This window comes from Tamandua tetradactyla, chromosome 10 (genome assembly GCF_023851605.1).
Source record: "Tamandua tetradactyla isolate mTamTet1 chromosome 10, mTamTet1.pri, whole genome shotgun sequence".
NCBI lineage: Eukaryota > Metazoa > Chordata > Mammalia > Pilosa > Myrmecophagidae > Tamandua > Tamandua tetradactyla.
In genome coordinates, this window is record NC_135336.1 from 21,842,718 (window position 1) to 22,419,433 (window position 576,716).

Below are 576,716 nucleotides of genomic sequence, written 5' to 3' on the forward strand. Positions count from 1 at the left end.
CAGTTGCCAACATTATAAAGTTAAGAGATATTATGTAAGTACTTAAAAATATATCAGAAGTTGAGACAACAGGAGTACACATTCCCACATCTGTCATCAGCCATGTGGATAGAGAGCTGGGGAAGGGATGAACCCCAGGCTCCAATGAGGCCAGTTTAAAGACTCCAGTTGACCCCCTGCCCTTGCCCAGCCTGGTCCCTGCTGGCATCTGAAGCAGGATCTGGAAGGGAGAAGTCAGACTACCAAGGCTCCGAGTTCCCTCTCCATACCGATGATGCCACATCTCTATCTTGAGCCTGCTTAGTTTTTCAGAGTTCTCTACTGGACATTTCCACTTGAGTATCCCATAAGCTTCCTAAACTCAACCTCTCAAAATGAAATTCTTCATCCTTCCTCCTTCTTCTCTCCCCACAAATCTCTTCTCCTCCTTCTCCTCCTCCTCTTCCTCTTCTTCCTCCTTTTCCTTCTCTTCCAGTCTTTCCCACATGGGTGAATGGCCCTCCTGTCCACCAGTTGCTCAAACCAGGAGCCATATGAGTATCATCTTTCCTCTTTCGCTCCTTCAACAGCCCTCGAATATTTTTTTAAATAATCAACAATTTAAATTTTTTTATTTGGAAGACTTTATATATAAAATAATACAGGTGGAGATGAAGTGTAATGAATGCCAAAGTACACATCACTCATCTTCATCAGTTAACAGAATTTTTGCCATTTTTCTTTTACTATATTTCCCCATTTTTACTTTTATTATTATTTTCTTTGCTGGAATATTTTTAAACAAGTTCCAGAAACCATGTAATTTTACCTGTAGACAGTTATATTTAATCCATTCTGCCAGTCTATGTCTTTTGATTGGGGAGTTCAATCCATTAACATTTAGTGTTATTACAGTACGAATAGTACTTTCTTCTACCATTTTGCCTTTTGGATTTTATATGTCATATCTAATTTTCCTTCTTTTTACCTTTACTCTTAGTCTTCCTTTCTACACTCTTCTCCACACCTCTCTCTTTGGTCTTTTTGTATCTGTCTCTAGTGCTCCCTTTAGTATTTCTTGCAGAGCTGGTCTCTTGGTCACAAATTCTCTCAGTGACTTTTTGTCTGAAAATGTTTTAATTTCTCCCTCATTTTTGAAGGACAATTTTGCTGGATATAGAATTCTTGGTTGGCAGTTTTTCTCTTTTAATAATTTAAATATATCATCCCACTGTCTTCTCGCCTCCATGGTTTCTGCTGAGAAATCTATGCATAGTCTTATTGGGTTTCCCTTGTATGTGGTGGATTGCTTTTTTCTTGCTGCTTTCAAGATCCTGTCTCTCTCTTTGACCTCTGACATTCTAATTAGTAAGTGTCTTGGAGTACATCTATTTGGATCTATTCTGTTTGGGGTATGCTGCACTTCTTGGGTCTGTAATTTTAAGTCTTTCATAAGAACTGGGAAATTTTCAGTGATATTTCCTCCATTAGTTTTTCTCCTCCTTTTCCCTTTTCTTCTCCTTCTGGGACACCCACAACATGTATATTCATGCACTTCATATTGTCATTCAATTCCCTGAGCCCCTGCTCATATTTTTCCATTTTTTCCCTATACTTTCTGTTTCTTGTCAGATTTCAGATGTTCCATCCTCCAGTTCACTAATCCTATCCTCTGCCTCTAGAAATCTACCATTGTAGGTTTCCATTGTTTTTTTTTTCATTTCTTCTACTGTGCCTTTCATTCCCATAAGTTCTGTGATTTGTTTTTTCAGACTTTGCATTTCTTCTTTTTGTTCATTCCTTGCCTTCTTCATATCCTCCCTCAATTCATTGATTTGGTTTTTGGTGAGGTTTTTCCATGTCTGTTCGTATATTCTGAATTAATTGTTTCAGCTCCTGTATGTCATTTGAATTGTTGGTTTGTTCCTTTGACTGGGCCATATCTTCAATTTTCCTGGATTTGTTATTTTTTGCTGGCATCTAGACATTTAATTACCTTAACTAGTTTATTCTGGAGATTGTTTTCACTTCTTTTACCTAGGGTTTTCTTGCTAGATGAATTTGTTGTCTATCTGTTCTTTGACATTCAGTTCAGCTTTTTCTGGATCTCTAGCTTAGGTTTTGTTTAACAGAGGAGAATTTTTCAGTTCTTGTTTTCTTGTTTCTTGCCCTGCTTGTATGGTGCCTTCTCCCCCACCCCCACCCTCTAGGAGGGTCTACGTAGGTATTATAGACCTCAGCCAGATTTTCCTGGCCCAAACTGGCCTCCTATCAGGGGGAAGGAGTCATCTGCATTGGTTTTCCCTGAGGGTGAGACCCAGCAGGTTGAAAGACTTTCCTGTGAAGTCTCTGGACTCTGTTTTTCTTATCCTTCCCAGTATGTGGCGCTTGTCTGCCTGCAGGTCCCACCAGCACAAGATGATGTAGCACCTTTAACTTTGGCAGACTCTCTCTGCTGAGGGCCTGGTGGAGACAGAGGAGAGGCTGTAGGCTGGCTTTAATGGCTTCAAATTACCAAGCCCTGAGGTCTGAATTCCTTGAGGGAGGGATTCCACCTGAGTTGGTCTTCACCCCTCCCCTGGGAAAGTCACAGGCTCCAGACAAGCCCTGAAATGAGCTTGTTTCTGCCTATGCCTGGGGCAGTTTCAGCCTGAGAAGTCCTGCTGCTTAATCCAGAGGTAGTCAAGCCTTTGTAGAAACACAACCACAAAAACCTCTGTTTCTTTTCTTTTTTTTCTTTTTCCATTAGCCCAATGAGCAACCTCTGCTTTGACCAGGTTCACCTGAGCTAGGGGCCTATTTTTAGTAGTCAGAATTTGTTAATTAATGCCACAACTTGTGTTTGGTTGGGCTCAGCCCTGCTGCTGGTAAAGTCTCTTTCCTTTCCCTTCTGGGAAGCAGCCTATTGGGAGGGGTGCCAGCCGGTGCACCTTGGGGAACTCACGGTTCTGGGGAGGCTGGCAGCTGGTCCAGCTGGTCCAGACTGGGGTACGCTGTGTGTCCGGTCACTGACATGGGCCCAGGAGATGTTCTGTACTGTTTCTGGTTATTTAGTAGCTGTTCTGGAGGACGAACTAAAATGCGCACATTGCTAAGCCGCCATCTTGGTCCCTCCCTCTAGACAGTTATATTTAAGATGCTTATTTGTAAATGTTTAAGGCTGAAGGTAGGACATATTTTGAATATCAATCCCACTTCGCTTTCAATCAGTCACAAAATCCTACTGACTCTATCTCCTAAAGATCTCGTGACCCTATCGGCCACCCTCCTTTCCACCTCCTCCCTGTCTGAGCCACTGTCCTAGCTCACCTTTACCATAACTGTAGCCTCATAACTGGCCTCTCAGGTTTCACTCTTGTCCCCAAATCCATCCTCCACATGGCAACAAGAATAACTTTTCTTTTTGTCTGATGTTTTCTTACAATTGTTCTAAGAGAAATTGTAGGTTTACAGGAAACTCATGCAGAAAATACAGAGATCTCATATTCACCCCCCCACACACAAACACACAGTTATCCCTATGATTAGCACTTTTCATTAGTGAGGTACTTTTGTTAAAATCAATGAAACAGTAGTATTATAATTACACTATTACCTAGGGTCCATAGTTGACATTGGGGTTCTCTGTTTATGTAGTACAGTCCTATGGTGTTTTTTTAAAACCACATTCAAAATGTATAATTCAATGGTGTTACTTATGTTCACGGTGTTGAGCTACCATCACCACCATACAATTACCAAAACTTTTCCATCACCCCAAACAGAAATTGTACCAATTGAGCATTAACTCCCCATTCCCTAAACCCTCTCTGATTCTATGAATATGTGTATTCTATTTCATGTCAGTGAGGTCCTACAATATTTATTCTTTTGTATCTGGCTTATTTCCCTCAACACAATGTCTTAAAAGTCCATACACATTGTCACACATATCAGAACTCCATTCTTTTTTTTTACAGCCGAATAATTTCATTGAATGCATATACTACATTTTGTTTAGCTATTCATCTGTGATGAACATTTATGTAACTTCCATCTTTTGGCAATGGTGAATAATGCCACTAAGAGCATTGGTGTACAAATATCTACTCGAGCCCCTGCTTTCAATTCTTTGGGGTATTTACCAGTTTGAAGCTATTATGCAATGTCCTTTAATTCTCTTTCAATATTGCTGGGTTGGATCTTTTTTATTGTTTCCATGGAGATGTGACCTATCCAATTGTGCATGGCAACTTTTGATTACATGGTTTCCATGGAGATGTGTCTCCACCCATTAAAGGTGGGGTTGCTTACTGGAGCCCTTTAAGAGAAAACTATTTTGGAAAATAGTTTCAGAGCCAATAGAGCCGAGAGAGCCCACACAGCCAGAGACCTTTGGAGATGTAGACGTAAAACGCACCTGGGAAGTCTTATCAAATGCGGGGAGAAAGCTAGCAGATATCACATGTGCCTTCCCAGCTGAGAGAGAAACCCAGAACTTCACTGGCCCTTTCTGTGGAGTTGAGGCATCTTTATCTGGATGACTTAATTTGGACATTTTAATGACCTTAGAACTGTAAACTTGCAACTTAATAATTTCCCTTTTTAAAAGCCATCCTGTTTTCGGTATATTGCATTCCAGCAACTTTTACGAAAAAAGAATGGGTATATACTAGAAATGGGATGCCAATCCTATGGTAGTTCTAAATGTACTTTCTAAAGAAGTGCCAAAATGTTTTCCACAGTGGCTTCACCATTTTACATTCCCACCAATAAAGAACTAGTATTCTTGTTTCTTCACATCTTCTTCAACACTAGTTTATTTTCCATTTTTAAAAATAATAGCCATTCTAGTGGGTGTGAAATGATATTATATTAACCCCGATATGTCTCAAACATTAGGGACTCCCAAATTAATAGGCCCAAGATAATAGCTTCTTGTGAAGCTTATGTATGTAGTGGAGAAGCTTAGCCTACCTATAGGTATGCCTAAGAGTTACTTATGGAGGACCTCTTTTGTTGCTCAGATGTGGCCTCTCTCTCTCTCTCTAAGCCCAACTCTGCAAGGGAAACTATTACCTTCCCTCCTACGTGGGACATGACATCTAGGGGTGAAAGTCTCCTTGGCAACATGAGCTATTACTTCCTGGGACGAGCCTAGCCCTAGCAACATAGGATTAACAATGCTTTCTTGATCAAAAGGGGTAAAAGAATAGCAACAAATAAGGCATCAGTGGCTGAAGGAGTTCAAATAGAGTCAAGAGGCTACTCTGGAGGCTGCTCTTACACAAGCTTCAGTTAGATATTGCTACCATCATGGTTTGCCAAACCCCAACCAAAACCATTCCTGCCAACCCTAAAGAACACCTAGGGCTTTATCTGAGATGCTACAAAGTTTCCATGCACTATGATGACTTTCCAGTAACCTACAAACCCCAGATGGGTTCTTAGGCCAGATAAGTCCTGAAACCCAAAGGGGCTTGCCTCTCCAGAACATCAACTAGTTCCATCCCCCTATCCCACATTATCAACACCCCTTTCCAACAAGAAAAAGTTAGAATGGGCATAGCTCAAATATCCCCAAAGACTGTGAGAAAGATCAAAGGAGAAGGTGAAGTCATAACAGAGAAGACAGGCTTTAACAAATGAATATGACTGCTGAATCATTATATTGATATTTCTTTTAGTCTCCAGTGTCTTGGAGCAGCTACAAGGAAAAATGTAAAATTTTGAATTTATAACCTATACAAACTCTGACATCTGTTCTAAAACCAATTGTAGCAGTGTGCTTTGAAATTTAGTGTTTTTTTCATATATGTTATTTTTTCACAATAAAAAAATGGTATCATGTTGCAATATTAATTTACATTTCCCTAGTAACTAGCAATGTTGAGCATCTTTTCATGTGCTTATTAATCATTTGTTTATCTTCTTTGGAGAAATGCCTATTCAAATCTTTTGCCCATTTTTTTTAATTGGGTTGTTTGTCTTTTTGTTGTTGAGTTGTAGGATTTCTTTATATATTCTGGATAGTAAACCCTTATTGAATATGTGGCGTTCTAATTTGCTAGCTGTCAGAATGCAATATACTAGAAACAAAATGGTTTTTAAAAAGGGGAATTTTAAAATGTTGCTAGTTTATAGTTCTAAGGCCAAGAAAATGTCCCAATTACAACAAATCTATAGAAATGTCCAATCAAAGGCATCCACGGAGAGACACCTTGGTTCAAGAAGGCCAATGAAGTTCAGGGTTTCTCTCTCAAGTGAGAAGGCACATGGCGAATGCAGTCAGTGTTCCTCTCTCATCTGGAAGGGCACATGGCAAACACGGCATCATCTGCTAACTTCTTCTCCTGGCTTCCTGTTTCATGAAGCTCCTCAGGAAACATTTTCCTTCTTCATCTCCAAAGGTCGCTGGCTGGTGGACTCTGCTTCTTGTGGCTATGTCGTTCTGTTCTGCTCTCTCTGAATCTCTTTCATTTTCCAAAATGTTTCCTCTTTTATAGAACTCCAGAAACTAATCAAGATCCACCCAAATGGTGGGTCATCTCCCCTAACCTAGCTTAACAACCACTCTTGATTGGGTTACATCTCCAGGGAGATGATCTAATTACATACAGCATTGAATAGGGATTATTCTGCCTTTACAAAATGGGATTTAGATTAAAACATGGCTTTTCTAGGGTACATACATCATTTCAAACTAGCACATGTGGTTTCTAAATATTTCCCTTTAGTTCTGTGGATTGTCTTTTTACTTTCATGATGAAGTCCTTTGAGCCACAAAAGTTTTTAATTTTGATAAATTCTTATACATATATATATATAAGAATTATATGTATGTTTAATCACATGTATGAGTAAAAAACGATTGTCTAACAGAGGTCTGGATGATGCTTCTCTATGTTTTCTTCTAGGCACTTTATAGTTTTGGTCTTTTTAGGTTCTTGATCCATTTTGAGTTAATTTTTCTATATGATGTGAAGTAGGGGTCCACCTTCAACCTTCTGTATACGGATATTCAGTTTTCCCAACACCCCTTGTTAAAGAGACTATTCTTTCCCAATTGAGTGATCTTGCTCCCTTTTCAAAAGTCAGTTGGCCATAGTGTGTACGGGTATTTTAGTGGTTTAAATGCCCGCCTTCCATGCAGGAGACCCAGGTTTGATTCCTGGACCATGCACCAAAATAAATAAATAAATAAATAAATAAATAAATAAATAAATAAATAAATAAAATCAGTTGGCCATAAATGTGAGGGTTGCTTTCTGACCTGTCAATTAGATTCCATTGGCTTATCTGTCTGTCCTTCTGCCAGTACCATGCTCTTTTGTTTACTGGGTGTTTGTAATAAGTTTTAAGATCACAGAGTAGAAGTCCTCCAAACTTTATTCTTCTTTTTCAAGATGGCCCTTACCCTTCCATATAAATTTAACAATTGGATTATCCATCTCTGCAAAGAAAGCTGTTGGGATTTTGATTGGGATTGCATTGAATCTATAAATTGAATAGTATTGACATCTTAAAAATACTCTGTCTTTCAATCCTGAACATGGAATATTTTTCCATTTATTTAGGTCTTCTTTAATTTCTTTTAGCAGTATTTCATAGTTTTCTGTGCACAAGTCCTTTACATCCTTGGTTAGATTTATTCCTACATAATTGATTCTTTATTTGCTATTGTAAATGGATTTTTTTTCTTGATTTCTTCTTCAAATTGTTCATTACTTTGCATGGAAACAAAGTTTTGATCTTGTACCCCGTCACTTTGATGAATTCATTTCTTAGCTTTAGGAGCTTTGTTGTGCATTTTTTTCAGGATTTTCTGTAATTAGGATTATATCATCTGCAGATAGAGAAAGGTTTATTTCTTCCTTTCCAATTTGGATATGTTTCATTTCTTTTTATTGCCTAATTGCTCTGGCAAGAACTTCCAGTACAATGTTGAATAACAGTGATGGCAGTGGACATCATTACCTTGTTCCTGAACTTAGAGGGAAAGATTTTAGCCTTTCACCATTAAGCAGGATGTTAGCTATCAGCTCTTCATATATGCCCCTTATTACATTGAGAAAGTTTCCTTCTATTCCTGGTGTTCTAAGTGTTAAGGGTACTGTATTTTTTAAAATTTATTTATGAAACATAATCACATACAAACACAAACATCCTTACCATATGATCATTCCATTCTTGTTTTATAATCAATAACTCACAATATCATCACATAGTTGTATATTCATCATCATGATCATTTCTTAGAACAATTGCCTCAATTCAGAAAAAGAAATTAAAAGGAAACAGAAAAAAATTCATACATACCATACCCCCTACCCTTCCCTTTCATGGATCACTAGCATTTCAATCTACTAAATTTATTTTAACATGTGTTACTATTATTATTTATTTGTAATCCATATGTTTTACTCATCTGTTGATAAGGTAGATAAAAGGAGCATCAGACACAAGGTTTTCACAACCACAAAGTCACATTGCAAAAGGTATATCATTATACCATCATCTTCAAGAAACCTGGCTACTGGAGCACAGCTCTACATTTTCAGGCAGTTAAGGGTACTGTATTTTGTAAAATGCCTTTTCTGAACTGAGTGAGAGAATCATGTTCCTTCTGTTAATATGGTGTATAACTTAATTTGCTTTCATATGTTGAACCAACCTTGTATACCAGGGATAAATCCTACTTGATTGTGGTATATAATTCTTTTAATACACTGTTGGATTCAGTTTACTAGTATTTTGTTGAGGAGTTTTGCATCTTTATTCATAAGAGATATTAGTTTTTTTGTAGTATCTTTATACAGCTTTGGTATGAGAGTGATGTTGACCTCACAGAATGAGTTAGGGAGTATTCCCACCTCTTCAACGTTTTTGGAAGAGTTTGAGCAGATTTGGGGTTAATTCTTCTCAAAATGTTTTGTAGAAGTCCCTTGCAAAACCATCTGTTTCTGTGCTTTTTTTTTTTTTTTTTTTTTTGCTGGGAAGCTTTTGATTACTGATTCAATCTCTTTCCTATTAATTGCCTTGTTCAGATCTATTTCTTCTTGAGTCAGGATAGATAGATTGTGCATTTCTAAGAATGTGTTCTTTCATCTAGGCTATCTAACTTCTTGGTATTCATTTGTTCATAGTATCCACTTACAGTCCCCTTTTTCATTTCTGATTTTCATTAGTTGTATCCTCTCTCTTTTTTCTTTTTTCAATCTAGCTAATGGTTTGTCAATTTTGTTAATATTTCCAAAGAACCACTTTTGGTTTGGTTGATTCTCTCTATCATTTTCTTGTTTTCTATTTCATTTATTGATGTTCTAATCTTTGTATTTCTTTCTGTCTGCTTGCTTTAGGTTTATTTGCTCTTCTTTTTCTAGTTCTCCCAGTTTTGCAGTTAGGTCTCTGATTTGAAGTTTTTCTTCTATTTTAATGTAAGCATTTAGAGCTATAAATCCTCCTTTCAGTACTGCCTTTGCTGCATTCCATAAGTTTTGGAATGTTGTATTTTCACTTTCATTCACTTCAAGATACTTCTGATTTGCTCGTCAACCCATTGGTTGCTTAAAAGTACGTTGTTCAATTTCCACATATTTGTGAATATTCCCTTTCTCCTTCTGTTATTGATTTGTAGCTTCATTCTGTTGTGGTTGGAGAACATACATTGTATGATTTAAATATTTTTTTAATTTATTGAGACTTGTTTGATACTCCGCATGGTTTATCCTGGAGAATGATCCATGTGCACTCAAGAAGAATTTGTATTCTGTTTTCATTAGTGGAGTGTTTTATATATGTCTGTTAGGTCTAGTTGGTTTAATGTGTCATTGAAGTCTTACTTCAATGCTACCTTATTGATCTTCTGACTGGATGTTCTATCCATCATTGAAATTAGTGTGTTAAAGTCTCTTATTATTAACGTAGAACCATAACTTTCTCTCTTCAGGTCTGTCAGTATTTGCTTTGTATATACTGGGGCTCTGCTGTTAGGTGAGGTGCATATATATTTATAATTGCTACATCTTCCTGTTGAATTGTCCCCTTTTTCAGAATGTAATGACCATCTTTTCCCTCATAACTGCTTTTTACTTAAAGACTATTTTATCTCATATACTATAGCCACCCCAACTCTCTTCTGGTTACTCTTTGCATGGTATACTTTTTTCCATCCTTTCACCATCATCCTACTTCATCTTTGACTTTGAGTCTCTTGCAGACAGTATACTGTTTTTTTTTTTTAATCCATTCTGCCAATCTCTGCCTTTTGACTGGAGAGTTAAATCCGTTTAAATTTAAAGTCACCATTTGTGGTAGTTAGATTCAGTTGTCAACTTGGCCAGGTGAGCGTACCTAGTTTTGTTGCTGCGGACATAAGCCAATGGTACATGGACCTCATCTGTTGCTGATTTACATCTGCAGTCGGCTAGGAGGCGAGCCTGCTGTAATGAAGGACGTTTGACTTAATTGGCTGATGCTTAAATGAGAGACCGCAATGTAGCACAGCCTAAGCAGCTCGGCATTCCTCATCTCAGCACTAGCAGCTCAGGCCAGGCCTTTGGAGATGCAGAAAGAAGTCACCCTGGGAAAGTTGTTGGAACCCAGGGGCCTGGAGAGAAGACCAGCAGAGACCACCCTGTGCCTTCCACGTAAGAAAGAACCTCAGTGGAAAGTTAGCTGCCTTTCCTCTGAAGAACTAACAAAATAAATCCCTTTTTATTAAAAGCCAGTCCGTTTCTGGTGTGTTGCCTTCCGGCAGCTAGCAAACTAGAACACCATTGAAAATACTGGACTTGCTTCTGCCGTTTGGCCATTTAGCCTTTGGAAGTCTTATGCTTTTTTTTGGTTCCTCACTTCTGTGAAAGCCTATTTTATATTTATTTGATTTCTTGTGTTGAACCATATTTAGTGCCTTCTCATTTATATCTGGATATATTTTGTTTTCCTTATAGTTACTGCAGGGTTAAAATTTAACATCCCAAATATACAACAATTATATTTGGTTTGATACCAACTTAACTTCAATACATGCACATAAACTTTTCCTATATCCCTCTATCTCCCCACCATTTTTTGGTGCTTATTATCACTTATATCTTTGTACATTGTATGTCCAAAAACTTAGATTTATCATTACTTTGTATGCATTTGCCTTTTAACACCTGTAAGACGTAAGAAGTTGAGTTACATATAAAACAACATAATACGGTAATACTGGCATTTATAATCACCCAAATGGTGACCTTTCCCGCAGGTCTTTATATCTTTATGCTGCTTTGAACCACCACCTAGTGTCCTCTCATTTCAGGGTGAAGAATTCTCTTTAGCATTGCTTGTAGACCAGGTCTGATGGTAATTTACTTCCTCAGCTGTTGTTCATTAGGGAATGTCTTAATCTCGCCCTATATCGCCAGGTGTAAAATTCTTGACTGGCAGTAGTTCTCTTTCAGAATTTTAAGTGTTTCAACCCACTACCTTCTTGCCTCCATGATTTCTGATGAGAAATTGGAATTCAATCTTCTTGTGACTCACCTGCATGTAACACATTGCTTTTCTCTTGCAACTTTCAGAATTCTGTCTTTGTCCTTTGCGTTGGATAGCGTAATCAATATATGAGGGGGTGTATTTTTCTTCATGTTATCTGAGCTTCTTGGATGTGCATATTCAAGTCTTCTGCTAGGTTTGGGAAGTTCTTTGCCATTATTTATTTGACTATTCCATCTCCCCCTTTCTCTCTTTCTGGGACGCCCATGATGTGCATATGGTGTACTTGATGGTGTTCCATAGCTCTCTTAGGCTATTTTCACTTTTAATATTTCTTTTTTCTTTTTGCTCCCCACCCTGACTCATTTCAAGTATCTTGTCTTTGAGTTCACTGGTTCTTTGTTCTGCCAGCTCCCTTCTGCTCCTGAAACCCTCCTGGGTAACTTTCATTTCGGTTACTGTGGTCTTCACCTCCAGTAGTTCTGTTTGGTTCCTTTTTTTAAATTTCCACCTCTTTACTCTCATATTATTCATTCATTGTTTTCCTGACATCCTGTAGTTCCTTCTCTGTAAATATTTCACATCATTCCCTTTTGAAAGTCCTCAGTAACTCTCTGTTATTTTGGGGTTACAGTCTGGACCCCCGAGCAGACCCCCTGATGATCTTTTGCAACCTGTCATCTCCCTATTATGTCTCCAGCCCCTTGGTTCCCCTCATTCTGAGAGCCTGTCAGTTCCTCCAAGGCACTGGCTCCCAGTGTCAGGCCTTGGGCACCACATTCCCTCTGTCTGGGAGACTCTTGTTCCCTCTCCACCTGGCTAATTCTCTTCTTTCCCCAGGCAGGGTGAGTGTGGTCAGTGAAGACCTCTCTAAAGAGGGATCCACAGGACTTGAATGAGATCCACAAACCTCAAAGCCCACGGTCATTTCCGCCCAGCATGCTGCCTCCCTGGTCTCTGGAGCACAGGGACACTGGTGGCAGATAGGGGGCAGGTGGACATTTGAACGAACGCCATGTGGTTCTCTCAAAGGCTGTAGGTGTCATGTTTAGTCCTCCCTGAGCCCTTGAGGACCCTTGACAGGTCTTCCTGAGAAGCACAATGGATGCAGTGGGATGTTGAGGTTTCCCAGGACACGCCTGCTCCAACTCCACCTCCATCGCGGACCTCAGGGCAGCTCTGCCTGGATTCCAGGATGCAGCACCTCTGCCCAGCTGCCTGAGTCTAGGGGGGAGCACAGGGCATCTGAGCTAAATGACAGCTTTCCCCGGGCCTTAGTGACTTCCTCCTGCGCTCGTCATTAGTAAAGCTGCGGACAGCCGGAAACCTGGCGACAAGAAATCCTCGCAGACCTGTGGTTTGAGGGTCTGCAGCAGCAAAGGGCCACAGGGGGAGCACCGAGGGGTCGGGCCGCATGCTATGAGTCTCTCTGACCACATTCTGAAGGCTCCTTTCCTTCAGATCATTTCTGCCTCTTCTCCGGTGAGATCCAGCCTCAACTCTCCCTGAAAACTCTTCTGTACCTCACAGCAGGCACTGACCACATCAGCCAGGAACTTGGATGGTTTCATTTCATATCCCAAATAAGAAGAAGATAAGCAGTCCTACCTGCTCAATGCAAGACTGCCACTGCCCCCACCCCACACCGAGGCCTTCTAAAACCTCCAGTCACACCGCACACAAGGGAACCATGAGGCGCCTCAGACTATCACCATCACCTCCAGCTCCCAGCTGTCCAGAGGTAAGAAACTGATGCCAAAAAGGGAAAGGGATGCAGCTGGTCAGTGACAGAGCCGGGACCATTCCTCATGCCCCATCCCACAGCCTGCAAGGTGGCCTTGCAGGGCACTTCTGGTTGTGTCATGCTTGTCCAGAAACTTGCGCTTCCTCAAGGCAGAGCCTCAGCCAGGACTTGAGGACTGGACTTCCAAGAAGACCGTAGAATTGGGGGAGACCCTCCCAGGAACCGCGGAGGAGGTCACGGATGCTGTCCCTACCAGGAAGCTGAGAGGACACAAGCAGGTGTTTGTGCCAAGCAGTCCTGGGAGCGCTGAGGGCATCAGGGAGAGAGAACTTTGCCGTGGGATTCGAGTGCCCTCTGGCTGCCAGAGTCCTGTGGTCACACACCTTAACCAAGGCCTGTGCAAGTTTCCCTGGAGCCCCATAGGGATTCACCCAGGAATGGAAGTCTGTGGGCTCTGCGCCAAAGCCCTTGCAAGAGCCCCGTCTCCTCTGAGATGTCCGAGAAGCACAATGTGGGACACTGCTCCCAAATGTGGAATCCAAGGGCTTGCCCAGCCTCCTGTCAGGAACCTCAATTCAGAGTCAGGCAGCTGTGTGGTGTGCCTGGTATATTTAGAAAAGTCAGACTCCAGTTGCTCCCTGTTCCCTTGCAAAGTGTGAACTGCACCCATCACATGGAAATGTGATTCACTTCTCAGCAGCTAGGCTGAGCTGCTTCCCACCCACCTCCAAGCAACCCTCCCTCTCTGCCCCAAGCAGCCCTCTCTGTACCCATATCCTGTGCAGGGTGATGCTGTGACAGCAGAGAGCTGTCCACTGTCCCTTTTGCATTTGTTTGGTTGCAATGCACTGGTCTTATGCAGTTTCCTTTCTGGAAATCTGGATGTTTTCTTCTTCATTTCTCAGTTTCTTCCTCAATTCTCAACCCCACCCCACCCACAAACACCTGCACGTTCACGGACTCGCGTGTGCACACACACACGCACACACATTGCTCCCGTGGTCTGCAGGAAGCCTGAAGAAGCTCAGAAACCCTGCAGAGGTTGTGTCTGGCGCAGCCTGCAGGCTGAACATGGGCTTGTTTGTTTTTTCTGAAATTATATTTTAAAATGTTTTGTTTACCAACATTTAGAAATGAAGACCATTCACGTTAACTCACTTGAAAAAAAAGTCTTGAGCTCTGGTAACCCTGGGCCCCATTTCCTCCAGGCACCTGGGCAGGGGCTGAGCAGAGGCTGCCCCCTTTAGACGGGGCAGGTTCTGGTGGTTACCTCCCAGGCCTGCACTTCATTAGCTCCCTGCCTGGGCCCTGGAGGTGTCTGGATTTCCAATCCCACATATCTAGGTCTACTATGACAGCAGATATGTAATAGAAGTTTGTACCAGGTACTGTGAGGACACAAAGGAGGGTAAGCTTTCTCCTTTCCCCTCTTCTAATTTCTCATTCTATGTGCTTCTTGGGTCTTCTGAGTTTCTCTTCTTTTTCCTCTCACACTAGTGCCCTTTATTATTGCTTGTGCAGTTCTATTTTTGCCCCAAACCGACCTCCCCAACCCCTGCCTGGTTCCTTGGAGACAGAGCATCACTGCACTTTGGAGTCAGGGCTGAGCTTGATTTCTGCTCCACCTTCTGCCTTCACCCTTCCTGAGCCTCTTTATGTATGAAATAGGGACGACAGTGCTGCGTTTGCAGGCTCGCTTTGAGGACTGCCCAGAAAGTGCGCTATTCACGACATTGAGTTTGTTTCGGTGGAGAGCAACGCAGAAGCTGTGGCCTCTTCTCCTGATGCTGCAGGGACCCTGGGACTTCCCCCGGAAGCAGGAAGGCCAGCAGAGGCAAGAGGGAGCCCCCAAAGGCTGTGTCCTGTGGGCACAGGAAATGTGGCATGAACATGTGCTGCTCCCCAGGGGGCCCTGAGGGGGGCTGGGCCTCTGACCCTCTGAGAGCAGGAATGCCCTTAAATGATGGGTGTCACTTGGGTTGATGGACACTGGGAAAAGTGGGAGCCTGGGGCCATGTTTCACTCCTTCCTCCAAATTACCAAAGCCTGGTGCCTGCTCCGGCCCAGGGCCGTAGCCCACTTTCCCTGGATCTTCAGGCTAAAGTTCACCACGATGTCAGAAGGAAACGGGTAGTTGCCACGCAACCCCAGGACCGTGGGGACCTCTCCTCTCCTTCTACCGGAGTGGAGGGCATGGCAAAGGAGCCCTGGACCGGAAGTTCGGAGCCCCCACCCGCGTGTCACTCTCCCCATCCCTGCCCCTTGATGGGTCCTGGTTTGCTCCTCGGAACAATGAGGGGGGTGGACTCCGGACTCCTAGGCCACCCTGGCCCTGACACCAGGCGATTTGGTTGAGAGGAGGAATCATCTGTGGGGGAGGAGCAGGTGTGGCTTTGAGAGTGTTCATGTGCGGGTTGGCTAATACTGCTGGAATACAATATAGCAGAAATGGGACGGCTTTTAAAAAGGCAAGTTACTCTCCCCCTGCTTCTGCCGCCGTCGCTGCGGGCTCTGGGTTGCTGTCTCTTCTCCAGCTCCTGCCGCCGCCGCCGCCGTCGCCCCCACAAGGCCATTGGAGAGCTCGGAAGAGAAGGGTCTGCCCAGAGGCCCCGAACTGCCCGAGCTCCGCGGGGACGCGGCCGCGCGCGACCAGCCCGTGGCGGCCAAACCTGAGATGATAGGACTCCTTGTTACGAAGCCTTGTGCAAATCCCTTGACTGGCAGGTGGACACGGACCTGTTCAATAAAATGAAAAAGGCCAATGAAGAAGTGTTGACCGGTTTGAGGGATGAGGAGCTGGAAGCTGCAGAGAAGAACCTGGGAGAGGGTGAAATTCGCGATGCAAAAAGTGATGACAAAGGCAGAGCACCTCTGCCGGATGGGTGACAAGGAAGGGGCGCTGACAGACCTTTGCAAAACGTGTGATACCACTGTGGCTCTGGGTCACCGACCGGATGTTGTGTTCTGTCTCCTTAGGACTGGTTTATTTTACATGGATGATGATCTCATCACGCGAAATACAGAAAAAGTTAAAAGCTTAATAGAGGAAGGAGGAGTCTGGGACAGGAGAAACCACTTCAAAGCGTATCAAGGCCTTTACTGTGTGGCTATTCGCGATTTCAAACAGGCAGCTGAATTCATTCTTTTTCTTTTCTTTTTTTTTTTCACTTATTAAACACACCAACATACAAACAAAAACATTCTTACCGTATGATCATTCCGTCCTACATATATAATCAAAGTAACTCACAATATCATCACATAGTTGTATAGTCATTATCATGTTCATTTCTTAGAACATTTGTATCAATTCAGAAAAAAATCGTACATATCATACCCCTTACCCCTCCCTTTCATTGATCACTAGCATTTCAATCCACTAAACTTATTTTAACATTTTAACTCTTTCTTGACACCGTTACATCGTTTACATCCTGTGAACTCATGGACTATAAAACCTTTGTCACTTATACTGTCTGTGTCAGCATGATTGCCTTAGGAAGACCAGACCTCAGGGAAAAGGTCGTTAAAGGAGCAGAGATTCCTGAAGTGTTGCACAGTCTTCCAGCATTTTGGCAGTATCTGTTTTCACTCTGTGAATGTCGTTACTCAGTTTTCTTTCAGTCTTTAGCCCTTGTGGAACAAGAAATGAAAAAGGACTGACTTTTTGTTCCTCATTATCGCTACTACATATGAGAAATGAGAGTTCATGACTATAGCCAGCTGCTGGAATCGTATATGTCAGTAACTATTTGTTATACGGCAGAAGCCTTTGGGGTTGGCGTGGAATTTACTGATCACTAAGTTTAAATAAAACTATGTTAGTTTAAGTTTAAAGAAAAAAAGGCAATTTACTAAGTGACAAGGTTATAATTCTAAGGCCATAAAAATTTCCAAGCTAAGGCATCCAGAGAAAGATACCTTAACTCAAGAACGGCTGATGTCTGTCACACGGGAAGGCACGTGGCTGGCCTCGGCTGCTGGTCCTTGTTCATAGTTCCGTTGCTTCCATATTCTGATGTGAGCGTTACACGATGTAACAGTGTCAAGAAAGAGTTAAAATGTTAAAATAAATTTAGTAGATTGAAATGCTAGTGATCAATGAAAGGGAGGGGTAAGGGGTATGACTATACAACTATGTGATGATATTGTGAGTTACTGATTATATATGTAGAACGGAATGATCATATGGTAAGAATGTTTTTGTTTGTATGTTGGTGTGCTTAATAAATAAAAAAAAAAAAAGAAAAAGAATGAGTTCAGCTGCCTGTTTGAAATCGTGATAAGTGTGTGTGGGCCTTCACTTAGTCCACAACACAACTCTGGGTTCTGGTTTGGTTAGCACCTCACGGGAAGGCACGCATGATGTCTGCTGGACTCTGCATCTGCAAACGTCCACGTCCAGCCGTCTGCTTACTCTGTCGGCACTCCACGCGTCTCCAAATGTCTGAGTCTCTGTTGGCTCTGAAGCAACTGTTCTCCCAGCATCTGCATCTGAAGTTTCTTCAAAATGTTTCCACTTTTGCGCAACTCCAGTAAACTAATCAAGACCCACCTTGAATGGGCAGAGTCACATTACCATCTAGTCAAAAGGTCGCACTCACAAGTGGGTGTGTCGCATCTCCATGGAAACAATCCAATCAAAGTTCCCACCCCACAATATTGAATCAAGATGAAAAGAAACATGGCTTCCCCCACAAGATTGGATCAAGAAAAAGGATATGGCTTTTCTAGGGTGCATAACAGTTTGAAACCAGCACAGATATCAAACTTACAGGAGCAGGAGTAAAAACCAACAATATAGAATAGAACTGACAGTATAGGATGAGAGAAAAAAAGACCAGAGCATTAGCAATCTGATTCATGCTCAGGCCTGAGGGTTCCCCTTGGGGACTGATTCCTCCCCTCCCCCGGGCATAGTGTCATCTGCCCTCTGGCAACATTACCCCAGATGAGCCTTGAATAGAAATAGGATGGACCTAGGAATATGGGAACCTTCCTAGACCAAAGGCACCCTTCCTCTGGGTGCCTGAGGACTGATACAACAGAGGTCCATGGCCAGTGGGAAACGGCCTTGGACCTTCCATATCGCAACTCTGGAAGCTGGGCTGGGTCTAGCCACGGCTGAGATCCAAGGGGCTTCTTCCCACCCCACCCGCAAGCCTAAACTTGCATTTTACTGTGGGCATGACTTGGCAGGTGAAATCACTGCCCAACTCCCCTACGTGGGACATGACTCCTAGGGGTGTAAATCTCCCTGGCAACATGGGACCTGACCCCCAGGGATGAGTAAGCCCCAGCATTATGGGAATGAGAAAGCCTTCTTGACCAAAGAGAGAGAGAAATGGGACAAAATAAAGTTTCAGTGGCTGAGAGATTTCGAACAGAGTCGAGAAGTTACCATGGAGATTATTCATATGCATTATACAGATATCCTTTTTTAGTTTATGGTATATTGGAGTGGCTGGACAGAAGTACCTGAAACTGTTGAGCTGTGTTCCAGTAGCCTTGATTCTTGAAGATGATTGTATAAACATATAACTTACAATGTGACTGTGTGATTTTGAAAACCTTTTGTCTGTTGCTTCTTTTATTTAGGGTATGGATAGATGAGTAAAAAAATATGGATAAAATATAAATAAGAGGGAGAATAAGGAGTAAAATAAATTGGGTAGATGGAAATGAGAGGGGGGTAAGGAATATGGGATATATGAGTTTTTTTTTTCTTTTGTCTTTTTATTTCTTTTTCTGGAGTGATGCAAATGTTCTAAAAAATGATGATGGTGATGAATACACAACTGTGATGGTATTGTGAGCCATTGATTGTACACCATGTATGGACTGTATATGTGTGAATATGTGTCAATAAAAATATGTTTTTTTAAAAAACAGAGGGCCTGGAGCAAAAAAAAGCCAGATGACTAGGAGGATCCCTGCAGAATGAAAGAGGAATCTTTCTTTGGACCAGAGAAAGATGGTGGGCTTCTGGGTCCCAGGGCAAAGCCTTGGCCAGCTTGCTGAGCTCCCTGCACGGGTGGAAGGGAAGAGGAGAGGAGCCTCACCATGTGCAAGACCCTCAGGCAAATGTGACCCCAAGAAAAGCTCATACTGTTTAGCACTCACTGTGTGCCAAGCACCGCCCATACATTCTTGACGTAGAGTAACTCAGGCAATTCTCCCAACAATTCTACAAAGTCAAAACCATTTAACTCTCATCTTACAGATAAGGAAACTGAAGCACAGAGAGGTGGAGTAACTAGTCTAAGGTCACCCAGCAGATGAGGAGGAGAGCTTGGATATAAACTCAGACGACTGAGTTCCAGAACCTGCACTCTTGATGATCACACTCATTTAATTGTTTTTTCTTCAACTGCCAGGGCCAGGAGGGCCCCGGGCTGAGCACTCAGCCCCTTTCCTGCCAGGTTGAATCATCTCCAGCTGCACCGGTCCAGGCGGGCTGGCAGAGCTGGTTATACAACAAGCACCACGTGATGGGCCCAGCTGACGCTGCCAGCAGTAGGCAAAGTCCTGGAGTGGGAACATCACAAAGAAGCCCCTACCGTTTCCCAGTCCATCTCTTGACCACACAGAGAAGTTAAGGTCCCCACAATGAAATCCTCTTTCCTTTGTTGTAACAGAGATCCATAAAATGGTCCCATTCAAGTGTCCACACAATGACAAAGTGTCCCCATCTCTCTCACCCATTGTCATCCTGCTCAGTCTGGTCCAAAAGGATTTCACTGGAGTGCCTGATGTGGTTGCTTCCACAGCTGCAGCCTGGTCACCTACTTTGGGGAGCTGTAGGCTTCTTCAGCAACCCCCACCCAGGGGGTCACTAACTCCAGCTCCCACTCACAAAAGAATATTCTCAGAATCCCACATCATGGAGCCTCCTTGCTTCCCTGCTTGCACGCCAGCAGAAACTTTGCAGCTACCCTGGGAGGTGGAGGAGGCCCACCACCTCCAGTCGATGGAGAACAGACCCAAGGAAAAGAGGAAATCTACCTGGTTTCTGCCTTGCCAGGTGTCTGTCCATCCTCAGCTCTTCAAGCTGCAAGCTGGACAGGTCACACTCCAGCGGAAGTAATTTCCGTGGAGAGAGTGGTGGGGCCGCTCAGGGCACCTGTGTTTCTTGAGCACAGTCTGTCCTTGCTAACTCTCGAGCCTTTGGGGACCTCCTCCAAACATCACCATTTGGTCCCCCCAGATGAGAAAGATGCTGCCTTCTCCTCCAACGAAAGCACCAAAGTTCCTCTCCCGCCATGCCCATGAGGCAAACCAGTCCCCCAGCCCTCGCTGAGATTGGAACAAGGGAGAAAAGACATAGTGGGGGCCACAGAACCTCGCCCCTGCCCAAAGCCCCCCCCCCCACACACACAGCATGGCCTGCCCAGCTCATCTGGATGGCAGGAGCAGGCTGACCTTGGAGGTCTGGACACGTGCGCCTGGTGCCTCCAGGGAGTGTCCTTTCTTCCCAAAGGGAAGGAAGGTGGGGCTTAGTGCTAACCGGGAAAGCATCCAGCCGCCTCCCAGAAGCAGCAGCCGGTCTGTCCACTGACGGGGCTCCCTCGGCCTGTGGGAGTTCCCTGACTGTGACCAGAGGCCCGGCTCCCTCCGGCAGACAGGCCGTTCCTTGGTGGGCTGGGCCTATGCCCATGGGGACAGCACCAGCACTCAGGCTGAAGGAGGGCAAGCCTGGGACCAGTTCTCCTGGGCCAGCTGATTGCTAGCCTGGTGCAGGTGTGGGTGGGAATGGCCTTACCCTTTCTTGGTGCGGGTCTGAAGGACATCTGGGGTTGGGGTTGGGGCAGAAGAGGGGAAGGTCACTCACAGGGACCCCCAGGCTCCATCTCTGGGTTCTCAGAAGGGGTCCATTTCAAACAAGCCCCCTCCACACACCCTGCTGAAACAGATGGACTTTTTTGAGGGGTGCATGGTCTGGGAATCAAACCCGGGTCTCCGGCATGGAAGGGGAACATTCTACCACTGAACCACCCGAGATGGACTTTTATTTAGAGAAACTCTTCAAAGCTATAGACACATGTCCCCAGCAGGGCTGAAAGCAGATACGCCCTTGTTATGGACAATTTTCTATTACTCGGATCCCAGTTCAAGAGAAGCAGAGTGGATCCTGCAGGTGGTACAAGTCCATGTTCTCCATCTGCCCCCATCTTTGCCTTCCTTCTGAGGCACTTCTGCTTTTCAGTCTCTATCCTCCATTCAAAAGAAGCAAATACCCTATAGCAGTCACTTGTATTTTAGTGTAAATTGATTTCTTTAGTGTTACCCCCTCAATGTGTGTAATTTGTCTCCCTTGCAATCCAAATTTTTCATATTGTTGTCAGAACTACCTTTAAAATGTGACAATATTTCTATTAGTTTTAAAAACTATTCTGACCCTTTGGCTTTAAAGTAAAATCAATTCCTTAGCATGGCTCAAATAAGGCCATTGCAACCTGGCCCCAGGAACCTTCCTGGCCTTGTCTACCACTATTCCTTCCAGGAACCCTGTGGCAGACTTTTTTCATTGCCTGTCCCAACAACCACTCCTCCTCATTCCTCGGTAAGGATTCCCCAGTTCATTAAGGGTGGTAATGTACTCAGGTGAAAGAGCAGCCATGCCAGCCTTCCTTGCAGGTAGGTATAGACAGGAACCAAAGTACTGACTGTTGAGATATAAGTGGAAGTGTGATGTCATATTTCCAGGAGGTTTCAGTAAAAGAGAGGGGTGGGCCATTCTTTTTTCCTTTCTTCATCCTGCTGTCTGGAACAGAGACGTGATGGTTGGAGCTGTACGAGAGATCTAGGGCCAAGAGGATGAGGTCATTCCTTAGGGATGCCAGGGTGGAGCGCTGCAGAGGCTGGGATAGCTTTGCTAGGCATCCATTCCTTCCAAAACTTCTTTTGCATGAGAGAGTAGAACTCTGTATGTTTAAGCCATTGTTTTTCCATGTGGCCTAACCTAAGCTCATCCATACACACCCTTTTGTCCCTACTCTTCTCTCTGTGTGGTGTGTCTTCTTTTCTGCATCAGAGAGACAGTGCAATGTAGAAATTAGGGCGAGGCCTCTGAAGATACAGCAACAGGATTTGAATGTCAACATTGCCATTTGCCAGCCATGTGACTTTGGAAAAGTAGTAACCTTTCCATTGTCTCAATCTCCTCTATAAAATGAGGATAGCGAGGCTGTGAGACTGACATGGGTTGACACTCAGGGCAGTGCCTGGCACATAGTAGGTGCTCAATAAATGTTAACCATTATCCCTTTCCACCTGCCAAATTCCTCATCCTTCAAGACACAACTCAGTGAAACTTCCTCTGAGCTGTCCCCCCAACCCCTGTGCCCTTACCCAGACAAAAGCAGTCGCCGGCTAGCCTGCTTCCACCACCTTTGCAGGGCCTTACCTCCAGCATTGTCTCAGGGTGTCATAATGAGCTGCTTAGAGATTGGTTTCCTTTGACAGCCCATTGGCTCCTATAGAACATGGAATGGATCTTATTCATCTCTCTTTTTAAAAATAACTCTATTTGATAGGCTAAGCCAACTTAAAATTAGAACCTCTTCTGTTGCTCAGATGTGGCCTCTCTCAGCCAACATGGCAAGCAAACTCACTCCCTTCCCCCTCTCTACATGGGACATGACTCCCAGGGGTGTAACCCTCCCTGGCAACGTGGGACAGAAATCCTAGAATGAACTGGGACTCAGCATCAAAGGATTGAAAAAACCTTCTCGACTGAAAGGGGGAAGAGAGAAATGAGACAAAATAGTCAGTTGCTGAGAGATTACAAATAGAATCAAGAGGTTATCCTGGAGGTTATTCTTATGCATCATATAGATATCCCTTTTTTAGTTTAAGGCGTATTGGAGCGGCTACAGGGAAGTACCCGCAACTATAGAGCTGTGTTCCAGTAGCCCTGCTTCTTTAAGATGATTGTACAATGATATAGCTTTCACAATGTGACTGTGTGATTGTGAAAACCTTGTTCTGATGCTCCTTTTATCTGTGGTATGGACAGATGAGTAAAAAATATGGATTAAAAATAAATAAATAATAGGGGGAACAAATGTTAAAATAAATTGGGTAGAGGGAAATGCTAGTGGTCAATGAGAGGGAGGGGGAAGGGGTACGGTACGTAGGAGTTTGTTCTTATTTCTTTTTCTGGAGTGACGTAAATGTACTGAGAAACGTTCGTGGTGATGAATATACAAGTATGTGATGATAGTGTGAGCCATCGATTGCACACCAAGGATGGACTGTTCATGTGTTAAGAATGTTTGTGTTGTATGTTGATTGATTTTATCAATAAAAAATTTTAAAAAAGAAAAGTTCAGGAAGGCAGGTTCTGCCCCCTCCTGAGACTGCGGGAATGTCAGTCTAATTCAGGGGTGACATTTTAGGAAAGTCATTGTGGCCATTGGCTAAAACCTTATTCATTGATTCAGGTTTTACCAGGAAAAGAGCTCCCCTTCCAGTGAAATCCAAAGTCCATGACAAGGCTTTATAAGATCTCTCCTCCTACCACCAAGCTCCCTTCTTTCCAACCACACTGGACTCTGCTCCCACCCACAGCTCTGGCTGGAGAGTTCTCCTTTCCCCCTGGCTGCCTCTCTGACCATCACTCAGATCCTCAGCAAGCCTCCCTCCCCAGCAAACACATTCAATCCCCCTTCTCTGTTTCATTTTTCTCCAGAGCACTTATTTTCTAACTTCTGTTTTATTTCATTACCTCGTTTCTTTCTCCTCTGTAAAATGTAAGCTTCATTAGGGTAGGAACTTAACACCTCTTTTGTTCTTTGCTCTGTTTCCAGCATCTAGAACAGCACTTGATCTATGTGAGATGCTCAATAAATATTTCTTGAATGAATAAATTCTCTAATCCCCATTTTTCCAACTTCTGTATCTACCCCTTAATTGGTTTGGAATTTGAAGAGGGAAGAATGTTTATTTCCTTTTCAAAACTGCAGTCATCTTTTCCTTTTGAAAAGTTTATTCTAAGCAAGTAATATGACAATACAATAACAATGCAAATTAAAAAAAGAATAACCCTTTCTGACTCATACAAAAAGTCTCGAGCATGAGCAACGATACAGGCATGGAGCCATCATAGAGCAAAAATACTTCATCATCATAAGCTTAAATGTTTCACAGTTTTCTTCTGACAATTTAAATGGTCTCATCCAACTTTGTCTCTCCAGCATCCAGTACAGAGTCTGCCAGAAGGGGATAAGGCACAAATATTAGTTGATAAATCAAAGGAGGAAAAGGACCTGAAGGTTGGAGCAGATATAAAGGAGCCTTTGAATGGACTGTCCAAGTACCCTGTGCTTGGTGGGACTATGGGCAGGTCCTGAGAGGGTGATGGGAAGATGGGAGGAGGCCCTGGGGCATAGGGGCAACTGAGGCACAGTTGCCACAGCAATCAAGTGTTGAACAGAACCTGGCACCAGGGTAGATTCTCAGCCTGCACCCATGACATCCCAGAGAGCTAAGAGGACAAAAAGAGCAGGGTTGCAGTCACTGGCTTGGCTGTGTAAAGGCACATCAGTTATCTTCGTTTCTGTAGACTATTTACTTTTTATGACTAATTACCATGTAGCAAAACAGCAGTTATGTACATAATTATGTGGTAGATTAATTTTTGTTATTAGCTTTATTTAATTATACTGCTGAACCATTTGTGTGTACTAAATCACCAATACGCAAAACAAAAACAGGCAAAACAAAACATCACAAGGCTCATGGCACGTCTCTGCTCTCTGCGCTGGAGAAGGTGGGACCTGGCCCGTTCTCCTCCGCGGCAGCCCGTCCCCTTGCCAGAGTCTCTCTGGTGGCTGTCGGCATGGAGAACTGTTTTGTCTGTATCACTTGCTCCATGTCAGGTTCTGGGCTAAGTGTCTCATAAACTGCGCAGAGCATTGCAACCCTGTGATTAGCCATTTGATATTCACTCTCGGCCTGGGCACCTCTAAAAGCAGCCTCCCGTGGGGTAAACCTTTACTCATCTGGGCTGGGGGATGGGAGGGGTCATCCAGTTCAGGAGCTGGGGGATGGCTGGAATGACCTCTGTGTTCACTGCCCCTACCCCCACTACCCCTGCCCCCGGACAGCCTCTTGACCACTAGCTCACCCCACCTGCCATACCGTCTCTGGTTTTCCCTCCATCTCTGATTTCTACAGTGACAAGCACCATGGAAATGCTGATGGACTCCTGGGGTTCCAGCCAGACAGCGGGGTTGCAAGGAGGAAAAGGGGCCACAGAGGGAAAAGCCAGGCAAGATCTGTAGCAAAGTTGTAAATGTGACCCACAGAGAGGAACCTCAGTGGACCCTTCACCAACTGTCCGTGGAGTCCAGCCCAGCCTTCTTTCAGTGACGTCTCATTGTAGAAGTTCTTTCTGTCATCTAGTGTCCATCTGTCTTCTTGTACAGCGCTTTCCTTGGACTGGCTCCTCAGTGAGGGAAACCACAATGGTCAGCCTCCTTTGAGAACCCCCCTTGGGAGACCTGGAGACGTCCACCCATTGCCCACTCCAATCCCCACCCCCACCCCGGGCCTACTTCAGGTTGCAGGCTCTCAGTCCTTTCCATAGCACGTACCATTGAGCCTGTGCCATGGCCACTCTCATGCTAAGCATGCTTCATGCCAGTCTCTTTTGTCCTTCCAGCAGCCCTGTGAGGTAGGTGCTGTCGCTGTCGTCTCTGTTTGCAGAGGCACTGACGGGTTGAGGATCTTTCCCAAAACACACAGGTAGTAATCCTTCGCAGAGCCAGGATTCAAATACTGCTTTGTCTGGCTCTAGAGCCCATGCTTTTAACTTCTACCTTGTAGGACCGACTCCATCATTCATGCATTCATGCATTCATTCATTCAGCAAATATTGGTTGAGCATCTCTTTAATGGCAGATCCTGTGCTGGGTGCTGAGGATGGGCTGATGTATGAGTGCTGGTGACCGAGCCCTTGCGGAATTCACCCTCCGGGCCCACCCGTCACCCTCCGGGCCCACCCGACACCCTCGTGTAAGCTTTGTTCTGCTGCTTGGGGTGAGGGGGTGGGGTGGGGATCAGTTGAGCTGACTCCGTTCCCAGCCAAAGAGGCCTGTGGTTTGGGGTAAGCCGCATCTCCACGCCCCAGAGTGAGCCCTGGGCAAGCTGCTGAGTTGGGGCTGAGAAGGCGCCCAGGGGTCTCCCCAACCCTAAGCTTGACCGTCAGTCCGCCCCCCACCCCACCCCCACCCCGTTAGCTTCCCCCTTCACGCAGGCCAACCTTCCCCCACACCCTCCTCTTCCACTCCTTGGACCAGACATGATTCCATCTAGAAGATGGGCTTAGGAAGCTGACGACGCCCCCACCTGCTGTGGTCCCACCTCGAGAGCCACCTCTGTGGGCTAGTGAAAAGGAGACAGAAATACGGGGACTGGGAGCCAAACACCAGCCAGGCAGTCCCGTTTCCTTCCCTGTCCCCAAAGCCTGAGGCTGGAGAAGGAGGGAAGGAAGGCTGCCCGCTCCTCTGAGAGCTGCCGGCAGGTGGGAGACCGGAGAAGCTGTCTGCCCTGAGCCCTCAGCGCTGCAGACCCAGCTGGGAGAGGAACAGGGATCGGACAGGAGGCCTAGGGCCAGCCCAGGCCAGGAGTCAATAAGGAAAGGTCTATGCTTCCTTGAGCCTCTGTTGTGTATCGGGTCTTTTATATAGGTTAGGAGAAGACATTGTTTTTATTCCACTAAGGAAACGGAATTTCAGAGAGGTTAAGTATCTTTTTGAGATCACACAGGAAGCAAATGATAGCGCGGTCTAATAGGTTTAATTCCAAAGTCGTCAAGGCCCCTCCTGCCACACCACATAGCCTTCTTTAGGAGCCAGGACCACACGCTTTCCACATCTCTAAGAAAAGAAAAAAAAATGTATGAAGGACCTACTAAGTGCCATGTTACCGTCCGGCACACCCCTCGATCCTTGCTGCCCCCTCCTCCCTGGCCCCCACCTTCCTCGCCACTGGCCTTGGAGACAAACAAGACCCAGAAGGTAGTAGGTGCAGGCTCATGATTCTCTCTCACACACACACACACACACGCACACACACAGCAGTGTTGGGGACTGCCCTGCTCTTCAAAGGCAGTTCTCCCCAAACCACGGTCCCAGGACGGCAGGTACCTCCAGCCGGACCCCCCTGGCCAGCGCAGGAGCTGCCCTGTCTCCCCGGCAGGTGAGCGAGCAGCACAGCGGACAGGGAGCTCACCACCTGGAGCAGAGCTTCTCAGAGGGCGGTTTGGGGGTGGCAGCATCAGTGCCACAAACACTGACTCAGGGTTTCTGGGGCTGGGGACTGGGAATCTGCATTTTAACAAGCGCCCCGGGTGACTCTAGTGCTGATCCACACAGTGAGACCACCAGGGGAGCAGATTCATCAGCACTGGACTTGGAAATGAGCTAAACCCACATGGTGCAATCAGCAAGTGTGAGTATCAAAGGGAAAGGCCACCCTGTGGCTCCCTGACATCTGTTTACATTGCAGAGCTTTCCTTGCTTGCTACAGGACTGCTTTTCTCTCCACCACGTACTTCTCACTCTCTTGCAGATTTTCTCTCAAACATCACTTCTCAGGGAAGCCCACCCCAATATCTCCAGCGTATGACTCTGCTGCAATTGCTCTGTATTTCCCCTTCAGAGAGCTAGAAGAAGTGTCATAAGATGACTATGGGTTCTTATTTTTAACTTCTTATTTTCAAATAAATTCAAACCTACGAGACAGCTACAAAAACAACACAAAACCCATACAAGAACGCCAACATACCCCCACCCGGATACCCAGATCCACCAACTTATAAACGTTGCCACATTTGCCATAACATTCTAGCTATTGATGATCTCAGTTGAGAGTCTGCAGCTCCCTCTAGAATGTAAGCTCCTAGAGGACAGGATTCTCGCCTTGTTCATAGCCATAGTCCCAGCATTGGCTCGGTGTTTGGCACACAGCAGACACTCACTGAGTTTTTGTTGAATACATAACTCATGTTGGAAAGCTAGGAGGAGTAAGCTCAGGTGGAAGGAAGAAATGTTAAAAAATAGAGTTGACCTTGAAGTTCTCAGGGCCCTTCCCCACTCAGGAATTGCACAACCCATATAGGAATTTCACAGGGCCGTGGGATCCTCCAGTAATGGTCATCTCTTCTAGCCCCTGTCCTTCAGCCCTGGGCTGGTCACTTTCTCCCCTGCATCCAAACTCTTCTCTGCAGAGAACAGTTCTGTTCTTCTCAAGGATCTCTGCAAAGGCCCATTTCTCAGCTTTCTTTCCATGTTGTTCATGGCAGTGATTAATGCTCTGCTGTTAGAATTCTTCTGACTTCTGTATTCCCTACATCATTTTTAATCCCCATTCCTCCCCTTTTTGAATACAGACTCTAACAATATCAGAATTAGACAGGAATTTAGAGATGATTAAGAAAGTGGTTTTCAAGTCTTTCTTTTTCTAACATGAGAATGCCTTTTCCAAAAAAATTCAGAATCTGAATCCTAATATGTGAGGCAGACGAAAGAGTTGCTCTGATGAACATAGGGCACCCCCAGGAGCTCCAAGGAACCCAATTTGAAAACCACTGATCAAGCCCAAATCTTGTGATTTGCCCCAGCCAGGCCTACAACCTGCCTTTCCTAGCCTATGTTGTCAGACCTCAGTAAAAATGGCGAAGTTTGGGGTCATCTGCTTTTTTACAAGTACGTTCCCGTATTGTTTGAGAGCTACGTGTTTTTTTGTTTTCTACTTTATGATGTTTGTTACTTCAGTATGCCAAAAAAGCTCAACAAGATGTTGGCAAAGGAAGTTACATAAACATGTTTCACAAATATCCAAATCTTTGAGCAAAGATGGTCATCATGTTTTCCCAAACATTTCCAGATAGGGCTGGTGAGTAAGGCCCATCTTTTTTGTGTTATTTACTTATTTATTTATTTTGGAGTGCATTTTGAGTGCAAATCATGCAATTACGAGAAAGATCCAACTGGACAAGAAACGGTTGGGTATCCTTTGGGCTGGAACTCATTAAGCCGGCCAGCCTCAGGGATCTAGGGATTTTCACAGAACCAATTTCCTTCTTGGGATTGTTAACACAATCCCCTAATTGGAGCGTTGAGGGTCCTATTAGCTGCCAGCGCCCCAGGCCTGGTTTGGCGCTCAGCGGGAGTGCATTCCCCAAACCAGGAGGAAGGTCCAGCCTCTTCCTGGATTTCCCATGAAACTCATGCTCTCCACACCCTCATCCTGACCTCCACCTTCAGCTGATTCCCAGGCCCCAGAACACGGGAATGTGGGGTGTCTCCGGAGAGTGGGATCAGTAGGGGCTGAACTGGCACAGTGCCTACGGGTGACCCATCTTCCACACGCCACCTTGGGAACGTTCGTCAATACATGCAGATGCCACTGACGAAGTTTCTACTGTGCGCCCAGCCCTGTGCTAGTCCACCTCAGACCGACAACAAGAAATGACAATATTGTTATCTCCATTTGGCAAATGAGAATGCACTTTCAGAGGAGCCTCGCTGGGGCCAAATCTTATTTCACTTAATATTTACAGACATCATTTTATGCATTGTTAACAATGGCCAACCTTTATTAGGTGCACACCATGTTCTGAGAGATTTCCATGGACAAACTTGTTTCATCATCACAACGACCTTATGAAACTGGATAATGTGATCATCCCCATTTTAGGGAGGAGAAAACTGAGGCACAGAGTGGTTAAGAAACTTGCCCAAGGTTGCTCAGCTCTCAGCTTCACCATCCGTTCAGGGTCGTCTCAACTCAGTTCAAGCACTATTTGTGTTTCTTCTATGATGCAGGGGAAGCAGGACAGTGGAATGGTTAAGAGCATGGGCTTTAGAGCCAGCATGACCCGCGTTCAAATTCTAGCACTATCCCAGTCAAGCTGTGTGCATATGGCAAGTGTAAGAGCTGTCCAGTGCTACGGAACATGCTACCCCAGAATTTGGTGGCTTAGAACAACAAACATTTCTTATTCACAGTTTCCATAGGTCACGGATCTGAGAGTGGCGTGGCTAGATGGTTCTGTCTCAGGGTTTCTCATGAAGTTGTAGTCCAAATATTAGCTGAGGCTGCAGTCACCTCCAGGCTCAAATGGGAGCGTGGGCTTCCAGGCACGTTTCTGTGCCCTCTCCACAGGCCTGCCTCGTGACAGAGAGAGGAAGAGCAGAGCTTTCAAAATAGAGCCACAGTCTTCTTATAACCCAATCTCACAAGAGGCATCCCACCACTTCTGCCATATTCTATTCGCTAGAGGCAAGACAGTAAGTCCATCCACATTCAAATGATAAGGGATGATACAAGAGCACGAGGACGAGGAGGTGGGGATGGTTGCGCCATCTCAGAGGCACAAGTTACTTAAACTTCTGGGCCCCATTTCCCTCACCGGCAACATGGGAGCCATAATGGTTCCTCGCCTCGAAGGGGGGTGTGAAGTCCTCGATGATGCCCATGGAGAGACGAGAAGAGTGCTCAGCAAACAGTGAGTGCTCAATAAATGCCAACTGCTATCGTCACTAGGCCTGGGAGCTTCTTGAGGGACAGTGCCATCCTTGACCACCTCTGTCCCTTCCGTGTCTGCCCAACTCAGTACCTGGCACTTCCTTTCAGTCTGCTAATGCCAGCCTCTGATAACGTCAGGGCAGGAGTGGGGAAAACTGAAGCATCTATTATGAAAAAAAGGGAAAACTGTAAGTGTCAGCGAGGATATAGAGAAATTGGAATTCTTTTACATTGTTGGTGGGAATGTAAAATGAAGCAGCCTCTTTGAAAATAGTCAGGAATTTTCTTTAAAAAAATTAAACATAGAGTTACCGTGAGACCTGGCAATGCCACTCCTAGGTACACACACCAAAGAATTGAAATCAGGGATTCAAACAGATAGTTGCACATCAATGTTCATAATAGCACAATTTACAACAGCCAAAAAGTGGAAACAATCCTTTTCATTCACTGATGAAAGGAAAAGCAAATGTGATACATAGATGCAAGGGAATATTACTTAGCCATAAAAAAGATTGAAGTTCTGATACATGCAACATCATGGATGAACTATGAAGACAGCATGTTGAGTGAAATAAGTCAGACCATACTGATAGTGTATGATTCCACTTGTAAGAAATAGCCAGAATGGGCAAATTCATAGAGACAGAAAGAAGGGTCCTGGTTACCAGGGGAAAGGGGGAGGGGTTGGGGAGTTACTGTACAATGTGTGTACGTTTTCCATGTGGGGTGATGGGAAGTTCTGGAAGCGGCTGAAAGTGAGGTTACCACAGCATTGTGACTGCGATTAACCCCTCTGAAGTGTATTTTGGGAGTGGCTGAGATGGGAAATTTTATGTTGAATACGTTTCCACAATTTTAAAAAAAGAGAGAGATAAAGACTAAAGAAACAAAGACAATTAAATGTAATACATGATCCCAACTGATCTAACAATTGGGGAGAAAATGTCCAAAAGGGCATTACTGGGACATATGAAAAATTTGGAATACAGCTTCTATGCTTTACACCAATGTTAAACTTCTTGAACCTGAGAAGTACAGTTCCGGTGGTTATATGAGTGAATATCCTTGTTCTTAGGGAATATACATGGAAATATTAAGTGTTCAGAGAGCATGATGTAGGCAACCTATGCTCAAAAATTTAGAAAATAGATAAATAGATGGATAGATGGAATGATATGGCAAATGGGGCAAAATGTTAAAAATAAATAAGTTGGGTGTACGCTGGAGTTCCTTGTACTATTGTTGCAACTGTCCTGTAAGTTTAAAATTATTTCAAAATAAAATGCTTAACCAAAAAAAATTTAAAAAGGAATGATACCTGCTACAACATGGATGAACCTTAAAAATCATTATATTGGGTAAAATATCCTAGGCACAAAAGTGATTTCCCTTACATGAAAAATCTAGAATAAGCAAATTATACAGAAATTATATTAGAGGTTACCAGAGACTGGGGGTTGAAATTATATTAAAGGTTACCAGAGATTGCTTAATGGGTACAGAGTTTCTATTTTGGGTGGTGATAAAAGCACGCTATTGTAAATGTAATTAATGCCACCATAAAAATGGTTAAAGTAACTAATTTTATGTTTTGTATATGTGTGCATGTGTGTTACCACAAATTTTAAAAAATTAAATTAAATTTTCAAAATAGAAGAAGAATGAGAGCAGACATTCATTGCATTCAAGGCTATTCCCCAGACCCGAACCAGCCAGAACACGGGGTTGAGAGGATCCGGGGGCCCTGGCTTCTGCTGCCGCTTCACCTACTGTGCCCAGAGCAGAAAGGGCAAGTTGCTGCAGGGGGTTACCCCTGGGTGCGAGCCCTCCAGCCCTGCCCCTGCAGACCCTGGCTTGACAGATCTGTCGAGCACTGCCCAGACCGTGCCCAGGAGAGGTTGGCACCGGGCAAGAGCGAGAAGTTCCAGAATGCTAGACCACCTGCGTGTAGCCAACGAACTGTCAGTGGCTCCCTGAGGCTTGTCATCAAGGAACAACGTGTTGCTCTCTAGGGTGCTCGGTGAAGGTAGCAGCTGCTCAGGAGAGGAGGTGGACAGGGAGGGAGCCAAATCCTTGGCAAAGAATGACATACCCAGCCAGACTGGAAATCAGCAAAAGAGAACAAGCATAGCTGAAAGCAACGAGCTGTGCTGGAAGGGTCCAGGCTGTAGCATATCCCAGACCTGGGTTGGGTCAATGTCTCAGTCACTTGCCAGCTGGGTGACTTTGAACAGACTGTTTAACCTCTCCATCTCTGGTGCCTCATCCATAAAATGGGCTCAGCATCCTGGCTCCTGGCACAGAGGTTGTAAGAACAAGCAGTGTGAACGTGAAGGGCCTGTCACTCAGCAGAGGCTCCATAGACAGAAGCACCGTCATTGTCAGCCTGGAGCAGGTGGGTGGGAGGGAACTTAGAGAAGGGGAAAGTGGTCTGCTTTGTTTTGCATGCGTCTCGGAGGCATGCATACGTATAGAAAAGCATGTGTACCACTAGCCTACAGCAAGATGGAACTTCAGAAAAGTGAACACACGCGCGTACCCAGCACCAGCTCAATACACAGAGCAAGACCGACACCCCAGGAGACCCCCTGTGTTCCAGAACTGGCCTGTGGAGCTGGGATGGGGGAGCTCTGGCTGCTCCGTGGCTGTGGAGGTTTCCGTGTGGAAACTTGGCTGGGGAAGGAAGCCTCCAGGCTAAAGGCTGGTCACCGGCCCCGGCCGCAGCGACAGCCACGAGGACTGAGGGATGGGCTCGTTCTTGAGATGTGTCAGGAGAGAGCTGCCTGCGGCGCGGCGGGAGGAGAGGGGCCCGTGCTGCAGTCCGGGAGGAGCTCGGCCGTCTTCTACCCCAGGCAGGCTCGTTTTCTCTCTTGCTCGCCTTTTCTCCCTTCATGACAGTTTATAATGGACATTTTCAAACATACACAAAAGGAGAGAATAGTACACTGAACCCCCATGGACCTGTCATCTGGTTACAACAATCAACTCATTAGCCCAGGGATTTTTTTAATGTCTGGTTTTATAGAAGGCAGTTGGATTTCTTTCTTTTTTTCCCCCTCAATTCCCTTCAGTTTTTTTTTTAATGCAATTTTATTGGGATGTATTCTCACACCATACAATCCACCCAAGGCATACCATCCTAGGGTCCCGGTATCCTCACACAGTTGTGCAGTCATCACCACAGTCGATTTAGAATATTTCCTTACTCCAAATACCAAGATAAAATAAAAGTATTAAAGAAAACCCAAAACATCCCATACTCCTTATCTCCCACTATTGCTGATCCCTAGTATTGGTGTGGTATGTTTGTTAGTGTTGATGAAAGAATATTTAGCAATATTTAGAAAAAAATTTAGAAAATAAAGGAATTTATATTTTCTACACCAACAAAAATTGTCATTTGAGCGTTATACCTCTCAAGCATAAAACAGACACAAGCAAGATTATTTTCGTTTGGGATCAGTCTCAATCCTGGCACTCCCCTACCCCCTGCAACATCACAAAGCAATCTTAAGGAATTCGAGGGTACCAAGAAAATCAGTTTGAAAAACACTTGCGGTGCACCCCGAGCCCCCAACTCATTTACCATACAAGGACACTGAAGCTCAGAAGAGGAAAAGACTTGCTCTTGGCAGGCACATGGCAGGTTAAGAGCAGAGCCAGTATCTCAGTACCCACACTTTCCTTGTGGCTTCCTCAAAGATTTCCCAGGAAGGCTCACGCCGTTTCTTTGATCCTTTCTGGAGAGACGCCTCACTTACTGCACAGCAGAGAAGCCGACTCCCCGAGCCTATGTGGCGTGGGCCTGGAATCCCTTGGAACTTTGGAAGAACCAGGACCAGCTGAAGGCAAAGCCAGAGTGAGTCTCTACTGCATCATGAGGGTGGGTTCCTGAAGGACAAGCAAAGCCTGTAACAAATGCGCCCTAAGACACTAGGAAGAGGCAACAAGGAGCCTGCTCTGTAGGTGCTCCCAGGTCCCTTAAACAGACGAATATGCAAACAAACCTGAGAGTTGAGGGTGGTGAATGGTACTGGGCCTGTGCTCAAGGAACACACATCCCCATGGGGGGTGAGTAGCTCTCTCTGAGAGGACCATAGAGTTGAGCTTTTATTTAATTTTTAAAATATTTTGCCACACTTGCTTTTATTTCTCTGTCACTAACCCATTATAATTAGGATCTTTTGATGAGGTTGCTTCAGGAAAGTGTGGCCCACCTCAACCAGGATGGAACTTAATCCTATTGCTGGCGTCCTTTATAAGAGGATGAATTCAGACTAAGGGAGAGAGATAGTCACGAGAAGCAAGAAGTGAGAGAGTCAGAGGCAGCCACCAAAAGCTGGATGGCCATCAGGAGACACCAGGAGATGCTGCCATGTGCCATGTGATGAGCTCAGGACTGAGGATGGCCGGCAGCCAGCCCGAGGATCCCACCGACTTGGGGAAGAAAGCATCAATTGATGATACCTTAAGTTGGATTTTTTTCCTAACCTCAAAACCATGAGAAAGTAAATTCCCATTGTTGATGCCAAATCATTTCATGGTATTTGCTTGAGCAGCCCAGGAAGCTAAAATAATATTGCAGACACTTTTTTGGTTGAACCATTTGAAAGCAAATCGCAGAGATTCTGACCCTTCAACTCTAAACATAGTTCTCCTGAAAACAACCTTCTCCTCTATAATTACAATGTCATGGTCAATATAAGAAATGCAACATTATTATGACAATATTATCTGATATACAGTCCAGTACAGATTTCTGCAGTTGTCCTCAAAAATGTCTTTATATTCCCCCCGCCCTGCCCCCACCCCATCCCGGGGATCCAACCAAGAATCATGATGTACACGTGATGGTCACATCTCTTCAGTACCCTTTAATCTAGAATGGCGCACTATCTTTTTAGGGCTTTCATGACAAGAAAAAGAAAAAAAAGCAATGATTTTCAAAGTACGCTTCAATAAATAGACACAGAACAGATTTCAGAGTTTGTTATGGGTTACCAACCCAATAGTTCAGATTTTTCCTTCTAGCTGCTCTGAAACACTAGAGGCTAGAAGAAATAAATTTTTTTCTTTTTTTATGAAAAATTACATATTACACAAAAGCAATAAATTTCAAAGCACATTGCAACAATTAGCTGTAGAACAGATTTCAGGGTTTGGTGTGGGTTACAGTTCCTCCATTTCAGGTGTTTTACTTCTAGCTGCTCTAAGATATTGGAGACTAAAAGAAATATCAATACAATGATTCAGCAGTCGTATTTGCTTGTTTAACCCTACCTTCTCTGTATAACTCCACCATCACCTTTGATCTTTCTCTCACTCTTTAGGGGTATTTGGGCTATGTCCATTCTAACTTTTTCATGTTGGAAGGGGCTGTTGATAATATGGGATGGGGGATGGAACTAGCTGATGTTCTGGAGAGGCTGGGCCTTCTGCATTATAGGACTTATCTGGTGCAGGGACCCATCTGGAGGTGGTAGTTTCTGGAAAGTTACCCTAGTGCATGGAACCTTTACAAAATCTTATATAATGCCCTAGGTGTTCTTTAGGGTTGGCTGGAATGATTGTGGTTGAGGGTTGGCAAATTATGGTAGGTAGCAACGTCTAACTGAAGCTTGCATAAGAATGACTTCCAGAGTAGCCTCTCAACTTTATTTGAACTCTCCCAGCCACTGATACCTTATTTGGTACACTTCTTTTCCCCCTTTTTGTCTGGATGGCATTGTTGATCCCCTGGTGCCAGGGCCAGGCTCATCCCTGGGAGTCATCTCCTCACCACCATGGAGATTTTCACCCCTAGATTTCATGTCCCAGTGGGGAATTCATTTTTAATTGATTAGATTAAGGTTAAACTTTTTGGCAAGGATTACTATACAGGTGATTTCGTGTATTTCCCATTGCAACACAGCAAGAAGCACACATCTTGATTGATACTATTATTGTTGAGACTAAATCTGATCACCTGTTAAGATGGTGCTCTAGTTTGCTAGCTGCCGGAATGCAACACACCAGAGACAGATTGGCTTTTAATAAAAGGGGATTTATTTTGTTAGTTTTTCAGAGGAAAGGCAGCTAACTTTCCACTGAGGTTCTTTCTTACATGGGAAGGCACAGGATGGTCTCTGCTGGCCTTCTCTCCAGGCCTCTGGGTTCCAACAACTTTCCCCGGAGTGATTTCTTTCTGCATCTCCAAGGGCTTGGGTTGAGCTGCGAATGCTGAGATGAGGCGTGCTGAGTTGCTTTTGGCTGTGCTACGTTGTGCTCTCTCATTTAAGCACCAGCCAATTAAGTCAAATATCATTCATTGCAGCAGGCACGCCTCCTAGCTGACTGCAGATGTAATTAGCAACAGATGAGGTTCACGTACCATTGGCTCATGTCCATAGCAACAAAACTGGGTGCCTTCACCTGGCCAAGTTGAAAATTGAATCTAACTACCACAGATGGAATACACTATCTTCATTGTAATAGTTCTTTCCTTCTTCAAGTAACAAAGAATACATACAATGCTTCTTTGAGACAAGTATGAATATCCTTTTTTCCAATAATCTTTCACTCAGTGTTTCTATTATGAGTTTATGATCCTTGCTTGAATCAATTATTCCATTGGTGGTTACACAAAGCTATGGTTTTCTAATTCTGTCATCCCCTCTATATTTATTATCTTTCTGCTTTCTGGTCTCCAGCTTGTGTTGACTGACATTATGGACTCATCAATTCTTTTTTTTATTCAAAATTTTATCATCCTTCCACTAATTTTCTTTTTGATGCTCGAGTTGTTCCAAATTTGGCTAGTGGGAGCCCCTGTAAGCTGGTTTAGGTGTTCTTTTTGTTTTGTTTTCATTAAGCTCTAATTTACATATGGTCAAACTCATTCTGCATTTTGTTTATATTTTGAATTTGATTTACTTAATTATAATTATCAAATGTATAATAGATACATTTTTAAAAGTCAAGTTTACTGAAGTATAATTTTCAGACAGTGAAATTTACCCTTTTTCGGCCTGCAATTATATAAGTTTTAAAAAGGGATGCATTCATATAACCTCCACCACAATCAAGATATAGGGATAGTTCTATCATACCAAAAAGTTCCTTTGGGCCCCTTTGTAATCAATATTCTCCCTCCATCCCAGCCTGTCAGTCCCTTATCTGATTTCTATGCCTATACTTTTGTATTTTCCAGAATGTGTTATAAATGAAATCAAATAGTTTGTGGTCTTTTCCACTTGATTTCTTTCACCTAGCATAATGCATTTGAGTTTCATTCAGGTCCTTGCATGTATCAGCACTTTGTTCCTTTTTCTTGTTGAGTAGTCTTCCATCGTGTCGGTGAACCACAATTGGTTTATTCATTCTCCAGTTGATGGACATTTGGATTGTGTCCAGTCTTTGGCAATTATGGACAAAGCTGCTATAAACATTCGTGAACAGATCTTTGCATGGATGTATGCTTTCATTTCTCTTGAGGAAATACTTAGGAGTGTGTTTTAGTTTGTTAAAGCTGCCAAAATATAACATACCATAAATGGGCTGGCTTTTAACAATATGAATTTATTTACAAGCTTACAGTTCTGAGGCCATGGAAATGTCCAAATCAAGGCATCCTCAAGATGATTCTTTCTTCCTAAAGACAGGCTGCTGGTGATCCTGGACTTGTCTGTCAGTTAGCAAGGCACATGGCAGTGTCTCCTGGTCTCTCCCTTCTCTTCCGGGTTTCACTGCTTCCAGCTTCTGACTTCCATGGCTTCTTCTCTGTTTCTGTGGCTTTTTCAGCTTTTGTGCCTTTTTCTCCATGTTTCATTCTCTTATAAATGACTCCAGGAAGAGGAATAAGACCTGCCTTGAATGAGGTGGGTCACATCTTAACTTAAGATCCTTAACAAAAGATCCTATTTACCTTGGGTACACACCCACAGAAATGGGTTAAATGTAAGAACATACTTTTCTGGGGTCTATAAAGCCTCCAAACCATCACAGGGTGGGATTGCTAAATTGTATGGTAAGTGTATGTTTAGCTATGTAAGGAAATGCCAAAATTTTTTCCAAAGAAGTGCTGGTTTGAATCTGTGGTGTACCCCAGAAAAGCACATCCTTTAACCTTCATTCAATATTGCTGGGTAGGAACTTGATTAGATTATCTCCACAGAGATGTGATGTGCCCAATTGTGGGTATTAAAACTCTGAGTAGAGGGAGATGTGACTCCACCCATTCCAGGTGAGTCTTGATTAGTTTACTGGAATTCTTTAAAAGAGGGAGCATTTTGGAGACAGCCACCAGAAGTAGCAGAGCCCAAGCAGCTAGAGGCCTTTGGAGAGGAAGAAGGAAAATGCCCCAGGGGAAGCTTCTTGAAAGAAGAAGCCAGAAGAGAAAGCTAACAGACATCGCTGTGTCCACCATGTGCCTTTCCAGTTGAGAGAGAAACCCTGAACTTCATCAGCCTTCTTGAACCAAGGTATCTTTCCCCGGATGCCTTAGAGTGGACATTTCTATAGACTTGCTTTAATTTGGTCATTTCACAGCTTTAGAACTGTACACTTGCAACTTATTAAATTCCCCTTTTTAAAAGCCATTCTGTTTCCAGTATAGCACATTCCAGCAGCTAGTAAACTAGAGCCGAGGTTCACTATTTTACATCCCCACCAGCAATGTTTAAGTCCTAGTTACTCCTCATCCTCACTAGCATTTGGCATTGTCAGGGCTTTTTGTCTGTCTGTCTGTTTTCTTTTAGCTGCTCTAATAGATGTGCAGTGCCTTAACATACTTTTGGTAGGTCTCCACTAATCCCTGAGGGCATCCTTGCTTTCTAGTCCAAATGAGGTGTTACAGGCTCTCCTTGTCCTTGCCATATCCCAGACCTGGAATAAACCATTTTTCAAAGGAGCTCTGGTTCTAAGCTGAGCTTTGTTACCAGTTTGGCAAGAAAAGGACTTGGAAAATTATTATGTATTAAATAAGAAAACACTGTTTAAAGGTACTTCTGTAAACTGAATTTGTTTATTCTACAGTCAGATCATTTTCTACGTACTGAAGTAATCCCCTGTAGCCGAAATGACCTCCTTGACCTTGTCTCCAGCATGTTTTAATAAATTCTTTTATGCCTCAGATAGCTAGAATTGATTATGTTCTCCATTTTGCACCCTCATGAATAGAGTTATTGATATCAGGAATGGTGGAAAGCAACAGACACTCAAGGAAACAAGAATCTGAGATGGGATATCTAATCTAGTTGGATTGGAAGGTGTAATCCTACTAACGTTACAAGATAGCAATCTAGGAACCTATACTGCGCAGTGGCAGTGTAGTTATCACCTGTGGTTACCTACAATGAAGGCAAGGCTTTGATGGACACAGCAGCTGCTGAGATAGATCACTGGGGTGAGATAAAGAATATAAAGAATAGGGAGTAGGTTGGCTGCTTTAAACTACTTAAGAGTGTGTAAAGAAAGACCTGATGAGCTGAGAGATTTGTTTTTTCCTGTTTGAAAAATAGCATTATTTAATTATTGAGGTATAAATGACATATAATAAGTTGCATATATTTAATAAATCACATATGATATATTACAATATGTTAAGTTTTGACACATATACACAGCTGTGAAATCAACACCACAATCAAGATAATGAATATCCATCACCCCTAAAGTGTTCTTGTGTCCCTTGTAATCATTCTCTCCTGACCCTCCTTGCCCCTGCCATTCCCAGGCAACCAGTGATCTGCTTATAAGATTGGTTTGCATTTTCTAGAATAAATGAGTTGCATGGTATGTACCTTTTTTGTCTGACTTCTTTCACACAGGATAATTATAATCATTTTAAAATTCATTCATACTGTTGCATGTATCAATAGTTTATTTCTTTTTAGCTGAGTAATATTCCATTGTATGGCTATACCACAATTTTTATCTATTCACTTGTTGATGGACATTTGGATTTTTTCCAGTTTTTGGCTATTACATATTGTGTTAGCTTGTTAAATGCTGCCAGAATGCAATATATCAGAAATAGAATGGCTTTCAAAAAGGGAATTAATTAAATTGCAGGTTTATAGTTTTCAGGCCAGAAAATGTCCAAACTAAGGAATCCAGGAAAAGATACCTTGACTCAAGAAAGGCCAATGTTTGTCACATGGGAAGAGACACTGCTGGCATCTGCTGAACTCTGTTCCTGGTTCCACTGCTTCCAGCTTCGGATGCCAGTGGTTTCCTCTCTAAGTGACTGTGGGGCTTGTCTTAGCTCCTCCAAGACACAACTCTGGGTTCTGGTTTGCTTAACTTCTCATGGGAAGGCACATGGTGACATCTGCTGGGTTCTACATCTCCAAGCGTCCACGTCTAGGCATCTGTTCTCTCTGTCAGCACTCAAAGCATCTCCAAACATCGTGTCTCTGTCAGCTGTGAAGCAACTGTTTTCCAAGAAACTGCATCTGATGTTTCTCCAAAATATTTTCCCTTTTAAAGGATTCCAATAAACTAATCAAGACCCACCTTGAATGGATGGAGCCACATCTCCATCTAACCAAAAGACCATGCTCCACAATTGGGTGTGTCACATCTCCATAGAAGTTATCCAATCAAAGTTTCCCACCCTAAACAATAGGTCTGGCCCTATAAGATTGGATCAGGACTAAAACTTGGTTTTTCTGGGGTACATAATGGCTTCAAACCAGCACAACATTCAAGTATGCTATACTATAACAACATATGCTATGAGCAATGTCTTTGTATGACATATGCATTCATTTTTCATGTAGTTTGGGGTGATATAGATGGATTATATGATATGTGTTTCTTTAAATATTAAGAACTGAAAAACTGTTTTCCAAAGTGGCATTATAATTTTACATTCCCACCAGCAGTGTATAAGAGTCCCAGTTACTACACATCCTTACCAACACATGCTGTGGTTCTCTTTTTAATTTTAGCCACTATATGTATGTAGTGGTATCTCATTGCGATTTTAATTTGTTTTTCCCTAATGACTAATGATGTTGAGCATTTTTTCATGTCTTTATCTGCCTTGTGTGTATCTTCACCCATTTTTGGTGAAGTATCTATTCAAATCTTTTACCCATTTTTGTTGGTTTGCCTTCCCATTATTGAGTTTAGAGAGTTCTTTATGATGCTAAATACAAATCTTTTATTAAATAGGTGATCTGCAAATACTTTCTCCCAGTCTGTGCCTTGTCTTTTTATACTTTTAACAACTTCATTTGAAGAGAAGTTCTTAATTTTGATGAAGTCCAATTTACTAATATTTTACTTTTGTATGAATTGTGTTTTTGATGTTGCATCTAAGGAATCTTTGCCTAATCCAAGGTCACAAAGATTTTCTTCGAGAAGTTTTATAGTTTTAGGTTTTACAGTTATGTCTATTTTTGTGTGCATGTGTTTATGGTATGAGATAAGAGCTGCAAACTTTTGCTTAGAGGCCAGAGAGTGACTATTTTAGGCTTCACCGGCCATATATGGTCTCTTTTGCAACCACTCAGTGCTGCCATCGATGTTCAAAAGCAGCCAAAGACGATAAATAAATGATTGAGTATGGCAGTGTTCCACTAAAACTTTATTTACAAAAATAAGCAGCAGGCTTGGGGTGAGACAGAGTGTCGGTGGCTGGGGGATTCCAGGCAGAGTCAAGAGGTTGTCCTGGAGGTTGTTCTTGCACATTGAGTGGATGTCACCTTGTTGTTCAGGATGTGGTGGAGAGGCTGGAGGGAGTTGCCTGAGGATGTGGTGCGGTGTTCCAGTGGCCATGTTTCTTGATGATGATTGAACGGTGGTGTGGCTTTCACGGTGAGACTCTGTGGATGTGAGGGCCTTGTGTCTGATGCCCCTTTTGGCTGCTGTATCGGCAGAGGAGTGGAACATATGGAATAAGGGTGGATAGTGAGGGGAACGGGTGTTGGAGTGAATTCAGTTTGAGGTGGTGGTGGGTGAGGTCGAGGGGTGGGGGGTTTGGTGCGTGTAGTTTTTTTGTTTTTTTTTTTCTCTATTGTCATTTTATTTCTTTTTCTGTTGTCTTTTTGTTTCTTTTTCTGGATTGATGCAAATGTGCTGAGGGGTGGTGGATGTGCAACTGTGTGATGATGTTGAGGGTTGCTGATTGTGTGTGTAGAGTGGAGTGATTTCTGAATGTTTTGTTTGTTAATATTTTTAATTAATAATAAAAAAAAAATAAGCAGCAGGCTGCATTCATCTCACTGGCCATGGTGTGCTGACCCCTACTTTAAAACCCCAAACCCTGCAGAGACTCCCTACACAGCAGAAGCAGCCCCACTCATCCCTATCTATTCAGTCTGGTCTTGCCTTGATTACAGCTCCTTAGTAACCTTACTTCAGGTAGGTACCTTGTAAAAAGGATGCCAGTTTTTTTCATGACCTTCCCCTACTCCTCCTTACTGTTTTCAGACCTAAAAGTAGAGTCATATGCCTGTGTGCCCCAGGGACCAAGTACAGTCTGGCTCAGATGCCAGAATCTCAGGTAGACAAAGTAAGCTGTGTTCAACTTCTTCATCCTTCTCTGCCTGCTTCAGTGTGGCAAAAAAAAAAAAAAGTAAATATTTGATTCCCAGCTCATGTACCGCTCCCTCCCCTCCCCAAAAAAGTCAAGAAAGTTGGGTCACATTTTGTCCCTGATGCTGTGTGACTTTAACCAAGTCACTCCACTTCCCTCTTCCTCTGTATCTCCATATGTGAAAAGAATTTCTCTGCTCTTATTGTCATAACTGAGTGGATAAGAATAATACAACAGGTTTCCTACCCACCTGGTTCGCTCTGTACCAAACAATCCCAATGCTGCCTCCTGCTTGAATAGTTTATAAAGACTGCTTTCTTTTCTCTTTTTTCAAGCACTATACAAATGCAAAGTGTTGTTACTATTTTCTCTTTTTAAGTAATTCTAGAAAGCAGCCTGAGGATTTCACAATCTGTCACTGTCCTTTGGTGCCCCAGCCCGTTGCCAGGGAGAGAGATTATCCCTGCTTGGGGAAGGTCAACCAGCCCCAGCACCGTCTCTAACGCAGTTGGCTCGCCACCCCCAATCATGGATTCAGAGTCAGTGACACAGAGACGGGGCAGGACCACTCCAAGGCCGAACAGCGTGGCCACTGAGAGGAGAAACGAAGCTCCTCACCACTCAAGTTCCCCGCCAGCCACGCTACCCACCGCCCACGCCAGCAGGAGGGGGCAGCTCCCAGTCTGCACGGCAGACACGCTGCCGTCTGCCAGGATCCTGAAAGAGGCACTGTCTCTGAGAACAGAGAGCCCATCTGCATGGCCCTGGAGGCTCTGCTTTGAACAGGCAGAGATGAAAGAGCAGCTCTCCCAGAGTACTAGAGGAGCTAGTACACAGCAGCACTGACATAAAAATATTTATCACAGTCCTCTATAAATAAATGTAAAAGCTTAAGACCCGGAGATGTACTCCATCCTATGCCAAACTCGTAAATGGACATCTGGATTTATTGAGTGAATTTATTAATTCTCTATTTTTAAGAATGCCTCCTATTTTACATGAGGGTGAATCATTTGTAAAGGGCTGTCACATCATCCTGCTGATCATCAGAACAAGTAATGAACGGGAGGTAGGAAAAGCTCTATAATCCTGGCTGGAGGCTGCAGTTCAGGGAGGTGAAGTGACTTATCTAAGGTCACCCCACTAGAAAGCGGTAAAGCCAGTATAGATCCTCTAGGTGTTCTGATTGCAAGCTGAGTGTTCTTCCCCACTCAGCCCTGGTCTATGTTGAATGGAAAGGCTGTTTTCTCACCAGATGGTACACCTTAGTAAGGAGGCATAAGGACAAAGGGAGTGAGATTAAGCCAACTGATGGGCCATGGCAGTTGCATCAGTCGTTCCCCCCACAGAGTGACAGCGGTCAGGGCAGAGTCTACCCAGTACTTCTCTTCTTGCCTCCTAACATTGCAGCAGGCTTATGAATCAAACATGTTAGGGAATAAGCATTGTATGTTTTTTCCAAGAGGATTCACCATAGAGAGGCTTTGAATAATAACCTCCTCAAGGGCATTTAAAAGGGGGTTCACACTACTAAAATTGTATTCTGACAGAGTCTTGGAGATTTATCTCTGTATTGTAAGGTGAGACTCATATACATAGTCAATTTACACATACGGACAGGCACTGGGATAATTTGAGATGGAGTACGGGAGGAAATGACCTCTGAAGAACACAGGGGAAGTAATCTAGGGCTTTTTCTCTCCCACACTCAACAAAGAGGTTGTGGACTCTGTGTGAGTGTGCGTGTGCACGTGTGCACGTGTGCATGCATATTTATGGAAGGGGGCATGTACATGGTGGGGGAAAGCCAGGCTTACCAAAGCTGAAGTTCAATGATGCTGCCTTCCAAGAAGGTTGCCTTTGACTTTCCTAATGAAAAATTAATAAGCACTTGCTTGCTACTGCCTTTAATTACACCTGCTAGAGAGGAGTGTGGGCCAACCAGCATGGCTCTCCGTATGCCTTCTGTGCTGGGACTAATCTCAGCACGGCCCACTTGGTTTGGGAGAAAAAGGGCACCATTTTGGCCAGGAAGCTGAAGAAGCAGGAACATAAAGGGGCGAGGGCCTATCAGATTTTCTGCAAATGATTCCCACCCATTAGCATTTGCACGAACCAAACAGCTGAAAAAACCCCACTTTAGGAGAGCATGGACCAAGATTCTAATCTGTTTGCCAAGGACCTAGGGGACCAAGGAGACCAGGAAAGAGGACCACCAATCTATATACGCACAGAAAAACCTGTGCCCCCTACAAAGGAAGAACCATTGTGCTAACATGCAAATGCTATTAGGCTTAATCAATTATTAATGCATTTAAATTAATTACTAAATTTATATTAGCTTTTTACCATTAATTAAAATTCTATACAGGGTGGGCAGTGGTGGAGCAGTGGCAGAGTTCTCGCCTGCCATGCCAGAGACCCAGGTTTAATTTCCGGTAACTGCCCATGCAAAAAAAAGAGTATATACAGACCATGCTGGGATTCGTGAAAATTGTTTGCCTTAAAAACAGGTCTTCCATTGTCTGTATTTTAGAACCTCATCTACTCTTTGAGACCAAAGGAAGAAAGGTGCGTTCTGCAGAGAACCTTAATTTTCTGTAGCACATAATCTCACTCAACCTGTCTAGATAGCTCATTTAAACAATCCAAACACAGGGACCCCAGAATAGGAATGAGGGCCTATAATCCTGTATAGCTTAATGCAATGCCAGGATAAATCCCAGAGTATATTAAGCAGATAATCATAAAGTTTTGGCAAAGTCCCTTGAGGGATGGGAGAAAAAATGTGAAACTATTAAACTTTACCATCAGGGAAACCCCCTGATACTGTGTCAAACATTAGGGACACCCAAATCAATAGGACAAGCCCTTGCTCTTGAGACTTGCTCTTGTGACGCTTATGTATATAACGGAGAAGTTAAGCCTAACTATAGGTATGCCTAAGAGTTTCTTCCAGACCCCTTTTGTTGCTGAGAGGTAGCCTCTCTTTCTTTAAGTCCAACTCTGCAAATGAAACAATTGCCCACCTCGCTACATGGGACATGACACCCAGGAGTAAAAGTCACCCTGGCAGCATGGGAGATGACTCCCAGGGATGAGTCTGGCCCTTGCACTGTGGGATCAACAATGCCAACCTGACCAAAAGGGGGGAAAGAAGTGTTACAAATAAGGTATCAGTAGTTGAGAGAGTTCAAATAGAGTCAAGAAGCTACTCTGGAGGTCACGCTTACACAAGCTTCAGTTCAACATTGCTACCTACCATAACTTGCCAAAACCCAACCAAAACCATTCTAGCCAATCCTAAAGAACTCCTAGGTGATATATAAGATTCTACAAAAGTTTCATGCACTAGGGTAATTTTCCGGAAATTTACAACCTCCAGATGGGTCCCTGAACCAGATAAATCCTGAAATGCAGAGGGGCCAGCCTCTCCAGAACATCAGCTAGTTCCATCCCCCATCCCATATTATTGTATATATGTTATTTTTCACAAAAAAAGAAAAAAAAGTCGATTGTGATGATAAATGCATCACTATATAATGAACAAAATAATATAATGATGCACCGTATTAAAGAATAAAGAATTTAAAATCTTAAAAAAAGAAGCAAAAATAGAAAGGGTCTTCATACAGGAAAATACAAGGAACTTAAAACTAGAACGTTGCTTCTATAACTGTGAAGCAGGGTGCTCTAGTTTGCTAGCTGCCGGATTGCAATATACCAGAAATGGAATGGATTTTAAAAAGGGGAATTTAATAAGTTGCTAGTTTACAGTTCTAAGGCCGAGAAAATGTCCCAATCACGAGTCTATAGAAATATCCAATCAAAGGCATCCATCCAGGGAAAGATACCTTGGATCAAGAAGGCTCATGAAGTTCAGGGTTTCTCCCTCCAGTGAGAAGGCACATGGCGAACACAGTCAGGGTTTCTCTCTCAGCTGGAAGAGCACATAGTGAACATGGCGTCATCTGCTAGCTTTCTCTCCTGGCTTCTGGCTTCATGAAGCTCCCCAGGAGGCGTTTTCCTTCTTCATCTCCAAAGGTTGCTGGCTCATGGACTCTCTGCTTTGTGGTGCTGCAGCATTCTCTGCTCTCTCCTAATCTCTCATTCTCCAAAATGTTTCTTGTTTTATAGGACTCCAGAAACTTCTCAAGACCCATCCAAACAGGTGGAGACACACCTCCAGCTAATTCATCTTAACAACCACTCTTGATTAAATCACATCTCCAGGGAGATGATCTAATTACAGTTTCAAACATACAGTATTGAATTGGGATTATTCTACCTTTATGAAATGGGATCTTGATTAAAACATGGTTTAGGGTGCATGCATCCTTTCAAACCAGCACATAGGGTTATCAGAGTTTTTTCTGAACTTGTAAATTTTTTAAACAACTTTATTGTGATATCGTTTATATATCATACAGTTTATCTATGTAAAGTATATAATTCAATGTTCTCTTTTTTGGTAGATTTACAGAGTTGTGAAACCATCACCATAATCTTAGAACATTTTTTCACCGCCCCGAATAGAAACCTTGTCCTATTAGCAGTCACTGTCTACTCCCATCACATCTTCTTCCCCACCCCTACCCCTAAGCAGCCACTAATCTACTTTCTGTGTTTATAAAGCTACCTTCACAGGACATGTCATATAAATAGGATCATACAATATGAGGTCTTTTGTTATTGAAGGAATGTTTTGAGTCCTCAAAACTCCATCCAGTTGCTGAATATCCGACTCCTATGACTTCTTTAAGGCCCCTTCTAAGCCCTCCCAAAAGCTTTCTTGCTCACTATAATCTATAGGGACATTGTTTTTCCTATTAATTCACAACCTTTAGTTGGTGCATTTAAGATGCATTGGCATAAGAAGTATGGCCTCTCTTTGCTGATGCTGTGCTGTTCTCAAGTGCTTTCTGTGAATCCCTTACTTCTGACTCCTTAGGGTAGCATCTTGCTGCATATTTCTTGGGTTCTCCCTGCCCACTGGGCCCAGCATGGTTTTCTGCTTCAAGTGGGTAATCAGTGAATATGTGTTGAAGAAATGAACGATTGATTGGCATGTTCCCAAGCTTTCACTGAAAACATAAAAGATTCAGAAGAAAGCACAAGAAAGAAAGCAAAATCAAGAATAAAAACAAAGATAAAGCTTGAAATATGAGCATTAGAGACCAAAGGGGTGATCTGTCAGATGCTGTCCTTGTGATGTGACTAGAGAGACAATAAAAGGATCTATTTGGAGAGAAGAAGGAGTTATGACAGAGAAGATAGGATTTAACAAATGAGTATGACTGCTGAATCATTATTTCAGTATTTCTTTTAGTCTCCAGCATCTTGGAGTAGCTAGAAGAAAAAACCTAAAATTATGGAACTGTAACCCATACCAAACTCTGAAATCTGTTCTATAACTACTTGTTAAAATGTACATTGAAATTTATTGCTTTTTTATGTATGTCATATTTCACAATTTTTTAAAAAAGGGCCTATTTGGAATAATAGAAATGTTTTGGTAAAGAATGATGATGATGGTACCACAACATTGTGAATGCAATTAACAGCACTGAAATATATATGTGAATGTGATTCATAGGGATAATGTTTAATTGTGTATATGGTAACAGAATAAATTTTTAAAAAATCGATGGACCTACACTACACAAACAGTGAACTTTAAGCTAAACCATGAACTTTAATTAATAATACAATTATAAAAATGTGCTATCATCAATTGTAACAAATATGCACACCAAAGCAAGGTATTGATGCTGGGATGGTATGTGGGAATCCTGTCTTTAATGCACGATTGTTCTGCAAACCCAAAACTCCAATAAATGAAAAAAATTCTTTAAATGTGCAGATAATAACAAACACACATGCAAATACACACACATAAACACACACACATAAACACACACACATAAACACGAAAGGACCTGTGAAAGGCTCCATCCCCCTACAGAAGTTTTGAACAACCAGTAGGAAGTGGCAGAAACATCTTTCTTAAAGCTCCTGAAAATAGTTAAGGGTTGCAGTAACAGAGTGAGTGCTTAATCAATGAGGTCACTCAAAATTGGCAAGATTGCATGCTTCCTGGCTGGCCTCTCCCCCATCTCCTCATTGAGCAGGGTAGAGGTAGTCTCTGCTTCCATTTTGGATCCCTGATCTTGGTTCTGGATCTTGGTGTCCAATAACCCTTATGCATATACTAGGAGCATGTATGTTGGTTCAATCTGTCTGGTGGTGGCCAGAGGGGCTTGCTGTCCCAGAACTTGCCAGATGTGTAGAAGGCAGAATGCTATGGGACAGCAGTCAAGTTGTGCTACCTGGGGCAAGGGAATGCTGGCTGTAGGACATACAGTTAGTGTCTGGGGGACATTTGGAATTGAGTAACGGCACATGGTATGCCTAGGACCATATGCTCATCATGCCCAAGACAGGAGGCATGCCCAAGACAAAAGGCATTCATAGAAAGGATCAGGGAGGCCCCTGCACTTTGGCCTGGAGCTATTCTTCAAACTCATTGTATGGATAAGCCCTGAAACACTAACACAGGTCTATCTGCAAAGACTGGGAAAGATCTTCCTCTTTTCCTTCTCCTTCTTTTGGTTAGCATTAGAGAAGCTGTCATAACATTAGCTATAAACTTGGGAAACAGACAGCTCAGAATGTGAATTCCATGGATAACAAACTAAAATATCAAAATGTCCAAATTCCCCCAAAAGATTATAAAACACACAAAGAATTGGGAAGCAATGGCCTAGGCAAATGATAAGATTAAAGCATTAGAAACCATCAATAAAGAGGATCAGATCTGGGACATTCAAGACAAAGACTTTAAAAAAATGGTCCTGAATATGCTCATAGAGCTAAAGGAAAACACAGACAAAGAACTAAAGGAAATCAGGAAAACAACAGATAAACACAAAGAGGACATTAACAGAAAGATGAAAATTATGAAAGGAACCAAACAAAGTTGAAGACTACAGTAACAGAAAATTCTGTTACCATCTGCTAGCTCTATGTAGCACTTGTAGGTAATTAGCTCTAGGTTGGGAATTTTGTTCTCTTCTTGCTTCTGTCATTCTAGATGGTTTGGTCACCATTTTGGTGAGATGGCTGAGTACAATTATTTAAAACTTTTGAGAGGATTTCAGGGATATTATTATGATTACCATGAGTAGTAAATGCCCAATGTTTGTAGCATGCTTCTGAGACAAGGATCCCAGGACCTAAACCAACTGAAATTAAAGAGATCAAAAAACAATCTGGAGGAAGTATTTGTTTGAACCATGTGGCTTGTTTGACTATTTCATATAACTGTGTTTTGACTTCCCCAGAAGTGTTTATCCAGGTGTAGCAGGTGGTATTGATGGCAGCATAATCTCCTCCTTGCTCAGTGAGCAAGTACCCAAGCACAATTAAATTATCTAAAATAACGTTAGCTAAAGAATCTAAAAATTTCTTTTTTTTGCACAGAAATAGACTTTGCAGGAGAATTAGCAATTTTTCCTACTGATACAAAGAACTTTCTAATCATATTTATACTGGTTTTAATTAGTAACTAAGGCAATAAGAGTCTCACGAAAGAGGCCTATTTGACATCAGTGACAGTCCAAGGGATTTCGTGTTTGGTTTAGGAATGTAGATTAAGTGGAACAGTTCAGTGTGAAGTTTCAGCTTTGTTATGAATTTCTAAGGCAGCAAGAAGGCAACTGAGGGCATATTGTCCTGTCATGTCTAATGACCTATGCAAGGAGTGGCCCAATTGGAAGTGAATTTGTTTCTTTCATAAAGAAAAATAAACCTGGAGGGGTGCAGTCCATCCCAAGACATGTCAAGGTCATCTCAGGGACACCTCTGGATATATTAGTGAACCATTTGCCATTTTCATTATATTGGGAGTTGTTGCATTTTGCCAGGTTGCCCATGTGTGGGGAAGAAGGCTGCACAACTAAGGGCTGTGCCGTTATCTGTTATAGGGTAAAATGAAGGCTTGCCAGATATTAGTACAAGTGAGGGGCAGGGGGAATCAGCTCCTGTGGTGTGATTCTGACTTGATGGAGAGGAGAGAGATATTGAGGACAAGTGGTAGTTTTAAAGGTGGCATCTGGGACCTGAGAGTGATTAGTCATGGGTAAAAACAATTGGGTCACTGGCATCATGTATAGATCATGGTTTGGGTTGACAGATTGAATAATCCGTTATAATCCTCCTTTTGCAATGGGGCTGGGGAAAAGGAATGATAGTATTTTCTTTCCAGGCCATGGTTAGAAGGAAGAAAGAGACAAAAAGGAGAGTTTAAACATTTTCTGGTAGTAGAATTTTCTAACCAAGATGGAAGAAGGGTGCAAAAGTGGGGTGGAGACAATGGAAATGTAACAATAATTGCAAAGAATAATAGAATAAGGAATATGACAGGAATGTGGGAGATCATGGGGTCTTATTCTGTGATCTTGGGTAGAAGCAGTCTACTTCATAAAGCCATCTACTTCTTGTCCTAGTAAATTGCAGTTGTAGTCCACTGGTTTGGTAACTGTTCCAATTGTTGGAAGGTGGAGCCCTTTTAAGTTGTGAGATGTGGACCCAAGGTTCAGACTCTTCCTGTTTGACTGCAGCGTCAGCAGTTTAGAGTACCTGGTAACGTCCCTGCCAGCGTAGTTCAAGGGCTCTTTTGTGTTGATGTGCTTCCAGTACACCCAATTGCCAGAAATTAGGGTGTGGGGAGTCTGAGAGATATTTGGATCTGGCAACATCTTCCTCACCTGTTGGAGATAACCTTTTGCATAAGTCATGACCGCTTTACAATACTGAGTTATTTCCCGCTGGGGAAGTAGGGGAGAAATGTTAAGATGGAGGTCAATCGTAGCATTAAGATTATTAAGATATCTTCCAGAGATAATTTAAATGGAGGAAATTTGTGTTTCCCAAAAGATGTCCTTTGAATGGTCATAAGGTCCACAGAAGAACTTTAAGCCAAGTTAACCTGTTTCATAACCTTAGATATAGTAATAACTGCTCGCTCCAGGTCATGTGTTCCTAGGGAAGGCGTGATGGTGCATATGAAAGAGTGGGACCCTGCATTAGGGAGGTCGAAGAATTGGGGGTATAAACCCTCTGTTGTCAATTTGAAGCCCGGAATAGAAAAGATAGTTAGTTTTCTGACTGGCAGTTAGAGTAGATAATATGTGTAAGATCACAGGGTCCAGCCTAACACACAGGTAGGAATAAAGCCATATAGTTATGTGCAGTTTATAAAGGGGATGCAACATAGTTCAGGCAATGGGAGCAGAATCTGATAACCCACAGGAGTGTGCTATGTTTCTCCATTGAAATAAAAAAAAATTTCTTTACCGTCACCCTTGTTTTGATCAAAGATAACCTCAAAAAGATTATTCTTAATTATAAAATAAGGCTGATTTCATTAGATTTGGCCTGATTATTTACATGTACAGCAAGAATAGTAATTTACCATATAGGCTCTCTTAAGTTTGCTTTGCTGATAGTTTTTATTAGGAACTTCCGATTGTACCTTTAAAAGCCCCTTGAGGCTAGGAAGTCAACCCAAGAAGTAGATACCTGAAGTTCAAAAAGTAACTTTCTTTACTGACCTGTAAGGCTGGGAACCCCGGAGCCAGGCATCAGGACTAATTTTTCCAAGAGGGTTTTGTAAGCAATGGCTTCAGAAAATTGACCTTAGTTTCTTAAGTGTTTGGTTACATTTGGTTAAATGAGCATTATTCTTAAACATGATATTCTGGTCAAAACATAACCAGTATGTCCAACTATGCCCTTTCAACTAGGATGAGAGATTCTGATTGAGCCTATGTAAATAATTATTTTTCCATAATTGAATATTCAATAAGAGTTTCCAAATTCTGGAGGGGCCAGGCAAGAAGAAAATAAAACAAATGTTTTATGAGTTGGCTTAAAGGAAACGAGAAAGGGACTTCTTGCATCTAGAAAACAGGACATTAATCCAACCAAAACTATAATCATTCTTTATCAGTTCCTTTAGTGCTATTATTAGCGCTCACTCTGTTCAATCTTACAGTAGCAATCTCATGACCCATCAGCTTTTTTTGCTGAAATTCTGGAATCTTGATTTTAGGTTGGTCTCAGTTATTTAAGCAATATTATTTGAAGCCTGGACCCTGGAGTGCCTGGGATAGTTCTTTCTATGGGACTGTGAGACAGTTCTCTTTGTTGAAGGTGAAGTACTCTGGCCTATAGCTGACTGCACGTGTTTTCAGGGAAATATTAGAATAAAAATCATCTGTAGATGACAAAGGACTTAAAATGGCTATGGTTAACTTATTATACTTTTATAAAAGTGGAATGTAATTGTGAAGGAATTTGATTGTTTCTGTGATGGGTAACATTTAAACAAAATAACTGAAATTATGACCAATAAAACTGTACACCCTTGGAAGTCACGACCCATGTAGTGGGGAAGGTAATGAGTTTATTTGTGGAGTTTGGCTTAAAAAGTCCACATCTGAGCAACAAAAAGGGTTTTCAGGGGGTGACTCTTAGGCATTAATTATGATTAGGTTTAGCTTCTCCATTGCAGAAATAAGCTTCATAAGTGCAAGCCTTAAGATTGAGGGTTTGGCTTATTAAATTGGGAGTCTCTAATTCTTGAGAGACTAGCAGGAATTCTCTAGCTGGGGAAATTTAATAATTCCAAGCTTTCTTTTTTTTCTAGTCCCTTCAAGGGACCTTGTAAATAATTTGTTCATTTTCTGCCCATAATACCCTGAAATGCATCAGGGCATTATATCAACTCATAGAGAATATCAAGATTTTATTCCTTATTCTAGGTTCCATGTCAAATAAAGCTGAATTATATTGCTTAAATAAACTGACCAGACAAGTTAAATCTGATAGTGTGCTAAAGAAAATGTAAATATTGGACAAAATAAATCTCTCTTCTTTTGGCTTCACATAGACAGTAAAGTTTTAAAATGCAGGCAATATTATCCTTTACCTTGTATTCTGATTTACCGTAGTCCTAATCAGAAAAGCCTCATTCATATCCTTAATTGAAGTCATCGAAGTTCCACTTTTTAAACAGTGGTTGGGTGGAGTTATGGTGCTCCTTTAGTACTTCTTAGAGCTGTAGAGTCTGGTCTCAGGTGTCACACAGATCCCAAAGTTCCCAGGAGCTACCAGGTTATACACAAAGAACAAAGCATCTCAGAGTTTAGAAATAACACTTAAAGGTCAGGAATAAATGTAATCACTGTTAAGAGCTTACAGTGTAGGCTTTAATTTTCTTGTAAGCATTTTCTAAATGAAGCTATTTTCAGAAACAAAAAAAACATTTGACAATTGACTCATACTGGGGTCATCAACCACAAACCATAGCAAAAGTTGTGTCCTGTTTCACCTTTACACATTTACCAGGGTTATGTTAATTAACAGATAGAAGGTAATTTATATACTTGCCTTGCTTCTCTTTTAAAGTCCCTTTTTGGTTGAAGATTAAGTTCTGACTTGTAGCTGATTGTAGTAATTTTAGAGAAGCACTAGAGCAAAGTAGTGTAATTGACAAGGAAATCTGATTGTTTCCATGATCTATAACATTCTCCTAAAAATAACTAAACTATGACTAACAATATCATACTGTTGTTACATATCACATCTGTTTAACATCATGCAGCTCCGTATCTGGATATAACATAGACAGAGAGAACATAGTCAAGTCTTTGGAATTTTATACAATCTCCAAATACATGAGTAACATTTCATCTATACAAATTTAACCAACAGCAGGGTGGAACATCCTTTTTAGTTCTGATAAAACTTCACACTCAATTCTCATTCAATATACTAAACAATTTCTAGCACTTCACTTTTACAAGGTGAAAGAACAAATCTTTTGCAACAATTTGAAATGAAAAGGTATCTTTTAGGGTTCAGTTTTGCAAGGGTCAAAATGTGAAAAGTTGTTAGGGTTAAACACTATGCTAAACAGGAAAATGAATTATTATAGAACCATATTTGGTTTGTTTTCTAACCAAGTATATAAAATAAAGAATGATGTTCTAGTTTGCTAGGTGCCAGAATGCAATATACCAAAAACAGAATGGCTTTTAAAATGGTGAATTTAATAAGTTGCTAATATACAGTTCCAAGGTCGAGAAAATGTCCGAATTAAAACAAGTCCATAGAAATGTCCAGTCAAAGGCATCCATCCAGGGAAAGATACCTTGGTTCAAGAAGGCTGATGAAGTTCAGGGTTTCTCTTTCAAGTGAGAAAGCGCATGGCAAACACAGTCAGGGCTTCTCTCTCAGCTGGAAGAGCACATGGTGAACATGGCGTCATCTGCTAGCTTTCTCTCCTGGCTTCTGGTTTCATGAAGCTCCCCAGGAGGCATTTTCCTTCTTCATCTCCAAAGGTCGCTGACTCGTGGACTCTCTGCTTCATGGTGCTGTGGCATTCTCTGCTCCCTCTGAATCGCTCTCATTCTCCAAAATATTTCCTCTTTTATAGGACTTCAGAAGCTAATCAAGACCCACCCAAATGGGTGGAGACAGGTCATCACTTAATCCAGCCTAACAACCACTCTTGATTAAATCACATCTCCGGGGAGATGATCTAATTATAGTTTCGAGCATACAGTATTGAATAGGGAATAGAAGAAATGGCTGCCTTCATGAAATGGAATTAGGATTAAAACGTGGCTTTTCTAGAATACATACATCATTTCAAACCAGCATAGATGATAAGGTCACCATAAACACAAACACAGATATTATTCTGATATGACATAGAATCTTTGTCTTTTAGACAGAATACTCAGATCATTAAGGAAAACTTTTTATAACCATTAAGAACAGACCAACAACCTGCATTATTTTAACAGATGGAAAACTAAATTTCAGTTCTGTATGAATACACAGTTTGACATAAAAGCTGTGTTCTAGTTTGTTAGCTGCTGGAATGCAATATACCAGAAACAGAATGACTTTTTAAAAGGGGAATTTAATAAGTTGCAAGTGTACAGTTCTAAGGCTGAGAAAATGTTCCAATTAAAGCAAGTCTATAGAAGTGTCCAATCAAAGGCATCCAGGGAAAGATACCTTGGTTCAAGAAGGCCAATAAAGTTCAGGGTTTCTTTCTTAAGTGAAACGCACATGGCGAACACAATCAGTTTCTCTCTCATCTGGAAAGGCACATGGCGAACACAGTCAGGGTTCCTCTCTCATCTGGAAGGACACATGGTGAACACAGCATCATCTGCTAGCTTTCTCTCCTGGCTTCCTGTTTCATGAAGCTCCCTGGGAGGTATTTTCCTTCTTCATCTCCAAAGGTTACTGGCTGGTGGACTCTGCTTCTTGTGGTTTGGATGAACTCCATAAAAGAGGCTCACGGGTTGAAAAAATAGTGAAAAAGTCTCTCTTTTCCCCTAAAAGTTTTCAACTGATTGGAATATCTCATTGTGGGGGAGATGCCTTGCTTGATCGCAGATTAATCAGGCACAGATGCAGTCAACTAATTGATGATTTAATACACCACCCTTTCGGTTTATCAACTAGCCATGAAATATCCTTGCAGCAATGATCAGGCCAGTGCTTGCCTGACCAGACAACTGGACGTCATCACTTGGCCAAGTTGACACTAGAACCTAGCCATCACAGTTCACCCTTTGTCAACTTGGCAGCTATACACATCACCTTGAAACAGGTTTAATTTCCAAATAGAACACAATAGTAGATACATGTTTTGCCCAACAATATTGGGCAAAATCCTGCATACAACTGGAAATGCACTACATCTCTCCAGAATAGGGTGCAAATCCTTAGGTAACATTCACTCTTAAACTTCCTATCCTATGACTCAAATATTATAACATGAACAATGCAACTTACATCACATGATAAGAGGAAAATAGGGGATTTGCTTGTGTACAAATGCAAACACACTCATGACAAAATAGGGAGGAAATAGTCAAACACTCACAGTCCTTGTTTCTGTAATTGGTTACATGGCCATAGCTCACATTCGTCACCACCTCCTTCTACTGTCCATTCCATGCTCCCTTTACCTCAGCAAGCATTTCAGCTGGCCATGGTTCCTTGCCAGATGGGGTGACCCAAACCTAAATTCCTGAAGTTTCTGGGCCATTGGGAGTCCTGCCTGGATTGGGTTGTTGCATTTTTCCATTTTCAGTGGCATGAGAAGCCCAAAGGAGCCAGGTGGCAGTCTTAACTTCCAGTTCAATGGAATCATTGTTGTGTCTCCTGGAAGGAGCACTCTTCCTTTTGGAACTAAGCCCTGTAGACCAGCAGAGCTCAAGGTTGCAGGGACAGGAAGCAAAAATTTTCCTAGTGGATCACTAGGGGTAATAGAGAGTGGTGACATGCCCATTTACACCCCTTGGTTCCTGGACCCATGAATTCTGGCTATGGGAGAAACAGCATCATGCAGTGGATGCTGATTCAGAGCATACACAGCCTCCTGGAGAACATTGCCTCAGTTCTGCAAGGTGTTGCCACCTAGTTAGCACCATAATTGGGTCTTCAAAAGGCCATTCCACAATTCTATCAATTTAGCTGCCTCTGGAAGATGGGGAACATAGTAAGAGCAGAGAATTCCATGAATATGTGCTCATTCCTGCACTTTATTTGCTTGAAGTGGGTTCCTTGATAAGAAGTAATGCTGTGTAGAATACCATGATCATGGATAAGGCATTCAGTAAGTTCATGGATGGTAGTTTTTGTGGAAACATTGTATGCAGGAAAGGCAAACCCATATCTGGAGTATGTGTCTATTCCAGTCAGAACAAATCACTGTCCCTTCCATGATGGAAGTGGTCTAATGTAACCAACCTGACACCATGTAGCAGGCTGATCACCTCAGAGTGCCATATTGGGGGCTGAGTGTGGGTCTTTGCTGCTGGCAGAATGGGCACTCAGCAGAGGCTGTAGTCAGGTCAGCCTCAGTGAGAAGTCCATGTTGCTGAGCCCATGCATAACCTCCATCCCTGCCACCATGGCCACTTTGTTCATGAGCCCATTGGGCAGTGGCAGGAGTGACTGAGGAAAAAAGGATGACTTGTATCAACAGGATGGGTCATCCTACCCACTTGATTATTAAACCTTCCTGTGCTAAAGTAACCCTCTGGTGAGCGTTCACATGGGACACAAATATTTTCATGTTCTTTACCCACTCAGAAAGGTCTATCCACATACCTCTTCCCCCAACCTCTTTATCACCAATTTTTCCAAACATGCTCCTTCCAAGTCCCTGACCATCCAGCCAAACCACTGACAACAGCCCACAAATCAGTATACAAACACACTTCTGGCCAATTCCGCTTCTAAGCAAAATGAATAACCAGGTGCACTGCTCAAAGTTCCACTCACTGGGAGGATTTCTACTCACTACTATCCTTTAAGGATATCCCAGAAAGGGGATGTAGTGCTGTAGCTGTCCACTTCCAGGTGGTCCCTGCATATCATGCAGAACTATCTGTAAATCAGGCCCTAGTTTTCTCTTCCTCAGTCAACTGACTGTAGGGAATTCCCCAAGTGGCCATAGCTCTGGGTTGGGAAAGAGAAGGTAATGTGGCAGGAGTAGAGGCTGTGGGCATTTGGGCCACTTCCTCATGTAACTTACTTGTGCCTTCAGGACTTACTCAAGACCTTTCTCTAATATACTATTTCCATTTTATGATGGAGTACTGCAGTGCATGCCCAACTTTATGGCTTGGTGGATCAGACAACACCAGTTCCTGATAAGCAACTCAAGTCTCATGGTAACTTGGTGGTTCATGGTTAAGCATTGTCTCTATTAAGACCCAGTAGCAGACTAAAAGCTGTTTTTCAAAAGGAAAGTAGTTAACTGCAGCAGATGGTAAAGCTTTGCTCCAAAATCCTAAGGGTCTGCATTGTGATGCTCCTATAGGGGCCTGCCAGAGGCTCCAGACAGCATCTCTATTTGCCACTGACACTTCCAGCACCATTGGATCTGCTGGATCATGTGGCCCAAGTGGCAGAGCAGCTTACACAGCAGTCGGGATATGTCACAGAGCCTCCTCTTGTTCTGGTCCCCACTCAAAACTAGCTGCTTTTCTGGTCACTGGGTAAATGGGCCAGAGTAGCACACCAGATGAGGAATATGTTGTCTCCAAAACCCAAAGAGGCCAACTAGGCATTGTGCCTCCTTTTTGGTCATAAAAGGGGCCAGATGCAACAGCTTATCCTTTACCTTAGAAGGATATCTCAACATGCCCCACACCACTGGACACCTAGAAATTTCACTGAGGTGGAAAGCCGTTGTTATTTTTGTTGGATTTATCTCCCATTCCCTGACATGTAAATTCCTTACCAATAAGTCTAGGGTAGTTGCTGCTTCTTGCTCACTAGGCTCACAACATTATATCATCAATATAATGGACCAGTGTGATGTCTTGTGAAAGGGAGAAATGATGAAGATCCCTACGGACAAAATTGTAACATAGGGCTGGAGAGTTGATATACCCCCGTGCTGGTTTGAAATGATGTATGTACCTAGAAAAACCATGCTTTAATCTTAATCCCATTTTGTAAAGGCAACCGTTTCTTCTAATCCCTATTCAGTTTGAAACTGTAAATAGATAGTCTCCCTGGACATGTGATTTAATCAAGAGTAGTTATTAAAGTGGATTAGGTAGAGATGTGTCTCCACCCATTTGGGTGGGTCTTGATTAGTTTCTGAAGTCCTATAAAAGAGGAAACATTTTGGAGAATGAGAGATTTCTGAGAGAGCAGAGAATGACATAGCCTTGAGAAGCAGAATCCACTAGCCAGAGACATTTGGAGATGAAGAAAGAAAAAGCCTCCCGGGGAGCTTCATGAAACAGGAAGCCAGGAGAAGAAGCTAGCAGATGATGTTGTGTTCGCCATATGCCCTTCCAGATGAGAGAGAAATCTTGAACTTCATCAGCCTTCTTGAACCAAGGTGTCTTTCCCTGGATGCCTTAGATTGGACATTTCTATAGACTTGTTTTAACTGGGACATTTTCTCAGCCTTAGAACTGTAAATTAGCAACTTATTAAATTCCTCTTTTTAAAAGCCATTCTGTTTCTGGTATATTGCATTCCGGCAGCTAGCAAACTAGAACAACCACTGAGGCAGGGCAGTGAAGGTATACTGCTGGCCTTGCTGGCTGAATGCAAATTGTTTCTGGTGGTCCTTATTGACAGCTATTGAGAAAAAAAAAATTTGCCAGATCAATAGCTGCATACCAGGTACCAGAAGATATGTTGATTTGCTCAAGCAATGATACCCCATCTGGAATAGCAGCTGCAAATGGAGTCATCACCTGGTTAGGTTTACGATAATCCACTGCCATTCTCCAAGACCCATATAGTTTCTGCACAGGCTAAATAGGAAGAGTTGAATAGGGATGTGGTGGGAATCACTGCCCCTGCAACCTTCAGGTCCTTAAGAGTGCCTACACTGATTGATGGACCAGAGTGACATTTTGGATATCCTGGAATTAGTGTCACTTCTCTTTTTTTATTTTTTTAAACTTTTTTCTTGTATACTATAACATATATACAAAGCAAAGAAATAAAAAAGCAATAGTTTTCAAAGCATTCTTCAATAAGTAGTTACAGGACAGGTCCCAGAGTTTGTCATGGGCTACGATACAATCCTCTCATATTTTTCCATCTAGCTGCTCCAGAATATAGGAGGCTAGAGGGCTTAAATACTTTATCATCACAATCGACTTTTTATCCTTCTTTTTTTGTGAAAAATAACATATATACAAAAAAGCTATAAATTTCAAAGCACAGCACCACAATTAGCTGTAGAACATATTTCAGAGTTTGATATGGGTTACAATTTTACAATTTTAGATTTTTACTTCTAGCTGCTCTAAACGACTGGAGACTAAAAGAGATGTTAATGTAATGATTCAGCATTCATATTCATTTATTGAATCCTATCTAACTCCACCATCACCTTTGATCTTTCCCTCCCTCTCTTTAGGGTGTTTGGGCTACGGTCATTCTAAATTTTTCATATTGGAAGGGTCTGTCACTAATATGGGGTAGGGAGATGGAACTATCTGATGTTCTGGAGAGGCTGGGCTAGGTTTTAGGACTTATCTGGGCCAGGGAGCCATCTGGAGGTTGTAGGTTTCTGGAAAGTCACTCTAGTCCATGGAACCATTGTGAAATTTTATATAGCGCCCTAAGTGTTATGGTCCTGGTTGAGGATTGGCAGATTATGATAGGTAGCATGGTTTAACTGAAGCTTGCATAAGAGAAACCTCCAGAGTAGCCTCTTGACTCTATATGAACTCTCTCTGCCACTGGTGCTTTATTAATTAAGCCTCTTTCCCCCCGTTTGGTCAGGATGAAATTGTTGATCCCACAGTGCCAGGTCAGGATTCATCCCTGGGAATTATCTCCCCGTTGCCAGGGAAAATTTCACTTCTGGATGTCATGTCCCATGTAGGGGGAGGGCAATATTTCACTTGCAGAGTTGGGCTTAGAGAGATTGAGGCCATATCTGAGCAACAACAGAGGTCCTCCAGAAGTAACTCTTAGGCATGCCTGTAGGCAGTAAGCTTCTCTGCTACTTACCTAAGCTTTGCAAGAGTAAGCCTTATGATTGAGGGCATGGCCTATTGATTTGGGTGTCCCTAAAGTTTGACACAGTATTCGGGGATTCCCTGATGGAAAGATTTAATAGTTCCATATTTTTCTCCCATCCTTCAGGGGACTTTGTCAATACTTTTTTATTATCTGCATAATATATTCTAGGATGTATCCAGGCATTACAATAATCTATACAGGATTAAAGGACCTCTTTCTTATTCTGTGCTCCCTGTGTTTCTGTGTACAAATCCCTAGTTAAGTTCACTCCTAAGTATTTGATTCTCTTAGTTATTTTTTCTTTTATTAAAAAAAAAGATGGAATGCTTCTCAAATTTGCATGTCATCCTTGCACAGGGGCCATGCTAATCTTCTCTTGCATCATTCAAATTTTAGTATATGGACTGCCAAAGTGAGCACTAGTTGCTATTTTGAATTGAATTTTTTCCTTAACTGACTTCTCAGCTAGGTCATTGCTTGTGTATAGAAATGTTACTGATTTTTGCACATTAATCTTATATCCCATCACCTTGCTGAATTTATTAGCTCAAGTAACTTTGCTGTAAATTTCTCAGGAATTTTATAGGATATTTACAGGATAGATGACTATCATGTCATCTGCAAATAATGACAGTTTTACTTCTCCCTTTCCAATTTGGATGGCTTTTATCTCTTTGTCCTGACTGACTGCTCTAGCTAGAACATCTAGCACAATGTTGAATAATAGTGGTGACAGTGGGCATCCTTCTCTTGTACCTGATCTTACAGGGGAAGCTTTCAGTCTCTCTCCATTGAGTATGATGCTGGCTATCGGTTTTTCATATTTTCCCTTTATTATATTGAGGTAGTTACCTTTGATTCCTATATTTTGGAGTGTTTTTATCAAAAAAAGGATGTTGAATTTTTAAAGTGTTTTTTCAGCATTAATTGAGTGATCATGTGATTTTTCCCTTTTGATTTGTTAATGTGCTGTATTACATTAACTGATTTTCTTGTGTTGAACTATCCTTGCATTCCTGGTATAAACCCCACTTGGTCATGGTGTATAATTCTTTTAATGTGCTGTTGGATTCAATTTGCTAATATTTTATTGAGAATATTTGCATTTATGTTAATTAGGGAGATTGACCTGTAGTTTTCCTTTCTTATAGCATTTTTACCTGATTTCGGTATTAAAATGATATTAGCTTCATAAAATGAGTTAGGTAGAGTTCCTTTTTCCTCAGTTTTTTGGAGAAGTTTGAGCAGGATTGGCATTAGTTTTTTATGGAATGTTTGATAAAATTCCCCTGTGAAGTCATATGGTCCTGGGCTTTTTTTTGGTAGAAAGATTTTTGAAGACTGATTGAATCTCTTTACTTGTGATTGGTTTGTTGAGATCTTCTATTTCTTCCTAAGTCAGTGCACCTTGTTTGTGTGTCTCCAGGAATTTGTTCATTTCATCTAAGTTGTCTAGTTTGTTGGCATATAGTTGTTCACAGGATCTCTTATGATTCCTTTTATTTTTTCAGGGTCTGTGGTAACACACCCCTTCTTATTTCTGATTTTGTTTATTTGCATCCTCTCTTTTTTTTCTTTGTCAGTCTTGCTAGTGGCCCATCAATTTTACTGATTTTCTCAAAGAACCAACTTTTGGTTTTATTGATTCTATTGTTTTTTTGTTCTCCCATTCATTTATTTCTGCTTTAATCTTTGTTATTTCTTGTCTTCCATTTGCTTTGGGGTAAGTTTGCTCTTCTTTCTCAAGTTCCTTCAGATTTGCTGTTAAGTCATAGATTTTTGCTCTCTCTTGTTTTTTAATATAGGCATTTAGGGCAATAAGTTTCCCTTTCAGCACGGCTGTTGTCACATCCTATGAGTTCTGATAAGCTGTAGTCTCATTTTCATTCATCTGCAGATAGCTAGTGATTTTTTCTAGCAATTTCTACTTTGACCCACTGGTTGTTTAGGAGTGTGTTATTTAATCTCTGTATATTTGTGAATGTTCTCATTCTTTGGTGGTTGCTGAGATCCCACTTCATTGCATTGTGATCAGACAAAGTGTTGTGAATAATTTCAATATTTTTACATTTATTAAGACCTATTTTATGCCCCAGCATATGATCTACCTTGGAGAATGTTGTATGAGCACTAGAGAAGAATGTATAACCTTGTGCTTTGGGGTGCAGTGACCTATATATGCTATTAGGTTTAATTCATTTATCAGGTTATTTAACTTCTCTATTTCCTTGTTGACCTTCTGTCTTGCTGTTCTATCTATAGAGGAGAGTGGTGTATTGAAGTCTCTTACTAGTATTGTTGAAACATCTATCACTCCCTTCAGTTTTGCCAATGTCTGTTTCATGTACTTTGGAGCTCTTTGATTGGGAGCATAAGCATTTATGATTGTTATATTTTCTTGGTGAATTGACCCTTTAATTAGTATATAGTGTTCTTCTTTGTCTCTTATGATGTCTTTACATTTAAAGTCTATTTTTTCTAAAATTGGTATAGCTACCTCTGCTTTTTTTTTTTGGTTTCAACTTGCATGGAAAATCTTTTTCCATCCTTTCACTTTCAATCTATTTGTATCCTTGTGTTTAAGATGAGTCTCTTGTAAGCAGCATATAGCTGGATAATGTTTCTTAATCCATTCTTTCAATCTGTATCTTTTAATCGGTAAGTTTAGCCTGTTAACATTTAAAGTTATTACTGAAAAGGCATTTCTTGATTCCACCACCTTATCTTTTTAATTTTATTTGTCAGATCTATATATTCTTTTCCCTCTTTCTCTTTGTATTCTTTAAATTACCTTTAATGGTACTCTTCAATTCTGTGTCCTCCTTCAGACCTCCATCTCCTGTCTTTTTTTTCAGCCAGCAGAACTCCTTTTAGTATTTCTTGTAGGGCCAGTCTCTTGTTGACAAATTCTTTCAGGACTTCTTTGTCTGTGAAAACTTTAATCTCTCCCTCAATTTTGAAGGATAATTCATCTGGGTACAGAGTTCTTGGCTGGAAGTCTTTCTCTTTCAGAATCTTGACTATATCATACCACTGCTTTCTCACTTCCAGGGTGCTAGTTGAGTAGTCTGAACTCAGTCTTATTTGATTTCCCTTGTATGTAGTTCATTGTTTTTCTCTTGCCACTTTCAGGATTTTTTGCTTCTCTTCAACATTTGACAGACGATTAGTACGTGCCTTGGGGAAGGCCTATTTGGATTCATTCTGTTTGGAGTTCTTTGGGTTTCTTTGACTTGTATATTTATGTCCTTTATGAGGGTTGGGAAGTTTTCCCCCATTATATCCTCAACTACTCTTCCTAGCCCTATACTCCTCTCTTCTTCTTCTGGCACACCACTGACTTTTATATTTGCACGCTTTGTTTTGCCTATCATTTCCCTGAGTTCCCATTCAATTTTTTCCATCTTTTTTTTTGCCATTTGCTGTTTTGAGTCTTTGAAGTCAATTATGCTGTCCTCTATATCACTTATTTCTTCTTCTGTCTCTTCAAATCTGGTGTTATGTGCCTCTAGTATGTTTTTTATTTGGTCAACAGAGACCTTAATCTCTGTGGTATCTGCTATTTTTCTATTTATTATTTCAAACTCCTCTTTATGCTCTTTTACTGTCTTCTTGATCTCCTTTATGTCATTTTCCTTCCCACTTATTTTATTAAATAGAGTTGTGTGGACATCTTTGATTAGTTGTTCCAATGTCTGTGTCTCCTCTGGTGTTTTAATTTGGTCATTAGGCAGGGCTATATCTGTCTGCATTGTGATATGCTTAGTGATCTTCTGCTGTCTTTGGGGCATGTAAATATCTTGATTGATTTACTTTGGGAGTTGATTTCTTTTGGTAGTCTAAGACCTTGTGTTTGCGGGATGGTTATACAGCAGGGAGCAAGGTACAGGGTGGGTCACTCAGTGCGGTGATTTGTTTTAGGGCAGGTATAGGTGCAGGTTGGGGATGTTACACTGGTGCTTGTGAGCATGGGCACCCAGCGGCCAGCGAAGATGTAGCTATGTGGGTGTACCAGTATGGAGGTGTAACCCTGGTGTGTGCTGGTCTAAGGCACGGGGCCCTTTGTGCACATGCATAGAGATGTCGCAGCAGGTTGGCATTAGGCCTTCATGGATTGGGAGCACATGTGACCTGGCGATGTAGGTCAGCACTTTCTCAGAGCTAGGAAGTGTGGCTGAGGGCCATGCACATGCATGGTTCTAGGACTGCTGTAAAGTGTGATTCCCAGAGCTGAATGACATGATTGGGACCCTGCACATGTGTGGAGCTGAGAGTGCCGTAAACAGATGTGCAGAGCTCAGGTGGGGCAGAGTTGAGGCTGTGTGACACTATGGGCAGATGGCAAGGATAGCCTAAGTATGGAGGTCAGGGCCCACAGCCTTTATATTCTGGCAACAGCCTGCAGGGAACAGGGAAGGGGAGGAAGCGGAGGAAGTGCTCAGGAGGGGTGCAGGAGAGATGAGTTGAGCTGCAGTTGGTGGGGGGTGTGGGACAGGTATGTGCACTGGGAGCTATAGCATGGGAAATGGGAGCAGGTGACAGGGTGTGTGGGGGTATAGGGTGGTCACTGGTGCATGGGGTATAGGGTGGTCACAACAGGGCTGTGTTGGTGAGGGTAGTGAGCCCAAGGAATGTGGCTTGGCTTACTTCCTAGTCCCAGGCTCCCGTGTGTGCACTTCTGCAGGATCTGTGCCTACACACCAGGCTCCAGCTTTCTGCCTCTCAGTCCCTTGGCCTCTGCAACCGGGGCTGCCCTATGTGGTGCAGAAGGCTCTCCCAGGTCAGTCGCACTCCCGAATCGCAGCCTCAGTCACCCTCTTGCTCCTTCTCTAACTTTTCTGTGGAGCAAGGCTAATCTCGAGATACTCTATTTGGCCATCTTCCCAGAAGTGTCCCTAGTGTCACTTCTGAGCCAGTGTCTAATAATCCCCCAAATATCTGCTCATTTCCTTTTCCCCAGTGCACAGTCACCCTAGTAAAAGACCATAGGTCTCCTTGGGGTAGGCGGGGAGGAAGGATAACAATGTAAATTTTGTGCAGTATTAAAGGGTCCTTCCCCAAGGGTAACTGGCCCTCCCCTCCTTTAAGGGGCTCTGGGTCTGTAAAGTGTTTCAAGTCTGGGAATTAATTAAGAGGACATGACTGTCTGTGTTTGTAATTCAAGTTAGACTTCTGTTCACTTGATCTAGAACTCCTCTGCTTATACAGCTCAAACAAGAATTTAGTAGACTGCCTGTCTATTTACCTCTAGGTACCCCGTGATCTACTAGCCAATGCCACAAGTCTCTGCAAGTCAGATTTTATTAACTGGTGCTTTGCATCTGCTGTCATTATGATGGCCACACCCACCTTGTCTATGTTGATAAACTGTCACCACATGTCTTCTGCCAACTCCGATCCAATCATCCCCATTGTGTTTAGTATTCCAGCTCAGTGACAACAGTTCCCACAGTAATATCTGACCTACAGAGAAGGGCAACTACAGAGCTCTTCATGGATGATGGAGCTAGTCTCACAAATTCATTTCTCAAGGTTCTGGTAAAGATGTGTCCTCTGGGCATCCCTGGGGTGTGTGAGCAAGTCTTCTATGACAAATCCACAATAACCTTCCAATCTCTCTGTTTCTGGATCCTTTCATCTACATTATTCTGGCATTTCGACCTCAGGTAATGTCAGCCACCTTTTGATCCATGTTTCAGCCAACCATCCAAACACTCTGTTAATGCCCTTTCTAACCCCTCAAGCTACAACACTGAATGCCGAATTTCTGTTTAGTGGGCCCATATCAATAAATTTAGCTTGATCCAACTTTATATTCCCTCCACATTATCTCATATCCTTACTATCCATTTCCATACATATTCCCCTGAGTTCTTCTTATATAGATTGGAATATTCATGCAGTTCTTTTGGAGTATACTGTACCTCTTCAAGGGTTACACTTTATACCTCACTTTTCAGACCTGTTGGGACTTTCGTCTAGTTATAGATCTTGAAGAAAAGAAGGGTGGTGGGGATGGGCCATGAAAAGAAATAGAAGTGTCTTTCAAGCCAGTTACTTCAAGGCATTCCATTGCAGTTTCATATGGTGAAACAGGATTAGTTGCTCCAGACAGAGACGTGAGGGCTGATTCCACGGGGAGGTAGTAACAGAGTTAGTAGGCACTGAAGGGTTAATGTCATCAAGTGGAGGGTGGATGGCAGACTCCTCTGTGTGACTGAAGGCCAGGAAGCTGTTTCTTCAAAGTAGGCTGGAAGTTGGGAAGCTCTTTCACCAGAGGAGTCCATTACAGGTCTATTTAGCAAAGGCTCAGCAGATTCCAGAGATTTGGTCTCCCCACTGCCATCATCATCAAGACGTATATCAACATTTCACATTTCAGGATCCCACTCTTTCCCAATAAAGTCCTTACTTTAACAGAAGACATGCTGCAAGCTTGAGATTTTAGTTTACGTTGTGAATCTGCTACTCATACAATGAGGCTCTGTATCTGGTTTTCAGAGATCCAAAGTCTGCAACCATAGGAAATAAGATTTTCTTTCAGGGCAAACATGGAAACTTTTACATCATTCATACTTGCTTAAGTTGCAAATTTGAAGCCTTCACTCATCTCTTTCCTTCATCACTGTATCTAGAATATCTAACAAAAACCAGCCAATAGCATTATACCTCTTAATTACACAAAACTCCATGAAGGTGTAAAAAACAGTCCCCTTAAAAATCTTGCCTTGCCTTATATAAGTATACAATTAGCAGAATCTAATTGTGATATTTTGCATGTCTCTCTTGCCATCTCACCCCATGCACTGTCAGTGCCATCTTGATTATTGGAAATAGAGTCATTAGTGCCTTTGAGTTTAAGCAGAGTAGAAAAACAATGGTGAAAACCCATTTTTAAGATTCTGTTTTTCAAGAACTACCCCACTCGGGCGGGCCACGGTGGCTCAGCAGGCAAGAATGCTCACCTGCCATGCCAGAGGACCCGGGTTCGATTCCCAGTGCCTGCCCATGTGAAAAATAAAAAAATAAAGAAACGTTTAAAAAAAAGAAAAAAAAGAACTACCCTACTCTCAGTTCTAAGTTGCAATAGTGAGGATTCTCTAGAGAAACTGATCTAACAGGAGATATCTATAAATATAACATGTATAAAAGTGTCTTACACATCTGGATGAACTCCACAGGAAAGGCTTTCTGGCTGAAGAAATAGTGAAAAAGTCTCTCTTTTCCCTTAAAAGTCTTCAATTAACTGGTTTATCTCATCGTGGGGTATATGCCTTAGATGATCACAGACGTAATCAGGCACAGATGCAATCAACAGCTGATGATTTAATACACTAACCTTTTGGTTTATCAACCAGCCACGAAATATCCTTGCAGCAATGTCAGGCCAGTGCTTGCCTGATCAGATAACTGGATGTCATCAGTTGGCCAAGCTGACAGCAGAACCTAGTCATCACAGAAAACATAGTTGTTTTTATTTAACTCACAATGTTAAACTAATTTCATTTACCAAAGTTGCATGGAGCTATGTGAACCTGAATTTTTTGTTTTAAGCATTTGGTTTTAGTTCTACAAATACTTTTTTTTCCATTGGGAATATTAGGAGTTTGTTTTCTTTAATTTTCGGGATTTTAGGAGTATTAATTTACATATAAGCACTTATTTATCTTTAAGTCAATTTGAGTAGAGCTCTTTTAAGGAGAATTAGGAGTTATTTGGTGAAATTATGCAGAGGTAGGAAAATATCACACAACAAATATGCAGACAGACACAAATAGAGAACTTATAGTCTTAACTAAAAAATTTTCAGCCGTGTGTCAGATTTAAAAACACAGAAACATAGAAAACACGGAAATACAAAACTCAGCAATTTATAAGTTATTTTCAAGTCCTTGCAATTTCCTAGTAGATTTTGAGTGCCAATTAAAATAGGCATCGTACTTGGCCTAATCCAGGGCCCCCCCTTTAAAGGGCACCTGTAAGATGAGTAAAATTTCCCTTAGGGTCATTTAATTCTAATTTATTCTTAGTGATGTTCTGCCATTTAGTTAAGTAGGCATAACCCTGTGCCCCGTAAATCTTACATATAAAAGATGATGGGATGCCAGCTGGAGGAGTGTCTCAATTTGGGGATCTCATAGCAAACAGCAGCAAAACCACTATGAGCCCCACAGTTGAAATGCTGTGAACAAAACCAAAGGGTAAAGACTCAGGTCCTTTAAGTAACTTTCCTGCCAAGACTAATTTGGCCTGTTAACTCCTGGACAGGAACTCAGTGAGATTGGAGAGCCTGGACCCAAAAAGAGGAGAGCTTGGACTTGAGAGGAACTCACTGACGATTGAAGAGACAGTGAGAAGGACAGTGAACACAATGGGTTCCAGCGGGTACCACACCTATTGCTCAGGTTATTTACAGAGTCAGCAGCGGTTTCCTTTGGGTACCTTTGTGGTTGGCAAAAATAACTGTCAAAATAAAAACATGAACAAAATTTGGCTAAATCTCAGAGTGTTAGTGAATCAATTCATGATTGGGGAGATTCCAATTGCTACAAGGTAGGAAAGAATTCTGCTGAATAAAGAGAGCAACGGGCTTTTACAGATAGAATAAGGAGTACATTGGGCAGAAATTTTCATTGGTTTATGCAGGCTGTATTTCCTAATATGGTTAGTGCAGGTGGCTGCTTAGCAACAAGGAAGTTCTCTGGCATTACGAATAGGGAAGTGGCGATAACTGATTGGCTGATTTAAATTTTGTTATCTAGGTACACTGTGCATTTACTTGGAATAGAAACTTAGATTTTGGTTTTGCTGGCATGAGGCTTAGTACAGTTGCCTCTATATTGGGCTTCTACATTGTATTCATCCACTGAAGTAGACTCACACCATACCATGCTATAATCATGACAAAGATAAAGAGAGAATTCTGAAAGCCACAAGAGAAAAGCAATGTATCATGTACAAGAGGCTCAATAAGATTAAGTGCCTATTTCCCATCGGAAACCTTAAAGGCAAGAAGGCAATGGAAAGACTCACTTAAAATGCTGGAAGCAAAACATTGCCAACTAAAAGTTCTGTATCTGGCAAAACCATCTTTCAAAAATGATAGGGAAATTATGACATCCCAGATAAATCAAAGTTGAAAGAGTTCATCATCACTAGAATGGTCCTATAAGAAATGCTAATGGGGTTTCAGAAGGTTGAAAGGAAAGGACACTAGACAATTGACTGAAACCAAATGAAGATCATGGTAAAGATAATGACATGGGTAAATATGAATACCAATACTATTACATTTTTTATTTGTAACTCTACTTTTAATTTTTTTATTATTTTATCTTATAAAAGGCAAATGCATAAACTGTAATGACAACTCAAAGGTTTTGGACTCATAATGTATAAATATGTAATCTGTGGCAAGAAAGGAACGGGGAAAGAAAGGTGAGGAACGGAAGGGTATAGGTATATAGTTTAAGTACGCGTTTTTTTTTTTTAACACAGTTTTATTTATGCACCATACAATCTATCCAAAGTATACAATCAATGGCTCTCAATATAATCACAGAGCTGTGCTTACCTTGCCAGAATCAATTTTAGAACATTTTTATAGCTCTAAAAACCAAAACCTCATGCCCTTTATACCATCCTATTATTGACACTTAGCTTTGGTATGGTACCTTTGCTATAACTGATGGACGAACATTAAGATATTACTGTGAACTATAGTCCATAGTTTGCATTAGGCGCATTTTTTTCCCATATGCCACCCTATTATTAACACCTTGTAGATGTGACATACATTTGTCTAATTCATGAAAGAACATTTCTGTATTTGTACTAAAAACCACCTTCGTCACCCACAACAGTTGCCTATGTTATACAGTACCTTGTGTCATGCTCTAGCTTTCCTTTTGAGATACGCATGACCCTAAACTTCCCATCCCAACCACCATCACATGCATAATTCAGCACTATTATTTACACAATAACGTGCCACTATCACCTCTATCCACTTCCAAATATTTATAATCAGCCTTATTTAAAAATTCTGCACAAATTAAGCATTAGCTCCCCATTCCCTATCCTAATTCTTTTAGTAACCTATATCCTAGATAATAACACCATGATGGTATTGAGCCATTCTTGCATATCTGGAGAAAAACCCATTTGATATAGTACATGTTGTGGTTTGCTAAAGCTGCCAGGATGTGATATCACAGAAATAGATTGGCTAAGTATGATTTTGAAGTTGTTTAGTTGGTCTCAAAGCAAAGGAGATTGTTATAGATTTAGGATTAAAGTTAAGTCCCACAGTAACCACAAAGAAAATGTCAGAGAATATGCAAACTCACAGAGACAGAAAGTAGAGTACAAGCTACTAGGGGCGCAAGGCAGAAGCAGTGGGGAGTTAATTCAAAATAAGCGTAGGGTTTCTGTTTTAGGGAAAGGGAAAGTGATAGTAATCGATAGTGGTGAGGGTACTACAACATTAGGACTGTGATCGATCCCACTGAATGGTTTGCTCGGGAGAGACTGGGGTGGGAAGATTTATGTTGCATGTATGTCTCCACAATTAAAAAAGAAAGAAATTCAAGAGATAATGGCAATTCAAGGCAATGCATGGTACTGGATGGGATCTAAGATTGATCCCATCAATCTTAGAACAAAGGATGTTCAAAAGGATGCTATTAGGATGTAAGAAAAAATTGGAATATAGAAATTAAGCTTTATATCAACGTTAAGTTTCTTGAACCTGATCATCACACTTAAGTGAGTATCCTTGTTCGTAGAAAATACACATGGAAGTACCATGTGTTCAAGGAGTATGATTTGTGCAACCTGTTCTGAAAAGTTCAAAAAATAGATCAATAGATGATACAATGATAGGCAAAGGTGGCAGAATGTTAAAATGGTAGATCTGGGTTTCTGGGGGATGAGGGCCTATTGGATTTCTTTGTATGAATTTGGGTTATTTTTGCAATTGTCCTATGTTTCAAATATTTCAAAATGAAAGTTTAAAAACTGCTTGCTTGGTGCCACATATACTAAAATTGGAAAGATACAGAGAAGTTTAGCATAGCCCCTGCTCAAGGATGACACACAAATTCATGAAACATTCCATATTTTTTAATACAGAAAAAAAGTTGAAAGAAAAAAAAGGCCCTAGGCTGCAAAGGGTCTCCCACCTACCTCCAGTAGCAATTGAAAGAACATATTAGTCACTCCTTTAGCTGAAGGCATTAACCACCTCCATTAAAATGCAAATGTCAACACCTGGGAGAGTGGCAGATCCAGTTATTATCAGCCATTTCTACCTCTGCTCCAATCCGTGCTCTTTGAGTATTTCCTGTTCCCTGAGGCCCAGAGCTCAGAGCTTTGGGGTTGAGGATCAGGTCAGAAAAATCTAGGACTGGGTTCCCCAGATGGCCAATTGCAAGTATATCATCTTTGCTTTTCAAACCAAAGAAGCCAGAGGCAAAAATTTAAAAAAATTAAACAAATAAAAAAAAAAAGAGGAAAAAGCAAACTGGAGGCTGAGGCCTTTGGTTCCTCCTTCATGGTGGAAGGTGGAGTGGAAGGACAGGACTTCGGCCGCCTGTGCCCCAGAGGCTAAGACACCAGGCACCAAGCCCCATGGATGACCTGTCCTCGAGATGTCCATTGCTCCATCTGGAGCTACTCTCTGACTTTGGGACAGTCACGAGTTCTTCGTGTGAAAGGTAGGTCATCTAGTGTGACAGCAAGTCCCATACTTGCATTGTCAAATTGCAAATCTCCAGGGGAGGTTGATACACTTTGTAGAGTCACTTCTACCTAATGGTAGGAATGGGGTGATCTTTAAGGTTCTAACCACCCTGGAGAGAGCCTATGGTTCTAAGAGTTCCTTAACTCTCGAAGAATTCCTCGCAGGGAAGGACTCTCCTGGGCAAGATTTTTCAAATGGATCTAGTTCATTTGGTCCCTAATTCCCAACCAGCCTTCATTTTGCTCTCCTGCTTCCCTCATGCTCCAGGCGCCATGCCCTTTTCTACCCAGAGTCTCCCATCCTATAGTTTCATTCACGTTAGGAGATTCTCAGTGGTTCCAAGGGTTCTCTACTTACTCCTAACTCATCCCCACTCTTGACAGGAAAGCATCCATTCTCTTAATGCCCCAGCCTTGGGGGGGAGGGGGTATTAGTGGGGTATCATTCACGTTGACTTGCTAATGACTGACAGTTCAGGCATAAGACATTCATATCTGTGCCTAATTTTGTAAACTGCTTTATTGAGATTAATTTACATACCACAAGGTTCACCCATTTACAGTGTGCAATTCAATGCTTTTTTTCGTATATTTAGAGTTATGCAATCATCACCATAATTTAATTTTAGAACATTCTCATCACCCCCAAAAGAACTCTTGAACGCATTAGCAGTTACTCCCCATTTCTTTTCCTCTTCAGGCCTAGGTAACTACTAATCTTTTTGTCTCTAAAGATTTTCTGCATTTATTATTTTTAAAGAAAATGATTGTCAGCCCAAAGTACTACTATTTAATGGTGGAATTTTAAGCAGTGTGGGAGAAGGTATTTCTGGGTAGGGAAGTAGTACCAGTATCCACTTCTACAAACATTTAATCTAAAAGAAGGCTGGAGGAGTGATGAATAAAGTCTTGGAAGGTAACTGAGGCACGAGGGGGAAGGAGGCTGGTGCTAGAGAAGGGGTGTAACTAAAGGAAGTCTCCTAAAGGGCAACCTGTGCTCTGGGGTTTGCAGTCACCACCTCAAACCAAGTACTCATTTCAGAGAGAGGCAGATTTCAGGTTTGAGGCCTGAGATGGTTTTCAGGTCAGCACCCTACCTGATGAGGACATCCTTTCTATTCTAGGTATACTTCAGGAGTTTGTCCTGGAATGTGAACCTTTGGCTTTTGGGACTACACCTTTTCTTGGTTTTCCTCTCATTTGAGGAGCCCTCCTCTGGCATATGAATGGGGTGACCCCTGGGTTTCCTCCTCAGTCTTCCTCTTTTCTCTCTCTAAAAGCCATCTTCAGCAAATGGCGTCATTCGCATTATCGTGTCACTTTGGTGGCAAATCTACACTTGCTCTGCAATAGCTTTCCAACTGGTCTCCTCAAGCTCCTGGATCTTCCTTGTACAATCTAGTTATATCATTGCCAGAGTATGCCTCCCCAGTCATAAGGGACCAGGACACTCCCTTCCCCCAATTCAGGGGCTCCTTATTGTCTTCAAACTCAAGCCCAGCCCACCTTTCCAGTTTCACCCATCATTGCACGCTCCCTCCCCACACACCTTAGACTTCATTCTGCTCACTATTCCCCAGATATACCATGTTTATCCAACCAACAACTCTTAGGCATGCACCAGGCTCCAGGCTAAGCACTGGGACACAGGAATGAATTAGACACCAACTCTGCCCTGAAGGAGTTCAGCAGACTAGGGAGACAGTTCTGTGAATAAATCACAATAATACAATGTGACAGGTGTAATTACGGAGAGATAGTCAAGGTGTGCTGGGAGCCTGAGATGAATTTGGATGGTGGGGGGAAAGAGGAATCTAGGCAAAGGCATCAACAGCGTTCATGGTGGCCAGAGGGCAGGATGGCCGTGGGGAAGTGGTGGACTGTGAAATCTGGCACATGGGAAGAGGCTGTTTCCTGGACAGTGTCCACTGGGGATTTGACATGATCAGATGGCAGCAGAGTGGAGGACACATCTGAAGCCAAGGAGAGAGAAGGAGGGAGAGCTGGCAATTTTCCAAGAAGGAGGAGGAGGATCTACACAAAGCAGTAAGATAATATGGAGAAGAAGAGATATTGTGAAAAGACAAGGGCAGAGGTGGCAGGACTTCGGGAACTGAGGTTGAAGGGGAGGAGAGACCACCACTCTTAGATCAGGGAGCTCAAGTGATGGCAGTTCCACCGGTGGAGGGAAAACAGAGGGAAGAGCAAGCTTCTCGGGAGATGAGCTTAACTTCAGACAAATCAAATACGTGGTGCTTGATGGGTACCAAAGAACATGCATGGGGAGCTCTCCAGTGGGCAGGGTAAATGTGGATTTGGAGCTGGGAATGGAGGCCAAAAAAAAAAAAGTGGTTTTCCTTTGTCCCAGAAATTCTACTTGCAGGAATTTCTCCTAAGGATATAATTAAGTACGTGTGTTAAGATTTAACTACAAAAATGTTCATTGTTTATAACAGTAAAAGAGTGGAAACTTTTTATAAACTGCAATGACAGTGAAAAACGTCTAACAGTAGGGGATTGGTTAAATAAATTATGCTATATACATGCAATGGAATTTTATTCAGACAATAAAAAGAATATTGTAGAAGAATGCTTATTGACATGGAAAAACAGCCACAGTATGTTGCTAAGTAGAAAAAAGCAGGCTATAAAACTTTTTCTAGAGTAACTGCAATTTTTTGTTTAAGGAAAAAAAATGTTAATACTGGTTCTTTCTAGGGGTATGATTATGAATGTGCTTTCCTTTTCTTTTTTTGTTTCTGTGTAATAGACATACATGATCTTTGCTATAAGACGATGCTTATTTTTTTAAAAAAGAAAAAGATTAAAAGGAATAAGCTAGGACAGCCTTAGGGAATGAGAAGAGAATCAAGGATGGGTCCCAATGATCTCAATACCTCTGGCCGCCTGGAGTCTATCTCGGCAGTCTCCTATGTCTGATTTTCCCTCCTCATATTTGCTATACCGCTAAATGGTAGAATGCAAGAAGCAGACTGCAGTTGGGTTCCATCCTGTCGCACACTATGGGCTTTAGGCAGATTTCCTAATTCTTTGTCAGTTTTCTTATCTTTGCATGGAGAATAAAACCTCCCTCAAAATGGTTATATAACAATAAAACAACATCTAGACATAACAATAATTAGAAAGATTACTCCATCCTCTCTCTTCTTACTCATCCTTCCCCATTAGACCCAGATTTGACCTCCATAAGTCATTTTGGCCCTCATAGTAGAAATTAATGGCTCCTTTCACCCAAAGTGCTTCACGGGACCTCTTGAAAACTGACTGTGTTTTGCTTTGAGCCAGAGTTAGTGGCTCGCTCCTTTTCTTCCCCTGGCTGTACGCTCCTGGGGGCAAGGACCAGAATTTGGTGCAATTTGGTCAGCTATCTTCATAGGTGCTTAGCCACAATGCTTTGCACATACGGGGCGTTCAGTGAATGTCTGTTGAAGAAATCCATGTTTCTTTTTATGATTTTGCTAATCACGGATTTCTCAAAGGCTAGAATTCTTAAGGGTTAGCTTGCTCAGATCTCTTGGAATTTTTCTCCTCCCAAATTGCCACTAGGACAAGAGATGACCAAAGTGGGGTGGGGTGGGGAGTGTGGGTCCGTGCTGGCAAGGGAAGCTCACTCAGATTTCTAGACTCCTCGTCAGCAGCTCTGGAGAGAGGGCTGGATGATGAAAGAAGGGTAAAGTGATGGCTGTTTCTCCCTCCCTCTTTGGTCTCACCACTCCTCCCAGTATTTAGACGGCAGAAGCTCCAGCAGAGCAGCTTAGAGACAAGGGGAGATGAGCAGAATCATTCCACAGGCCTACGTCCTGTTTGCACCGCAGTAAAGTCCTTTCTATTCCCGCCTCTTTGTCGTTGGTTCTGTGCAGGAATATCTGTTTGGTCGTTCACCTTCCTCCTGTCCCCCCTCATTATCCCCAGTCGGGATTTCACCTGGTGTCCATCCTTCCCGCTCATACCTTGCTAGGTAGAGAACGTAAGCCTGGTGCTGGCTAAAGAACTTTGGGTTGCAATTCAGTGAGACCTATGGCAAGTTGACTAAGCTCTCAGTGCCTCAGTTTCCGCATCTCTAAGCTGGGAATCACTACACTGGCCTTGCCCCCGTCACAGCACAGCGCCACTGAAGAGGTCATACGAGATAAAAAGTATGAACCGGCGAAGAGTTCTCGGTAAACGTCTCTGCTGTCTGAGGGGCTAGCTCTCGCCGTTCTGCGAATAAATCCCCCTCGCGATGTAAATACCCACCAAACGTTCCCGTCCGCCCCGCCCTGGCTGCATCGGCCTCACCCGCCGCATCTCCATCTTTTCCGTCACTGTCGTTCTGCACCTCAGAGTCCTCAGTCTCTCCATCTCCCCCGTTCATTTCCGGGTCTGGCACCAGGACCGTTCTGTCCCCTCCAGGGACTCCGGGCTCCGGTTGCCTGCAGCAGTAGCCGCCCGGGCGCCCCCCGCCTGGCGCGCCCTCCGCTGGCACGGCCGCGCGGCCAGAGAATGGCCCAATAAGAGCGCCGGACCCAAGTCTGACAGCTCAGGAAGCGGCCAATAGAGCCGGGCTGGAGGAGGGGGCCGCAGCGCCGGGGCTGAAGTTGGGTGAATAGGGGGAGGGGGGTCAAAGGGGGCTACAAAGGAGGGGAGCTAGGACTGGGGGCACAGGAATCCAAGCGGACGGGGATTGGCACGCGCGACGCCCAGGTCTAGCGAAGGGGCCGCGGGGTTGGACGCCACTCCAGGCGCCAGGGAGGGAGGGGGTGCGGCGAGAAATTTAGGTGAGGAAGGGGAGTGGCCCCCCCGCGGTCCCCGGGCGCCTCCTCGGGCCGGGCCTGAGGATGCCGGCGGGGCACCGCGGCCGGGACCGCGGCCCGGCGGGGGGCGGAGGCGGCGGATCTCCGCTGTGAGCCGAGGCCGGAGCGGGGCGGGGGGCGGGGAGGCGGCGGGAGGAGGGGATGCGGAGGGCGCTCCGGCAGCCGCGGCGGCGAGCCGGCGAGAAGGGAGGAGCGGCGCGAGCGGCCAGAGCGGCGCAGAGCCCCGGGCGTGCATGGCGCGCCCTAAGCCCGGCTCTCCCGGGCCCACCCGGAGCGTTCCCGGGGCGCAGCGGGTCTGTGGCGGGTCCCTGTCGGCCCGCTGCTTCTAAGCCCCGGCGCCGTGCTGTCCAGGAGAAGCCCGCCGGCGTTCGGGCAGAACGGCTGCGGCTGTGCGCCGGTTTTTACTCTCTGCCTAGTCCTTCCGCGCCCTGCCCGGGTGGGCCCGTAGCCGGCGCGACCGCCCTCCGAGCCCGCGGGTCCGCGCCAACCCCGCTGGGTTTTGGGGTAGTCGGGAGCGAGAGGAGAAGGGCAGGGCCGCAGGAGTTGGTCCTCGCTCCCGCCCCCTGCGCGGACGCGCTAGAGCCTCGGCTCGGCTTTCGCGGGGGCCACGCTCCCACTTTTGCCGCGGAGGGTGGGGGATGCGGGCGACGGCTCCCCCGGGCTCGAGGACCCTCCCCCCAGGGCCCCGGAGCTGTTGCTCCGCCCGCCGCCCCCTCCCCCGTTCTCTCCACTCCCCATCCCACCTCCCCACCCCTCGCCAGAAAATAATGCTGGCTGGCGCCCGCACCTCCCAATCGCTTCCAGTCCGCCGCGAGGAAAGGGGACCCGCTCTGTCTCCGCGCCGCGACCCCCGCCGAGCCGCCGCTTTGCCCGGTGAGCTGCTGGGCTTCGCTTCGGCAGAATCGGTGAGCGCCGCGCCCGGCCACTGCCAGACCCGGTGAGGCGCCGCCCGCAAGGACACCTCTCGGTCCCGCCTCGTCCGCAACTCTGGCCCTTGTCTAGCTCGACGCGAGCCAGGAGTCCGGACGTCCCTCTGCGTGCTGTGCAGCAGCGAGAGCAGTCACCGCTGTCCCAGCTTGGAGCCAACTCCATCTCTGACCCGGGGCTCCTGACGCCGACACACAGCCACTTCTCACCTCCAGGCAGTGCCTGCCTCCCGGCTCGCCCTCCCGCTGTCCTCCTCCTCGGCTCAGGACGGGGGTGCCACGATGCCCCGCTGCTGCACAGGGTCCCGGGCCGCCCCCGACGTGTGACCCCAGCCTGGTCCCCCTACTCGGTCGTCCGCCCTCCCCTTGGAGACCCCCGGCCCGGCCCCTGGGGGAGGAGGAAGAAGACGACGAGGCCGAGGGGGGGATGTCCCGCTCCAAAGGCGTGAGCCCGCCGGGCTACGCGGCGCAGACAGCGGCGGCGCCGGCTCCCCGGGGAGGCCCTGAACACCGCTCGGCGTGGGGAGAAGCCGATTCCCGGGCCAATGGCTATCCCCATCCTCCCGGGGGCTCGGCCCACGGCTCTACCAAGAAACCCGGAGGGGCCGTGACCCCGCAGCAGCAGCGCCTGGCCAGCCGCTGGGGCGACGACGACGATCCTCCGCTGAGTGGCGATGACCCCCTGGCCGGGGGCTTGGGCTTGGGCTTGAGCTTCAGCTTCCGCTCCAAGTCGGCTTGGCAGGAGCGCGGCGGCGACGATTGCGGTCGCGGCAGCCGCCGGCAGCGGCGGGGCGCGGCAGGCGGGGGCAGCTCCCGGGCGCCCCCTGCGGGCGGCGGCGGCGGCGGTGGTTCCGCAGCGGCAGCGGCCTCAGCCGGTGGGACCGAGGTGCGCCCCCGCTCGGTGGAGCTGGGCCTGGAGGAACGGCGGGGCAAGGGTCGTGCGGCGGACGAGCTGGAGGCCAGCGCCGTCGAGGGTGGCGAGGGGTCCGGGGATGGCGGCAGCTCGGCGGGCTCGGGCGCTGGGCCTGGCACGGCGCTGTCGCTGGGCGCCTGCTGTCTGGCGCTGCTGCAGATATTCCGCTCCAAGAAGTTCCCGTCGGACAAGCTGGAGCGGCTGTACCAGCGCTACTTCTTCCGCCTGAACCAGAGCAGCCTCACCATGCTCATGGCCGTGCTGGTGCTAGTGTGTCTGGTCATGCTGGCCTTCCACGCGGCGCGGCCCCCTCTCCAGCTGCCCTACCTGGCAGTGCTGGCGGCCGCCGTGGGCGTGATCCTCGTCATGGCTGTCCTGTGCAACCGCGCCGCCTTCCACCAGGACCACATGGGCCTGGCCTGCTACGCGCTCATCGCGGTGGTGCTGGCCGTCCAGGTGGTGGGACTGCTGCTGCCCCAGCCGCGCAGCGCCTCAGAGGGCATCTGGTGGACCGTGTTCTTCATCTACACCATCTACACGCTGCTGCCGGTGCGCATGCGGGCCGCTGTGCTCAGCGGGGTTCTCCTGTCTGCCCTCCACCTGGCCATCTCCCTGCACACCAACTCTCGGGACCAGTTCCTGCTCAAGCAGGTAGGGACCTACGTGGCCACAGGGATTTAGATAGCGGGGCGGGCAGGCCTCAGGCTGACTCCGAGGGAGGGGTCCCATCAAGTGGCGCAAAGAGCCAGAGAGACATGGCTCAGCCATGAAGCCTCTCTCCGCCCCCCTCCCCCCAGCCCTGTCTTCATTTACAAAAATGGTGTCTTTGTATCATATGTAGTGTTCCTGGCCCCCTAAAAGATACATAATAAACCATGGCCTGTTACTGTGAGGTTAGAGGCAGGAGTGAAGGTTAGGGGAAAAAATTATATGGAGCGGTCCTCATCCTTCCCCACTTTTGTCTTTGTATGTAGAGGAAAGTGGTTGAACCTTCCAGCAGCCACCCCTCCTGAGAGCTAACAGCTTGTTTGTTTCAGAGTCCTGGGTAGAGGGTTGGAGATGGGAGATCCTGGGCACCCCTTGCCCAGTCTTAAGGAGGAGAAACGAGAAGGCTGCCACCTGTGGAAGGTTGCCCGGCTTTGGGAGCTGGAGATAGCCCAGAGCTTCAAGGAAAACTGTTAAGTTTGTTTACAAAAATGCTCCAAGCCAAAAAGCTGCAAAGGTGGGATGGAACCTCTGTATGTGGCTCAGATTTCCTGGCCTAAGCAGGACCCTAGTGTTGAACTTCAGGACCCCTTCATGTGGGGACTTCTGGTCATTGCTTATGGTGAGAGGTTTTTAACCCTTGCGGAGACATACAGTCCAGCCTGAAACCATGGGCTCCTCCTGTCTGTGTAACTAGTGGCTCCTCTGAAGGCTGCTGGGAGAAGAGGTGCTGCCATCCTCACCTCTGGGGGACACAAGCCCCTCTGACATTCAGCCTTCTCCCTTTAATGGTCCTATTGCCTGGGGTTCCATCATCCTAACCCATTGACCCCTGCTGAGCCTGCTTGTTTTCATGCTGCTTGACTGCTAGAGAGTCAAGTGGGCCCTTGGTGCCGCTGTGAGTCTCTTGACCTTGGACCCCGCTAGACACCTCCCATCCCTCCAACAGAACTTCTTCATAGTATTGCATGGTCATTGCCTTCCCTCCGTTCCCCGACTTCCATTGCCGTTCCTTGGACTTTGATCTGGTTGAGCAAAACATCTTTTTCAAGGTGCTCTCCTGTGTCCCTGCCTTCCTGGGTGCCACACTCTCCCAGGGGAAAGAGCATGGGCTTTAGGACACTGGGCTCCAGCTGAGCCCCCTCTAAGGTGCTCTGACTGCAGGGGTTGGGGGGGCATGCAACTACTCTGGATCCCAGTTCCTTTTCTAGAGTATGAGAGGATTGTCTAGACCCCTTCTTGTTCCTGCAGTTTGGGTCCCAAGCCTTAGTTCCTTGCCTCTCCACCTATTCCAACCTCACTGGCCTCTCCCTGTTTGGTATGTTAACAATAGAGTCAGAGCCTCAGAGTGGAGGACTTATTTATTTATTGTCTATTGGTTTTGCTCCCTATCCAGTGTGAGCTCCTTGGATGCAGGAATCTTGTGGTGTATGTTTTTTTCCTCCTTCTCCTCCATGCTTTCTCCCTTGCCTAGTAGAGGGCACGGTACTTGGAAGGGACTTAAATGCCTGACAGCTTGGTTGGGATCCAGTGAGGGGAGTAGATGGGGCTCTGGATGCCGAGTTTTAAGTTTTATCTGGTCTGGGTTCTGAGGGAAAAAAAACTACTTAGAGATCTGCTTTCAACTTGAGAGAGAAACCTGTTGGGAGATGTTGATTTTCAAAAGTTATTAGTTTTGTAAGTGCTTATATTGGCTCCAGCTCTTTGGTCCTGTGGACTTGTGCTTTCAGATGTGTGTTGTATCTTTGGCTTGGGCGGGAGGCAGGCTGCCTGGGTGGGTACAGCTTTTCAAAAGAAGGAAGAGATTGTCATCCACATAGAGCAGCAGAGATTTCCAGGATCTTCTGGGGTATTTTCAGAACCAGACTTGGGAAACAGCATCTGATTACAGCCCTAGGCCATCCTGAAAGTCTGATTTCAGGAGACTGGAGTCAGATGCCAGGAAAGGAGAGCTGAAGCTGAGGTGCTCCAACCCCATTTTAGCATGAAAATGTTGCTGCAGCCAGAGTGTCTGTCTACTGATTCTCCCTTCTAGTTCCTTGGACAAGTCCCTTCCCTTTCGGTCTCTACCTCCACCAGTCCCTACTCCCATGTTTCTTTTGCCTCTAGTCGTCCTTACACCTTTGCTTGGCTGTAGGATTTTGGATGGATTTACATTTTTGTTGATCTGCTCTATTGGATACAGCAGAGTTTGTTATGAATGGCCCAAGACAAGGGAATGCCCCATATCCTTTTTATTTAGTTTCAGAGAAAACTGTATTTTTGCTTGTTTGTATTAGGTTTACCTTTCTGATTATATCCAGTATATAAAATTTGTATTTCCTGAGCAAATGTTGCTGGTTAGGGGGTTAATGGGGGTGGAGGATATTAGTGGGCCAATCCAGCCTTAGCCTCTGCCTCAGGTAACCCCAGAGTGGTGGGTGTTTAAGGATGACTTGGGTTAGATGCCTTGTCGTTGTCTTTGATGAAGACACATGACCAGGGAAATGGGGTGGCAGGAAATGGTTGCAAATATCGGGGCTCTGGGAGTTTCCTTTCACCGTGCCTTGGGCATGCAGTAGGTCCTCAACAAATATGCATTGGACATTTTTCACATCTACAAGATTGGTCCCCCATCTCCCATTGTGCAGGCATTCAACATTATTATCTGTACCTGTGCATTTCATTCTTCCCCAGCCTCTCTCAGGTTTGAAGGGCTTTGCGCCAATTGGGGGAGAAACATTTAGTTTCTTATCCAGTGCCTCCTTACGGTTTTTACTCAAGAGAGCTCCAAAAGGCAAGGTGGGGCAATGCTTCTTTGTGAACTGATATTTCCTCCCTTTCTCTATCTCTTGCTCTTTTTCCCCCCTCTCTGCCATCTCCTGCTCGCTTTCTCTCTCTGCCTGCTCCTGTCCTTTCTTCCTTCCTTCCTGCTCCCAGTCCTCTGGTCCCCTCTTGCTCTCTGCCCACCTCTCCTCTCTGCCTCCATGCTTGTTCGGCTTTACCATCTCTCACTCCCCACTCGCGGCCTCTGAGCCTTTTCCTTCTGTGTTCATATCTCACAGCCGCTCCTTGCTGGGTACAGTAGGAGCGTCACAGGGTTGTGGTTTTTTTTTTTCCTCTTTCTTTGCCTGTTAGAAGTCCCTCTGCTACACCCATACCATAAATAACGCTCGAGCATCTGCCAAACACATTCCTCACTGGTGTTAATAGGCTGCGATGATGCCGGAGCCTGTTGCCATGGCAACTTCATTTTTGTTTGACTGTATCCCACTCTGCTACATAAAGCCTCTGCACGCATTCAAACACAAACACGCACACACACGCAACTATTATATGCGCTGGGCTATTCAGGATTCTTTTGGAGGCGACATTTTTGGGCCCCGTGGGGGTGGAAGGGTCATTTGGCCAAGGAGAAGAGCATCTCCCCTGGCAGTGGTGTCACTCCACACGGTGATAATACACAGACGAGCTCCTTGAAAAAGTAGAGAGTCCTGCTCACATTGGTGTGGGATTGTTACACGGCCACATTAAACCTGCGTGGCGTGGTTTCTGAGAAGATTCTGACCCTCCGGTCCCGTGAGCTGAGGAGGGCTGGTAGAGGATGCCCCCACGGTGCCAAGCGATCCGTCCCTCACCTCCACCCTCTCTTCGGCTCCTTCCTCCCTTCCGGTTGGCCCTTTTGAAGGAACTCAGTGATTTCCTCCATTTCTCCCTTTGTGCCTGTTTGAACCACAACTGTCACCAGTTGTTCCAGAAATCTGAAAGGCACGGGCTCTGTGTGGGTGATGTTCTGGGGCTGTGAGCACGTGCGAGCGTCTGTAGCGAGGCGGCTGGGGTGGGGGTAGGGGTGGGGGTGGGGGTGCGGACCGAGAATTGACTGCTGTGGCTGCCGGGGGTGCCTGTAACTGTGTCCGTGTCTGTGTGTCTGCCCCGCAGGCTGGCAGGGGTGATGGAGGTGCGCCCCCTGGAAGCCTTTGTATTGACTTTGAAAGGAGAGCAGTGCAGCTCTGTCCTGTTTATTCTTGGCTGGTGGTTGGCCTCCTGTGGCCGTTTGCCTTTCTGATTCTGGACCCTGATGGCTCTTCTGACCTTGACCTCTGGTTCTCGCAGGGGTGTGCCCTGGATGCACACGCCCCCTTTTCTGCAGGGACTCTGGGGTGAGACTTGAGTGGTCGACAACCCTGACCCTGTGGAGTCCCACCCTCCCTTTCAGGAAGGCTTCCTGCCCCCCAGCACTCAGCATTCCTGGAGGCCCGGTGGGCCCGGCGCAGAGCGGCCTCCTCTCTCTGGCACTGGGCCACGAGGCTTCTCTGGGGGGTCACCGTGGCTGCTCATGTGCGCTGCTGGTAGCTGCTACCTTGCTGCTCGCTGGGGGGTGTGGAGGAGTGCACATTTCCACTGCATCGGCCGGGCATCATTTACCACCAATTACTTCCTCCGCCTCGTACGTTTCAGGATGGGAGAAATCTGGCCGCAGTGAACTCTGGCCGCAGCAGCGAACTGGGGTAGCGGGTGGCTCTGAGTTTGGAGCTGAGGAAGGTCTGCCTGCCTTGCCTGGAGGTTAATTGTATTTGCCACTTATATCTGCTAATTGTTTTCGATTATGGAGATGTTGTCTCCTTCTCTGGGCAGCTGGGAGGGGAGTGTTTGGAGGAGAGAGGTGGCTGGGGTGGGGTCAGTGGAGCAGGGCTTCTGGATAGGGTGTCCACTTCTAGACCAGGGTTGGGGGAAGGAAGAGGTTGCCTTCATCCCCAAGGAAGAATTTCAGGAATGGCGGCGAGTTGGCGGAGGAGCAGGGCGCGCTGCTGCTGTGTTTGCGGGAATGTTCACTGTTAATAATTCAATCTAAGTTTTGATCTGGAGCAAGAGCGTGAGATCTGTGTGCTGTGGAACACAGAACAGTGTGTTCATGTTTGTCTATAAAGAGGGAGCAGACGATGTGTTAAATCTCATCCACAGAAACCTGCCCAACCTCACAGAGGAGTTTTAAAAATTAGCGTAAAAAGCCTGGAGAGAAGCCTTACACTGCAGGCACGCCCTGGCCCCGAGTCACTCCCTGGAGTGAGAGGGTGCCGCAGCTGCCCGGGGATGCTGGCGGCAGAAGCAGGACTGTGGTCCACGCGCAGGCTGGGCCACTTCGTCTCCTGAGAGGTGTGAGCGGAGCTACCAGCTCGATCTCAGCAGAGATGGTGGTGGGTCATCCTGGATCTCTGCGATTGTGCCGGTCTGGGTGACTTCTGGTTTGCGGCCGCCTGCTTGGCACCTCAGTTAGCTTCATCTTGTGATGGGTCCGGCTCCGGGTCATTTACTTCCTAGCAGCGTAGCCTATGATGGGAATGGAAACTCTTTGCTCTGTGGGCGCTGACATGGCTATGCCCAAAGCCTTTGGGTACCTGTCGCATCAGTTCTGTTTTGGCATCTTCCTCTCTCATCCATGCGCATCAGTTGGGGGTAGAAAGCTAATGGAGGGCAGAATCAGGATTCACTTTCTCTCCCAAACACAAAACTTAAAGGAGATCATCGGAAAGTCTTACTTTAAAAATTGTTTTATTTTTGGAGCAATGTCCAAATGCAGGACAGGGGAGAACTCTTTTACAGCTTGGATAACAAAATCTGGGGATTTCTAGTTAATGGGCTGTGAGTTTAATGTAAGCGTGCATTTTGGGGTGGCTATTAGAAACAGACTAACTGAATCTTGTTCGATTTATAGGCATTTCTAGTTCATAGGAAGGTTGGGTCCCATCTGAAATCCTATGTTTGATTCTAGAATTCAGGGGACAGCGACCTGGTTGGTAATGGGATTGGAAACCTTGACATTTGAAAGAATGGGGGCTCTTTAAATGGGAGAAGAGTAAACTGGAGCAAGATTAAAAAAAAAACCTAACCAGATGAGCATGGTATTACTACTGGGATCCCAGTGTTGCAGTATTAAAACAGAGGCTAAACTTGTTTTTGTTCACTAAATTTTAACTCTAGGTAGGAGATACCTTTCTAACAATTGGGATTGCAGCAATCCAACTGGATGCCTCTTGGAGTAGTGAGCTCTCTGTCAGTGGAGGTATTTGAGCAAGACTGGATGGCCATTTGCCAAGCTTATTACTGAGTAAATTGTCTGCTTGGTGGAAATTTGAATCGTTCACTAGAACAATAATTCTCAACTTAGGCTTCTCATAATCACCAGGGGGTTTTTCGAAAAATGTTAGACTCCCAGGTCCCGCTGGAAAGGTTTTGCTTCCAAAGTTCTGTGGTGGCGCCCACAAGTGGATCCTATTTTTTAAACAGCTTGGATCTAGTTTTAAAAGCTCCAGTTTTTATGACACAAAATTTCTCATTTTAATCACTTTTATATGTACCGTTCAGTGATATTAATTGCATTCACATCATCGTGCCACCATAACCACTGTCCGTTACCAAAACTTTTCATCACCCCGAACAGAAACTCTGTACCCGTTAATTTTGACGACTACCTTTTAAGTTTGGGACCATTGCCAATTGCTCAGGTCACTCTCAACACTGGTAATCTGTGGTTTTCTTGCATCGTGTGGCTGTCTGCTGAAGTTCACTTGGGTATCCTCTCATCATGTCCATCTCAGCTTCTATTCAAAAGAAGCAGAATTGCTTTATTCATGCAGAGGGGTCCAGGTGGAGCTGGTGGGTGCACATCCTGCAAGGGTACAGATCTGGAGAACAATCGAGTGATGATGGTGGTGGTGGTGGTTGTGAGACAGGATGGACGGTATGCTCCAGCCCTGGGCTTGCATTCTCTTCTCGCCCCTCCCCTCCCTTCTCTTCTTGCCCCTCCGCCCCAAAGCATTTTCATCCCCACCCCTACCAGTTTGAGGCAAAGCACCATTGGGGGCAGTTGGGTCGAAAGATGGACCCACGTTTGAGTCCTGGTTTATTAATTTAGTTGTTCGGTATATGGGTGTGAAGAACATTAAGGATACCCCAGGTCCAGGGTGGGTGGTATAGAATGTAGAGAATGCGGTGGTCAGGGTTTGAAGGAATGAAGCAGGAGGTGGAGAGGGTGGGTAGGGAACTAGGGGATGGTTTAAAGAAGAGGGAATGGGGCTCAAGGGAAAGGAAGAGGAGATTGGAGATGTGAGTATGGGGAATAAAGAACTTGGAGGTGGGGGCAGGGATGCTGTCTAGGAACAATGGCATGTAGTCATAAGAAAAGGATTGTGGACAAACAAACACAAGGAGACAGCAGTGGCTTTATTTTTGAGACCAGCCTCATGTGTCAGTGTGAAATTGTAATAGCTCCGTCCCCTATCCCCCCTCACTGCCGCTTACTTTGGGAGGGCTTTGAACTGCTGCTTCTTGACCTCAGACTTTGCAAGGTCCTCCTGCCCGCGTGGGGGCTTCCTGGGCTTAATATACAACGCAGCTCACGGGAGCCCTGCTTGACCTTTGGAAGCCATCCTGAGGGACCTGGCACATAGTAGGTGCTCAGCAAGGGCTTGAACGTATGAGTGGGTGGGTGGGTGGCTGTTTGCAGACTCTGGGCTGTGCCGAAGTGCTAGACCAACACCTCCACAAAAGGAAGCTACGCAGCGCAGCTTGGAAACCTATTTTGGTGGGTTGTAATCCTAAACTCTGAGCAGGGCTTCCAAAATCCTCCCTGCTGCAGTTTGAGCGTGTGCCTTCTTAGAAACAGAGTTGTTGCCTGGCACTGCCAATACTATATCACTTTATAGATTTGAAAACCATTATTAAGACGTTTTTTCAGCCTTCTCCCCATTCATCCAGACAGCAGTCGCTTATTAGGTGCCTATTATGTACCAGATTCTGTGCTAGAATATGGGGGTGCAAAGATGACTCAGATTGGGTCCTGGCTCCCTCAGCTGCCGTTCGCCCAGACTCTCTTACAAAGTGTGCCCCTTGGAGGGATGTTAACAGATGTTTCACATACACACAGACGGTTGTGTCAATAGTGAATTCTTTACTGTAGGGGCTTTAGAGCTTTTAATATGTTAATGTGCATTAACATTTGCCAAGAAGATGATATTGTATGAAGCATTTATCAAATGTATTTGGCCCCAGGACCATTTTCTCAAGGAATGTAATGATGTTTACTTTATCTAGCATTCGTTTCTTTTAGGGGTTTTCTGCTGTCATTAGACATTGGAGCAGGCTGGGCTTCTGCATAACGACCCTTAGTGGACTTGGGGCCCATTGAAAGTCTTTGCAGAACACTTGCTTCATTCCAGATCATCCTTCTTCCTGAAATGTTTGCTTCGTTCCTTCCCATCATCACTCTACAAAAGAAGGAATCTCATAAAGAATATTGTCAGTGTGCATATATTGAGTCCTTACTGTATGCCAGGCATCAGGCTAATCCCTTATGTTCATGACCTCATTTAATCTTAGTAGTAACCCTATGAGGAAGACATTTTTATCTCTATTACATTGCTGCAGAAAATGGGATAAGAAAAGTTAAGTTCCCCAAGGTCTCTCTGGCCATTGGCTCCTCCCTGCCTACTCAAGAGGCAAGTCAGAAGTGCTAAGAAATTACTACCCCTCAGAGCACCTCTCAACTGAAGATTATCAGGAGCTGATGGATAAATACTCCACTTTTCTTGCCCCTTGAGGGGTATGATGTCTCCATTGTCTCCCAGATTTCCCTGGCAGGATTAAGTCTACTTGCCCAGGCTGGATGATACACCTCCTTTTTATTTTTCCTTTGGCTTTTTTCCTTCCTAATCTCACTTTTCCACTACCCTGTTAGTATTTCCTGGGATCATCTCCCAAATAAACTTGTGCTCAAATCTCAGTGTGTGTTTCTAGGGGAAATCCAAGCTGAGAGTTGAAAGCTGGGTTTCTAACCCAAGTTTGACTTGAACCCCCGGGAAGGAGGAGTTGCCACTTGCTGGGGGCGACACTACATCAAGTACAAAGCTCCATAACAGACGTAGAGCCCTAACCCTACTCTGGACTCCTTAGTCCTATTTGATAGTATATGTTCATCACTAGTACTTGCCGAACTAGAGGAAGAATGTGAATTTTCACTTCCTAAAAATGTGGGGTTTTCTGTCCCCTGTCTTGTTTGTACTCTGTCCTGACATCTGACCTCTAAGCTACTGGTACAGAGTGATAACAGAACTCGTAACCTTAGAAAATGGAAGTTCTCTTAGGATAAGAAACAAGAACCCTTGATCTGGCGAATTTTTGCTGTAATGCATGTCTAAAAGAAATTTGTCCTGACTAAAGGACCTGTCAGCTTCTTGGTGAGGCAGTGATATTGCTAGGGCAGTGGAGGACTCAGTAATTAGTCAAATCTGCTTCTACTGGTATCCCTAGGGACCTCGTCTAAGGCGGTGCCTTCTCAGCGTTTCTCTAGTTTTGACACTCAACTTACTTTCTCTGATGGAACTTTCCCAGACTACTCTGCTCGAGCAAAAACAGAAGAGTTTAGTTCAACTCAATACTCGCTCACTGAGCTCCCGTGGGTAGGTTCTGTGCAGTGTGGCTGGGGACAAGTACCCAAATGAATGAGACCTGGTCCTTGCCAGAGAGGTGTGTCCCACACATTAATAGGAGATCTAGGCCCAGCTTCTTTTGAGCATCCTCACGTCGTTGTCTTTCATCTCTGAGTGATCACACGGCTGGTGGAGCTAGATTAGAGGTTTTCCTCTCTGGATGCCCATTTGAATCCCCCCTAGGAGCTTTGGAAAACGACGTGCTGGGATCCAACCCAGACCATTTATAGTAAATTCTCTAGGTGTGGGGCTTGGGCAGCTCCAGGATTCCGGTGTGTGGCCAGGAGTGAGACCTGGACTAGAAAGTGACTCAGCTACCAGCCAGGAATACAGCTTTTACATTCGATTAGCATTTTACAGATGACAACAGACTTCTCCGTGTGTGATCTTGTTTGCTTCTTACAAAACAGGACTGAAGAGTTTATGGGGCGGTCACTGGCTCTGGAGCCCAGAGGCCCAGGAGAGAACCGTGGCTATACGACCCAGTGGCCTTAGCCTCTGTCGGTCAGTTTCCTCACCTATCAACTAAGGGTCATAGATTTTCGTCTGAAGTTCTCTGCTGGGCATCCCAAGCAGTTAATGTATGAAAAGGTTACAGACTTATGTGGCTGGTGTTGTTCTGAAGAGGAGGAAATAGGGCTTCAGAGAAGTGAAGGGCCTCGTTCAGTCACAGAGCCACTTACTTGGCTTAGGTGCTGCTCTCTGAATCCAGATCTTCAGTTCCAAATCCAGTCATGCCCCGCACTGGGTCTGCCCCGTGGTGCCTTCAGAAGCTGTAGAAGGCACAGCTGCTCTCAAGCAGTTGTTTCGGTTTGTTTTGGGAATGCATGTTTTTTATTTGTGACAGCCTTGCTTCTCTCATGGTGTCTGGCTCACAAGGGCATTACGATGAGTTCTCATTTCCTGAGCCTGCAGTGATGCTGCAAGGGGAGGTGGCGCTGATATGATCTGGGGTGCCTGGGAGCAGATGTTACCTAGGAGAGCCCTTTAGTGGTTTTAGGGACGTGTGAGTGGGGGGTTGAGAGCAGACCCCAAGAGGAGTCGGAAGTGATGCTGAGATTGCTTCGCTTGGGGGTGAGGCTGCCTGATTATCCAGTCTTCTGGTGGCAGAAGTGGAACGGAGAGAAGGGGGCAGTTGCTGGGGACACATCAGGATCACCTCGTGGTACAGTTCTGGAGGTCAGACTTGGGTCTCTCTGCAAAGTAGCATTCAGTAGTTCTGCAGTTTCATGCCCATTCGGGTCCAGGAATGCCTTTAAAGCCCAGCTCCTCAGGATCACCAGCACACTAAAAAGCACCCCAAACATTCTTTAGCAGCTCAAATCCACTTCTGTCACTATTGCTTTCCTTAAGAAAACTAAAGGAAAATGAAACTCAGGCCCAAGGGCCATTCTTTCGTTGGGTGGATTTTTGAGATTTTATTTTCACACTTTCTTTTGGGTATGGGAAGGCTATTTATTTGTTCACTTAATGTGCCCTAGTCCCCAGTCATCCTCTGGCCAAGTCCCTGTACTGGAAGCATTTCCCTGCACCGTTCCCCTGACTGGCCCCCAGGTGAAATTGTCCTGGCCTTGGCGGGTTAGCCCAGGAGGCTGTGGAAGGAGTGTGGCCAGAGCAGAGGCCGTGGGTGAGCAGTAGCTGGTGTCCCTCTCAGGGCCCTGCCTGTGCAGCACCTGAGCCTGTGAGTCTAAATTAAAAGCATCCTCTTTATTTTCTTGGTAACATTTCTACTGGTTTGTCATTTCATCATTGTGGTTTATTTAATGACCTGTCCTTCCACTTAACTGTCAGCTCTCTGAGGGCAGGGGCCTTTTATAAATTCTGATCCTTTGCAGTGGCACAGCAAAGCTCCCCACGTACTTGCTGAGTGATACTGACTTCCAGGCCACGTCTTGCCCAGCCCTCTGGGAAGAAGGCAGGAGTCTCATTCCATTCTCAGGTTCTGCGAGGGGTTCTGTCATCTACAGGGAAGGCTCCCTCAGGGACCTGCCTTTCCCCACCTGGGCCAGGAGTGCCTGGAGAGCCAGACCCCGGCCCTGTCCCTGGGGTCCTGGCGTTAGCAAACACCTGATTTCGTCTTTATTCTCTTTCCTCCCTTACATCTCCCACTGGTCCGTTGGGTGATGCCAGGAACAGGCCCTGTCTCACCCATTGGCTTCTCCCTGCCCTCTCCTACCCCTTTGCCTCTTCCCATCTTTCTTCTGGTGTCTTCTTGCCCCCTGTTATCCCCCACAATTCCCTCTTCCCGGCCATCAGATGATGGAAGGAACTCAAAGACTTTGCCAGAGGTGCCTTCAGATGGCTCCCACTTTAATAAATGGAATGATGGAATGAAAGGGCAATAAATATGAATATGGCTAACTGTACAAATTCCGAGATTCCAAAACGGATTCTTCATTCTTTTCAAGGTGATTCTGTGAAATGGCAGTTCCTGCAGTTCATTAGAACTTACGGTTAATTGCCATGTATTACAGTGTGCCAGCCTCAGTTGTCACCTCAGATGCCTAGGGCTGAGACTTGGGTCTTCCGGCCGGGTTAACCCCAAGCAAACCCATCAGCCTAAGGCATGGGAGGTGAAGGCACGTCCCAGGAGTTTTTGGAGAGTGGATGTCTGGGCCCACACCGGGCTGGGCCCGGGCATCAGCATTTTGCAAAGCTCCTGGTGATTCCATTGTGACCCAGGGTTGAAAACTACTGCTTTCCTCCTCCCCTCTCCAGCAGAAGGGATCATGTGGATGACGCTGCTGAGTCTGATTTAGGGCTGTATTGAAGGGCAAGTTGTTTTTATCTACAGGGTTTATTGTGGTGGTGATTCAATATAGAGTGATGGCCACTAAAAAATTATCGCAGGCGTATAATAGGGGAAGAAAACGTGGTTGGTGGTTAGTGTGTAAAATCTTGTCAGACAAAACTGTAACTTGGTGTATTTATGTTGCTCTTATCACCGACAATTAGCCCCAAACGTGGCTCAGTAAATAGCTTAGTGTGGTGCAATAACTGTAAGAATATCTTAGAAAAGCCTGCTGTACCATGTGCTAGACTGAGCCAACTTAGCAGAGTGACCAGTCTTACCCGATATTCCCGATGGCCTGTTAGCTACATACAAATGCCTATCGATCGGTATTAACTCTTCCCTCCTCTCTTTTTCATGTGATATTGCAGTTTTGAATGGGGAGAAACTGTACAGACGTGTGTCCTTACCACCTTCAGCAACATTCTTTAGTCTTTGTGATTCTTAGTAGATGCTCAATAAATATTTGTTGGCAGATGAGTGAATTTGCTCAAAGTTATATTGCTGATAAATAGCAATGTTAGGCTCAGTGGCAGAGTTCTCGCCTGCCATGCTGGAGACCCAGGTTCGATTCCCAGTGCCTGCACATGCCAAAAAAAAAAAAGTAGCAATGTTAGTCTGGCAATATTACGTTTTCTTTAGCTCTACCGCTCCTAGAAAACAGGGAATTGTAATGTGTGGCTCCCCATTTGCATTTATTTTTATCAGCGTGTACAGCAGGGAGTAAGGAAGGTAAAGAAAGGTGATGTGCAGGGTGGTGAAGTCATTGGGCTTGCACTCTTCCTTCCTTGCCACTTTAGGTTTAGTCCTTTTCTAGCTTTTGTCACCTTTGGATTTGGGGATGAAAGACGAAGTTCCTGCTACAGACACCCTTATGCTCTGGGATGAACTGAGAGGAGCAGTCTTGAGGACTGAAAAGGGGGAAAAGCCCCAGATTTACAGGGCTGGGGACCAGCCAGGACACAGAGAGGCTGTTGGGTTAAATCCTCCACAAATGGACACATGTGGATTATGATGTGGTTTTTCTCTGGAAAGGGGTTATGTGGGGAGAGTTAATTTTGGGTTTTGCTTTACATTTATTTTTAAAGTGGAATATTTCTCCGGCATTGGTGACAATGGCCTAGAAAAGCCAGTTAGTCACCAGCTGACATCTTCCCCAGGGTAGGGTGTTGCTGCCCCTGCTTCTTTCCCAGCTGATGTCTTTGGGGCTGATTGAAATCCCCTCCTTCAAGGCCTTTGGCGTGGTTGGGTGTGGTTTCACTGGCAAACAGTCTTTAGGGGACCCTTACTGGGTTTGAAGTGGTGTCGTCCTCTGCTTGGAGCCGGGCAACTGTCTTTGCTTTCTGCTCTGAGGAGAGGAGGGCTTGGAAATCTTCTCTTTGGTAGGGCTGGGGAGGGTCTGGGTGTAGGTGCTCTCTGGGGAAGGTGACCCCTCCTTGTGGTCCCTAGGGTCCCTCTCTGCTTTTGGAGGTGCCATACAGCCTGCCAGGTGTGGGCAGGGCCATGGCATCCAGGGGTCTTTGGGAGAGCATCTCCATTTCTTTTCCATACAGCAGCTCTTGTCACTGCCCTGATGAAGCCCTGGGCTCTGGGTGTGGAGAGGAAAGGCGAGGCTTCATGCCTGCTCTCAGGGAACGTCTTCTACCTTTTGGAGATGCTCAGCCTGCAGATAGGATGCTATTGCTAGCTGGGCACAATGCTGAGCACTTAGTAGCTTCTTTGACCCGCATAATCTACTAGGTAGGTATTGTCTTTTTTTTTTTTTTTTTTTTCAGATGAGAGTATTTCTCAGATAAGAAAATGGAGACCCAGGGAATCTAAGTGACTTGCTTAAGATCACACAGAAAGTGTACTGTGGGGTTCCAGTGCTTCTACTCTTAATGAGTGAGTACTCACAGAGCTCTCAGACTTGTATGTGCAAGAATTCCCAGCAAGTCAATTGAGATGTCCAGGAAGTCTGGGGCAGGGCCCTGGAATCTGCACTTTTAACAAATACCCTGTGCAGTTTGAGGCAGGTGCCCCCAGGATGCAGCTTCACCCTACATTGCTCTTCCTGAACGGGGAGAGGATTGAGGACTCTGATAGAGCAGTTTGTGTTGTCAGGGCTCCCGAAGTGCTAGGTGAGTGCTAGGCCCCGCCACAGGGAGGGCAGTTTCTGTGTGAACTTTACCAGAAGGTAGGCCAGGGGAAGGCACAGCTTAGACTGAAGACGGAGGGAACGTCTGCTGAGCTGATGCTGGTGATTCTCGAGCAGAGCTGTACAGGGCCAGAGGAGGTTTTCGGAGGAAGCAAGGGAGAGAGGAGTTGGAGAGGCAGGCACTTGGAAATGGCCTGGTAGCAGAACATATGTCAACGAGCCAGAGAGAGGAGTTAGATGGCAGGATTTCAGGTGACTGAGTAGGGGCTGTAACAAAGGACCCACAGACACAGCTGCCTGGACCTTGGCCTCTTCCCAGAAGTCACCTGCCTCCCTGGGCCTCAGTTTCCTCATCTGTATGACGAAGAGCAGAAGATTTCTAAAGATCCTCCCACTAAACATTAAAGGGTGCACTGGGCCAGATGAGAAAGGACTTCACTTTGGAGGCTTAGGTGGAGAATGCTGTGGAGGTAAAAATAGTACAAACCTGGGGAACAGAGAGCTGTAAAGCCAGGAAGTGCCTACTTCTCAAGTATTTCTTTCTAGCCTTAGCCTTAGTTGTGGATCCTTATCCTCCTGGTCAGTATCTCCCCTTCTCTTTGAACTGTATGCATCCCAAAATAAAATTCCTCATCATCCCTAACCTGACCTTTATTTTTGTTAGTGTCAATTTTCTTGGCCTGGGTGTTAAATGTTTTAGTTTGCTAGGTTGCCGAAAGCAATATACCAGAAATGGGTTGACTTTTAACAATGGGAGTTTATTAGCTTACAGCTTGAGATCATGAAAATGTCCAAATCAAGGCGACATCAACACGATGCTCTCTTTCTAAAGACTGGCTGCTGGCAATCCTGGACTCTTCCATCATATGACAAGGGACATGGTGGCATCTGCTGGTCTCTTCCTTCTCTTCCTGGTTCCATTGCTTTCAGCTTCTTGCTTCCATGACTTTCTCTTCTATCTCTCTCTCTGTATTCATCCCGTTTATAAAGGACTCCTGCTAAGAGAATTAAGACCCATCCTGGGCCAGGCCTTCACCAAAGTAACCTAATCAAAAAGTCCTACTTACAATAGCTCTATATCCACAGGAATGGGTTAACTTTAAGAACATGGTTTTCTGGGGTACATACAGTTCTCGACCACCACCATGTTCATTAGACTGAATTATTTAACAAATATCTATCATCTGTCAGGCATGGGAAACCAAGATGAATTAGCCTTAAATAGTGACTCCTATGTGCCAGGCTCTGTTCTAAGTGTTTTGTTTATATTAACTCATTGATTCTTCCCAGCAGCCCTATGAAGTAAGTACAGTTATTGTAATCCCCATTTTCAGATGAGGACCCTGAGTCATGGCAGGTTAAGTAACCTGCCCACGCCTATCAACCTCTTCTCAAGTTCCCAGGATTCTGTCTTCACCCAGGTGTTACCTACCCAAAGATTCAACCTTCTAGATCATCCTCCCTCTGAACCCCTGGAGCCCCTGCTCCAGCTGGCCACTGGTCGTTACCCAGAAAACTTCAGTCTTGGGTCCTCATCCCTCTCTGGGGACCCTGGCATCCTGGCTACCCCAGCCCAGCAGAGCTCCCAGCACTCGTGGAGGACCCAGTGCCAACCCCCACACACTGTCCTTTCTCACGACACGTGTCATGTCCACTGCTATATTCCCCATGCCAACAGGGTTCAAATCCCAGCTCCAGCACAACCCAGCTGGGTCTCCTGGGCAAGCTCTTTGCCCTTTCTGAGCCTTAGCATTCCCTCTATAAAATGGGGGTTACTGCTAATTGCTACTTTGGAGGATTGTGTTGAACATTGAATGTGATGATGTATGCAAAACTCTTAGCACAGTGACTGCCAAATACAAAACCCTCAATAAATGACCTTGTGGTCTGTCCCAGCTGCATATAGTTTGCATTTATAGGAGAGTTTAGTGTTTTTCTTGATCCACCTCTGTGTTTGGATGGCAGTAAATAGGGTGAAAGAAAATGTCTTCACCTCCAGAAAAAGAGGGTAAGTGGGAGAAGGGCTGAGTTCTGGGTCATGCGTTTTACTCGCCCCTGTCCTTGCTAGGGTGTCCTGTCTGGTGACCCAGAGACCAGCACAGACCCTCTAGGAGTGAGGCTGCCTCCAGAGCCTGTCTGCACCCTGCTTGCAAGCTGGGCTGGGTGGGTGTAAGTTGGGGAGTGGGCTGAGCCAGGTCCCTCTGAATTCAAGGGTGGGTGCAGCTGAGGGAGGCTGTGCTTGGTCAGGCTGTGACCAGCATCTCCTCCAGAGGACCAGTTTAGAGAGGCTGGGAAATAAACTAAGGATGCTTTGGAAAGTGTTGAAGCCATTTGGGGAGGAGAAAGCACACATATCTGCTCTTCCCAGATGTGCTTCATTCTGAAACTTCATTAAAACATACACACACACAGAAAAGGACCAAAAACCCACCCACGGACCACGACAGCCTCAGTACAAAGAAAGCTCTGGGTCTATGAACAGGCTTTTTGGCAGGCCCGGAGAGAAGTCAGATGAGAAACACTAAGGCAAATTACAACCAGGACAAAGAGTCAAATCCTGTGCTCCCAGGTTGGTGTCTAGGTGGGACATAGGAGGCGTGAGAGTGATGGAGATGTCCAGAGCATCCCCCCACCGCTGGTTGGATCTTTTTTTGGGGGGTGCATGGTCCGGGAATCGAACCCGGATCTCCCGCACGGAAGGCAGTGATTGGATCTTTGGCACTGGATGTAGAGTTAGCCAGTTGGGTGGCTAGTTGGAGGTGGCCTGTTAGCTTTCTGTCCATTCATAATGTGGGGTGCCCCAGGCAAGGCCCCTTCTCTCGGGTGCTCAGTTGCCCTAACCCTGAGAGGAGGCTTCCTATGCCTGGGCTGCACTCAGGTTGCCTGGGGAGGGGTTGTGCCAGTGGCAGAAACCACAACAGACTCTGACCCTGGCTGGTGAAGGCAGTCTCGAATTGGACCATTTTTTTTCTTTTTGGCTAAATTAACATTTGGCATTTCAGGGTGCTGGCCCCATGCCCAGCCGCTCTGGCCTTCTGCCTTTCAGCTCCTTTGAGGCTATTTTTGCCATTCACTTATTTATTAACTATTATTGCTCCCCAGGACAGATGAGCTCACACACACACACACACATCCCCATATCCTCTAAAGCCAGAGTCCTTTGGAAAAGCCACCGTGTGCCTACCAGGCTGAACGTGAGGCAGAGAAGGGGAGGTGATCAAAAGCATGAGACCCCACTCTGAGTCAGGGAAGAGGTAGACTGCCCATGCTTGTCACTCCCCAGAAATGCCTCCTACCCCCAGAACACCTCTGTACCCGTCCTCACCTTCAGGGGCGTTCAGCCCTGGGAAGGCTTGCTTGGGAGAGGATTGTGGATCTGACCTGGAACATCTGCCCAGAGAAATCAGCAGGGTCCTGGAAGAAATAAAGACCCCCAGGGAAACCCGCTTCTCTGCCTACCTCTCCCAATCTTCCAGGGAAGGAGAACTTGGCTTTGGCCCTGAGAACTCCCACTTTAGTGGGACATTCTGCTGCTGAGATGAGTATTCGACCCAGCATCTGAGAGACAAGGGCACTGGAAGGAGCAGGCCTGCACGATGGGGGCAGCTGCAGCCAGACCCTACACACTACCAGATCCCTGTGGTGTCAGCCCCCTCCCTGGTCAGCACAGATCTGGGAGACCCCACCGTGCACACAGCACTGTATGTGGTGCACAGGAGATGGTGCAAGCACTTTGCGCACTAATCCCCATGTGTGTGCCCAGTCTCCTTGTCGAGGGCCCGCCCATCTGCTCTGAGGTGTGTCCTCGGCCCCCTTCCCTACTATAACCTTGACACTCGGGCTCTCAAAGCCAGCATGGAACTAAACTGAGAACAGAGAGCTCAGGCCACTCCCCGGGCCTTGCATGCCCACGTGAGAAGGGAGAATGGTGCTCCCTGCCCACCTTCAAGGCACTGAGAGAGGGAGGAGAGCAGGAGCGGGGGCAGAGGCTGCCCACCAGTGGTGGTGACCAGGCCCAAGTCCTGGGACCTCTTCTTATTCTCTCCCACTCACCTGGCCAGCCTCTCCTTTCCCCTTTTTTTAAGGGATGTGCCAGCTACTTTCTTGTTCTTCAAAGGCTTAGGGATTTGCTGCACTCTTGGGACTGGGTACCTACGGCAGGGGGACTGCAGCTGCCTGGGCCTATTCTGTGGGGTCTTTCAGCCTTGGGGACAGTGGAACCCCATACCTGCCCTTCTCAAATGAGCCATAGGGAGCTGCCTGAGGGTGGGGTGTCCTTTCCATCAGACCGGGAGCCCTCGGAGGGCAGGACTATGTCTCTCGCATCAGACTCAGATCTCCTAAGGGCAAGTGCATGTCCCCCCTCAGACTAGCAATTCCCCGAGAGCAGGGTCTAAGTGTGTCCTCACCGTAGTGGGAACTCTCTGAGGGCAGAAACTGTCAACTCCCCCATCAGGCTGGGGCTTTCTGAGGGTAGGATACGTGCTCCCTCTTCCCTTCCCTGAAACCCTGGTTTCTAGCTTTGTGGCACGGAAGATCCTCAGTCCTGGGCACCTGAAAAGTTGGAAAATAGGCTGTGGGGTGAGGAAGGCTTCAAGGCTGTACCTGGGGACAGGGGAGGGGGAGAAGCTTGCTGTCTTTATGCGGGGAAGACAGGACCAAATATTACATCCCCTTAGCAAGCAGCTTCCCTCCACTTCCCCTTTGCCCAGTGGAAGATGGTGGGGTGGGGATGGGATTTCATAGCTGGACTCAGGGTTTCACAAGCACAAGAGCCAGTTGAGCACACAGTGTCGGTGTTGAAGCTTAGGCGTGAGTTAGAGGGAGGCCGGGTCTGGGGGTGCAATGGGCGGGCAGCTGGAGGGTGAGGCTAGGCTGGGGCCTCTGGGTGGGCTCAGAACTACAGCCAGTCTATCTGTGCCCTCTTTAAGTGCCCCCTCATCTGCCTCCTGGTAACTGGTCTGTCCCCTCACTGCAAGATGCAGGGAGGTGTCATCTGCTTTTGGATGCCTCCTTGTCTGTGAAGTCATCCCTGCTGCTCCTCCCTGCGAGGGACGGAAGGGAAGTCCTCTAGTCCTCTTGGTTCTCCGTGGCAGGATTATGGCTGTACAAAATTTTCTGGGCTCTTATCAGACTGTAATATATATGTGTATTTATCCCCTACATGAGAAAGGTCTGTGTCTTTGCAATTTTAATGCTTGTCCCCTCCCCCCTGGAATGGCCACAGCCCTTGGACTGTTCTGAACCGCCGTGGCTTCTGAGGGCTCCAAGCAGCATGGGGAGGGACGTGATGGGAAGGGACCAAGCTTACTGCCTGCAGGCCAGGCCTGGGCGCCATTGGCATATGGTCTAGGAAGAGGCAAGTCCTTCCAGCTGAGTGTTCTGCTGGGGAGGGCACTTGCATCCCACAGTCATGAGCAGAGGTCGCTGGGCCTCACCTGGAGCTCCTGACTCAGTGGCGGTGTAGTTTAATGGCAGGCGCTTGGACTTTGCAGTCAAGGAGACCTGGATTGGGAACCAGCTCTTCTGCCTACAGGTGTGTGACCTTGATATGTGAACAAATTGACCCTCAGTTTCCCCTTCTGAGGACCCGGAGCTGTTGATACCCACTCCACAGGGCTTTCACGAGAATCCCATGTGCTAATCTGTGTTAAACACCCTAATATTCTCCATTGCTCATGGAAATCCCCTGGACAGGCTGAGAGGGCCCAGGAAGTAAGTGGTAACTCAGTCTGCTAAATATCTAGCTCCTCTGGCCCCTGATGTCCCCGCCTTTATTTTTCCATGGTGTGGGGTATTTCAGTTTGAGTCTGCTTTCATCACCCAACCGAATCTGGACTCGACTCTGCTGCCACTTTCTTCAGAAGAGAGAGAAAGCATTAGAAGCTGGGCAGAACCCTTTGGGAGGGCCCCTTTCTGCCTAGGAGGGAGCTGGCAGCCCCAGTGCCTGCACAGTTTTCTGCCTTCAAGTAAAGACTGCATTATTATGAGCTAATGTCTGTGCTGTCCCCGGAGTGGCTAGGGAAGAAACATCGAGTAATATGATTACTACAACAGTAATAATAAAAACAACAGTACCAATAAGCACACACAATTATGGAGAAGGCCATGACTTGAGGGCTGGCTCCGGGCCAGGAATGTGGTTAGCTCAGCAGAGATGGCAGTGGGGTTTAAACGCAGCAGGTTTCAAGCTTTTCATGCTCAATTCTCTGTCTTACAATCTCCTCCCATTAAATAAAAAGTCGTCAGGACAAATCGATAAATCCCTTTGACTACAGCATAGCAGCTGGGTTTGATACAGTGTGGTCTCGTACCCATCTGGGGACCAGGAAGGGAGGCGCTACACCTACCTTTTGCCCCACCTCCCCCCTGCTGTCCGCTCACCTGCCCAGGCAGCAACCACCCCAGGCCTGCCCGTTTTCTCCTTGTCCCTCCTCCAGTGGTGATTTGAGCCCAGGGTGCAGGGAACCTTTGCCCTGTGATAATTCTTTCTATGGCTCAGTCTGATAGCCAGGGTGGACCACCTGTGGGGCTTGGGTTTAGGACAAGGTATCATAGTGAGGTGACATCTGTGCTGCCCAGGACTGGCACAGATGCTAACATCATGAGATATGATTATTGTAGTGTAGTGGCTTTAAGAACCACCTGGTGGGAGATGACTCCCAGGCCCTGGCACTGTGGGATCAACAATGCCATCCTGACCAAAAGGGGGAAAAGAAGTGTAACAAATAAGGTATCAGGAGAGTTTAAATAAAGTCGAGAGGCTGCTCTGGAGGTCACTGTTACGCAAGCTTCAGTTAGACATTGCTACCTATCATAACTTGCCAAACCCCAACCAAAACCATTCCAGCCAATCCTAAAGAATATCTAGGGCATTATACATGATTCTACAAAGGTTCCATGCACCAGGGTAACTCTCCAAAACCTACAACCTCCAGATGGGTTCCTGGACCAGATAAGCCCTGAAATGCAGAGGGCCCAACCTCTCCAAAACATCAGCTAGTTCCATCCCCCTATCCTATATTATCGATAGCCCCTTTTAATGTGAAAAAGCTAGAATGGGCATAGCCCAAATACCCCTATAAAGTGGGAGAAAAATCAAAGGTGATGATGGAGTTATACAGAGAAGGTAGGGTTTAACAAACGAATATGATTGCTGAAACATTATATTGATATATCTTTTAGTCTCCAGTATCTTAGAACAGCTAGAAATAAAAACCTCAAGTTGTGGAATCGTAACCCATACCAAACTCTGAAATCTGTTCTACAAGTAATTGTTGTGCTGTGCTTTGAAATTTATTGCTTTTCTGTATGTAAGTTATTTTTCACACACATAAAAAGTTGATCGTGAGGATAAAATGCACAGCTATATGATGATACTGTGAACCACTGATTGTACAATTTGGATGATTATATGGTATGTGAATATATATTATATATATCAATATAAAATAAATAATTACAAAGAAAGAAAGAACCACCCTTGTTTGAATCCTGGCTTTGCCATCTGCAAACTGTGCAACCTTTGGTCGGTTGCCTAAACTCTCTCTGCCTCATATGGAAGTGGAGATAATAAAAGTAACCTATCTCAGGGTTGTACTTATAATAGTATGTGGCGCCTGGGAGGCCCTGTGAGGATTAGCTCTTTCATAATTATTATTGCACAGGAACAGTAACAGTACTTACAGTGACTCCCATCCTAGAGGTCTGATGGGCCCACACTCTCCCACTGCCACCCTGAGCTCCTTGCAGGCCATCCCCAGGGGAGAAGAGAAGTGGTAGGACTGAGCATGTCAGAGGTCTGGGGCCTGCCATAAGGCTTCAGCTGGCCTTGAGCCCCTGGCATCTGTCCACGATGGTCCAGGCTCTTTACCATGCAGGTCAGCATGTCTGGGGCCGTGAGTAGAGCCTGGCCACATATAACCTGCCCCCTCATCTGGGCCCCCTCACCTCCCACCTGCCCGCCCGCCCTTCCCTCTGCATCTTGGAGGACTCCCCACCTCACCCCTGTTCCAGGCAGGTAGAAGTGGAGAAAGGAGAGTGGGGCTTGGCCTGATCATCTCTGTCCTGTTGGAGCCTTAACTGTGATCTCTAAGTGGGAAGTGATATGCCTGGCTGGGGTGTGTCTGTGCATGTCTCTGTGTGTGTGTGATGGTGTGTAGTGATGTCCCTCATTAGACTGCTGGGGGCCTTGTGACTGTGACCCAAATTTACAATCATGCTGTGCCAGACAGGAGATCTGTCTCTGGGTGGGTGACGCTGGCCCAACAAAGCCCTCTGCAGCACCCTTTGGCAGCCCACCCCACCTTTTCCCTCCACAGAACAGGTTGTTATGGTTCATTTTGGGGAACAAATATTGTATCTTGAGTAACGTGTATACATGGCTTGGGGGTACAGCCCCATGGCCTGCTCCTTCCTTGATAAAAAGGAGAATAAAATAAGGATCATGGAGAAGAGCAAGTTGAGAGGGAATCTAAGGAGGAGATGCTCACTGGCACCGGGGATGTCTAGGGTCAGTAGAGAAATCAGGGAAGACTTCATGCAGAAGGTGGCATTTGATGGGCTGTCATGTATGGGCATTGTGGGCAGGGGGAGAGACAGAAGCAAAGGCTGGGAGGTTGGAGCATGCCGGATACGTCTGGGCACACTGAGTCGTCACTAGGCCTGGCATGAGATGAGGCTGAAAATGTTACACTTCGTGGCTGGCCTCAAATGCTGGAGTGAGGAGTGTCTCTATAATTGAGACTGCAGAGGGGATCCATTTGTGGGCACAAATGCATGATTCAGGCTGTACTTTAGAAGGGTCGGTCAGACAGGGAGAGTTTGTGGGATGGGGTGCATGCAGCAGGGAGCCCTGGGAGGAAGCTGATGCAGTTCTGGCTGAGTCGGGTGAGGCCTGAGACAGGGTGGAGGCACGCAGTGAGAGTGGGAAGGAGAGAATGAAGGGAGAGACATTTCTCATGTAAAACTGACAGGATTTAAAGAAAGAAAAAAAAAAAAAGAAAAAGAAAAAAAAAACTGACAGGATTTAGCAAGCAAGGAGGAGGAGGCATGGAAGATGGGCAGGATGATGCCATTCAATGAAGAGTCGCTGGAGGTGCCTCCCTGGCCTGTGGGGGCCTGCGGTGGGGATGGTGGTGGCAGAGACTTGTGTCCCGTCTGACTGTGTGCTTGGCATCCGGACAGGAGCCTCTGATAGGGTGTTCTCTACTGGGGTTTCTGGCCTGGGATCATGGGTAAGGCAAGGGGGATGCCGGGGTTCTCTGGAGTTACCAGGGATGGGGGAGCGTAGTGACCGGGTACAACTCTTGGGTGAACCTGTGCCACTGGCCTTTACAGGAATGAGTGACCAGTCTGGGTCCTGGCACCCAGGGCTTTGGACAGTCTCTAGCTCAGGCCCGGACAGCTCTCTGCCACCTCTGGGACTCCACACAGAGCAGCCAACAGGCGCAGCTCCCCAGGGCAGTGAGTCCATTCTGACTCCCTGAGCCGCTGTCTCCTTGCCTACAAAGAGCAGGTGGTCGTGGCTGGTCTGGGGTCCGTCATGTGTCGGAGGACCACCCAGTCTGTATTTCCCCCCTGCACATTTCAGGTATCTCAGGCTGTCTTATCCTGCAAGTCTTCATTCGTATTGTTCTCTGAATTTCACATCACAGGATTCTAGAATGTCAGAACTGGAAAGAACTTTAGCTTGTCATCTGCCATCCTCTCGTTTTCAGTGGGACCTATGGGGGCCCAGCCAGGTGAGGTGCCCCCCCTTGCCAAGGCCACACAACTAACCCATGTGAAATTTGGAGCCATCTCCTGACTTCCCATGCCATTGTCTTTATTTGTGTAGATGTCTGTCCCCTTAAAGTCAGGAGCTACGTGTGCAGCTCCAGTGCTTAGCTGATTGGACGTTTAATAAAGGTGTGTCCTCTCCCATCAAAGAAGGATGATACCTAGCACATCTGAATATTTCTTCTGAGAGTTGGAGATGGGGGGGCCGAGGCCTATGGACTGACCTCTCTGAGGGCCTGTGGGGCAGGAGGGGTGAGACGAGCTGAGCTGCTCAGGGGGCGCTCTTCCCTCGCTGCCCTGTTGGGGAGCCTGGGAAGGGAAACGAGGGGACGAGGGTAGGAGTCCCTCATGCCTCCAGGGTAGGAGTCCCTCATGCCTCCCTTATCCCTTGTCTTCCCTGGGGGAGCAGACCTCTGTGGCCTCTTCACTGCCTCCTGCCAGGATCCGGAGGGGTGGGGAGAGGCAGCCCCTTGAGGCCAGCCACGAGAGCGGGGGTGCATGAGCCAGAGCAGCCGGCTTCCTGGGCCAGCTGGAACTGCAGCTCGCCCCTGCGTTTCGGTGCTCTGGGAGGACCGGTGTGCAGATGAGAGCTGTGCGCTTCCGTCTTCCTCAGAGTCAGGGTGCCCTGTCTGTGGGTGGAGAAGGTTTGCAGCGGGAGTTGGCTCAGCATCTCAAGGTTTCCTTTAGTAAAAATCCCAAGCTCTGTGCCTCTGCACGTTTCTGTGAGCGGATGGTCACGTTCTAGCATTTACCTCAGTGAGGGGGTGGAGTCTGGCTGTGCCTGGTGCCTCAGAGCCCCCCTCCCTTCCCTTCCAGTCAGGGGCCCCTGGGAGGGTCTCTGGGAGGTCAGCCAAGCTGTTCCCTGCCCGGCGGCCTGGGGCCTTTCCCAGCCCAACGGGGACCTATTTTCTGATGGTGAAAGTTCCCTGAGGAGGAGATTCTTCACCACTTTGGGAGAAGAATCTGGAATCGGCCCTGAGGAACGAAGTCTCAGGAGGGCTGTTGGGGCAGAAGTGACCTGTCTAGGGAGGCAGCAGGTCCTGGGAGGAGGACGTGCCCCTCTGAGGACGGACCGTGCTGGAGGCCGGCCCCTGCCCCCCTGCCGTCCTCCTCCTGCCCCTCCCCTGGCCTCTGCCCTCTGAGCCCCTGCCCCTCTCCAATAGGACCCCGAGGCAGAGCTGGAGGCCCCTGGGCTGACTGTCCTCTCTGATGTTTTTTAATATAAATGAAGATATGAGGATTCAGGACTGTTAGGTCCGTGCCTTAGATTTTATAGTTTGTCAAATGGCAGAACTGGGACATTATTATTATTATTATTTTGTATGCTGTATGGCAGGGGTCCCATTTCATTGTTTCTCCATGGGACTGTCCCGTTACTGCAGCGCTGTTCATTGAATTTTTTGTTTGTTGGTTTTTGTTGGTTTCTTTGTTTGGTTTTCGGAAGTGCATGGGGTCAGGAATCAAACCCGGGTCTCTCGCATGGCAGGCGAGCGTTCTACCATTGAACTACCTTCGTGCCCCACCCCCACTCTGATTTTTTAACGTGAAAAATGTAAGTTGAGAGACTAGTAAACCCCCATATACTCTCCCTCAGATCCAACCGTTATCACGATTTATTTCATTCATTCTTTTTTTTTTTCCAGAGTATTTTAAAGCAAATTTCAATCTTCGTGTCAAATTACCCTTGAACTTCTCAGAGCTTCCCTTTCTCTCTGTATTTCTGGAAAAAAAAAATCTGCATCTGAGTTTAATCTCTGCCTCCCTGTGTGGTCCCAGGCCAGCCTGCAATGCCCTCCTTGCTTGGTTTCCTCTCTAGGACTGGACACCCCTTTCCTCTCCGATGATGTGGTGTTTGGGAAAAATAAAGGAAAACTTAAAAAAGAAAAACTTTGTAGTAAGAAGGTGCACCAGACTGAGCGCAGGGCCTGGGTTTTGTGGTTGAGCCGCGCTCTCCCTGGTTGGAACTCCTCCCCAAGGCAACCCTAGGGATGCGCCACCCCCTCTCCCTGGTCTCAGGAAAAGTAATCATTTTCTAAACGGTCCCGCAGATGCTGCAGAGAGGCTCATTAGTTCCCCCAGGGGCCGCCGTCACCCCTGGGAAGACAAGTGGCCCAGCTCAGAAAGAATCTGGGTCATTTTATTTTGTGCCATGAAGACGTCCCCCGGGCTCTTCTGGTGAGTTGCACACAGGCCAGCTGAGGCCGCAGACCCACGGACACCTGGAGGGCGCAAGCCCACGGACACCTGGAGGGCGCAGGCCCACGGGCACCTGGAGGGCGCAAGCCCACGGGCACCTGGAGGGTGCAGGCCCACGGGCACCTGGAGGGCGCAGGCCCACGGGCACCTGGAGGGCGCAGGCCCACGGGCACCTGGAGGGCGCAGGCCCACGGGCACCTGGAGGGCGCAAGCCCACGGACACCTGGAGGGCGCAGGCCCACGGGCACCTGGAGGGCGCAGGCCCACGGGCACCTGGAGGGCGCAGGCCCACGGGCACCTGGAGGGCGCAGGCCCACGGACACCTGGAGGGCGCAGGCCCACGGACACCTGGAGGGCGCAGGCCCACGGGCACCTGGAGGGCACAGGCCCACGGGCACCTGGAGGGCGCAGGCCCACGGACACCTGGAGGGCGCAGGCCCACGGACACCTGGAGGGCACAGACCCACGGACACCTGGAGGGCACCAGCCCATGGGCACCTGGAGGGCGCAGGCCCCCGGCTGTGGTGTGGGGGGGTGCTCCTCCGCGCTGGGCTCGGGGAGAGGTTGGTGTAGAACTCTGTTCACTGCTGGTTCCACCCTGTCCCCTGGTCCCCAGTTGAGCAAAAGATAGTTTTATGATTCCATCTCATTCCTCTCTAACAAATGAGTTTCTCTTCCTCTCTTGGCAAGCTAAGTCCATGTTTACAGAAAATATCAAAGTCGAGAATAAACAGTTCCTGTCAGGCCCGAGGGCCAGCAGGCCTGTGGGAGAACCTGTGGGTCTCCTCCCTGGTGGCCAGGGGTGGCTGCAGGCCCTGGGCTGGCCCACCTCGCTGCTCTTCTTTCGGGAGCCCCCTGGGGCCCTCCGTAGGACCTGGACACGGTGGGATATGAGTTGAGGAAGAGGCCAGGGGGCTGGATGTGGGCAGGAGTGGTGGAAGCGTGGGAGTCTGGCAGCTCCAAGCTCAAGTCCTGCTTCCAGCCTTGACACCCCACCCGTAAGGGGAATTGTCACATCAAGCCTCCAGCTCCGAACTGGTACTCAGAAGTGCTGTTTGTTCTCTCCCCTGACCTGGAACTCCCCTGTCCCTCTGGTGTTCAGTCCTGGATATGGGGAGTCATTGGCAAGATGAGCTTTGGTACAGTTTCCAGGAACTTTGCCCATACATTATCTCGTTGGAGTGTTGGCAAAGTAGGAATTTTTATTATCCTATTTTACAGATTAAAGGAATGAGGCTCAGAGTAGATAAGAGGATCATGTCAAGTTGCAGAGTCAGTGTAGAGGTGGGGCTCAGGCTTGGGATGAGCTGGCGGGTGAAGTCAGTGTGACGTGGCCTGAGAGGGGCTGCGAGTGTCCACCTGGGAGCAGAGAAGACTAGGAAGTGGGTGGCAGGTCTCTGAAGATTGCGTGTCCTCCGAGATATTCTTCACTCACCTAGCAATTTATGTACCTTCAGCTCACGACATACCATCTGGACCACCTTCTAAATTCTTCTTTCTTTCCTTCCCTTCCCTGAGTTTTGTTTTCTTTGAGTCAGTCTTGGAAGGAGCCTTCGAGGTCCTCTCCTCTCTCTCTGCATTATCCCTGAGAGCGAGGTCAAGTGCGCAGAGGTTAAATGATGTGCCCAGGGCCACGACTCAGTGGTGGGGCAGGGACAGGACTCCCGGGCATCGCTGTTTACAACCTCTGCCCCTTTCCTTTGTCTCTGCCTGGTCTCCGCTGCTGTGGGCTCCTTCAGGGACAGAGACCGAGTGGAGTTTGTCTTTCACTCCCAGCACAGTCTGACTTGATAAATACTCACTGAACAAACAAGAGAAGAGGAGGTGGACTGCTTTCTCTGTCCTCACAAAGGAGAGAACAAGAAATGCCTCAAGTTGCAGTCAGGGGGATTTAGGTTAGGCTCACAGTGTCTGCCTGTGTGTTATGTGGAGGGCTCTGGGCCCCGTCTCCCCCTTATCCCTCATTTTCGACCTCTTGTGTCCGGCTTTACATCAGCTCCCCGTGGTAGGCCCGGCTGCCTTGAGTCTCTGGAGGTTGTAATCTCTTCTGGGAGATGATTTGCAGGGATCCTGGGCAGCTCTGGATGCAGGGTGGACCACTAACCTGGCCTCCCAACCTCAGGTCTCGGGTTTCTACGGGGAGGCCCTCCTCAAGCCCGTTTTCCTTTGGATCCATTCCGGAAATTCTGTCTGGGAAGGGGCCTCACCCTCCTTCCCCAGGCCTGCCAGAACTGGCTCCCAGCTCGCCCGCGGGCCTGAGCTCAGAGCTCGGGGATCTCATTAGGAACGGGAAATGCCTCTGCCTGACTGAGATTAGGGTTTGGGGAGATGTTCCATGTTTTAGGGCCACCCAGCGCCTGCCTTCTGAAAGGTCACGACTTAAAAAAAAACAGCCTGGTCCTGGGCTTGGCCTTTCTGCTGGGCGGCAGGAGCTGCAGGGCTTCCTTCCAGACTCTTCTCCAGAGTGGCTAAGGGCAAGGCTCGCCTTCTGGGGAACTTTCATGATCAGGAAAATATGTCCCAGTTGGGCTGAGAAAGGCCCCAGGCTGCCTGGCATAGGATGGCTTGGATGACCTCCCAGAGGCCCCCGCTCCCCGCTGCCGGGTCCCCAACTGGTGTGGGGGTGGGATGGGAGCCTCTGAGGCCCCAGGGACAGCCAGACTCCACCCCCCTCACCTGAGGCAAATGTTAGACTCGCAGAGTCGGATTTTATATTCCTGGGAAAACAAACACAGCTGGGGAGGGAGGTTAGCATCCTGGGGGAGCCTGTGTGGGGAAGCTCATGTCTGCTTTGGAAGTGAGGACATCTCCAGAGGCCTCAGGACCTCTGACAAATCCAGGTTTAACCTGGAAACGAGGTGACCGTCGTGGTGCCGGAGGCTGGGCCGAGACGCCCCGTGTGCAGCTCCTCCAGGAGTCTGTCCCAGGAGTCTGTCCCCAGCAAGCGGCGCAGGCGGACACCCCCCCCCCCCAACCCCTGCCTCTGGCAGCCGCGTCCACACGGACGGGGCTATTTGGGGCAGTCACTGAACACGCACATAAGCACGACTGCCGTTTTTTGTTTGTTTTGTTTTTAGCCTGAGGAGGGAGCCAGCTGTTTCTAGTGCTCCAGATGTGTTTTCATCATGAAGCGGAACACGAGAGGTCGGAAATGAGGGATAAGGGGGGGACGGGTGCCAGAGCTTTCCGCATAACACACAGCCTGTTGATAATTTGCTTCGGTGATGACTCACATTCCTTCTGCTTGGGACCCCCACATTAAGCCCCTCCAACTCTCAAGCACATCCCCCTCCCTTAGGGTTTTGTTTTTCACTTCTCTCAGAGCTTTCTGCCCACTGTAACAGCTGTCTTCTTACCCCTTGCTGTCACCCTAAGAACCATCCCTGGGGGGCTGCCCCCTTGGGGAACCGCAGATATAAGTGGTGGCTGGACTTTAGGGGGATACTGTAATTACAGTCTTTGGCATCCATTCAGTTGGTGGGAGAAACACAGGGGGACAGTCCTATCGGGTTCTTTCTCTGTCATTCTCTTCTCTCTTACCCACCCCTTTTCCTGGTGGGGATCGTGACCTCTCTAAGTGTAGCCTGCTAACAGGACTCTGAACTGAAAACCGGCACCCAGGCCATGCCCAGTAAAAGCCCACAGGGTAAGATGCTTTCTCTCCAGCCTGTGGTACCCGCTTTCAGCCAGGAAGTCCTCTCTGAGGTCTAGCCTCATTCCCTCATGCTGTCTTCTCTTATCCTCTCCTGTGTGGAGGAAGGTTTTGTGAGTAGGGGCCTCGCTGGTACCTTCTCAGGAGGAGAGAGCAGGCATCTTGAACCCCCAGATGCTGGGTCGGTGGCCTGGGGTTGTGAGGGTCTGCTGGCCTGTTTTGAGGAGAGAGCATGCTCTAACAGGTAGCTCCTCCTGGAAGGGAGCATTGGCGTGGGAAGCTGTCAGTGGGGGGTTTGGTAACCCGTCTTACAGGCTGTGGACACAGAAACTGGGCTGTGTGCAGGGAAGGGTAAGGAGGGCTGCAGTCCGTCCACCTGGGACTCTGTTGTGCAGTCAACACGGGCGGAAAGCCCGGCATGGGCCTGCTCACCTGTATTGACATGTCAGCCCAGCTGTCCCCATTCTGTTCTTGGGTGTGTGAGCCAGGCCCGGAGGCTTTGGTCCCAGGGCTGTCCTGGCCACCAGGGTGTGAAGTCAGGAGCAGCGGGTCTAACCTCTGTTCTGCTTTTCTTCTAGAATATGGGTCGAGTCCTGGGAAGGCAGAGCAGGTACTGGGGGCCTAGGACTGTGTGGGAGCCGCAGCTTGAAGCACGTCTGGGTGGTGGGTCTGTCGGGTGGCAGGCAGGGTGAGGAGAGGAGGCAGGCACTGAGACCCTGGGTCACGCATAGGGTCTTTGTCCCCTCGGGGCTGGGCTGGGTCTTTGTCTGTTGCCTCAGGAGGTCTTTGTCTTTGGATGCAGGCGTGTGGCCTGTCCTGAGTGCCCAGGACAGGGCCCTGAGGTGGTCACCCAGCTGTGTGGGCCGTGATGGGTGAGAGTGGCAGGTGTCCCTTTGTTCCCTGCTCATTTGAGATTCTCGTTTCACTTCTGAACCGTGAAGAATTCCATTCTATTTCCAAACCTGTTTTTCTCTTATACCTGCCCAGGTATATGGGGGACCCCATGATGGATGACAGGCTGTCCTCAAAGCAGGCACCTCGCAGTGTGACTCTGGACTCCCGTGGGGGGTGGGGAAGGGGGCGTCACCCGGCAGGGAAGAAGGGCTTTCTCCTAAACAAACGGGAGATGTTAGGGAGGGTTTGGTAGTGGAGGACGTATTTGGTGCAGCTGGTGGCTTGGATTGGAAGGGCCACCTGATTGACTAGTGCTAAGGAATTTGGGCTTCGTCCAGCAAGTGATGATTAACCATTAAGGGTGTTTGAATAAAAGATGGCCTTGATAGAGGTGATGATTATAGCAGCTTCTGTTATCGAGTGAACTTGACGTATTATATTGTGTTATTTAACCTTTGTCACAGCCCTCTAAGGATGGTGACATTAGCTGAAAACTGAGTCTCAAGGTCAGCCTGCTAGTAGGGGGTGGAGGTGTGATCTGACAGCCCCCCTGCGCTTCCAAAGCCGATTGCGTGCAGGGTGTGGCCACGGGCCTTGGCGTTGTGGGTCGAGCACCTCCCCGAGCCCGCCCCAGCAGGCTCTTCACCCTGGGAGACCGGCCCCCCGCTGTTTGCCTGGGAGGTGGGGGGAGGGAAGGGAAAGAGTCCAGGGGCGGAGCAGCCCTGGAGGGAGTCTTTGTGAGATGTTTCCTGTGGAGTTCAAGAAAGGAAACTCCCCATCACTCTGCCATCCTTAAGACGGATGAGCTCTGTTCCAGCCCCTGATCCCTCCCTCCTCCCTCCTCCTCCTCCTCCTCCTCCTCCTCCTCCCTGCTCTCCAGAGGAGGCCCTGGGGGCGGACTGGGGGCCTCCGGCCGGGCTGAGAGGATCCCAGCACTTGGCTGTGGGGAAGCAGAGGGAGGTCCTGTTGCCTGTCTCTCCCGGGCGGCAGGCTTTGGGGTTGCTGCCTCCAGGGAGCACGGTCTCAGGCTGGGGACCTGGGGAGGGGCGGGGCGGGTCTGTGGGAAAAGCCGGGCAGCAGCCCAGACCGCAGACAGATTTATGACGGCTTTTCCCGCTCCAGGTGTTTGCCTTTCCCAGGCCAGTAGGCTGGTGAAGAGAGAGGGGGTAGATTAGCCCCTCTGCCTACAGGGAACTTGCTCAGCTCATCCAGCTGGGGCCCGGGGGATGAGGGTGGGGTGGAGAGGGCCTGGGCCTGCCTAGCAGAGCCTTCCAGGGGCAGCTTTCATTCTCTTCTTCTCGGGCCTCTGTTAAGGAAGCAGGTGCTAGAGGAGCTGTAGGCAACTTGAGCAGGCACCGTAACCATCTGGAGGGCTTGCAACACCCACCCCACCCTCTCCAGTTACTGATGCAGAGAGTGGGGGGTGGGGCCCAAGAATGTCCACTTCTAGCCAGTTCTCAGGTGATGCTGACGCTGCTCTGGGTGTGTTACTTTGAGGACCACTGTGCCATGGGAGAAAATGGGCATTGATAGCGGCTGCTTCCTTGTCCTGCTTTGCCATTTAAACAGCCCTCTCCACCCATGAAAGCCACACCCTGCCTTCCCACCCTGGCTCAAAGGGCACCTTTGCCGGAGCCACACTGAGAACCTGCCTCTGCTGGCACATCTGCCAGCTTTTCCACATGCTGCCTGCGTCTCTAGTGCTCGGTTACACACTCCTTGAGGCCTGGGATCCGTGGTTCACCAATCCCCAGGGTTCCCATGGTGCCCAGGACAGCCCAGCCGCTCCCATCCTGGCACACACAGACCCCCAGGGCTGAGTGCATCCAGTGAAAGCCCGTTGTCCGGATGCGAGGGGGGTCCTTGCAGGTCCTCCCAGGCTGGGTAGAGACAGATCCAGATCTAAAACCCGGCTTCTCCGACTGCTAATACCTGTGCTGTCTGTGCACCGTTTTAAAGAAAAAATTCCATGAGCTTCAACACCAGCTAGTCTCTAGTCTTTCCTGTACTTTATCTACAGTGGTACACTTTATGTGTGCGTATCTGTCTGCATAGTTAGTGTTTTGTGTCTGATGGTTTTTTTTTAACTTAGTATTTTGTATACTAATTTTCTTGCTGAGTACACAAATGAGTGCCTTTTTTATGTTGGCTGTATATTATCTTGTTTACTACTTGCAGCAACACTGAAGGTAAGTATCCTGACCATTTCCATGCTGTAGAGCATCCGATGGAGGCGATGTTCCAGTTTGCTTAGCGTTTCCCAAGCATTGAAAACTGAATTGGTGTTTGGACTTTTCACTGTGGGTCTAAGACTCTTAGTACTATCCCTGGCCACCCCTGTATTTCTTTTGATGTGCCCACTGTATACTCTATGTAATTGATAGATTGCCCATTCCCCCCTCTTTTTCTTTTAATTGGGGGTGAAATTCTACTAATATAAGCTAGCAATTTTAAAGTGTACAGTTCAGTGGCATTTAGTGCATTCACAATGTTGTACAGCCATCATCCTCAATCTAGTTCCAAAATATTTTCATTACTCCCAAAGAAAACCTCACACCCCATTAAGTGGTCACTCCCCATTTCTCCCTCTACTCCAGTCCTAGGCAACCACTCATCTGCTTTCTGGATATTTCATATACATGGAATCCTACAGTATCTGGACCTTCATGTCTGGCTTATTCCACTTAGCCTAATGTTTTTGAGGTTTGTCCACATTTTAGCATGTATCAACACTTATGTCCTTTTTATGGGTGAATAATATTCCATTGTATGGATATGCCATGCTTAGTTTGTCCAATACCATTTTTTTTGTGTGTGACCAGAGAAATTCAAGTGCTAATGTTGGATGCTAAAATTGAGATTAATCTTTGAGAAGAGAAAGGGCTGGTGAGGTGGTTTATAGACCAGGTGGGGAGGCCTCTGTGGAAGGTGGGAGTGGAGTGGTGGGCCTAGAAGATTTGAGAAGATAGAGTTGATGGTCAGAGTTGGGGCGGGGGATCCAGGTGGGCAGAAAGGGGGCAGCTGAGGGGATGCTATGTTCCCCAAACAGTAGAGCAGTCAGCTCAGGGAACTTGTGGTGGCCGAATTCCAAGGATGTCCCTAAGTCTGGATGTGGATGGCTTCACACTGAGGAATTTGATCCAAAACCAAGAGGGGCCCTGATGCCCAGATGGAAAAGGCTGGATTTCCAGAGAAACAGGAGCAATGGAGCTTGGGCCCAGCGTGCAAGGTGGTGTGCTGGTGGCAGGCCAGCTGAGGAGGCCAGCGTGCCCCATAGAGGAGCTGGTGTGGGGCAGACAGGGAGAGGGCCTGGACCAGGTCTGGACACTTTGAGAGCTTTTCAAGGAGCCCAGCGGGGTAGAGTCGTGGGAGAGTGAACTTGTTCAACCCAAGTCACACGAGCAAGCGAGCGTCCCTGTGCTTCCCTCACTGCCACAGGGCCAGTGCTCTTTAAACCAATTGTCTGTGCCATTTTGTGTGACCATGGGAGAAATGGAAGAGAATAACCCTGAATCCCAAGAGCATAATTTCAGGATGGGAGGGTGGGGGGAAAAAAACCCTTTCCTCTCCTCTTTGCCTCCTCCAACCCAAATGAAAACATTACTTTGTGGGTCAGTGACAGCAGAAAATTATCTTTGTAACTGACCAGGATGCCCTGCCTGTGGGGAGCGCCAAGGGCCTTGGTTTTTTGTTTTGTTTTAATAATAAACTTTATTTTTAGAGCAGTTTTAAATTTACAGACAAATTGCATGGAAAGTACAGAGAGTTCCTGTATTATTCCCCTCTGCCTCCCTCCCCACACAGTTGCCCCTTATTAACATCTTGCACTAGTGTGGTACATTTATTACAAGTAATAGGCCAGTATATCTATGTATTTCCATGGTGTTTAATTAGGATTAGGGTTTCTTCTTTGTGGATGCAGTTCTATGGGTTTTGACAAATGCATAACGTCATGTATCCACATTACAGTACCATGCAGAATAGTTTCACTGCCCTAAAAATACCTGTGCACCACCTATTCCTCCCTTCCTGCCACCCCTTCCCCAACCTGGGCCCTTGTTTTTTGGCATGGCCCTACTGGGGCCTGCTCCCTGCTTCCTGCTCCCTTCCCTGCCCTTCACAGCTCTCTCAGATCCTGAAGGAGAAAGCAAAGTGAAAGTCTATTTTCTCTGCCTGGGTGGATGTACCGTGGGTTGGGAAATAGTGGCATTTCAAGAAGGGGAAGGACCCTGAAGATGGAGACACTGTCACCCCGTGGCTTGCCTCTTCACCTCCATCAGCTCCAGCCTGACGCTCTGAGCTTCTCCAAGCTGCTGAAGGAGGCATGTCCCGGGGCTGGCTGCCTGCAGGGGGCCAGCTGAGGGCCCGAGTCTCTTGGCTGGAAAATCAAAGCCCCAGCAGTAGGGAGGGCAGGCGTGGGGGGCTGTGCTTGTTGGCCCACGGGCCTTCTGGGGCTGCTCTGGCAGAAAAGCAGTGACAGGTAGTATTCCCTAACAGTATTTCTAGCGTGCTCATTTCCACTGGCATCTCTGTGTCATCCTAGCTCCCTAAAGACAGGGGTATAGGTTTAGATCTCTCTCGTATGTATGTAGGAAAACTTGAGGCCCAGAGGAGGCCAGAGTTAGGTGCTAAAACCCTAAAATAAATCCATTTACCAGAACACACTGCCAGGGTTTCTCTTTCAGAGGCAGATTGAAGATGTGGTCTAAGGAGAGGGAATAAAAACAGAAGTCTGTCTGTCAGCTGTCTTACCCTGCAGCTGAGCGGTCTGTGCTCGTCTGCCTGTCCACTCACACCTGGACATGTCCAGATCAGCACGACTTCTCCGGGGGGACCTGTTTTTCTCGCTGGCCTGAGTAGTGAGCCCTGGTTCGGTGACACCCGCATGGCCCCAGCTGCCAGGAGCCCTTGTCTGATGGGGGTGGAGGCTTCCATTTCTGTCCCAAGCTGTCCCTCTACCCAGGAGGCCTGTGTGAGTGTTTGTTCAGGCATAGGGCACATTCTTCTCTCTGGAACACAGCTGGAGAAATGGGGCAAAGCAGCAGCCAGCCCCTAGACACAGGCAGGGGACATGGGCCGACTGCCCATTTCTGGCCCCTCCTGCTGAGTGGGAGGTCTGGGGGAGAAGGTGGTGAGACAAGGACTGAAGGTACCAGGAAGGCCTACATTTGATGTTCTGAAGTGGCCAGTGGCTTGATGGGTAGCCATCTCCTTTGTCTAGCAGGGGGAGTGTCTGTCCAAGGTCAGAAAAATATGGAAAGAGGGAAGTGGGTTTTCTTTTGGGGCGCGTGTTCTCAGCTCTCGGGTGATGCTTGTTAACCAGCCATTCTGCATGTAAAACTCCCCTTCCAAAACCTCCAGGTAGCATCTCCCTGAGCTGGACCCAGGGAGGGTTGTGACTCAGACATGGAGCCGATTTTGTCGCTTCTGCTGATGCTTTGAAATCAGCCATTCTGCTTCATTAAATGGTTCCTGGGTGAGCATTTCTCTGTTCTTCCTCGCCAGCTTCCAGGTTCCTTAAGGGGAAGACTGGCTCTTGCTCCTCTCTTGTAGCCTAACCGTGCTCAAAATGCTTGTTACAGTCAGGAAGATGGACATCTGTGTAAAGCAGACAGTAATCAAAGCCGCCTGTAAGGAAGTCCGAGGTAGCCAGAAAGATTTGGGCTGTGCCCAGAGATGTCAGGGAAGGCCTCACAGAAAAGGTAATATTTAATTGAGACCTGAAGGATAGAGAGGGATTCCAGAGATGGACGGGATTGAAAGCAGCTGGGATAGAGGGCAGAGCCTGAGAAAGGACAGGCCAAAGAAGGGACCCAAGGCCCACGCAGGGGAGCTGTGTGAGGAGAGGCCCAGCTCAAGAGTTCACTCTTAGTTCCAGGGGCAATGGGGACCCTTTGGGAGCTTTTGAGCGATGTGATTGATTAACTCAAGTGGCAGTGGTGAAGGGTGTGGGTCAGGAAGGAGAAGGCAGCGTCCTTCAGAGAATATGACCAAGAACTGATTTTTCGCGCCCCCTGCTCACTCAGGAGCTCTGCCTGAGATTTTGCTGGGAGCAATCCTGTTAGGTGGGTGCTGGTCCCATCCCCATTTCATCAGCGAAGCTGGGCCCCAGGTCACATAGGCCGTAGGAGGTGGAGCCAGAAGCCAAACCTAGGTGTTTCTGGCTTTAAATCCTGTTTTTCCAGTGCTACTCAAGACTTTGCAAGATGGGGAGGCACAGACTAGATAAAGAGATCTTTTGATTTAGAGATCAAATTTCATCTATTTTAATTGTCCACTCCATCAGTATTGAGGGATGCTAGTGGTTTCCCTTTCTTCTTGTTTTATTCCCAATCTTAATAGCATAATATTATATAAATATATCTTTCTGCCCACTCCCCAGCAAATTGTAGATAAGACTAGAGACCCCTTTGGACCTTTCCTGACCTCAGTCCAGTAAGCTCTTTTCCCTTTGGACGGAGAGGTTAGGGAGAAACCCTTGCATGACAAGGCACCCCTTTCCCATCCAACATCCTGCCAGCGTTATCAGCCACACAGCCACTGGCTCTAGTGCTGTCAGGCAGCCAGATTTGAACCCGAAAATAGTAACTGTGAATTAGAGCCACGCTGGTGGGCCCCAGCATTCCACCTCTGGACCTGGCCCAAGGGGTGTGCTTGGACAGTGGAGGGTTGTCCTCCTTGCCATCTACCGTAAAAGGTTCTGCTTCTGGTCCAGGCATCCCTCACGTCCCTTGATAACCAATCGTGGTTCTCTGCTTTTTCTTAATTTATCTGAGCCAGTTCTATTCTCAGCTGATCTCAGCACTTAGGGAGAAGAGGGCCATGAGTTCCCATCCAGCTTGGCAGAGTACAGTTCCCTTTTTTGTCCAAATGTGCCTCCCTTAGGCTTGCAGGGCACCCTGGCCTGGTCTTTGAGGAGCCTGCAGAATCTAGCCTGCTTCCTTCGCAGCACTTGTCACACAGCTCTCCCCTCAGGACCTGCTCTCACCTGGCCAGGCCTGGAAGCAGCATGAGATAGCCCTGAGACTGGCCAGGTTTTCTAGACTGGTTGAGTACAGGTGCATATCACAGTAGGGGCCTCAGAGGACAAATGGAAAGAGATTGGAAAGTTTGGGGAAGAATATTTCCTGCCACGAAGAATGCCGAGCAGGATGGGAGGTCAAGACTCAGGATAATTCCAGCTTCTCTTCCCCACCCTGCAAGAAAAGTTGTTTTGATTTTTCTACCATTTGTTCTAGCAAAATTGTACAAAGCTGCCTCTGGGCAAAGCAAAGTTTAACAGTCACTTAGGTAGGTGCCTCCCTTTTCTGTGACCTGCCCCCACCTCGATGCCAGTCACTAAGTAGGTGCCAAGGTGCACAGGTTGAAAATCAACTGTTTTAAGATAGTTTGCCAGGGCTGCTATGACAAATATCACACAACAGGTTGGCTCAAAGAGTATAAATCTATTGTCTAGTGGTTTGGGAGGCTTGAAGGCCACGCTTTCACCTGGAGTCTGAGGCATTCTGGTGCTGCTGTGCTGCAGTCCTTAGGGATCCTTGGCTTCCATCTCTGTCTCTGGCACATGGTGATCTGTCTCCTTGGTCTCCCCTTGTGGCTTTCTCTGACTGCACCCAAATTTCCTCTCTGTCTTATAAGAACTCTGGTCATATAGGTTAAAACCCACCCTGCTTCATTTTTGTGTTCCCCTATATAGGGTCTTTGAAGATCCTCTTCACAAATGAGTCCATATCTTAACTAATAATATCTTCAAGGTTCCTATTTGCAAGGGGATTCACACCCACAGGAGTGCAGATTAAGACTTGAACATGTCTTTTGTGGGGACATGATTCAGTCCCCAGCAGGTGGTCAGACATATGCTTGTTTTTCATCCTGAGTGCCAATAGCCACAAAACTCGTCGTTTATCCCCCTTTTTTTTCTTCTTCTTGGTTGATGTCTTCTTTTTTTTAAGAGAAGGAATGGGGGCAGGAGGGAGGGTCATTCTCCACCTGGATGTGAGTTGTGCTTGTCGCAGGTCTCCCAAGGTTTCCTTTTATCTGAGACAGAGTCCCCATGTGCTGTGGTTTCCTGACAACTCAACTGTGAGCCCAAACTGAGCATTGAAGGCTCACTCCCCACCTGATGGGCTCCTCCAGACCTGTTAGAGCCATGAATTCTCTTGGAAAATGTTGAGACCAGTACCCTCATTTTGTATATTTTTAAATTTATGCACATTTTGCAACTAAGAAAAGAAGAAAAGCAAGCACCGGTAGCCCCATCACTCTAAATAGCCACTCTACCTAAAGAAAAATTGTCCTGTGAATGTACATTTGTGTGCACCCCCATAGGCTACCCAGAGGGGTGCAGAATTTCCTTTGAAAAAAATTTAATTACAATTATTCTCCTCCAGCCTCTTAACATCCTGTTTTTTGCATGTGGCCAAAAGCGCATTCTATGTGGATGCTGTGTTTTTAAAAATAACTGTAATAGTTCTCTAAGTAGATTTACTGTATCATAGTTTAACCGTTCTTCTATTATTAGACTTTTGCTCATTTCCAGTTTTTTAGTATTTTAAATAGTGCTGACATGAAGGTCTTTGAATATAAACCCTTATTTAGGATTATTTCTTTAGGATTCTCAGAAGTGGAATTACTGGGTCAAAGAGTTTGAACATTTCTAAGGCTCTTGACACATATTGCCAAATTGCTGTACAAAAGGATTGTGCTGGTTTGCAGTCCCATGAGCAGGGTAAGCGGAGGCCTGTGTAGCTGCATCTCCAAGCATTTGGCTGTCTATATTACAGACGAGAAACTGAAGTCCATAGATAGGAAGGGAGTGAACCCAGGGCAGACAGTTACTTGGGAGCAGAGGTGATTCTGGAATTCAGGTCCAAAGACTCCCACTTAGAGTTTTTAACTCTCCTCACTGTCCCTATTTTAAATCATGTTTTGAGGTCTCTACCAGCCCCTCCTCTTATAGAGCTCTCGGATCCTTCCTGCTTGTGTGGAATGGAAAGTGTCAGGGTTTGGATTCTAGTCCTACATCCTTTATACATGTCAGTTAAACTGCCTGGCCTTCTGTTTCCTTACCTGTGAACCAGAGATATTGATGTCTGACCTGCCTGTTTCACAATCGTGAGAGCTACTCATGCAAAAAGCACAACTCATTAGTAAGGAGAAATACGAATGAAATCTGCTCTAATGATTATTGTTATTCCCAAAGTACTCTGGGCCGGGAGTTTCAAACTTAGGGCACTGAAGGTCCATTTGATGAATTGATGTAGCACCAGTTTGTTCCAGAGAGAATCTGAGACATATATCAGAGAAGCACAATCAAGATAAAATAAAACTAAAATAAGAAGAGTGAGACGTCGGGACAAGGGGGAAATTCAGGTGGGACGATCATTACGCCGTTCAGAGAGCAAAGATTTTAACATAAAGCATCCATGCCAATTAACATACATAAAGTACGCTTCCTCTATTACATACTCTTACCTAGCACTGTCCAGTAGAAAGATAATACAAGCCACCTGTGTAATTTAAAATTTTTCTAGTAGCCACATTAAAGAAGAAAGTAAAAAGAAGTAGGTAAAATCAACTTAGCAATTTGTTTTATTTAACTGAACATGTCTAAAATAGTACCATTTTAGCATATAGTCAATATAAAAATTATTGAGTTTTTTTCCCCCAGGTCTTTGAATTCCAGTGTGTGTTTTACACTTACAGTACATCTTATTTCAGACGGGTCCCATTTCAAGTGCCTAATAGTCACATGCAGCTAGCCACCGCTGTATTGGACTGTGTAGACATAGCGCGTGCCCGGCACTGCAGAAAGTTCTCCTGGGCAGTGCGACTCCTAGAGTTTCTCCCTTCGGCTTGCCTTGGAGCTGTGGCTGTGATATGGACAAGCCAGTGTGGGGTTGAGGCCTGGGGGTGGGGGTGGGGGGGATGGGGACGGGGGGTGGAGAGAGAGCGCCCAGGGCCTTGTTGGTGGGGAATCCTGATGGGGAAGCTGTCAAGCTGTTCCCTAAGGAGTGGCTGGTCTGACGGTGGAAGCTGTACAGTGGATCCTCTTGGAGCTCCCAGTCTGATGGGGGAATTGTGCAGTCTAATGAAGGAGAAATTTTTCTCCTTGAGGAGTTTTTAGCAGAGTCAGAAATTCAGAGCCCACAAGCAGATGGCCATTGATGGCTTTCCTGATCAGCATTGTAGTAGATACAAGGAGTTACAGCGACAGACTGCGGTGTGGTTTGTGGAAGGAGGTGAATGGCTTTGTGCAGGCAGAACCGAAAGGCAAGGGCGTTGCAGGAGGAGGCTGGTGTCCAGAGCAAAGAAAACGTGGCAGGAGCAAGAACACTGGGACAGAGAAGTGACGCGTGGCGGGAATGGCGAGGACCTGGCGTAGAGGTTGGTGTGCGCAGGGATGTAAATACCATAAACGGTTAGGTTTGATCTGATAAGCCAGAGTGAGCTATTTTAGGCACTTGAGCTGAGGAGTGATTGGATAAAAATGGTATTTGAAAAATATCCTGGTGGTAGTGACTTCATGCTAGCTGGTTTGGAGCGGGGGTGCTTCCCCTGGAATCTGGGCCTGGGGCGATGGGGTCCCAGAGCTGGGGGTGTGCGCCTTTACAGTGCGTGGTAAGGGGAGGGGTTATTCCTACTGGGTCCTTGCAACCTCCCTGAGCACCTTCCTGTGTCCCTGGAGGCAGGCCCCCGGGACCGTGATTGCTGTGTGTACAACTTGCCAGAGACGGGACTCACGCTGGCCTCTCCGTCATTCTGCAGTGGGGTGTGTGGGTGCACGGGTGGGTGGGGCCCTTGGTTTGGGGGGAAAAGGAGCTTTGTTAAAAATCACTTGGGGTTCTCTTTGCTGGTGAAGCCCGCTTTTGAGGTGCTGGGAGAGCTAGTTGCCATGGTGATGGGCGCATGTAGCCTGTGCTTCTAGGAGGAGGGCAGCAGATGGCTGCACCGGTGCCGCAGGGCCAAGGGGGTGGGGGCACTCCAGCCAAGGGGGTGCCTGAACCCCAAGACACTGCTTTATCACTCGGCAGCCCCCTGGACTTTTGAAACAGGAGTAACTCTTAGATTTCCCACCTACTCTTCTTCTTGTCCCTTCTTCTTCACTCTCTCCAGCTGCTTTTCTGCACTTTGTCTTACCTACCCAGTCCACTTCAGGCTCTTTTTTATCCTTATATCCTTATATTCTGGAACTTAAGGCTTATCACTTAGCTACGACCAACTTTTCCCCATCTCCTTTCCTCAGCCGCCTCCCTTCTGATCTGAAAAAGCCCACCTGACTTTAGATCAGAGGGGAAGAAATAGCTGAACGTGGGGTTGAAGTTCTCCACACTTTAAGCTAGACAGCAGGAAGACTTAAGCTAGACAGCAGGAAGGACTTCCCGACCATGAAGATGGTGCTGCATGGATGAAGTAAATCATTCCTTTCCCGAACAGTCTTTGAGCAGAAGAAAGACTCCTGCCTGGAGAAGCTGGACAAAAAGGGTAGTAATCCCAGATACTTCTATGCCTTGCCCCCTACTGTGCCATAACCACTAGTAAGGAAAAAGTGGATGAGAAAGGCGCTGGAGGAAATTGTGGCAGGTCCCTCTTCCCTTCCACCTAGTTCCACCGATTCTCAGGAATGGCAGCACAGAGGCAGATTTGGCCCCTCTACTTACTGAGGGTTTGTGGAGAAACAAAATCAGCATCAAATATTTATTGGGCAAGGGGGAGTTCCTTCCCGGTTCAACTTCTTTTCTTCCTTTCCCAATTCTGGGAATCACACTGTTCCTAAGTTTCCCCTAAGTCACTGGACGGGGGAGGTGGTGGGGGGGGGTGACCCTGCGTGTGAGGTGCCCGGAAACACACAGCCCCTGATCCACTGTGGCGTGCACCTGGGTTTACAAATCCAGCAAAAGTTCATTTTATGCTGGTCAGGTGTCCAGGTTTGTCTCTACATACCTCACAGTCCAGCAAAACCTGGGAGATGGGGGTGCAAGCAACGCTACACAGCACGGAGTGAAATAGGAGCTCAAAGAGAAGCCACAAGCTGGGCAGAGAAGGGTTTGGATGGGACGCGTGGCCGCGGGCTGAGGGGACACCAGGGGCCACGGAAAGCCGGGCTATGTGGGGTGTAGGGGAGCGGTTGGAGTATAGAGTGGGAGATAAGCCGTGGTGGGAGCTCCGGTGGAAACCACTTCGGGGAGCTTTGAACTCCTGAGGTTTGGATTTTATTCTTTTGGGATTGCCCGTTTGTCAGAGGGTTGGAGCGGGGAGCGCTGTGGGTCTGAGATGCCCCTGTGGGTGCTGGCGCTGTGTGAAGGGCTTGGCCTCTGAGAGGGGAAAATCTATTTGCTTGAGCCCGGGGGGGCCCTTCTGTGCACGTAGGAAGTGGCAGGGAGCGTCCGAAGGGCAATTCTCACTTAAAAACGAAGTTTGTACTGTAACACTTCTTTCCTGAATCCTTGGGGAATAGACCAGAGATTCTGTGTGGCGTGCTTTTATGGATAACTAAGAATTCATGTATGTTGGCATTTTATGATTATAACCGCTTGTGATGGAAGTCTTCCTAAAATATATATCCTTTGTCCACTTACTTGAATAGTCGCTGACATACCCTTTTCTTGGTGTCTCTGGCCATTGTTGTGAAAGTTAATCATTGCCCTCTGCTCGGAGGGACGTTTGCTCCAGTAACCCCAACCACTGGGTTTTTGGATAACTTATGCATACTTTAAAAGATCATTTTCTGTCTTCTTGTTGATAGACTGTCCCTTGTCACTTCTCGGTGTTGTCACTGTGCCTGCCCCAGCAGCTCTTCACCCTCCCCCACTCCCCGCTTCTCTTGCTATTTCTGAACCGCACAGGCTTGCAAACTGGATTATTAGAATCGTGTGGAAACTGACAGTGATAGGCTCTGAGTGAGTACCTGAGAGCCATTGTCATTTATGGGTAAAGTTCACAAATATCAGGTCATAGTCTAAGTGACATCCCTTTTGTCCCCCCAGGATGTGTTTTTTTGGCGATTTCCTCTTTCTTAGCTGTGTTGTAGCTGCATAAGGTGCTACGTAAATACACTTATTTTTATTCATTCAAAAACAATGAGATCCTTGGAGGGGAATGTGAGAAACATGAAAACAGTTGATTTGTTAAGGTGGCAGAATTGGAGGCAATATTGTCCTTTATTAGTTCTGATTTTGGGTGAGGAAAGACATTTTGAAAATCAGATTGAGTTTAAATTAAGTAAGAGAGAATAAAGAAGATATGTAACTTAGAAAAGCAAATTGAAAATGTCCCCATCTTACAGTGACCGAATCCATTAAGTCTTTTATCTGGTTCGCAGTCCCTGGAGGGTCCTCAGCAGTCAGGGCTGGAGAGAAAGGAGGGGAAGCGGGGGACAGTCAAGGCTAGCCCCCCACCCCCACCTCCCCTTCCCCCTCTCCCCCTCCCCTCCTGCCCCCCCTCCCCCCCGGCCTTGGAATGGAAAATGAGACTCTCAGCACCGATGCTATCAGCACCTGGAGGGGATTCGATGCTATCAGCACCTGGAGGGGATTCGCCCCAGGGAAAAGGGGAGGGTTGACAAAATTAAGAGCTACTTTGGCTTTTACCCTTTTGACACTTGGAAGTGTTTGTCCCTCCCTCTCATTATCCGGGGAGTCCCCCGGTCCCCCAGCCTTTGTCTGGCCTGCTGGTCTCTTCATCACCACAGCTGTCCTTTAGTGAGCGCCTGACTTTGCTCTGGGCTCGCGTGGGCCCTTGGCTGTCAGGTGGTACCACAACCTCAGGGGTTGTTGTCCTCATCTAGCAGACAAGGAGGTGGGAGAAGTGAATTAATGTGCCCGAGGCTGCAGAGCTCTAAGCAGAAGGGCTGGGGTTTGAAACCAGGGCTCTCTTCCCTCTGCAGCTTGTTTTATGTTACCCAGGGGAAGTCCTGTCGGTGGTGGGGGGGGTTGGGGGCTGGGGGTGGGGTGGGGATGAAAAGTGGGGGTGGGCTGGGGGGGTGAGTGCAGGTGGGGGTACATGGGTTTCTGTGCTCTTTGCTCACTGCTCTGCCTTGCTTATGGTCTGTTCACAGGAGCTGGAGGTTCCAAATCTTCTAGTGGGTGCCAGCGTCTAAGCCCATTGCATTTAGAGCATATGTCCCTTGAGCTTCTTGGAGTGGGGGTGACCCGTGCTTCCTGGGGTGCTTGTATCCCCGTTCACAAGAAAAGGTGCTGAAGCTATGTTTGGGGGGAAGGGAGGTGGGGAAGGGGAGTGTTAAGGGTCTTTAGTGAGACCTGGATGTTATAGTGTGGGTGTTTGTGCCTGTGTGCATGTGTGTGAGAGAGAGAGACAGAGAGGGAGTAAGCGAGAGAGGTGCAGAGGAGGACATTGTCTTCTGCCGGGGGGGTCTGGGAACCTGGGTTCAGGCTCTGCCACTACCCAGAGTAGTGAGTCTTGCACTCTCTGGGCTCCGGGCCCCCACTGATGAACGGGGAGAGCTGGAGGTGGTCTCTACACCTGCGGCTTCTGTAAACCTCCAGGACCACTTCCTAGCCCGTGATGCTTGCAGGCCCCAGCCCATCTCACCCGTCCCTCAGCTCCCCTTTCCAAAACGTGAGCAGGTTTGTAGCCCACCAGGCTCTCACACAGGGCACCATCCAAGGTTTCTTTGAGACAAAAAAAAAAAAAAAAAAAAGCTTTGTTGAATTCCTAGACCCTTTTCCCGGATCATAAAAGCCATAGATATCACTTGAGGACAATCTGGAAAATTAAAAAAAAAAAGTATAAAGGAGAAAATAAAACTCACCTTTAATTCCACCATATTTTGATGCTTCCTTCTAATCATTTAATGACAAAATTACTATGATACAGGTTATACTATTTCATTAAACTTGCTTCCTCTACTCCTGCCTCTCCAGTAGTGGATTTTTCTTGATTACATCAAGTGAATTAAGACAGATGTTTAGATGTGAGGAGGAAGCACTTGGTTTGGAGCAGGCCACTGTGTCAGTGGAAGCCTCTGGAAACTGGGCCCTGACCTTCCCCCTGGAGTCCTCGTCTGATAGGGAAGCCTTGCCAGGCACCAGGCGGCCTTGGCAGTAACTACCAGGCCCCTGGGCTCGGAGGTGACACTGCTGGGCAGGGTGGGGCCAGAAGTCCCCTGGAGGAGTGGGGCCCTCTGTCTGGGAGCTGGAAACAGATGGGCTGGGAGAGCTGACTGCAGAGCGATTGGCCACCTCAGGCCTTGACCCGCTCGGCTGCCGAGCTATGGCACACAGCCCTGCAGCCTGCAGAAGGAGCCATTCATATATGCTGTAATGTGAATGGTGCCCCCTGGAGTTGTGCCATGCCACAGTTGGGCCAAAGCCTGGTGGACTGCCTGTGCCATCACTCTGACTTAATAGGCATCCCAGCCCCTATAACGGGCTGAGCACATTTCACAGAGTGAGGTTATTTTGGTCATGTTTCCATCCCATGGCAATTGGGCCCTGGGAAGGGACGATGGCGGGGGCTGGGCTGGAGTGAGGGGACCAGAGACTGCCCGGGATGTGTGGCTGCTTCTCAGCCTCCTTGGCTGGGCAGGGGCTGCCTCCTGGGCAGGACACCCCCAGGCCCATCCTCAGTCCTCAGTCCCCAGCCCCAGGGTGTCACCCTCCATCTGGGTGGGAAATCGTAATTATAATTTATAGCCTCTTTCCCAAGAGATGCTCTTTTGCTTTATTTTGTCCGAGCTGCGCTTGCCGTCCCGACGTGGCCCTCAAGGACATCTGGAAGTGTTTAGATGGTCTTGGTCATCCATGGGCTGGCTGGGAAAGGTGGGTTGGCCTAGTTTCGTGGCCCCAGCCGCCTCAGGCGTGGCACACGCTTAGAGATTCTCAGAATGTAGCGCACTCATTTTTCTCATCCCAAACCCACACACTTCTGCTTCCTTTCCCATCCGCCAGCACACCCCGCACATCCTTCAGGCTTCCGGGAACCCCAGGCCGGTGTGTTTGGGCAGCTGAGCCTCCTGTGCAGGTGCCCTGGGCGGCCCCCGAAGACCCGGAGGCCAGATGGAAAGCGTTGCTGGCGCCCGCCCAAGGCTGGATCAGCGCAGTTTGCTTGTAGTGTTTCCTTCTGGCTTTCCGAAGTCAGTTTCAGGCACCTCATTCCAGCAAAGAGGAAAACCTTGAAATGCCCACCTCATGTCCCCTGCGTTTCTATTTATAGCACATGGTTAAAGTTTCACACATGTCCTTCTCAGATGGAGATTTGGGGGGACAGGCCACCGAGATAAAACCTCATGGGTGCAGGCCTCTGCCTACTGTCCTGAGTGGGTGGAGGGGAGAGGAGGAGAAGGACGAATCAATTCCAAGGATTTGACCAGGTGGCCCAGCCCCAGGCCATGCTGGGCGGCAGCCTCCGTGACCTGGGATCGCCACGGGATTGCGAGTCACTCTCTCTGCCTGAGTTCAAGCCCAGCACTCTTTCCTTACTCTACGGTGCCTCTCACACTCTTCAGACAACTTTCTATCCTCCGTTGGGCTTCAGCCCCTCTGAGAAATCTAAGGAGAGCTATTTACCCTTTCTGCAGGGAAGCACGCTTCTGTGTACATGTAGGAGAGAAAACTGCTGGGTACCTGGGCTGCTGAAGACCACCTGTGCCCACCTGCGTTAAGAGCCCTCCTAATCACAAGGCAGCTGGCCCTCTGTGGTTCATTTCACCACCGTCTGCATGGGAGGGAAATCAGCTGGACAATTTGGTGGGAGGGATTTAGGGCAGGCAAAAGACACCCAAGGAGGTGATGGAGGGGCTTCTGGAGGCCTCTCTAGACTTCTGCCACCATCCCAGCATTCTGCCACCGCCGTCTCCTATTTCTTTCCCTCTTCTCCCACAAACAGCAGAACAATTTAGGTTTGCCTGTGAGCTGCATTTGCTGGGAGGAGGGGAAGGGGATGGGCCCTTGTCCTCTGATCTCCTGGCTCTAAATATCCGTCCACCCTCCCTGCCCGAGATCAAAGCTGGAATCTCGATGGCCCAGGGAGCACTAGCCACCATCATCCCCATCACCTAGGGACTCCTGCTCCACTCTGGCTCACGCAGCCCCTTGCAGGACTGTGCCCCAGCCCCTTCCTAAAGCTCTGCCCCACTCCATTGCCACTCTTGGGAAAAGATGGGGTGTGCTGGCTGTTTGCAGCTCCCGGCAGTGCTGGGCTCTGCAGCAAGCTTTGTACCCTGTGCTTTTTGTAGGTGGACCTCATACTTTCCATTAGATTAGTTCCTGATCATACTTGCTCCACTCTGGATTCATCCTGCCTGAGCTATGTGCAGGGAAGCACTTAATTCTGGGAGAGCTGATTGACTACGCTGCCAGCGTGGGGGAGAGTTTTAGATTTTTCTAACCTCCGGGTTAGGGTGCCTCTCATCTGCTGGTCACATGCCTCTCTGCATGTGGAGCTCTGCTGGGGGTGTCAGAAACAGATGTGGCCTGTGCTGGAGGAGGGGTTCCCAGCCATGTTGTGCTGTGAGTGTGTGTATGTGTGTAAGGGTTGGGGGGGGCTAGCTCTCGTGATATGTGTGCAAAGGGGCACTATTGATATTGGCAAAACATGACTCAGAGATTCAGGGTGGGGTTACAGAACCCAAGGAAAAACTCTTAAAAAGTTGTGTTCCTAATTCTTCTGAACCAGTCCCCCTCCCAACCCAGAATTCCACAAAAGGATCTCCTAATGAAGTTCCCTGCTTCATTTATATCTTCCCTTCCAAAGTGGCCAGCCTGAGCCCTCATCATTGTCCTCTCTAGCCCCTAGTCCTGTGTCGCCACCAAACCCTCAGTTTTTGCCAACAGCCTCCCTTCCTCCCGAAGACCCCTCAACCAGTGGTCCCTCCCCATCCCAGCTGACCTGCTGGGTGCCTCCTGGTCTCTCAGGGTCAGCCAAGCCCCTTCTCCTGCCCAGGATGTTGCCTCCACCGGCCTGACATCTGTTCCGACCCTTCAGGCTGCCTCCCCACCCCACCCCACCCCACCCTGCCTCAATTTCAGCCTCTCTTCCCTCCCTGCCTCCCTCTCTCAATTGATGAATGTGGACACAGATTCTCCAACAGAAAAACACACCCATGTTCTCTCTCGGGTCTACCTCTCTCTCTCTGCCATCTTCTCTCTCCTCCTCTGTATCACCAGCCCTCTTCACTGGGCAGCTCCAGCTTGCGTGTCTCTCTAACTTCATGGGATTCCATCCCCCTCCTGATGAAAGCAGCCCTCGCTGCACAAACTGGGGGTCTGGCTGCTGCACGGGTTGACTCTCTCAGCCATTGGCTCTATGCATCTCCTGGGCCTGGGCACTGCTGGCCACCCCCCTCTTCCCTGACATTGTCTCCTGGTTCGCCCCTCTCTCCCACTGCTCGTGCTCTGTCCTCTCCTTCTTCTTAAGCACTTATGTTTTTTTCCAGGACTCCATATTGGGCTCTTTTCTTTTGGCTGCTCTTGTCTGCCTCTGAGACTAGGTCTACCGTCTCCCCTATCTGCCCCTCTGGCTCCGAACTTTCTGGAGATCTGCTCCCAGATTCCCAGATATTTATTAGCTATTGCTCTGGGGCTGTGTGTTTCTTGGGCATCTCCAACCCAGCATGTGTTCCTCATAATTCATCTGCCCCACAGTCCTCTCCCAGAGCAGCTTCTCTGCCACCTCTTTCTTCATCTTGCTTTCCACCATCACCATCCACCCTGTTTCCCAGTTAGAAACATGAAGTCCTCCTTCACAGCTCCCTCTCCTCACCTCCCACCTCCCATTTTCAACTGGTCATCAATGTTGATGGTTTTGGCTTTGAAGCGTTCTCTCCATTCCTCCACCCCATGCATCCCTTCTCAACCTGTCCTGGTTAAACCGTCATCATCTCTTCTGTGTACTGTTGTAACCGCCATGTACTATTCTCCCTAACGCTTATCTTTCCTTCTTTGGTCCACCTGCCTCACAGCTGAAATGTTACATTTTCAAACCAAGGAAGCACATTGCTCTCTTGTCATTCCCCCATATGCCCTCCACCCCTGCATAGGTGTCCCACGGAGCCCTTGACCCCTGGTGATGAGGCTTCTCTGGAATGTTGTCTGTCCTTTCTGCTGCTCCTCACTCTGCCACTGCTCTCTTGCTTTCCAGAGCCCAACTCAAACATCACCTCTGCTGGGACGCCTTCCTGGACCACCCCCTCCCAACACACAGGGATGGGCTCTTTCCTTCCCTGGTGCCCCATTGCACAGAACATTCCTTGGTTACCATACTCACCCAGCTCTTGTACTTTCCAAGTTGTTTTTGTCTTTCTCTGCCTAGATTAGGTGCATCTCAAGATGTAAGACAGGTCTTATTTATTGCTGATTTCTCCAGCCTTAGCAGAGTGTATGGCCCATCGTTGGCCTCAGTTACATGTTTGTCTTAGTAATGTTAAATGAAGATAAATTCTCTTTAGCATCTGCTACTAGGCCTTCTCAAAGGAAGTTGCTATTTCACTTAGTTTGAACATGTCCTTCCCCCTTTCTTACTCAGCACATGTTTGTCTGTGACTGGACTGGACACAGGTGAATGTCCTCGTCTGCAAGAGGAGGCTGGATTTGCATATTTTTATGCCTCTCACTTAGTGTTTGCACTCTGCGGTTTACCCCCAGCCTCCTGCAGTACTGGTCACGTCCTGAGCCATTAATGCATACTCCAAGATTGATGGATTTATCTGAGTTGATTTTTCCTCTGACTAGCTCCCTCAACCTCCGGCATTTTCTGAGGATCATTTAAATAGCAATCTAATATCACAGGGCTCAAACATCACTGAGGAGGTAAATGCATTGGTAAAAATCACCGCATGCATTCCACAGCCTGATAGAAGTGATTTCAGGTTTTTCTGGTGTAGCTTACAACCCACAAGCAACAAATAACTGAGTCTGTGTATGTATGTGTGTATGTGTGTATGTTTCTCTATCTTGTCAGTTTTGTATGTATCCATCCCATTTTGGTGGGTTCTTGTGCTTCTAACATTGATTATAGGCTGTAGCCTTGAACCTAGGTGATGTTTAATCAACTTTAGTTGAGTAAAAGAATGAACACATGAATCAGTGGACAGACTATAGCGTGAGGAATTACCTATTTCTCTTCTTGAAGACGCAGCAGTTTCTCATGGGTTCTTGGGTATCTATGAGCTGTGCTCGGGGACGGTCTGGCTATGTCCATTCCCTGTTCTGCAGTGGCCTGTTTCTGCTGAAAGTTGCCCTCCAAACTGACAGGCTCAGGACCTTGGGTCACTTGTGTGGAGCAGACCCAGCTGTGCTACTTCGAGGAGAGAAGTCACAGGCATGGGGTCGGGGGCTGGCAGGCAGCATGGGAAGGCTTCTATAGTCTGGAAATAAAGGAGGCTGGTCAGGGGTGTTTCGTGAGGTCCTTAGAACTGCCTGAGACAGGTGGGGTGTGCCCCCTTGGGTGACATATTTGGGCCTTGGGCTCAGGAGCTGGAGACTTGAGTTGGGGGTGTGTGTGGATAATTTCAGAGGATAGTGACTATATAATTTAGCATCAAAACCAGACACTTTAGAGTATGAAAGGGGAGAGAAAACTATTAATAATTGTTCCAGGATAACAGGCATAAAACTGGGCTCTGGGAGAGTCTGAATTATGGTCTCCTAAGTGGAGGATGGGACTGTTCTGGGGTGGGAACCTCTTTTCTCCAGAGGGCACCCCATGGATAGAGAGTTGGCATGTGATGGACAGTGTTTGGGGAAGTCGAGACACTGCCATGCCACTCACATGCTGTGGGGTCGTGGGCAGGCCCCTCTGTCTGGGCCTCAGAGTTCTGGTGGTCACAGCTGCTGACTTTAAAGGTTGGTGGCCCCTGCTGAGGATGAGGGGCCATTTGTCCCTGAGCCCCTCTGGGTTCATTCACACCTTCATGTCTCCCCTCGCCTTGCCTCGCCCTGAGGGGCTGGGTCTTCTGAAAGCTGTTCACAGGTCAGGTTGGGCTCTGGTTTTCCTCCTGTCTCTGTGACAGCTCTCCCCTGCCTCCATCACTTAGGCTGTGACCTTAGGCCAGTCTCAAAGCCTCTCTGAGCCTCTGTGTCCTCATCTATAGGATGGGGATAAGAATACTTACCTAGATGGCTGTCTTGGGATTATGAGAGTGATAATGGTGATGATGATTCTCTGTTATCCACAAAAAAAGTCATTTTGTAGAGAGGGAGGTAAGAGAAACGGAAAATGGTATAATAATAAGGATTAGCCAATATATCTAATTTAATCTCCACATTAAACATAGGTATTGTTATCATTTCCCATTTTACAGATGGGAAACTAAGGCACGGAGAAGCTAAGTAATTTGCACAAAGTCACACAGCAAGCAATAGCTGGGTGGGACTTGGACTTCAGCTTTTCTGGCCAACTTGAGGATGGTGGAACTCCTTGTGGGAGTCTTGGGAGCTGGAGGGGGCAGGGGAATGCATTTGAAACATTGGTAGGTCTCCCCTCTCACCTCTGTCCTTCTAGCTAGGTCTCCAGAAAGCAGAAGAGTCATAGTTTCTGGCACTGAGATTGCATGCCTGGCTGGGGCTCAGTGAGGGTTATTTATAAAAGGTTTTGATAAAATAAGCATTTAGGCTCTATTGACATTCCCTCCCTCTCCTTTCACCATGCCCCATCCCTGCCCTGCCCCCCCACCCCCCACATACACACTCGCACAGATTATAGCATTGGTTGTGTATGTGTGTCTGCAGGACATTTTTTGCCCCTAGAAGGATGTGTACCAGTTTTCAAGTGGAGAGTAATTCTGGTCCAGGCTGACCTCTGCAGGAAGGGCAGCTTGCTCAGATCAGGCCATCCAGAGCTGCCCTCCTGCTTGGTGATGGGATTCCTTGCTTGTTTATTTATTTACTGGGAGTGGGGTGGAGTGCCGAGTGTAAGGAGAGGGGGGCTGTGTTCAGATTATTCAGAGACATCTGCTGTTTGCGGTAACTTGCCAGCCAGGCAGAGCTGCTGGGTGGCTTGCTTTGCAGCGTTCCCTGTAAATATTATGACTTTGAGGACCAGGGTGGGGGCCTGGCAACTTCAAGGAGACTGAAGGTCTGGTCTTTTTTATGGTGCCTCTGCTTCCCCGAAGTCCTGTTGTCCCTGTCTTCCCCCATGACAGAGGGACCCATGTGGGGGGGCCCCGGGAGCAGGAAGGAGCCAGGGGAGTACTCGTAGCCTCTCATGCACCTCACATGAGAAACTCTGGGTTTCAGACATTGTCCCTAAAGATGAATTTCGGATGGGGGGTTGGAAGAAAAGAGATGCCCTGGGTCTTCAGGTCAGTTCCTGTTGATTTAATGGAACAGGAGTAAAGAAGGAATAATTTCTCAGGCCAGTGAATTTGAGATGGCTTAGTAATCCTCTGGAACTTGGTTTTGGGGTCAGAGAAGGGCTGGAAAGGGCAGTCTGTTACAGACAAGCTTTAGTGGACATACCTGGCTTTAACCTCAACTCTGACAGCTATCTGCTGTGTGACCTGGGGCAAGTCCCTCAACATCTCTGAGCCCAAGGTGATGTATACAAAGGGTGCAGTGAGTGGTGCTGTGTAATATGTGCAGTTAGCAAGCTGCATAATATGCAGCAGGTGTTTTTAAGGGCTCCTAAGGCCATTTAAGTCAATCACCAGGTTGGATGTGGTCCGCACCTGACCCAGCACAAGCAGAAGCAGCCCCCTTGGTGATTCCGTCACTGCAGTTTCCCTTGGTTGAAAGGTTTGTCCTCAAGTCTAACCAAATCCTTCATAATATGTACTGTTGAGCTGTCCTGTTCTGTTCTCAGAGGAGACAGCTGGTCCCATCTGCAGTTGTAAGCTAAAGGCTGTTTATTATTAAATCTCCCTCAGTGTTCTTTTCTCGGGGCCTAGCGACCTCAGGCCCTCTTGCTGGGATTTTTAGGGTCACGTGCTAAAACGTTTGGTGGGGTTCAGAGTTGCAGGGAGTTGAGAGCAGCCCTGTCCCAGCACTCACACACGCACGCACACACACACTTTACAAGGCAGGAAAGATATTTTACAAGGCCAGCCTGGAGGGAGGGCATGCGTATGCGTGTGTGTATGTGCATTCACGCTTGTGCGCATAGGTGTGCATGTGTGTATCTTCTTTGCCTTCTGAATCGCCTCTGAGCTGTGCATGGGGCATTGCACAGGAAGCAGCTGTTGCTGCTGTGGAGCCTAAAATTAGCCCCGTGGGCGGGCGCTTTTCCATCTGGCATTCCTCTCCCTGCAGAGCGTGTCCATCCCTGGGAAGGTGGGAAGAGGAGCTCAGCCAGGGCAGCCCCGCCCTACCCCACCCCGCCAGCCCTCTCGAGCTCTGGGGAGCATCTTCTGACTTCCCAGGACACCAGAAGAATCCCTCTCTCTCTCCCCTCTCAGCTGTGACAATCGAGCCTTGATTGGACAGTTGAAAGTGGGCCCGCGAGCTTGTCCTAAGTGAAGGGCCGTACCAACCCACTTCTCATCCCCCGAGATGGTGCGGTGGGCACTGGGCGGGCCGGGCTGTGCAGGGACGCCGGGACTCCCTTTCCTTCTCGCCACCCACAGTGGCCACCGCCTGCCCAGGCTTGACTTCACTAGAATCGGAGTCCTGGGGGCAGGATTCAGAGTTCTCAAAATGCCTCACCCCAAGACAACTTTTCTCTTTGGACTTGCCACCTATTCCAAAAGCCCCGTGTCCTCCTGTCATGGCCTGGACTACAGGCTCACACGTGTATGTGTACATGTGTGTGTGTGCGCACATGTGTGTGCTTGTGCATATGGGTGTGAGTGTGGGTGTGTGATATCTGGGAGTGTCCTTTATGGCTAGTGTTATTTACGGTTTGTAATGAACCTGGAGCACCCTCCCCCCAGCCAGGGCAGGGCCGTGACGCAGTCGCACACTGTGCACGGTGGCCCGTGAGTCACCTGTCGGGAGTGCTCTGGACCCTGGGGTGGGTGTGGAGGTGGGCGTGGAGGAGGCCAAGTGTGGCTGGCAATGAAGAAATGGGCCTGGAGAGAGGGGAGCTGGAGTGGAGTCCATGTTAAGTTGAGTCTTCCACCCTCATGCTTTTCTTTTTTTTTTTTTTTTTGAGAGTATGACCATTGATTTATTCTTGCATTTCTGTAGATTTTTAAAAAAATATGTTTTTGATAAAATAACATATACACATTCTTAACATACAAACATTCCATACATGGTATGCAGTCAGTGGCTCACAATATCATCGCATAGTTGTGTATTCATCACCATGATCACTTTTTGGAACATTTGCATCACTCCAGAAAAAGGAATAAAAAGTAAAAAGCAGCAGCTCATACAAACCATACCCCTTACCTCTCCCTCTCATTGACCACTAGTATTTCCATCTATCCAAAATATTTTAACCCTTGTCCCTCCTATTATTTGTTTATTTTTTATCCATATTTTTTACTCATCTGTCCACACCCTAGATAAAGGGAGCAACAGACACAAGGTTTTCACAATCACACAGTCACATCTCATGCTTTTTTTATGTCTGGATTAAGTGCATTCCAGTTTCGAGACAGAGGAATAGTTGAAATGATTTTGGAGGAATTTTCTGGCATTAGAAGGATGTCTGGTCCTTTGTTTGGGCAAGAGTTTCTGGGGTGAGGGTGTCCCAAGCAGAGGAAATAGTCAGGGCAAAGGCCCTGGGGTGGGACTGCGCCTGGAGGCCTGTTTGCAGAACCAGGAGGTCAGTGTGGCTGGAGCGGACGGAGTGAGGGGGATGACTCTGGGCATTAAGGTCAGCGAGGTAAGGGAGGGGGCAGGTCACAAAGGGCCTCATGTGCCACTGTCAGAACCTGGGCCTTTCGCACTGAGTGAAATGGGGCCACTGCCCGGTTTTGAACAGAGTCACACTTTAAAAGAAAATCCTCTGGTTGCTGTGTTGAAAAGAGACTGTAAGGAGCCAGAGAAAAAGCTCGAGACTGGCAGGAAGGCGAGTTCAGCCACCGGGTGAGAGCTGGCCTGAGCACGGGTCCTGGAGCCCGAGCCTGGTGACGGTGGTGGTGCTCGGGAGCAGTTCAGGTGACAGGAGCAGCTACCACGAGACCTGTGGGTGAACCTACGCAATTTAGGGGGCCCGGTGCAGAATGAATATGTCAGCCCCCATGTGCAGAAATGGTAAAGAATTTCCAGATGGCACCAGCAGAGCATTAGATCAAGCCTGGGGCCCTGGGTGCTCAGGTCACCCGGCCTTGAAGCCGCTCTGTCCTCCAGCCTCTCCCGGGCCAGCTAGCAGCGTCAGGACCGGGGTGGGGGGAGGGAGGCACCTACGGCGCAGATTTAAGGTGACGCTGGTTCTCGGGGTCAGGCAACTGCAGGATTGGCACCTGCCAAGTAATCCCCTGTTCCCAGACACATTCTTGGGGAAAAGGTTTGGGGGATTGGCTTCCGTGAGAAAGAGGGAGGTTGACTTCCCTCTCCGCAGAACGTGGCTCAGGCTACAGGTTGACTCTCCCAGAAGAATGGAGAGGAGACAGTGGGCACGAGAGGGCGGTCTTGTGGCGAGGCGGTGCTGACCCCCACCCTGATAATCTGGCGTAGAGCAGCCAAGACCTCCCGGCTCCGAGGAAGGGGGACGGAGCAAACCTTTGGCATTTATTAGAAGAGTGGAGGAGCAGGGCCGCTGCTGCCCTCCAATAGCAGAAGGGCATAATAATAATGATAATAATTTAATAATGGATTAAACTTTTTTTTCTAATGTGTTGGCACTTCACACAGCTCACAGTTACTTTAGGAGAAAGTACTATTAGCCCCATGTTACAGATGAGGGAACCGGGCCTTAGATTAAGAAACATGCCCAAAGTCACAGTATAAAGTGGAAAGACTGGGAATTGAGCCCAGGTTTGCTGTCTTCTTAGCAGGAGCTCCTAAGCATCCCCTAATACAGATAAGTGTGAGCTCCTCTTCCCCTCCTACTCCTGGAGAAGGGAGGAGAGACGGAAGGACTACGGCCAGATCATACCCTGCTCCTTGCCTGCTCTCCACCCCCCACCCCCAGAGGTCCATCTCTGTCCATCTTGTCCTCAAATTTTGGTAACAATATTTATCAAGCACTGGTAAATAAATATTTACCATATCCTAAAGGGAAAATCTCATTTCACAGAGGATCAGACCAAAGTGTAGACAGGTCCTTGTCCTGGGTCATGTGATTTGCCATGGCTACAGCAGAAGCACCACGGGTGGGGAGACCGGGCTGTTTGTCCTTCTTGCGGGAGGTGGGAGGGATGAGATCTGAGGAGGGTCCTGGTGGTGACCATAGGCCCCGGCATCATGGGGGTGTGCCTGCCCCAATTTTAGGGAAGGCGAACCTGCCAGGCATCCTGACTGCAAGAGAGGAAGCTGGCAACGCCTGTGTTTAGAGGGTCAGACATGGGTAGTTTTGTAGGACACAGTTTAGGTGAGTAAATGTGGCTGTCATCAGGCCTTCTCTCTTTACCCTCCCCTCAGGAGGCTGAGGAACCCCCAAACTCCAGCCACTCAGAGCTCGGCTTTGCTTGACAGGACACAGTGGGCGTTACAGCCAATTCATCCCTCGCGTCAGCCGGTGCTGTAGCTGCCTCCCTGTAAATGCTTGTAGTTGGTAGTGGTGGAACTTTTGGGCTTATTTTTTCCCTAGGAGATCAGGATGTGTTCAAACCTGGACTCATTGTTTCTGAGAGGACAGGAGAGGGATAGGGAAGAGCCCTGTCTGTTGTTGGGAGGGGTAAGTACACACTTGTTTGGATATTGCAGGACTTGGATTTGAATTTCTGACTCTGTGTTTGTTATTTTGTTTGTGTATCCTTGGGCTGAGTTGGCTTCTCCTTTGAGTCTCGGTTTCTTCTTCTGCAAAACTGAGGATAAATTACTTGTTTCCCGACGGTAGAGTTGATAGAGAAACCCATGGTGTAACATTCAAAAAGAAAGAAATGCAATACCAGAAAACTTTAGAGGCAGAAGTCGCTGTTCAGAGGAAGTCTGATCAGAAGTTGTGAGAGAATCGGGGGTTCCAGTTGGGTTTCTCAACTTTATAGTTGTTGAGCCCCCACTTTTGAAATCCACCTCCTGCTCTTTCCCCTTGTCTCTGAGCCCCCGTGCGGCATCCCCATCCTCACCCACAGGCCGGGCCCACGCTCTCTGCTGTCTCGGGAGCCTCTCCTGACAGCTCCCATTGTTTCCCTCACCTACTCGTTCTTCCACACCTTCTCTCTCCCCTCCCTCTCCACCCCTTCCCCATGGCTCTTCTAGGTTCTCTCACTGTTCTCGCAGCCCCCCTCTCCCTGCTGTCCTATCAGTTCCTTTCTCACCTCAAGAGGCCCCCAATCCCCAGAGCAAAGAGACTCAAGGCAGGGAGTTGCCTCTGAAGTCCTCCATAATGGGAGCTGATGGGACGTCATGGCGCTGGGGAGGGCCAAAGCATGCCCAAGGCACGGCCTCCTAGTGGCTCATGAATCCCCTTCTTCCCCCGCCTCCCCACCCCCCCATCCCAACCACCCCCTCTACCAGCCTTACCTCCCAACTCTCAAACCTCTGCCATCAAAAGACCAGGTGAGACTGGTGCCCACCAAGGTCCCATGTCCCTTGGAGACTGTCCAGGCAGAACCCTGGATGTGAGTGTGTGGGTGAGGTGCCAGCCCCATGACTGGCACTAGCAGAATAAACATCCGTATCCAATTCTCTGTCCAGGAACAGCAGTATAAGAACCAGTACCCAGGATTTCACTTAGCTTGGAGAATTTCAGGCTGAGTTCCGGAAGCTGGGGTAGGACACTGAAAATGAGACCGTGGGACCAGGCATTGAGAAAGTGAGCCTCTTCTGCAGTGTCAGAGCAAAGCCAAAGGGAAGGACCTGCCTTTGAGCTATAGGTGACTCTCTCTATTTATAATAATTGATGTCACTTGATTCTGAATGTCATTTCTCACCTCTCTTCTTTAATCCTCACACTAACTCTGGTGATAGGGAAAAGTCACTGCTAAGCATCTCCATTTTATCTTTGGGGAAATAAAGGCATAAAGGCTTTTGCCTAATCAGAGCCGGGGCCAGGACCAGGGCCCTGGGTTAATTTCCAGTGCCAGGGCTCCCTCTGCATCAGTTTGTTGCATCTCTGGCAGAAGACCAGGATAAGAGTCTTGAGTTTGGACACTGAAATAGGACTTCCTTGGCTTAGTGTCAGGCTTCCCTCCTTCAGGAAGGGACCAGCTGGACACTGGAAGGAGTGCAATGAGGCTGGTCCGAGCACCAGTTCATGGTCTTGGTCATTGTCTCCCTCCCTCCCTTCTGCTCCCCAAATCCCACAGCTGTCAAGAAGACCACTTGCTGATCTCTGGGAGGAACTGAGATTTGCCTCGGGGGTGGATTTTCACAGGGTTCTCAGCTCTGGGAAACTTGGGCTCCCAGTCAGTGTGTTATCTCAGGGTCAGAGGCTTTGTCCTCCCAGCGGAGAGATGTGGCCTGCCGGGCCAGTGCAGGCTTCAGGTCAGCCCAGGACTCTGGATGGAGTCGTCCTAATTAGGAACAGCATGACAGTGGGGGAGAGAATGTGTTCTCTCTGCAGGCGCTTGGGAAGACTGTGTTCCCAAGCCTTCCTCCCGGTTACTCTGGAGCGTTAGCCAGTAGAATGTGGGGGAAAGCACTGCATGCTGTGATGGGCGCCATTTCCAGGCCCGGCCCCTTGGGTAGTCCTTTTCTACTCCTCTTCTGCAGTGACCTCGGCAACCATGTAATCCAGAATTAAACTTGTATTAAATTAAGCCACTGGGGTTTCAGGGTTTATTTGTTACTGCGGCTTAGCCTAGCCTGTTCTGCCTAAAACAGTGGCACGTTAAAATCAAGATGTAGATGCTGCCGTTTTTCTACCTGATGGTGTGATCTTAGCCATCTGCCCTGCTTCCTTGTCTGAAAAAGTAGGGCGTTAAGCACTCTCAGGGTCTGAAATTTGTTGACACTCTCATGAAATTGAGAGTTGAGTGAACAGGTGATTCTGGTTCTATGTACACTGGAGAAGGAACAGTTCCTGGGCTCAGGGTGAAGAGAGAGGGCAGGTCCTTGCTACACCTAAGCTGTTTCTTAGCTTTGTTCTGAAGCGGAATTTGTGGATCTAGCTTTGGAGAATGCTCATGACTGGTTTGATGCTCTTCATTCATTCATTCATTCATTCATGCAATTTCTCTTGAGCGCTTATTAAATGCCTGACACTTTGCTAAGTGCTGATGATTCAGTGGTAAATAGAACAGTCTAGTAGGAAAGATGGACATGGATGAGAAATCCATTAGTAACTATAAAATTCCAGCTTTTTTTTTTTTTTTAAGGAAGATGATGGGGGCTTTTGTGGCTGTTATGGGGCCAATCACTTTGGGAGGTCAAGAAAGACTTTTTAGAGAAATTGAATTTTTGACTGCAGTCTAAAAAGTAGGGAAGTAGCTAGACAAAGAGGGAAATAACTACACAAAGTAGCGGGGATGGGGGCACAGGTAGGGAGTGTTCTTAAGAGAGAGACTAGCACATTCAAAGGCCCTGTACCAGGAGGGAAGAGGAATTGAACTCAAGGGTAGTGATAGCAAGACCTGCGGGGCTTGGTGTGAGATGAGATTGGAGAAGCAGTAGGAGCCAGATGACACAAGCCCACGTAGTTGAGTTAAGGAGTTTGGATTTTATTCCAGGAGATTTGGAAGTTATCAAAGTTTGAAGTGGGAGGGGAAGTATAGTTTACATGATCAGATTTGTGTTTTGAAAAGATCATTTTGGCTGCTGTGTAGAACTCCAGTTCTCGTCAGCTCTGCTCTTGTCAACTGGAGGTGGACAGGTGTGTGTGTTTGTGTGTGAACATGCACACAATTATTTTAGAAGAGAAAGAAAAACAATTGCATTATTGTATAAGCATCAAACCAGAATGTAATGCATCACAAGCAATCCACGATGAGATTGCAAAGACAGGAAGAAAGCTAAGCACTTTTTATGTAGCTGAGCAGATACAACCCATTAAATATGTGTTCTCAAGCTATTTCCAATATATTTTATTTTTTATTGTGGTGACACATGCAACACGAAACTTCCCATGTTCACCACCTTCGAGTGTACAATTCAGTGATATTAATTACATTCACGATATTGTCCCACCATCACCACCATCCATTACCAAAACTTTCCCATCACATGAAACAGAAACTCTGTTTACCCATGAACATCCCATAATCTTGGAAAGACCCTAGTGTGAGGGTTTCCTCTGCCTTCTGTGGCACATTTCTCTGTTGGTCTGCTTCAGCACGGATGAAAAGCTCTCCATGCTTGAAGGACCGAAGGAGGAAACTTCCCAGGGGATGATGGGAACTCACCAGTTGCAAATCCTGGTTTGGGGAAGAATGCTAGTGGAGAAAGGAACTATTGGCTAAAATTAGGTTTTGGGAATATTTCAATGACATGGATTTTCCCTGCCCCCTTCCCTGATGAGGACTTTGTCCTGTTTCTTCCCTCCTGCCTGCCGAGATCTTTGTTTTCCTGTTCAACTCTCCTTCTGGTTCCGCTGGTCCTCTTAGCTCACCCTCCATCCCGCTCCAGAGGCCATCTGGGACCCCTTTTCCAGGGCGAGGGTTGAGAGGTTTATTGTTACTTACTTGAGGCCTCACTGAGTATGCACATCGTAGGTGAGGCAAGGCCAAGGGATTTCCACTTAGCAGATTTTGTCCTGAGACCCGGGCAGAGGAGGAGCCTTCTGCCTATGAGGCTTTTCTCAAGAATATACATTCCTTCTCACAGCCTGGGCTGAGAGACCCTGGGCCTTGGGAGAAAGAACTTACCATCTGTAGGAGAAATTCTCTTTTCTCTTGCTGAAGTCCCAAGGCCCAGAGCCTTCAATCCTGTGGGGGTACCCAAACTGAGAATCACCTTAGACACAGCCCTGCTAAAACACAGCCAAGCAGACCTTGAGTCTCCTGTGTTCCCTTCTGCAGAACCTTGCCCTGGAGAGCAGGCAGATTTAGGACTTCTAGGGTTAGTGCACACACTCTGCCGAGTATCCATGAAATAATTCAACTTTTGGGTTTAAAAAAAAATGCATATATCGCTGTTTCCTCAGTTGCTCCCACCACACCTTTAAAGGCCCTCATGGAGAATGGGATGTGGGACTCAGTCCTCGTGGTATGTGCCTGGGAACAGCTGGATGGACACACAGATGTAGACAGAAGGTATTCTACTTCTTGGTGCCTCATGAATTCTTGGGGCACTTCTTAGCTGTAGACATTCTTTCTCAAGAAAGTAAGATGGCGCCTACTGATCTTGGATTGTAAATATTCCTCATTCTCCAAATTGCTCCACAAAGGGGGTTTAGAGGGTCTCGGTCCAGATGGGTGGCTATGCCCAGAGACAGGGTGGGTTGGGCTGTTGGGGTAATGTCTTGGCAACCTTTGGGGCCCAGAGTGTCTTCAGGAAGGACACCTTACTCAGAGCCCTCTTGGCTGGGATTACTTGGCAGCAGGTCCTGGGAAAACTCAGCGCCTGGTTTATCTCTGTTTGTCGTCCACTGAGGAAAAATGAAAGTGGCTTCCTTCTCAGAGGCAGAGCTGTTTACTCTGCAGGATCTTGACACACGCGTGCATGCTTTTACACACAGAGACTTGAAAATAAATAAGTCCCCTATTTTGGACTCTTTGGCAGTGAACAGACACTAACCAGATCCTGTCCATTTCCCCTCGGAATTAATGTACTGCCCTTGAAAAGGGATTGGTTGTGGGTTTTGTCAGAAACCGGGCTGGTAAAAGAATTGAAAGAGGGTGGAAACTTTCTCCTCTGGAGGATTATGCATATAGATTAGGGAACAGCTGGTTATGTCAGATGGGCTGCAGGTGAAGTTTAGGTTAGACAGGAGAAGACCCTCTTAATAAGAAATGAAGGGTGTTCATCGTGTGGAGAATTCTCAACTTTTTAATATGAACTCATCATTTGTCCCCTAACTGGTACTTCTCCCAACTTTTCCATCTTTTGTCAAGGGTCCCATAAACATGCTGGTGTCCCTGGGTTTGGGCTGGGTCAACTCTATTTCTTGGATTTATCTTTCTTTCCCAGCCCCTTTCCCAGCTCTGTAATGTGACCATTTCCACGGCCTTCAGACTCAGCTGCCTAAGAGCAGCTGCTTCTCCTCTCTTTTGCCCTCTTCATCTCTCTTTGCAACTATAGACAGATTGTTCTTCCTTTGAGGAGTAATGTAGCCTAGAGGTTGAACATGGGTTTTAGAGCTAATGCAGGGTTTAGTTCCCAGCTCTTACCATTTTCTAACTGTGTGGCTTTGGAACCAGTTGCTTGACCATTCTATGCCTCACTTTCCTCATCTGTAGAATGAGAGTTCTAATTACACTCACTTCTTAGGGCTGTCATAAAAATTAAATGAGGTCATTTGCTGTAAGCACTCAATACTCAGTAGCTGCTGTTACATATTCACTTCCATTGCAGAACTCCTCCCCTCATCAACCTGCAGTGGTTCCTTAGTGTTTGTGAGACCAAGCCCTCATCCTCAAGGTGGCAGGCAGTGGTCCACCCCTGAGCCCTTGAATGATTCAGTTTTATCACTTGCCACGCCCTGTCGCTCTCTGATCCTGCTGTGATGGCCTCCTAACCGCCCTGGCCATGCCATAATGTGCATGGGCTATTGCTTTCAACTGAACATTTCCCCTCCCCATCTAAACCCTATTCAGTTCCCAGCCCACAGCTCATCCCCCTCCCTGAAGCCGGCCTTGACCTTGGCAACCCACAGAGGCATTTACCATCTGAACGCAGCATCTCAACCTTAATTACTTACTCTATTTTTTCCTCTGTGTCCTCTACCTTAACTGTGAGTGCCTTGAAAACAGGAGCTGCATCTTGAACATCTGTAGTCGGTGCCACCATCCTGGCTACAGATTTGACTTGACAAGAATCTCTTAACATGGAGAATTGGAAAATGGCAGTTCTTGGTCAGTGGAGGCTTCTCCATCAAAGAATGGGAAGCCTTGCTGATGGTACAGTAGGAGAAGGGTCAAGAGAGGTATCCCAAGGTTCCTAAGTAGGGGAGAAGTGGGGTTGAAACACCAGCCCCGGGCCTGTGTTCCCTCAGGCCTGATCCTCTCTACCTGAGGGGTGCCTGGCCTCTTGGCCAAATGCCAGAGCTTAGCAAGTATCAGTGATGAAAGCTAGAGCAGGTTTGTTTTGACTAGGGCAATTTAGTTTAAGTGACTTGCACTAGCGTTTGAAGTCCTCCCAGCAGGGACCTGGCTCACTCCTCTGTTAAGGACCTCTTCCCCAACTCCCATTTCTGTGAAATGGCATGACACAGTGGGGTGGGGGTAGGGTGAGAATTTGTCCTCTCCTCGATGCTCATCCTTCCGGTCCCACTGTGGCTCTTGGGGCAGCCCAGGTGAGATTCGTTGGCTCCAAGAGAGTTCCCATCTGTCTTGGTGCCAAGGTAGGCATCTCTCAGTACCTGCATTGAGCAGGGAAGCCTGTGGCATGGATAATACCGACCCCCAGAGGATTTCTAAATGCATTGGGTGGCTTGGAATGCACCATATTACTTGTGGCAAACTTTCTCCCTTAATTACTTTTTCACTCATGCTGAGGTCAGACCAGTCTGGATTCCTTCTGTACATACCAACTGTCTGGTGGTGGCTGTGGTTAGGACGGACCAGTCATTCCTTGATGTGTTTGCCCATTTTCCTGCTTGCCAGACATTTCTTCAGTCCCTACCACATTCTCGGCTCTGTGTAAGGTCCTGGAGGCACCATAAGATGTGGTCCTCTGCTCGGAGAGCTACCCAAATTAGACCCTGGGGGAGCAATTTGCTGTGGATCATGCCCAGAGTGGATGAGGACATTGAATGAACAGGCAAGAGCTGATGGGTGAGTGTTGCATTGCTTAAGTTTCAGAGCATCGCTGCCCTTTCTTCTGCTTATTGGGGTTGTTCAAGTTCAAGTATGACTTTGCCAGGTTCTGCTTTCTGTTGTAGCCATGGTTCTCTTTAAGAAAACCCAACTGACAAACATTCATACTCATCAAAGATAATATATTAGGGAAGTGTCTGATTTGGGGAGGGAATTACCGCCTTACTTAGGATTCCTTCCACGGCAGCTCCCTGGGTGCAGACTTTAATTCACAGCCGGCTTCTCAGGAATGGCTGCTTTGTTGGTCACGTGCCCAGTTGGGTTTCCCTATATTTGCTAGCTGCCATGAGGCATGGTCAGCCGGCTTTGGTGGTCAGGAGATGGACATGCTGCTGCTTTTCTCTTGTGATTCTCATGCTCTGTCATTCCAGGCAAATGCAAGTGGCCGGGGAATGGAGAGCATCTGGTGTGGCTGGCTTGGAATCCCCCCTATTCTCTCTTTCTGGAGACTCAGGGCTCTTTTTCTCCATCTCTGAGTTTGGAGTGGGCAGGGAACTCCATTTCCTCCAGGTGGAGAGGAGAAAGGATATGCCTTCTCCATTTTCCTGGGTGCTCTCTCAGGTTGGGGTGCCATGCAGCGGGCGTTATTTTGTTCTACGGGGCATCATGGCATTTCTCCAAAGCCTGTGACATTCTTGGAAGATACCCTCCGCTGCCTGTGCCCTGGGGGTCAGAGCAGGGTGTGCAGCTCCTGAGGCCCTGGGAGGGGTGGGGAGGAGTGGCAGGGTGGGGGCCAGAGGGCAGGTGTCTTTCCCTTGACGGCCAGATCGTGAGCATCTGGGAGCAACAGGGGTCAGTGTTGAGGGTCCTCCAGCAGGGAATGTGGGTAAACTAAGGCAAGAGAAGATACACTGGGCCAGTGTGGGTGCTCACCATCCAGGAGAAGACGAAACTCCCAGACACACCCAGCAGCCCGTGCAGAGGAGCACTGACGGGTGATACTGAGGGGTGGAGAAACAAAGCGGCCGAGAAGTGGCCGCCCCTTGGTGGATGCTGCTGTGAGGAGAAGCCCAGCCTCTGGGGGCCAGAGCAGGGTTGGGTTTTGAGTTCACTTTCTACCACCTTCTCAAATGATTAGTTTTTGAAGAAAAAAAGAACTTGGATTGTAGAAGAGGAGGACAATCAAACCAAGGAAGAGAGAGGAGACTTGCAGGGCAGGGAGGCCCCAAACCCTCTGTCTAGTCTCATGACAGACCCCAGGGACTTTACCTGCCCCACTTGCCTAAAGACTCCCCTCTCTCCCCCAGTGTGGCTGAGAAGCACCCTAAGCCCCAGGACTCCCTTTCCCTGACGCAAGGTACTCAGGGGCCTTTTGTTTGCTTGCCTTTCACTGTTGGGAAGCACTGGGAACTAAGGTTTAAAGTCCCCGTGTTGCTGCAGGCCAAGTTGGAGCTCACTGAGGGCCCCCTGAGAAGGAGGGTGGTCTTTGCTTTCCCTCCCAGGACAGAGACTCACACCTCCCAATTCCCTGTCTTTAGGGAGAAGCCCTGTGGATGCTGCAGTGAAGGCTGCCGTCCCTGTGCAGAGGCCACTGGTCAAGGAGAGGGAGCCCCTGCTGCAAGCAGGGTAGGTGGTCCCAGTTCTGGAGGCCTCGCTTCTCCCAGGGAGAGCCCCTGGGGTGGCGCCCACAAGGACCCAGGGACCTTGGCCTTGCCCCCAGCTTTTGCCCACTTCCTGCACTCCTTGGGGCACAGTTGTGTGTCACTCCCCTTGGAGATGCCCCCGGTGAAGCCCCAGCACTGTGCCGGGGAAGACAGGTACCAGGCAAATGCTGGGGTTCTTGGTTTCTCCCACTTCTCCTGGGGGGCTTGGGGAGAGATTGACTGGGGCTCAAGGTGTCCCGCTTTCACTATTTCCAAATCCAGGTGGGGAGTGGGGTAATAAGTATTATCCCAACATTTTATATATGCCCTATTTAGTTCAACTTAATCTTCACACAGTCCTTGAGTAGGTGGTATCACGCTTATGTTACGGAAGAAGAAATGGAGACTTATTAAGGTTGGTTAGTCCATACCGCTCACCTGCTAAGTAACTAAGCTGGAGCCTCAACTCAGATCTTCTGATATCGGATCCCATGTTCTTTCCCCCACACCCAGCTCATCTCCTGGAGATAATGTAGAGCCCATTCCTTCTTTCCTCTGGGACTCTGTTTCCCAACTTGCAGAGCGGGGCCACTAAACTTCTGTCTGCCCTTGAGAATCCAGCTACTCTGCTCTGTCTCTGGTCTTTTTTCTGGGCTCGGTCCCAGTTCTTATCCGGACCACTGCCTTGGAACCCTTCAACTGTTACTGAAGTGGACCTCCCGTTTTCGTGCCTCCACCCTCATCCTGCCCTCCTCATCTCTGAGCGCTCTGCAGGCTGTGACCTCTCCCTTCTGCACTGGAGCATGCGACGCGGGAAGAGGCGGAGGGATGGGAGGAGAGCTGCTGTTTGGATGCTCGGAGCTAGGAACTGCTGCTATTTGCAAGGGTTTCAGTTAGGGTAAAAATTAAGCTGCTATAACAAAAGGCACCAAAATACAGATGGCATGAAAGAGATGAGGGTTCATTTTTCTCTCAGAGAATAGTCCAGGTGTGGATGGGTTCAGATGGGTACGGTGGCTCAGTTCTGTGAGGTTGCTCCACTACCCCTTAGACTTTATTCTCTTCTGTGGGGTCAGCACTGGACCTTGGGTCTATCCATGTCGCAGTCCAGAAGAAAGTGAGAAAGGGTGGTGGTCTAAGAATAGGGCAAGGGGTGTGTCTTGGAGTGGAATGGAAAATGACACGGAAGTTGCACGTCTCTTTGCCACTCACACCCTTTGACCTAAACATAGTGACATGACCACACTTAGCTGGGGGCTGTGTACTCACCTACTATTCATTACTTTGGAAAAGGGGAGAATGAACTTAGGTGGACAACTAACAGTTTCTGCCATGTCTTTTAAAAATAGGTACTTTTTAAAAATAAAATGTTAATCTCAGGGTGCATGGGTGGTTCAGTGGTAGAATGCTCACCTTTCATGCGGGAGACCTGGGTTCGATTCCTGGACCATGCACCCAAACAAACAAAAAGTTAATTTCAATGATCTGCTCTAACGCGGGCTGGAGAGGTGGTGGTGTGGTAATTCACAGAGCAGAGACCTTAAGCTCAGGGTATTGGGGGTGGTGGGGCACGCAGTGGGGGTCAGTCTACAAGTGAACATTTGCCATAAATACTTTTCCCACTGGGTACTTCTTATAGACTTCCATCAGTGATGGTTGCGTCTAAGGGCACCCCAAGGGGATGGACTGCACCCAAATAAAGTCTCCATTGGCCCTGGGGAAGACATCACACTTTCACTGCTTGCACCCCCATACACTCACACACCCACAATGGAGGCAGCTGATGCTTAGACAAGATGCACGGCACCATCTCTGGTCCCTCTTCCTGCCCCTTGTTAGCAGCACTGCGGGGAGTCAGTGGAGGCCTGGGGCCAACTCTTGGTTTTCTGTCTGGGAGGCTGAGTCACATCACCGAGAGACTCACAGAGTCCCAGATATCTGCCCTCGGGGACTGTCCCATTCTCCCATTTTACATAATAAGAAACCTCAGGGGTTACCCAGTGAGGCTGAGGGACTTGCTTAGGTGTCGCAGCGTATGAGGAGAGGGACTGCCACTGGGCGCGCCAGGTCCTTCGCCGTTCTCCATGCGCGTCCTGCCCCCATCATTGCGCTTCTCCTCCCAGGCTCAGCCTCCGGGGACTTCCCAGCAACGTGCTCCAGGTCAGCCAGCTAGTACACCACCAACCACTGCTGCAACCCCGGCCTCCCGGCTCCCCTCTCGGCTCCCAGACCAGCAGCGCGTCCGCTCTTCCCACAGGGGCCTGCAGACCTCTCCCACGGTTCACCTCCCTGGTTGAAATCATCCCCAAACCCCGAGTGCCCGGGACAGTTAGGAACGCATTCACATGCCCACCTCTTTCCTCTCGTTCTGTCCTGAGCTTGGGCGTTACTGGGGGTGGGAATCCTGCCCCCGCCCTGCCTCCGACCCCCATCTGGCTTTTGATGCTCAGAAGCGCTGGGACTTTCTTGTATTGTGAGCTGGAATATATGAGGCCTTGAAAGTGCCCTGCAGCCGTCAACTTCTTTTTTATTTCATTGATTCATTTAACAAGCATTATTGGTACCTGCTCTGTGTCATTTGCAGTCCTGGATGATGGGAAACAGTATTGAGCAGAAGGAGGCATGGCCCAGCCCTATGGAATTTTCTATCAAATTCCCAGCCCTACAAACTGCTAATGGCACAGCTAGCCGCAACCTATGTTGCTTTACCCCTGTAATGGGTTTGCATCTGTGTCTTAGCAGCAGGTACCATTAGCTCCATTTTAGGACAGTGAGATTCAGGGAGGTTAAGACTGGACCTGGGATCTCCTGACTCCCAGCTTAGCACTTCTTCCATTGTAGCACCTTGACTCCCTCTCCCAGGTAACCTCTGGGACCCCCAGACCTCTGCTCAGGTGCTTGGTAGAGCTGGGGCTTTCCTGCCTGGTCTTGAGCAGCCCAAGAGCCCCCCTCCCTCCTGGTGATGCTCCTCCACAGGCCTCCTGTGCAGTGCTGGACAGCGCCCATGCGTGCCAGACCGACAGATACAGTTCCGTGCAAATCTTTTGCTCAATTTGAGGTTAGGTGAGAGCCTTGCTGGCGGGTTCACCTTCTCTTTAATGGGTTCCCCCCTGCCCCGACCCCTTCCAAATTTATTCTACCTGAAATGGGCCTTGGAAGTGAGGAGTGGAGGGAGGGAGGAGCTGTGGGTGGGTGGGTGAAGGTTAGGGTGTGGGGAAGACGTGGAAGGAGCTGTACTTCCCTGTACACGGTGGGAACTGGCACTCAGGTTTAGGTGGGGTGCTGTTTTCCCTCCTCCCTCACTCTGATTCCCACTTTTTGTCAGCCCATTCCTTCCACCTACACAGCCCAACATCATCCTCAGCTGTCACCAGCACTCACACTGAACAATGGAAGCTTATCTAACTTTCCTGGAAGGGGGAGGAGGAAGCTGAGGGTGGGAGAATTTGGGGGAGTGGGGGTGGTGGTGGATGATTGTTCTCCAAGATGAGATTTTGGGAGGAGAGAAACTTGATTGCACTTGGATTATAAATAAACTTCTAGCCCCCAGAACTTTTTGCCAGGCCACAAAGTGAACTCTTTTTTACCCCAGAGGTCAGAGAACTGCATGAGAAGCAGTTTGTGGGTGGGCGAAGCCACTATCCAGCTTCCCCAGGAAGGCTTTCCAAGGTGCTCCCACCCAGCCTGCCTCTCCTTCACCCCCAACCCCCGCCCCAACTTGAGTCCTTGGCTTGGGTGGGAATTTTTCCACTTTTCTATCCTGCTGTGCATGTGTGGTTCCCACACCTTGGGGGGTGGGGTAGCAGGGGCTGGGTGGTGTGGGGGCAGTGGTAGTAGGGAGCCGTGCCTGGCAGAAGTTCTTGCTTCCTGTCGGCTTCCCCACAGATTTGGAATAGGTCTGATGTGGGAGTTTTGTGTGACTTCCAGGTGTGACGGGCAGTCTTAAAGTTGCATTTTATAATCTGAAAATTGCACCCCAGAGCATTTCAAGAAAATGGGGGCAGAATATTTGAAATCAGGGGTACTACTCAGAAAATCCAGCAAGTGGCATCTTGGTTTGTAATGGAATGCTCAGAACACTTGTCCTGCCCAAGCACCAGCGGTCCAGGTGGCAAGAATCCTGAGACAGAGTCACCTTCTCTCCTGCCCCTCTCCCTGCCCCCATGATGTGACTACCTGCAGTCTGGACTTCCCTGCTGATGCTCAATTGGAGGTCAGCGGTGGGGCCCCCTGACGACTTGTGATTCATTCGTATCTTCTCAGCCTCTTCCACTGTGCCCTCCCGCTCTTCCTTGAATTTTTCCCTTCCATTTAGCTGTCATGATAACTTTCTTACTCATACTGTGCTCACCCAGACACTGGCTCCTCCCTGGACTTCTGTGTGTGGATTATGAATTCTAAGCCCTGTACTCCTCACTCCCCATCACCCATGGTCAGATATTCTGTCTGTTTTGGCTTCCCTGCTCCTCACTCAGCCCTACAGATGCTCGCCTTTCCTCTCTAAAACCCGTGGTCCTTCTCAGTTGTGCCATTTCTTCAACTTTCTTATCGGACTCTCTGCCTCTAGCATCTTCCTCTTTGCTCTTTCCTATGCACAGCTACCACATTAATCTTCCTGAATTTCAGCTCTCATCACATTTCCCTGTTAAAAGCCTGCAGCTTTGGAAGTTGTAATAATAAGGTAACATGCTTATGTTATAATGTTAAGTGAAAAAAGCAAGATATCAAATTATGTAAACAGTAAAATCCACAGCTTCATGAAATGGAAAAAAAACATGCGTGGATTAAGAAAGAAAAAGAAAAAAGAAACAGAAATGTTGACTTTTAAAATTTTCTATGACTGTGAAATTTTTTATAATGAAGCGTATTTCTTTTATAATTTGAAAAATGAATATGCTTTTTATTTTTGTAAGTTCAGCCATCAAATGTTTGCAGATTTCTCTGGCGTTATGGGCCAACTCTTTACCCTGATACTGAAACACTTCGCGATCTAGCTGTGAACGCCGCTGTATTTCTAACCAGCCCTCTACTTGCTTGTTCTGCTCTGGTGGGTATTGACTACCTGGTGTTTCCTGTGCAGCCTTGTACTGCTCTGCCTCTGTCTTCTTATTCATGCTGTTTCCTCCACTGTGATGCTGGCTGCTGAGATCTTGCCCTTGCAGCAAGGCCCTTCTCCATGGCACTACATTAAGCCTTCTTAGTCCCCACTGACCAAACATGTTTTCTTTTGCTGGTATGAGTAATTTCCCCACTTGATTTATTCTGCGTGGCATTGTAGTCATTTGAATATTCATCTTATCTCTCCTATAATAAGAGGAGTTTCTTTAGCCTGTTATTCCTTAAAAAGCTCAGAATGAAAATACACATTTTCTCCATTTTTCATGTTTGTCATTTTTCTCTTTTTAGAATAAAACATATGATTAAAAAGTTGGAAAATATTAAATGGCTTGGAGAAAAAAGTAAAAAAAAAATCTTATAATCCCACCACCTGAAACATCCTACCTCTGTTAACATAGATATATTTTTAAATTGGGGTCATGCCATAAATGCAATTGTGTACCCTTGCACAATTAAAATAAAAGCCGTTATATTTTGAAAAATTTCCTATGACGTTAAATTTTCTGCAGATAAAGCATTTAAAAGACCTTGAGATATTCCTGGGGATGAAAGCACCATAATTTAACTATTCCCCAATTGTTCAACATTGTACTATTGCTAATTTTTAAATTTCATAAACATTCTTGGGTATAAAGCTTATCCAAGCTCCTAAGGTTTCTTTTGCATAGATTCCTGGTGGGGGGTGAGGGTGGGGGAAGCTGTTACTGAGTCAATCATTTTTATGGCTCTTCATCCAACCAGTAAGCCTGAGCCAATGCATGGCCCTACTGATAGCGTAGGAGGGTGCCTGCTCGTTGCATTCTTGCCAACATTATTACCATGAAAAAAAAAAAGCTTTGCTAATTTAAAAGGCAAAATATTGTTTCTATTTGTATTTCTTTGCCTACTAGTGAAATTTCCTATTTTTTTTCATATCATGTGGTTTGTTAGTCATTCGAATTTTTACGTTTTTGAATAGCATGTTCATCTCCATTAACAGGTTTTCCATTGAGCTCTACTTGTCCTTGTTAATTTATAAGAACTCTTTGAAAATTAATGCTGTTCTCTCCTCTGCAATTTTTTTTTTTTTTTTTTTTTTACAATCTGAGCCTTTGTAGATTTAAATGGATATTAGAGGTTAGAAATTGGGAAACCTGCAGAGCGTGTGTCCTCTAAGGTGCTCTGCGCATATGCCTGGAAGGGGTCAGGTGGCAACATTGCAGTGCTTGACAGTAGGCGCCCAATCAATGTTTGTTGAATGAATAAATAACAGAGGGCATGTCCTGTTCAAGTAAGTACTATTGTGTGAGAGCTATTGCCTCTCTGGATTCATACACAAGTTCTGGGGTCTTCCTAGGAGTAAGTGACCAAAAGATAACCAAAATAAAGTGCACACAGTGGCCAATTCTCTCGAGTTATAGAACAGACTGTCTCACTTGTGATTATCACAATTTGCTTTATAAATTTAAGGGAATCACAACCCCGATGAGATACCATTTCACACCCACTGGGATGGCTATGATAATAATAAAAAAGGACACTAATAAGTGTTGGCCAGGATGGGGAGAAGCGGAAACCCTCATACACTGCTGGGGGGCGGGGGATGTCAAATGGTGCAACTGCTGTGTTAAACTGTCTGGCAGTTCCTTGAAATATTAAGCATAGAGTCACCATATGACCCAGCAACTCTACTCTAGGTAAATACCCAGGAGAAGTGAAAAATACATGCTCACACAGTAACTTGTATGTGAATGTTCACAGCATTATTCATAATAGTCAAAAAGTACAAACAAACCAAATGTCCGTCAGCTGATGAATGGAGAAACAAGATATCTTGTATCTGTACTGCGGCATGTTATTCAGCCATAAAAAAGAATGTCATGCTGATACATGCTGCATCATGGACCAACCCCAAGACCACGCTAAGTAAAAGAAGCCAATCACAAAAGGCCACACATCGTATGATTCCATTTTCATGAAATGTTCAGGACAGGCAAATCCGTAGAAAGCAGATTCGTGGTCGCCAGGGGCTGGGGTAGGGAGGAAATGGGGAGTGATTGCCACTGGGTACGGGGGTTTTGTTTTGGGGCGATGAAAGCATTTTGGTATGAGATAATGGTGATTGTGGCACAACCTTGTGAATGCCTTAAAAACTACTGAGTTGTGCACTTCAGAGAGGTTAAGTTTTATGGTATGGGAATCAGATCAATGACAATTTAAGGAAAGCTATACTGGATTAGGCCTTGGCCTTGTGCCACAGGTGGGAGGCCTTTCGCATCCACGCAGCAAGCTTCCTGTAGGGATGTGTTGGGGAGAGAGTGCCCCTAAGGAACACTCACTGCGTCCAGCAGTGGCTGGGAGGAAATCTCTAATGGGCAGCACTTTATATGACCCGCATCTATGAAGATGGCCTAGGGCACCCAAGACAAGGATGAGAAAAAGATGAGCGTTTCTTTATTAAATAGAATAAAGCAAAACTGGTCTTAAATTAAGTTGGGATAAATAACAGCTTAGAGTAGAGTAGGAAGATCTCTGGGCTCAGAGCGAGAAGCTTCTGACCACTGATAACCAAGGGCAAAGGCTCTCTGCAAAAGGGGACGATACTGCCTGGTTTGCTTACCTTACAGGGATGCGATGAGGGTGACATGAAATACTACACAGGAAAGGGCTTTGAAGACTGTAAACTTCTGTACCAGATCTTCATAGATTCTTGTCTTCCTTCACATTTTAGTCTATTTTGTCAGTTCTAGAAATGTTAAGCAGATGGTAATAATTGATATGTTCATATTTTATGCTCTGATTTTAATAGCATTAAATTTATTACATAAAAATTACACTTTTAGAATCATATTGTGGTAGGTGACTTCCAGAGATAGCAAATAGCTGGTATGATTGGAGCAGACGTGTTATCCAGGGAGAGGTAGGCGATGAAACTGGGAGTCTGGTCTGTGATGATTTGTAGGGCTTTAGATGCCAGCACAGCACACTAGGCTTTGTCTGACAGGAAATGGGAAATCGTGCTGAGTTTCTGACCGGGAGAGTGTCACGACTGAATGACAGATCTTCAATCTATTGGAAGAAGATGCCATCTAGGACTTTCATAACTGCAGAGGAGAAGCCATTGCCTGGCTTCCAAGTTTCAGAGGACAAGCTGGATCTTCTTAGGGGATAATGCAGCTGGTGACTTGAAGATGGAGCCAATGCTCATTTATAATTCTGAAAATCTTAGGTCCCTTAAGGAGTATGCTTAATCTACTCTGCTTTTGCTCTTTAAATGGAACAACAAAGCAGGATGACGGCACATCTATTTGCAATACGCTTTACTGAATATTTTAAGCCCATTGTTGAGACCTACTGCTCAGAAAAAAAGATTCCTTTCGAAACATGACTGCTCACTGATAATGCATCTCTTCACCCAAGAGGTCTGATGGAGATGTACAACAAGATGAGTGTTGCTTTCCTGACTGCTAACACAAATTCCGTTTTGCAGCCCATGGACCAAGGAGTTATGTCAACTTTGAAGCTAATTATCTAAGAAATATGTTTTGTAAGGGTATAGCTGCCATAGATAGTGATTCCTCTGATGGATCTAGGCGAAGTCAATCAAAAACCTTCTGGAAAGGTTTAAAATGCTATTAAGAACATTTGTGGTCTATGGGTGGAGGTCAAAATATCCATATGAACAGGAGTTTGGAAGAAGTTGGCTCCAACCAACTTTCATGGATGACTTTGAGGGAAGACTTCAGTGGAGGAAGTAACTAAATAGCAAGAGATGAGGTGGAACTAGCAGGAGAGCCGGAATTCAACACAGAGCCTGAAGATATGGCAGAATTGCTGCAATCTCATGAGAAAACTTGAATGGATGAGAAGTTGGTTTTTATGGATGAGCAGAGATACCGATTTCTTGAGATGGAAACTACTCCTGTTGAAAATGCTGTGAACATTGCTGAAATGACAACAAAGGATTTAGAATATTACATGAACTTAGCTGATAAAGCAGTGACAGGGTTTGAGAGGATTGACCCCAATTTTGAAAGAAGTTCTGTGGGTAAAATGCTATCAAATAGCATTGCACGCTACAGAGAAATCATTCATGAAAGGAGTCGTCGATCAATGCAGCAAACTTCATTGCTGTCTTATTTTAAGAAATTGCCGCAGCCACCCCAACCTTCAGCAGCCACTGCCCTGATGAGTCAGCAGTCATCAACATTGAGGCAAGACCCCTCCACCAGCAAAAAGACAGACAGACAAGTAGATAATAGATAGAAGGGTTGATAGATAGATGGAGACATAGATAGAGATGTGTTAAATGTGGCAAAATGTTAAAATCAGTGGATCTGGGTATCTGGGGCATAAGGGTATGTTGGAGTTCTCTGTATGGGTTTGTTTATTTTTGTGGCTGTGCTACATGTTTTAAAGTATTTCAAAATAAAAAGTTTCAAAAAAGAATCTAAAGAGACTTTAAAATATAAAGAAAATGAGTAAGTTTGTTAGCAGAGATAATACAACTTTGATCACCAGTCGCACACACACACACACACACACACACACAAATACACAGCAATCTTTATTCCTTGTAAAGGAAAAATTTAGAGAGGTGTCACTATGACAAAATAAGAAGTTTAAAATATGTAATATTTTCAAAAAGCCATTAAGCACCTAATTGAGCATTGTGCAGTATTCAAGGGACCGTGCAGATATGCCTTCTAAGTTATAATTTAAGATTATTTTTCCTTGATTGATTTTATTTTATATCTTAATGGGATTCTACTGAGATCTCCTGAGCTTCCCACTGCTACCATGCAGGAGAAATAGAAGCTGTCAGACTCTTGTCAACTCCTTTTATTTCAAACTATTTAGTTATCAGTTTTGTGTGTTTGTAAACAGGAAAAAAGGACTAGAACAGGAATGGGGACAGGTCTGCTGGCAAGACAGATAGTCCCCTCCCCTCTTACCTGATATCCAGAGCAGTGGGGAGCTGCTCACCAGCCCTGGGTCCCCTCTGACAGGTGGGTGGGTTTGGAAAATCAGATCACAGCTCTTTGGCTCCTACTTTAGAGGTGATTTCAGACTTGGATGCAAAGAGAACAGCAGTGGTTGCTGTTCCGTCCTTGGCGTGGGTGAGTGGAGGCTCCAGAAGAGGTAGTAGGGTGGATTGGCAGCTGACTGATGCATCCCTTGGTGTAGGGGTCCCAACCAGGGGGGAGAGGGATTGTCAGAATTGGGGGAGGACATGAGTAGTTTGAAAAGTCTTTCTGGTAGGGTTGTCACATAAAATACTGGCCGCCTAGTTAAATTTAAATTTCAGATAAACAGAAAATAATTTGTTTGTATAAGTCTACCCTAAGTATTGCATGAGACATACTTATACTAAATAATTATGCATGGTTCATCTGAAATTCAAATTTACATGCATGCCCTGTTTTGTTTTGTTTTTTTAACCCCTAAATCTGGCTTTCTAGGGCATCCTGAAGTCCTCCCCTCCCCACCATCACACACACACTCCATGAACCACACTGCCTTTTAGGATAAAGGGGCAAGCTGAGTATAACAGAAGCCATGCAAAATAGTAGATTTCGCAGGGGTCTTTTGTCTTCCCCAGCCCTAGCCCCCATTTCATTTCTTTCTATTTCAAACCCATGCATTCTTTATTCTTCTTTGCCTCCAGCCTTTCCTAAGATTGGCAAGCAGCAAACATATTGCAGTGGGCCCAGGGAGCCCCCTTGGAAACTCGGAGAGGAGAGACAGAAACGATTGCAGTGTGTAAGCCAACTGCTTGGATTTCTTTCAGTCTTTGGCACACTGGGCAGTGTAACTGCACACCCGCGCCTCACATCAAAGCTGCAGCCTGCAGGCAGCCGGAGATTGGGTTTCAGAAGTGCTGGGTTTTAGAAATGCAGGTGGGGCATTGTGATTATTCATAGGCCTCTCCCCCAGGTCTTGACTTGGAGAATAGCATCCCAAACATTGCCCCGGTGGCCGCTGTCTCCCCATATGGCCCTAGGATCACCTGTTCCTAACCATTTGGACCAGAACCACTTGCAGGACTTATTTTAATAGCAGACCCCGAGGCTCGTCCCTGGGTTGAGGATTGCTGTACTGTCGGGACCCCCCTTAACTCCGCTTGGTGTAATGTGGGTACATCTTCCTCCTCCCCTTCTCTCTCTGTCTCAGGGAAAACCAACAAACCCTTAATTTGGTCCTATTTACCTGCTGTTGCAAAATCTCAGCATTGAATGATACCTGTTATTATTTACCAATTAAAGACAAGTTCTTTCCTTTTACTGCATCTGCCTTGATGGAGGCAAACAAAGGGGCTCGGTAGTTAATCATTGTTTCTGTTGGAGGAGAGAGCTGGTCAGCATTTAGATGCACCGTCCTTGTACTGGAGATGTGAGAGCTGTCAGCAGAATTCCATCAGATTTCACTGATGCCTCAGCCTCTGCACAGGGGCTTTAGCATCTGTTAATATTTGTGACACAAGATTTCTGCTTTTTGGCCAGTGGTCTGTGAGTATGAGTGTATATGAGAGTGAGAGAGATTGGCTTATTAATATTTTATTTTCTCACTCTCCAGCCCAATTTGCTGAAATCCCCCCTCCCAAGAGCCTTGCGAGACTCTTCTCTCAAGCCAACACCCTCTTGCGGCCCACCTGGCTTTGTGTTTAGTGAATGAGAGAGCTGAGCACCGAGGCTTCTTAAGCCTAGGGAAACCCTCGGACTCCTGTAGGGTTACGGCACAAGGTCTTACCTGGATCTGCGCGGTCTGTTACTATTGGCCTCGGGCTGCAGGAGAGGTCCGATTGCAGCAGGAGAGACCCAGGCAGTTAGTAGAGACCAGCAGCCAGCAGCAAGGAGATGGCAGTTACCTTCCAGATCTTGTCTCAAAATAGACTCTTTCCCAGAAGGAGGAAAGGCCACGCTTTACCTGTCTGGCTAGCCCCTCAGGTGCTCTCTCCTACTCCTTCCTGGGTCTTCCTCTTGTTCTTTTTATTAAGGTATAAAATTTACATGCAGTAAAATTTGCTCCTTTCAGTATACAGTTCTGCAGATTTTGACAAACGCGTATGTGTATATAATTTCCAGTACAATCAAGTTATGAGAGAACAACCCAAAAGATGCCGCCTCCCACTGATCCTTTGCGGTCCGCTCTCCCTGCCCCTGCCCCCTGGCAACCACGGATCTGCTTCCTGACCCTATAGGTTTGACTTTTCCAAAATGCCATGTACGTGGAACCGTATGTACAGCCTTTTGTGTCTGGCTTCTTTCACCTAGCACAGTGCGCCCGAGATTCTTGCACATCATTATCTATATAACCTGCTGGTTCCTTTTGTTTAGCTGAGTGGTAGTTGGTCGTTTGGACGCACCACCAGTTGAATGCCATTTGGGTTGTTTCCAGTTTTGGATGATTATGAATAAAACTGCCATAAACATTCACATACAGGTTTTTGTGTGAAAATAAACCTTCATCGCATTTCGTTTTAATATCTAGGAAGTGAGGTTACTGAGTCATATAGCAAGTATCTGTTTTACTTTATAAGAAGTTGCCAGACTGTTTTCCAAAGTCACTATACCAGTTTTTATTCTTACCAGCAAGATCTGAGAGTTCAAGTTGCTCCACATTCTCACTTGTACTAGATATTTTCAGTGCCTTTTCTTTTTAAATTTGAATTTAATTTAAATCATTTTAATAGGTATATGGTAATATCGCTCTTCTTTTGCTTTGCATTTCCTTGATGGCTCATGGTATTGAACATCTTTCTGTGTGCTTATTTGTCATCCTGACATCTTTTGTTTTTTTAATAAAATTTCTGTTCAAATCTTTTGCCCTTTTTAAAATGCTGGTGCTTGTATTTCTTATTTTTGAGTTTTGAGAGTTCTTTGTGTATCCTGGGTATAAGTCTTTTATCAGACAGGTAAGTGATTTGCAAATAATTTTTCTCATTCTGTGGCTTGGCTTTTCATTATCTTAATGGTGTCTCTTGAAGAGCAGAGGTTCTTAATTTTAATGAAGTCCAGTTTATCAATTTTTTTATTTTATGAATCATGCTTTTGGTGTGGTAGCTAAGAAATCTTTGCCGAACTCAAAGTCCTATGTTTTCTGAAAGTTTTGTGGCTTTAGGCTTTGCATTTAGACCTATTTAACCATTTTGAGTAGATTTTTGTACATTTGTGAAGTTCATTTTTATCGTATGGACAGCCAATTGTTCTAACACCATTTGTTGAAAAAAGAGTATCCTTTCACCACTTTATTCTCTTTTTACATTTGTCAAAAATCAAGCTGTGATAAATCATTTGCACATATTTTCTCCCATTCTGTGGGTTGTCTCTTCACTTTCTCCATGATGTCCTTTGAAGCACAAAAATTTTCAGTTTTGATGAGCTTCAATTTATCTATTTTTTTCTTTTGTCATTTCTGCTTTTGAAATGTAAGAAATCATATTTAAAAAACCACTGCCTAATCCAAAGTCATGAAAATTTATGCCTATGTTTTCTTCTAAGGATTTTATGGTTGTGTAATTTTTTTAAAAAATGGCTTTTACATTTAGGTCTCTGATCCATTTTGAGTTAATTTCTGTGAGCTAGGGGAGGGTGCAACGTCATTCCAGCACCATTTGTAGAACAGACTATTTTTCCCCCATTGGATTGCCTTGGTATTCTTGTCAAAAATCAATTGACCGTAACTGTAAGAGTTTATTTCTGCATTCTCAGTTCTTTTCCATTGATCTGTATTTCTATCTTTATGCAAATACTATACTGTCTTAATTCTCAAAATTGAGTGGTGTGAAGGTTCCAACTTGTTTCTTCTTTTTCAAAAATTTTTTGGCTATTCTAATTGCTTTGCCTTTCCATTTTCAACTTGTCAGTTTCTACAAAAAAGAAAATGCTGGTTGGATTTTATTGCAACTGTATTGCATTTATAAATCAGTTTGGGCGAGAATTGACATCAGTATTGAGTTTTCCAGTGCATAAAATGGTATACCTCTCATTTATTTTTTGGTTTCTTTCATCAGTGTTTTGAAGTTTTCAGGGAAAAGATTTTGCATATATTTTGCTAGATTTGTTCTTATGTAGTTAATGGGCTTTAGTGTAGTTGTAAATCGTACTTTAAAAAATTTCATTTCTAATCATTGCTAATATATAGAAATATAATTGTTTTTCATATTTTAATTTTGCATCCTATAACTTTGCTGAACTCATGCATTAATTCTGGTAGCTGTTTTGTAGATTCTCTGGGATTTTTTTTACATAGGCAGTCAATATCATCTGTAAATAAAGACGGTTTCATTTCTTTCTTTCCAATCTGTATGAATGCCTTTTATTTCTTTCTCTTGTCTTAACGCATTGTCTTAAGACCTTCAGTACAATGTTGAATAGGAGTGATGAGATAAACAGACAACCATTCTGTCATTTACCATTAAGTATGATGTTAACTATAGGTTTTTTGTATAGATCATTGATCAGGTTGAGGAACTTTGGTTCCATTCCTAGTTTGCTGAGAGTTTTGTTTTTATAGTCGTGAATTTTTGTTATCCTTTTCTAGTATCTATTGAAATGATTATTTTTTTCTTTTTTGGTCTATTACATTGATTACATTGATTTTCTAAGTTGAACCAGCTTTCTATTCCTGAGATAAACCCCACTTGGTCCTACTGTAACATCAGGATGCAACATCCTGCTGAGGCTAGTTTCTTCACAGTTTCTCCTGCCTCACTCAAAATTTTATCTTCTGGCACCTTCCTCTCTCCTTTCAAACAGGTCTCTTCCAACTTGAACATCCATCAAAATTCCCTGTAGTCTATACCTTCAGCCTCATTTCCTCATCTCTTTCTCTCTCCATACCCCCCTCTCAGTGGTCCCCAGTGTCTTCCCAGAGGCCTGTTCCCAGGATCTCTCCATATTCACTGCACGGGTTAGTGCAGCAGCCCACAGTTTATTTCTCCCTAGAGTTTCTCCTCCTCTGGTCTCTAGGCTCTGTCATGCCCAGCTTCCAACCTCCTGAAAGTCTTTGTCCTCTCATACTTTGGCCTTCTGTGATGGCTTGTGACCCATCTCCCACTCCCTGTAATTTGCCTTCCTATGAGTATTCCCCAAGCCATGTGCTCACCCTGCTACCCTTCGGTTCAGCAGTCCTTAGTGGTTCCTGTTGTCCAAGAATCATGCCTGGTCTTCTCAGCCTTTGATCTTGCTCCATCCTGCCTTTCCGGTTACCTGGTCTTGCTGTGCACTTGAGAATCAGAAAGCTTGGGGTATTTATTTAAGGGCCCAGAGTGCCCTGGGGACACAGGCCTCCCCATGACTCAACTCCTTAGCTGTTCTCTCCAGGGATGCCCTTTCCCCCGTCTACCTGCCTCACCAGGCAACTCCTAACTCAGAGGCCCAGCACACCCCGGCTAGACTGAAAGGTCTCTCGTCATGCCAGCACTACTCCCTGCCCAACCCCGGCCCCCACCCCAAGGGCTGTACTTCATACTGCTGCTTCTCCTTCTTTACGTCTTAACGTCTTATCTTCTCACCTGGGTTATAAATTTCTGCAGAGTGCAGCCTTCTTTTCTTGTTATAAATAGTCTGGGTTTTTCTATACCAGATGTTTATAGTTCCTAAATATTATTAAATGGTAAGGCTAGGATCCTGGGGTGGATGGGGTTGGGGTAGAAGGCCATAGGAGTAGGAGTCTCCAGGAGTTGCTGGCCAAGTTGGTGGGCCTGGTGATCTGTTTGCCCTTTTCCTGAAGACACATCCAGAAGGCATCTTGAGGTATCTCTGACATGCCAGGGTACTCAGGTCACCCTTCAGCCAGGGAACTGGAACTCACTGTGCAGCCAAGGAGAGGATGAGATTTTGAAATGAGAAGAGGGAGCAAGTCTCTTTGTATTCATCGAAGGGGGCAGAAGCGGTGGAGGCGATAACTAGGAAAAGACGGTGTCCGCATCCAGCATGGACCCCCGCGGCCTCTGGGCCCAGATGCTGGCTGAGGACCCGAGGCGAAGGTGAAGGCCTCCGGAGAGCCGGCGGGGAAAGGGCTTCAGGTAGAATGAATGAGTCAAGGACAGAACTTAGAGGCTTCAGAGACAAAAGGGCCCTCGAAGAAGGCTGTATGAGCCACCTTGTGAGTCGCTGCTGGGTGGGGAAATGGACAAGTGCCTTCCTCGTGCAGGGGACTCGGGACCAGCCCAGAGCAGCCGTGACTGAAGGCTCAGGGGCTGAGCTGGGCTCCCATTTTGGAGCTGGGAGAAGGACTTCAGATTTCGGAGGGAGTGTTTGCAGTGCAGGTCAGAGCCCCGGAGCATCTTTGCTTGGCTTCTGCTCCTGGATCAGAGCTCCCCAGGAGCTGTACCTGGCATTGACTAAACATCAGGTCTCTAGAATCTGAAATGTGCTATATAAATGAGCTTTTGTGGCTTGTCTTGTGTTGTATTGTGTTTCCCCTCACTTTTTTTCAGTAGCTACTCCTTTCTAAAGAATTCCAGCCTTGTCTCTGCTCGCTGGCGTAGCAGTGATATTTTTCCAAACACACAGAGGATGAGGGTGGAGTCCCGGGGAGATGGAGGATGCGCTCCAGCTGGTGTGGTGGGGCTGTCAGCGGGTCTCGGTGCTGCCACAGAGAGAGAGAATAGAAACCTAGGGAGAAAGGAAATGAGACCAGCTATGGGCCCGGGTCCTACTGGCCGGGCACCTTCTGCTTTCATTCCCAGTAGCGTTTAGCACAGAGCTGGCTGGCTGATTGGTGGCCAGCAAGTACCTGGTTTGCTGGTGCGGTTCTCTGGGGAAAATAAGCTAAGGCTTCTCTGTGGAAGGACAGCCGTTTGTCCTATGCTGGACTCTGTTATACTTTCAAAAAGTGAAATCCCTCCACTCCCATGGACTCTTCTTTGCTATTCCCCTGCAGCCCGCAACACACAAGCAGTTTTGACACGGCATCATCAATACTCATAGCCTTTCACTCTTTGGTACTCATGGACATACTCAGGATGATTATTCGGTGACTCAGTGTCCTTAGGGGTTGTACTCCACTCCAGCTTTGTGCTTTGAGGACATCAGAGAGCCCAACCCATTATGCTTGGCTACCTCTAGCAGACGGCTGTGTGTGCAGTGCAGCATTTGTTTGCTGACTACTCAGGGTGGGTTTGCGAAGCGGGGAGGCTGGGATTCTAGGAGGGTCCAGTGACAGGTAGCCGCTCCATTGATGAGCTCGGTTTGCTTGTCTCCGCCTCTGCAGCTTGTCTCCAACGTCCTTATTTTCTCCTGCACCAACATCGTGGGCGTCTGCACCCACTACCCAGCCGAGGTCTCCCAGAGACAGGCCTTCCAGGAGACCCGGGAGTGCATCCAGGCGCGGCTCCACTCGCAGCGGGAGAACCAGCAGCAGGTGAGTGAGGCTGCTCCCCACTTGCAGGCCGTCCTGCCCCAGCCCACTGCCCCAGCTGGGGGCTCTGCCTGTTGTGCTACCTCCAGCTGCACAGCCCCACCTCCCTGGAGAATGTTTCCCCTGGAGGGAGCCCAGCATTCCTGGCTCTGTGGGAATCCTCTTTGAGAGACTCTGGAGAGAGAGAGAGCTCTTCCCCTTCCCTTGTGCACAGCCTCTTCGCAGGGTGCCTGTGGTTTGCAAACAAGCCCGGCAGCCACGCCCCCTGGGAGCCTGGAAGGTGAAGCCTGAGCTGGTTTCTCCCTCCCTCCTGGGACCCACCCTGAGGGGAGGGTGAGTTGGAGGTGGGAGACCAGTCAACATTCCCAACTGGGGATTAAGGCGTTCCTTCAGAGTAGGGGTGAGCCAGGAAAGGAGACAGCATCCGAGAGTCCCTGCTGTACCCCACACCCCAGCTCACCCTCTGCAGAGTTCTGGGGTTTGGCTGATTGAGAGAAAAGGAGGCAGTCCCATCTCCCCCTGACCTCCTGCTCTGAGTGCTGGTGCTAGGAAGGTGGGCTGCTCACATAGGCCAGCAGAGTCCCACTGGGGCTCCTTTAGGGTTCTATTCTGTTCCCTGCCTGTCAGACTGACATCCTTGGGGGGATGGGGGCTGTTTGGGGGTTCAGTCCTGGGTCAGGCCTATCTCTTCCCCAGTGCATGGACACCAGTCGGGGGTCCTCGTAAGTCTGAGACAGGATGGAGCTGCCTGTGGAGACCTGGGAAAGAGAGGGGAAGGGTCAGGAGGGTCATAGGGTTCCCCCCAGACATGTGGTAACTGTGACTCCTATAAGAGAAACATCCTCCAAACCATACGGCCCTCCCTCCCCTCTTATGTCAGTGTGTCAAGGAGCTACAGACTCTGCGAAATCCTGCACAAACCCTGGTGGAGCCCTCCTATGTACCGAACGCTACATCAGCCCCCATGGCAGATAGGACTATAGGAGGCCTGCCCTTGAGAGCGGGAGCAGGGCGGCTGGTTCCCTGCGCCCTCCCTGCTGATGTGCAGTGCAAGCCACGGCCGCCCTGAACGCAGGGCACTTGTCCCACAGCACGTAGACGCCTCTGGCCCAGTCCGTGGGCATCCTAGGTGAGCTGCAGGGACACAGGCTGGTGGCATCCAGACAGAGGAGCAAGGGCGCACAGCTCTGAAACGTCTCTCCAGGCCCTCTGGCTTCCCTTCCGGCCCTGCTGCTGGGCTGCCGTGGGTCTTGCCAGGTTCTCCAGTTGGAGACCTGACCTGGCTTTCCCCTTTCACTCCTGGGCCCCATCTGGGCTCCTGGTTCAGCCTCTTGAATGAAAGCCTGTTCAGCCGGTATACCAAGGGCCCTTCCATGGGCTTTTCTTGCATAAGTTTACCCCACTTCTGGTATGCCACACGTGCCTCACCCCTTTGCCTCCAAATTTCTCAAAAGCCCTTAGCACCACAGTTCTGGGCCCAGCATCTCTCGGCTGGGAACAGGGCAGCATCCTTCACCCTCTATTTTAGGGAATGTCCCTTGTTACTTCTGGAGTTGATATCTCTGAGCCCCTTCCCTCCTTCACAAACATTAGCATTTCACAGCTAGCTCATCGCCATTTACTTCCTCTCCTCCTGGACAGGCTGTTCATTGCATCAACACTGTAGGGATTTGGAGAGAATATATTTTTGCCATACCATGTTCAGGGCCACAAGTACTAAGGAGGGAAGACCACCCTCTTCAGCTGTTCTCCTCACCCCCCTCAGAGCCCAACAATCCTGGGGTCCCCTTCCTGGCCTCTGCAGAAAGAGCAGCTCATGGGATCCCTGGATGAAGCTTCTTGCGTGGTGAGGGGACTGAGTCCTGCTCTCCCAGCTGCCCCCTGCCCGCTCCTCCCGACGCTCAGCTCCAGAAACAGTTATGGATTCAGGAAGGCCCCCCATGCCTCACGCAATGGGTAGCAGACTCTCTCCCAGTCGTCCTACATTTTCACAGAATTCTTTAGTTCATGCTTCTATCAGCATAGCTGTTTACCGAGAGTTCAGTAAATATGTGATGGCTATCAACGGCCATGTTTACTGACGTCTGGGAAGACCAGACAGACCCACAGAGAACAGCATCCTTCACTAGTTTACCAGTGTTTCCTGAGCATAAGCCTCTGGGCTGTGGAATTGAACAAGACCCAGCCATCCTCCAAGGAAGCCTCCCATTGGACACAGTAACAGAAGATGCAGTTAACAGGCCTTTGGGGTACAGGTGGTCAGGGCCCTGCCGGAGGCCTGGGGTGCCAGGGGACACTGGCAGCCAGAGCTGCGACCTCCCCCTGGACCAGATCCCCCAAGGAGAGGGAGGTACACATGAAGGAGGATTAGGAGTGATGTGTCAAGATGTCAAAGATGCCTGGCAAGGAACACGTATGTGCAAAGGCAAGAGAAAACACTGGAAGTTTGGGAGACTTCCCTTGGTTCACGATATTTGGAGTAAAGTATAGATTGCAATTCAGGAGGTGCTGGGAGAGGAGTGTGGCAGGGTCGGGAGGGTCACGCTGGGGTGGGTGCTGATATTGGAAGCTTCCAGAGGCATGGAAGGATTTTAAGCAGGGCAGTGATGTGGCCAGGCCTGTGTTTTAGAAAGGTCACTCCGCTGGCCTTCAGCAAGTGGAGAATGAATCAGAGGCAGCCAGCGCGGAGACAGGAAACCGATTCCTCATCCCCCAGGCAGAACCTGAAGGTGACCAGGACCTGCTAGAGGCTGTGGGAGTCAGAGCAATGGATGGATTTGAGAGCATCACAGACCAGCCTCATGGGGGGCTGCAGGAGCCCCAGGGAGAGGGTCGGTAGGGCATGCTTCCCGGAGAAGGTGCTTTGCAGATGACTGAGGCTGGGGCAGTGGGAGGGGGCTTCAGCAATGAGAAAACGACAACCAGGCCCAGGTGGGTGGGAGTGTGCCGGGAAGGGGGCAGGTGGAGCCAGGGCATCGGGTTGCGTGGGAAATAAGGTCATGTGGTCAGTGAGACCCAGGGAACCTCGAGCAGAGGCATGACATGACCAAAGCATTTTCCAAAGCATTTTCCTGGAGAGATCCGGCCCCTACAGGTAGCAAGGAGGGCCAAGGGGAGGCAGTCTGGCCGGGGCATGTGGCCGGAATCAGAGTCAAAAAGCAGTGGAGGTGCATGAGGAACAGAAAGGACACATCTGGAAGCTGATTTGAAAGCAGCAGGACCTCATCAGTGTGGGGCAGGGCTGGGGCTGAGGGAGAAGAACGAGTCTCAGAAGGAAAGTTCTGACAAGTAGTAGCAGTTCAAGGGCAAGGTCTTGCCCTCGGTGATCAGGAGGGTGGGGGTGTCGAGGGTGTCGAGGGCAGAGGACTTAGGGAATGAGATTAGGGCAAGGTGAGCGTGGTTTGAGGAGTGATGTCGAGGTGGTGGGCGAGGGGAGAGTCAAGAGACCCGCCCAGGAGGTGGCGGTGGAGAGCTTGGGAGTGGATTTGCTCCCAGAGAGCAAGAGTGGCCCAAAGGGGGACAGGGTGGGGGTGGGGGTGGGGACGGTGCTCTCTTTTGGAACCACATGGGGGAAGTGGAACCAGAAGAGGAGGCGAGGAGGCAGAAGCAGAATATTGGTGCCCTGTGAGGGGCGGCCCAGCACCCCCAGTGCAGAGCAAAGGACAAGGGGGATGAGGAGGGTGGAGGCAGCCAGAATGGAAGGCTGGAGGCAACAGAGGCCAGCAAAACGTGGTGTGGAGAGTGGGCTGCAAAGGGTAGGGGTGGAGGCTGCCTCACTAGGAGGGGGCTGGGCACCTTGAAGCAGAGCAGGCCGTGGGGAGAGAACCCAGAAAGGAGGCCATGTCCAGACCCCAGAAGTCCCCTCCCCTCACCCCACTTCTCTCCCACCTCCCCTTTGGCCCATTTTAACATGTTCTCTCGGGTCCTGAGTCGGCTTGCTTTCCCTCTCTCCTGGGGTGCTGCCCCTGCGTGGAGCTGGAGCATCCTCCTCCCTGCAGCACCCTCCTCCCTGCAGCACCCTCCTCCTGCAGCACCCTCCTCCCTGCCTCCTCCTTCTGGCCTCCATGGAGACTTCTTTGGCCCCTCTGGCTCTCCCCCATGAGCCTGGGTGCTATGTGACAGCCGCATATCTGTCTCGTTCATGCTTATAACCCTGGCGCCAGCATGATATGCAGACCATAGTAGGTGCTCAGTAAACATCTGATGACGGACTGAACGAATGTCATTCAGGATTCTCACCTGAGGGGCTCGCCACCTGCAGCTTCTCTGGGAGCGCTTTCCCCACGCTGTGTGGCTGCGGGCTAGGCCCGGCGACCTCGGGGTGTCCGGGGGACGGCCCACCAGGATGTCTTGCCACCACTGCCTCGACATGACACCCTGAGCCAGGCTCACCCTGCCCTGTTTTCCTTTCCGAGCGTCTCCGCCTTTGCCCCTGACACTCCCATTCTCCTGATCACCAAGGTCAAGACCTTGCCCAGGTCTCAGGAGAGCCTAAGAGGTTTCCCAGGCCCTGTGGCTGGGGACAGAGGTGCCAGGGAGGCGAAGGGACTGCTGGGCAGGTGCAGGGAGCCCTGACGAAAGCATCTGCTTTCCTCCCCAGGAGCGGCTCTTGCTGTCTGTCCTTCCTCGTCATGTTGCCATGGAGATGAAAGCAGATATCAACGCCAAGCAGGAGGATATGATGTTCCATAAGATTTACATCCAGAAGCATGACAACGTGAGGTAGGGGTGAGGCTGGGGTGGGGGGACGGGGTGGGAGGGAAATGAAAAGAGATCCACGCGGGGTCCCTACTCCCTCCCGTTAAGTGGGTGGGCTGGCGGCGTTGGCGCACGTGTTGCCTGCAGCACTCTGCCCTGGCCCCTCACGGTCAGGTGAGTGAATTATCATTGTGTCCTGTTTAACTTTTTTGGGGTGGGAGGAGACTGAAGGGAGAGGATATGGAAGGAAGGAGGAGAAAGGAGGAGGCCACAACACTGGCTATTTGGGGAACCTCCTTGTCTGACAAGGGCGACAGAAAGCGGACACTTGGGTCCCAAATGTCACCGTCATCATCACCATCCCAGTCTTCATCACCGTGTAGCAGCTTCCATGCCTTCCACACCAGTGTGTGCCGGGGACTGTACTAGGCATTGCTCCTGTTATCACTAGAGTCCCCCGACAACCTTATGAGGTGGCATCTTCATTAGCACCCCCAGTTTATAGGTCAAGCTTGGAACAGATAAATCCACTGCCCAAGGTCACCCAGCCAGGAACAGCAAAGCTTCTGTGCACCCACTTCTGTCTGCTCCAAAGCCCATGTTCCTTTTACTGCATGTTGCTGCCTCCCTAGACTAAAGCCGCTGACAGCAGGGATGTGCAAACAGATGTAGATTAATAGAGTGCAAAATCTGCTTATGAGCTCCGCGGGGCCTTGGAGCGAGACTGTGGCCTGCACCCCGCCCGGCTTCCCGGAGAGCCGGCTAATCCTCCCAGATGCACAGAGAAGGAGCCACTGTGTTCGCCTTCCAGAGAGTGACTTTCTCTCTGGGCCACTTTTCCTGAGACCCGTGAGCCCTCTAAGAATGGTATGAAGGGAACCTTTTGGAGGCTTGGGCTGAATTTTCGATGAAGGGATTAAAGGAAATAATGTAAATGAGGATGTTCTGTAAAGCTAAACATCACACACACACACACATATTCGAGGGGAGGCAGATGGTGCCTGGATGGCAAAGTTGTGTGTTCTGGGATCCGACGTTTGTTGGTTCTGCTTGTATGACCTCCATCCGTTCCCCAAACAGAGATGCTAAACCTTCTGGGTGACAGGTCCCCTTTGGGTCTCATCAGAAAAACATACCTCTACAGCACACGTGTCCTGAATTTGAGGGGCCTCCCAACTCCCCTGAACCCCACCCCCACCCCCGTGCTCCGACTGTCAGGCAGGGTGACCGGGGCTAAGCTGTGTGCTGTGAAGGCAGCAGCAGCCTCAGTTTCCCAGGAAGAAAGTGGCTCTGCGCCCGGGAAGTGTGTGGAAGAGGGTCTGCGGGCAGCAAGCTCAGGCACAAAAGTGAAGTCTGTGACTTACCTTCTGGGCTTGAACCCTTTCAGATAGTGTCAGTGCGTGTTTCTCCTCATGCACACCTCTGTCCTCGCGTGGTGGAGTAATCCTGAGTAATAATAGTTAAGGCTTATATCCAGCTCATTTTAACCCAGGCCCTGTTCTAAGTGCTTTCACATAGGTATTTGTCAGATTCCCTCAACAAAACTAAGAGGTTGGTGCCATTATTATCCCCATTTTACAGATGAGGAAACTGAGGCACAGAGATTACATAACTTGTTAAAGATCCCACAGCTGGGTAAGTGGGAGAACTGCCCCCAGGTGTCTTCTTGGTCAGAGTTTTTTGGTTATTTATACATGCAGGAGAAAGGAGTGTTTATTTTTATGTAATTTTTACTTTTTAGGGCTCTGTGGGGAGGGCCAAGAGAAGACTCAAAGGAGAGGGAGGAGAGGGGTTTGGCTTCTAGCATGTGTGACTGTGTGTGTTTGGGCAGCCACCAGAGGCCTCTCCTGACTGATGGCAAGCCCGGAAATCTGGCGTCTCCACATTAGGACATCTAAAGAAACAGCCTTCCCTATTAGAACAAATCCCAGAAATTCAAATTTCAGGTGAGAAAGGGTGATCTGCTGAGTGGTTCCAACACATATGACCCTTGAGTTCCTCTTCCAGATTTTTCTTTCTTGGTCCTTTCATCACCATCTTGCTGATACTGACATTGTCCTAAGCAGAATGTGGACAAAATGTTCTTTCCTTGATTGCTCTTAGCACAGCAGAGCTTTCAGCATATTTCACTAAAGTATAAAGAAAATCTCAAAAGTTCACCGCTCAGGGACAGCCCAGCATTGAAGGCATAGGTTCTCCACCTGCCTGACTGCCGCTCTTCCCAGGCAGCTGAGAGCCCTGCCCCTGGAGCATCTGGCCACCACTGCATCTCGGCTCCATGCCACACTCTCCCATCCTCTCTCCTTTCCCATTTGGTGGGCGCTGTCTTCTTTCCTGTTCCACGGTTGGTTGCTGGCTCTTGGGGACCCCAGGCCTCCAGCAAGGGGGGTTTGGTGAGAGGGGCTGGCCCAGGCCTCTTCCACGGTGGTCACCATAGGAATGAGCCACCCTCAGGGGAAGCAGTGACTTTGGGTTGATAAAAGCACAGTGCTGTCTTCACAGAGTGGCCTGAGCACCCACGTGGCAAGAATCAGACTCCAACCAGAGGGGGTATTTCTGTTCTAGGATGTGCTCAGGATCAATGACAGCAAATCACAAAAGAGATGAAAGGAGAGAAAAGCCAAGATGGAATGATTTTCCTGGGGACCGAGGTAACTCCCACTCTGAAAACACTAGGATCATGGTGGCTGGTGCACATCAGAGGCTTGCCTCAAGTAGTCCCATGCCCATATCCTGCTGGGGGCTCTTTCCCTGCTCCATTAATGGTACTGGGTACAGCTGCTGATGGCAACAGATTGCCTGCTCTGGTCTCTATTTTGTGGTTGAACCTTTGACTGGGGTAGGGGTTGAGTAGCTGGGTGACAGCCAGTGTAGAAACACGTTTTGGGACTGGCTCATAGAAAGCCAGTGGGGCGCCATAGTTAGTCCTGGGCTCTGGGATTAGTCATCCTTGCATGTTGTCCCAGCTCTGTCATTTTTGGCTGTGTGACCCAGGCAAAATAGAGGCATTGAACCACTCTGAACCTCAGTTTCTTCATCTGTATAATAGGATAGGAGTATTACTGAGTAAAATTGTAAAGAGTAGATAGAATAATGTGGGAAAAGTCCTTAGCGCAATGTCTGGCACATAACAAGTGTTCAGTAACTGGGAGCTGCTATTATTGTTGTTATCTGGTTTGTTTTATGATTATTATCACACCCATATTGACACGAAAGGCCTGGGGATTCTGTAGCTGGAGAATGGAAGGGTGATGAGTCACATTCATCAGCTCTGTATAGAGTTGTAATATTTAGAGAAGGTGATAACATGCTGTTCTCTAGCCCCGCTGAGAGCAAGGCCACAAGAAAAATATATCAGCTTCTCTGTGTGTCAGATTGGGCCTGGATCAAGGAAGAAGAAACTGATGGGATGGGGGTGGGGGTTGGCCTGGGCAGAGAGGATGACAGGCGGGTGCTCACCACTCCTTGGGACCTCAATCTCCTCTGTTCCCGAGGAGAATTGTCATACAAGAAATGATTCCTGGGGCACCAGCCAGTGACTGGCGGAGGAGCCTTCAGATCTATTGATGCTGAGCAACCTGCTGGCTATGGGTTGAGGCAGGCCAAAAGCCAGGAACCCCTGGAGGACCCCAGAAGCATCTCCTGTGTAAAATATGGTGACAGATGGAAATGCTTCCGGCCCCTCTGGCAGGACAGGCAGACTGCTCCAAGCTGGGGTCTGTCGCCAGGATGTCAGACCTGTAGCTCCCTACCCTAGCAGATGCATGCTGCACCCCAGATGTGTGCCCCTCCCCCGATGCATGCCCCTCCTCCGGCCAGCAGTGCCCCTGCAGATGGGAGTTGTGAAGTCCTCACTCGTAGAATGTGGACCTCCAGGACATGCCAGCAGAGGCTGCTCCGCGGTGGGGCTCCTGCTGCTCTACTTTGGGAGCATCACGCTCAGTCAGCCTCAGAGGGGTTGGAGGAGAGGGGCAGTCAGAGAAGACACTACAGGGGAAGGCACGTCCTCATGAGTCACAGTAAAGGTCCAGACACGACAGAACTCAGGCAGCACTGGGTTATGATTGCCAAGAGGTTGATTGTCATGACGGGGAGCGAGATGCGTGTCCCTGCTGAGCTGACTGGTTCACATCCCAGCTCTGCAAGGATCTGTGGGCACGGTGACATTCTGAGCCTCAGTTTCATCTTCTGCAAAATGGGGATAGTGATGTCCATTTGTTCATCCACTTGACTAATGTTTTACCTCTTCCTATGTCTCTGGTGACCTCCAGCCCATGCTCCCTGAGCAGCAGAGACTTAGCTAGAGGCAGGGAATAGAACGTGGATTAAGATTGGCACTGTCTGATGTCAAAAAGTCCACCTTCTCTTAGGAAAGTCACACTGAACAACTAATTAATCCGTAAATACTGAATTTATCCTGTGCTTGTCTCCCACCAGACACTCTGCATGAGGAGGGGTGGAGTAGTGATCCAGGCAGACCTGGACTTTGCATTTGAGCGGGGTACAGAAGTTAAACAACTTTCACTTGTTATTTTATTCAAATTGCGATAAAAGCCACAAAGGAAGAGAGTCTGTAAATAGGGGGCCCAGCCTGGCTCCAGGCGCTCCTTGCAGGGCTCCTGGGGTTAGATGAGGCAGTGAGTGCAAAGACCCCAGCCCAGTGCCTGGTTTGCAGGGGATGGCTGCAGAGTGGCTGCATTGTAAGGGTGGGCAGGCTACTGGGCAGGGGGTCAAGGTCAGGTAATCCAAGCCCCAGTGGTTTCAGGGGGCAGGGAGATGCCCCAGCCAGGCAGGAGAAGGCTCAGCAGGATTTTCTGCTTGCTCAGGGGCCTCCAGCTGAATGAGGGTGGCCCCACTCCCCCTTGGCCTGTTCCCTGGCTAGAGCTCCTTATATTTTACAAGCCGTAGGATTGGAGGTGGCGAGAGATCATTCTAGACACTGCTTTCTGTATGAAGGGAGGAAGGCCGCGTCCTCCAGAGGGCGCTTGGACCCTGCCAAAGAAAGAAAGGGCGTTGGTGGTCAGGCTGTACATCCGGACCCCCAGAGCTGAGGGTGCAGTGGATGGGTGGTTCTTGGTTCAGAGCCCTATTCTCAGGGACCCAGGGACCCTGCAGGGCTGGAGCCAGGGTCCTGGCTGAGGAGCTGCTGACCCTAGTATGGGTATGAGGTGACCCATCAGGGCAGGGGTGTTGGGTTGGGGGAGGGAGGAGGGGAGAAGGGAGGAATACCCGGTTCTCATCCCTTCCTCCCCTCATCCCTTCTCTGTCCCCAGTCTCTCCCTAACTTCTCCCCTCTTTTCCCCTTTTAAGGTTATTATCTCTTCTCCTCCTTCAAGGACTTGGCTGCCTTCCCCAGGTCGCTGTGGCTAGCCGTGGCGTCTGGCTCAGCCGCAGTGTGGCTCTGAATTACAATGACCTCCCCACTCCTGCAGCGCTCAGAGAGCTCTGGGTGGGCTGTGCACCCTGGGGGCACCTGTTGGTCTCCAGGTACTTCCTGGCCTGCGGACCTGCGGTCCCGTAACTCCCCGCAGGCCTGTCTCAGACCCGGTATGGGTAAGAAGAGTGTTCTGGATTCTACCCCTACACCAGTGATAGATAAAGTGGTTTTATATTATTTTATTCATACCACCAATAATTTCTGGGCCCCTACTCTTTGCTAGTCATAGCAAGGAGCAAATATAAAAGGCCCCTTCCTTTCTCCTTCCGGGGCCCCCGGCACCCCCAGCGAGGTGAGGGCTGAGCAGGGTGTTCTGGGGACAGCGGCTTGAGGTGGGGGAGCCCCCGGGGCTGCGTCTTGACAAAATGCCTGAGCTCGTCCTGGGTGGTGGAGTGGGTGTGCGTGGGGAACGGAGCCGGCGGCCAGCCAGGACTCGTTCTTTTAACTTTCTGGACTCAAAACGGTGGGCACCGGGGGTAGACCGGAAGGGTGAGAAAGGCGAAGGGCAGGGAAGGAACTGGCAGGTTGAACATGTCAAGTTATGTCTTTGAAAATACCCCAGTCAGTAATGGGCCCAGTAAAATCACCTGGAGATTTGTGATTCTGATTCTGATAAAAGTTCAGACATGAGAAACACTGGGGTAAGTCGAGGTAAACATGAAGATGGAAGGGCTAGACCCAGGGCCTACATTATGGGTATTTGGTTTTGACCCTTTAAAAACAAACACAGAGTGTGTTTTCTTTGTAGACAAATTGGAGAATCAGAGCAGTATACAGAAGGAAATAAAAGGCACCCGAAGTCTCAGCACCCAGAGGTCAGGAACCGCTGGCTGACGTGGTCCCTCCTCCTTCCCTAGTCTTTCGTGATTCTGTAAGCACAGGTAGCTATGGGATTCCCACACTGTGGACGGCAGAGGTAGGATTTGGATGGGCAGAGAGAAGACAGCAGGAATTCGGGTGGACAGCTGAGTCTACATGAGATCATGAAACCTGGCAAAGCGCGTTCAAGAATATTCCTTGAGCCCCACTCCCCCCTGTGCCCAGTCCTTTCAGCCAAGCCCCTCTCTTAGACTCCCTTTTTGAAAGGAAGGTGTCTCTTCTTTTCCCATCTCTGTGAGAATGGAAAGGGCACAGCTGACCTGGGGCAGATTCTCTCTGTTGGTGGAATCTGTGCAGATATCCGGTGTGTCTGGCACGCTCTCTTTGCCCTCTCCCCCTTTTCCTTCCCAAGCTTACACCTCAGAGAGTTCTCTGGCAGCTCCGGCCTTTCTCTCATCTTTTTCTCCCACCCTTTGGAAAACACCCAGTCTGTTCTCAGCCAGGTGTTAATAAGACCACAGCCTCATTGTGCTAATTCACCTGATGGATGTGAACGACTCATTGTTCCTCCTTTACCTTACCAGGGGCTCCAATCCCAAGATCTCTACAGCTTGTGACTTGGAGCAAATGGAGGGCAGCCTGAAGGGGCACCTGTCTTGGTCTAGATGTAGAGGCATTCCCACCTTTGGCTTCTCAGGCTATAGGCTAGGGCCTCCAGGGGGCTTCCTGCCTGCTCCCCCAGGCCCCTTAGCTCCTGCTAACCTTCCTTGTAGCTGGGCTGAGACCCTGCTTTATTTGCTTCCCTTCCCCCCACTCTGTGACCTCGACTTCCCCAGGCCCTTGCCCCTTCTCGGCCCCACTCTATCAGATGGTTTGCATCTTGGTGGCATTTCTTTCTTCTTGATTAAAAAACTGTTTTTTATTAGGGAAGTTATAGGTTTATAGAAGAATCATGCATAAAATACCGAGTTCCCATATTTGGTAGCATTTCTTGAGCTCCCTCCCTCCCAGCCTAGCACAGTTGTGAACGCAGAGCAGGAGCTCCAGCAATGGGGACCCGATGGGGAAATGCCGGGCGTCAGAGGAGGACGTCGTCAGCTCTGCCCTCTTGCCCAAATCACGAAGAGAATGCAGGTCCTGGGTGTTGAGGGATGCTGCTAGGTGTGACTCCTTCACTCGGACCTCCACAGAGCAGCATGGTCAGACTCAGACAGCCTCATAAAGTTGCAAGACCTGTTGGCAGCAAGAGGGGAGAACAGGGAGGTGATGCACCTAACAAAAGAGGCATGCTGGTAAAGCTGAGCTGAAGCTGCCTGGGGAGGTCGTAATTGGGATGAAATGTCTCCCTCTTGCCTCTGGAAGAGAAAGCAAGAGAAGGTGATTGATAGATGGCAGGCAATTAAGGAGGAGAGCTCAGCCAGAGCAGGCCCTACCCCAGCTTCTGTGTGCCTGCCGTGAGGGCCTGATGATGTTGCCAAGAGCTCTCAAGTGTGAGCTGATGGGTGAATTAGCGCCTTACTGCAGGTCTGGGCCCAGCCCCGCGTCGTAAGGTGGCCTTCAGAATCACCCAGGAGCAGATCAGAGAATCCTGGCCAAGGGAACAGATAGTCTTGGATGTACCTTGTAAATTGGAGCAGCCTCCTGCAGTGACACTCACTCAGCAGAATCCTCCTCCAGAGCCGCAGAGAAATAGGACTGTGCCTCTGACAGGAGGGTGAGGGAATGTGGAGGCAGGAGTTTCCATAAATGTATGGAAGGTGCTGTGTCAGGGTTCGGTGAGGACCTTGGAGACCCAGTCCCAGCTGACACTGGCTCGGAAGCCCTGCTTTGCTTCTCCCTGGCTGGCTGGCTGGTTCGGCCACACCACACCAAGGAAGGGAGCCACCTGTCTGATGCCGAAAGGCCTGGAGTGAGGGTCAGGTTTCCCGAGCCACCGGGAGGCTCATGAAACACGCACGTTGTTCCCCACGCCCCCTGGTCCAGAAGCAGGAGGCATCTGCGCCCACTCGGGGGGTGCTTGGGGCCCTGCCCGAGATCATAGGAAGCACTCACAATTTGGTGTCCATGGTCCTGCCCCCTACTTGCTCCGAAACCATGAACACGCCTCTTCCACTCAACAAATAACATATTAGGCACCTACTGTATGCTGGACATTTTGCTGGGGGCATGGTTGGGAGTGGACTGGGCAGTTGGGGGCAAGGCGGACCTGGCCTGCCCTCGCTCGTTCACTCATTCATTTGGCAAATTTATTGAGTGCCAGATTCTGTGCTAGGGGCTGGGACATAGCAGTGAATCAAAAAGACAAAAATCCCTCCCTCAAGGACTTTCCCCTCTAGTGGGGGAGACAGAGGGCCATGATAAATAATAACAATTATAGTATAGTAAGTGGTGAAAAGTGCAACGAAGAAAAATAGAGCAGGGAAGGGAGCTAGGCGAGTGAGAGGGGTTGCAAATTTAAATAGTGTAGTCAGGGAAGCCCCATTGAGAGGGCGACAGTTCATCGGCTGCATATTAGAATCACTTGGGAAGCTTAGAATAAAACAGAAGGGAACAAAAACGATCCATAGCAGGGCCCCACCCCAGACCAACTGAATCAGAACCTCTGGGAGTGGGGCTCCGGAGCTTCTTTAAGTAAAAGCTCCCCAGGTCATTCTGACGGCACCAGCTAAGCCCAGCTGCTCTGGTGGGATACAGGATACTGGGGAAAAGCAGAAAAGTGCCCTCCAAGTCCCAGTGTGGCCATCCGTGGGGTAGGAAACATGATCACGGACCTGTCCAACTCGTAGGGCGCAGAGGGTGCCTCAACCGGCAGAGGGCCGTTCCGGGGGGAACCCAGGAGTCAGCCTGCGGGGCCCTGCACCCACACCTCTGGGTCGCATGCATCTGCCTCGTGTTCCGGGGCTGGGCCTCCTCCCCGCGCCTCCTCTGCTCAGTGCTGTGGGTCGTCTTGCCCCATGGCAGTGCTGGCCCCTGCCAGGTTAGGGGACCTTTCCCTTCTGTCAGCGGGTCCCTTTTGCCGCCTGTCCGCAGACCTGAGGTGGAACAGCTGCAGGCCTGGGGTCTGCCAGCCGAGGGGACACATGCTGAGCCTGTGTCTAGACCCACTTGCAGCTGGCCCGATCCTGAAGTCCCTTGGTTTTGATTTCCTGAGAGTTCAAACAGAATTTCTCCAGCTTTGTAGCCGGTGCCTTCACACAGTCTGCGAGACCTGCCCCTCCTTCCCGAGCGGAGCGGTCGGCCTCCCGCGAGGCTGGGAGGTGGAAGCTGGGCCAGGATGGGGTCTGCCTTCAAACTGCCAGGGAGCTGGGATCAGCATCCGGGGCACCCAGCTCCCCCTCCCCAGCTCTTCTCACCCCCTGGGATGCCGAGCACCCACGCAGCACCCCCTCTGTGCGTGGGCAGAAGCCTGTCTGCCATGTCAGACGTCAGCATCAAAGCTCCACGGAAAATTCCACACTCCCTTTCATCCTCCCAGCCCACCCCTCCCAGGGCTGCCCACTCGGGACCCACTTGTCTGCTGCTCAGCCCTGAGTCCTGTGACCAACCAGGTTGTGTTTTGCTCTCTCCCCTCTGTTCTTCCTCTTTCTAGTCTTTTCTTCTCTTCCCCCAAATTGTTTTGTCTCTCATCCCTGCCCCCCCCCCCCCATTTCTCCCACTCTTTAGCATCGTCCTGCGCTTGCTTCTGCTGACCGGGCTGGGGTCAGCGTGGCCGGAGGAGCCTGGATACAAGGAAAAAGCGCAGGGCTCTGGGTGTGGGGCTCGCTCGCCTACTTTTCTTTGGGCACGGAACAGCCTGGCTAAAGCCGAGGGACATTCTTCCTGGTGGCCCCGCCTGTTTCCGCCTCTTCCCCATGGTCTGCCTTGTGTGAGCTGCTGGGAGTGCCTGCTCCGTGTGAAGTCCTGTCCATGCCCCTGCTAACGGGGCTGCAGCAGCCTAGTGTGAACCCACGCGTGGCAGACCACAGATGCCCCTTTACCTCTCTCTGAGGCCCAGTATAGAATGCCTGACATTGATTTATGCTTTGATTCGTTGAAGATGACCGAATGGCCTGCAGAGAGAGCATAATATCTTAGGTTCAAATCCTGGGCTGTGGAGCCAGGTGGCCTGTGTGACCTTGGGCAGGTGGTTCAATCGTTCTGTTCCTCAGTTTCCCCACCTGTAAAGTGAGAATTCTAACCTCATGGGGTGGTTGTGAGGCTTACATGACTTTAACAGCTTAGAATAGTGCCCAGCACACACATTTAAAATAAAGTAACAAAAAATGTTTAATTTTACGTTCTTAATTTAAAAAATGAGATTGTCATTCTCAAGTCTAAGCAGTCCCCGGGGTATGGTGGACAGAGCACACGGCCCTGGAGGAAAACCCCAGTCGTGCCGTTTCCTCACTCTGCAGGCTCTGGTACTCGGCCTCTCAACTTTAAAGCAGAGCAACCAGCTCCCTCTTGCAGGGTTGTCTGGAGGACTCGGTGAAATGACAGATGGGAAGCTTCCGGCTCAGTGCTTGGCCACTGGAAAGTCTCTGTCCGTGAAGGTTATTGTAGTTTTGCGTCCATTTTAAGAAAAAAAAAATCTAGAGACCTGGACACATTCTGACCTTGCGGCCTTACCTCTGGCAGTCTGTTATGAAAGAAAAGGAAGGTGTCTTCAATGTGGGGAACGTGAGCCACAGAAACGGGTCAAGTTCCCTGACTCACAATGCAGGGACCGGCTGGTGCCCATGACGGTGCCCCCGGGGTGGGGCTGGTGGGCCAGGGATGGTTTCTGGAGGTGCCTAACTGGCTGGTGTCTTCATTTCTCTCCTCCGTGGGTCACTTTTAGTCTGTCCCTTCTAGAGAACTCTTGGATGGAGGGCTTGGGGTTTGATTGGGGTCAGATTCTTTTGCAGCTGGGGCTGGGAAGTGAGCCCTTCAGTGCCGCTATCCTAGCGTGAGGTGCTTTCCGGAGCAGACGAATGAAAGGCCCAGGCTCAGCCACGTGGAGAGGGTGGCTCAGAGGTCCAACAGAGGCAGGCCCGAGAGGCAGCACCGAGAACTTGGGGGGCAGAGCAGGGAGGAGGGCTGTATTCTGGTCCTAGTCAGTCCCTTGTTCATGCCAAACTCAGGCAGACATGCTCGCGCTTCTCACAGCCCTTCCACCCTCTTTTCCTCTGGGGTAGAAGCGAGGTGCTGTCAGAGTCCAGGAAGGTGCTGGTGAGTGGAGGGCTGGAATGGCCTTTCCCAGCCAGTGGGGAGAGGCTGGCATCTTGGCTCTCCAGGGTGAGGGCCTCTTTGTCCCTTACCCAGCAGCCTTTTGAAGCCCGAGGAGCCCCGGGCTGGGCTTCCTACCTCATGGGGTCTTTCTCCTCCACCTGTGTCCCCAGCATCCTGTTTGCTGACATCGAGGGCTTCACCAGCCTGGCCTCCCAGTGCACCGCCCAGGAGCTGGTCATGACCCTCAACGAGCTCTTTGCCCGCTTTGACAAGCTGGCTGCGGTGAGTCCCCTTGTCCCCAGGTCCCCATCTGCCCAAACCTGGCCTGGAAGGTGGCCTGACCTGGGCTGCTTGAGGGTGGGCACCATGGCCAAGAACCCCCTGAGCCCCTGGGACGGGCTCCCTGCTGCTGGGGACTCATGATGGGCTGTGACTGTGTGTTCATGTGCCCCGTGCCAGCCTTTCAGATTGTCCTTTGTCATCCTCAGGGAGAGTATGGGTAACCCTCCGTGCCCATGTATGTAGAGCCCAACCCCCCAGAGGAATTTCCTTTCAGCTGGAGGTAGGGTGGGAGGGTGAGGAGTAGGTGCCATAGAGACATTTTCCTGATGAGGTTGGCCCAGAGTGGTAAGAGAGTAAGTCTGAATCCCCCACTGACCTGTGGGCAGCCCTGTGCCTCCCACCAGAAGCTTCCAGAAAGAAAACTCATCAATTTTTGGACAAGTTGGGAATAACACCCCACAGCTCAGAATGGTGAACAACATGTTCATCAGTGAAGTCACTTCGCCGTCCTTTTCCAGCTTTGTGGCTTTGGGTGAAGCTCTAGGCCTTCTGTTGAGTCATTATACAGAAGGGGCCATTTACTGCAATTTCCACCAATTTGTGGGCCTGGTCCGCTTGGTTGCCAAGAGGCTGGTACTCCTGAGGGCATCAGGTTGGTGGGCCTCACGCCCAGCCCTCAATGATTGCTTTTAGCACTGACCCCCGTGGAGGTGGAGGGGAGCCCGCTTGGCACTTGGGCATGGGACGGCCTCAGAGTCCAGGCCACAGGGACACTGGGGGTCCAGGGTCCTGGCTTTGTGGAATACTTTCAGGGAGCAGGATTTGGACAGCTCATAACTGACGATTAATTACAGCCCCTCCCAATCCCCATTCTGGGTTGTCCTGCTGAGTCCAGTACTGGGCAGGAGCAGTGGGCAGGTACGTCCGGTCCGCTGGGCCTTAGCACACCTGTGCTCTCCGGTTTAGTAAAACTCCTCGTGATGCAAATGTCAGGCAGACCTAAAGCTGAGGGTCAGGTGAGCATGGGGTCAGAGGCCCTTTCTGCCTCAGGCTTTTGGTGAGAACAGAAGAGCCAGAAAATTGTTGTAGAATCTTAGGCCGAGATTCGCAGTCCCTCCTCCAGGTGGCTTGGATTGGGATCGGGGCGCCTTCCTCCAGCTGGCAAGTCTGTTGGACTTGTTGAGCCGCCGTGGACCGATTAGATGGGTGCAGTGGCTCATTAAAAGTGAGTCCCGAGCTGGGGAGGCTGGAATGCGTGCCCGGCCTGCCCCCCACCCTCCCACCCCCACAGTCCCCGGCTGGGATCTCGCATAGTTCTGGCACTGGTTCTGTGCTCGCTGCCCTAAAAGGCAAGCTATTCCACGCATGGGGTGAATCTCTTTGCTTTCCGTTGGCATCCCTCCCACTCCTCTTCCCTACTATTTTTAATTTTTTAAATTAATTTGTTTTCCAGGAGAATCATTGTTTACGCATTAAGATCCTGGGGGACTGTTATTACTGCGTCTCTGGGCTGCCTGAAGCGAGGGCCGACCATGCCCACTGCTGCGTGGAGATGGGCATGGACATGATCGAGGCCATCTCGTAAGTGCCCGTCTCCAGGTGGACTGTCCGGCAGCGCCAGGGCCCGGCTGACCGGCTGGCTGCCTGGGTGGGACCTATGGAGGCAGGACCACCCGGCCAGGTGTGAGGGTTGATGTGCATCTCCAGGCTCCGTGCTTTCTCCTGAGCATCCGTGACCCAGACCAGCCGGGGAGGATTTCTCCCAGGGAAGGATGGGCTCTGCAGGCTCAAGGTCTGCAGGAGGGTGACAGGTTCCCTCTCCAGGAGAGGAGGAGAGACTGGCATTTGTGCCATGTGTTGTACGCCGCACTCCATTAGAAGCCACGAGCTCCATTTCTTCCCAAAAGGGAAAAGTTGAACTTCTTGAGAAGGGTTCACCGGCTCCCTGTGTAAACCTGTCAGGTGGTGGGGATTCAAACACAGGGGCTCCCATTTTAAGAGAAGAGATCCTTTGTGTGAGCAGTAGCATAAAGAATCTTTTGGCCAGTTCTTAATTACCACTGCTGGCCGTGAAAGGAGACCTGGTCATTTGAAAAACCCGGATCACCAAAATTTTCATGGAAGCAGGTCAGAGATTGCAGCCAGATTCAACGACCTTGGACTTGAGAACTAGCCTAGGTAGGGACAAAGGAAAAGCCACAGAGGGCAAGTCAGATGTCAGAGGGGCTGGTAAAGGGTTTGGCTGGGTCCATTTGGTTTGTCCCCAGTTCCATTGGATGACATCTACAGAGTCCCACTGCATGCTTGGGGTGGACAGTCAGCCCTTTTTCCCAGAAGTCCTGTGTCTGTTGAGGGAGAGAGGCCAGTACACTCATTGCTCTAATACAAGGAATGTCGTGTGAACCCCACAAAGTAAGAGAAGCAGAATATTGTGGGAGGACCGAGGAGGAGGCGATTGATTCCAGTTGTGGGCATCAGGCTAGGCTTCATGGAGGAGGTGGCCTTGGAGTTAAGTCAAAAAGGTAGAATGAGATTTCATCAACCAAGCAAGTCAAAGGCATTGTGGATGGAAGGGACAGCTTGAGTGAAGGTTGACCCCCAAGACGAGAGAGATGGTGGATGACATAAATCTTCCCTGAGCTGTTGGTCTCTCACTGGTAGGGTGTGGAGGGTGGGGAGTCTGTATGGTGGGCCTGCCTGTTGAGCCAAGTCAGGGTGCTGGAGTGGGGGTGGGCATGTCAAGGACCCTAAAATATGCAAATGTTTATACCCCCTCAGCACCTGCACCCTCTTCCCAGACCTGACAGACCTGGGCAGGTTCCCAAAGAGCCCCAGACATATATACCTGGAAATGTATAGCTTCCTTCCCGCTTCTCTCCCACCACCTCCCGGGGTGAATGGTTAGGAGTGAGCATCCACTGGGGAGCCCTAGGAATGCAGTGCCTGTGGTGTGGACTGGGACCCTGAGGGCATGGAGCCCTGCACTCGCCGGGGTGCCTGAGCAGGACATATATTCTCTCTTGAAACCTAACCACCCTTCTCCATATATCCATATGCTGAGGAAGCAGCGATGTGGATAAATCCGTCATACAGATAACCCAAAAGCTGTTTCTGTCTTACGCCTAGGAGCATTCTGTGAATGGGGTTTGGAGTGGTTGTAACTTCCCGTTTGGTTCACTAACAGTTTGGTTGTAACTTTCCCGTTTGGTCTCCACTAAAGGGTGTTTGCATTTTCTGAGCACAGTTCACCGGACAAAGGGAGTGATAGCCAGAGGTGCCCTAGTGGAGGCAGGCAGTGGGGACCCCGGTTTCAGTGTGCGGGCACCTCGCCATCTTGTGGCCAAACTAGGAAACTGCGCGTCACGACTCCTAACCCAGGAGGACCAGGACCCAGGACCGAGCACCTGCGGCCTCCGCCCTCTCCCCAGCCCTGGCAGCCACCGTCGCGTAGAACGGGGCCCCGACTCTATGTATTTGGGCTGGAAGGGAAAGAAATGCCTCTTTGACCCCTGCCCCTTCCAATGCCAGGGGTGGCTCCCCGCCACGCCGCGGCGCCTGCCCCACGCCCTGTGCCTGGCCCCGCCCCTCTCCCAGCCTCACCCCTGCTCCATCCCCAGGTTGGTCCGGGAGGTGACGGGGGTGAACGTGAACATGCGCGTGGGAATTCACAGCGGGCGAGTCCACTGCGGTGTCCTTGGTCTCAGGAAGTGGCAGTTCGATGTCTGGTCTAACGACGTCACCCTGGCCAACCACATGGAGGCTGGAGGCAAGGCGGGGTGAGTGCGCCCGCCCCGGGGCCGCGCCGCGCCAGCCCTCGGCGTCCCCCCCCACCCCAGCCCCACCGGGCGTGGCCCCCTTGAAGAGGTGCGGCTGGGCGGGGAGGGAGGCCAGCAGCACCTTGGGGTGTGGGGTTGGCAGAGATTAAGGAGGAAGTCCTCTGTTTGACCAGTTACTTGCAGCAAACCACGGGCAAGGTGTGGTCTGGGAGGCCAGATTGTAGGGGGCAAGTTGTCAACTTGCAGGGTGCTTTCACCTGTTTGCACAAAAAATGGTGGCTTATGAGATGCAGGAGGTATGGTAGAGCTCTGGGAGAGGGAGGAACCACTGAGGATTTCTGGGATGGCCAGAACACAAAGGAGATGGAAAGTGGAACCAGCCAGGATGGCAGGGTAGGTTAGGACAGAGAAGGATGGTGAGGGCGGGCCAGGGGCAGGGGAGTTGCTGGGCTAATGGGATGGAGTGAGGAAAGGGGACAGATCTGGGGAAACACAGCGTTCCCAAGGAATCACTGCAGAGCAGATGGCCTTAGGGGACCAGGAGGAGAAGCAGTGCCTGTGTTAAGATAGGTCTGAATGCCAGGCTGGGGACTTTGGACTCAGTCCTCTAGGCAGTGGGGAGGGAGACATTGCTGCAAATTTACAAGACAGGAGGCAGCGTTCTCCTGGGCAGGGTGAGGGGCGTGAGGGCGTGGCTGCAGTGAGGGGAGCAGGCAGGGGCCATCTTCTTAATCATTCGAAGGATATCCTTTGGGGTAGGGATGGGGCTTGTGTTAGTACTTGAGCCAGCGCTTGGGGCCCTGGGATTTGAGTCGGAATTGAGTCCGGAATTGGAGCGTGGGTCTGCAGAGGGGCTGGAGTCCTGACTCCCTGTTGTCTGCCCTTCCCGCCCCGCCTGTAGACGCATCCATATCACCAAGGCCACACTCAACTACCTGAACGGCGACTACGAGGTGGAGCCAGGCTTGGGGGGCGAGCGCAACGCCTACCTCAAGGAGCACAGTATCGAGACCTTCCTCATCCTGCGCTGTACCCAGAAGCGGGTGCGTGCGGCCGCAGCCCGGGGGCTCCAGGCTTTGGGGGAAAGAAGCATTTCCTTGGCCTGCTGCCCCCTTCTCCTCCTCTTCCACTTTCCTTGAGTAAAGTCATAAATTCCGTGTGCACTTGTGGTTCCTGCATCTTGGGCCTGTCCTGAGCACTAGAGTGGCCCCGCAAAGGCTAACGGCAAAGAGCAAAATATTTTCACTTTGCTCCTGTTGCAAAACTGCAACAGGCCTCGCTGCAAAGAAAGGTAGCAACAGTACATCAGGAGGCCACGAGATGGCAACGAAGCATCGAGGAAATCTGTCCATACCATTTAATTTCTCTCCATTTCTTTCCTTTTCTTTGCCTTTTACTAGGTGGATATTTGTCCTTATTTACCTCTCTCTGTTTTGGATGTCAGTGTGTATCTTTGCATGTTCCTCTCTGTTTTTGTTTTTGGAACCTCTGTCTTTTCCTCTGTTTTACTTCCTAGTCTCTTTCTGGTTCCTCCTTTTGTCTGAGCCCAGGCTTGCCACAATATACAGTGGACTTATTAGCAGACTTCAGTGGTCTATTTTTAATAGTGTCATGTTCTATGATTTTAATTTTTAAAGCAAATGAAGAGAACATTTTCTATTTCTCCCTAGATTAAAATGCCGTTCTCTTATGCACATTTCAGCTGAATTTTTCTGATGGTCAATGTCCTTTGGTAGGGAAAAGCTTCCCTGTTCCTTACCTAAGAAGTCAGACTAAAGACAAAATTAAGCTGTGAGAAAACTTCAGAGAATCTCTTGGATGACAGCAAAAACAGATTTTTGGATAAGGGAGGCAGGGCCCCCACCCCAGGGGGCATCACTGGGACCCCCTGTCCGGGCCCAGCGCAGCCCAGGGTCCTGGCAGAAGGGGCCCTTGGAGGTGGCAGAGGGGCAGGAAGACGCAGGGCGCTTTGGGAAGAGCCCTTAATGGCTTAATTAACCCATTTTTAGACATCATGCACTTGTTATTTGGCTAGGGCGTAAAAGAACAGAAATCCCCCGTTCTGTTTCCAATTCCCACCTTCCCTCCCCTACCCGAGTTAAGGACTCACCCTCAACCCTGGGATCACTGGGTTGTTGTTTCCCCAGCTTGAGAGGTAGGCCAGAAAGGAAGAAATGGAGACAGAAAGTGAGCCGCCAGCGGTGTCAACAGAATCGGGCTGACTGTCCCCCCTCCGCATCCCCTTCTCCGATGGCCTCTGTCCTCCTGCTCAGTGAGCGGGGAAAGGGAGGTCTACCGAAGTCTCTCAGTACCTCCCGCCTTCACCTCTTGCTGTCGTGTGGATGGATGGACAGACAGACAATGGATGCTGGGGAGTGTGTCGGCACACATTTAACTGGCTGAGTCTCTGTGAATTTGTACAATGTGTTTCAGCCCTTGAATTTCATGATTTAAATGACCCGGTCCTCTCCCCTCCCTCCCTGCTAGAACTTGCCTGTTTAGCCACAGCTGGATGGAGACGGTATTCCCAGGTCTTCTGTCCTTCCATTGTACACCTGAGCCCCGTCAGATCCAGGCTCAGCCCCCCCCCCCCCCAGGCTGAAGGTGGAGACTGCCCTGCCTCAGTTTACCAACAGCAAGCTCTGGGCTCCCCTTCCCACTGAGCCCACCCCCCCCCACCCCCCGGAGGAGGAAGCACAGTGCTGTGTCCCCAGGGGCAGCCTTTGTGACTGAGGGGAGGTGGGGGCAGGTCATCAGCACTGGTTTTGAGCAGATCTAGGGACAGAGTCTTGTGATCAGTTGTAGGGAGAGTTCTATGCCAGTGACGGATGTTCCCAAGCTCCATGGCTTTCTCACACAACCAGCCCTTGTTGTCCTGTTCAGCCGCTCCAACCCGGGCCAGCCAGGGCTGCATTTGGGCAGTTTGAGGGGATGTAGGAGACTGCGGGGCAGAGGGAGGGGTTGTTCTAGGATCTTGGCAGATCTCTGTGCTCCAGGGCTGTGGAGAGAAGAGAGGGGCAGCTGCCTTGGTCCCTTGCCTTGTTGCTGAGGGGAAAGAGAAACTCCCCGCTTGGGCTCCTCTGATGGACCCCTGTGCGCAGGCTGATGCTTCTCCGTTGCTCTCCCAGAAAGAAGAGAAGGCCATGATTGCCAAGATGAATCGCCAGCGAACCAACTCCATCGGGCACAACCCACCCTGGGGGGCCGAGCGCCCCTTCTACAATCACCTGGGCGGCAACCAGGTCTCCAAGGAGATGAAGAGGATGGTGAGTGGCTGGGGCCGAGGGGAGAACAGTCCACACCGAGGGCTGGGCAGGCGCCTCCTGTTGGCTGAGGACATAGGAAGATCCGTAGAAGGAAAAACTTGGAGTGGGGGGGCTCACCCCAACTTTGCACTTCTGGCCCTAGGCTCCTTCCTTGAGCCCCATTATCTCTTGGCATGCCTAATTTGGCTTAGGAATGGAGCAGTGAGTCCCTTTACGCCCTCCCTCCTGGCTGCGCCTGCTGGCATAGCTAGAAGCTGACCCATCCAAATGAATTCTGGGTCCAGCTGACTCCTGGCAGTGTCTGGTGAGGTCCCTGGGAATTGGGTGGGTAGCAGGCCCCCTTCCAGCACCTACTGCGTTTCCCATGCAATTGAAACCACATCCTTCGGCTCGGTTGCCCAGAGACCATCCCGTGGTTTGGATGGTCCCCTTTGCCCTGTGCTGAGGGACATCCCCTGCTAATCCCGCCTTCTGGTGGGAAACTACAGGCTCAATGCATGGAGGCCGTGGAAGGGGATAGCGTCTCCTCTCCAGGACCTGCCTGCCTCAGGGACAGGTGCCTTCAGCCATGGCAGCCACACCAGGGCTTGGCTAACTCAGGGTGCCCTCACCACCTGGGTTATCAGATGTGATAGAAAGATGAGTTCAGGGGCTGGGAAGAAGAGGAAGAGGGATGAAAAGAAGTCAAGTGACAGCTGCAGTATTTTCTTTTGATCCGAAAGCTTCTCTTCTGCACATCAGATACGTTCCTCAGTTCAAAAGCAACTGTGATTCCTCCAGGTGGGAGGGGGTGGCGCGGAGGGAAGAAGTGCAGGGAAAAGCAGGAGGCCACTTTGTTCCCCCAGAGTCAGGGTGGAGGGATAAAGGCAAGGATGCAGACACTAGGATCCTGACGTTTGGGGTCTGTGGATCCGAGTACATTTAAGTTGCAGCAGGAGGGATTAAAGATAGACTCCAAGGGACAAGAACCAGCCAGGGGCCTGAAATAGGGGATGGTCTGGGGACCCAAGCTCTTTGCTAACTTAAAGTAGCAGATGACAAAGGTTTAAAGAAGACGTACAGGAGGAAAAAAAATAATCTAAATCAAGACATTCGAGTTTTAAATTTTGATGGTAGAGAAGCAGCTGGTGGGAGGTCAGCGTTACCGGGGCGTGGAGTCGGGGAAGCCCCGCCTTCCACCGAGGCTTTGAACTTGGACGCCCGCAGACCTGGCCAGTGTCTGCAGTGGGTTCCGGCCACTAGTCTCCCTGCCCCAAGGGCCGTCCGCAAAGCAAGGAGCAGCTGGCAGACCCTCGCTGTTCTCACCCCTTCCATGATCCCCTGCACAGTGTCCCACTTCACCGGGACGGTGAGGCTGAGGAGAAGGGGCGGAGGGAGGCACTTCAGCAGGTGGAAGGAACTAGAGGAAAGGGGAACAGACCGGAGGAAGGTAGTAAACAGAAGGGTGTGGGGGAGAGGGAAGTGCTGCTGGACAGCCCCGGGAGTTCTCGGAGAAACTGAGGCTTCAACCAAGGGCTGGATTCTTGACTCAGTCACAGGAAAGAATTCAAGGGCTAGTCAGGGAATTTAGTAAGCGCAGTGCAGGAGAGCCCCAGGAGTCCTCTGCTGGGTGCTGTAGAGTCCCAGGACTCAGAGAAGTTGAGACCGTGAAGGTTGTTGAGGCAGCCTCAGGAAAGAACTCGAGGACTAGAGAGTGTGTACAGCCAAAGAATCCCAGGACTAGCCAGTGTGTACAGCTTAAAACTTGAATGCGTAGCAAAAGTACATGCTCGAAGGGGGAATGCGCAGAGGCATTCTCCTAAGGAGAAGAAGTGGTCTGAGGTCGGGCTCCTCTTGCATTGTAAGGACTGGGAGAGGCCCTTCCCCCTCTGACTCTGCTAATAAGGGATTGATGAGCTGCACTTTTTACTGTTTTTCTTCCTCCCCCCGGGCTCTGACCTGAGTGAAGGCTAGGTGTGTGTGCACCGAAAGGAACTTCTTGTTATGAGTCTTAGGGTCACTCTCCCCTCCCTCCTTCCCTGTCTAACCTGCCTCAGAAGGGACAGATAGAGACACAGAAGAATAAGGCAGAGAAAGAGGAAGAAAAGGGAGGCAGAGAACTGGAGAGGAAGAAGAGAGAGTAGTCAGCAAGCAGGAAAGACGCCTGACAGTAAATCACTTTGTTTAAAATCCTTGGAAAGTGCCCCCCTCACCCCCCGTGGCATTTGGTATAAGCTGAAACTTCAGCTACTTCAGAGTCTCCACCGAGGCAGTCTGGACTATAAAACATTGGTTCGGCAGAAGTATTAATCATTGTTGGACAAGGAACCTTGGGAGACTTAGCAGAAGGGCTGTAGGTGGGGAAAGGACAGGCTTGGGGGAGGCTGGGGCTGCCGGAACGCCCCTTGGTGGATGTGAGCTGGATGTGCTAATTGCTTTGCCCACTGGAGGCTTTCAGGCTTTCAGAAGAGCAGGGTCAGGGATGACCTGTGTCTGTGGGAGAAGGGCCCCCCTCCTGGCTGTGCACAGTGTCACCTGAGGAGTCACAGTGCCCCAGCAGACCCTCTGGACTGCGGGATGGGGACAGGTTCCCTGGGCTGCCAGGCTGCGTTCCAGTGGGCGGGGCCCAGGTTCTCAAGGAAGACCAGTAGCGTCACCAGCACAAAGGGCCCAAACCTGAGCTCAGGGATAGTCAGCGTCACACCTGGCTTCCCCGGGGTGGGTGAGCTGAAGGGCCATGGCCTCTGCTTTTGCTCTCAGTCTAAGAGGGAGAAACTGGGAACCGAAGAGCACCCCTGAGCCAGCTCCCCAGGAACTGAACTGATAGTCCTCCCAGCCTGGCTGGGAGAAGTTCAGTTACTTGGTGAGGACCCTAGAACTAGTGAGGCAGGTGGTGGGACTGAGACTTGAGCTCAGTCTGCTGGACCGTGTTCTTAGTGAGCTTTTGCTTACAGACCAAAGTGTAGTCGGGACCAGTTGTTGATGCACTGTCCAACCCGATGCCGAGCTCTCGTGCCAACCCAGCACCCAGCATGGCTGGAATGGACAGATGGGAGGGAAAAATGGGCCCCCAAGACCAGCAGATGACCAGGGAGCACTGGAAAGAGTCAGAAACAGGTTTATTAAAAACACATCATATGCTTGAACTGTAGAGACGAGCGTCTGGATGATAGGACTTGGTGGTTCTCAGTCCCATGGGAAATCGTTGCTGGTTCATGCAGCGGAATCAAGTGGACCTGCCCCTGAGAGTATCCTGCAGAGGCTCCACTGCCCAGTTGTGTTGTGCTCCTGGGGACCTGGGAACAGCAGGGAACAGCTCCTGTCCCCTGGAGGGAGCATCCACTTGATGCTGAGTCCAGGCCCTGTAGTGAGGGCAGGCAGGGAACCTGGAGCACCAGAGGAAGGAGACACAACTTCTCCAGCCTAGGACTGGGACACTGAAGTGAGACGGGTCTTGCAGCCTGGAGGGAGGGCCTGGCCATTCTTAGAGGAGAAGGAGGAGAGGCAGGCTCGCCAGGTCAGACACCTGCCAGGATGGGCCAGGCAGGGGACAGGAGGGGGCAGCCTGGGAGCACTGAAAGCCCCAGCTGGGCCCGCAGATGTGCCACTAGAAGCTGTGGAGGTCCTTGGAGTCCTCAGCCGGGGAGTAGAGCCACCTTGAAGCCTCGTGGACCCCGTGTCTGTTTCAGTGCCTGGCAGCTCTGGCTCATGGAGAACAGCTGAAGTCCCACTTCTGTATTTTTAAATCACGTCTTTAGAGGGAATAAAGAGAGGTATGTTTATTTGGGTTTTGGTTTTGGTTTAGCATTTGCTAAACTCCCCGTTTAACCAGCAATATATCGCTTGCTCCAGGCTGGGCCACGGAGGTGAGGGGTTCCAACCTGAGCCTTACCTGAAACTGTACTTCCTGGGCTGCTTGTCACCTCCTTCACTGCTCACCAGATTCCACTCCATTCCCATTTCAGGGAACCCTCTATTCTGCCACAGCTTAAACTGGTCATGATGCACATTTATCCTTTCCTGGACTTTGTAAATGAATTCTAAATAAATAAGGCATTGAGTTTGACAATCAACAAGAGTTCTTTCCACTGTTCTCTGCCTGTTTAAATGAACGACAGAACAGTAATCAACCTATGACATTTGGGTTCCTCATTTCCTGAGTCCCCAGCAACTCTGTGCTTGGACTGCACTGCTTCTCAGATTCCAGAAAAGCTGTTGCATGCAGCTGGAGTTTTATTTTTTAAGTGCAGAAACTGTGAACTCCCAATAGGTTTTATGTGTACTAAGTGTGTGTGTGTGTGTGTGTGTGTGTGTGTGTGTGTGTGTGTGTGGTGGGATTGGGCAGCTTAGTGATTTCTCTTATTCCCATCTGAGTAAGTGGCAGAGTTGGGAGGGGCCCCTCCAAACGCAGGTTCCAGGAAGATGGAGAGGAGAGGTTTCAGGGAATGTGGAAGCAGATGGGTGTGGGGACAGGGACAGCTTAGACACATGGATTTTGCTAGTGGATGAAATGAAATCACAGTGTCTCTCCAGCAGCCAGCAGAGAGCCTGCCCCATAGGAAGAACCCAGCTTGATTTGCCGAATGAATGAAGGAAGGAAAGAACTAAGGAATGACGATGCCCTCTATGTCCAGGCTCCTTGAGGAACTGTACAGAGGAAATCAGCTGCCGCCTTCCCGCAGCTCCTGCCTCCCAGAGTCTCCATGCTTTCAGTTCTCTCTGTTCTCCTAACACTGCTCTCTCTCTGTCCGTCTCTTTTAGGGCTTCGAAGACCCCAAGGACAAGTGAGTAATAAGACCTTCTTTATTTCTGCTCTTTCATCTGGGGGATATCTCCAAATCTACCTTATCAGTTGGTTTCCCCACACTCCACGGAAAATGATTCTACATCCGGTCGTAGCTGGGAGCGAGTGGAGCTCAGTCAGTGTCCACCGGGCAGGCCAGGGCAGCCCCAGCAGTGGGTCTTGACCTCAGCACTGTCCGTTTTATCTCCATCACACACACGCACGCACACGTCACACCTATGTGGGCCTATGGGCACCCACACACCTGTGCATACGCACACACGTGCCTCCCGCAGGAAAGTGCAGGCCTGCCGCCTTGGTCCCGGAGTCTAACCACATCCCGGTGCCCCCGAGGGAATGCTCTCCTCTTCCCAGCTCTCAAGGACTTAAAGAAATTTCCCCTCAGGATCTGGACTTCTTCCTGAGAAATAGGGATTGTAAATTTAGCACCCAAGCATGAAGTCTGCTTCCTGAGGTTTGTAACTAACCTGAGCCAGACTAAAGAATCCAGCCTGGTCATATTCGCTGCGACAGAAGTCCTGCCTTCTGTCCTCGGCTTTCCTTTCGGAATGGTGGTTCAGCCGGAGAATAAAGAGCAGAGACTTTATTACCCGCAGGGGAAAAACAGACCCTCAAAAATCACTGAGAATAATGTATGAAGACCAAGCCAGTATGAAGTAACCGAAAGAATCAGAAAAGCCTTCTTGTCTCTGAGCCCCTCCAGCCGGTGGGTGTGGGACCTGGTGCTTTCTCCATGGCCCCATGTGTGGTTACAAGCCAGGGCTTCAGCTCCAGGCCGCCTGGGCCAGACCTCAGCTTCCCTGCCCCTGCTAGCTGCGTGATCTCGGGCGGATGCCCTGGTCAGGCAGAGCCGGCCTGTAGCGGCCCCCCCCGGTGGTCAGCCCACCCTGTATCTGTGCCCCAGGAATGCCCAGGAAAGCGCGAACCCGGAAGACGAGGTGGATGAGTTTCTGGGCCGGGCCATTGATGCCAGGAGCATCGACAGGCTGCGGTCTGAGCATGTCCGCAAGTTCCTCTTGACCTTCAGGGAGCCTGACTTAGAGAAGAAGGTACAGGGCCCTGGGCTGGGAGGAGGCCTGGGTGGAGGAGGGCAGAGCCATAGGAGCAGGGGAGGGGGCGGGGCCACAGGAGCAGGGGAGGGGGCGGGGCCACAGGAGCAGGGGAGGGGGCGGGGCCACAGGAGCAGGGGAGGGGGCGGGGCCACAGGAGCAAGGGAGGGGGCGGGGCCACAGGAGCAGGGGAGGGGGCGGGGCCACAGGAGCAGGGGAGGGGGCGGGGCCACAGGAGCAGGGGGGGCGGGGTGACAGGAGCAGAGGAGGGGGCAGGGCCACAGGAACAGGGGGAGGGGACAGGGCAACAGGACCCGGCCCTCCTGTGTCCACTTCGGCCCAAGGACCCTTCTTGTCACCTCAGTTTCTCCAGCTCTGATGCTCTGCTACTCAGGAGACTTCTTTGGTTGGAAGTGATAATGTTGTGATTATTTAACCTTGCTGTGCCTCAGTTTCCTTATCTGAGAAACAGGGATATTTAACATTCCTACCTTATAGAGTTATGGTGAAGACTAAATGAGTTAATATGTGTAAAATACACAAAACAGAATTTGGCACATAGTAGATGTTCAATAAATGTTAGTTGCTATTTCTGATATTATTATTATTATAAAAATTGTCTACCCAGCTTGCTCTTGGAACTTCAGATGGTTAAAGTCAGAAGGGGCTGTTGAGATCTTTTGTCCCAACCCCTTGAATTGTGAATGAGAAAACTGAAGCTCAGAGGGGCAGGGTGACTTGCCTCAGGCCACCTGGCGAAGGAGTGACTGAGCTGGATCAGAGCCCTGGTCCCAGCAGTTCTCTTTCTACCACACCACAGGCCTCTCTGGTGTTGAGTTAAAATGGACTCACATGACCTTAGGTCAGCATTAAACGAAGCAAACCACTTAATAAGATAAAACCATTGAAGAGATGAAAAGACAGTAGTCAAGTTCACCGGCAGTGCCCAGAGCTGATTTGTGGCTTGCCCCTGGGGGGCTGTGTGCAGTGCTGATCTCTGTTGGTGTAGCCAGTTGGTGCCTAGGAGAGGAGCTGGGCTGGGAGTCAGGTCCCTGGAGCTTGTCCTGGTTTTCCCACTTAGGACCTCTGTGACTTCGCATAAGTCAAGTGACCTCTCTGAGCTCCCACCTTGCTCATCGACAAGGTAGAAATGACCACAGCCCTGGTTTCCTTCGTGGGGCTCTTTTGAGCACAAGCAGTAACGTTTGTAGGCTCTCAGCACCTTTCCCCAAAGGTTAGTGATGCTCAGTGAGTTGTAGCTGTGACCAGCCTGTGTTACTCTACCGGTGACCTGGCCTGCAGGCAGTTTCTGATTTGACACCATCCCCAGTACCCCTTCAGCCGCCCTCCCTACAGCACCACCTGTGGTCATCTGGACTGCCTGCTCTCCTGTGATCTAAGTCTAGTGCTGCTTCTCGGGTCTTCCCTGTCCCGGGGGCGGGCTGCACAGATGACCAGCTCCCAGAGGCTGCACTGGGTGTCTGGGACAGACCGCGGCCCCCTCACCCTGCCCTCCTCTTCTCAGTACTCCAAGCAGGTGGATGACCGATTTGGTGCCTACGTGGCATGTGCCTCGCTCGTCTTCCTCTTCATCTGCTTTGTCCAGGTCACCATCATGCCCCAGTAAGTACCCCCTGCCCTCCTGGGCTCTCTCCTCTGGCTGCAGGGGTTCCCGGGTGGGAGAGTGTGGCTGTTTAGGAAGGCATAGGAGGGTGCCCGGGAGACCCAGGGGAAGAGGTTTCCTCATGTGTCCCTGGTGGGATTGGGAAGCCAGGTGTCTGATTTCTCTGTCAGGTGTGCTCATGCCAGGGTGAAAAACTTGTCACTGGGCACTTCTGTTCAGCTGCAAAGAGACTCCTTTTCATCCTTTATCATCTCATCCCATTTTAACCCAAACCACTGCTACCTGATTGAATCGTCCAACTCTAACTCACCAGACTTAGAGCTTTGGAGTGGACTTTGGTTCTTGCAAAAAAGTCAGTGCATCTTCAAAAGATAGAAATTTCCCCTACTGTGGATATTTCAAAGAATATATTTCAGATTCTGATGGCTTTTCTCAAAGAGGTGCTCCTGAATTTCTGAAGATTAGTTGTATCACCGAGAGAGGCCTGAAGTGGGCAGTGGGCTTTTGGAAACGAAGTGTTTATGTAGTCATTCATCTCCAAGCCATGCCTTGGAGAGAAAGATAACTGCCATATAGATATATAAAAATTTCATTATGGATTATTTCAAAGCATACCGAAAAATAATGTGGTTAGTATAATCAACACCAATATACCCATTTATAGATATAATAGTTGTTAATAGCTTCAGAATCTGCTTGTATTTTTTTTTTTAATTTTTAAAGTAAATTTTAGACACTAGGATATTTTACCCTTAAAAACCTCCAATATACACCTCTATTTTAAGGACATTTTCTTCTTAACCGCAATACCTTCCTACCCAACAAAATTAACACCAATTTCTTACTACCATCTATTACCCAATCCGCATCCACAGTTCCCCAATTGTCCCCCAAGTGTCTTTTACTCACAGTTCATTCATAGATAGGGTCTACTCAGGACCCACTGGTTGCATTTGGAAATGTCCTAGAAATCTTCCTTCATCAAGAAGAATCCCCACGCCCAACCCCAAGACCTTTTATTTTTATTTTGAAATAAATTTAGACTTCCAGAAAAGTTGCAAAAGTAGTACAGAGTTCCCGTGCATTCATCTATCTTCCACTCTTGTTAACAACTTATGTGACCATAGTACACATGGCAAAACGAGGAAGTCATACTGCAGCAGTACAGCTCACTAATCTAAAGACTTGATTCAGTTTTTCCATTAAGGTCCTCCCTCTGTTCTAGAGTCAGTCCAGGACCCCACAGTGCATTTCATCGTTGTAGCTCCTTAGCCCGTTCCAGTCAGCGGCAGTTCCTCAGGCAGGCTTTACTTGTCTTTCACGACCTGGGCACTTTGGAAAAGTACTAGTCACCTGTTTTGTAGAATGTCTCAGTTTGGGTTTGTCTGGTGCTGTCTTGTGGTTGGATTGAGGTTCTGCACCTTTGACAGGAATCCCACAGAAGTGGTGGTGTGTCCTCAGTGCACCTATCAGGAGACACCTGATGTTTGTGTGACTTGTTACCCAACACCTCTTACTTTTAATGACACTGATTCTTGAAGTGGTTCTGCCCCTTCCATTTGTCTCTGCTGGGTCTCTGTCATGACACCAGAGGTAAAAACCAGGTGCTGGCAGCCAGCTCCACCTAATAAGACAGCGAATGCCTATTGCTCTTTGCCTTGAGGCTATGCAGAGTTGCTGGGAATGGGGACCCTTATGGCATAGAACCCCACTTTTCTGAATTGAAATGGAGCCACAGGTATAAATAAGCAACCTTATACCACATTGCAACCACTGTTCCCTTAGCTTAGATGTATAATCCTGCCACTTGGCCACTTTTTTTCCTTACTACAGCACAGAGTGGGGCTTGGGTTATGCCAATTACCTTCTCTAATCCAGCAGCTTCACTCTCTCCTCTGGCCACAGCTCTGAGTTGCCAAGGCATCGCCAAAGGTCGTTCTGTAGCACTCTCCACTCTAGAGGAGCCTTACAAACTGCTTCGAAGGTGTTTCTTTCCCTCTCAGAAGAGTTCTTTCCCCTTTCTGTTTAAGGCAGCTAAGTGTTGGCTTCTGGGGAAGCCTAGAACAAAGCAGCTGTGTGAAGGCTCCCTAGAGGGGTTTACCTGCCTTTTCAGGTGTGTGGGGCTTCTCCACCCATCTTCCCCCCTGGAAAGAGAGAAGGGCTCCCTGTGGCCTCCTGCTGGGATGATGGGGTTTGCTGCACCTCAGCCAGCCCCTGCCCCCATCAGGGCCAGCTGGAAGTTCCAGACAGGAAGTCACTTGCAGCTCTTTTGTCTGAGATTCTGTCTTAGGTGGCCCTGCAGATCACCACGGCCTGCCTCTTGAGAGGAGGCAGGGTAGTGGGGTGGGGGGATCCTTCTATTTTCCCGGTTGAATCGGCTAGCAATAGGGGAGCAGAGTCTGGACTGGACTTTTTGTGGGGACCTGACAGTGGGAAGGAGACAGGATGTAGGGAATCTGCCCCTCTCAAAGAATACATCCCTCCTGCTTCTCTTAGAGTGACAGGCTGGGCTGCTGACAAATGTTTTTTCTCAGTGATGGCCATTTATCAAGTTGCTTTTCAGCCTTCACAGCTGTTTATCAAGCCATGAGTGACTACCTGGAAAAACAACCAGGTGCTTTTAAAAAATAGGTCTTTCCAAGTTGTATGAAGCAAGGCTGAGAATAGCTAAGACATAGGCGAAATATCAACCAGGTGCCACCTGGCTCTCTGTTCAGCTCCTCCCTACCTCCCATCAGCTCCCTCTGGGAAGGTGACAGGAAAGTGGCAAGGGCAGGAGCTAGACTGCAGTGGAGGGAGGTTCTTGAATTGGGCTGCACAGCCCTATGTGTCCATCTCGGCAATTCAGGAGCCAGGAAAGATGGGAAGTGGGCTCGGGGGAAACTGAGCCACTTGGGCTTCCTTCTCTGGGGCTTTCAGAGACCTAGCCTGCTGGGGTGTGATGATGGGCCCTCGAGCCTGCGGTGTGCTTGCTGGGCCAGGGTCCCACCCTGGGGAAGCTGCAGCCCCCCAGCCTGGGTCTGGCTTCCCCACCACTGCATCTTTCACCCGGGCCCCTCCGGGGTTCCTCAGCCACCTCTCTACTTCCAGCTCCGTGTTCATGTTGAGTTTCTACCTAACCTGTTTCCTGCTGTTGACCACGGTGGTATTTGTGTCTGTCATCTACTCCTGCGTGAAGGTGAGTCCACTGACGCCCCGATGGAGGTAATTAATTGTTTAGAAAAAAGCTTGTAACTATACTGTGTTGAGGCAGCTCCCACCTCCTGTGGTTTGGTCTCTTGGAGCCCTGCTGCTCTCAAGCCCCACTCCTAGCCTGCTTCTCTCCCCACTTTCCTCATCCCACAGCTATTAAAGCACACTGTAGCTGCAATGGCCTTTTTTTTTAATGCAATTTTATTGAGATATATCCACACACCATGCAAATAATACAAAGTATACAGTCAGTGGCCCCAGGACCATCGCATAGCTGTGCATCCGCCGCAGTCAATTTGAGAACATTGTCACAAAGGCCTCTTAAGGTTCTTTGGCTGAACCCCGAAAAGAATCTTTTCTTAGCTAAATTATGAATTGAAGCAAAGCCATTATTTAGTTGTCACTGTTTCTAATTCGCCTGTTCAAATCACAAGCAAAGTATATGTAGCCTACGGTTTTTAAACTGGAATCTAGTCTTTTCTGTTAACTGCTTTGGGAAACCTGAGCAACACTGAAAAATTTGGCTTGCATTCCCTGATTTGCATGTGTGGCTGGTGTGGCAGGAGGCGGGGAGGGAAACCTGGCTCCACATCCCCACCCACATGGGCCGGCCCTGGCTGCTGTGAGTTAGTTTACTTTGGTCTGGTGAAATCTTTTTCCCACTGCTCAAGGTTATTTATCATAAATCATTCCTGCCCCCTTGTATATTATTTATATACATGTGTGTTATAGTTTATATTTAAATATCTACCAATTTTGTTATCAATGCCAAATTCAATAAGCCGGTTCTTAATTCTTTTATCTTGGCCAGCGATTTTTCATGCTTTTTTTGAGCAGACTTGTGCTTCCTCAGGGGAGGCTGGTGGTCGGAAGGTCCCCTCCCTGCCCCAGCACTGCCCGTAAACGCTGCCCCCCACCCCTTCTCACTGACGTAGGGCCTCAGAAAGAATTATTTATTAAAAAAAAGTCTGAGAACAGGATCTGGGTCAGGAGTCGACATGTCTAATAGACTCTAACAGCATCCCCAGTCCTTACTGTGTCCTTCGTTCCTAACCTCTTGTCAATATCTGTAATAACTTTTTGCATGATATTTTGAGAACACACACAGTTTTGGTGTTTAATCAAATGGTATTTAAGAAACTGTTTAACATTTAAAATTCAAGTAACTCTGAGATCTATATTTATAGATTTTTTTTTCCTTCCTTGTTTTAATTTTAGATTGGTTTATGAAACATATTGTACAAACAGGCTTCACAATGATTACTTAGATACACCTTTTTAATATGCCTATGGATAAGCCAACCAAGATATCCATTTTAGGTGATTAAGATTTCCATATGTTAATTGTAAAAATATTTGCATCTTCACATTTTCCTGAAATCAGGAAAATATTTAGTAACATAGGTCATTACTATGGCAATGCAGATATTTGTAAGAACTTTCTAGTTGATGTTTTGAGAACATTCACAGTTTTGACAGCTGAAAAAATATATATATGTCCATACTCGGGAAGGAGAGACTTTATTTAAAGGATTATTGCAGGTGGGATAAAGGACTTGCCATAGGGAGAATGCTCTGACCATAAGGTCCGCAAGCATCGCAAAGTTAGACAAAAGGGCGTTTTCTTTTATAGAGAAGAGTGAGCTGGGTGTGGGGAAGTGGGATGAAAGGTTGGCACAATCTGAGAATGTTTTATGCAGAAGAACCCTATTTTCTGGGAGATGCCCTTAAAGTTCGGTGGACCGGGGAAAGGAGAGAGCCTTAACAAATGTTGGGTTAAGAAGCATTTTGTTCCACTTGATCAGTGGGGACAAGCAGTTCAGCTAATCATTCAAGAGGCAAAGAAGGGGGTGCAGAGCCTGTGTCCCACCTTGTGGTAGGTAATCTGGAGGGGCATCCCCGGGTCTTATCTAGGTCACGTGGCGGGTAGGGGGCAGCCGGCCCTTTTCTGGAATACGAAGATTGGGGGGACTTTCTAACTTCTGCTGTTTTCCAGAGTCACAGAGCTCAGACAAAAATGTGACATTCTCATTCTGATAAACCATCATCTGTGCATTTGCCCCTTTCTGAAAAGTTGTAGTATGAGCTCACCTTCAAGTTAGTTCTTCTTCTTTCCTTTCTCACATTGTGGATTAGACTGTTGGCACATCAAGACGTGAACTAGGCAGAGCTGTCCTTCAGCATCTTTGCAGCAGGGAATATTGGCTCGTTCTTTTGCCTAAGGCTAGACGTTGGCCTGTCACTGGGCGGGTGCCTTGAGCACCACTGTATACCTAACAAAGGTGGATTGACCAGAAGTTTATTTTATTGTCTTTTTTTGGTATTGACAGGAAGCTGACTAATATTCAGTGTCATTCTGCTTTCCCCTTAAGAAGACTTGCCCTTTACCAGAACTCAGAAGTTTTTCATCTTATTTCCACCATTTCATAGAAATCACAGCTAGTGTCCTTCCAGTGAGATAGGACCGTTCCACAGTTACCCCACGGTATGGGCTCTGCTGATCCAAATCCAGGATATTCTGCGAGGTGAAATTTCTTTATTTAATTTACTTTTCCTTTTTCCGCAACAACTTGGATTTCCTTCCTTAAATTATTCACACTCTAACCTTTTTGAAGAGAGACGCTCTGAAAAAGACAACCGGAAGGGTAGATTGAATTTCTGGTCTCCCTGTCTGTTAGGGGGCAGGGTTTCCCTGGCCCTTTCTGTCCACACTGTGAGAAGGTTTTCCCCTTTGTGCTCACCAAGTGTTAAGATTTCCTTTGTATCTTGGGCTGTTTGATCTTTTCCTGGCACAGGTTGCTCCAGTTTGCACATGCCCCTAGGTTTCTCAGAGGGGCTGAGTCTTCATCTTGTCCTGACATTCTCGCCTCCCTCCTGGAGCCTTCAGCTGCCTTCTGGAGCCCCAGCTGTCTCTTGGATGCTCTGAGTGATTGTTCTGAGGATTTCCTTCTGGTGCCCTGACCCTGGCGATGCTGTCTTAGAGGACAGTCTGTACATCTGCACACGTCAACCCTTCCTTCCCTTGGCATCTTGGATGATTTGGGCCTCCAGAACCGCTTCTCTAAGAGAAAAAAACATTAAATCCTTTTCTTTGTTACACTTTGTCCATAGACTCAGAGACCTTCAGATTAGAAGGGGCCCAGGCAGTGAGGCCACCCAAGCCAACACCACCCCACCCCCAAAGCTTGAAACCCTTTGTGATCACCCTGCCCTGGGGTGGGCCAGCCTGGGCCCGATCGCCTCCAGGGATGGTGAGCTAAAGTTTCCTGAGTGCAGCTCCTCCCTCTTGGGCCAGCTCTGACTGTTCCATCAGGCTCTCTGTAGTTTCTACCCTGTCATGTTGTGAAATGGCCTGGCCTATACCCATTCATGCCAGGCACTTTTCTGCCAGTGGGTTACTCCCTTTTATACGAGCCTTGGACCTGCCTCCTTTCCCGCACTCCGATCTGGGCCCCTTACCTTCATTGGCCCATCCTTACTCAGAAGGCCAAACTCTCCTTTCCAGCAGTTTGGGACTTGGATGCAGAGAGGCCCAGTGGGAGGACTCAGCTCCATAGCGGGTGTGTGTGTGTGTGTGTGTGTGTGTGTGTGTGTGTGTGTGTGTGTGTGTGTGTGTGTGTGTGTGTGTGTGTGTATGTTTAAATCTTCATTCTCCAACCTGTATCCCACTGACCTCATTCCCATTGTCAGAGCTCCTGGCTTCTGTGATCAGAGCCTCCACTAGGCTCTATCTGCCCTGTGCAGCGTCTAAAAGAGGCTCCTCTCCTCTCCTCGCAGCCTGGAGGTAGCTAACTCCTACTAAGCTGGATGTCTCATCTACCACTCCATCCTGACTCCTGGTCCACAGTTTCCAAAACAGGGTCTTATTGAGCCACCAGCACCCCTTATTTCTTCCTGTGAGGACTTTAGGTTTCCCACACTCACATTTCCTCCAGCATGCTCAGGATTGCCTATTAGGCCTATTAGGAAAGCAATATATTGTCTTCATGCACGCGTTCACTTTGGGGATAGAAAATTCTTCATTCCAGGAGGCATATCTTAGGTTTCTTTTAAATCAAGCAGATGAAGCTCCGGATCCCAGCTGCACCACTTTCAGCTGTGGCTCTTGAATCTTCTGAGCCTCTAAGGTGGCTTTTATTACATCCACTCTGCAGATGAGGAGCCTGGGGCTCAGAGAGTTTAGGCAACTCTCCTTAGGTCCCAGAGCTCGGAGGTGATAGAGCTGGGTGTTCTGATTCCACAGCCCAGTTGTTCTGATTCCTGGATGCTCTAAGAAGCCGAGGACACCACCTTTGTTAATGTCAGCTGACTTCTGAAAGGCCAGGTGGTAAGCCTGGTATAGCTGTGGGCTTCTGCTTGCTTGGTTGGCCTCCGAGATTTTCTTTCTTTCTTTTATTTTTTAATGAAGTAGGAACTATTGCTGCTCTTTTAGCTCCTTGTCGAAGAGGCTGTTTTCTTAAACTTTTCACCACTGGTTTTCATCACCTTTCATCCCTGCAATGCCCTGTACCCACATCACCAACAGGGAACCAGGGTCCCTGAAAGGTCATTGATTTGCCCAGAGATGATCAGAGAAGCCAGTATCAAAACTGACCCTGGTCCCAGTCCCAGTTCATTATGTTTCCACTCCCATTGTTCTCCTTGAGTGGATTTGAATTAATCAGACTGGGAATGTACTGGTTCTAAACTTTTTTTTTAATCACTTATTTGTCTGCATTCCAGTTGTTAGCAGGTACTGAGTGGTTCTTCAGAGACACAATTATCCTGCCATCAAAACACTCTTCAAATGCTGATTGCAGCTGGGGTGTGTCCCACAAAGAGGCTCAACCCTAGTTAAGATTCTTAAAATCCACGCTAGGGTTAGTGAAGTTGGGATTCAGGGGACATAGAGATTCACTTTCTGATTACAAGTGACGAGATAGTCTATAAACCAGGGAAGGATATTGAATCTTCTGGAGACTTCAAGATAGCAGCAATTCCTACTGAGATTTTTTTTTCTTTGGGTGCATGGTCCGGGAAACAAACCTGAGTCTCCTGCATCAAAGGTGAGTATTCTACCACTGAACCATCCGTATACCTTCCTGCTGAGATTTTGAAGTCAAGAACAGGTTTTTTTTGAAAGTTACCAAGTCAAGTTCTTGTGACACTTACTTATGCAGCAGAGAAGCTTAGCCTACTTATAGGTATGCCTAAGAGTTACTTCTGGAGGACCTCTTTTGTTGCTCAGATGTGGCCTCATTCTCTCTAAGCCGAACTCTGCAAGTGAAATCATTACTCTCCCCCCTACCTAGGACATGACATCGAGGGGTGAAAGTCTCCCTTGCGGGGTGGGAGATGACTCCTGGGGATGAGCGTGACCCTGGTACTGTGGTATCGACAATGACTTCCTGACCAAAAGGGGGAAAAGAAGTGTAGCAAATAAGGTATCAGTGACTGAGAGTTCAAATAGAGTTGAGAGGCTACTCTGGAGGTTACTTTTATGCAAGCTTCAGCTAGATATTGCTATTTATCATGGTTTGCGAAACTCCAATCAAAACTATTCCTGCCAATCCTAGAGAACACCTAGGGCTTTATCTGAGATTCCGCAAAGATTCCATGCACTGTAATTACTTTCCAGACACCTACAACCTCCAGATGGGTTCCTAGGCCAGATAATTCCTGAAAACCAGACTCTCCAGAATATCAACTTGTTCCATTCTCCTATCTCATATTATCGACAGCCCTTTCCAACATGAAAAAAGTTAGAATGGGCATAGCCCAAATACTCCTAAAATTTGGGAGAAAGATCAAAGGAGAAGGTGGAGTTATAACAGAGAAGATAGGATTTAACAACTGAGTATGATTGCTGAGTTATTATACTGATATTTCTTTTAGTGTCCAGTGTCTTGGAGCAGCTAGAAGTAAAAAAGGAACCTAAAATTGTGGAAATTTTACTTTTTTTACTAGGTTTTTTTCAGAGCTGAAACTCTGAAATCTGTTCTACAACTCATTGTGGTTTGCTTTGAAATTTATTGCTTTTTGGTATACATGTTATTTTTCACAATTAAAAAAAAAGAGTCTAATCATTCATTAAATGTTAGAGCTACATTCCAGGTTGAATTTTTTTCCCAATGGCTTGCAGTTCTCCTGCTCACTAAGTGATTCCCACGTGGATCAGGAACTCCATGTGAATGACCTGTCTCCCAGTCACCTTTTATAAAAGTAGGCTTTAGCATCCTCTGGTAACCTTCCCGTAAACCAATCATTACCCTGGTGGTTGCAAAATGCTGACAGAAGCCCTTCGCTTGGCTCAGGATGACCAGCATTGAAACACTTTAAGAACATGGGGGGTGGAAATGGAATGGCAAAACTTTAAACAGCCGTAGATTAGACACCATCTGTCACACCACCTCAGAGTAAGAGGCTCGTGCCAGAATACATTCACCAAGCTGTGAAACCCAAGATTCCTTTCATGAGAAACAAGGCTTTTCATTCCTTTTGGCAATATACCTCTTCAAAGTGCAAATATTAGCTAACTTTTCTAAGCATGTAAAAGCTTACAAAACATTTTCAAATGCATCATTTCATTGAGCCTTCATAGCTACCCTGTGAGATAGTTGTTACTCTACTTGCGGATAAGGAAACCATGGCTCAGAGCAGTCAATGACTTCTCGAGGATCACATAGCTAGTAAGGGGCTGACCAGGATTTTAAAATAAGAGCTCTTTTGAGATAAAATTTACGTACCATAAAAATTCACCTTTATAAAGCCTATAATTCTGTGGTTTTTAGTATATTCATAAAGTTGTACAACCATCACCACTATCAAATTATAGAACGTTTTCATCATCCCCCAAAGAATTCCTATATCCTTTAGCAGTCATTCCCCATTTCTTCCCCTCCCCCCAGCCCCTGGCAATCACTCATCTATTTTGTCTCTATGGATTTGCTTGTTCTGGAAACTTCATATAAAAAGAATCATACAATATGTGGCCTTCTGTGTCTGGCTTCTTTCACTTGGCGTAATGTTTTCAAGGTTCATCGTGTTGTAGCACGTATCAGCACTACGTTCCATTTTATGACTAATAGTCCATTGCGTGAATATAACACATTTGTTTATCCATCATCAGTTAATGAACATGTGGGTAGTTTCCACTTTTAGGCTATTATGAATAATGTAGTTTTTTTGTGTGAGACTTTATGTTCTCAATTCTTTTTATATCCAGGAGTGAATTTGGTAGGTCTTATGGTAACTCTAACATTTTAAGGAACTGCCGAACTGTTTTCCAAAGTAGTGGCACCATTTTGCATTCTGGCTAGTAATGTATGAGGGTCCCAATTTCTCCACATCCTTGACAACATTTGTTATTATGTTTCATTTTGATTATAGCCATCCTGGTGGATGTGAAGTGGTATCTCATGGTAGTTCTGATTTACATATCTCTGGTGGCTAATGATGTTAACATCTTTACATGTGCTTATTGGCTATTTGTATATCTTCTTAGGAGAAATGTCTATTCAAGTCCCTTAAATTGGGTTGTTTGTCTTTTTGTTAAGGTGTAAAAATTCTTTACGTATTCTGTTAAACCCTTATCAGATATGTGATTTGCAAATGTTTCCTCCCTCTCCATGGTATGCCTTTCGACTTTCTTGATGGTTCCCTTTGAAGCACTAAAGTTTTTAACTCTGATGAAGTCCCACTTATCTATTTTTTCTTTGTTGCTTTTTGCTTTTGGTGTCATATCTAGAAACCATTGCCTAATCCCAAGTCACAAAAATTTACTCTGTTTTCTTCTAAGAGTTTTATAGTTTTAGCTCTTACATTTAGGTCTCTGATCCATTTTGAGATAATATTTGTATATGGTTTGAGAAAGGGATCCAACTTCATTCTTTTGCATGTGGCTATCCAGTTGTTCCAATACCATTTGTTGAAAGACTGTTCTCTCCTTTTTGAATTGGTACCCTTGTCAAAAAGCAATTGATCATAAACTAAAGGTTTATTTATTGATACTCACTTCTATTCGTTGATCTCTGTGTACTGAGCAGGATTTTAATTCAAGCTTATTCTTTCCAAATCATATGTCTCTTTCCTCTACCATTTGAGAGGTTGTTGGTCAGAGTGTCTCTTTTATTAGTCTACAGGGAATGGCCTTGCTGGAAGGTTGGAGTAAGGTTTGGTGTATACTGCTCCTTTACACATACCCAGCCCAAAGCCCAAGACTGAGGGGTAAGGGAGACCCTATTTAGTATCAAGAACTGTGAAGAGTCTATGATTGTTCCTTTTTTAGAGTCTAAGATTTTATTTAACCATACTTACAAGCTATGTTATGCTGTTTCCTGGATGCTAGCAAAAGACATGAGATTCCTGGATCAGAGACAAAAAGACTTTATTTGTGGCAGAGCAGGCAGCACGAGCTGCAGCATACTCATGTTGATCCTCTTTGCTCCTAAAGCAGACCCATGGGGTCAACATGATGGACCCAGATAGATGCTACTATACATGCAGTAGGTTTGTATGGAAGCTGAGGAATACCGGCCTAACATCCCAGCACTTCCTAGGCTAGAAGCAAACGTTGTAGCACACAAGCCAGCAGTTAACATGGCGCTCATGTGTTGTGTCCCCAGGATTGACTTAGTTGCCAATGTAACCAGCTACAGAAACTCTCAGTATCAGGAGATACTGAGATAAAACTTGCAGTCTGGCGCACTCAACGAGAAGGTGCAGGGATGGTCAGAGTCTGGGATGCTTCTGACACTTGATTCTCAGGAGATGATACCATTGGAGAGGGAGCCTTTGCCTGCTTCACTCACCACAAAATTCAAGGCTACCTCAAGGGGCTCTATAAATGGGATGGCCTTCTGAGAGGGTATGTGACTCGCTCAGAGTCACACAGCAAAAGCCAAGCCTTGAACGCAGGTCTCCTGATTCTAATGCTCTTTCTATCTCCCTTCTCTGCCCTTGGAAGCTCCCATAGAATTGGACATGTCTTCAGCAGAGAGGTCTCACCGAGAGGTGTTAAGACAGGCAGGGATGGGAACCCTTATCCATGAATTGCTTTTCCATCAATTTATTTTTTAGCCTGGATTGCTTGGGAGATAAGTAGGACATGGTGGACGAGGCCAGCTGTTTCAGATTTTGTGGCAGGAATGGATGGGATTTCAAGACGTGATCATTTAATTAACAAAACTATATTGGTCTTTGAGTGGATATATATTTTTTGTCTAGTTGAAGAAAATACAAGAAGGATTGGATGAGGGAAGTGGCAGAAATCCATGGAGCTTCCTGCGGGGGAAAAAAAAATCTCACTTAAGGCACTCGCCTGGGGCCTCCCAGCCTCCTGCTTGCATGCTGCTCAGCTTCTCTCTCACAAGCCCATTCCCTTCCTCCCAACCCTGGATCTCCTTTGAATCCTTATACCCACACCTCCCCCCCTTCTACCAAGAAGCCTTCCTGAACACCCTGGAGAAGTCCTGGGTCTCTCCATGACTCTTCAACTGCCACCTGCTACCCCCTCCTTGATTGTAACTCAGAGCCCTTTTCTCTAAGGCACAGAATTCACATAGCAGGTAAATGTGCTTTTTCATCAGCTTTCCTGTTTCATCTTTCCTCTCCTGCTGCCTCTGTCACCTGTGAGCTCCGCACCTCCTGGCCAGCTGCAGAGTCTGAGCTGTTGTGAGCCAGGGGCGGTGGTGCTAGGCTGGAACTTTCCACTGGGATGGCATCCCAGAGGGGCAGAGGCAGGGAGAGGGGGCCCCCCGAGCCTTTGTATGTGATCTTGCATGCCGGGCCCTCACTCTGACTTCTGTTGCATCTCTCTGTCCCTCCCTCTTTCCCCGAGGTAGGTCTTCCCTGCCCCGCTGCAGACCCTCTCCAGGAAGATTGTCCGGTCCAAGATGAACAGCACCCTGGTTGGGGTGTTCACCATCACCCTGGTGTTCCTGTCGGCGTTTGTGAACATGGTGGGTGCCTCCACCTCCACCCCGTGCCTCCCCGGCCCCAGCGGAGTCCTATCCCCAACAGGCATGGGCAGGGAATAGACCCTGGAGTTCTTCCTCCCTCTGAATCTGGGATGAGATTTACCTCTTAAAATTTCTCATTCTCCAGGCAAGGATGAGCCAGAGAGAGCTCAGGGGAAAGTCCCCGAGGGAGATTTAAGGAAGGGCCCAGCGTTGGGAGGGCACCCCAGGCACACTCTCCTTTCCCCCAGGGTGCTAGGCAGACCTCCGCATGTCTTAGCCTCTTCCGTCCCAAATCAGCATGAGACAGAGAGTGGACATGGCCCTGCTGCCCTGTGGGGATGGGCTGCCCTGGCTTGGCTCCTGAGGGCTGACCTCTTCTCGCGTTCCTCCCCCCTCTGCCCCCAGTTCATGTGCAACTCCAGGGACCTGTTTGGCTGCCTGGCGGACGAGCACAACGTCAGCGTGGGACAGGTCAACGCGTGCCACGTGGTGGAGTCGGCCTTCAACTACAGCCTGGGCCAGGAGCACGGCTTCTGCAGTAGCCCCTGGCCCAACTGCCACTTCCCTGAGGTACTGGAGGAGGACTGGAAAGGGGCAGGTAGAGCCCCTCCTGCCTTTGTCTAAGGCTTACTCCGTCCCCTGCTCTGTCCTCTCCTACCCTGGACAGACCCAGGGGCAAGTCAGGGGCCCACAAGCTCACTGCCATTCCAGAGACTGTCTTTCTTTAATCTCTCCCACGTATATGTGCAAGTCACTGTGGGAAACTGGTGAACAAAAAGCCCAGCCTCCTCCGCATAGCTTTCAGTCCTTGGAGCTGTGGATTTCAAAATTGCACTTGAGGGGCTGGAGGCCTGTGCTGCCCACAGGGTGCCAGGTATGCCAAGCAATCACCACAGTGAGTCCAGGAGGTGGGGGCTGTTGTCCCCATTTTGCTTATGGGGAAACTGAGGCTTAGAGATGTTGAGCAAGTGGCCCAAGTCACAAAACTACAGTCTATGATGGCGGGCCTGAGCCTGGAGCCTGGCTGTAACCAGCTCTGACCGAACTTGGACTAGAACTTCATCTGGGTCCTAAGCAGGGCTCTTCACATTGCATGCCACCTGCTGGCAGGTTTGCATCCCAGCCCCGTCCCCAGCCCCAGGTGAGGTCAGCTCAGGCTGGAGGGACGCTGGGCTGGGGCCTGGAGCACTGATGCGGGCTGCCCTCTCTCCACAGTACTTTACCTACAGTGTGCTGCTCAGCCTGCTGGCCTGCTCCGTGTTCCTGCAGATCAGCTGCATCGGGAAGCTGGTGCTCATGCTGGCCATCGAGCTCATCTACGTGCTGGTCGTCGAGGTGCCCGGCGTCTCGCTCTTCGACAATGCCGACTTGCTGGTCACCGCCAACGCCATGTACGCCGCCCCTCCTGCGGGCTCGGGACGTTGCGGGGAGGTGGGGAGAGCTGGAGGTTCCCGGTCCTGAGGCCGCAGGGCACTTACAAGGGGAGTATCCTGTTCTCCCCCAGCTTGAAGCAGTTCCCTGCCCTGACCCCCCGGGGAAGGCTGGGCAGCTTCTTTTCCTTTCCCTCCCTCCCTCCCCCAGGGGTGGGGGTGGCTGCGGGGCAGGAAGGGCTTGGAAGACCACACCCCGATTTCCTACTCACAGGACCTCAGGCAGGCCTCAGTGGAACATTCTTCCTTTTCCCTAGGCATCCTCTCTTGGGCTGTTTGCTCCTAATTCCAGCTGCCCCTAGCAACTCAGGCCCAGAGGAGGTCAAAGTTCAATTGAGCCAGATAGCAAGGTCTGCGGGAGCAGAGAGACAGCCTTTCCTGTTTTATGAGTTCAGTCTGCCCTGGCTTCAGCTAAGCACTTCAACATACATTATTCCTTTTCATCCTTATCGCAACCCAGCAAAGTAGGCACGCTACCATAAGGTCAGGTAGTTTGCACGCTGCACAAAGGCTCCTGCCCCCGATGGTGAGGGAGGCTGGCAAGAGGTGCAGGCAAGGGGTGTCTCTGCCTGGCGGAGGGGCTCCTTTTCCTCACACAGAAGCAGGACAGCCTCCTCTCCTCACTAGCCTGAGCCTGTGGAGCAGCGTCTCTCCCTTTCCCTACTTTACACAGAGCCACTGGATAGGCCAGCAGCACCCCTGAAAGTAGGGATTGTCTGTCTCGACCTAACCCCCCAGAACCCTGAGGCTCAGCAGGAGGGCACATGGCCTGGCAGGGAGGAGGTGGGTGTGGGGGCTGCACTGGGGCTCAGGAGCCCGGCCTGCCAGCTGGTGACGGACATCAGGTTTCCGGAGGGGCCGTGCAGTGAGGGGAAAGGGCTCTGGCTTTGAGCCAAATTGAATTTGAACATCAGCCTTGAACACACATTTGGCTTTTCTTCCTAAATGCCATTATTTTCTCCTAGTAAAGTGGGAATAGAAATATCCATAGTAATAAAACATATGTAATGTATGCAAAGGACCCCCCCCCACCCGCCACACACACACACCAGGAAGTTGAAGAAATGCAAGTGGAAGGTCTATGTCCCCCAATAACAGATGAGTAAATGAAAATGTAATAAAGGATCTAAGTCAGACTCACGGAAGAACTTCCTGGCTTGTGGGGGGGGGCTGTGGACAGGTAATTGGGGGAGACTGTTCCATTGTGAACAGTGCAGGCTGCAGTCCTGTGAGAGCCAGGAAAAGGAGGCCGTCTAGGACCTTTTCCCCTTGCATTGGGTCTGGAGCAGTTAATTTTGCTCCTTTTTCTTACCTGTTCCCCCTGTGACCCGCAGCCACGGTTGATGTTGGCGGCAGTGGATGGGAGCTCCTTTTCCTTGGATGGGAGACACTGGTTTGGGTCTAGAGCAGCAATGGCCAGTAGATATATAGTGCAAGCTGCACAGACAATTAAAAATTTTCTAGTAGTTATATTAAAAAAATAAAAAGAAATGGGTATAATTGGTTTTAATAATAATTTTATTTAGCTGACATATCCAAGATATCATTTTAACATGGCAATCTATACAATTGAGATATCTTACATTCTTTTTTTCCCAGTAATTCTTCAACACCTAGTGTGCAGTTTACATTTATAGCACATCTCAGTGAGGACTAAGCACATTTCACATGCTCAGTAGCCACATAGGGTGAGTGGCTGTCGTCCTGGATAGCACAGTTCTAGAGTTTCTCACTCCCTTTGGACAGCAGTGAAGAGGAGGGCTGGGTGGGAGATGTGGGCAGACCGCCGCCCAGGTGGGTGGGCCCATGTTGTGGGGTGGGGTCAGGAGGCCCCAGTGTCCAGGTCAGAGCTGGGTGAGGCGTGGTCACGGTGATCAGTTGCTAGCCCGGCCGCAGCTTTCTGTAGCGCTCGTCCTTCACTGGAAGCAGTGGAAAGTGTCCCTAGATACAGGGTTGCCAGGGACCAGGGAGGATGGAGCAACAGTAGTGAAAAGACAGGAAAGTGGGGCGTGGGAGCAGGAGAGCAGGGCATGGAGGACAGGACAGGAGAGGGGCATGGGGGGGTGGGTAGAAGGGTGGCGGGGGGACAGGAGGGGGTGGGAGGAGCAGGATAGCAGAGCATGGAGCAGTGATGGGCTTGGAAACTGCCTTATGCACGTGTGGCCCTGATCAGCCTTCTCCAACTTCTGTCCACAGAGAGTTCAGCAGCAATGGGACCTCCCAGTGGTGAGTTGGTGCTCTTTCTCTGCTTTCTCTGATCTGGCCCCTTCCTGCCTTCGGTACAGAGCTGCCAGGAGCTAGCAGCCCAGGGCTGTGCCCAGATGGGAAGGAGGATTTCATGGCAAGGTGGACGGTGAAGGGGGAGGCTGGAGGGAGTAAGGAGGCCCTCCCTTCCTGGGGTATCAAGTGATCCTGATGGGCCAAATACTCTTGCTTTTCTTTTATCAACTCCACACCCCAAGATTTTCTACAGACACAGTGGCTGGGGCTATCAGGAGCCATAGGCCTCATTTTAAAGCATTTAGCGCTGGCTTTTGCCCAGGAGCATGTACCAGGACCCCAAGCACAGGAGAACAGGAACTGGTGCCCTCTTTCCCTCTGGAGGAGAGGCCACAGAGTGAGGACATGGGGAAGGGGACCAAACGAGAGGCCTGCAGGGTTTGTAGGATTTAGTCCTCAAGTGACTAGTAATGCCCTGGGCAGGCTCTTTGCTGGTACAGGGAGGAGGGTTTGGAATGATGGCTTTTATGAAGGTTATTTATTATTAATATTAAAAGAAATATAATTAGACACAATAGCTATCATTTTTTGGAATACCTACTATTTGTCAGGTACTGTGCTAGGTATTTTGTATGTAGTATCTTTAATCCTCCCCACAATCTTGAAATCTGGGTACTGTTATCCTGTTTTGTAGAGGAAGAAACTTAAGGTTCAGAGAGGTTAAGGGACTTGCCCAAGGTTGCCCAGCAACAGGGTTGTTAGAGCCTGCCTGGCTTTCTTGCCTCTGTCTTGTCTACTGAGAAAGACCTGGGGGCTAAATACTGCCTTTAAGGACCTTCCTCATCCCCTGATGTGACCACTGGGGAGTTTTCCTGTGTGATGGGACCTTACTAGAGGAGAGGAGTCATGGCCTCCTGCGCTGCGGGGCGGGCATGGGCTTACATGGGGCTGCTGGCCACGAGGGCTTCCCGGAGGAGGCACGCCTCACACAGAGTGAGCAGAAGGGGCCGGAGGGGACGGAGAAGAAAGACACTGGGGATTCCTGGAGCCTGACACGAGCTTTCCGCCTGCAGCCCTGAGCACGCAACCAAGGTGGCGCTGAAGGTGGTGACACCCATCATCATCTCAGTCTTCGTGCTGGCCCTGTACCTGCACGCCCAGCAGGTGGAGTCCACTGCCCGCCTCGACTTCCTCTGGAAACTGCAGGTGGGTGGCTCGGGGGCAGGAGCCAAGCCCAGGGAGGCACCTGCCTCTCTGCTCGCTGGGCCCGGCCTTAGTCCCTACAGCGACATGCCCTACTCTGATTTCGTCCCAACTGACAAGGGCCCCGTGTCCCAGTGTTTTCTAGGGCCAAGAGGCAAAACCCCAGAGCTTATTCCAGACAAACCCACGCTTGATGTGCTGGGACTTTGCTATTTTTTTTATTAGTGAAGTTGCAGGTTTACAGGAAAATCCTGCAGAAAATGCGGTTCCATACTCCACACCTAACCCACTGCCTCTCTCACACACACACACACACACACACACACACACACACACACAGGTTTTCACTATTATTAACACTTTGCATTAGTGAGGTACCTTTGGTACAGTTGATGAGCCATTATTATAAGTATACTATTAATTATAGTCCATAGTTTATATTAGGGTTCTTGCACAGTCCTATGGTTGGTTCTTTAAAAATTGTTATTCTATTAATATATAAACAATAATATTCTATTAATATATAAACAACCTAATATTTCCTCTTTTAATCACATTCAAATATATAATTCAGTGCTATTATATATTTGCTGATTGCACAATCCTGTGGTTGTTTCTTTAAAAATTGTTATTCTATTAATATATAAACATTAATATTCTATTAATATATAAGCAACCTAATATTTCCTCTTTTAATCACATTCAAATATATAATTCAGTGCTATTAATTACATCACAGTGTTGCGTTACCAACACTACCATTCATTACCAAAATTTTGTCATTGTCCCAAACAGAAGTTCTGGACCCATTAAGTATTCATTTCCCATTCCCAACCCCCACCCCAGCCTATATGCTAGTTTCTGACTCTCTGAATTTGCTTCTTCTGATTATTTCATATCAGTGAGACCATACAATAGCTGTCCTTTATGTCTGACTTATTTCACTCAACATGATGTCGTCAAGGTTCATCCATGTTGCCCCATGAATCAGAACTTCATTCCTTTTCATGGCTGAATAGTATTCCACTGTATGATTATCCATTCATCACAGTAACTGATTAATTACACTGTGATGTAATTAATAGCACTGAATTATATATTTGAATGTGATTAAAAGAGGAAATATTAGGTTGCTTATATATTAATAGAATATTAATGTTTATATATTAATAGAATAACAATTTTTAAAGAAACAATTTTGGTAATGAATGGTAGTATTGGTAACACAACACTGTGATGTAATTAATAGCACTGAATTATATATTTGAATGTGATTAAAAGAGGAAATATTAGGTTGTTTATATATTAATAGAATATTATTGTTTATATATTAATAGAATAACAATTTTTAAAGAACCAACCATAGGACTGTGCAAGAACCCTAATATAAACTATGGACTATAATTAATAGTATACTTATAATAATGGCTCATCAACTGTACCAAAGGTACCTCACTAATGCAAAGTGTTAATAATAGTGAAAACCTGTGTGTGTGAGAGAGGCAGTGGGTTAGGTGTGGAGTATGGAACCTGGGTTGTTTTGCACCTTTTGGCTTTTGTGAATAATGCCACCATGAACATCAGTGTGCAAATATCTTTCTTGTCCCTGCTTTCAATTGTTTTGGATAAATACCCAGAAGTGAGATTGCTGAGTTATATAGTATTTCTATACTTAGCTTTCTGAGGAACTGTCAAACTGTCTTCCACAGACTGCACCATTTTACATTCCCACCTGCTATGAATGAGTGTTCTTATTTCTCCACATCCTCTCCAACGCTTGTTTTTTCATGTTTTTTTTTAATAGTAGCCATTTCTAGTAGATGTGAAATGGTCTTTCATTGTGGTTTTGATTTGCAGTCCCCTAATGGCTAAGGATGTTGAGCATCTTTTCATGTATATCTTCTTTGTAGAAATATCTATTCAAGTCTTTAGCCCAATTTTAAAATGGGTTGTTTGTTCTTATCAGATATGTGTTTTGCAATTATTTTCTTCCATTCTGTGGGTTATGTTTTCACTTTCTTGATAGTGTCCTTTGAAGTACTAAAGTTTTAAATTTTGATGAAGTCCAGTCTATCTATGTTTTTTCTTTTGTTGTTTGTACTTTTGGTGTAAAGCCTAAAGAAACCATTGCCTGACACACGGTCCTGAGGGGACCACATTTCTTCCAAGAATGGAATAGGTTAGGTTGTTATATTTAGGTCCTTGATCCATTCCAAGTTAATTTTTTAAAATATTGTGAGATAGGTGACCATCTTCATTATTTTGTGTAAGTATATACCATTTTTCCCATCACCATTTGTTGAAGAGATTGTTCTTTCCCCAGTGAGTGGACTTAGTTTTAGTTTCCTAGGCTGTTCAAGCAAACACCATGAAGTGGGTCAGGTTAAAAAATGGGAGTTTATTCATTCATGGTGTGAGAAAAGGAAAAAATCCAAATCAAGCCATCATTAAGGCAATGCTTTCTTCATGAAGACTGTGGCATTTGGGACTGGCTGCTGGTGATCTTTGGTCCTTAGCTTTCACATGGCAAAATATGCGGCAGGCTCTCCCGGCCTCTCCCTTCTCTTCTGCGTTCTTTTGAATTTCAGCTTCTTGCTTCTGTGGCTTTCTCTCTCTCTGCCTGAACTGCATTCTGCTTCTGCAGGACTCCAATACTAGGGTTAAGACCCATCCTGATCGGGCTGGGCCACACCTCTACTCAAGTAGCCTTATAAAGAGATTCTACCTATAATGGGCTCACACCCACAGGAATGGATTAGATTTAAGAACATGTTTTTCTGGAGTTCACCCAGCTCCAAACCACCACAACATCCTTGTCAAAAATCAGTTGGTCATGGATGTGAGGGTTTATTTCTAAACTCTGAATTTGGTTCCATTGGTCTATATGTCTATCCTTTTGCCAGTACCATGCTGTTTTGATTACAGCTTTGTAATAAGTTTTAAAATTGAAAGGTGTGAACTCCTCCAATTTCATTCCTTCTTTTCAAGATTTTTTTAGCCATTTGGGTAGCCCTATCCTTCCATACAAATTTGATGTATTGGATGATTATCTAGAAAGAACTTTTAAGTCAACAAATACATACTGCATATTTATTGTGGGTATGCTGACAGTCAGAGATAAGGGAAAGGAGGAGACAGGCTGGGTTTGTGGTGTGGAGTCCAGAAGCTGAAGAATTGGGCATGGGTGAGGGAGGGGGAGAGTGGCAGGAGGTAAGGGGAATGGGGGCCAACACTCACGGTGTTGTGAAGGCCTTGGTGGTGAGCCTAGTGTAGGTGGGAGTGAGCTGGCACCACAGTGTTGGAGGAGCAGGGCATGGTCCATTGAAGAGACTAGATCAAAGGACCATCGAAGACTAACAACAGGAAGCACCTCTCCCTTGGTCTGGTGAGAGTTGGCCAGGGCAGGGCAGTGGCAAGAGAGTTGGCCAGCGGTGGGCAGCTCTGATTTGTGCTGGGTGGCACAGATGGAGGCTGAAATCCAGCCAGCTCTGCTCACCAGGCTGTGTACCCACCTTGATTGTTTCTTCCTGGAGGAAGGGTCCCTGCAACTGTAGAGAGGTGGTCTCGATTGGACCACCTCAGAAGATCCAGGAGAGGGCGCCCAAGAACATTTGTGAGAAAGGTGGACTGCATTACTTCTAACCCCTTGCAAGGAGGAGCTTCTCTGCCTCTCTTGGTCAGTCTCTCTGTCCAGGTTGCTTCTCTAGCTCATTGGCAACTTGCTCAGACCTCCATCTGGAACTTATTATTAACTTTGAGGTTAAAATCTTTGGGCTGAGGCAGGAGGCCCACAGGAGCTCTGTGGGGTGCTGAGTGAAGATGGAACTTCTGGTTGTCCTTATTGGGGTCTGGGCTGGCTTGAGCTCAGAGGTCTGCAGTGTCAGATGCAGTGGGAAAATTAGGGAGGTTGTCACATGATTTTCACACAGAATGCCCCTTATAAAGCTCTGGGCTGGGAGGGACCTGGAGAACATCCAGTGACTCCACACTTTCTCTTCTCACTTAAGCAGCCTCAGCTTCTCAAAAAGTTGTTCCCCAGCTCCTCTCTTTGCTCTCACGTTCCTTCTTCATCTCTCCATTCTGCACATTCCCAGGAGGTTCCAACTCTGTATTCGAGTGTAGCCAAGCTTTGTGGGACCTAGAGCCAATGCCCCTTGACTTCTCTGCTCACACTCCCTCACCACAACTCCCACATGGCACACCCATGAAGCCTCACCTAAGATGGTTGCTTGTGGTGCAACTTGGTTGTGCTGCAGAGGCCTTGAGAAAAGGGTCCACATAGGGGAAGAGTAAGCCTGTCACTTGGCCTCTCCTGGTGATCCTCCCCCTTCACCCATACCCACGTCTTTATCCCAGCTCCTGAGTGCACAGGGTACACAGGGGCTGCCTGCCCAGGCTGAGCAGATCAGCCCTTCAAGCTTCTCCACCGAGCCGACACCCAGTTCCCCCATCCTGCCCAGGCAGGCAGGCAGGCAACAGCTTTCTATACACCCAAGCCAGGGTCCTCCCTCCCTCCTTTGAAAGTGACGACCTTAATGGGCTGTATGTGGGCTCTGAGAGCCCAAGCCTCCCAGCCTGGCAGCCCTGAAGCAGCAGCAGCCATAGGCCCCCTCCCCTGCTGCAGGAAGAGGTGTGCCAGGGACAGGGACGAGCCTTCCTACCTTCTTCTTGATCTGTGGCCTTGAACTCATAGGCAGCTCATCAGATGTGGCAGGAGTGCCTGGCTCAGACCCGGGAATTGGCCTCTGCTCCCAGCATCCTGCCTCTCCCCTCCTCCATCTGTCTGACCCTTTGGGCAGATACTCTTGGGAAGGACACATGTCCCATTTCTGCCATGTGTTGGGCTGAAGCAGAGGAGCTGGAGTGCTCCAGGGCTCTATGGGACCCCTGACATGTGGCCTCAGTAGAAGGTAGGGGCAGCGGTCTGATGCATTTTCAGAGGCAGGTGGTCCAGCTGCTGGGGCTCCTCCATGGGGCAAGTCATTGAGAAGAACAGGGATTCCCACTCCACCCTCCTTCCCTGGGCACACCTGCTGCAGAGCTAAGACTAGGTAGCCCTTTCTTATTGGATGGTGGGATGTCCCACCTCACAGGAGCAAAGGCTACCTGGGCTGAAAGGCTGCAGCAGGAAGATAGCTGTGCAAATTGAGCCTACTTGGCATGTGAGGGTGGGGGGTGGAGAGTGGGGCTCCTTTAGGTTCCAGGAGCTTCTTTGGGCAAGGCCCCAATCCTCCACATTTCCAGCAGCACAGGATTGACAGCTGTTATGGTGCCACCTAGGGAGCCTCTCATCTCATGGCCAAGACTTGGCTTCTGAGCCTTGAGTCCCTGAGCTTTCTGTCCTGGGGGCTGTCCCTCTCCTGCTGGATCCAAGCCCTGTACCCTTGGAATGTGAATGCCAGCTCCTTTCCCATGGCAGACACCACCTGCAGGAAGAGCTGGGAACACAGTCCTCCTGGGCAGGCCCTGAGCCACACATAATCCTGGCCCTTTTGGAGATTATTGTTGAGCCAAATATGAAGGTCTCTGTGTTTCATTAGAAAGGGCCTAAGCAGGCTGGCTGGCTCGTTTAAATAGCCCTGCTAATATTTTTTTTCTTTTAAATCTGCTCTACCAACATGGCTCCTGGGGGCCATTTTCTTTACCATCCAGGGTAGGGGTCAGGCAGCCAGTAGAGTCCCCCTGTGGTGTCCTGTGTGCTGTGAACACTTTCCAGATGATTCCATGCCCTTCCTAGGTGGCGTGTCTTTCTCTCTACCTCAGTTCTTATTGCTGTTTACTGGCTTCTTGACCCGAGGGCTCTCCTTGTCCCTTTACCTTGAAGAGTAAGTTACCACCAACTCCACCTCACCAGCACCTGCACCTCCTGACCCTGTCTGGCCGCATCTGGCTCTGGAGCAAGTCTGTTCTCGTGGGAGGCAGGGAGACTTCCCAGGGCTGCTCTCCCTGTGGGATCAGTTAGTAAACTGCTTTTCTGATTGCCTTTCCTGATACTAAGAGAAAAATGAAAAGTTGAGGGGTCCTTGGGCAGCGGGACTGCTATTTGGGGTGTGGTGTTTGGACCATTCCTTTAACCTGCTGCCTAGTTCTTTCGGCCTCTTCTGCAGGGCCTGTCTCTACTCAGGGATTCCCTCCCTGAGGGTCAGCACCCTTAGGCATCTCTTCCCCAGAGGCGGGCAGGAGAGAGTTAGATCCTTGATAACTGTCAAAGCCATAGATGCTGGACCTTGCAGAAGCACCGCGGGAGGAGCGAACAGCAGGCTGAGAACAGAAAGCTGGGCCATGGCTGAAGGCTTGGGCGCCCGTGGCCATTTGGTGCATCTATCTATCTTTTCCCCGTTCTTTGCCTCCCCCCGCTGACCTGCCCCCCGCTCCCAGGCCACGGAGGAGAAGGAGGAGATGGAGGAGCTGCAGGCCTACAACCGGCGGCTGCTGCACAACATCCTGCCCAAGGACGTGGCGGCCCACTTCCTGGCCCGCGAGCGGCGCAACGACGAACTCTATTACCAGTCCTGCGAGTGTGTGGCCGTCATGTTCGCCTCCATCGCCAACTTCTCTGAGTTCTATGTGGAGCTGGAGGCCAACAACGAGGGCGTCGAGTGCCTGCGGCTGCTCAACGAGATCATTGCAGACTTCGATGAGGTGTGAGCCCCGGGCGGGCTGTGCTCCGAGGAGGAGGGGCACGCTTAGGTCCCTGGGGTGAGAGGGTGTGAAGAGCCTGATGCCCCCCACCCCGTCCACCTGACTACCTAGGAAACTGACCCTGCCCCAGGCCTTGTGATGGGCCGCACATTTCCTCACCTCTCATCATGTGACAGATGAGGAAACCGAGGCCCACAGAGTTGAAACCTCTTGCCTAAGGTCACAGCCAGTAAGTGCCAGGCTGGGACTTTAGTCCAGGCTATTTGGATTTGAAATCTGTGCTCCTCAAATGCCCCATTGGTGCCCTGTCCAGCTGGTTCAGCAATTCCTCCCATGTTTTTCTGGGGCTGCACAGGGCCTCAGGGCCTGGGGAAACATTTCCAGGTTTTGAGTGAACATAAGAGGCATTCCTAGACTAAGTGAGGAGGCAGGACAAAGGTGCAAGGCCCTGGGCAGCAGAGGCAGAAACAAAGACATTTCTCCATTTATTCCTTGTTGAGTACCTGATGTGGGCCAAGTCTTGGGGAAACTGAGGTGAGTTGGGCAGCTCAACCCTGGGATCTCACTGAGTGATCAGAGAAACAGACCCAGCAGTGGGCATGAGAAGGGCAGCCGCAGAGGGAATGCAGGGCCTGGGGCACGGAGCACAGGCAGGAGAGGAGTGATGGCACTGGAAATGGGCAGTGTCGGAAAGAGTCTGCAAGACTCCAGGATAGTTGGGTAACTGGAATTGGCCAAAACTGTCTGGACAGGCTTCTAGCAGGTCTGGAAATAGAAGGGTGTCCTGCTGGGGGTTCCCTAGGTGGGATGGGGTGTGAGCAGTGAGGGGACAGCTTCTGTCACCCCTTTGGGGGCCAAGGGTCCCAGAGGTGTTGAGGGGCCTTGCCCAAGGGGTTCTCAGTGTGGGGTGGACAGGTGCCACAGGGCCATTATGCCATTAAGCCTGACCTAGCTTGGTCAGGGCTAGAGACAGGCCTTGCCACACAGAGAGGGGCCCCAGGGCTGTCCCTCCCTGGCTAGCCTCTGTCCATCCCTGGGGACCTCAGGAGCCCCGACTTGGGGTGACCCACGTTGTGATGTCCTTCTGCCCAGATCATCAGTGAGGATCGGTTCAGGCAGCTGGAGAAGATCAAGACCATCGGCAGCACCTACATGGCTGCCTCAGGCCTCAACGACTCCACCTATGACAAGGTGGGCAAGACCCACATCAAGGCGCTGGCTGACTTTGCCATGAAGCTGATGGACCAAATGAAGTACATCAATGAGCACTCCTTCAACAACTTCCAGATGAAGATCGGTGAGCCGGGCCCTGGGGAGTGCTGGGCCAGGCTGCGGCAGGCACCCAAGCTTATAGGGACCCCCCACCCCCATCCTGCATCTGCCATCCAGTCCAGTGGCAGAAGGCGGGAACGCATGCTCCCAGTGGTGGCAGAGGCTGGCCTTGTAGCACATCCCCCTGCTCAGATTTGGGGTAGGAGGGATACTGATTACTCCCACTGGGGACCTCCTGGAGACAGTGCCTCTGCTTATGTGCAGGCCAGTGGCAGGAGTGGGAGCCCTTGTTCTGAGTTCTGACCTCGCCCACTCGTTGGGGAGGCTGGTTGGAACCTTGGCTGTGCCTGCCCCAGAGGCTTATGGAAGATGCTGTGTGCCATGGACACAAGGCCTGCTGCTGGCTGTCCCACAGGGCAGAATGGCAGTACCATTTACTTCAAGTAATATGCTTAAAGGTGTTCCAATGTGTTCGGTAAAAATAAAAAGCAATACAATTAAATACTTGACACACTTTAAATATAAAATTTAAAAGCATGTTTCAAACCATTAAATTTATGAACTTATCAAAATACTGAACATATATTCTACAGACTTGTTAGCAAAATAAAAACAAAATGAAGAGGAAATAATCATGTAAAAGAGACAGTGAAATATTTACACTTTTTAAAAGACAGAAAACAAAATGAGTTAGTAGGGTTATGGTTGTGTTCCCAGTGGTATCTTTGCAGATGAGAGTAAAACTACTAGCTTCTAGCTGGCAAAATCTTTCTAATCGATACAACGTGGGGAAAGAATGGTGAGGCTGTGGTTATAAGTCATCTCCAAGTACCTTCTCTGGACTCTCCCTTTGCTAGATGCCTCTGGCCTCATTTGATGGCTTTGAGGGAGCTTTGCAGACACTTTTCTGGTGTCCAGAAGGCCCTGGCAGGGCTACTGCAGAGCTAAGGCTCTGCCACCCTCAGCTCCTACATGGAGAGGAGGGATTCTGAGCAGAGGCCCTGGGTCAGTTTCAGGGCAGAAACTGATCATCAGGTTATAAATCTGATCAGATCAGGATCATATTCTGCTTGTTCAGAAAATCACTGAACCAAGAATTTTAACAAATTAACTTTGCAGTTTTATTATCCCAACTTGAATTTTGACAACTTTCAAGTCTATAGAAGAGTTGAAAGAATAATAGAATGAAAACCCACACATATCTACATACTCACTCATTTGCTCCACCATGCTGTGCACACAAAATGATTTCAGAATCACAATTCTCAATCTGTTCTATAAAGTCCAAGGTATTTTCGGAGTTCTTTTTGTCCTAAGGCTATCTCTTACCAAGGATGCAAAGTCTTACAGGGTATGAATTATTTTTGCAATAGAAACTTTGCTTTGCCGAGTGTTATTTTCTTCTTTCTCTCGAGGATTATGGAGGTAAAGAATAATGTTTTCTGCAGGAGCAGGCCTTTGTTCCATTCAAACTTATAATGTATGTAATGAGTATTTCTCACGCCCTAAGTGATTCAGATTTCAAAATTTTAAAAAGTAAAAGTAATTCACCAAAAAAAATACTGGTATTTCAGTTCTCAAAATTAGCACATTGAAATGTTGAATTACTAAAACTCAGTGTTTTATAATCATTGTTCTCAGGAGGCATTTCTTTCTGGCCTGAGTGTCAGGAATGCGCTTTCCCTGAAGGAGCTTGTTCTGTCCTGTGGGCGCGATGGGTTTGCTGCCAGAAAGCCCAGACTAGAGCCCGCTGGTGTCTGCGTTCGCTAATGTGTAGCCTAATTTCTGTACTCTATGCTTAGCTTCGTGTAATGTTGCCATTCTTATTTTCCTTTCAATGCATCTTTTTCATCTACTTTTGATTTGTTTTTTTTCTCCTGGTGTGTATTCTTGTAAGCTTTTTTGACTGGGGATTGAGTGATAGGGTCTAGCAATAGTAGATAACAGCTGGGTAGCAGGCAGCATTCGCCTTGTCTGGAAGATCTCTTTATACAATCTCAGGAATGTCTTCATTGGACTTGGCTTCTAAAAATGGCCTAAAGCTATTAAGAGCTTGGTCTCGTCAGTGTGGTGACAGTCCATCCTAGTAATGACATTTAGGGTAAAAAGCTGTATATGGTATGACAGGTCCAAAGAGGAGGAGGACAAAGGGAAGATTCTAGAGGCCAGGCAACACTGCTGATTGACCCAAGGGGCTATTTTGGGGGTTCTGCTGTGTTTATATTCCTCTCGCTCACATGCAAGAAAAGAAACAGGGAAGCTTCATGAAGGCCAGTGTGAGCTACAGTTTATGTAATAGGAGGGATCACCCTGGAGCTTGGGGACAGGACAGAAAATGTCCAGAGTATGTTAGCTTGAGCCAGAAGTATGAGGGCAGGATTTAGTGAGGAGGGAAGGAAGGAAGACACTTGAGGTAGGAGAAGCAAATCAGCAAAGGCCCAGTGGCAGGATTGCCCAGTATTTCTTCAGGCAGCCAGGCAAAAGCAGAAGTGCAAGGAGAGAGATGGTAAGCCTGTGTGGACAGCAGCAGCATGGTTTCCTGGAGCTTGGTTACTGCAGCACCCTCACCCTAGCACAGAAGCCCAGAGAAGAGGATTACTTGGAGAGGGAAGAGATGGAGCACGGCGGTGGGCTAGGAGCTAGGTTCCAAGAACGAGAAAGGTGGAACTGCTGAAAGAAACAGGAGTGAGGAAATGGAAAATTATGATTCTGGTATATTGAGCCTGAAGTGATGGTGAAAATTTAAATGCCACTGGGAGAGATAGAATGGCACCAACAAGACAACTGGATTATACCAGCGGTCACTGGAAACCTTGGAGAGGACCATTTTGGCTAAGCCGTGGGAGATGCGGAAAGGGGGCCAGACTTGTAACAGCTGAGCATTGACTGGGTGGCAGGGGACACAGGAGCAGTGGGCATTTGAACAAGTTCCTGTTGTGTTGAATCAGTAAACATTTGATAGGCGAGGGCTGGAGGACCCTGAGTGTGTCCAGGGAATTGTGACAGTGATAACAAAGCAGGCATGCTTTGGAACCTGATGACCATGGCTGACTTCTGTCCCCTGCAGGGCTCAACATTGGCCCCGTGGTGGCCGGGGTGATTGGGGCTCGCAAGCCCCAGTACGACATCTGGGGTAATACCGTGAATGTGGCCAGCCGCATGGACAGCACCGGCGTGCCCGACCGCATCCAGGTGAGTGCAGCAGCCTCCGCCACCCACCTTGTCCACGAGGAGAGACCTCTCGGAGCCTAGGAGGTCTTCAGGGCAGGCCACGGCAGGGCCCAGGCGGGTCTGAAGCCAAATTCAAGAGCGACAGGGCAGATGGTGCCGAACTCTTATAGCTCAAAGAACACGATTGTATGCCAGGCCCACAGTCCCTTGGACAGATCCTCAGACTCATGCAAAGCCCTCCACTGGGCACAAGAAGGAATGTGGAGGTGGGAGGCAGGTTTGGCTACTGATGTCAAGGCAGGAGTGCAAATGGGGAGCCTGTCTCTCAAACCAGGCACACGACACCACAGGACATGACACCTGTGGGAGGGGCAGGAGTGTAACCAAATGGAGCCCATGGCACTTAAAGGCCTGGTACAGGAGAGGCTGTTTTTCAGGAGAACGAGGCAAGGCTGCTGGTCCCTGGGATGGTGCCTCCATCACACCTCTTTACCTTTTGTGGCTAGTTCTTTTGGTGCCAGTCCTGCCACTTTTCAGCTGCTTTTGCTTTGCTCAGGCCTTCCTTGATTCTTTTTGCTCTGTCCTAACAATGGAGAGACCCTGGCCTGGGCCATAACCCTGCACTGCCCCCCACACCCCTTACTTCCCTGTGAGGCCATGGGAGGGTCATTTTGCTTCCCTGGCCTCAGATTTTCACATGTGCTAACCTGTGCTATTTTTAGGACTCTTTGCCCACACTGACACTGTCCCCAACTTCTCTCCCCTGAGGGACTTCTGAATGAAGGGTCTGGCTCTGGCCAGACCAACCCAGGTTGGCTGGTTCGTAGGTACTGCCTGAGGTACTCGGCCAAAGTGACCTTTTGGCCCTGTGCCAAGAGGGGACAGGACTGCAAGACAGTAACTGGGGGTCCTGAGGCAAGATGGGGGAGAGAGAGGTGTGCAGGTAGAGCTTCTCACCACCCAAGAAGACAACGTTGGACAGGAATGAGGGAGTCTGCCAGCACACACCACGGAAACCAGCACCTCACCTTCACCCGGGGCTTTACCATTCACAAAATCCAGTGATAACAAAGCCCAGTCACCACTCAGCAGTCCACCTGGCAGCTCCCGGTTCCCTTCCTCCCCGACCCCCCTTAGGGCCAGGCTGCTCCAGGCCATGCACCAGGTGTGCCTAGCGTGGTTGGGGTAGGGGAGCTCTGACTATACTCAGAAATGGTTCTTATCTTGTGAGGCCTTTGTTTGAATGGCTTCTCCCTCCACTATGCAATAGATACAATGAACAAAGCCACCTGTGAGTTTTCCTTTGTTCCAAAAGCCAAGGCAGAGACAGGCAACATAACCTGGAACTGACTCCAGGCTCTGCCATTTATTAGCTGTGTAACCTCAGGCAAGTGTGTTAGGTGTATGAGCTGGAGGATAATAATAGTACACTTTCTCCATAGAAAGATTACAGGAGATAAGCAGTGGTTCTTGAACCTATCTGTGGTGTGAAAAACCAGTTTTTAAAAATATTTCTGACCTGTCACGGACTGACACTTTTGTGAAATACAGTGATTACATGCTTGGATATTACAGCGATGTCAGATCGCTGCAAAAGTTTCTGAGCACACACTCTCAGTTTCCATAATTACTTTATTAGGGACTGATAAAGTCCGTGGACCGCTATCTGCAGAGCACTGAAATAGCACACAAGAGGCACCTGTCACAGTGCCTGTCACAGAGGAGGTGTTAAGAACAGCAGCCGTCAGCGTTCTCATTGCTAACAGGCTCTGAGCCACTGTCAGTCCCCACAGCCCCTGTGGTGAAAGAGCTGCCCACCCCCTCCTGTGGTTGAGGCAGGGGTGGGGGCAGGGACAGGCTTTGGGCATCCACAGAGTGGCTCTGCCCTGAAAGCAGGCTCCTGGCTTAGGTCATCTCGGTCTCCCCTCTCTCCTTTGCCTCCTCAGGTCACCACAGACATGTACCAGGTGCTGGCCGCCAACACGTACCAGCTGGAGTGCCGGGGTGTGGTCAAGGTCAAGGGCAAAGGCGAGATGATGACCTACTTCCTCAATGGGGGGCCCCCGCTCAGTTAGCAGCTGCTAGCCGATGATGCCAGGCAGCCTGGCCTCCGAGCAATGGAAACGGCTTCTTTGTGTGCCGAGTGGGCAGGTGGGAAGCTTGCACTCCAGCCCACGTGACAGCGCCAGTGAGAGTTTCCACTTTGACTCCAGAAGCAGATTCTGCCTTGGCCGATGGGCAGTGGCCTCCATCACAGGCCCCGGGGTGCCGGCGTCCTGCAAGCACCAAGCTGACCAAAGATGTCTCCCTCTGTAGAAGACTGACAGGCTCGATTTAAAGCTCGAGTTTTCTAATGGGTGCTGCTGCTCGGGTGGAGAGGAGCTGCGGGGGCATTTACCAATGTGTTGCAGCCCAGCACACGATGGCAGGGCCTTAGAAGGGCGGGCGCAACTCTGATCTGGGGGAATCGAGGGGCCCCAAGCGTTCTGCTTTTCTGGCTGAGCCTTTAAAATTCAGACAGAGGCTGTGGCCCATGAGCTCCATGGAGGGGGCTTCCTGGCAGCAGTGCTGTCTCTGGAAGGACTGTAGCCTTTGTCGCCATTCCCCTCCCAGACCTTCACACACACAGTGTCCCTTTGAGAGAAGGAGAACTAATTGCAAGGGGGAGGCAAGAGGACTCCAAGCAAAGAGTGGTGGTTCTGAGAAAAAGAAAATATTTATTAAATAAAACAAAAAAAGTTTTCTGTGCCCTTCTTTAGATTATGCTAGTTGTATGCGTGTAAGAGACACACAACAAATGAGGAACACGTCAGCAGGATTCCATGGGGAGGGGAGGGGAGGGACCCCCACTTGTCTTTTTTGTATTTTTTATTTTGTATTATTGAAAACCTTGGAGATCTAACAGATATACCAAATTCTATATTTTGTAAATTCTCTATATTAGAAAACAGCTGTGCACAGCGGGTTGTGCTCCTTTGTCCTGTTCGTGTGTATGTTGGTACAGGTGTGGGTGTGCGTGTGTGTGTTTATGATGTGGAGTTGCTCTCAGGCAGGACGCTTGTTTCCTTCACTTCAGATTTGGCAGTTTTCAGTTCTCCCAGGTAATGCCAGAGCAGTGGGTGTGTCTTTTTGGGGTACCACAGGAAGGGCATAGACATGTTACCCCATCTCTCTCCCCTTTGGCCCACCTCCCCCCATAACTTTCCCTATGTAAAATCCAATTGGAACGGTGAGAAAAAACAAAACGCTCTTCCCCATCCCAGACCAAGTTGGGGCCCCCGTGCCCCCTTCTGCTCTCTATGTTGCCAGATGTTTGCCGCCTGGGGAGAGGCAGCACCTGCTCTCCGGGGCCCTCTGCTGGGAGTGTGGGCTCTGAGGAAGCCTAGCTCTGCCTGGCTTTCTTGGTTGGCCGAGATGCAGGTGGCTTTCTCCAGAAATGATCCCTCAGAACCAGATGCAATGTGCAGCCCTCAGGTTCAAGGAGGGGGCAGTGGCCTTGCCCTCCACCTGCAAGCTGGGACAGGGAAACAAGTGGAGCCCAGCTTAGGAGTCCATATGACCAAGCTAGTAGAGAGGAGATTTTGTCTGGTTTTTGTTTTGGAGTGAAGTGCAGTTAAGTATACTGTGCAAAAGAATTCTATTTTTTTATAGCCTAAGAGGGAAGCATTTTGGAAGTGATATACTAACACAGAAGTATATTCAGACGAAATCCTTAGGGCCTGCACCCAGATCTTTTCATTTCTTCTCAGGGCAGAATTACTCTCATCTCCAACAAGAGCTTAAAGGAGGTGAGATGGCAGCTATCTGCCAAATGCTGAACACTCTGATGCCCAGTCGTGCCACCTCTTACTGGACACTAGCTCCTGTCCCCTCTCCCACACATCGGCTCCCACCCTGATTTGAACACAGCTCTGAGAAGAAAGCATAGGAACCTAAAACTGCCAAGCCTGAGTGTGTCTTGTGCTTTCGCTGCACTCTGAGTTCTGTGTTGCTCCTCTTGCAGCCTTCCCCCTAGTGTTGTTCTCAAGTCCCCTGCCCCTCCATTTTGCTGCTGGTGGTGTTACATTTTTGTTTTGCTTCCAACCTGAGTAAAGTGCGTACTGAGTTCACCCCATGTTTCCCCATTGGCCATGCCCCAACTCCCCCACCCCCGCCTCGTGGGGCCGGCCCTCCCCATCCCAGCAATGTCTGTTGACCACGTGCAGTGCTAGCTCTTCGTTCCCTCTAAGGGGTGTGCACTCTTTTTATTCCTGCTCTTGCAAACACGGATACGATTATGATTTCCCATGGAAATTGAAGTCTATTTAAGTAATTTAACTATTAAACACTTTCACTGGTAATGTGTCCTGGTTTGATTTGTGGCTGGGGCCAGGGAGTCCTAAGAACAGTGTACTCAGGCTTTGGAGGGGTGCTGGGGGAGGGAGCCTCGGAGTGGAGAAGCCCCTGAATGGGAGAACTGCACATTGCCCAAGTGCCAAGCAGGTACATCTCTACCACACGAGAGCGCTGTCTCATCTGTGTTTTCTGCAGTGACAGGCTTTTTACTCTTTCAAATAAAAGAGTGTTTGAGGCTCTGGGACCCAGGTTTCCCATTTAGGCATGCCATCATAGACACTTTTCCATGTGTCTGTAGCCATCATAGACACTTTGCCAAAGATTTAGGCCAAGTTCATTACCAGCACAATGATGAGACAGAATTTTGTCTGTCTTCTCAGATGACAGTCTTGCAGCCTTAGTCCATTCAGAGAGACAGTATCTTGCTAACCAAGGTCCCCCTGCTACACTACTGTTCCATGCTATACCTCTCAATTTGATATGAATTTTCCAAGTACTTAGTATGTGCAAGGTATCATGCTGCAAGGGAGCAAGCGCAAATTAGTCCTTGTTGTAGAAGCACTCAAAAATGGGCAAAGTTGGGTGGACTTGGGGAGGTTGCTAGTTTGAGAAAGACACCTAAAGATTCTGATGTGATCCCACAACTGAAGAATCTGGTCTAGTGGAAGAGACAACCAACCAGACATGATAAGATTCTTTAGGCTGTAAACAGCAGAAGCTGTCACAAGCAAACAAGATGGCCTTATTGTTATTGGATGGTTAAAGAATCCAAGAATCACAGAATCACAGAATCCAAGCAGTTGGCCATCCAGATGTGGGGGAGTGGACATTTCTAGGAACCATGTTATAAAGGGTTTACCTTCTGAAATTGCAGTTCCCAGACCTGAGTAATCAGAGTTACTAAAGAACTTAAAAATAAATAGAGGTTCTTAGGTCCCACTTCCAGAAACTCTGGTTCAGTAGGACTGGGAATTGAAAAGCTTCCAAGATGATACTGATGACGAGCCACTTTTAGGAACTATGGCAGTAGAGCCTCTAGCATTTATAAATCTCATCCTTCACTCCCCCATCCCCACCCCAGTCTCTCCTACAAACTCTCAAAAGAAACTCTGATAGGTCCATCTACCTCTGGCTCAACACTTAATGGCTAGACCAAGTCACATGAAGGAAGTCTGGCTGCTAAGTGTCTAACCCTGTGTGTGAACAGTAGGGGAGGCTCAGTTCTCAGAAGAGAAGTTAATCTAAGTTTCTAAAGAGTTCCAGAATTTTGGCAGGAGGAGAAGGAAAGGGCAGACCAAGTGGACAAGAGAGTAGGGAAGGTGCATGGGGTCTAAAGTTATCTGGCAGGGGCTGGGAGGAGGATGGTGTGGGTAGGAAGGCAAGTGGGAATCAAACCATGAAGGGCTCAGTAAAGTTTTGCTTCAGAGTTTAGAACATATCTGCAGGCAGTAGGTAGCCATGGAAAGATCTTATGGGGGGCAGATATGATAAAAAGTACAAAATTGAAATCAAGAGAGATGTGCAACTTTCCCAATAATCTGGGCAAGAGACTCTTAAGGGTGTGAACTCTGCTAGTAACAGAAGAGCTGGGGAACAGGGGAGAGAGACAAGCAATGCTTCATCAGTGACATGCACAGACAAAGAAAAGGCACAATTTAGGAAAACTCAATGTCTAGCCTGAAACCAAGGACATGAATATGTCTTTTGCCCACAGAAAGAAGCAAGAGTTGGTACCTTGGGTTTAATTTCAGACACCAACTCAGATGTCATGGGATGTCCAGGAGGAATTATAAAGTAGATAGCTGGAAAAAAAGTGGGTCTATGACTTGGACAAAAGTATTAGTGAGGATTTATTCAGCTGCACATAACAAAAACAAAAATGGCTTAAACAAGATAAGGATTTCACTCTCCCTTTCTCTCATACACATACATGTACAAGTGCTCACACAAACTCAGAAGCAGGTAGCCTTCTGCTGGTGGGTGGCTTACCAATCACTAGGGACCCAGACTCTCTTCATCTTGCTGCTCTATCACCTTAGGTGGCTGCCTCATGGCCCAAGCTGGTTGCCCAAGCTCCAGCCTGTAATCCATATTACAGTCAGCAGTACAAGGAAGGCGCTATGAAGAGTTCACTTTCTCCTGTTAAGAATACTTCCTGGAAGCTGCATATGTTACTTTCACTATATCTCATTAGCCAATATTTGATATGGCTACATCTAAATGCAAGGTGGTGGGGCAAAGTGTTTGGCTAAAACAGAATTATTATAACTAAGGAAGAGGAGAATGGTTATTAGGAGTCTCTGCCATACCTGCTGAAAGAAATTCAGACAACTTCTGCAGTAGGATGGTAGATAAAATAGGACAGTAAAAATGTGATTACTCAGAATTTGTAGAGTAAGGAGAGAAGAGGGCTGAGATCGGTGGCCTGGCCAAACCAGAAGAGAAATTGGTAAAGGACATTCAGAAGGAGTAATCAGAGAGGTGAGAGGGCAGAGTTGGAGAATTCATGGGAGTTTAAAGGAGGTACTTAAAATGCTTACAGATAACGTTGGATGAAGACTGAAATCACTGTGGTGGGCAATTGGGAGCTACCAGTGACCCCAGCAAGAGTCAGTTCACTGGACTGAGGAGCAGGTGCCTGAGGGCCAGAGGCTGAGAAATGAAGAGACCAGGAATAAAGGGGAGGAGAAACTGAGGTTAGGATTAGAAAAGGTCCAAGGTCAAGGGAAGGCTGCTTTAAAAACAGGTGAGCTAAACATATTTATAAGCCAAGGGAAGGGAAGTTGAAAACACATGGGAGAACATAAATAATTGCAAGGATCCGAGGAGCTGGGATGGAATCCAAACCAGAGGTGACCTGATGTGACCTGGATAGCAGTGATAACAACTATCTTTTATTGAGCACTCTCTGTGCTCCAGAGCCTGGGACAAGCATCATACAAACATATCCTCGTTAATCCTCCCAGCCACCTTTCACAGATGAAAAAACTGAGGAATAAAGAGGTCGAACTATTTGCCTTAGGCCACCCAGCTAGTAATTGACAGAGATGAGAATCAAAGCAAGCCTGTGTTCTTTCACAACCCATGCAGGTAACTACGTCCATGCCCAAGACTCTTCTTCCCCCAAGAGGAAGGGGAAGATGGGAGGGGCAGCAGGAGGCCCTTTTCTGCAGCCCCTGCCTGCTGTCCCCATTAATACCATTATATTTGGGTTCTGGAAATAAAACCAGAGGGGTTTGGGCAAATTAAGTTTAACACAGGTGTAAATGAAGGAACCAGTGAAAAAGACTACCCTGGGCTTCCCTGAAAGAATGGCCACATGGAGACACATATATGGCAGCCTTGAGTATAGGCAGGTCGCCTGCTTTAAAGAAAATGGGCGCCATCATGGTTTCAAAGGTGCATAATGCAAGATGTGCTTTTATATAGTTACGGGTTTGAGAAATTTTAGGGTGGCGGAACTTCAATTAGAAAAGGAAACCAAGTGGTCACGAAGGGCAAATTGGAGAAGCTAACTGGTCTAAGTAGGAATTTCAACTCCTGAAGAACTCCCACCCTACTGTGGCTAAGGAAACTAGGCCCTCAAGCAGGCCTGACAAAACTACACACACACATACACAGTGTACATCAGGGCACCAAAGGGAGGTGGGGCAAAACCTTCATAAATCTCCTTTCCCCTTCTTCATTGAGCTAATCCCAGAGAACATATTTGCTTCTCCCTTACAGGGTTATACTTTTTTTCCAAAAGCATACCCATACCTAGAATGCTCATCAGCAAAACTTTCATTAGAAAAGACATCACTGACATGTGAGGTGAGTTTAAATACCACTTCAATGCCTACTGACAGCAAGCACCACTAAAATCAAGACCCAGTAGACTTCAGCCAACTTGGTGATAATCTTGAGTGCACTGTGGCGTTAGCAATAAATTAGTGAGCAGACACAATGATCTTGTTGCATCTGGGAAGCTGAAGCTAAATATTCACCAGGCACCAATGTTATTTTAGACTTTTATACAATTTTTCAAAAGTAGGAATCACCTTAGTGGTATATAGTTAAATGATGCCAGAGTTGTCACTTTTACAGGATCTAGCACAGGTGTTTTCCATAATGCTGCAGTCTGGCCATGAATTGCTAATCCAAGAAAATGAACTTCTCAGAACCTGAAAAAGATGCTGAGCCCATGCCACCGCACAGCAGGGAGTGTTCTTGGGCACTGGCATACATTGTTTGAAAGTAGTGGGGAAAAGATTCTCATTGTATCCTCAACAAAAGAGCCACAATGGCTGGAAAAACACTCCTTGAAAACCTGCAGCTTTTGAATTTTTCTAAACGAAAAGAACTCCATGCTAAAGAGAACAAGTAGTAATTTTCAGAAGGGAAGAGAACTGACAGGCCAGGCCACCCTGTCCACACTGAGCTTCACCAGAGAGCCAACCATTCCTTAGCGCAGACAGCAGGACATGTGGAAGGGCTGGGGTTACTGACAAGTGTAGGGAGGATGGGAGGGCCTAACAGAGAACACTACCCTCCTCCATTTGGATGACTTCTTGGAGTGTAAAGTGCTTCCACATACATTTTTTTGCTCATGCCTCTCCCCACAAAACAGTAGGAAAAAGGACAGAGGCATCATCGGAGGGTCCTCTGATACTTAGGACAAGAGGATAAATACAGTACCTGCCCATAGGCTCCTCTGTCCAGACTGCCATCAGACTGGGTATCGACGATCTTGGCAGGAAGAGAGGACTTGCCACTCCTCAAGGTTGGCAATAGATGCAATGAGATTCAATTAATGTAGTATGCTTTTCTTATCCTTCTGGATTTAAAAAAAAAAAAAAACCCTTTGGTAGTGTGCTGGTTCGAAACTGTTATGTACCCCAGAAAAGCTCAGATTAATTAGCTTACTAATTAAGAGGGGAGAAAGCTCAGAAACAGTTGTCTGGAGAAGCAGAAGGAGCTGAGAGAACTGTTTGAACCCCAAAGCCGGCGTCACCATGTGCCTTCTCATGTGACAGAGAAACCCTGGAATCAGCCTTTCTTGAGAGAATGTATCTTTTTTGGGGTGCCTTAATTTGAACATTTTCACAGTCTTAGAATTGTAATTTGCACCTTAATAAATCCCTTTTATAAAAGCCAATCAATTTCTGGTATATTGCATTCCAGCAGCTTTAGCAAATTCTGGTACCAAGAGTGGGGTGCTGCAGTTTGCAAAAACATGTTGGAATAGCTTTTTACATGGATAAGGGGAAGACTCTGGAAGAATTGTGAGGAGGTGAATAGGAAAGGCTTGGATTGTTTTGAAGAGACTGTTGGTAGAAATATGGACACTGAGGTTTCTTCCAGTATACGGCCTTAGACAGAAACGATGAATGTGTTGTTGCAAACTGGAAGAAAGGTGATCCTTATTTTAAAGTGGCAGAGAATTTGGCAAAATTGAGTCCCGATGTTGGATGGAAGGTAGAAGTTGAAGGCAACTAGCTTGAATATCTAGCTGAGGAAATTTCCAAACTAAATGTAGAAAATGCAGCCTGGTTTCTTGCAGCTTACAGTAAAATATGTCAGCAAAGAGATAAGCTGAGAACTGAACCCTTGGGTACAAAGAAACCAGAAATGGATGGTCTGGGAAATTCTGGGCTTCCAGAAACTAAGACCCCAGAGAATAGTGCCCCAAGTGAGGATTTAACCAAACATGGAACCAGTCAGTCCTTTCAGAAAAAGGCCAGTATTGGAGATAGAGTTACCCAGAAAGGATCTGTGGAAAGTCCTATTGTCTGGTGGTTGTGATCTCTGTATACTCATGGGAAACCAACAAGAGTGTTGTGGGGTCTGTATAAGTGGAACCACTGACAGTCTGGACTAAAAGGGACTGAAAAAGGACAGATTGAAGGAAAAATTATTTCAAAGGCAGAACCATGGAAGCTAAGGTCTGGAGCCAGGAAACCTTGGGGCCAGGAGAGTAGATCTACCCAAGCATGAGGAGAGGGTGAGTTTGGTCTGGAAGCAGAGGGCAGGCCTTCCAGTTGGTTGTTCAGGAAGAGTTTTGCCACTTCAGGCCTCAGAGAGGGTGGAGCACACTCCCCAGGGATTGGTGGAGGGGGAAACCTGAAGACCATCCCACTGTTCTGAAGGGGCTGAGCTTGTGCTCTGGAGATGGCAGAGAGTTCAGTGCTGTCCTGATGCTTGGAGAGGGTGGAACCAAAACCAAGGCGGTCTCTCCAATGCTTGGTATGTTAAAACCCCTACCCTAGTGATTGGACAAAGAATGGCTGCTCTATAAACCCTTGGAGAGGGTAGACTGCTGCCTTCTCAAGCCCTGAGGATAAACTGTCATTCTATAAATGATTCTCAGACCTTAAAATCTAATGGAGTTTGCCCTGCTGGTTTTCGGAACTGTTTGGGTCTGGTGACCCCTGTCTTACTTTCAATTTCTCCCTGTGGCAGTGTTTATGTTTTCTCCACGTTTATCCTATGACTGTTCCTCCTTTGCATATTGGTAGCAGATAATTTGTTCTTAGTATTACAGGTCCACAGCCAGAGGAGAATTTTGTCTTAGGTTAGAACATTCCTGTAAATGACTTTGTTGATATTTTGTCCTGTTTTTGACTTTGTATTCTATATGTATTATTATTGAAATGGTTTAAGGCTTTTGTAATATTGTAATGGAATGTACGTATTTTGTATATGGAAAGAGCATGTCTCTTTGGAGTCCAGAGGGTGGAATGTGCTGGTTTGAAACTGTTATGTACTCCAGAAAGCCATGCTCTTTTAATCCAATCTTGAGAGTGCAGACTTATTGTGGGTGGAATCTTTTGATTAAATGGAGATGTGACCCTGCCCATTCAAGGTGGGTCTTTTTTTATTTTGCATGGGCAGGCACCAGGTTCGAACCCAGGTCTCTGGCATGGCAGGAGAGAATTCTGCCACCGAGCCACAGTTGCACCACCTTCAAGATGGGTCTTAATTTGCTTGCTGGAGTCCTTTAAGGAGGGAACATTTGGAAGAAAGCTCAGAACAGACACCTGGAGATGCAAAAGGAGCTGAAAGAGCCATTTGAACCCAGCAGCCGAGAAAGGACAGCAGATGTCGCCATGTACCTTCTCATGTGACAGAAATCCTGGAATCAGCCTTTCTTGAAAGAAGGTATCCTATTATTGGTGCCTTAATTTGGACATTTTCATGGCCTTAGAATTATAATTTGTAGCTTAATAAATCCGCTTTATAAAAGCCAATCCATTCCATTCTGGCAGCTTTAGCAAACTGAAACTGGCAGTTTTTCTTTTCTGCCTCAAGAGGAGAGATATGATATTTATGGATCTCTTGCCTTTTGGTACTTTCCACTACTTTACAAGAAAGACACAAGAACAAAACTGACAGAGGACACTGGGATAGCTGGTCTCTGAGATCTCGTCCTCCTCGCCAGACCACATGTATGATGCAAGTATAAATACAATCTAATTATGACTTTCGATTTTAGAGCCAAAGAAACAGAGACAAATGAAAGAATTGTGCCAAAGGAACAATATGTGGGAAGACTGCCTCCAAACTAATAAGAAACAACCTTTGCATTGTTCTCCTCCAGACACCAAGCCAGCAGTCATGCATGACAGTAAGACCAGGGGTTCTTTTCCATCAAGGCCCCTGATCCATTGAGGGAGATCACAAAGAAAGCAGAGGTCCAGAAAGACTAAGGAAAGAGGAGAAAGACCATGAAGAGAAGGATTTGTCTAGGGTTGCGGGTAAAGTAGGCAGGCATCCTGTCCCCACTGGACTTCTGGCCCCCAAACCTTACCTCCCCATTGGTTTCCAGTGAGCAGAGCTGAGCCACCTGCTGACTTGTTGGGAGCAAATTCAACCCCAAGGTCCCTTTCATATTGCTGGTCTATTAGGTCCATGAATTTAAGGAATGTTCACTGGAATCCATCAGGGATGATGATGATGATCATTTTTGGCTTGGCCAATTACTAACTTGCACCTACCTGAAATCTCTGTAATTATCCTTAGATTAGTTTTCCAATTTTGCAAAATTTGCTTCTCTGCTTTGACTTTACCTTAGTGGCACTCCCCTCCTGGCTCACTTAGATTGTTCTGTTGTGTTTGGTGGCTATTTTGCTTCACATTAATCTTTCTAAGGCCATGTTGCTCTCATATCCCCAGGATCTATGATATCGCAGGTTAACTGGCTGCCAGCTGGCTCCCCTCCCTCCTGCCTTCCCATTGATAACAGAGAACACAGGCACACATGCACTCATGGGGCCTCTGGCAGACACTAATGCTGGGCCCTTTCAGAGAGGTGGGCACTAGGGCAGTTGCCATCCATCAGATCAAATTAGAATGTTGAAAGTGAAGTGCGATGGCACCAAATGCTAATGCCACACTGGACAAGGAGAGGCTCCCAGAGGCACCTTCCTCATTCAATAGTGCTGCTGTCCCTGGAGAGCACAGTCTACCACTTCCAAGTTGTGTGCTACTGGACAACTTAATCCCATTTATTTTCCTCGGGGATTTCGTTATGCCTATATTCAGTATGTAAAGCACCCGATATACAATTCGTACTTGGCAAGTGTGAGACCGCCCCCCCCCCCGTTCCCTACTCAGATATCTGCACATAAGAGACTGCCAGTGCAGAGCACCTGCCTGGCAGGTATTTCAAACAGTGTCATCACTTAATTGGTGATTTCTGAAAAGCTGCGTGTAATAATTTATAACATTTGAGAACAGTTGCAATTTAAAATATTCTTTATTATCTTTAAAATAATAGTAACACCAAAAAGAAAGACAACATGGTAGCAAGACTTTCACAGTACTTGCTATGTGCTAAGCTCTGGCTTTGTTCTATGTGCTTCATATATATACATTGACTTGATGCCCTGAAAGGTAGGTACTATTATTATCTCCATTTTACATATGGGGAAACTGAAGCAGAGAGCTTAGGTGATTTGACTGAGGTCACAATGCTATAAGGGAGAGCCGGGGAATCTGACCCCAGAACCCTAACTCTTAGTGGCTACTTTATGCTTCAGACAGTTACCTCCTATTTTTTGTTTAATGTTTTCAGATAGAAGGACCACTTAGAGCAGAATTCTCATGAAACTTCAAGTCAAAGAACAGATCCATTATGGCCTTTGGCTAAGAAAAGTATGTGACACATGAATCACCAATGAAGTTTCAACATTCTATATCCATAATCATTAATTCATAGTTACTTTTACTATAATAAAATGTATACCTCCTTGCCCTAATTAAGGTTCACAGTGCCTCTTACAGCCACCTATCCTATGCCATGCTTATAAATGTAGAAACTTTAGGAAACTATTTTATTTAGTCTAGGACTCCTTCACTTCAGGAGTTAGCTTTGACCTGATCTCTCTTATAAAGGATAATATACATTACTTTAGTATATATCCAATATATATTTCAACATATTTCCAAGGAGTGCTGGTTTGAAAGGATTTATGTACCCTAGAAAAGTCATGTTTTAATCCTAATCACATGATTAATGTGAGTCACCCAACTGTCACTATTAACTTTTGAATAGAGGGAGATGTGACTCCACCCATTCTACATGGGTCTTGATTGGTTTACTGGAATCCTATAAAAGAGGAGACATTTTGGAGAGAGTTCCTTTTGAGGACAAGGAGAGAGCTGCAGAACCACAACAGAATGACAAGTGAGCCACAGAGTCCACCAGCCAGCGACCTCCAGAGATGAAGAAGGAGAACACTTCCAAGGAGCTTCATGAAGCAAGAGGCCTGGAGAGGAAGCTAGTAGATGTCACCATGTTTGCCACAAGCCTTTCCAGTTGAGAGAGAAACCCTGAACTTCATCGGCCTTTCTTGAATGATGGTTATCTCTTGTTGGTGCCTTAATTTGGACATTTTTATAGACTTGCTTTAATTGGGACATTTTCTTGGTCTTAGAACTGTAAACTAGCAACTTATTAAATTCCCCTTTCTAAAAGCCATTCTGTTTCTGGTATATTGCATTCCAGCAGCTAGCAAACTAGAACACAAGGTATCTAGCTTAATATTAATTGAGGTTAAGATCATGGGTTCTGAATAAGATAGATCTGGATTTGAATCTTGGTGCTACCATTTGGGTTCGATTGTGACTGTGGTCAAGTTGCTTAACTTCTTTAGGACTGAGGTGCTTCAGCTATAATATAGAAAGCCCTCATATACTGCCTTCTGGGAGGATGACAGCCTGTTGTAGAGTATACTTGGCCATTTCCCCTCTCCATGTCTGCTTCATCTTTCCTCACTGCTGCTATTAACAGCAAGAGCCCACCTGTTTCCCGTAAATAATAAATACACATGCACATACTTACTAAGAATTTGCTTTCTGAGGGACACTGTGGCACCAATGTCACAAAGTTGGTGAATGAGTACCAACTTTTGAATCATTTAAACCTAAATCTGAGGTTTGAACCCCCATCTAACACTTATTAGTACGACACCATAAAAAGGACAAGTTCCTCGACTTCTATGAGTCTTTTTATTCAACTGAAAATGAGAGAGTGCCCCCCCTTACAAGCTATCACAGGATTAACTATGTAGAAGGACCAAACACTGGCCCACAGAAGTGCTCAATGGCATTATTATATCAGTCTTAGGCAGTGGAGGAATTCAAAGTGCAAGTGCAAAATACCATTTGTTCACCTTTAGACAAGGCTCTTGACAACGCAGCCATACAGAAAAGCACTGGCACAAAGTAGGCAAGTAACCAAGGGAGAGCTAGGAAGGGGATGGCAGGACCAAATAAGAAATGGAATGTGTGAATCCTGTTTTCTATTGCCAGATGGAGCCTGCATATGCTTTCTGTTGGGCGACGCTTACATTACGGTGGTATGGGATGCAGGGAGAAAAGGGCAAATGTGAACCGTGGGTGAAGCTGGGCTGAAAATACCATTTGTTGCCAAGGAAACCTGGGGTATTATTCCTAAGGCTAGGGTATTGATTTCAGGAACTCTCTGAGAACTAAGTCTGTTCTTTCTCTGAATTTCCGAAAGCTCCCAATTGTGCTGAGACTATTTATCACACTCTAGCCCTGCCAATGCAGAAGAAAACTGTGTGCACACATGTCAACACCACGCACTGTTAACAAGCAAGGAGGATGCAAACCACATGGCTTCCAACCACACAGCACTTCAATGTTAATTGTGATTTCATCTACTAAATAAAGTAACCTAGAAAGCTTGGCCACTCAAGAAAGAGATGTTACAAGAATGGTAGTTACAGATATACTGCTTCTTTTTGAAAAGCTCAATGCTCAAACAGGAGGCTGAAATCTGCCAACATTCAACAGCAGCTGCAGAAACTTTTGATGAAAATGAGCAGATATCTCTAATCCTAATAAATGTTGCTAGAAGAGTTAGATTCTCAGCAGACAGAACTTACACACAAACTCATTATCTTTGGACTTGGTTTTTCTTATTAGCTTTTAGCCAGGATCTTACCAATTTTAACAAAAAATCAAATTTGATTTTACTATGGCATTTTTTTTTTTTTTTGGTAAAAGACTGTATTCCTTTAGTGATAACAAAGCATAAAAATACAAAGAAGCCTTGACCACAAAGTGAGACCTGAAGAATGAACTGTAATTTGTGGTAAGGATAAATGTTCAATTTGGCCTGACTAGTGACTGCTTTCAAAGTAGGTTGTTTAACAATATACTGCACTATAGCGCTTCTATTTTTTAAAATTAGGACTGTAAGAGATCTATTGGGAGTAAAATGAATGAAACATAAAACTGGGGAGGGGCAGGAAAATCTTCAGACCTTAATGTAGATCTCACACCTTTTCTAAGATTATAATAGCCACAGCCTGCGGACCACAGATAAGGTCCTCTTCAAATGACGAAACGGTTGTCCAAATGGTGGAAGTGAAGACACTGGCTGAAACCTAAGAGGCCCCCAAGGTGTAGGAGGTGGTCCACAACTCATCTTCGGCATTAGAGGGCCTCTCATGGGGTAATGCATGTAGGATGATCCAGGGAAAGGAGTGGGCCCTTTTGCAGCCATATTAATCTTCCTGTGGAGGGTTCTGCCTGCCAGGTCTTCCTGCCATCGCTGTCCCAATGCCATACCCTTCTTGTGACGTATTTTGGGTTATTTCTAATCAAGTCCCTATTATTTACATCCAGACATCTCTCATTGTACAAGGTAGCTCATGAACTCTGAAGGATATCACCCAGCATTTCATTTCTCCCTTCAAAGGTTTTGACGTTAACCTTGAATTATCTGTCAGACAATATTATGTACCTCTTCATTTCTTGTACACATTCCTTTGATTCATTGATCTATATATATATCTTTGATTCACCCCACATAAGAGGGTCACTTAGGAGGGGGAGGGGCAGAGCCTGGCAGGTTCTGGGATATGGATAGGGACCAGGGTGTGTGGCCAGAAGCAGGGTTGAGGTGTGTGTGAAAGAAAAGGGGGACGGATGCTCTTGGGTTCTCAGTAGAGGAGGGGGTAGGTCGGTGCGGTGAGATGTTAAGGAAAGAGGCATTGAGGACAAGGAAGGGTGGAGGGGGGCCGGCTAGAGTGAGATCTATAGCTCTTTTAAAGTGAACAAAAAGTCTCTTAAAATAATAAGAAAGACAAACACACACATGCAAGCACACACACAAACACTTTGTCTTGGAAATCCATTAGCTCAAAGTAGGTCCTTGATTAACTTAGTAATCCTTTTAGAATAAAGACCAAATAACTGGCTTTTGGGGGGATACCTAGCCTCAGGAAGAGGCATTTCTGTGACATGGAAATTAAAGGTCATATGGCAAATCTCTGGTCCCTGTGGAGACTATATAGGAGTTTAATGGGATTCCAGACAGGATGTAACCAAAACAGACTATTTCTCTAGACCAGATTCCACTATGAAAAGTACCATATTTAAAGCAAAATAAATGTGCTAAATCAGGTATAGTACATCCACTTTATATGTTATAAAACTCCAAAATTGGGTAAAAAATTTCCATGTCTCAAATGGATATGAAAGCTTTAACCAAATACTTGTTTTTAGCTTAGAATAAGAATTCTTCCTTGTGGGTACAAAATCCTTTTAAACTACAAAAATCAAAACCAAAACCACTCTGAAGTGGAAACCTTTGAAAGCTGGTACAAGTTACAGATCCAAAGCGTAATCATAATATGTAAATGTATTGGGGATACTGTTCAGTCAAAAAACATTCAAGGGAATTCATCAAGAAAAAATTTCATCAAGAAAAAGTTTCCCCCTAAGAAAACTTTTGACTTAGAGAAATTCATAACTTATTTTCCCTCTCGCTTTGGCTGCCAGGATGTTCCAAAGCCAAATTTTACATCCAATATCAGCAACTTGTTAACCCTTTCATCTGTTTTCATTAATCTTTTTACTCCCCTTTCTTTTCATATTTTATTAACATCATTGTGTTTATCTTCTCTTGGTATGCTGCTTCAAATTCTTTTGTATAAATACAGACCAAAAATGCAAGAATATTTTAATGAAAAGGCAGTTTTTCAGAATTAAGAAAAAATACGCCTCGACTTGGCAGCAGCAGGCCTGGAACTGACTAATTCTAGAAGCCCTCAATCCTTGATTTTACCCAAAAGCAGACATTTCCTGAATATACTCTTAGTTACCTTCATTGTTTTCCACTCTAGGAGATATGAACTTGCATGTGCTCAGCTGTGTGACATTGGGTAAGTCATTAACATCTGTATACCTTTGTTTCTTCCCCATCAGGGCAAATACTGCTTTCCCTACACTGCAAAGTCATTTTGATAAGGTTAGTGAAGACTTACCTTCACTACTCTACTCTTAGAGAAGTACATATTACTTCACTGCTCTTAGAGAAGTACATATCATGCAAGATAATAGTATCTCACATATTAGAGGCCCAAGTGATTTCTTTTCAAAAATCTAAAGACTTCTTTACATTCATGGCAAAAATTTCTCTTTTCAAATTCATAGTTTCTTTAGCAACAAGATGACAGAGATAGGGAAGCTATATAAACACTTAGAGATGCAGGTACCAAATAATGAAATAAAGCAATTTTATACATAAAACATTATTTATACCTGTTTTCATTTTTTAGATTAAGAAGTAAATATCCCCTTATCCAAAACAGCAGGTGAAAAAAGAAAAAGAAAAAAAAAAAACCAAAACAAACCTAAGCCTTTAAAAATAACTGATGAGGCGTTTCCAAGTATTCTTGCTGAATGGATCCAAACATTAAAAATTATTTATTGATTCAAAGATAAGGAAGTGGTCCCGGAACCAAACTGGTGAGAGAGCTAAAATATATCAGTACATAGTTAAATCACAATTAACCAGAATGTTCCAATTTCCCAGTTAATTGGGAAAATTAAGTTAATTATTTACAAGAAAATTCTTCTTTGGTTTATCCATTAGTTTAGAAAACCTTTCCAAATTGAACTGCTATACTTTCTTGGCTCAGTAAGAACATAATGCCAATCATAATTCAATATTGTTTTGATGACTGAGGATCATGTGATGCCTTAGGGTATCTCTCAGGATATATACAATTTCTGTATAGTCTTGGTAGAGGCAGAAATGGAAACGAATTGGAATTTCTTGTTTTAAATACATCCCGGATACCATGAGCTTATTGTTTTCCTTTTGCCTCATTCTTCTCAAAGGAAACTGCAGCAAAAATGGTTCTAATTAAAGAAGATTTGACAGTTCTGGCATACCCACATATACTGGTTCAGGCAAACAAGGCAGTTCATTGATAACCAACCTCTTTCTGGACTATTTCTTCTAGTTAATAAATATGTCCAGTAACATCTTCTAGTTAATAAATATGCCCATTTAATGGGTCCACTGTTTTTCTAGATAAAACCAAATTTCAGAACCTTATGAATTCCTTGTTTGGAACCTTTTCCTTAAAAAAAAAAAAAAGAAAAGAAAATCACTCATTAAGATGACTTCCAAAGATAAGCTCGAGTATTACAGATTTTGCTAACAGGATCAAACCCTGCTTCCTCTACTACTAATTCATAACTGCTTGAATAATCTTTATGATATTATGAGAAAGCAAGTAAAATTTCTCAGATGGTAGGTGTTAAACTCCCCAAAAGCCATAAAATAACAAGAGTTGCTGGGAGAAAAGTCACCTTCTGATTCTTTTAATACAGTCCAGTATTTCCAAGTACAGACCCACACCACTGGTGAGTCACCAGATGATTTTAAGTGGTATACAGCATGGAATTAAATAATGCTGAATCACAGTGAAATGTCATTCCCTTTACAATTTTCTTTCTGTCCTGACTATCCACACAGAGAAAGCCTCATTTTGGTGCTGGGTAACATCTCTTTCACTATAATAAAGAAAGAGCAGGTCCCATAGTTCAGATCCTTGGCAGGCAGTAGTATTTAGTTATAATTTAATATCAGTGTATTATTTTAATTTTCTTTACTTTGTAATTAACCTTTTATTTATGGTAAACTGATGCTGGGTTTCCACTAGGAGTAGAGATTAGTTTCTTTTTAAAATACTTCAAAATTTAAAAGACAAATATTAAGTAAAAAATAATATAAGTAGTACTCAAGTGATTGAAGTGTGGGAAACAATGGCTATAGTTTAATGAGTCATTTTTTTTTAAAGTGACTTCAAAAGAAACTATAAAAGTGGTCTAGAAAGAAAGATACATCATTGTTTTTTCAATACTTGTGATGTTCCAGAGATTAGCTCACCACATGAGCTTCTCTTACATCAGGTGATTTCCAGAGTTAAGATTCACGCAAAAATACACAAAGAAAAAAACAATTCCACACCATCCTGGACCGCATAAACCCATGGTAAATAAATGTGCAAATATTATGACATTTAGCAAGTCATTTGTCTTAAATATAAACTTTCCAATGTACTGCAGCATCTTTTTATTTGGTCTATACTAATGCCTCATAAAGGCAAACCCATGTTGTAGAATTCCTGCTCGGTCTTCAGAGTAAGTGCCACATATAATTTCTTATTGAACTTTTCAGTAAGGATTCAGGACTGCTGGCCAAATTTTCCAGTGGTGTCTGACTTCTTTCACCATTATGGCCCTGCAGAAAGAAGCTTTCTCCTCCTCTGAAAAATATCAAGGCCAACATTCTTCTTAGAGGAGTTTGCCTGGCAGGTCTTGCATGTTCACAAGTATGCCATGCTGATTTAAAACAAAAAGGAAAGTTGGAGAGAAAAAAGCAGAGCTTCTCATTTGTGGTGAACAATTTCTTCATCACAGTGGCAGTTAATATATGCTCCTTTCCTTTTTTCCCTGAAAGCAAGGTATTAAACGTCTGAAGGTTGGCGTCAGACATCATAATCAGGAGCCTTGCCCTGGGTTTGCCTTAGCCAGATCTGGAGTGTAACAAATGCACCCACAGTCACATGAAAGAAAAGCTGCCAGAGGTTGCGCAGTTCATAGAGATACATGTTGCATAGACAGATTAAACCAAAAGTCAAAAAAGATTTGGCATTCCTCCAGCTGGTATAGTAGACAAGTAAATAACACTGTTCAAATATAAAAATGAAATATGATTAGGTATAGGAAAATAAATAGATACTTCTAATATAAAACTGTAACAGTCCAGAGAGTAAAGTATGAAAGCAGAATAAGGGGACTTTTCATCTAGGAATAAGATAACGTAACACCTCTAAGACTTTCAATTATAAAAGCTCCACAGTTTGAAAGGGAAATAGATTTTTCCTTTTACATTGTTAATTTTGCAAAAGAAACAGTGTTTTGTATTCCAGTTAAGAACCCAGCACACAACTGGCTTACTCCCTTGTATACAGGCTGGGCAGATTCCCCAAGGTGATAGCTAAGAAGCATTCCGAGGATCTGAGGAGGTTCCATCTCTCATTCTCAACCAAGTATAAAAAACTCTTGTAAGTCATTCAGCAAAATGGGTTCTTATATAAGCTGAGTCTAAGAATTAATGAAATCAACAAATATTATTCAAGGAACTATGCTAGCAACAGGATTTCAGTGAACATCTGAGTGAGAATTCATTCAGCAATATTTACTGAGGGTCTGCTACAAGTACGGAATTGTTCTACACTTGTGATTAAAACAGATAAAGCCACTGTTTGCATGTAATTCTAGTAGGTGAAGAAAAAGGATTATAAACATATTTTAATACATAACACCAAACAGATATGTCTTGAAAAAGAGAAAAGATAGAGCAAAAAACGGGCACAAAGAATGACGGTGAGCACTATTTTAGAAGAGATAAAGAAAATGTCTCTCCCCCATCCCAACATTCACTCTTTTCTGCTTTATTTTTTCTGTAACATATTATAAACATGATTTTAAAATATGTTTATCTTGTTGTCATCTATATCCTTCCAATCAAATCTAAGCTTCATGACCAGAGAGATTATCACTCATTATCTTAACCGGCTTCTAAAAAAAGTCAATGTTTTGAAAGAGAAAAACAAAACAGAACAGAACAACAAAAAGTCCAGATGGAAAGATATTAAACAACCAAATGCAATGTATGATGCTGGACCAAATCCGGAATTAGTGGGGGAAAAAACAACCATAAAGAATATTCTGGAGGTAAGAATGCTTGCCTGCCATGCCAGAGGACCCGGGTTCAATTCCCGGTGCCTGCCCATGTAAAAAAAAAAAAGAATATTCTGGAGACAACTGAAGTAATAGGAATATGGATTTTGATTTGATAATACTGTGTCAATGTTAAATTTCCTGGGTGTTTGATAACAGTATTGTAGCTATACGGAAGGATGTCTTTGTTCTTAGGAGACACATGGCTGAAATATGTAAAGGTAGAATAACATGACCGCAATTTACTTAAAAAACAACAGTGCAGGGAATTCTGATATTGGAAAGATGGAGCAGATGAACTTTTCCTTATTCCTTCTGCTAAACACAACTAAAAACCCTGGAGACTCTGAAAGGTGGAAAGAAGGCAGTAGACAGACGAAGGATCTTTGGACCGGAAGAATGACATAGTGGTGACTTCCTTGTTTAATTTTGTTCTTTTCCTCATATATCCCCAGACTTGGAGGTGAAGAAGCTGGCAAACAGAAAATGCTGACAGGTTTAGGAAAAAAATTTTTAAAAAAACATGCTCTAGCCAAAGGATGAGGAAAGGGACAATTTATCAACACAGAAAATGTTTGGACAATAACTTCTCTACTCTAACCAAACAACGCAGAAAAAACAAGCTCCACCCCCAACACTACCAGCAAAGGGTGAACTGGGAACCTAAAATTCCACCCGTGATGGACTATAATGAGATGTCCCAACTCTCTTGCCAGGTTGGTTTTAGAGAAAGTCAAGTAGGGAGCCAAGACTTTCATTCCCACTGGATTGCAACAACCCTCACACGTCGCCCACCCTGGTATGACAGAGACCAAACAGGAAGCCTGGACGCCTGTTGTCACCCAACAATGAGGCAGTGGATTTTTCAGCAGAAATACAAAGTTCAGAAAAAGGTGAAATGACATTTTTCATGTGCTGATAGAAATGAGGTGTCAACACAGAATCCTATATCTAGTAAAAATATCCTTTAGGAATGAAGGTGAAATCAAGGCACTCTCAGATGAAGGAAGATCAAAAGATTTTCACTAGCAGATGTAACCTAAAAGAACAGCTAAAGTTATCAGGCAGAGAGAAAACAAGGAACTATGGATCATCAAAAAGGAAAAAAAAAAACAAATATGGGTAAATACAATAAGGGTTCCTTTTCCTCTTTGTGTTTTCTAAATTATGTTTTATGGTTAAAGCAAAAATTATAACTCTGTCTGATGTGGTTCTAATGTTTTTAGAGCAAATATTTAAGACAATTAGAAATGGGGGAAGGTCAAGGGATGGAAGGGCAGGCAATATTTCGACTTTACCTGAATGGGTAAAATGATGACACCAGAAGACTATGATAAGTATATATAATGTATATACTTTAAGCAACCACTAAAAGGACTCTACAAAGATACTCAAAGTCACCATAGATGGAGGAGTTTTACAGTGAAGACAGGATTTAACAAATGAATATGAATGCTGAAAAACAAAATCATAATGGACCCACAGGTAAGGCAAGAAAAAAAGAAAAGAGAAAACAAAAATTAAAATGACAGACTCCAGCACTAACATATCAGTAATTATATTAAATGTTTATGGTTTAAATATATCAATTAAAAAACAGAGACTGGCTCTTTCTCCGCCGGACCGCCGCGCGGCGCACACGCCCCGCAGCAGCCGAGCCGCCCGACCTCCCTACCCCCTCTCTTTCTCCGCCGGACCGTCGCGCGGCGCACGCGCCCCGCAGCAGCCGAGCCGCCCGACCTCCCTACCCCCTCTCTTTCTCCACCGGACCGCCGCGCGGCGCACGCGCCCCGCAGCAGCCGAGCCGCCCGACCTCCCTACCCCCTCTCTTTCTCCGCCGGACCGCCGCGCGGCGCACGCGCCCCGCAGTAGCCGAGCCGCCCGACCTCCCTACCCCCTCTCTTTCTCCGCCGGACCGCCGCGCGGCGCACGCGCCCCGCAGCAGCCGAGCCGCCCGACCTCCCTACCCCCCTCCTCCCCCTCCTGCTCCGGCTGCTCTCCAACCAACACGGTGCCCTCTTCCCCCGCCTTCACCGTGCTCCTCCGCCACCAGCCTCGACAGCCTTGCCGCCCTCACCTTTCCTCCTCCAGAACAACTACTGGGGGAGTGGAGATAATACAGAGCAGCTCCCGGAGCCACGAGGGAGATCAAAGGGACAGCGTACCCCATCCTGGAACGGCTGACTATCTGGGAGAACCAGCTCCGGTGAGATCACCAAGGGGCACGGGCTTTCCTGGGTGGGACAGCAAGCGACTGGAGTCCCTCCCTTCCACCTTCCCAAGCCAGCTGGTAGAATTGGACAGGCGGTCCCCTTAGGCCGCGGCGGCTGGTGCCCCCACCACACGAGGCCCCCCGGAACAACTGAGATAGTTGGGTCGGAAATCCCCAGACTGCGGAGAACAGTGACCGGGGGATCCCTTCCAAACACGTGACTCCCCCGTCGGCTGGGAGCAGTGCACTCTCCCGGGCTGCGACAGCTGGCGCCCTCCCGCCACGCTTGGTGCCCCGGGCCGACTAGCTAATTTGGCCGGACGCTCTCCTGTGCTGCGACAGCCGGCGACCCGCCCCGCGTTTGGAACCCCGGGCCGGCTGGCATTCTTCCAAGACGCTTCGGTTGCCGAACCTCCCCTACGGTGAGAGTTTTCCAGAGTTGAGGGACCCACAGCAACTTTCGCTGGTGGAACCCACAGACAGGCGTGTGCCACGTGCGCCACCTACTGGGCAGGATAGGAAGAACAGAACCCAGAGACTGCGCAGAAAAATCTTTCAACCTGTGGGGTCGAACACCCGGGGAAATCTGACTAAATGCCCAGACGCCAGCAGAAGATAACGGATCACGCTCAGAAAATTGAACATATGGCCCAGTCAAACGAAGAAACCAATAGTTCAAATGAGATACAGGAGCTGAAACAACTAATGCTGAATATACGAACAGAAATGGAAAACCTCTTCAAAAACGAAATCGATAAATTGAGGGAGGACATGAAGAAGACATGGGCTGAACATAAAGAAGAAATAGAAAAACTGAAAAAACAAATCACAGAACTTATGGAAGTGAAAGATAAAGTAGAAAAGATGGAAAAAACAATGGATACCTACAATGACAGATTTAAAGAAACAGAAGATAGAATTAGTGATTTGGAGGATGAAACATCTGAACTCCAAAAAGAAACAGAAACTATCTGGAAAAGAATGGAAAAATTTGAACAAGGTATCAGGGAACTCAAGGACAATGTGAACCGTACAAATATACGTGTTGTGGGTGTCCCAGAAGGAGAAGAGAAGGGAAAAGGAGGAGAAAAACTAATGGAAGAAATTTTCACTGAAAATTTCCCAACTCTTATGAAAGACCTAAAATTACAGATCCAAGAAGTGCAGCGCACCCCAAAGAGATTAGACACAAATAGGCGTTCCCCAAGACACTTACTAGTTAGAATGTCAGAGGTCAAAGAGAAAGAGAGGATCTTGAAGGCAGCGAGAGAAAAACAATCCGTCACATACAAGGGAAACCCAATAAGACTATGTGTAGATTTCTCAGCAGAAACCATGGAAGCTAGAAGACAGTGGGATGATATATTTAAGTTACTAAAAGAGAAAAACTGCCAGCCAAGACTCCTATATCCAGCAAAATTGTCCTTCAAAAATGAGGGAGAATTTAAAACATTCTCAGACAAAAAGTCACTAAGAGAATTTGTGACCAAGAGACCAGCTTTGCAAGAAATACTAAAGGAAGCACTAGAGTCAGATACAAAAAGACAGAAGAGAGAGACATGGAGAAAAGTGTAGAAAGAAGGAAAGACAGATATGATATATATAATACAAAAGGCAAAATGGTAGAGGAAAATATTATCCAAACAGTAATAACTCTAAATGTCAATGGACTGAATTCCCCAATTAAAAGACATAGACTGGCAGAATGGATTAAAAAACAGGATCCTTCTATATGCTGTCTACAGGAAACACATCTTAGACCCAAAGATAAATATAGGTTGAAAGTGAAAGGTTGGGAAAAGATATTTCATGCAAACAGCAACCAGAAAAGAGCAGGAGTGGCTATACTAATATCCAACAAATTAGACTTCAAATGTAAAACAGTTAAAAGAGACAAAGAAGGACACTATATACTAATAAAAGGAACAATTAAACAAGAAGACATAACAATCATAAATATTTACGCACCGAACCAGAATGCCCCAAAATACGTGAGGAATACACTGCAAACACTGAAAAGGGAAATAGACACATATACCATAATAGTTGGAGACTTCAATTCACCACTCTCATCAATGGACAGAACATCTACACAGAGGATCAATAAAGAAATAGAGAACCTGAATATTACTATAAATGAACTTGACTTAACAGACATTTATAGGACATTACATCCCACAACAGCAGGATACACCTTTTTTTCAAGTGCTCATGGATCATTCTCAAAGATAGACCATATGCTGGGTCACAAAGCAAGTCTTAACAAATTTAAAAAGATTGAAATCATACACAACACTTTCTCGGATCATAAAGGAATGAAGTTGGAAATCAATAATAGGCGGAGTGCCAGAAAATTCATAAATACATGGAGGCTCAACAACACACTCTTAAACAACAAGTGGGTCAAAGAAGAAATTGCAAGAGAAATTAGTAAATACCTAGAGGCAAATGAAAATGAAGACACAACATATCAAAACTTATGGGACGCAGCAAAGGCAGTGCTAAGAGGGAAATTTATTGCCCTAAATGCCTTTATCAGAAAAGAAGAAAAGGCAAAAATGCAGGAATTAACTGTCCACTTGGAAGAACTGGAGAAAGAACAGCAAACTAATCCCAAAGCAAGCAAAAGGAAAGAAATAACAAAGATTAGAGCAGAAATAAATGAAATTGAAAACATGAAAACAATAGAGAAAATCAATAAGACCAGAAGTTGGTTCTATGAGAAAATCAACAAGATTGATGGGCCCTTAGCAAGATTGACAAAAAGAAGAAGAGAGAGGATGCAAATAAATAAGATTAGAAATGAAAGAGGAGACATAACTACTGACCTCACAGAAATAAAGGAGGTAATAACAGGATACTATGAACAACTTTACGCTAATAAATACAACAATTTAGAAGAAATGGACAGGTTCCTGGAAAGACAGGAACAACCAACTTTGACTCAAGAAGAAATAGACGACCTCAACAAACCAATCACAAGTAAAGAGATTGAATTAGTTATTCAAAACCTCCCTAAAAAGAAAAGTCCAGGACCAGACGGCTTCACATGTGAATTCTATCAAACATTCCAGAAAGAATTAGTACCTACACTCCTCAAACTCTTCAACATAATCGAAGTGGAGGGAAAACTACCTAATTCATTCTATGAAGCCAACATCACCCTCATACCAAAACCAGGCAAAGATATTACAAAAAAAGAAAACTACAGACCAATCTCTCTAATGAATACAGATGCAAAAATCCTCAATAAAATTCTAGCAAATCGTATCCAACAACACATTAAAAGAATTATACATCATGACCAAGTAGGATTCATCCCAGGTATGCAAGGATGGTTCAACATAAGAAAATCAATTAATGTAATACACCATATCAACAAATCAAAGCAGAAAAATCACATGATCATCTCAATTGATGCAGAGAAGGCATTTGACAAGATTCAACATCCTTTCCTGCTGAAAACACTTCAAAAGATAGGAATACAAGGGAACTTCCTTAAAATGATAGAGGGAATATATGAAAAACCCACAGCTAATATCATCCTCAATGGGGAAAAATTGAAAACTTTCCCCCTAAGATCAGGAACAAGACAAGGATGTCCACTATCACCACTATTATTCAACATTGTGTTGGAAGTTCTAGCCAGAGCAATTAGGCAAGAAAAAGAAATACAAGGCATCAAAATTGGAAAGGAAGAAGTAAAACTATCACTGTTTGCAGACGATATGATACTATATGTAGAAAACCCAGAAAAATCCACAACAAAATTACTAGAGCTAATAAATGAGTACAGCAAAGTAGCAGGCTACAAGATCAACATTCAAAAATCTGTAGCTTTTCTATACACTAGTAATGAACAAGCTGAGGTAGAAATCAAGAAACGAATCCCATTTACAATCGCAACTAAAAGAATAAAATACCTAGGAATAAATTTAACCAAAGAGACAAAAAACCTATATAAAGAAAACTACAAAAAACTGTTAAAAGAAATCACAGAAGACCTAAATAGATGGAAGGGCGTACCGTGTTCATGGATTGGAAGACTAAATATAGTTAAGATGTCAATCCTACCTAAATTGATTTACAGATTCAATGCAATACCAATCAAAATCCCAACAACTTATTTTTCAGAAATAGAAAAACCAATAAGCAAATTTATCTGGAAGGGCAGGGTACCCCGAATTGCTAAAAACATCTTGAGGAAAAAAAACGAAGCTGGAGGTCTCGCGCTGCCTGACTTTAAGGCATATTATGAAGCCACAGTGGTCAAAACAGCATGGTATTGGCATAAAGATAGATATATCGACCAATGGAATCGAATAGAGTGCTCAGATATAGACCCTCTCATCTATGGACATTTGATCTTTGATAAGGCAGTCAAGCCAACTCACCTGGGACAGAACAGTCTCTTCAATAAATGGTGCCTAGAGAACTGGATATCCATATGCAAAAGAATGAAAGAAGACCCATCTCTCACACCCTATACAAAAGTTAACTCAAAATGGATCAAAGATCTAAACATTAGGTCTAAGACCATAAAACAGTTAGAGGAAAATGTTGGGAGATATCTTATGGATCTTACAACTGGAGGTGGTTTTATGGACCTTAAACCTAAAGCAAGAACACTGAAGAAGGAAATAAATAAATGGGAGCTTCTCAAAATTAAACACTTTTGTGCATCAGAGAACTTCATCAAGAAAGTAGAAAGACAGCCTACACAATGGGAGACAATATTTGGAAATGACATATCAGATAAGGGTCTAGTATCCAGAATTTATAAAGAGATTATTCAACTCAACAACAAAAAGACAGCCAACCCAATTACAAAATGGGAAAAAGACTTAAACAGACACCTACCAGAAGAAGAAATACGGATGGCCAAGAGGCACATGAAGAGATGCTCAATGTCCCTGGCCATTAGAGAAATGCAAATCAAAACCACAATGAGATATCATCTCACACCCACCAGAATGGCCATTATCAACAAAACAGAAAATGACAAGTGCTGGAGAGGATGCGGAGAAAGAGGCACACTTATTCACTGTTGGTGGGAATGTCAAAGGGTGCAACCACTGTGGAAGGCAGTTTGGCGGTTCCTCAAAAAGCTGAATATAGAATTGCCATACGACCCAGCAATACCATTGCTAGGTATCTACTCAAAGGACTTAAGGGCAAAGACACAAACGGACATTTGCACACCAATGTTTATAGCAGCGTTATTTACAATTGCAAAGAGATGGAAACAGCCAAAATCTCCATCAACAGAAGAGTGGCTAAACAAACTGTGGTATATACATACGATGGAATATTATGCAGCTTTAAGACAAGATAAACTTGTGAACCATGTAATAACATGGATGGACCTAGAGAATATTATGCTGAGTGAATCCAGCCAAAAACTAAAGGACAAATACTGTATGGTCCCACTGTTGTGAACGGACATTCGAGAATAAACTTGAAATATGTCATTGGTAACAGAGTTCAGCAGGAGTTAGAAACAGGGTAAGACAATGGGTAATTGAAGCTGAAGGGATACAGATTGTGCAACAGGACTAGATACAAAAACTCAAAAATGGACAGCACAATAATACCTAATTGTAAAGTAATCATGTTAAAATACTGAATGAAGCTGCATCTGAGCTATAGGGTTTTTTTTTGTTTTTGTTTGCTTGTTGGTTTGTTTGTTGTTGTTGTTTTTTACTATTACTACTACTTTTATTTCTTTTCTTTATATTAACATTTTATATCTTTTTCTGTTGTGTTGCTAGTTCCTCTAAACTGATGCAAATGTACTAAGAAACAATGATCATGCATCTATGTGATGATGTTAAGAATTACTGAGTGCATATGTAGAATGGTATGATTTCTAAATGTTGTGTTAATTTCTTTTTTTTCTTTCCGTTAATAAAAAAAAAAAAAAAAAAAAGAAAACATACCTTACCCCAAAAAAAAAAAAAAAAAAAAAAAAAAACAGAGACTGGCAGAGTGGATACATAAAATATGAATCAACTATATACCATCTACCAGAAACTCTCTTCAAACCATAAAGGCAAACTGGAAGAAAAAGGATATATCATGCAAACATTAATTGAAAAAAAAAAAAACAGGAGTGATTATATTACTATTAAATAGACTTTAGCACAAAGAAAATTACCAGTGACAGAGGGAGACATTACATAATGACAAATGCATCAATTCTCAAAAAAGATACAGCAACCTAAATATCTATGAACCAAATGATGAGATGCAAAATATGTGAAACAAAACTGATAGAACTGAAAGTAGAAATAGAAAAATCCAGATTTGGAAACATCAACACCTTTCTTTCAGAAATTGATAGAAGAACTCAACAATACCATCAACCAACAGGATCTAATCAATACTACTAGGTAGTAGTATTGATTACCTAGTAATCAATTACCCCAAACAGAATACATATTCTTTTCAAATGCCGATGAAACATACCAAGATAGAGCATACTTTGGGCCACAAAACAAACTCAATAAATTGAAAAAACCCTGAAATCTATACACTCTGTCTTCTAACCACAATGAAATCAAATTAGAACTCAATCTCAGAATGAGAAAAATCTCCACATACTTGGAAACTAAACAATACACTTATAAATAATCCATAGGTCAAAGAAGTTGTCTCAATGGCAATAAAAAATACATCACAATAAATGAAAATGAATTATAATATATGAAAATTTGTGGGGAAAAAAGCTAAGGAAGTAGTGAGAACAAAATTTATAAAACTGTGTGTCATGGTTAGGGACAGGTGTCAACTTGGCCAAGTTGTGGTACCTGTTTATCTGACTGGGCAAGCACTGGCCTGTCTGTTGCAATGAGGACATTTCATAGGATTAGGTCATGATCATGTCAGCTGCATCCACAGCTGATTCCATTTGTAATCAGCCAAAGGGGAGTGTCTTCTGCAATTAGTGATGCTAAATCTAATCATGGGAAGCCTTTTAAGGAGGACTCAGAGGAGACAGGTTTCATTCCTGCTTTGGCTGGTAAGCCTCTCCTGTGGAGTTCATCCAGACCATCCATCGGAGTCATCAGCTTCACATCCTGCCCTGTGGATTTTGGACTCTGCGTTCCTACGGTCACGTGAGACACTTTTATAAATTTTATATTTGCAAGTGTTCCCTGTTGATTCTGTTTCTCTAGAGAACCCTAACTAATACACTGTGTATGTGTTACAAAAGAGAAGATTTTCAAATCAATAACCTAAGCTCCCAGCTCAAGTTTCCCGATAAAGAACAAAATAAACCCAAAGCAAACAAGAGGAGGGGAAGAAAAAAGGTAAGAGCAGAAATCAATGACACTGAAAATGGGATAACAATAAGGAAAATCACTGAAGCAAAGAACTGCTTCTTTGAAAAGATCAATGAAACTAATAAGTAAGAATGACAAAGAAAAAGAGAGAGAAGATACATATTTATCAATATCAGGAATGAAACAGTAATACCACTACAGACCTTGCAGATAACATAAGGATAAGAGGGGAATACTATGAACAGCACAGATAAATGTAAACTTAAAAGAAACGGCTTACTTTCTCAGAAAACACAAACTACCACAACTCACACAATATGAAAAAGAAAATCTGAATAACCCTTGTGATGGTTAAGTTCATGTGTCAACTTGGCCAAGTTATGGTGTCTAGTTGTTTGGTCAAACAAGCACTGGTTTGTTTGTTACTGTGAGGATATTTCATAGATTTAAATAATCGGTAAGTTGATTGCATGTAAACATAGGTATATAGATATACAGCTATATATATCTCCCTGTCAGATGTTTCCCAGAGAACCCTAAAACTATTAAGAAAATTGAATTTGCAATTTAAAAACTTCCAAAAAAGAAATTTTCAGGCCCAGATGGTTCCAAAGGAGAATTCTACCAAACTTTTATAAAGAAAATTTACACTGATTCTACACTATCTATTTTAGAAAACCAAAGAGGAAGGAACACCTCTCAATTCATTCTACAAAGTCAGAATTGCTCTGATATCAAAAGTAGAGTACAAAATAAGATATATCCCTTGTTAATGCAGACACAAAAATCCTTACCAAATATTAGCAAATTGAATTCAGTAATGACTAAAAAAAAATAAACACCATGATCAAGCAGAGTTTACTCCAGGAATGCAAGGCTGTTTCATTATTGGAAAATCAGTGTAATCCACCTACTAACAGCTAAAGAAGAAAATCTACATGATCACATTAACTGATGAAGAAAGTGTAAATTCTACACCAATTTTTAATAAAATCTCTCAGGAAAACAGGAGTAGAAGGGAAATTCCTCAACTTGATAAAAAGCATCTACAAAAATTCTAAGCTGAAATCATATTTAAGGGTGAAGGACTGAACTCCTTCCCCTAGGATCAGTAATGAAGCAAACAAATGTTTTTTCACAACTCTTATGCAATATACTGCAAGAAAATGAAATACAACGTTATACAGATCAGAAAGGAAGAAATAAGACTGCCTCTATCTGCAGGAAAAAAAAAAACACCAAAACCTCCCAGAACTAATAATTGAGTTCACCAAGATCCAGGATAAACATACAAAAATCAATTGTATTTCTAAATGAATATGTGGATACAAATTAAAAACACAATACCACCCCCTACAATTGATAAAAAAAAAAGAAGTGTAAATCTAAGAATGGGTACAGGACTTGCATGCTGAAAACTACAAAAGGATGATGAAAGAAATCAAAGATCTAAATATATGGAGAGACATACTGTGCTAATGTACTGGAACGCTCAACATAGTAAAGATGTCAGTTCTCCATAAATTAATACCCAGGTTTAATGCAATTCTTATCAAAATCTTAGTAAGATTTCCAATATATGCAGACAAGATTATTCTAAAATTTATATAGAAATACAAAGGAACTAGAATAGCTAAACTAATTAAAAAATAATAATAAAAGTGGAAAGAATCAGTCTCTGATTCCAAGACTTATTATGTAGCTACAAAAATCAAGACTGTGGCTTTGACAGGGAACAGACACATATGCCAATGGAATAAAACAGAGAACTAGAAATAAACCCACACAGATATGCAGAAGTAATTTTTTTGCTAGAAAAGTTGTAGTTTTACAAAAAAAAAATGCAGAAAATAGAGTTCTCATATACCTGCCTGCACTCACTCAGTCTTTTCTATTATTCACACTATTATTATTGTATTTCATCAGTTACAACTGTTGAAACTATTTTAATTATACTGTTGACTATAGTTTGTATTAGGGTTCTCTGGGTGGTACAGCGCTGTCTTGTTTTTTGGTTTTTTATAAATTTTATTCTAGTAACATATATAGAACCTAAAATTTCCTATTAACCACATTCAAAACCATAATTCAGTGGTGTTAATTACATTAACAGTATTGTGCTACCACCATCCATTACAAAAACTTTTGATCACTTCAAACAGAAACTATACCAATTAAGACCTAACTGAGGAGAGCTTAGGTCCATTTCCTACCACCCAATTCCCTAGTAACCTGTATTCTAGTTTCTGACTCTATGAATTTGCTTCTAGTTCTATCATATCAATGAGATCATAAAATATTTGTCCTTTTGTCAGGCTCATTTCTCTCAACATGATGTCTTCTAAGGTTCATCCATGTCACATGTATCAGAACTTCCTTTCTTTGTACAGCTGAATGATATTTCATTGAATGTTATATGCCACATTTGAACCATTCATCTGTTGATGAACACTTGGGTGGCTTCCATCTTCTGACACTTCTAAATAGTGTTGCTATGAACACGAGTGTGAAATTATCTGAGTTCCTGTTTTCTTTTGGGTAGTTTTTTGGGTATATACTTAGAAGTGAGATTGCCAGATGATGGTAATTCTATACTTAACTTTTTGAGGAACCACCAAATTGTTTTCCACAGTGGTTGTGCCATTTTATATTCCCACCAACAACGAACAAGTACTCTTATTACTCCATGTCCTCGCCAACATTAGTTATTTTCCTTTTTTTTACTATTAGCTCTGCTAGTGTGTGTGAAATAGTATCTCATTGTGGTTTTGACTTACATTTTCTTAATAGCTAATGATGTTGAACATCTTTTCAAGTGTTTTTTTGGACATTTATATATCTTCTCTGGAGAAATATCTACTCAAATCTTTTGCCCATTTTTAATACGGTTGTGTTTTTGTTGTTGAGTTGTAGGATTTCTTTATATATTCCAGATATTAAACCCTTACTGAGTAAGTGGTTGCTAAATATTTTCTTCTTAAATAAATAAGGGTTTATTTCTGAACTCTCAATTTGATTCAATTGATCCAAGTTTGCCCTTGTCCCAGTACCATGCTGTTGTGATTACTGCAGCTTTGTAATAAATTTTTTAATCTGGGAGGGTAAGTCTTCCACCTTTGTTCTTTTTCAAGATGTTTTTGGCTATTTAGAGCCCCCTACCCTTCCACACAAATTTGATTAGCTTTCTACTTCTGCAAAGGCTGTTAGAACTTTGATTGGAAATACTCTAAATCTGTAAATTGCTTTGCATAGAAACAAATCTTAACAATATTTGGTCTCCAAATCCATGAACACAGAATGTCCTTCCATTTACTTAGGCCTTGATTTCTTTTAGCAATGTTTTGTAGTTTTCAATGTATAAGTCCTTTACACCCTTGGTTAAATTTATTCTTAGATATTTTATTCTTTACTTATTATTGGTCTTCTGAGATCTTCTATTCTTGAGTAGATTCTTAGTAGGAATTATGTTAATATTTAATATTTAATATTAACATTGCAAATATGTTAATATTTGCTTCATACATTTTGGGGCTCTGCCATTAAGTGTATATATATTTATAATTATGTCTTCTGGTTGATTTGACTTCTTTATCAGCATATAGTGACCTTTGTTGCCCCTCACAACTGTTTTGACTTAAAGTGTATTTTACCGATATTAGTATAGTTATGCCATCTGTCATTTGGTTCCTATTTGCATGGTATATACTTTCCTACCCTTTCACTTTCAACCTATTTCTGTCTCTGAATTGAAGGTGAGTTACTTGTAAACAATAAATAGTTGGATCATGTTTCTTTTATCCAATCCACCAAGCTCTGCTTTTTAACTGGAGAATCTAATCCATTAACATTTAAAGTCACTACTGATAATGCAGGATGCTCTTCTGACATTTTGCTTTTAAATTTTAAAATTGTATACCTTTTTTTCCCTCAATTTTTCATTAATGCCTATTTTAAATTTATTTGATTTTTTGTATTGTACCATTTGAGTCCCTTGTCATGTCTTTGTCATTTTTCATATATTTTCTTTGGCTTAACAAGGGACATAAATTTAACAATTAGCAATCACAATCTATTTGATACCTACTTAAGTTTAAAGTCATACAGATACACTGTTTCTAAATACCTCTTTTCCCCCAATCTTTTTTGTTGTTTTTGTTACAAATTATATCCTTATATACTGTATGTCCAGAACAATAGATTTATCATTACTTTTGAAGCATGTGCATTCGAGAACTTGTAAAAAGTAAAAAATGGAGTTACATACCAAAAAATACAATACGGTACTGGCATTTATAATTACCCATATGGTTACCTTTATCAGAGGTCTTTCTTTATGCAATTTCAATCCAGTGTCTAGTGTTATTTTCTTTCAGTCTGAAGAACTCCCTTTAGTATTGCTTGTAAGGTAGGTGTAGTGGTGATCAATTCACTCAGCTTTTGTTTACCTAGAAATGTCTTAATCTATCCCTCATTTTTGAAAGACAGACTTGCCAGATAGAAAACTCTTGGTTGGCAATTGTCTTCTTGCAGCATTTTAAATTTTTTGTTCCAATGCTTTCTTGCCTGCAGGTTTCTGATGAGAAACTGGCACTTAATCTTATTGAGACTTCCTTGCATATAACACATTACTTTTCTCTTACAGTTTTCAGAACTTTATCTTTGTCCCTGGCATTTAACAGTTTAGCTATAAAGTTTCAAGACACGATTCTCTTTGGATTTATCCTGTTTGGTGTTCACTGGGATTCTTGTGTATATTCATGTCTTTCCTTAGATTTGAGAAGTTTTCTGTTATTATTTCTTTGAATATTTCTTTGTCTCTTTCTTTATTCTCCTTCTGGGACTCCAGAAGCATTCATATATTGGTATGTTTGATGGAATCCCATAGGTCTGTTAGGTTTTCTTCCCTTTGATTATTTTAAAAAAATGCCCACTGCAGCCTGAATCATTTCAATTGTCTTGTCTTCTTTCTTATGCCAGCTACAATCTGCTACTGAAACCTTTTGGGTAATTTTTATTTCAATTATTGTGGTCTTTGACTCAGTATTTGTTTTTGTTTTTTTTTTTTTTTTGACTTTTAAATAATGACCAAGATTTTTTTTTATTCATTAAGTTTCAGTATCATTACAGAAAATGTTATGGTACAGAGTTGTTTAACATTATTTTTTCTTTGCTCTTAATTTCCACATGAATGCTGGTAACACTAATATCTGTACAAGATCAGTCTTTGATTTTATTTTTTGTTCTATACAATTTTAAATGTATTGGTTAAAAAGGCTGTCAGCACTTAAGTAAACATTTTTTCCCCCAGTTTGTTTGTTCAAATAAAAGGTATCCAGTTACTGCCCAAGACTACTATGCCATGAGGCTACTGGGATGAGAAACCTCCTTGGGTGCTCCGCAGGGGTGGCTCTCCTTGAGGCAAGGCAGGGCCTCCACCCAGTCACTCTGCTTTTGGCACTGTGCACATAAACATGAGATGCATGATAAAGAACAAGCAAAAGCTCTGTACAGCAGTTATGAAGCATACTAAGAAGGGAAATCCAGGTGTTGCCTACACTAGTATAAATAAGCAGACAGCCTCAATTTAAGAGCATAAGTAGATGCATTTTAAAGATGAGAAAAACACAAGTTCTGCAGGCACATATCACTGTCTATTAAAAGCTATTGCTATAAGACCTAGCATTGAACACACAAAGCCATTTGCAAGAAAGGAAAAATTTGCTTTGATATAATCAGAGTAGAGCTGTCTGTTAAGATTTATTTTTAGGTGATTTTTCTTTAAAAGGTATTTAAATTCATTTGAAACATTGCTCAAGATGTAGACTATAGACTTCCGGAGAAGATGGCGGCTTAGTAAGACGCGCGGATCTTAGTTTCTTCTCCAGGACAGCTACTAGGGGCGTAGAAATGATACAGAACAGCGCCCAAAGCCACAACAGAGATAAAAAACACAGCGTACCCCATCCTGGAACAGGTGGCTAGCTGAGAGAAGCCGCTCCGTTGAGATCGCCGAGGTGCGTGGGCTTCACCGGGTGGGGCGGCAAGCGGCCGGAGTCACTCCCTTCCCCCTTCCTGGGCCGGCTGGGAGAATTGGAGAGGCGGTCCCCTTAAACCGCGGCGGCTGGCGCCCACACCATGCGCGGCCCCCAGGACCAACTGAGAGAACTGGATCGGAAATCCCCAGGCCGCGGAGAACGGTGACGGGCGGGGGAGGCCCCTTCCAAACCCGTGACGCCCCGGGAACGTGCACTCTCCCGGGCGGGCCGCTGCCGCTGGCGCCCTCCCGCCACGCTTGTCGCCTGGGCCGACTAGGAAATTCGGACGGGCGCTTTCCCGGGCTGCGGCGGCCAGCAACCCTCCCCGCGTTCGGACCCCGGGCCGGCTCGAACTTTTCCAAGCCGCTTCGGCTAGCGAACCTCCGGGACGGCGAGAGTTTTCCAAAGTTAAAGGTCCCACAGCACCTTTTACTGGTGGGACCCGCAGACAAACGTGTGCCACGAGCGCCACCTACTGGGCAGGATAAGAAAAACAGAACCCAGAGATTGCACAGAAAAATCTTCCAAACTTTTGGATCCAATACCCAGGGAAATCTGTCTAAATGCGCAGACGCCAACAGAAGATAACGGATCACGCTCAAATAATTGAAAATATGGCCCAGTCAAAGGAACAAACCAATAGTTCAAATGAGATACAGGAGCTGAGACAACTAATGCTGAATATACGAACAGAAATGGAAAACCTCTTCAAAAACGAAATCGATAAATTGAGGGAGGACATGAAGAAGACATGGGCTGAACATAAAGAAGAAATAGAAAAACTGAAAAAACAAATCACAGAACTTATGGAAGTGAAGGACAAAGTAGAAAAGATAGAAAAAACAATGGATACCTACAAGATAGATTCAAAGAGACAGAAGATAGAATTAGTGATTTGGAGGATGGAACATCTGAATTCCAAAAACAAACAGAAACTATCAGGAAAAGAATGGAAAAATTTGAACAGGGTATCAGGGAACTCAAGGACAATATGAAGCGCACAAATATACGTGTTGTGGGTGTCCCAGAAGGAGAAGAGAAGGGAAAAGGAGGAGAAAAACTAATGGAAGAAATTTTCACTGAAAATTTCCCAACTCTTATGAAAGACCTAAAATTACAGATCCAAGAAGTGCAGCGCACCCCAAAGAGATTAGACCCAAATAGGCGTTCTCCAAGACACTTACTAGTTAGAATGTCAGAGGTCAAAGAGAAAGAGAGGATCTTGAAAGCAGCAAGAGAAAAACAATCCATCGCATACAAGGGAAACCGAATAAGACTATGTGTAGATTTCTCCACAGAAACCATGGAGGCTAGAAGACAGTGGGATGATATATTAAAATTACTAAAAGAGAAAAACTGCCAACCAAGACTCCTATATCCTGCAAAATTGTCCTTCAAAAATGAGGGAGAAATTAAAACATTCTCAGACAAAAAGTCACTGAGAGAATTTGTGACCAAGAGACCAGCTCTGCAAGAAATACTAAAGGGAGCACTAGAGTCAGAACCGAAAAGACAGAAGAGAGAGGTATGGAGAAGAGTGTAGAAAGAAGGAAAGTCAGATATGATATATATAATACAAAAGGCAAAATGTTAGAGGAAAATATTATTCAAACAGTAATAACACTAAATGTTAATGGACTGAATTCCCCAATCAAAAGACATAGAATGGCAGAATGGATTAAAAAACAGGATCCTTCTATATGCTGTCTACAGGAAACACATCTTAGACCCAAAGATAAACATAGGTTGAAAGTGAAAGGTTGGGAAAAGATATTTCATGCAAATAACAACCAGAAAATAGCAGGAGTGGCTATACTAATATCCAACAAGTTAGACTTCAAATGTAAAACAGTTAAAAGAGACAAAGAAGGACACTATATACTAATAAAAGGAACAATTAAACAAGAAGACATAACAATCATAAATATTTACGCACCGAACCAGAATGCCCCAAAATACGTGAGGAATACACTGCAAACACTGAAAAAGGAAATAGACACAAATACCATAATAGTTGGAGACTTCAATTCCCCACTCTCATCAATGGACAGAACATCTAGACAGAGGATCAATAAAGAAATAGAGAATCTGAATATTACTATAAAGGAGCTAGACTTAACAGACATTTATAGGACATTACATCCCACAACAGCAGGATACACCTTTTTCTCAAGTGCTCATGGATCATTCTCAAAGATAGACCATATGCTGGGTCACAAAGCAAGTCTTAACAAATTTAAAAAGATTGAAATCATACACAACACTTTCTCAGATCATAAAGGAATGAAGTTGGAAATCAATAATAGGCGGAATGCCAGAAAATTCACAAATACGTGGAGGCTCAACAACAAACTCTTAAACAACGAGTGGGTCAAAGAAGAAATTGCAAGAGAAATTAGTAAATACCTCGAGGTGAATGAAAATGAAAACACAACATATCAAAACTTATGGGCTGCAGCAAAGGCAGTGCTAAGAGGGAAATTTATTGCCCTAAATGCCTATATCAGAAAAGAAGAAAAGGCAAAAATGCAGGAATTAACTGTTCACTTGGAAGAGCTGGAGAAAGAACACCAAACTAATCCCAAAGCAAGCAAAAGGAAAGAAATAACAAAGATCAGAGCAGAAATAAATGAAATTGAAAACAATAGAGAAAATCAATAAGACCAGAAGTTGGTTCTATGAGAAAATCAATAAGATTGATGGGCCCTTATCAAGATTGACAAAAAGAAGAAGAGAGAGGATGCAAATAAATAAGATCAGAAATGGAAGAGGAGACATAACTACTGACCTCACAGAAATAAAGGAGGTAATAACAGGATACTATGAACAACTTTACACTAATAAATAGAACAATTTAGATGAAATGGACGGGTTCCTGGAAAGACAGGAACAACCAACTTTGACTCAAGAAGACATAGATGACCTCAACAAACCAATCACAAGTAAAGAAATTGAATTAGTCATTCAAAAGCTTCCTAAAAAGAAAAGTCCAGGACCAGATGGCTTCACATGTGAATTCTACCAAACGTTCCAGAAAGAATTAGTACCAATTCTCCTCAAACTCTTCAAAAAAATCGAAGCGGAGGGAAAACTACCTAATTCATTCTATGAAGCCAACATCACCCTCATACCAAAACCAGGCAAAGATATTACAAAAAAAGAAAACTACAGACCAATCTCTCTAATGAATATAGATGCAAAAATCCTCAATAAAATTCTAGCAAATCGTATCCAACAACACATTAAAAGAATTATTCATCATGACCAAGTAGGATTCATCCCAGGTATGCAAGGATGGTTCAACATAAGAAAATCAATTAATGTAATACACCATATCAACAAATCAAAGCAGAAAAATCACATGATCATCTCAACTGATGCAGAGAAGGCATTTGACAAGATTCAACATCCTTTCCTGTTGAAAACACTTCAAAAGACAGGAATACAAGGGAACTTCCTTAAAATGATAGAGGGAATATATGAAAAACCCACAGCTAATATCATCCTCCATGGGGAAAAATTGAAAACTTTCCCCCTAAGATCAGGAACAAGACAAGGATGTCCACTATCACCACTATTATTCAACACTGTGTTGGAGGTTCTAGCCAGAGCAATTAGACAAGAAAAAGAAATACAAGACATCAAAATTGGAAAGGAAGAAGTAAAACTATCACTGTTTGCAGATGATATGATACTATACGTCGAAAACCCGGAAAAATCCACAACAAAACTACTAGAGCGAATAAATGAGTACAGCAAAGTAGCAGGTTACAAGATCAACATTCAAAAATCTGTAGCATTTCTATACACTAGTAATGAAAAAGCTGAGGGGGAAATCAAGAAACGAATCCCATTTACAGTTGCAACTAAAAGAATAAAATACCTAGGAATAAATTTAACTAAAGAGACAAAAAACCTATATAAAGAAAACTACAAAAAACTGTTAAAAGAAATCACAGAAGACCTAAATAGATGGAAGGGCATACCGTGTTCATGGATTGGAAGACTAAATATAGTTAAGATGTCAATCCTACCTAAATTGATTTACAGATTCAATGCAATACCAATCAAAATCCCTACAACTTATTTTTCAGAAATAGAAAAACCAATAAGCAAATTTATCTGGAAGGGCAGGGTACCCCGAATTGCTAAAAACATCTTGAGGAAAAAAAACGAAGCTGGAGGTCTCGCGATGTCGGACTTTAAGGCATATTATGAAGCCACAGTGGTCAAAACAGCATGGTATTGGCATAAAGATAGATATATCGACCAATTGAATCGAATAGATTGCTCAGATATAGACCCTCTCATCTATGGACATTTGATCTTTGATAAGGCAGTCAAGCCAACTCACCTGGGACAGAACAGTCTCTTCAATAAATGGTGCCTAGAGAACTGGATATCCATATGCAAAAGAATGAAAGAAGACCCATCTCTCACACCCTATACAAAAGTTAACTCAAAATGGATCAAAGATCTAAACATTAGGTCTAAGACCATAAAACAGTTAGAGGAAAATGTTGGGAGATATCTTATGGATCTTATAACTGGAGGCGGTTTTATGGACCTTAAACCTAAAGCAAGAACACTGAAGAAGGAAATAAATAAATGGGAGCTCCTCAAAATTAAACACTTTTGTGCATCAAAGAACTTCATCAAGAAAGTAGAAAGACAGCCTACACAATGGGAGACAATATTTGGAAATGATATATCAGATAAAGGTCTAGTATCCAGAATTTATAAAGAGATTATTCAACTCAACAACAAAAAGACAGCCAACCCAATTACAAAATGGGAAAAAGACTTGAACAGACACCTCTCAGAAGAGGAAATACAAATGGCCAAAAGGCACATGAAGAGATGCTCAATGTCCCTGGCCATTAGAGAAATGCAAATCAAAACCACAATGAGATATCATCTCACACCCACCAGAATGGCCATTATCAACAAAACAGAAAATGACAAGTGCTGGAGAGGATGTGGAGAAAGAGGCACACTTATCCACTGTTGGTGGGAATGTCAAAGGGTGCAACCACTGTGGAAGGCAGTTTGGCGGTTCCTCAAAAAGCTGAATATAGAATTGCCATACGACCCAGCAATACCATTGCTGGGAATATACTCAAAGGACTTAAGGGCAAAGACACAAACGGACGTTTGCACACCAATGTTTATAGCAGCATTATTTACAATTGCAAAGAGATGGAAACAGCCGAAATCTCCATCAACAGAAGAGTGGCTAAACAAACTGTGGTATATACATACGATGGAATACTATGCAGCTTTAAGACAGGATAAACTTATGAAGCATGTAATAACATGGATGGACCTAGAGAACATTATGCTGAGTGAGTCTAGCCAAAAACTAAAGGACAAATACTGTATGGTCCCACTGATGTGAACGGACATTCAAGAATAAATTTGGAATATGTCATTGGTAACAGAGTCCAGCAGGAGGTAGAAACAGGGTAAGATAATGGGCAATTGGAGTTGAAGGGATACAGACTGTGCAACAGGACTAGATACAAAAACTCAAAAATGGACAGCACAATAATACCTAATTGTAAAGTAATCTTGTTAAAACACTGAATGAAGCTGCATCTGAGCTATTGGTTTTTGTTTTGTTTTGTTTTGTTTTGACTTTACTATTATTACTTTTATTTTTGTCTCTATATTAACATTCTATATCTTTTTCGGTTATGTTGCTAGTTCTTCTAAACCGATACAAATGTACTAAGAAATGATGATCATGCATCTATGTAACGATGTTAAGAATTACTGATTGCATATGTAGAATGGTATGATTTCTAAATGTTGGGTTAATTTCTTTTTTTCCGTTAATTAAAAAAAAAAAAAGAGAAGGGGTAATTGGAGCTGAAGGGATACAGACTGTACAACGGGACTGGATATAAAAACTCAGAAATGGACAGCACAATACTACCCAATTGTAATGCAATTATGTTAAAACACTGAATGAAGCTGCATGTGAGGTATAGGTTTTTTGTTTTTTTTTTTCTTTCTATTAATGTTTTAATTCTTATTCTGTTGTCTTTTTATTTCTTTTTCTAAATCGATGCAAATGTACTAAGAAATGATGAATATGCAACTATGTGATGTTATTAAGAATTACTGATTGTACATGTAGAATGGAATGATTTCTAATTGTTTTGTTAATTCTTTTTTTAATTAATAAAAAAACTATAAAAAAAATTCTAACTATAATAAAAATATAATTTGAATATACAAAAAAAAAAAAGATGTAGACTATACAGATCAACTTTTATCTCCAAATTAGAAAAACTAGCTGTGCCATTGCATATTACAGGATACAGTCAATGATATGTGGACATGCATCAAAACTTTCTCCCACTGGTAACCATCATAGCTGTCCGATAACCATGACATCCACCACCTTGCCCTTGTGGAACTCCACGTACTGCACTGTCTTTGGAGATAGCATCAACAATCCATTGGCACTGCGCATGCTCATAAAATGGCTGCTCATCTGATTACCTGTACTCTGAGCCCAAGGCAGTGGTTCTTGGTGATGCAAAGTCAGAATACACCAGTGGTATTCTGGTCGAGGATCCAGTTTTACATCACATGATAACCTGGCTTTGGTGATGGCTGGCCGGGGATCCAAGATGCCTTGCATCTTTCTCAGTGCAGGCACAACCGAGAGATTGCAGGTGGCCACGGCTAACATGGGATTCCCTGGTAGTGCAAAGATAATTTTTCTTACACCATCAATATCCAAAGTTGCAAATGTTGTTGGCAGGCTGCTGCTCCCCGGGCCCTGAAGATTTCACCAGGTCTGTTTTGGTTCCTTTTTAAAATTTCTATCTCTAACTATTTCATATTGTTCCCACATTTGATTCCTGATATCCTTCAGTTCTTTCTCTGAGGGTCATTTTGTTAAAGTCTTTGTCAAGTATGTCCAAAGTCTGGTCTTCTTCATTTAATGGTTTCTGGATTTTTATCTTGTTCCTTTGGATGAGTCATCATTTCTTATTTCTTTGTTTGCCCTGTAACTTCTGTTTCACATTGAACATTTTAATATTTTAAGTTAAATAAAAAACAGTTAAAACTCTGGGATTTAGTCCCTGAGTTGCCTGTTTCTTAAATCTGTATCCACTAGTAATATGACAGAGCTTTTGTTAAGTACCACTAGCTAACAAAAACAACCAACGCATAAAACATCTTTCAAAGTCTGCAAATTGGCTTTGAATTGCTGGTGTTCTTCAGAGTGCAGCCCCCCTATCAAGACCTGTAAAGTGCAGGGTCTCTCCGACTTTCCTGAGCCTACATCTCGTCCTGGGCTTGTACTTGTGCATAGCCATAGGAATTCTCCCTTTTACAGTAATTCAATGCCCCTTCGACTTTCTCCCACTCCCAGGTTCTCTACTATATGATGTATAGAGTAAGCCTTTGCTCCAGGCTACTTTGATTTATCTCTTATACCATTGTAGCTGTCAGCAAGCTGTTTCTGCTTGCAGAAAAAGTTCCTGGAGTGGGAGCCAGAGCAGGTTTCCTGGCTTAGTCTTTCAGGCTGCTACCCAATAGACTCATACCCACATACAGGTACTCCAGTATGTACTTAGGGGTTACTCTGCTCCCTCTGGAACTGAGCCAAGGTCCCACAATGGAAGCACAGGTTGGTTCCACACCATGCCAAGGAGGGTGTTGGGGAGAGACCAGGAAGGGTCCCAACAAACTTCTCCCTAAAGTTTTTAAAAGCTATAGTTTCCCAATTTGGCCCTCATCCAGTTATTGCAACATTTTAACTCTTTTTCAGAGGTCTGAGGAAGGTGGCTCTGCCAGTTTTTGCTAGATGTTCAGAGATTCTGTTGAGGAATGGCAACCTGGAGGGTCTAATGCTAACTTGGTTGTTTGAAAATCTCCCAATTTATTTTTGACAAAGGTACAAAAGCAATTCAGTACAGGAAAAATAACCTTTTTCAACAAATGGTGCTGAAACAATTGACCATTCATTGGCACACAAAAAAATGAACCTTGATCTAAGTCTCACAACATATACAAATATTAATTCAAAATGAATTACAGATTTAAATGTAAAACATAAAATTATAGAACTTTCAGGAAAAAACATAATATGAAATCTTCAGGACTTTGGTTTAGGCAAGGATTTCTTGCACTTGACACCCAAAACATGATTCATAAAATAAAAACTAAAAAACTGAACTTCATGAAAACAAAAATTTTTGCTCTGTGAAATACCCTGTTAAGAGAATGAAGAGGAAAACTACAGAATGAGAGAAAATTTTTGCAAACTACATTTACAATAAAGAAATAGTATCCAGAATATATGGAGAACTCTCAAAATTCAACAAAAACACTCGAGTTGGAAAATGGGCAAAAAACATGAACAGACATTTCACCAAAGAAGACATATAGATGATAAATAAATACATGAAAAGAGGCCCAATATCATTACCCATTAGTGAAGTATAAATTAAAACCATGATGAGATACCACTCTATACCTATAATAATGGTTAAAATAAAAAATAGTGGCTCCACCAAATGTTGGCAGGGATATGGAGTAACACTGCTGGTTGGAATGGAAAATAGTACCACCACTCTAGAAAACAGTGGGACAGTTTCTTAAAACAAAAACAAAAACAAAAAAACTAAGCATGCACTACCATATTACCCACTCCTGAACATTTATCCCAGAGCACTAAAGATATATTCTCATGAAATATACATGAATATAGCAACTTTACTTGTAATAGCCCCAAACTGGAAAACAACTCAGATGTTCTTCATCAGTTGAATGTAAATAATCTATGATGCATTCACACCAGAGAAAGGAATGAACATGCATCACCTGGATGACTCTCCAGAGAATTATGCCGAGTTAAAAAAACAAAAACAAAAACAATCCCAAAAGGTTATATACTTAAAAAAAAAAAGGCTATATCCTTTATGATTCCATTTATATAACATCCTTGAGGTGACAAAATGATAGAAATGAAGAACACATAGTGTTTGCAAGGGGGTAAGGAGGAAGTGGGGTAGAAGGGAAGTGTCTGTGGCTGTAAAAGGGCAACATGAGAGATTCTGATGGATATGGAAATGTTTTGTATCTTAACTGTATCAATGTCAATATTGTAGTTGTGATATTATATTTTGAAGATGTTATCACTGAGGAAAACTGGGAAAACAGTACACAGGATCCCTCTGTATTATTTCTTACAACTGCATATGAAACTACAAATATTTCAAAATAAAAATTTAATAAAGAAAACGTTAAAAACATATTTGGAGGCGTGGGATTTAGTTCGTCCTCCAGAGGAACTAGTAAATAGCCAGGAACAGCACAGAACAACTGCTGGGGCCATGCCAGTGACTGGACACACAGCATACCCCAGTCTGGACAAGCTGGACTGGCTGCAAGCCCACCCAGAACCATGAGTTCCCCAAGCTGCAGAGGCCAGTGCCCCTCCCCCACAGGCTGCTCCCAGAGGGGATAGGAAAGAGACTTAACTAGCAGCAGGGACTGAGCACAACCAAGCTCCAATTGTGGAATTAAAGAACAAATTGTGACTACTAAAAAATAGGGTCCCAGTTCAGGTGAACTTCCAGTAAAAGCTGAGGTTGCTGGTTTTTGCCCTGGTGGAGAGGGGGCAGGGCTGACGGAAAAAGAAAAAAAAAACAACGGAGGTTTTCTTGGATCGGATAGCATATAATACTTGAAAGAGTCTGGGCCCTGAAGGAAAGGAAAGGGCATATAGGACCTGGAGATACACAAAGCAACATACCAACTTAAGCTCTTGATTGGCAAACCCGAGGAATGGGGGTCCTGCTCTGAAAAGGATTTTTCTTTTTCTTTTTTGTGGCTATGTTTCTAAGGCTTGACTACTCTTTGGATACAGCTGCAGGGCTTCTCAGGCTCCAACTGCACCAGGCATGGGCAGAATTAAGCTTGTTTCAGTGTTTGTCTGGAGTCTGTGCCTTCCCCAATAAAAGGGTGAGGCCCAGCTCAGATGGAATCCTTCCCTCAAGGAATTCATACCCCAGGGTCTGGAAAACTGAAGCATTAAAGCCAGCCTACAAGCTCTCCTCTTTGTCTCCACCACAGCCCCAGCAGGGAGAGTCTGCTGAAGCTAAAGGTACCACATCACCTTATGCTGGTGGGACCCGCAGGCAGAAAAGCGCCACATATCAGGCAGGATACAAAAAATACAGAGTCCAGAGACTTCAAAGGAAAGCATTTCAACCTGCTGGGTCTCATGCTCAGGGAAAACTGACACACATGACTCTTTCCTCCCAAGAGGAGGTCAGTTTGGTCTAGGAAAATCTGGCTGGGGTCTATAATACCTACGTAGACCTTCCTAAGGGGGGTTAAAAAAAAAAAAAAAGGCACCATACAGGCAGGGCAAGAAAGAAGAAAGCAAGAACTGAAAAATTCTGATCTGTTAAACAAAACCTAAGCTAGAGGCCAAGAATAAGCTGAACTGAATGTTAAAGAATGGATAGACAACAAAGTCATCCAGCAAGAGAATCCTAGGCTAAAAAACAAACAATCTCCAGAATAAACTAATTAAGGAAATTAAATGCCTAAATGCCAGCAAAAAATAGAGAATCATACTAGGAAAATTGAAGATATAGGCCAAAGGAACAAACCAACAATTCAAATGAGATACAGGAGTTGAAACAATTTAGAATGTTCAAATAGACATGAAAAACTTCATCAAAAATCAAATCAATGAATTGAGGGAGCATATAAAGAAGATAAGGAATGGACAAAAAGAAGAAATTGAAAGTTTGAAAAAACAAACACAGAACTTTGGGGAATGAAAGGCTCAGTAAAAGAGATGAAAAAAACAATGGAAACTTACAATGTTAGATTTCAAGAGGCAGAGAATAGGATTAGTGAACTGGAGGACAGAACATCTGAAATACAACAAGAAAAAGAAAATATAGGGAAAAGAATGGAAAAATATGAGCAGGGACACAAGAAATGGAAAGACAACATGAATCGCATAAATGTACATGTTGTGGGTGTCCCAGAGGAAAACAGAAGGGAAAAGGAGGAGAAAAACTAATGAGGGAAATTATCACTGAAAATTTCCCAACCCTTATGAAAGACTGAAAACTACAGATCCAGGAAGTGCAGCATACCCCAAACAGAATAGATCCAAATAGACATACTCCAAGATACTTACTTATTCATCAGAATGTCAGGTGTCAAAGAAAAAGAGATTCTTGAAAGCAGCAAGAGAAAAGCAATCCATCACATACACGGGAAGCCCAATAAGACTAAGTGTAGATTTCTCAGCAGAAACCATGGAGGTGAGAAGACAGTGGGATGATATATTTAAGTTACTAAAAGAGAAAAACTGCCAACCAAGAATTCTATATCTACCAAAAATGTTCTTCAAAAATGAGGGGGAAATTAAAACATTTTCAGACAAAAAAAATCACTGAGAGAATTTGTGATCCAAGAGACTGGCTCTGCAAGAAATACCAAAGGGAGCACTAGAGACAGATAAGAAAAGACAGGAGAGAGAGATGTGGAGAAGAGTGCAGAAATGAAGACTATCAGTAAAGGTGAAAAGAAGAAAAATTAGATATGACATATAAAATCCAAAAGGCAAAATAGGAGAACAAAGCACTGCTCTTACAGTAATAACACTAAATGTCAATGGACTAAACTCCCCAATCAAAAGACACAGACTGGCAGAATGGCTTAAAAAACAGGACCTATCTATCTATATGCTTTCTACTAGGAAACGCATCTTAGACCCAAGGATAAACACAGGTTGAAAGTGGAAGGTTGGGAAAAGATATTTCATGCAAACAACAATCAGAAAAGAGCAGGAGTAGCTATACTAATATCCAACAAATTAGACTTCAAATGTAAAACAATTAAAAGAAACAAAGAAGGACACTATGTATTAATAAAAGGAACAATTCAACAAGAAGACATAACAACCATAAATATTTATGTGCCAAGCCAGAATGCTCCAAAATACATGAGGCAAACACAGAAAAGAGAAATAGACACATCTACCATAATAGCTGGAGACTTCAATTCCCCACTCTCATCAATGGACAGACGTCTAGACAGAGGATCAATAAAGAAACAGAGAATTTGAATAATACAATAAATGAGCTAGACTTAACGGACATTTATAGAACATTATACCCCACAACAGCAGAATACACCTTTTTCTCAAGTGCTCATGGATCATTCTCAAGGATACAGGTTACAAGATATGCTGGGTCACAAAGCAAGTCTCAATAAAGTTAAAAAGATTGCAATCATACAAAACACTTTCTCATATCATAAAGGAATGAAGTTGGAAAACAATAATAGGCAGAGTGCCAGAAAATTCACAAATAAATGGAGGCTCAAGAAGAAACACACTCTTAAACAACCAGTGGGTCAAGGAAGAAATTACAAAAGAAATCAGTAAATATTTGAGGCAAATTAAAATGAAAACACAACATATCAAAATTTATGGGATGCAGCAAAAGCAGTACTAAGAGGGCAATTTGTTGCCCTAAATGCCTATAGCAAAAAAAGAAGAAAGAGCTAAAATCGAGGAATTAATTGTCCACTTGGAAGAACTAGAGAAAGAATAGCAAACTAACCCCAAAGCAAGCAAAAGGAAAGAAATAATGAAGATTAGAGCAGAAATAAATGCAACTGAGAACATGAAAACAATCGAGAAAATCAACAAAACCAGAAGTTGGTTCTATGAGAATATCAATAAGACTGATGGACCCTTAGTGAGGTTTACAAAAAGAAGAAGAGAGAGGATGTAAACAAACAAAATCAGAAATGGAGGAGGAGACATAATCACCGACCCCGCAGAAATAAAGGAGGTACTGAGAGGATACTATGAACAACTTTATGCTAATAAACTAGACAATGTAGATGAAATGGACAATTTCCTAGAAAAGCATGAACAACCAACACTAACTCGTGAAGAAATGGATGACCTCAACAAACCAATCACAAGTAAAGAAACTGAATAAGTCATTAAGAAGCTCACAAAAAAGAAAAGTGCAGGACTAGATGGTTTCACATGTGAATTCTACCAAACATTCAAGAAAGAATTAGTAACAATCTGGCTCAAATTCATCAAAAAAAACTGAAGAGGAGGGAAGGCTACCTAACTCATTTTATGAAGCCAACATCACCTTCATACCAAAGCCAGACAAAGATATTACAACAAAAAAAATTACAGATCAATCTCTCTAATGAATATAGATGCAAAAATCCTCAACAAAACTCTTGCAAATCAAATCCAGCAGTACATTAAAAGAATTATACACCAGGATCAAGTTGGACTCATCCAAAGTATGCAAGGATGGTTCAACATAAGAAGATCAATTAATGTAATACACCATATCAACAAATCAAAGCAGAAAAACCACATGATCATCTTGATTGATGCAGAAAAGGCATCTGACAAAATTCAACATCTTCTTGCTGAAAACCCTTCAAAGGACAGGAGTAGAAGGGAACTTCCTTAACATGATAAAGGGAATATATGAAAAACCCACAGCTAACATTATCCTCGATAGGGAAAAACTGAAAACTTCTGCCCTAAGATCAGGAATATGACAAGGATGTCCACTATCACAACTGTTATTCAACATTGTGTTGGAAGTTCTAGCTGGAGCAATTAGACAAGAAAAAGAAATACAAGGCATCAAGATTAGAAAGGAAGAACTAAAACTCTGACTATTTGTAGATGATATGATACTATATGTCAAAAATCCCAAAAAATCCACAGCAAAACTACTAGAGCTAATAAATGAGTATAGCAAAGTGGCAGGTTACAGGATCAACACTCAAAAATCTGCAGTGTTTCTATACACTAGTAATGAACAATCTGAGGGGGAAATCATGAAAAAAATTTCATTTACAATTGCAACCAAAAGAATAAAATATTTAGGAATAAATTTAACTAAGGATACAAACGACCTATACAAAGAAAACTATAAGAAATTGCTAAAAGAAATCACAGAAGACCTAAATAAATAAAAGGGCAAACCATGTTCATGGACTGGAAGACTAAATATAGTTAAGATGTCAGTTCTACCTAAATTGATTAGCAGATTCAATGCAATACCAATTAAAATCCCAAAAACTTACTTTTCAGAAACAGAAAAGCCAATAAGCAAATTTATCTGTAAGGGCAGGGTGCCCTGAATAGCTAAAAATATCCTGAGAAAGAAAAATGAAGTCAGAGGTCTCTCACTACCTGACTCTGAGGTGTATTACGAAGCAACAGCAGTCAAAATAGCATGGTACTGGCTTAAAGGTAGATACACCGACCAATGGAATAGAATAGAATGTTCAGATATAGACCCTCTCATCTATGGACAACTGATCTTTGATAAGGCAGTCAAGCCAACTCACCTGGGACAGAACAGTCTCTTCAATAAATGGTGCCTAGAAAACTGGATATCCACATGCAAAAGAATGAAAGAGGATCCATATCTCACATCCTCTACAAAAATTAACTCAAAATAGATAAAAAACCTAAACAATAGATCTAAGACCATAAAACTTTTAGAAGAAAATGTAGAGAAACAGCTTATAAATCTTATAATAGGAGGTGGTTTCCTAGACCTTACACCCAAAGCACAAGCATTGAAGAAATAAATAAATAGGAAGTCCTCTAAATTAAACACTTTCGCATATCAAAGAATTTCATCAAGAAAGTAAAAAGACAGCCTACACAATAGGAGACAATATTTGGAAATGATATGTCAGATGAAGGTCTAGTATCCAGAATATATGAAGAGATTGTCAACTAAACAACAAAAAGACAGACAACCCAATTACAAAATGGGCAAAAGACATGAACAGACACTTCTCAGAAGAGGAAATACAAATGGACAAAAGGCACATGAAAAAATGCTCAACTTTCGTGGCTATTAGGGAAATGCAAGTCAAAACCACAGTGAGATATCATCTCACACCCACCAGAATGGCCATTATCAATAAAACAGAAAGCAACAAGTGCTGGAGAGGATGTGAAGAAAGAGGCATACTTATCCACTGTTGGTAGGAATGTCAAATGGACATTCCTGTGGAAGGCAGTTTGGCGGTTCCTCAGGAAGCTAAGCATAGACTTGCCATATGACCCAGCAATACCATTGCTATGTATCTACTCAGAGGACATGAGAGCAAAGAGACAAATGGACATTTGCAAACCAATGTTTATAGCAGCATTATTTATAATTGCCAAGAGATGGAAACAGCTCAAATGTCCATCAAAAGATGAGTGGATAAACAAGCTGTGATATATATATACAATGGAATATTATGCAGCTGTAAAACAGAATAAAGTTATGAAGTATGTAACAACATAGATGAACCTTGAGGACATTATGCTGAGTGAGATTAGCCAAAAACAAAAGGACAAATACTGTATGGTCTCACTGATATGAACTAACATCAGTGAATGAACTTGGAGAATTTCAGTTAAGAACAGAGATCTTCAGGAGATAGAAATAGGGTAGATATTGGGTAATTAGAGATGAAGGGATGCAGATTGTCCAACAGGATCTATTGTAAAAATTCAGAAATGGATTGCACAATACTACCTAAGTGTAATACAGTAATTTTAGTACACTGAATGAGGCTGAATGTGAGAATGATAAAGGGAGGAGAGCTGGGGGCACAAATGAAATCAGAAGAAAAGATAGACGATAAAAATGCATTTGTCTGCAACTTTATAAATAACTATTTACATGCATAGTACACATATGAGAGAGATAAAACAAGCAAGGCAAAATGTTAATTGATGACTTTAAGTATACTGGTCTTTCAACTTTTCTGCAGGTTTGAAAATTTCAAAATGAATAATTGAGGGAAAAATAATAATATATTTTCTTCACTGATCTTTTGCCTTCCTATTTGAAATGTTCCATAAGAGATTACTCCTATCTGGATAACTTCTATGCTTCGTAAGTACCCAAAGCCTGAAGAAAAAGCAATATGGTTTATATAGTAGCGGCTTTTGAGATCTTATAAACAATATCCTAACATGAATGAACCCTAGTGGGATATTTGGTGAGCCAAAATAAGTCAGAAACAAAAGAGCAAAAATATTGTATGATCTCATTTAGAAAATACTTATAAGAAAACTAGGGCCTAGATTATAAGCTTTTAGAGCAGTCACATTTAGTCCAGAGTGGTAAATGTTATTTTTGGATTTTGAGGAGTTGTTTTATATATGTATGACCTTGTATTTCAAGATAAGAGTAAAGCTGATCAGGTTGGGATTAAGGTAATCCAGAATGCAGGGATAAGGAAGACATTGCCTGTATTTTAGAACTTCACCTACTCTTTGAGACCAAAGGAAGAAAAGTTTTATTATGTCTAGAACCTAGGTTTTCTGTAGCACATAATCTAACTCAACTTGTCTGGACAGATAATTTAAAACAACTCAAACATAGGGAGCCCAGGATAAGAATGAGGGCCTTTAATCCTGTATAGTTCAATGTAATACCTGGATATATCAGAGTATATTAAGCAGATAACCAAAAAGTATTGGCAAAGTCCCTTGAGGGATGGGAGAAAAATTATAGAACTATTTAACTTTACCACTGGGAAAACCCTGGATACTGTGCCAAACATTAGGGACACCCAAATCAATAGGCCAAGCCCTTAATCTTAAGGCTTACTCTTGTGAACCTTGGCCTACCTATAGGTAAGCCTAAGAGTCACCTCCAGAGGACCTCTTTTGTTGGTCAGATGTGGCCTTTCTCTCGGTAAGCCAAACTCTGCATGTGAAACCATTGCCCTCCCCACTATGTGGGACATAACATTCAGGGAAGAGCCTGGCCCTGGCACTGTGGGATTGACAATTCCATCCTGACCAAAAGGTGGAAAAGAAGCATAACAAATAAAGTATCAGTGGCTGAGAGAGTTCAAATAGAGTCGAGAGGCTACACTGGAGGTCACTCTTACGCATGCTTCGTTAGACATTGCTACCTACCATAACTTGCCAAACCCCAACCAAAACCATTCTTACCAATCCTAAAGAATACCTAGGGCATTATGTAAGATTCTACAAAGTTTCCATGCACTAGGGTAACTCTCCAAAACCTACAACTGCCAGATGGGTCCTGGACCAGATAACTCCTAAAATGCAGAGGGGCCAGCCTTTCCAGAGCATCAACTATTTCCATCTCCTTATCCCATATTATCAACAACCTTTTCCAACATGGAAAAGTTAGAAACTACCCTAAAGAGTGGGAGAAAGATCAAAGGTGATAGTTTAAGAAAGTCAGATTTAACAAATGAGTAGGAGTGCTAAATCATAATACTGATATTTCTTTTAGCCTCCAGTATCTTAGAGCAGCTAGAAATAAAAACCTAAAACTGTGGAATTGTAACCCATACCAAATTTTGAAATCTGTTCTACAACTAAGCGTTTTGATGTACTTTTAAATTTATTGCTTTTATTATATATGATGTTTAAAGAGGAGGAGTATAACAGAGAAGAAGTATGACTGCTGAATTATTACACTGATATTTCTGTTTGTCTCAAGAAATGAAAAATCATGGAATTGCAACCCATACTTGTTCTATAAGTACTTGTTAAATTGTATTTGGAAATTTATTGCTTTTTTGTATATATGTTATATTTCAGAATTTTTTTAAAAAGTTAAAAAAAGAAAAAGAAAAACATTGATATATTAAAAAAATACTGACAGCTGGAGGTAGATCATATTATATGAAAAAATGTTATCACTTAAGTTTTACTCTGGAATAAAACAGTATGATTATCACTCGGCTCAGCATACTCGGAATGCATATGGTTTCATGTTTGTCAAGATGAAGGAAATTTCTTTTGGTTTTCTTTAAAAAAAAAAAGAATTTGTTTACTTTCTTCAAATGAAAGAACACCAGAGCAACACTTTTTCACCATTAAGCAACTCTTAGAACTATTTCACAGTATTCTGTAAAAGGTACCAGGCATGCTTATGTATAGCTCAGTGGTCAAGAGCACGAGCTTTGGAGTGGCAAACTTGGGTTCAAATCACTGGCTAGCTGTAAGAACTGTCTAGGCCTTAGTGAAAAATGCTGATGATAATGGGATTAGTGTGGGGCTTTCTGTAAGGATTTAATGGGTACAATGAGTATAACAGGCTTAGCACAAAGAGCTCAATATATTTTATGATTAAGCATTTAAAATGACTTCATTAAGGTCAAGCAGCAGAAGTTACATTTTTACAAGAATAACTGAAGAAATTACTTTAAAGTTAATATTTACCTCACATTGTTTTATAGATGAGATTATGCCTGAATGTTACAAAAGTATAGCCTTATTAACATTATAAAATTATACAAATATGGGCATTTTGTTTAGAGGTAGCATGATATAGTGGAAAGAGCACACTATATTTAACATCAGAAAATTCATTTAAGTCCTGACTTCACCACTTATCTCAGGATAGTACTCAAACTGTTTCAGCTTTCTTATTTTTAAAAAATGGAATAATATGCCCTGTGCAAAGGGAATACAGGGATTAAAATAGAAAATTTATACAAGAACACACTATAAAAGAAAAACACCATGTGACATTAACAAATACAAGTTCTCACATTTCCTGCATGAAATGTAATTAAAAATCTGTCAAATATGACAGAAAAACAATTTCCAAAGATAATATAAATGATTAAGAAAAACAAAGGGACTTTCTATAAAAATGAGGCCACTGAAACGAAAATTTCCAGTATGCCTGTACATAAAAGTTGGATGAGTATATTCAGAATATTTCCCCAAAGGCTTTTACTGAATTTTAAATTGCCTTATATATATTTCAATATTTTTATTAACACATATTCACACACATACATTCCATACATGGTGTAAAATCAATGGTTCACAATACCATCACACAGTTGTGTATTCATCACCATGATCATTTTTTAGAAAATTTGCATCACTCCAGAAAAAGAAATAAAAAGAAAAAATTCATACATACCATACCCCTTACCCCTTCTTCTCACTGATCACTAGTATTTCCATTTACCCAATTTATTTTACCCCTCATTCTCCCTATTATTTATTTATTTATTTTTATCCATATTTTTTTTTACTCATGCGCCCATACTCTGGACAAAAGAAGCATCAGACACAAGGTTGTCACAACCACACAGTCACACTGTAAAAGTTCTATCTTTATACGATTGTCTTCAAGAATCAACGCTACTGGAACACAACTCAACAGTTTCAGGTGCTTCCCTCCAGCCACTCCAATATACCATTAACTAAAAAGGGATATCTATATAATGCATAAGAATAACCTCCAGGATAACCTCTTGACTCTGTTTGAAATCTCTCAGCCACTGAAACCTTATGTTGTCTCATTTTGCTCCTCCCCCTTTTGATGAAAAAGGCTTTCTCTAATCCCTTGATGCTGGATCCCGGCTCATCCTGGGGTTTCAGTCCCACGTTGCCAGGAAGACTCACACCCGTAGGAGTTATATTCCAGATAGGGCAGACAGCAGTGAGTTCACTTGCTGAACTGGCTTAGAGAGACAGGCCATATTTAAACAACAAAAGAGGTTCTCTGGGGGTGACTCTAAGGCCTCATTTTAAGTAGGTTTAGCCTATCCTTTGCAAGAATAAGTTTCAGAGAGGCAAACCCCAAGATCAAGGGCTCAGCCTATTGATTTGGTTATCCCCACTGCTTGAGAGAATATCAGAAATTCTCCAAATGGGAAAGATAAATATTTCCTCCTTTCTCCCCAGTCCCCCAAGGGGATTTTGCAAATACTTCTTTATTCACTACCCAAATTGCTCTGGTATATATTAGGGCATCACACTAACCTGGACAAACTAATAAAATTCCACACCCTATTCAAGATTCCATGTATTCATGATATTCAACAAAACTGACCATATAAGTTAAAATAGGAAATGCACTACCCAAAATATAAATTTCGAACAAATAAATGACTCTCCATTTGGTCTCACACAGAAGTTGAAGTTTTAAAATATGGACAATATCATCCTTTACCCTGTATTTCAATTTACCTTAGTCCTATCCAGATCAGCTTCATTCATATCTCTACTCAAAGTCTGATCACTTTTTCAACTTTGTAAATAGTTGCTTTATGGTATGATGCTGACTTTCACAGCTTCAGAGCTTTAATTCTGAGTCTCAGGTATCACATAAATACCCGAAGTTTCTGGGAATAACCAGGTTATACACAAATAGCTCAGTATCTCAGAATTTAGAAATAACATTTCCAACTCCTGAATATATGTGACTGCTATAGATGGCCTTATATATGCAGTTCTGAATTTTTCAATATTTTTTCTATGCAAGTTAGAGGAATGTGTCACTTATGAAAGTTAGGTCAAAGGGCCTTTCACTAACATGTTTAAATAAAGAAATTCTTGTGTTTGGTATAGGTACCCACGTTTCCCTACAAATGTGTATCACCTCCAGCCTTGGAAATGTAAGTAGTAGTGTCCACACAACCCAGACACAAGACCTCTTCTCTTCAGTCTCATGTCTACACTGTTTTCAAATCCTAGTGAGTCTTCCTTCTCAATGTCCATTTTTTTCTGTTCCTCTTGCCATTACCATAGTTTAAGCTCTCATTACCTTCTGCCTTAAGTAATGAAATCCCAACTAATATCCTTGCCTCAGTCTCTCCACTCATAATCCATCCTATTTATTACTGATAAATAAAATTTATTAAAATCCTGCTTTTTTCGGTGTCATACCGTATTCAAAGATATTTTCCAAAGTACAAAATCCTCAGCCTGAAATACAAGCAGAGCTTGAAAGCTGAATAATTAAGCACCAGAAAATCTAGAAGAAGCCTCTGCTGTCCTAGACAGGTAATGTGCTAATGCTGAAACCCCAGTGCAAAAAGAAGTTCACTGGGGTCTATATATACTTAAAATGGATATATTGGCCATAAAGTTAAGACAGGCTCAAATTATAAGAGGCAAACAACTCAGACATTATTTTTACTTATTTAAAATGCACAAGATTTTAAGAAATTGTTGGAACTGATATCCGAAACATAGTAATAGGAAAGTGTTCCTAAAAAAATAGGAGAGAACCTACCTGGTAAAGGCAGGCTGCTGTTCCAAGGAAAAATGCAATGATGTAATTAAAATCCTCACCATCACTCTGTGAAAACAAAATAAAAGATTACTTTTTTTTTCTGGTAGAAGCCTATTTCCACAGATAACCCATTGACAGGATGCTGACAATGTTCATACACAGAGCCAAAATTTTCAGTGATATGTAAAAATTCTCAAGAGTTCTGAAAAAGAAGCATAAAATATATCATAAGAACCAAGGAGTAGGGCGGGCCTTAGTGGCTCAGCAGGTAGAGTCCTCGCCTGCCATGCCGGAAATCCGAGTTTGATTCCCAGTGTCTGTCCATGCAAAAGTAAACAGAAGTTTTTAATGATATTCTCACAAGCAGTGGGGACAACCAAAGCAATAGGCTGAGCCCTCAATCTTGGGGTTTATTCATATGAAACTTATTCCCACAAAGAATAGGCTAACCCTACTTAAAATTAGTACAAAGGGTCACCCCCAGAAAACCTTTTTTGTTGCTCAGATGTGGCCTCTCTCTCTCAGCCAACACGACAAGCAAACTTACTGCCCTCACCCCTCTACGTGGGACATGACTCCTAGGGGTATAAACCTTCCTGGCAACGTGGACAGAAATCTTGGAATGAGCTGGGACTCAGCATCAAGGGATTGAGAAAATCTTCTAGACCAAAAGGGGGAAGAGTGAAATGAGACAAAATAAAGTGTCAATGGCTAAAAGATTTCAAAGAGTCGAGAGGTTATCCTGGAGGGTATTCTATACATTATATAGATATAACCTTTTAGTTAAGGTATGTTGGAGAGGCTGGAGGGAAGTGCCTGAAAATGCAAAACTGTGTTCCAGTAGCCATGTTTCTTGAAGATGATTGTATAATGATAAAGCTTTCACCATGTGACTATGTGATTGTGAAATCTTATGTCTGATGCTCCTTTTATCTACAGTATGGACAGATGAGTAAAATATAGGGATTAAAAATAAATAAATAATAGGGGGAACAAATGTTAAAATAAATTTAGTAGATTGAAATACTAGTGATCAACAGGGGAAACAAAGGCTAAAATACATTGGGTAGATGGAAATACTAGTAATCAATGAGAGGGAGGGGTAAGGGGTATGGTATGTATGAAATTTCTTTCTTTTTTCTCTTTATTTCTTTCTCTAAATTGATGCAAATGTTCTAAGAAATGATAATGGTGATGAATATACAACTATGTGATGATATTGTGAGTTATTGATTATATACCAAGAATGGAATGATCATATGGTGAGGATGTTCGTTTTTGTAAGTTGTTATGTTTTAAAAAAAAAAATAACCAAGGAGTAGTAGAGGCAGAGGAAGGCTACAAGTGTTCCTCTGTGCTTTGACCTCTCACATCAATTCCATTTCACTTACGAGAAGATGAAAAACAAAGGGAAAAAGTTCCTATATACTGTTAAAAAAAAAAAAAAAACCTCTGTTCTTTCTACTAAAGACACTATATAAAAATGCACAATACTCCAGGGGCCTATAAAATCACTCCCGCTCACTAGGGTCACTGCTTAACTTACATAAAAATGGACAAACTTGAGTATCTAGTAAGCACATCATTGAATTGTCCATTAAAGTAATCTGGCATGATTAAAAAAACAAAACAAAACTGTGAAAACTGAAAAGCTACTGTCCACTAGAGTGTGCTAAATCCCACTGAGAAAAGTCTGGACTACTCAATCATGCATGTCATGCTAGAAAAAAAGCCACCCAGAGAAAAAAGAGAGATGGAGCATGCACAGAATATTTCTTTTAAAAGAAAACTAATAGAGAAATGTAATAATGTTTTTCTATCCCTTTCTGGTTCCTCTTAAATATCTACATTTATCAACCTTCTTCAATGTTTTTATGAGGTAGAACATTACAACCCGGCTTTCTTCCAGGCAGGAGCATTAAATTTAGGTCTTTTCTTACTTTAGAACAAATGCTTTTTTTATAATGAAAATTTCCACAAGACACAGAAGTTACTATCATGAACATATTTTCATGAAATAATGTAATAATAAATTTCCATTTAGAATTGTTAAGCAACAGGACTGACTGGAAGGCAGAGGGAAAGCTGCTTATCCTAGTGTGAAAGTTGTAAAATAGGAACCATTAATCTGTCTGGGATGCTTAGGCCAGTTCTACCTCAGACGCAAGGAAAGTCAACACTTTCCACTTCAGTTATTCTAACACTTTAAATAAGTTCTGCTTGGTAGCTTTTTATTTAGCCTTTAAAAAAACCAAAACTTTTTTATTTTGAACTAATTTTAAACATAAGGGATAGTTGCAAAATTAAATCCATAAGGAAGAACTCCAAAATACCCCCACCGTCCCCGCAAATAACTAGATCTATCAATTTTAACATTTGCCACCTTTGTGGTATCATTCCTCCTTTCTTTATACGTATCTACCAAATATTTGAGAACGCTGCACATAGCATACTGCTTGAACCATAATACTTCCATATGCATTTACTATGAACAATATTCACTTCTGCTTAAGTGCAGTTATCAAGTTTAAGAAATTTAACATTATCATAAAGTTTATATTTTACATTCCAATTTTTTCTTATGTTCCAAAAATGTCCTTTTGAGCCTTTTCTCTTCCATTCTTAGACCTCATCCAGTATCATGTATTGTATTTAACTGCCATTATCTCTTTAGTTTCTCTTATTTTTGAATTGTGGACACATATATACAACATAAATCTTCCAATCTCAGTAGCTCTCAAGCATACCCTTCGGTGGGATTAATCATATTCACAATATTGTAGTACTCTCATCACCTTCCATTACTTTCCTTCACCCCAAACAGAAATCAAACACTTATTTTGCATTAACTCCCCATTGCTTCTGTCCCCCTACCCCTGGTAACCTATATTCTATTTTCTGTGTCTATAAGTTTTCATATTCTTTGACATTTTTTTTGTGATTACTGTGAGGCTTAAATTTAATTCTAAATCCACAACAAATCTCATTTGCTTTGATACAGACTTAACAATTACCGTAGCATACATAAACCATGTTCCTATAATACCCCCTCCTTTTATGTAGTTATTATCATAAACTATCTGTTTATACATTATGAGTCCAAAACCATTGGTTTATCACTATATTTTATGGATTTGCCTTTTAGATTATGTAGGAAATAAAAAGTGACATTACAAACCAAAAACACAAAAGTACTGGTATTTATATTTATTAACATCATTGTCTTACAGATCTTTATTTCTTTATGTGGTTTCAGTCAGTTGTCTAATGTTCTTTTCTTTCAACCTGAAGAACTCCCCTTAGCATTTCTTTTAGGACTGGTTTAGTAGTGATGAAGTCCCTCAGCTTTTGTTTGTCTGGGAATGTCTTAATTCCTCATTTTTAAAAAAATATATTAAATTTTCCTAAGGCAGATTTTGTTGGAATAAGATGTCTTGATTGGATAACTAATATACCACTGAAGGAGAATATTGCTTTCAAGGACCTATTTTTGTTAAGGGGACAGAGTTGAAACTGGCTGATGAGCTCAATGAGATTAAGCACAAAGACAGATCTCGTACATAGAACATGAGGAAAAGTGGTGATAACATCAATTTACACAAGAGATATCCTCACAACTGTTCCACTGAAGTACTATGGTTTTTAGATACCATTGAGAAAAACACAGATGTACCTTAACATACGTTGAGAAAATACAACTAAATATGCTAATCAATGGCAAAAACAGAGAGTTCAGTAGCCATTTTAACAGCCATGCAGTTTAGGAAAACAACCTAATGTATGATAGTATCTACTAGTCAAGAACACACCCTCTGATTCACCCGTAATTTAGTTAAGTGATATTAATCCCTCATTCCAAATGGCTCCACAGACACTATCCCCTGGATCACAGAGAAGCCAGAGGAAGGACAGTACTTGCCAACATCAGAGAAACTCTGACTACAGAGGAGAGAACTTAAAACAATGCCACCTCAGCATCTGGAAACCACCACAATGGCAGGGACTAAGCAGAAGTCACATTTCCCAGTGGAAGGAGATTAACCTTCATTGCCACTAAAGAGAGGATCTTGAGGCCCGGTCACTTTTATTATGAAAACATCAATGACCGCACTTTGAATTAAAATGACTCGAAAGAATTCAACATTGCTGAATATAAGTAGAATTAAGATTTACGGTAAGGCTTGGGATCTGTGGAAGTGGAACCACCTCTAAGATGGACTTTCACATGTTATAGAGAAAAAGATCCAGGACTATAGTCCACTGGAATCCAGTTTTGCTACATTCTGGAATTATATTTCAATCGAAGACCAGATGTTTGACCCATTATTCCAGCTACTCTTTTGTTAGGAGGATTTACCCTGCTACAAAAAAACAAAACTCCATGTAGCACTGCTTATAAAGTCCTGTATGTGAGGAACTCCTCATTTTCTTGGGTATCAGCAGTGCTAGGACTTCGTAAGTTGTTAAGAAAGTTCAAAGGGCTTTCTGGCATAAGTGCTTCAATGATAATAGGACCCTAACAGCAGTCCAGAACTGGATGTGGCCATCTCTTATCCTTGTGGAAATAAGCCCATAATGTGGAAAAAATGTGTAAAGATTATTTGTCATAGAAGCAAATGCAATTGGAGTTTTCAGTTCCAAAGCCCAGATCCTAAGGAGTCTGTCATCTGCCACCACGGCAAGGTACAAGTTTTCAAGAAAGCAGCACACTGATCTCAATGAACTAATGTGGACATCACTGTTGTCCATGGGGGGTGAGGGGGGGGGTGGTGCTGAGCTGGGTGTGGTGAAGTAACCTCAGCCTTTTGCAAGTATAAGAGTCCCATATAATCACGTTGGTGTGGCAAGATTTGAGGTGGTGGCTCAATTAACACCTGAATATGTTTACCATGTTTATTCGGGTCCCAGATGCAAAGAGTCTTGTCCCATGAAGCAGAGACCAAAATCAAACTGTCACTGGGTAATGCTCAGATCTCTTCCAATGTTTTAAAAGCAAGAAAGATTCAAAAGCAGGAACCCTGTCTGCACCGCCCAAATTTTGATCTGCCCATCGTTGAGTCCCATAGCAAGGATCAAGCAAGAGACATCTGGTCCTTGGGGATGGTGGCATATCCATAGTTTCCTGCTTGGTGGAGAAGGCCATGGGCTGAAGGTCAACCCCCAGACAATCTGACCACAGTCCAAGGTCTTCTCATTTGGGCTGCCTCACCCTTTTAGATAATTTTTGCTGCCTTGGTTTTTGACTTCAAAGTCTTTGGAGATGAGCTGCTTGCTCCTCCAGCAGCCAGGGGATCAGTTTGACAATACAGTGTTCTTGACACCAAGCAAACCAGGAGCCATCTGGGGAGAAGGCGACACTCCAGGTTTCACAACTCGACTTCCAATCGAACTGGTGGGGTGCCGGGCTTGAGTTCTGTCAGCAGCAGCGGCTCTTCTCCAGGATCCATGGAGGACACGTTTGGCCCCATCTGAGCCCTCACGCCATCCCCGCTTCACCCACTCCCGCCCCCACCCAGGCTCAACTGCCTCTGTGTTTGCTGCTCCCCAGAGAGCTCTTCTTCATTTTTGAAAGAGTTTTGCAAGATATAGAATTCTTAGTTGGCAATTTCTGCTATCAGCACTTTAAATTTAGTCCTTCTACTGCCTTTTTGCCTACATGGTTTCCATGAGAAAATGTTATTTAATCTTATTGAGGCTCCCTTGTATATGATACATTGCTTCTCATTTATGGTTTACAGAATTATTGCTTTATCTTTGGTATTCAATATTTAATTATAACACGGCATGGTGTAAGTCTATTTGGGTTTATCCTGTTTGAAGGTCGTTGAGCATCTTGAATGTGTATATTCACATCTTTTGTTACATTTAGGAAGTTTTCAGCCATTGTTTCTTTGAATACTCTCTTCCCTTTTCTTCTCCTTCTAGGACTTCAACAATGTATATTGTTATATATACCAATGTATATATTGGTATGCTCAATGGTATTCCACAGATTCCTTAGTTGATGTTCACTATTCTTCATTCTTCCCTTTCTCCTACTCAAACTGAATGATATCAATTGTCTTCTCTTTAAACTCATTGATTTTTCTGCCAGCTCCAATCTTATGTTGAATCCCTCTAAGGAATTTTAAATCTGTTACTTCAGCTATGCTTGGTTCCTTCTCATAATTTCCATCTCTCTACTGATATTCTCTTTGTATTTACATTTCCCTTTCTTGATTTCCTTTAGTTCTTTGTCCATGTTTTCCTGTAGCTCTCTGAGCTTAATTAGGGCCATTTTTTTTTAACAAGTCTTCGTCAGAAATATCCTAGGTCAGATCCTCCTCATTGAAAACTTTAATCTTCTTTGTCTGGGCTATCATTTCCTGTCTCTTTGCATGTTTTATAATCTTTTGTTGAAACCTGGATGTTTTTGATATTTTGCTGTGTCATCATTGGAATATGGACTCTAAGACATCTGTTCCTTAAGCAAGTGTTATAATAGATCCTTTAAGGTCAGGAGTTAATCAACAAAGAATAAGGGAAAAAAGAAAAACCATTCTCAATCTTTGTAGATTGACCTGTGCTAGTGTTTTCCTTCAGAGCTTATCCATATGAATTTGGGGAATAGCTCAAGGCCAAAGCACAGAGTGATACATGATCCTTTTTGTATATACATCTTGTCTTTGGCACGTGTGTGTGGCCCTAGGAATTTCTCTATTTAGGTGGACAGAAAAGTCCCCACTTACCTTGGAAGCATTTTTTTTCACAGTCTCAGGACATTGCACTTATGTCTTACAGCCAGCAATCCCTTGCTCCAGGAAGCATGACTTAACTGCTCTTACATCAGTTTTCTGCAGGAGAGCTCTGTGAGGTGCTTTCTACATGCAGGGTAAGTTCTGAGGCATCAAGTCTCTCTGGCCACCACCAGACAGATTGGGCCAGACATATATATACTCTATGTACATGAGAGTTACTCTTTTCCCTTTGCAACCAGGACCAGATATCCACACTGGGAGTGCAAACCAGCTCCAAAATGAGAGAGTGAGGATATGGGAGCACCCAGCCAGGAAATCCACTTTCAAGTTGCCTTTTTCTTGATTTGGTGCTCATCCTATTACTACAGTCCTTTCACTGTTTTCTAAAGCTTTAGATAGATGTTTCTACCAGTTCTTGCTAGTTGTTCCTAAACATTTATTTTAAAAATGATCTTTCTTCTGATTATAAAATCTATATCTGTGTGTGTATATGTATGTATGTGTGTGCATGTGTGTGTATATATATATATGAATCATGTTTACTGCTCATTAGTAATTCATATTATATCATAAAAACTTCCTCCATATAGTAAATTAAATACTCCTCAATCATGCAATTTTTTATAATTATATATCATTTTGTTGTGGGGATATATTGTAATTTAATCATTGTCATGCAATTGGATATTCATTTTTTCCTAAATTTACACTATCACTTTATAACTCTCTTATCTGGCTTCAAACAACTTAAGAGCATACTTCTGGAGCCAGAAATAGTCATTTTTTAATCCTAAGTGAAAAAAAGGACAGAAATTAAACATTTATAGACTATAAAGAGAAAATCTAGGGATGATTTTTATTTTGTACTTTACACATCCCCCAATTCTTTGACAATGAGCACCAGTCACAAAAAAATACTTTTATTTCTTTTTAAAGGAAGCAAATACTGCATCTTTGTATTGGTATTATCCCAGTAAAGAAAAACTTCCACTTAGCTTTAATGGGTATGTAATATTAAAAGATATTAACAAATCTATGTGAAATAAAGAACACAAGGAATAACAGTAATTTGATTACTTCTGTTTTATAGCAGCCATTACAAACAATTTTAAATCAGAATCTTAGAATGTTAGTGCTGAAGTGGTCCTTGAGCTCATGATATCTAAACCCTTTACCCCACAGACTAAGAAAATGGGAACCAAGAACAAAGACTAATTCATACAATGTCACAAAGTTAGTCAATGTCAGATGGCATCTTGCACTAGACTTCCAGGCTAGTGCTTCTACTGCTATATCACAATACTCTTTTTTCTACTGTACCACATGTAAACTACTTCTAGGTTGGCCTAGAATTAATTAATTAATCAGCCTAATTAATATCACTGTTTCAGGATTGAGTCTTAAAGGAACACAGGCAATATAAACCCAACGTGATAAAAGTATATGCATTCATGAGGTGTCAATTCACAATAAACATATTAATATCTCTAAACTCAGGACAAAGTTGGGAAATGAGTGAAAACAATCAAATTTACACATTAATGTGGACATCAAATCAAAATTTATCAACTTAAAAAAAAATACAACCAGAGTTCTGGGAAGATGGCGGAATAGAATAAGTTGAGCTCACCCCTACCCCAAGGAACAGCTAGACAAGGGACGGGAGGGTGACCAAGACAGCAATTTCTAGGGTGTAAGTAACCTGGGAGAGTCTTCTGCACCACACAGGGAGGCCCTGGTTGCAAAAGCTGAGGAACTGAGAAGCAGAGAACCAGAGACTGTCTAGCATTGACACCTCATGAATGCAAAGAGCCTAATGTGGAGCCCTCAAGAGTGCAAGGATGGGGAGATGAGGACTAGGAAGTAAGCCAGGCCGTGTTCCTGAAAAGCGCTACCCCTCAGCAACACAGTCCCACAACTCCTGTTTCTGCTCTTCTAGTGTCTTCTTATTCTCCTTTATTGTCATTAGCCATCTGTGCCAGTTTGAATCTGCAGTGGACCCCAGAAAAGCCATGTCCTTTGCAACTCACTCCACACACCTCAACGCCGTCACCTGCACCCCCATCTCACGTTCCAGTGCCCTCACCCTGCCAACCCCCTACCTGCCCCACACCCTCAGCACAACCCACCTCTGCTTTGCAAGGCCAGTCTTGTTCCGCCCCTCTCAAGCCCTACCCTTGACTCTCTGCCTCCTGAAGGCAGTCTCCAGAGCATAAAAACTCGGGTGCTTACTTCTATACCTAGGCTATACCCCCTCCCAACCCATACAGTCATACAGTTCCACCCTGCCACCCCCAAGCTTGGCACATGTATATCAGTTTATGGCCCTCCCAGATCTACACATGTGCACAGCCCCCAGTAATGACACCCTGCATCCTGCTCTGCATCCATCCCACAAATACAAGGCTTTAGACTACTGAAGGAAATCAACTTCTAAAGTAAACCAATAAGATATTTACATTCTGTGAAGACAATAGAGGATCACTAAGCATATGATGCAGGCAGATATAGCCCAGCCTAATGACTAAACTAAAACACCAGAGGAGACAGATTTTGGAGCAACTAGTCAAAGATGTTCATACAACTCTACTAAATAAAATAAATGGATGGTGTTCTAATTTGCTAGTTGCCTGAATGCAATATACCAGAAACAGAATGACTTTTAAAAGGGGAAATTTAGTAAGTTGTTAGTTTACAGTTCTAAGGCTGAGAAAATGTCCCAATTAAAACAAGTCTATAGAAGTTCCAATTTAAGGCATCCAGGGAAAGATACCTTGGTTCAAGAAGGCTGATGAAGTTCAATGTTTCTCTCTCAGCTGGAAGGGCACATGGCAAACATGGCGGCGTCTGCTGCCTTTCTTGTGGCTCTACAAAAGGGTCTCTCTCCAAAATGTTTTCTCTTTTAAAGGATTCCAGTAAGCAATTCCACCTTCAATGGGTAGAGACATGCCTCCATGGAAATCATCTAATCAAAAGTTACCTCCCACAACTGGGTGGGTCACATCTCTATGGGAACATCAAAATGCTCCCACCCAGCAATATTGAATGAGGATTAAAGGACATGGCTTTTCTGGGGTCCACCACAGATTCAAACTGGAACAGATGACTAATGACATAAAGGAGAACGAGAAGACACTGGAAGAGCAGAAAGAGGAATCTGAAAGAATAAATAGAAAAATAGAAGATATCACAGAGATTAAAGATGCTATAGACCAAATAAAAAACATACTAGAGACACAAAGCAGATTCGAAGAGTAGAAGAAAGAATAAATGAACTAGAGGACAGGACAACTGATTTCAAACGCTCAAAAAAGCAAATGACAAGAAAAAAGATGGAAAAATTTGAATTGGATCCCAGGGAAATGATGGACAAAACAAAGTGCACAAATACAAGAATCACTGGTGTCCCAAAAGGAGGAAAAGAATAGTAAAGGGCTAGGAAGATTAGTTGAGGATATACTGAGGGAAAACTTCCCAAGCCTTATAAGGACATAAATAAACAAGTCAAAGAAGCTCAACAAACTCCAAATAGAATAAATCCAAATAGGCCTTCCCCAAGACACATACTAATCAGTCTGTCAAATGTTGAAGAGAAGCAGAAAATCCTCAAAGTGGCAAGAGAAAAACAATCTACTACATACAAGGGAAACCACGTAAGACTGAGTTCAGACTACTCAACTGGTACCATGGAGGCAAGAAGGCAGTGGTATGATATATTTAAGATCCTGAAAGAGAAAGACTTGCAGCCAAGAATTCTGTACCCAGGCAAACTGTCCTTCCAAACTGAGGAAGAGACTGAAATTTTCACAGACAAACAAATTCTAAAAGAATCTGTCAACAAGAGACCAGTCCTACAAGAAATACTAAAAAGAGTTCTGCTAGTTGAAAAAAGACAGGAGAGGGAGGTCTGGAGGAGGGCACAGAATTGAAGAGTATATAGATTTAACAAACAAAATCCAAAAGATAAGATGGTGGATTCAAGAAACGCCTTTTCAGTAATAACTTTGAATGTTAACAGACTAAATTTACCAATTAAAAGATACAGATTGGCAGAATGGATTAAGAAATATAATCCAGCCATATGCTGCTCATAAGAGACTCATATTAGACACAAGGATACAAATAGACTGAAAGTGAAAGGATGGAAAAAGATGTTCCAACAAGTTGTAACCAAAAGAAAGCAAGAGTAGCTATACTAATATTGGACAAAATAGACTTTAAATGTAAAGATATTGTAAGAGACAAAGAAGGACACCATATATTAATTAAAGAGACAATTCACCAATAAGAAATAACAATCATAAATATTTATGCTCCCAGTCAAGGAGCTCCAAAGTACATGAGACAGACATTGGCAAAACTGGAGGGAACAATAGACATTTCAACAATAAAAGTAGGAGACTTCAATACACCACTCTCTTCTATAGACAGAAGAATCAGACAGAAGATCAACAAGGAAACAGAAAAGTTAAACAACCTGATAAACAAATTAGACCTAACAGACATATATAGATTATTACACCTCAAAACAACAGGATATACATTTTTCTCTAGTGTCCATGGAACATTCTCCAGGAAATATCATATGCTCGGACACAAGACAGGTCTTTAGAAATTTAAAAACATTGAAATTATTTGACACACTTTCTCTAAACACAATGGAATGAACCTGGATATCAATAACCAGCAAAGAATGAGAACATTCACAAATACATGGAGATTAAATAACACGCTCTTAAACAACTAGTGGGTCAAAGAAGAAATTGCTAGAGAAATCAGTAGCTATTTGAAGACGAATGAAAATGAGAATACAACATATCAGAAATTATGGGATTCAGCAAAGGCTGTGCTGAGAGGGAAATTTCTTGCCCTAAATGCCTATATTAAAAAAACAAGAAAGAGCAAAATTCAAGTAACTGCTCACCTGGAAGAACTTGAGAAAAAACAGCAAACTAACCCCAAAGCAAATAGAAGAAGAGAAGTAACAAAGATTAAAGCAGAGTTAAATGAATGGGAGAACAAAAGAACACTAGGAAGAACCAATAAAACCAAAAGTTGATTGTTTGAGAAAATCAATAAAATTGATGGGCCACTAGCATACCTAACAGAGAAAAATAGAAAGAGGATGCACATAAACAAAATCAGAAATGAGAAGGGATGCATTACTATAGACCCTGAAGAAATAAAAGAAGTCATAAGAGGTAACTATAACAACTATATGCCAACAAACTAGACAATTTTGATGAAATGGACAAATTCCTAGAAACACATAAACAAGATTCTACCAAGGTTCCATGCACTAGGGCAACTTTCTAGAAACCTACAACCTCCAGATGGGTCCCTGGACCAGGTAAGTCCTAAAGTGCAGAGAAGCCAGCCTCTCCAGAATATCAACTAGTTCATCCCCCTATCCCATATTATCAATACCCCTTTCTAACATGAAAAAATTAGAATGGCCATAGGCCAAATACACCTAAAGAGTGGGTGAAAGATCAAAGGTGATGATGCAGTTATGCAGAGAAGGTAGGTTTTAACAAATGAGTATGATTACTGAATCTTTCTATTGATATTTCTTTTAGTCTCCAGTATCTTAGAGCAACTAGAAGTAAAAACATAAAATTGTGGAATTGTAACTCATACTCAGAGTTGTAGAACTCTGAAATCTGTTCTACAACTAATGGCTGTGATGTGCTTTGAAATTTATTGCTTTTTTGCATATGTTATTTTTCACAAAAAGAAAAAAAAAGTTGATTGTGATGATAAATGCAAAGCTATATATGATATTGTGAACCACTGACTGTACACTTTGGATGATTACACGGTATATGAATGTATATAACAATAAAAGATAAAAAATTAAAAGAAAATATTATGTGTATAAAGAGTATTTGATGAAAAATGAGTCTGTTAGCACAGGCCCAGTCCTGCTTCATCTAGAAACAACTGTCTAGAAATCTTCCAAGCACTCGCCACACATCCACAGAATACTGTATGATTTCCATCTGTCTAGTCATTCTCTCTTCCTTCCATAAGGGCACTTAGACCCTTCAGTACTTTCCTTATTTTCTTTTACATATCTTAATGAGGCAATATTGGAGAAAGCAGTGAGAAATAAAATCTGAGGCCAATCTGCTTCAGGGAAAAAAAAAAAGAGATTAACAATCCATATTATTTTAACAGGAAGAAAACTAAGCTTTAGTTTTGTACGAATACCCAGCTTGACACAAAAGCTTTTCTTTTTGAAATATATGATAAACAAACATTAAATCTTGGTCAGTACTATCACAGAATTCACTTTCACAAACTCCTTTTTACAATTCTCTATATTCCTTGAGGGCTTATAACAAATAATGATTATAACAAAATTCAACTCCTCCAATTCTTTACTACTTTCTGTATCTATTCAGGCCTTGTAGTCAACAATGACTATACCAAAAAAATTAATTTCCTTAAACTCTTTCCCATCTTCCATATCCATTCCACCTATAGTTTCTCCTTATTCAGTCTACACATAATCAAAAATAAATTCACAAAGCTTTTGAAACTGCATACTTCCTTTCAATAACAGTACTCACGAAGGGTTGGGGGAGAAGACCCAGAGATACTACAAAATAATGGAAGAAGGAAGAATTTATGCTTAAGTTTGGAACACAGCCAGGAATCTATATACTTTAAACTCAGAACACACAAATGATTACTTTATAGCATGGCTAAACTGTCTCAGTTCAATTCAGCAGTAATTTCAAAGGTCAGAGAAACCCCAGGTTTGAAATATAATCAGCCTTTCAATATTTAAGGGCTTTATATCCAGAAAATTCAATTTTTTTACAACATTATTCCCAAGTGCTAAATAACACCAGGAACATGTTAATTTACAAAATTAAGTTATGGCTTCTTAAAAAACTAGTTCAGAGCTCTATTTATTTAAGTGCTACTCTCTTGTTTGAAGGTCTTACAAGTTTCATCTCTTCTATGCGGTCTTTTTAGGTAATTCTTTATCTATCTGCTTCTTAAATTCTTCAGCATTTTTAATAGTTTGTTACCACTGTCTTATACTATGTCCTAGTACACATATATCTAACTAGAATATAAATTCTTTGAAACTAAGAATTATGTCCTCTCTATTCATAACAGCATTTACTAACAACAATATACTGATCGACATTAACAAAGCCACTACAAATTCTTCTATCCAGGTAATTAAGTTTATAAAAAACATTTATATTTTTTACTAAACTTAACTGAGGTCTTAAATAGAACATGTTTGAAGCATTAGCCCATTTATAATTTTATAATACTTTATATGTGTTACTATTACTAGATACATTGCTCAGTTTATGTAACTGAACCTATCTAGTTAGGATATTTTAAGAAGAACTTTGAGAATGTATTTATAACATTGGTTTATTTTATCAGTAAGCTTGTATAAATTTAGGGGGAACATACCCAAGCAAAATAAAATTGCATTTGTTCAGCTCAAATTTATCATAAAATTCCTTTTATCAGAGGTTGAAAAAAAATCTCTCTTTATAATATCTTAAAATTACAATTTTAAAAGTATATTGACTATTAAGTTTTGGAAAGTACACTGCCATTGTTTAATTTGTCCCAAGCCTAAACCCAGAAAAACTTTTCCATATCTCTTAAAAATCTTTCAGTTTACTTACTGGAATTTGGTAATTAGATTTTATTATTTATATTTTAACAATGATATGATTACTATAGTTACTATTGCAAAGGTATTACAGGAAAAAAATAGTATCAACACATCTTATTTTGTAACATTGTTTTGCTTACTATTACTAATCTCCAGGGCCAGTAAAATAATTCTTCATCATACCTTGCCGTATCTTTCTGTGCCTAGCCCTCCCCCCTTAACTCCTTTAGGTGGTTAGGCCTTGGGGCAAGATGAAGCCTGGTTTTTTGAAAGTTTTAGATGAGGGCTGTGAAATTTTGAGAGTTTTTATGGTCTTCTATAACTATTCCCAATTATTAGATTAATTTTACTAAAAGCTGTAACCAGGACCATTGGAAAAGGTCTTTGTTTTATCGAGACGCAGCCCTTTTCAGTTTTCCAGGGGCAGTTTCTTTCTAATGCCCAGGTTTATTTACAGTAATTACAAAACTAAGGTTTTGAATCTTGCCATTCAGTGAGTTTTTTCTTTTTACTCTTTTACTTCAGAAGTACCGATTAATATAAACTTCAAATCAATCAATCAATCCTCTTCACATCCCTACATTACTTTTCTTTCCATAATCACAAGCTAAAAAAAATTTTTTTAATGCAAAAGATGGCTTGCTTGAGCACTATAGTTACATGGAATCTTGAATGGGTTGTAAGATCTTGTACGTTTGTGCAGGTTGGCGTGATGCCCCAGTGTACCCCAGGGTGGTTTGGGCCGAGAATAGGGAGTGTTTGCAGGATTCCCTTGTGGGGCTGGGGAGAAGGGAGGAAATGTTGAACTCCCCCATCTGGGGAATTCCTGGTGTTATTGCAGGCAGTGGGGGCACAAATTCAATATGTTGAGCCCTCGATCTCGGGGTTTGACACTATGAAACTTAATTCTGCAGAGGAGGAGCTAAGTCTACTTGTAATTGTGCCTTGGAGTCACCGCCAGAGAACCTCTTTTGTTCCTCAGATGTGGCCTCTCTCTAAGCCACCTTGGTAGGAGGGTTCACTGCCCTCCCCCCACCGTACATGGGACATGACTCTCAGGAGTATAAATCTCCCTGGCAATGTGGGACAAGACTCCTGGGATGGACCAGGACCTGGCATCATAGGACTGAGAAAGCCTTCTTGACCAAAATGGGGAAGAGAGAAATGAGAAAAAATGAAGTTTCAGTGGCTGAGAGATTTCAAACAGAGTTAACAGGTTATGCTGGAGGTTTTTCTTATGTATTAATATCTATCCCTTTTCAGTTTATGGAGCATTGGAGTGGCTGGAGGTAAATGCCTGGAACTGTTGAGCTGTGTTCCGGTGACCTTGATTCTTGGGGAAGATTATGTAGCTGTATGGCTTTTGCAGCATGACCATGTGACTGTGAAGGCCTAGTGTCTGATGTGCCTTTTGTCTGGGGTATGGAGAGATGAGTAAAGAAGTAAGGAAAAATAAATGAGTGGAAAATGGGGGCGGGTGGATAGCGGGTAGAAAGAACTGGGTGGGTTGAGATGCTGATGTTCAATGAGAGGGAGTGGTGCAGGATGTGGGATGTATGAATTTATTCTTTTTTCTCTTTGTTTCTTTTTCTGGAATGATGCAGATGGTCTAGGGATGATCATGGTGATGAATGCATGGCTATGTGGTGATGTTGTAGGCCAATGATTGTATACTATATCTGGATTGTATGTGTGTGAGGATTTCTCAATAAAAATGTTACAAAAATAAAAAAAATTGAAACAGTACCTTATTCATTAGCTTTATAGGTAGCAGTATCCAAATTGCCTTTGTTTCTTTTTGAGAAGTTGTCTAAGTGGCTCAAAATTTAACTCTTTCTGCCTACAACTGATAGAATGCTACTCTGAATGCTCCCCAAACTAACAGCAAATTTAAAACAAGATATAAGGTATATTGAGTAGGTTTTGGCAAATGGTAAAGTGCACAGTATTCTGAGTTTAATGTTGATTGGAAAAAAAAAAAGCCTGAAGCACAACGTGGTAGTGTTAAGAACCTTCACAAAAAGTGAATATGAGTAAGGGAAAGGGAATCCGGATAGTCTGAAATGAACCAGACTTTAAGAAAGGAAGTTTCCAAAGAAATCATAAGAGAAAAAGTATGTTCTGAAGGCTACAGTCTTTTAAAGAAAATATGGTTTAAGAAGAATAGTGGAAAAGGCAAAGGAAAAAAAAGTTGGTAATATGTGAAGAAATCAGTGGTAGCACAGGTCGCTCCAGTTTAAAAGGGCACCAACTAAAGAGGGAAAAGAACAGATAACTAAGTAGGAAAACAGAGAAGTAGGACAAAAACACTGCTCATGGATCTCCTCTTCATTATTCCATTCTGTATACTTATAGTCTTTCAAGTTCAGCTAACTACCTTCTCCACAAAACCTTCTCCTATCTTGACTCATACTGACTCTCCTCTTCTGAAATGCATTCTTGGCAATTACTCATGGCCTTCTTTTCTTCCTGAGTTCAACTGTAAGCTCTGAGACTTCAGGGTCCATGTCATACATGCCTTGATGTCCCCAAAGTGCCAACCGGCAGTGGCTTCCTGCCAAGTAGATGTTAAATAAACGTGCTGATAAAGTCAAAGATGCCAACCAATATCAATGTTTTTAGAGAAAGGGGAGACTAAACTGATACAAATAACACATAATTTGGGCGTTATTTGTTGATGCATTGTAAATTGTACTAATATCCAATCCAATTCAAGTCAGTTTTATAACAGAATCAATAGACAGAGTCACCGGAAATTGCAAAAATGGCACAATACCTGCAGGAGACTTTCTATGGCATGAAAGCCTCGAATTAAATTCAGAGCTCCACATAAAAGACTAAGGATAAATGCCACAATTCCTGATAGGGTTGTTGGTTCCAGTCGCTGGTGAGCTGTAAAATAAGAAATGGTGGAAACAAACACTAATATCTCATGTACTTAAACTTATGTAACATGAAGATTCACTGCTCAATTTAAATGGGTCAAATATAGATTAACCTTAATTAAATTACTTAACAATATAACTAAGCAATTAAATACTTAACAAATAAATATGAAACATTTCACAACATAAAAGTTTCATTTCCCTAAGCTCATATTAAATTAATTCCTTTTTCTATACATTTTTAACAAAGACATCTAATTTGTATTTGGGATATATAGTGCTAAGGAGTACTCACATTTGGCAAGTAAATCATGTAGGCAAAAACCTTACTGTCCAAATAAATCTACTATTTGCAACTAGGTGCAATATTTGCGAAGGTGACTTTGCTTGGAAATTTACTGTGCAATTCTTACTTTTTCTGAAAATGCTCAGAAAACATTTTAAGTATATACCTAGTTTGCTTTTAAGTAAAGCTCTCCCTTATCTGGGTTCTATGACCAGTGAAACATGAAAGTTGATACATAAAAACATGAAAGTTCATATATATAATCACCAATCTGAACTCCACAAAAAAAATAGAGTTTCATAGCTATGAAATTACTGGTCCTCTGAAGCTGACTTCAAAGTAAAAATGATAAAATATTAGTTGAAGTAATGACCATTCCATGTGTATACACTCTCATCTTTCAAGACTTCAGCAGCATATGACACTCAGTTATACAGTATCTTCCTTTAATCATCAACCAACTTTTAATATATTGAATTAACAATAACTCTAAACAAAAACATGAAACTAAATTCATAATCATCTCAGCTTGGAAAGGAAGAACGAGAAAAAGAACAGCACCACCACATTTAGGTCATTTTATTTAAATCACTGAGGTGTAAAAGTATTCACAATGAAGTTAAGGAGGTAGAACATTACATACAAGGGCTTAAATCTTACCTACCTATAATCAACCATATGGGTGAAAGCTTTCCTAAACAGTTCATAAAGACAAAAGAACCCATGGATCACAAAAAAATATTTATTCCTCAGGTTCAACAGAAAATGCTAATATAAAACAGCAGAAAAAGCTATTATTTCTTTAAGTTCTTCTGTGTTCAAACTGATTGTCTAGTCCTCTAATCAATTTCCTTGAGCTTTGAATAAGAAAACAGAAAGTTAAATGTCACCATAAAGTAATGATACTAAGTCTTATACTAGTGGAGAACAAACCTCATAAATATATACCCCAACTGCTCTACCAATTTGTGGCATTTTGCACTCTCCTTCCCTCTCTTTGTTGTTAAGGGAGAAACGGCCCTAACAAAAAGAAAAAAAGAAATGCTTAACATGTCCCTTCAACATAAAACCACCTGACAACTGAATAGATTATATAAATCATGCCTCCTCGACAATATTTGGAAACGACATATCAGATAAAGGTCTAGTATCCAGAATTTATAAAGAGATTGTTCAACTCAACAACAAAAAGACAGCCAATCCAGTTACAAAATGGGAAAAAGACTTGAACAGACACCTCTCAGAAGAGGAAATACAAATGGCCAAAAGGCACATGAAGAGATGCTCAATGTCCCTGGCCATTAGAGAAACGCAAATCAAAACCACAATGAGTTATCATCTCATACCCACCAGAATGGCCATTATCAACAAAACAGAAAATGACAAGTGCTGGAGAGGATGTGGAGAAAGAGGCACACTTATCCACTGTTGGTGGGAATGTCAAATGGTGCAACCACTGTGGAAGGCAGTTTGGCGGTTCCTCAAAAAGCTGAATATAGAATTGCCATATGACCCAGCAATACCATTGCTACATATCTACTCAGAGGACTTAAGGGCAAAGACACAAACGGACATTTGCACACCAATGTTTATAGCAGCATTATTTACAATTGCAAAGAGATAGAAACAGCCAAAATGCCCATCAACAGACGAGTGGCTAAACAAACTGTGGTATATACATATGATGGAATATTATGCAGCTCTAAGATAGAATAAACTTATGAAGCATGTAATAACATGGATGGACCTAGAGAACATTATGCTGAGTGAGACTAGCCAAAAACTAAAGGATAAATACTGTATGGTCTCACTGATATGAACCGACATTTGAGAATAAACTTGGAATATGTCATTGGTAACAGAGACCATCAGGAGATAGAAATAGGGTAAGATAATGGGTAATTGGAGCTGAAGGGATACAGACTGTGCAACAGGACTGGATACAAGAACTCAGAAATGGACAGCACAATACTACCTAATTGTAATGTAATTATGTTAAAACATTGAATGAAGCTGCATGTGAAGTATAGTTTTTTTTTTCTATTATCGTTTTATTTCTTTTACTGTTGTCTTTTTATTTCTTTTTCTAAATCGATGCAAATGTACTAAGAAATGATGAATATGCAACTATGTGATGATATTAAGAATTACTGATTGTATATGTAGAATGGAATCATCTCTAAATGTTTTGTTAGTTAATTTTTTTAATTAATAAAAAAATCATGCCTCCTCTAAAGTGTATAAAAAGTATACCTTATAAAAAACAAAATAATATTCTGCATAACTAAAAACCTTAGCGTTTTTAGTTATATAAGGTATTTACGTAGTTTAGTAAGGTATTTTCCCTCTTTGTTGGAAAAATATTACCATTTTAATGTGTTTATGAATATCTATTTAAGAGATGAATAATAATTCCTTAAAAAAGTAGCAACTGGCTTTCCACAAGCACACAGCAAGAAACTCTCTTCCTTATTCCTTTCCCTTTTTTGTTCTTATTTCATGAGGCAAGTGCGTGTGAGGGGGTGGCTGTTAGTATTTTTTCCTTCTCCTTTTGCTCCCCTCTCTATCTTTTCTTTCTTCTTGTTCTTAATGCAACAGACTAAAGAGTGAGAGGACTAGATTTCCAGTATAATATTCAGAATATGTCCAGTTCTCAACAAAAATTTACAAAACATACAAAGAGACAGGAGAGTATGGCTCAGTCACAGGACAAAAAGAATTTGAGGAAAAATATTCCAGTGGACGTGCTATCTTTGGTATTACAAATAAAGGTCTCAAAAAAAAATTCTCATAAATAGGATCAATGAACTAAAGGAAAGTATGGAAAAAGAAGTGAAGAAATTCAGGAAAACAAAATAGGAACAAAATGAGATTTTCAATAATGAGATAGAAAATATAAAGAACCTAATAGAAATTCTGGTACTCAAAAGTAAAATCAATGAAATGAAAAATTCAATAACGGGTTTAAGAGCAGTCTGGTGGAGGCAGAAAAAAGACCAGTGAACACAAAGACAAAACAACTGAAATTGTCCAGATTAAAGAGCAGAGAGAAAACAGAATGAAAAAAATGAAAAGACCCTGAGCATCTGACACCATCAAGCATACCAATATATTCATCCTAGAAGACCCAGAAGAAGAGAGAGATAAAAGGCCAGAAAAAAAATATTTGAAAAGACAATGGCTGAAAACTTCCCAACTCTGATGAAAGCTTTGAAAATTTAAATACAAGATGCCCAACACCAAGCAGGATGAACCTAAATAGACGAACACTGAAACATGTTATGATCAAATTCACCAATGCCAAGGACAAAGACAGAATCTTAAAAAATAGCTAAAGAGAAGGTACACATAACATACAAGGGATCCTTCATAAAAGTAACATCTGATTTCTCAAGAGAAGCCTCTGAGGCCAGAAGGCAGTGGGAGGACACATTTAAAGTGCTGAAAGAAAAAACCAAACAAACCTGGTATCTGAGAATAATATACCCAGCACAGTTGTCCTTCAAAAATAAGGGAGAACTGATACTTTCAGACGAAACAAAAAATAGGGATTGCATTATAATTAGACCTGTCTAACAAGAAATACTAAAGAGAGTTTCCCATACTGAAAGAAAAGTATATTAGAGAGTGTCTTGGTATTGAATGCAAGATAACAAGATCTCCAGCATAAGCAAAAATATAGGTAAATATATATGCCAGCAACATTTCAGTTTTAATTTGTAATGGTGTGTTTATTCTTTATAAGCCTGAAAATTCAAATGCATAAAAAGCAAGCCTAAGTCTTTAGTTACTGAATATAAAATGCAACCTGTGACATGAACATAACATCAAAAGGCAGAGAGTGGCAGAATGGATAAAGCATGATCCAACTCCATGTTGTTTACAAGAGACCCAACTAAAAATCAATTTAAGTGAAAGCAGATTCAAGAAAATCTATAAAAATGATAAACCTTCTAGATAATGATTAGAAGAAAATAGTAAAAGATAAAACTTATCAATATCACAAACGAAAAAAGTGACTTCACTATAATTCTATTTGGTCAACAGAGTCTTTAATCTCTGTCATTTCTGCTATTTTTCTATTCTTTCAGATTCCTCTTTGTGCTCTTCTACTGTCTTCTTGATCTCTTTTATGTCATTTGCTATCCCACTTATTTTATTAAGCAGAGTTGTATGAATATCTTTTTTTTTAATTTTTTTATTAACGGAAAGAAAAAAAAAAGAAATTAACACAACATTTAGAAATCATACCATTCTACATATGCACTCAGTAATTCTTAACATCATCACATAGATGCATGATCATCATTTCTTAGTACATTTGCATTGGTTTAGAAGAACTAGCAACATAACCGAAAAAGATATAGAATGTTAATATAGAGAAAAAAATAAAAGTAATAATAGTAAAATCAAAACAAAACAAAACAAAACAAAACAAAAACCTATAGCTCAGATGCAGCTTCATTCAGTGTTTTAACATGATTACTTTACAATTAGGTATTATTGTGCTGTCCATTTTTGAGTTTTTGTATCTAGTCCTGTTGCACAGTCTGTATCCCTTCAGCTTCAATTACCCATTGTCTTACCCTGTTTCTAACTCCTGCTGAACTCTGTTACCAATGACATATTTCAAGTTTATTCTCGAATGTCCGTTCACATCAGTGGGACCATACAGTATTTGTCCTTTAGTTTTTGGCTGGATTCACTCAGCATAATATTCTCTAGGCCCATCCATGTTATTACATGGTTCATAAGTTTATCTTGTCTTAAAGCTGCATAATATTCCATCGTATGTATATACCACAGTTTGTTTAGCCACTCTTCTGTTGATGGAGATTTTGGCTGTTTCCATCTCTTTGCAATTGTAAATAACGCTGCTATAAACATTGGTGTGCAAATGTCCGTTTGTGTCTTTGCCCTTAAGTCCTTTGAGTAGATACCTAGCAATGGTATTGCTGGGTCGTATGGCAATTCTATATTCAGCTTTTTGAGGAACCGCCAAACTGCCTTCCACAGTGGTTGCACCCTTTGACATTCCCACCAACAGTGAATAAGTGTGCCTCTTTCTCCGCATCCTCTCCAGCACTTGTCATTTTCTGTTTTGTTGATATGGCCATTCTGGTGGGTGTGAGATGATATCTCATTGTGGTTTTGATTTGCATTTCTCTAATGGCCAGGAACATTGAGCATCTCTTCATGTGCCTCTTGGCCATCCGTATTTCTTCTTCTGGTAGGTGTCTGTTTAAGTCTTTTTCCCATTTTGTAATTGGGTTGGCTGTCTTTTTGTTGTTGAGTTGAATAATCTCTTTATAAATTCTGGATACTAGACCTTTATCTGATATGTCGTTTCCAAATATTGTCTCCCATTGTGTAGGCTGTCTTTCTACTTTCTTGATGAAGTTCTCTGATGCACAAAAGTGTTTAATTTTGAGGAGCTCCCATTTATTTATTTCCTTCTTCAGTGTTCTTGCTTTAGGTTTAAGGTCCATAAAACCACCTCCAGTTGTAAGATCCATAAGATATCTCCCAACATTTTCCTCTAACTGTTTTATGGTCTTAGACCTAATGTTTAGATCTTTGATCCATTTTGAGTTAACTTTTGCATAGGGTGTGAGAGATGGGTCTGCTTTCATTCTTTTGCATATGGATATCCAGTTCTCTAGGCACCATTTATTGAAGAGACTGTTCTGTCCCAGGTGAGTTGGCTTGACTGCCTTATCAAAGATCAGATGTCCATAGATGAGAGGGTCTATATCTGAGCACTCTATTCGATTCCATTGGTCGATATATCTATCTTTATGCCAATACCATGCTGTTTTGACCACTGTGGCTTCATAATATGCCTTAAAGTCAGGCAGCGCGAGACCTCCAGCTTCGTTTTTTTTCCTCAAGATGTTTTTAGCAATTCGGGGTACCCTGCCCTTCCAGATAAATTTGCTTATTGGTTTTTTTTTTTTTTTCCTTTTTTTTTTTTATTAATTAAAAAAAGAATTAACAAAACAATTAGAAATCATTCCAATCTACATGTACAATCAGTAATTCTTAATAACATCACATAGTTGCATATTCATCATTTCTTAGTACATTTGCATCAATTTAGAAAAAGAAATAAAAAGACAACAGAATAAGAATTAAAACAATAATAGAAAGAAAAAAAAACAAAAAAAACAAAAACAAAAAACCTATACCTCACATGCAGCTTCATTCAGTGTTTTAACATAATTGCATTACAATTGGGTAGTATTGTGCTGTCCATTTCTGAGTTTTTATATCCAGTCCCGTTGTACAGTCTGTATCCCTTCATCTCCAATTATCCCTTCTCTCTTTTTTTTTTTTTTTAATTAACGGAAAAAAAGAAATTAACCCAACATTTAGAGATCATACCATTCTACACATGCAATCATTAATTCTTAACATCATCACATAGATGCATGATCATCATTTCTTAGTACATTTGCATTGGTTTAGAAGAACTAGCAACATAACCGAAAAAGATATAGAATGTTAATATAGAGAAAAAAATAAAAGTAATAATAGTAAAATCAAAACAAAACAAAACAAAACAAAACAAAAACCTATAGCTCAGATGCAGCTTCATTCAGTGTTTTAACATGATTACTTTACAATTAGGTATTATTGTGCTGTCCATTTTTGAGTTTTTGTATCTAGTCCTGTTGCACAGTCTGTATCCCTTCAGCTTCAATTACCCATTGTCTTACCCTGTTTCTAACTCCTGCTGAACTCTGTTACCAATGACATATTTCAAGTTTATTCTCGAATGTCCGTTCACATCAGTGGGACCATACAGTATTTGTCCTTTAGTTTTTGGCTGGATTCACTCAGCATAATATTCTCTAGGCCCATCCATGTTATTACATGGTTCATAAGTTTATCTTGTCTTAAAGCTGCATAATATTCCATCGTATGTATATACCACAGTTTGTTTAGCCACTCTTCTGTTGATGGAGATTTTGGCTGTTTCCATCTCTTTGCAATTGTAAATAACGCTGCTATAAACATTGGTGTGCAAATGTCCGTTTGTGTCTTTGCCCTTAAGTCCTTTGAGTAGATACCTAGCAATGGTATTGCTGGGTCGTATGGCAATTCTATATTCAGCTTTTTGAGGAACCGCCAAACTGCCTTCCACAGTGGTTGCACCCTTTGACATTCCCACCAACAGTGAATAAGTGTGCCTCTTTCTCCGCATCCTCTCCAGCACTTGTCATTTTCTGTTTTGTTGATATGGCCATTCTGGTGGGTGTGAGATGATATCTCATTGTGGTTTTGATTTGCATTTCTCTAATGGCCAGGAACATTGAGCATCTCTTCATGTGCCTCTTGGCCATCCGTATTTCTTCTTCTGGTAGGTGTCTGTTTAAGTCTTTTTCCCATTTTGTAATTGGGTTGGCTGTCTTTTTGTTGTTGAGTTGAATAATCTCTTTATAAATTCTGGATACTAGACCTTTATCTGATATGTCGTTTCCAAATATTGTCTCCCATTGTGTAGACTGTCTTTCTACTTTCTTGATGAAGTTCTCTGATGCACAAAAGTGTTTAATTTTGAGGAGCTCCCATTTATTTATTTCCTTCTTCAGTGTTCTTGCTTTAGGTTTAAGGTCCATAAAACCACCTCCAGTTGTAAGATCCATAAGATATCTCCCAACATTTTCCTCTAACTGTTTTATGGTCTTAGACCTAATGTTTAGATCTTTGATCCATTTTGAGTTAACTTTTGCATAGGGTGTGAGAGATGGGTCTGCTTTCATTCTTTTGCATATGGATATCCAGTTCTCTAGGCACCATTTATTGAAGAGACTGTTCTGTCCCAGGTGAGTTGGCTTGACTGCCTTATCAAAGATCAGATGTCCATAGATGAGAGGGTCTATATCTGAGCACTCTATTCGATTCCATTGGTCGATATATCTATCTTTATGCCAATACCATGCTGTTTTGACCACTGTGGCTTCATAATATGCCTTAAAGTCAGGCAGCGCGAGACCTCCAGCTTCGTTTTTTTTCCTCAAGATGTTTTTAGCAATTCGGGGTACCCTGCCCTTCCAGATAAATTTGCTTATTGGTTTTTTTTTTTTTTTTCCTTTTTTTTTTTTATTAATTAAAAAAAGAATTAACAAAACAATTAGAAATCATTCCAATCTACATGTACAATCAGTAATTCTTAATAACATCACATAGTTGCATATTCATCATTTCTTAGTACATTTGCATCAATTTAGAAAAAGAAATAAAAAGACAACAGAATAAGAATTAAAACAATAATAGAAAGAAAAAAAAACAAAAAAAACAAAAACAAAAAACCTATACCTCACATGCAGCTTCATTCAGTGTTTTAACATAATTGCATTACAATTGGGTAGTATTGTGCTGTCCATTTCTGAGTTTTTATATCCAGTCCCGTTGTACAGTCTGTATCCCTTCATCTCCAATTATCCCTTCTCTCTTTTTTTTTTTTTTTAATTAACGGAAAAAAAGAAATTAACCCAACATTTAGAGATCATACCATTCTACACATGCAATCATTAATTCTTAACATCATCACATAGATGCATGATCATCATTTCTTAGTACATTTGCATTGGTTTAGAAGAACTAGCAACATAACCGAAAAAGATATAGAATGTTAATATAGAGAAAAAAATAAAAGTAATAATAGTAAAATCAAAACAAAACAAAACAAAACAAAACAAAAACCTATAGCTCAGATGCAGCTTCATTCAGTGTTTTAACATGATTACTTTACAATTAGGTATTATTGTGCTGTCCATTTTTGAGTTTTTGTATCTAGTCCTGTTGCACAGTCTGTATCCCTTCAGCTTCAATTACCCATTGTCTTACCCTGTTTCTAACTCCTGCTGAACTCTGTTACCAATGACATATTTCAAGTTTATTCTCGAATGTCCGTTCACATCAGTGGGACCATACAGTATTTGTCCTTTAGTTTTTGGCTGGATTCACTCAGCATAATATTCTCTAGGCCCATCCATGTTATTACATGGTTCATAAGTTTATCTTGTCTTAAAGCTGCATAATATTCCATCGTATGTATATACCACAGTTTGTTTAGCCACTCTTCTGTTGATGGAGATTTTGGCTGTTTCCATCTCTTTGCAATTGTAAATAATGCTGCTATAAACATTGGTGTGCAAATGTCCGTTTGTGTCTCTGCCCTTAAGTCCTTTGAGTAGATACCTAGCAATGGTATTGCTGGGTCGTATGGCAATTCTATATTCAGCTTTTTGAGGAACCGCCAAACTGCCTTCCACAGTGGTTGCACCCTTTGACATTCCCACCAACAGTGGATAAGTGTGCCTCTTTCTCCGCATCCTCTCCAGCACTTGTCATTTTCTGTTTTGTTGATAATGGCCATTCTGGTGAGTGTGAGATGATATCTCATTGTGGTTTTGATTTGCATTTCTCTAATGGCCAGGGACATTGAGCATCTCTTCATGTGCCTCTTGGCCATCCGTATTTCTTCTTCTGGTAGGTGTCTGTTTAAGTCTTTTTCCCATTTTGTAATTGGGTTGGCTGTCTTTTTGTTGTTGAGTTGAATAATCTCTTTATAAATTCTGGATACTAGACCTTTATCTGATATGTCGTTTCCAAATATTGTCTCCCATTGTGTAGGCTGTCTTTCTACTTTCTTGATGAAGTTCTCTGATGCACAAAAGTGTTTAATTTTGAGGAGCTCCCATTTATTTATTTCCTTCTTCAGTGTTCTTGCTTTAGGTTTAAGGTCCATAAAACCACCTCCAGTTGTAAGATCCATAAGATATCTCCCAACATTTTCCTCTAACTGTTTTATGGTCTTAGAGCTAATGTTTAGATCTTTGATCCATTTTGAGTTAACTTTTGCATAGGGTGTGAGAGATGGGTCTGCTTTCATTCTTTTGCATATGGATATCCAGTTCTCTAGGCACCATTTATTGAAGAGACTGTTCTGTCCCAGGTGAGTTGGCTTGACTGCCTTATCAAAGATCAGATGTCCATAGATGAGAGGGTCTATATCTGAGCACTCTATTCGATTCCATTGGTCGATATATCTATCTTTATGCCAATACCATGCTGTTTTGACCACTGTGGCTTCATAATATGCCTTAAAGTCAGGCAGCGCGAGACCTCCAGCTTCGTTTTTTTTCCTCAAGATGTTTTTAGCAATTCGGGGTACCCTGCCCTTCCAGATAAATTTGCTTATTGGTTTTTCTATTTCTGAAAAATAAGTTGTTGGGATTTTGATTGGTATTGCATTGAATCTGTAAATCAATTTAGGTAGGATTGACATCTTAACTATATTTAGTCTTCCAATCCATGAACACGGTATGCCCTTCCATCTATTTAGGTCTTCTGTGATTTCTTTTAACAGTTTTTTGTAGTTTTCTTTATATAGGTTTTTTGTCTCTTTGGTTAAATTTATTCCTAGGTATTTTATTCTTTTAGTTGCGATTGTAAATGGGATTCGTTTCTTGATTTCCGCCTCAGCTTGTTCATTACTAGTGTATAGAAAAGCTACAGATTTTTGAATGCTGATCTTGTAGCCTGCTACTTTGCTGTACTCATTTATTAGCTCTAGTAATTTTGTTGTGGATGTATGAATATCTTTGATTAGTTGTTCCAATGTCTGGTCTCCCTCTGGTGTTTTAATTTGGTCATTAGGCAGGGCTATATGTCTGCATTGTGATATGCTTAGTGATCTGCTGCTGTTTTCATTGCATGTAAATATCTTGATTGATTTACTTTGGGAGTTGATTTCTTTTAGTAGTCTAAGGCCTTATATTTGTGGGATGGTTGTACAGTAGGGACCAGGACACGAGGTGGAGTGCTCAGTACGGTGATTTGTTTCAGGGCAGGTATGGACACTAGTTGGGGATGTTACAACGATGCTTGTGAATGTGGGCACCCAGAGGCCAGGGAGGATGTAACTGTGCAGGTACACTGGTCTGGGGGGCGTAACCCTGGTGTGCGCTGGTCTAAAGCTCAGGGCCCTTTGTGTGCACGCATAGAGTGGTGGCAGCAGGTTGGCGTTACGCCTTTGTGGATCGGGGGCAGATGTGACCTGGCTGCATAGGTCAGTACTTTCTCAAAGCTGGGAAGTGAGGCTGAGCGCTGTGCACATGCAAGGTTCTAGAACTGCTGTAAAGTGTAGTTCCTGGAGCTGAATGACGTGATTGGGTGCCCGTGCACATGCATGGGACTGGGAATGCTGTAAACGGATGTGCTGAGCTCAGGGAGGGTGGTGTGAGGCTGTGCGACACTATGGGCAGGGGGCGGGGGTAGCCTAGAAATGGAGGTTAGTGCCCACAACCTTTATGTGCTGGCAACAGCCTGCAGAGAACAGGGAAGGGGAGGTAGTGCTTGGGAGGTGAGCAGGTTGGGCTGTACTTGGGGTTGGGGTGGGGGATAGGTATGTGCACTGGGGACTGGTAGGGTGGGGGCACCTGAAGTGCAGGGAATGGGAGTGGTGATGGGGTTCATGTGTGTGGGGTGAGTTGCTGGTAACAGGGCTGCGCTGGTGAGGGTAGCACACCTAAGGAACGTGGCCTGGCTTACTTCCTAGTGCTGTGCTCCAGTCCGTGCAGCCCCTCAGGCTCTGCAAATCCATGTCTCCATGCGAAGCTCCAGCTTTCTGCCTCACAGTTCCTTGGCCTCTGCAACCAAGGCTGCTGCATGTGGTGCAGAAGGCTCTCCCAGGTCAGCCGCACTCCCAAACTGCTGTCTCAGTCACCTTCCTGTCCCTTCTCTAACTTTCCCATGGAGCAGGACTAATCTCAAACTACTCTAGTTAGTCATCTTCCCGGAAGTCCTTTTCCACTATAATTCTAAAGATATTAAACTGATATGGGAATAGTATGAACTTTATGCCAAAATGGTCAATAACTTAGATGAAATGGACAAATTCTTAAAAGAAATTACTAAAGTTCACTTCAGAAGAAACTGTTAACTTAATAACCCTCATCTACAAAATAAATTTAACTTGTAATTAAAACCTTCAAACACAGAAAACTCCAGGCTCAGAAGCCTTCAGTGGTGAAGTCTATTAAAAATTTAAGGAAGAAATAATGAAAATTCTATAACATTTATAAAAAATTAAAGAGGAAGAAATACTTCCCAAGTAATTCTAGAAGCCAGCTTTACCCTGACAGCAACACCAGACAAGATGGAAGAAGGAAGAAGACAATTACAGAACAATTCCCTCATGAACACAGATGTAAAATATCTCAATAAAATTTTTAAAAATTGAATCCAACAATAAATGAGAAGTACAAGACATCCTGACCAAGATGGATTTATCCCAGGAATATAAGGCTGGTTTAATATCTGAAAGCAATCAATGTAATTCACCATAAAACAGACTAAAACACACACACTAACCATATGATTTATTTTAACAGGGTAGAAAAAGCATTTGACAAAATACAGGGTCCAGTCCTGATAACAAAACTCAACATGATCTCTTCAAGGTTCATCCACATTGTAGCATGCTATCAGAACTTCATTCCTTTTTATAGCTGATTAATATTCTACTGTATAGCATATACCACATTTTGTTTATCCATTCATCTGTTGACAATTTTTTTGTGTTTTTCTACCTTTGTCTATTATGGAAATAAGTGGAAATTCTGGGTCACTTTTCCACAGTGGCTGTGCCATTTTACAATCCTATCAATCATGCATGAAGGTTCTATATCCTTGACAACTCCTGTGATTATTTGATTTTAAATAATAGCCATTCTAGTGGGTGTGAGGTCATATATCATTGTAGTTTTGATCTACATTTCCCTAACAGCTAATGATGTTGATCATCTTTTCATGTGCTTCTTGGCCATTTCTACAATTTCCTTGGAGAAATGTTTATTCAAATCCTTTCTTCATTTATATTGGGGCATTTCTCTTTTTATTGTTGAGTTTAGGAGTTCTTTATATATTCTGGATATAAATCCTTTACCAGACATGTGAATTCTAAATATTTTCACCCATTTTGTGGGTTATCTTTTCACTTTCTTGATAGTGTCCCTGAAACACAAAAGTTTTAAATTTTTATAAAATGCAATTATTTATTTTTTCTTTGGTTGCTTGTACTTTCTGATTTCAAATCTAAGAAACTGTCAAATCTAAAGTTGTGGAGATTTACCTCTATGTTTTCTTCTAAGAGTTTTATATATATTTAAGTCATTGATCCATATTGAATTAATTTGCATATGGTATGAGGTGGGGGTCCAAGTTCATTCTTCTGCATGTGAATATCCTATTGTCCTATTACCATTTATTGAAAAGACTGTACTCTTTTCATGCACACGTCCAGTGCCAGCATTCCTGTTTGGGGCTAGTCTTGCTAAGGGCCTTGTTTGAGGCCAGTCCCAGGGGCTTTGGATCCTAGGAAGCTGCTCTGAGGGAAGCAAGGCACTGAATCTATGGGGCTGGAACTGAAGCCTGAACATCTGCTCCACAACAGAAATGGAGTGCATGACCTGGTGATGGGCCAAGGGCTTCTACAACCATGCTCATTGGCATATGAGAACTTGGCAATAGTCTTGAAGAGAGCATTCACATTCCAAGAGTGGTTTTCTGGTGTAAGGAGCAGAGCAGACTTTCTTCTGAAAGAATTGTGGTTGGTTGTTTTGACCTGTATTGTGGCACCTTGAAGGAGCCATTCAAAGAGGCTGCTGTTATTTCAGCTGATTTCAAACTCGCCCAAGAGAGAGGTGACTGCTTGAGAGGCATTTTTCAAAAACATGTAAAAGCAAATGTATCAGCCACTGCCACCTGGGGCAAGGAATAACAGTTGAGGTAAACAATAGACAAGAAAAAAGTCTGGGGAGAAAGCTTAGGAATTTTGAAGAATAAGGGCTTTTAAAACTACAGTGAATCTAAAAGGCAATATGCATGCCCAGAGTGGAGCATGTTGCCAACAAAAGAAATTGCAAGAGAAATTAGCAAATTTATATAAAGACAAATGAATATAAAAATACAACATATAAAAATTTATGGAGCGCAGTGCTGACAGGGAAATTTATAGGCCTAGTCACCTACATTAAAAAGGAAAAAAGGCCTAAAATTAAAGAATTAATTGCACACATTAAGGAAACAGAAAAAGAACAGCAAACCAATCCCAAAGAAAGCAGAATGAGAGAAATAACAAAAATTAGAACAGAAATAAATGAAATCAGGAATAAAAAAAAACAGAATCAACAAAACCAAAAAGATCTATATAATTGACAAACACTTAGCTAGATTGACAAAGATACAAATAAATAAACTCAGAATGAAGGCAGAGGGCATCACTACTAACCCTGCAAAAATAAAAAAGATAAGAGGTTATTTTGTACATCTGTACATCAACAAATTAGATAACTTAAATGAAATGGGAAGCTTCCTAGAAACACACAAACAACCTACACTGCCTACAGAAGAAAAAGAAGACCTTAATAAGCCAATCACAAGTATTAGTCATCAAAAACCTCTCAGGAAAGAAAAGCACAGGACCAGATGGCTTCAAAGATGAATTCTACCAATCATTAAAAAGAATTAATACCAATCACGCTCAAATTCTTCCAAAACATTAAAGAGAGGGACTGCTACCTAACTCATTCTATGAAACTAACATCATCCTAACCCCAAAGCCTGATAAACATAACACAAGAAAATAACAGACTCTCTAACGAATAAAGATGCAAAAATCCTCAACAAAATACCTGCAAATCGAATCCAACAGTATATTAAAAGCAGCAGATATCATGATAAACTGGGTTTTATTTCCAGATACATGAGGTGGCTCAACACAAGAAAATCAATTAATATAATATACCACACTTTGACAAATCAAAGGGAAATAATCACAAGATAATACCAATTGATGCAGAAAAACCATGTAACAAAATCCATCATCCTTTCCTAAAAAAAAAAAAACTTCAAAAGATAGGAATAGAAGGAATCTTCATCAACAAGATAAATGACTATATGAAAAACACACAGCTAACATCTTCCTCAATGGTGAAGGACTGAAAGCTTTCCCTTTAAAATCGGGAGCAAGACAAGGATGCTCACTATCACTCTTATTCAACATCACGCTAGAAATCCTAACTAGGGCAATAAGGCAAGAAAAAGGAATAAGAGGAATCCAAAAAAGAAGGAAGAAGTAAAACTTTCACTATTTGCAGACAGCATGATCCTATATTTAGAATGTCTCCAAAAATCTACAACAGAGCTACTAGAGCCAATAAATGAGTTCATCAAAGTGGTGGGATACAAGACCAACATGCTGTAAAAATCAGAACTGTTTCTATACACTAGCAATGAGCATTCTTAGAATGAAATCAAGAAAAAAACTTCCATTTACAATAGCAACTAAAAGGATCATATATCTAGGAATAAATTTGACCAGGGAGATAAAGGACCTGTATTCAGAAAGCTACAAAACATAGCTAAAAAAATCTAAAAAGACCTAAATAAAGGGAAGGACATTCCATGTTCATGGATTGGAAGATTAAGTATAGTAAAGAAGTCAATTCTGCCCAAATTGATTTACAGATTTAACACAATCCCAATCAAAATCCCAACTGCCTGCTCTGAAGAAATGGAAAAGGCAATTATCAAACTTACTTTGAAGGGAAAGGGGCCCCCAAAAGTCAAAAACATCCTGAGAAAGAAGGAAGTTGGAGTACTCACATTGCCTGACAGTAAAGCATATTACAAAGCTACAGTGGTTTAAAAAAAAAAAAAAAAAAAAAAAAAAAAGCACGGCCCTGGCATAAAGACAGACATATTGCTCAATGGAATTAAACTGAGAGCTTAGAAATAGATTCACACATATATAGTCAATTGATTTTTGACAAGGCAGCCAAGTCCACTCAACTGGGACAAAACATCTCTTCAACAAATGTTGCTGGAAGAACTAAAATATCTAAAAGAATGCAGTGAAAGAAAAAATAGGTAAGTGGGACCTCCTAAAAATTGAACAATTTGATGCATCAAAGGTCTCTGTCCAAAAGATGAAAAGGTAGCCTGCTGAATGAGAGAGAATATTTGGAACCCACATATCCAATAAGGGTTTACTATCCAGAACACATAAAGAAATCCTCTAATTCAAAAATAGAAAGTCGAACAACCCAATTAAAAGTTGGGCAAAAGACCCGAATAGGCATTTTCCCAAAGAGAAAATACAAATGGCTAAAAATTACATGAAAAGATGCTCAACATCACTAGCTTTCATGCAAATGCAAAATCAAACTACAATGAAATATCATTTCCCGCCTATTAGAAAGGCCACTATTAAACAGAAAATTTCAAGTGTTGGACAGGATGTGGAGAAGTAGGAGCACTCATTCAATGTTAGTAGTACTGTAAAATGGTATAGTTGTTATGGAAGACAGTTTGGTGATTCCTCAGAAAGCAAAATATAGAACTGTAATATGATCTGGCAATTCTGTGACTAGGTATATATCCAGAAGAAACGAATGCAAGGATATGAACAGACATTTGTACACCAACAGTCATAGAAGCATTATTCACAGTTGCCAAAAGATGGAAACAATCCAAGTGCCCTTCAAGCAATGAACAGAAAAACAAAATGTGGTAATAAGCACAATGGATTATTATTCAGCAGTAAGAAGGGATGAAGTCCTGAAGCATGAGACATCATAGATGAAGCATTAAGACACTATGTTGAGTGAAATGTCAGACACAAAAGAATAAATATCGTATGATCTCATTAACAAGCTAATTATAAGTACACTTAAAGAGTTAAAATGTAGAATATGGGTTAACAGGAGATAAAATAAGGGTACAGAATGTGAAGAGGATGCTTAATGCATGCAGAATTTTTAGCTAGGTTGAATTTAAGTGTTTGGAAATAGATGATAACACATTATGGTGAGTGTAATTAATGAAAGGGAAGTTTACAGTTATGTATGTCACTAGAAGGAAAGCTAGAGGATGAAACCCTGTGGTGGACAGATGACTGTGATTAATAGTACAAATATAAAAATGTGCTTTCATGAGCTAGAATAAAATGCACCTAATATAAGGATTTTATAATAGAGTGTTATATGGGAAAAATGCACTTATTGCAAACTATGGACTATAGTTAACAGTAATACTGTAATATCCTTTCATCAAAAGTAACAAATATATCACACCAATGCTAAGAGTCAATAATAGAAGGAGAAAATGGGCATGGGATGTTTGAGGGTTTTTTGTTTGTTTGTTTTAGTGATGAAATTGTTCTACAATTGATTGTGGCGATGAATGCACAACTATGTGATGAAAATGTGCACCAATGATTATACTCTTTGGATGGATTGTATGGTACGTGAATACATCTCAATAAAACTTTAAAAAAAAAATCAACTGACCATAATATGAGAGTTTATTCTGGATTCTCAATTCTATTCCATTGCTCTGTCATGATAAAAAGAAAAATACCGTCTTGGTTAACAAGCTTAGAATATTCTGAAATTGGAAAGTGTGAGTCCTCCAACTTTTTCCTTCTTTTCAAAGATTGCTTTAGCTATCCTTGATCCCTTGCAACTCCATATGAATTTTAGGATCAGCTTAAACAAAAAATGGCTAGGATGTTGACAGAGAATACATTGTATGTGTATATCAATTTGGAGACTATTACCATGTTAATAATAACTGCCTTTCAATCCATGAATATGAGATTTATTTTCATTTTTTAGGTTTTCCTTAATTTCTTTCAACAATGTTTTCTAGTTTTCAGTGTATGGAATTGTTTCCTTAATTTCATTTTCAGATTGTTCATTCCTAGTGTATAGGAATACAACTGACTTCTGTATATCATTACATACTGATCTTTACCCTGCAAGCTTGCTAACAGACCTTTATGGTAATCTTAAGATTTTCTATATTCAAAATCATATCATAGGCCTATAAGGAATCATTCCACTTTTTCCTTTCTAATCTTTTACCTTTTATTTTGTCTTCTTGCCTAATTTCCCTAGCCAAGTAGATACTGTCTCTTGTTTCTGGTTTTAGAGAGGGAGCTTTCAGTCTTTCACCATGAAGTATGATGTTAGCTGTAGGTTTTTTGTAGATGTCCTTTATTAAACTAAGTTCCATTCTACTCCTAGTTTGCTGGTTGTTTTTATCCTGAAGGCTATTGGATTTTTTTGCTATAGGTTTTTTTGCATGGGCAGGCACCAGGAATTGAACCCGGGTCTCCAGCATGACAGGCGGGAATTCTGCCATTGAGCCCAAAAGCAACTGGATTTTGTTAAATGTTTCTTCTGTTTCCATTGAAATGTAGTTTTCTTCTTTTTTTGATATCTTCATCCGGTTTTTGTCTCAGAGTAATACTGCCCTCACAGAATAAACTGGAAAGTGTTCCCTTTGCTGTACTTCTTGGGAAAAAAATTGGAAAGGACTGGTATTACATATCCTTTAAATGGTTTACAGAACCCACTGGTGAAGCTACCTGGTTCTGAGTTTTTCTTTGTGGGGAGTTCATAGATTACTAATTCAATCTCTATTCTATTCAGATCTATTCAGATTTTCTATTTCTTCTTGAGTCATTTTTGATAGTTTGTACATTTCTAGCAATTTGTCCATTTCATCTAGTTTCCCTAGATTATTCGTATACAATTATTCACAGTATTCCCTTATAATCCTTTATGTTTTCTGGAAGGGTGACAGTAAAGTCTCTTTCATTGCGTTCAATCATTTGCTGCTTTTTTTCTTGCTCAAACCAGTTAAAGGTTTGTTAATTTTATCAATTACAAATCCAAAATCTTGCTTTGGATTTAATTTGCCTTTCTTCTACTTCCTTAAGGTGTAAGGTTAGGTTATTCATTTGAGGCATTTTTTTCCTTTTTAATACAGTCATTTATAATTATAAATTTCCCTTTAAGTACTGATTTATACGATTCCCATGAATTTGGGTATATTGGGGTTTTTTTTTGCCTTCACTCTTCTTACAGCATTTTATAATTTCCCACGTGATTTCTTATTTCAAGTATTTGTTAGTCAGGACTCAGTTGTTTTATTTCTACATATATGGTAATTTCCAAAATTTCCTTCAGTTATTAATTTCTATCTTAATTCCATTGTAGTCAGAGAATATACTTGTATGGTTTTTCAGTTATTGCAAAAAATAACATATATACACAAAAGCAATAAATTTCAAAGCACACTGCAACAATTAGTTGAAGAACAGATTTCAGTGTTTTGTATGGGTTACAATTCCACAGTTTTAGGTTTTTACTTGGAGCTGTTCCAAAACACCGGAGACTAAAAGAAATATCAATTAATGATTCAACAATCATAGCCATTTGTTAAACCCTACGTAACTCCACCAACTCCTTTGATCTTTCTTCCAATCTTTAGGGTTATTTGGACTACGCCTATACCAACTTTTTCATGTTGGAAGGGGCTGTCGATAATATGAGACAGGGAGATAGAACAGGTTGTTTTCTGGAGAGGATGAACCCTCTGAGTTTCAGGACTTATCTGGCCTAGGAACCTATCTGAATACTGTAAGTTTCTGGAAAGTTATCATAGCGTAGGGATGCTTTGTAGAATCTCAGATAAAGTCCTAGGTGTTCTTTAGGATTGGCAGGAATGGTTATGGTTGGGGTTTGGCAAAGTATGATAGGTAGCAATGTCTACCTACAGCTTGCATAAGAGTAGCGTTTGGAGTAGTCTCTAGACTCTATTTGAACTCTCTTAGCCACGAATACCTTATTTGTTACACTTCTTTTCCCCCTTTTGATCAGGATAGAATCATCAATTCCATGGTACCAGAGCCAGGCTCATCCGTGATAGTCATATCCCACATTGCCAGGGAGACTTTCACCCCTGCCTGGATGACATGTCCCAAGTAGGGTGGAGGGTAATGATTTCACTTGCAGAGTTGGCTTAGAGAGAGGCCACATCTGAGCAACAAAAGAGGTCCTCAGGAATTAACTCTTAGGAAGCTTCTCTACTACATAAATAAGCTTCACAAGAGCAAGCCTTAAGATCAAGGTTTGGTCGACTGACTTGGGAGTCCCTAATGTTTGACATGGTATTCAGGGTTTCCTCTGCAGTAAAGTTTAATTGTTCCATATTTTTTCTCCCATCCCTCAAGGGACTTTGACAATACTTCTTGATGATCTATTTAACATACTCTGGGATGTATCCGGGCATTATATTAAGGTATAACAGATTACAAACCCTCATTCCCATTCTGGACTCTCTGTGTTTGGGTTGTTTAAATGATCTATCCAGACAGGTTGAGTTAGATTATGTGCTACAGAAAATGTAGGTTCTGGACAAAATAATTCTTTCTTCCTTTGTTTTCATAGCATAGGTGAAGTTCTAAAATACAGACAATGTCTCCCTAACTCTAGGAAGAAAGGAATCCTGACCTAATCAGCTTCATTCTTACCTCTAAGTGAAGCCTGTTGTATTAGTTAGGGTTCTCTAGAGAAACAGAATCAACAGGGAACACTTGCAAATATAAAATTTATGAAAGTGTCTCACGTGACCGTAGGAACGCAGAGTCCAAAATCCACAGGGCAGGCTGCGAAGCCGATGACTCCAATGGATGGCCTGGACGAACTCCACAGGAGAGGCTTACCAGCCAAAGCAGGAATGAAACCTGTCTCCTCTGAGTCCTCCTTAAAAGGCTTCCCATGATTGGATTTAGCATCACTAATTGCAGAAGACACTCCCCTTTGGCTGATTACAAATGGAATCAGCTGTGGATGTAGCTGACGTGATCATGACCTAATCCTATGAAATGTCCTCATTGCAACAGACAGGCCAGCGCTTGCCCAATCAGATGAACAGGTACCACAACTTGGCCAAGTTGACACCTGTCCCTAACCATGACAGTCCACCCCTTGTCAACTTGGCACATATATATATATATATATTATATATATATACATCACCTTAGACCATACTTAATTTCCAAATGAAAACAAATAAGCACACATCTTTTCTTTTACCTGACAATACTCAACTGTCCTGCATATAACTGGAAACACATTAAATCTCTCCAGAATAGCGTGCAAATCCTTGGGCAACATTCATTCTTAAACTTGATATCTTACAACTTAAATAGTATAACACAAACAAAACAGCATTACAGTCCTCGTTTCTGTAACTGATCACGTGGTCGAAGTTCATATTTATCACTACCTTCTTCCACTACCCATTCCATGTTCCCTTTCCCCTCAGCAAGCACTTCAGCTGGCCGTGGTTCTTTGCCTGGTGGGGTGACCCAAACCTTCATTCCTGAAGTCTCCCAGCCATTAGTGGTCCTGCCTGGATTGTGTTGTTGCAGTTTTCCATTGACTTTAATCACAGGGCATGGTAGTACTAATAGACGCCCCAGGGGATCTCCTATATTCCAAGAAAACTCTTCTTTACCTCCATTATGTAGCTGCAGTCCTACTTCCTTCTGATAGTCAGGGTCAATTACCCCAGACAATAATGTAATCCCCTTCTTGGTGTGTTGATCCAGAGGCATAAGTAGCCCAAAGTGGCCAGGTGGCAATCTTAACTTCCACTTCAGTGGTATCACTGCTGTTTCTCCTGGAGAAAGCACACCCCGTTTTGGAACTAAAACCTGTAGACCAGCAGAACTCAGGGTAGCAGGGACAGGAAGCAAAAATTTTCCTAGTGGATCACTAGGAGTAATAGTGAGTGGCACCACACCCATTTCCACCCCTTGGTTCCTGGACCCATGGATCCTGGCTATGGGAGAAACAGCACCATACAGTGGACGCTGATTCAGAGCATACACAGCTTCCTGGAGAACATTACCCCAGCCTTTCAAGTTTTTGCCACCTAGTTGGCACCGTAATTGAGTTTTCAAAAGGCCATTCCACCATTCTATCAATCCAGCAGCTTCTGGATGATGGGGAACATGGTAAGACCAGAGAATTCCATGAGCATGTGCCCATTCCCACACTTCATTTGCTGTGAAGTGTGTTCCTTGACCGAAGCAATGCTATGTGGAATACCATGACGATGGATAAGGCATTCTGTAAGCCCATGGATGGTAGTTTTGGCAGAAGCATTGCGTGCAGGGAAAGCAAACCCATATCCAGAGTATGTGTCTATTCCAGTTAGAACAAATCGCTGCCCCTTCCATGAAGGGAGTGGTCCAATGTAATCAACCTGCCACCATGTAGCTGGCTGGTCACCTCGGGGAATGGTGCCATATCAGGGGCTGAGTGTGGGTCTCTGCTGCTGGAAGATTGGGCACTCAGCAGTGGCTGTAGCCAGGTCAGCCTTGGTGAGTGGAAGTCCATGTTGCTGAGCCCATGCATAACCTCCATCCCTACCACCATGACCATTTTGTTCATGAGCCCATTGGGCAATAACAGGAGTTGCTGGGGAAAGAGGCTGACTGGTATCCATAGAACGGGTCATCTTATCCACTTGATTATTAAAATCTTCCTCTGCTGAAGTCACCCTCTGGTGTGCATTCACATGGGACACAAATATCTTCATGTTTTTAGCCCACTCAGAAAGGTCTATCCACATACTTCTTCCCCAGACCTCTTTGTCACCAATTTTCCAATTATGGTCTTTCCAAGTCCCTGACCATCCAGCCAAACCATTAGCAACAGCCCATGAGTCAGTATACAAACGCACCTCTGGCCAGTTTTCCTTCCAAGCAAAATGAACAACCAGGTGCACTGCTCGAAGTTCTGCCCACTGGGAGGATTTCCCCTCACCACTGTCCTTCAAGGACACCCCAGAAAGGGGTTGTAATGCTGCAGCTGTCCACTTTCGGGTCGTACCTGCATATCGTGCTGAGCCATCTGTAAACCAGGCCCGAGTTTTCTCTTCCTCAGTCAATTCACTGTAAGGAACTCCCCAAGAGGCCATAGCTCTGGTCTGGGAAAGAGAAGGTAATGTGGCAGCAGGAGTGGAAACCATGGGCATTTGTGCCACTTCTTCATGTAACTTACTTGTGCCTTCAGGACCTGCTCTGGCTCTATCTCGTATATACCATTTCCACTTTACAACAGAGTGCTGCTGTGCACGCCCAACTTTATGGCTTGGTGGGTCAGACAACACCCAACTCATGATAGGCAACTCAGGTCTCATGGTAACTTGGTGGCCCATGGTTAAGCGTTCAGTCTCTACTAAGGCCCAGTAGCAGGCCAAAAGCTGTTTCTCAAAAGGAGAGTAGTTATCTGCAGCAGATGGTAAGGCTTTGCTCCAAAATCCTAAGGGCCTGCGTTGTGATTCTCCTATAGGGGCCTGCCAAAGGCTCCAGACAGCATCTCTATTTGCCACTGACACTTCCAGCACCATTGGATCTGCTGGATCATATGGCCCAAGTGGCAGAGCAGCTTGCACAGCAGCCTGGACCTGTCGCAGAGCCTCCTCTTGTTCAGGTCCCCACTCAAAATTAGCAGCTTTTCTGGTCACTCGATAAATGGGCCGGAGTAGCACACCCAAATGAGGAATATGTTGTCGCCAAAATCCAAAAAGACCCACTAGGCGTTGTGCCTCTTTTTTGGTTGTGGGAGGGGCCAGATGCAGCAATTTATCCTTCACCTTAGAAGGGATATCTCGACATGCCCCACACCACTGGACACCTAGAAATTTTACTGAGGTGGAAGGCCCCTGTATTTTTGTTGGATTTATCTCCCATCCTCTGACACGCAAATGCCTTACCAGTAAATCTAGAGTAGTTGCTACTTCTTGCTCACTAGGTCCAATCAACATGATATCATCAATATAATGGACCAGTGTGATGTCTTGTGGGAGGGAGAAACGATCAAGGTCTCTGCGAACAAGATTATGACATAGGGCTGGAGAGTTGATATACCCCTGAGGTAGGACAGTGAAAGTATATTGATGACCTTGCCAGCTGAAAGCAAACTGTTTCTGGTGGTCCTTACTAATAGCTATTGAGAAAAAAGCATTTGCCAGATCAATAGCTGCATACCAGCTACCAGGGGATGTATTGATTTGCTCAAGCAATGATACTACATCTGGAACAGCAGCTGCAATTGGAGTTACCACCTGGTTGAGTTTACGATAATCCACTGTCATTCTCCAAGACCCATCTGTTTTCTGCACAGGCCAAATAGGAGAGTTGAATGGGGATGTGGTGGGAATCACCACCCCTGCATCTTTCAAGTCCTTAAGAGTGGCAGTAATCTCTGCAATCCCTCCAGGAATATGGTATTGCTTTTGATTTACTATTTTGCTTGGTAGGGGCAGTTCTAGTGGCTTCCACTTGGCCTTTCCCACCATAATAGCCCTCACTGCACGAGTTAGAGAACCAACGTGGGGATTCTGCCAGTTGCTCAGTATGTCTATGCCAATTATACATTCTGGAACTGGGGAAATAACTACAGGATGGGTCCGGGGGCCCACTGGACCCACTGTGAGACGGACCTGGGCTAAAACTCCATTGATCACCTGGCCTCCATAAGCCCCCACTCTGACTGGTGGTCCAGAGTGACGTTTTGGGTCCCCTGGAATTAATGTCACTTCTGAACCAGTGTCTAATAATCCCCGAAATATCTGATCATTTCCTTTTCCCCAATGCACAGTTACCCTGGTAAAAGGCTGTCGGTCTCCTTGGGGAAGACTTAGAGGAAGGTTAACAGTATAAATTTGTGGCAGTGTAACAGGTTTCTTCCCCATAGGGACCTGGCCTCCCCTTCATTCAAGGGGCTCAGGGTCTGTAAACTGTTTCAAGTCTGGAAATTGGTTAAGGGGCCGTGACTCTGTGTTTTTGTAATTCAGGTTAGACTTCTGTTCCCTTGACCTAGAACTCTTTTGTTTATACAGCTCCAACAAGAATTTAGTAGGCTGCCCTTCTCTTGTATTTCTAGGCACCCCATGATTTACTAGCCAATGCCACAAATCTCTGCGTGTCATATAATTTTGATGCCTCCTTTGAGTTTGTTGTCTATTATAATACCCACGTCTACCCTGTCTTTGGTGATTAAGTGCTGCCACCTGGCTTCTGCCAACTCGGGATCCTGTCATCCCCATTGTGTTTAAGGATTCCAGCTCAGTGACAGCAGTTCCTACAGTAATATCTGACCTACAGAGAAGTGCAACCACAGAGCTCTTGAGGGATGATGGTGCTAGTCTCACAAATTTATTTCTCACTGTTCTGGTAAAAGGTGCATCCTCTGGACATTCCTGGGGTGTAACAGCAGGCTTTGCATGATAAATCCACTCTAACATCCCAATCTCTGTAAGCCTCTGGATCCCCTCATCTACATTATACCAGGGCAGTTCTGGCATTTCAACCTCAGGTAATGTTGGCCACCTTTTGATCCATGTTTCAACCAACCACCCAAACAAGCTGTTAACACCTTTTCTAACTGCTCTAGCTATAACATTGAATGCAGAATCTCTGCTTAGTGGGCCCATATCAATAAATTCAGCCTGATCCAGCCTTATATTCCTCCCACCATTATCCCATACTCTTAAAATCCATTGCCACACATATTCCCCTGATTTCTGTCTATATAAATTGGAAAACTCACACAGTTCTTTTGGAGTATAACGTATCTCCTCATGTGTGATACTTTGTACCTCACCTTTAGGGGCCTGTTGGGACTTTAGTCTAGTTATAGGTCTAGAAGAAATGAGGAGTGGTGGGGGTGGGTCATGAAAAGAATTAGAAATATCTTCCAAGCCATTTGCTTCAGGGCTTTCATTTGCAGTTTCATCTGGTGAAACAGGATTAATAACTTTAGGGCTAATCCCTTCAGGAGGAGGTTGGGTGGCCAATTCCTCAAGGCAGGCTGGAGGTGGGGCGGCTATGTCCTCAGGGCAGACTATTACAGGGTTATCTAAAGAAGGCTCAGCATGGTCTAGGGTTTCAACCTCACCCCCAACATCATTATCAATCCATATGTCACCATCCCATTATTCAGGGTCCCACTCCTTTCCAATCAATGCCCTCACTTTAACGGCAGATACCATGCAAGACTGAGATTTCAGTTTACGTTGTAAAGTTGCTACTCTAACAATAAGATTCTGAGTCTGATTTTCAGAGATCTCAAGTCTACGGCTACAGGAAATAAAATTTTCCTTCAGGATACTCAAAGAAACCTCTACATCTTTCAGACGGCACTTAAGCTTCTTGTTTGAAGCCTTAAGCCCATCCCTTTCACCCTTTAATGTAGACAGTGTATCTAACAACAACCAACCAACATCTCTATAACTCTTATTCCTACAAAACTCTGTAAAGGTGTCAAAAACATTATCCCCCAGAGTCTGGCTTCGTACAAGCAAAGCATTAGGAGAATCGAATGATGATATTTTGACTATCTCCTTTGCCAACTCAGTCCATGGATTGGGAGTGTCATTCTGATTACGGGAATCAGAGTCCTTAGTGTCTCTGAGCCCAGTCAGAGTAGAAAACCATTCATAAAAACCCATTTTTAAGATTCTGTTCCTTAAGAACCACTCCTGGTACCAAGATGTATTAGTTAGGGTTCTCTAGAGAAACAGAATCAATAGGGAACACTTGCAAATATAAAATTTATGAAAGTGTCTCACATGACCGTAGGAACGCAGAGTCCAAAATCCACAGGGCAGGCTGCGAAGCCGATGACTCCAATGGATGGCCTGGACGAACTCCACAGGAGAGGCTCACCAGCCAAAGCAGGAATGCAACCTGTCTCCTCTGAGTCCTCCTTAAAAGGCTTCCCATGATTGGATTTAGCATCACTGATTGCAGAAGACACTCCCCTTTGGCTGATTACAAATGGAATCAGCTGTGGATGTAGCTGACGTGATCATGACCTAATCCTATGAAATGTCCTCATTGCAACAGACAGGCCAGCGCTTGCCCAATCAGATGAACAGGTACCACAACTTGGCCAAGTTGACACCTGTCCCTAACCATGACACCTGTTTTCTTTTTCAGTTTCTTTAACAGTTGTTCCATGTAGCAATGCTGACCTTCCGAACTGTAGAATTCCAATTCTGAGCCTTAGGTGTCACCACGTACCAAAAGTTCCAGGGAAATACCACAGATTATACATATATAGCACAGCCTCTCAAAATCTAGAAATAACAATTATCACTCCAGACTAAATGTGACTGCTCTAACAGCCTATAAACTAGGTCCCAATTTTCTTATAAGTATTCTCTAAACGAGACCATACAATATTTTCTCTTTATTTCTGGCTTGCTTTGCATAGCAAAACATCCCACCGGTTCATTCACAGTGCTACATGCCTCACAACTTCATTTCTTTCTGTAGAAGCTCAATATTTGATCATATATATATACACCACCATTTGCCATTCTATTTCTCAGTCAGTGCATCCTTCAGCCACCTCCATTCACTGGGCATCATGTATAAGTCCAAAGTCAATAGTCCATCAACACTCTCAATTTTAGACAATTTCATTGCTCGCAAGAGAAAAATAATTGATAAACGCGCCCTCACCAAACAGAAAATCCAAACCTTCCCTTAACTCTTGTCCTTCCCCACCATTACTTCCTCCTGGTATTGCTGTGGCACTGTCGATGTTTTCCTGTTAAACATAGCCCATAGCATGCAGTAGTAGTTTTCCCCCTATACCCTTTCATTATTGAGTCTTTGTACAAGATTCATACCTTTGGAGTAGTTCATGCAAGAACTTATTTATATTTGTAGGGTTAATAGGTTGAACATATAAGTCTATACAATCCCTTTCAATCATGTTCTCCTCCAATATGGCAATATGACTTAGACTCACAAATGAACTGCTGTCACATCTATACATTCCCTTACATTTAAGTCCAACCTCATTACCTGTTCACCCATCTCTAGCTTCCAAGTATTTCTAGGTTCCCTATATTCTATATTATAAGCCTCTTACTGTACCTTTACCATGGTCATAAAAGCAAAATCCAAAGTATCTATCCTTTTGTGTCTGACTTATTTCACTTAGCATTATGTCTTCAAGGTTCATTTATCTCATCAAGTGCTTCAGCACATCATTTCGTCTTACTGTTGCACAACATTCCATCATATGTGTATAACGCATTTTATTAATCTTCTCATCTGTTGTTAGGCACTTGGATTGTTTCCATTTTTGGGTGATTGTGAATAATACTGCTATGAACAAAAGTGCGCAAATGCCTGTTTGTGTTACTACTCTCAGCTCTTCTGGGTATATACCGAGTAGCGGTATTGCCAGGTCATAGGGCAACTCAATATTTAGTTTTCTGAGGAACCGCCAGACTGTCTTCCATAGCAGTTGTACCGATATGCAGTCACACCAGCAGTGCATAAGTGCTCCAATTTCTCCACAGCTTCTCCAATATTTGTGGTTTCCTGTTTGTTTAATAGCAGTCATTCTTGAATGCGTGATATGGTATCTCACTGCAGTCTTGAGCTGCACTTCCCTTATACCTAATGAAAATTAGCATCTCTTCATGTGCTTTTTGTCATCCATATTTACTCTTCAGAAAAATGCGTGTTCATATCTTTAGCCCAATTTATAAGTGAGTTGTTTGTTCTTTTGTTGTTGAGTTGTATGATTTCTTTATTTATACAGGATATCAAATCTTTATCCAATGTGTAATTTCCAAATATTTTCTCCCATTGAGTTGGCTGCCTCTCACCTTTTTGAAAAGTCTCTGGAGGCACAAAAGCATTGTATTTTGAAGACTTCCCATTTATTTATTTTTTCTTTTTTTTTATTACTTAAAAAAATTAACTAACAAAACATTTAGAAATCATTCCATTCTACATATACAATCAGTAATTCTTAATATCATCACATACTTGCATATTCATCATTTCTTAGTACATTTGCATCGATTTAGAAAAAGAAATAAAAAGACAACAGAAAAATAAAACGGTAATAGAGAGAGAAAAAAAAAACTATACGTACGATACCCCTTACCCCTCGCCTTCACCTACCACTATTTCAAACTGAATTTATTTTAACATCTGTTCCCCCTATTATTTATTTTTATTCCATATGTTCTACTCTTCTGTTGATATAGTAGCTAAAAGGAGCATCAGACATAAGGTTTTCACATTCACAGAGTCTCATTGTGAAAGCTATATCATTGTTCACTCATCATTAGGAAACATGGCTACTGGAACACAGCACTACATTTTCAGGCAATTCCCTCCAGCCTCTCCACTACATCTTGAACAACAAGGTGATATCTACTTAATGCATAAGAATAACCTCCAGGATAACCTCTCAACTCTGTTTGGAATCTCTCAGCCATTGACACTTTGCCTCATTTTACTCTTCCCCCTTTTGGTCGAGAAGGTTCTCTCGGTCTCTTGATGTTAATTCTCAGCTCATTCTAGGGTTTTTCTCAGTCCTTTGATGCTGAGTCTCAGCTCATTCCAGGATCTTTGTCCCACATTGCCAGGAAGGTCCACACCCCTGGGAGTCACGTCGCACGCAGAGAGGGAGAGGGTGGTAAGAATGCTCATCATATTGGCTGGAGAGAGAGGCCACATCTGAGCAACAAAAGAGGCTCTCTTGGGGGTGACTCTTAGGCCTAAATTTTAAGTAGACTTGACCTATCTTTTGTGGGTTTAAGTTTCATGTGAACAAACCCCAAGACTGGGGGCTCAGCCTATAGCTTTGGTTATCCACACTGCTTGTGAGAATATCAAGAATTCAACTTGGAGAGGTTTAATTTCTCCCCACTCTCACCATTCCCCGAAGGGGGCTTGCAAATACTTTTTCAGTCACTGATCAAATCATTCTGGGATTCATCAGGAGATCACTCTGGACAAACCAACAAAAACTCATGTGCTAACTCAGATTCCAAGTACTTATGGCATTCAATCAAACTATCTACATTAGTTATATTAGGAAATGCTCTAGTCAAAATCTAAATTTTGTAACAAATAAACATTTTTGGCTTTATTCTCACACATAATGTGACATTTTAAAGTATTAGATATCATCTATTTTCAGCACCCTGCAATAATGACAATCCTTTGTTCTTCTTCATGCAAAAACATTTTTAAAATTTGTGCATTGTACATTTCACTATTATTACACACTCTAGGCATTCCTAGATTATACCATCGCGATCTTTAACATCTATCTTTCTTTCTGATTACATTTATGTCCCCAGCCCTCCTCCCTCTATCATTCTCACATGCAGCTTCATTCAATGTTTTAACATAATTACATTACAATTCGGTAGTATTGTGCTGTCCATTTCTGAGTTTTTGTATCCAGTCCTGTTGCACAGTCCATATTCCTTCAGCTCCAATTACCCACTATCTTACCCTATTTCTATCTCCTGATGGTCTCTGTTACCAATGACATATTCCAAGTTTATTCACTAATGTCGGTTCATATCAGTGAGACCATACAGTATTTGTCCTTTAGTTTTTGGCTAGTCTCACTCAGCATAATGTTCTCTAGGTCCATCCATGTTATTACATGCTTCACAAGTTTATCTGTCTTAGAGCTGCATAATATTCCATCATATGTACATACCACAGTTTGTTTAGCCAATCGTCTGTTGATGGGCATTTTGGCTGTTTCCATCTCTTTGCAATTGTAAATAATGCTGCTATAAACATTGGTGTGCAAATGTCCATTTGTGTCTTTGCCCTAAGTTCTCTGAGTAGATACCTAGCAATGGTATTACTGGGTCATATGGCAATTCTATATTCAGCTTTTTTTTTTTTTTTTTTTTTTTTTTTTTAAACATTTTCTTGTTTTATTGTATTTTGTTTTTCCGTTTTTTGTTACATGGGCTGGGGCCGGGAATCGAACCGAGGTCCTCCGGCATAGCAGGCAAGCACTTTGCCCGCTGAGCCACCGCGGCCCGCCCTATATTCAGCTTTTTGAGGAACCGCCAAACTGCCTTCCACAGTGGTTGCACCATTTGACATTCCCATCAACAGTGGATAAGTGTGCCTCTTTCTCCACATCCTCTCCAGCACTTGTCATTTTCTGTTTTGTTGATAATGGCCATTCTGGTGGGTGTGAGATGATATCTCATTGTGGTTTTGATTTGCATTTCTCTAATGGCCAGGGACATTGAGCATCTCTTCATGCCTTTTGGCCATTTGTATTTCCTCTTCTGAGAAGTGTCTGTTCAAGTCTTTTTCCCATTTTGTAATTGCGTTGGCTGCCTTTTTGTTGTTGAGATGAACAATCTCTTTATAAATTCTGGATACTAGACCTTTATCTGATATATCATTTCCAAATATTGTCTCCCATTGTGTAGGCTGTCTTTCTATTTTCTTGATGAAGTTCTTTGATGCACAAAAGTGTTTAATTTTGAGGAGCTCCCATTTCTTTGTTTCTTTCTTCAGTGCTCTTGCTTTAGGTTTAAGGTCCATAAAACCGCCTCCAGTTGTAAGATCCATAAGATATCTCCCTACATTTTCCTCTAACTGTTTTATGGTCTTAGACCTAATGTTTAGATCTTTGATCCATTTTGAGTTAACTTTTGTATAGGGTGTGAGAGATGGGTCTTCTTTCCTTCTTTTGCATATGGATATCCAGTTCTCTAGGCACCATTTATTGAAGAGACTGTTCTGTCCCAGGTGAGTTGGCTTGACTGCCTTATCAAAGATCAAATGTCCATAGATGAGAGGGTCTATATCTGAGCAATCTATTCGATTCCGTTGGTCGATATATCTATCTTTATGCCAATACCATGCTGTTTTGACCACTGTGGCTTCATAATATGCCTTAAAGTCCAGCATTGCTAGACCTCCAGCTTCGTTTTTTTCCCTCAAGATGTTTTTAGCAATTCGGGGTACCCTGCCCTTCCAGATAAATTTGCTTATTGGTTTTTCTATTTCTGAAAAATAAGTTGTAGGGATTTTGATTGGTATTGCATTGAATCTGTAAATCAATTTAGGTAGGATTGACATCTTAACTATATTTAGTCTTCCAATCCATGAACACGGTATGCCCTTCCATCTATTTAGGTCTTCTGTGATTTCTTTTAACAGTTTTTTGTAGTTTTCTTTATATAGGTTTTTTGTCTCTTTAGTTAAATTTATTCCTAGGTATTTTATTCTTTTAGTTGCAATTGTAAATGGGATTCGTTTCTTGATTTCCCCCTCAGCTTATTCATTACTTGTGTATAGAAATGCTACAGATTTTTGAATGTTGATCTTGTAACCTGCTACTTTGCTGTAATCATTTATTAGCTCTAGTAGTTTTGTTGTGGATTTTTCCGGGTTTTCGACGTATAGTATCATATCGTCTGCAAACAGTGATAGTTTTACTTCTTCCTTTCCAATTTTGATGCCTTGTATTTCTTTTTCTTGTCTAATTGCTCTGGCTAGAACCTCCAACACAATGCTGAATAATAGTGGTGATAGTGGACATCCTTGTCTTGTTCCTGATCTTAGGGGGAAAGTTTTCAATTTTTCCCCATTGAGGATGATATTAGCTGTGGGTTTTTCATATATTCCCTCTATCATTTTAAGGAAGTTCCCTTGTATTCCTATCTTTTGAAGTGTTTTCAACAGGAAAGGATGTTGAATCTTGTCAAATGCCTTCTCTGCATCAATTGAGATGATCATGTGATTTTTCTGCTTTGATTTGTTGATATGGTGTATTACATTAATTGATTTTCTTATGTTGAACCATCCTTGCATACCTGGGATGAATCCTACTTGGTCATGATGTATAATTCTTTTAATGTGTTGTTGGATACGATTTGCTAGAATTTTATTGAGGATTTTTGCATCTATATTCATTAGAGAGATTGGTCTGTAGTTTTCTTTTTTTGTAATATCTTTGCCTGGTTTTGGTATGAGGGTGATGTTGGCTTCATAGAATGAATTAGGTAGTTTTCCCTCCACTTTGGTGTTTTTGAAGAGTTTGAGGAGAATTGGTACTAATTCTTTCTGGAACGTTTGGTAGAATTCACTTGTGAAGCCATCTGGTCCTTGACTTTTCTTTTTAGGAAGCTTTTGAATGACTAATTCAATTTCTTTACTTGTGATTGGTTTGTTGAGGTCATCTATGTCTTCTTGAGTCAAAGTTGGTTGTTCATGTCTTTCCAGGAACCCGTCCATTTCATCTAAATTGTTGTATTTATTAGCGTAAAGTTGTTCATAGTATCCTGTTATTACCTCCTTTATTTCTGTGAGGTCAGTAGTTATGTCTCCTCTTCCATTTCTGATCTTATTTATTTGCATCCTCTCTCTTCTTCTTTTTGTCAATCTTGCTAAGGGCCCATCAATCTTATTGATTTTCTCATAGAACCAACTTCTGTTCTTATTGATTTTCTCTATTGTTTTCATGTTTTCAATTTCATTTATTTCTGCTCTGATCTTTGTTATTTCTTTCCTTTTGCTTGCTTTGGGATTAGTTTGCTGTTCTTTCTCCAGTTCTTCCAAGTGGACAGTTAATTCCTGAATTTTTGTCTTTTCTTCTTTTCTGATATAGGCATTTAGGGCAATAAATTTCCCTCTTAGCACTGCCTTTGCTGCAGCCCATAAGTTTTGATATGTTGTGTTTTCATTTTCATTCACCTCGAGGTATTTACTAATTTCTCTTGCAATTTCTTCTTTGACCCACTTGTTGTTTAAGAGTGTGTTGTTGAGCCTCCACGTATTTGTGAATTTTCTGGCATTCCGCCTATTATTGATTTCCAACTTCATTCCTTTATGATCCGAGAAAGTGTTGTGTATGATTTCAATCTTTTTAAATTTGTTAAGACTTGCTTTGTGACCCAGCATATGGTCTATCTTTGAGAATGATCCATGAGCACTTGAGAAAAAGGTGTATCCTGCTGTTGTGGGATTTAATGTCCTATAAATGTCTGTTAAGTCTAGCTCCTTTATAGTAATATTCAGATTCTCTATTTCTTTATTGATCCTCTGTCTAGATGTTCTGTCCATTGATGAGAGTGGGGAATTGAAGTCTCCAACTATTATGGTATTTGTGTCTATTTCCTTTTTCAGTGTTTGCAGTGTATTCCTCACGTATTTTGGGGCATTCTGGTTCGGTGCGTAAATATTTATGATTGTTATGTCTTCTTGTTTAATTGTTCCTTTTATTAGTATATAGTGTCCTTCTTTGTCTCTTTTAACTGTTTTACATTTGAAGTCTAACTTGTTGGATATTAGTATAGCCACTCCTGCTATTTTCTGGTTGTTATTTGCATGAAATATCTTTTCCCAACCTTTCACTTTCAACCTATGTTTATCTTTGGGTCTAAGATGTGTTTCCTGTAGACAGTATATAGAAGGATCCTGTTTTTTAATCCATCCTGCCATTCTATGTCTTTTGATTGGGGAATTCAGTCCATTAACATTTAGTGTTATTATTGTTTGGATAATATTTTCCTCTACCATTTGGCTTTTGTATTATATATATCATATCTGACTTCCCTTCTTTCTACACTCTTCTCCATACCTCTCTCTTCTGTCTTTTCGGTTCTGACTCTAGTGCTCCGTTTAGTATTTCTTGCAGAGCTGGTCTCTTGGTCACAAATTCTCTCAGTGACTTTTTGTCTGAGAATGTTTTAATTTCTCCCTCATTTTTGAAGGACAATTTTGCAGGATATAGGAGTCTTGGTTGGCAGTTTTTCTCTTTTAGTAATTTAAATATATCATCCCACTGTCTTCTAGCCTCCATGGTTTCTGCTGAGAAATCTACACATAGTCTTATTGGGTTTCCCTTGTATGTGATGGATTGTTTTTCTCTTGCTGCTTTCAAGATCCTCTCTTTCTCTTTGACCTCTGACATTCTAACTAGTAAGTGTCTTGGAGAACGCCTATTTGGGTCTAATCTCTTTGGGGTGCGCTGCACTTCTTGGATCTGTAATTTTAGGTCTTTCATAAGAGTTGGGAAATTTTCAGTGAAAATTTCTTCCATTAGTTTTTCTCCTCCTTTTCCCTTCTCTTCTCCTTCTGGGACACCCACAACACGTATATTTGTGCGCTTCATATTGTCCTTGAGTTCCCTGATACCCTGTTCAAATTTTTCCATTCTTTTCCCGATAGTTTCTGTTTGTTTTTGGAATTCAGATGTTCCATCCTCCAAATCACTAATTCTATCTTCTGTTTCTTTGAATCTATCATTGTAGGTATCCATTGTTTTTTCTATCTTTTCTACTTTGTCCTTCACTTCCATAAGTTCTGTGATTTGTTTTTTTCAGTTTTTCTATTTCTTCTTTATGTTCAGCCCATGTCTTCTTCATGTCCTCCCTCAATTTATTGATTTCGTTTTTGAAGAGGTTTTCCATTTCTGTTCGTATATTCAGCATTAGTTGTCTCAGCTCCTGTATCTCATTTGAACTATTGGTTTGTTCCTTTGACTGGGCCATATTTTCAATTATTTGAGCGTGATCCATTATCTTCTGTTGGCGTCTGCACATTTAGACAAGATTTCCCTGGGTACTGGATCCAAAAGTTTGGAAGATTTTTCTGTGCAATCTCTGGGTTCTGTTTTTCTTATCCTGCCCAGTAGGTGGCGCTCGTGGCACACGTTTGTCTGCGGGTCCCACCTGTAGAAGGTGCTGTGGGACCTTTAACTTTGGAAAACTCTCGCCGTCCAGGAGGTTCGCTAGCCGAAGCGGCTTGGAAGGGTTCGAGCTGGCCCAGGGTCCGAATGCGGGGAGGGTTGCTGGCTGCCGCAGCCCGGGAAAGCGCCCGTCTGAATTTCCTAGTCGCCCAGGTGACAAGCGTGGCGGGAGGGCGCCAGCGGCAGCGGCCCGCCCAGGAGAGTGCACGTTCCCGGGGAGTCATGGGTTTTGGAAGGGGCCTCCCCCACCCGTCACCGTTGTCCGCGGCCTGGGGATTTCCGATCCAATTCTCTCAGTTGGTCCGGGGGGCCGCGCGTGGTGTGGGCGCCAGCCGCCGCGGTTTCAGGGGACCGCCTCTCCAATTCTCCCAGCCGGCCCGGGAAGGGGGAAGGGAGTGACTCCGGCCGCTTGCCGCCCCAACCGGTGAAGCCCGTGCACCTCGGCGATCTCACCCGAGCGGCTTCTCTCAGCCAGCCAGCCGTTCCAGGATGGGGTACGCTGTCTTTTTTATCTCTGTTGTGGCTCTGGGCGCTGTTCTGTATCGTTTCTACTCCCCTAGTAGCTGTCCTGGAGAAGAAACTAAGATCCGCGCGTCTTACTAAGCCGCCATCTTCTCCCTTGAGTTAACTTTTGTATAGGGTGTGAGATACGGGTCCTCTTTCATTCTTTCGCATATGGATATCCAGTTCTCCAGGCACCATTTATTGAAGAGACTGTTCTGTCCCAGGTGAGTTGGCTTGACTGCCTTATCAAAGATCAAATGTCCACAGATGAGAGGGTCTATATCTGAGCACTCTATTCGATTCCATTGGTCAATATATCTATCTTTATGCCAGTACCATGCTGTTTTGACCACTGTGGCTTCATAATATGCCTTAAAGTCAGGCAGTGTGAGACCTCCAGCTTCGTTTTTTTTCCTCAAGATACTTTTAGCAATTTGGGGCACCCTGCCCTTCCAGATAAATTTGCTTATTGGTTTTTCTATTTCTGAAAAATAAGTTGTAGGGATTTTGATTGGTATTGCATTGAATCTGTAAATCAATTTAGGTAGGATTGACATCTTAACTATATTTAGTCTTCCAATCCATGAACACGGTATGCCCTTCCATCTATTTAGGTCTTCTGTGATTTCTTTTAACAGTTTCTTATAGTTTTCTTTGTATAGGTCTTTTGTCTCTTTAGTTAAATTTATTCCTAAGTATTTTATTCTTTTAGTTGCAATTGTAAATGGAATTCGTTTCTTGATTTCCCCCTCAGCTTGTTCATTGCTAGTGTATAGGAACACTACAGATTTTTGAATGTTGATCTTGTAACCTGCCACTTTGCTGTACTCATTTATTAGCTCTAGTAGTTTTGCTTTGGATTTTTCAGGGTTTTCGACCTATAGTATCATATCATCTGCAAACAGTGACAGTTTTACTTCTTCCTTTCCAATTTTGATGCCTTGTATTTCTTTTTCTTGTCTAATTGCTCTGGCTAGAACCTCCAACACGATGTTGAATAATAGTGGTGATAATGGACATCCTTGTCTTGTTCCTGATCTTAGGGGGAACGTTTTCAATTTTTCCCCGTTGAGGATGATATTAGCTGTGGGTTTTCATATATTCCCTTTATCATTTTAAGGAAGTTCCCTTGTATTCCTATCCTTTGAAGTGTTTTCAATAGGAAAGGATGTTGAATCTTGTCGAATGCCTTCTCTGCATCAATTGAGATGATCATGTGATTTTTCTGCTTTGATTTGTTGATATGGTGTATTACATTAATTGATTTTCTTATGTTGAACCATCCTTGCATAGCTGGGATGAATCCTACTTGGTCATGATGTATAATTCTTTTAATGTGTTGCTGGATTCGATTTGCTAGAATTTTGTTGAGGATTTTTGCATCTATATTCATTAGAGAGATTGGTCTGTAGTTTTCTTTTTTTGTAATATCTTTGCCTGGTTTTGGTATGAGGGTGATGTTGGCTTCATAGAATGAAATCACAGAAGACCTAAATAGATGGAAGGGCATACCGTGTTCATGGATTGGAAGACTAAATATAGTTAAGATGTCAATCCTACCTAAATTGATTTACAGATTCAATGCAATACCAATCAAAATTCACTCATAGAAATTCGATTTTTTTGAAGAGTTTCAGGAGAGTTGGTACTAATTCTTTCTGGAATGTTTGGTAGAATTCACATGTGAAGCCGTCTGGTCCTGGACTTTTCTTTTTAGGAAGCTTTTGAATGACTAATTCAATTTCTTTACTTGTGATTGGTTTGTTGAGGTCATCTATTTCTTCTTAAGTCAAAGTTAGTTGTTCATGTCTTTCCAGGAACCCATCCGTTTCATCTAAATTGTTGTATTTATTAGCTTAAAGTTGTTCATAGTATCCTGTTATTACCTCCTTTATTTCTGTTAGGTCAGTAGTTATGTCTCCTCTTCCATTTCTGATCTTATTTATTTGCATCCTCTCTCTTCTTCTTTTTGTCAATCTTGCTAAGGGCCCATCAATCTTATTGATTTTCTCATAGAACCAACTTCTGGTCTTATTGATTTTCTCTATTGTTTTCATGTTCTCAATTTCATTTATTTCTGCTCTAATCTTTGTTATTTCTTTCCTTTTGCTTGCTTGGGGTTAGTTTGCTCTTCTTTCTCCAGTTCTTCCAAGTGGACAGTTAATTCCCGAATTTTTGCCCTTTCTTCTTATTTATTTATTTTTTCTTTTGTTGCTTATGCTTTGGGTGTAAAGTTTAGGAAGCAACTTCCTGTTAGTAGGTCTTGAAGATGTTTCCCTACATTTTCTTTTAGGTTCTTATATTTAGGTGTTTAATTCACTTTGAGTTAATTTTTGTATAGGGTGTAAAGTAAGGGTCCTCTTTCATTCTTTTGGCTATTGACATCCAGTTCTCTCATGCCCATTTATTGAGAAGACTGTTTTGTCCCAGTTCAGCGGATTTGGGGACCTTGTCGAAGAACAGTTGAGCACACATCTGGTGGTCTATTTCTGGACTCTCAATTCAATTCCATTGCCAATACTTCTATCTTCATGCTAGCACCATGCTGTTTTGACCACTGTGGATTTATAATAAACTCTGAAATAGGAAGTATTAATCTTCCAACTTCATTCTTCCTTTTAAGGATATTTTTAGCTATTTGGGGTCTCTTTCCCTTCCAAGTGAACTTAGTAACTAGCTTTTCCAAGTCTTCAAAGTAGGCTGTTGGAAGTTTAACTGGTACTGCATTGAATCGGTAGATCAAGTTGGGTAGAACTGACATCTTAACTACATTTAATCTTTGTATTGGTAGATCAAGTTGGGTAGAACTGACATCTTAACTACATTTAATCTTCGTATTCAGGGAACATACTTCCACCTATTTAGATCGTCTTTGATTTCTTTTAGCAAAGTTTTGTAGTTTTCTGTCATAGGTCCTTAACTTACCTGATTAAACTTATTCCTAGACACTTGATCCTTTTAGTTGCTATTTTCAATGTAATTTTTTCCTTAATCTATTCCTTAGTTAGGGCATTGCTTGTGTACAGAAACATTACTAATTTTTGTCCATTCATCTTATATCTTGCCACACTGCTGAATTTGTTTATTGGCTCCAGTAACTTTGTCATAGATTTATCAGGATTTTCCAAGAATAGTATCATGTCATCTGCAAACAATGAAAGGTTTACGTCTTCCTTTCCATTTGGATGTCTTTTATTTATTTTTCCTGCCTGACTGTGCTAGCTAGAACTTCTAGTATAATGTGGAATAATAGTTGTGACAGAGGCCATCTCATTCCTGATTCTAGGGGGAAGGCTTTTAGTTTCTCACCATTGAGTATGATGCTGCTTATGGGTTTTTCACATATGCCTTTTATCATATTGAAGAAGTTACCTTTGATTTCTACATTTTTGGAGTGTTTTTATCAGAAAAAGGATTTTGCATTTTTGTCGAATGTATTTTCAGCATCAATCGAGATGATCATGTGATTTTTTTTCCCTTTCAATTTGTTAATGAGCTGCATTATATTAATTGATTTTCTTATGTTGACCCACCCTTGCATACCTGGTACAAACTCCACATGGTTGTGCTGTATAATTCTTTTAATGTGTCTTTGGATTCAATTTGCTAGTATTTTGTTGAAAAGTTTTGCATCTATACTCATTAGGGATATCGGCCTGTAGTTTTCCTTTCTTATAGTGTCTTTATCCAGTTCAGCTTCATAAGTTAGGTGGCGATCCTTTTCCTTCAATTTTTTGGAAAAGTTTCAGCAGAATTAGTATCAGTCATTTTGAAATGTTTGATAAAATTCTCATGTGAAGCCATCCGGCCCTGGATTTTACTTTGCAGGAAGATTTTTGATGACTGATGGAATCTCTTTACTTGTGATTGGTTTGTTGAGATTTTCTATCTCTTCTTGAGACAGTGTAGTCTGTTTGTGTGTTTCTAGGAATTTGTCCTTTTCATCTAAGTTGCCTAGTTTATTGGCATATACTTGTTCATAGTATCTCATGATTTTTTTATTTCTTTGGGGCCATGGTAACAACTTCCTCTCATTTCTGATTTTGTTTATTTGTATCCTCTCTTTTTATCTTTGTCAGCCTTGCTAGAGGCCCACTGATTTTACTGATTTTCTCAAAGAACCAACTTTTGGTTTTATTGATTCTTTCTATTGTTCTTTTGTTCTCATGTAATGTCCTTTACCTCTCATGATGTCTTTACATTTAAAATCTGATTTATCTAATATTGGTATAGCTACTCCTGCTTTTTTTGATTACAGCTTGCATGAAACATATTTTTCCACCCTTTCACTTTTAATCTATATTTATCCTTGGATCTAAGATGAGTCTCTTGCAAGCAGCATATACCCAGATCATATTTCTCAATCCATTTTGCCAATCTGTATCTTTTAATTGGCGAGTTTAGTTCACTAATATTCAAAGTTATTACTGTAAAGGTATTTCTTGAATCTACCATTATCCTTTGGATTTTATTTGTCAGATCTATATATTCTTTTCCCTCTTTCTCATTTTATCCTTTAAGTTATCCTGACTGGTACTCTTCAATTTGGTGCCCTCCTCCTGGCCCCCCTCCTCTCCTGTCTTTTTATTTCAGCCAACAGAACTCCCTTCAGTATTTCTTCTAGAGTCAGTCTCTCGTTGACAAATTCTCTCAGCATTTGTTTGCCTGAAAATTTTAATCTCTCCCTCACTCTTGAAGAACAATTTGGCTGGATACAGAATTCTTGGCTGGAAATTTCCCTTTCAGGATCTTAAATATATCATACCACTGCCTTCTCGCTTCCATAGTGCCTGTTGAGTAGTCCAAACTCAGTTTTATGTGGTTCCCCTTGTGTGTAGTAGATTGTTCTTCTTTTGCCGCTTTCAGGATTTTCTGTTTCTCTTCAACAGTTGACAATCTGATTAATATGTGTCTTAGAGTAGGCCTATTAGGATTTATTCTATTTAGGGTTTGTTGGGCTTCTTCGATTTACATATTTATGTCTTTTATAAGGGTTGGGAAGTTTTCCCCATTATCTCCTCACCTAATCTTCCTAACACTTTACTCTTCTCTTCTCCTTCTGGGATATCAATGCTTCTTAAATTTGTGCACTTTGTTTTGTCCATCATTTCCTTGAGATCCAATTCAAAATTTTTCATCTTTTTTGCAATCTGCTCTTTTACGTGTCTTGAAATCAATGGTTCTATCCTCTAGTTTGCTTATTCTTTCTTCTGCCTTTTTAAATCTGCTGTTGTGTGTCTCTATTAGTACATTTTTAATTTGGTCTACAGCATCTTTAATCTCTCTGCTATTTTTCTATTTATTCTTTAAAATTCTTTAGGCTCTTTTAGTGTCTTTTTTATCTTCTTTATGTCATTAGCCAACCCACTGATTATTTAGTAGATTTATATGAACATCTTTGATTAGTTATTCCAAAGTCAGCGTCTCCTGCAGTGTTTTAATTTGGCCAATAGGCTGGGCAATATCTGTCTGCATCTTCATATGCTTTGTGATTTTCTGTTGCCTTTTAGGCATATAATTATCTTGATAGGGTTACTTTGGAAGTTGATTTCCTTCAGTAGTGTAAAGTTCTGTATTTGCACGATGGGTGTAGGGCAGGACATGGGGGCTGGGGCACAGTGGTGTGGTGATGGGTTGCAAGGCAGGGATAGGAGTGGGTTGAGGGTGCTACACTGGTGTCCAGGAGCGTGGGGTGTAGCACATAGGCTTTGGGGGGCATGGTGCTGGGGCTGTTAGGGTGAGGTGCAGCTCAGACAAGCCTTGGAGCACAGAAGCAGGGTGCAGTGTGGGGCCACAGGGGTAGGGCAGCAGGAGGTAGATCGGGAGGTTGTGTGTGGTGCAGTGGTGGGTGCAAGGGCATGCTGCAGGTGGGTATACGGAGCACAGGGGTCGTGGGTGTCAGGGTGCAGGGTTCAGGACACAGACATTGGGGTGCAAGGGGGCAGGGCAGACGCACACGTTTACACAGGGGGAGGGGGATTCAGGGAACTGGGATGTGGATGTGTGTGTGTGCACAGGGATGGGTCACAGGTCATGGGGGTGGGGTCCTGGATGCAGAAGCACACGTGCACAAGGGTGGGGCACAGGTCATAGGGATTGCGGGGCGTGGGCCACGGGGGTGGTATGCAGGTGTCGAGGGGTGGGACGTGGATGCAAAGGTGCCAGGGTAGGCAGGACACAGTGCGTGTATGCGGAGATCTGGGGTGGGCAAAGTGTTGGTGTGCATGTGTGCAGAGCTCATGGGTGTGGGGCAGAGTGTGCGTTTATGTGTGCTGTGTGTGTGAGAGTCTGTGCGGAGCTGGGGCGAAGAGGCAGGGCTGGAATGTATGCCTGAGTGTGCTGGAGGCAGGTGTGGCACAGTTGTGTGGGTGAGTACTACCAGGGGGTGGGAGTAAGGAGATGGGCAAGAGTGTGCATGTGTGTGGGTACTGTCAGGGTGGGAATGTGCACATGGAGGTAGAGGTGGGGCGGGGATGTGCTGGTCCAGTGAGTGTCAGGACTGAGGTGCCTGGAGCTCTGGGGGCGGGGCTTGGGTGCATGGTGCCAAGGGGGAAGAAAGTAATAGGCTGTGGGTGGCAGGTCTATTCAGGTGTCTGGAGCATGTGGGGTTGTGGGTTGTGGCAGGGAGATTCAGCGTGCATGGGTGTGGTGCATTCAATATGGTTTGGCTTACTTCCTGGTCCCTGTCTCCCTGTCCATGCAATCCTGAGGGTTCCAGGTCTCCGTGCAGAAAAAGGCTTTTTGCACTAGCTGGATGGTCTTCAGTTCTCTGCATCTCGATTTCTCAGCTTTTGCAACCAGACACTCCCTATATGGTGACTTACACCCTGGAATCACTGTCCCACCACTTTTCTGTCACTTTTCTAGCTGTTCCTTAGAACAGGGATGAACTTGACCCATCCTTTTCTGCCATCTTCCTGGAAGTCCCCATTTGTATGGTTTTAAATTTATTGAAACTTGTTTTATGGCATAATATATGGTCATTTTAGAGAATGTTCCATGTGCATTTGAGAAGACTGCATATTCTACTGCTGTTGGGTGGAGTGTTCTCTATATATCTGTTAGCTCTAGGTATTTTAAAGCGTTTAAATCTTCTATTTTCTTGGTCAGTCTTCAATTTGTTCTTTCCATTATTAAAAGTAGGGTATTTATACCTACAATCATTACTGCATTGTCTATTTTTTCCTTCAATTCCTTTCTCCAAATATGTTGGGGCTCTGTTATTCAGTATATACAAGTTATGTCTTCATGGTAGATTAATTCTTTATCATTATAAATATCCTTCCTTTTCTCTAGTAACAACGCTTTTCTAAAAACCTATTTTGTTTGATATTAGTATCACAATTTCAACTCTCTTTTAGTTACTAGGTGCATGGTATTTTAGATTCCCATCTGCTAAAACAAATACCATACAATGGTTTGGCTTAAAAAATGGGAAATTTTTGGATCACAATTTTGACATGTGAAAACAGGCAATGCTTTTCCCCTGAAGACCACGGCATACTAGGGCTGGGTGCCAGCACTCCTTGGTCCCTGCTTTTCTGTCACCTGACAATGTACATGACAGCATCTTCTTCTTTCTCTTATAGATTCCTTTGATTTCCAGCTTCTAGCTGCTGTTTGTGTCATCCCTCTGTCTGACTTGGAGTTTGCTGCTCTTGTGAGGTATAGAGACTAGTGTTTTTCATCAAATTTGCAAAGTTTTTGGCTACTATTTTTTCAAATATTCTTTCTGCCTCTTTCTCTACTACTTCTGAGATTCCCTTATGTGTATATGTTGATATGCTTGATGGTATCCCCACAGGTGTTGGAAGTTGTTTATTTTTCTTAATTTTCCTTTCTGCTCCTCAGACTAGATGATCTCAACTGATCTATCTTTAAGTTTGTTGATCCTTTCTTCTGTCAGTTCAAATTTGGTGTTGAAGCCCTCCATTGACTTTTTCAATTTCAAATGGGACCATATGAGAACCTTTCACATAAACTTAAAATTTTCAAAGATGAACACAGAAACACATAAGCAACAATTAAATACAAAAAAAGGGTCCTGAAAAACAGGGAATTAGGTATTTGTACACTAATGGTCATAGCAGCATTATTCACAATAGCCAAAAGGTGGGAGCAGCCCAAGTGTCCATCAACAGATAGGTGAACGGATAAACAAAACATGATGCACATACACACACACACACATATATGCACACAATGGAATATTATTTGGCCATGAAAAGGAATGGAGTTCTGATATATGCTACAACATGGATAAAACTAGAAAACATTAAACGACATTAAAAAGTCAGACACAAAAGAACAAATATTGTACAATTCCAGCTTTATGAAATATCTAGAAAAAGCAAATTCAAAAACTAAAGGTAATTTCGGGAGAGGATTGTGGAAGACGGCAGAGTAGGAAGTTCTAGAATTTAGTCCTTCCATCAAAACAACTATTAAGCAGGAAGGAACTGTGTGAAACAACCATTTGAAACTCTGAGGTCAGTAGAACACTGCATAGCCATCTCTGGAAGGGCAGGAAGAGGCTGGTAAATTATAGTAAAAACCAGTAAATTGCTCTCTCTGCACAGTGGTTACTGGTGTCCATGCCCCAATCACATGGCAGGCCACCATGTAGTCCAGCTGCTAGCTGGCTTACTGGTGACAGAAAGGGATATAAAAATCCTCTTCCCCAAGACCAGGGGATGGTACAGCCAATCGCTGAATATGGATCTTGATTAGGACTTAGAGGCTCAGTTCAGAGGGTGGCCATTATCCCAGCCCACCCTGAAAAATGGAGGTCGTGGCAACGGAGACTTGAAGATGTTATACTTTCTCAGGGCTGTGGGGAACAATCAGTTGAAGAGCTGTATTTGTTGGATTGATCAAGAAAGCTCAGCTTTGTGGAGGCATGGAATTCCTGGAGCCCTTCCTGATCCCTCCCTAGGACACTTCAGACCTGATCTGTGCCCTCTTTGTGGGTCTCTGGCCCTATTTTGGCTGGGAAAGCTGCCTTGGAAAACTTCTTTCTGGAGTGCCCTTCCTCCCAGAATTTGTCCTCCAAGTGAAAGCAGCTTGAAACAACTAAAGAAGTATAAGAAGCTACAGAGGCAGATAGTCTGGGGCAAAGACTTGACTGCTATAAACACCCCCGAGAAGAAGTTCCGTCTCTTGAGAAATAGAGAGGGCATTCAAACTCCTACAAATGAGGGAACTCCAGAACAACTAACAAGTATAAGCCCAGGACAAGACACAGACTCAGAAAAGACAGGGAGGACCCTGCACACTACATTCACTGTGGACAGACCTTCCTGATAGGAGGGATGAAACTCATGAAAATCTGTCTTATCACCAGCTGGTTACAAAATCAAGAAACAGACATCTCAGGAAATAAATACCAAAGTCAACATTTTAAAATATTAAAATGTATAGTGTAAAAGAGTATAACAGAAAGAAACAAGAAATGATGGCCTATCCAAAGGAAGAAGATAAAAATCTAGAAAAAAAACAATGAAGAGATATGGACATACCAAACAAGGACTTTAAAACTTGAGGACATGTTGAATGAAATAAGCCAGACAAAAAAGGGTAAATATTGTATGACCTCACTGATATAAAATAATTAGAGTAAGCAAACTCACAGAATCAGATTCTAGAATGAAGGTTACCAGCAGATGGTATAGGCATAGACAATGGGAATTTCAGGCTTAAAATGTACCAGGTTCCTATTTGGAATGATGGAAATGCTTTGGATGGTGGTGATGGTAGTGCAACATTGTGTATGTGTAATTAACAATGCTGAAATACATAACTGAATTTGGTTAAAGGGGAGATGTTAGGTTCTACATATGATAACCAAATAAAGACTTTTTTTAAAAATACATGGAACCACACTACACAGTGAACCCTAAGTTAAACCATGGACTACAGTTAATAGTACAATTATAAAAATGTGCTTTTATCAGTTATAACAAATGTTCCATACCAATGCACATTGTTAATAATAGGGTGATATATGGGAATCCTCTATTTTAAGCATGATTTATTTTTTAAACTGACAATTTCTCTAACAAAGAAGAAAAGTTGATTACAAGTTATTAGGAGTTTGGGGAGAGTTTAGTTTGTGGACATCTAGAAAAGAAAGAAGTCACCAGGAGTTTTGCTTGAGATTTACAAGCATTATGTCATGGCAAACTACCCTCTTCTCTGTTTTGACAGGGCAAAAAAAATTATGCCATAAACAACCACAGCTTAGCTTCAGCAAAATATTTCACATGACTTTTAGGATTTTATGAATAGATCTTAAAGCATTGTGGATTAGTTCAGTGTTTTCCAAAATTTCAGAGTATTAGTTGAAACCACGTATTCTTTACTTAAATGTTTTATGTTAACTTACTTTTAACTCACAGAGGCTTATGGGATAGGCCAGGAACAAGCAGACTTGACTTTCAAAGGTCAAGAATATAGTACTCTCTCCAAAAGAATCTCTTCTGTTGCTCAGATGTGGCCTCTCTCCCTAAGCCAACTCAGCAAATGAACTCACTGCCCTTCCTCCTAAGTGGGACATGACTCCCAGGGGTTTGAATCTCCCTGGCAAAATGGAACAGGACTCCCAGGATGAGCCGGGATCCAACATCAAGGGATTGAGAAAGTCTTTTTGATCAAAAAGGGGGAAGAGCGAAATGAGACAATATAAGGTTTCAGTGGCTGAGAGATTTCAAACAGAGTCGAGAGGTTATCCTGGAGGTTATTCTTATGCATTACATAGATATCTCTTTTTAGTTTATGGTGTATTGGAATAGCTGGAGGGAAGTACCTGAAACTGTTACCTGTTCCAGCAACTTTGATGCTTGACGACAACTGTATAACTATACAGTTTTTACTATGTGACCATATGCATGTGAAAGCCTTGTATCTAATGCTCCTTTTATCCAGGGTATGGACAGATGAGTCAAAAAACAAGGATAAAAAAATAATAAATAATAGGGGAGAATCAAGGGTAAAAAATTAGATAGATTGAAACACTAGTGGTCAATGAAAGGGAGAGGTAAAGGGCATGGAATGTATGAGTTTTTTCTTTTTATTTCTTTTTCTGGAGTGATGAAAGGGTTCTAAAAATGATCATGGTGATAAATGCACAACTATGTGATGATACTGTAAGCCACTGATTGCATACCATGTATGGACTTCACATTTGTGTAAAGATTTCTAAATAAAAGTGTTTTAAAAGTGAAAAAAAAAAAGAATATAGTACCCAGAGATAGAGTGAACCTGGCAAATGAAAGATTTTAGCAACATTTAAGAACCTGTCTGGCAGTTGTATTTCCTATGGTATGGACATTTTTTGCAAAGTTAAAATGGGGCTGCCAAGACCATAAAGCAGTTCCAGGAATGCTTAGTTGAGGGTAATCCTGGGCATGCATACATAATCAGAATGTGAGCTTAATACTGTTGTGCTAATTTCAATTTTCCCCTTTAAACAAGGGAAGACTGAGGCAATTTGATAATACTTCAAAAGTTTTACACAATACCCTTGGAAATATGATGAAAAAAGTGTAAGTATACTAATAAACTTAGAAGGATTCACAGCTAGCTTAATAAGCATACCCAAGAAAGTTAGGTGTATTTTTTTTCATCTCTATCTTAGTGAATGGGATTTGCCAGATGATAGGTACTGGAAAAATGATTTGTTGAAAGGAAATATCATATCGGAAGAACTTCTGTAGTTCAATGTCTTATGAGTCTTTTCTTAATCTAGTCCTAATCAATTTTTCAATCAGTGCCTAAAGAAACAAAGAAAAATAGCATGCTTATATAATCTGCAGATGGCCCAAAGTCGAGAGAACAAAAAACAAGCACAACATGAAAATTCAAAATTATTTCAACAGATTGAAAGATAGGCCAAAATGAACAGGATGAATTTTAACAGAGATTAAAATCCACACTTAAGTTCAAAAAGATCAACTGAAATGTAAGTAGTAAGCTTTGATTTAAGATTATTCACATTTTGCATTATTAATCAATCCAAATATGAAGTATTATAGGTGTTCAATGCTGAGTGCCACATTTGAAAAACAGTAACAAACTAGAGTATGTCCAGAAGAAGCTTCCAGGCCAGTGAGGGTATTTTGAAGTCATAGACAGAAAGGCTAAGGGAAGATATTTTATATATAGTAAATCAGACTAAACGGGATGGAAGGACATAGAGTTACTGACTTCAAAATTCTGAAGTACTGTTAGGGAGAGAGGGATAGGTCACAGAACTAAGACAACAAGTGGGTATTATAGAGAAGAAGACTTTTTAGCTTAATATATAAGAAAGAAGTTTTTAAACAAGCATATCCAACAACATCATATGCTACCTTTTAAAAAATGAGGTTTCCATTTTTAAGCACACATTTTCAACCTATCACAACTATTGAGGATGGGATTCCTTATCTGGGAAGGGAGGCTTGAGTAGATGATCACTGAGGCCCTTACATTTTCTGTGACACCCATGAACCTGGACCTTGAGTGCAAACGTTTTGACACAACTGAAAGCACTTTAATGCCTGTAAACATACATTACAGAGAAATTATTATTCACTTCCAGAATTTTTTTTACAATAAATGTTTTCCAAGCAAAGAGATCCTCTCAGATTTCTATTTGGAAGTATTTTTCTGCTAGTAACATATTTGGTAGCTTACTTCATAAACTACGGGGAGAAAGATCACTTTGAACTTCTACAGTCTCTCATTATTTGCTTTAAAATATTAGAATAAAGTAATTCATTTTCAAGAGTTCTTCAATTTTTAGAAAATAATTATTTAAAAAGTTGAAATAATTGAGATCCAGAACTCACCAGAAGAAATCTTACTAGCACCTTTATGGTCAACAGAAAATGGAGATGTGACTCCGTTGGCTGACCCCAATTCATACATGGAAATTTGATATGGGGGCCTCAGCTTGATTTCCATCTGCATGTCAGACAGATTTATCTTTGTTGAAAGAGACCTCGGATTATTATAGCGTTGCTTGGTCCTCTGAATGAAGTTATCTATGTAAAATAAAAAAATTAATTTCCTTGCTACCATTTGTTAATTAAGTCTGAGAGTGTGATGTTTATAGACAGTAAATTTTGCAAGTAAAAAGTTTAATTTGCTATTCAAAACTGTTCAATTTGTCATGGAATAGTCTAACACTATTTACGCTTAATGGCTAATACATATCATGGAGTCATCAGTTTTACACTTGAGAATTATGCTTTAGAAATAATTGTAAATAAATATACCAGTACCTGAGTATATTTCTCCTATTATATCCACTTCAAGGAACCACAGAAACAAACAATAGGCTTCTTAAACTTTAAACCAATCCTAATATTTTATAGAGCTCCTTATCCCAGTTGTAATTACATAAGAACATACACTGTGTTCTTTTTTTATAAATCTGCTTTATTTATTGCTTACCAACCGAATGTACATGTCAAAGAATATAATTAAACCAATATAAGACACTTCCTAAATATCTAAGTGGAATTTTATTTTTACTATTTGTAACATATTTGTTTTTTGTTTTAAATTCTACATTATGAGTCAAGTAAACTACTGCCAACAGGCAAAATTCAATTTGCTTCCTGTTTTTGTAAAAAAGTTTTATTGGAATAAAATCATGCTCATTTATTTATGTATTGCCTTTGGCTACCTGAGTTACAATGGCAGGGATGAGTTGCTGCAACAGAGACCATATGGCCCTTAAAGCCTAAAATATATACTATCTGGTCCTTTACAGAAAACGCTTGCCAACCCGTTCTACATTAAGCTAACCATATAAGATTACCACATAAACACAAATCTCTGCACATCTGGCTCATAAATTTCTTATTGAGAAATTGCTTTTCTGGATTAACTCTTTGGGTAAATAATCACAATCCCCTTCATGGCTCAAACACAATTTTTTCTTTACTAGGTAAAAAGTTGATATAATTTATAGATCATTTGCCAAATTATTTTATCAAAAGTAAGATAGCAGCAGAATTTTCTGAGTACTCCCCTGCTCCTCACCCCCTCTCCAATTACTTAATGAAAAATTGCTTATGACTGAATGGAGGCAGAATAATGATAAGGAAAAAAAAAATCAGGTCCTTACCAAATTCAATGAAACAGTAAGGTCTGACAGCAGTATTTGTCTTCATCATGTTATAAGTAGTAATGAACTCTTTCTGAAGCTCATCCAGGAAAGAGAATGCCAAAACATTGGGGTAACTTTCAGTGCACAACATCATGTAGCTCACTCCCAGAGAGCTAATAAAACTATGGTATAAAAAAACATCAGTTTTAAAATTTCAAATGAAATTAAGTTAATCTGTTGTTTCAACAAGACTGGTTCTATATATCATAAATTCCTATAATGGTAATGAAAATCTTAATATGTATTCCAGGAAAAATTTTAACGATATAATACTAAGTTATATATATTTCAAGTTGTGGTTGAAAAAAAAGAAAAAAATTGACTGTACCTACAGAAGAATACATAATGGTTCCAACACTTAAGTTATTTATCACTTGATATAGGGAGTAGGATAAAGAACATACAAATACAGAAGGGTTACAGATAGGATTCAAGTTTAACCCTTTAATCCCAGTGGAACTTAATCCTGTTTTAGTTAAGAACGTTTTAGAGAATCTAATGAAAGCTATGGACACTCTCCTCAGAAAGTTGTCCAAAAACACAAAACTTTCTAAAGAACTTCAGGGTAATTATTGACCTGTTGAAGTCATCCACTGACCCTAAAGTTAAATCCTCTAGTTCACACAGTAATGATAACTCATTGAAAAAGAGGAATTTTAGTCCATAACATAACAAATAAATTAGCATGATATAAAAGCATGAAGGAGGGATTCTTGCTTACGGCAGAATGCTGAGTGCAGACTGGGAAATGTGGAGCACTAACTGGGAAATGTGGAAAAATCGGCAGTTTGCAACCATTAATACTGAAGACTGAATCCAGCAAGGACAACCAATGGATGCTAACTCTAGGGGGAAATTTCGATGAGGAGCAGGATATCTGTATGGTTTTAAATGTCTTCCTAAAGTCTGCTTATTGGTTGTAAGAGAAACATATTACCAATATAATACAAATCATATTGGCACTATGTACTAATATGACTATGTACTCCAACATAACTAATGGGGGCAGGTGGACACTGTGTGCCTCCAAATGTGATATCCTGAGAAAGATATATTACTTATGTAGTATTCTGACCAAGAATGTATAACTTTAAACATGAAGAAACATCAGAATGAGAAACATTCTATTTTTTTTTTTTTTAAAAAGGGGGTGAGATGGAGTATATTATTTTAAAATCACAGTGTGGTAAAAGAGAAAGACCAAAAAATTTCAGATCAAAGGAGGCTAAGAGGCATGACAACTAAATTCAATACCTAACTCTAGACTAGATCCTGCACCAAAGGGGGAAAAAAGGTGCTATTAAGGACATTTCTGGGTCAACTGATAAAAATGGAAAACAGATGGTAAAGTATGGTATTAATATTAAATTTACTAATGCTGATAACTACATTGGAGTTAAATACGAGAATAATGCTAATCTTAGAAAACACACCCTGACGTAGTCAGGAATAAAGGGGCACGGTATGTCTAATTTACTCTCAAATGGTTCCTTAAAAAAAAACAGATAAAATGATAAAGCAAATGGGGTGAAGTGAGAAACAAAAAGTGAATCTGAAAACAGGTATTGCTATTACTTTTCTTATTCATGTAGCTATTCGGCAAGTTTGAAATAATTTCTAAATAACAAGTAAAAAATTAAAACCAAATTTACTTCTACTTTAAGGCACTAAAACATTTAAACTAACCATATTCTAATTTAAAAAAACTTTTTAGAATACAATATATAACCCCTATAATAAGCAGAGCAAGGGACATAAAATAACCTTTTTTAAAGTGTCACAGAAACATCCTTTTATGTTAACATAACTGGCTGGGATCAGGGTGGCAAACATAGAATATAAAGACTAAACCTCCCCACTCCTGTGTCAGATGCTGTTACTCTACCACAGCAATATTTCCTGCCAATCACTGATCCATATTGGGGTCCTTTTTTTTTTTTTCTAATAATGTAGAAGCAGAATTTATTATTTTTAATTTAAATGTTAGAATAAATGATACATTTACATAATTGACATTCAAAAGAATGAAAAGGTGTACTATAAAGTGTCTTATCCCCACCGTGTCCACAGATACCCAATTCTCTTTCTCTCAGACCCTGTTATTATTAATTTATTATGAACTCTTCCAGAGAAAGTTTATGTATATACAAGTAAATATGTATATAATGGAATCCTTCTTAAGAGACCATTACAGGCAGTCATATTATTTGGAGTTAGTACCAATTAACCATCTATTACTAATGGTGTGGGATATGCTACTGGTGAAATTGTGCTGATCCTATGCTTCTGGAGCAGCATGGAATTCCTTCCCAAAGTTCCATTTAATATACAGTCATTTGGCCCAATGTTTTTCAAACTACAAGTCATGGCCCCTTAGTAGGTCACAAAATTAGTTTAGTGGTCTATAAACAACATTTTCTAAAGAACTGAAATAGAATATAACAGAAAGTATTGGAGTCTATACTGTTTTATCAAACTTTTGTTTTAGTTTCCTGTATGTATATATGCAGTTGTTCACAGATAAAATATATCTTATTGTGAATTACAGTAAAAAAAACATTTAACCATAAAAGAATGCATTTTTGTGCAAAATTAATAGCTAAATCAAAGGCCAACATATGTTCTTCCCACATAATTTTCTCTTTCCAAAAAAACTTTCACTATCATTCTTGGACATGTCATCAGCATCTAAATATACCCCACAAAATTGGTGACTGGTACCCACACTCTTGGAACGCCTAACTGGCTAAGAATCATTTCCTTATCCTCCAATAATATGACTAAAGATTTTGGACCACATTTTTTTGTATTATGGCAGGATTTTATTACATTTCTACATTAATAGAGTAATTCACAGACATTTACATGACAGTTTATCCCAAATGGTTTATCTTTATTGCACTAAATTTAACTAGAGAATTGTATGTGAAGTAAAGGAAACCCTATGTTTTTAAGGTTGTATGTGAGCATTTTCATGGAGTCTTTATTCAAAGTCTTTATTTTACTATAATTACATGATAATTTTTGAAAAAGCTATAAAGTGTTCTACACACCATGGCTTTTCATAAAGTGAATTTAGCCTTTGAATGCTGTCTTTCTTTGAAATGCAGAGCCATTTTTCAAAAAGTGCATAGAGATCAGTCAATTTACCTTTGTTATCAAAAGAGTTTTGCTTTTTCAACTATCACTAGAAAAGATTTAGTCTCCCATCATTTCACTGAAGACTTCTCATATGAAATAGTATTTAATAACATCAAAAGGTGATAAAAATATGCTGGTTTACACACAATTTATCAGTGTCCATCAGGTTCATTTAGCTCACATTTTATAGACAATGTGGCAATTCTGCCCTGAGAAAGAAGAGGAGGAAGCAGTAGTAAAAGCAACAACAACATGTATAATTTAATGACCACGAGACAGGCCCTCAAGTGCTTTAAATATCTTATTTAATTTCATTATCACAATAAAGGGGCATTACTATCTCCATTTTACAGATGAAGGAACAGAGTCAGAGAAGCTTAGTAACATATCTTATTAAGCGCACACAACATTAAGAAATAGACCGGGATGAACTAAATTCTGATTCTAAGGCCCGCATTTTCTTCCACAATGCAACACCAACTTCTGCATGATATAGGTAAACCAATTATGTTCTAACTTGCTAACACTTTTTCGGTCTGTCATAAATTAGTCTCTGTATTTTTTCCTAATTAAGAGTAATAAAACTTGAGGATTTTAGAATCTGTATCACAGGTATGTCCTGGAAGCCTACCAACTTCACTTCATCTCCTGCAACTTCCTTCTTCCATCTGCATTTCAGCCACACTAGCCTTGTTTCAGATCCTCAAGGGTACCAATTCACCCCAGCTCTCCCACCCCCAACTTGACAAACTTGTCTTCCCTACTTGCAATGTTCCCACCCTAACCTCCAACATGGTTAACTTCTATTTAACCTTCAATTCTTAGATTTAAAATCACCCACAGAGCACTCAATCTAAACTGAACTCCAACCCCATGTTTATGGGAGGGGGGAGGTTGGGGTCATAGCAGCTCTATTTCTCTGCCTGTAAACTAACCCATTTTGTAACCATACATTTATGTGTTTATTTGTTGTGATTTCTCTTTCACTAGTATATACGGTCCATGAGGGCAGGGATGATTTCTGTGTCTAGCACCTAGAACGTTCTGTGTCTAGCACAATAGGTACTCAATAAATTAGAGAATAAGTGAGTATAAAGATGATATCATTGATTCACTCATTTATACACTAATTTGTTGGATTTATCACACAAAGATAATTGTGCAGGTTAGCAGTAGCACCACAAAGTAGAAGCTCAATAAAAACTGACCTAAATGACAGTTGTATTTTGACTAAATGACAGACTAGGATAGGACTTCACGTACTCTTCCAATCAGTTCCCCAGAAGACTTCAGGGTTGAGGTCAGTGAGCCTTTGACAGGCCCCTCCTTTAAAGGGAGGAATGTTCTCAGGAGCTATGTAGAATTACTAACCTCTTCAGTAAGAAATCACAAATACCAAGCAGGCCCTAACAGCCATGACTACTCTTCCTCTATCACAGTCACTACTATCCTCACCACGCCCTCTCCCACCCACACCCACCCCCCAAAAGCCTGCTTTTTTCCCACCTTGCGCACAATTTTTAAACTGCTATTCTTTCCTTCCTATTTGACTCTAATTTCCTTTTTCTTTTTTATTTTCCTTCTATTTCTAAGCTTTGGTCTTAGCATCCGTTTTTTCTGGATAAGGAATGTAACAATCTCATTACATTTTTGGTTCCCATTCCAGGCACATACACTAAGAACATTCTTAGATTCAAGTGTATCCTGGACAGGTAAGGCTGGCAGAAGCCCAAACTCCAGCTAAAGGGGGTTCAATCCCTTTCAATCTCTTTGTTAAAAAGCTAATTTTACATATGTTCAAACAGGATACCACAAATTATCCCTGAAGTCCAACATAATGAATAAGTGGATTTAGACAGTAAACTTCTTATGATATCGAATTTTATTTATGAACTATCAAATAAATTATACATGCCACCAATTAAACCCTGACATCATTCTGGCCTACTGCATCAAACTAGAGAAAATAATGCTCTACCCTCAGCAGATAAGACGGCACCTAGTACATGTCTAGCATTCTACTCTATAGGTAATGATGAAAAGACAAGCAAGGTCCCTGCCTGCCAGGAGCCTGAAATCCAGTACTGGGGATGTACTTGAAACAACGATATACAAAACTGCATTTTGTAGCATGGTAAATGACAAGGTACTTAGGAAACTATAAATTGATGATATAATAATAATTAACATTTATTTTGTATATAATATAATTTTCCCTCTGCAATTGTTACATCACACACAGAAAATGTGCTTTTCCTCTGCAGGCTCATATGCCCAATGAATAGCTTACCATAGTACAGAAAAGTTCTGCAGTAGGACATGCCATCTCTAGTCTACTGTTAAATTACTAAGTATAACTTTATTATTTTTGAAAGAGAATCTTCCACACTGAATTCCAATCTCTAAAATACAGTGTTTAAACTTTGAAATATAATTTAAGAGATTTGAAACTATGAAAATGAGTGTACCTTGTGGATTTTATCATCACCAATTATTATCTAATAGAAAAACAAGCTGAAAGTCATCAGAAAGACAGTAATGAGGCAAAGACCAGAAAGAGAACTAACTCAAGTAATACTGAGTGTCCACCACATGCTAGCATTCTATTAGGAACCTCTTATTTTCTCATTTATTCCTCTTTTAATTACCAACTTTCAATTACCCTCCAGTGTTGAAGAGCTCCAGTGTTGACTCATAATAAATTACTGCATGAATAAAAGACCAATTTTAGCAACTACTTAATCTCATTTAATTAGACTATACTTATTAACATATTATTACTTATTAATATGTAATATTAATAATACATACTGATTAATATGCAACGTACCAGGTGGTAGCAGTAAGCTAAAGGAGAAGCTGAAATGATTTTAAGTAGCCAAAGATGATAACATCAGAGTCTTAGTTAAAGCATGGAACAGTTTGCCTTTGATATCATGTCCTTTTCTGCAGAGATTATCTCCTGACTTACCCTTTCTCACGATCCCTAACACCTTTATAACTGTGCACTCCAGGGAATGAAGATCTCTTTTTTTTTTTTTAATTTTTTAGATAATCCATCACAGGCAATCCCTAATTTATCTATTGGGTGTAGTCCAGAAGTTCATTGGACTTAGATCTCATTCTCACAGAAATGGTATTGTAATAGTAATTAGGTTCAAAGACAGCTCACAAGAGCCTATTTGACAAACATGATGCTGAAAAGCTGTATACTTTGCCAACATAAACAGTAGAAAATAACTTTCATTATTTATTTCATTACCAGTGTGATTCCGGCAATGAAATAAAACAGGGAAGCAGGATACAAGTGGTTTCACAGCTATTGGTGGTTGTATTCCCCTGCCATGGCCCCTCCTCATGAAACACCTTGTCACCAATAAGACAATGCTTTCCATTAATTTTAGGCTTCGCTGGTACTGTGCTCTTCATTATTTTTCAATGAAAAAAAAAAAGGAAGAGGAAGAGTTTATTTCACATAATTATCTTTTCTGGTTAATTTCTCCTTCCAAATATGAAAAGAATTAGGAAAAGATTCTGTCAAGAAAGGGGTTAAGAACAAAGGGAGGCAGCTCTCTCTTTTACCAGAGAATAATGTGAATAATGAAGCCAAAACACTGTGGTTTAGTCTTACTGACTTTGTAACTTTGAACAAGTTACTTTATATCCTTAAGTCTCATATTCCTCCTCTTCAAAGGAGCGATCGTACCATAATGAATTATCTCCACTCTCACTAACTATTCTACATGGTTTGTGAAACTGCCCAATTAAAGGGGGTAGCCAGGTAACCCAGACTCGGACAAAAAAAAGTCTCTCATCTCCCTGGTCACTAGTCTAGAAATGGACCATGGCATAAGCATGGCTAATTTAAAGTCTTTTTCCTGAAACGTAGAGGGAGAGGAGCAGCTGAGCCGGAATGAATGAAGTAAGCCTGGAGCTGGTTGTACAGTGTTTTCCAGTCAAAAGAGAATATTATGTGCAAAAGGAGAGAATGAGGCCAAGATACTGCAGAAATGAAAGAGAACAATTTCTGATAACAGCTGAATCCCTGTCTCCAGCCACTCTGTAGTCAGCCCCATTCCTATCCTTCAAAACATCCCTTTTTCCTTAAACTAGTTTGAGTTATGTTTCTGCCCCTGGCAATGAGAAAGCACTCAAATTATTACCAATCTCTACCTTCAAAACTGTTGCAAAGTTTGATGATAATTTAAATAAAATGTGTGGTAATTTACAGGTACTTAATATCTGGATTACTGTTGACATTATTATTCCTGCAGCCAGAAAACAAACTAAAGAGTGTAAGGAAAACACTGCTAGAGACTAAAACTGAAAGGCAGGGAGAACCAGAATTCCTGGATCAAGTTAGCAGTTTGGGGACAAATACAAGAGTGAACTTGCAGGTAAGGCGAGAACCCTATGAGGCCAGCCATCATCAGTCTTCAAAATGAATACACAGTGAAAGAACTGAACTAAAGAATTTTATTTCCTGCACTAAGAGAAACTGACAATAGGGTATGACTGAACTCCCAAAGAATGTCTTTTCATAAGCTCAGAATCTCAATGTTTAAATAAATCTCAAATATACAACTAAAACCAACTGCAAATTTTTAAGGTTTCAGATAACGCAACTTAATTTTTGTATGGTTCATAATTATGGCTTTATTAACTCATAAGTAACGGTATATGTTTATTCATAAGTATGTATTACAGTTTAAGGAAATTATCCTTTAACTTATAAAACAGATGCCCTTCAAATTTTATAGAATCTGTAATATCACTATGGAATATAAAAAAATATATAAAACTGGATATATATCCCCATTAGTACCCTCCCCAATTTAATGAATTTTGAAAACTTCTGAAGAAATAAAGGTTTACCTCCATGGCATACTGCCATACTCCCAAACCACCATCTCTCTTCTAGCAGCTACTTTAATATACACAATGCTAGTATATACAAAGCACAAGCCATGCTCCCACGGAACGTACTCCTTAGCCAAACTGAAGTATTCAGTTACTGTAATCTGATAAAATTAGTAATTTTCCCAACATACAGGGGGAAACAAAATTAAAGGAATTTTCTCCATTTTACTATTTTTCCCTTAATTTTTTCTCAAAACTCTGCTTATTTTGTCTCTCCTCCCTATGCCTGGAATGCTGTTCTTCTTGCCTTAGCCGAATTTTACTAATTCTTCAGAACAATGACTCAGGTCTTGTCTCAAAGAAGCCCTCTGCTTATTATATCCCATATAGATCTTGGTCTTATCTTCTGCCTGCACAATCAATATAAAATGGCTCAGAAGCTAACTGTTCTCTAATTGTTTCATGTGCATGCTCTCCAAGGTGGTGTCTTTCATTCCCATGGCTTCAATTACAAAATTATTAACTGATTTCCAAATCTAAGTCTCTATATTGTCCTCTCCACTAAACTTCAGTCATACATCCAACTGCTTATCTGAGAGTAACACTTGGGTATCTAATATGCATCTCAGACTAAATGAGTCTAAATAGAACTCTTGCTATATATATATTTATATATATAAATTTGGTGGGAATGGTGCACGGTCTGGGAATTCAACCCTGGTCTGTTGCATGGAAGGTGAGCATTCTACCACGGAACCACCGTGTGCCCAGAACTCTTGGTTTTTACCACTGAAAAAATGGTCCTCCAGTCCTGATCATTTCAGCTCCACTATCTATCCAGTTCCTCAGGCCAAAAATCTACAGGTGATTCTTGATTGTTCTCTTTCTGTCATCTACTTCAAACCATTAGAAAGATTTGCTGGTGCTACCACCAAAATATAATCTAAATCCAACCACTTACCATTATCACCCAGTTCAAGTTACAAGAATCACCACTACTTGAAGTTCTCTAAGAATCTCCTAACTGATCTGCTTCCAATCCTCCTCTCTTACAACCTATTTTTCACAGAGCAGCCAGGACAATCTACTCAAAGCAAAATCAGATCACATATCTCTTTAGCTTAAAATTCTTCAGTGGCTTCTTATACATTAGACTCAATCCAAACTCCTCATTATGGCTTATAAGGCCCTACATAATTTGCCCCATCCCTACCTTTCCAACCTTACTCTCTTCCACTCTATTAATTGTCCATAATGCTTCATCATCATTGGATTTCTTTCCATCCCTTTATCTTTACTAAAGTCAGGCTTCTACACTGACTGATACCTCTGCCTTCCTCTTTATTCATAGCATCCTTCATATAATTGCCTCCTTTCTCTGCTCAAATGTTCACTTTCTCAGAGATGTCCTTGACTGTCATAGTTAAAGTCACTCACTACCCCATAGTTCAGTTTTATTTTCTTCATAGATAATAAGTAGTGATGAGCATTATCTTTTCCCCCTAGAATGCAAGCTTCTTTAAGTTCTTTGGAGGTAGGTATCACATAAAATTTTTTTAAATTTCCCATTACAGATTGCCTGCTTCAACCCTGGGCAGGTAAGAAAACCAATAAATACCTAGTGATGACTTATAAGAAGGAATAGTTATAATTTGTGAAACTATAAAGTTTTCAAAAGCTAGGTACAAATACAGAGAAACTGCAAAAAAAAAAAAAAGGCAGTGACATGATGACACTACTTGGTATAAGTTCAGAATCACATGAAAAAGTTTTCCTAATCTAATCAAATACAAATTTATATTGCAACCATTTAAAATTCATTAAAATCACAACTACCACGCAAGTAATTCTAATGGAGTAAACTGAAGTCTTACTTAATGTTATAATGTCCAGTTTTCAATGTACATCTATCAGGAAGCTGAGCAAGTTTCCTCGAGAGCAATTTAAAATACTTTCTGCACTCCTGTATGCTTGTGCTTTGTTCATAATCAGTAGAAGCAGAAAGAGGCAGTCCATCTCTGACACGAATGACTGAGGCAGATAAAATCACAGACATTTCGACTGCTGGAGAAGACCTAAAACAAAATGAACAATTGGTGTTACATAAAAATGAAAGCCAAAGTTGATAAGCATATGTAAAAATGTTCAACTCACCAGTAATCCAAGAAAATAAAACAATGTCATACCGTGCTTCACTTAACAAGCAGCTTTTAAAAAAATATTTGTTTCTCTTAGACTACCTATAGGCATGCCTAAGAATTACTTCTGGAGGACCTCTGTTGTTGTTCAGATGTGGCCTCAGTCTCTCTAAGCCCAACTCCGCAAGTGAAATCATTGCCCTTCCTCACTATGTGGGACATGACATCCAGGGGTGAAAGTTTCCCTGGCAACGTGGGAGAGGACTCCCAGGGATGAATCCAGACCTGGAACCGTGGGATCAACAATTACATCCTGACCAAATAGGAGGAAAGAAGTGTAATTAATAAAGTATCAGTGGCAGAGAAAGTTCAAATTGAGTCAAGAGGCCACTCTGGAGGTTGCTCTTACACAAGCTTCATGTAGACCTTGCTACCTGTCACAACCTGCCAACCCCCAACCAGGACCATTCCAACCAATCCTAAAGAACACCTAGGGCAATATATAAGATTCCAAAAGGGTTTCAGGCACTAGAGTAACTTTCCAGAAACGTACATCCTCTAGATGGAACCCCGGTCCAGATAAGTTGAAACCTAGCCCAGCCTCTCCAGAACATCAGATAGTTCCATCTTCCTACCCCATATTAGTGACAGACCCTTTCAATATAAAAAATTTAGACTTGCCACAAGAGAGGTATGGAAAGATCAAAGGTGATGGTGGAATTATACATAGATGATAGGACTTAACAAATGAATACAAATGCTGAATCATTAAATTGATATCTCTTTTAGGCTCTCGTATTTTAGAGCAGCTAGAAGTAAAAACTTGATAGTGAAATTGTAACCCATGCCAAGATCTGAAATACGTTCTTCAACTAATTGTGCCCCGTGCTTTGAACTTTATAGCTTTTTTGTATATATATTATTTTTCACAAAAAAAGAAGGAAAAAAGTCAATTGTGATGATAAAGTATTGAAGCCCTCTAGCCTCCTATATTCTGGAGCAGCTAGAAGGGAAAATATGAGAGACCCGTACGGTAGTCCATGACAAACTCTGGGATCTATCCTATAACCACTTGTTGAAGAGTGCTTTGAAAACTATTGCTTTTTTCTTTGCTTTGTATACATGTTATACTATACAATTAAAAAAGTTAAAAAAAATTTGCTTCTGTCTGGCTTTCTCATTAAGTAACCAGTGGAAGTAAAAACTGGCACTGAAATATCTGGCCACATCTGAGAAGAGTTTAAAAAACTGTATATCCTTTGATCCTATAAATTTAAAGAATATGACCCTATCCTGATAAAAATAATCAGAGACAAGGACATTCTCCCATAGAAACTTCTGAAAACAAGTGAAATATCTAATCTTAAGGGGAAAGTTATAAAAATTATGGTACACTCATATGATGCAGGGGGAAAAGTTATGTTTGTGAAAAATAGTTTTCGCCACATTATGGCAAAATGTATATATGTTAGGTAGAAAAAGGCAGAAAAGAATTGCAAATCTTATGTTCCATAAAGATAATGAGAAGAAGAGAGGGATAGCGGGAAAATAGATATTAGAAGGAAAGATATCAAAATTAGAGATATGTCTATCTCCAGGAAAAATGTTAAGGATGACTTTCTTTTCATAAGTCCCTAAATTTTCACAATACTGAACATATTCAAAAAAAAAATCCTAAAGCCAAAGGAATACAGGTTTTAATGGAAAGCAAATCATGATGGCAGTTTTTATTGGATTCTGGCCCACCTTTACAAAAACAAAAGGATTTCACAGGCCTGGTTCTGAAAGAAATCAGATAAACAGACTAACTGATAAAACAAACAGTAGTTCTCAAACTTAAGAATGTATAAGAATTGATGGAAGTATGGTTAGAAACGCAGATTTCTGAGCTAACGTCCCCTCCCCCAAATTCTGATTCATTGACATGTGGGGTAATGCTTGAGAAGATTCAATTTTAGCAAATTCCCCATATGATTTGGATGCTTTTGTCTGAGGAACATACTGTGAAAAATACTGAAATAAAACATGTCCAGTCTGAAATTAAGCGGTAACTATTCTCTCCCAAGCTGTCAAGAGAGAGCTCAATGTTTCTAAATGCTTCTTCTTTGCTAGGAGAAGGGTGAAAATTCAAGTTTCACAAAAATTCCGCAGGTTTCTTTCAAAGATATTGTATGTCAGAGACCAAACTAATCCTATCTACCTGCTTCCCCATTTGGACTAGGTCAATATTATCTCATTCCAAAAATGAAAAACTGAGTTAACAATATGTCAAAAATGCCACAGAAAGCAAACTGATGCTGAATTTGGGACTCAGGACACTATCATTTTGTGATGGTATTGGATTTGATAATAAAAAATGTCAAATAATAAAGGTAATACATTAAATTTACTCTTCTTTACTCTTCTTTTCATGAGGAAATGGGAGGAACAGCTAGGTATTAATCTCATTACCCTTTAATGTTTTTCTAATCTACTTTTTAAAAAGAAAACAAAAACAGCAGCAAATTAAATTACCCAGAGTGAAACCTTCAAACTAAAGTTCCACTGTGATATAACCAAATCAGCATTATTTTCCCATTTATCTAGCTTCTTTTCTCTCCTAAAAGCAGTAGCAAAAGAAAGCTGGGATCCATCAAGGAATTATATCTATATTATAACCCCTTTAAAATAATTTACCATGTTTTATTTTATTGTTAAAACATAATTATAATATTTAGCCTAAATGTAAGAAAGCAAGACAATGTCTTACTTCATACCCTTAAGCATTTATTATTTAAATATAAATTCTATGTCTTTCCAGAAGAACACTACAATACAAAAAACACCCTTTGGAATTAATGTGAGGACAGGGTTGTAACTTACAGGTTCCAAACATCCATATTCTTATTATTTAAAAGTAAACTGCATTCTTTTATGCCCATCCTTTCTAGGATCCTATTTAAAATATTAGAAGTTGTATTAATAGGGCACTGTGCTCATTTGAAATTATGTAAAAAAAAAAAAAAAAAACCATGTTCTTTTAATCCTAATTTACTCTTGTGGATGCAGAACTATTGTTTAGGGTGGGACCTCATGAGAAGATTGATTCCATGGAGATGTGACCCCACCCATTCAAGGTTGGTCTTAATCCATTTACTGGAGTCCTTTAAGAGAGTTCACTGGTGGGTGAGAGAAGTCAGACAGAAATATCCTTGGTGCTAAGCAAGATCTCACACAAACAGCCAGAACTTGGAGAGAGCCAAGGGAAGCTAAGAGATGAAATCCAGAGTTTTCCCTGGAGAAAGGATTTATTAAATTACAAGTTTACAGTTCTAAGGCTATAAAAATGTTCAAACTAAGGTATCCAGATAAAGATACCTTAGACTCAAGAAAGGCCAGTGGCGTCCAGAACACCTCTGTCAGCTGGGAAGGCACATGGCTGGTGTCTGCTGGTGCTTTGGCTTCTAGTTTCAAACAGATTCCCTAGGGGCATTTTCTTAATGCATCTCTAAATTTCTCTGTCAGCTATGAGCTTTTTCCAAAATGGTTCCCTGTTAAAGTCCAGAAGCAAATTAAGACCCACCTTGAATGGGCAGAGACACATCTCCATAGAAACCACCTAATCAAAAGGTCCCAACCGAATCCCTTGGTTCTGTGTCAAACATTAGGGGCACCCAGATCAATAGGCCAAGTCCTTGATCTTGAGGCTTACTCTTGTGACGCTTACGTAGGTAGCGGAAAAGCTTAGCCTACCTATATGTATGCCTAAGAGTTACTTCTGGAGGACCTCTTTTGTTGCTCAGATGTGGCCTCACTCTCTTTAAGCCCAACTCTGCAAGTGAAATCATTGCCCTCCCCCCTAATTAGGACACGACATCCAGGGGTGAATGTCTCCCTGGTGACATAGGAGATGACTCCCCTGGCATTGTGGGATCAACAATTCCATCTAACCAAAAAGGGGAAAAGAAGTGTAACCAATATAGTATCAGTGGCTGAGAGTTCAAATAGAGTCTAAAGGCTACTCTGGAGGTCACTCTTACGCAAGCTTCACTTAGACATTGCTACCTATCAAAACTTGCCAAACCCCAACCAAAATCATTCCAGCCAATCCTAAAGAACATCTAGGGCATTACATAAGATTCTACAAAGCTTCCATGCACTAGGGTAACTTTCCAGAAATCTACAACCTCCAGATGGGTCCCAGGACCAGATAAGTCCTAAAACCTACAGGGCCCAGCCTCTCCAGAATATCAGATAGTTCCATCTCCCTACCCCATATTATTAACAGCTCCTTCTCACATGAAAAAGTTAGAATGGCCATAGCCCAAATACCCCTAAAGAGAAGTATAGAAAGATCAAATGTGATCGTGGAATTATACAGAGAAGGTAAGGTTTAAGAAACTAATATGATTGCTGAATCATTAAACTGATATTCCTTTTAGTTTCCAGTATCTTAGAGCAGCTAGAAGTAAAAATCTAAAATTATGGAATTGTAATCCATACCAAACTGTGAAATATGTTCTACAACTAATTGTTGTGCTGTGCTTTGAAATTTATCGCTTTTTGTATATGTTATTTTTCACAAAAAAGAAAACAAAAAAGTTGATTGTGATGAAAAGAAAAATTTATTCCTTCTAGGCTCCTATATTCTGGAGCAGCTAGAAGGAAAAATCTGAGAAGATCCCATGACAAACTCTGGGATCTGTCCTATAACTACTTGTTGAAGACTACTTTGAAAACTATTGCTTTTTTCTTTCTTTGCTTTGTATATATGTTATATTATACAATAAAAAGTTTAAAAAAATAAAAAGATCCCACCCACAATTGGGTGGGTCACATCTCTATGGAAACAACTAAATAAAAAAGATCCCACCCAAAAAATAGGTTTGCCCCCACAAGGGTGGATTAGGATTAAAAGAACATGGTTTATTTGGGGTACACAACAGTCTCAAAGCAGCACAACTACCTTAGTACATATTACCTTATTAAAAGTGTTAGCTGAGATCTGTGGAAATGGAAAAGGGTTATTTAAAGAGCAAGTTACACTGTCATGCACAAGGTGGGGGAAGCTTCAGTTGAAAAGAGGAAAGGACTTACAGCCAGCCAGAGAGAAGCAGGAAGGGAGATAGAGCATGAAGAGAAGAGGAATGGGTATCAAGGACAACCAAAATTTGTTCTGCAAATTTGCCTATACCTCCTACTTCACCAGAAGCCTTTGAGATTCTTACTACAGATGTTTACATGGCACAGTATGTGTAAGACCCTAGCAGATTATCCCCACATCTAGGAACAGGGCCCCCAACACGTGTTCAAATGTGTCAATCCCAACATTTATGGAGTACCTGATAGTTCACAGTGAGGTAGACATAACATTCATTTTATAGATAATGAAGCTTAAGTGTACTTTCTCAACATCACACTGCTAATATAAGGCAGAACTGGTACTCAAACCTAAGTTTCTCATTTCTTACATCAATATGCTACCCTGGTTTCCCAAAACCAACAAGGGACAAGAATCTATTAACTATACAGTTACTCATTTTGAAATAAAAATCAAATAATGACTTACATTTTCTTTAAGAGGCAGTACAGTATGGTGGTTAAGACTCTGGAGCCAGATTGCATGGGTTCAAATCCTGGCTCCACCATGTACTAGCTGTGTAGTTTTGAGCAAGTTAATGTGTCTTTTTATACCTCAATGTCCTCACTTGTAAATTGTGGTTATTAATAGTAACTATCTCAACAAGTTATTTTAAAGACTAAAGGTAAAGCACCTGAAAGATTGCCTTTCAGACTATAAATGCTATATTAAGTATTTGCTATTCTTATTTTTTATCAATTGCCCTCTATGGGACAGGCACTTAACACACATTACCTCACTTAAGCCTTCCAATAACCTGTGAAGTAGATATTATTAGCTCCATTACACCTTTGGGGAAATTCAAGCCCAGAGAGGTTAAGTGATTTGTTCAATCATTAAACGAGGACGTGACAGAGTAAGAATTTAAACTTAAATCTAACAGTCACCTTATGAGACACTGTCTCGCAACATATCGAAGCTTTCTTACTCAAACACATGGAAAAGGTCAGCCAAACCTTTTGACAGGAGTGCGCTTCTTTCACACACCAACATAAAACATACTTCAGATTTTTTTTTTAATCAGCTATACACCAAAAAAAGCATTAAACTGATATGATGGTTCTCAACATGGGAAAGGTTCAGATGGCCCATTGAATCGGGACTGATCACAGGTGTCAGATTCAAATATTGAGCTATAATCTGCATATACTAGAAACAGAAGGTGCTGTTCAAATAACTTCCTAATTCCTTATAACGTCAGCAAGTAAATAAACATGAGTAACATGGAATGGAATTCACAGATTTTTAGAAAGTGGCTGTTTCATCTGTCAGTAGGGATCGAATAACCTCTCGGTTCTGGTGGTTGGCACTTTAGACCTGGACTGGCTTTAATCTTGATTATAGAGGTATAGGAGGGGCCAGAGCTCACTCTCTCCAACTACTCCAGATGGACGATTCAGGAAACTAAGGAGTAGGTAGAAAGTCCACAGATGTTTTCACTAGCAGAGTTTCAAGCCGAGTTAGCCGCCTCTTTGGGAGCCCTCCTCCACCTGTTGGGACAATAACTCAGGTCTCCCTTACGTCACATCTTTCCCAAAATGCCAATAACTGGGTCTCCCTGGCTCAGTAACTCCTGAGGTTTCCGTGAGCCAACGCTGTTAAATATCTGGGTTCGACGTCCATTCAACCCCCCACAAAAAACTTAAAGTCAATCACTGGTTCAAATCTCACTCTGCCTGGAAAAAATAAGAAATGCACCTCAAGCCCTCTCGGGCCACCTAAAATCCCAGATGGATCTTCATGTTTCTGACAACTGGACGTCGGAGGCACTCCCTCTACACGCTGGCAGCTTAGAGCGACTATCCCAACCCCCTGGACACTCAGTCCGGGCAGCCTCATACCCAGGTAGGTCAGCCGAGGGGCAACCGCCGACCGCGTGGCCCCCAAGACCCTTCAAGCCGGAGGGGACAGTGTCCCCGCTTGCCCGCCCCTCCGAAGCTTCGCGGCTCCAACGACACTCGGCTTCCGCCCCCACGCCTCGGGCTCAGTTCCTGTTCCGGGTAGGTCTGTAATACCCAGGGTGGAAGGCCAGGGTCGGAGCCGCCCTGCGAAACAAGAATAGGGGTGCAGAAGACAAGATGTACCTGTCGAGCCGGGACCCACCGCGCGGAGTGACGCGCCCCGCAGTGCATTGTGGGGCGAGGGCGTGGCCTTCCGCGGGGCGGCACCGCGTCCAACGTGGCTTGCGCCCGGCGGAATCAAGCCCCGCCCCGTAGCCTTGGCGCCTAGGCCAGTCAGATTCTGTGGGAAGGAGACGCTAACCCACCTACTAGTGGCCGGAGTTAATTTGGCTCATTCCAGGAGAGTTCGGTCGTTTCTCTTGCACCTGAACCAGGAGATGGCACAATAGTCTTGTGACAGAACTATGCTGACCTTCAGAAATGTGGATAATCTCCCTCGACTGCCGCCCTGTATTTGCAGGCAGTTTGTCCCTCACACGGGACCCTACAGCAAACACTGGTCCTGTCCACTCTGGATGAGTAAGTAAAGAGCTCCTACCCATCTACCACTACACAAAAGAAGGAACCTTACTGAGGCAGAGAAGTGCAACATTCTACCCTACAGCCCCTTTCAGCCTCGGCATCGGACCTTCAAGTATTTATTTATCCAAATATCGACCATGTGCCAAGCACTATGTTAGGTATTGGATTACAGGAGTAAACACAGCACACAATGAAATTTGGGTACAGTGATGTATTTTGGATTACCAGGGAAGAGCTCACCGAAGAAGTGCCTTTTTTAGCTCCACGCATATGAAACAGCCTTAAGGAATGTCCCAGCCAAAGGGGATATTATGCCTCAGGTAACTTGGGCATGAAAGAACTTGATGTATTATAGGAACACAAAGGAAGCAAATGTGGCCCAGTGTAACAAGCAAGGAGAGGCTAAGAAAATTAAGGCACGGTCCAGATCATGAAGGGTCTGGCCACATTTTAGATTTCAGACTGTATTTTGCGATATGTCCTAAGGTCACAGTGAGTGTTAAGTATGAACTGATTTACATATCTAAAAGCTTACTTGGGCTGTTTGTGGGGAATAGATTCGAAGAGGGCAAGAGGAGATGATGGGAGGCCAGTTTGGAGGCAGATGCATAAGTCAAGGCCAGAGATGATAGTGGCCTGAATTTGGGAAAAGGTGGTAGAGTCAGAGAGAGGTGGTGTTTTGTTTTGCTAATGCTGCGGAAATGCAATATGCCAGAAATGGATTGACTTTTACAAAGCGGATTTATTAAGTTATAAATTTACAGTTCTACAGTTTGGCCATGGAAATGTCCAAATTAAGTTATCAAGAGGATACCTTCACCCAAGAAAGGCCCATCACAATCACACCTGGAGTTTCTCTGTCACGTGGGAAGGCACATGGCAAGGTCTGCTATGCTTCTCTCCCTGCTTCTGATTTCAAATATCTTTCTCACTTTCTGTGAGTCTCTCTGACTTTTACTGGGTGCTTTCTTTCTACCTCTCCGAACGACTGTGTTTTGGTTTCATCTCTCTGCAATCTGTGTCTGCTCCAAGCTTTCTCTCTGTGAGCTCTTTAGGACTCCGGTAAGCTAATTAAGATCCACCTTGAGTGAGTGGGGTCACATCGCCATGGAAATAATCTAATCAAATAGTCCCACCCTCAATTGGGTGGGTCACATCTCCATGGAAACAACCTAATCAGAAGATCCCACCCACAATAAGTCTGCACCCACAGATTGGATTAAAAGAGCATGGCTTTAACTTGGCAGGTGAACTCACTGCCCTTACCCCTATATGGGACATGACTCCCAGGGGTATACATCTCCCTGGCAATGTGGGACCTGACATCATCGGAATGAAAAAAATCTTCTTGACCAAAAGTGGGAAGATAGAAGTGAGACAAAATAAAGTCTCAGTGGTTGAGAGATTTCAAACAGAAGTCAGGAGGTTATTCTTATGCATTGTATAGGTATCCCTTTAAAAAGAGTGTATTGGAGTGGATAACAGTAAGTCCCTGAAACTATAGAGCTGTGTTCCAGTAGCCTTGATTCTTGATTTTTGAGGAAGGCTGTATAACTATATAGCTTTTTGTGTGATTGTAAAATCCTGTGTCTGATGATCCGTTTATCCAGAGTATGAACAGATGAGTAAAATAGTGATGATAAGTAGAAAAAAAAAATAATAGAGGGAGATAAAGGGGGGAATTGGGTAGATTGAAAGACTGTGGGTCAGTGAGCGGGAGGGGTAAGAGGTATGGGATGTATGAGTTGTTTTTGTTTCTTTTTATTTCTTTTTTCTGGAGTGATGCAAATATTCAAGAAGTGATCATGGTGAAGAATACACAGCTATGTAATAATAAAAATTAATTAATCAATTTTTTTTGAAAAAAAAGAGCATGGCTTTTCTGGGGTACGTAACAGTTTCAAACCAGCACAGATGGATAACTTCAAGATATGTATAAACAGGAGGTGGAATCTAAGGGACCTAATAAAGGATTGGTTTGCAGGGAAGGGTGAAGAAAAGCGTATTAAGGATAACTCTTGAATTTCTACTTAAGTAACTCAATGAATCTAGAAGCCGTTTAACTGATTCAGGGAAATAGGATGAGGAGCAAATGGTTTCAGATGTGTTAAATTTTAGATACTAATGAATGGGAATGGCAAACAGATTTGGATATGTAGGTCCTGAGTTCAGAGGAAAGGTCTGGATTAATTATATAAATGAGGTGGTTGCTGGAGTATAGACAATATTTAAAGCCATAGATGGGCATCTAAGGAGAGAGTGTAGAGGACCTAGGAAATAGCTCTAGTAGAGAGAGCGAAGGAAGATGGCAAACTTAACTTAACACATGGTTCAGTGTCCTCCTCCATAACCAAAGGACTAAAGACAAATAATACTGGCAGAGGTGGAACCTACCTTGCTGGTGCTCTCAGTCCATAGTTGGTGAACACGGGGAGTTAGGTGGGGGGTGGGGGGAGCCCAGGAGCAACTACCAGGATGATTTAATGAGATACCCCATTAGAAGGACTCAGTTGGATCAGTCTCTCTCCCTCCACCATTTGTGCACAAGCAGGGACACCGAGAAGTGTCTGTCCCCAGGGAAGAAAAGTGAATGAACTGACTGGGGCCGAAAAGCAGGGAAGCATTCCAGGTTAGTCTAAGTAAAGGTTGATTTTTTTTTTTTAGCAAAAGTAGTAATAAACTGGAACTAAACTCTCAAGAAGATCTTCAAATGGAAGATGGCAGGGAAGAAAGTAAAGTGAAAACATGCTAAGTTCTCATCTTGTATTGGGAAGAATAAAGATAGATTAAATCTAGAATGTGTTTGAGGCATTTAATTTTAATTTAGGCATATTGAAATTTTAAGAGCATTGTGTTAACACCTTGGAAAACTGCTGGGCAATATCTACTTAAACTGAACATATGCTTACCCTTTGGCCCAGCATTCCACTCCTAGGTATAAACTCAGGAGAAATGTATTCATATGTTCACCAAAAGACATATATATAAGAATGTTCACAGGAGCACTGTTTATAATAGCCCCAAACTAAAAACAATCCAAATGTCCGTTGACCATAAACTGAATAAATTTTGCAATATTCATATATTGGAATACTATATATATATATCAAAGAGAGTGAAATTATGGAACTGTAACCCAGGCCAAACTTTAAAATCTGTTCTATAACTACTTATTAAAGTATACTTGGAAATTTTTTGCTTTTTTGTATATATGTTATATTTCACAATAAAAAAACTATTTTAAAAAAAGAATGAACAATCTACAACTGTATGCAAAACATGAATGAATCTCGTAATCATAATGTTGAGCCAAAGAAGCCAGCACAAAAGGTTGCATACTATATGATTCCACTTAAATAATTTTCAAAAACAGGCAGAACTAATATATGGTGATAGAAATTGGGATATGGCTACTATGGTGGTTTAAATCTGTATAAACCCCAGAAAAATATGTGCTTAAATTTAATCTATTCCTATGGGTGTGAACCCATTGTAATTAGTACCTTTTGATGAGGCTTCTTCAGTTAAGATGTGTTTCAGTTTGCTGATGCTGCCGGAAAGCAATATGCTTGAAATGGATTTTACAAAAGGGATTTATTAGGTTACAGATTTACAGTTCTAAAACCATGGAAATGTCCAAATTAAGGCATCAACAAGAGGATACCTGCACTCAAGAAAAGCTGATCATGTCTGGGGTTTCTCTGTCACATGGGAAGACACATGGTGATGTCTGCTGGCCCTTCTCTCCTGGATTGGTTTCCAAAATGGCTCTCTTAGCTCCGTGGTCCTTCTGTATCTCCAAATGTCTGTATCTGTGTTTTCTCCAAAATGTTTCCCTCTATTAGAGGACTCCAATAAGCAGATTAAGATCTACCTTGAATAGGTGGGGTCGCATCTCCATCTAATCAAAAGATCCTACCCCCAATGGGTGGGTCACATCCCCATGGAAACAACTTAATCAAAAGGCTCATCCAACAATAGGTCTCCACCCCCCCCCCCACCCTAGACTAGACTAGAAGAACATAGCTTTTCTGGGGTACATAACAGTTTCAAACCAGCACAATTTAATTTAAATTCAGAGAGACTAAAGCAACTGAAAATTTCAGGACAGAGCACCAGAAAGGAGGGAGATTCACAGAGAAAAATATCCAGAAATATGCATAATGGTCCCCTTGAATCTTTTGCTTAGGTACAGGGCTAGACCTGTACCTAGTCTGGTTAAAGAACAATTTCTGAAGAAAAAAACTAAAACTGGGGGGCTATAAGCTGAGCAACTACTGGAGCTTAAGAGGATTTGTAAACATTCAAGTTCTGACCAGTTGGAGTGGAAAAACCTTATGAAACACTGAGTATTTGTTATAGAGACCCTAGAAAGGCCATACTTTAGAAATAAGGCTACACTAGCCTGAGAATAAAGGCTATTCTAGGCCACCAAAACAAAGCTGAAAAAGTTGATCTGCAAAGAAACTAAGTGCTTGCTCGAATAAAACTTAACAGTCCTTAGAGAAGACAACAAAATCCAAGCATTTAACTGTGTAACATCCGCAATGTCTTGCATCCAATAAAAAATTACTATACATATGAAGAGGTAGGAAGGTGTGAACTGTAAATGGGAGAGAAATCAGTCAATAGAAATAGAGCCAGAAATGATGGAGTAGTGAAATTAGCAGATAAGGGCTTTAAAATAACTGTAAATTATGGTCAAGAATTTAAGGGAAAACATGAATATAATGAAGAGAGAAATAACAGCTATAAAATACAACATCTGAAGTAAAAAAAATCCCTGGATGGTCTTAGCAGCAGATTAGACACTGCAGGAGAAAAGATCAGTGAATCAGGAAACAGTGCAAAAGAACAATTCTATACTGAAGCAGAGAGAAAAATATGTTGGAAAAAAAAAAAAACGACAGAGTCTTGGAGGCCTGTAGATAAATATCAAGCTATCTAACACATGTAATCAGAGTTCAGGTGGAGAAGAGAACAGTTAAAAAAATATTTGAAGGAAAATGACCACAATTTTTCTAGATTTGATGAAAAAGACAAGCCCAAAGTTCGAAAAAATTAAACCAACCCTAAATAAGATAAATACAAAGAAAAACCACAAGACACATTATACTTGAACTTCTGAAAAATAATATTAAAAAGAAAATATTTTTAAACAACCAGAGAAAAAGCCACATTACATACAGAGAACAAAGATAAGACATTACTGATTGTACATTAGGAAGAATGCAAGCCAGAAGACAATGAAATGGCATCTTCAAACTGCTGAAAGAAAAAAAATGTTAACCTAGAAGACCCAGCAAAAGTATTCTTCAAGAAAAAAAGGTGAAATAAAGATATTTTCAGACAAATAGAAGATGAGAGAAGTTATTGCTAGCATACCTGAAATATAAGAAACACTAAAGAAAATCCTTCAGATGAAAGGAAAATGATTCTAAATGGAAATCTGGATTCACGCAAAAGGAAAAAAGAATACCAGAAATGATAAAGTAGGTGAGTAAATATAAAGGTGTTTTTCTGTTTTTAGATTTTCTTAAAAATATAACTGGCATTTTGAACAAACTTAGTAACAATGTTTTGTGAGGTTTATGACAAATGAATATATAAGACGTCATAATCACAGCATAAAGGAAGAGGTAATTGATATACACTGTTAAAGGACCTTATATTTTGCATAAGTGGTAAATATTATTTTAAGGTAGATTGTGATAAATTAAAGATAAATACTTTTTTGGAGGAATTACTTAAGGGATATCCAAAAACTAACATACCAATAGAGGAATTGAAATAGAATACTATAAATGACTCATTCCAAAAGAAGGCAAGAAAAAAGGGATAATGAAACAAAGAAAAGATAGGGCAAATAGAACAAATTGCCAATATAGTACATTTAAACCCAACCATATTGATAATTAAATTTAATATAGAAGGTCTATACACTCCAGTAGGCAAAGGTCATCATACTGAATTTTTAAAAAGACATGACAGAACAATATGCTATCTACAAGAAACCCATTTTAAATATGAAGGCATAGATATGTTAAAAATAAAAGTATGGAAAAACGAATGCCATGTGATCACTAATCAAAAGAAAGACAAATGAGTTGTATTAATATCAGTGAACTTCAGGATAAGGACTACTATCAAGGTTAAAGAGGAGTGCTTCATAATAATAATAAAGGAGTGTTTTTATCAAGAAGATAAACAGTCCTCAATAGTTTTGCACCTAATAACAGAGTTTCAAAGTATAAAGAGCTAAAAATAATAGCACTGAAAGGAGAAATACACAAATACACAATTATAGTTGGTAATTTCAACACTTCTCTTTCAGTCGGTGATAAAGCAAGTAGACAAAAAATCAATAAGGATATAGAAGACATGAACAATCCTATCAATCAAACTGATGTAACTGACATTATAGAACACCAAACAATAGCAGAATACACACTCTCGTCACTTGGAATATTCACTAAGACAGTTCATATTCTGAACTACTCAAATAATTAAAAAAAAAAAATTCAGTGGAGCAAAAAAAGGCAGACACTAAAAAGTGCATTCTGTATGAGTCCATTTATATGAAGTGTTAGAAAAGGCAAAATGAATCTATGATTAAAAACATCAGAATAGTGGTTGCTTCTAAAGGGTGGAGATAATTGACTGGGAAGGAATATGAAGAAATTTTCTGGAATGCTTGTAATGTCCAAATCCAATGTGGCTTGGGTTACACAGGTGTGTGCTTTTGCATTCAGTGGTACAGTGAGATTTGTGCCTTTCATTGTATGTAAATTTTACCTAAAAATGCATACAAATATTGGACTTTAGTAATTTCAAAACTGCTTTCTGTGTTTTCTAAGCTTGAAAAAAATGAGTCAGTACATTGAGGATAATGAAAATCAAATTTCTCATGCCAGAGAAGAGAGTTTAAAAATAAGGAAATTACAGATAGGGAGTTACTTAGAGTGTACTCTGGGATGTTGAATTGAAATTGAAGTCATCTGTTTTTAATAGATAAATCTATAGACAGATGAGAGAAAAATATAGATGTGTGTGTGTGCATGTGCACACAAGTAATGATGTGTACACCTGGTATCAAGATCTTGGCTTATAAATGTCATTTCCATGAAAAGGAGCCAAGGATCTTTGGAGAAAAGGTTCATCTCAGGACTGGGGCACAAAAAGAACAATATGAGTCTGGGCCATTTTCTTATGTCAGAAATCGGGACGTGACACAGATAGACAGGGATGTATAAAAAGTATATAGGAACCAGCTTGAAGGAACTCCCACTGATTAAACCTGGGACAATATGAGTATCAAACTAAACAATGATTGCAAAGTTTTCTAACCCATTGAAAGTAATGAGAATAATGAATCAAACAAATAATGCATGAGTCCATACTGACTTAAATTTAAATAATAGATCTATGATAGGTGTTAGAGAGATAGATAGATAGACAGATGATGGAAAGCTTTTTCTTACAGTAAAATGCCCAGTGATAAATAAAGAAGGAATTGTGGAATTAGAAAATCACCCAAGAATGCCAATATTAGTAGATAAAAGTTTAATGAGGAACAGGATATTTATATTCTTTATTAATTACAAAGGGAAAAATGGTAACTTTGCAGCAGGGAAACCTGGCAGACACCGCTTTAACCAAGTGACCAAACTTAATGTTACCAATTCCAGAACAAACAGAACTTTCATGCTTCCTAATACAAGGCACTGAGGACACTGTCAAAAAATTTGGGTTCTCTAGAAGCAGACACTAAGACACTTAGGGAGGAAAGAATTGTTTTAGGGATTAACACCTGTGTAGGGCTCAACCTATTGAAGGAGGTGTCCTCACTGCTTGTAAGAATATCAGGAATTCCCCGGATGGGGAATTTTAATATTTCCTCCTTTCTCCCCAGTCCCTCAAGGAACTTTTTCATTTTCTGCTTAAATTACTCTGGAATATATTGGGACATCACACTAACCTGTACAAACCAACAAGATCTCACACCCTATTCAAGATTCCATGTGATTATGGTGTTCGAATAAATTGACCATACAAGTTAAAATAGAGAAAATGCTACCAAAAATATAAATTTTGCATCAGACAAGCATTTCTTCCTATTATCTCACACAGTAGTTGAAATTTTTAAATATGGACCATGTTCTAGTTTGCTAGCTGCTGGAATGCAATATACCAGAAACAGAATGACTTTCAAAAAGGGGAATTTAATAAGTTGCTAGTTTACAGTTCTAAGGCCGAGAAAATGTCCCAATTAAAACAAGTCTATAGAAATATCCAATCAAAGGCATCCGGGGAAAGATACCTTGGTTCAAAAAGGCCAATGAAGTTCAGGGTTTCTCTCTCATCTGGAAAGGCACATGGCGAACACAGTCACAGTTTCTCTCTTGGCTGGAAGGGCAGACGGCAAGCAAGGCATCACCTGCTAGCTTTGTCTCCTGGCTTCCTGTTTCATGAAGCTCCCCGGGAGGTGTTTTCCTTCTTCATCTCCAAAGGTCTCTCTCTCAAGTGAGAAGGCACATGGCGAACACAGGGCTTCTCTCTAGGCTGGAAGGGCACATGGTGAACATGGCATCATCTGCTAGCTTTCTCTCCTGGCTTCCGGTTTCATGAAGCTCCCCCGGAGGTGTCTTCCTTCTTCATCTCCAAAGGTCACTGGCTGGTGGACTCTCTGCTTCGTGGTGCTGCAGCATTCTCTGCTCTCTCTGAATCTCTCATTCTCCAAAATATTTCCTCTTTTATAGGACTCCAATAAACCAATCAAGACCCACCCAAATGGGTGGAGACATGTCGTCCCCTAATCCAGTTTAACAACCATTCTTGACTAAATCACATCATCCAGGGAGATGATCTGATTACAGTTTCAAACACAGAGTATTGAATAGAGCCCATTCTACCTTTACGAAATGATATTTTGATTAAAACATGGCTTTTCTAGGGGGCATACTTCCTTTCAAACCAGCACAGACCATATCATCCTTTACCCTGTATTCTGATTTACCTTAGTCCTATTCTGATCAGCTTCATTCATATCTCTAGTCAAAGTCTGATCTCTTTTTCAACTTTTTAAACAGTTCCTGTATGGGGTACTGCTGACTTTCATAGCTGCAGAGCTCTAATTCTGAGTCTCAGGTGTCGCACAATTACATGAGGCTCCAGGGGGACAACCAAGTTAAACACAAATAGCCGAGCACTGTCCTTATCTGGGAGCGTCCTGGAAGGTGAGGCTGGAAGTACAGGAGAGAGTGCCATATGTGCAAGCTAAAGAATCTGGGCATTTTCCTTGCTTATGTTCCAGCTGCCCCTTCCATGTTCACTGTAGACATTGTGGGCTGATCATGCTCTTCCCACAGAACCAATTCTCAATCATAGAATCCATCTCTAACCCAACCCAATGCTGATAGAAGCTGTCAGGTAATATGGAAACCTATTTGCCACTCCAACAAGGCAGTGGCATCAAATTGCTAGAACCTGATAAATCAGTGTTCGGGGAGATCTCTCTGGCAGTGCAAGGTGAATTCTTTCATCTTCAGTGGTTTGCCTCATTGACAAGAACACTTTGAAAAGAGACAGCAGTTTTCCACAAATGGCAATGGCTGGCTTTTCTTTGTCTTCCCTCCACCACCTCCACTCCAGTCCCACTGTCCACCCCACCCTTGGGCCCTGCTGGCAGCTGACCTCACAGCACCATTCATATTACATTCTAGGGAGAGGATGGTCAGGGGAGCATCACCTTTCTGTCTCTGCCACCTTCCACTCAAGCCTGGGGTCCCCTGAGGTTCGCCCAGATGTCCCCCCTTGTGCACTGCTAGGCTGAGTGGGTCTGTCGGGGCAGTGGATAGAAGGCGGCTTTGGAGGAACACTTGCTTCTTCCTCTCCGGGCCAGGCTGAACTCTTCGGTGACGGACCCACTGCCTGAAGGAGTGGGCTCTGAGCCCCCTTTTCTTGAGGTCTCTTCATGCAGGGTTAGCCTCCTCATGCCCTTTCGTTTCTGGCTAATTTCACTTAGCATAAAGTTCTCAAGATTCATCCACGTTGTTACATACTTCATGACTTTATCTTGCCTTACAACTGCATGGTATTCCATCATATGTACATACCACAGCTTGTTCAGCCACTCACCCATTGATGGACATTTGGGCTTTTTCCATCTCTTGGCTATCATAAATAATGCTGCTGTAAACATTGGTGTGAAAATGTCCGTTCGTGTCCTTACCTTCAGTTCCTCTGAATAGTAATGGGATTTTTGGATCATATGGTACTTCTATACTTAGCTTCCTGAGGAACACCAAACTACCTTCCAGAGTGGTTGTACCGTTTTACATTCCCACCAACAGTGGATAAGTGTGTTCTTTCTCCATATCCTCTCCAGCACTTGTCATTTTCTGTTTGTTTGTTTTTTTTATAATGGCTATTCTAGCAGGTGTGAGATGTTATCTCATTGTGGTTTATTTGCATTTCCCATTTGCACATCTTTTCATATACTTTTTGGCTATTTTAGTTCCTCTTCTGAAAAGTGTTCATGTCTTTTGGCATTTTTAATTGAGTTGTTTGTCTTTTTGTTGTTGACTTGAAGAACCTCTTTGTATATTCTGGATGCTAAACCCTTAACTGATATGTGGTTTCCAAATATTGTCTCCCATTGGGTAGGCTGCCTTTGAACTTTCCTGACAAAGTTCTTTGATGCACAAAGTGTTTAATTTTGAGGCGATCCCATTTATTTATTTATTTTTTCAATGTTTGTGCTTTGGGTGTAAAGTCTAGGATACCACCTCCTATTACAAGATTTATATGATGTTTCCCTACATTTTCTTCAAACAGTTTTATGCTCTTAACTCTAATGTTTAGGTCTTTGATCCATTTTCAGTTAATTTTTATATAAGGTGTGAGATATGGATCCTCTTTCATTCTTTGCATATCGATATCCAGTTCTCCAAACACCAATTATTGAAGAGACTGCTTTGTCCCAGGTGGATTGGCTTGACTGCCTTATCAGAGATCAATTGCTCATAGATGAGAGGGTCTATTTCTGAATATGTAACTTAATTCCATTGGTACATGTATCTGTCTTTATGCCAGTACCATGCTGTGCTAGCCACTGTACCTTCATAACATGCTTTAAAGTCAGGGAGTATGAGATCTCCCACTTCATTTTTCTTTCTCAAGATATTTTTAGCTATTCATGATCTTTCCATCTTTCCCCATTGAGGATGATGTTAGCTGTGGGTTTTTTCATACAATCCTTTTATTACATTGAGGAAGTTCCCTTCTATTCCTATCCTTTAAAGTGTTTTCATCAAGAAAGAATTTTGATCCAGGTGTGACAGTTTCCTTGGCAGCATGGGAGATGAAGCCCAGGGATGTGCCTGGCCCTGGCATGATGGGATCAACGATGCCATCCTGACCAAAAGGGAAAAAACAAGTGTAACAAATAAGGTAGCAGTGGCTAAGAGAGTTCAAATTGAGTTGAGACTACTCTGGAGGTCACCCTAACATAAGCTTCAGTTAGACATTGCTATCAATCATAGCTTGCCAACCCAATCAAAACCATTCCTGCAAATCCTAAAGAACACATTGGGTATTGTATAAGGTTCTACAAAGGTTCCATGCACTAGGGTAATTTTCCAGAAACCTGCAACCTCCAGATGTGTCCCTAGACCAGCTATGTCCTGAAATACAGGTTGGCCAGCCTCTCCAGAACATCAGCTAGTTCTTTCCTCCTATACTTTCTTATCAACAGCCCCTTCCAACATGAAAAAGTTAGAATGGGCATAGCCCAGATACCCCTAAAGAGTGGGATAATGATGGTGATGGTGAAAGTAGGGCTTAACAAATGATTGCTGAATCATTTTATTGATATTTATTTTAATCCCCAGTATCTGGATGCAGCTAGTAGTAAAAACCTAATAGTGTGGAATTGTAACCCATAACAAATTCTGAAATCTGTTCTATAACTAATTGTTGCAATGTGCGTGGAGATTTATTGCTTTTTTGAATATATGTTATTTTTCACAAAAAGAAAAAGTTGAATGTGATGATAAAAAAAATAATTTAAAAATTTAAAGTGGACATTAAGGCTAAAAAAAATAAAGGCTGTTGAATTTTATCAAATGCCTTTTCTGCATCAGTTGGGATGATTATATGGTTTTGCCACTTTGACTTATTGATATGGTGTATTACAGTAATTGATTTTCTTGTGTTGAACCTGTCTTGCATACCTGGAATAAATCCCACTTGGTCAAGATTTATAATTCTTTTAATGTGCTGTTAGATTTGATTTGCAAGTATTTTGCTAAGGATTTTTGCATCTATGTTCATTAAAGAGATTGGTCTGTAATTTTCTTGTAGAATCTTTATCTGGCTTTTTTGTATTAGGATGATGTTGGCTTCGTAGAATGAGTTTTAGGTAGGTTTCCCTCCTTGTCAATTTTTTGAAGAGTTTGAGCAGAATTGGTACTAATTCTTTCTTGAATGTTAGGTAGAATTCACGTGTGAAACCATCTGGTCCTGAATTTTTCTTTTCTTTTTTTTGAGGGGTGCATGGTCTGGGAATCAAACCCAGGTCTCCTGCATGGAAGGTGAGCATTCTACCACTAAACCACCTGTGCACCCATGAATTTTTCTTTTTTGTTAGCTTGTTTTTAAAACATATATTTTATTGAGAAATCTTCACACATATATATTCCATACCTGGTGTACAATCAGTGGCTCACAGTATCACCACATAGTTGTGTATTCATCACCATGATCATTTTTTGAACATTTGCATCACTCAAGACAAATAAGTAAAAAGAAAAAAGTAAAAACCATACCCCTTACCCCTCCCTCTCATCGACCACTAATATTTCCATCTGCCCATTTATTTTACTCTTTGTCCCCCCATTATTTATTTATTTTTTATCCATGTTTTTTACTCATCCATCCATACCCTGGATAAAAGGAGCAACAGCAACAAGGTTTTCACAATCACACGGTCACATTGTAAATGCTATATACTTATACAGTCATCTTCAAGAATCAAGGTTACTGAAACACAGCTCAGTGGTTTCAGGTACTTCCCTCCAGCCACTCCAATACACCATAAACTAAAAAGCAATATCTATATAATGCATATAATAACCTCCAGGATAATCTCTTGGCTCTGTTTGATATCTCTCAGCCACTGAAACTTTATTTGGTCTCATTTCTCCCTGCCCTCTTTCAGTCAAGAAGTCTTTCACAATCCCTTGATGCTGGGTTGCAACTCATCCCAGGATTTCTGTCCCACATTTCCAGGGAGATTTACACCCCTGGGAGTCATGTCCTACATAAGAAGGAGGACAGTGAGTTCACGTGCCAAGTTGGCTTACTTATGTTGCTCATAGTATTCTCTAATTACTCCTTTATTTCTGCGGGGTTAGTGATTATGTCTTTCTCTTCCATTTCTGATTTTATTTATTTGTACCCTCTATTTTTTTTGTCAGCCTAGCTAAGGGCCCATTGATTGTATTAATTTTCTCAAAAGAACCAATTTTTGGTTTTGTTGATTTTCTCAGTTGTTTTCTTATGCACGATATCACTTATTTCTGCTCTACTCTTTGTAATTTCTTCCTTTTGTTTGCTTTGGGGTTAGTTTGCTGTTCTTTCTCTTCCAAGTGAATAAATAATTCCTCAATTTTTGCTCTTTCTTCTTTTTAATACAGGCATTTAAAGCAATAAATTTTCCTCTCAGTACTGCTTTTGCTACATGCCCTAAATTTTGATATGTTGTATTTTCATTTTCATTTGCCTCAAGATATTTACTGATTTCCCTTGTAATTTCTTCCTTGACTAATTGGTTGTTTAAGAGTGTGTTGTTTAGCCTCTATATATTTGTGGATTTTCTGGCCCTCTGCCTGTTACCGATTTCCAGCTTCATTCCATTATGATCCAAGAAAGTGTTTTATATAATTTCAATCTTTTTAAAGTTATTGAGACTTGCTTTGTGACCCAGAATATGATCTATCCTTGAGAATGATCCATGAGCACTTAAGAAAAATATGTATCCTGTTGTTGTGGGGTGTAATGTTCTGTAAATATTTGTTAAGTCTAGTTCATTTATCATATTATTCAAACTCTTGGTTTCCTTTTTGTTCTCTGTCTAGATGCTCCATCCATTGATGACAGTGGAAAATTGAAGCCTCTAATTATTATGGTAGAGGTGCCTACTTCTCCCTTCAATATTGTCAGTGTTTGCCTGGTATATTTTGGGGCACTCTGGCTCAGTGCATAAATATTTATGATAGTTGTGTCTTCTTGTTGAATTGTTCCTTTTATTAGTACATAGTATCTTTCTTTGTCTCTTTTAATTATTTTACATTTGAAACCTAATTAGCCAGATATTAGTATAGCTACTCCTGCTCTTTTCTGATTGTTGTTTGCATGAAATATCTCTTCCCAACCTTTCACTTTCAACCTGTTTTTGTCCTTGGGTCTAAAATGAGTCTCCATCTGGTCCTGTTTTTCAATCCATGCTGCCAGTCTATGTCTTTTGATTGGGGAGTTAATTCATTAACATTTAATGTTATTACTGTAAAGGTAGTATTTTTTTCTACATTTTGTCTTTTGGATTTTATATGTCATCTAATTTTTTTCTCTTTTTACCTTTACCGATAGTCTTCATTTTTACGGTTGTCTCCAAACCTCTCCCTCCTGGTTTTTCCTGTCTTCCTGGAGTGTTCTCTTTAGTATTTCTTGTAGAGCCACGGTCTCTTAGTCACAAATTCTCTCTGATTGTTAGTCTGAACCTATTTTAATCTCCCCCTCATTTTTTTTTTTTTTTTTTTTTTTAAAGGAAAGACAGAGAGAAGGAAGGAAGGATAGAAGGAAGGAAGGAAGGAAGAAAGGGAAACATCTCCAAACATTTTCTTGCTTTATTGTATTTTGTTTTTCCGTTTTTGTTACATGGGCTGGGGCCGGGAATCGAACCGAGGTCCTCCGGCATAGCAGGCAAGCACTTTGCCCGCTGAGCCACCGCGGCCCGCCACCCCCCTCATTTTTGAAGGACAGTTTTTCTGGGTATAGAATTCTAGATTGGCAGTTTTTCTCTTTCAGAATCTTAAATATGTCATTCCATTGCCTTCTTACCTCCATGGTTTCTGTTGAGAAGTCCACACATAGTCTTATTGAGCTTCCCTTGTATGTGATGGATGACATTTCTCTTGCTGCTTTCAAAAATCTCTCTTTCTCTTTGGCATTTGGCAATCTTATTAGGGTCTTAGAGTATATCTATTTCAAACTATTCTGTTTGGGGTGTGCTACACTTCTTGGATCTAAAATTTTATGTGTTTCATAAAAGAATGGGAAATTTTTAGTGATTATTTCCTTCATTAGTCTTTCTCCTCCTTTTCCCTTCTGTCTTCCTTCTGGGACACCCATAAACACATATATTCATGTGCTTCATGTTGTCATTCAGCTCCCTGACACCTTGCTCATTGTGCTGGTTTGAAAGGATGTATGTCCCCTAGAAAAGCCATGTTTTAATCTAAATCCCATTTTTTAAAGGCAAAATAATCCCTGTTCAATACTGTATGTAATTAGATCATCTCCCTGAAGTGAACCAATCAAGAGTGGTTGTTAAGATGGATTAGGGGAGATGTGTCTCCACCCATTTGGGTGGGTCTTGATTAGTTTCTGAAGTCCTATAAAAAAGGAAACACTTTGGAGAATGAAAGAGATTCAGAGAGAGCAGAGAATACTGCAGTACCACAAAGCAGAGAGTCCATCAGCCAGCACTTTGGAGATGAAGAAGAACACCTCCCCGGGAGCTTCATGAAACAGGAAGCCAGGATAGAAAGCTAGCAGATGATGCCATGTTCACCATGTGCCTTTCCAGATGAGAGAGAAACCCTAACCGTGTTTGCCATGTGTCTTTCCACTTGACAGAGAAACTCTAAACTTCATCAGCCTTCTTGAATCAAGGTATCTTTCCCTGGATACCTTAAATTGGACATTTCTGTAGATTTGTTTTAATTGGGACATCTTCTCAGCCTTAGAACTGTAAACTTGCAACTTATTAAATTACCCTTTTTAAAAGCCTTTCTGTTTCTGGTATATTGCATTCCGGCAGCTAGCAGACTAGAACACTCATATCTTTCCATTCTTCTCCATGTATTTTCTTTTGTGTGTCAGATTTCAGATGTCTAGTCCTCTAGTTCACTAATCCTTTCTTCTGCCTCTTCAAATCTATTGTTGTCAGTTTCTATTGTTTTTCATCTCTTCTATTGTGCCTCTCATTCCCATATGTTCTATGATTTGTTTTTCAAACTTGTGAGTTCTTCTTTACGTTACCCAGTGTCTTTTTTATATCCTCCTTCAACTACCTGATTTGATTTTTGATGAGATTTTTCATGTCCATTCAAACATCCTGAATTAGTTTTTTCAACTCCTAAATTGCATTTGAAGTGTTGGCTTTTTCCTTTGACTGGGTCATATTTTCGGTTTTCCTAGTATGACTCATTATTTTTTCCTGGCATCTAGGCATTTGATTTCCTTAATTGACTTATTCTGGAAGTTGTTTTCACTCTTTAACCTAGGGTTTTCTCACTGGATGCCTTTGTTCTCTTCTTTGACATTCACTCAACTTATTTTAGACTTCTAGCATGGGTTCAGTTTAACTGATCAGAATTTTTCAGTTCTTGTTTTTCTGTTTCTTGCCCTGCCTATATGGAGACTTTTTTTTTAAGGAGGGTCTCCTCAGATCCCATAGACCACAGTCAGATTTTCCCACACCAGACAAGCCCATGTCTCAGAAGGAGAGAGTAGCCAGCTCAGTTTTCCCTGAGAGTGAGACCCAGCTGGTTGTCAGACTTTCTTATGAGGCCTGTAGACTCTGTGCTTTTCCTGTCCTGCCCAACATGTGGCACTTCCCTGCCTACAGCTTCCCCCAGCTTAAAGTGATGTGGTGCCTTTAATATCAGCAGATTCTCCCATCCAGGGGCATGGATGAGACAGAGATGAGGCAGTAGGGATGCTTTGATTGCTTCTGTTTTCCAGCCACTGGGCCTGAATTCCTTGAAGGAGGCATTCCATTTGAGCTGAGCCCTGCCCCCATTTTCTTGAGGAAGATATTCCCCTTTAGGGAATTAACCCCTTCACCTGGCTAGTTACTTTGTCTCTGAGACATGCCTTAGTTCCACCCTTGCCTGGGGCACTGCTGGAGCCTGAGAGTACTTGCAGTTCTATCCAATGTGCTGTTAAGAAGTTAAAAAAAAAAAAAAAAGTGAAAATGTCTTTTCAGAGTTGGATCCCTACTGCTCGGGTTTGCCAAGCAAGAGCTTGAGCTGGTATGTGACTCTGTGTATCTCCAGGCAATATGTTCCCCCTTTTCTTGGGGTCCAGCCCTTTTCCAGTATTTTGTGCTGTCAACTCAAAACATCTAGGCAAAAACTTCCAGTTCCTCTAGTGCTTATTCCAGATTTATCTGTGCTGGGGACCTGTTTTTAGTCAGAATTTGTTACTTAATTCCTCAGTTGGAGATAGGTTGAGTTAAGCCCTTGCTACTAGTAAATTCTGTTTCCTTTCTCCTTGGGGAACCAGCCTGCCCTGCCCATGGCGGAGGGGCACTGGCCTCTGCAGCTTGGGAGACTTAGAGTTCTGTGTGAGATCATCTCAGCCATTACATCTAGGACAGACTGGTGTACACTGTGGTTCTGGTCACTGATGTTCCCCCAGCAGTTGTTCTGTTCCATTCCTGGATATTTACTAGCTGCTCTGGAGGATGATCTAAGTTCCACACCTCACAATGCTGTCATCTTGCCCTTTCCCACTTGTCATCCCTTCCTTATCTGCCTGCCATGGCAATTCTGGCATTTTGGGTTCACTTACTGTGGGCCATCACTTTTTCATCCTTGAAGGAGCCATTCTAGTAGTAAGTTCACATTGCCTCCTGAGGTCCTGGGTCCTAGCTAGGTGTTAAATCTTATTTCTTGGGAAGGTGGTCCTAAGTCAGTAAAATCTGCTCTATCCAATTTCATGTTCTGGGCCCTAGAGTAAGCATTCTGAGAATCCAGTCACGCACATATTCCTTTGGCTTCTTCTGGTACCTGCTGGCTTGATTTGGCAGCTTCTTTGCTAGGTAGTACCTTTCCATCTTTATAAAGATGTCTTCAGCTGAGTTATGCTGTGACTTAATCCTCAAATATCTGATGGCAAAGAAGAGAAGCGAGGGCAGAGGCACATCTTACTTTGTGAGGAAGGGGTAGAAAGTACTAGTGTCTAGTAGTGAGGGTGGACCAGCCACATCTGAAGGTTCAGAGGAGACTGGGTGGAGCACGTAAAAATATTCAGGGTTGTCTACTCATATCACCCTTTGACATGTGTCCAGTTTCCCAACCAGTATTTCCCAGTCAGGACCCTTACATAGCAGAACAGAGTGCTTGGATTGGCTTCAAAACTATTAAGCCTGATTGTCCTGATCTTTCTCTGACTTTTCAGTAGAGGCTGCTGATTCTGCTTCTTCTTCTGTTTCTTCTCCTTCTTTTAATGTAACCAAAGTGGCCCCCTGGCCTTCTTCACACCTGGTTTTCAATTGCCTGTTACTCACCCTTCACTGTTTATTATATTTCTACATTAAGCCTCAATATCAGTCAGTAGTAGCCATCTCTGGTGGTTCGAAACTATTTGTATCCCCAGAAAAACATGTTCTTAAATTTAAGAATTTAAGTTTTTCTGTTGAGGTTGCTTCAGTTAAGGTGTGGCCCACCTCAATTAGGATGGATTTTAATCCTATTACTGGAGTCCTTTATAAGCAGAATGAAATTCATACAGAGAGAGAGAGTCACAGACAGACCAGACAGAAACTGAGCATCAATGGAACCTGGAAGAGCAAGGTGAGACCAGGAGGTGCCACCATGTCATGTAAAAAACTAAGGACCAGGGATCACCAGCAGCCAGCCCCAGAACACCACAGTTTTCATGGAGAAAGCATTGCCTTGCACACCTAACTTGACTTTCTTTTAGCCTAAAAACTGTAAGCTATTAAATTCCCACTGTTTAAGTCTACCCATTTCATGGTATTTGCTTGTACAGCCAAAGGAATAAAAATACCATCCAATCCATTATCCTCAAAGCTACTCTTTTCTCTATATTTAAAAGCCTGATACATTGTACCTCTAGTATATTCCCTTTCAGCAGTATACCCTCCTGATTTACCACTGTTGAAAGTTTTAACAATTAGATCATTACACTGGGCCAGGGACTGTTTGTGCTATACTTACCACAAACCAAGTAGTGAATGATTCAAAAACAAACATCGGGGTGGTGCAACAGTGGCTCAACAGGCAGAATTCTCACCTGCCATGCCGGAGACCTGGGTTCGATTCCTGGTGCCTGCCCGTGCAAAATAAATAAAGAAATAAAGTAAAGTAAAGTAAAAACAAATACCCAGGGCAGTGTGATGGTGGCTCAGTGGTAGAATTCTTACCTGCCATACTGGTGACCCGGGTTCAATTCCTGGTGCCTGCCCATTCCAAAAAAACCTGAAAAAACAAATACTCATATTTTCTCACCTCTCCCCATTTCTGATACCATCAAAGCTGGGGTCTCTGGAAATACATGCTAAGACAGAGTTTGGGGTATAAAATGTTTATTAGAGACTGTGCTGGTTTGAAACTTTTGTGTATCCCAGAAAAGTCATGTTCTTTAATCCTCATTCAATATTGCTGTGTGGGATCTTTTTTATTATGTTATTTCCTTGGAGATGTGATCTACCCAATTAGGGTGGGACCTTTTGATTAGATGGTTTCCGTTGAGATCAAGGTGGGGTTGCCTACTGGAGTCTTTTAAGAGCGAACCATTTTGGAAAAAGCTTGAGAGCCCACCCAGCCAGAGACCTTTGGAGATGTGGAAGGAAAGTGCCCCCAGTGAAGTCTTTTGCAGGAGAAGCTAGTAGAGAAAGCTAGTAGACATCACAATATGCCTTCCCAGCTGAAAGAGAAACCCTAAATGTCATTAGCCCTTTCTTTGGAGTTAAGATATCTTTCTCTGGATGCCTTAGTTTGTACATTTTGTGACCTTAGAACTGTAAATTGCAACTTAATAAATTCCCTTTTTAAAAGCCTCTTTTCTGGTATATTGCATTCCAGCAGCTTTAGCAAACTAAAACAGGAACCAACACCTGTAAAGTGAAGGGGGAGAAAACATGAATAGGCAGAGGAAGAAGTTAAACTTGATGCAGGCCTAACAAAGCATTGGCCAATCCCAACTTTGGGGCATTGCCCATTAGCATGTCCTATGTCAGGCTAAAATGGCCAGACTTTTATAACTTTCCCTCACTCAGTCACTACATGTGGATTTCCCCTAGATGAGCCTGACATTGAAGGAGGTGGTTCTCTGCAGCTGAGGCAGATTCTTACAGAGCTGTCAGTTACATTACCTGCTAGCCACGGTCCCTGCAGCTGGGCAGCAAGTCCTTCCTTGATGGAGGATCTGGACAGGAAATCTCTGTGTCTACTGCAGACACACATCATTTCTGTGAGACTCTTGCAAAAATATTCAAAACATGAAAATAATCATGTGGAAACATCAGACAAACCCAATTGAAAGGTCATTCTTCAAAATAATAACCTGTACTTGTCAAAAATGTCAATGTCAAGAGAGACAAAGAAAGGCTGAGAATATTTTCCAGACTAAAGGAGAGTAAGTAGATGTGACAAATAAAATATGTGATCCTGAATTAGATCTTGGACTAGGGGGTTGGCGGTGGGCTGGGGGAGAAGCAGTCATAAAGGACATTGTTTGGACAATGAATGAAATTTGAATATAGACCATGGATTAAATAGATAGATAGTAGTATTAAGTTATTACCAAATGTCCTGATTTTGATCATTTTAATTTCAGTTAATTTTAATTTTAAAAAGCAATGTAGACTTTTAGAATATTAATTGCATGTTAAATGTTAATACTTTGCAAATATTGGGTGAAATATACTATTATTATTAATTCTACCTGTTTCATTTTACTTTTTAAAAGTGGCTATAGAGGGCGGTACAACGGTGGCTCAGTGGCAGAGTTCTCACCTGCCGTTCCAGAGACCCGGGTTCAATTCCTGGAGCCTGCCCATGCCAAAAAATAAATAAATAAAATAAAATGGCTACTAGAAAAGCTTAAATTAAATGCGTAGTTTGCATTCTATTTCTACTGGATAGCACTATTTAAACTGTTACTTTTTCATCAGAGAGGAGTCAAGATAATTTTAGCACCCTCGCCATCCCATATTTTTTACATGCCCAACTTGGATATTACATTGTTAGTATGTTCTGCAGCTCCTCAGAAAGCCTGTGTTTTTTAATTGTAACAAAGAATAGATAAATGGGGTTAACCCTCTGTGAAGTTATCTGTGTGTAGCCAGCCATCTGCAGGAGCCTCTTACACCTCCAGACTCCAGCTGGACCTAGTAGGAGAGGGAGGTGCAGATTTCCATTTGAATTGAGATGTATCTGAGTCTTGGACCTTAGCACTGTAGAACCAGGAGTAAAGAGCTGGGGGCAGCTGCAAAGGCTGGGAATAACATGGGGTCAGGGATTTCCCAGCACTCCAAATTGCATCAGTAGCTTGCCAGTATCACTACACATCAGTAGCCATGCTCAACACCTAGGTGTCATATTTATAGGATGTTATTTTTCTTTTAGATTAGTACTTGCCTTTGACAGCCATATTTCTAAAATATAAAGATGAAGAAAGTTTCTCATCTGTACCTAGCAAATGCTGAAACAACATTGTCTCCACTCTGCAAATTCTTGTCTTGGTTTACTATCTAAAAATGTATTATGCTTAGCACCAAAGATGCAATAGTTAATATGATATGGTCCCCTCCTGGCACTTAAAATTGGGATGGGAAGAGAAACATATATAAAGACAATGACAACTCAATGAGATAAGTGTCAATAAAATTATGACCAAAAGGTTGGAGAGAAACATGGAAGACTTTTTACAAAAAGAGGTGATGTAATGAGGATAGCTCTAAGAACAATAAAGGTTTATTAGTAGGCTGTGGCAGGGGATGGAGAAAGGGATCTGTATTTGATCTCCAAATGAAGCCAGAACAAAGGGCAAATTGCAAAGAGTTGATCTGCCAAGCTATGAAGATTGACTTTTATCCTTCAGATAAAGGGAAGGCACTGAAGGAGTGAAAGCAGGAGAACAACAAGATTAGGTTGATAGTTTTAAAATCAGTGTCTTCTATGAATGTAAAAAGGTCAACTAAAGGGCAGGCCACAGTGGCTCAGTAAGCAGAGTTCTTGCCTGCCATGCTGGAGACCTGAGTTCGATTCCTGGTGCCTGCCCATGAAAAAAAAAAATCAACTATAATATCCTTGACAGCACTGAATTATATATTTGAATGTGGTTGAAAGGGAAAGTTTTAGGTTGTATATATGTTCCTAGAATTAAAGTTTTAAAAAAAATTATAGGACTATAGTTAATAGTACAATTATTAAAAATGTTATTTCATGAGTTATTAAAAAAAGATGGATCTGACTTGGCGGTCAGCATAAAGCAATGAAGGAACCACAAAGGAAAAAGATTAATGGACCAGATTAAATAAAAGTTTGAAATATAAACATCTGTACATGGAAAACAAATCATGAATGAAATTAAAAGTCAGACAACAAACTGAAGGAAATATCTGCCACATATGACAAAGGAGGCCAAGATATCAATGAGAGAAAGAAATGTTCCCTTTGAAAAATAGGCAAGGGACCTGAACTGACAATTCATCAAAGAACTTTAAGTGGGAAAAACCCATTTAAATGATAATTAAAGGGAAAAAATTGAATATCGTGCCTTTCTGAATAAAGTAGGAACTGTATTTCAGAGCCAACACATTGTCCCAGTTCATGAGGGGAAAGCTCTACTTTGTAGAATATAGAAATATGTAGAATAAATAGAAGGAATGATAGAACTATAAAATCATCATTTTGCAAACATTAATTTAGGCAGAAATTAACTATTGGCAGAAAATTCATTAGGTGAGGCTGGTAGATTGAGAAAGGGCATTTCCATGGTGCCAAAGTACACCACATAGATTACTTTCCAGTCCCAAATAGGAAAATCCAGTATACACTGGTAGGAGCAGGCTGCCTTCACCCAAATCAAGGGATTGATCTTAGCGTCACTAATCAACAAGATGTTACGGGTCAGCCTTCTGATGTGATGCACTAAGAAGTATATAACATTATGTAGGATGTACTCTTTCCAGAAATGCTGAACCTGAATTTGTTATGCCTTTAGAGCTCCCCTTTTACAAAATATACAGGGAATAGATGATCAAGGTAGATACCACCATGAGGAAGGACCAGACATAATATACATAATCTCATATCCTGAAAAATGAAACATTTTGCAGACTACTAGCCCATTCTCTTCGATAAGTCAATTCATGAAGAAAAAGAAAAAAGTGTAGATTAAAAGAATCTCAAGAGGCATAACAACCAGGTGCAATGCAAGGTCTTGGATTGAGTTTTCTTTTGAACAAAATAAAAATTTTGAGACAACTGGTATAATTTGACTATGAAATAAATATGACAATATTAAGAAATTATGATTAATTTTTTGTTAATGGTATTTTGGCTGTGGAGGGAAACGTTTGTTTTTTTCTTTTTTGGGGGATGGGGGGTGATGGTCCAGGAATTGAGCCTGGGTCTCCCCCATGAAAGGTGGGCATTCTAACCACTAAACTACTCGTGCACCCCCAAACGTTTTGTTTTAAGATGCAAAGTGAAATAAAATAGATTTAAAATTTTTACAGTTACACTAGCAAGTAAATACAAATTTAAAAGGAGATAAAATTTTTTTAACCTTAAAATAGGTAAAAATTTCTTTTTATTATTTTTTAAAATTAAAAATGAAACCACTGGTCAGGGTAGGATGCTTCATTCAGGAGCCTTTAGCCTATTAGCCTTTCAGGAGCCAATATGGTACTATGTTGTGAAAATCTTTAAAATATTCATGCCAGTATTGGACTCCTCCTTTCTCTTCTAGGAATTTATACTGAGGAAATAATCAGAGAAATAATGGGACATATGTATATAAATATTTAATTTACAGTAGCAAAAAATTAGAAATTTTCTAAGTTTTCAGTATTAAATAACTGATGGGTCATCCATAATATGATGTATTCTGTAACTATTAAAATTATGTCAAATCACAATAAAATCAGTATACAATATTATATCTGTTATATAATTTTAATTTTTTGGAATATATAGGAAAAAGACCCGAAGGCAATACAGCAAAATACTAAAAGTTTACCTATAGAGAGTGAATTTGGTGTTTTTATATTGTTTGATAGATTTTTTCCTATCTTTTGCAAATTTTCTCCAATAAATGTATACAATTTTTATAATTAGAGGGGAACATTGTTGATATAAAGAAAATGCCCCCCAAAACAAAAGAAGCAGAAACCCAAAAAGAAAGATTGTTCTGGCGCAATGTGGAGTATGGCCTGGGAAAGGAATAGCTCTAAAAGCCTGCTATTTAAACTAGCATACGAGTTTAAACTATCTTAATAACAAACGTAATTCATGCTTTTAATAAAAAATATAATTAGAAGTAAATATAATAAAAAAAGAAAGAAAGGTTATCTCTTGGTTTCTTTTACAATCTTCCTCGTACTAGTTTAGGGTGTAGACACAACACTTTTTAAAAAATGAGATAACATTCTACATATTATTCTCCAACTTGTTTTAATGACTTAAAAATATTATATGGGCAGTCTGCCCTTCCTAAAATCTTATACTAGCTTGTACTCTGACCAATCAGATGCACACTTCCCACCCTCACCAAAACTGGACTTGTATCAGACTCCTTACTTTGTTACCAATTTCAAAAGTGGAAAGATGGTACCTCATTGTTTGCATACAATTTTTACATTATTATTGAAGTTGGCAATTTTTAAAATGTTTATTGACCAAATGCAAGTAATCTTTTGCAAATTACCTATTCCTCTGTCTCTTTGCCTAAACAACATATGATTTCTATTAATTTGGTGGAAGCCTAGATTTAAAATGACTTCTTCAAATATTACAAATTTTGTTAATCAAGGTAAAAACATTTCAGGCTTAACAAGGATTCTCCTTCCTAGACTCTTAATTTGAAGTGTTTGCCTGTTTGGATCTGAAAGACCAAAAATCTTTTTGATGTTCCCCCTCTTTTTGAAACAGAATCTCTTGTTTTACCTTACAGATAGTTATATTATCATAATCTCCCATGTAGGGAATCAGAGCACGAACTGCTATGCTTAGTTAGGGTCACAGAATGATTCAGCAACAGACAAGCATCTAAAATCCGTTGCTCCATCTCATTTTTCAATTATGTGCTCCACATTTTCCTCCTTGAATTCACTCCACACCACGGTCTCATTTACTAGAATAAAGAGCCAGTTAGTATTCATAGGTTTTATTCAAACACATAAATATAAAAGTTCATGAAAGAGTGAAATGATTGCACATCAGCTATAAATTATTTCTTGTTCCTGTTTACAAAGAATGCTTTAATTACTGCATACTTCTTGGCCACAGGAAAAATTACTTAGAAATAATTTTCCCTTCAACAAAAATTCAGTAAGAAATATGTTTTAGTACAATAGTGCTTGCACAGAGAGAGAAATCTCAATGTGACATTGCTGTTGTATAGTTTAAGGGAAAAAAGTATGCTATGCTGAAAGGAGAGGACTTTAAACTTTTATTACAGGAGAGGGTTTTAGGCAAGAGAAGTTCTCCAAATCCAAAATACCGTTTCTCTCACTGCTATAAATAAATCCATCATTTCTTAACCACCCCCATACCGCAGTGACCTTGTAGGATAGATAGAATGGAGAGAAAAGCCTATTTCTCAGAAATGAGATGTTAACTATGTGGTACAGCAATATTTCCTTGTCTCAGTTTTCTGGGGACTGGGAATTGTTATTAACTCTGATAAAAATAATAAAAACAATAACTCTTGGGGGTGCAAGAGTAGTTCAGTGGTAGAACTCTCACCTGCCATGCAGGAGACCCAGGTTCGATTCCCGGCCCACACACTTCCCAAAGAAACCAACCAACCAACAAATTCAACAAATGATGCCGCAATAACGGGATGCTCACATGAAAAAAAAAATGAAATGTGACCCCGCCATACAGCATACAAAAGAAAAAAAAACAATAACTCTTGCCATTTTTTTATGTGCTAATTACTTCATTCAATTTTGTGTTTCTTGTGACCTTGTGCCGTAAATATCATTATTACTATTTTACAGGACTAAATCCCAGAAAACTTGGCCAGGGTCACACAGTTAGTTAATATAAGAGACAGGGTTTGAAGCCAGGTCTACCGACTCACACACAGATTCTTTTTACTGCCATACTTTGCTGCCACTTAATATTTGGGGGTTCTTTACTGCTGAAGATAGATTGGCTTGTCCTCTCAGGGTACCTCATGTGTCTTAGAGATCCAGCCATGTTCAGGTCTGCCACTCAGTTTCAAATTTCAGTAAGCCAATGTTATGAGTTGGTTCATACAGGAACAAAGTAAAGCAGTGGGCCACAAGCATCCTTGAAGAGAGAAAATCTAGCTAGATACAAAGGGAAATCTGAGCATAGACAATATCTACAGGTCTGTGGAGGGATGTGGAGTCAAAGACCAGGGAAGCCACAGAGATTGGGAGATGCGGAACACATGCCAAGATGTCCAGCCCATGGCAGAGGTCATAGTGGTCTAATAGAAATAACATAATGGAGTGGTCAAGGTTCTCAGGTGGTCAGACATATGGTAACTAGGACTCCCTAGAACTGATGGGACAGAAATGCCCATTAGAGCTTTGGGTTTTATCATTTGGGAATAAAGTATCCTGTGCAAATCTGGAAGCTTGCTGTAAGATAAGGGCAGACTACAGGCTGGGGATGCAGGAGTAGAGGAGAGAGACAGCTCTCTGAGACCAACTGACTGACTAGCTAAATAACCGTATTAGAAGCTAAGTTGTAAGTTAGTTTGCCTGACACATCCAACTTAACATTTCACTTAAATTTTGGACTCACATCTCTGGAAGGATCAGTCCTACTAATTACATGACCCGTTCCCACTTAGCTGTAGCCAAGTCAATCAAGAATGGACATCTGACCAAAGAAGCCTATAACTGGCTGCCAGCAACCGGTAAGTTTCTTTCAAAATCTGATCTAAGAAACACCAGGAATAAGTTGGTCAGATGTCATGTGCATGGAGCTACAAGATCTCTTGTAGGCCAGAGTGTCCATAAAGTACCATATGCAGCCTAAGGTGCAGGGGAGCAGAAGCTTAGAGCCTAGCAAAGGAAGTCCACAGAAAACAGACAAGACTGTGTGCCCAGAGAGAGACAGATACCAAGACCGATGACTCATTCTATGATTTCCAAGTCAGGATAGGCTATATCCTACGATTAGGTCTCTGGAAGAATCCCCTTAGTCCTAATAAGACACTTTCTTTTGCATTTGTTAGAATGAATTTTTTTTCACCAATAAGTTCGGACCCAGACACTGATTTCTGAGTGAGAATACATTTGTATTCATGAACAATGGGACAGTCCTTTTCGAGGAGAATTCTTGTGTCTATTTCCTATTCTCAATATACATGATATATGAAATTAGTAATCAAAATGTCCCTTTGTGAGCAGAGTATCAGAGCCCAGGGTATTGGATCATCTCATAGGAAGTTTGGTTCAGGCTAAGGCAGCAGGATGGAGAATACTACCTCCTGGGGAAGCAGAGGTAAATGAAAAATTATTAAGTATCTATTGAAGGACTCTTGGGTGTTATATATGAGGGATCTCATTTAATTTTCACAACCTTTTTTTTTTTTAATTATAAAAAGAATCTGAGGCTCCCAAAAGTTAACTCACCTGCCCAAGGTCACAAAACTAGGAAGCAGCCCAGCTGGTGTTCAATGTCAGGCCACTTTTCTTCTCAAGCACTCTGTCTCCCAGTGACAAACACTTGCAGCCACTCACTGCAGCCTCTCTCTCCCTTGGGCAGTGATAGACGACTAGTACTAAATTCTTTTTAAAATCTGTATGAATTAGAGCTGTTACTTTTAACATTTCAGGCTCATAGAAAAGAGCACTTGAAGTCACAAAATTGGATATGTTACACAAATTCCCTTCCCTTGTATATTAAATCTCGTTTGATTCCATTTAGAGAGTGGCTTTCCTGACCTTGTCTTCAGATTCCAGCTTAGCTCAGTGTTTCAAATAGTGGGAATATATAAATTAACCAGGATATTACTTGTCATACTTTAACACCAGCAATAATAAGTACTGATTCTGGACCTATGTACTTTGGTGCAATCACAAATCTCCATAACCTTTACCTACACCCAAATGTCATTGAAACCTGCTAGTGCCAGAGAGGAGATGATAATTTGAAAACTTTTATTGGCTGTAATTTGTTCGAAGATGGTATACTGAATCACAAATCAAGCTAAAGGTGTGCTTTAATACTCTTTGTTAGTATACAAAATTGTTAGAAGGACGTGTAGGGGGTGAGTCAAGGCTGAAGCTTAATATTATTCAGTCAATTATGCATATTCTACTTTAAAACATTTTCCACATTTCAGGCTACCTATAACTTTTGGGGGCGTGAAGATCAGATGTAACAGTCCTTCTTAAAGCTGTATTGTAAAAGCTTGTACCAAATGACAAGGATACTATTTTACACAAGAATGCCCATGTCTAAAAAAATAAAATTAATGAATAATAAAATGATAGCAAATCTCATATATTTACAAATGAAAAAGCACACTTGTAAAGAATCCATGGGTTAAAGGAAAAATTACAATAGAAATTATGTCCCTTAAAAGTGCACAGCAATGAAAACACTACATACTAAAGCTTAAATGATGCAATCAAGCAGAGCTAGAAGAAATAACTATATCCTTATGACTGCCTACATTAGAAAACAAGAAAGTAGTAAATGAATGAACAAAGCATTCAATTCAAGAAGTTAGGGGAAAAAGTAATAAAATGAACCCTAAAATATAAAAGAAAAAAAGAAGATGAAGCCGAAATCAATGAAAATAGAAAACAATAGAATGATTGGCAAAACCAACATAGTTTATTTGAAAAGGCTGTTAAGTGGACAGCCCTCTAGCCATCCCTGATGAAATGGGAAATAAGAGCAAGAAAAAACACAGATGAATAATGTTAGTAATGAAAAGGGTGCTATAATAGACCTGGTAAAGATTCTAAAACTTATTGGAGAATAACATAAACTACTATCATGTTAATAATTCTGAAAACTTAGTCAAAATGGAAAGCTTTTCAGGAAAATATAAATTTCCAAAATTTCTTAGAGAAGGCACAGCAAAATTCAACACACCAATAACTAATAAAGCAATGGCATCAATAACATAAAAATCCCTCCCCGAAAAGCATCAGGCCTAGGATTTTTTAAAAAAATTTATTTTGAAATAATTTTAGACATACAGAAAAGTTACAAAATAATACAGAGAGTTCTTGTATTACCTACACCCAGCTTCCCTAATTTAACAATTTACATAACTAGTATGCTTATCAAAATCAGGAAATTAATATTGGTACAATAAATTAAAAGCTACAAATGTTATAGAATTTTACTAGTTTTTCCACTGATGTCCTTTTTCTTTCTGGGGATCCAATCCAGGGTCCTGCGTTGCATTAGTCTCCAATCTATGACAGTTCCTCGTTTTTTTCTCATTTTTTTTTGTGACCTCATTACTTTTGAAAGGAACTTATAAATTATTTTGTATAGTGACCCTCAATTTGGGTTTGTCTGGTGTTTTCTTATGAGTAAGTGATGATTGTGCATTTTTGGCAAGACTATTCCAGTGAAAGTTTGAGAAGAAACAGTATATGTGCATAGTCTGAAAGTATCTACTCCGAGATATTCATTAATTATGAAGGGAAAATTAGTAAGTTTACATTGTAGAAACCCAATATATACCACTTTTACCAGGTGATCACCAATAATAAGAAATATTTACAACATGTAGCCCACTCTTGCACTTGCCTTTTTTTTTATGGGATGAAAGTACTGTAACAAATACCTTGTTCTTTTCCCATTTTGTTTTCTGTAGGAATCTGTTCATTTTGTGCCAGAAACTGGGAGGTCTTGCTCAACAGACTCTCCGTTCTGCTAAACATCGGGGTTGGCTCTTTCCTCTGCCTTGGGAGGTCCCCAATTCTGCATGCCCTCCTTGCTGCTCCTTGCTCTCCTGTTTTGGATCTCCTAGAGTCATCTTTCTCTTCCACTGGGGCTAAATACTTGCTTTGGCTTGACATTGGGGCCAGAGGCTCAGAGGCCAGTGTTCCTGTTGTCCCAAGCTGCTCCCTCTGACCTCTCTACAGGCTCCCACACCTGAGAAGCTGCCATGTCCCAAGTGTGCCATGAGCACACTTGGGATGGGCCTGTGAGACCTGAGAAGCCATAGTGTGTGAGGCAAGGGAAAATTCAATGAGGCAGTCCTGACAATAGTTCTGTGGCTTTATTTTCATTTTGAGTTTCAGATTACCAGCAAGCTGCTCTGGAAGTCATGGCAACCAACATTCCTTGAGGTAGGAGGTATTCCTGGGCCACTGGAGCTTTGAACAAGCACAGATGCCCATTCTACTTCTGGGAATTTCCCAGCTCACTGTATCTAAGGATATCTCCTGATTGTAGCTGAAGAGCTCAGCCTTGACTATATGCCCGGATTGTTTGATCTTTGAAGAATTCATAAATTCATCTCCCACATCCTTTTCCTAAAGTGCAAACTAAAGCTTAGAGGAGCAGCCCCCATCTTTGGTGAGGCTGAAATAGGCAAATTTGACAGGTCAATGCCTGAGTTTGTTGGGTCAGAAGAGGCCAATCAATAGGGTTTAGGTGAACATGAGCTCTGTGGACCAATATTCAGTAGGACTGGAATTGAATCAGATGGAGTTAGGGTTAAACTGGGGGATAGTGGAGTGGAGAGAAGGTTCGTGGTGACTGATGACAGATAAATGAGCCATTATGATTGGGGTAGGGTGAGTTTGGAGAGGGGCACCTGTCCTCAGAGAGGATAGGGTCAGGTAACAGGGTAGGGCCCAGGAACAGAAAACAAAATCTAGTTAGGGAAAAGGATTTAGGATCTGAGTGTGCTCCAAGGGGAGAAAAGAAAAGTAAATGAAGGAGTTGAAAGACCATCCATTAGGAATGTGGGATCCAGAGTCAAAAAGTGATGTGGTAGTAAAGAGGTGCCCAGTGGTGAGGGTAAAAGAAAGGAAAGTAAGAAGGTGGTCAGGTCCAGAGGCAAAAAAGGTTCTGGTGACAGGGAAATGGCCAGTGGTTAGTGGAAGAAAAGGAGGAAGTTGGGGAAGAGATGGTGTCTAGTGACAGAAAGGACCCTGATAGCAAAGATGCAAAATCTGGTGGTGGGTATAGAAAAAAAGGGTACAATGGGAAATAACAAGTGTTGGAGAGGATGTGGAGAAATAGGAGCACTCATTCATTGCTGTAGCAATGTAAAATGGTGCAACCACAGGGGAAGACAGATTGGTGGTTCCTCAGAAAGCTAAGGATAGCACTGTCATATGACCTGGCATCCTACTACTCGGTATATACCCCAAAGAATTGAAAGCAGGGACTCAAACAAATATTTGTACACTGATATTCATAAGGTATTATTCACAATTTCCAAAAGATGGAAGCAGCCAAAGTGTCCATCAACTGATGAATGGTGAATAAAATATGGTATATATATATATATATATATATATATATATACAATGCAATGTTATTCAGCCGTAAAAAGGAACGAAGTCTTGATACATGCGACAACATGGATGAATATTGAAGACATCATGCTGAGTGAAATAAGCCAGTCAGAAAAGGACAAATATTGTATGATCTCACTGTTTTTAAACAAGTAGAATAAACAAACTCATAGAGTCAGAATATGGGTTACCAGGGGACGGGGGATAGGGATAGGGAATGGGAAGTTTATACTTAAAATGTACAGGGTTCTGCACATCTAACTCAACCTGTCTGGATGGATCATTCAAACAATCCAAACACAGGGAGCCCAGAATAAGAATGAGGACCTTTAATCCTGTATAGCTAATGTAATGCCTGAATAATCCCAGAGTATATTAAATAGATAATGAAAAAGTATTGGCAAAGTCCCTTGAGGGATGGGAGAAAAATCATGGAACTGTTAAACTTTACCACCAGGGAAACCCCTGATAATGTGTCAAACATTAGGACACCCAAATCAATAGGCCAAACCCTTGATCTTGAGGCTTGCTCTTATGAAGCTTATGTATGTAGTGGAGAAGTTTAACCTATTTATAGGTACACCTAAGAGTTACTTCCAGAGGACCTCTTTTGTTGCTCAGATGTGGTCTTTCTCTCTCTAAGCCCAATTCTGCAGGTGACACCATCACCCTCCCCTCTATGTGGGACATGACATCCAGGGGTGAAAGTCTCCCTGGCACTGTGGGAGATGACTCCCAGGGATGAGCCTGGCCCCAGCCCTGGCACCATGGGATTGACAATGCCAACCTGACTGTTCTAGTTTGCTAGCTGCCGGAATGCAATATACCAGAAACAGAATGGTTTTTGAAAAAGAGAATTTAATAAGTTGCTAGTTTACAATTCTAAGGCTGATAAAATGTCCCAGTTTAAACTGGTCTATAGAAATGTCCAATCAAAGGCATTCAGGGAAAGATACCTTGGTTCAAGAAGGCCGATGGAGTTCAGGTTTCTCTCTCAAGTGAGAAGGCACATGGTGAACACAGTCAGGGCTTCTCTTCTCAGTTGGAAGGGCACATGGCAAACACAGCATCATCTGCTAGCTTTCTCTCCTGGCTTCTGGTTTCTTGAAGCTCCCCGGGAGGTGTTTTCCTTCTTCATCTCCAAAGGATGCTGGCTCGTGGACTCTCTGCTTCTCTGTTCTCTGCTTCTCTGCAGCATTCTCTGCTCTCTCCGAATCGCTCATTCTCCAAAGTGTTTCCTCTTTTATAGGACTCCAGTAAACCAGTCAAGACCCACCCAAATGGGTGGAGACACATCTTCCCTAATCCAGTTTAACAACCACACTTGATTGGGTTACATCTCCAGGTAGATGATCTAATTACATACAGTACTGAATAGGGATTATTCTGCTTCTATGAAATGGGATTTTGTTTAAAACATGGCTTTTCTAGGGTACACACATCCTTTCAAACCAGCACACTGAACAAAGGCGATAAAGAAGTGTGACAAATAAGATATCAGTGGCTGGGATTTGAGAGGCTACTCTGGTGGGCATTTAGACATTGCTACCTACCATAACTTGCCAAATCCCAACCAAAACCATTCCTGCCAATCCTGAAGAATATCTAGGGCATGATATAAGATTCTACAAAGGTTCCATGCACTAGGGTAACTTTCCAGAAACCAACAACCTCCAAATGGTTCTCCAGACTGGAAAACTCCTGAAATGCAGAGTCCAGCTTCTCCAGATCAACTAGTTCCATCCCCCTATCCCATATTGTTCTAGTTTGCTAGCTGCCGGAATGCAACACACCAGAGACGGATTGGCTTTTAATAAAAGGGGATTTATTTTGTTGGTTCTTCAGAGGAAAGGCAGCTAACTTTCCACTGAGGTTCTTTCTTACGTGGAAGGCACAGGATGGTCTCTGCTGGTCTTCTCTCCAGGCCCCTGGGTTCCAACAACTTTCCCCGGGGTGATTTCTTTCTCCATCTCCAAGGGCCGGGGCTGAGCTGCAAGTGCTGAGATGAGGAATGCCAAGCTGCTAGACTGTGCTACATTGTGTTCTCTCATTTAAGCACAAGCCAATTAAGTTAAACGTCACTCATTGCAGCAGACACGCCTCCTAGCCGACTGCGGATGTAATTAGCAACAGATGAGATTCACCTACCATTGGCTCATGTCCACAGCAACAGAACTAGGTGCTTTCACCTGGCCAAGTTGACAACTGAATCTAACTACCACACATATTATTGACAGCCCCTTCCAACATGAAAAGGTTAGAATGGGCATAGCCCAAATACCCCTAAAAAGTGGGAGAAAGATCTAAGGTGATGGTGGAATTATACAAGAGAAGGTAGTCTTTAACAAGTGAATATGATTGCTGAATCATTATATTGATATTTCTTTTAGACTCCAGTGTCTTAGAGCAGCTAGAAGTAAAAACCTAAAATTGTGGAATTGTAATCCATACTAAACTCTGAAATCTGTTTTACAACTAATTGTTGTGATGTGCTTTGAAATTTATTCCTTTTTTGTATTACTTTTTTTTCCACGAAAAAAAGAACATGTTTTGTGCAGTGATAAATGCACAGTTACGTGATGATATTTTGAACCATTGATTTAACATTTTGGATGATTGCATGGTATGTGAATATATAATATATATCAATAAAAAAGATAAATAATTTTAAAAATATTTTTATTGATAAAACTTATACAAATATTCTTAACATGCAAACATTTCAGACATGGTGTACAGTCAATGGTTCACAACATCATCACATAGTTGTGTGTTCATCACCATGATCATTTCTTTTGAACATGTGCATCACTCCCGAAAAAGAAGGAAGAAAGAAAAAACTCATACATACCATATCCCTTACCCCTCCCTCTCATTGACAATTAGTATTTCCATCTACCCAATTTACTTTAACCTTTGTCCCACCTATTATTTTTTATTTTTATCCATATTTTTTCATCATCTGTCCATACCCTAGATAAAAGGAGCATCAGACACAATGTTTTCACAATCATATTCACATTGTAAAAGCTGTATCATTATACAATCATCTTCAAGAAACAAGGCAACTGGAACACAGCTCTACAGTTTCAGGTACTTCCCTCTAGCTACTCCAATACACCCTAAACTAAAAAGGGATATCTATATAATGCAGAAGAATAACCTCCACGATAACCGCTCAACTCTGAAACCGCTCAGCCACTGACACTTTATTTTTTCTCATTTCTCTTTCCCCTTTTGTTCAATAAAGTTTTCTCAATCCCTTGATGCTGGGTCCCAGCTCATCCTGGGATTTCTGTGCCATATGGCCAGGGAGATGTACACCCCTGAGGAAGTCATATCCCACGTAGTGGGAGAGGGTAGCAAGTTCACTTGCATTGTCAACCTAGAGAGAGAAGCCACATCTGAGCAACAAAAAACATTCTCTGGGGGTGACTCTTAGGCCTCATTTTAAGTAAGCTTAACCTATCCTTTGTAGAAATAAGTTTCATAGGGGCAAACCCCAAGATCGAAGCCTTGGCCTATTCATTTGGTTGTCCCACTGCTTGTGAGAACATCAGAAATTCTTCATATGGAGAATTTGAATATTTCCTTCTTTCTCCCCAGTCCCCCAGGGGGACCTTGCAAATACTTCCTTATCCACTGCCCAAATTACTCTGGGATATATCAGGTCATCACACTAACCTGGACAAACCAACAAGATCCCATGCCCTATTCAAGATTCCCTGTACTTATTGTGTTCAACTAAACTGACCATACAAGTATGGAAATGCACTACTCAGAATATAAATTTTGCACTAAGTAAACATCTCTCTCTTTGGTCTCACACAGAAGTTGAAGCTTAAAAATATGGACAAAGACGCGCGGATCTTAGTTTCTTCTCCAGGACACCTACTAGGGGAGTAGAAATGATACAGAAAGCGCCCAAAGCCACAACAGAGATAAAAAATACAGCGTACCCCATCCTGGAACGGCTGGCTGGCTGAGAGAAGCAGCTCGGGTGAGATCGCCGAGGCGCGCGGGCCTTACCGGGCGGGGTGGCAAGCGGCCGGAGTTACTCCCTTCCCCCTTCCCGGGCCGGCTGGGAGAATTGGAGAGGTGGTCCCCTGAAACCAAGGCGACTGGTGCCCACACCATGCGCAGCCCCCCGGACCAACTGAGAGAATTGGATCGGAAACCCCCAGGCCGCAGAGAACGGTGACCCCGTGACTCCCGGGGAACGTGCACTCTCTCGGGCGGGCCGCTGCCGCTGGTGCCCTCCCGCCACGCTTGTTGCCCAGGGCCGACTAGGAAATTCGGACGGGCTCTTTCCCTGGCTGCGGCGACCAGGAACCCTCCCTGCGTTCGGACCCCGGGCCGGCTCAAGCCGCTTCGGCTAGCGAACCCCCAGGACGGCGAGAGTTTTCCAAAGTTTAAGGTCCCACAGCACCTTTTACTGGTGGGACCCGCAGAAAAACGTGTGCCACGAGCGCCACCTACTGGGCAGGATAAGAAAAACAGAACCCAGAGATTTCACAGAAAAATATTACAACCTTGCTGGGTCCAACACCAAGAGAAATCTGAATAAATGCCCAGACGCCAGCAGCAGAAGATAACTGTCCACGCTCAAAAGATTGAGAATATGGCTCAGTCAAAGGAACAAACCAATAGCTCAAATGAGACACAAGAGCTGAGACAACTAATGCTGAATATACGAACAGAAATGGAAAACCTCTTCAAAAATGAAATCGATAAATTGAGGGAGGACATGAAGAGGACATGGGCTGAACATAAAGAAGAAATAGAAAAACTGAAAAAACAAATCGCAGAACTTATGGAAGTGAAGGATAAAGTAGCAAACATAGAAAAAATAATGGATAGCTACAATGATAGATTTAAAGAGACAGAAGATAGAATTAGTGATTTGGAGGATGGAACATCTGAATTCCAAAAAGAAACAGAAACTATAGGGAAAAGAATGGAAAAATTTGAACAGGGTATCAGGGAACTCAAGGACAATATGAACCGCACAAATATACGTGTTGTGGGTGTCCCAGAAGGAGAAGAGAAGGGAAAAGGAGGAGAAAAACTAATGGAAGAAATTATCACTGAAAATTTCCCAACTCTTATGAAAGACCTAAAATTACAGATCCAAGAAGTGCAGCGCACCCCAAAGAGATTAGACCCAAATAGGCGTTCTCCAAGACACTTACTAGTTAGAATGTCAGAGGTCAAAGAGAAAGAGAAGATCTTGAAAGCAGCAAGAGAAAAACAATCCATTACATACAAGGGAAACCCAATAAGACTTTGTGTAGATTTCTCAGCAGAAACCATGGAAGCTAGAAGACAGTGGGATGATATATTTAAAATACTAAAAGAGAAAAACTGCCAACCAAGACTCCTATATCCAGCAAAATTATCCTTCAAAAATGAGGGAGAAATTAAAACATTCTCAGACAAAAAGTCACTGAAAGAGTTTGTGACCAAGAGACCAGCTCTGCAAGAAATACTAAAGGGAGCACTAGAGTCAGATACAAAAAGACAGAAGAGAGAGATATGGAAAAGAGTGTAGAAAGAAGGAAAATCAGATATGATATATATAATACAAAAGGCAAAATGTTAGAGTTAAATATTATCCAAACAGTAATAACACTAAATGTCAATGGACTGAATTCCCCAATCAAAAGACATAGATTGGCAGAATGGATTAAAAAACAGGATCCTTCTATATGTTGTCTACAGGAAACACATCTTAGACCCAAAGATAAACATAGGTTGAAAGTGAAAGGTTGGGAAAAGATATTTCATGCAAATAACAACCAGAAAAGAGCAGGAGTGGCTATACTAATATCCAACAAATTAGACTTCAAATGTAAAACAGTTAAAAGAGACAAAGAAGGACACTATATACTAATAAAAGGAACAATTAAACAAGAAGACATAACAATCATAAATATTTACGCACCGAATCAGAATTCCCCAAAATACGTGAGGAATATACTGCAAACACTGAAAAGGGAAATAGACTCATATACCATAATAGTTGGAGACTTCAACTCACCACTCTCATCAAGGGACAGAACATCTAGACAGAGGATCAACAAAGAAATAGAGAATCTGAATATTACTATAAATGAACTAGACTTAATAGACATTTATAGGACATTACATCCCACAACAGCAGGATACACCTTTTTCTCAAGTGCTCATGGATCATTCTCAAAGATAGACCATATGCTGGGTCACAAAGCAAGTCTTAACAAATTTAAAAAGATTGAAATCTTACACAACACTTTCTCGGACCATAAAGGAATGATGTTGGAAATCAATAATAGGCAGAGTGCCAGAAAATTCACAATACGTGGAGGCTCAACAACACACTCCTAAACAACGACTGGGTCAAAGAAGAAATTGCAAGAGAAATTAGCAAATACCTCGAGGCGAATGAAAATGAAAACACAACATATCAAAACTTATGGGACGCAGCAAAGGCAGTGCTAAGAGGGAAATTTATTGCTCTAAATGCCTATATCAGAAAAGAAGAAAAGGCAAAAATTCAGGAATTAACTATTCACTTGGAAGAACTGGAGAAAGAACAGCAAGCTAACCCCAAAGCAAGCAAAAGGAAAGAAATAACAAAGATTAGAGCACAAATAAATGAAATTGAAAACATGAAAACAATAGAGAAAATCAATAAGGCCAGAAGTTGGTTCTATGAGAAAATCAATAAGATTGATGGGCCCTTAGCAAGATTGACAAAAAGAAGAAGAGAGAGGATGCAAATAAATAAGATCAGAAATGGAAGAGGAGACATAACTACTGACCTCACAGAAATAAAGGAGGTAATAACAGGATACTATGAACAACTTTACGCTAATAAATACAACAATTTAGAGGAAATGGACGGGTTCCTGGAAAGACATGAACAACCAACTTTGACTCAAGAAGACATAGATGACCTCAACAAACCAATCACAAGTAAAGAAATTGAATTAGTCATTCAAAAGCTTCCTAAAAAGAAAAGTCCAGGACCAGATGGCTTCACATGTGAATTCTACCAAACGTTCCAGAAAGAATTAGTACCAATTCTCTTCAAACTCTTCAAAAAAATCGAAGTGGAGGGAAAACTACCTAATTCATTCTATGAAGCCAACATCACCCTCATACCAAAACCAGGCAAAGATATTACAAAAAAAGAAAACTACAGACCAATCTCTCTAATGAATATAGATGCAAAAATCCTCAATAAAATTCTAGCAAATCGTACCCAACAACACATTAAAAGAATTATACATCATGACCAAGTAGGATTCATCCCAGGTATGCAAGGATGGTTCAACATAAGAAAATCAATTAATGTAATACACCATATCAACAAATCAAAGCAGAAAAATCACATGATCATCTCAATGATGCAGAGAAGGCATTCGACAAGATTCAACATCCTTTCCTGTTGAAAACACTTCAAAAGATAGGAATACAAGGGAACTTCCTTAAAATGATAGAGGGAATATATGAAAAACCCACAGCTAATATCATCCTCAATGGGGAAAAATTGAAAACTTTCCCCCTAAGATCAGGAACAAGACAAGGATGTCCACTATCACCACTATTATTCAACATTGTGTTGGAGGTTCTAGCCAGAGCAATTAGACAAGAAAAAGAAATACAAGGCATCAAAATTGGAAAGGAAGAAGTAAAACTATCACTGTTTGCAGACGATATGATACTATACGTCGAAAACCCGGAAAAATCCACAACAAAACTACTACAGCTAATAAATGAGTACAGCAAAGTAGCAGGTTACAAGATCAACATTCAAAAATCTGTAGCATTTCTATACACTAGTAATGAACAAGCTGAGGGGGAAATCAAGAAACGAATTCCATTTACAATTGCAACTAAAAGAATAAAATACCTAGGAATAAATTTAACTAAAGAGACAAAAAGCCTATATAAAGAAAACTACAAAAAACTGCTAAAAGAAATCACAGAAGACCTAAATAGATGGAAGGGCATACCGTGTTCATGGATTGGAAGACTAAATATAGTTAAGATGTCAATCCTACCTAAATTGATTTACAGATTCAATGCAATACCAATCAAAATCCCAACAACTTATTTTTCAGAAATAGAAAAACCAATAAGCAAATTTATCTGGAAGGGCAGGGTGCCCCGAATTGCTAAAAACATCTTGAGGAAAAAAAACGAAGCTGGAGGTCTCGCGCTGCCTGACTTTAAGGCATATTATGAAGCCACAGTGGTCAAAACAGCATGGTATTGGCATAAAGATAGATATATCGACCAATGGAATCGAATAGAGTGCTCAGATATAGACCCTCTCATCTATGGACATTTGATCTTTGATAAGGCAGTCAAGCCAACTCACCTGGGACAGAACAGTCTCTTCAATAAATGGTGCCTAGAGAACTGGATATCCATATGCAAAAGAATGAAAGAAGACCCATCTCTCACACCCTATACAAAAGTTAACTCAAAATGGATCAAAGATCTAAACATGAGGTCTAAGACCATAAAACAGTTAGAGGAAAATGTTGGGAGATATCTTATGGATCTTACAACTGGAGGCGGTTTTATGGACCTTAAACCTAAAGCAAGAGCACTGAAGAAGGAAATAAATAAATGGGAACTCCTCAAAATTAAACACTTTTGTGCATCAAAGAACTTCATCAAGAAAGTAGAAAGACAGCCTTCACAATGGGAGACAATATTTGGAAATGATATATCAGATAAAGGTCTAGTATCCAGAATTTATAAAGAGATTGTTCATCTCAACAACAAAAAGACAGCCAACCCAATTACAAAATGGGAAAAAGACTTGAACAGACACCTCTCAGAAGAGGAAATACGGATGGCCAAGAGGCACATGAAGAGATGCTCAATGTCCCTGGCCATTAGAGAAATGCAAATCAAAACCACAATGAGATATCATCTCACACCCACCAGAATGGCCATTATCAACAAAACAGAAAATGACAAGTGCTGGAGAGGATGCGGAGAAAGAGGCACACTTATCCACTGTTGGTGGGAATGTCAAAGGGTGCAACCACTGTGGAAGGCAGTTTGGCGGTTCCTCAAAAAGCTGAATATAGAACTGCCATACGACCCAGCAATACCATTGCTAGGTATCTACTCAAAGGACTTAAGGGCAAAGACACAAACGGACATTTGCACACCAATGTTTATAGCAGCATTATTTACAATTGCAAAGAGATGGAAACAGCCAAAATCTCCATCAACAGAAGAGTGGCTAAACAAACTGTGGTATATACATACGATGGAATATTATGCAGCTTTAAGACAAGATAAACTTATGAACCATGTAATAACATGGATGGACCTAGAGAATATTATGCTGAGTGAATCCAGCCAAAAACTAAAGGACAAATACTGTATGGTCCCACTGATGTGAACGGACATTCAAGAATAAACTTGAAATATGTCATTGGTAACAGAGTTCAGCAGGAGTTAGAAACAGGGTAAGACAATGGGTAATTGGAGCTGAAGGGATACAGACTGTGCAACAGGACTAGATACAAAAACTCAAAAATGGACAGCACAATAATACCTAATTGTAAAGTAATCATGTTAAAACACTGAATGAAGCTGCATCTGAGCTATAGGTTTTGGTTTTGTTTTGTTTTGTTTTGTTTTGATTTTACTATTATTACTTTTATTTTTTTCTCTATATTAACATTCTATATCTTTTTCGGTTATGTTGCTAGTTCTTCTAAACCAATGCAAATGTACTAAGAAATGATGATCATGCATCTATGTGATGATGTTAAGAATTAATGATTGCATGTGTAGAATGGTATGATCTCTAAATGTTGGGTTAATTTCTTTTTTTCTGTTAATTAAAAAAAAAAGAGAAGGGATAATTGGAGATGAAGGGATACAGACTGTACAACGGGACTGGATATAAAAACTCAGAAATGGACAGCACAATACTACCCAATTGTAATGCAATTATGTTAAAACACTGAATGAAGCTGCATGTGAGGTATAGGTTTTTTGTTTTTGTTTTTTTTGTTTTTTTTTCTTTTTCTATTATTGTTTTAATTCTTATTCTGTTGTCTTTTTATTTCTTTTTCTAAATTGATGCAAATGTACTAAGCAATGATGAATATGCAACTATGTGATGTTATTAAGAATTACTGATTGTACATGTAAAAAAAAATAAATAAATATGGACAATATCATCCTTTACCCAGTCTTCTGATATACCTTAGTCCTAGCCAGATCAGCTTCATTCATATCTCTACTAAATGTCTGCTCACATTTTCACCTTTTTAAATGGTTCCTGTATGTGGTGCTGCTGGCTTTGATAGCTTCAGAGCTCTAACCCTGAGTCTCAGGTGTTGCTTAAACACCTAAAGTTTCTGGGAAAGACCATGTTGTATAGAAACAACTCAGTATCTCAGAATTTAGAATTAATAGTTACACTTCCTGAATATATGTGACTGCTGTAAGAGCTTACAATCCAGGACCCTTTACAACCTGATAACCCGTGCTCTAAACTTTAGTTCACTTAATTTTTATATTATAGTTAATACATATGATTGAGGCATGATAATAGTTGTCTTTTTGTTCCTGACGTTTCATTCAACATACAGCTCTGAAGTTTCATTCTTCTAGTTGCATGCCTCACTCAGTAATCTATTGTATGTATATCCCATAGTTCCCCCTTCCATTCCTCAGTTATTGTACCCTTAGGCCCCCTCCATTCATTGTGTATCACAAACACTGCCACCAGAAACATGAGTGTGCAAATGTCCATTCCATTATTTCTGTCCAACATTGCCAAGGAGATTTACACCCCTGGGAGTTATGTCCAAAGTAGGAGGGAGGGTAGTGAGTTCACCTGCCAAGTTGGCTTAGAGAGAGAGGCCACATTTGAGCAACAGAAAAGGTTCTCTGGGGGTGACTTATAGGCCTAATTTTAAGTAGGCTTAACCTATCCTTTGCAAGAATAAGTTTCACAGGGGTGAACCCCAAGCTCGAAGGCTCAGCCTATTGATTTAGCTGTCCACTCTGCTTGCTAGAATATCAGAAATTCTCCAAATGTGGAACCTGAATATTTCCTCCTTTATCCTCAGTCCCCCAAAGGGACCTTGCAAATACTTCCTTATTCACTGTCCATATTATTCTGGTGTATATCAGGGCGTCACACTAACCTGGACAAACCAACAAGATCTCATGCCTTATTCAAGATTCTATGTACTTATGGTGTTCAACTAAACTTACCATACATCTTCCTCAATTTTGAAGGATGACTTAGCTGGATAAAGAATTCTTGGCTGGAAGGCTTTCTCTTTCAGGATCTTAAATATATCATACCACTGCTTTCTCACCTCCATAGTGCCTGTTGAGTTGTCTGAACTTAGTCTTTTGTAGTTTCCCTTGTATGTAATCACTTTTCTCTTGCTGCTTTCAGGACTTTCTGCTTCTCCTCAACATTTGACAGCCTTATTAATATGTGTCTTGGAGTAGACCTATTTGAATTTATTCTATTTGGTGTTCATTGTACTTTTTTGATTTGCACATTTATGTCTTTTATAATGTTGGCAAATTTTCCTCCATTATCTCTTCAGCTAACCTTCTAGCCCTTTACTCTTCTCTTCTCATTATGGGACACAATGATTCTTATATTTGTACTTTTCATCTTGTCAATTATTATCTGAAACCCAATTTTTTGTGTTCTATCTTTCTTACCATTGGTTCTTTTGTGCACTTCAGTTCAATTGTCCTGTCTTCTAGCTCACTTATTCTTTCTTCTGTCTATTTGAATCTGCTGTTGTGTGTCTCTAGTATATGTTCCATTTGGTCTACTGTATCTTTCATCTCTGTGAGATGCTATTTTTCTTTTTATTCTTTCAAATTCTTCTTTATGTCTTCCAGTGTCTTTTTTTATATCTTTTATGTCCTTATGAGCATCCTTGATGAGTTGTTCCAAATTCCATGTCCCCTTTGGTGTTTTAATTTGGTCATTTGACTGGGCCGTATCTGCCTGAATCTTCATCTGTGTTTTAGTTTGCTAATGCTACCTGAAGGTAATATACCAGAAATGGGTTGGCTTTTCTAAAAGGGATTTATTAAGTTACATTCTTCAGTTCTAAGACCATAAAAATGTCCAAATTAAGGCATCCAAAGAATGATACCTTGACTCAAGAAAGACCAATGGCATCTGAAACACCTCTGTTAGCTGGGAAGTCATGTGGCTGGCATGTTGGTCCTTTCGCTTCTGGTTTCAAACAGCTTTGTGGGGGTGTTTTTTCCTTCATCTCCAAATGTCTCTGACTGTGTGGACTCTGAGCTTTATCCAAGATGGTTCCCTTTTAAAGAACTCCAGTAAGTGAATGGGCAGAGACACATCTCCATGAAAACCACCTAAGCAAACATTTCCACCCACAACTGGATGGGTCATAACACTGTGGAAATAACTAATCAAAATGACCTCATCCACGATTGTGTTGGTTGAATCTCCATGGAAACAACTTAATCAAAATGTCCCACCCTAAACAATAGGTCTGCCTTCACAAGATTGGATTAAGAAAAAGAACCTGGCTTTTCTGGAGTACATAACAGTTTCAAACCAGCAGAACATGCTTTGTGATTTTCTGTTGCATTCGGGACATTTGATTATCTTGATAAGGTTATTTTGCAAGTTGGTTTCCTTCACTCATATAAGGTTTTTGTTTTGGCTTAGGTCTGTGTTGAAAGTCCCATTTTACATTTGATTTGTCAGTTATTCCCTGCCAAACCAAGGGGCAAATCATGGAGAGTTTGCAGTTCTACTTGAGGTTACCCAACAAATGGCACTCTTCAGCTACCTCTTCCCCTCAGGCCTGTCTTTCCCTGACTGTAGTGGCCATCTGAGCAAGATGGAGACCTGATGTGATTCCAGTCAGGGCCATTGATCTCAGTGTGCAAATGAGAGCCGCCAGCCCCAGGGCTTGGGGATGGGCAGTTAGCTCATCAGAGACCTCAGCAGAGACTGAACTGATGGGTCTGGTGGCCCCAGGCTCCTACTTGGGATGACCTTGGGCTGTGGGGCTGAGTATTTCAGCTGCCACTGCCCACAGCCAGTCCAGAAATGCCTGGTGACTGCTCCAAGCTTGCATCAGGTAGCTGGTCCTGGTACACCACAGGGTGGCTGGTCCCAGAACAGGGCAAGGCAGACTTTCATGGCACCTGGTAAAGTAGCTGTTACCAGTGGCTGGCAGGACAGCTGGTCATGGTGGGTGACTAGGCATGCTTCTGAGTTTCCCATGGGAACTTCTGGCTGTGGAGCTGCATAGGAAGATCTCCCAAGCTAGCTGCAGGGGTAGGCTGGAGTGGAGGGATGTCCACTCCTTTGGACCATACTTCCCTGCACACTGTCATTTGTCTCTGGTTGAATCATGCCCAAGCTCACTCACCCTGTTCTCTCCATCTCAACTTCTCCAATTTTAAGTTCAAGACTTCCCTATATAATGTAGAAGATCTTCTCTGGGCACTCGCACCCTGGAGCTGCTGTCCCAGTCATTTTTCTGTCCCTCTTCTCATTGTTCCATGGAACAGGGGTGAACTCAATCTATCCTATTCCACCGTCTTCCTGGAAGTTCAATTTATGTAAGTTTTTAAATTTGCAAAACAATGCTGTTACTTTGGATGCATACATAAGTAGTAAAACCATGAAGACTTACACGGGAATGATAATCATGAAATTCAGGATAATGGTGATCTTGGAGGTAGACAAAGGGAGGGGAATAGCGTAAGGGAAGGGCTTTCAATTGTATTTGTAAGGTCTTATTTCTTTACTTGAGGGGTGGATAAAGTGATTTCTTTATATTATTTAATGTCTATTCATATATCTGAAATAAAATAATTTTAAAAGAAAAAAATTGGGAAAAATGTAGTTTGTTTTATTATTCTCTCTACTTCTCTGGACTTAAAAGTTTTATTTCAAATTAATAAAAACACCACATTTGAAATAAACTGTACATTCATAATTTCCCATATTTTGTCACCTGTATTTTACTACACAAATGAATTGAAGAGAAAAGGAATGAAGGAGTGATATTATTTCAAAAGTAGACCTCCTCTGCTGAGAACTAGAGCTTGAAATAAATTATTCTGGTAAACCCTGGAATCCTAATTGGATTTAATTATTTATGAGCTAACTGTCATAAGGGTCCATGCTCCTTAAAAGAACTTATCACATTTCAAAGGGCATTGAAAACCATATAAATGCAATAAAGCTGCATAGTCTATTTATCGGCATGTTACCTTAAAGTTCTGTGGAGGAAGTAGCCAATTTAACATCCTAGAAACTAGTCCAGACTTTTGTATCAAAAGTCTGACTTTGTACAATATCATTTAAAATCCATGGAGAAAAAACAAAGATCACACACACACACACACGCAACCAAACCACAGACATATTTCATAAGGATACATGAATATTTAAGGATATATATCAGATGCTTTGATGGATGACTACCTGTGGAAATGGATATGAATGGGTGAAAATAAAATGAAACAAAACAAGAGAGGGGCCTATATGAAATGATAATGATAAATTTGTTATGAACAGAAGTGTATGATTAACTGAACTCTCAGCACTTGAAGTTAAAAAAAAAACTTTTAAGACATAACAATCACAAATATTTATGCACTGAACCGGAATGCCCCTAAATACAAGAGGAATACACTGCAAACACTGAAAAGGGAAATAGACACATATACCATAATAGTTGGAGACTTCAATTCACCACTCTCATCAATGGACAGAACATCTAGACAGAGGATCAATAAAGAAATAGAGAATCTGAATATTACTATAAAGGAGCTAGACTTAACAGACATTTATAGGACATTACATCCCACAACAGCAGGATACACCTTTTTCTCAAGTGCTCATGGATCATTCTCAAAGATAGACCATATGCTGGGTCACAAAGCACGTCTTAACAAATTTAAAAAGATTGAAACCATACACAACACTTTCTCGGATCATAAAGGAATGAAGTTGGAAATCAATAATAGGCAGAGTGCCAGAAAATTCACAAATACGTGGAGGCTCAACAACACACTCTTAAACAACGAGTGGGTCAAAGAAGAAATTGCAAGAGAAATTAGTAAATACCTCGAGGTGAATGAAAACGAAAACACAACATATCAAAACCTATGGGACGCAGCAAAGGCAGTGCTAAGAGGGAAATTTATTGCCCTAAATGCCTATATCAGAAAAGAAGAAAAGGCAAAAATTCAGGAATTAACTGTCCACTTGGAAGAACTGGAGAAAGAACAGCAAACTAATCCCAAAGCAAGCAAAAGGAAAGAAATAACAAAGATTAGAGCAGAAATAAATGAAATTGAAAACAGGAAAACAATAGAGAAAATCAATAAGACCAGAAGTTGGTTCTATGAGAAAATCAATAAGATTGATGGGCCCTTAGCAAGATTGACAAAAAGAAGAAGAGAGAGGATGCAAATAAATAAGATCAGAAATGGAAGAGGAGACATAACTACTGACCTCACAGAAATAAAGGAGGTAATAACAGGATACTATGAACAACTTTATGCTAATAAATACAACAATTTAGATGAAATGGATGGGTTCCTGGAAAGACATGAACAACCAACTTTGACTCAAGAAGAAATAGATAACCTCAACAAACCAATCACAAGTAAAGAAATTGAATCAGTCATTCAAAAGCTTCCTAAAAAGAAAAGTCCAGGATCAGACGGCTTCACATGTGAATTCTACCAAACATTCCAGAAAGAATTAGTACCAACTCTCCTCAAACTCTTCAAAAAAATCGAAGTGGAGGGAAAACTACCTAATTCATTCTATGAAGCCAACATCACCCTCATACCAAAACCAGGCAAAGATATTACAAAAAAAGAAAACTACAGACCAATCTCTCTAATGAATATAGATGCAAAAATCCTCAACAAAATTCTAGCAAATCGAATCCAACAACACATTAAAAGAATTATACATCATGACCAAGTAGGATTCATCCCAGCTATGCAAGGATGGTTCAACATAAGAAAATCAATTAATGTAATACACCATATCAACAAATCAAAGTAGAAAAATCACATGATCATCTCAGTTGATGCAGAGAAGGCATTTGACAAGATTCAACATCCTTTCCTGTTGAAAACACTTCAAAAGATAGGAATACAAGGGAACTTCCTTAAAATGATAGAGGGAATATATGAAAAACCCACAGCTAATATCATCCTCAATGGGGAAAAATTGAAAACGTTCCCCCTAAGATCAGGAACAAGACAAGGATGTCCATTATCACCACTATTATTCAACATTGTGTTGGAGGTTCTAGCCAGAGCAATTAGACAAGAAAAAGAAATACAAGGCATCAAAATTGGAAAGGAAGAAGTAAAACTATCACTGTTTGCAGACGATATGATACTATACGTCGAAAACCTGGAAAAATCCACAACAAAACTACTAGAGCTAATAAATGAGTACAGCAAAGTAGCAGGTTACAAGATCAACATTCAAAAATCTGTAGCATTTCTATACACTAGTAATGAACAAGCTGAGGGGGAAATCAAGAAACGAATCCCATTTACAATTGCAACTAAAAGAATAAAATACCTAGGAATAAATTTAACTAAAGAGACAAAAAAACCTATACAAAGAAAATTACAAAAAACTGTTAAAAGAAATCACAGAAGACCTAAATAGATGGAAGGGCATACCGTGTTCATGGATTGGAAGACTAAATATAGTTAAGATGTCAATCCTACCTAAATTGATTTACAGATTCAATACAATACCAATCAAAATCCCAACAACTTATTTTTCAGAAATAGAAAAACCAGTAAGCAAATTTATCTGGAAGGGCAGGGTGCCCCGAATTGCTAAAAACATCTTGAGGAAAAAAAACGAAGCTGGAGGTCTCGCGCTGCCTGACTTTAAGGCATATTATGAAGCCACAGTGGTCAAAACAGCATGGTATTGGCATAAAGATAGATATATCGACCAATGGAATCGAATAGAGTGCTCAGATATAGACCCTCTCATCTATGGACATTTGATCTTTGATAAGGCAGTCAAGCCAACTCACCTGGGACAGAACAGTCTCTTCAATAAATGGTGCCTAGAGAACTGGATATCCATATGCAAAAGAATGAAAGAAGACCCATCTCTCACACCCTATACAAAAGTTAACTCAAAATGGATCAAAGATCTAAACATTAGGTCTAAGACCATAAAACAGTTAGAGGAAAATGTAGGGAGATATCTTATGAAACTTACAATGGAGGTGGTTTTATGGACCTTAAACCTAAAGCAAGAGCACTGAAGAAGGAAATAAATAAATGGGAGCTCCTCAAAATTAAACACTTTTGTGCATCAAAGAACTTCATCAACAAAGTAGAAAGACAGCCTACACAATGGGAGACAATATTTGGAAATGACACATCAGATAAAGGTCTAGTATCCAGAACTTATAAAGAGATTGTCCAACTCAACAACAAAAAGACAGCCAACCCAATTACAAAATGGGAAAAAGACTTGAACAGACACCTCTCAGAAGAGGAAATACAAATGGCCAAAAGGCACATGAAGAGATGCTCAATGTCCCTGGCCATTAGAAAAATGCAAATCAAAACCACAATGAGATATCATCTCACACCCACCAGAATGGCCATTATCAACAAAACAGAAAATGACAAGTGCTGGAGAGGATGCGGAGAAAGAGGCACACTTATCCACTGTTGGTGGGAATGTCAAATGGTGCGACCAGTGTGGAAGGCAGTTTGGCGGTTCCTCAAAAAGCTGAATATAGAATTGCCATACGACCCAGCAATACCATTGCTAGGTATCTACTCAAAGGACTTAGGGCAAAGACACAAACAGACGTTTGCACACCAATGTTTATAGCAGCGTTATTTGCAATTGCAAAGAGATGGAAACAGCCAAAATGTTCAACAGACGAGTGGCTAAACAAACTGTGGTGTATACATATGATGGAATATTATGCAGCTTTAAGACAGAATAAACTTATGAAGCATGTAATAACATGGATGGACCTAGAGAACATTATGCTGAGTGAGTCTAGCCAAAAACTAAAGGACAAATTCTGTATGGTCCCACTGATATGAACCGACATTCGAGAATAAACTTGGAATATGTCATTGGTAACAGAGTCCAGCAGGAGTTAGAAACAGGGTAAGATAATGGGTAATTGGAGCTGAAGGGATACAGACTGTGCAACAGGACTAGATACAAAAACTCAAAAATGGACAGCACAATAATACCTAATTGTAAAGTAATCATGTTAAAACACTGAATGAAGCTGCATCTGAGCTATAGGTTTTTGGGTTTTTTTGTTTATTTTTTTGTTTTTTGTTTGTTTGTTTTTGTCTGTCTGGTTGTTTGTGTTTTTTTTTTACTATTATTATTACTTTTATTTTTTTCTCTATATTAACATTCTATATCTTTTTCTGTTGTGTTGCTAGTTCTTCTAAACCGATGCAAATGTACTAAGAAACGATGATCATGCATCTATGTGATGATGTTAAGAATTACTGATTGCATATGTAGAGTGGAATGATTTCTAAATGTTGGGTTAATTTCTTTTTATCCGTTAATTAATAAAAAAAAATTTAGGCCTAAGAGTCACCCCCAGGAGAGCCTCTTTTGTTGCTCAGATGTGGCCTCTCTCTCCAGCCAACATGACGAGCAGTCTCACCACTCTACCCCTCTCTGCATGGAACATGACTCCCAGGGGTGTGGACCTTCCTGGCAACATGGGACAGAGATCCTGGAATGAGCTGAGACTCAGCATCAAGGGACTGAGAAAAACCCTAGAATGAGCTGAGAATTAACATCAAGGGATTGAGAGAAACTTCTCGACCAAAGGGGGAAGAGTGAAATGAGACTGTCAATGGCTGAGAGATTCCAAACAGAGTAAAGAGGTTATCCTGGAGGTTATTCTTATGCATTAAGTAGATATCACCTTGTTGTTCAAGATGTAGCAGAGAGACTGGAGGAAACTACCTGAGAATGTAGAGCTGTGTTCCAGTAGCCATGTTTCTTGATGATGATTGAACAATGATATAGCTTTCACAATGAGACTCTGTGAATGTGAAAACCTTGTGTCTGATGCTCCTTTTAGCTACTATATCAACAGAAGAGTAGAACATATGGAATAAAAATAAATAATAGGGGGAACAAATGTTAAAATAAATTTAGTTTGAAATGCTAGTGGTAAATGAAAGCGAGGGGTAAAGGGTATGGTATGTATAATCTTTTTTTCTCTATTATTGTTTTATTTCTTTTTCTGTTGTCTTTTTATTTCTTTTTCTAAATCGATGCAAATGTTCTAAGAAATGATGAATATGCAACTATGTGATGATATTAAGAATTACTGATTGTATATGTAGAATGGAATAATATCTTAATGTTTTGTTTGTTAATTTTCTTAATTAATAAAAAAATTATTAAAAATTTAAGATGTTTAAGATAATACAAAGTGTTCCCATAAACTCTGCACCCAGCTTTCCTATTAGCATTCTTACATTAGTATGGTTCATTTGTTACAATTAATGAACCAATATTGATCAACATTCTATTATTTTCATTATTCATTCTGAAGTCATTCAGGGGTTTTAAAAAAAAGTAGAATTGACTACAGATTTTTAGGAGTAGAAGTCTAGAAACTACTGAGTTGCCCCATCACCAAGAAAGACATTTTTCTTTAATCAGCTTAAAACTTACATACAGTAAATTGGCTTAGTTTATATATATAGTTCAGTGAATTTTTGTAAAGGTATATAGTCATGTAACCACCACCATAACCAAGATAAAGAACATTTTCATCATCCCAACAAATTCCCTAGTGTTCCTTTCTGTTTAGACCCTTCCCTGATCTGTTTTCTGTCACTGTAGTGTTTCCTTTTCTAAAATCATTCTAGTAGAATGTCATGTAAGTGGAATCATAGAGCATGTAGTTTGTCTGGTTTCTTTCACATAATGCTGTTGAGATACGTTGCTGCATGTTATAGGTATTGTTCTTTCCTTTTTATTGCAGAGTAGTATTCCATGGAGTATATGTACTACATTTTGCATTCATTTATTTTCATTTCTCTTGGATAAATAATTAGGAATTGTGTGTCTGATTGTATGATAAGTATATATTTAACCTTATAAGAAACTAGCAAACTCTTTACTGAAGTAGCTGTACCACTTTGTATTCCCACCAACATGTATTAAGATCCCTGTTGTTCCACATCCTCACCAACAATTGGTATTATCAATCTTTTTTATTTTAACCATTCTAATAAGTGTGTGATAGTATTTCATTGTGGTGCTAATTTGCATTTCCCTAATGAGAATCTTTTTGCATGCTTATTTGCTATTCTTATTTCTTTTGGTGAAGTCTCTTCAAATTTTTCACTCACGTTTTATTATGTTGTTTGTAGTCTTATCGTGTTATGATTCATTTATATAAAAGTTCATTTTTAAAATCTCTTGACCAAAACAGCATGTTTTGGAGTTTATTTTCAATGTAAAAGTGAACAGAATGAAAGGTTCTTAAGTACTAGCTTAGTACTTTAATAGAAAATAAATGCTTTTATTTGCATCTGTAAGTAACTAAAGAATAGCTCTAGTAGAAATATAAAGTTTTTTTGTCACTCTTTTTGCCTAAGATTAATGAACCCACTTCAAGCTTGTTCTAATGAATGCTGAGCTTTTTATTGTTTGTTTATTTTCCTCCTTAAAAAAAAAAATCTTTGAAGCAATAGCTGGTTAGGATCCAGCTACTGTGAGAACAATGTTTCAGGTGTTTATTTTAGTTACATTTGTTCTAAACAATGTGTCTCATTTTCCTAATACACTCTGTGGAGAATGACCAACTGCCAAATAAACTTTTAGAGACATTGAAGACCTATTAAAAAGTCAAGGGAAATAAATATTGGCTCAGGGACACATGAGATTCAAATAGCACTTTAATTGTAAAGGGAGGACATGTGGCTTATTGTACATCATGACTGGTTAAGACTTGATAGTTTTTTCGTGTATGGTTATATTTTGCCAAATAAAACATTTAATTAAAATTAAAAAAAAAACTTTTGAACTTAAGTCGCTTACAAATGAGTAAAAAAGTGACAGGTTGTCAAATGCTATGAACTTCTGGATTTTTAGCAGAAGAAACAGTAGAAAAATCTCTTACTTCATGAGTTTGTTTACTCTAATACACTTGTAATTTGGTTATAAAACAAATACTTTCCAAAAGGGAGAAAGGACTATCATAACATGTGCAGTGGAAGATATTTCATAGAGCATACTGTTTTTTCATGCATTCATGTCCTTTGAACCAATGTAGCATTTGGCTACAAGTGAAGAATGAAGGCAATAGATTGCACAGAAAAGCCATAGGGAGAAAAAAGGGCAATGGTAAAGGGTATTACATCCCTGGCATGGGTAGACAGGAGTCCTCTTGCGTGTCAGAGTGAAAAACAGAGCAAATATCCACGTGATGTCAGATCTAACAGGATACGGGTAAAAGAAGTATCTAACTTTAGGTAAGTTTATCTTAAGAGCAGAGTATATACATGAAAATTATTTACAGTTATCGTGATGTGACACCAACGCTCTTATGGCAGAATTCTGGGATTTCTATTTTAAAATGCAGTTTGTTTCAGACAAGATAGGGTAGGCTTAACACAATAAAGTTTTATTTATCACTCATATCATGATCTAGTGTCTCAGTCTGCTCCCGGGAGCAGCTCTCCTCTAAGGAGAAACTCAGGGATCTTGGCTCCTTCATGTAGAACACATGGCTTCCAATGGAAGAGACAGCTGGAAGACCATAGGGACATTTAAGACTTAACTGAAAGCGACTTACATTGCTTCCACCAATATTTCACTAAATAGAAACCTGTCAAAGACCCCTGAACCTAATTGCAAGGCAGGCTGGAACCGTAGTCTTCCCAAGTGCCCATATTTAATGGCTTAGCAGTTCTGCCTCACTGGCTTTTTGATAATGCATACTGGTAATTATTGATACACTTTATTAGACAATGCCCATAGTTTTAGTTTCATAGACTGCTCAAGAAAATACCATGAAATTGTTGGGCTTAACAATGGGAATTTAGTTGTTTAAGGTTTTGAGTTCAAAAGAAAGTCTAAGTCAAGGCATCATCAAGGTGCTGCTTTTCCCCCAAAGACTGGCATTCTGAGGCTGGCTGCTGGCAATCCTTTGTCCTTAGTTTGTCGTGTGGCAAGGCACATGGCAGCTTCTCTTGGTCTTTCCCTTCTCTTTCAGTTTCCTTCAATGTTTACCTTCTGGATTCTCCGTCTGGCTATCTCTCTATCTGTCTGAATTTCATTCTCTTATAAAGGACTCCAGTAATAGGACTAAGCCCCATCTTGATTGAGGTGGGTCACAACTTAACTCATATAACCTCATCAAAAGGTCCTACTTACAATGGGTTAATTTTAATATGTTTTTCTGGGGTACACACAGTTCCAAACCTCATGTCCATTATGAACACTTGATAACACCAAACAGGTAGGGGGAATAAATCACCTACCTTTCTAGTATCCATTATTTATTGTTGTAGTTCCTTCAAGCCTTATTTTCACCTCTTTGGTTCAAAATAGAGGTCTCATTCAGTTTTTTTAAAAAACTGCTTTGTGAAATGTAACTCATATATCATATAATTCAACCATTTAATACGTAAAATTCAGTGGTTTTTAGTATAATCACAGGGTTGTGCAACTAAGTAACTTTTTAAACATTTTTAATTGTAAAATATATATATGCAATAAATTTCAAAGTACATTGTAACAAGAGTTATAGAGCAGATTTCATAATTTGGTATGAGTCACAGTTCCATAATTTTAGGTTTTTCCTTCTAGCCACTCCAAGACACTGGAGACTCAAATATCAGTATAATGATTAAGTAATCATACTCATTTGTTAAATCGTATCTTCTCTGTTGTAACTCCTCCTTCTCCTTTGGTCATTCTCCCATTCTTTAGTGGTATTTGGGCTATGCTCATTCTAAATTTTTCATTCTGGAAAGGGGTGCAAATAATATGAGCTAAGGTAATGGAAATAGTTTATGTTCTTGGACAGGCTGGCTCCTCTGGCTTTCGGGACTTCTCTGGCCTAAGAACCCATCTGGAGTTTGTAGGTTTCTGGAAAGTAATCTTAGCATATGAAACTTTTATAGAATCTAAGTTAGAGCCCTAGGTGTTCTTTACGGTTAAAAAAAAATGGTTTTGGTTGGGGTTTGGCAAACTGGGGTAATTAGCTATATCTAGCTAAAGCTTGCATAGCCTCCAGAATAGCCTCTTAACTCTATTGAACTCTTTTAGCCACTGATACCTTATTTTGTTACATTTCTTTTCCCCCTTTTGTTCAGGAAGACATTATTGATCCCACGGTTGCTGGGCCAGGCACTTTCCTGGGATTTATATCCCATGTTGCCAGGGAGAATTTCATCCCTGGATGTCATGTCCCACATAGGGGGAGAGTAATGATTTTTCTTGCAGAGGTGAGCTTAGAGAGAGAGAGAGTGGCCACATTTGAGCAACAAAAGAGATTTTCTGGAAGTAACTCTTAGGCGTAATCATAGATAGGCTTAGTTTCTCCACTACAAAAATAAGCTTCGTAAGAGCAAGCCTCAAGGCCAAGACCTTGGTCTGTTGATTTGAGAGTCCCTAATGTTTGAGACAGTATCAGGGATTTCCCTGGTGGTAAAGCTTAATAGTTGTATATATTTTTTCTCCAGTCCCTCAAGGGGCTTTTTAAAAAATAATACTTCTAATTATCTGCCCAACATACTCTGGGATATATCTAGGGATTACATTAAACTATACATAATTACAAGCCCTCATTCCATATATTGGGGTTGTTTAAATGAGCTGTCTAGCCAGGTTGAGTTAGATTATGTGCTACAGAAAATTTAGGTTTTGGACAAAATAAACCTCCCTTCCTTTGGTCTCATACAGTAGGTGAAGTTCTAAAATACAATGTCATCCTTACCCCTATATTCTGATTTACCTTAGTACTGACCAGGCTGGCTTCATTCTTATTTCTAATTGAAGCCTGACCTCTTTTTTGGTTTCTTTACCAGTTGTTGTATGTAGTAATGCTGACTTTTTTTTCTTTTTCTTTTTTTTTTTACAATTCTATAAAGTTTATTTTTTATTGGTACCAGTGTCTCAAAGATTTTGACACATTTGTCTGATTGCCATAATCTGGCCAGGTCTTCTGCTTTTGATAACAAGATAGTATGAAATCACATATGTCACATGCCATGCTGAATCCAATATATGCTTTTTTAAAAATTAATTTATTTTTTATTTATGATACATAACCACATATAAACACAAACATTCTTATCAAATGATCATTCTTTTCTTGTTATATAATCAATGACTCACACTATCATCACATAGTTTTATATTCCTCATCATGATCATTTCTTAGAATATCTGCATCAATACAGAAAAAGCAATAAAAACAGAAAAAAATGCATATATGCCATACCCCTTCCCTTCACTGATCACCAGCATTTCAATCTACTAAATTTATTTTAACATTTGTCCCCCCTATTATTTATTTATTTTTAATCTATATGTTTTACTTGTCCGTTGATAAGGTAGACAAAAGGCACATCAGACACAAAGCTCTCACAACCACACAGTCACACTGCGACAGCCATATCATCATACAATTATCTTCAAGACACATGGCCACCAGAGCACAGCTCCACATTTTCAGGCAGTTCCCTCCAGCCTCTCCATAGCACCTTAACTAAACTAAAGCGGTATCTATTTAATGCGTAAGAATAACCTCCAAGAAAACCTCTCGACTCTATTTGGAATCTCTCAGCCATTGATACTTTATTTTGTCTCATTTCGCTCTTCCCCCTTTTGGTCGAGAAGATTTTCTCAATCCTTTGATGCTGAGTCCCAGCTCATTCTAGGATTTCTGTCCCACATTGCCAGGAAGGTCCACACCCCTGGGAGTCATGTCCCATGTAGAGAGGGGGAGGGCAGTGACTTTGTTTGTTGTGTCAGCCAAGAGAGAAAGGCCACATCTGAGCAACAGAAGAGGTTCTATTGGAGGTGACTATTAGGCCTAATTTTAAGTAGGCTTAGCCTATCCTTTGTGGGATTAAGTTTCACATGAACAAACCCCAAGATTGGGGGCTCAGTCTATTGTTTTGGTTGTCCCCACTGCCTGTGAGAATATCAAGAATTTTCCACTTGGGAAAGTTGAATTTTCCCCCTTTCTCACCATTTCCCCTAGGGGACTCTGCAAATACTTCCCTATTCACTATTCAAATCTGGGCATCACTCTGGACAAACCTACAAAATCTTGTGCCCTACGCAAGGTGCCAAGTACTATGATGTTCGATTAAGCTGTCCACATGTTATATTAGGAAATACACTAGTCAAGATATAAATTTTGTACCAAATAAATATTTTTTGCTTGTCTCACATATATGTTAAAGTTTTAAAATATGAATTACCATCTATTTTCAACACCCTGCATTATCGACATTCCTTTGTTCTTCCTCGTGCAGAAACATTTTTTAATTTGCACATTTAGTCACTATCATTATACACTCTAAGCATTCCTAGATTATACCATCTCAGTCTTTATTGTCTATCGTTCCTTCTGATTTCATTTGTGCCCCCAGGCCTCCTCCTTCTCTCATTCTCACATTCAGTGTGCTGGTTTGAAAGGATGTATGTCCCCTTTCAACATACAGCCTTTCAAACCATCACACTGAATGTGAGAACAAAAGTCACGTTTTAATCTAAATCCCATTTCACAAAGGCAGAATAATCCTTATTCAATACTGTATGTTTGAAACTGTAATCAGACCATCTCCCTGGAGATGTGATTTAATCATGAGTGGTTGTTAAGCTGGATTAGGTGATGACATGTCTCCACCCATTTGGGTGGGTCTTGATAAGTTTCTGGAGTCCTGGACAAGAGGAAATATTTTGGAGAATCAAAGAGATGTGGAGAGAGCAGAGAATGCTGTAGCACCATGAAGCAGAGTCCACCAGCCAGCAACCTTTGGAGATGAAGAAGGAAAACACCTCCCAGGTAACTTTATGAAACAGGAAGCTGGGAGAGAAAGCTAGCAGATGATGTCCTGTTCACCATGTGCCTTTCCAGATGAGAGAGAAACCCTGACTGTGTTCACCATGAGCCTTCTCACTTGAGAGAGAGAAAGACCCTGAACTTCATTAGCCTTCTTGAATCAAGGTATTTTTCCCTGGATGCCTTAGATTGGACATTTCTGTAGACTTGCTTTAACTGGGACATTTTCTTGGTCTTAGAACTATACACTAGCAACTTATTAAATTCCCCTTTTTAAAAGTCATTCCATTTCTGGTATATTGCATTCTGGCAGCTAGCAAACTAGAACATTCAGCTTCATTCGGTGTTCTAACATTATTGTATTACAGTTAGGTAGTATTGTGCTATCCATTTCTGATTTTTTACAATCAGTCCTGTTAATGCTGACTTTTATTGCTGCAGAACGTCAACTCTGAGTCTTAGGTGTTGTTTTAGTATGCTAAAGCTGCCTTGAATGTAATATACCGGAAATGGAGTAGCTTTTAAAAAGGGAATTTATTAAGTTGCCAGTTTACAGTTCTAAGGCCATAGAAATGTCCAAACTAAAGCATCCGAGAAAGATACCTTAACTCCAAAGAAAGGGCTGATGATGTTTGGGGTTTCACTCTCAGCTGGGAAGACACATAGCAATGTATGCTAGCTTTCTCTCCTCATTTCATAAGGCTTCCCCAGGGGCGTTTTCCTTCTGAATATCCAAAGATCTCTGGTTTGTGGGCTTTGCCAGCAATTTTCAAAATGGTTCCCTCTTAAAGGACTCCAGTAAGCAACCCTACCTTGAATGGATGGAGACATGTCTCCATGAGTTCCCACCCACAATTGGGTGGTCACATCTCCAAGGAAATAATAACAAAGATCCCACCTAGCAATATTGAATGAGGATTAAAGAAAATGGTTTTTCCGGGCAACACAATAGTTTCAAACTGGCACAGGTGTCATAAAGGTAGCCAAAGTTCCAGGGAGATACCAGGTTATACATATATAGCATAGCATCTCAAAATCTAGAAATAACATTTGTGGCTTCAGACTAAATGTGACTGCTAAAAGAGCTTATGATCTAGGCCCCAATTTTCTTATAAGTATTTTCTAAAAGAGACCATACAATATATGTTCTTTTGTTTCTGGTTTATTTTGTACCACATAATGTTCCCCAAGTTTCATTCACCTCATTGCATGCCTCACAACATCGTTACTTTCTACAAGTGCACAATTCCATCATATAGATACACCGTATTCCATCATACGGATACATCACAGTTTGCCATTCTACTTCTCAGTCAATGTATCCTTCAGCAACCTCCATCCACTGAGCATCATGGATTATGTCCAAAGGAAACAATCCAAATCTCACGTTATCCTCACTTAGTTGTACAATCATCAATACTCTCAATTTTAGACAATTTTCTTTGCTCCAAAGAGAAAAATAACTGATAAACAAACTCCCACCAAATAGAAAATCCGAACCTCCTTTTGATGATTAGGTTCTGGTGTCATCTTGGCCAGGTGATGGTGCCCAGTTTCTGGTCAGGCAAGCACTGGCCTAACCATTACTGCAAGGATATTTTGTGGCTGGTTGATAAATCAGAAGGCTGGCTTATTAAATCATCAGTCAGTTGATTGCAGCTGTGGCTGATTATCTATTATCAACTAAGGGTGTGCCTCCTGTGAACAAGGTAATCCAATCAGTGGGATTTGAGCCAATCATTTAAAACTTTTAAGGGTGAAGAGAATTTTCATTTCTTTTTTCAGCCAGTGAGCCTCGCCTGTTGAGTTCGTAGAGACCCTTCATCAGAGTTATTAGCTTCACAGCCTTCGGATTTTGGTCTCTTGCATTCCCGTAGTTGCGTGAGACACTTTAGTTTTTTAAAACCTTTTTTTTTGGTATGGGCAGGCACCGGGAATCAAACCCGGTCTCCAGCATGGCAGGCAAGAATTCTGCCACTGAGCCACCATAAAACCGCCCTAAAACACTTTTTACTATGAAAAAACAATATGTATACAAAAATGCAATAAATTTCAAAGTACATTATAAGAAGTGGTTATAGAACAAATTTCTGTTTCATATGGGTTACAGTTCTACAATTTCAGGTTTTTCCTTCTTGCTGCTTCAAGACACTAAAGATTAAAAGAAATATTGATATAATGATTCAGCAGTCATACTCATTTGTTAAATCTTATCTTCTCCATTATAACTCCTCCTTCTGTGTGAGACACTTTTATAAATCTCCTATTTACAGATCTCTCCTGTTTGTTCTGTTTCTTTACATTCCCCTTAACTCTTATCCTCCCGCCCCCACCAATTATTTACCCTGCATATTGCTGCAGTACTATTGATGTCTTCCTATTAAATATTGGCCATAGCATGCAATAGTAGTTTTCCCCCATGCCCCTCTATTATTTAGTCTTTGCACAAGATTCATACTATGAAGTAGTTCATGCAAGAACTTATTTATATTTGTGGTGTTCATTGATGGGATACATGGTGTTCTAGTTTGCTAGCTGCTGGAATGCAATATACCAGAAACGGAATGGCTTTAACAAGGGGAATTTAATGAGTTGCTAGTTTACAGTTCTAAGGCCGAGAAAATGTCCCAATTAAAGCAAGTCTATAGAAATGTCCAATTGAAGACATCCAGGGAGAGATACCTTGGTTCAAGAAGGCTGATGAAGTTCAGGGTTTCTCTCTCAAGTGAGAAGGCACATGGCGAACACAGTAGGGCTTCTCTCTCAGCTGGAAGGGCACATGGCAAATACGGTGTCACCTGCTAGCTTTGTCTCCTGGCTTCCTGTTTCATGAAGCTCCCCGAGAGGCGTTTTCCTTCTTTATCTCCAAAGGTCACTGGCTGGTGGACTCTCTGCTTCATGGTGCTGCAGCATTCTCTGCTCTCTCTGAAACTTTCATTCTCCAAAATGTTTCCTCTTTTATAGGACTCCGGTAAACCAATCAAGACCCACTCAAATGGGTGGAGACATGTCATCCCCTAATCCAGTTTAACAACCATTCTTGACTAAATCACATCAACCAGGGAGATGATCTCATTACAGTTTCAAATATACAGTATTGAATAGGGATTATTCTACCTTTAAGAAATGGGATTTATATCAAAACATGGCTTTTCTTAGGGGGCATACTTCCTTTCAAACCAGCACATATGGCTCTACACAATCCTTTTCAATCATATTCATCTTCAATATGACAATATGACTTATAAACCCACTAATGAACAACATTTACTTCTATCCATTCCCTTACATTTAACTTCAACCTCATTAGCTCTCTGTTTGCCCACCTCTAGCTACTTTGCATCTCTATGTCCCCTATATCCTATATTATAAGGTTTTGCGTTAACCTTTACCAAAGTCATAATAGCAAAATCATACAGTATCTATCTTTTCATGTCTGGATAACTTCACTCAGCTTTATGTCCTCAAGTTTCATCCATGTTGTCATATGCTTCAGGACCTCATTTCCTCTCACTACTGCATAAGAGCCCATCATATATATTTACCATATTTTGTTTATCCACTCGTCTGTTGATGAGCACACAGATTGTTTCCATCTTTTGGCAATTGTGATTGATGTCCCTATGAACATTGGTGTGCAGATGTCTTTGTGTCACTGCTTTCAGCTCTTCCAGGTATATATTGAATAGTGGTATTGCAGAGTTCTAGGGCAACTCAATATTTAGTTTTCTAAGGCACTGCCAAACTGTCTTCCACAATGGCTATACCATTATATATTCCCAACAGCAGTGAATAATTATTATAATTTCTCCACATCCTCTCCAACATTTGTAGTAAATAGCAGCCATTCTTACAGGTATGAGGTGGTGTCTCATTGTAGTCTTGATCTGCATTTCCCTTATAACTAATGAAAATGAGCATCTCTTCATGGGCTTTTTAGTCGTCCGTATTTGCTCTTTGGAAAAATGCCTATTCATATTTTTAGCCCATTTTATAATTGGGTTGTTTGTTCTTTCATTGTTGAGTTGTATGATTTATTTCTTTTTCTGATTTTTTATTGATATACATTAAATATTCACATACCATGTAATCATCCAAAGTGCATAATCAGTGGTTCACAATATCCTCATATAGCTGTGCATTTATCATCACAATAGACTTCTTTCCTATTTTTATGAAAAATAACATATATACAAAAAAGCAATAAATTTCAAAGCACACCCTAACTATTAGTTGTAAAACAGATTTCAAACTTTGATATGGGTTACAAGTCCACAATTTTAGGTTTTTACTACTAGCTGCTGCTCCAAGACACTGGAGACTGAAAGAAATAATATGATTCAGCAATCATACTATTTTGTTAAGTACTACCTTCTCTATATAATTCTCCCATAACCTTTAATCTTTCTCCTACTCTTTAGTGGTATTTGAGCTATGCCCATTCAAACTTTTTTATGTTGAAAGGGTCTGTTGATAATATAGGGTAGGGGGATGGAAATAGTTGATGTTCTGGAGAGGCTGGGCCCTCTGCATTTCAGGAATTATCTGGTCTAAGGACTCATCTGGAGACTGTAGGTTTCTGGAAAGTTATCCTAGTGCATTGAACCTTTGTATCTCATATAATGCCGGAGGTGTTCTTTAGGTGTGGCAGGAATGGTTTTGGTTGGGGTTTGGCAAACTATTATAGGTAGCAATGACTAACAGAAGCTTGCATAAGAGTGACCTCCAGAGTAATCTCTTGACTCTATTTGAACTCTCTTAGTCACTAATGCCTTATTTATTATATTTCTTTCCTCCCTTTTGGTCAGGTTGGCATTGTTGATCCCATGGTGCCAAGGCCAGGCTCATCCCTGGGAGTCATCTCCCACACCACCAGGGAGACATTCACCTCTGGATTTCATGTCCCATGAAGGGGGGAGGGTAATTATTTCACTTGCAGACTTGAGCTTATATATAAGCCACATCTGAGCAACAAAAGAGGTCCTCCAGAAGTTACTCTTAGGTAAACATATAGGTAGGCTAAGCTTCTCTGCTACATAAATAAGCATCACAAGAGCAAGCCTCAAGACGAAGGGCTTGGCCTATTGATTTGTGTGCCCCTAATGTTTGACACAGTATCAGGGGGTTCCCTGGTGGTAAAGTTTAATAGTTTCATATTTTTTCTCCCATCCCACAAGGAATTTTGCCAATCCTTTTTGGTTATATGTTTCATATACTCTAGGATGTATCTAGGCATTATATTAGCTCTACAGGATTAAAGGCCCTCATTCTTATTCTGGGCTCCCTGTGTTTGGGTTGTTTAAATGATCTATCCAGACAGGTTGACTTAGACTGTGTGCTACAGAAGATTTAGGTTCTGGACAAAATAAACCTTACTTCCTATAGTCTCGTAGAGTAGGTGTGGTTCTAAAATACAGACAATATCTTCCTTACCCCTGTATTCTGAATTACCTTAATCCTGACCTGATTGGCTTCATTCTTATCTCTAAATACCAGGTTATACAAATATAACACAGTTTCTCATAATCCAGAAATAGCAATTACCTCTCTGGACTAAATGTGACTTCTTTAAGAGCTTAAGCTCTAGGCCCCAATTTTCTTATAAGTATTTTCTAAATGAGACCACTAAATGTTTTCTTTTTTGTTTCTGACTTATTTTGCCTCACCAAATGTCCCACAGGCTCATTCACAATGTTGCATGCCTTGCAACTTCGCTCCTTTTTGTAGCAGCCCAATATTCGATCACATTTATACACCTTTGCTCGCATTCTACTTCTCATTCATTGTATCCTTCAGCCACGTCTATGCATTGGGCATCATGTATAATGTCCAAAGTCAAAAGTCCCTCAGCACTTTCACCTTTAGATAATTTCATTGTTCCCAAGAGAAAAATAACCAATAAACATATACTCACCAAAGAGAAAATCCAAACCTCCCCTTGACTCTTGTCCCTCCCCTCATTGTTTTCCCCTAGTATTGTTGTGGTACTGTTGATGTTTTCCCGTTAAACATAGCCCATAGCATGCAATAGCAGTTTCCCCCCTAAACCTCCAAATTATACACTCTTTGTAAAAGATTCATACCTTTGAAGTAGTTCATGCAAGAAATTATTTGTATTTGTAGGGTTAATCGGTTGAACATATAAGTCTGTACAACCCCTTTCAATCATGTTTTCCTCCAATATGGCAATATAACTTATAGACCCACTAATGAAATGTCTTCACTTCTAGCTATTCCCTTACATTTAAATTCAACCTCATTAGCTAATGTGCAAATGTCTGTTTATGTCACTGCATTCATCTCTTCCGGGTATATACCAAGTAGTGGTATTGCCAGGTCATATGGCAACTTGATATTTAGTTTTCTGAGAAACTGCTAGACTGTCTTCCATAGCAGTTGTACCATTATACATTCTCACCAGCAGTGCATAAGTGTCCCAATTTCCCCACATCCTTTCCAACATTTGTAGTTTCCTGTTTGTTTAATGGCAGCCATTCTTATAGGTGTGAGGTAGTAACTCATTATAGTCTTGATCTGCCTTTCCTTATAGCTAATGAAAATGAGCCTCTCTTCATGTGCTTTTTAGCCATCTGTATTTGCTCTTTGGAAAAATGCTTATTTATATCTTTAGCTCATTTTATAATTGGGTTGTTTGTTCTTTTGCTGTTGAGTTGCATGATTTCTTTATGTATACAGATATCAAACCTTTGTCTGATGTGTGATTCCCTAATATTTTCTTCCATTGAGTTGGCTGTCTTTTCATCTTTTTTAAAACATCTTTTGAGGCACAAAAGCATATGATTTTGAGGAGTTCCCATTTATCTAATTTTTCTTTCATTGTTTGTGCTCTGGGTGTAAAGTTTAAGAAGCTACCTCTTATTACTAGGTTTCCTTATATTTTGTTTTAGGTTTTTATGGTACTCACTCTGATATTTAGGTCTTTGATCCACTTTGAGTTAATTTTTATACATGGTATAAGGTAAGGGTCCTCTTTCATTCTTTTGGCTATTGATATCCATTCAACCATACCCATTTATTGAAAGGACTATTCTGTCTCAGTTCAGTGGATTTGGGGACCTTGTAGAAGATCAATTGACCATAGATTTGGCTATCTATCTCTGCATTCTCAATTTGATTCCATTAGTCAATATTTCTATCTTTGTACCTGTACCATGCTGTTTTGACCGCTATGGCTTTATAATAAGCTTTAAAATAAGGAAGTGTTAGTCCTCCCACTTTGTTCTTCTTTTTTAGAAATATTTTTTAGTAATTCAAGGTCTCTTTCCCTTCTAAATGAATTTGATAACTAGCTTTTCCAAGTCTTCAAAGCAGGTTGTTGGAATTTTTATTGCATTGTATCTGTACATCAATTTGGGTTCAATTGACATCTTAACTATATTTAGCCTTCCTGTCCATGAGTAGGGAATGTCTTTCCACGTATTTAGATCTGCTTTGATTTCTTTTAGCAATGTTTTGTACTTTTCTGTGTACAGATCTTTACATCCCAGGTTTAGCTTATTCCTAGATACTTGCTTCTTTTAGTTGCTATTTTGAACTATTTTTTTCCTTAATTGTCTCCTCATTTAGGTCATTGCTTGTGTATAAAAACATTACTGATTTTTGCACAGTAATCTTATATCCTTCCACTTTGCTGAATTTGTTTATTAGGTCAGGAAGCTTTGCTATAGATTTATTAGAGTTTTCCAAGTATAGTATCATCTCATCTGCAAATAATGAAAGTTTTAACTTTTCCATTCCAGTTTGGAAGACTTTATTTCATTTTCCTGCCTGACTGCTCTAGTTAGAAGTTCTAGTGCAGTTTTGAATAACAGTGGTAACAGAGGGCATCCTTGTCTCATTCCCAATTATATGGGGAAAACTTTCAGTCTTGCCCCATTGAGTATGATGTTGGCTATCAGTTTTCATATATGCCTTTTATCATATTGAGGAAGTTTCCTTTGATTCCTACGTTTTGAATTGTTTTATCAGAAAAAGAAGCTGAGTTTTGCCAAATACTTTTTAAGCATCAATCAAGAGATCACGTGATTTTTCCCTTTCTATTGTTAATATGCTGTATTGCATTGATTGATTTTCTTGTGTTGACCCACCTTTGCATTTCTGGCATAAACCCCACTTGGTGGTGGTGTATAATTATTTTAATGTGTCATGGGATTCAATTCATTACTGCTTTGTTGAGAATTTTTGCATCTAAGCTCATTAAGAAAATTGGCCTATAGTTTTCATTTCTTGTAGCATCTCTGCCTGGTTTTGGTATTAGAGTGATGTTGGCTAATAAAATTAGCTAGGTAGTGTTCCTTTTTCCTCAATTTTTTGAAAGAGGTTGAGAAGGATTGGTATTAATGTTTGATAAAATTCCTCTGTGGAGCCATCTGGCCATGAGCTTTCTTTTGTAGGAAGATATTTGATGACTGATTGAATCTTTTTACATATGATGGTTTGTTGAGATCTTCTATTTCTTCTTGAGTCATTGTAGGTTATTCTTGTGCTTCTAGGAATTTGTCCATTTCATCTAAGTTGTCTAGCTTACTGGAGTATAGTTGTTCATAGTATCTTTCTTTATTTCTTCATGGTCTGTGGTAATGAACGCCCTCTCATTTCTGATCTTGTTTATCTGCATCCTCGCTTTTTTTCTTTGTCAGTCCAGTTAGGAGTCTGTCAATTTTACTGATTTTCTCAAAGAACCAACTTTGGGTTTTATTGATTCGTTCTATAGTGTTTTTTTTTGTTGTTGTTGTTGTTCTTCAATTCATTTATTTCAGCTTTAATCTTTATTATTTCTCTACTTTTATTTGCTTTGGAGCTAATTTGCTATTCTTTCTCTAATTCCACCAGGTGAGCAGTTAAGTCCTCAATTTTTTATCTTTCTTCTTTTTTTAATATAGGCTTTTAGTCCCATAAATTTCCTTCTCAACACTGCCTTTGCCATGTCCTATAAGTACTCATATGTTGTATTTTCATTTTCATTCATCTCCACATATTTTCCAGTTTCCCTAGAAATTTCTTCTTTGAACCACTGGTTCTTTAAGAGTATGTTATTTAATCTCCATATATTTGTGAAAGTTCTGGTTCTTTGATGGTTATTAATTTCCAGTTGCATCCTATTGTGATCAAAGAAAATGCTTTGAATAATTATAATTAAAAAATTTTTAAAGATCTGTTTTTGTGCCCCAGCATATGATTAATCCTGGAGAACATTCCATGAGCACTAGAGAAGAATGTATATCCTGGTGTTTCAGGATGTAGTGATCTATATATGTCTGTTAAGTCTAATTCATTTATCAAATTGTTAAGTTCTCTTTCCTTGTTGATCCTCTATCTGGCTGTTCTATCTTTAGAGGAGAGTGGTGTATTGAAACCTCCCACTATTACTGTTGAAACATCTATTGCTTCCTTCAGTTTTGCCAATGTTTGTCTCATGTACTTCAGAGGTTCTTGATTAGGGGCATAAACATTTATGATTGTTATTTCTTCTTGGTTAATTGTCACTTTTATTTATATGTAGTGTCCTTCCTTGTCTCTTATGACATCATTACATTTAAAGTCTATTTTGTCTGATACTAGTATAGCTACTCCTGCTTGCTTTTGGTTACAGCTTGCATGAAACATCTTTTTCTATCCCTTCACTTTCAATCTATTTGTATCCTTGGGTCTAAGTTGAGTCTCTTGAAAGCAGCATACAGATGGATCTTACTTCATAATCCATTCTCTCAATCTGTATCTTTTAATTGGCTAGTTTAGTCCATTAACATTTATTAACGTAAAGGCATTTCTTGAATATAGCTACTTGTCCTTTGGTTTTTATTTGTCAGATCTGTATATTCTTTTCCCTCTTTTTCTGTTTATCCTTTAAGTTACCCTTATTGGTTGTTCTAGTTTGCTAGCTGCCAGAATGTAATGTTATGAGAAAATGGAATGGCTTTTAAAAAGAGGAATTTAATACACTGCAAGTTAAGAGTTTTTAGGCCATGAAAATGTCCCAACTAAAGAATTCTCTATAAATGTCCAATCTAAGGCATCCAGGGAAAGATACCTTGATTCAAGAAAGCTGATGAAGTTCAGGGTCTCTCTCTCAAGAAAGAGGCACATAGTGAACACAGTCAGGGTGTCTCTCTTGGCTGGAAGGGCACATGGTGAACACGGTGTCATTTGCTAGCTTTCTCTCCTGGCTTCCTGTTTCATGAAGCTCCCCAGCTTCATGATGGATGAAGAAGAAGGGGATGATGAAGAAGGGAGGCGTTTTCCTTCTTCATTTCCAAAGGTCACTAGCTGGTGGACTCTCTGCTTCTCATGGCTATGTCATTCTTCTATGCTCTCTCTGAATCTCCTGCATTTTCCAAAATGTTTCCTCTTTCATAGGATTTCAGTAAGCTAATCAAGACCCATCCGAATGGGTGGAGACACATCTTCACCTAATCCATCTTAACAACCACTCTTGATTGAGTCATATCTCCAGGGAGATGATCTAATACAGTTTCAAACATACAGTACTGAATAGGGATTAGAAGAAACAGCTGTCTTTAAAAATGGGATTAGGATTAAAACATGGCTTTTCTAGGGTACTGTTCTAGTTTGCTAGCTGCCAGAATGCAATATACAAGAAATGGAATGGCTTTTTAAGGGGAATTTAATAAGTTGCTAGTTTACAGTTCTAAGGCTGAGGAAATGTTCCAATTACAAGTCTATAGAAATGTCCAATCAGAGGCATCCAGGGAAAGATACCTTGGTTCAAGAAGGCAAATGATACATCCCACAACAGCAGGATACACCTTTTTCTCAAGTGCTCATGGATCATTCTCAAAGATAGACCATATGCTGGGTCACAAAGTACGTCTTAACAAATTTAAAAAGATTGAAATCATACACAACACTTTCTCGGATCATAAAGGAATGAAGTTGGAAATCAATAATAGGCAGAGTGCCAGAAAATTCACAAATACGTGGAGGCTCAACAACACACTCTTAAACAACGAGTGGGTCAAGGAAGAAATTGCAAGAGAAATTAGTAAATATACCGAGGCGAATGAAAACGAAAACACAACATATCAAAACTTATGGGACGCAGCAAAGGCAGTGCTAAGAGGGAAATTTATTGCCCTAAATGCCTATATCAGAAAAGAAGAAAAGGCAAAAATTCAGGAATTAACTGTCCACTTGGAAGAACTGGAGAAAGAACAGCAAACTAACCCCAAAGCAAGCAAAAGGAAAGAAATAACAAAGATTAGAGCAGAAATAAATGAAATTGAAAACATGAAAACAATAGAGAAAAATCAATAAGACCAGAAGTTGGTTCTATAAGAAAATCAATAAGATTGATGGGCCCTTAGCAAGATTGACAAAAAGAAGAAGAGAGAGGATGCAAATAAATAAGATCAGAAATGGAAGAGGAGACATAACCACTGACCTTACAGAAATAAAGGAGGTAATAACAGGATACTATGAACAACTTTACGCTAATAAATACAACAATTTAGATGAAATGGACGGGTTCCTGGAAAGACATGAACAACTAACTTTGACTCAAGAAGAAATAGATGACCTCAACAAACCAATCACAAGTAAAGAAATTGAATCAGTCATTCAAAAGCTTCCTGAAAAGAAAAGTCCAGGACCAGACAGCTTCACATGTGAATTCTACCAAACATTCCAGAAGGAATTAGTACCAACTCTCCTCAAACTCTTCAAAAAAATCAAAGTGGAGGGAAAGCTACCTAATTCATTCTATGAAGCCAGCATCACCCTCATACCAAAACCAGGCAAAGATATTACAAAAAAAGAAAACTACAGACCAATCTCTCTAATGAATATAGATGCAAAAATCCTCAACAAAATTCTAGCAAATCGTATCCAACAACACATTAAAAGAATTATACATCATGACCAAGTAGGATTCATCCCAGGTATGCAAAGATGGCTCAACATAAGAAAATCATGTAATACACCATATCAACAAATCAAAGCAGAAAAATCACATGATCATCTCAACTGATGCAGAGAAGGCATTTGACAAGATTCAACATCCTTTCCTGTTGAAAACACTTCAAAAGATAGGAATACAAGGGAACTTCCTTAAAATGATAGAGGGAATATATGAAAAACCCACAGCTAATATCATCCTCAATGGGGAAAAATTGAAAACTTTCCCCCTAAGATCAGGAACAAGACAAGGATGTCCACTATCACCACTATTATTCAACATTGTGTTGGAGTTTCTAGCCAGAGCAATTAGACAAGAAAAAGAAATACAAGGCATCAAAATTGGAAAGGAAGAAGTAAAACTATCACTGTTTGCAGATGATATGATACTATACATCAAAAACCCGGAAAAATCCACAACAAAACTACTAGAGCTAATAAATGATTACAGCAAAGTAGCAGGCTACAAGATCAACATTCAAAAATCTGTAGCATTTCTATACACTAGTAATGAACAAGCTGAGGGGGAAATCAAGAAACGAATCCCATTTACAATTGCAACTAAAAGAATAAAATACCTAGGAATAAATTTAACTAAAGAGACAAAAAACCTATATAAAGAAAACTACAAAAAACTGTTAAAAGAAATCACAGAAGACCTAAATAGATGGAAGGGCATACCATGTTCATGGATTGGAAGACTAAATATAGTTAAGATGTCAATCTTACCTAAATTGATTTACAGATTCAATACAATGCCAATCAAAATCCCAACAACTTATTTTTCAGAAATAGAAAAACCAATAAGCAAATTTATCTGGAAGGGCAGGGTGCCCCGAATTGCTAAAAACATCTTGAGGAAAAAAAACGAAGCTGGAGGTCCCGCGCTGCCTGACGTTAAGGCATATTATGAAGCCACAGTGGTCAAAACAGCATGGTATTGGCATAAAGATAGATATATCGACCAATGGAATCGAATAGAGTGCTCAGATATAGACCCTCTCATCTATGGACATTTGATCTTTGATAAGGCAGTCAAGCCAACTCACCTGGGACAGAACAGTCTCTTCAATAAATGGTGCCTAGAGAACTGGATATCCATATGCAAAAGAATGAAAGAGGACCCGTATCTCACACCCTACACAAAAGTTAATTCAAAATGGATCAAAGATCTAAACATTAGGTCTAAGACCATAAAACAGTTAGAAGAAAATGTAGGGAGATATCTTATGAAACTTACAATTGGAGGCGGTTTTATGGACCTTAAACCTAAAGCAAGAGCACTGAAGAAAGAAATAAATAAATGGGAGCTCCTCAAAATTAAACACTTTTGTGCATCAAAGAACTTCATCAACAAAGTAGAAAGACAGCCTACACAATGGGAGACAATATTTGGAAACGACATATCAGATAAAGGTCTAGTATCCAGAATTTATAAAGAGATTGTCCAACTCAACAACAAAAAGACAGCCAACCCAATTACAAAATGGGAAAAAGACTTGAACAGACACCTCTCAGAAGAGGAAATATGAATGTCCAAAAGGCACATGAAGAGATGCTTAATGTCCCTGGCCATTAGAGAAATGCAAATCAAAACCACAATGAGATATCATCTCACACCCACCAGAATGGCCATTATCAACAAGACAGAAAATGACGAGTGCTGGAGAGGATGCCGAGAAAGAGGCACACTTATCCACTGTTGGTGGGAATGTCAAATGGTGCAACCACTGTGGAAGGCAGTTTGGCGGTTCCTCAAAAAACTGAATATAGAATTGCCATACGACCCAGCAATACCATTGCTAGGTATCTACTCAAAGGACTTAAGGGCAAAGACACAAACAGACATTTGCACACCAATGTTTATAGCAGCATTATTTACAATTGCAAAGAGATGGAAACAGCCAAAATGTCCATCAACAGACGAGTGGCTAAACAAACTGTGGTATATACATACGATGGAATATTATGCAGCTTTAAGACAGAATAAACTTATGAAGCATGTAATAACATGGATGGACCTAGAGAACATTATGCTGAGTGAGTCTAGCCAAAAACTAAAGGACAAATACTGTATGGTCCCACTGATGTGAACCGACATTCGAGAATAAACTTGGAATATGTCATTGGTAACAGAGACCAGCAGGATTGAGAAACAGGGTAAGATAATGGGTAATTGGAGCTGAAGGGATACAGATTGTGCAACAGGACTAGATACAAAAACTCAAAAATGGACAGCACAATAATACCTAATTGTAATGTAATTATGTTAAAACACTGAATGAAGCTGCATCTGAGCTATAGTTTTTTTTGTTTCTTTGTTTGTTTGTTTGTCTTTTGTTTTTTTTCCTTTTATATATATATATTTTTATTTTTTATTATTATTTTTATTTTTATTTTTTTCTCTATATTAACATTCTATATCTTTTTCTGTTGTTTTGCTAGTTCTTTTCCTAATCGATGCAAATGTACTAAGAAATGATGATCATACATCTATGTGATGATATTAAGAATTACTGATTGCATATGTAGAATGGAATGATTTCTAAATGTTGTGTTAATTTCTTTTTTTTAATTCATAAAAAAATTAAAAAATAAAAAAAATTTTTTTAAATTAAAAAAAAAGAAGGCAAATGAAGTTCAGGGTTTCTCTCTCAAGTGAGAAGGCACATGGCAAACACAGTCAGAGTTTCTCTCTCATCTGGAAAGGCACATGGTGAACACGGTCAGGGTTCTTCTCTCAGCTGGAAGGCCACATGGTGAACATGGCATCATCTGCTAGCTTCTTCTCCTGGCTTCTTGTTTCATGAAGCTCCCCAAAAGACATTTTTCTTCTTCTTCTTCAAAGGTCGCTGGCTGGTGGATTCTGCTTCTTGTGGTTATGTTGTTCTGCTCTGCTCTCTCTGAATCACCCATTCTCCAAAATGTTTCCTCTTTTATAGGACTCCAGTAAACCAATCAAGATCCATCCAAATGGGTGGAGACATGTTGTCACGTAATCCAGTTTAATAACCACTCTTGATTAAATCATATCATCCAGGGAGATGATCTGACTACAGTTACAAGCATACAGTGATGAATAGGGATTATTCTACTTTATGAAATGGGATTTTGATTAAAACATGGCTTTTCTAGGGACATACATCCTTTCAAACCAGCACAATGGTACTCTTCAATTTTGTGCTTTCTTTTGTAGCTCCCTCTCAGGTCTTTTTTTTTCCCAGCCAACAGGGTTTCCTGTATTTTTTGTAGGCCCAGTTTCTTGTTGACAAGTTTTCCAGCCTTTATCTGTCTGTGAAAATTTAATCTCTCCATCACTTTTGAAGGACAACTTGGCTGGATAAAGAATTCTTGGTAGGAAGTTTTTCTTTTTGAGAATCTTAAATATATCATACCACTGCCTTCTCATTTCCATGGTGCCTATTGAGTAGTCTGAACTCAGTTTTATGTGGTGTTCCTTGTATGTAGCAAATCACTTTTCTCTTGCAGCTTTCAGGACTTTATGCTTCTTTTCAACATTTGAAAAACTGATAAGTATGTGTCTTAGTGTAGGCCTATTTGTATTTTTTCTATTTGGGGTTCTTTGTGTGGAGGGCCAGGAGCAATCAATCAGGCCCAAGCAGGGAAAGTCCCCACAACATTGGGACGGAATGTCCTCAAGAGTTAAACAATAACCAATGTTAAGAAACTGAGAGAACGGGATGTGTTTTGGCAACAGCTAATGGCATTTTTCTGCTTCTATGACACACTTGCTTGATAGCAACTGCAAAACCACAACATAATTTTAGCCTTTATAAGCATACCTTGAAAACCTCTAGGGGCTGCTCTCTGAATCTTCCTTCTTGGAGGTTTCTGAGGCAGTCTCTGGTCGGCTAATAAAGACTCCAAATTGGCTTGCAGTTTTGAATTGTATGGTCTCTCTTTCAGTGTGCCCCACAACACTTTGGACTTCTTTGATTTGCATATTTATGTCTTTTATAATGGTTGGGAAAATTTCCCCATTATCTCCTCAACTAATCTTCCTAGCCCTTTACTTTTCTCTTCTCCTTCTGGGACTCCAATGATTCTTATATTTGTGTGGTTTTTGTTCCATCATTTCTCTGAGATCCAATTCAAAATTTTCCATCTTTCTTCCCATCTTTTCTTTTGCGTGTTCAAATTCAATTGTCCTGTCCTGTAGTTTGCTTATTCTTTCTTCTGCCTTTTCAAGTCTGCTGTTATGCATCACTAATATACTTTTAATTTTGTATCCAGTATCTTTCATCTCTGTGATATCTACTATTTTGCTTTCAAATTCTTCTTTATGTCCTTCTAGTGTCTTCTTTATGTCTTTTATGTCAGTAGCCAACCCATTGAACTTATTTAGGAGAGTTGAATGAACTTCTTTAACTAGTTTTTCCAATGTCTGTCTCCTCTGGTGTTTTAATTTGGACATTCGTCTGGGCAATATTACCTGCATCTTCATATCCTTTGTGATTTTCTGTTGGCTTTGAAGCATTTGTTTCTCTTGATAGGGTTATTTTGAAAGTTGATTTCCCTCAGTCATCTTAAGTTTTGTATTTATTTGGGTGTGTGTTGAAGATTGTGGGGGGGGGGCACAGGGGCACAAGGCAGGGCATAGCCTGGAGGGGTGGGGTGCATCAAGGGAATGTGGAGCATGGGGGTATGGGGGTACGGCGTGGGGCTTGAAGAGTGGGGACCTGGGGCATAGCATGGCTTGCATCCTTGTCCCTGCCTCCCTGTCCGTGCCATCCTGAGGGCTCCAGGCCTCCATATAGAAAGTGGAGCGGTAGGCTCAGTGCACAAGCTGGTGATCTCTATGAGCAGGGAAAGCTTGTTTACTGGCTTTGGGTTCCCCAAGGGAGCTCCAGGCTGTGGAGCTGAGGGGACTGATATTCTAAGCTAGCTGTGGGGGCAGACACTTTCCTGGCATGGCCTTTTGTCCTCAGTGGAGTCCTGACTGAGCCCAATCACCCCATTCCTTGCATCCCAATTTCTCAGCTTTTTTATCTAGGATCTCTCTATATTGTGTATAAGACCCTCTCAGTTCACTCAGCCTGGAACTGCTGTCCCAGTCATTTTTCTGTCACTTCTCTAGTTGTTCTATGGAGCAGGGGTGAACTCAGCCTATAGTATTCCACCATCTGCAACTATCTAATTTTAAAACATAGTTGTGCAACTATCAACAATCTAATTTTAGAACATTTTCATCACCTCCGAAAGACATTCTGTGCCCATTAGCAGTCACTTCCCATTCCCCGCTCTTCCTAACCCCCCGTTCTGGGCAGTAACTGAATCTACTTTCTATCTCTAGAGAAATTTCTCTAAGAAATAGAAATTTCTGTCTCTACCAAACATTTGCCTACTCTGGACATTTTATATAAATAAAATCATACAAAAACTAAATATTTTATATTTATATAATTATATATTATATATATTTATATATTTTATATATTATAAAATATATATTTATATATAATTTATATATTATATTTATATTTTATATAAATAAAATCATACAATAATATTTTTGATCATTTTCTTCACTTTGCCTAACATTCTTAAGTTCATTCATGTTGTAGCATGTATCAGAACTTCATTACTTGTTATGGCCAAGTAACATTTCATTGTGTGGATATACCACACTGTGTTTATCCATTGATCAGAAGATGGGATGTTTGGGATTGTTTACATTGTTTTGGCTAATATGAATATTGCTGCTAGAAACACTTGTGGGGTCAAGTTTTTGTGTGTATGTATGCTTTCATTTCTCCTGGGCCTGGAATTGCTGGGTAATATGGTAAATATATTTAAACATTTGAGGAACTACTAAATTCTTTTCCAAAGTAGTTGTAACATTTTACACCAGCAATATGGCAGATGGGGAGGTGGTGTTCCAACTTCTCTATATCCTTGCTCACACTAGTTATTATTTGTCTCTTTTATTTTAGCCTTCCTATTAGGTGTGAGTATGTATCTCATTATGGTTTTAATTTGTATTTCCCAAATTATGAATGGTACTGAGTATCTTTTCATGTATTTATTGGCCATTTGTACATCTTCTTTGGAGAAATGTCTACCTACATCCTTTTTTTTAAATTTTAAATTGAATTTATCTTTTATTGTTGAATTGTAAGTGTTCTTTATATATTCTGGATACAAGTCCCTTATTAGATACAGGATTTACAAATATTTTCTCCCACTCTGGGCTTGGAGAATGGGTTGTCTTTTTACTTTCTTGATGATGAAATTTGAAGTATGAATGTTTTAAATTTTGGTGAAGTCCAATTTATCTAATTTTTTCTGTTGTTGGTAGTGCTTTTGGTGTCATATTTAAGACGTTCAAGCCTAATTTATCTATTTTTTTATACACTGTATGATGGGAGTCATATTTCATTCTTTTTCCATGTGAGTACCTCTTGTTGCAGCACCATTTGTTGAATTTTTTGCTTTTGTTTGGTTTTTCACTTGTTTGTTTGCTTGTTTGTTTTTGGGAAGTGCATAGATCGAGAATCGAACCTGGGTCTCCTGCATGGCAGGTGGAAATCCTACTGCTGAACTACCTTTGCACCACCCCCCAAGTCTTATTTTTAATACAAACATTTTTTAAACAAATCAGAATCATATTGGATAAAACAGTTCATACTCAGCTTTCTTTCACGTCACATTTTATCATGAGCATTTTCACCGATAATTTACCCAATTTTTTTCCTTAAAATATTACTTTAAGGTTATGATATCTAATTTTATCAAGTCTGCAGAGGTTTAGTAGAATTCGAGAAAATCTGGGGAAAAATTGTGAAAAAAACAAATCCCCAGCAAATCCCCAATCCAAAAATTCAATTACATTTCCATTTTAAAAGTAATATAACAATACCACAAAAATGTCGAAAGTAGGGAAAAGCAACAAAAATATTCATACTTTCCTCACCCTAACAGCCCTGTTATTATCATCTTAATATATTCTCTACTGGTACATTTTCTTTTTTAGCATATCTTTGAAGAATTGCAATCATACTGTATATAAAAATTTGCATTCTGTTAAAATTGAACACACCATAAAAGTTCTTTCATATTTCTACCTAGTTTTCATAACGATCATTTTTCCCAGCTGCAGAATATATCAAATAAATATACATATACATAAGTATTATTTTATTAGATATGTCACTGGACAAAGGCAGTGAATTCTTTTACCCATGCACTCAAATGATCAATTGGAAAATACCAGGGTTTCAAAGAGAGAAAAAGTTCATTGCTAGGCATGAGGCAGCAGATCAGATGGCCTATCAGCCCCCAAATCTGTCTTCCCAAACTGCTGTAATTCCAATAGCATCATAGTATCAAAAGATGGGCAGGTTTTAGGGTAATGAACGCAATGGCTCCAGATGATGTAATTAGAGGTGATTTGATTATCGAGCAGGCGCAGATTGATTACATGTTTAATCACAGAATGGATGTAAGAAAATGGCAGCCTCGATATGATGATGGGCATGATTTTTAATATTATAATGAAATATAGGTGATTTACAGGTTAAATTCTAAGCTACTGCACACGTCTGGTGGGCCAATTTTGGTTAGATCCAGTTTTGGTTATCAAGATGACTTTGAACTTTGGGTGGGTTAGTTCTGAGCTGACTCAAAGCTCTTCATTAATAAATACTGGTGTGTGAGAAGTGCAAGTTCAGTGGTAGATTTCTCGCCTGCCATGCAGGAAACCTGGGTTCAATTCCTGAACCATGCACTCCCTCCGGCAAAAAGAAAAATTGAACAAATGGTGCTGCAATAACAGGATAATTACATGGAAAAATAATTAAATGTGACCCCCACTGTATAGAATACAAGAATAAAATAAATAAACATTAGGGGCTGCCTTTAGTGATGAAAAAACTCTAAAGTCGAACAACTGGACACCAATGATGGTCAGTCAAAAGGTTTTACAATCCCAAGGGCACAAGACAAAGGGTATATAATCATCATCAGAGATCGAGGCAGCTGGATTATAGTTCAGAGATTTCAGGTATTTCCCTTGTCTACTTTAATATACCAGAAAGTAGAAAGGAATATTTATATAGTGATTCAGTAATCATTATCATCCCTTAAATCCTAACTTCTTGGGTTCAGACATTTGTTGTTCCCCCCCCCCCCCAGAGATTCTCTCCCTTTTTTTTCTATTATAAATAAAACATAGATGAATATATTCTTGCTTACAGCTGTTTCCATTTGGGGGATTATTTCTGTAGGGTACTTTCTAAGAAACTGAATTGCTAAGTCAAAAGGTATAAATTTTTTCATACCCTATATACATATTGCCAGATTGTGGTCCAAAAGGCTCATTTTTTTTTAATTTTTTTATTTTATTTTTTAAAATACCAAGAAAAAAAAACCAAATAAACGCAAACATTCCTATTTTGATCATTCCATTCTACATATATAATCAGTAATTCACAATATCATCACATAATTGCATGTTCATCATCATGATCATTTCTTGGAACATTTGCTTCTATTCAGAAAAAGAAATAAAATGAAAACAGAAAAAAAAATTATATATACCACACCTCTACCTCTCCCTTTCATTGATCACTGGCATTTGAATCTAAATTTATTTTAACATTTGTTCCCCCCATCATCTTATTCCATATGTTCTACTCATCTGTTGACAAGGTAGATAAAAGGAGCATCAGACACAAGGTTTTCACAATCACACAGTCACATTGTGAATGCTATATCATTATACAATCATCTTCAAGAAACATGGCTACTGGAACACAGCTCTACATTTTCAGGCAGTTCCCTCCAGCCTCTCCATTACATCTTGAATAACAAGGTGATATCTACTTAATGCGTAAGAATAACCTCCAGGATAACCTCTCAACTCTGTTTGAAATCTCTCAGCCATTTGAAGAGCCATTTCACTCTTCCCCCTTTTGACTGAGAAGGTTTTCTCAATCCCTTGATGCTGAGTCTCAGCTCATTCTAGGGTTTTTCTCAATCCCTTGATGCTGAGTCTCAGCTCATTCTAGGATTTCTGTCCTACGTTGCCAGGAAGGTCCACACCCCTGGGAGTCATGTCCCACATAGACAGGGGGAGGGTGGTGAGTTTGCTTATTGTGTTGGCTGGAGAGAGAGGCCACATCTGAGCAACAAAACAGGTTCTCTTGGGGGTGACTCTTAGGCCTACTTTTAAGTAGGCTTGACCTATCCTTTATGGGGTTAAATATCATATGAACAAACTCCATATGACTGGGGGCTCAGCCTATAGCTTTGGTTGTCCACACTGCTTGTGAGAATATCAAGAATTCAACTTGGGGAAGTTGAATATTCCCCCGTTCTCAGCATTCCCCGAAGGGGACTTTGCAAATACTGTTTTATATCCTGATCAAGTCACTCTGGGACTCATCGGGGCATCACTCTTGTCCAAAAGGTTTAAATCATTTTAAACACTTTTGGTGATAATGGATGATTATGCTTTAGGTATCCTCATTTAAAAAATATTTTGCTGATTTAAGTGAAATAAAAATGGTTCCTTGTTGTCTTAATTTGCATTGTATTCTATTACCACTTAGATTAAACATCCTTTCATAAGTGGGATTTTCTCATTTTATTTCCTTTTAAGTTAACCATCAATGTGTGGGATATAGTCAGACCTATCATACATTAAATGTATATATATATCTTTATCATCTATACTTCAGAGGTGTTCTAGTTTGCTAGCTGCTGGAATGCAATATACCAGAAATGGAATGGCTTTTAAAAAGGGGAATTGAATAATTTGCTAGTTAACAGTTCTAAGGCCAAGAAAATGTCCCAATTAAAACAAATCTGTAGAGATGTCCAATCAAAGGCATCTAATAAGTTGCTAGTTTATAGTTCTAAGGCCGAGAAAATGTCCCAATTAAAACAAGTCTGTAGAAAAGTCCAATCAAAGGCATCCAGGGAAGGATACCTTGGTTCAAGAAGGCAGATTAAGTTCAGGGTTTCTCTCAAGTGAGAAAGCACATGGCAAACACAGTCAGAGTTTCTCTCTCAAGTGAGAAAGCACATGGCAAACACAGTCAGAGTTCCTCTCTCATCTGGAAGGGCACATGGCAAACACGGCATCATCTGCTAGCTTCTTCTCCTGGCTTCCTGTTTCATGAAGCTCCCCGGGAGGCATGTTACTTCTTCATCTCCACAGGTCGCTGGCTGGTGGACTCTGCTTCTTGTGACTATGTCGTTCTGCTCTGCTCTCTCTGAATCTCTCGTCTCCAAAATGTTTCCTCTTTTACAGGACTTCAGAAACTAAACAAGACCCACCTGAATGGGTGGAGACATGTCATCATCTAATCCAGTTTAACAACCACTCTCAATTACATCACATCTCCAGGGAGATGATCTAATTACAGTTTCAAACATACAATGCTGAATAGTGATTAGAAGAAATGGCTGCCTTTACAAAATGGGGTTAGGATTAAAACATGGCTTTTCTAGGGGACACACATCCTTTCCAACCAGTACAAGAGGATTTACTACTCTTAAGTTTTATTTCAATGGAAAATTTATGTTTACAGCTTTGTTACAGAGATACAAAGTCCAGTAAATTTCTTCTGTACCTGCTGAATCAGGGCCTGCCATTAGTGAGAAGAAGGTGTATGGAGTGAAAGGAGATTAGTAAGAAACATATTCATTTAGATAAGGTATTGTCTTGCCCTGAGATTGCTGATGTTAAAATTTTATAGCCAAGTTCTCATCATTTGGCAGGCATCCTTTAGTATGTAATTATTTAAATATAGCCCATTATTTTAATTATCTCTAATTAAAAGCACTTTCACATATCAATAGATATTTTAGTGAAAAGGAACTTTGAATTCTTTCCATTTTTTAATACAATCTCGATTTCCCTCTTTAAAGTAATTTAATATGTCAGTAATAAGTCCCAAAGAGTTCCTTTAGATAAGCTATGAATTTTTAAACTAACCTACATTTTTATTTTATTGTGTTACAGAAATAAATGTTCAAAGACTTTTTACTGTGCGTTTTTTGGTGATTTTTCTTTTTTTTTTTTTGCTTTCATTAAGTACTTTTCTTTTATCTGATTATTCACACAACGTTTTCGATGAAAACTAACAACTTCTATTTGGCATTCCATTTCATAATGAGAAGGTGGAATCTACCACGTCTTAATTATCATTATTATTCCATTACTAGGTAGTCATCAGAACCACAAGAATGTGTCCCCGTTATCTGTAGTCACAGTCAGTCATCACCACATGGAATTAATACACAATTAAATTGAGTCACGAATATCCCAATTCAGATACCTCTCTTGAAAAACTGGAGTTAAAAAGGCATTTGGGGAAATTTCAGAATATATTTTTTCTTTGCTGCATTTAAAAAGAGTCCATCAGAAGTTTAAAAACTGATCTATACTTCCTTACCTCTCAACTTTGGAAAATTTTCTCTACTAACATTATCATCAGTTTATTATTCTATCAGAATATATACAGAAGCTCTGAGGGCGGTCATTTATTTGGGTCATAATGAATGAAAGCCCAGCTCACTCACTTTGAAGGCCTTCCTCTACCCCACTTCTCCTCCATTACTGCCTCCATTCTTCCTGCTGTCTGCTTCCTTCTTTCTCTTCTTATTACATTTTCTCTTAATCTAACCGACTCCCCTTAGTTCCGCCTTATTCTCTCCTTGTTGTCTTTCTTTTTGTCTTCCTTTCCCTACTCTTTCTTTGAGTATCACAGTTATCTAGCCACATCTCTAATTTAAGGGACCTTATCCTTTTTATCCCCCATTTTTTGTGAATTATCAGAGTAATTCATGCCCATTACAAAAACTGTGGAAAGCACAAAACAAAAACAGGAGGAAAATGAAAATCATGTGTTATTCCAACATTTAGAAGTAACTACTATTAATTTATTGTTATATTTCATTCATCTTTTTTTAATTTAAAAAGTCTTAAATCAGGATCATATTAATTAGGACATTTTCATTCTAGTGTTTTGGTTTTTTTTAGAAATATTGGGTATAGAATAAAAAATTTAATATATTTAAATAAAAGAGAACATAAAAAGCATGAATAAGGAGCAAGAGATTATCAGAGACTAAGCAGACAAAAAATAAGGCAAATAGAATATTTGGAAATGAAAAATAGACAATCGAAATAAAAAAAACAATGGAAATAATTTAAATTCGTATCTTAATCATATACAAAAATTAACTCAAAATGGATGACAGACCTAAATGTAAAACCCAAAACTATAAACTTAAGAGAAAATCTTTGTGACCTTGGGTTAAGCAAAGATTTTTTTAGATGCGACACCAAAAGCACACACACAAAAAATTGATATTAGATTTTAATAAAATTTTAAATTATGCTCTGTGAGTGACACTGTTAAGAGAAAGAAAGGACAATCACAGAATGGGAAAAAATATTTCAAACACCTATCAGGTTAAGGATATGTAAGTAGACTATATAAAAAATTCTCAAAATTCAGTATGAAAATAATCCAACTTTAAAAAGATATTTCTCCAAAGAAGATCTATAGATGGTGTTCTAGTTTGAAAGCTGCCAGAATGTGATATACCAGGAACAGAGAGGCTTATGAAAAGGGGAATCAAGTTGCAAGTTTACAGTTCTAAGGCCGTGACAATGTTCAAATTAAAGCAAGGCTTTGGATTGTCCAATCTAAGGCATCCACGGAAAGATACCTTGGTTCAAGAAGGCTGATGACATTCAGGGTTTTCTCTTAGCTGGAAAGGCACATGGTGAAGTCTGTTAGCTTTCTCTCCTAGCTTCCTGTTTCATGAAGCTCCCACGGGGACATTTTCCTTCTTCACCTCCAAAGGTCTCTGTCTGCATGAGCTCTTAAAGAGTTTTCCAAAATGGTTCCCTCCTAAAGGGCTTCAGTAAGCAACCCCACCTTAAATGGGTGGAGACACATCTCCATGGAAACCATCTAATCAAAAGTTACCACCCACAATTGGGTGGGTCACATCTCCATGGAAACAATCAAAATGCTCCCACCCAGCAATACTGAATGAGGATCAAAGGACATGGCTTTTTCAGGGTCCACAACAAATTCAAACCAGCACAGATGGTAAATAAGCACTTACAAAGATGCTAAACATCATTAGTCATTAGGTAAATGCATATCACAGTCACAGTGAGACACTATTACACACTCACTGGAATGTCTAATAATATCAAGTGCAAGCAAGGATATGGAACAGTAAAAATTCTCATACTTTGTTGATGGGAATTCAAGACGATGAAGCCCCTTTAGAAAACAGTTTAGAAGTTTCTTATAAAATTAAATAATCATTTGCTACATGCCACAGCAATCCCACTCCTAGCTCTTTAGTCAAGAGGAAGAAAACCATATACCCACACAAAAACCTGTAAGCAAATGCTTATAGCAGCTCCATTCAGAATCACCAAAAACTGACCACAATCCTGTATGTTCTTCAATTGGTGTATGGATAAACAAACTATGCTATATTCACCTATGAAATGGTCCTCAGCAATAAAAAAAGACTAAACTACTGATACTCGCAACCACATGGATGAATTTTTAAACCAAAGCCAGACTCAAATGGCTACAGACTAGGTAATGCAATGGTGGTGCAGTGGCAAAGTTCTCACCTGCCATGCTGGAGACCCGGGTTCAGTTTCCGGAGCCTGCCCATGCCAAAAAAAAAAGAGGCTACAGACGGTTTGATTCATTTACATGACATTTTAGAAAAGACAAAATTATTGTGATATGTGTCTAGTGTTTTATTTTTTACCTCACATTTCATTCTCACCTCTAGTTTATCTAAAATTTTAAATACATCATTGAAAAGAATTTGGGATATCTAGAATGGCAAGATGAAGAAAATGAAAAAAGCTCATACTTTCATCATCCATAGATAATTACTCTTAATATTTTTATCTATTTCTGCTCTTTTATCCTATATATATTTTAAGTTTTAAACAAAGACTGGGTCACACTCTATCTTCATTTTCTAAAATATGGAATTTTTGTGTGAAAATGTACTGCATTTATTCAACACTCACTGAGAACTTACCATGTTTTGGGGGCTAAACAGTGAACAAGAGAGAAAAAGTTTTGCCCTCATAGAGCTTACATTCTAGTGAAGAAGAAAGATAATAAACAAAACTAGACATAGCGTCCTGAGGGATAAGTGCTATGGAGAGAAAGAAAACTTGGTAAGGAGACAAAGACTGATAAAAAGGAAGCTGGCTACTTTGTCTACAGTGGTCAGAGAGGGACTCTCTGAGATGATATTTAAGCAGACCCCACAATAAAAAAATTTTTTTAATTTAAAATCATGTATTATTTTCTGGATTTTGTATCATTTGGGTCTATTTCAGCTTTTTAAATATTTAACTTGTAATTGCTTTTTTTCATTCTAAATAAGTACTTGCTTTTGTTTGTAAGGTTTTCTTCTTATCCTTAAAGAGGGCCCTCAAACTTCATAAGCTGCAGCCATCACACATCACGGATCTGCTCTTGGCAGCACTGTCTGGTAGGAAGGCTGGGAGATTTAACTCCTCAGGCATGCACGGCTCAGCGACCTGTTACCGAGGAAGAAGCGGGGAGTGGTGTTGGGTGGTAGACCTTAGACTCTGCCATGCCAAGGGGGGACCACTGCCTCGGCAGATCAGAGACCCACAGGGCTGTGGAAAAGCACAGAAGTAGATGCACATCCCGAGGGATAAGTGCTCTAGGCAGGTTTAGGGCAGGGATGGCCCAGGTACATCTGAATATGAGGCTTGTAACAGGAGGATGAATTGGGTTGAATATACAACCCAATTGTACACATATGTATTTTTTATTAAAAAAGTTATATGCCCAGATCCTGGCTGTCATTCCACCCTGACAGACTGAGCTTGGTTCACTCAGACTGGTTCTATGGGCTCCCACAACCAACAATCTACCTTCTTCAGACACCTCTTTTTAAAAAAAAAAAAAAAATCATGTCAAGGACTTCTGCAAACGAAATGGCTGCATGCATTCAGATAAACCCCTCTATGCTTTCACATGCTAGCTTATTTCTGGATTTAAGGAATTTTGAAACCCAGACCAATTTCTTTTCATGTGGCAGAAAGTGGAAGGATAGGAAGTAGTTAGGAGGCGACAGGAATTAAAGTCTGGCCCCTGCTAAGGCTTGAACATCCTGTTAGAGCAGACATGTGCCTGGCAGGCTCACAGCCTGGGTGCCAGGCTGAACACCCGATGACATTGAAGCATTTAAAACATCCTACTCTGCATGTCTTACTCACTTTGTGGTCCAGACAAATAGAGTGGTGGTTTCTTGTTGTCTGTGAATCTGAGAACCAAGATATTTGTACGTGCATGAGTCCTGTATTGCAGTGATAATGTGCACAGATTTATGTAAAGAGCTTCCTATTGCGTGGTTTTTAGAAACAGTTTTCAGGAGACTAAAAGTTAGGAAGCAATAGATATTAAGCCACTTTACTTAAAATCATGAAAATTTTCCAAAGTTTTAGGGAATAGTGTTGTTGAGAAAACTTTTTTCTTTCGATTTTTCCAAGTTTTTCCCATCCTTTCTTGATAATAGAAAAGGAAGCTCACTTTATGTACTAGTAAAGCTGACACCTCTCAACCCACTGGTTCTCACTTCTGGTTGTATATTAGAACAACTTAGGGAGCTTTTGAAAATACCAATGCCAGGGCCCCATTCCCAGAGATTCTGGTTCACTTGTTTCTGTTTGTTTGTTTGTTTGTTTTGGGGGGGAGGTTAGCCCTGACAGTTTTTAAAGCACTCCAAATGGTTTAAATGGGCAGCCGGGATGAACGATCATTGCACCTGGGAAAAGATGGAAAAGGAATGGGATCTGTTCCTTCTCCGGAGACTGAAGTAATAGAAAATCCATCTGTGTTGCAGGGAACCCAGCCCCAGGGGTTTCCAGTTTCCAATGACAAGATGCTGTGTTCAGTGAAAGGTATTGTAAGGGACTTGGAGCTAGAGAGAGGAGGGAATCTGGGATCTATGGGGCATTACTCTCAGCTAAGATTGTGAAAGATGACTGTTGTAGAAAGAATGTTCTCTAAGCCAAAATACTTGAAAGAGGAGATATGGCCCAAGAGAACGAGAAAGTTCTCAAAAATGTATTTTCTGACTTTGCAATTGGAAGTGATTTTGGTGAGAAAGGAAAGGAAGACATACATATTTTTAAAAAAGAAGAAAAAAAGCCAATGGGATGGCTCAGACCATAAAGCACATAGAACAAGGAGGACACATATTGGAGACCTCTAAGTAGAGTTCCTGGAGGGCCAAGTGACTGAGGTTTGCAACAAAAAGCTTAGATTGGGGGTGTGAGGGTAGTTCAGTAGTAGAATTCTCGCCTGCCATGCAGGAGACCTGGGTTCAATTCCCAGCCCATGCACTTCCCCAAACAAGCAAGCAAACAAAGAAAGAAAATACAAACCCAAACAAAAATTCAACAAATGGTACTACAATAATGGAATATTCACATGGAAAAAGAATGAAATGTGACCCTGCCATACAGCATACAAAAAAAAAGACAACAAAAGGGCTGCTTTAATTAACTCCAGAGCTGGAGATTCAAGGAAGGAATCACTGCTGGGAGCCAACTAAATAATGTTGACGGATGAGAAAAGAAAGTGAAATGCCACAACTTTTATTTCTGCTTACTCTGTCAAAGAGAATTGGACTAAAAAGGATAGACTGATCTTTGGTTAGAAGGAACTTAAATCCAGGATAGAAAGTTTAACTGAAAAAATATGCAGGAACTGTCAGTAAGTCTTAAAAAAAAAAGTAATTAAAATTAGAATATAGAAGATCAGAGGAACAGAGAAGAATATACAGGATCCAAAACACATTTTGAAATTTGCTATATGTAAAAAGCAGCATTTCTGAAGCAAATTATTCAAAATAAGCAGGGCTAGTGGCTAGTCCTTTTGAAAAAAGGTCAATTTAGATTTCAACAACACATCTAACAATATTCTTCATTGTATCCTTAAGTTTGAAAAAAAATGAGTTAGATATTAGAACAATTAAGTGGGTTAAGAACTTGCTGAATGACTGTGCCTGGGGATGCTGAACTAATGGACTGATGGGGAAATTTCTATCGGCTTGCTACAGGAGTCTATGCTAAACTCTTTTTCAAAATTCTTATTCATATCAAATTTGCAAGTGATACGAAGTTGAGCGTAGAAAACATGTCAGAGACTGAACAGAACCGAAAACATCCTTGCAGGTTAAAACAAAAATGAATTTCTTTTGATCTAGAAAGTCCCTTGTTAACGTATATTAAATAACAGAACTAGAGATAACCATCTCACCATTATTGATGGTAGGAAATAAATATAAATAACCTGTATATATAGGTAATAATACAGATCTGTAAATAAATAACAATATGTACATAGGATTGTACACTCCCAAAATCAACTGGGAGTGATTTTGACCCCCAGAAGCCAATTGGCAAAGTCTGGAGACAATTTTAGTTGTCATGATGGGAGGAGGTTGCTACTGGCATTTAATAGGTAGAAGACAGGATGCTACAACATACAGGATAGTCCCCTACCACAGAGATTTATCTGACCCCAAAATGTCAAGAGTGCAAGGGTTGAGAAACCTTAGTATCCAATGATACAGGAAAGTGTCCAAAATATTTTGTAAAATTTTTAAAAATACTTCATTTGTGTGTGTGAAAAAAATTGCAAAGCTATATTCTAATATATGCAATAGTTTTGGATGAATAGCAGATAATAAGTGATTTAAAATTTCTTACGAATTTTTGAAGTTTCTTGTAACTTAAGTAAGACCTTGAAAATAAGCAAAGAAAAATATGCAATGAAAACCAACTGTCAAAAGATTTGTTTTCTCAGGGAGAAGTGTGAAAAGATTTGGGTGGTTTTTTTTTTTTTTGACAGTCAGCCTACACTCTAGGACAAGATCAATTGAAGCATAACATCTGGAGTGAGGAGGTTCAGTCCTCTCTCCTCTGTACTGGTCAGTTCTCACTGGACTCCAGGGCTGGGCACCACATGTTGGCAGGAATGGAGGAATTGCATGTTTGCATCATGTATATTTGTGCAGAAAAAAATGTGGGCTTTTCCCCCTATTAATTCATTTGGTAGAAACGCTCCAATAAATTGAAAGTTCTCTTAGGTCATGCTGGGTTGATTGTCTCTTTAGGTAAATGCCCAGCCTTTCAGAGTTTCTCTTTATCTCTTTCTCTATATCTTTGGGTGCATGTGTATTTTTTTAACCTGACCCATTTGAGAGTCCTAATACACAGATTTAATGCAAATCCTATTAAAATCCCAGCAAGATTTTTTTGTAGATTAGAAAAATAATTCTAAACATCTATTTGAAAAGGCAAAGGAACTAGGGTAGTGCTCTATTTGCTAGCTGCTGGAATACAATATACCTGAAACAAATCTCCAGACACATCAAACAAAATACCAGACACATCTCCCCTAATCCAGTTTAACAACCACTCTTGGTTGAGTTACATCTCCAGGGAGATGATCTAATTACAGATTCAAACATACAGTATTGAATAGGGATTATTCTGCCTTTACGAAATAGGATTTTGATTAACACATGGCTTTTCTAGGGGACATACATCCTTTCAAAGCAGCCCAGATAGCAAGAAACAATACTGAAAAAAAGATAAATAAAGTGGGAGGAATCAATCTACCCAATTTCAAGACCTATTGTACATCTACAGTAATCAAGACTGGCAGAGGGACAGACATATAGCTCAAAGGAACAGAACAGAGAACCCAGAAATAGACCACACAGATATACCCAATTCATTCTCTTGTTTTTCCTTTTTTTGGGGGTGGGTGGGGGTTGGGGTGGGGCATGATCCAGGAATTGAACCCAGGTCTCCAGCATGGAAGGCAAGCATTCTACCACTGAACCACCCATGCATCCCCCAATTCATATTTAACAATGGTGCAAAAGCAACTCAGTGGAAGAAAAACAGACTTTTCAACAAATGGTGCTGGAGTACTTGGCCATCCCTAGGCAAAAAATAATAATAATAATCTTGACCTAAATGTCAAACCTTATATAAAAATTAACTAAAAATTGGCCATAGATTTAAATATGAAAGTTTAAACTTTTAGAAGAAAACATAGGAGAAAATCTTTAGGACCAGGGCTTGATGATGAGTTCTTAGACATAACACCAAAGGCACAAGCCATAAAAGAAAAAAAGTGATAAATCAGACTTCATCAAAATGAAAAAATTTTGCTCTGTGAAAGACCCTGTTAAGAGGCAGAAAAGACAAGCTCTAGACTGGGAGAAGAATTTGTAAACCACATATCAAACAAAGGATAGTGTATTAGCTTGGGCTCTCTAGAAAAACAGAAATATCCATAGATATAAAATTTATAAAAGTGTCTCATGAACCATGGGAATGTAGAGTCCAAGATCCATAGGGCAGGCTGTGAAGCTGATGCCTCTGATGAAGGGTCTGGATGAACTCCACAGGAGAGGCTCGCCAGCCCAAGCAGAGAGACTGTCTCTTCTGAATCCTCCTTAAAAGTCTTCCAGTGATTAGATTAAATGTAACTCATTGCAGAAGACACTCTCCTTGGCTGATTAAAAATGCAATCAGCTGTGAATGCAGCCAGTGTGATCATGATTTAATTCTATGAAATGTCCTTGTAGCAACAGACAGGTCAGAACTTACCCAACCAGACAAATGGGCACCACCACCTGACCAAGTTGACACATAAACCTGACTATGACAGACAGCAACTAGAATATAAAAAGAACTCTCAAAACTCAGCAGTGGGAGGTTCTAGCTAGAGCAATTAGACAAGAAAAAGAAATAAAAGGTACCCACAATCCAATTTATAGAAAATCCTGAAGAACCAACAAACCTATAAAAGCTAATAAATGAATTCAGCACAGTGGTGGGGTACAATATTAACATGCAAAAATCAGTAGTATTCATATACTAGTAATGAACAATCTGAAGAAGAAATAAAAAAAATTTCATTTACAATATCAACTAAAAGAATTAAATATCTAGGAGTAAATTTGACCAAGAATGTAAAGGACTTGTATGTGGAAAACTGCGAAACACTGCTGAAAAAAATTAATGATCTAAATAAATGGAAGGACGTACTGTGTTCATGGATTGGGAAACTACATTTCATTAAATGTCAGTTCTACCAAAAGTGATAAATAGATTCAACACAATCCCAATAAAAATTCCAACAGATTTCTCTTCAGAAATGGAAAAACTCATCATCAAGTTTATAAGGAAGGGTAAGGGACCATGAATAGCCCAAAAACGTCTTGAAAAAGAACAGAGTTGGAGGACTCACACTTCCCGTTTTAAAATCTAATCACGAAGTTACAGTGATCAAAGCAGCATGGTCTTGGCATGATATATAGGATAGATATATAGACCAATGGAATTGAATTTGAGAGTTTAGGAAAAAAATCTAACATCTATAGTCTATTGATTTTTTAAATATTAAACTTTTTATTTTGAAATACTTAAAAACTTATAGGACAAATACAAAATGATATAAATCTCATACAGAGCCCTCCAACATACCCTTATTCTCCCCTAGATTATCTGATCCACCAATTTTAACATTTTGCCACATTAACCCATAATTTTATCTATCTATTCATTACATTTTTAGTCCATCTATTTACCCATCTATCTGTCTGTCTTTTCATCAATCCATTCTATGAACACCTGAGGGTAGGTTGTATACATCACGCTCCTGGAACACTTAATACTGCCATGTACATTTCCTCAGAGCGGGGATATTCACTTATGTAACTACCTTATATGCCATTATCAAGTTCAAGAAATGTAACACTGATATAAAGCTAAGAGTCTATATTCTAATTTTTTTTCATATATCCCGATAGTGTCCCTTTGAAACTTACCTCCTCCCTTGCTAAATCTGATCCAGAATCATGTATTATATTTAAGTGTCATTGTCTCTTTAGTTGCTTTTTTTTTGTAAAAACATATATACAACATAAACATTCCCATCTCAACCACTCCTAAACATACCATTCAATGGGATTAACAACATTCACTTTGTTACAGTACCCTCACCAGCCTCCATTACTAAAACCTCCCCATCTCCCCAAACAGAAACCCTACACCCATTTGCATTAACTCCTCATTCCCCCTGCTGCCCCACACCTGGAAATCTGTTCTCAAAATTTCTGTCTCTAGGACTTTGCATATTCTTCTAGTTACTATGGGGCTTAAACTTAACATCCTAAGTCTGTAACAATCTCATTTATTTTGGTACCAACTTTGCTTCAATAGTATGCACAAACTATGCTCCTATACTGCTCAATCTCCCAAACTTAGTGTAGTTTTTGCCACAAATTACATTTTTATACATTATAATTTCTCATTACATTTTATGCAGTTGCCTTTTAAATCCTGTAAGAAGTAAAAAGTGGAGTTTACAAACCTAAAATACAATAACACTGACATTTACATTTACCTGTATCATCACCCTTCCCAGAGATCCTTATTTCTTCATGTGGCTTGATCTGTTGTTTATTGTTCTTTCCTTTTAACCTTCAGAACTCTCTTAGCATCTCCTGTAGGGTTGTTCTAGTGGTTCTAGTGGTTCTAGTGGTGATGACTTATCTGGGTATGCTTCATCACTAACTCATTTTTTTTTCTAACTCATTTTTGAAAGACAGTTCCAGATGCAGAATTCTTGGTTAGCAGATTTTTGCTTTCAGCACTTTAAACATGTAATCTTATTGCCTTTTTGCCTTCCTGGTTTCTAATAAGAAATAGGCACTTAATCTTATTGAGGCTCATTTGTATATGATATGTTGCTTCCCTATCATAGCTTTCGAAGTTCTCTCTTTCTCTTTGCCATTCATTATTCAGATTATAATATGCCATGGTGTGGGCCTGTTTGGGTTTACCCTGTGTGGAGTTTGTGGAGGATCTTGGATGTGCTTATTCAAGTGTTTTGTTATATTTGGGGAGTTTTCAGCCATTATTTCTTTGAATATTCTCTCTGCCCCTTTTTCTTTTCTCCTTCTGAGACTCCTAAAATGCATGATTTGGTATGTGTGATGGTGTCCTGTGGGTTCCCAAGACTCTGCTCACTTTTTTCATTCTTTCTTCTGCTCCTCAGACTGGATGATTTTGGTTGTTTTATCTTCAAGTTCACTGATTCTCTTTTCTGCCAGCACCAATCTGTTGTTGAATCCCTCTAAGAATTTTTAATTTCTGTTACTGTGATCTTCAGCTCTGTTTCGTTTTCATAATTTCCATCTCTGTATTGATATTCTCTTGGTGTTCATCTATAATTTTTCTGATTTCCTTTAGATCTTTGTCCATGTTTTCCTCTAGCTCTCTGAGTGTATTTAAGACCATTTTTAAAAAGTCTTTGTCTGGTACGTCACAGGTATGATATTCTTCACTGATAGTTTCTAATGATTTAATTTTCCTTTCTTCCTAGGCTGTACATCTTGTTTCTTTGTGTGTTTTATAACCTTTTTGAAACCTGAACATTTTGGTATTTTAATGAAATTTAGGCTCTAAGGTACCTGTTCTTTAAGGTTATATCCAACTAGTGTTATGACAGAGCTTACCTTGAATGCCAGGAGCTCACCAAAAAATAAAAAGGGGGGGGGGGGAACCCACCTTTCCCAGTCTTTTCAGATTGACCTGTGCAGGGGGTCTCCTTTAGCGCTTATCCATACATATGTCTTGGGCATATGCATGTGGCCTTGGGGATTCCCTTGTTTATATGGTTTCAAATGTCCTCTTTTCTCTAGGAAAGTTTCCTCACTATCTGGACACTACGCTGTATGTCCTACAGCCAGCAATCCATTCACCCAGGAAGCCACTTAACTGCTTTCCCGCAACATTCGGTAGGAGAGGTGAGCTGCTTTCTACTTGCTGGGCAAGTTCCAAGATGGTGAGTCCCTCCAGCCACCACATGCACATGCACAGATGGGGCCAGACATGCACGTTCTCAGTATGTGCATGAGTGTTACTCTGCTCCCCAGAGAACCAGAGCCAGGAATCTGCACTGGGAGCAGGGTCCAGCTTAGGGCTGAGCCAGTGAGGGGGATAGAAGGGTCAGTCAGAGCACTACGAGAAGTTACTGCTTTTAAGTAGCCCTTTTCTTTATTTGGAACTTGTCTTAATCTGCAGTCCTTTAACTGTTGTTTTTGGAGTTTGAGAAAGATGTTTCTGCTAGTTCTTGCAGTTGTTCAAAGATTCTGTGTGGGATGGAGCCCTGAAATGTCTCACTCCACCATCTCAATGTAGGTCTATGGCTTTCTGATTTTTGACAAGCATGCCAAGTCCACTCAGTGGGGAAAAAATTAGCCTCTTCAAATGGTGCTGGGAAAACTAGATACCTAAATGAAAAAGATTGAAGATGGACCCTTACCTCATACCACATACAAGAATTAATTCAAAATGGATCTAAGACCTAAATATAAGGACCAAAACTATAAAACTCATGGAAACAAACACAGAGAAGCATCTTCAGGACCTTGTGTTAGGCAATGGTTTCTTAGCCTTTACACACAAAGCACAAGCAACAGAAAAAACAGATAAATGAAAGTTCATCAAAATTAAAAACATTTGTGCAGCAAATAATTTCATCATGTAAGTAAAAAGATGATCTGCAGATTGGGAGAAAATACATGGAAACAACATATCTGATAAGAATTTAATAACCAGACTATATAAAGAAATCCTACAATTCAACAACAAAAAGGTAAACCACTCAATTTTAAAATGGGCAAAAGACTTGAATAGGCATTTCTCCAGAGAAGATACACAAATGGCCAAAAAGCACATAAAAGATGTCCAGTATGATTAGCCATTAGGAAAATGCAAATCAAAACCACAATGAGATAGCATTTCAAACCCACTAGAATAACTACTATTTAAAAAATACACAACAGAATATAATATGTTGGAGAGGATGTGGAGGAATAGAAATACTTGTTCATGGTTGTGGGAATGTAGCTGCTGTGAAAAACAGTTTGGCAGTTCCTCACAAAATTAAGTAGAGAATTACCATATCAACTGGCAATCCCACACCTAGGTATATCCCCCAAAGAATTGAAAGCAGGGATTTGAATAGATATCTGCACAGTGATGTTCATAACAGCATTATTCACAATTGCCAAAAGAGGGAAGCAACCCAAATGTTCTGGTACATACAGACCAACAGAATATACATAATATGGTACATATATACAACGGAATATTATTCAGCTATAAAAAGTTCAGATACACGTGCCAACATATGTGAACCTTGAAGACATCATGCTGAGGGAAATAAGCCAGACACAAAAGGATAAACATTGTATGATCTCTCTGATACAAAGTAACTAGAAGCAACAAATTCATAGAGTCAGAACCTAGAATACAAGTTATCAGGAGCTGGGAGGGGGTAGGGAGTGGGGACTCAATGCTTAATTGGTACAGAATTTCTGTTTGGGCTGATGGAAATGTTCTGGTAATGAATGGTGGTGATGGCAACACGATATTGTGAATATAATTAACACTTCTGAATTACGTATTTGAATGTGGTTAAAAGGGAAAATTCTAGATTGTATATATGTTACTAAAATAAGCATTTTTTAAAAACCCATAGGACTGCACAATACAGTGAACCCTTAATATAAAGAACAGACCATAGTAAACATAATCATAATAACATTGTTTCATCAATTGTATTGCAAGATGTGAATAATAGGAAAAACTATGTGTGAGGTTGGGGGTTGATGGGAACTCTGTATTTTCTGCACGATTTTTCTGTAAACCTACAACTTCTCTAAGAAAAATAAATTAAAAAAATCTCAAGAGTAAAAAAGAAATCCAATTAGAAAATGGACAAAAGATATGAAGAGACATTTCACTGAAAAGGATGTATAGATGGCAAATAAGCACATGAAAAATACTCAACAAAAATATAAGATGTATTATAGGCATTAGCTTATACAACTGTGGGGATGGACAAGTTTGAATTTTGAAGAGCAGGATCAAGCTAGGGACTCCAATGAATGTTTTCAATGAATTCTCTAGGAGAAAGTGGCTGGCTGAAGTAGAGGTGGAAATTCTTCCTTCAAACTGCTGAAATCATCAGTTTTCCTTTAAGGCCTTCAACTGATTAGATGAGACTTCTCTCATTGCTGAGGGCAATCTCTTTTTTTGACTGCAGAGGTAATCAGCCATAGATACGATCAACACAATGATGATTTAAATACACAAAATATCCTGACAGTAACAATCAGGCCAGTGCTTGCTTGACCAAACAATTGGACACCATAACCCGGAAAAGTTGACACATAAACTTAACCATCACAGTCCACCCCTTGTCAACTTGGCACCCATACACATCTCCTTAAACTGTAGTGAATCACTAAATAAAAATTGTAACAGTCATATTTTTGCCTAACAATATTCAACTGTCCTTCATACAGCCAAAAGGTTACACAAAAACCACCAGAAATGAAAACTGAAAATTAGTTTCCTCTTAACTCACATACTTACATCCTGCAGAGAAATCAGCCCACTTAACTCACATACTTACATCCTGCAGAGAAATATCCTGGGATATGCAGGATCCCAGGAACAGAAGCAGGTTAGGATAGGTCTTGAGTGGGGTCTTGGGGAGGGATCTGCACTCATCAATGAACCCCAAATGTGGGAAACTAAAGAGATGCCATAGTACTCGCTCAGTCTTCAGAGAATTCCAGAATTTGGGCATGGGGAAGAAGGGGGTGGGAGTGGAGGAAAGGAAGTCTGTCAGCAGAGGCAACTGCCCAGAGCTGGGATGAAGTTGCTTGTGTCATGCCCAAAGTCACAGCCAAACATAACACATCCTGAGAAATGCCCTGTAATAAAGCAATTCTGCAAAAAAGAGAAGGAAGTGAAGAGGGTGCCATTTGTTGGTGTTTTCCAAGTCCTCACACAGAAGCCAGTCTAGGAAAATCTAATCTTTGAGGCTGAGAAATGGACAGAAAGAAAGCCCTCCACCTTGGAGGCAGTCACCATTGCTTCTCGGACAGGAAGATGTCTTCATTTGGTACAGTAAAAAGAAAAAAGAAAAATTAACTCACAGCCCATATTTTCCTCCTACAAAAAGCCATCAAGGAAACACATGTACATGCACACGTAGCTCTCTCACATGGTACCCAACACCCTTGTGTCAGGGTTAAACGACTCTTTATGTGACAGTGTATGGTACCCAATGGAAGCTCAGAAAATGTTTGTTTAGATGATGTTGAAATGTATGGCTCTTTCTTTCATGTCCATTCACCCAGTGAATGGAAGTGGGTGCTTAGGGGCAAAGGAAAAGTCTAAATTGGCAGGGGGCAGAGGTGGGGGACAAGAGGAAAGTTGGAAAACTTGCAAGAATGAGGGCTCTCAAAACCTTTTACTTCACTTAATGGAGCTGCTGTGTGGCAGCATCAAGGTCAATACAACCACGGAACTCAGAGGCTCTGTGTGGTTCTTATTCTCCTTTTGAGGAGGATAAGTCTAGACATCCTAACCTCTAGAACCCAGATCTAGAGAGGTAACTGGAATGAGGCTGGACCACCCTCTACCACCACCACCACCCCCCCAGAGAAACAGCACTGAAAAGCCACAGCACTGGGAACACAGGGTTGTGAGTCATGCTGAGATGCAGGAAGCACGGAAGACTAGTGAGAAATATGAGTTAGGAAAGATACATAGCACAGCAAAAGGCCAAAGGAGGGGCCAGAGCAGAGCAGGGACCTAGAAGCAGCATCCATCCATGGAGAATGTGGTGGGAGGGTTTGGGGGTTCCTGCGGTGGTGGTGGTGTGGGGGAGCTGGTTAAAACCTTACATCTGCACACCAGTGTATGACACCCATGTCCCCCGTGCTGTCCCTTCCAGCCCATGTGCATAGCAAGCAGCCTGCACATCACCCACCCCCACCCCGTGCCACTCTAGATGCCCCGTGCAGCCAGCCCTTCCATGATATGGCAACTTAATTTTCTCTAAAGAGACTGGAGGAAAGGGACAGAGAGCAAGCAAATGACGATGAGACAGAGAGAAGGAGGCAAGGAAGGGAGGGAAAAGAAGAGAAAAGCCAGAGAGAGAGTCTGAGAAAAAGAAATATGCCAGTGGGCTCCAGGAAAACACATCAAAATTGAAATCACAATGATCCAGAAGAGCTAATGCTTGGTTACCATTTGCTTCTCCAGTATCATATTTTCCCTTATCACCTTAATGACTTTCCTCTCAGTAGCTAGTCACGTTTCAGTTTCTGACAGACTATTTAGTGTTCTTATTTCCCTGTTCTGCTTTCCAGTGACTGGTAAGAGGTCAGCACGCCAAACCCCATCCTCCACCCAGGCTGGAGGCAGTCAGGTCACTGCAGCGGGACTCTCCCACCTCCCACAGAGCACATGGGACGAGGGAAAACGCATATCCATTTGCTAGGCCACGGGAGAGTTCACACTGTGCCTGTGAAAATAACCCATACTGCCGAACAATTGGTTTAATTTTATTTCAAAATTGTACAAAATGGCCATAAGTGGCTATAAAAAACGTTGTCTTTGGAATATACGGAAATTCCAAAATAACAACAAAACAGGTATCATTCACAGTGTAATGGAAAAACTTTCTCTGAGGCAGAAACTATAATTCTTCCTTCTTTTTCCCCAGCCTTTCGTGGTCTCCCTCCCGGAGGGTTCGAATAAAATTGGTAAAGCCCAATTCCTGAAGGGAAGGGGGAAGGGGGGAAAGAGAAAAAGGAAAAGAAGGAAGTTAGTTCCTGAGCAGGACGCGCGCCCCATCTCCTCCCTCCCCCTTTCTGGACCTCTGCCGCTGACTCCTCTGGTCAGACAGGAGTGGACCCAGGCAGTGTGGACAGACTGCCAACACAGGGAGGGCCTGTGACACAGCACAGCTCGGCTGCCTGCTGCTGCTCCTTCACGCAAAGGCCAGTCCTGACGAGCAGGCAAGGAAACGCCACACCAGGAATCTCCCCAGGTCTGGGGACAAGGCTTCTGTGACCACCCTTGAGGCTCTCTGCCCGCAGTGTCAAGATTCAGCCAGGCCCAGGCCCCTGTCCTCATAGCTCCGACTGCAATGGCACACGGGCCAGCTAACCTGTGTGGGTTCTGGGATGACCGGAGAGGCTCTTCCCCCAGGACTGTTTCCCTGCTCTCCGCAGACTCAGCCCAGGGAAGACGCCTTTCCCCGACTTACCGTCCGATCGCTGTCATACTTTTCTAGAAGCTTCCCATAGTGGTAGTAGTGGAAGGTGGGGTAGGCCTTGACGGCCTCCTGCTGGCACAGATCCTGGTTCCTGTCTCTGACGCAGTCAACAGCGGCACAGGCAATCTACAGGGCAGGAGAGAGGGTGGTCGGCCGGGCACCTGTGGCCTGAGGCCTGCAGGCCCGGGACCCCTCTCTCTGCACACAGACGGCGCTTCTCGCCCGGCAACCTCAGGTCACGTGCTTTCTTTGACTTTCCCCCGCAGTGAACTGCACCAAAGCATACTTTTTTTTACTCCCAAGGCAGATGGGTAAGGTTAAGGGACTCTGCTTGGAGCACTTCAGGTATAAAATCAAGACTATAATGACCATAAAGGAAATCATGGCGTCACCGCATTTGTCGGGACCACAGGTTTTGGGATGCTTTCAGTGAGGCACTGCGGGATCCATTCAGTCATCAACAAATATTTCCTGAATAGCTGCTCGGGAAGGCAGGATAGGACCCAGGTTAACACAACAGCTTTGAAGTCAAGTTCCCCAAATTCAGAGCTCAGTTTGGTCACATATTAAAACTTGAGGAAAATTCGCCTAGATTTTAGTGCCTTAATTTCCTCATCTGTAAAATGGGTATAATATCAATACCTAGATTATGGGGATACTGAGGAGTCTGAGTAAGAGAATTCAGGTAAAGCACATCAGCACAGGCCTAGCACAGGGCTGATGGTCAGTCAGTGTTATGTGTTGTTACAGTCACCCCTCCTGACCCTGTATTTAGGCTCTGTCCCTGCTAGAAGCTCAGTGTGTCTGGTCGGGGGGGAGCTGGATAAACAGACAATTCCAATGCAGTGAGACAGGAGGTATGACAGAGGTGGTCCAGGGTGCCAACAGAACCCGGGGGGTGGAGGGAGCAAAGGCTCTCTGCAGGAGAGAATAAAAGTTCCAGCCAGGGGAGAACAGTCCAGAAACCAGAGGAAAGTCAGTCTGACTGAAGCAATCAGAGCTTTCTGTCAGAAACAGTTTCCCAAACTGGCCATGGGCCTCTTGTTGCCCATCCAACAACATCCACATGCTGCATGGCTTTTCCTTATTATTTAGTGTTCTTTCAAAATAAGAGGGGATAAAGCAGAAATGGGGACCTTTTCTTCTACTCAGGGTCACGGACCTGAAAGGAGGGAAAGGGATTACCTAATGGCAGAGGAGGAGAAGGGACAGATTCTGAGGGGAGTCCTCTCATCAGACACCTCCTCCTGCAACCCTACTATGTGACGAGCCTGTCCCAGGTGCTAGCGACACAATGGTGAGCACGACCAGGTCCAGTCACCAGGCATGGACATCCTGCGGGACAGTTAGATCACGTGACAAGTAAGATCACGTGAGAGCCCGCCTGAGGAGCACCGAGGGTGATTCGAGAATCACCCACATAAACCAGAGGGGCTGCTTCACACAGCATGGCCGGGGTGCCTGTGGTCAGGGAGACTGACCTGAGACCTGAGCGTTGAGAAGGAGGCCGCCTGCCAACTGGAGGCCTGGGAAAGAGCGTGTGAATGGAAGGACCAGCATACGCTTGGACCTGTGAGCGAGGGTGTTGTCTCTGAGGTCTGAGGTCCACTGAGGAATCCAGACTAACTCTTACTGTGCCTTGAAATGTAAAACGGCTGAATGATCACAATTACCAGTTCTCTGGCTGCTCATCACTCACATTTGAATGGAGGCCCTTTCCAGGTAGGAGAGCCCTGCAGACCACCCAACAACCACGTTTACTGGTCGCTTACTTCCTGCCCCAGCTGAGTTGGGGCTGCTGTTCTGTGAGCTGCGGGATGGACAGGCAGAGCCAAGATCTAGCGATGGCATCCCCCCCACCAGCGTCGTGCTTCTCCTCCAGCTCCTCCCTCACGCTCCCCTTCTGCCTCGGCAGCTCCATGATGCTCCATATACTCAGGCTTTCTTAGAGCAGAGTTTGCAAACCGGCTGCATGCAATCCATATCTGGCTCTCAGCATTGTTCTATTTGGTCCATGCAGAATTTAAAAAAAAAAAAGAAATTTGAATTTGCTGCCAACACAAGGAAAAAAAAAAAAGCCAGAAGATTCGTCAGCACTTGCCCCTGCATTCCCACTGGCCACAGCTGGCTGGAGCAGAGGACAGCGGGCTCCGTGAGGCAGGTGAAACTTGCCGTTCACCAGGGACTCACACAGCCCAGCTCACTCAGGCTGCCCCCAGCTCGCCCTCTCAAGCACTTTCTGAATTATTTAGAAACAGAGAGTGGCTGTGTCTCTGGCCGTCCACAGGGTTCGATTTCTCGAGGTGGGTGCTGGACACCCGCCCAGGGGAGTCCACCCTGCCTCCGCACACCGGGCAGCCGAGAGCCTCCCGTGCCCAACACATCAGAGTGTTAGATGAGCTCTGTGCGGGGCTGCTGCTCTCCCTACGTCTACTTTAAATTAGGAATTTAATTTGTATACATGCCCTGCAGCTGTTGAAAACACAGTATAGGGTTTTATAAATCTACTAAATTAAAATATATACTGACTTTGAATCACCCAAACTAGCTGCCAGTGGCATACCAAGAACGCTACTTACAGCTGCAATGACTCAATTTCTATAGGAGAAGAGGCGACAAGTTGCCTCCTGCCCTGAAGGCAGCCAGCTTAGACTCTTTAGAAACAAGGCAGCAAATAAAGGTCTTCTCATCTATCCCAATTTCATCCTTCTGAAAGCTTTGCCCCCTTTACAACCACTCAAGATCTGCAACTCAGAATGCATGCCTCCCACTTCTAGATTTGTTCTACAGACTTAGCGTGAGTTTCTGGCGCCCTGCCCGGGTCCCTGCAGACCAGCGCCTGCCACCAGTACTTGCCTCTCTTGGCCTAAGGGCTCCTGCAGGAGCTGAAGGGCAAGGCCCTGGGCACAGGCCCTCAGCCAATGATGGACAGGAGATGGAGGACAAGTACCCGGGCGTCCTTGACCTTCAAATGGGATAACTCTGTGGCATGATCCCCGGTGAGGTCTCCAGTGGGACAGAGAATCCTGCTTTGGCTTCCTTTCTCTTCCCATCTAACTTCCTCAGTCCCCTTTGGTGCTTTCTGAAATCACCTCCCAAGGAAACTACCTGCACTGGATTTCTAGGCCCGGGGTCTGCTTCTGGAAAACTCAAACTGGGACACTGCCTGCTTACTCAGTTCTGACTCTGCCCCTTTCCAGCTGGGTAACTCTGGCTCTAAGATCAACTTCCTCATCTGTAAAATGGGGATAGTAACGTGAGGACAACATGGCGATGCTTTTACAGTGTTATGTGTAAAGAGCTCTCAGTAAAAGACAAATAGTTATTCTTCTTCATTCAGTCAACATTTACAAAGGTATCAGGTGTGAGACTGCAGGGAATTCAAAGACAAAGTCCCTGTCCTCAAGGAGCTTTCAATCCTGGTGGGTGGGTAATTACACAAATCCGAGGGACTGTATATGACATGGTCAGAGTTAAACTAGAGATGTGGCCAACCACAGGAGGTGAGACCCTGAGATGCCCTTCACACCTGGCCAAAGGCTGTGCACCGGCCCCACCCACCGAGCTGAGGTCATGGGGATGGGCACAAGGCAAGCCCCTCCTTGCCAGACCCCCTGGCACTGCCCCTGCCCTATGCCCCAGCCTTCCATCGCCAATCCTCGTCCTCCAGGGCCCTTTCAGTACCACCACCTACTCCAACACCGGCCATGGGCAGCCTTTTCTATACCCAGAGTGTCAACAGATAAAGGCCCCCATGTGAGTTCTCGGGAGGGAGTGGAGGCACCAGAGCAAAATATGAGCTGCCTCACACAGCTTTATTGATTCAGGAAAATAAATCTCTGCAGGAGCTAATATTGACTTTGGCTATGAAAATGGAGTGAACAACCAACTGCATATCGATTGGGGAAGGAACAGAGACTGGCTTCTGGGTGGGGAGGAAATGAAATTCCGACTAAAAGGTGGCATCATGGGGCATCAAAAAGAAGTGGGATAGGGTGCACAGGTGGTTCAGTGGTAGAATGCTTGCCCTCCACACGGGAGACCCAGGTTCGATTCCCGGACTATGCACCCCGCTCCCCCAAAATAAAGAAGTGGGAGGCAGGAGACGCAGTTCTGGTTGACAGTAACTTGCCAGGCATCCCGGACAAGGGACACATCCCTACGGGCCTCGACTCTCCATGTGTAAAAGGAGAGGCCCGAACAGGTCAGCAGCAGCCAGTACAAGTGCCAGCTCTTAAAAGACACAAAAAAAGTACAAGTGCCAGCTCTTAAAAGACACAAATTCCCGGAACCAACCCCCGGAGAGGCTGATCTGAGCATTCAGTACAGCACCCGGAAATCACAGCACCTTGCCAGGAGCACAGAATGGGCACCGGCAACTTTAGTGCCCCAAGTTGGAGAGAAGGGATGGGAAGGGATGCCCCCACTTCTCTGCTGTTACTGGTGGCACCTCCAGAAATCCCAGAACTGCCAGCTGTGTGAGTGCACAGAGAAGCTGAGAAGTGTGCTCCTAAAACAAGTGATGGTGCTCCCTGGCTTGGAGTAAAGAAGTTGGATGGAGGGATGGAAGGAATAAGAGAAAGGGAGGGAGAGAGAGAAAAGACCAACAACATCACTGGCCCAAGTTAAGGTGATTAACCAAAGGCCTTTCAGTGCTTAGAGAAGAAGGTCACCACGGAAATGGGGGGACTTGTGCATCAGCAGAGGGGGCTGAGGAAGAGGAAGTGTGCCTTGGCTGCTTTTTTCTTGGATGGCCAGCCTGGCCCCATAGGTGCTGATGTGGCAGAGGTACCACGTCCAATGTAGGGTCATCTCCTCCAGGGCTTCCCTGGGCACCTCAGCCAGACCATGTTCCCCAATGCTGGGCTCCCAGCATGGGTGGGAAAGCAAGCCCAGGCTCTGCGCCCCATAGTGACACCCTTGGGCCTCCTTCACTGACAGCCAGGACCCATGGAGACCGAACACCTGAGGGGCAGGGAGACACACGCGCCTCTGTCATTCTCCTGCCTGGGGGGATGGAGGTGACGTGCAGTGTCTGCTGTTCCAGTCCTGGCTCTGGGGGACCAAGCCCTTCAAACCAGTGCGCAGATGGTGGGCCTGGCGGCCTGGCTGTGTTGCACGTCCTGGAACTCCCTGAGCGGCAGAGGTGGGGAGAGAGGCAGGACATGGGAGGTGCAGAGCCCCTTCCTGCCAAATCCCTCTCAATGCGGGCCAAGTGGCAAAATGTCTCTGGTCCTCATAGGCTCTCCTAGAGGGAGTGAGGGGTACCTCAGGAGCACAGCCAGAGTTTGTGGGTGACAGCAGGACTCCCTGAGTCCAGAGAAGGTCCCAAGATCTGGGTCTAAGTGGGAAACTGACCCCTAGTTTGTCCCCATTCTCCATCCACACGCCTGCCCCCCAAACTAGCTTCTTCACACATCACCCCTGTACGGTTCTCATGAGTCCACCTCTGCCCATCCTTCAAGGTCGATTCAAGGGCATCGCAGCATCTGTGTCACAGGCCCAGAAGGTACCTGCAAGGCCTGACCTCCTTTTGGATATAATCCAAGCCTGGCTACTCAGCTCCCGCCCAGCAGAGAACTAACAGTCTTTGCCCCAGGGTGAAAATTTATCTCTGCTCACCTGTGCTTTTTGTACCCAACAACATCTGCCCTTCCCTGCCTTGGCTGAACCCCCAATCTTGCTGCCCCAACTGTCTGGCCTAGACCAGGCCGAGCATCCAGGACTCTGTTTGCTTTGCTGTCTGGGGCTATTCCCTGCCAGCCTGTCCTGGCCCAGCTGGAGAGGATCCCACCAAGACCTCAGGGACAGCGACTTTGGGCCTGGGTGTGGGTGGCGAGTGTCCCCACAGGACTGGCTGTTCTGGAGACCTCTTAGGTGAGAGGCTCCTACAGCTGAACGCCGGGGCTGGGAAGGATCCTGGTGATCATGTAGGTTGGCACTTTACAGAGAAGGGAACTCAAGGCCTGGGGAGTTAACATGGCAAAGCAACTCTCCATGCCCACATAATTCAGTAGCAGTTAAGAGCCACATTCCCCTCAAGTTTTGGACTTTTTTTTGCCCCTGTGCAGGTAGCAGCCCCCGCTGCCCTGGCTGCCAGCAGCCACCCCTCCACCACTCTAATCCACTCTGCAGCTCTAGGTTGTTAATTTTATGCTTCATCAGTCGGCAGCTGCAGGAGTCTTTTGCTTAGGCAGGGTGACGCTTCACTGGCCCAGCTCTGTTCTCCTCCACCGTGGCCTCCTCCAGTTGACTTTTGTTGGATTTTCTATTTGTCTTTTTAATTATATAAGTAATGCATGACTACAATCCTACTGTAAAAAGGCTTAAGCACTAAATAAATAAAACAGATGAGTCCTTTCACCATCCCCCATCACCCAAATAACTGCTGAAATGGTTCAGTATATCCCTTTCAGTTGATTTTGCAGCATCAACCCCAGCTAGCTTTACTGTTGTCTCACGAAAAGAATGTCCTGGTTCTGAAAGAAACCCTTGGCCTCTGGAGAAATGTACCCATTTGGGGAAGGGGACCTGAAGGGGAGGGGGCAAGGTGTAAGAATCAGTGGCAGGGCAAAGCTGGTGACAGGGTGAGGGAAAGCGTGGTAGCCTTACCTTTCGGTCGTCTTTGAAGACGTCAGCAGTGGCAGTAAAGTGTGGAATGACCTTCTTACAGTGGGGACACCCTGCACAAGAGAAGACACTTGATGGAATGTCACCCACCTGGGGGTCAGGTGGGAGGGGCCAGGGGCACTTCCTGGAACCTCTGCTGGGGCATTTCCAGGAGTCTGTCTCCACCCAGCCAGATGCAGGGGCTCCCCTGTTCCCCACGCCCTGCCCACATGACGGCCAGGGGCCCTAGGTCAGCCTGGCCCCCCAAACCACCCCCACATGTCTGCCTATGGGTGAGGGCTGTGTAGGACACTGGGTACCCTCTTGCCCGGAGCCATCCATCATAGGAGGCCAGGGATGGGGATGGAAGGGGGGCTGGTCGGTGCGGCCTGGCTCTGCAGGCTCCTTCCACACAGCAGCTGCAGTCCTAGCCAGCGAGATCCTGAACATGCAAGTGGAAGAGGGCTTTGGGCTTAGAAAGGAGGATCCATGCCCAGGCTTCTCCAGGCCTGTAACAAACCCCTTTCTCTTGCTCAGGTGACAGTGGCAAGTTCTTCACATGGTGGCTTGGAGGTTCAAGCCACAGAAAAACACATTTCTTTCTTAATTCATTCCTGTGGATATGAACCCTTGTAAACAGGACCTTTTGTGGATGTTATCTGTATTTAAGATGTGGCCAAGTGAATCAGCTTGGGTCTTAATACTTCATTGGAAGCCTTATAAAGAAGGCCAGCCAGCATTAGAAGCTCTGGGGAGCAGCCAGAAGCTGGGGGTCACTGGAACCGGAAAGGGAAGGAAGACAGTGCCATGTGCACTGCCCAGTGACAGAAAAGCCGAGGAACCCCTGAGACCGCCAGCCAGCTGGAAGATACTGAACCAGGAAGGAGGTAAGCCTTCTAGTCTCCGAAACTGTAGGTCAAAAAATTCCTGTTGTTAAGCTGATCTATTGTATGATACCTGTTTCAGCAGCTAGGAAACTAAGACACTCCATTCCGTGTCTGAGAGAAAGCAGGACGGGAAAGAGGAGAAGTCAGGGACAGCCACTTTCCCTGAGCCCTGCTGCTCAGTCTTTGCTGCTCATTTCCACATCCCTAGCAACTCCCAGACCCCAGACTGTCGGCAGTCAACCAGGCCCCGTGTCCTCACGCTGTCCTCCATTCTTGGCTCAAATCCAGGAGCTGGAGATCCAAGAAGGTCAGGCCAAGATGAAGATGAGTTTACAGGGGATCACCAGACAATCTCCAGGTCCCCTGGTACTTCTCAGGGTCTGGGTCCACTGTGACGGTCAAAGACCTGTCACCCCAGAGGCCCTGGCTGCTGCAGTGGAATGGTCCTGCCCACACCCCACCCTGCCATCTTGTCTCTGGTTCTCTGCATTACCCTGAGCCCTTCTCCAGATGTGAATAAAGGATTTCAGACTTGGGCCAGGGACCGGCTTGAGGGCCACTTTTTACACCTCCTGTCATGGGGAGCTGCAGAAGACACCACTGAGGAGGAGCCTGGGAAGCTGCAGGCTGCTCTGGCCGAGATCCACTTCCTTGGCCCCTCCCAGGCCTCAGGGTTAACTGGTCAAATCCCCAGTCCCGCTTCCCTACCACCATTCCCCAGATGCTGCTGAACAGAACTGCCGCGAGAAGAGAACTGCTTTGAGAGAAGGATTTCCTTGAACGTGGTAGTTAATTCTGATGAAACATGGGTGGGAGAGGCAAATGCCCCTGCGGGGAGGGACCTGGCCACAGCCCACCACCTTGCGACAGAGCCGAGCTCAGCGGGTCGCCCTTGGGGGCCTTAGAAGCTGACAGGGATGACACGGAGAGGAAACAGATATGGTTTTGCTCATCGGTTCTCTCTTTTTAAAATAAGATAATGACTGGCATTTTAAAGGATTCCGGGAGATGGAATTAGGGCTAAGCTATGATTTGAATCTGATGTTGGCACTAGGGTTGGTTCCTGAGACAGGCGGGACCTCCCATATGGCCTGGCTGGTGGCGTGGCCAGCTGGCCAAGAACTGTGGGGGGGAAGGGTGGGGGCTGAAGGGATCTCCCCAACATCCAAGGCAGAAGGAGGAGAAGACAGCTGGGCTGAGTGTGGGATTCAGAAAATTCCACTTTTGTTCTGTATCAGAACTCAGTGAGACAAACTAGCTCGCACATCCTAACTCATGGCAGATACTGGATAAATACTTTTTAATTGCCAAATATTTAATTAATTAAAAAAATTAATTAATCTAATTTAATCCAAATACACATACCACCTTTTTAATTTGACCTAACCAAGGAAAGAATTGTTCAAATTCATGAAAATGTCATACTATAAGGGAATGATATTATACAATTTTCAAAATACTTAAGCGCAGTGTACTGGTCAACAAGCTGCATCCTGCGGGCAGCTCCTGGTGAGGAGGCCGAGGCCCCTGGTGAATGGCATATGGATGTCTACCAGTAGATTAAGTGGCTTGAAAATGAGCTGTCCCCTTCCCCAGCATCCGGTTTCACTATTAACTTCTCCTTTTTAACTTCTCTGCTCATTCAAAATATAAGGTAACTGGCAGCCTAAGTGCACATTCCAGTTACCATAAATTTAAAGCATCTAAGCCTCAGATTAATGGCCTCTGTTGCATCTAATTTTTCCATTACTCTAAAGAAAGAGCATGGCAGGGGGGCACATGGAGGGAAGGCTGCCTGAGAAAGTGCACGAAGATGCTTCTAAGAGCTGTCAGGTGGGCCGAAGTGACATGATTTTTCGCTTGGACTTTAAAAAAAACAAGGCACCACCTCTGTGTAGCAGGAAACCCAAGAAGCCTTCCAGAGTGGGGGCTGAGGAACAAAGACGAGGCTAGAATGAAAAAGTCTAATTCTAGAGATTCGGACAGGCTGGCCTGAGACGCGCAGCCACACTGACCAGATCATTCGCAGGGCGAAGGGGAGCACCCAAAGAGAGGGGTCAGTGACGGGGCAGGGGGAGAATGTGTGTAGACCTGGGAGGCTGGACGGTGGGAAGTGGGGGGGAAACAGGATGCAGGGGGGAGGGGTGGAAGGCAGGAGGGACATGGGGGAGGAGGAAAGGGGAGGGGAGGTGGGCTGTGGGGAGGAGGCAGGGTACAGCCGGGAGGAGAAGGCTAGATATGGGGTGGTTTGAGGGGAAAGAGGGATGTGGGGGGGCTGTGGGCGAAGCCTTTTGCTTTTTACCTTATACCTTATTCAAGTGTTTACTTTTACTGACTGTTCGACCTTTCTGGAATGTTTAGAATCTATTAAGTATATACTACTGTAATCACTGAAAAGCTTAAAAAGATAGATTTATTTGTCCTTGCAGAGTTCCTCCCCTACCTCCTCTTAATCCTTGGGAGAGATGCATCGCGCAGGAGCAACGAGGCGGGAGGTGGGAACAGAAGAATGTAGGGAAGGAGATGGGGGACCCAAGGCACCAAGGCCTTTGCCGGAGGTGAGTTGCTCAGTGACACTGACACGAATGCATTACATTTGGAATTATTTCTTGTCAGAGTAGTCTGTGAGCCTCTCGAGGTCTGGCAAGGACCGTGTCTCCTTCCCTAGTGTCCCTGGTGCCAGGATACCACCTAGCACAGAGCTGTTATTTGAGGGATGGAGGAAGGGAGGGAAAGAGGGAGGAAGGGAAGAGGGAGGAGGGGAGGAAAACAGGGAGGAGGGAAGATGAAAGAGGAGAGGAGGGAGGGGAGGAGGGGGGAGGAGGGAGGGGAAAAGGGTAAAGGGGAGGAGGGGGGAGGAGGGAGGGGAAAAGGGTAGAGAGGAGGAAGGAGGAGAGAAAAAAGGGGAGGAAGGAAGGAAGGGAAGAGGTGGGCGGAGGGAAATGGGTTGTCAGCACCCCAGCCAGCTAGAAGGCGCCATCCTAGATCCCCTGGGGATTTAAGAACCCGACTGGCCTGAAGGAAAACGAAGGTTCCTGGGTCAGGAACGAGCTGGAGGAGGGCTGAGGGAATGCCACGCTCTAGTTTAGAGGTCTAGGGGAGAGAGGAGCATCTGTGGAAAGCATTTGGACTTTGTGCTGGGCCAGTGGCTGGTCAAGGACTCCTCATTCTATAACTAGGGTCTCGCTTTCTGCTGTGACTCTGACTCATGTCCATGACGAAAGGAGAGCCCACCACGTAGGCCGAAGGAAAGACAGGCTCACTAGTTGGCTGCCAGACTCTGGCTGAGTCACACTCTCCCTGGGGCCTTGGACCTCCATTCCCCCCCTCTGCCCAGAAGGACCATGCTAGCTAAATCTACTCAGTCTTGGAGGAATACCCTAAGGACAGCTGAGGGCATATAGAGCTCAGTGAGAGCTCTATAAGGAACTGAGAGAGAACAAGCACCACTCAGAGAAGAGAAAGCAAAAGCAGAGGGACAGGGAGGCTGGAACAATAAGATAAATGCAGCACAGCTAGCTGCCTGGCAGCAATGCCTCCTGGACAGTGAGAGCAGGGCAGAGGCGCGGCAGGGCACTGACATTTGAAAAGTGGGGGCAGGGGGGGAGCAAACAGGAGGGCCAGTGACAAGGAAGGGAAGGGTTTAGGCCCAGGTTGAGCAGCCTGGCTTCCCTTTTATTACCCTTACTCCATTCTGCTGAGCTGCTACCTGGGGCAGATAGGAGAGGGCCACACAAGAGTGGGAAATCCTCAGAACCTTTCAAGTGCCAGGTGACACCTTAAAGATGAGAATACTTGAAAACTCGAGGTCACCAATGTTGACCTGCCTGCACTTCTTCAACTTCAGTTCTGAATAAAAACGAGCCTCCCGACACAGAATGTGACTGTGGCTACACTGCGACATGAAACCTAAACGCAAAGGGGGCTGGAGTGGGGACACTCAGGAAAACTATGCAAGTAGAGGCATGAACAGGCCAGCTAAATCCTAAGTTCCTAAGTTCCAAGGGGAAACTGGGGCTGGCAGGAGAAAGGTCCAGGGGCCTGTGGAGCCCAAATAAACAGAGCAGGAGGGTCTTGGGACTGACAGGACAAAGGCTTCCCCAAAACTATGGAGGGGACAATCCCACAGGGCAGCCGGGGTTCCTGTGTGCACAAGCCAGGCCCTGGCCCCCCGGGGGTTCTTCTCAGCCCCCCCCCCCATGAGCGCTCAGCTACTTACAGGGGGCATAGAACATGACCAGGACGTGCTTCTTCTTCCTCAGGGTCTCCCGGAAGGCGTCCCCCACCAGATGCAGCACGCTCGAGCGCTGCTCCTCCCAGCTGGGCTCCGGGGGCGGGGGTTCCTCAGGGCTGCGGGAAGCCGGGGGGAGGCAGGGGTGAGGAGAGGCTGGTGGTCTTTCGGTCAGGCAAGTGCACCCCACCCCACCCTACCCCACCCACTTGGGAACACGCGTGAAGTCACTTTGCATCCTTCCCAAGATTTCACAGAACCCATTCACACCATTTGCAAAGATGTCCTGATTCCCTTGGAGGCACCTATGAAGGAGCCTTCTGCGAAGACGTGGCAGGCCTGAGCTCTGGGATGGTGGGATGGCCTGTGCAGGTGTGCGCCTCTACCCCCATCGTCTCCTTCTTGCCAGGGGCAGCCCCTCTCCACCTGGGCGACCCTCCTGACTCCTCTGGGACCCTACTGCTCCTAAGCCTTCATTCTGGCGGAGAGAGCATGGGCTAAGGAGTGAGGTGGGCCTGGGTCCAAATCCAGGCTACTGGTTTTTCCCACCTGCTTGGGGACCTGGGGTAAGTCACTAACCCCCTCTGAGCCTCCGTTTTCTTTTCTGTTGAATGAGGGCAATGATACCTACTTCGTGGGCTCTTCATGGAGTTCAGAAGCAGCGTATATAAAGCCCCCAGTCAGACAAGTAGCTCATACTGAGAGCCCATATGCTCTAAAAATGGCAGGCGTTCAATACATGTTTAGAATTTGTCAGTCTCTTCCTATCCACTGGTTCCCTCCAGTCTGCCTCACACAAGTATAGATCTCCAGAGTCATTTAAAAGCCTTTTTTTTGCCCTTGCTCCTCTGGGCAACCTAACGTCTTTCTTTCCCTTTCCTGGGAAGCATCTCTGGGGAGTGGTCTGCGCCCAGCACTGCCCCGGCCTCTTCTTGCCCTCCATCCTTAGCCCCTGCAACACCTGGCTTCTGACTGCCTAGGCCCCTTCCTACCAATTGAGGGTAGCACCCCTGAACACCATCACCATTTGGAATCCTTCTCTGAGCCCCCACAGTGTCCCACTTCTCCAACTTTTCTTTCTTGTTCCAGTTCTAGCATCAAGCTTCTGCAGTTCTCAGAAGATCCTCCCATATGTAAATCTTCAGTAATCCCTGGGGTGAGAATGACTCTTAGCCCTAACCTCTATCAAGCGCCTTTTTTCCAGGTGTTTTTCTGGTATCTCCACCTGGAGGTCTTATTGTCACCTTGAACCCAACTTCTCTGTTTTGGCTAACAGCAGCCCTGCTCTCCCAGCCATCTGGTCTTTCTCCCTTTTCCCTCATGTCCCCTGTCATTAAGCCCTGGCTCCATGTCTGAGACCACACAGGAGCTCTCTGCTCTCTCATCTCTGGCCTGCTGGTGGGGCATGTCCCAGTCACCCCCAGGTTGGCCAATTGTGCCCATGGCAGGAGACACCATCCGCCTCACCCAGCACCATCTGCTCACCTGCTTCCAGGTAACAAGTGTCAGCTCTCTACCTGAGAGCCACCTGCTGTGCAGGTTCCACAGGGGAAAGCTGAAGGATCCACTCAAGTGCCAGAAAGAACTACTATTTACCACTGGGCAAGGCCCTTAACCTCTCCAAACCTAAGTTTACTTATTAATGAAATAAGAATTAAAAACTCTGGCCTTGGTAGGAACTGAGGATGAAATGGGGCAATAGATATAAAAGCCTTCTGCAAAGCCTGATCCTTCAGTGAAAGCCCCACATGACAACGAAAATCAGCAATAAAAACTGCTTTTTTTTTTTGCATATTTTATATGCCATGCATTGTGCTAAGTACTTTTCATACATTATCTAATTTAATTCTCTAAACAATCTATAGGGAAAGTAGTGTCATCTTCCCGCAGCGGAAGGAGTAGGACAAAGTGGGAGAAGCTGAGAACCAGACCTCACCAGTCTATTCAGCTCTCGCCAGAACCCTCCCTGAATCCTGGGGTAACTTTGCTTCCATTCCTTAAGCTGGTGCTTCTTAAAACACCATGGATCAGAGTCCCATTCAGATCTCCTGAACCAAAGCTTCAGGGATGGGAGCCCTGCAGCCTGCACTTGAAATAAAGCACCTCACCCCAGGTGATGCTTTTGTACAACCAAGTTTGAGGACCAACGACCTAACAAAGCAACTCAATCTAGATGCCACTATTTTGTATGGTTCTCGTGTTGCTTTGTGTTGGCTTCACATGCATATCATTTCTCACATGCCAGGGCCCTATGCAAAGGCTGGAATATATCTTGTTTAATTTTCTATTCCCCCCAGTGCTGAAATGAGGAACTATCTTTGAATATTCAAGTTATAGGTGGGGGTGCATATGTGCGTGTGGGGAGGGCAGGGTGCTGGGGGAAGGGCAGGCAGGAAAAGGGCTGTTCAGCTGTGTCCTGATAACTCAGGATACTGAAACATGGCCTGGGTTTCCTCCATTTCTCAGGGCATCTGTCTGATGGACCCAGTCACTCCCCTCTTAGGAGAGGAAAATGCTAAGAACTCCATGTTCCAAAGTCCTTGAGGGAACAGGAGGTCTGTGGCCCAATAATCACGGGGCTAATAAGGTTCTCTGGACTTGCAGGCTGAGAGGGCGTTTGAAATTCATATTCTCAACTCTGAAGCACAGCAGCCTTCACTGTGGACACAGCAGAAAGACCACTAGTGACCCTGCAGCCAAGTGAGCCCAGCCCTGGATGTGAAGAGTGGTTTTTCATGCATTTCTTCAAAGGGGAAAGAATGAAATGCAGACAATAAACCTGGGGCTAAGGAGAGTAGGAAAAGGCAACTTCTGGGGGAAAAAAGGCACCCATTGCTTAATGGAGCTTAGGAAACCCCATCCAGAAGGGCTACTGAGACCTGAGGGACCAGGACACATCATCACCACAACAGAGATGGCCTTAGGATCTGGGAAAGCACATCCATCTTGGCTCCTGTGGGCCCTGAGCCAAGGACGGGACTGCGAGGTTTACTGCATCCCCTCCAGGTAGTCGTCACTGGCTGACAGCCAGGACTCAAGGAGTGCTATCAAGATCATAAAACTTACTTTCGCATCCACTCAATAAACTTCTTCTTTGTTCTGAGCACAGGCACTGCATATTTCTCTCCGTTCTTAAAATACTTCAGTGTGGGAAACTCGGAGATGTGGAATCTCTCCGCCAGGGCCTTGTTGACAGTGGCATCGACAGCTGCAAGGACACCAGAGCTCTGGGAAAAGGCCAACCATGCATCACAGCCTCAGACACGGTGCTGGCAGAACGGAGGCGCCCAGACGCCACCCCCAAACTGCCCTGGACCTGCTGGGACTCAACTGAAGGTAGCTCACCCCTGGGGCCCACGGATGCCAGGGAAGAAAGAACATTGGCATACCCATCATTCCTCACTGATGGGCTCGATGAGGCCTTTAAATCGGCCCCGCTGGCCACATGGTGTAGACTGGGGCCTGTCCCCAGTACCTGGGGTCCCAGAGAAAAGAGGGGACCCTTGGGGCTTAACCCAAGAGCCACAAGCAGGCAAAGACTTAGCCTCCGGACAGGTCTGAGAACTGAGCCCCACAGTCTTTCTGCCCCTCTCCATCCTGGCAGGGGCTGAACCGATCTAACTGAGACGTGTCTGCTCCAGCACCTGGAAACGGCACACCTCCTGGGGAGCAGGACAGCCGCTGCAGGGCTTGCAGGAAAAGTCATTTGAATGATTCCCCAGTTGTCAATTATTTAAGAGACCGGAAGGGGGAGAGGTGAAGAAAGGAAACTTACGTCCACTCCTCCATGGAGCACTTCTGCAGCACTCTCAAATTCTGGCTTCATCTTTTTACAGTGTGCACACCCTGTGGGGAGAAATCAAGAGAAATTGTTTCCATTGCATGGAGGCTCTGGTCAGGTGCCCCTGCCACCCCTTCTGTAAAGCAGGTGGGCCCTATTCTCAGACAGCAGGGCTACTTGGGAGAAAAGAAGAATGAACACTAGCTCCGAGAAAAGAAATCTTTCGCCTAATCTGTTGGTGTGGCGGGAGTGGGAGGATGGGTAGAGGTGGGAGAGGGGTAAGAGGCAAAAGTGAAATAATGTACATAGTGTCCTTACAAAATTCCTGCAAGGGAAGAACCGATGCTATCCCATTTTATAGGTGAGAAAACAGAGGCACAAAGAGGTTAGGCGACCTGCCCAAGGCTACAGAATAGCTGCAAGTCAGATAGCTGGGCTGAAACCCTAAACAGTGTGACTGGAGGCCACGGGCTTGTCACTGCCTTCTCTGGGATAGAGTCTGGGGCCTTGGACTGGGAAAAAGAATCCACAGAAGCAAAAGCATGGGGAAAAACCAAGTTCTGACTGCTTCCACATGAGCTGCGGTGTGATATGATAGACAGAAGGATCTAATTTGTCATTTCCAAACTAATGACATGTCCTTTGGATAAATGCTGCTTTGCTCTTTTCCTACAATCACACGAATGCGGGAAGATGTCACAAGTAATAGAATTTGGTATATTAAAAAAGAAAGAAAGAAAGAAACCACTGTGTACACATGACATAAAGGGATTTGTGCACTGTTTTCATTTTAATAAGGCTACTCTCTGCCTTCTGATGCTCCAGGGGCCGTGAAGTGAGAAGATTCAGAAAGGCTCAGGCAGGAGACGCCGCTAAAGGTGAGCCTGGCTGTGTGGGGACCACAGTGAACCAGGCTAAGTGGGTGACAGGGACATGATTCATCCTTCTGGGGAGAGCGTGATGATGTGTGGGAGCAGAGTTTTCCCTGCAAGTCTAAGAACACCTCAGTTCTACCACTGATTGTTAGAAAAAAGAAAGAAAAGAAGAAAGGAAGACAGTCACACACCAGTGCTATCAGAGACCACCCACACTCCAGCAGCCATCTGAGCCACAGGAACGGCTGTCCTGCCTCCATCTGAGCTCTTGGCTGGGATGAAGGTTCTGTCTCCTCCAGGGTCATTCCTGCAGAGCTCAGCTCAAGGTGGCACTGACACACGAGCATGTCTTATTCTTAATCTCTCTATTCCACTCCTGCCTTCTGCTGGCTTCCTCAGTCCATCCTCACTCATACCTCCCAAGTTCAAGGGGCCCCACGGCTGCTGTCCTCCCTCTTACTTACAACAGGAACTGTGGAATATACAACCACCAGGCATCCAACTGGTCACAGGAGCTTCCAGGCCAGTGCTGCAAGTCCCTCTGCACAGAGCACTCAGAGGGAGCCATGAGAAAACCACACTGACAAATCCAGCCCAGGGAGCGGCTACAATTCTTAGTCACACTTGCCAAAATGTTGGTTTCCCTAAAAAGGACCCAAGGAAGAGGGACACTTCTAACCCTAACTCAGAGGCTCCGCGATACCATACCGAGTGGGCAGGGAGAGGAGAAACTGCAGTGCAAATAGGCTCCCGGCAGTGTGGGGCGCCCCTGCTCCTGCCGGTTACAATGCAAAACAAGGGGGAGAGCAGGTATCAACCCAATAAATATTTATTGTTAGCGGTGGAGAGAACAGACCTAATTATACAATTAGTAGTGGAAAACTACCAGGGTGACCAGAAGTTTGAGAAGATTTCCTGGGGAAGGGGAGTGAAAGCACACACGGAGGGCAAGTTCATCAGAGAGAGGGGACCGAGGGTGCCGCAAGGGGTCGGGGGCCTGTCCCAGGGCCCCACTCGGCAATGCGGAACTTGCAGCCGAGGACTGAGGAAAGCTCTGCCCCCAGCAGGTGATCCTAGAGGCTTCTCTGGGCCCACACGGGGCTGCCCCCCAGGCTGGGAAGGGACAGCCTGGCTCTGCCCAGCCCCACTGTCTGCCGCAGGGGTTCCTAACCCTCCCAGAGTCAGATGTCTTTGGGATGGTGACCACAGTGGTAAACCTCCTTCTGGAAAAGTGCACGCAGCACTACACAGGACTTCAGGGAGCTCGAGCCTGGAGAGCCTGGCTGTGCGGGTACCACACAGTCGGGTCCTCTCAGACACCCCCCACGAACCGCGGAGATATCGAGGTCACCCTGTTATTGAAACACACACATTATTTTCCAGAAATGAACATCCAGCCCCATCACAACCCATCTGCCACTTTCTAAACAATCAGAATACAAAAGGGGGTTTTGTTTTGTTTCGGTGTTGCTAGTTGTTTGAAACTGGTCTCTTCCCCACAGGAACAATTTTATACGCGGATTATATACAGATTCCCAGGCGCGACCACAAAAGCCTACTTAACAGAATGTGCCCGAGGTGCACAGAGCGTGGAGTGCTGCTTCTACTCCACTGAACCATCACCCACAGGAAGGACCTGCAGCCTGTGCCCAACTCCCGGCCAAGCAGAGGCTGCCCAGCAACAGGAAAGGGAGGGAGGAGAGTTCCCTGAGGGGACAAGAGCGCCACGCTGTGGCAGCTCAGGGCAGGATGCTGGACATTTTTGGGGTCACTGATACTCTTGAGGACTTAATAAGAGCTGCTTCTTCTCTCCTCCAACCGTGATGCACACAGGCCCCAGATTTTATGTATAACTTCAGAGGGATCCCAGATCCCTGAACTGGCTCACAGACCCCATGACGAGGCCAAGGCAGAGGGGAAGACCAGATTCCAAGTCAGACACTCTCCATGGTGGGGGGAGAAGAAGGTGAATTGTCCCCCCATAGGTGGTCAGCTCAGATAACCTTTCCACGCCAAGACACATGTCAGGAGCAAGTGGAATTATTCTGGGAGGTTCTACTGATCTCTTAGTCACTAACACGCTGCCAGGCTGACCACCCCCAGCTGGGGAGGTGTGAGGAGGCTAACCCTGCATGAAGAGACCTCAAGAAAAGGGGGCTCAGAGTACTCCTGCAGGCAGTGGGTCCGTCACCAAAGAGTTCAGCCTGGCCGGGAGAAGAAGAAGTAAGTGGTCTTCCAAAGCCGCCTTCTATCCACTGCCCCGACAGACCCACTCAGCCTAGCAGTGCACAAGGGGGGACATCTGGGCGAACCTCAGGCTATCCCAGGCTTGAGTGGAAGGTGGCAGAGACAGAAAGGTGATGCTCCCCTGACCATCCTCTCCCTAGAATGTAATATGAATGGTGCTGTGAGGTCAGCTGCCAGCAGGGCCCAAGGGTGGGGTGGACAGTGGGACTGGAGTGGAGGTGGTGGAGGGAAGACAAAGAAAAGCCAGCCATTGCCATTTGTGGAAAACTGCTGTCTCTTTTCAAAGTGTTCTTGTCAATGAGGCAAACCACTGAAGATGAAAGAATTCACCTTGCACTGCCAGAGAGGTCTCCCCGAACCTTGATTTATCAGGTTCTAGCAATTTGATGCCACTGCCCTGCTGGGGTGGCAAATAGGTTTCCATATTACCTGCCAGCTTCTATCAGCATTGGGTTGGGTTAGAGATGGAGTCTATGATTGAGAATTGGTTCTGTGGGAAGAGTGCGATCAGCCCATGATGTCTGCAGTGAACATGGAAGGGGCAGCTGGAACATAAGCCAGGAAAATGCCCAGATTCTTTAGCTGGCACGTATGGTGCTCTCTCCTGTACTTCCAGCCTCACCTTCCAGGACGCTCCCAGATAAGGATGGAGCTCAGCTATTTGTGTTTAACTTGGTTGTCCCCCTCGAACCTCAGGTAATTGTGCCACACCTGTATTAGACACTCAGAATTAGAGCTCTGCAGCTATGAAAGTCAGCAGTACCCCATACAGGAACTGTTTAAAAAGTTGAAAAAGATATCAGACTTTGACTAGAGATATGAATGAAGCTGATCAGAATAGGACTAAGGTAAATCAGAATACAGGGTAATAGATGATATGGTCCATATTTAAAAATTTCAACTACTGTGTGAGATCAAAGGAAGAGATGTTTATCTGATCCAAAGTTTATATTTTTGGTAGCATATTCTCTATTTTAACTTGTATGGTCAATTTATTCGAACACCATAATCACATGGAATCTTGAATAGGGTGTGAGACCTTGTTGGTTTGTACAGGTTAGTGTGATGTCCCGATATATCCCAGAGTAATTTGGGCAGAGAATGAAAAAGTCCCTCGGGGGACTGGGGAGAAAGGAGGAAATATTAAAATTCCCCATCCGAGGAATTCCTGATATTCTACAAGCAGTGGGGACAACTAATTCAATAGGCTGAGCCCTCAGTCTTGGGGTTCACCCCTATGAAACTTATTCCTGCAAAGGAGAAGCTAAGCCTACTTATAATTATGCCTAAGAGTCACCCCCAGAGAACCTCTTTGGTTACTGCAGATGTGGCCTCTCTACCCCAACTCAGTAGGTGAACTCACTGTCCTTCCCCATACATGGGACATGACTCTAGGGAGTGTAAATCTCCCCCAACCAGATATGAGCTAGGGAACTGACATCATGGGATCAAGAAAGCCTTCTTGACCAACAGCAGGAAGAGAGAAATGAGACAAAGTTTCAGTGGCTAAGAGATTTCATAGTTGAGAGGTTATCCTAGAGGTTATTCTTTTTTTTTAAATTAATTAAAGAATAAAAATAAATTAATACAACATTTAGAAATCATTCCATTCTACATATGCAATCAGTAATTCTTAACATCATCACATAGATGCATGATCATCATTTCTTAGTACATTTGTATCGATTTAGGAAAAGAACTAGCAAAACAACAGAAAAAGATATAGAATGTTAATATAGAGAAAAAATAAAGATAATAATAATAATAGTTAGAAAAAAAGGAAAAAGAAAAAAAAGACAAACAAACAAACAAACAGACAGACAAAAAAGAAACCTATAGCTCAGATGCAGCTTCATTCAGTGTTTTAACATGATTACTTTACAATTAGGTATTCTTGTGCATTATATAGATATCCCTTTTTAGTTTATGGTACATGGCGTGGCTGGAGGCAAGTACCTGAAATTATAGAGCTGTGTTCCAGTAGCCTTGATTCTTGGAGACGACTGTATAATATATATATTATATATATATACAGCTTTTACAATGTGACTGTGTGATTGTGAAAACCTTGCGTCTGGTGCTCCCTTTATCTGGGGTATGGACAGATGGTTAAGAAAATAAGGACAGAAAATAAATTATGGGGAGGGGGGATAAGGGGTAAAAAAAATTGAGTAGATTGCAATATTAGTGGTAAATGAGAGGGAAGGGTAAGGGATATGGGCTATATAGCCTTTTTTTCTTGTTTCTTGTTCTTTCCCTTTTGGAGTGAAACAAATGTTTTAAAAATGGCCATGATGATGAATATACAACTATGTGATGATACTGTGAACCACTGATCATATACTTCGGATGGACTGTATGGTACATGAAGATATCTCAATAAAAATATTTAAAAAAAGAAAAAAAAGAACTGTGCTCAGTATCTGCACTGGCTTTCTCACACTTTATCTCAGCATTCTCCCAAGACAGACAAGGCAGAGCTCATTAGGCCTATCTGACAAAGCCTAATCATGAAATCATGGCTCTGGGATATAAAAATAACTTTAAAAAATATTTTTAGTGAAGAATCTTTACACACATACAGTCCATCCGTAGTATACAAGCAGTGGCTCACAATGGCATCACAGAGTTGGGTATTCATCACCGTGATCATTTTTAGAACATCTGCATCCCTCCAGAGAAAGAACTCATACACCCCATACCCCTTAGCCCTCCCTCTCATTGACCACAGTATTTCCATCTGCTCAGGGACACTCTTAAGGAAGAGAGGGGATTAGGACATGGGTCTTCTGTCCTGGAGCTCCTGTCACTGTTCACATGAACCCACCTTTTCCCTGCAGTCGCCTGTCCACCACCACCCACCCCCCTCTCCATCACAGCCTCCCCTGCCCTGACTCACAAGGCCTTTTTACGTGGGGTGCCCCAGCCACTGTCACGTCCCCACCCAAGTTCCAGCTCCTGCTTTGGGTCTTCCCAGGTTGCTCCAGTCCTTAATGAATGACCTATTTCTCTTCTAATACCTGCTTTGAGTCTTCCCAGGTTGCTCCAGTCCTTAATGAATGACCTATTTCTCTTCTAATCGCAAAATTCTTCTTATTCATACATTTCTATGGCATTTAATTTTATAGTGCCTTGTTACTGTTATATTGCTGTCCTCTGATATTTAGTTGTGGTGAGGGTGATCTTTGCAGAACATAAATCAGATCAAGTTCCTGGCTGTAAACTTTCCAGTGGCTTCCCATCAGAGGTAGATTAAAGTCCCAGCTCTGTAACAGGACCACAAACCCACACAATCTGACCTCAATGCAGATCTCTCCCTTTCCTCCCGTCTACTCTGCAGCCGCTGGCCCTCTTACAGTTCCTCTATCACACCAAGCTCATTCTTACCACAGGGCCCTTGAACGTGCTACTGTTCCCCCTGTCTGGAACACACTCTTACCCCACATCTTTCTGCAACTCAAGCTTTCACAGCATTCAGGTTTTAGTTCAAATTTCACTTCTATAGAGACCTTCCCTGACCAGATGTCCCCGAAGCAGCCTTACTCCATCCTGCTCTCTTTCTATGTCCTATTTTATTTTCTTCACTATATTCAAAATAGCTGAAGTAATCTACTTCCTTGTTCCTGGTCTATCCCCCACATGGGCCGGTAAGCTCCACATGTGCAGGACCTTAGTTGTCTCTTGTTAGCCCTGGTATCCAGGACAGCGCCCACACACTTTTTTCTTTCTTTTTTATTTTTTTTGGCATGGGCAGGCTCTGGGGATCGAACCCGGGTCTCTGGCATGGCAGGTGAGAATTCTGCCACTGAGCCACCATTGCACCGCCCTCCCACACGCTTTCTTAATTAACCACGTAGCTGTATTACACAGTTCAGGCTGACGCCTGTGCACGCAAGGTTTAACTGGACTAAATTCTCATGGGCACAGATTAAGCCTTGCACACAACACAAATAGTTGCCAATCTGACTAAGACCCTCCAGTTAGTATAACTGGCAGCCAAGCTGTCACAGTGCAGGGACCCCCGTTCCCACTCCTGTGCAAAACATCTTCAGGAATCCCCAGCATCTCCATTCCTCTGGTTCTAAAGTTTCCCATGTGCACCTTGGAGTCAGGTTCTGTCAATATCATTAATGTTTTCAATTCTAGCATCAGTGCCTACTGCCCCCTGAACAAGCTACTGAGGTTAAGCAATAAGCTTCTGCCAACAGTGTATAATGAACAGACTGGTCACCCCCAGACAAGGAGAAAGGTCTGGCTGAGTAAATGGCTCCCTCCCAGGCATCCACCTGTTCTCAGGAGCCGTGGGAGATGGAGGGAGCCCCACCGTCCAGGGCCTGGCCTTTAGGATGTCCCCAGCAGCACAGACTGCAGGACAGCCAGGGAAGAAGGTTACATGCAGGAGCAGGGATCCAGCCCAGTGCGTTTTAGTGTCCTGATTGTGATTTGATAGCCCATTAAGTTTCACTGCCAAACCTCCTCGCTGGCGCTTTGTCATCTGTGTAAGTGCACTTACGCTTATCTTCATGACCTGGCAGGGAGACTGAGCATTGCCTCTTCTGTCACACTCTTCTCTGGCTGGGGAATGTTGGCCTCCCATTAACCCAAGGCCCTCAGATTCCTCTAGATTCCATTACATTCTATTACACTTAGGATTCTATTACAGACTAGCTCGTGGTGGGGCTTTCCTGGATCCTGCAACCAGAATTTCCCAGGGAACCAGATTAATCTGTAAAGCTCCCCAGAAGCTGGGTGGATAGTATCTGGGACCCTAGATGAGCCTGTTTTTTCCTACCCATATCCCTGCTGCCTTGCCTGGGACTTGGCTTGGGGCACGTGAAGACAGTGGGCCCCTACCATTGCCAGTAGGGACAGTGATGATTTAACATTTGCTTTGGGGCTGTATTCACACCAGAGCTGGCATACAGACACTCACAGGCACGCTGGAGCAAACTACCACACTGAGGGATGCCTCCATCCACCCCACAGCCTTCTTCTTGCAAAAAAGAGACTTTTTACATTAGTGTAAAACGTGTGTAATGAGCTTTTGAAATTTTACTTCCAGGCTTCCGTCCTGAGGAAATAACCATGACATGTGGGCAAATATTTAAATATAAAAATGTTCTCTGCAGCGTGATTTATAATGGGGAAATGTGGTAAACAACTCAAAGCTCAACATTACGGGGCTGATAAAGTAATTTATGGTGTCATCATATGATGGTATACTATGTGGCCACAAAAAATATTAACAAAGCATTTTTTGTTGCTGCCGTTGTTGTTTTTGTGGGGGATGCATGGTCTGGGAAACGAATACAATGCCTTTTTAATAATATAAGATGTTAAGGGGAAAATGTAAAGGAAAAACATATGAATAAAAAAGACTCGAAATAAAATTAAAGCCCTTCCTCCTACCTGGCACCACAGACAAATGAAAAATCCAGAGGAGTAAAGGAACTAAATGAAGAAACAAAAATGTTGTAAGAAAATATAGGGCACCACCATCTTTATACCCAGGGACGAGGTATCCTCAGCAACCCATGAACACCAGAAATCAAAATGGAAAAAGGCGGACTCGTAGGGTTGCCCAGTGGTTAGGGTGCGGCTCTAGGAACAGACTGGGGTTTAATCCTGGGGTTTAAACCATGTTTTTGGCCATGTGACCTCTGGCAAGTTTCTTGACCTCCTGGTGCCTCCCTTTCCTTATCTGTAAAATGGGGATAGTCATGAGATCTACTTCACAGGATTTGTTGGGAAGATTAAATGAGTTAATATGTGAAAAGAGCTTAGAACAATGCTGGATACATAGTAAGTACTCAGTTAACTATTATAGCTATTATTTGACACAAGAAAAAAATGTAAAGCTTTTATACAATAAAAGGCACAGTGAGCAAAGTTAAAGGAAGCAACAGTCTAGGAGAGAACACTGGGACATGGAAAACAGATAAAAATTAATATCCATAAGGTATAAAGTTCTAGGTTAAGGAAAAAAGACAAACCACATGGTAGACAAATGGGAAAAGGATATGAATAGCTGATTCATAGGAGAAATACAAAGAACTGGTTTACCACATGAAAAGATGTTCAGCTTTACTAGAGGCCAGGGAGTTGCAGACAAGTGACTCGTTTGCCCAGTGTGGCAGAAATGTAAAAGGCTGACAGCATCCGTGGGTGGCGAGGATGCAGGCTGTTACACAGCACAGGGTATGCACCACCTCCAAAAGCCTGGGTGGGGGGCAATTTGCAGTAGCCATCATTGTGCAAATGCATTTACTCCATGGCACAGCGACTTCCCTTTTAGGAATTCATCATAGCTATTTAGACATGTTTCTGACTATGTAGGTTTACAAATGTTCCCTGCATTGTTTGAATAGTAAAAAACTGGAAAGAAATGTCAATCATTTGTTGTCTGAGGTTTAAAATTTATGACATAGTTAAATTATAAGATTCTACTCAATGGGTAAAAGATTGAGGTAGAGCTTTATGCCAACATCTACATTTAACTGAAAACAGTTTTAAGACTTACTGGTAAGTGGGGGGGGGAAGCAAGTCACAGAAAAATGGACAGGAAATTATACTATTTATGTGAAAAAAAAAAGAACACAAAAACAAGAAACCTGTTATTTAGGCAGATGCACAAAGAAGGAAAAGGATACACTAAGCTTTCAGCATGGCTCAGTGGGGAGGGGAACAGGTGGGGCTATATACCCTGATGTATTCTTTGAACCTTTCAGAAGCAGTAAATAAGAGTATTGCTAATATTATTCGTAACTTACCTGTGTAATTAAAAAATAAGAAATTGTACTAGCATAAAGATAGACATATTGATCAATGGAATCGAGAGTACAGAAACAGACCCTCAGATCTATGGTCAACTGATTTTTGGTAAGGCTCCCAAGTCCACTCAACTGGAACAATCTCTTTAATAAATGGTTTTTGGAGAACTGGCTATCTATAACCAAAGAATGAAAGAGGACCTCTATCTTATACCCTATTAAAAAATTAACTCAAAGTGGATCAAAGAGCTAAATGTAAGAACCAGTTTCAATTTCTAACCCATGCATTTTCCAAACAAACAAACAAACAAACAATTCAACAAATGGTGCTGCAATACGCACATGGAAAAAGAATGACATGTGACTCCCACCATACAGCATACAAAAAAAGAGATTCCCAGAATAAAATGTAGGGAAACAAACACTCAAAGCACAAGCAATGAAAGAAAAAATAGATGAATGGGAGATGCCTCAAAATCGAATACTTCAGTCCCTCAAAGGACTTTGTCAAAAGGATGGAAGGCAACCGACTCAATAGGAGAAAATATTTGGAAATCATGTATCTGATAAAGTTTTGCTATCCAGCACATATAAAGAAATCCTACAACTCAACAACAACAAAAAACAACAACAATTAAAGAATGGGCAACCTAGGACATGAATAGATATTTCCCCAAAGAGGAAATATAGATGGCGAAGAGGCACATGAAAACATGCTCAGCTTCACCAGCTAGTAGGGAAACGCACATCAAAACCACAGTGGATATCATCTCACACCTACTAGAATGAAGCTATTAAACAAACAGGCAACTATAAGTGATGGAGCGGATGTGGAGAAACTGGAATACTTATTCACTGTTAGTGGGAATGTGAAATGGTATAGCTGCTGGGAAGGATGGTTTGGCCGTTCCCTAGAAAACTAAGCACAGAGTTAGGTGCCTTACAACTTGGCAGTCCTGCTCCTCAGGGTACACCAGGAAGATGTGAAAGCAGGGATGTGAACAGACATCCGTACACCAAGGTTCACGGTGGTATTATTCACAATTGCCAACAACCCAAGGGTCCCTCAACAGATGAATGGATAAACAAAATGTGGTATATGCATACGATGGAATATTATTCAGCAGGAAGAAGGAATGAAGTCCTGAAGCATGTGACAACATGGATGAACCCTGAGGACATCATGTTAAGTGAGATACATCAGAGCCAAAAGGACAAATATTTTATGATCTCATCTTTCATGCCAACATCTACATTTATGTTGTACTAATCATAATATGCAAACTCACAGACAGAAAACACAGAACACAGGTTACCAGGATCCAGAATGAGGCTAATGAATGGGAAGTGGTTGCTTCGTATGTGCAGAATATTTAATTAGGGTGAACGTCAACGTTTGGAAATGGACAGAGATGACGGGCGCACGTGGTGTGAGAATAATGAGCAGTGCCGGATGGTGTGTGAGTGTGGCGGGAAGGGGGAGTGTAGAGGCACATACATCGCCAGGAGGAAAGTCAGAGTTTAAAACACAGGAATGTGTAACATGGTGAATCCTGGGGTACACAATGCCCATGATTAACTGCACAAACTTGAAAAGCTCTTTCATGAACTAGAGCAGACGCACGACACTGTTATAAGGAGTTAATAATAGAGGGTATATGAGAAAAATGCCTATTGCAAACCATGGACTATGGTTAACAGTAATATTTTAATACTCAACAGTAACAAATCACACCATTACTATGGGCCGGTAATGGGGGGATTAAGGAGTACGGGAGGATTAGAGTTTTCTTTTTTATCTTTATTTCTTTTCTGGAGTAATGAAAATGCTCTAAATTTGATCATGGGGCTGTATGCACAAGTATGTGATCATACTGTGAACCAGTGACTGTATACTTCGGATGGTTTCTAGGCTGTGTGCATATATCACAATAAAATTGCATTTAAAAAATATGTAAGAGATCGCACCAAGGAGTTGATAGTAACAAAAATCTACCCCCCGAACAGTCACTTTTACTGCATGTTAATTCAACAAACAAAATTTCAAAATAAGAGAAAAAAATTGAAAAAGAGGCTAGTGAGAATGATGTCAGAAAAGTAAAGTGGTTATTGCCTCTGAATAATGGGATTATAGATAGTTTCTTTCTGCATCATTTATATTTTTCTGTACCTTCCAGATTTCTACAAAGATCATACATTAATTTGCGAATAAGACCAAAATAAGCTAAAAAGCTTAACAACAAAAAAGAACAACGTAGCAAATCTGGAGTCTAACAGGGGCCTGCCCCAGAATCCAGAAAGCCTTCTCTGTTCGTGGAAGGTTGGCTGGGCCCAGCAGCCTCCAACACATTCCCGCTGGTGGCAAGGTGTATCAAAGAAACCATCTCTTCTCAGGCCTGGGACTGGGGTGGGGCAGAGTGCAGGGGCTCCTGCGAGCTGGCAGCTCTGGGGAGAGGAAAGCAGGGGTGCTTAGGTTTCCCAGCAGGCTTCTCTAGGCCCCTCCCTGCCCTCAGCATCTGCACGGGTGGAGGTGGGCCCAGTAGAGAAGCAAGTGCATCAGTGAGATAAACTGCTTCCCGGAGACACCCCTCCCTGGGACCCCCAACTTTCTCCCTTTCAGCACCTCCGGGAGAATGATGCTTACTCAGGGGAATATATATTGCGTCCTTCCCCTGCCTACTGCAGGTGTGTGGAGAGGGAGGAGGGCAGGCTGACGTTACTGCAGCAAAAAAAAAAGAAGACGAGTGACACATACAGTCTGATTTTTCTCATACAGAATGCTGCAGAAAGAAACCAAAGTTACCATGGCCTGACAGTAGCCAGAGTCCTGCTGACTCGGTCCAAAGGGTTGGAGAACAGGGCCGGGTGCTGCAGCCATCGTTCCTCGTCCGGCCCCACCCTGAGAGGGGCTGACAAAGGGAAGCTTCAGGAGGAAGAGAGACCGCCCGTAGGGCCAGCAGGCCGGGGCTCTCTGGGTGCTATGCTGCACTGCATCGCGTGCACACTCCTCAGCGTGCATCTTTCCCCGCTCAGGCTATCATCCGGGGAGGCTGCTCCCGGAAGGCAAGCACTCTGGGACAGACCTGGCTGGAGCCTCGGCTCCCTCCTGCCCTCGGGGTGGGAACTGGGGCACGGGTATGTAAAGGGCCTAGCGTGTGCTGGCTCCATGGTGAAGAAGGTGCCAGATGTAGAGGCCACTGAAGGGCCTTGGCCTCCGCGTGGAGCTGCTAATGGACTCTGGATAGGAGGGAGAGGGAAGGAAGACAATGAAGCGATGGGAGCATCTGAGGTCAGAATGAAGCAGCAGCAAAGCCCAGAAAGCGGGTGAAGCAGCCAGGGGAGGCCTCAGGGCCAGGGACGCCCCACTGTGTGATATATACACAGGCACCACCCAGGGGCACATCTGCTGCTCTGACGTGCACCCCCAGCTCTGCACCATCGTGCAAAAGCTACAGCTAGAGAGACAAGGGACACCCACCTGGGGCAGGAACAGGCTTGGGGGAATCTAAAGATCCTTTTGCTACCCAGCCTTTCAAAGTGGGACCAGGAAAGGAACAGTGGCAGAGCACTTATTAGGCGTATGGAAATAACACTGCAAAGAAATAACTGGGTTTTCCCAGGAGTCAGTATCATGAATAAGTTTAGTTTTCTTCTCTCTGTTTTCCTATATTACCCTTTTTAACAATGTGCACATGTTACTTTTATAATAAGCAAAAAGTCATAAAAATAAATTGAGCCCTGCTCAATCTGCACCCACTATTTCAGTCTCTTGGGATCTTTTGAAATCTTAATGCAGTTCAATGGAAATTTTAGCTAGCTATCCTTTAACCAACTTCGCCACTTGCCAAGTTTGAAAGTATGCCTTGTTTTTTATAGCTTCAAACAAACATCCACCCTCTAAAGAGAAGCAGGCCAGTTTCAGTCACAGGCACCAGGCGGATACTTTCCGCCAGGGCGGAATCTTCCCGTCCAGTTCCCCCCATCGCAGTCAGGAAAACATCAACTCACTTTGTCAAGTGTCTTCATAAAAGAAAGACAGGCTAATTCATCAATCTAGCAATCCGATCCTAAAAAGCAAACCAAGCCCATCCAGCAATCTTTCTTAGTAGAATCTATGTTCTACTGTCTTGACAGATCCTGGCTCATTGCTCTAAGTCTCCAAAATGGTCTGTTTCAAAACAGGCCTGGGTTTGACATCTATAATGCTGTGATTTCCTAATTCACCTTTTTGGCCTTTGGGAAACCTGGGACAGCTCTGCCAGTCTCTGGCCTCCTGACATTTGTCCTTTCCTCTGGGGTTCCTCAAACACTGCAGAAGTGATTTCCTGACCACACCTCTGGAGCACTCTGGCCTGAGACACGAAGCTAGGCAGCTACAGGATCTCTGACTGCTCTCAGCTCATTTGTGTGGGCTCCAAACTCCTGTTACACTATGTGCATTCCGCCCCTTCCGAGGGTAGAGCCCATACTCATGGAAAGAAGAAAGAGTGTGCACGGAGATTATTTAATGCTGAGCCAGTCCATGTGACAGAATTGGAAGGGGCAGTTCCTCAGGAAGTTTAACCTGCTGCTTTTGCCCTGCTTCCTCTCACTCTGCCAGTCAAGTAGAAGTAAACCCACACCTGTGTACACACACAGAGTCACTCAGGGCTGGTGCCCGGCAGACACCTCATCACAGAATGCACCATCCCTGACAGGCAGCTGCCCACTAGAAGATCAGACATGTCGAGTTGCTATGTCTGCAATCAGACACCCCTCGATGGGGCTCTACACACAGCAGTTTGGGGTTCAGTACTATTTGTTAGTAACAATGATTAATAGGGAAAACAAAAGCTGCCATCTGATTTATAATTCTCATTCTTGAACTTAGCCTTGGGACAACTCCATTTGTTCATTTCCTTGTTCATTAATGCCTGATAGAGGATGTGAGGGAACAGGAAAATGAGCGAGAGAGAACTTTCTGGTTCAGGGAGGGATGAGGACGTATTACAAGGGGAGAGGATGGGAGGGACCCTGAAGCCAGCTCCTGACCCCAGACTCTGCAAGCATCAGCTGCTGCAATGGGTTGCTAGTCACCCAAGACTGCAAAAAAAGAACATGGGCCAAAACATATTTCTATTTTGCAACCAGGGTTCTGAAAGAGAAGGTACTTAATAAATAATTATTAAACAGTTCTCATCTACCTGGCATATACTGTTTTTGGATAACTTACAGGATTCATCCAAAGGGATACAAATACACACACTCTTTATACCTGATGCTAAACCACTCTGTGCCCTTCTAGGAGCTGGCCAGGCTCTCTTGATTCAGACTGGAAGGACAGACACAAGGTGGGGTCAGGGAGTAAACCTGCTTCTTCACAAGGAAACTGAAAACAGCTAGCCAGTATCTGCCTTTCTTGCTGGGATAGGGAAGGAGGCAGGGTGATTTCAGCTCTAGCTTCAGCATAATAACTTCCTCCAAGACCTGCTTCCATCAGCAACTCTGAGACTGGCTGGGAGGGCCTATTTTAGCAAGGGAGCCAGCTGCAGTGTTACCTGGTTGTGCTAAACATGCAGACCCTGGGGTATGCTAAGAGGCTGCAGACAACCAGTGTGTACCCCCTGCTCAGGGCTGCCCCTTGCCCAGTCCCATCATCCCACTCATAGACCTACTCCAGCAGGAACAATCACCCTCCTGGGGTATCAGCCCAGCCCTCTCCCCTACTCCTAAGTCCTATGGTATCTGGGGACAAATAAAAATCCTAACGGTGGGCAGTTTCCCAGGCACCTCCAATCTCAGGCTGTAGCAGAGCTGGGGGCTGAACATGCTGCTGAGACGGGATTTATATTGCCCTTAAGCAGGAAGGTCCCATGAGGCTGGAGGATCCTAGAAACTTAGTGGATTTGTCCTTTTTGCAGAAATTCAAAGGGAGAAGGGCCATGGGGAATACTTTTCCTTTGGGTTCCCTGAAGAATTTGGCCTTATAAGAAAGGAGTTAGGAAAATACATGGTAATGGCATGCTTATGAACAGTTCAGGAATGGGCAAATGCATGAGGTACTGCGGGATAGGGAATGCAGGCAGGAGATAGGGGGCAGGCCTGGTTCTGCTCCTCCAGGATTCCTGGGCTAGGTGAAGCCTAAAAACAACCAGGCTGACAATATTGGACTCACGGAGCAGTGAACAATTTGAGTCGCTTCTCTGCGGGGCAGTTCCCTTATCTGCAAATGGGGCTGACAATACTCACTTTGCAGCACTGGGTTAAAATGAAGGAGGCCACCCCACGGGAGGCCACTTTGTAAGCATAGGGTGATGGACAACTGCTAGGCACGAGGACTCATGGATGGGAGGGTTCAATAGGCATTCTCCTCATTGAATAGGTCAGTATGGACCAGCCTACCTAGCCTCAGTTACTGCAGCATTGCGATATCACAATGACCCATAAAGCAGTCATTTCTTGTATTACTTCTCCTCTACAGTTTCTTATCCTCTATCAGCGGGCCATAGAATTAGCAGAGAGGCTCTGAGAAGGAAGCAGAGGAGAGAGAGGAGCCGATTCCCGTCCCACCCGCCTCTCTTCACCCAGAGGACAGGGCAGCCCTTGCCCAGGACAATCCCAGGATGCCCTGCCACAGGCCGTCATCCTTGGCTCTCCCCCAGGCCAGAACTTGCTCACCGCCCCCTCTAGGAGCAGCCTTCTCCCTCGCAGAAACCGACTGCAGGCGATTTCCCATTCCCCAAGGGAATGGTGCAGACACTCCTCAGGAAAACCCTCGGCTACAGGTCTTTCAACCAGCACTGCAAACACATTTTCCACCAGAATCATGCTGAGAGAGAGAAGGCGTTTTGGAGCCAGGAGACGGAAGGCTCCAGCCCCGGCTCCACTGTGCCCTCTCAGCAGCTGGGCACGGTATGAGGCCTTGTGGGGCCTCAGTTTCCCCCCCCCGTAAGACGGCAGTACCTAAGGGCCCCTCTGGTCCTACATCCTCCAGTTCCTGCAGGAGGCCGGCTCAGGCCTCACGGAGCTTGCAGGGACCTGGGAAGCCTAATCAGGACTTCCGTGCAGTTAGGGCGGCGATGCATGCGTGCTGGTGGGCGGGGACCTTGCCTGTCACGGTCACTACCACGTCTCTGGGCTTAGCACGGAGGGCCGTCGGGGCGGGAGGGCTCCGTGTGTCCATCCTGCTCTGAAACCGGGGAGGATGTGGAGGGGGAGGCACAGCGTTCCACTCACATGGGGCGTGGAACATGACGAGGACAGAGGAGTGCTCCTTCACAAACTGGTCAAAGTCTTCATCGGTCAGGTGATAAACGGAGCCGCCCTCATCTGCCCAGGGAGTCTCGGGGACCTGGGGCTGTGGCGGCTGTGGACTGGAAGACCAAAAACAGGCAGAGCTGAGAGGAAGCCCCCGGGCTTGAGCAGCCCTCACAATAATCCAGCCCCCTGGACCTAAGGCCCCCCAGCTCAGCGCACCCCACTCTGGGGGCTCTGCCTTCGCCTAACCCAGGATACTCTGCTCGCCTCCACCTTCCCCTTGAAACCCCAGGGAAAGGTTTCACTTTAAGCTGCAGCTCTCTAGGCAGTTCAGGAAATCTCACTTCCTCCCAGGAATCTGGGGGTTTGTTAGCTTTCTCATGCTAGCTCATGACTTTCAGCAGACCGGCAAGAATAAATAGCAATAGCAAAGAATGACCTTTGGAGAAATAGCTCACTGCTGGGTTTAGTATCACCCAGCGGGGCGGGGTGAGGAGTGGGTGTGGGGGGCACGAGGCGAGGAGGAAAAGGAGAGGCTAGGTGTCCGAGGAGGGATGGGCATGGGCGGGAGGAGGGAGTGGCACTGTGGGTGGGAGCTGGCCACACACGTGGTGCAGGGGCATGTACCAACCAGCACGAAAACAGGGTCACAATGAGTGATGCCAGGGCCAAGTAAAAGAGGGTTGGGGTGCCCTATCTATGCCAGCATCCATAGTAGGTCACTAATCCTTCCTAGAGGCAGGAACAAATTTATCTAGTTCTCCCAGGGGCAGAGCGATGGAGACCCTGGCTCAGAAGTTGATCCCAGTCTCAACGCTAGCAGTTCTAGCTGCACAGCCCTGGGCCTGCTGCCTGACCTCTCCTGAGCCTGTTTCCACAAGGGGTAAGTTATGAGCAGGGAAGGCCCGCAGGTGCCCTCTCTTGCTCCAAAGCTCTGTTTCTGGCTCCTCAGTCTCTGGCTCCCGACAGAAACTCCCAGCTGCTCTGCTGCCACAAGCACTTTGCAGAGTACCTTAATTACTGCTTTGAAAAAAAAACCCCTAGCGTGACAAACGTGAACAAGACAACCACTGTTTTCTGCCTTTGAGAGCCTATGGTTAGAAAAAATGTAAAGGTCCCAGTATTGGAGGGAGCAACACGGCCAGCACCGTGGAATCTGTCACCCATTCCTCCAGAAGCCGGGATGGGGAGGTCACCTTTGGAAATCCTCTCTGTGGCCGGCCCTACCAGCGGCCGTGGCCTCTGCCTGGGCTCTCCAGGAGCTTACTACAAGGCCACTTGCGTGGAGCTGGGTATCCACAGCCACCATCTTCCCACAAACAGTGGCAGGGAGAGGGCAAACCGCTCTCATCCGTGCTCGTCAGTTAGCCACGGCGGGCTGGTGGGTCAAGTCAAGCTTCAAAAGGAATCCACCAGGCATTTTGGTGGTCGCAAACCAGCACCATCAAATCTGGGTTCATGCAACTTGAGCTGAAAACATCCCCCACCCAACTGATTCACTCCACTGCAGGAAATTAACCTCTACAAAACTCCTGCACACATATGAGATGATACATATTCAAAGGCGTTCACTGCAGACTGTCATAGGAAAAAATGGAAAACAACCCAGTGTCCACCAGTAGGGGACGGGTTAAGTAAACTGCGGAACATCCCCACCACGGAGGGCAGGGCAGCTGTAAAGAGCAAGGGAGCTCTCCCTACTGAAATGGAAATGTCTCCTGCGTACATTCCTGGAGATGTGCAGAACACTGTAATTTGCTAACTTTTGCATAAGAAAGGGGGAGATGAAATATCCATTCATAATTTGTATTTGCATTAAAAACACTTTAAGAACATGTAAGAAACTAATAAAAGTTGCTGCTCTTGGGGGTGGAGGGGGCGAAACAAGTAGGAGCAAAACGTTTCAGTGTATACTTTTAAGTACCTTTTAAAATATGTTTGCGTTCTACGAATACAATCTATTCCAAAATTAAAATAAATGTTTAAAATGCCAGCCGCAACAAAGACAGGATGGAGACGCTGTGGCTTAGCAGCTATGAAAGAGCCTGAGAGACTTCTTGTTAAACATGGAGGAGAATACATGTCCCTCCAAAACCACTAAAGTAACAGTACAGGAGCTTAAAAAAGTACGAACCCACAGGGGCAAAGAGAACAGGAGAGAAGATAACACAGAAGAGGGAAAAGGAGGTTAGCGTGATTTTAGACACTAGAAAACCGACTCAGCAAAGTAGAGGGCAGACACCTGAGGGTGCCAGGGGTGGAGGGGAGGGAAGGGACCCAAGAACCTCCCTGATGTGCAAAAGCCAAGGCAGGAAAGGACCAGGACACCGCTGCCCAGGAGCCAGGGCTGAAAACAGGAGGCTCCACTGAAGGTTGGAGCTTTAGACCCTCAGATCCTGTCCCTCCCTCCAGCAGACACGCAACCACCCCTCTCCCACCCCACAGACAACAGGAAGTTTGCTTTCTGGAGAGGACTGCAGAACGGGGTCTAGTGGGAAGAGGATTCACCGAAACAGAGGGATTGAGTGACAGTCTGAGGGGAAAACACTTATTGCTGAATTATGACTTTTAGTGTCTGTCTCTCTCCTGGATAGTGAGTTCCTTGCAGGCTGGGGGCTCTCCCTCATCTCTGTACTTCCTGCACCTGACCCACAGCAGACACTCAGTCAATGCTTGACTAAATGACTGAATGAGAGAAAATGGTAAAAGGAACTGGAAGGATTTAATCTGGAGATGGGGAGACTTAGGGAAACACAACAGCCATCTTCAAATATTTCAGATTGCATTGGGAAGAGAAATCGGACTTACTCTCCACGAACCAACACCTACACGTGGAAGCTCCCGAGAAACTCACTGCAGGTGAACCTAAGCTAGTGGGTTCTCGCTACAGCAGGTGAGAGAGAGAGATTTAAACTAGGAGTCGAAAGACTGGGTTGGAGTCCCACTTCCTCCCCCTTGCCAGCTCTAGGGGTGTAAGCAGCCAACTGGACTTAAAACATCTATGACAGAGGGAATTTATAGTCCTGTCTGTATCTACCTCTCAGATACCCCAAGGAAGGCAAAGGATGGGAGGTACTTTGTAAATTTATAAAGTGCTACCCAAACGTTCCCAGACATCATTTGTAACCTAAATCTTAAGAGTTGTTCAAACATGAATGGGTAGCCTCAAAATGAGCCAGGTCCTCATTACCAGAGGTGTTTAAGCCGGACTGGGTTGGCAGCGCCTACTCCAGACATGATGCAAACATTAAAAAGGGGACTTGCTGGGGAGAGAGTCAATGACTTTTAAATGCCCTTCCAAATCCTGTGACGCTGCTTTGATGCTCTCTTCGGTTTAGCGAGACCAGTTTTCCGGGGCTCTCCAGGGCCAGGAGGCTCACACCAATCAGGTGATTACCTGAGCTAGGAGCCGTAGATGAGAGGACGCAACCCTAAGCATCCTCTCAAGAGTCAAGAACACTTCAATTTTGTTTTCAGTTTGCCTCTGTTTGGTATAAAAATACACAGGCGCGAAACGACCAGAAATGGGTGGCTGGGCCAAAATGAATTCTCACTTATGTGCCACCTCTACCGGTCTCGCTCAACTCAGTGACACGACGTCAGCAGAGAGGTGAGTGGGGAGCCACCCTGTTCCCTGCGCCGTGGCCCTGGGAGTACATGAGGGCATCCCGGGGTGGGAGAGGAAGGTCATCATGGCCATGCCCACACGCGAGGACACCAGGGGCTCCCCACCCTGCCTCAGGCCATCCCGCCCTCTCCCCTGGCCCACCACAGTCACCCGCTGGGGAGCAGGATCTGGGATCTTCTCTCCAGGGCTTTTGAAAGCCAATGAGATAAGCAGCTCTGCCTCTCCATTCCTTCATCCCCATGGATCTGGTTAGAGGAGGCTAAGGGCCACAGGAGAGGCCGAGGGAAGAAATGCAGGGGAGCAGGAAACCCACCAGGGTTTGGGGGGAAACTGGTAAAGGTGGAAAACATCTGGTACAGGGGAGAAAACCACATGCAGAGTTAGACATGCATGCAAGGAGGAGAGATCTGGATGGAAACTCATCAAAACACATCACAACATGTTATCTTTGGGTAGTGGGGGACTTTTCTCTGGGTTTAGTTATATTTTTAAGTTCTCCTATGGTGAACATATTTTACTTGAACATCTTGAAAATAAGAAAAGATTTTAAAGAGACACTCAAACCGTCCGATAGAACGGTGACCTCGCTAGAGAGCTGGGGCAAGAGATTAAGCATCGGCGGTCATGCCCCACCCAGCCCCTGCCCAAGAGGGGGCTGTAGTCAGAGAAGCAGCCTCCACGTGTGCACCCCACACCCACCCGCAGTGGGACCTCAGGGATGGTCAGGGGGTTGGGACAGAGGTTGCCCAGGAGACCCAGAGGCTCCAATCCCTTCCCCTCCTGGACTCGGTTCATCAACCTTCTCACCCTGGAAACTGAGGATGGATCAGAGACAGCCAACAAGGTAAGGAAAGGCAGGAAAATGGAGGCGGGAGGTAGGGAGGGGCCAGCCCAGGGCAGAGATCTGGAGGCAGCCCTGGGGGCTGGATAAGCCAGAGCACAAAGAGTCAGGGAGCCCGCGGACAGGGGCAGGAAGGGAGGGCGGCGGTCCCAGTGGGGAGATAATAACTTGTGTCGGAAGCTCAGCTGCTGTGCGCGCCTTGTCCAGGATTAGGAAGCTCATCCAAATACCTCTTTATGAAATCAAACCTTATCCTTCCAGAGAGATATGAGGCTGTTTTGAAACCAGAAAGGGTTAGAAAAGGGAAAGGAAGCAGACAGATTTTATGCTCTGGTGACAAATGAGATTACTATTTGTTGAAACCTTCTCCCAAAGCAGAATGAATGATGTCTGGTGAGAGGAGAGGACATGCTTATTATCAAATGAAAAAGGGAACTAGGATAGTGAAGGCCCGGCTAAGACAATGATTACATGATAATGGAGAGCTGCTTCCTTAGGCAGGGGCTGGGAATGAGGTAATAGATGGGGACAGAGATGTGACAACGCTTCAGAGGAATAAATGAGGCAAACATTGTGTTATCACTCGTGTTTCATCTCCTGGACCCCAGGGGAACGGAGAGAACAGAAGACCAAGCTTTGCAACCTTAAGAAGTCTAAGTTTGTTTTGCACAAAATTCGCCTTTCTTTCCCATTCTGAAAATTACACTGGCAAGGGCCAAAGATAGCAGACTAATTCTTTGACCCTTGGGTTTGTATATTGCATCCCTAAGGAAATGATGTCAATAAACATCCACCATGCAGGCCCCATGGTGCTGGACACTGGGGCACAGGCAGGAGACTCAGACCAGAACTCAAAGGAGGCTGAATTCAGTGGCCAAGAGCTAGGTGGAGAGGGGCAGGGGGCTGCCGGAGGTCTCTTCTGCCCTGCTACTTATCAGCTGTCTGACTACAGGGAAGTTGCTTCATCACTCTGTGCCTCAGTAACACCACTTGTTAACAGAGGGTAATAGCATTAACTCCCTTATAGGGCTGCTGTGAGGGTGAAATGAGAATCCACAGAAAGTTCTCAGAACAGTGCCTGCCACTACCATGTAATGCCCCCAAAATGTGGGCCATTATTATTCCAAGAACTGAGCGTGCCAGCAATGGTAAGTACTGAACTGACGGCATTCAGAGCAGGTGCAGCGGTGCTCAGCTGGGATGACACGGGGGGCTTTACGGAGAGGGCAGCTGAGCTCCTGGTTAAAGCGCTAGGAGACGAGACAGGTGGGAATGGAGGGTGGGGGAGCAGGCAGGACAAGCAGCTCGTCAGGGGAGGGGTGATGATGAGGGGAGGCAGGGTTTGGCTTTATAAGACTCTATGAGACCCTAATCTCAGGCTCTTCCTGTTATAAAACGGGATCACAAGCTGCGATGAGGACCGCCTCCAATGAGGCAGGGGCGGAGGGCGGGGCGGTGAGGAGCCGGTTAAGTGCTCTGCAAATCCGCGGCTGTAGAATACTTCTTAGTAGCCTCACAGCACCTCGTGCAGTTTTGTGTTTGGAATAAGCATTCAACCGATAATCCAGTTAGAGAGGGACCTGCAGCGGACATTCTCTTATATCTGCCACCCGGGATGAGAAACACCTCCATTCATCAGAGCGATAGCAGGGAAAACACTAACTCGATTTGAAATCTGGGACAATTTCCAAAAGCCTCTCACTATTCCAGGAGCGCTCACAGGCCTAGGTGGCCCCTCTCCCCAACCCCAGGCCTCAGGGAAGGCGGGTGGGGGGTGCAGGGGGAGATAAACTCCCCCTAGCCCCTCCCCGCAAACCAGCACACCAGAGTGATCGCCACAGGCCAGAGTCACACAGAGTCTCATGATTCTGCATCCTAGAATGAGAAGTCCCCACACTGACCTAGGCTTGGCCCAGAAGCAGTTGTGCCCGCAGCACAAGGAGGTGCTCCCCACCCCCATCCAGACCCCTCCCCCCGCTGGCCAAGCACCTCTGGGGGCACGCTCCTGAGGCAAATGCCCACTTACTTCTTTAGCCACTCCACGATGTCCTCGGCCGTGGATGCATAGTTGTCGTACTGGAATAGAAACCTTCCTTTCCTGGGAGACCGGGAGAGACAGAGCGGGCTCAGCCAGGGAGACAGATGCCACCATGAAGGACACGGGTTTCAGGAGGGAAGCAGGGGACTCACTCAAAGTAGCAGATGGTCGGGTAGCCGCGCACATTGTACTCCGTCTTGATGTTCTCGAACTCGGAGGGGTAGATGTTCATTCCCGCCAGCACCTGGGAGGAACAGGGGAGGTGGATTTGTCCCACTGCACCCCACAGACATGCACCCTGGGGCCCGCGAGCTGCCTGCCTAGAAACAGGGACACCAGACAAGGCCGCGTACAACTCAGGGGCAGCTGGAGAGCAGAGCAAGCTGATCCAGTTGGCACCTAAGTACTCAAGACCTCCAGGAAAACTGGACATCTGTGCCTGAGTACTGCAGAAAAAACCCAGTTCTGACAGCTGAGGAAGAAACCTGGCCTTGCTTCCAAGTTCAAACAGGTCTTAAAATGGGGCCACTCAAGGACACAAGTGGACATTTGCACACCAATGTTTATAGCAGCATTATTAACAATTGCCAAGAGATGGAAACAACCCAAATGTCCATCAACAGACAAGTGGCTAAACAAGCTGTGGTATATGCATATGATGGAATATTATGCAGCCATAAGACAGAATAAAGTTATGAAGTATGTAACAACATGGATGGACCTTGAGGACATTATGCTGAGTGAGATTAGCCAGAAACAAAAGGACAAATACTGTATGGTCTCACTGATATTAGTGAGTTAATTAATGAACTGACATTAGTGAATGAATTTGGAGAATATCAGTTGGGAACAGAAGGGACCATCAGGAGATAGAAGTAAGGTAGATATTGGGTAATTGGAGCTGAAGGGATACAGATTGTGCAACAGAACTGATTGCAAAAATTCAGAAATGGATAGCACAATACTACCTAACTGTAATACAATGTTAGAATACTGAATGTGAGAATGAGAGAGGGAGGAGGCCTGGGGGCACAAATGAAATCAGAAGGAAAGATAGATGATAAAGACTGAGATGGTATAATCTAGGAATGCCTAGAGTGTTTAATGATAGTGACTAAATGTACAAATTTAAAAATGTTTTAAGAACAAAGGAATGTCCATACTGCAGGGTGTTGAAAATAGATGGTAACTAATATTTTTAAATTTTAACTTATGTGTGAGACTAAAGCAAAAAATGTTTATTTGATACAAAATTTATATTTTGACTAGTGCATTTCCTAATATAACTTATGTAGACAGCTTAATTGAACACCATAAGTACATGGAACCTTGAGTAGGGCATGAAATTTTGTTGGTTTGTCCAGACTTGATGCCCCAATAAATACCAGAGTGATTTGAACAGTGAATAAAAAAGTATTTGCAAAGTCCCCTTTGGGGAATGGTGAGAAAGGGGGAAAATTCAACTTACTCAAGTTGAATTCTTGATATTCTCACAAGCAGTAGGGACAACCAAAACAATAGACTGAGCCCCCAATCTTGGGGTTTGTTCATATGAAACTTAATCCCACAAAAGATAGGTCAAGCCTACTTAAAATTAGGCCTAAGAGTCACCTCCAAGAGAACCTCTTTTGTTGCTCAGATGTGGCCTCTTTCTCCAGCCAAAACAACAAGCAAACTCACCACCCTCCCCCTGTCTATGTGGGACATGACTCCCAGGGGTGTGGACCTTCCTGGCAACGTGGGACAGAAATCCTAGAATGAGCTGCGACTCAGCATCAAGGGATTGAGAAAATCTTCTCGATCAAAAGGGGGAAGAGTGAAATGAGACAAAATAAAGTGTCAAAGGCTGAGAGATTCCAAACAGAGTCGAGAGGTTATCCCAGAGGTTATTCTTACGCATTAAGTAGATATCACCTTGTTATTCAAGATGTAATGGAGAGGCTAGAGGGAACTGCCTGAAAATGTAGAGCTGTGCCCAGTAGCCATGTTTCTTAAAGATGATTATATAATGATAAGCTTTTACAATGTGACTGTGTGGTTGTGAAAATCTTGTATCTGATGCTCCTTTTATCTACCTTATCAACAGACGAGTAAAACATATGGAATAAAAACAAATAGAGGGAACAAATGTTAAAATAAACTTAGATTGAAATGCTAGTGATCAATGAAAGGGAGGGGTAAGGGGTATGTATGAAATTTTTTCTGTTGTCATTTTACTTCTTTTTCTGAATTGATGCAAATGTTCTAAGAAATTATCATGATGATGAATATGCAACTATATGATGACACTATGAATTACAGATTATATATGTAGAACAGAATGAGCATATGTTTAGAATGTTTGTGTTTCTTTCTTGTCATATATTTTTTTTAATCTAAAAATTAATTTAAAAAAAATTTTTTTTAATGGGGCCACTGCCATGGAAATGTGTATTATGCCTTTTTTCTGCTCATGTCAACTCAGGTTGAACTCTTCTCCTAAGTTATGGAACTAAGTGGCTTTTATAGACTACTCAGACACTCCACGATGTCCTGGGATATTTTTCTGGAAACTTCAAGGGTCTGTCCTTGGTCTGTCCGCATAGGCTGAATCCATACATGACATTGTCCAACCTCAGGGCTCCTACGTGGCTAAGGAAGATGCAGTACTTCTCTGTGAAGTCCCGTCTTCAGGACCTGCCTATCCAAGCTCCCTCCAGACCCTTCTAGGCCTCCCCAGCTCTTTCCTCCTGTGTGTGACCATCACCTACAGTCTGGCTTGACTATAATCTCAGCAGTCTGAATGTGTTCTGGTTTCAGGGGGCCCACACGTCCAACACCCCTGAACTAGAAAAGAGAATTTTAGTAGTGTTGCTGGTGACACGGCTAACTATTAAGAACAACCCAGAATATAGAGTATCTCCAAACTCCTCAGGGTACCAGGAAAGAGGACTTTGTTCTCACAAGGAAAAGTGGATGTAACATTCCACAAAGCTGGATGGCATAGAAGGGAGGGGGAAGGAAGTTCAAAAAGCCAGGAGAAGTAAAAGAAACAGAGAGAAGAAACCCTGGAAGCTGAATTTTACTGGACTATATATAAGAATGCATGGGAAGAAAAAAAGGAAAATAATGGTTTCAGTGGCCAACAAACTTGATCTTAGAATTTGCTTCCACCTTCAAGTTCTGTGACCTTGGGCAAGTCACTCACCATCACTGAGGTTCCTCATTTGGAAGATGTGGGCCATGGGACTATCACAGGGCTTTTAGATATATATATATTTTTTTACACGGGCAGGCTCACAGGGCTTTGAAGAGAACTGAGTGAAACAACCCTGTCAGAGCTTTTAGCACAAAACTGAGGTTAATCTTCAATGCTCCTTTCCCCCCAAAAATCCTCCAGGTGTTGGGAGCCACTGGTGTCTCTGGCTTCTCCAACCCTAGAAGCATCTAGACATGTCCTCCCAGCTCACATACAGCAGGCACACAATAAATGTGGGCTAAGTCACTGATATTTTTCCAGCCCATTTTGGAATTCTGCAAGGAATACAGGGAGAATAAGTCTGAAATAGAACTTACCAGAGGCCCTGGGACCCTCTAAAAGCTGTTTTGTTCATTTCCTCAGACTGATTTTGTAGCCTGTTCCAGTAATATTAGTCTTTTTTTTTTTTAATGTCTAATTGATCTCCTAAGTGTCAGCATGCATTCACCACAAGATTAATCTTCCCAATCCTCCTCTTTCATTACATCACTTTCCTGCACAAAACCTTCCAATTCCTTTGGGTACTGGCTAATGTCTAATTCCACGCTCAATACCTACCTGGCTGCTATCTCAGTTTTGCATCCTTCTTTTCTACAGAACCCTCAATTGTACACCTGCTCAGGTCTGGATTTTTGATTCTCCAAGGAAGAAGGAGATAATCTGAGGTTTCTACAAGGCGGAAGAGAGTCGGTCTGCCTTCTAAGGCACCTTGTCCAGGGCGGCAGCAGGAGAGCAGCTACCAGAATGCCTGCAAATAAGTCCTGATTCCCCACTCAGTAGATGCATTTCTTTGAACAAGTCACAGTCACCTCTGTGTCACAGTTTCCTTTTGCAGCTACCACATGTGGTTGTTGTGAAGATTACATGAGATAATACATGTAAAGTATCGATAATACTCGAAATATAGAAGCCATTTGTATTAATATGACTATTCTCACATTTCCTGAAAACACATTGTGCTTTCCTGACCCCCGCTTTGTGCCTCCCTGTCCCCTTACTTGGGACATCCCCCTTTCTCAGCATTTGCTTACCCTTGAAGGTGCATCCACCCTTCAAGGTCAAATAAACTCTACCTCTCCGGGCAGACTCTCCAAACCACTTTTGCTTGTGGTGAACTCTGAGTTCTCTGAATTTCTGTAGCATTTTTTGTACCACTTTGGGGACATTTATTAATGCGACAAATATTTTAACAAGCATCTACAGAAACTTTTCTGAGTTTGTGAAGCTGAATGAGGCAAAGCAACCGGTCTCAATCTGAGAAAAGGAGGCTGCAGCAGCACACTGTGCTGGGCCATGCATCTGGGACAATAGCGTCTTGGGGGTCAGCCCTGCAGCCCAGAACAACCACGGAAGCTTCACAAAGTGTGGGTATCATGTGAGTGAGTGTTCAAAGAGCCAAGAGTTCAACAGACATTCCAGGAAGATAAAATGGAGGAAGACAAACCAAGATGTGGCCTAAGTCTAAATGGACTGCAGGCTGTACAGAAGGGAGCAGTAAGGAAGAAGGCTGGGCAAGTTGGCTGGGACCATGGTGGGAAAGGCTTAAGTGCCTCTTAGGAAACAAGGACTTCACTCAGGAGGTAAGGAGAGCTATGGATGGTTTCTGAGTATAACCATACCCTACCCCAGCCTTTTTTTTTTTTTTGGTTCATGGTCCAGGAATTGAACCTGGGTCTCCCGCATGGAAGGTGAGCACTCTACCACTGAACCACCCGTGCACCCCCAGCCTTTCGGAAGTATTAAGGATGGGTTGTAAAGGGAAGTCACGAGTCAGGGAAATGAGTCAGAAGCCTATAGCAATGACCTGGCGTGGGCTCATCTGGGACTGAACCAGGAGGGTGGGCAGGGAGAGGATGAGAAACGTGATGGGGAGATGTGTTTCGGTGCCCCAACAGGGGACATAGATGGAGGGGGCCAGGGGTACTCAGGAAGGGGGACTTGAAGGAAAGCCAGACTGCCAGTTGGAAAGATGCTGAATGCCCTTTTAGTCATTATGCATTTGGGACACAGGGAGTAGAACCAGGCACTCTGGGATGTGGCATGGGAGTACACAGGAAGGACTCAGACTACATGGGATTACATTTTGTGGAAGCTATGGACACAGATAAAAAATCACTGAGGGATAGACCATAGTAAGACAAGGAAAACACAGTGCCTGGCCCTTGCTCTAATATGTTAATAAAGAAGACGGTGGAGAGAAGAATCTGGGGGTCGGCCATCTGTGCCTGTGTAGTGCGCCGTGGCTTATAAGGTTGTACCCACACTCCAGCCCATGTGCTCCTTGCAGGTGGGCAAAGCTAGCGTTATCACCTGCACTTTATATATAGGGAAACTGAGGCTCCAAGGTTAAGGAGATTGCCCAAGGGTTCCCAGCTGGTTAGCAAAAGCCAGCACCAGACCCTAATCTGTACAAATCTGTCACAACAAATGATCCATTTCAATCACTCTTTTTACCCCAAGGCTGGCCAACCTCGGCCAAGGTTAACAAGAGACTGGGCAGACTCAAAGGCTCAGTGTGGACACTGGTAACTGGTGACACTGGGAAGAGGAGGCAGATGGAGAGACGGGGGAACAGCAAGGCTCTGATAAGGCTGTCAATTAGCAGGAGTAGACTGGGACAGACATTGATGACTCACCAGACATCAATGACAGCAAAAAAGAGGCAGACTTGAGTTTGGAAAATGACACAGGCTGCACATCTCCCACCCAGCTTGGCTTCTTTCTTAATGACATCATCAATTTGGATACTTCCCAAGAAACCTTTAGAGAAGGAAGATTTCTGCCCTTTGTCACAGACATAGCCAAAAGGGTTAAAAACACAGAGATGAAAGGGAGACAGGAAGCACTGATGTAGCTGGATTTCAGCAGAGGGAACGGGGTAAGCTTTTGATTTCTGGGGAAGAACAGTGCACCTGAGTCTCATCTCTGCTGTGTGTGTGGAGTCAGAAAGGCATGGAAATCTCTGGGCACCTCACCCTGCAGCCCTGTCCTTGGTTTCTGGGGAGGGGATGTGGCAAAGGAGACCTGGCCTCCAGGGGCCCCCATGTGGCTGATGGCTCCCCTCCAAGGCCCTTCCCCCTTTCTGTAGCTGGGAAAAGGTCAACATTTTTCAGAAGGTGCTTTTCTATGAAACTAAGAGGGAACCATGACAAAACAAACCCCAAACAAGAAAATACAAAAGTCAAGAAACAGATGAGTTCATACAGTGCAAATGCCTGATGCTAAGGTAAGTAATACCTGGTCACAGCTGGGCTTGCCCAGAAAGGCTCTCCAGGCTCACAGACAGTCCCACTACCTTGACTGCAACGTTGTTTGGGGAACTGGGAAGGATATTTTTTTTATGTTTCTAGACCTGGCTCCAGGCAGGAGAGACAGTACTCAACCCACATACTCTTTGGGGCAGCCCCTGAGAAAGAGTCTGGTGTGAGCCCAGGGTCTGGAGGGAAATCCCCATTCCATAAACGTCCTTTCCACCTCATCTCTGTCCATACTAATTAATGCTTCAGGTTCCCTTTAAAACGAGGAAAACATCACTCTTAGTACAGATGTAGCATTTAACATGAGACAGACCCAGGAGTGGCAAACCACACACTCATTCATTCATTCACCAGCAGGCACTGGGTACCTATGATGAACTTGCTATGAGGAAACAGATGAATTACATACAGCTTCTGCATTCAAGCAACTCACATTTCAGTGAGAAAACCAAATCATAGTTAATATCAAATGGTGAGCAAAGTGAGCTGGAACAATAAAGCAGGCTGACCCGGCTGTGCGTGACAAGGACAAGCTCTGCGGGAGCATGGGAGGCGGCTGGGAGGAACACTGAGCTTGGCGGATGGATGCGGCATCGGTGGAAAATCATCCATAAGCAGCACACGACTGGCAGCAAATCCTTTTTCTGCTTTGACGGGGCCGGGATCTTATTTGGGGATGGACCTTCCACCGCACCCCCAAGTGTGGAAGTTAAGCCCAGCAGTTTGCTAAGCATAAGCAGGTACAGGTAGGGAGAACGGTGAGGGTAAGTCTTTTCTGCAGGCTCAATAAGCTTAAAATGTGGGATCTGTGGGGCCCCACCCCCCAGTTATGCGTACCCCCAGGGCGAAAGACTCCAGGCAAGTTGCTAAAAATTCATTAGTGAGAAACAAGCAGGACCTTGGTCTCTCCCCAGAATGAGGCCAAATGAGAAAGCACTTGTTCTTTGCAACCCAATCTTGCAGCTGGGCCGGGAGGGCTGTCCCCATGCCTGGGTGCTGCCCTTTAAACTCTAGACTGACTAGACTTAATTTGATCTGTAAAGATCGTGAAGCAGTTTCAAGCCCTCAGAACTCCCTTAATGGGACCCTGGTCAGCCCATCGAGATGGTGCCTCCTGATAACCTTTCATAAGAGGCACATGGCTGTTTCCACACTTCCTCGCAGCCGTTTCTGGTGCCATGAAAACACACACACCTTTGCTACCCAGGGTTCAGTATAAATATGGTTGGACACACGGTATAGCAGAAACAAGCCCGGAAGGGCGGGGAAATGCAGGGGTCACATGGACCCCCCAGCGACTGCTCAGCCTTCTCAGCTGAGGTCTGAGTGCACCCTCTCCTCTTCCCTTCTCTCTCCTGGACGCCCGGCCTCCTCACCTCCTGCCTCTCTGCGCCAACCTGGTTCTTCCCACTTCTCTGACGGTCCATTTCCCCCACCTGTCCCTTAAAGGTGGCCCCTCTCCGCTCCACTCCCATTTCTCTGTACTGTCTCCTTCAGAGACTGTCTGCATCTCAGGCCCCAGCTCGCCATCTGGACTTGCCTTGTGCTGCTCTCATGTGTCCCTTCTTCCTGCCCCACAGTAAGCTCAGAACCCTGGATGCCTATGTCACTGTATTCATGAACCTGCTTTGTGCTTAGGGCCTACTGTGAGGTCCCCATGCCTTTTATCGCCACTGGGCTCCTGGCATCAGCTCAGCCCACTCTGGCGTCTAACCCCAACCCCCCAAATTCTGGACGCTTCATGTTCTGCTCTTGGTCCCTGGTGCCATGGCAACACCTTGTGTGCTTCTTGAGGCTTCCTATTTCACCACTGGCTTTTGATGTGCACCAAAGTCCCCTCATCCCAGTAACTGCATGGAGTTCTCATCTGCCACAGAGAGCAGGGTTTTTTTTTTCACATGGCAGGCACCAGGAATTGAACCCGGGTCCTCTGGCATGGCAGGCAAGCATCCTTGCCTGCTGAGCCACCGTGGCCCGCCCAGAGAGCAGGTTTTTAAACCCCGTGCAGGCTTCGTTTCATTCCCAGCAGCAGCAGGGAATGTCCCCATCACTACTTCAAAGCCTGCCCTCTTTCTCCTGCCGATTTCCCCAGGTGAGAGAGGGAGAAGCCAGGGCCCCACCCCACCGTTCCCGGCACACAGTGCCTCACTTACAAAGTGGCCTCGCAGCTCGGTCGCGGCCTTCTGGAAATGCGGCATGATCCTCTTGCACATGCTGCACCCTGGGCACAGGCAGGAGAAAAACCAAAAGCGTCACCAGTGACTGCTGGGCCTCCAACCTCCACCCTTCCATCTCCTCAGGCTGTCCTAACTGACAAGCATCTACCAGCCTCCAGAAGCACAGGACTGTCCCAGAGCTCGGGAAACACAAGAGGAGACAAAAGTAGCAGAGCTCATGGTCTGGGTGGCATCAAGCTGGACACAAAACCCAGCAGTCACTCAACAAAACGTTCGTCGGGGTAAACTGATGCGAAACAACCAGAGAAGAGCAAACTGCTACAATGAGTTCAACAGAAACTGGGCGCACCAGGACAGGCATCAGGAAAGTACCCCTCTTCGTAATGTGCCCTGGGAACACAGCTACAAGCCTTCCCATCCGGCCCGGTCAGGGGCTACAAGTGAATCTGAGCCAAATGGCATTAAGAAGAAAAATGTGTGACCATAAATAACAGTGACTTTTGGGATTTTCGGGCTGCTGTTCTCTGTCACAAGCGGGGATGATTGAGCAGTGACTGGAGGGGGTCGAGGGTGAAAGGTGCCAGTTCTGGCCACGTGGATGGAGCCAGGTGGCCAGCCCACCCACTCGGCCTGCTGGTGGCCTTGGACAAGTCGCCTTTCCTCTCGGGGCTCAGTCTCTTCTGGTAAATGCAGGGACTGGACCCAGCAGCCGCAGACCCTTTCCAGCTCGGACACTTGAGGATTCTGTGACATCTTAACCCTCCGGGGTTCTGTGGCCCATTGTGGTCACACTCCTCACCTGCAGTGGTAATGTCCCCCCGCCTTTGGGGACTCATGACCAAGAGAGCCAGACGCCAAACCCCTACTACTTCACTGCTTTAAACCCACCCCTTCCCTGAAAGCAGGCCACGTTTCGGCGCTAATGTCACCATAAGACATGAGAACATTCTCCTCAGATGCAGGGAGTTCTAACGTGCCAGGCTGTCACCCTTTCTGACAACAGCTCTGCGGCAGGACAGTTTTTATGATGCATCTGAAGGCCACAGAAACCACACTGTCAGTCAGGGGCTGGGTCCCAGCAGGACAGAGGAGACGGGGCTGCATGACAGTAGACTGATTCGTGTTTAGCTGACGTGCGTTTGGCTGACACATCGGCAGGCAGTGAGCAGGTGATATGGACCGGAGAGGAGCTCCGAGGAGGTGAGAATCCCTTCCAGACCACCTGGCTCTCCTGATCCAAGTCTACTGGACAGATGCAGATGCAGCATGCTCTGCACAAAACTCCACAAACACCCTGTGACCCCGTCCCCGACCCTCCTGCCTGGCAGCCAGGTGGACGCACACAAGCATCCCAGCGTATGAAGCCTGGGCATGTCCATGTCCTCAGCCCAGACTGAGACTCTGGGAAGGAAGGAGGGAAGGAGTCCTTGTGAAGTAGCCTGCAGCCGGTCCCATTACATCTGCCCTCAGAAGGCGAGACGCGCCTCGCAGTGGGAAGGAAGGAGATGATGCTTGTCAGGGGAAACTGTTCCCAGCATGAGGACTCACAGGGGAGAAGATGGACACAGGGACATTAGCTTCGAGCTCCTCCCTAGGGGCCTGCTCATCATGTGAGTGCACCAGTGTGGACACCACATGACAGGGGAAGGAGGAGGTTGCACGGTGCAGAGGGAGGAGGCCGGGCCCTGCACCCCATTGATGGCCATGTAGCCTTAGGCAGGAGACTGGCACGTCCCCATCTGTGAAGGGGACATGGCATCTGTCCTGCAGTCCTGCTCAGAGACAGCCAGGCATAGGCCGGCAGAGCCCGGCCCTCAGCGGGGAAGCTCAGTGCTGGAGGGAGGTCTCAGTTCAGCACAAGGCCTGAGAGCTCGTCTCCTGGTCAGGGGTAAGGAAGGGAGGAGATGTTCCTGGCATATGGACGGGATGCCACTCCACTGCCCAGGAGAGAAAAAAAAGGGGGATACTTGTAGCCCCTCGTCCACTCTTCTCCTGCTCCTCTCAGGTAGGAGGAGTGGCTGGATCCCACGGGAGGAGTCCAGCATCCCCACCCCCACCCCGCTACACCCATCCAGCAGGTGCCAACTCTAGTACCTGTTCCCATGGGCAGGGCCTCTCTTCCAGCCTGCCTGTCTGCAGCCTGCAGCAGCCTCACTCCCTTTCCCCCTACACAGGGTGACTCAGCCAGCGTCCCTGTGGGGGGAGGCCAGCAGTGCTGCAGGAAGGAGGTGATGGAGGAGAATAGGAAGCCAAGACAGTTTCCAATGTAACTGTATCAGACACAGAGCTGATCCCTGTGTGAGTCTGTCTTTCCGCCGCTTCAGATGGGAGGCCAGGACACGAGGTAAGACCAGTGATCACCCTCAAACCCCAAACATCAGAGCAGTCAGCCCTTTCATTTTCTCATGAACCAACTCAACGAACATCCGTTGAGTGACCGATATCCCCTGGGGACCCAGATTCCCTGCCACAATTAAAGGCTCCTGCTGCCTCTGGATTCATTTATTCCAAATGTAATCAGACTTCCCAGTTAGGGAATTGCTGTTTATCCCAGTACTAAGCTGAATCACGATGCCATGAGGGCTTGACTGGATTAGTACGAGAGGAGCATAACTCTGTTGCGTTAAGAAGAGAGAGTTCCGGGGTTTTCTGTGGCTTAGGAGGCCGTCCGACCCAACTCTTCCACCCAAAGTCTGAATTTAACAAGGCTGAGCTTTCTTCTCCCTAACGCTAGGTATCCAACCGCCCCGAGCGCCGCCTATTACATAAAGGCAAGGCTTCTGCTCACATCTGTCTGCCGCCACAGGTACCAGCACACTGCCAGGCAGCGAGGGTGAGCTGGCGGGGGCAGATCACACTCATTTCCATGCCAACTGCTAGGGAAACAACCACTCTTTAAAAATTAACGAGTGTCGTTGGGCTGACACCCTCATCCTTACAACACAATCCTGCCTTGTGATGTATACTGTGTACTGTATATACCGTTAGCTACTGCTTTGCATTTTCATGTAACAATGACTATGTCGCAAAGGTTCAAAGATTAAGCAAAAAGAGGCCACAGCCCTCAGAGGGCTGTGCAGACAGGCGAGTTCTGAAGCAATTCACAGCTGGGGCAGGGTGATGGTTAATTCTGTCGACTTGGCTAGGTTACGGCGTGCAGCTGTCTGGTCAAACACTGGCCTGGTTGTTACTGTGAGGCACTGCATCGATGGGATTGGCATCTACAAGCAGCTGACTTTAAGTGAAGGACGTCACCCTCACCAAGGCGGGTGGGGCCATCCAACCAGCCGGAGATGCTAACAGTAAGAACATCTTACTGCGCCTGAGGGCAGAGGGAGGTCTGCTTCGAGACTTCAGTGTCAATCTCCCCAGAACCTCCAGCCCACAGCTTGCACTATGGAATCTGGAGTTGCCAGGGCCCACAACCGCATGAGCCAATTCCTTATAATATATAATATATATAATAAGCACACACACACACACACACACACATTCTCTTGGTTCTGTCTCTCTGGAGAACACTGACTGATACAGTTAACAAAATCCTTCCAAAGAGAAACAAAAACGGGTGAAATCAATTCATGAACATCAGTGAAGGGACTGTCCCAGGTGAAAGGGCAGATGGCCCTGGGGCAGAGCTGGACCTGAGAGGAAGTGGGAAGCCAGGGCCTCCTCTCAAGGCAGGCACAACCCTGGGGCCAGCAAGGTGTCTGGGGAGAGGCCAGGGACAGTGGACACCCGGCAATCAAACCCAGGCAGGGGAGCTGCCTCCAGGTCACCAGCCTGCAAAGGGGAACAAGGCTGGGGGAGTGCGGTCGCCAGGGGGTGGAGGGAGAGGCCTTTGCTTAAAGACTTTCTTGGGGAGGGAGATTCAAGACGGGCTTTACAAAGCAAACAGAACACTGACATCACAGCCTGTGAGGTGCGGGGCGCCATGCCAAGGCGCACCCACTCCCGGCACATACAGCCCAGCTCTCCAGCCTGCAGGCAGACGCTGGCCTTTGCTTCCCATAGGGCATCCGCAGTTCACAGAGACGCAGCTCAGAGGGTCTTTTGGTCCTCCGGGGTGACCCAGCAGACCGCAGAGCCAGCCAGGACAATAAATATCTGAGGTCTATCGGCCATTCTGTTTCTGACACAATAATCCAATCCAATTCTGCTGTTGTAGCCAGAAAGTTGCCACAATGTGCACACAAATGGGCACAGAAATTTATTTGCACAAAAAAGACAGCCAGTCCATGGGCCACAGTTTGCTGACCCTATATTAAGAGGGTTATGAGGTAGTAGCAATGGCCACAGTTAGAAAAGAAAATATCAGAGGGTACTACCTGGGCAAAGAAAGTACCAGAATGGGTGACAAGTAGTAAGGGTTAAGTACTGTTTTATGAAACTTTCGCTTCAGCTTATCTACATACAGTTTAATTTATGTATGCTCATGGTGCTGGGTGCAATGAAATGTAGTCCATAAAGTTGGAAAGCCATGGCTCCCATCCACCCTTCTTTGACAGACGGAAATTGAGGCCCGAAGAGGTGAAGGCCATGCCCAGGGACACCCCGTTGGTGGGGGCAGAGCTGGAATCAGAACCCAGAGCTTCTGGTCATGCTCTCCATGCTCCCGCCTCTCCCCATGGCCTCTGCCTCCCACAGGGGCTTGGCCCAAGTGCTGCGGCCCCATGTCCCTGATCCTGATGCCCGCACCCCTCCTGGGTGGCCCCAGCAGGGAGATGGAGGGGCCCAGGGCTGGAGGAGTCACTGCCCCGAGTGGGGGGCCAGGTCTGGAGGGTGAGGAGTGACGATGACCAGGGGGATGGGGTGGCTGGCAGAACAGCAGCAGCCCCAAGACAGGGCCCAGTGGGGCCCACAGCCAGCAGGAGAGGGGGCCTGGGCCTGAAGAGGTGAGGAAAGGGGAGGCGAGGTCCCTGGGGAGGAGGATGGGGGACCTGAGATGAAGGAGGGTAGAGGGTGTCCATTCCAGTGGCGTGTAAAGCTGATGTCGGCAGCAGGAGGGGAAGAGCCAGAGGAAAAGGAAAAGACCAAGGGGAAAAGGCGCAGACAAGGGAGATGGGGTGACTGAAGGGACTCGGCTTTGTAAGTCAGAGGCCCGGGGCTAGGTCCCAGTTCCCCCTTCCCGACCTCCAAGCCCTCCTCAACCCCCCCCAAAAGAGACTGAACAATTAACTCTGTCCCCCAAAACAAAGTTCACTCACAGGGAGCATAAAACATCATCAGGAGAGGCTTCTCTTCCTTCTTCAGGAGACGTCTCAAGTCCTAAGGTAATAAAAAGAGGACACAGGCGGGTCACATGCAACACACAGGTCTGATCCGGGGACTGGGGCAGGCAGCCCAGAGCCGTGGCAGGTCAGGACCGGGAAGAACCTCAGAGGCCACCTATCCTAGACCTCCCTGACATATGACGATGGGGACGCAGAGGCCCCGAGGGGAAAACGCCTCTCCAAAGGCCACCTGGGGGGGGGTAAAGCATCAGGACCAGACTGTCGGCTTTACTTTCAGCTCCACCGGAAAACTCAGGACTACAGCGAGGAAGACTCCGAGGCTGTCCAACACGCCGCTCCTTCTCCATGAAACTTAGGGAGCCACTGGCTTGGGGGGCTGGTGGTTGGTTTAACATCTGCCCAGCTTGGCTGGGCAGGAACTGGGCTCCTGGAGGACCGGCTCATCACGGAAGCAAGGTGTGAGCCCCACGCCCGCTAACCTCCCCCACCTGCCTCTGGGCCTGCCCTGCCAACGTCAGTGGGGGGTCCCCGTGTATACACAAGGAGGCACGCTTACCCCCTGGGGAGGAGTCAAGATACATGGAATGGCTCGTATTTGTAAAATGCTTAGAACAGCACCTGATGCCTATGTTAGGCAATTATATGTTAAATAAATACAATCACTGTGAAAAGACAAATGATCATGACAGGTGCTGATGTAAAAGAGGGTAAGAAACTTCTTCTAATGAGAGTCAGAAGAAAAGTATGGGGAAAAGCAACTCTGTCAGGGACTGCAGTGAAGTAGTATGACAGTGTATTTTGATTAAATAAGCTCCACTGACCAGTTTCTACAAAAGAAAATTAGAGGCTTTCCTCTTTTGAAAAAAAAAAGAAGAGAAAACTTCAGAATGCAGCTTTCTGGCAGCAACAAGGCATTAGGTAAATAAATGATGATATGCACTGCACAATGGAATACCATTACATCATTAAAAACAATGGAGAGGAATATTTAATGTCACAGTAAAACGTGCATGGCACATTAAACTGGGGAGAAAAGCAAGTTACAAAATCGCATATAAAATGATATGAAATTGTTAAAAAAATGTAATGAAATTGTTGTGGATAAAAACATTTATGTATGCATTACACTGAAAGCTTAGAAGGCTACAAAAAAATCAGCAGGGGCAATTGATCAATGGAAAAGTACAGAATGATTTTATTCTTTCTTTTATGCTTGAGGTGTATTTTCTAACACTTCAATAATGAAGATATATTACTTAGGAATTTTCAGTTAAATAAAAAACAGATTACAAATATTTGGTGGCAATTTCAAACATGTCATAATTCTTAAAACATTTATTCTTGTTGACACAACTAGAGGATTAAGGTGTCGATTTTAAAACAGAATTAGAGACCGAGCGCTTTCACTCTTGGGGGTGGGGATGGGGTGTGGTGGGGGTACAGACACTTCTTAAATGATTTTCTAGAATCCCTGGAGACTAAACCCGACATAAGATCTGAAAAGGAAAAGTTTTTCCGAGCCTGTAGCAACTTGGTTTCCTACTCTAAGTAGTAACAGATATACATTCAAAGATGATTACCTTCAAGAAATGTGGAATTCTATCCAAATACGAATTTGTATAGGAATTCCAACTGGAATTTGGAACTTTTAGTTATTGTATACAGGGATTCAATGAGCAGAAAAGCAGCTTCTACATGAGAGAAAATATCACAAAGTATAACATGAGTATTATCTGCAGGTGCGAAAAAATATTTCTGCTTAATATCCCTACGGTTACGGAATAACACCCTTAGGAACTTCAGGACCTGGATGTTTGGGGTGAGGAAGGGAGCAGGCTATCTCTTTCCAGAGAGGCTAAAAACATGTATTGTCATACAACCCACCCAGGAAGAACAACATGTGCAACCACCAGTGTAGGCTATTTGCTTTTTCACAGCTGTGGGCGCACATACCCAGGCAAGCGCCCTCTGCCTGTGGCCCCACCATGCTTTTTAGAAAGCCTGTATCTTCTAGCTCCTGATGCTGGCGCTTTCTCTCCGAAGCCCAGCCCCTTGAAATGTCAATCACCATAAACAGCGCCTGGTTGGCCAGTAGGATCACACGTGACTCCTCCGCCAGTGACCATGAATGACATCATTTTCTCTTGGTCTACAAGCATTAGAATCACTATTTTTTTTTTTTTTTTTTTTTGGCATGGGCATCTCCTGGAATCGAACCGGGGTCTCCGGCACGGCAGGTGAGAACTCCGCCACTGAGTCACGGTCTCGCACCACCCAGAGACACTGATTTTAAACGAAAGAGAGAAGAGGTAGATGTGAACAAGCATTCTCCCTCCGTCCACCACAAAGTACTGCCTGCCTCACGGAACATGTGAAATGTTAGAGAGGCTCTTGCCCATCCCTTATGCAGAAGGACAAGTAAACAAATAAGGCGCATGCACGGTGAGACCGATTCACCCAGGAGGGGCACAGGCCGGGGGCAGGTGTCCGAGGACGGGCTGTATTTTGTTAAATGAGGGAAGCACTTGGGAAGATGTAATAACGCAGAATCATCTCCCAGCCTACCTCACCCCATCACCCCCTCTCAGCCCCGGCCTGGAAGTCGAAGCTTAAGAGACTAAATAATTTGGTCAAAGCTGCACGGTGACCTCAGAGCTGTACAGGCCTGACCCAAGTCTTTGGAACCCCAATCCAATTGTCTCAGATTATTCTGTCGCTTAGAAAAACAAACCACAATGCCAACAGCATGCGGATTACATAAAAAGGAGGGTATTTAAATCTATGCTCTTGGAAGGAAAGCCTAAATCTGTCCAAATATATTAAAATGAGGAGGTAGAGAAGGAAGAGAGCTTTTCGGGCAGTCGGATACATGAGAAGGATGGGAAGGGGATAAAATCCAGGGCGTATTTGTATAGAATTCCACATTTCTTAAAGGTAATCATCTTTGAATGTATATCTGCTACTACTTAGAATAGGAAACCAAGTTGCTACAGGCTCAGAAAAACTCTTCCTTCTCAGATCTTCCCTCGGTGCAAGGGACAAGCAGCCTCAGACTCCTCCCATTTCTCGGTCCCTTGGCTTCCTCTCCTTGGGCGGCCCTGGCACGGGGGCAGCTTCCAGCACCTGTCAGAGCTGATGGGAATAAATTACCTTTTCGCTGTCAATGTGGACGACATCTTTGGCTCCAGGATCCTCCTCCCACAGTGGCGACCCTTTCGGATCCTTCAGAAAGGCCACCAGGGACTGAGGAAAAGAAGAAAGAAGAGGAAACACATTTTAGCCAGAAGAGAGAGGAGGGGAGGATCAGGAACCTGCCGCGCCTGTCTGCTCGGAGACCCGAGGGCCTGGAAGGGGCTGCACAGGGCTTGGCGGGGGGGGGGGGGGGGGGGGGGGCCACTTCCATCACTCACTGACGTCACTGCAAAGGGCCCCCAGAGAGGCACCGCCCCTCCACCACCCCCACAACAGACTTGATCAACCACGTGACCTCACTCACCCTGGTCAGCCACCCATCTCCAGCGTCACAGGGGGGAAAGCTGAGACAACACATACGCTTATTCAAACCAGAGACGCTTCTGCTTCCACTAAAACTCAACCCCTCCGGGAAGCCTCTCTCATCAGTTGGAACAAAGGCCTCCAGTCTTCAAATCAGAAACATCCACATTCACGTGGCCACTAGAACTCCGTCAATCCCATCAGCAGACAGTCACAGCTACTTATAACCTGCTTGGTATCTTGTGATTTAAATCGGTTTTGGAGTGCACTGGACGTTGAGTCCTCTCTGCCATGTGAACCGGGTAGTGTGCTCAGACCAAGGAGAACCCAGCGCAGGCAATGCATCGATGCTGCCTGCTTGTTGCTGGGCTTCTCTCCCTGCACGCCCCCCTTCGGGACTGCCAGGGATGGAGAACTGACAAAGACCCTAAGGAGAAAGGGCTCAGCTGGCCACTGTTATCTGGACACTTGATTCATATTCTCCCGTATCTCCTGGGGAAGACACAAATGGGGCAGGGAGGAAGGGGCACTGTCCCTCCTGCCTCTGCCCCCAGACCTCACTGGTCTAGCCAGAAGGGCACTGCCTTTCCTCTTAAATGGTCACACCAGAGAGTGGTGCTCGAAGTCTGCAAAAACCAGAATATGGGTGCCAGAAACTCGCCAAGCCTCCCTCATGCCAACCCTACAGGGGGGCTGCTGCAGCTGGAGCCCTTGAGGTCCTGCAATTTTGATCAAGCAAGATTCTGTTACTTCTATTGATCTAGCTCCAGTGACCGATGAGGAAGCTGGGTATGTCCCTGGAGAGCTGGGGGACAGAGGCAGGGATGTCTGGGATGAGAAATACCCTTTTAATAAGGGAACACGGCCCATCCACTGTCACGCACAGAGAGGACCTCAGTGAGACATTTCTTCTTTCTAGAACCTCCCATTTGGAAAGAGCTACTGTGGGAGAATGGGAAGCAGCCAAGACTTCACAGGATTTCATTCAGGTAATGTTCCCTGTTTGTCAAAGGCCACGCCTCCTGGCAAGAGCAAAAAGGCTGTTCCTGCCAAGGCAGAAGGTGTATCTGTCCTTTCACAGTCCCCTGTCAGGGCTTCACCGTGGCAAAATGAGCCAAAATGGAACTGGCAGGGCCTTCCCTAAACCCATGCTCACCCACAGCTGCAGAGGCACCTGCCCACCCGGTCCACGTGCAAAGGTGGTTACAGGCACCCAACTGCCTGCTGCTCCAGGAAAGCCTGGTGCAGGGTGCACGAAAGAATTCAGGAGTCTGTGAAACCTGATTCCCATGAAAACATGTACTTTAATGTATATACATGCACTGATTCTGGGGAGAGGGTCTGTGGCTTTCCACAGATTCTCAGTGGGATCAGGGCCCCAAATAGGTCAGGAATTCCGGCTTTGGAGGGGGGTTCCTGTCTCCACACCACTACAGCCCTATCTCGGTGTGTCAGAAAACAAAGATATATATGAATGGAAGAGGAGAGAAACAGCCTCTTTTAACAATTGAAACATTCATGCTAAAAACCATTTGCTTTTCAAGTGGGGATTTTTCTTAAGTAAGAATAATCTAGTATATTGCTTCTCTCCAACTCAGTCTAACTAAACAAGACCATGGATGGAAAAGCCTGCAGGGAGTAGCTCTGGGAACCCACCCTCAACCGTCCTATTTGGCTGCTCTGAATCCCAGGGAAGTGACATGACAGTGCACCCCAGTACTGAAGGTGTCTTCACGGCCAGGAAACCATCCACACAGCTACAGGGACTGGGGAGAAGGTCATCCGAGGGCCAGTGAATTTAGGCCTCCAGCACATCTGGACTTCACCCTTCACATAAGGATTTCGGTGGATCGACTGCTGACAAGCAAAAGGCTGTTTAAAAAGAAAGTTCCTCTTCTTCTATTCCCTCTTTGCAAATGCTTTAAGGAGTTACAGGGATATCATAAGCCCCCTTTTATCTTCCCTCTGTGCTCTTCGAGGGCTGTTATCACCATGGCCTCACCCAATCGCAGGATGACAACAGCAACAGTCAACACAAGAGCCAGCTCTGTGCTTGCCAGGGGTCCCTCCCTCTCTCTGGAGGTAAGGTCCCAGGGGAAACACTGAACGGAGAGCTCGTCAGTGACCAAGAAGGGCTTTAGGCTCAGCTGCTCCAGTTGAGAAGGTAGAAGACCTCAGGCACATGTGGGAAATGCTATGCCACTTTCCTCCTGCCCTAGAGAACTCCAGGACTCTGCCCCAGCCCCTGGTGGCTCTGTGCACTCTGGGGACCCTAGGACTAAGGATGCCTTCTCTCTGCCATGTGTCCTCACGACTGAAACTGAGATTTACACTCTGTAAGAGGCTCAGCCTGCTTTTTCAGCTTGTTGATGAAGAAATCAGAGGAAGGAAGACAGAAAGCAGATGCCATACACCTGGCCTTTGTAAGGAAGAGACAAAGGCCAGGACTCTGCCTCTGTACCCATGCACTCAGCGGCAAGCTCAGAGCACCTGGGAAGAGAAGAAGCTCCCTGTTACCTTCCTGCTACGGTCTTGAATAGTTGCAGCTCACTGCTCCATGATCCAGGACAGACTCCTAGGAGGGCCTGGCTTAATATAAACTGAACACTGCCTCCAAAAACACCCAGGCCCCCTATTTCCACTACTGCCTAAGTGCTTCCCCCATTCCACCCAGCTCAGTCTTGTTCCTGGGGAGCCTGTACTCTCTCTAAAGACTTCAGGTGATATCTTAACACAGAATGAAAATGGTTAGGCAACTCTAGATGGCATATTTTGCTCTTGTGTCTAAGTGGGTGTTAAGATGATGAGTAATCAGGAGTCTCTGTATAAAGTAAAAGGCTGTAGGAAATTAAAAAAGAATTTGTGTTAGTAGATAAACAAGAAATGGCCTGGGGGGGAGAGCTGGAGGGAGATGGATCCACAGAGAGAGAGAGGTGGGCACTGACAGTTGCATAGACAGATGGACAAGACAAAAAAGAATGGGAGGAGAAGCAGATGGAGAAGGAAAAACAAAGAGACAAGCACAAAGGATCCAACCCAGCCGAAGAAACAGGACAGTCACAGAAAGTGACAGAAAAGAGAAAGATATTTCTTCTTTTGATACAGTGACAGCCCCAGCTAAGGCAGGGGAATGGCAGGAAGAGAATGCCTATGAAGAAGAAGGACGGCTGGAGGGCAGCAGCTTTGTGATAACAGGTAGGCACCTGCAGGCTGCAGCATCCCCATATTTATTTTTCATTTGTGCTTTTCCATCTACATCGAAACTGGATTTGTAGCAGGGAATATCTCAGTGACAGCCACATCTCATCTGAACAAGCTGACTTGGTCCCAAAGTGCCAACCTGCCCATGTCCTGTACCGCTGCCAGCCTAGGAGTACAAAGTCCCCTCCAGGCTGTGGGGCCCATAGGACGCCATGGGGTGCCAGTACACTAGAGATGAGGGGAGGGCTCTGAAGCCTAGGCAAAAGAAGGGTGTCATGTCTCATGCTGCACGGGACAAGTGCTGATAAATCCACAAACTCATCTACAAGGCTGGCCCATCCCCCCTGTGTTAACAGCTCTCATTTTCCCACCAGATCCTCTCCTGGCATATGCCGAAGAGATAAGAATCCCTCCGGTCATCCGGAAGAGCTATTTGTGCAATCTGCCCTTCCTCCTTTCCAAGAGAACTCAGACTTTTGGCATCCACTCAGGCTCTGCCTCTGCTGAGAATGAGGGAGGAAAATTTACCTTAAATGTCACAGCTCGGTTATATTCAGTATGAAATACACCGTCCCTGTCAAATGAGAAAAAGGCATTAACGTTAAGAATGGTTGTCAAACTACGTCCCTTTGGTTTCCTGCAGCATCTTAATAAGATTTAGCTATTGAACACAGTTCAGGATTTTTTTTTTAATAAACTAATGGTAAAAAAAAAATCATTCTGAAATAAAATTAACCTAAAAATCCCTGTTCCCTGGGAAAACCACTTGAAGCCCTCAGCATTGACTTGACATTGGAAATACCCATGTGTACTTACTGGTAATGGAATAAGTCGACCTTTTTGTCCTCTGGGCTCAGGTCAACTCTCATCTTCTTACACAATTTTCTACTCTCGGGATCCCTGAAAGACATCAATGTTAGAAGCCATTTGTTTCTTGAAAGTCCTCACAAAAGTACTGACAGAGCAAAACCTTCTTCTGGTGGCCTATGAAATAAACCGGGTAACTTGGAATTCTCAATAGCAAGGGAGGGGGGACCTAAACAGAGAGGAGCTCCAGGGCACTAGAGGAAGGAGAATCATCGACAGGATCTGGGCTGACTGCGAGGACAGGGACGAGCAGGTAGGAGCGGATGTCACTATGTGCAAGGGGAAACTCAGATCCGAATAAAGAAGTGCCCAGAAGCTTAGCAGGTAGGCGATCCATTCTAAAGAAGAAACATGAACTATTCATAGTTCATGCCATGCAACATTCCTGACCCTGGCTCCTCGTTAGAATCACACGGGGAAGTTTAAAAAAAAAAAATTGCCTGTCCCTCTCTGGATCATTGCATCAGAATCTCTGCAGGGGTGGGGCCCAAACAGGGTTTTTGTTTTTAAAGCTCTAATGAGCACCGTATGCCATCCGCTATACACCATCTGGCCAGGATAAGAGAAAAATATTCTATGATGTGGAAGAAGTTATGAAATCTGACCAGATACCGATGAAAATCAAAAAGATAAAAAGGGGACATGCCTCCCTGGGTTTCTGGGATATGACATGCTCGCAGCTCCCCTGATAAGAAGTATGTGTGTTTGGTGCCATTCCCAGTTCACAAAGCACTCAGGATCTCATCTGATCCTGGGGGGTCCTTCCTGTTGGGCCAGTGGTTCTCAAAATGTGGTCCTTGGACAGCAGCAGCTGCACCACCCAGGAACCTGTTACATATGCAAATTCTCAGTCCCACCCAGCCCCAGGGAATGGGAAACGCTGGTGGTAGGGCTGAGTAAAGCGGTTTCAACCCGTCTTCCAGGGGACTGTCACACCTGCCTGCGCCCACCGTCCTGCACTGACTTTTCCTCCTCTCTGCACCTTTAGATGTACATCCTCCACGGGGCCCTACACCTGCCCTCCTGGAGACCTGACCTCCTCTTGCAGCTTCCCCAGGACCTCACTGCACACAGCCAGGGCTTCCCAGCAGGCAGCAAAAGGCATCCATTCCCCCCACACACAGCCTCCACCTCCCATAACTCTGGGGCCCCTCCATAGATCTCCATAGAAGGTGTTTTGGCCATCCAGCACCCACTGGTCAGAGCTGACTACAGGACACGTGTCTCTGCAGGAATTTTTTCCTTCCAGGAATGGCAGCTACCTGAGGGAAGCCTCTCTATTTCCTCCTACCTGTTTTCATACCTCACCGCCATCTACAGCCGTCAGTTTTGCACCCTGTGCCCCAGCCCCCAGAAGAGGTGAACTAATTAAAACCATTCAGGCCAATTCTAGAAGCAACACTCATGGATGGACAGTCGAAACAGCAGAACCTCATTTTAAATATAAATATGCAATTTGCAATTTGAGAAGTATGTCTCACAAAAGAGGACCTCATGGGTCCAAGAGGGGGATTGTCAGGCACTCCCAGGCCACTGCCTGCCTCCACTTCAACTCACGCCCAGGGCTTTTCCCTCTGACTTAGCCCCAGCTATCTCAGTCATCTCTGCAGCCACCGCAGCTTCCACGCCAGGGCCTGGCAAACAGCAGGACTCAAACAGTGCGTGATGAACACAATGGCTGCTCTCCAAGGCCGTGAGGACAGTTTAGAACAGGGAGAGTCCAGAGAGTCAGTGCAGAGCTGAGCTGGGGGTGGGGAGGAGAGCTGGGAGGGGTAATGACATGTATCAGGAGACCTCTGTTCTAGTTTGCTAGCTGCCAGAATGCAATATACCAAAAATGGAATGGCTTTTAAAAAGCAGAATTTAATAAGTTGCTAGTTTATAGTTCTAAAGCTAAGAAAATGTCCTAATTAAAGCAAGTCTATAGAAATGTCCAATCAAAGGCACCCAGGAAAAGATACCTTGGTTCAAAAAGGCTGATGAAGTTCAGGGTTTCTCTCTCAAGTGGAAAGGCACATGGCAAACACACAGTTTCTCTCTCAGCTGGAAGGGCACATGGCGAACATGACATCATCTGCTAGCATTCTCTCCTGGCTTCCTGTTTCATGAAGCTCCCCAGGAGGCATTTTCCTTCTTTATCTCCAAAGGTCGCTGGCTGGTGGACTCTGCTTCTTGTGGCTATGTTGTTCTGCTCTGCTGTCTCTGAATCTCTCATTCTCCAAAATGTTTCCTCTTTTATAGGACTCCAGAAACTTATCAAGACCCACCCAAATGGGTAGAGACATGTTGTCACCTAATCCAGTTTAACAACCACTCTTGATTAAATTACATCTCCAGGGAGATGATCTGATTACATACAGTATTGAATAGGGATTATTCTACCTTTACGAAATGGGATTTTGATTAAAACATGGCTTTTCTTGGGGACATACATCCTTTCAAACCAGCACAACCCGTCAAAGGGCAGCCCATGCCATCTGGAGGCTGGATACTCTCTTACCCTGGAAACCCTCTGGGGATGCCACGCGCGTCTCTACTGACAACAGCTACCACAGCTGGGCTTGTCTTGCCCCATCCCTCCGGGGCTCTGGGCTGAGGCCAGCTGACAGGTGGCCGCTGTCTTTGGGAGCAACTGCATCTGAGGTGCCTTTTCGCCACCTAAGTTGATTCCCCAGGACAGAGGGGCTTGACTCAGAATGTTTACAACTGCTCACTGGGCACTCTCCTTGTTCTGCTTTGGGCTGCTGTGCCCAAGCGTGCCCGCTTACTGTCCATCCAAGAGCAGCAAAATGCGGCCGGGGCAGGGACCTCCCCAACAGCCTGCTCGCTGACGTCTGTGCGTGCCCTGCAGCCGTGGTGCTCAGATTCCGCAAGGCAGCCGAGGGAGGGGAGAAACCCCACCGCAGCAGCTCTCTCTTCCTTAGAGCCTGGCTCTGGGCCTCTTCTCGTGACTTTCACAAAGCAGAGGGAGGGGTGACAGGACTCAGACTCATTCAAACTCAAGTCCCTGCCCACTCTGCCAGAACCCATTCCATGGGAAAGTCATGCTGCGGCAGCCCGAGGTCCTGTCTGAGTGGGGCTGGGAGGGCTCGGAGGTTCTCCCGAGGGACCCCGAGGTCCCACCCAGCCCACAGCCCGTGGCCCTCACTCCAGAGACCGTCACCACCTCTGTCTCCAACACAGGATTCCTGGTTCCAAACTCTGGAGAACCGAGAGTTGGTCTTCTCTCCCCAGCCCAGGACACACACGAGATATGTGTACACACTCATGCACACACACATACACTCGCCAAGGAGTGCACAGGCGCATGTCTGAGAGACCCCAGAGCCGTGGGCACCCACGCCCAGGACTCCCGATTACCCTCCTCTGCTCTCTCTCTCCACAGCTCCTGCCGATATCTGACCAACCTGTCCACTTGTCTCACTTGTCCACTGACTCCCACATCAGAAATGTTTGCTCCATGAAGGTGAGGGCTTTGCTAGGGTCACAGCTATTTCCACAGAGTCACAGTGGTAGCGGGCACAGAGTAGGCACTCTGTGAATAACCTGATGGAGCGGGTGGATGGACGGAATGAATTGTGAATTGACTGGTGCGGTGCCGCTGCTGCCAGGATGCGGCTCTGCACGTCTGGCTCTCTGGGCTCTGCCGGATAATTTCCAGGAATCCCTCCAGAGAACAATCCCTGACTGTGTTCTCTCCAATCTGCCCCCACCCGATTCCCATCTCTCGGAGTATATAAATGTGAGTGTGCATGTGCCCTAATTGTGCAGTACTGGCAATAAAAGTCATGGGTTCAAGAACAGGAGTAAAAAGCACCCAACTCAGTGACTTAAAAGGATCTGGGTTGAAAGATGAAGTGCAATTAACTGATCTACTGGTTACCTCCCTCACCGTCTCCTTTCCCAGCGAATGAGGCTCTAGGAGACAGAGGCGGTGAGCTGGGAGAAGAGCCGCTTTGCTGAAATCAAGGGGGAGGAAGGGAACCACGATGGACCCTGGTGAGTGACCGAGCAGTGCAAGGGCCTCACCCACTCCTCCCCTAGTCGAACCAGCCACTGCTCGAGAGCCCAGGCACGGAGGCTAGAGCCCACCTCCCTTTGCCCATTTACTCACTTCCTGCTCCAGGCCACCAGTCTGCTGCATCTCATCCCTCCTCACCTCCTTTCTTGGCTTTCGTCTACCCAGAGCACAGATGAAAATGTCACAGGTCTATCCACTTCCCTCCCGCCCCCGCCCAGGGAGGCACACATGCAGGGGCGTTTAGTTGGCACGGCTGTGGGGTGCCTGGTGCCTAGGCTGCAGGGGCTGCTGTAAGTGCGGGGTGCCCTATTTACCGGATCTTCAGGGCAGTAACAATCATCCAAGGGGATGACAGTGGGCGGCCTTTGGTCCTGGCAGCATCGGAAGGGCAGCTGAGCCGACTTTCATGAGGCAAAGCCTAAGTACCAGCCCCTTCCTGGAGGACAGCCGAACAGCCAGCTAGAAGGTCGGCTCCCAGATCTGGCTCTGCCACCAGCCCTGTGGCCCTTGGAGGGGGCCCCTGCTTGTTTCCCAGGCTGTAAAATGTAGTTGTTCACATGAGCTAAAGGGAGTTTTCTGATGTATCTACAGGGGCAAGTATCACCAAAACCTCAAGGCAGGTGGCTTTCTCTCCTGGCAGATGAAGCAGTGGCCAGGACCCAGGACAGAAGGCGGAGATGCGAAAACATGCAGGCTCTGTCATCTCTCCCCTAGCCTCCCACCGATCCTCACCAGCCACGGTCAGCATTTCTACATCCACTGCAAACCGCGGTCAGCCTTGTCACGGTGGGGCAGAAAGAATACCACTGAATCCCAGGAGGCACAGCCTCCAGCTGGTCTTGGCCACTAACTGTGTGACCTTGGCTAAACCCTGGCTTTCTTGAGTCCTGGTTTCCCCATCAGTCAGAGACGGGGATAAATCTCACTCTCATCTGCAGGTCTAGCATGGTCCTGTGGGGTGGGTGGGAAGAGGAAAGGGAGAAAGGGCCCCCACTTTGAAGGTATGAAGAAAATGAAGAACAAGCAGTGAGCAAGCAAGAAACCCTGACACAGAGACGGCCAGGTGCCAAGTCCTATTGTAGCTGGAGCATGCAGGCAGGAGACAAGTGGTGAACACTCTGAGGACAGCTCAACCCTAAACCGGGACAGGAGTTAGTGGTCGTGCAGCAGCCTCTGCAGCAGGAATTCTCTACCACAGGGAGCCTGCCCAGCTTGGCTGCTCTCCTTGGTACTGACCTCAAGAAGGCACACAGTAAAGTACGGATTATGAGGTACAGCTCAGGGAGGCGATGGGAATAAGTGAGAAGAACATGCCTCCTCCTCCTCGGACACGGAGGCTGTCTCATTCCTACTTGCCTCCCCAGTCCAGAGACCTAAGGTTCTGCTTCTCAGCTGGGACTGCAACCCCAACAAGTGCACGGCCACATGCCAGGAGGCATCTGAAGCCACAACATGGAACTTCTGGGAGTCTATTTTATCCCGTCGTAAGTAATGTTAAATATGGGCATATTCAAAAGAAACAATGTACAAAAGAGAAAACGCAAATTCAAATAATTCTTGGGAAAAAATGTCTAAGACTTCAAAATATGCTATACCTTCCCTGTCAGGCCTCAAATATTAGATCTGGGAAACCAGTACTATTCCAGGGGAATTAAAGCAGAGGGTAGAAAGAGAGCAGGGAAAGAAAATGTAGTTAGGTGGTAATGTTTAACCCTCAGGAAAAGAAAGTAATGGGCAGCAGATGGGACTGTCCTGCCCCCAGTGAGATTCAACCTCAGGAATTAGCAATCCAGGCACTGCTCATCCGGCTGGCTCCAGTTCAGCTTCCCAGACAGCAACACTCCAAGCCAAGGCCAAGCCCCAAAGCCAGGTTGGCAGGATGTGAGGGGAATACCATCTCCCCTCACACACAATCCACTTAACAGCCAGGCAGCCACCACCAGCCAACCCGAGCACGGCTGGGGAGGTATAAGCCAGGAGGTGGGGTGAGAAGAAAGGACAGCTGACAAATCCCTGGATGGCAGCCAGACCCCTACAGGCACTTCGCAGCAACACTTTACAGGCCTGGGACCAGGGAGAAAACCAAGAGGGATCGGTGTGGTGTGTGTGTGTGTGTGTGCGTGCGCGTGTGTGTGCGTGCGCATGTGTGTGTGTGTGTGTGTGTGTGCGTGTGCATGTGTGCGTGTGTGTGTGCGTGTGATCAGTGTGGTGTGTGTGTGCGTGTGTGTGTGTGTGTATGTGCCTGCAGGCATGCATGCTGGGGTGGAGGAAAGAGCCAAAAAAGCGAAAAGAAAAGGGAAAGAAATACCCACACAGAAGAGAGGAGAATAGAGGCCAAATGGGGGAGGAAGAGATCCAGGGGAGCGAGGACACAGCAGAAACCTAGCAAGAGGAACAAAAAAAGGGGGTGGGGTGGGGCAGAGGAGAGAGCCTCCGATGGTAAGGAGCTGAGCCACAAGCAACAGATACCCAGAATCGGAGAGACACCCAGGGAGAAAGGTCCCCCAACGACTGCAATAAGCACCCTGCCACATACTTACACACACACACACACACACACATGCACACACACACATACACACACACACACACAGGCACACACCAAGCATTATTGAACCAGGCTGTTTTTTAGGGATAAGAGTGACTTGGAAGAGTCAACTCTACATTTTACAGAAGATAAAAGCTGAACTGTAGAAAGAGGCAGCAGTTTGCCAAGGGCCCCACAGCTGCGCAGTGTCAGAGCCTGGATTCAAAGCCACATCTCCCGGCCAGCACGCCTACAAATTCCACTGCACCCCAAACTTCTTTGGGAGCCAGTGCAAAACCCCCGTATGCTAGGGCTGAGTCCCATGCCCGAGACCTTCTTCAGGGCCCACCTCACAAGAACCAAGGGACCCTTGCCCAGTAAGAGCTGCTGGATGAATAAACACACCACTTCTCCCCCCTTCCTGGAGACCACTGAACAATCCTGTCCAGGTGAAAAATAACAACAGTAAAATGGTATCTAAACAAAAATTTTTTTTATTCTAGAAAGAATTTTAATTTACCTAATCCTTAACATGGCCCTGGGAAAAAAGGCAGATTATACATTTTCACTCCATTTTACAAAGCAGGAAAGAGATCCAGGTTAACTAACTCGTCCAAGGTCAGAGGGCTAATAAGGAGCGGAGCTGACCCTTCAACCCAAAGCCTCTTCCAAGCCCAAAGCACCTTCCATTATTCCACAGCATCTCCAAAGAGAGCGCATCACCCGAGCATCTTCTTCTCTCACCCCAGAACACTCCCTATTCCCTTCACCTCCCCGTCAAGGGGGAAAAGCAGAATGACCTGTCTGCTCCTGACCTCCCCTGTCATCCGCACCCCAGGGCCTGACGCCTCCATCCTAGCCTCCAACCCTTCGCTGGCAGGGCAGGAAGGAGAACTGGAAAGAATGAACCCCGCCAGGGGAGGCGAGCTCCGGCTGACCATCTGCTATTTAACAGCAGCAGGGATAAAAGAGAACAGACGTTGGCTCTGTTCCACCTACTCAGGCCACTGGAGACAGCAACAGATAGCATTCCTGAAAGCAGTTCTGCCCATCCCTAGGAGTGTCTCATTCACAGACTCAATAAACACAGACGGGATGCGTTTAGGACAACAGCAAGAGCTGTCATTACAGGGCCCCCTATAGTTAGCACCGTAGGCTCCCCTATAGATTTGCAGGGCAAGTTTAGAAGGCCAGGCACAGGGAATGGATGAGGAGGAGAGCAGAGCCTCGCTCATGCTCTTGCGGGTCCCCTCATCTAACAGTGGACCATGAGAATTGCCAGCCAGGGTGGCCAGCATGGACCAGAGCCCTGAGTTCTGTTCCTTGGCTATCTGGGAAGACTGAGCTGCACCCTGCCTCTAACTTTGCTGTTCTTACACTTCTTATTTTGAAATAATTTTAAACTTACAGGAGAGTTACAAAAATAATATGTAACACATACAGAGAACTCCAACATAACCTCTCCCCACCCTGCCAACACCCAGAGCTACCAATTTCTACATTTTGCCACGTTTGCCATATCATCCCATTTATTTATTTATATTCTGAACATCTGCGAGTAGGCTGCATTTAGCAAGCTCCTTGAATATATAATACTTGCATGGACATTTCTTAAGAGCAAGGACATTCACTTATATAACCCAGTATAGATATAAAATTCAAGAAAATTAACATTGACATAAAGCTTACAGTCTGTAGTCCACTATTTTCATATGTCCCAATAAGGTCCTTTTAAGCCTTATCTCTTCCATTATTAGATCCAGTCCGGGATCATGTATTGCATTTATCATTCATTGCCTTTTAAGTTCCTCTTTTTTTTAAATTGTGGAAATATATATACAACATGAACGTTCCCATCTCAACCACTCCCAAGCCTACCATTCAGTGGATTTACCACATTCACAGTGTTGTGCTACCCTCACCTCCAGCCATTACCAGAACTTTCTCATCACCCAACTTTTTCATCACCCCAAACAGAAATCCTACACTCTCTATGCATTAACTTCCCATGCTTCCTCTCCCAGCCCCTGGTAACCTGTACTCTACTTTCTGTCTCTATGAGTCTGCACATTCTAGCTATTACATTGAAGTGGAATCATACACTACCTGTCCTTTTGTGTCTGACTTATCTCACTAAACATGATGCCTTCAAAGGTCATCCACGCAGTGGCACGTATCAGAACTTCACTCTTTTTTAAGGCTGAGTAATATTCCATTGTCTATATACGCCACATCCTGTTTATCCTTCATCTGCTGACAGACATTTGGATTGCTTTCATCTTTTTTTTAACTTTTTTATTGTATAATATAACAAATATACAAAGCAAAGAAATAAAAAAGCAATTGTTTTCAAAGCACTCTTCAACAAGTAGTTACAGGACAGATCCCAGAGTTTGCCATGGGCTACCAAACAGTCCTCTCAGATTTTTTTCCTTCTAGCTGCTCCAGAATATAGGAGGCTACAGGGCTTGAATATTTTTTATCATCACAGTCTACTTTTTTCCCTTCTTTTTTTGTGAACAGTAACACATATACAGAAAAGCAATAAATTTCAAAGCACTGAAGCACAATTAGTTGTAGAACACATTTCAGAGTTTGACATAGGTTACAACTCCACAATTTTAGGTTTTTACTTCTAGCTGCTCTAAGATACTGGAGACTAAAAGAGATATCAATTTAATGATTCAGCATTCATATTCATTTGTTAAATCCTATTTTCTGTATAACTCCACCATCACCTTTGGTTTTTCCATTCCTCTCTTTAGGGGTGTTTGGCCTATGGCCATTCTAAATTTTTCATACTGGAAGACTCTGTCACTAATATGCCGTAGGGAAATAGAATTTGTTTTTATCTTTTGACTATTGTGAATAATGCTGTGATAGACACTGGTATACAAACATCTGTCTGAGTTTCCTCCTTTCACTCCTTTTTAGCATACTCTGCTTCTAATTTGAAATCCAGACCCAGATATGCCTGCTTCCAACAAAACCCATTATTACTCCATGATCCATAGAAGAGTTTAGTTATCTGAACTATTTTAAAACCTATTTAACATTTCAGTTTATACTACCTCTTAGAGGGTCAAATTCAATAAATGAAGTGCTGACTATGTGGAACAGCTTATCCTTTTGTCTTAAGAGTACCTTTCCTAAGTAAGCTTTAAGGTGTACCCGCTAGACTTTAACACATCGTAATTCACCAGATTTATTCCACTGGCACTGTTACTGACTCCAGCCATCATTTCTCCAAACCCTAGTCCTGAATTCCAACCTTAACACACTAACCCTGACCTCATTTAATTCGGCCATCTAGCTCTGGACGTTCTCCAGCACAACCGAGGACAAAAGCAGGACAGAAGCCCACTCTACCCCCCAAAACCAAAGGTAGGAATGGGCTTTGTCTTCACCCCATTACCCCAGCTGACCAGGCAGTGGGGGGGGGACCCACACCTTAGGGAGTCATCTACAGGGAAAGTCTGGTGTACTTGACAAAGTGGTACTCTGAGGTCTTTTCCCCAAATGTAAACTTCACCTCTTCTGTGAAACTTTTCTCAACCACTCCAGGCAGAATGAAACGACTCACCCTCTGTACTGACAGCCTCTGTTTATAGCACTTTTCACCTGGCACTGTAATCACCCGGTTGTGGGTCTACCTCCAACTTGCACACTGAGCTCCTTGAAGACACAGTCATTCATCTTTGTAACTTCAAAGGACACAACAGAAGTTCAGCAGATGTTGGCTGAATGGACCAGGTGGATGTAGTAGCTCAATCAAAGCTCCTCTGTTCATTTCTACCCACCTATAAGCCTCATAAGAACTTCCCATGCAAGCTCCATTAGCTTTGCAGATCTTGTATCATCTCAGGAGTCTGTCCCCTCTAATAGCATTTGTCACTTTGCAAGTCACACAGAGCACTCCTGGTATAGCATGGGAGACAAAAACACACATGGAATACCAGAACACTTTAAACCAACTATAAACTAGTATGAATGGCTAAGATCACATAACTGTCTAGTGAGCAATCTTTTCCTTTAAGTTAGCGTCTGAATAAATCTAGAAGTGTGAACACACACACACACATACACACACACACACCTAGAGCACATATGGCTTGGCTAAGACTTCTCCCAGTCTCATTCAGTGCTTTGTCAAAATATGAATCACCTTCAGTTCCCTCCAAACAAGATCAGGACAAGCCTGAGGCCACCAACTTTTAAACCAGTTCTCCCCCAAAAGTTCACTTGCAAAACGGTCATTTCTATTCAGAATGAATAGAGAGAGTATCACACTGGAGTGCAGCCCACAAAAACGCATTTAAACCACAGGGTAACAGTAGGGCTTTAGCAGTAGGTAATAGTTCTGGCAAGAACCGCTAAATTAAAGTTTAAAAAGACCTTTATGGACCACCCAGGAACAGGAACTGCCACTTTCCCTAGCAATGCACACCTCTTCCCCACACGGACAGAAGAAGAGTGCAATACTGCTTACTCCCCTCTCCTCACTTCCTCCCGAGCCCATGTGCCCAATAAGCCCCACATCTAGGTGAGATGGGAGCATGGTGGCTCTGTAAACCCCTCCCGTCCTCTGCTCTAAAGAAGCCTATCCTCCCCAGGAATCTGTAGGTCCAAAGGGTGGGACATGCGAATGCTGGTATCCACCAAGGGCAGCACAATGCCTTGCATACAGGAGACACTTCATAAACATTTAATGAATAAATCTGTTCTTAGCTACCTTTTCTCCCTATACTTTTTCACTATCTATGTGTCTTGTCTGTGTTTAGGCCAAATTGGAAGCCAATTATATGAGAAGAGGTGTGTGTGTGTGTGTGTGTGTGTGTGTGTGTGTGTGTTTCTGTGTACACACATCCTCCCTTTTTATATCCCAGTAGCAAAGCACTGAACACAGAGAGATGCTGAAATTATTCCAAGTGATTGAAAGGAAAAGGAAATTGAGTATCCCCTGGACTCAAAGTCCCAAACTCAAGAAATTAAAGGAATTCCATCAATACCCTCTTTCTTAAGTTTGCCAGGCTTGCTATAAGAAGTACTACATACTGCTTGGCTTAAACAGGAGGAATTTATGGTTTTACAGTTTCAAAGCTAGTCCTTTCTCTGAAGTCTGAAGCATCCTGGCTTGCCGACAAATCAAAATTCAATCTCTACCTCCATCACTCAGTCATTTGTCTCCTTCTGTCTCCTACTGCTACTGTGTCCAATTTCCTCTGCTTAAGAACTCCAGTCATGTTGGATTAGGGCTCACCCTGGTTCAGTATGGCCTCACTTCACACCACCTACAAAGATCCTATTTACAAGCGGGTTCACATCCACAAGATGGGGATTAGAACACGAACATGTTTTTATGGAGGGTGTGATTCAATTCACGCATGAGTCTGGTGATTGATTCTATGAACTGAAGCCCCCTCTCCCCACTATGAATTCCCTCCCATGGGCTGGCCTCCGTCCTTCCACCTTAGCAGTGATAAGGCAATCTCTGGGAGGAAGAAGGTCAGGAAGGAGGAGACAGCCACAGCATGAGGGCAGGTTGAGGGGGGGCAGTACCCGGGTCAAAGGAGAGGCTGGAAGGACATGGAGGAGGCTAAGCCACCTGTTTAGGAATGACGTATCTTCCTACCTGGGAAGCCAAAGCAATAAGTCAGGCCAATCTGCTGATCCCACTGCCCTTCCCTGGGGGCAGCAGAGACATCTAGGGTAATCACCCGAGCTGGGGTAAAACCAGGGTGCTTGCTCCAGATCCACCATAAGCCCATCGGGGGACCCTGAGAAATCACCCGGCCTCTCGGAGCATTAAGCCCTACTCTGTAAATCAAGGAGGGAAGCTGCAGCCACCCGACTCCCACTGGGAAGGCACAGCACAGTGAAAAGTGAAAGCACAGTGGAGGGAGGGGAGAAAAGTTGGGGGTTGGGGAGCTGGAGAGGAAGTGAGGGATAGTCAGAACCTCTCGCCTTCTCCATTGCAGAGGTGGCTTCGGTAGTGCTGGGGGATTTTCCTCAGGCAACCTCTCCATCACCTCTTCTCTCCTAGAGTCTTAATCAGGGACAGTTCCCTGCCCCACCTACCAAAGCCCCCAAACCTCCCCCCGCCCATCAACCCCTGTTCCCCTTCAGCCCCCGGGACATACCCACAATCTACCCAGCAGATGGTGCCTTGTCCTTTCACTGCCTGGGCCACAGTGGACAATAACCTGAGATGATTTTCAGCTGCTGCCTCTGGAAAAAAAAAAAGAAGAAATTAAATGTACATGCCCAGGGGCTCCCAGGGCCACCCCTGCCATCTTTTCTCAGGTAAGAGGATGTTACGGGGGATGGGGGTGGGGGGGTGGAGAAGGCTGGGATTCTATTTAAAACACCTGTGAGCAGCACAGGCTCTTCAGAGCCCCACCCCTGCCTCCCCTCCCCTCCATCAGCAGGTTCCCTTCCAGGCAGACACAGAACTGCCAAGTCATCACTCCTTTAAGCCACACCTCAGACCTTACTCTCCTGAGAACCTCTCAGCGGGAGCCTCCGCCGCCAGCAGAATCTCTGACCCACTATCCTTCCAGGACAAACTTTGAAAGTTCTATAACCAGACAATTACAATGCTGCAACTAAACTAGGAAACAATTTTGCCACTTCCAGGCCCGTCTCCTCTGGCTCCCCTTCCAGGAGTTGCCAGGGGCCGGGACTGGATCCTTCTCTCCCTTGTGCGTTCTACGCTGACCTAGCGGCACAGCACAGACTTGTGATTAAATGAGCTTCACACGTGAAGCCAGACTGCGATGTGCCAACGACGAGTTCACATTTCACAGTCCACTTCCCTGGAAGTCACCAGGAAAAGAGCCAGCCCTGGCAACACCTCTGAGGCGCAGCTGCGGGAGTGTGGAAGATGCCTTGAAGCAGGATGCAGCGAACCCAAACAAGGATGAGTTCTTCATTGGTCCAGGGGTCTGGGCAAAGCATCTCAGTACTGCTGTACGGGGGCAGGTTCTTAGAGAGAGCACCTCTGCAGCCAGGACTGAAGTACAGAGGGCTTGCGATCATCCACTTGCAGAGTGGCTGTGCAGAGTGTTTGATACCTGAGCCCAGAAAAGGCTCCTGGGACTTCTCCCCTGTGCACTCATCTGAAAGGCCTGCCAGCCAGACACTGTTGGGAAGAATTTGCTGCCTTCCCCTGCCAAAAAAACCACATGATACATGCCAAAGCCAAACAGAAATGATTTTCAAATTATCTGCCACCACTGATAGCTGTTTGTGTATACAAAGCATGCTGAGCCTTTCAGCAAAGTGAGCAAAATGCATCGCTCAAGAAACATGCAAGGAGTTGCCGGAGGAAGGAACTGCCAGGGAACCCCCATCATTAAGACTGGATTCGGGGGATACAGCGAGAGGGGAAGTCAGAGGGGAGCAATAAGCACCCCATCCCTTCGTGCCTCCCCAGGCAACAGAAAGGGAGGCACTGCTGGGATGGATGGGAGGAAAGCAAGAAAATCCCGTAACTGCACGGCTCCAAAGGTGGTCACGAGTCCCACCAGGCAGGTGTGGGCAAGGAGGCAGGAAGGGGAGATGAGATAATCACTGCACCCTGTGCCCAGCAATCCACAGCAGGAAGGAGCAAGACAGGGGAGGAACTGGGAGCTCCACTGTCTCCAGGAAATGCAGCAGTGATTGGCCAGGGGAGAAGAGAGAACAAGAAGCCTGCAGGCCCTGCATCCCTCTAAGGGCTGACCCCACCCCACAAGTCCTGAAAAAGAGTCCTCACCTTATCACTCTCTCAGTTATCATGATTTCCCGGTCTCAGCACCATCCCAAAGCTCTTCTGTCATTGCAGAATTAATGCTTCTTCCTATCATGCCCCTGTCCACCGCTGCATAGGTGGAAGTGAGAGGCAGAGATGGCCCAGGGAACCAGCTCTACCATCCACTGGCTGGTAGGCCTCACATGGGCCGGTTATTCTCTCTTAGCTTCAATTTCCTCGTTTGTAAACTGGATGTTATCTGACAATCTGCACTGCCCACTAGCGATGGAGCAAATGGGGCCATATCATAAAAGGACCATATATATATATTTTATAAGATCCATATGATCCATATAACAGGACCTACCCCAAGAAGGAACTGAAAGTGTTCCTTCACTGACAACCACCCCAACTCAGGAGGTCAAGCCACATTTACTCAGCGCCCTATACCCCGGGTCTCAGGAGGAACTCTGCTTCTCTCTTGCCTCAGTTCCCCACCCCCATTCCTGACAGCAGAGAGAAGCTGGTTCCCTGCCGGGCTCCCAACCATGAGCTCAGTGAGCTGTGCCAGACCCTCAGAAGGGGAAGGAGCAGCAAGCGGCAATGACAGCTGCCATGTGCCCAGGGTGTGTGGAGGATGCAGGCTTTGGGAGGAACACACGTCCAAAACATCCATCAGCCCAAGTGCCAGTGAGTGCCGAGGATGAGCTGCCAGGGAGAGCCATGCCCAGAACTGGTCTGGCCACTGGCTGCTGCTTCTCAAGGGCACAGGAAACCTGGCACCATTAGGGGTAGCAAAAAACACTTAGCTCTGCTGGAACAACATCAATGGAATTAGATGTTTGCTCTTCCCCAAAGTTGCTACCAAAAGCTGAGCAAATCTTTCTCTGCCCACCATGCCCTCGTCAGCCTCAAGGTCAGAATAAAGGTGGGCTGCTGCTTCCACCCTCAAAGACGAAACTGCCAGGTCCCCAGCTTGGAGTCTGCTCCAAATTCAGCCTTGGGTCTGACGCCCGGCAGGACAGTCAGGCCAGACTGGGCAAGGGCTGCAAGCCTGGGGGAGCATCCCCAAGCCGGGAGCCAGTTCAGCTAGCGGCTGGCCGGCCAGGTCAGCTCATCAGCCGTGCTGGCGAAAGATGCTCGGTCAGGACTGGGCCATGCGCCAGGCGCTGCAGGGGAGGGAGGAGGAAGGAGACGCCAGGTCCTCCCTCCACGGGAACCAGGACACCGAACCTCAGAATCCCCTGGCGGGGACCCGTAACTTCCATGCTCATCTCCCTCCCAAGTGGACTGAGGCCAGAGAGCACTCTGCCCTCCAGAAAGCTTCTCCTAAGAAACAGATAAAAAGGAACTGAAGCATCTTTCAAGGGGTTCAGAAGTGGCAGGACTCATGTCCCTGGGTGCCTCTGCTCCGTCTTGTGAGGACAGGTGATGAGCCCAAAGCTGCTCGGACCCTTCCTGAGAGGTTTTCATCCTGGGGTCTCCCACCTCCCACTTCTGCCCCATCCCCTCCCTCCCCATTCCACAGGCCTGAGGCCAGCAGGGGACACTCACCAGATTTGGAGTAAAGCACCAGCACGTTATTTCGGGTCCTGAGAAGTTTTTTCAAGTCCTTATGATCAGAGATTTTCTCGAGGGGTGGGGACACCTTCACGGAGGACAGCCACACGGGCAGGACCACCTGGGGGCAAAGGGGCCGAGCACCGTGAGTCCGGGCTCCCGGGCGCAGAGCCCACCGATGGCTGTAGCTGTGCTGCCCAGAACACATTCTACTTCAGAGGGGTAACGGCAAACAACGCCTCCTGTGACCCACTCTGCCACCTCATCCCTCCTCCTGTGACACATCCCAGCCCACTCCTTCTCTCCAGCTCACCCCTTCTCCTGGCGCACTTTTATGCCGTGTGGACTGCACATGCATACAACTGTATACACCATAGGGACGCATGAGTCACACGTTCCACCAAGAGCTCCCTGGAGGTTAAAGTTTCTATCTATTCTGCACTTGGCCCCAGATGCCATACACCAGAGCAAGATGAAAACCCCACCTCACCCCGACGCACCGGCACACAAAAACTACGGGAAAATAAGGTCACCTCTCAATGTTCAGGATGGGAATAGATGAGTGAGAGGGGTTTTCAGCTCTCCTCACTCAAGTGATCAATGGGGGGAAGCCGAAAAGAAGCGGGTCACCTCTCACCAGAGGACCTGGAGAACCTTTGGCAACTGGAGGCACAGGGACTTCTGCAGGCAGGGCAAGGGGCAGTTAGATGTCTGAGTCAAGAGGAGTCACTCCACAGAGCCCCTCCCTCAGCCCACACAGCTGGGTGACAGCCATGTGCCCACCCCATGGAAAACAAGAGGGTCACTCCGTGGTGAGACTGAGCGAGAAAGCTCTGCTGGGAGACACCAGGCAGAGCACGGGAGGGTGGCCCCTGCAGAACACAAGGAGGTTAAGAGAACATCCACAGAGTGGACTCTGAGATCACCCATCTGTCCTAGCCCTGTCCCACCCCACCCCCAGCGTCTCCCTTCCCTTTTCCGTCAGACTGATTCTCCCGGGCCAGAGATTAGAGAGTTCTCCCCTGGGAAACTGAGGAGCACAAGAAAAGCACCCTAAAGACAGTGACTGGGAAACCCTCCAGTGACAACTGAGCTCCCCTCAAATACACTCTGTGAGGCCCTCCCAAGAAGCAAGCACCCCCCCTCCACCCACTCCCCACCCCACCCCCCAGACTCCAGTCCAGGCTCTGCAAGAGGGATGACCAGGGCTCACCACACCGCTGGGCGAAGCTCTCAATGGGAAAGACCAACCCAAACCAATGGAGAAGAGAAGTCTGGAAGAAAAAGAAAATAAAGAGAAGAGAAGACAATGAAATTTCTCAGAAAAAAAAAAAAAAAAAAGCCGTGCCTCTATAAAACAAGAATAGGATGGTCTATGAAAGGAACAGAGAATCAGGAAAAACTCTAAGAAAGTGAAATGATGACAGACATTTAAAAACTTAATAGGACTGGAAAAGGAGTTGAAAAAAAATCTCCTAGAAAATAAAACAAAAAGACAAAGAAATTTAAAAAACTGAGAAAAGGATAAGAAGATTAAGAGAAGGGATCCATTAAATGCAAAAGCCAAATTAAAGAGAGGAAAAGTTTAAGGAAATAATTTAAGAGAATGTCCCAGAACAGAAGGATGTGAGTTTCCTGTTGAAAGAGCCAGCCAGCATCATGAATCTTAAAAGGCCCTCGCCAAGATGTACCACTGAGAACTTTCAGAAAACTGTTGGAAAGAGGAGCTCCTAAAACTTTTATAGAGGGAAAAAAACACCACGTCCACAGGATTAGATGTCAGAATTGGCATCAGACTCCTCAATACCAACAGCATAAGACAACAAAGCTTTGCCTTCACCATTGTCAAGGAATGTGATTTCCAACTGGAATTTCATAACCAGCCAAACGAGTCAACTGTGAGAAAAAGATTTACTCAGATGAAAAAGAGACTTTAGATCTGCAAAATTTACCACCACTGCACCCTTTCTCAGGAAGCTACTGGGACTCATGCTCTACCCACACAAGGAAGTAAATAAAAAATAACAAAGACATGGAACCTAGGATCCAAAACAGAGGTGAGAGGATAGGACAGTTACCATGCTGACGGTGAAGACAAGTCCCAGGACAACTGTTTGCAAAGCAACCAGCCCAGGGTGAAACAAGGACAAGGGCTACAGCGCAATGTGGCCAGTAAAAAGATGCGATAAAAAACAACTGCAGATGATCTGACATACTTGATCATACTGAGAGGAATTTTCATTTCTGCCTGAGAAACTAAATAACCTGACCAAAGTTACAGCAGCTAATAAGTAGTAGAAGCCAGGATTCGAACTCCTGTCTCTCTAACTTTGCTGCAGGTCCTCTCAGTCTCCTACCCCTCTGCAGCCACAAGTTGCAAGTTGAGTCTGAGCTCCACCACTCAACAGTTAAGACGCCTAAGGCCAAACCACTCAACCTTTCAGAGATTTGGAGCCTCACATCTGATATGGAGATGATAATACCACGCTAATGGGACTGCTGTGAGGATGAGATGGGATAACTTACTGGACATGCTTTATAAATCATAAGCACTCCAATGGGATCAGCTACCATAATATACGCTATGAAGAATAGTTTTATTTTCATCTCATCAGAGTAAAAGACTGAATCATATCACATTCTAGTGTTTCTAAATATAATCCTTCCATATTGGAATTAAAGGCTCTTTCTACCCTGGGTAAAACCATCTAGGAGATTGAGTCAGGAATCATTTCTCCTGCACTCCACCCTGCCAGAGACCTGCCAGCCAGAGCCATACTCAATGCCCAGGGCCCACCGCACTCAGGCAGACCCCCCTGAGATCACACCGAACACTTCATCCAGCTTTTCCATTACAAGCTATTCTATTGCTCCCAGGGAGTAAATGGACTTCAGACCGAAAAGGCCACAGCTCAACGCACATGATTACGGGGGTTGCAGGAGTGGGAAACAAATCCGTCTGAAAAACACATTAACCTGCGGCTATTTTTAATCCCCAGATAATCTAATCAGTCGAGAAAAACAAGTGTCCCTGCCCAATGCCTTCCGGACTCTGACCTGGAGCAAGGCCCTCCTGGAACTGGGAAGAGAGGGAGGGAGGGAGGGCCAGCCCAGTGCCCATCTCCCCGGGCAGTGCTGCCCACAGCTCAACCACAAAGACAAGGAAGGAAGTGTCTCCAGGAGAAGCCGCAGGAGCCCAAGTGTAATGGCAGAACCACAGGCTCCTTCCAATAAAGCCCAGTCAATCCTTCAGGTTGTCTAACCAAGGTCCACCCGAGATAGGACTAAACCACTCTGCAGCCATCCACCAAAGCCTCTGGCCCAACCTGATCCCTCACGTAGTAAAGAACTTACACTTAACCAGGAAGACACTGAGCAAACTGACACTGAAAACCATCACCCAGCATGAAGCTGGGCCTTCGGCTGGGCCCTTCAGGCAGCCGGGCGGGTTTAGAGCACTTTAGGAAAGGTCTGCCTCCCCCGCTCCTCTCCCTACCCGCTCGGAGTTCTGAGGGCAGATCTCAGAGAACACAGGACCTGGCCGGCAGGAAGCCATCAGTAAATATTTGTCCAACCCACTAACTATGACCACTCACACGTGGCACCACAGCCTTGAGCTTTGCAGAGGTCACCCTCCATGTGCGTGTCCCATGGTGAGTCCATGGCAGCTCCCGAAGCCCCGGAAGGGGGCAGGGAAACCAGCCGGTCCACAGTGCAGGAAGGGGCTGGGTTGGAGCTGGGGTGGGGGTGGGGGGAGAAGTCAGACAGGGCCAGGCCAGGGGCAGCCTGGGCCGGATGGAGGAAGCAGTGGGGAAGCCTGCTGGACCAGTGAGCAGGGGAGTGAAAAGGTGAAAGTGCTATTTTAGAGACTAATCTGGCCATGACCCTAAATTGAGCAACAGCAAGGGAGGCTGGCGGTAGAGGGACCAGCACGCTGACTGCCAGAGTAGAGAGAAATGGATCAATCCAAGAGCCCCTGAGGTAAAAACAACAGAACCCAAAATGCTATTCATAGGTAAGCAATGAAGACAGAAAAACCCAACATGACTCCGAGGATTCTGGGCTGGGAGACAGGAACAACAGCCAAAAGTGGAAGATCTGAGAAGCAGGGGAGGCCTTTCTCTCCTCTGAAGGGAGAGGATAATGAACTCAGGTTTTGGATGTGTACGCAGTAAGACATCTAGATAAAGGCGTCCTCCGGGTGGGAGAGTGAAGCCATGGGGCTAAATGAAGCCTCCTGGGGCAGGAGTTCAGAGGGAGAAGAGGGCTGAGCGCAAGGCTTCTCCGGGGAGAAGGAGGGAAGGACAGGGGGGAGTGCCGAGTCAACATACACCAGGGAGGAGACACCTGCAAAGAAAAGTAAGTGACCGTGGAGAGGCTGGGAAAGTGTCAAAGGCTGCTGGGAAGTCCTCGGGGACATCCCGAGAGAATGTCAGTAGCACAGGGAAAGGTGGAGCTGGAGGAGACAGGGGTGACAAAGGTTAGGAGAAGGGAGTCAGTGCAGGGTGAGGAGGAGGAGTGTGCCCGTCTGAATACAGGCGAGCTGTGTGGAGGTGTGTGGGTACTGGAGAAGCAGGGTTTGCCTAGAGAGGTAGGATGTGAAGATCTGGGAGAGAAAAGGGGGGAATATCGGATTAGCCAGATCCAGGGGAATTAGGAGAGATAGTATCCAAAGAACTAAGATACTAGACTTAGCACCTTCAGAAGGGGATGGAAGAAAGGTCCCTGTGTGTGTCTAGCCTGGGACAGACTCACTTTAGCAACCAACCACAGGGGCAGCCACGGGGGAGCCCCTCTCCTCCTTGCCCTAAAGCCCAACGGATTTTCCTCCAGCCACTTAACCTTCTCCTTTCTCCTCCACTTCAGTCTATTTTAACTTTCCTTAATGTGCATCCTCCTTTCCTTTCCTTAAGATGCTGCTCTAGTGAGCCTTGAGGCCTCATGCCAAGAGCCTTCCTGCAGCCTTCAGAAGTTACAACCCACGAACCTTGATAACAACAGCTACGACTGCCAACAACAACAACAACAACGTTAAGGATGCACAACTATCTGCTTCTTTGTCAAACCCTCAGGGCAAAAGGGCAGTATTTTGGAAGTGCTTCCACTGCCAGCCAAGACTCCCAACCATGGTATTGTTCCTGGGCTTGGCAGGTTCTTTAAATTTTAAGTCAGTCTCTTTGGAGTGCAGGAAGAGAAGGAAATCCCCTTTGTTCACCATGCAAACTCCTTCTACCTCCAGTAAGAGCTTTCTTTCTGCTCACCAACTCTTAAGAGTATTTCCATCAGGGCTGAGCTGCCCCCCTTTTCTAGGCTGAATCCATAAAACTTTCCCGAGGTGCAGCTCAGAATCTCACTGAGGAGGATGGCTTGCTTCCCCCATCTTCTGCTGTTGAGGAATATGAGACCCCAAAGCCAGGTCCTCCTGCTCGTATCAGAAAGCATTCCCCCCCAACCCCCACCCCATCAGAGCACCAGCTCCCGGCCACCACCCCACAATCCCCTCAGCACAAAGCCCTCTCCAGAGCCCTACATCACCCAGGGTGCCTGCCACATGGGTCCCCACCCTCACTCTCCCTCAGGTTTGTCCACCTCGGCTGGGGCAGAGAGGTGAGGCAGACTGGGTCCTCCCCACACCTTGCAGACTCCCTGCAGGGCTTTGGAAACAGGTATCAGTGCATATCAGGGCTGCCAGGTAAATGACCATCCAGTTTAGAAACCCACACTCATCTCTTCCCTTTGCAGTCTTCCCAACCCCTCAGACTGCATGGAACGAGCACTGGTTCCAGGGTCCAATCACCATTGCTATTCATAGGTATTCATGGGGGGCTTCACTCTTCCACCCGGAGGACGCCTTTATCTAGATGTCTTACTGTGTACATATCCACAGAAGGATGGCCTCAGGCAAGAGTTTAATTTCCCCACCTGTACAATGGAGGGGGTGATGGTTACACCTGCCTAGCACAGTTGGCTGAGGATTAAACAAGGGAGGGAAAAAATACATAAAGAACCTAACAAAATTCTTGGCATAGAGATGCACTTAATAATTGCAATTATTGTTATTAGTTTTATTAGTGAGATAAATCACAAATAGGGTAAGAACAACAGCAAAGGGGGGACCACCTCTTCCTCTCTAAGGCCCTGTCTGCAATCAGGCAAAACAGCAAGTCCAGGCAGGAAGGAGCATACACGTACACGCATTCAACTTTGTAAAACCTGGAATAATCCCCATCTGCACAGTGACCTGCACCAAGAGGTCACAGAGCACATTTAGAATGTTCATTCCAGGTTGCACACCAATTAACTGATTTGCTGCTCACAATACCTAAGAAGCAGGCACTAGCTTCACCTTCCAGATGAAGAAACTGAGGTTCAGAGGGGTTAAATTTTTTACCCAAGGTCATACGGTAAGCTACCCAAAGTACCAAAGCCAAGACTAGAACTCAGGTCTTCTGACACCTGGGCACAGGTGACCTGCTTCCCTGAATCCTACAAGCTCGCTTGACTGCTGGAAATGATGGGCCAACCCAAGCAGAAAAGGAGCAGAGCCAGGAGAAGCCTATAGCAAGGACGGTCTGGTAGGGATTTAGGCCAGCCCCGCTGCTCCCTGTAAGCCTGCAGCACCCTGGGGTGGTCTGCCAGGGTTCTCGGGGCTGAGGGGCCAAATGCACAGAGAAATGAACCTAGAATTGGACCTAAATGTGGCAACTAACCCAGGTCTGTTCTTAATCAGAGACTTCGTACAGGAGTCTATGCTCCTTTCTACCTCGCTTCGCCTGCCCTCCTCTCATTCCCCACTCACACCTATAACACATAGCATATACACACTCCTCTCTCTTCACTTAATGAGGGTGGAACCTACCCATCATCACCACCAGACTAGAGAGATGAAGAGCTGTACAATTCTGAGATTCGATCAGAGAACAGTCCTCATCCCATCACACCCTCAGCTTAAAAAAAAGCTCCCCCATCCCTGGGGCATGCGCCAGCACCCTCACATTCTCTACAAACTCGAGCTATCTACCATGATAGATTTACTGTTCAATGCAGATCATGAAACCAGAGATATTCAACTACGTAAAAGTAGCTTGCTAAAGGAGGATGATTTGAGGACAGAAGCTTAGCCTTTAGGAAAAAAGGTGGGAATGGGATTCAACCATTTTTGCTCTGCCACCTGAATACCCTTCTTATGTTGGGAGCTGTGAAGAAAACTGTTTTAGTTTTTCCCATGTTTTGCTCAAAATGGCTTTGAAATGTCAGAATCTAATAGTCCAGACTCTTAAGAAGATGGTGGAAAAAAGACCTATGAATGTGCTTAAAAACAGTTGAGGGCCTGAAACCAAGGCCAGAGAAATTGAGCTAGCTGAGAAGTTGGAGCTTAAGTTTTGTGGAAAGAGCACCGTACTTGGAGTCAGAAACTCGAGTTTTGTGCTGACTTCGATATTCACTGGCTGAGTGACCTTGGACAAATCATTTCTTCTTCTCTAAGTCCATTTTCTCTTTTGCAAAATGAAGGGGCTAAAAGTGATTTCCAGGGCAGGCAACAGTGGCTCACTGGCAGAGTTCTCGCCTGCCATGCCGGAGACCTAGATTCATTTCCCGGTGCTTGCCCGGGTTAAAAAAAAAAAAAAAGTGATTTCCAGAATTCTTGTGATATTTGGTAAATCTATTCTCATGACCACTACCAGTGAAGTACTGTGAGCTAATACCTTGTGAAGAAATTGCTATGTGACTAAATTCCAGCCCCTAGAATGTAGATGGATATGCTATAGTGGCAACTTATAGGAATTGTTCTACCAGACAACTGGCATGAGCCTTCTTAGTTCTCTCTTCCTTTCTGCCAGGTGGACTTTGGGCAAGATGGCTGGAACTCAAGCAGTCACCTTGGAATAATGAGGAGGAAGTACTTGTTAAAGATGTAGAGTAACAAGACAGAAGGCACCTGAATCTGGCATCATGGATGGATATATTGGCCCTGGAACATCCCTTCCTAAGCTTCTATATGAGTGAAGTAAATGATCTTTTTAAGGCACTATGATTCTGGGTTTTCTGGCACACAATAGACCTTGAGTACCCACTGGAAAAAAAATTTTAACTCTAAAGAATATTAACAATACCTTGGCTGGCTGGCTCCAGTTTGGAAATTTCAAAGTTCCAAGGTGCTAAGTCGTCTGCGGTGGCTCGGAGCTATGTACCCCAGAAAAAAAAACATATTCTTAAACTTAATCCATTCCACCGAGTGTGAACCCTTGCAAATAGGACCTTTTGATGAGGTTACTTCAATTAAGGGGTGACCCAATGGAATCAGGGTGTATTTAATCCTATTACTGGAGGCCTTACAGAGAAGGCCTCAGAGGAGAAAGAGACAGGGAGCAGCCAGCAGCTGGAAGTCAACAGAACAGGGAAAAAAAAGTAGAAGCCGGGAGAGGCCACATGTGCACTGCCATGTGGCAGAAAAGCTAAGGACCAAGGATCACCAGCAGCCACTCCCAGAAGGCCAGAGTCTTCTGAGAGAAAGCGTCACCCCGATGACACCTTAATTTTTTAACTTCTAGTCTCAAAACCATAAGCCAATAAATTCCTATTCTTTAAGTCTACCCATTGCATGGCATTTGTTTTAGCAGCTGTTTTTATTTGCTAATACTGTAGAAATGCAATACACCAGGAATGGACTGGCTTTTATAAAGGGGATTTACTTAGTTACATATTTATAGTTCTTCAGAGGAAAGGCAGCTGGCTTTCCTCTGGCTTTCTCTGTCACAGGGGAAGGTACATGGCAATGCTGTTGGCCTTTGCTCTTGGGTTCTGGGTTCAAACTGCCTTCTCTGAGATGATTCCTTTTTGTATTTCCAAAGGTCTGCATCTGAGCTACTGAGCTCTCTTCTAATCTCTCTCTTATAAGCCTACAGCTATTTAAATTAAATGTCACTCATTGCAGAAGGCACGCCCCTTAGTGAACCACAGATGTAATCAGCCGTAGATGAATTTCATATACTGATGACTTAAGTCCACAACAGAACAACCGGACACCATCACCTGGCCGAACTGACACCAGAACCTAACTGCTACGGCAACCAAGGCACTAAAATATCATCCATTTTACTTCAGATAAACTGTTTCTAAGGGAAGAGACAGAGAGATGTCAAGGGATTTGCTAACCCTTGTTCCTCCCAGTTACCCCAGTTTTCACTCTGTCTGTTCTTATCAGGTCTCTTGGTCACCTGGTAACAGCTACTTACAAATGAAAGGAAAATTAGCTAGCAGCTCTCCAGTTTCTCTACAACTTCAGCCCTTCTCTGGCAAGGGAACCACTGGAGGAGACCAAGAGACCAGGACACCCCTTGAGGTTCACTGAAAATTTGAGTTGGGCCAGTTAGTTTTCCCCACATAGGAAGTCTTCTTTTAACAGTCTGGACACTCCATCTCTAGCCTCTGGGTAAAGCCCTTCAGAACCGATTACTCAAAACTTTCTGAGGCTGCTCAACTCAGCAGAACTCAGAAGGTTGTGGAAACAGACCCCGTTGATATGCAGTAGTCCATGTCCTCTCTTGCCTACCCCATTGCATCTTCAATCAGTTCCAGTCATTAAAAAAGTCACATTCCCCCACCTCTCTGTCAGCTTGTCACACTCTGAAGACAGCAAGCACATTCCCTCTTAGGATTCTCCAGGTGAAACACCCCAGTTCCTCACGTGTGACCTCAAAGCTCTCAGCATCCCGAACAATCTTCCCTAGACAGAACCCTGCTCAGTGATTCTCAAAGCATATCCCAGTGCTGGGGAATAGAGGTGTTAAAGCTTGAAAATAGTCACATGCAACATTATGCTATAATTTATTTTTTTAATACTATGCTTTCTAATTCAAAATAAAGGAAATTAATCTCAACACAAATCTCAGCTGGTGGGCCACAAATTAAACACAAACCAAAAAAGGTTGTTTTAGTGAATCTCTTAAAATTTGGTGCCCAACTCTCATTAACAGCTGGCAAAAGCCTAAACTGGTATGGTTCTTCTGGAAAGCTATTTGGCACAATTATCAAGTATCTTAAAACTATTTATGCTTTTTGACTTGGAAATTCCAATTTTGGGAATTTGTCCTAAGGAAATTACTAGAGGTTCTGACACAGATGTGACTCACACAGTTTTACTTATAAGAGTCAAAAACCGTCAACAACCTCAAAGTCCAAATTAGAGTAAGTCACTCAATAGAACAGAGCCATTCAAGCAATGTTTTTAAAGACTGTGCGATGCAAAAAATACTGTTGTTTTAATGTTACCCTTTAAAAAATATTCTAAATATAAATGGTATGATAACAACTATAAGCAAACAAAATTATGCCCAGGAAAAAAAAACTGAGAAAAATGCAAGGAAGTAAGGCTTTGTCCTTGGACAATTTTTATTCTTTCCCCTTTCACTCTATTTTTCAAACTTGCCATAATAAGGATGCCCTATTTAAGGGAAAACATTGCCACCATTTGGCTACCGTCGTGGAAATAATAGTCTTAAGGTTTCTCCCCATAAGAAAATAGTAACTGTAAGTGGAGAAATCCAGCAGACCCCACCTTAGCTAAGGGACCAAAGATAATTTCACCAGTAGTGGCTTAAATCAACAATATGTGCATTTTGACATAAGGCATCAAAAGGTACCACCATCAAAAACCAAACTGAGGGATATATATTTTTTAATGTCAAGGCTCCCAAAGACATTTCTTTGTGTATTTCCAGATTAAAGGAAACTAAAGAGACTTGACAATTAAATGTAACAGATGATTCTGGACTGGATCCTGATTTTGATCATTATACTGTGATTATGTGAGGGAATGTCCATGCATTTTGAGAAATACTAAAATATTTAGGGGCAAGGGAGCATCACATTGCAAACTTTACATATGTAGAGAGAGAATACGATAAAACAAAAGTAATACTATGTTACTATTTGTAGAGTCTGAGTAAAGACCATATGGGAATTCTTTGTATTCTTCTTGCAGTTTTTCTGTAGGTCTGAAATTATTTCAAAATAAGAAGTTGGGGGGAAAATTGAGCAGAAAAAATAAGAGCGACGCCCAGGACCCAAGCAAATACTGTCCCCTGCCCCTCCATGGGCCTTCTACCTTCTGCCATCCAGCAAGCACTTATTTGGCACTTAGTGTAGTACACCCCTAACTTCCAGCTGGGCTGCCTGCTCCCCCACTCGATCATGTGATACTGCATAATTTTTAAATTGGAAGTCTTATACGGAATTGGTAAAGTGCTCTGCATACAACATATACCTAGTAAATACTTGTAGAATGACTTTGATGAGAGAGGTACATAAAAAAGGATAGTAACTTTAAAATACAGGTAATTTATGCCCCTTAGGGCAAGCTTTAAGCCTCTGTCACCAACCACCACGGCTCAATACCACCCTTCACAAAAAGTATTTGAAGGAGGTACTTTAATTATGCTCATTTTATATATAAGGAAATTGAGGCTAACAGGAGCTAGGAACTTGCTCAAGGTCACACAGCAAGAAAGAGAGCTGTGATTCGAACCCAAGTCTGATAGAGTCAGCACCTGAGTAAATAAAGTAAAGCAAATAAAGCAGACACATTCCTAGAGCTACTGTCCATTTTATTGCTTGCTCCTATAAATGCAAGGCCAGCTCCACTTCTTCTATGTTGCTTCCTCTAAAAATCACACCTTACATTTGGGGCCACCCACTACCACTCTGCCCCACCCATCTCTGCCTCAGCCCATATTCCCCACAAATGAACCTGTGAACAAAGGGACAATTCAGGAGCTGGAGAACTAATCCCAGAGTTTATAAAAACAGGTCTTCTTATCCTGAAATTGCAATTGCAGGGCCTTTAACCAGGACTTAAGTCCCTGAAGCTTTTAATGTTTTGGAAAACCTCTTCTAGAGCCAAGAGGGCTTTGGATCACTGCCAGCTGAGTGTGCCAGGCATGCTGACGAGGACGAGCTGGTAGAGGGAACAGTGAAGTAGGTAGCACGCAGCAGCCAGCCCAGGAAGAGTAGGTGAACTCCCACTCCGGAAATCTAACTCGCCTCAAAACTCGGTTAATTGATAAGCAAATAACACCCTAAGCTACAGGACCCACGGCCTACATCGGCCTTTACCCTTATTATCTCCTTTAATCCTCTAAAGTTCTGAGTCTAAAGCCCCATCTCCACCCTTCAGGCCTCGACCCAAGAGCTGAGTCTCAAAGTTGATTTCCTGAGTTACCACCAGTATTACTTTTAAAAACGAAACCAAATAGAAAACATTAATATGTATCACAGGTAGCAAGACTAGAGTAGTCACTGAAACGTTTATTATAAATGGCTATATTTATGTATTTATGTACTGGTTGTAACATACAATGTACACTTGTTCTCACATGAACTGTAGCAAAAATGTTGGAAAAACTGCTTTGAACAATCTGTGTGGGAGGTGGCACGACCTCCACTTTAGAGAAGAAAAAACTGGGCTCAAAGAGAAGACACTCACCTAAGGCCAGGCTGCAAGCGGGAGGGCTCAGACTTCAGACTCAGGATCTTCTGAGCAGACCCTGCGCCCCCCCCCCCCCCCCCCCCCCCCCCCCCCCCCCGTGGACGTGAACAGTTGCCATGGCGATCCCTCCAACCCTGGCCCACCCCCCACAGCTCCACCCAGAACAGAGCCTGGGAGGTCAGCCAGTCCATGTGCCCCTCCAAGCCAGCTACCGAGCGTGCACAAACTGAAGAGCTGCAACGACCTTACCCAGTTTTCCTCTACTCCTGCACGTCCAAGATTCCCCAAATCCCTTTAGAGAAAAGCAAACACAGCCTGTGCCCAGGCCACGCAGTGCCACACGGCAAATGATGCGATGGCTGAATCCTGTTAGGAAACGGCTAAATTAGATACCAACGTACTGCCGGGCAATGAGCTTTGGGTTTATCTCCTCTGCCAGACAGAAATCATTTGCATCTTATTTAACTTTATAGAGTCTGGGCCTTAAAGGAGAGTAAACAAAGTTACATTCCCTAGAGCACCAGATGATCCTGAGGTGGACTTGTTACACAATGCTCAGTATGACATTAGAAGGTCACAAAATCATCATTCATTTCCAAGTTTGGGATAAGTTTCCTTTACACTGGGGTCTCTGAATGTGGATGGGCGGAAAAATTACATCTTTATTTTCACTAATCTCTAACCCACATTTAGCCTTTCCTTTCTTATGAATGTATTTATGAATGTGTGAATGTTTACTACATTTATGAACACGGGTAACACATCACAGTGTTACTGGCAGTGTCTGACTCAACAACAGATATCACATTTTCTTTTCACATTACGATTGGTACAGCTACCTTGAAATACAGTTCATACTCAATGCTACTTAAAAATTACCAAAGTTATCAAACCTACCACTAGATGTTCTTATTTGATAAATTAACAAAGAAGGGAAAATAATATTTTTTATCACAAATGTGTTGTGATAATTGTGTTTCAGTACAGCTGTTTCCCTTTGCAATCCTATGTATTTACACAGTTAAAAACATTGTGCTAAGGAGCCACAGGTCCCCAGAAAAGACTTTCCTGTCTTCCTGAGTTAGGTTAGGGACGCCTGTTCAAATTCTCCTACCACTTCATACCTTCTCTCTCCAGCACCCACTACCTGAATTAAACAATTAATTAGTGGTCTCCCACCAGGCTATGGGCGGCAGTGATTTATCATTATGTCCCCCAATGGCTTAGCATTGTGCCTGGCTCATAAAAGATTCTCAAGAAATACCTGTTGAATGAATGAATATCCGGGATATGTGTGGGATGCTGATGCTAGTCCACGTTCTTTTGGAATCGGGCCCATGGATAACACTCTGCCCGGGACCCAGCAAGATTAGGCCCCTCGAGAACAAACTTGCCTGCTCCTCTGGACCCTGCCCTACCTGGCCCAACAACACAGCTTCCCCGCCACGTCCTCAGACTGCTCAGTTTCTTTTGCATTTAAGCCCCAGCGTTCGGCGCTCAACCTGGATCTTCATTAATATGCCCCGTATCAAGGAGTACAGAACATGCTCAATAATGAAAGGAATCTGCTCGTGCCAAGGGGTGGAGGGACTGTGTGATGCTCTGGGGAAGTGAATGCCACCCCCACCCCCCGAGCCCTGGCTGGCTGCAATGAGTTGGCAACACCGCAGTTAGGCGCAGACCCACGACCACATCATGGGAACAAGGCACGTGTGAAACTGGGGCCTCACTATGACCTCAGGGAATGAAAAGAAGCAAAAAGGCTGCTCTCACCTCACACTCCTTCTGAGTCCCCCACAGCACGATGGAGAAAAGCCAATTATTTAGGACGTGCTTGCAAACAGGTATGTGGGAAGAGAACCTCGGACACAGGGTGGTCAGAGGAGAGAGCAAACGACAGCGACTCGGGGAGGGTAATGACAGAGGTGGGGGGCCTGGCTGCTGGTCCTCCTCCTGTGGCCCAGCCACCAGGAAACTGAAGAGCGAGTTTCACAGACATACCACGAAAACGGCTGCTGCTATTTCAGAACATCGCACCTGACAACTTGGCTGCTTAAATACTCAAGTGAGCCGCTGAGAACTAGTATTGCATGTCCCAATCTATTCTCTCATCCCCCTTGCCTTCCAGATCACCCCCCCCCGCTCCACCCCCAGTCTTGTCTGATGAAGTATTGCTCCCCACCACTCTGTCTGCCCACACAGCCCTCTCTTGGCTAGCTTACCCCACCTAGCCAGCATGGGAGGGTGATGACAAATAGGTGGAAATGCTTTGCAAACTCTAAAGTCCTCTACAGATACATTAGATCTTTTCTAATTCTCATTAATATGGGATTGTTTATCTTTCTCATCACCCAGCCAAATGCCAGGGGCTCCTGACAGTTCTGCAAGACGGGCTAGGGGGAACGAATGGACCAGCCCAGCAAGAAGCAGCCGTCTCTATTCCTTCCCTCTCCGACTGGGGCCTAAGACAGGTGGTGTAAAAAAGGGGGGGGGGGGAGGTGGGAGGTGGGGAAAGGGAATAAGGGGTAAAAATAAACCATCTGAAGTCCAGGTTCCATAAGAGAACTTTAGGCAGCCCTTACTCCCCATGCACCCATCCCCCCTGGCCCACTGTCACTTAGCCTCAAAAACCTACCACAACCACCAAACCATGAATGCCTCACAGAACAAAACCATAAAGCTGGGAGAAACCCTCCGGGAAGGCAGCGTGGACGGCATTTCCATTCTCACGGAAGCATCCACTTTCAGAAGAAAGGGGAGAGAAACACAGTGCCCTAATGCACGGGATCAGCGGGGGGGCAAGAGCCCAGCTCCCAGGAACTCAGACCGGGAGAATCCCAGCAGGCCGGAGGGCGTCCCCAGCCAGCACCCTTCACACTCTCTCGCGTGTGAACGAACCCGGGTCTCTGGCAGGACAGGCGAGAACTCTGCGTGTTGAGCCTCCGTGGCCCTCACTATTACCTCTTAATTCAACAATTTGTGATGATTTCTGTGGCTCCCGTTTATTGATCACTCCGTGTTCCAAGTGCCATGCTGGGTGCTTCATCTGTATTATCTCTAATCCTTTCAGCTCTGCAAGATGGATATTACCACCATTTACAAACATACAAGAAAACTGAGGCAGGGCCCAAGGTCAGGCAGCTCCTAAGTGCCTACCTGGCTAAAAGCCTGTGCTCCTTCTACCACTTCACACTGATTTTATCTTGTCAATAGCAAAGAGGAAAGCAAGAGGATGAAAAGCGTTGTTTTGGGAAAATTCCTCTAATCTCTCTCCTCCCCAACCCAATCCTCTACTGTGGCCTGACTGATCCTGTTACCAAGAGGGCAGCTTTCAACAGATCTCTCCACCACTGTCTAAAGCAAGTCCCATCAACTCCGCCAAGCAGTCAGGGTCCTATACAATCCACTTTTCCCGTCTTCTGTAACCCCACCCCTGGACTCAAATCCTCCCTTCCATGCAGCCTGACCTCTCACTGCTTGTTTCCCACATTTCTGCCTTGAAATGTTTTTTTTTTCCCTGCGTGCAGCATTTATTCCTTCACTCAAAATGCTTCACTCAAACAGATGAGGCCCAAACTTCATGGCAGGCTCTGGGCTAGTGCTGGGGAAGCCACAGTCAGGACAGGAGGACCCCTGCAGTCACTGGGCTGGGACTGGCCCTCCTAGCGAGGCCAGCTCCCGCCTCACTCTTCCCTGGGGCCCCCTTCAATCACTCATGCCCCAGAGCCTCGCCCTCTTCCGAGTCCACAGCACTCGGCATCTGCCACTTAGGGCACCCAGCCACACACCTCCAACTCATGCATTGCTTCTGTTTTAAAACTTCTTCCATAATGTGCTTATTTCTGTGGGAAAAGTGCACTCCAGGTTCCGAGCAGCATTTAAATGGCAATTACGTCCCCATGCCAGCCCACAAAAGCCTATTAAATATATAATGGTCCCAGAGAAGTACAGAATCTAAATAGGTGGACACTAAAAGCTCGGCAGGAGAGACCAGGGTCCCCTGCCCTCGGCTGTACCACCGTCCTGTGGCTTCAAGCCACTGGGTGGCTGGAGTTCCAGCCACGGCCCCATCCACCCCTGCCATCAGGCAGAGGCTTCAACACTGGCTCAGGAGGAGGGGAGCAGGCAGGGGATGGGAGTTTTGAGCTTCTGCTGTCCTGCTGGGACCCGCAAGACAGAGAAAGCCGATTTATAATTCAGGAGCCTGGCCCTAATCCCAGACCTGCTGTCACTAACTGGGTGGCCTTAAGCAAGTCCCTTTCCTCTCCAAGCCTTACTTCTCTCTTCTAAAATCAGAGAGCTAAATTAGAGCAGACTTCTGAATCTCACAGACTGGCAAAATATATTTTCAAAGGCTTACTTTATCGAAAAAGACAAAACATACACACACACAAAATTCTATATCAGTGACACCTTTCACCTTTCAAAAGGACACTTTTATCCACCCCCCACTTCAAATCTGAACATCATAACAGAAAAATGGAGACGTTCTTAAGCTGAAAATATCTGGATTCATGAATAAAGAGAAGCCCTTCATCATTCTTATTTTTCCAGTTTGTCTGCAGACCAGTGAAAACTTCACCATGGCCCAGATGTGGCCTGACATTTGAGAACCACTGAGTAAGGTGCTGCCTAGAGTCCTCTCCAGCTCTGACTGACACTTCTCCACGCTACAGACTGGATGTAGAGTCAGCATACATGGCCCCAGGGAAGGGTCAGCTGCGGGGATGAGCACAGTGGACAGCTGGACCCTGAGGCAGGGGCCCACTCAGGCCCTGAGGGCAGAGACACCAGCCCGGAAGCTCTAAGAACTTGTTCAAGCCCTGATTGTGACGCTTTCCACCCCAATATCCTTCTGGAAGGCTGAGGGCCCTCAAAGGATCCTTTTTAAAAGTATTAACTTTTCTGCTTATGAACTAATCCTTGCTTATGGGAGAATACTTGGAAAACACAGAAAAGCATAAGCGAAGCAACAAGCAAGGCATCCACCTTACAAAACAATCACTGTTCACTGTGAACATTTTGATGTGGATGTGCTAATTTTTCTTACATGTAAGTGGCTAACCTCGGCTACCCAGGGATTCACTTTGGTATCCTGCTTTTCCCTAATTATCACACTTGAGCATTTTAAATATTCTTCATAAACATCACAGCACACATGTTTTCAGACTAAATATAGCAATATAGATATTCTTTATACACCACACTCTCCATGGTGTGGACAGAGCCAGAAGTCATTTACCCACACAGCTACTGTTGAGCATTTAAGCCATTTGCTACTGTAAAAAAAATGGGTTGGGTGATTCTTCCTGGGTCCTGCTGACCCTCAGGCCTCTCTAAGCTCCCAGCCCTTGGCACCCAGCTTCTCAACCAAAAGCCAGGGCCCAAAGTGCCATGCCCTGAGTTACCCCTGGCTCTCAGACATTCTAGCATGCCTTCCCCAAGGGCCACCCCTACAGCCAACACCAGCACCCCCAACACCAACTCCGTTAAGCCCTCTCTTGCAACCTGCATGAAGCCCAATGCTTGTGCTGTTTTTACACCCTTCTCTCAATCACGGGAGGATCACCTCGGTCCCTACACCCTGCCACGCCCTTCAGTGACCCCCAGGCAGCCACGCTCCAGGACTTCAGGCCCCACACACCCCAATGCCTTTGTCTTTATTCTGCTCCTAGCCTGCCAGGCCCTGGAGAAAATAAATGCACCCCAGATGCTGTTCCCTTAAAAAAAAAAAAAAAAAAAAGGTGGGTGTACATTCCTGCACAAAATCTCTTTGTCCTTTTTTATACTGCTTGGGTCACAGACCCAGTGCTGTGCACATATTGACCCTCAATAAATATTCTTTGAGTGAACAAAGAAATCCAACCATGCCTAGGGGCCTGGGGCGCCCTTATCAGATGGGCATAGTGTTTATTTTATTTTATTTTTTTTGCATGGACAAGCACTGGGAATCAAACCCGGGTCTCGGGCTCAGCAGGTGAAAACTCTGCCACGGAGCCACCAACGCACTGCTCCATGGCGTTTAAACTTACAAAGATCCAGCCCAGGGTCCAGCCACCACTCAATCGATGCTGCAGGCACTCTCCCTCTGTCTGCTAAGACAACTTCAAGGACTTGGAGAGAGGAGAAAACCTAAGTTCCGTGCCTGGGACTCCCAAGTTCTAGTGATCTAGGCTACTTACCACGCCCCTCTGCATCTCCGCCTGGAGGACACCCACAGACCTCTCCTGTCTGGCTGACTCCCACCTCCTTCAGACTCCACTCAGCCCGCCACCTCGCTGACCCTCCCGCTAAATTCACTCCTTCAGGGGGGGCTTTCAGCACTCAAGGTATTAGCACCGGCTGTTCTGTCATTATTTGCTCACAGGGCAAACTCTGGCACCCAACCCAGAGCTCCACCAGGGAACAGGGACAATGTGTGTTTTGCCTCCCACTGAAAATCCCATCCAGTGCCAAACTGCAGTTGATAAATAAATGTTTGCTGAATGTAACTTCTTTCCGGTCAGATTCCTAAGTCCTTTGTTTCCCAGTTGGGGGGGGGGGGGGAGTGTTGGGGGAATGGAAGAAAGGAAAAGGAGTCAAACTGCCCAAGTGCAAACCTGGCGGGGGTCGAGTTGGAGGTGCCCCCCTTACACTGCACAGTTCTGCCCAGACCATGTGGCTCCAGGGACTGCAAACTCCCCCACACAGATGCTGCCCCCTCCAGCATGGTTCTCTCCCGGTGGGAGAACGGTCAGATCCCCGTGGGGCAGGGAGCTGAACTGCCCTCCCCGCTCGCTTCCAGACAACCAGAAAATACCAGGCTCCTCACTGGTGATCCCAAAGGGCAGGCAGGGTATTGAGAGATGAAAGTGTTTAAAGCAATTCAATCCACACTCAACTTTTCCTCCTCACTTCTGTCCAACATCCTCACCACACCCAAGAAAGAAAGAAAAAACTGAAAACTCTGGGTTGGGGAGGGTGCCAGCAGGACGTTCCTTGGAACTTCAGGGGAAAAAAGAGGACTGTGATGAGGGTAAAATAAGGGAGAAGAGAAGTTACCCCAGAGTTGGAGAAAGAGGCCACACCATCCAACCACACCCACACAACCCCAAGCCCAGGGGGTCTCTGCCCAGGTGAGCACACCTATTCCAACCGCCTCCAGGGCTGACTGGAAGGCCACCCCCTCCTGCAATCTCGCATGATCTTGCAGTTTACAGCTTCCTTCTCCGATTTCTCATGCAACTCTCCCTATAAACCTGCGGGCTGGGTATGATTACCATTCCGATTTCATAAGTGAAAAGACTTACTCATACACATTATTAAATGACTCCCAGCCCCAGCCCCAATTTCGCTCGATCGCACAGCTATAAAGCGGCTGAGACTCAAGTCCGGTCTAGGAGCAGAACTCCTCGGCCCAGACCAGAGGCGACGACCCCACCCAGCCCACTGAGCCAGGCTCTTGGGCGGGGCCGAGGTGGTGACCCCAGATGCCCAGGGTCGAAACTTCGAACAAAGCGGCCCTAAAACAAGGTTTCCGGCAGGCCATTTTCAGCCTCCCCCGCCCCCCGCCCCCCAGTCCAGCACTCACACAGGTGCACAGCCTGCAGTCTGGAGCGGGGCGTACCCCAGCGGTCCGCCAGGGTCCCGGCCCGGTCGGCGGTCACCCCTAAGCCAGCATCCCTGCTCAGTTGCGCCGGTGGCGAGAGCGTCCTGCGAGGGGTCGCCCAGCTCCCTAGGCTCTCTCCGGCCCTGGCGCGCCGGCACGCTCCGCGGGGTGGGCGTGGGGCTGACCCGTTGCCTCCCTCGCATCCACCGGGTCCCGGCCGGGCTGGCACGCATTCCCCCACCCTGATGCCCCAAGCCATCCCTACAAACGCCCCACGGAGAGCCGGGAGCAGGGAGCGCGGGCCCGCCCGCGAGGCGCACGTGCCGGCAACCGCCGGAACTCCGGCCCGGACCCCCGCCTGATCCCCCTCACCCAGATGGCCAGCAGCAGCAGCCTCTCCGGCCCGGCCCGCGCCATCCCAGCCGCCGCTGCCCACCGCCGGCTCCGGCTCCGGCTGCGGCTCCGGCTCGGGCTCCGCTCCGCCTCCCGCGTCCGCCCGCCCGTTCTGCCGCGGCCAACCTCTACGGCCACTTCCCAGTCCCTCCCAGACTCCGAGTTCCCGGTGCCACGTCTGCCAGAGCATGCGCACCGTCTGGGAGAGGCGGCCGCGGAAAAGAGCTTACTGGGGGTTGTAGTCTGCAGCAGGGCTGAGCAGAGCCGCGGGCAGTGCTCAAGTGGATTTAGTCCCATGCAAAAAAGGCAAGGTCAGGGAGTAAGGCAAGACAGTTAATTTCAGGGCTCTCTCTGTTCCTGCAGCTTTAGAAACGATCTCTTATTTCCTTCACAATATCTCACAGAGCTTTATTTTCTCCACTTTGAAGATAAGAAGGCAACCTGGGGAATTTGAGTAATCTGACCCAGATCACACAGCCTGTAACTGGCAGAGTCAGGATTTGAACCCTCATCCCTGCCTCCCAGGGTCTCACCTACCTTTTCTTTTTTCATTCAATAAAACTTTATTAAACCCATCCCGTGTGCTAAAACACTCATGCATACAGTCTTTTATTTATTCAATAAATGTTTATTGAACACCTGCTAAGTCCTAAGGCTCAAGGTATACAATAGTAAGATGCTGAAAGACCCTTGCTTATTGTCTGGTGGATCAAAAGATCAAATTCTAGAAGTTATGCTTGATTCCTCAACAGACACATCCAACCCATCACCATGTCCTACCTCCAAAATATCTCTCTTCTGCAACCTCCTGAGTCTAAGCCACTCACCTAGACAGGAGCAACAGTCTCCTGAAGAGTTTGCCTATTGCTTCCCAATCCTATTTTCTACAATCCATTTTTAAATTGCGTTGGATCTTTTCACTCCCCCAAACCCACTAATGGCTTCCCATTGTCCTTAAAATGAAATCCAAACTCTTCACCACGACCCTCAAATCCTGCCTGCATGGTCTGGCCAAGGGCCTTTTCAACCTCATCTTCTGCTCTGTGCCCTCACCCTCCGCCCCCAATCTTGTCTACTCAGCTGCAGTTAAATGGACCATCATCCTTGCACTCCCCACCCTGCAAGCTGCTCCAGCTTCAAGACAAGTTATCTTCCTGTCACTCTACCCCACACCTTTTCCCTGGCCCTTTGCCTCACTAGCACCTTTGAATCCTTCAGGGCTCTCCCACCTCACAGATACGTTTGGTTAAGCAAATTTTACCTTCTCTTCCCACATGTCCTTTATTCTCCAACTTGGGTTCTGTTTATTCCTTACCCAGCCCTTACCACAGTCTGCCTTGACTTACTTAACTGTTTGTGTTTACTGTCACCCCAATCTGAATGTAGGTTTTGTACCTGTCTTGTTCACCACCTAACTTCCAGGGTGTGGTAGGCTGAATCATGTACCCCCCAAAAAGACACACTCTTAATCCACATTCCTAGGGTGAATTTGTTTCCAAATAGGACTTTTTGAAGGTATTAGTTCAAGTGTGACCAAGTTGAATCCAGGTGGGTCTTAATCAGCATTACTGGAGGCCTTAGAAAGAAAAGACATTTGAACATAGAAAGAGACGCAGGAGGAGTCAAGGACATTGCCTGGTAACAGACAGAGGCAGAGATGCAAGTCAAGGAACACGGAAGATTGTGGCACGCCATCCCTGGAATGTTATGTATGCCTTGATTTGAGATTTCTGGCCACTAAAACTGTAAGCCCGTGAATTCCTGTTGTCTAAGCCAACTCATTGTGCGGTCGTCACAGCAGTTCTTGACAAAGAGCACAGGTGATACTCGGTGTTCATTTGATCAAATGAGTGACTGAATGAATGAGTGAAGTAACTGAAAGGTTTAGGAGGCCAAAAGGGTGAGAAAGAAGGAAGGCAGACCGGGAAATTTAAAGCGGGCGGGTTAATTTCTGCGCTTCCGGAGTGACCTCACAGAACCCAAGATGGAGAAAGGGGACTGCACCTGGGTGATGGCGTGTGCAGTTTTTAAGCAAGGGGGTCAGGTGACGTCTGGAAGGGGCGGTTCTCCAGAAGTCAGGTGTCCGGAAGGGGTGGTTCATCAGTTCAGGAAGTCAGGTGTCCGGAAGGGGCGATTCCAGAAGCCATGTTGGGAGGGGCAACACAGCCTCTGCTGTTCCAGTTTTGGTTCCCTTCCCGGTTCCCCTGACCTAACAGTAATGTGTTGGGGAATTTCAGAATAGAAGCAGGTTGATGGTAGTGTTTCCTGTGTATGCTCTGCAGGGCATATAGTCCAGCCTCCAGCCTGTGGTCTGTATGTGGGAGTGTGGGCTTTTCACCTCTCCTCTGTGGACCTTTGTTTCTTATCCATGAAATGAACTAACAGGCAAGGATGTAGAACAAATGGTACTCAGTCATGGGCAGCTCAGCTTACAGGGGCTGAGCTGTCAATTGGTTCAACCACTTTGGATAACTATGCAAGTGCAAAATATGCACGAGAATGTTTATAGCAGCATTATTCACAGGAGCCAAAACTGGAAACAGCCTAAGTGCCCCTGAACAGAAGAGCAGATAAATAAATGATAGCAAATTCTGAAATAAAAGGAACAAACTTATGATACATGCATAGACAGATCTCAAAACCATTACGTTAAGCAAAAATAGCCAGACACAAAAAAGATTACAATCATTTTTCTGAAGTTCAAGAACAAGCAAACGCGATTTATGGTGACAGAAGAAAACTAGGGGTTACCTCTAGGGGGTAGGAAAAAAGTAGAGATTGTTCAGGAAAAAGCATGAGTGAGCCTACTGGTGCTAGAAATGTTCTATATCTTAATGAAATGATGGTTATGGAACAGTCTGCACATGTGAAAATCGATGTATTACTTGCGTTCTATTAACTACATAATTACAATGTATGCTGAAGATTTTATACACTTTACTATAAGTAAATCATATCTCAGTTTGTTTGTTTTAAAGTCAAAAACATTAAGGGTGGGATGAATCAGGTAATCTCAGGATTCATTGTAACATATCTTCTGACTCAAGACTAGCTAAAAACTTTTGGGTCCAGGGGAGGATAAAACTCAGCAGAAATTTAATTGCCCAAAGGAAAAAGAGGCCAGGAGAGAAAGGAAGGAAGCCACAGAAGTGTGAGCTACGGAACCAGAGGGGAAAAGACTGAGAGGGAAAAATAAAAATTGCCAAAAAACCAGGCCATTTCATTCTGCAATTGAAACAAGCTAAAATGAGATTTATATCCCTTCTGGGAATGTTTAACAATTCTAAGCTTCACTTTCCTTGAAATATTAGGAGACTAGCACAGGGCAAGTGCTGTCCCTCCTCCATTACTGCCCTCGATGAGAGCCATCCATTTTCCAGCAGCTGCCCTGTGGGGCCAAGGCAGGGAAATTTCTTGTCCCCCGTGGTTCATTGTGTATTGTGACGCCACCTTATATTTGTGTTGCCAGTTCTCCTCCATCATCTCAACAAAGAAAGGAGGAAGACTGAGGGAAACAAGCCAGACACAGGAGAGTATATTGTGTGGTTTCATTTTTATAAGGTAAAAAAAGAGGTGAAAGTAATCTATTTTGTTAGAAGCCAGGGTAGTAGTTTCCCTTGGGAAAAGGGTGTGGGGCATCACGGAAAGGGGTCTTTTGAGGTGCTGGTAAGTTTCTGGTTCCAGATGAGTGCAGGAGTACCTGGGCGTGTTCATTCTGTGAAAATTCGCCATGCACATTCATGGTTTGCTCATTTTTCTGCATGTATGTTATACTTCAGTAAGTTCACAATTACGAGAAGAAATGAGAAGGAAGAAAGGAAAAGTCCCTCCAAGCAGGGAAGGTGAAAGGAGAGAGGATCTCAAAGAAAGACTGTTGGGAAATTGCTCAGTAACTCCTAAGCCTGGGTGAGCAGCTAATCCCACCATGGGTGCTTGTCGTGCCCACGGTACCCGTGATGCCTCCTAAGTCTTCGCCTCTGCTCATCCTGTCTGCTGGAGTGTGCGCCCTGCTGTCGCCCCTCTCGCTTGGCTAATGTCTACCAACTTGGGTACCGCCTCTTCCAAAAGCCTCTTCTCACACTCATCCCCTCCCACCGATGCTCCCACCCATCCAGACATAAATGCCCCTGCCCGTGTACCTTAGAAGGCCCTAAGACCTGCTCCGTGACCTTGGAAGGGTGTGAGTTTGAGCTCTGACTCTGCCACTTACTAGCTGTGTGACCTCGGGAAGTCACATGGCTTGAGATTCTCCTACTGTAAAATGGGGATAATAATAGTACTTGTCTCCCAGGGTTATATTGAGGATTAGATGAGATGATATACCAAAAGACCTAGCTGGCATTTGTACTGGATAAATATTATAATTTCCTATAGCGTTCAGTTTCTCAACCAACCTAACTATGGTATCAACACGGTTAGGTTATGGTGTCCAGCTATTTGGTCAAGCACTGGCTTGCTTGTTAAAGTGAGTGTATTTTGAGATGGGATTTGCATCTATAATCGTTGATTGCCTCATGATCAACAAAGGAGTTTGCTCTCAGCAATGTGGGGAGTTTCCTCAATCATTAGGATGTCTTAAAAGGCAGAACTGAAGATTTCAGAGGACATAGACAAAAGGAATTCAGACCCAACTTCAGCATTTGGTTCTTGCCAGAATTTCCAACCAGCAAGCCTACCCCGGAAAATTCGGACTAAGAATTTCAACACCATGTTTATCAGTTTCCGGTTTACAGCCTGCCCTATGGCATTTGGACTGCCACCTCCCCATGGTCGTGTGGCCAATTCCTTATAATAAATCTCTAAATCTCTAATCTCTGTTGGTTCTGTTTCTCTGGAGAACCCTGATTATTATACTGCCCCCCTCCCCCAACAGATAAATACACATGCACAACTATGAACTCTTGAAGACAAAGAGCGGCATCTTGCTTCTCTTGCTTATTTTATATCCCCCAGTGGTCAAGCCAGTGCATGGCATGTAGTTGGAGCTCAATAAATGTTTGAAATGAACTGTAGCAGGAGGGTTTGACAGTACAGTCAAGGAAACCTTCTCACCATTAATATGAACAAACAACAGAACAAGCTGCTGTGGAAGATTCCTCAACTGCATTTAAGAGCCCGAAAGAATCTTCATGGACCTGGGCTAGTGTCTGTTCCTTCCAAAAACAGCAGTCTAGCCTAGGCAGCCTCAGAATGTCTCCGTCAGCTCCTTTTCTCGATGGCAGGCCTGGAAAAAGCATGGTCGGTTATTGAATAAGAATTAGTAATTCATTATTGAACATTGATGGGCATTCATCACATACTCATTTGTAAGGCCTCCCTCTGACATTTCATTAAGAAAACACCACATTAAAAAGCCCAGCTCTCAAGTTAGCTAGAGCACTTTCTGCCTGTGTCCTCCAGCCCTGATCTGTGAACAAAACCCTGTCCTTCCCCTCCAGCTGTCAGGCCCACCCCTTGGCCTTCTGTTAGAACAATGGACCACCCCATGTGGCAGGACCCCCTCACTCTGCCCAGTCTTGTCCCCCTGACCTGTGCCTTTAGGGGGTCTTTAGAAGCCAGGACCTGGGTCCTGAAGGTCTCTGAATTAGTGCATTCTGACTTCTTCATTCTTGCCAGAAAATCTCCTTGAGAGCTGTAGCCTTAACATTTTTGTTTTTTGGTTTTTTTTTTCACTTTCTCCTCTTTTCTCAGAACTTAGCTCTCTAACTAACTTCATCTACAGGGCCCCAGGCTCTAGTTCATTAAAAAAAAAATCATTGTCTTGCTAAAACTAAATCTAGAGTTGACCTTAAAAGACTCCATTGTCTTCTCGAAGAATATCAAATTACTAAAGACTTCAACATTGAAGCCAACTGTCAGAAAACAGGATGTCCTCATGTTCTTTACCTTATGGGGGTCAATCTGCTGCAAATATTTATGTAGCTGAGAAATTAAGAACTAAGAAATGATTATAACTACTGAATATTATATAGATGCTTTTTCTTTCTATATTGCAGAATGGCCAAAAGTTAGTATCTGAAATTACTGCAACTCAACTACTGTCAGCCCTGTTTATACTTTGAAATGGTTTTTCTATCCTAGTCTCAGCCCTGTGAATACTTACCATCAGCCCTGTGTAGACCTGATATTGTAATGGAAACAATTCCATCTCCTCTTCCTCGAATCCATAAAAAACCTGAACTGCTTAGGCTCAGGGAGACAGATTTTGGGACCAGTAGACCCTCTGATCTCTTGCTTCATGCGTAGTAATAAACTCTTTCTCTCTTTGAAACCCCCAGTGTTATGAATTGGCTGTTATGCACCGCAGGCAGAGAACCCTGCATTTGTTCAGCATCAGTTTCTTTTAAATAACTCAAACCCTAGTTCCACATAGGATGGGCAACTCAGCAACTTCGCCCACCAAATACCTATGTGGAGTCTCAGAGATGGGATGTCATCTTTAGTTCCCATATCATGCTTCCACCAAAGCATATGAATCTCACTAACCCCTAATTTTCCCTCCACCTTATGCTAACACAAGCCCCCTTTCCTGTGACATAACAGAGTTTTGCTGAAGTTTAAGGGACTATAGAGGAGAGTTGCTTTTCTGCACCATTACCAGACAATTCAGCAAATGGAAATGACTTAAATAGGATATGAAGCATCCAACCCCCTGGCCTCCCGCCGTACTCTGCCTCCACTCTGTCTGAGCCCTTCTGTGACGGGCCTGGCTCTGTGGTAGAGCGTGTGTGTTTGTGTGTCAGTGGGGATCTGCCAACTGAGTTGGGAATCAAGATCCTGCTGCATATTATAGAATCCCCGAAGGCCAATTGCAGCCAGAGAGTGAGCACAAGGATCCATCTAGCTGCATAGGCCCCCACTTTATTTTTCAAACAAGTGCAGGGAATTTCTCTAAGAGGAGTACCTGTGTCTGCGCAGCAGTGTCCATCCCTCACTGGGCTGTCGTTTGGTCTGACCTTGACTGAATAGCTGGCTGTCCAGCTTCCTGTCCATTTTTCAAATCTCATTCTCCAACTTTCCTGTGATAGCTTTAGTTTTAAGATACAAATTTTTTGATATTCCTCCTTCAGAGCTAGAGCTTTAATTCCCTTCCCCTTGGGGATGGGCTAGACTTAGTGACTCACTTCTAAAGAATAGAATATGGTGGCAGTGATGGTGTATGGCTTGGGAGACCAGGTCACAAAAGGCTCTACAGCTTCCTCCTTGGACTGCTCACTCTGGAGAAAGTCAGACACCATGTCATTAGGCCATTCAGACATAGGAGAGATCCATATGGGTGTGTCCTGACAATAGCCAGTGAAATGCTGAGGATTCCTAACAGCATCCAAGTGAGTGAGCCAACATGGAAGCAGACCCTCCAGCCCCAGGGAAATCTGAGAGCACTGAAGCCCTAGCTTCATCCCTTTTTGGGGGGGGATGCATGGCCTAGGAATCAAAGCTGGGACTCCCACACAGAAGGTACACATTCTACCACTGAACCACTCAAGCACCCATTTTATTTTTTTAAATATTTTTATTGACAAAACACAACAACATACAAACATGAACATTCTTAACATGAACAGTCCATGCTTGGTGTACAATCAATGGCCCACAATATCATTACGTAGTTGTATATTCATCACCATGATCATGTCTCAGAACATTTGCATCACTCCAGAAAAAGAAAAAAGAAAAAATTCATGCATAACATACCCCTTAACCCTCCCTCTCATTGATTGCTAGCATTTTCATCTACCCAATATATTTTAACCTTTGTTCCCCATATTTCTTTCCCTATATCCTTTACCACTCCCTTTCATTGATCACTAGAATTTCAATCTACTCAATTTATTTTAAATGTTCCCCCTATTATTTATTTATTTTTAAACTATATATGTTACTCATCTGTCCATATCATAGATAAAAGGAGCATCATACACAAGGTTTTTGCAATCACACAGTCACATTGCAAAAGCTGTATCATTATACATTCATCTTCAAGAAACATGGCTACTGGAACACAGCTCTACAGTTTCAGGCAGTTCCCTCTAGCTTCTCTAGCACATCTTAAACTAAAAACGGGCTACCTATATAATGTGTAAGAATAACCTCCAGGAAAATCTCTCAACTCTGTTTGAAATCTTTTAGCCACTGACACTTTATTTTGTCTCATTTCTCTCTTCCCGGTCAAGAAGGTTTTCTCAATCCCTTGATTCTGAGTCCCTGCTCATTCAAGGATTTCTGTCCCACGTCGCCAGGGAGGTTTACACTCTTGGAAATCATGTCCCACACAGAGATGGGGAGGGCAATGAGTTTGCTTGCCGTGTGGCCCAGAGAAACTCAGAGATAATAAATGTTTGTTGTTTTTCTCCTCTATGTTTTGGGCTAATTTGTTATGTAGCATTAATAAGCTAATAAGCTTCCTCTGGATTCTGTGAGCCAACAAAGAGCCTTCCAATAAATTCTGTTTCTTCTTCTGATAGCCGGGGTTAGTTTCTGTTGTTTACAATCCGAAGCCCTGACTGCCACCACTTCTTCACACCTTGTTCTCATCATCATCTTCAGGCTGCCCCCACCTCCACCCCCAATCCACCTTGCCCTTTATCAGGCAGGGCAATTCAGGTTTCTCATGTTCTCACTGGCACATCCAGGTCACATCCTGGAGGAATCTTTCTCACTCATGCAGGCTATCCAGACATTTCTGAAGTTATCCTTAACACAACCTGAGAAGGCAAAAGTAGCTGCTCCTTACAGCCGACCCACCCGCCTCGCCAAGGCTTGCCTTCCATCTTCTGCTCTGATCATGGTCATACTGCCCTCTTTAAGCTCTCCCCTGCTCTCTTCCTTGGGGATTAAATTGCTTTGTCTCAGTCTCCTGAGAAGTATTCTCTCCCATCCTGTCTGCAGTTTTGAACACTGACCACCACGACCCTCTTCTAGAAACTGTCCCCTTTGATGTCCTCTACATTGCACACTCTGTGTTCCCGCCTCTGACTGCACTGTCTCTAATCTTCAGTTGGGGGTTCTCTCACTTCCTAAAAAAGAACACCTCACCCCTTGTGTGCTCTCTAGGCTGCCTTGGCCTCTCCAACTCCTCCAGTTCTTGACTAACCGGTTGACTCTCCAACCTCTGTTTCTATGGCTGACACTTCTCCTGACACCAGACCACATTTCTCTCTGCTTCGTTACTCTAATTAGCTCTGTCACTGGTACCTCAGCTCAACCTCAGCATGTGACATCCTGCCCATTTTTTCCTGACTTCCCTCCTCTATTAAGAGTATCATCCTTCCTTGCAGAAACTCAGATTCCCAGTCATAGCTGACACTCCCTCTCCTTTACTCTCACATCTCCTCATTTACTTGGTTCCATCAAGCCCTTTTCCTCCATACCCCACACATCCCTTTCTGGCCACTGAGGCCCTTCCTCCCCTCTCATACCGACCTCTTTGGGCACCTCTCTATTATTCTCCCTGCTTCCATCCATACTCCCCTGACCTATCTCTCCTATACACAGGCTCCAGAGTAATATTCCTAAAGAATATTCTCTATCCTACTTACTGCCTTGCTTAAAAACCTTCAATTATATTAAACAGTTATGAGTTCCTGCTGCGTATGTATTATTTATGATTCTTTGCATGCAGCCTCCTGAAATCAACTTGTGCCAATTTAAACTGAATAGTGGGAAATTTGTTACATGGATACAGGGAGGTCTCATAGAACTCAAGGGCAAGGATGTAGGCAAGCCTCAGAACTGGAAAACCCTCAGGACTCCGTGTGTCCCCTCTCTCCATCCCCTCTCTACTCATCTGCCTCACCCATCCGCAGACCCCAGCCTTCTCTGTTACTCAGCCTCTGGCAAAAGAAGAGGGCCTCATGGGAGCCCTCCCTAAGTGGGAATGGAATTTTTCAGTGCCAGTTTCAAACTGCAGGTTCACTAGTCAGAAATCTTTTTGAAAATGATAGAAACCCAACAAAACTATCTTGGACAGAAACATAATTTATTGGCTCTTGTAAACAACCTTTGGGAAGGGCAGGGACATGGTTTAGCCTCCTGGACATAAGGTAACAGGGCCTGGGTGTTAACCAGACTCTCCATCTCTCACCTTTCCTTAATGCACACTTGTTCCTTCCACATGTTGAAGGACATTACCACTGGCAGTGCTTGATATATTTGCTGCCCAAGAAGGTCAGCCTGTCTCCCCCAAATTCTAATTTTTAAAATCCTTAGAGTGGTTTTGAACTGATCCAGCCTGGGTCATGTTTCTACCCCTGTGGTCAGGTGGGACGGGTATTAGACAGTCTGCGGAACCAGACTGCTCGAGTTTAAATCTTGGCTTTGTTGCTTATTAGCTGTGTGACCCTTGACACTTAACCTCTGTATGCCCCAGTTTCTTCATATGTAATATAGGGATAACAATAAGACCTATCCCATAATTATTATAAATATTAACTATAAGCCAAACAGCCCATGAAAAGATGTTCAATGTAATTGGTCATTAGGGAAATTCAAATCCAAACCACTTCATACTCATTAGGACAGTTATAATTAAAAAAGACAATAATAAGTGTTGGTAGGGATATGCAAGAATTGAAACCCTCATGCGCGCTGCTGGTAAGAATGTAAAACGGTACAGCCACTTTGGAAAACAGTTTGGCAGTTTCTCAAAAAGTCAAATGTAGAGTTAAGAGACACCCAGTAATTCTACTCCTAGGTATACCTAAGAGAATTGAAAACATGCATCCACACAAAAAAAACTGTACACTGATGTTCATAGAAGCAGTATTTACAATAGCCAAAAAGTGGAAACAACTCAAATGTGCATCCCATGATGAATGGATAAATAAGAGGTGGTGTATTCCTAGAATGGAATACTATTAGTCATAAAAAGGAATGAAGTACTAAAACATGCTACAACATGGATGAACCTTTAAAATATTATTGTAGGAGTGCATGGGTGGTTCAGTGGTAGAATGCTCACCTTCCATGTGGGAGACCTGGGTTCGATTCCCAGACCATGCACCAAAAAAAAAAAAAAAAAAAACAAATAAACACATTATTGTATTAGTTTGTTAAGCTGCCAGAACGCAATATACAAGAAATGAAATGGCTTTTAAAAGAGAATTTAATAAGTTGCATGTTAACAGTTTTAAGCCTATAAAAATGTTCAGACTAAGGCATCCAGGGAAAGATATCTTAATCCAAGCAAGGTCAATGGGTCTGGAGCAACTCTGTCAGGTAAGAAGGTGCATGGCTGGCATTTTATGGGGTCTCTAGCTTCTGGCTTCAAACAGCTTCCAGCCATTGTTCCTGTAAGGGTTCCTCACTTTGCCTGTCCAGGGCTGGTTTTCATCTCTTAGTTTCTCTTGGTTCTCTCCAGGTTCTGGCACGCTTAACATCTCATGGGAAGGCACATGGCACTGTATCCTGGGCTCCAAGCATCTCCAAATATCAGTGCCTCTGTTCTGAGCTCTCTCCAAAATGTTTTCTCTTTTAAAGGACTCCAATAAACTAATCAAGACCTACCCTGAATGGGTGAAGTTACATTCCCATCTAATCAAAAAGTCAACTGGATGCACCACATCTCTGTAGAGATAATCTGATCAAAAGCTTCCCTGCTAAAATACTGAATCAGGATTAGAAGAAACAGGCTGGCCCCACAAGATTGGATCAAGATTAAAACATAGCTTTTCTGGGGTACATAATAGATTCAGACCAGCACAAATACATTCAGTGAAAGGCTGCACAAAATACCCAGAAAGTTACATAGTACAGGCATACCCTGGAGATATTGTGGGTTCATTCCAGACTGCCACAATTTTTTGGTTTTCCAGTGCATATAAAGGTTATGTTTATGCTATACTGTACTCTATTAAGTGCACAATAGCAGTATATCTAAAAAGGAATATACATACTTAGAATTAAAAATACTTTATTGTTATAAAATGCTATTGTCTGAGCCTTTAGTCCAAGCCTTCAGTGAGTCATAAAACTTTTTGCAGTTAGAAGGTCTTGCTTTGATGTTGATGACTGCTGGCTGATCAGGGTGGTGGCTGCTGAATGTTGGGGTAGCCATGGCAATTTTTTAAAATAAGACAACAATGAGATTTGCCACATCAATGGACTCTTCCTTCCACAAACTATTTCCCTGTAGCATGCTGTGCTGGTTTCAAATAGGCATGTTCTTCTGATCCAAACTTGTGGGGGCAGAGTCATCATTGATTGGGACCCTTTGACTAGGTTATTTTCATAGAGATGTGGTCCTGTCCACTCAAAGTGGGTCATAATCCGTTTACTGGAGTCATTTAAAGGAGTTAATACACAGAGCAGAGAGAACACAGACGCTTTGAGACAGAATTGCCCCTGGAGATGCCTAACATCCCATAAAAGCTCAGAGGAAAAGCCACTGGAATCAGAAGTTGAAAGCAATGCAACCTAGGAAAGAAGAACCAGGAGATGTCAGCCAAGTGCTTTCCCAACTGACAGAGGTGTTCCAGATGCTGGCAGCCTTTCCTTCAGAATACATGTATCAACTTGTGGATGCCTTACATTTGGACATTTTTCATGGCCTTAGAACTGTAAATTTTTAACTTCTTCATAAAAGCCAATCCATTTCCGGTACACTGCATTTTAGCAGCTTTAGCAAGCCAGAACACATGCAATGCTGTCTGGTAGTATTTTACCACAGTAGAACTTCTTTCAAAATTAAAGTCAATCCTCTCAAACCCTGCCACTTTATTAACTAAGTTTATATAGTATTCTAAATCCTTTGTTGTTATTTTGAAAATGTTCACAGTATCTTCACCAGGAAAAGATTCCATCTCAAGAAACTACTATCTTTGTTCAAACATAAGAAGTAACTCCTTATCCGTTCAAGTTTTATCATGAGAGTACAGCAATTCAGTTTCTTCTTCAGGCTCCACCTCTAATTCTAGTTCTCTTGCCAATACCACTACCTCTGCAGTTACTTCCTCCACTGAAGTCTTGAATTCCTCAAAGTCATCCATGAGTGTTGGAATCAGTTTCTTCGAAACTGCTGTTAATGTTGATATTTTGCCCTCCTTAAATGAATCATGAATGTTCTTCATGGCATCTAGAATG

At 43.9% G+C, this 576,716-nt stretch overlaps 3 protein-coding genes, 1 long non-coding RNA gene, 2 other non-coding genes and 2 pseudogenes across 13 annotated transcripts; 3 read left to right on the top strand and 5 right to left on the bottom strand.

Annotated features, from left to right (window-relative positions):
- Positions 1 to 15,478: 15,478 nt before the first annotated feature.
- On the top strand, positions 15,479 to 16,990 carry LOC143647605 (26S proteasome non-ATPase regulatory subunit 6 pseudogene; annotated as a pseudogene).
- A 43,396-nt stretch (positions 16,991 to 60,386) lies between these two features.
- On the bottom strand, positions 60,387 to 79,305 carry LOC143648313 (uncharacterized). 2 transcript variants are annotated; one of them, XR_013158502.1, is made up of 3 exons: positions 79,197 to 79,305; positions 69,193 to 69,299; positions 60,387 to 68,365 (listed from the first exon to the last, which is right to left on the bottom strand). It is a non-coding gene; the product is annotated as an uncharacterized LOC143648313 (long non-coding RNA). The 2 variants fall into 2 exon arrangements; XR_013158501.1 differs by lacking the exon at positions 79,197 to 79,305 and adding an exon at positions 77,895 to 78,073.
- Positions 62,166 to 62,273, bottom strand: LOC143648965 (U6 spliceosomal RNA). Its single transcript, XR_013158858.1, has one exon. It is a non-coding gene; the product is annotated as a U6 spliceosomal RNA (small nuclear RNA).
- Positions 72,876 to 72,978, top strand: LOC143648946 (U6 spliceosomal RNA). Its single transcript, XR_013158843.1, has one exon. It is a non-coding gene; the product is annotated as a U6 spliceosomal RNA (small nuclear RNA).
- Positions 78,996 to 227,508, top strand: ADCY5 (adenylate cyclase 5). 5 transcript variants are annotated; one of them, XM_077118131.1, is made up of 23 exons: positions 105,049 to 105,088; positions 110,399 to 110,465; positions 147,208 to 147,295; positions 164,629 to 164,778; positions 169,376 to 169,497; positions 181,090 to 181,201; positions 182,655 to 182,782; positions 184,819 to 184,977; positions 185,879 to 186,020; positions 188,106 to 188,243; positions 192,984 to 193,006; positions 193,931 to 194,075; positions 195,601 to 195,698; positions 198,790 to 198,877; positions 208,713 to 208,829; positions 209,235 to 209,399; positions 210,045 to 210,220; positions 212,456 to 212,485; positions 213,553 to 213,685; positions 220,061 to 220,324; positions 221,417 to 221,621; positions 224,664 to 224,788; positions 226,714 to 227,508. In XM_077118131.1, the coding sequence occupies exons 2-23, from the start codon at positions 110,434 to 110,436 to the stop codon at positions 226,840 to 226,842; spliced, it is 2,769 nt and encodes a 922-aa protein (XP_076974246.1). In that variant the 5' UTR covers positions 105,049 to 105,088; positions 110,399 to 110,433; the 3' UTR covers positions 226,843 to 227,508. The 5 variants fall into 5 exon arrangements, with proteins under 5 accessions (XP_076974248.1, XP_076974244.1, XP_076974247.1 ...); XM_077118133.1 differs by lacking the exons at positions 105,049 to 105,088; positions 110,399 to 110,465; positions 147,208 to 147,295 and adding exons at positions 78,996 to 80,899; positions 212,802 to 212,876; XM_077118129.1 differs by lacking the exons at positions 105,049 to 105,088; positions 110,399 to 110,465; positions 147,208 to 147,295 and adding an exon at positions 78,996 to 80,899.
- A 10,312-nt stretch (positions 227,509 to 237,820) lies between these two features.
- On the bottom strand, positions 237,821 to 368,384 carry SEC22A (SEC22 homolog A, vesicle trafficking protein). Of its 3 annotated transcripts, none has more exons than XM_077118135.1 (7): positions 368,291 to 368,384; positions 360,824 to 361,024; positions 350,907 to 351,070; positions 349,621 to 349,815; positions 300,451 to 300,566; positions 283,281 to 283,346; positions 237,821 to 245,601 (listed from the first exon to the last, which is right to left on the bottom strand). In XM_077118135.1, exons 2-7 carry the CDS (start codon positions 361,003 to 361,005, stop codon positions 245,401 to 245,403), a joined length of 924 nt encoding a protein of 307 aa, XP_076974250.1. In that variant the 5' UTR covers positions 361,006 to 361,024; positions 368,291 to 368,384; the 3' UTR covers positions 237,821 to 245,400. The 3 variants fall into 3 exon arrangements, with proteins under 3 accessions (XP_076974250.1, XP_076974252.1, XP_076974251.1); XM_077118137.1 differs by lacking the exon at positions 368,291 to 368,384 and adding an exon at positions 368,048 to 368,281; XM_077118136.1 differs by lacking the exon at positions 368,291 to 368,384 and adding an exon at positions 367,905 to 368,041.
- On the bottom strand, positions 287,674 to 289,415 carry LOC143648310 (WD repeat and SOCS box-containing protein 2 pseudogene; annotated as a pseudogene).
- A 97,600-nt stretch (positions 368,385 to 465,984) lies between the features above and the next one.
- PDIA5 (protein disulfide isomerase family A member 5) lies at positions 465,985 to 563,791 on the bottom strand. The gene is made up of 17 exons (XM_077118138.1): positions 563,616 to 563,791; positions 543,163 to 543,289; positions 540,017 to 540,104; positions 527,278 to 527,361; positions 526,990 to 527,035; positions 522,916 to 523,008; positions 519,739 to 519,799; positions 514,508 to 514,575; positions 506,012 to 506,103; positions 505,848 to 505,919; positions 499,332 to 499,468; positions 482,219 to 482,289; positions 481,510 to 481,670; positions 478,432 to 478,562; positions 473,329 to 473,399; positions 466,708 to 466,842; positions 465,985 to 466,215 (listed from the first exon to the last, which is right to left on the bottom strand). Exons 1-17 carry the CDS (start codon positions 563,658 to 563,660, stop codon positions 466,135 to 466,137), a joined length of 1,563 nt encoding a protein of 520 aa, XP_076974253.1. The 5' UTR covers positions 563,661 to 563,791; the 3' UTR covers positions 465,985 to 466,134.
- Between the last annotated feature and the right edge of the window lie 12,925 nt (positions 563,792 to 576,716).

Coding starts and splice junctions, on each gene's coding strand:
- ADCY5 (XM_077118133.1), top strand. CDS start 79,763: ATGTCCCGCTCCAAAGGCGTGAGCCCGCCGGGCTACGCGGCGCAGACA. Junction 182,783..184,818: donor GACATGATCGAGGCCATCTC/GTAAGTGCCCGT, acceptor CTCCATCCCCAG/GTTGGTCCGGGAGGTGACGG. Junction 210,221..212,455: donor CTGGTCACCGCCAACGCCAT/GTACGCCGCCCC, acceptor TTCTGTCCACAG/AGAGTTCAGCAGCAATGGGA.
- SEC22A (XM_077118135.1), bottom strand. CDS start 361,005: ATGTCTGTGATTTTATCTGCCTCAGTCATTCGTGTCAGAGATGGACTG. Junction 351,071..360,823: donor ACTGGACATTATAACATTAA/GTAAGACTTCAG, acceptor TTTATACCATAG/TTTTATTAGCTCTCTGGGAG. Junction 283,347..300,450: donor CCATAGAAAGTCTCCTGCAG/GTATTGTGCCAT, acceptor TTGTTTTCACAG/AGTGATGGTGAGGATTTTAA.
- PDIA5 (XM_077118138.1), bottom strand. CDS start 563,660: ATGGCGCGGGCCGGGCCGGAGAGGCTGCTGCTGCTGGCCATCTGG. Junction 527,362..540,016: donor ATCTGCTGGGTAGATTGTGG/GTATGTCCCGGG, acceptor GATGTCTTTCAG/GGATCCCGAGAGTAGAAAAT. Junction 519,800..522,915: donor TCCACATTGACAGCGAAAAG/GTAATTTATTCC, acceptor TTATTACCTTAG/GACTTGAGACGTCTCCTGAA.